The 576,716-nt window shown below is 45.2% G+C and overlaps 6 protein-coding genes across 16 annotated transcripts in view; 3 read left to right on the plus strand and 3 right to left on the minus strand.

Annotated features, from left to right (window-relative positions):
- Positions 1-18,551: 18,551 nt before the first annotated feature.
- Positions 18,552-50,635, plus strand: LOC140494791 (uncharacterized). 2 transcript variants are annotated; one of them, XM_072594389.1, is made up of 5 exons: positions 18,552-18,658; positions 25,424-25,603; positions 35,303-35,824; positions 38,781-38,920; positions 47,964-50,635. In XM_072594389.1, exons 2-5 carry the CDS (start codon positions 25,537-25,539, stop codon positions 48,009-48,011), a joined length of 777 nt encoding a protein of 258 aa, XP_072450490.1. In that variant the 5' UTR covers positions 18,552-18,658; positions 25,424-25,536; the 3' UTR covers positions 48,012-50,635. The 2 variants fall into 2 exon arrangements, with proteins under 2 accessions (XP_072450490.1, XP_072450491.1); XM_072594390.1 differs by lacking the exon at positions 18,552-18,658 and having other exon boundaries at positions 25,359-25,603.
- An 8,552-nt stretch (positions 50,636-59,187) lies between these two features.
- LOC140494793 (ras-related protein Rab-3A) lies at positions 59,188-84,177 on the minus strand. The gene is made up of 5 exons (XM_072594391.1): positions 84,070-84,177; positions 70,675-70,902; positions 69,833-69,951; positions 66,921-67,045; positions 59,188-65,767 (listed from the first exon to the last, which is right to left on the minus strand). Exons 2-5 carry the CDS (start codon positions 70,900-70,902, stop codon positions 65,577-65,579), a joined length of 663 nt encoding a protein of 220 aa, XP_072450492.1. The 5' UTR covers positions 84,070-84,177; the 3' UTR covers positions 59,188-65,576.
- An 8,814-nt stretch (positions 84,178-92,991) lies between these two features.
- On the minus strand, positions 92,992-425,310 carry LOC140494794 (3',5'-cyclic-AMP phosphodiesterase 4C-like). Of its 9 annotated transcripts, none has more exons than XM_072594393.1 (18): positions 425,147-425,310; positions 391,184-391,275; positions 347,782-348,002; positions 156,776-156,967; positions 156,204-156,284; positions 147,896-147,932; positions 136,853-136,926; positions 135,519-135,565; positions 124,347-124,453; positions 120,702-120,795; positions 117,239-117,393; positions 114,857-114,955; positions 109,485-109,649; positions 107,068-107,167; positions 106,204-106,358; positions 104,819-104,941; positions 104,036-104,218; positions 92,992-98,629 (listed from the first exon to the last, which is right to left on the minus strand). In XM_072594393.1, the coding sequence occupies exons 2-18, from the start codon at positions 391,247-391,249 to the stop codon at positions 97,973-97,975; spliced, it is 2,556 nt and encodes an 851-aa protein (XP_072450494.1). In that variant the 5' UTR covers positions 391,250-391,275; positions 425,147-425,310; the 3' UTR covers positions 92,992-97,972. The 9 variants fall into 9 exon arrangements, with proteins under 9 accessions (XP_072450494.1, XP_072450493.1, XP_072450495.1 ...); XM_072594392.1 differs by lacking the exon at positions 425,147-425,310 and adding an exon at positions 405,000-405,021; XM_072594394.1 differs by lacking the exons at positions 156,204-156,284; positions 425,147-425,310 and adding an exon at positions 405,000-405,021.
- Positions 425,311-433,631: 8,321 nt separating this feature from the next.
- LOC140494795 (mpv17-like protein 2) lies at positions 433,632-457,991 on the minus strand. The gene is made up of 5 exons (XM_072594402.1): positions 456,799-457,991; positions 454,644-454,805; positions 447,994-448,070; positions 446,566-446,694; positions 433,632-438,583 (listed from the first exon to the last, which is right to left on the minus strand). The coding sequence occupies exons 1-5, from the start codon at positions 456,986-456,988 to the stop codon at positions 438,500-438,502; spliced, it is 642 nt and encodes a 213-aa protein (XP_072450503.1). The 5' UTR covers positions 456,989-457,991; the 3' UTR covers positions 433,632-438,499.
- Positions 457,992-471,826: 13,835 nt separating this feature from the next.
- On the plus strand, positions 471,827-500,018 carry plvapb (plasmalemma vesicle associated protein b). The gene is made up of 6 exons (XM_072594403.1): positions 471,827-472,411; positions 476,157-476,196; positions 477,859-478,550; positions 486,147-486,201; positions 492,244-492,340; positions 497,270-500,018. The coding sequence occupies exons 1-6, from the start codon at positions 472,052-472,054 to the stop codon at positions 497,280-497,282; spliced, it is 1,257 nt and encodes a 418-aa protein (XP_072450504.1). The 5' UTR covers positions 471,827-472,051; the 3' UTR covers positions 497,283-500,018.
- Positions 500,019-519,152: 19,134 nt separating this feature from the next.
- Positions 519,153-576,716, plus strand: part of ano8b (anoctamin 8b) — a 123,317-nt gene continuing 65,753 nt past the window's right edge. Inside the window, exon 1 of one of the 2 annotated variants that reach the window (XM_072594405.1) lies at positions 519,153-519,632. In XM_072594405.1, coding sequence (XP_072450506.1) covers positions 519,521-519,632 — 112 coding nt within the window. In that variant the 5' untranslated portion in view covers positions 519,153-519,520. Of the gene's footprint in view, positions 519,633-551,904; positions 552,299-576,716 lie in introns of those variants that run through there. The other variant, XM_072594406.1, reaches the window with a different exon arrangement.

Genomic DNA, 576,716 nt, shown 5'->3' on the forward strand with positions numbered 1-576,716 from the left:
GTAATGAAAGGAAAAAGAAAGGGGGTAAACCGGGGGGAGGGTGGGGCGGGAAAAACAACATCACTTAACTCTTACAATTTATCTAAGAGAGTCCAAAAGTTCCTTGACCTTCTCTGGTGATCCGAAATTATACACGGACCCTTCATGGCTGAAGTGTAGCGTAGCTGGGTAGCACAAGGAGTACTGAATGTTTAAGTCCCTTAAGCGTTTCTTCGCTTTGTCAAACGCCTTCCTCTTTCAGACCAAAGCTGGGGAAAAGTCCTGAAATAACAAAATCTTGGATCCTTTATAAATCATGGCTTGGGGATCTTTCCCAAGATTTCTGGAAGTTTCCAAAAGCATCTGCCTCTCCTTGTAGCTCTGCAGCCGGAACAGGACCGGGTGGGGGCACTGGTTCGAGCCAGGCCAGTGCACTGCAACCTGGTAGGCCCATTCCACCCTCACCCGGCCTGATCCAGCCTCCAGATTTAACAGTTGTGGAAGCCACTGCTAGAGAAACGCTGTAAGCTGGCCTCCTTCTTCCCATTCGGGAAGGCCCAGCAAACATATATTTTTTCGATGACCTCGATTCTCGCCCCTTTAGCTCCGCCCCTCCGACTCGGCGCTCGATTTCCTTGATGTCTCGGCCGTGCTTTTGTAGCGCGGCTGTGAGTGAATCCCATCAGCTCTGGGACTCTTTGATGAAGGCGGCGAGTTTGGAGGTTATTTCCACAAGACTCGCCACTGTAGGTAAGTCCCCCGGGGCGGCTGTGGACGCCTCTGCTGCAGCTGGGGAGGGTGGGGGAGGGGCTCCTGCTTGCTGAGAACTGCGGGCTCCTTTCCCCCTAGTCATTTTTACAGGAGACTAGACTGTCTAAATTTAGAGTTGAAAAATGTGTTGCTGGAAAAACAGAGCTGGCCAGGCAGCATCCGAGGAGCAGGAGAATCGACGTTTCAGGCATAAGCCCTTCTTCAGGAATGAGGCTGGTGTGCCAAGCGGGCTGAGATAAAAGGTAGGGGGGAGGGAATTTGGGGGAGGGGCGCTGGGAATACGATAGGTGGAAGGAGGTGAGGGTGAGGGGGATAGGCCGGAGATGGGGTGGGGGCGGAGAGGTCAGGAAGAAGATTGCAGGTCAAGAAGGCGATGCTGAGTCTGAGGGTTGGGACTGAGATAAGGTGGGGGGCACGGAAATGAAGAAACTGGAGAAATCTACATTTATCCCATGTGGTTGGAGGGTTCCTAGGCGGAAGATGAGGCACTTTTCCTCCAGGCGTCGTGTGGTCAGAGTCTGGCGATGGAGGAGGCCAAGAACCTGCATGTCATTGGCGGAGTGGGAGGGGGAGTTAAAGTGTTCAGCCACGGGGCGGTTGGGTTGGTTGGTGCGGGTGTCCCAGAGGTGTTCCCTGAAACGTTCCACAAGTAGGTGGCCTGTCTCCCCAATGTAGAGGAGACCACATCGGGTGCAGTGGATACAGTAAATGATGTGTGTGGAGGTGCAGGTGAATTTGCGACGGATATGGAAGGATCCCTTGGGGCCTTGGAGGGAAGTGAGGGGGGAAGTGTGGGCGCAAGTTTTGCATTTCTTGCGGTTGCAGGAGAAGGTGCAGGGAGTGGAGGTTGGGTTGGTGGGGGGTGTGGACCTGACGAGGGAGTCGCGGAGGGAGTGGTCTTTCCGGAACGCTGATAGGGGTGGAAAGGGAAACAATATCCCTGGTGGTGGAGTCCGACTGGAGGTGGCGGAAATGACAAAGGATGATACAATATATCTGGAGGTTGGTGGGGTGGTAAGGTGAGGACCAGTGGGGTTCTGTCCTGGTGGCGGTTGGAGGGGCGGGGCTCAAGGGCAGAGGAGCGGGAAGTGGAGGAGATGCGGTGGAGAGCATTGTCAACCACGTCTGAGGGGAAATTGCGGTCTTTGAAGAAGGAGGCCATTTGAGTTGCTCAGTAGGGGAATTGGTCCTCCTGGGAGCAGATGCGGCGGAGGCGGAGGAATTGGGAATATGGGATGGTGTTTTTACAGGGGGCAGGATGGGAGGAGGTGTATCTAGGTAGCTGTGGGAGTCGGTCTGTTTGTAGTAAATGTCTGGTTTGAGTCGGTTGCCTGAGATGGAAATGGAGAGGTCTAGGAAGGAGAGGGAGGAGTCTGAGACGATCCAGGTAAATTTGAGGTCGGGGTGGAAGGTGTTAGTAAAGTGGATGAACTGTTCAACCTCCTCGTGGGAGCACGAGGTAGCGCCGATACAGTCATCGATGTAGCGGACGAAAAGGTAGGGGATGGTGCCAGTGTAGCTGCGGAAGATGGACTGTTCCACAAATCCGACGAAGAGACAGGCATAGTTAGGGCCCATGCGGGTGCCCATGGCTACTCCTTTGGTTTGGAGGAAGTGGGAGGATTGGAAAGAGAAGTTGTTCAGAGTGAGGACCAGTTCAGTCAGTCGAAGGAGGGTGTTAGTGGAAGGGTATTGGTTGGTACGGCAGGAAAGGAAGAAGCAGAGGGCCTGGAGGCCTTCGTGATGGGAGATGGAGGTGTAAATTTAGTACTGAGCCACTAATTACATTAAGTAAAAACTATTTTAAATGATTTGGTGATTGTGGTAGAGGCGGGTGGCCCACTTTGCCCAGGTCTTGGGAGGAGCACTATAGACTCAGACTTGCTGAGTCGCCACCATCTTGGATTCCCCCGGGATATCCTTTAAATACCTGAATTTCTGACACAATATCAATGAAGTCCTGATCCATGCTCACATGGGCTTCTTTCCATCTTGACTCTGTAACTTTAGGCTCATTGTAAGTGGCAGTATACACAAAGGGGCTGAACAGCAGGGTGTTTGAAATTATTTTGCTTCTGGCTTTTCTCTTTTTTTGTCTTTTGCTTATATTTTGATGCTTTAAAAGTTGCCACTTTAATGATTGGTGAGTCATGTGCTACTCATGCCAAAAGTGATATCAGGAACTTTCACGCTGTTACCAAAAGAAACAAAATAACAGAATTGACTGATGTCTGTACATGAGTAGGATTTTAATAAGATATAGAATTTTTTTTTCTTTTATTTGAAGTTGTATTTTGTCCAAGAATCATTTTGACTATTGGGTGCTATCCTGGGCCTCTTTTGCCCAATTTTTAATAAGTTCATAAGATATAGGAGCAGTATTAGGCCATTCGGCCCATCAAGTCTGCTCTGCCTTTCGATTGTGGCTGGTATGCTCCTCACTCCTATTTTCCTGCCTTCTCTCCATAGCCCTTCAACCCTTTACCAATTAAACATCTGTCTAAGTCCTCCTTAAATCCGTTCATTGTCCCAGCATCCAACCCTTTGGGAGAAATAGTTTCCCCTGAACTCTGTTTTAAATTTGCTCCGTCTTATCCTACGACTCTGACCTCTCATCCCAGAATGCCCCACAAGAGGAAGCACCTGCTCCATGTCTACTTTATCCAGACTTTTCACCATCCTGAACACCTCAGTTTGATTTCCACTCACTCTTCGAAATTCCAGAGAGTATTGGCCTAAGCCATTGGCTCCCATTAAACAAAGAGAGAATTTTACAAATATTATAAATGGGACATGGGTATTGCTGGCGAGGCCAACATCGATTGCCCATTCCTAATTGCCCAGGGAAAGTGGCCATGTGCTGTCTTCTTGAACTACTGCAGTCCGTGGGGTGTAGGTACACCCATAGCATTGTTAGGAAGGGAGTAAAGGGGCACCAATTTAAGACGGAGATGAGGAGTAATTTCCCTCAGAGGATTGTGAGTCATTGGAACCCCTTGCCTCAGAGAGCTGTGGGGCAGAGACCTTGTGTAGATTTAAGGCTGAAATGGATAGATTCTTGATCAGTCGGGGAATCAAGGGTTACAGGGAAAGGGCAGGAAAGTGGGACGTGAAGGCTATCAGATCAGCCATTATCCTGTTGAATCCTTGGGCGGGGGAGTGGGTGGCAAGGGCAGGGTGCTGCATGGCCCACTCCTATTTCTTATGGTCTTCTGATCTAATAGTTTCAGGAGGCTGAATGGCCTCCTCCTGTTCCTATGTAACTCCCTGTGTTACATTGCTGCCACCTGGTGGCTATTTCTATTAATGTTGATTAAATTCCGTAGTCACGTGAATATCTTATCCTTTCTTCGATTCATGAACCGTAAACACATTTCTGCATGAAAGCACTGCTAACAGAATTGTACATTGAAGGACTTGACACACCATCACATTGTGTGAGGACAACAAATTTCCATCTTTAAACCACATGAGTGAACCAGTTGGGTTTTTATGACAACTTCACCATGCTTTTAGCTGTTTTGCTTTTTTTTAAATGGATCTCAAACTCTGTAAAATTGCCTTTGTGGGATTGGGAACTCACATTCTATAGATTGCTCGCCCACTAACCCTGCCCTGTCTGTGTTCCAGTGGGAGCAGCTCACTGCTCTTTTGGGAAAGGTGTCCAAGGTGTTCTTCTCTGACCACTGCCTCCTGCTGGCCGACTGTCACCTACAGGACTAGCAGCAGGCTGGTAAGGGAACGTGGAAGCTGAACACAAAGCTGTTGACCCCGGGAAACATTGAGGAGCTCAAGAGGGACTACGCAGGTTGGAGCACCGTGAAGCCCCTGTTTGAGTCCCCAGCGGACTGGTGGGAAACAGTAAAAGGGAACATCAAGAGGTTCTTCATCCTCAAAGGTGTTCAGGAGGTGAGAGAGAGGCGGGGAAAACTGTCCCAGCTCCAGGAAAGTATGCAGAACCTGCTCCTGCTGCAGACGATGGGGGTCGATGTCACGGAGGATCTCAAGGAGGTGAAGGGCCAGCAAGCCTCGCTCTTTGCCTCAGAGGCCTCCAGGATAATCTTCCGGTCCAGGGTCCACTCGGTGGAGCAGGACGAGATGTGCTCACGTTTCTTCTTCCAGAAGGTGCACAAAGAGAGCTCCGTGCTCAGCAGCCTGAAGGAAGAAGATGGCTCGAGAACGTCATCTCAGGCTGACGTCATGAGGATCAGTAAATCCTTCTATGCCAGTCTGTATGACGCGAAGCCGACCGACAGCGCAGCCTCCTAGTCGTTCTTGTCCTCTATCACAGAGGTCTTAGACGACAGAACACGGGAGAGGCTGGACCAGCCGCTATCTCGGGACGAGCTGACCAAGGCCCTCGAGCCCTTCGAAAAGAATAAAACTCCCGGAAGCGACGGCTTACCGGTCGAGCTGTATTCCGCTCTGTGGGACTTGATTGGCCAGGACCTGCTGGAGGTGTATGTCAGTATGCTTCAGGTAGGTACCATGAGTGAATCCATGAGGAAAGGCATCATCACCCTCATCTACAAGCAGAAGGGGGAGAGGGAGGAACTCAAAAATTGGAGACCAATCTCACTGTTGAATGTGGATTACAAAATTCTGTCAAAGGTCATCGCCAACCAGGTCAGGTCTGCTCTGGGGTTGGTGATTCACCCTGACCAAACCTGTGCTGTACCGGGCAGGAAGATCGCTGAGAGTCTCGCACTCCTCAGGGATACGATCGCCTACATGCAGGACAGAGGGGTGGACACCTGCCTGATCAGCCTGGACCAGGAGAAAGCCTTTGACAGGATATCACACAGGTATATGAGAGATGTTCTCTCCAAAATGGGCTTTGGGGAGGGAATCTGCAATTGGATCAGACTGCTCTACACCAACATTGTCAGTGCAGTCTCAATCAATGGGTGGGAATCAGATAGTTTCCCAGTCAGATCTGGAGTCAGGCAGGGCTGCCCTCTCTCTCCTGCCTTGTTTGTGTGCTGCATAGAGCCATTTCCCGAGTCCATCAGGAAGGATGTGAGCCTGAGAGGGGTGACTATTCCTGGTAACGGGGGCCTACAGGTTAAGGCCTCCCTGTACATGGATGACATCGTCGTTTTCTGCTTGGATCTACTGTCCACGTGCAGACTCATGTGCATATGTGACCAGTTCAAATGGGCCTTGGGGGCCAAGGTAAACCGAGGCAAGAGCAAGGCCATGCTCTTTGGGAACTGGGCCGACCAATCCTCGATCCCCTTCACCGTCAGGACCGACCAACTGAAGGTGCTGGGTACTTGGTTCAGGGGGGGCTGGGGCGTGCGCCAAGTCTTGGGAGGAGTGTATCAGCAAAGTGAGGCAGAAACTGGGCAGATGGAAGCAACGGTCACACTCCATCGCAGGAAAAAACCTGGTCATCAGGTGTGAGGCACTGTCAGTGTTGTTATACGTGGCACTGGTCTGGCCTATTCCCAGAACCTGTGCCACTGCAGTCACCCGGGCCATCTTCCATTTTATATGGAGGTCAAAGATGGACCGGGTCCAAAGGGACTCGCTGTACAAGGATCTGGGCAATGGAGGTAAAAATACACACTCAATGCCACCCTCACCCTGATGGTCACCTTTGTGTGTGGCTGTATCAAGCTGTGCGTGGATCCCCGGTATGCAAACACCAAGTGTCACTACGTACTGAGGTTCTACCTGTCCCCGGTGTTGCGAAGGATGGGCCTGGCCTCGCTGCCGCGGAACTCTCCGAGTAGTTGGATCATTCCGAATCACCTGTCCTTCGTGGAGAAGTTTATGAAGAAAAACACCTTTGACCACAAGTCCATCAGGAAGTGGTCAGCACGTAGTGTCCTTGAGACCCTTTGGGAAAAGGAGAGGGCGGATCCTATCGAGCAGTTCCCTGAGCAGACTGTCAAAGCCATTTGGCAGAATGCCTCATCGCCAGAACTTTCCAACAAGCACCAAGACATGGCTTGGCTGGTGGTGAGAAGGGCTCTGCCTGTGAGATCCTTTATGCACGCCCGGACTCTCAGCCACACTGCACGCTGCCCTCGAAGCGGCTGCGGGGGGGACGAGACTGTCACACACCTCCTTCTGGAATGTGCCTATGCAGAGGAAGTCTGGAGAGGAATGCAGTGGTGTTTGTCGAGGTTCGTCCCGAGCAGCGCCGTGACGCGGGACTCCGTGCTCTACGGCCTGTTCCCCGGGACGCACACCGAGACGAACATCAACTGCGCCTGGAGGATCATCAACTTGGTGAAGGACGCTCTCTGGGCGGTCCAAAACCTGCTGATCTTCCAGCTGAAGGAGTTGACCCTGACTGAGTGTTGCAGACTGGCACATTCCAAGGTCCAAGACTACGTGTTGAGGGACGCGCTGAAGCTTGGGGCAGCTGCCGCCAAGGCGCGGTGGGGAAAGACCACCATGTAAGATCGGCCTGCCTAAAGAAGAACAGGGGGCCCATGCAGTCATTTGGGCTCCACTAATGCCTCAGCAAAATATCTGGATGGTCAGTGTACAGACTTGTATACACGAATGATTAATTCCGATCTCTGTACGTAAAGAAATGCAATGTGTGCACAAGAATGGCATGGATTAGTGGTGCTGGAAGAGCACAGCAGTTCAGGCAGCATCCAACGAGCAGCGAAATCAACGTTTCGGGCAAAAGCCCTTCATCAGGAATAAAGGCAGTGAGCCTGAAGCATGGAGAGATTATCTCTCCACGCTTCAGGCTCACTGCCTTTATTCCTGATGAAGGGCTTTTGCCCGAAACGTTGATTTCGCTGCTCGTTGGATGCTGCCTGAACTGCTGTGCTCTTCCAGCACCACTAATCCAGTATTTGATTTTCAGCATCTGCAGTCATTGTTTTTACCTACAAGAATGGCATGACCAATTGTACAGATATCAAAATAATTTTATGAATAAAGTATATTTTTGAAATAAAAAAAAATCAGGAGGAATTCCTCTTGGGATACAAATCATCAGAAAATTGGCTGCTCTATTGGTGCAGAGAACTCCCTAGTATGCCCTGGATTTTGGCAATGGTCGAATTTGTACTTGAGTAACCAGAGTAGACCACGAACTTAGAATATTCTGACATAGCAATAAGATGGCCATTGAGTAACACTTCTTTTTCACTCACTCACAGGATGAGGGTGTTGCTGGTTAGGCCAGCATTTATTGCTTCTCCCCGGAACATTCCCTGGATGTATCAATTAACAGTCCAGTGATAATACCACAAGGTCATCACCTCCCTGAATAAAACTGCAGTACAACTAACTGATAGCAAAGAAAATAAAGCTAATATTAATGGTAGTACAAACACAGTTAACCATATGTTCCTTTGATACTATGTGCTGGGTTTACCATCAGCTGAAGTGTCAACGAGTTGAGAACAGGAATTCCTGCACAAAAAAGGCTAGTCAGTCCGTTCTCCCTCCGCCTGTATTGGCACCTCAGGTACATTTGTCAAATTGGACCCTTTACTTTCCTCATATTATTTCAGCTTTCTCCTTCATCGCAGAATCAGGATTTGAGCTACAGGGAGAAGCTGAACAGGGACATTGGCATCAGTTTTGGAACCAGGGGAAATCTGTATGGATGGGGCAGTCTCCAACTGAACTGATCTGGAACCAGTGTTCTGGTGAAAAGAATAAACGGGGTGGTCACTAGGATTTTAAACTTGTGAGTCGGAAGCAAGGGAAATGGAAAGCGACAGGGAGGATGGAGTCACGTAGAAAGATAAGCAGGCAGGTTGGCATGTGCGCAGGGTTTAAGTTCAAGGGAGACAAGGAATGAAGCAAAAAGGAAGGATAACTTAGGATATATTACTAAAGGTGATGGAAATCATGAAGATAAGATAATTAGCAGTAAGGTGCTTTACCTGAATGCTAGTAGAATTCATAACAAAGTAGATGAATTAATGGCACAAATCATCATGAGTGATTATGATGTGGTGGACATCACAGAGATGTGGTTGTGGGGTTTCAGGACTGGCAGTTAAACATCAACCTATCAAAAAGACAGGGAGGTGGGCAGAGGGGGTGGGTTGCCTTATTAGTTAAGAATGAAATTAAATCTATTACACTGAATGACATAGGGTCAGATGATGTGGAGTCTGTGTGGGTGGAGTTGAGGAACCATAAAGGCAAAAAAAAACCATAATGGGCAGTTATGTACAGACCTCCCTGCAGTGGTCAGGACCAGGGACACAAGATGTACCAGGAATTAGGTAGGGTATGTCAGAAAGGCAAGGTCACAGTGATCAAGGGGGTCTTCAATATGCAGGTGGACTGGGTGAATAATGCTGCCGGTGGATCCAAAGGAAGGGAATTCATGGAATACTTACAGGATGGCTTTTTGGAACAGCTTGTGATGGAGCTCACAAGGGATCAGGCTATTCTGGACTTAGTGCTATGTAATGAACCAGATTTTACAAACAATCTTAAAGTAAGGGAACACTGAGATTAGATTAGATTACAGTGTGGAAACAAGCCCTTCAGCCCAACAAGTCCAAACCGACCTGCTGAAGCGCAACCCACCCAGACCCATTCTCCTACATTTACCCCTTCACCTAACACTAGGACAGGGCCAATTCACCCTGACCTGCACATTTTTGGACTGTGTGAGCAAAGTGGAGCACCCGGAGGAAACCCACGCAGACACAGGGAGAATGTGCAAACTCCACACAGAGAGTCATCTAAGGTGGGAAGGCAGTGATCATAATATGGTAGAGTTCAGTCTGCGGTTTGAAAGATAGAAGGCAAAATCAGATGTAATGTTGTTACAGTCAAATAAAAGTAATTACAGGGGCATGAAAGAGGAACTGACTAAAATCGACTGGAAGCAGAGTGGGGAAGACAGTAGAGCAACGATGACAGCAGTTTAGAAGGTTGAGGAGAGATCTAATAGAAACTTACAAGATAATGCATGACTTAAAAAGGGTGGACATTGGGAATTTGTTTCTGTTAGGCAGGGAGACAACCTGAAGTTAGGCTTGATCCAATGGGAATGAATGGGAAGAGCTTTACACCTTTGGGATACTGTTTGTTTGTATGTTATGAATGGGAGGAAATTTGTTAATCAAGGTTGTATGTTGTGGGAATAAGTGGAAAGTGGTTTAGTCTTTTGGGATTCATTGCAATAAAAAGGAATTTGTTTTGTTGGAATTTTTCACAGTTGGGAATGGTATATATTCTTAGATGAATCCATAGTGTGTAAATGTGAATTTTAATGCTTCTGAATGGCACTGAATTGATTTTGCAAAATGCAGCAAGCTCCTGAATGAATGATTGACTTTACTTCATTACAGAGCTTCAAACATGTGGTTGTGTTTCACTTACTGAAAGTAATATATCCAATGGGAACTTGGCTTTATGCTAAATTATATCCATTAATATTTCAAGGATCATTAGATCCTGCTCAATCTTACAGAAGAAAACTAAACAAACTGGCTAACCAACTGTTTAATTCCTGGTCTCAGAAATTGACTGAGTCCCTGGACAGACCAGTTTGTTTTTCTGTAAAATTTGTTAATGCTTTGGAATGTGAGGTGGTTTTGCACATCCTTGTTTGCAAATTCTTCCATGGCCTCACCCTCGCCTTGTCTGTGCAATTACCTTCTGCCCGACAACTCTCGGAGATTTCTGTGTTCTTCTGATTTTTATTGGTGGCACGGTGGCTCAGTGGTTAGCACTGCTGCCTCACGGCACCAGAGACCCAGATTCGATTCCCACCTTGGGGGGGCCTTTGTGTGGAGCCACAGAAAATGGGGGAGATATTAAATGAATATTTTGCATCAGTATTTACTGTGGAAAAGAATATGGAAGATGTAGACTGTAGGGAAATAGAGACTCTTCAAAAAGAGACTCTGTACAACACGGCACGGTGGCACAGTGGTTAGCACTGCTGCCTCACAGCACCAGAGACCTGGGTTCAATTCCCGCCTCAGGCGACTGACTGTGTGGAGTTTGCACATTCTCCCCAACTCCGGGTGCTCTGGTTTCCTCCCACAGTCCAAAGATGTGCACGCCAGGTGAATTGGCCATGCTGAATTGCCTGTAGTGTTAGGTAAAAGGGGTAATATATGGGAATGGGTCAGTGTGGACTTGTTGGGCTGAAGGGCCTGTTTCCACACTGTAAGTAATCTAACCTAAACAACATTTATTGGAAATGCAGGGTTACAGGGGTAGGGGGTTGGGTCTGGATGGGATGCTCTTCGGAAGGGCATGTGTGGACCTAATGGGCTGAATGGCCTCTCTCCACCCTGTAGGAATTCTGTGAAAGTACTGCAGCATGGCAGACAGGGTCTTGGTTTATGTCTTCAAGGCAGAGATTGATAAATTCTTGATGTCACAAGGAATTAAGGGCTACGGGGAGAATGTGGTTAAGTGGAGTTGAAATGCCCATCAGCGATGATTGAATGGCGGAGTGGACTCGATGGGCCGAATGGCCTTACTTCCACTCCTATGTCTTATGGTCTTATGGTCTTATGGAAATAGATGGTGACATCTTGCAAAATGTCCAGATTACAGAGGAGGAAGTGCTGGATGTCTTGAAACAGTTAAAGGTGGATAAATCCCCAGCACCTGATCAGGTGTACCCGAGAACTCTGTGGGAAGCTAGAGAAGTGATTGCTGGGGCTCTTGCTGAGATATTTGTATCATCGATCGTCTAGAAGACTGGAGGTTTGCAAACGTGGTGCCACTGTTTAAGAAGGGTAGTAAGGACAAGCCAGGGAACTATAGACCAGTGAGCCTGACCTCGGTGGTGGGCAAGTTGTTGGAGGGAATCCTGAGGGACAGGATGTACATGTATTTGGAAAGGCAAGGACTGATTAGGGATAGTCATCATGGCTTTGTGCATGGGAAATCATGTCTCACAAACTTGATTGAGGTTTTTGAAGAAGTAATAAAGAAGATTGATGAGGGCAGAGCAGTAGATGTGATCTATATGGACTTCAATAGGCATTCGATAAGGTTCCCCATGGGAGACTGATTAGCAAGGTTAGATCTCATGGAATACAGGGAGAACTAGCCATTTGGGTACAGAACTGGCTCAAAGGTAGAAGACAGAGGGTGGTGGTGGAGGGTTGTTTTTCAGACTGGAGGCCTGTGACCAGTGGAGTGCCACAAGGATCGGTGCTGGGCCCTCTACTTTTTGTCATTTACATAAATGATTTGGATGCGAGCATAAGAGGTACAGTTAGTAAGTTTGCAGATGACATCAAAATTGGAGGTGTAGTGGACAGCGAAGATTACAACAGAATCTGGACCAGATGGGCCAATGGGCTGAGAAGTGGCAGATGGAATTTAATTCAGATAAATGCGAGGTGCTGCATTTTGGGAAAGCAAATCGTAGCAGGACTTATACACTTAATGGTAAGGTCCGAGGGAGTGTTGCTGAACAAAGAGACCTTGGAGTGCAGGTTCATAGCTCCTTGAAAGTGGTGTCGCAGGTAGATAGGATAGTGAAGAAGGTGTTTGGTATGCTTTCCTTTATTGGTCAGAGTATTGAGTACAGGAGTTGGGAGGGTCATGTTGCGGCTGTACAGGACATTGGTTAGGCCACTGTTGGAATATTGCGTGCAATTCTGGTCTCCTTCCTATCGGAAAGATGTTGTGAAACTTGAAAGAGTTCAGAAAATATTTACAAGGATGTTGCCAGGTTTGGAGGATTTGAGCTATAGGGAGAGGCTGAACAGGCTGAGGCTGTTTTTCTTGGAGTGTCGGAGGCTGAGGGGTGACCTTATAGAGGTTTACAAAATTATGAGGGGCATGGATAGGATAAATAACAAAGTCTTTTCCCTGGGATCAGGAAGTCCAGAACTAGAGGGCATAGGTTTAGGGTGAGAGGGGAAAGATATAAAAGAGACCTAAGGGGCAACTGTTTCACACAGAGGGTAGTACGTGTATGGAATGAGCTGCCAGAGGAAGTGGTGGAGGCTGGTACCATTGCAACATTTAAGAGGCATTTGGATGGGTCTATGAATAGGAAGGGTTTGGAGGGATATGGGCCAGGTGGTGGCAGGTGGGACTAGATTGGGTTGGGATATCTGGTCGGCATGGACGGGTTTGACCAAAGGATCTGTTTCCATGCTGTACATTTCTATGACTCTATGACTGTCTGTGTGGAGTTTGCACATTGTCCCTGTGTCTGTGTGGATTTGCTCCAATTTCCTTCCACAATCCAAAGATGTGCAGGTTAGGGTGAATTGGCCATGTTAAATTGCCCGTAGTGTTAGGTGCATTGGTCAGAGGGAAAAATAGAGTAGGGGAATGGGTCTATTTGGGTTGCTCTTCGGAGGGTCGGTGTGGACTTGTTGGGCCAATTGGTCTGTTTCCATGCTGTAAGGAATCTAATCTTATCCATTCCAGTTTTTCGACACTGTGCTGGTTGTTGTGATTTCATTCGACTGGTCTTTAAATTCCAAAGTTCTCTCCAATAACTTCTCCTTCTCCAATCCACTCCTCACATCCTGCCTTTTCGACATCCACTGGATATAATTTTAAGAGTCAAGTTTTGCTTCATAACGCAATGTGGAGCATCTTTTATAACACTAAATGGGATAAATAAACCGAAGTCATTGTTTTAAGAAAGGTTTTCAATCTGAGTAAATAAATGAATTGTCCTCTATGGATGTGGACAGGATGATTCCTCTTGTGGGGAAGTAACAACACCAGGTTATAGTCCAACAGGTTTATTTGAAATCACAAGCTTTCAGAACGCTGCTCCGTCGTCAGGAGAAATGACGAATTTTAAAAATAAGAGGTCACTGATTTAAGACAGAGGTCAAGAGACTTTTTTCCTTTGAAGTTTGAGGGTTTTTGGACATTACTTCCTCAAGAGGTGACAGAAGCAGAGTGTTTGAATATTTTGAAAGCAGAGTCAGATTGATGTCTGATATGGGAGGGAGGAGTGTGAAAGGTTATTGGGGTTAGGTGGGAATGTGGAGGAACTATATCATCCAAGGTCTATATTGAGAGGACAAGCAAGCTCCAAGGCTAAATTCAAATAATTCTATGTCTGTACAAGGTGCTGCCAAGACCACATCTGGAGCATTGTGAGCAGTCTGGGAGCCATTATCAAAGAAAAGATATTATTTAATTGGATGTAGTACAGAAAAGATTCACTAGGATGACCCCTGTTGGAGTAATTGTCTTTTGAGCAGAGGTGAAACAGGCTGGGACTCAACTCCCTGCAGTTTAGAAGAATGAGTGGTGATCTCATGGAAACCTACAAGATTCATAAGGGGCTTGACAGGGTCAATGCGGAGAGGATGTTTCTCCCTCATGGAAGAGTCTAGGACCAGAGGGCAGAGTTTCAGAATAAAGTGATTCAATTTAAGTCTGAGATGAGTTGTGAATCTTTAGAATTCCTTGTCATAGAGAGCTTGGGGGCAGTGTCCTTATGTACAAGAGCTGAGCAAGATAGATTCCTGATCAGTTTGGGAATCAAGGATTATGGGGAAAGGGCAGGAAAGTAGATGGAGGAATGTCGGATCAGCCATGATCCTATTAAATAGTGGAAGAGGCTTGAGGGGCCGAATGCACTACTCCTGTTCCTATATCTTATGGTCTTACATCCACTCTGACCTAAGCTCAGGATATAGACCCTTATTTCCAAACTAGAAGGCAGCAGCCTATATTAGACAGGGGTGATACTGATGCAGTGAGGGAGAACCACATCCATGGAGAAAGACCTTCAAGTCCCTTCGAGTAAACATCACCAACAATCCAGGGTGATGGTACAATCAACATCTCCACTTTCTCAGGAGACAAAAGAAATTCAGCATGTCCATAAAAACTCTTACCAACTCCATAAGACCATCAGATATAGGAGCAGAAATCAGGCCATTCAGTCCATCAAGTCTACTCTGCCATTCAATCATGGCTGATCAGGTTCTTTACCGCATTCTCTCGCTTTCTCCCCATAACCCTTGATATCAATAATCTATCTATCTCAGTCTTAAATATACTCAATGACCTGGCCTCCACAGCCTTCTGTGGCAGTGAATTCCACAGACTCCCCACTCTCTGGCTGGAGAAGTTTCTCCTTATCTCCATTCTAAAAGGTCTTCCCTTTACTCGGAGGCTGTGCCCTCAGGTCCTGGTCTCTCCTACCAATAGAAACATCTTCCCAACATCTACTCTGTCCAGCCCATTCAGTATTCTGGATGTAGGTTTGCTCGTTGAGCTGAAAGGTTCATTTCCAAACGTTTCATTACCTTACTAGGTAACATTTTCAGTGGACTTTATGTAAAGCAATGCTGAAACTTCCTGCTTTCTATTTATTTGTTTGGGTTTCTTTGGGTTGATGATGTCATTTCCTTTGGTGATGTTATTTCCTGTGTTGAAGTGACTTCCTGTTCTTTTTCTCAGGGGGTGGTAGATGACATGACCCTCTCTCACTAGAACCCTCATATACGGATGAGGAAGGACACCACGTCGACTGGGACAATACATCCATCCTAGGACGAGCCAAACAAAGACATGCACGAGAATTCCTAGCAGCATGGCATTCCAACCGGAACTTTATCAACAAACACATCAACAAAAACCCCTACCACCTAGAAGGTAATGAGACATCTGGAAATGAGCCTTTCAGCTCAGCGAGCAAACCTACATTCAAAACCTCAACCTGAGCTACAAATCTTCTCAAAATTCACAATTCAGTATTCTGTATGTTTCAATTAGATCCTCCCTCATCCTTCTAACCTCCATCGAGTATAAACCCAAAGTCCTCAAATGTTCCTCATATGTTAAGCTTTTTATTCCTGGGACTATTCTCGTGAACCTCCTGTGAACAGAAAGCATCCTATCCAGCTGCATCATGGCTTGTTATGACAACTGTTCTGCCCAGGACCGTGAGAAACTACAGAGAGTTGTGAACCCAGCCCAGTCCATCACCAGCCATCCATCCACTGACTCCATCTACCCTTCCCGTTGCCTTGGGAAAGCAGCCAACATCATCAAAGACCCCTCCCACCCCAGTTATACCCTCTTACAGCCTCTCCCGTTGGGCAGAGCATACAAAAGTTTGAAAACACACACCAACAGATTCAAGAACAGCTTCTTCCCTGCTGTTATCAGACTTATGAATGGACCTCTCATATATTAGAGTTGACCTTTCTCAGCACCTCTTCTGTAGCTGGAACACTATATTCTGCATTCTGTTCCATCACCCTGATGGACGTATGGAAGGTACGATTGGTCTGGTTAGCACGCAAAACAATACTTTTAACTGTATTGTGGTACAATTCAAATCAAAGCAAACCAAGACCTGCAGCCATTCTGCCCCTCAGCTGTTGTGCCATGCAATGAAAATGTGGCTGATCTGTTTGTGGCCTCAGCTCCACATTCCTGTCCACCTTCAATAAGCTTTGGCTCCGTCGATCTCTCACTCAATTACAGCTTGAGGAGTGGTTGAATTTGGGGTCGGGGGTGGAGGGGAGTGTGACACAGAGAGGGTGGGGCAAGCTGGCGTTTCCAGTGGAGTAGGTTCTCAGGGTAGGGGTGGGGCAGGAAGAGGAGGGGGCGTTTGGAAAGTTATCGGGGGAAGGTGTGTGTTACAGTGGGTATGGAGGGTTACTCAAAGTGGAGGATTGGGATGTTGCTGGCGTTTGGGAGGGGAGGGGTTATCAGTGGAGGGGAGCGCTCAATGAGTGAGATGGTTACTCAAGACAGCAGGAAGCTGTCTGGTGGGAAGGTCAAGAGGATACATTAGGAGGGCAAGTTACTGGGTCCTGGGGGCAAGAGATGTTGGGAAAGGCATTGTCATTGGAGACTGGGAACAGTGAGATATGGGGATATCAGGCTGGGGCTTACCCATGGTTGGGAAGGAGCTTGCTAGGTTGAGGAAGGGGTTCTAGAGAAGGGACGTGACTGAGAGGGTGATAATTTTGTGGACAGGGTAAGGAGAAGACTGAAGAGCCAAATTTGCGACCCAATCTACTTTCAGTGTTGCAGCTGTAAGCCCACATATGATTTGATTGGAGGTTAAAGTCCTGAGTCAGGATATTCACTGAGTGTGCAAATGATTTGTTTAAAGCAGATATAGTTCAAAACATATCAGAGATTTTTGACAAAGGAAATGTCGCAAGACCGGATTCCTCAACACCGGGAACAGGAAATTTATCTTCATTTCAACATTTCATACTCAGCTCACTGCTAGACTCAAACTTCAACAAGAGAGAATGGAGGGCCTGGGACAGTGAGGGACTGGGACAGTGAGGGCCTGGGACAGTGAGGGCCTGGGACAGTGAGGGCCTGGGACAGTGAGTGACTGGGACAGTGAGGGCCTGGGACAGTGAGGGACTGGGACAGTGAGGGCCTGGGACAGTGAGGGACTGGGATAGTGAGTGACTGGGACAGTGAGTGACTGGGACAGTGAGTGACTGGGACAGTGAGGGCCTGTGACAGTGAGGGCCTGGGATAGTGAGGGCCTAGGACAGTGAGTGACTGGGACAGTGAGGGCCTGGGACAGTGAGTGACTGGGACAGTGAGGGCCTGGGACAGTGAGGGCCTGGGATAGTGAGGGCCTAGGACAGTGAGTGACTGGGACAGTGAGGGACTGGGACAGTGAGGGCCTGGGACAGTGAGTGACTGGGATAGTGAGGGCCTGGGACAGTGAGGGACTGGGACAGTGAGGGACTGGGACAGTGAGGGACTGGGACAGTGAGTGACTGGGATAGTGAGGGCCTGGGACAGTGAGTGACTGGGATAGTGAGGGCCTGGGACAGTGAGGGACTGGGACAGTGAGGGACTGAGGTAATGAAAGACTGAGAGTGAAGGTCTGGGGTAATGAGGAAGGTGGCATGAGGGATGAGGTAGTGAGGGACTGAGGGACTGGAATAGTGAGGACTGAGCGGCTGGAATAGTGAGGGACTGAGGGACTGGAATAGTGAGGACTGAGCGGCTGGAATAGTGAGGGACTGAGAAAGTGAGGGACTGGGATGGTGAGGGAGTGGATGGTGAGGGAGTGGATGGTGAGGGAGTGGGGCAGCGAAGGAGTGGGGCAGTGAGAGAGTGGGGCAGTGAGGGAATGGGGCAGAGGGGCAAGGGAATCGAGGTTGAGGGAGTGAGGAAGTAGGGAGTGTCAAGATAAATTTGTGGAGTAAGGATTGGGTGGTGGGGTGAAGGAGCTGTGAGAAAGATGGTGAAGGAACGGCTGTTGGAGTGGGATTGAAGCAGGATGTAAGGAAGGGGATGAGGGTGTGGCAGGATGGGAGGTGGGGAGAGGTGTAAGGGACAGGATGTGGGTGAATGGATGAGTGAGGGGGATGGTTTGATGGAGGAGTCGAGAGTGTAGTGCTAGAATGTGGCAGTGAGAGGGATGGGATAGTGAGGGATTGAGGGACTGGGATAGTGAGGGATTGAGGGACTGGGATAGTGAGGGATTGAGAGCTGGGATAGTGAGGGATTGAGGGACTGGGATAGTGAGGGATTGAGGGACTGGGATAGTGAGGGATTGAGAGCTGGGATAGTGAGGGATTGAGGGACTGGGATAGTGAGGGATTGAGGGCTGGGATAGTGAGGGATTGAGAGCTGGGATAGTGAGGGATTGAGGGACTGGGATAGTGAGGGATTGAGGGCTGGGATAGTGAGGGATTGAGGGACTGGGATTGTGAGAGACTGGGATAGTGAGGGACTGAGGGCTGGGATAGTGAGGGATTGAGGGCTGGGATTGTGAGAGACTGGGATAGTGAGGGACTGAGGGCTGGGATAGTGAGGGACTGAGAGACTGCAATAGTGAAGGACTGAGGGAGTGAAGGACTGGGTAGTGAGACACTGAGAGGCTGGGATACTGAGGGACTGAGATGGTGAGGGTCTGGGGTTCTGGGACAGTGAGGTTTTCCAGCACTACGCACTCGACTCTGATCTCCAGCATCTGCAGCCCTCACTTTCTCTCGGTTTGATAAAGGAGGTGAGTGAGGGGGTAGTTGGACAGAGAATAGAGGGTGTGTATTTTGGGGTGGGTGCGAGGGTGCATGTGAGGATGCCAGGGTGGCAGAAAAGATGTTTGAGGATTCGCCTCCTGAGGTAGTATGGGCTGAGGTTAGAAACAGGAAAGGAGGCCTATAGAAAACTCCTGTTGGGAGTTTTCTGTAGGCCTCCAAATACTTCTAGAGATGCAGAGGAAAGGATAGCAAAGATAATACTGACAACAGTGAGAGTAACGGGGTAGTTGTTATGAGGTCTTTAACTTTACAAATATTGATTGGAAATACTAGTTTAGATGGGTCAGTTTTTGTCCAATGGGTGCAGGAGGGTTTCCTGACACAATATGTAAACAGGCCAACAAGGGGCGAGGCCACATTAGATTTGGTACTGGGTAATGAACCTGGCCAGGTGTTAGATTTGGAGGTAGATGAGCATTTTGGTAATAGTGACCACAATCTGGTTATGTTTCCTTTAGTGATGGAAAGGGAAAGGTATATACCACAGGGCAAGAGTTATTGCTGGGGGAAAGGCAATCACGATGCGATTAGGCAAGATTTATGATGCATAGAATGGGGAAGGAAACTGCAGGGGATGGGCACAATTGAAATGTGGAGCTTATTCAAGGACCAGCTGCTGTGTGTCCTTGATAAGTATGTACCTGTATGGCGTGAAGGAAGTGGTCAAGCGAGGGAGCCGTGGTTTACTAAAGAAGTTGAATCTATTGCCAAGAGGAAGAAGGCGGCTTATGTTAGGATGAGACGTGAAGGTTCAGTTAGGGCGCATGAGAGTTACAAGTTAACCAGGAAAGACCTAAAGGGAGAGCTAAGAAGAGCCAGAAGGACACATGAAATGTCATTCACAGATGGGATCAAGGAAAACCCGAAGGCTTTCTAAAAGTATATCAGGAATAAAAGAATGACTAGAGAAAGGTGAGGTGAGGGTCAATCAAGGATAGTAGTGAGAAGTTGTACGTGGAGTCTAAGGAGATAGGGGAAGCGCTACATGAATACTTTTCATCAGTATTCACACCAGAAAAAGACAATGTTGTCGAGGAGAATAATGAGATACAGGGTACTAAACTGGATGGGATTCAGGTTCACAAGGAGGAGGTGTTAGCAATTCTGGAGAGTGTGAAAATAGTTAAGTCCCCTGAGCTAGATGGGATTTATCCTGGGATTCTCTGGGAAGCTTGGAAGGAGATTGCAGAGCCTTTGGCTTTGATGTTTATGTTGGCATTGTCTACAGGAATAGTGCCAGAAAGCTGAAGGATAGCAAATGTTGTTCCCTTGTTCAAGAAGGGGAGTAGATACAGTCCCGGTAATTATAGACCAGTGAGCCCTACTTCGGTTATGGGTCAAGTATTGGAAAAGGTTATAAGAGTTGGATTTATAATCATCTTGAAAGGAATAAGTTGGTTAGGGATAGTCAACACAGTTTTGTGAAGGGTAGGTCGTGCCTCACAAACCTTATTAAGTTCTTTGAAATGGTGACCAAACAGGTGGATGAGGGTAAAGTGATTCATGTGGTGTATATGGATTTCAGTAAAGCTTTTGATAAGGTTCCCCATGGTAGGCTATTGCATAAAATATGGAGGCATGAGATTGAAGATGAGTCAGTGGTTTGGATCAGAAATTAGCTAGCTGATAGAAGACAGAGGGTGGTCGTTGATGGGAAATATTCTTCCTGGAGTTCACCTACTAGTGGTGTACCACAAGGGTCTGTTTTGGGGCCATTGCTGTTTGTCATTTTCATAAATGACTGAGATGAGGGCGTAGAAGGGTGAGTTAGTAAATGTGCGGATGACACTAAGGTCGGTGGAGTTGTGGATAGTGATGAAGGATGTTGTAGGTTGCAGAGGGACATAGATAAGCTGCAGAGCTGGGCTGAGAGGTAGCAAATGGAGTGGAAAAGTGTGAGGTGATTCACTTTGGAAGGAGTAACAAGAATGCAGAGTACTGGGCTAATGGTAAGATTCTTGGTAGTGTTGATTAGCAGAGGGATCTCAGTCTCCATGTACATAGATCCCTGAAAGTTGCCACCCAGGTTGATAGGGCTGTTAACCTGGTGTGTTAGCTTTTATTGGTAGAGGGATTGAGTTTCAGAGCCCTGAGACCATGCTGCAGCTGTACAAAATGCTGGTGTAGCAGCACTTGAAATATTGCATACAGTTCTGGTCACCGCATTATAGGAAGGATGTGGAAGCATGGGAAAGGGTTCAGAGGAGATTTACTAGGATGTAGCCTGATTTGGAGGGAAGGTCTTATGAGGAAAAGCTGGGGAACTTGAGACTGTTTTCGTTAGAGAGCAGAAGGTTGAGAGGTGACTTAATTGAGACATATAAGATAATCAGAGGGTTAGATAGGGTGGACAGTGAGAGCCTTTATCCTCAGATGGTGATGGCTATCAATGGAGGACATAGCTTTAAATGGAGGGGTGATAGATATAGGATGGATGTCAGAGGTAGGTTCTTTACTCAGAGTAGTACGGGTGTGGAACACACTGTCTGCAACTGTATTAGACTCGCCAACTTTAAGGGCATTTAAATGATCATTGGATAGGCATATGGACAAGAATGGAATAGTGTAGGTTAGCCAATAGACAATAGGTAAAAACAATGACTACAGATGCTGGAAACCAGATTCTGGATTAGTGGTGCTGGAAGAGCACAGCAGTTCAGGCAGCATCCAAGTAGCTTCGATATCGACGTTTCGGGCAAAAGCTCTTGATGAAGGGCTTTTGCCCGAAACATCGATTTCAAAGCTACTTGGATGCTACCTGAACTGCTGTGCTCTTCCAGCACCACTAATCCAGAAATAGACAATAGGTACAGGAGTAGGCCATTCTGCCCTTCGAGCCAGCACCACCATTCATTATGATCATGGCTGATCATCCTCAATCAGTATCCTGTTCCTGCCTTATCCCCATAACCCTTGATTCCACTATCCTTAAGAGTTCTATCCAAGTCTATCTTGAAAGTATCCAGAGACTTGGCCTCCACAGCCTTCTGGGGCAGAGCATTCCACACACCCACCACTCTCTGGGTGAAGAAGTTTCTCCTCAACTCTGCTCTAAATGGCCCACCCCTTATTTTTAAACTGTGTCCTCTGGTTCGGGACTCACCCATCACCAGAAACATGTTTCCTGCCTCCAGAGTGTCCAATCCTTTAATAATCTTATATATCTCAATCAAATCCCCTCTCTGCCTTCTAAACTCAAGGGTATACAAGCCCAGTTGCTCCAATCTTTCAGCGTAAGATAGTCCTGCCATTCTGGGAATTGACCTCGTGAACCCACGCTGCACTCCCTCAATAGCCAGAATGTTATTCCTCAAATTTGGAGACCAGAACTGCACACAATATTCCAGGTGTGGTCTCACCAGGGACCTGTACAGCTGCAGATGGACCTCTTTGCTTCTATACTCAATTCCTCTTGTTATGAAGGCCAGCATGCTATTAGCTTTCTTCACTACCTGCTGTACCTGCATGCTTGCTTTCATTGACTGATGTACAAGAACACCCAGATCTCTTTGTACTGCCCCTTTACCTACTTGTCTCCATTTAGGTAGTAATCTGCCTTCCTGTTCTTGATACCAAAGTGGATAACGACTCATTTATCCACATTAAACTGCATCTGCCATGTATCTGTCCACTCACCTAACCAGTCCAGGTCACCCTGCAATCTCCTAACATCCTCCTCACATTTCACCCTGCCACCCAGCTTTGTGTCATCAGCAAGTTTGCTAATATTACTGTTAATACCATCATCTATATCATTAATGTATATTGTAAAATGCTGCGGTCCCAGCACTGATTCCTGCGGTACCCCACTGGTCACTGCCTGCCATTCCGAAAGGGAGCCGTTTATCACTACTCTTTGTTTCCTGTCAGCCAACCAATTTTCAATCCAGATCAGTACTTTGCCCCCAATTCCATGTGCCCTAATTTTACTCACTAACCTCCTATGTGGGACTTTATCAAAGGCTTTCTGAAAGTCCAGGTACACTACATCCACTGGATCTCCCTTGTTCATCTTCAGAGTTACATTCTCAAAAAATTCCAGAAGATTAGTCAAGCATGATTTCCCCTTCATAAATCCATGCTGACTCTGTCCTGTTACTACTATCCAGATGTGCCGTAATTTCATCCTTTATAATTGACTCCAGCATCTTTCCTACCACTGAGGTCAGACTAACTGGTCTATAATTCTCTGTTTTCTCTCTCCCTCCTTTCTTAAAAAGTGGGACAACATTAGCCACCGTCCAATCCGCAGGAACTGATCCTGAATCTATAGAACGTTGGAAAATGATCACCAACACATCCACGATTTCTCGAGCCACCTCCTTCAGTACCCTGGGATGTGGGCCATCAGGTCCCGGGGACTTATCAGCCTTCAGACCTGACACCAATTCCTGGCAAATATAAATTCCCTTCAGTTCAGGTCCTTCAGCCACTGTTACCTCAGGGAGATTGCTTTTGTCTTCCCCAGTGAACACAGATCTGAAGTACCAATTCAACTCTTCTGCCATTTCTTTGTTCCCCGTAATATATTCCTCTGTTTCTGTCTTCAAGGGCCCAATTTTAGTCTTAACCATTTTTTTTCCTTTCACATACCTAAAAAAGCTTTTAGTATCCTCCTTTATATTTTTGGTCAGTTTACCTTCATACCTCATTTTTTCTCTGCGTATTTCCTTCTTAGTAATCCTCTGTTGTACTTTAAAAGCTTCCCATTCCTCCGTTTTCCCACTCATCTTTGCTATGTTATACTTTTTCCCTTTTGACATTATATGTTTCTTAACTTCGCTGTCAGCCATGGCCACCCCTGCCTCCCCTTAGGATCTTTCTTCCTTACTGGAATGAACTGATCCTGCATCTTCTGCATTATACCCAGAAATACCTGTCATTGTTCCTCCACTGCCATCCTTGCTAAGGTATTGCACCATTGAACTTTGGCCAGCTCCTCCCTCATAACTCCATAGTTCCCTTTATTCAACTGAAATATTGTCACTTCTGATTGTACCCTCTCCCTCTCAAATTGCAGATTAAAGCTTATTGTATTATGATCACTACTTCCCAATGGCTCCTTCACTTCGAGGTCCCTGATCAAATCCGGTTCATTGCACAACACCAGATCCAGAATTGTCTTCTCCCTGGTAGGCTCCAGCACCAGCTGTGCTAAGAATCCATCTTGGAGGCACTCCACAAACTCCCTTTCTTGAGGTCCAATACCATCCTGATTCTCCCAGTCTACCTGCATGTTGAAATCCCCCATAACGACTGTAGTAAAATCTTTGTGACAGGCCAATTTCAGCTCCTGATTCAACTTACATCCGACATCCAGACTACTGTTCGGGGGCCTGTAGATAACTCTCAAGAGGGTCTTTTTACCCTTAGCATTTCTTAGCTCTATCCACACTGACTCTACATCCCCTGATTCTTGGTTCTCCCACACAAGGGGCTGAATGTCATTCCTTACCAACAGGGCCACCCCACCCCCTCTGCCCGTCAGTCTGTCCTTACGATAGCATGCATAGCCTTGAATATTCATTTCCCAGGCCCTGTCCACTTGAAGCCATGTCTCAGCTATCCCCACAATACCGTATCTGCCAATTTCCAAATGAGCCTCAAGCTCACCCACCTTATTTCTAATGCTTTGTGCATTCATATATAATATTTTTAATTTGTTACTGCGCTCACCCTTCCTATCAATCCCTATTTCACTCAACCTTACGGCATGATCCCTTTTTGAATTTTCTGCTCCATTGATACTGTTGTCTTTCTTGACTTCTCTTGTTCTAACTTTCCCTTCAATTTCCTTAAACTTCCAGTTTGTCCCCCCCCCCGCTATTTAGTTTAAACGCAACTGTGTTGCAGTGACAAACCTACCTGCTAGAATGCTGGTCCCCCACCTATTAAGGTGCAACCCGTCCCTCTTGTATAATTTATCCATACCGCTAAACATATCCCAGTGATCTAAGAACTTCCTGCACCAGTTGCCCGGCCACACGTTCAAGTCCATTATCTCCCTGTTCCTGGCCTCTCCAGCCTGAGGAACTGGAAGCAAACCGGAGATAACCACCCTGGATATCCTGCTTTTCAGCCTTCTTCTGAGTTCTCCGAAGTCCCGCTGTAGAATGTCCCTCCTCTTCTTCCCGACATCATTTATGCCGACATGTACCACCACCTCTGGATCTTCACCTTCGCCCTTGAGGATTTCCTGCACACTGTCTGCAATGTCCTTAATCCTGGCACCAGGAAGGCAACACACCATCCTCAAATCCCGCTTGTTGCCACAGAAACCCCGTTCAGTTCCTCTCACTATGGAGTCCCCTATTACCAAGCTGTGTGTGATGTCTGACTCCTCGGCTCTGCCTGCGCACCAACTTTTGATTGACAGACCTGACCGCCTCACGGACTGACAGTGTTGTCTGTCTCTACTGTTTCCAAAAGATTCAACCTGTTCCTGACAGGTACTTCCCCCGGGCTCTCTTGCACTTGTCTCCTCTCTGCCCTCCTCACCGTCTTCTCCCTTCTACTCTCTTCCGATATGGTCGGTGTAGGCTTCAGATTGGTTCCACAGGTCAGCAAAACATCGAGGGCTGAACGACCTGGACTGTGCTGGAATGTTTTATGTTCTATGAGATAGTGGCTCTCAGGTCCTGGGGGCAGGGAAGGTCAAGGGGTTTGTTTTAGGATCATGCGGGCTTTTGGTCATTTCCACCTGTTCGGCAATGGCGGTTTCTGGCCAGCAGGAGGAGCAGTGCCGCACTGCCGGGGAACACCTGGAACATTCTCGCTTTAAGAGTGAAAATATTGGTTGAACACCTTTTAATGTGAGCAGCGAGACGGAGAAGTTACCTGGAAGATGATGGCACCAAGATTAGAAGAAATCTTTTATATTTGTCTCTGTATTGGCCTTGCCTGTACACAGAGTGAGTGATGTTACGTATTTTTGGTTATGTTTGTGTGCTGAGATTAATTGGTATTCGTTCAAAACTTTTAACAAAACTTTTGAGGAAACTTTTAAGGAAGCATTTTGTTGACGTGTCAAACAGGTGACGGGCAGATTTCTTTTCAGTCAACATTTCTGCAGCTTGATAAAGAGTTTTAAAAGTTTTCAGAAGAACTAGAGTCAAAACTGCTCGCGACCTTTGCCTACTGTTGCACCTTGTAATAATTTACAAATATATTTCTTCACTTTCACACCACTCCCTGGAGCGTTTCCCGAGCAGGAACTTAGCGCTGAACTAATCCTGATTCCCTCCTGACTGCAGAATTCATTCCCGTTTCAATCGGGTCTTGTTAAATATCATCAAACTTCACTGAACCAGGTCTGAACTGTACAGCAACTTCCCTGGAGAGAGATTCCAGTCTGTAACTCACTCCTGGGTTACTCTGTATACAAACCACCCCAAACCCCTTGATTAGATTCCAGTCCTGGGTAACTTATTATCTACAATGGTGATCACTTCAGGCGATCCCAGAATTGCTTGAGGAGGTTTTCTGCTGTAACGCCTGTGGTTCAGTGGTTAGCACCCAGACCAAGAGGTTTTGCTTTGAGTGACTGGAGTCCCTGTTTTCTGAGGTTTTTGCAGGAGCTCTGGTCTGATTTCCTCAGAGGGATGGCTGCACCATGGGCAATGTCTTCTTGAAGCTGGCCATTGGAAAGGGGTTGTTATCGCGGTCTAACGTCAGGGTGTGTTTTTAAAAATGAGTGAAAAGGTGGTGTTAATGTTCTAGACCTGGGATTAGTAACTCACTTGGGTCTTCCTGGCAACTCCCAGAATTAAAGCTTAATGCTTTTATTGTGAAGCCTGGAATGAAGTCTCGGCAAAATATATAGGATTACACTCTATAGGGTTACATTCTATAAGTTTATATTTTCACTGATGTCCCCAGAACATTCACTGAGTTTTTGGATTAAACTTGTATAGCAATAACACCATTAGGCTTTCATCTCCCCAAAGTCCCTGGGGTGGGGGAGTCCAGAACTAGAGAGCATAGGTTTAAGTGGAGAGGGGAAAGATTTAAGAGGGAGCTAAGGGGCAACATTTTCACACAGAGGGTGGTACGTGTATGGAATTAGCTGCCAGAGGAAGTGGTGGAGGCTGGTACAATTGCAACATTTAAAAGGCATCTGGATGGGTATATGAATAGGAAGGGTTTGGAGGGATATGGGCCAAGTGCTGGCAAATGGGACTAGATTAATTTAGAATATCTGGTCGGTGTGGACAAGTTGGACCGAAGGGTCTGTTTCCGTGCTGTACTTCTCTATGACTCTATGACTTAGCATCACCAACTCTCTGGGGTTGAGAATTCCAACAGAACACAACCAACTCTGGGTTGTAATGGAAAGAACATGAAAAAAAACTGTTTCCTTATCTCAGTGCGGCCCAAGCCTTGCTCTGAGATTTGAAACCCCCAGCTAAGGGAGAACCTGCAGACACCTTGCCAAAGCCCTGAGCAGTTATAAGTTTTCTTTATTCTTTCATGGGGAACAGGTGTCACAGCCAAGGCCAGCTTTTGTTGCCCATCCCTAATTGTCCCTGAACAGAGTGGCTTGCTAGGTCATGTCTGAGGGCAGTTCAGAGTTATGGAGGTTATGGAGATAAGGCTGGAACAGGATACTGATTGGGAATGATCAGCCATGATCATATTGAATGGCGGTGCAGGCTCGAAGGGCTGAATGGCCTACTCCTGCATCTATTGTCTATTGTCTATTGTCTATTGTCAGCGACATTGCTGTGGGTCTGGAGTCACATCGAGGCCAGACCAGGTCAGGATGGCAGCTTCCTTCCCTCAAGGACTTTAGAAGAATCGATTATAGTTATTGAAGTCTCTATTGTTAATATTACATTTTAATTATAGATTTATTAGTTGAATTCCATCAAACGCCACAGTGGGATGTGAACTCAGGTCCGCAGAGTCTGGGACTCTGGATCGTTAGGCGAGTGATAATATTGCAGTTAGCGGAGTTGGCTGGACAGTTGGTATTTTTAAATTCAAAAATATACTTAATTCATAAAACAACCTCTTTGTATGTATACATTGACACAAAAACAGTTTGGTTCTGCACAGTTGAATATCAAGTAAACACACAAATTATTGGAGTTTGACCTTATACAAACCCAAAGCCCTCTCTTCCACATACAATATTAATATTTACATATACTTGAGGCACTAGGAGTGTCTGATAACTGAATGGACCCTCATTTAATTTCAGCAGGAAGACCTCAGACAATGGTCTTTCCCCACTGTGTGTTAGCAGCAGCTCCAAAGCAACATTTATTCCTCGACCTTGAAATGTGCCAGACTGTGACACTCAGTTGGGATTAGCTCCTTGCTCTAGGAGACCAACAAGGTTCAGGCAGACCAAAGAGCAACTTTCACTGAGTCCTCCAGATACAGTCGATGTTTGTCTTGGTGTGCACCTCAGGGAACAGACCGTGGAGCACAGAGTCCCATGGCACAGAGCTGCTCGGGATGAACCTCGACACAAACCACTGCATCTTCCTCCAGATTCCCTTCACAAAGGCACATTCCAGAAGGAGATGTCTGACAGTCTCTACCCCTCCCCAGCCGCTTCGAGTGCAATGTGCAGTGGCAGCATCTGACGGGTAGTGCCCTTCTCACCACCAGCCTTGGTGCTTGTTGAAAAGTTCTGGTGATGGGGCATTCTGCCAAATGACTTTGACACTCTGCTCAGGGAGCCACACAGCAGAATCCACCCTCTCTACCCTAAGGGACAGCTACTTAGTGAGGCTAACCTCATAGGTTCAGTTGCTGCACCAGCTGAAGTTACCCTGATAAAACTGTCCTTCTCAACCTCTCCCCAAACCTGAGGTGTGGTGACCTTCAGGTTGAACCACCAGCAGCCATCTCTCACTAATGAGAGAGCAGCCATATGGTCACCTGGTCGAATCATAATGACTTTCCCTTTGTTGTACCACTTTACCACCTTCTAAGGCTTGTGAGGGTACTGACCCTTATTTATCTCAATCTGTCTTCATTGGACCTTCTGAAGGAGAATCCAAAGGGTTTTTACAAATGCATTAAAGACAAAACAGTAACTCGGGAGAGAATAGGACCCCTCAAAGATCAACAAGGCAGCCTTTGTGTGGAACCACAGATGGGGCAGAAACTAATCGAGTATTTTGCATCAGTATTTACTGTGGAAAAGGACATGGAAGATATAGAATGTAGGGAAATAATGGTAACATCTTGAAAAATGTCCATATTACAGAGCAATATTGCTGGATGTTTGAAACGCATAAAAGTGGATAAACCCCAGAACTTAATCAGGTGTATCCTGGAACTCTGTGGGAAGCTAGAGAAGTGATTGCTGGGCCTCTTACTGAGCTACTTGGATCATCGATAGTCACAGGTGAGGTGCCTGAAGACTGGAGATTGGCTAATGTAGTGCCACTGTTTAAGAAGGGTAGTAAGGACAAGTCAGGGGATAGACCAGTGAGCCTGACCTCGGTGGTGGGCAAGTTGTTGGAGGGAATCCTGAGGGACAGGATGTGCATGTATTTGGAAAGGCAGGGACTGATTAGGGATAGTCAACATGGCTTTGTGTGTGGGAAATCATGTCTCACAAACTTGAGTTTATTGAAGTAACAAAGAGGATTGATGAGGGGGAGAGGAAAGTGTGATCTATATTGACTTCAGTAATGCATTTGACAAAGTTCCCCATGGGAGACTGTTTAGCAAGGTTAGATCTCATGGAATACAGGGAGAGCTCGCCATTTGGATACAGAACAGGCTCAAAGGTAGAAGACAGAGGGTTGTGGTGGAGGGCTGTTTTTCTAGACTGGAGGCCTGTGACCAGTGGAGTGCCACAAGGATCGGTGCTGGGTCCACTACTTTCCATCATTTATATAAATGATTTGGATGTGAGCATAAGAGGTACAATTAGTAAGTTTGCAGATGACACCAAATTTGGAGGTGTAGTGGACAGCGAAGAAGGTTACCTCAGATTACAACAGGATCTGGACCAGAAGGGCCAATGGGCTGAGAAGTGGCAGATGGAGTTTAATTCAGATAAATGTGAGGTGCTGCATTTTGGGAAACCAAATCTTAGCAGGACTTATACACTTAATGGTAAGGTCCGAGGGAGTGTTGCTGAACAAAGAGACCTTGGAGTGCAGGTTCATAGCTCCTTGAAAGTGGAGTCGCAGGTAGATAGGATAGTGAAGAAGGCGTTTGGTATGCTTTTCTTTATTGGTCAGAGTATTGAGTACAGGAGTTGGGAGGTCATGTTGCAGCTGTACAGGACATTGGTTAGGCCACTTTTGGAATATTGCCTGCAATTCTGGTCTCCTTCCTACTGGACAGATGTTGTGAAACTTGAAAGAGTTCAGAAAAGATTTACAAGGATGTTGCCAGGGTTGGAGGATTTGAGCCATTGGGGGAGGTTGAATGGTCTAGGGCTGTTTTCCCTGGATCGTCGGAGGCTGAGGGATGACCTTGTGGAGGTTTATAAAATCATGAGAGACATGGATAGGATAAATAGACAAAGTCTTTTCCCTGGGGGTCGGGGAGTCCAGAACTAGAGGGCATAGGTTTAGGGTGAGAGGGGAAAGATATAAAAGAGACCTAAGGGGCAACTGTTTCATGCAGCGGGTGGTACATTTACGGAATGAGCTGCCAGTGGAAACGGTGGAGGCTGGTACAATTGCAACATTTAAAAGGCATTTAGTTGGGTATATGAATAGGAAGCGTTTGGAGGGATATGGGCCGGGTGCTGGCAGGTGGGACTAGATTGGGTTGGGATATCTGGTTAGCATGGATGAATTGGACCGAAGGGTCTGTTTCCACGCTGTACATCTCTATGACTCTATGATCATCTCAGGAATCAATCGGTTTCATTGTTTCTTCTGAGACAATGCCTCAGGTAATGGACTGTTTGGCCCTGTGTGTAATAAAGTGAAAGGAAAGCATCCTGTGGAGGTCACAATCATGTTTTTCCAGTCTATCTGCTCTTGCTGTGATTTAACAGTCTGTTCAGGATGCACTACAAATAAGTAGAAAAACATTGACCCTTGATTACACCTTGATGACCTAAAGACTTTCCAAAATGTTTCACAGTTAATAACGTTTTTCCTCAAAGTGAGTTGCTGTTGGAACATGAAACCGGTCGTAGTGAATGGCACAATCTCACAAATAGCAGGGAAATTGTAATTATTTAAACAATTGGGTCTTATGTTTAATTAAAGATTTAAACTCAAAAGTCCCTTAACCAAATAAAAACAGGAAGTTCAGTTTTGTTCAGAGTATTGGTCACCTCCTTTCAGGCAGTATGTAATGATGTTGGAAATATTTCAGAGAAGGTTTCCCAGACTAATACCTGGAAGGGGTGGATTGTATAATGAGGAACGATTGGACAGGTCAGGGCTTGTATCTCCTGGTGTTTAGAAAAGTCAGAGGTGACTTGTTTGAAAAATATATGATCCAGAGGGACATTGACCGGGAAAGAATATTTCCTCTTGTGGAAGATTCTTGAATAAGGGTTAACTGATAAAAAATTGGGGTGGGGGGTGGTCACTGATTTAACAGACTTCTCTTGTCTCAGACTGTCATGAGTCTTTGAATATTTTTTAAGTTGGAGGTTTATGTGTCGTCGTCATAGATCATACAGCACGGAAACAGACCCTTCAGTACAATTCGTCCATGCCGACCATGTTTCCCAAATTAAACTCGAACCAGCTGCCTGCATATAGCCCAAATCCCTCTAAATCCTTCCCATTCTGTACCCATCCAAATGTCTTTTAAATGTTGTAACTGTACCTGCATTCACAACTTCTTCTGGCAGCTCATTCCACATACAAAGCAAATAAGGAGTGAAAGGTTATCGGAGGCAGGCGGGAACATGGATTTGAGGTTAAAATCAGACCAGTCATGATCAAATTGAATGGGCAAGCAGGTTTGAAGGGTCAAGTGGCCTACACCTTCTTGTTTGTATATTGTGATATGGAGGAGCCGGTGTTGGACTGGGGTGGACAAGATTAGAAACCACACAACAACGGGTCACAGTCCAACAGGTTTATTTGAAATCACAGGCTTTTGAAGCAGTGCTGCTTCATCAGGTGATGTCAGCACTCCGTAAGCTTGTGATTTCAAATAAACCTCTTGGACTGTAACGTGGTGTGTGATCTCTGACTTTGTACATATGTTAACATGGAATTTTCCAGCGCATCTGGTAACACCTGCAGAGAGAAAAACATAGAATATAGGAGTAGAAATAGGCCATTTGTCTCTTTGAACCTGCTCCACTGTTCATTATGATCACAGCTGACCATCAGCCTCAGTCCCTTGTTCTCACTGTCTACCCATACCCTTTGGTCCCTTTAATCCTAAGAACTATGTATAACTCCTTCCCAAAAACATTCAATGGTTTGGCATCAGCCACTTTCTGTGGTAGGGAATTCCCACGGCTCCCCAGTCTCTGAGTGAAGAAATTTCTCCTCAGCTCAGTCCAACATGGCTTAACCCATATAACTAGCCTGTGGCCCCTTATTAGGAATATCCTTCCAGCATTTAACATAGTGTAATCCTATCAGAATTTAATAGGTTTGCATGCAAACAGTTAAATTGCATGTTGGAGGCTTTACAGAACAGTAATAATGAAATGAAACCAGAAAGTGCTGGAGAAACTCAACAAGTCTGGCAGCATCTATGGAGAGAGAAAAACAGAGTTAATGTTTCAGGTTCAGAGACACATCTTCACAACTGTTAGCTCTATTTCGCTCCACATATATTGCCAAACCAGTTGAGTTTCTCCAGCAATTTCTGTTTTTGTTTTAGATCTCCAACATCTGTAATTCTTTGTTTTATTATAGTAATGATGACCTTTAACCTTCGAGTGAGAATCGAGCAATGGGGAGTTCTTCCAGGTCTCCAGGCCCAATGTCTATACTTTAACAGAATGTGAAAACACAGCATTGTCAGATTAGTGTCTGTCGAATCCCGCTGTTAAAGTTAGAAATATATGTCCCTTTAAGACTCCAACAAACATCAGTTCCAGAGTTAATTGGGAACAGATAGTGTTCAATGGACTTTGTATTTAAGAGTTGAGTTCTTGTGGGCGATTGCACAACCCTTTGACTTATTTGAAAAATCTTTTGCAATGCATTTGATTATACTTCAGCCACATGCTCCTGATCTTTGGGGATTTGATGTGGAATGGTATGAGCAAGTCAGAAGATCTTCTATGGGTCTGCCCCTGGAACTGGCCAGGTTGGCCATTAGCAGGTCCAGGCAGTGAGCTGTGGAGAGGATCATAGCTGCTGACTCTCTGCCCCTCTTTGTCCTTGAAGAGGGAGCACATGGTGTTCACCAATACCCCAGTCTCTAGTGAGAGAGATGGACACTGCAGGGGGAGAGTACTCTACCTCCCCTTCCAACTCCATTCTGATTTAATCCCACCCCCACCTCTCCCTCACCTGTGAGGTGTTGCAATCCCCCTTGATGGGCGTTGTGTGTAAATTAATCATTTGAAAAACACAAGTGATTTATTGATTGGGGTTAGATTAGATTAGATTCCCTACAGTGTGAAAGCAGGCCCTTTGGCCCAACCAGTTCACACCAACCCTCCGAAGAGTAACCCACCCAGACCCATTTCTCTCTGACTAATGCACCTAACACTATGGGCAATTTAGCATGGCCAATGGTTAATAGGTGTGAAAAAAATCCATGGGCAATTTGGTGATGGAGAGGAAAAACATTCAGTTATGTGTAGGAGCACTCTGGATATAAAAACAGAAAAAAGAAGCTGAACGCTGGGGGAAAGAGTGGTGTAATGATGATGTCACTCAAGTCATATCCTCGAGCCCCAGACTAATGTTTAGATGTTTGAGTTCAAATCCCACCATAACATCGGATGGAACTCAGTTACTGAACCTTGAACCAGAGTTTCAGTTGTGAACACGGTGGGGCGGGGTGGGGGGAGGGGGTGGATATTAGATGAAGAAGTAAAGAGCTGAATCAGGTTCAGTGAAGGGGGAGGGGTAGATTTGCTCAGCTAGCTAGTTTACTGCTAAGGACACCAACAGTGCAGGTTCAATTCTCACACCCGCTGAGAGGTCACCACAAAGGTCCCACCTTCTCTCCTGAGGCTTGGTAACCCTCAGGTTAAATGTCACCGCCCAGTTGACTCACACTGTGTTGTACAGCCTGTCTTATGATTGAGAAACACATACAAACCGCAATGAAATTTTCACACAGTGCTCTCAAAAGGGGACTTGTGTGTCCCTGCCTCTGGACCAGGAGGGCTAGGTTCGAGTCTCACCTGCACCGGAGGTGCATTACAATATCCCTGCGCATTGATGAAATGGAGGACTGCAGATGCTGGAGATTGGAGTCAAGATTTGATGCTGCAAAAGCCTTGATGAAACATTGACTCTCCTGCTCCTCGGATGCTACCTGGCCTGCTCTGCTTTTCCAGCACCACACTCTCGACTCCAATATCCCTGAGTATGTTCATTCGAAAGTATGAAACAGCTGAATTCTGACTTGTACATTGTTCTTTCAATGAGAAACATTGGTGATTTAGCTAGTAATAAAAATTATTTATAGGTGTGTAATGGCATCGCAGGACGGAATAGAAAGAAACCAAGCTGTCCAGAAGACACGCTTCCTCCATAACAAACCTGAGCAGTTGATAAAAATATCTAGAAGTTGATTGAACAAATCAAGACATTCAGGATTAAAGACCCTGAGGGAGACTGGAGGGCCACAACAGTTCCAATCTAATCCCATCCTTGCACTGATCTTCTCATAACAAACCCTGCTCCAGAATGTTACCTCAACAGCCACTTCCTCCACGGATCATGATAATTCTTCAGTTTAACCAGAGTGGTGATATGGCCAATTATACAGATTTCAGGCTGTCGAAACCAAAAGGAAAAACACTCCATCTTTTATGGTTAGGTTCATGTCAGGGTATCCTTGGAGAGAGAGCATGTGGTGCTCACTGGTAAACTTGAAGTATTTGAGTAGAGGCAGGGCACCAAGGAGGTTGGGTCCATTATATTTCCCATCAACACCATTTTGATTTAATCCGCTGCTTTACTGCCTCTGCTTGTTTGGTTTTTGTTCATGTTACACTGCCCCTGGTGTTTGTGATTCATTAATTGGATTTAAATCCAGTGATAAGTTTATTTAAAACAAACAATCTGACTTCTTCCCCAATCATCCCCTGTCATTTGGACAGAAAAAGATGGAAATTGATGTGTGCACTAAATTATAAATTTACAATAACATCCTTCAGTCTTTGAAAGTCTTTTGCTGCTTAATTCAATATAAAGATGACTGTGAGTGAAACAGTTGCTCAGTGAGAATTGGCTGCTGGATTTCTTAAATCTCACTGCCTCACTTTAAGAGACCTATCTATGACCAATCGTTTGGCCAATTCTACTAATATTTTCCACATTTGGTGTCAAATCTTGTTTGAGAACATACCAGTGATGCACCATGGGATGTTTTCCTGACTTTCTAAACGTGTGTGAATGCCAGGTTATCATCACTCCACATCTGCTGCTTCTGGTTAAGGGTATGCCTTGTTTTGGTGGCTAGCACCCCTTTGATGAATTGGGGACTTACTGAGACTTACTTTGGTTTTATTTCCTCAGGTTCTACTCCCCCTCCAGCTCAATCAACCACAATGGAGAGCAAGTCCTTGACCACTGTTGCAACAAGCAGCAGCATAACTCAAGCACCCAGTGTGGTATCAACCACCAACTCAACAGGACTACCTAATGCAACCACCACCAACCCAACGGGACTGCCTAATGCAACCACCACCAACTCAACAGGACTACCTAATGCAACCACCACCAACCCAACGGGACTGCCTAATGCAGCTACCACCAACTCAACAGGACTGCCTAATGCAACCACCACCAACTCAACGGGACTGCCTAATTCAACAACCGCTAACTCAACAAGAGTGCCCACTGTAACAACAGCTGCTCCACTCAATGGATCAGAAAGTATGACCACAGTTGTAGACAACACTGTGGTGACATTGAATGGAACTGGCACCCCAAAGACTGTCGACAGTCAGACCAGCATTGCCACCTCTACCTCTCTATTGACTCAAAGCCCCAGTGCAAGCACAGTGGAGACCTCCACTGCCATTGTGAATTCCACAGGTTAGTAATTGAACTCTCTCAACACCAACCAATGCAACATTGGCCCTGACTTTCTTTCCTCTATGGAGTGTGCAGAGGCCTTTTCTTGCTGCTAACTCCTATGTTTGAACGTAAACAGTGATGGAAGGATTTCCAAATGTGAAGAAATCGCTTAATATTAATTCATGTAGCAGACCCAGGCCAAGCAAGCCCAGCCAAGTCTTTTTCTCTCTTACATCATCTCAGCCAGTGGGCAAACCTTTCTCTCTTCTCTACTATCTCATGTGTGTATCACAACTTGAGCAGACCCTCTTTAACCTGTTTAAATAGAGCTATCAATTGAACATAAGCTGTTCCCTTCCTCAACACCAATTCAGACCTCTCCTTAGTCCACCCTGCTTTAAAGTGTATAGTTCTGATGATTTTTTCCGATCTCAATAATTAAGATGCTTCACACCAGAAGTTACTCACCTGTGCACCAGTCCAAGGCCTGGTCCTCACTGGGTACATGTGGGCACCAACATTGGATACAGGATTTAAACTTGATCACAAAGAAAGAGCAAAATCCTGCAGCAACTGGAAACCTGAATAAAAATACAGTGCTGAAGAAATTCAGTATCTGTGGAGAGAACAGAAACAAAAGTTGATGTTTTGAATCTAACATCAATTCTTCAGTTGAAGAAGGGCAGATTTTCAGCTGGTCAGATTTACTGTCCCAGGATGGATAGGTGTATGTAGGAACCCTGTCCCAGAATAGATAGATGTATGTGGGGACCTTCCAAATCTCCTATGTAACACACTCCAAAGGAACTTCCAGGGAAATTCAACTTCCCTCCTGACAATTTCTCTCCACATAAAACCCTCTAAAATAAAAACTCGATTTTAATCAGATAGTTCAGAAGGTCCCCATGAATTCAAGTATAATAGTTACTCAGGCAACATTAGACTATTAAGTATCCTGGCTAAATGTTGAGTAGCTATTAAACAGGCGCCAAGCTTACCTTACGCACGTCCACACTTCCCCATACCCCTTACAACTCCCAGGACCCAACCCCTCTACGAGACCCCTCTACCTTTATATCTTGTGTATTTACCTTTTGACAGAAGCTGACTATCAGCACGTTCAAATTGCAGAATATGACACTGCCTGTGTATAAAGGGGGCTGAGTTTGCGGGGGTCACATTGCGGAATACGACACTGCCTGTGTATAAAGGGGGCCGAGTTTGCCTTTGTCTGGAAGATGTACACCATGTGAAAACTGTCAGAATGGAAGTATGGCTGGCTCCACATTTCTCATGGAGCCCCGTGCAGGAGTCTCCTCTCAGAAACACAGAAGGGATCAGTTTGGCAATCTGAGAGATTGTTACTCCCCAGAATGTCTGGTCCCAGTGATTAATTGAAACAAACCCAGAGAGAACTCAGCAGGTCTGGCAGCACTTGTTGAGACAGAAGCAGAGTTAAGATTTTGAGTCCAATAAGACCTTTCTCCAGGAATAAATGATTAATAATGAATGTGACTGAACCGTCAACTCACTGTTATAAACCATAGAGTCATTGAGCTGTACAGCATGGGAGCAGTTCCTTTGCTCCATCTCTTCTATGCCGACCAGATATCTATTCATATATCCATCCAGATGAAATATTGCAACTGTACCAGCTTCCACCACCTCCTCAAGCAGCTCATTCCATACATGTACCACCCTCTATGTGAAAAAGTTGCCCCTTTGCTCCCTTTATATCTTTCCCCTCATCTTAAACCTATGCCCTCTAGTTTTGGATTCCCCCACTTTAGGAAAAAGACCTTGTCTATTTAACCTATCTATGACCTCATGGTTTTATACCCTCAGCCTCTGACACTCCAAGGAAAATAACAACAGTCTATTCAGCCTCTCCTTATAGCTCAAACACTCCAACCCTGGCAACATCTTTGTAAATCTTTTCTGAACCCTTTCAAGTTTCACAACATCAGTTACTATTGTTTTGTGAATTACTCATGACATTTAGATTAGATTAGATTCCCTACAGTGTGAAAACAGGCCCTTCGGCCCAACAAGTCCACACCGACCCTCTGAAGAGTAACCAACCCAGACCCATTTCCCTCTGACTAATGCACCTAATACTAGGTTATAACTAGTGTTATATTCATAGGAGTATAAATAAACAAAGCAATAGGAATATAGATGATGGAAACTGCAGGAACATGGATGAAGGAAGTGAGAGGTTAGTATGTTAACACTGTGGGCAATTTAACATGGTCAGTTCACCTATTAGATTAGATTAGATTAGATTACTTACAGTATGGAAACAGGCCCTTCGGCCCAATAAGTCCACACCGCCCCGCCGAAGCGCAACCCACCCATACCCCTACATCTATATTTACCCCTTACCTAACACTACGGGCAATTTAGCATGGCCAATTCACCTAACCTGCACATCTTTGGACTGTGGGAGGAAACCGGAGCACCCGGAGGAAACCCACGCAGACACGGGGAGAACGTGCAAACTCCACACAGTCAGTCGCCTGAGGTGGGAATTGAACCCGGGTCTCTGGCGCTGTGAGGCAGCAGTGCTAACCACTGTGCCACCGTGCCGCCCACCTGACCTGCATATCTTTGGACAGTGGGAGGAAACCGGAGCACCCGGAGGAAACCCACGCAGACACGGGGAGAACGTGCAAACTCCACACAGACAGTTGTCTGAGACTGGAATTGAACCTAGAACCCTGGTGCTGTGAGTCAGCATTGCTAACGACTGAGCCACCGTGCCATCCTAGTCACCAGATCATCATGATGTCTCTTTCTCCATTTTGTTCCTGAAAGGTCTTATATAACAATGTAGTTTTCATGAAACACTACTTGCCAGTCATGAGCCCATGACTGTGTGTGTGTGCATGTACTTGATCTGTCTGTGTGTCCCATCTGTTGCTTTGTTTTGCCTGTGTAATTTAGTTCCATCTTTATTCCATCTATTCCCCAGGACACCATACCCTAGACCCTGGCCTGATTGCTCTTATTGTAATTCTGGTGGCAATTTTACTCATTGGGTTACTCGTTACTGCAGTGAAATATTCACAGCAAGGGAAACCGGAGTTTAAACGACTTCAGGAATTGCCGATGGTATGTATGTCAAATTGATTTTGGTGTGCAGATACCTCGATGTATGTTCTTGTGTTTATATCTGTCTCTGGCATGTAGAGTTTATTGTTATTGAATGTCCCTATGCCTCAGACCCAGACTAGATGTGGGTATAATGTGTGTGTGTGTGTCGGCTGTATGAACCTCTGCATGTACACATAGTTTTGGTTTATGTATCTGTATGTACTGAGTGTGTGTGTATACATGCATGTGTCTATATCTGCATGTGTGTACGTGCATGTATCTGTATCTGCATGTGTGTTTGCATGTGTGTGTATGTACATCTATCAGTATCTACGTGTGCGTGTGTATGTGCATATGTCTGTATCTGTGTGTGCATGTACATGCATGTGTCTGTATCTGTGTGTATATATACATGCACGTGTCTATCTGTCTGTATCTGTGTGTATATACATGCATGTGTGTGTATACGTGCATGTGTCTGTATCTGTGTGTATATATACATGCACGTGTCTATCTGTCTGTATCTGTGTGTATATACATGCATGTGTGTGTATACGTGCATGTGTCTGTATCTGCATGTGCATACATGTGTGTATATTTTTGTGTGTGCACACTAAATGTCACAAAATACATCTGAGGCAGCGAATACATGGAAGTACCACCTCCTTCACCGTCACTGGGTCAAAATCCTGGAATTCCCTCCTTAAGGGCATTGTAGATCTACCTACAGCACATGGACTGCAGTGATTCAGAAAGGCAGCTCACCTCCCACCTTCTCAAGGGGCAACTAGGGACAGGCAATAAATGTTGTCCTAGCCAGTGTCACTGACATCTCATGAGAGAAATTTAAAAATAGATTATTTCACTAATCCCTCCCACTGTGGCAACATGAGTCAATCTCTGATCTTTGCAAAAAATAAAAATGGGTTAGATTTTGAGACAAAAACTGACTGATGTAATATTTGCAAGGAACCTGCCTCACCATTTAAACAGTGGAATCAGCCTATACCAATTTCACCTGGGCACACACACCCTTGTTGATGTTGGATTTGTGCCAGAAGCTGTTGGTTTCACTTCTGGCTCCCGCAATATGTTCATTTGACCTTATGTTCACTAATCTCCCTTTCCTGGTATGTTCCTATTGAATCATGTGACTCAGCAGTTCACTGCTTCATCTTATTTCTTTATATACAGAGAGATCATAGAGTCACAGAGATGTACAGCACAGAATCAGACCCTTCAGTCCAACTTGTCATGCTAACCAGATATCCTAAATTAATCTAGCCCTATTTAGAACCACACAATCCCTACAGTGTGAAAACAGTCCGGTTGGTCCAACAAGTCCACATCGACCCTCCAAAAACAAACCCACCCACACCTATCCCCATCTCTATTATTCAACATTTCCCCTGACTAATGCACCTAACTTGCATATCCCTGAACACTATGGGCAATTTAGCATGGCCAATTCACCCTAACCTGCAGATCTTTGGATTGTGGGAGGAAACCAGAGCACGCGGAGGAAACCCACACAGACACAGGGAGAACGTTGCAAACTCCACACAGACAGTCACCCGAGGGTGGAATCAACCTGGGTCCCAGGTGCTGTGAGACAGCAGTGCTAACCACTGAGCCACCGTGCCGCGCAGCACTTAGACCATATCCCTCTAAACCCTTCCTATTCATATTCCCATCCAGATGCCTTTTAAATGCTGCAATTGTACCAGCCTCCACCACTTCCTCTGGCAGCTCATTCCAAACACGTACCACCCTCTGCATGAAAAAGTTGCTCTTCGGTCCCTTTTAAATCTTTCGCCTCTCACCCTAAACCTATGTCCTCTAGTTCTGGACTCCCTAGAGAAAAGACTTTGTCTATTTATCCTATCCATGCCTCTCACGATTTTATAAACCTCGATAAGGTCAACCCTCAGCTTCCTATGCTCCAGAGAAAACAGCCCCAGCCTATTCAGCCTCTTCCTATAGCTCAAACCCTCCAACCCTGGCAATATCCTTGTAAACCTTTTCTGAACCCTTTCAAGTTTCACAGCATTTTTCCCATAGATCAACTTGGGATCCAGAACCGAAGGAATTAAATGAGTGCCTGAGGTGCATTGTGGGGCCAGCAATGGGTTAGAAGGGGCTCCTAGCCAAGGAAGATCCCAGATGAGATTTCCGGTTTGTGCTGTGGTCAATGTTCCCAGCTGGGGCTGCTGCAAGTTGCTGCCTGTAGTTGGACGTATTTCTAGAAAGGTTGTTTCGGACAGACCTCTCTCTCCAATGATTGCTCCCCTCCCTCACATGCACTCCCACCATAAGTCAACTGACATGCCCCATTTTACAGCACCTGCCATTCCCCACAAACAATTGGAAAGCAAACAAGGCTCTTTGCTATCTAATTAGATGACTATCAATTCACAGAATCATAGACTTTTCTGTGCAGAAGGAGGCCATTCGGCCCATTGTGACAGCAACATCCCTTCAGATGTGCAACTCGCCCAGTTGTCATCATCACCTGGTAACCTTACACTCTGTTCCTTGTCTGATAACTATGGGACTCCCTTTTGACAGCCTTGTTTGAATCTGCCTCCACCACAGTCTCAGGTGCTGCATTCCAAATCCCAGTGGTTCAGTGAGTCAAATCATTTTCCTTGAACCACTTTTGCTTCTCTTACATTAAGTTACATTTGCACATTTGTGTTTTCATGAGTCAAAATATTAGTGAGTTTTGAGAAGATTTGTAGCTCAAGTTGAGGTTCTGGATATAGGTTTGCTCGCTGAGCTAGAAGGTTCATTTTCAGACATTTCATCACCATACTAGGTAACATAAAGCCTGACTTCATCCGGAGGCTCACTGAAGATGTTCCCTAGTATGGTGACGAAACATCTGGAAATGAACCATCCAGTCAAAATATTTTATAATTTTTCAAAGGCTCTTCTCAGGATTTTCTTGAGGTTATGCTTTGATTTGTGGGGACTTTTATTTTTGTTTTCAGGGGTTCTTTTTCCATTCCTAACTACCCAACATCCTGACATTGAATACAATAGCCCTATATTCTCTGTAATTTCAAAACAATGTGCAGTGGATGCATAGAAAGGTGTAAAGCACTGAAAGGGCTTTCTAGGGTAAATGCTGAGGGGTTCTTTCTGTGAGGTGTAGAGTGTAGAACACTGGGTCATAGCTTCAGGATCAGAGGATTGAAGCTTGACGTGAGGGGGAAAGTCTTAACTAAGAGGATTGTGAATCTTCGGAACACCCCACTCCAATGGATCTGCAATTGTTGAACACAAGTCTTCAAGCGTTCAAGATAATAACAGCGCAGATGAAGGTAAACTATTTCTAATGGTTGAGAATCCTAGAACTACAGGGCAGAGTCTTTGAATTAGATTAGATTCCCTACAGTGTGGAAACAGGCCCTTCACCCCAACAAATCCACACCGACCCTCTGAACAGTTGCCCACCCAAACCCCTTTCTTCCCCTCTGACTAATTACCTAACACTATGGGCAATTTGGCATAGCCAATTCACCTAACCTGCACATTTTTGGACTGTAGGAGGAAACCCACACAGACACTGGGAGAATGTACAAACTCCACACAGACAGTTGCCCGAGGTTGGAATCGAACCTGGAACCTTGGTGCTGTGAGGCAGCAGTGCTAACCACTGAGCCATTGTGCTGCCAAACTAGTTAGGGCCAAACTAGTTCAGGAGCAATGTTAGGAAGCACTTCTACACACAAAGACTGGTAGAGAAATAGACGCAATCAATATGGGATCCTTTGTTAATTTTACACCTGAGATAGATTTTTTTTTCGTAAAGCAAAGGTTTGAAGGGATATGGACCAAGGGATATGGAGTTAGGCCACAGATCAGCCATGATCTCATTGAATGGCAGCTCAACATAGAATCCCTACAGTGTGGAAGCAGGCCATTCAGCCCATCAAGTTCACACTGACCCACCAAAGAGTTTCCCATCCACACCGACCCCTTACCCGATCCCTGCAACCCTACATTTCCCATGGCTAATCCACTTAGCATGCACACCCCTGGATGTTATAGGCAATTTAGCATGGCTAGTTCACCTAACCTGCACATCTTTGGACTGTGGGAGGAAACTGGAGCACCCAGAGGAAACCCACATAGACACGGGGAGAATGTGCAAACTCCACACAGAGTTTCCAGAGGCTGGAATGGAACCCAGGTCCCTGGCGCTGTGAGGCAGCAGTGCTAGCCACTGTGCCACCCCCACTGCTGAGAGGCTGCATGGCCTTCTCCTGTTCCTATGTCCCTTGGACTGAGGCTGATAGATTTTTGGGCAATGAGGGAATCAAAGTTTTTGGGAAATGGATTTGAGGAAGAAGAGATCCGTTGTAATCTAGAGAGTAGTGGTGAAGGCTCAAAAGGGCTGAATGGTCTGTTCCTGGTTTTATTTCTTCAATATTCTGTCATGACAATGTAGCATTGGGTTGAGCTGTGACGTGGCCCTCACATCCCCTTTAAGGGAACTCTTTAGCCAGAACATCACCTGACTGAAGGTAATTAGCATAATCAGCATTTCATCTCAGAATTGGCAAAGTGCTCCATTCCCACAAGGTGCTGTTTATAAAATTGGAAGTATGTGGTTGCTCAGTTACAAGTTGTTTAATTCAACAGACGATGGGTCGCTATTAGTCTTTTATAGCAGGAACAAATACTATCTACTGATTTTAACCAGACCAATAGGAGTGTCTTGTTTGGGGCAGGGGGCTGACGAAGGCTTTCGAATGTTTGTTTATGCACTTCTTAGATGGTTGTAAAGATGCTGTTTGACTCTATAATAAGCTCTGGACTGTCTTTATGAAGAGTGTCTATAATCTCCCATTGCGCACAAGACATTTTATGTTATTAATATCAAAGAACATTGAGCTTGGATATAGTTAGCTGGGCTGTCAAAAACCTATCAACCTGAGAGAAATGTTACTCGTGTCTTTTGATCAAGGGTTAACTCTAACTGGGATAACACCAGAACTATGAGGTTTTACCCATCAGATAACACTGAGAAGGCAGGAGCTCTTTCCTGCATTAAAGACAGAGTGCGCCGAGGGCAATTTGATAGAGACATTGAAAATTACAAAGGCTTTTGATTGGGTAGACATAGAGACGGTGTGGATGAGACTAAAACTAGGCTTCATAAATCCATGGTTGTCACAATCCAATCCAGTTGGGAGTTCGGGGCCAACATTTTTACCAAGAGAGAGGTGAGAAGGTGCAACTCATTTCTACAATACGCACTTAAGGGAAGCTAGACAATGGTGACTGAGAAAGAGATCAATGCTGAGAGGGTGAGAGTGTGAGAGAAAGAAAGGTAAGAGGAGAGAGGTGTTGGGTGTAAACACAAGCACAGACTAATTATGCTGTTTCCATGCAGTAAATCCTTTATAAACCGATGTTCCTTTATTCTGATTATGCTTCTGACCCTTTACTCCAGCTCTACTTTATCTCAAACGTTTAGTGCTTAATCACATCTTTCCCTTGTCTCTCCTCAGCTGTTTAATCCCTATAATTCTTTATAGTTTTCTACCCAATGACTCTTTCCTGGTATTAAGGTTCATTTATCTCTCACCCCCACTCCTCCACTCACCCAGTCACACTCACCCACACTCACTCACCCTTCCACCCAGTCACACACTCACTGTCAGTCACCTCATACCCACGAGGGTTGCTGATGCTGGGGAGCTGTGTTGTGAAGGTATAAGCAGTTGTTTCCTCCAGCCCAGTCTAACCCTCTGGCTGTCATCGATGCTGATGTAGTTGCTATCACTGCTCTTTGTGACCACCCAGTCTCCCTGCTCTCAGCCAATCATCTCCCACTCCTGCCGCCTCCAAACCAGGCCAGACTGCCTCACACCTCCTGCCCTCCCCCCCCCCCCCCCCCCCCCCACCCACCATATCACTCCCCCCCCCCTCCCCCCAACTCTCTGGCCCCTATTGGAGCAGCAGCTCCTTTCAAAAATATTCCGGTGACATTCACCTGTCATTTTGAGCAATGGCTTAGTGGATCACACAGGATCCCTCAATGGATTAGACAATACCACTCAGTGAATCACACAGGAAATCCCAGTGGGACACACGGGATCCTCCAGTGGATCACACAGGACCCCTCGATAGATCACACAGGATCACCCAGTGAAAGATTCAACCAGTCTGGGGCTGTTTCCTCCAGAAAAGAGGAGATGAACTTATGAGGGTCTTTAGAATTACGAAGAAAGTTTTTTTTAAAAATATCAAGGATGTGGGAGTCACTAGCTTGGTCAGTGAGGGGGAGGGTGGAGGTGAGAGAGAGGGAATCATAAATAAACAACAAACATCTCTATACCTATGTGACATAGGATCCCCCGATGGGTCACATGGTTGTCTATTGAACAAACCTGTTTTATCCTATTCACCTCAAACAATCCCAGTGCAACAATTTCCTCATTCGCAGTACTCTGCTGGTAAAGACATTTTTCTGACTGGATATAGAGATGTTTGTTGTTTATTTATGATTCCCTCTCTCTCACCTCCACCCTCCCCCTCACTGACCAAGCTAGTGACTCCCACATCCTTGATATTTTTTTAAAAAACTTTCTTCGTAATTCTAAAGACCCTCATAAGTTCATCTCCTCTTTTCTGGAGGAAACAGCCCCAGACTGGTTGAATCTTTTACCCTCCTCTGAGCTGGTTTCGTTCATTTATGAAGCATTTTTGAGATCAATTATTTCTCGGTACTGGTCTGAACTTTCTCTTTTTGAGCTTTCTCTGTTGTTCCCAGGAGATTTTATAGACGACAAGGAATAGGAGAAAGTGCCTCCTTGTGGTGCTCTTGGCATTCTGACCATGGGAGGAGTCATGCTCACTCCTGCCAGCCAATCCCCCACATGGTATACCGCTGTGTTTTGGCAGATGCTGTCGTTGCATTGGGATATCACCTCTTCTCCATTAGGACAATGCTGCACCCTATCAGAATAAATTAATACTGCACCCTTTGGAAAATAGATCAGCGATAAACATGGGATCAATTCAACCTGCTCAAACAGTAAACTTTCAAAGAAGTTATTTCCACATTCCTGTCTCAGTCCCGACAGATGCACAGCTGATATTTTCAATTCTTTCTCCATACGAGTCCCACATTTGAGGAGAAAACCTGATGTAAAATGTCATGTACAATAATGCAATTAATTCAGTCATGTTGGCTCCAAGATTTGAATTCTGCTGCTGTATCTGGGCAAGCTTTTCCTATTCCACACTTGTACTTGGCAAAGAATTTATAGTCAGAAACAGGGTATTCAGTCCATATGCTCTATGCTGGTCTTTCTGATCCTCCATCTCCATCTCCATACCTCCATCACCTCCTCAACACAAACATTTGTTCTTCACTCCCTTCTTTAGCCAGCTTCCAAATAAATGTATCAAAACAATTTGCCTTGATCAAAGCTTCCCATTCTTACTGGCTGGCTTTTCCTGAATTTCCGATTGGTTTATTATAAATTTTTATTTCTGGTTACTAAATTTAGATTCTTCCCACAAGTTTCCTGGTGACAAGAATAAAATCTTTGTCTGTCTCATTCTGAAACTCTATGATTATTGTCTGGTAGCAAATCCCCAATTTCTCATCCCTAAACTTGTTTCTGTGTGTGATGTTAGCCTTTCTGACAGTTGAGCTGCACTAAATAGCCCATCCTGTGCTTCCTCACTGATTGAGTCACAGACTTGCATCTTGCTCCAACTCATTCCTTCCCGAGACTGAAAGTCAAAGCACTCTTCACCTTCCACCACCTTCATGTCTTCAAGTGAGGAGACAATGTTCTAGTTGTATTGTTGCAGGAAATTCTGGAGATCTGTGTTTGAATCTATTCTTTGATAGAACATAGATTTTCTTTTCTTAAATATCTGGAATTAAGAGCTTAATGATATTGATCATCATAAAAACGAATGACCTTTAGGGAAGGAAATTGCCATCCTGACCTGGTTTGGTCACTATGTGACTCCAGACCCATAGCAATGCAGTTGACTCTTAACTACACTCTGGGAGAAAGTGAGGACTGCAGATGATGGCGATTAGAGTCCAAAAGTGTGGCGCTGGAAAGCACAACAAGTCAGGCAGCATCCGAGGAGCAGGAAAGTCGACATTTCGAGCATAAGCCCTGATGAAGGGCTTTTGCCCGAAACGTCGACTCTCCTGCTTCTTGGATGCTGCCTGACCTGCTGTACTTTTCAAATGCCTCACTTCTCGGCTCTTAACTGTCCTCTGGGCAATTAGGGATGTTGCAATCAGTGCTGACCTAGCTAGCAACACCCACATCCTGCGACTGAATAACAAAACCTCAAACTGGAGTTACCTAGTTAGTCCACATCTATTTATCTGCTTCTCGTTGACCATCATATTGTTGGAGCACCCACTTGAACTCTTTGGGGAAGATGGGTAGAGACTGCCCCTTGTCCACCAACTGCCTGTGGATGGAGGTGGGTATAGGGGGTACTTTGCCTGTGGATGGAGGTGGGTGTAGGGGCACTTTGCCTGTGGATGGAGGTGGGTGTGGGGGACACCTTACCTGTGGATGGAGGTGGGCGTGGGGGACACCTTACCTGTGGATGGAGGTGGGCGTGGGGGACACTTTGCCTGTGGATGGAGGTGGGTGTGGGGGACACTTTGCCTGTGGATGGAGGTGGGTGTGGGGGACACCTTACCTGTGGATGGAGGTGGGTGTGGGGGACACTTTGCCTGTGGATGGAGGTGGGTGTGGGGGACACTTTGCCTGTGGATGGAGGTGGGCGTGGGGGTACTTTGCCTGTAGATGGAGGTGGGCGTGGGGGTACTTTGCCTGTAGATGGAGGTGGGCGTGGGGGTACTTTGCCTGTGGATGGAGGTGGGCGTGGGGGGCACTTTGCATGTGGATGGAGGTGGGTATAGGGGGCACTTTGCCTGTGGATGGAGGTGGGCATGGGGGACTCCTTGCCTGTAGATGGAGGTGGGCGTGGGGGGTACTTTGCATGTCTGACTGTCAAATGAAATACTTAACACCCATTTCCATTTTGGTTCTTTCAGAACAGCTTAAGTGAAGACGCTCCATTTGCTCAGTATCCACCCAAGTAACACAGAAATGCACGCTTGACTGCATGAGAATGTTCTGGAAAGTGTTACACCGTTTGTTTGGCTTTTGGCAAAGCTACTCACCCAGTCAGCTGTTTTCGCACTTACCTGCCTGCTCACTCATTTACTTACTGTTCTGCTGATAATTTCAGTTAACCCTTTAACCCCCGAGCCTGACCAACTCTAACCTAGCTGCTGTACAAACGCTTGCACGCTTGCCTTAGAATGTGGACTTTCTGTTGGAAATGATAATAAGCAGCTTCTAATTTAGCTCTCGAGGCCATTGTAATGCTATGAGCCTTGGTTGTCATTGTATCAATGTTTTCTACTTGGTGGTGTGGAAGATGTAATTCACTTCTTCAACCTTAACAGGTTTAAGTTTAAGGCAAAATGTTTGACCAAATGGTGCCTTTATTTTTTGTAAATGGGAATGCTATCTCTGGGCAGTGGATCTGTTTCGGCAACTGCCCCGAACCCAATCTCGATTCTGACTTAAAGCCCAGCCAAGAGACCCCCAACAGCGGTTTGTTGTGCAAAGCTGAATGCTGCTAGCACTGTGCCTGGGTTAGTTTAGTGCAATAGCCCAGAGGAGGCAACAGCATCATGGTATTATCGCTAGACAATTAATCTGGAGACCAAGATAATGGACCTGGGTTCAAATCCTGTCAATGGCAGATGGTGGCACTTGAATAATCAATTTGCAAGTAACTGTCTAGCAGTGGCCACAAAGCTGGTATTGACTGTCAGGGGAAAAACTCAACTGGTTCACTATGGAAAGGAAAGCCAATGCCCTGGCCTGGTCTGGCCTATATATGACTCTAGACCCACAGCAATGTGGTTGAATCTGGGCAATAAATGTTTGTCCAACTAGCAATACCCATACTCTGTGAATGAACGTTCAAAATAAAAGCTGTAACCACCCTTCTGTAAATAGAGGGAAGGGCAAAGAGACTGTGTTCCAGAAGAGTTTAATATCGCTGCTGACCTCAGATAGACAACTTTGATTTTCACTGCAGCCCGAGTTAATTCACAGGACTCAAATGGACAAAGGCAAAGAATCCACATTATCCCCATTAGGAGTCTTTCAGTTACATCATGATGAAGATCAGTATCTGAGCTCATCAGTTGTACAACATCAGCATCCTTATCTAACAAGAGTCTATCAACCTCAGTTCTGAACATCTCAATTACACTCCCATTTCCCAGCCTTCAATAGCTGTTTGGGGAGAAAGGAATTCTGGATTTCCACTGTGTGTGAAAACCCTTCTTCACAGGAAACAGTGTCTCATCAGCAACATTATTAACTCTTATTCACTGTAAACAACTTGTTAGATCACCCCATTATGGAAACACTAGTCTAGTGGATGCAACATCGTTTGAGGTAAAGAATTAAACTGAAACAATTGTTCTGCATCTTTCGTGAATATCTGTGTTAGTGTTTCCAGTCAAGTTTTGAAAAACAAACTTCAAACCAACTTGCTCACTCTGATACTTAGATCCAGCTCATGACTTTGGAAAGCAGCCCAAGGTTTGTATCAGTGAGGTAGGGAAAGCAGCTACTGCAATGTAAACTCTCACTGGGTCACATACCTGCACTCCCTTGATGGCGGTGATGATGATGATGATGATGATGGTGTTCCTTACTCCAGTCAAAAGCAAAAAGTCATTTTCCCGTTCATCCCTGTTCCTATTGTGTGTGCCATTGACCCCACAAGCCAGCTCCTGGGTTCAGTAAGAGCCTGATTATGGCCTCAACTCTGCTTTCTCACCTTCCCCCCCCACTTGTAAATCAAAATTCTGACTAATGCAGCCTTGAATATATTCAATGACCCAGTCTCTACTGCTTCTGGCGAACAGAATTCCAAAGATAAATGACCATCTAAGAAAAGAAATTCCTCCAAAATAAGAGAGACTCATTATTTGGAAACCCTTCCCCCACATTCTAGATTCCCCAACAAGGAAATTGGGGTAGGTAAGAGCTTAAATGGTTGTAAATCCTGCACCAATAGAGAAACCTCCAATAAACTTGTTATTAGCTGCTGTAAGAGGTTGTGTATTGCCCCATACCTATTTCTGTTTTCAGTCACTCCAATGAAATCCTCAAAATTGATTGTCTTCTCTGTAACCATCACCTCTCTCTGATTCTTTTGACTACCTGTTACACTAACTGCACTTAACAAGGTGTAGGTTTATGGGTCTGCTTAGGACACAATGGACCTTAAGGTGTTGTCAACTGGAGGGACATCATGCACTATCATTCTGAGGCATGATTACCGTCAGCTGAGGGGTTTGTGACTCATTGGCTGTGAGGCATTTTGGGAATATCCTGAGCTTGTGAAAAGCTCGATGGAAATGATAGGTCAAGTAACAGGACAGAGTGGACAGACCACAGCACAAACTGGTCTCTGAGCCAGTGATAAGCAACACATTGACTCCTGGTTTGGGAAAGAGCTTTTGTTTTCAGGAAGTCACCAGTAATACTGAAAGCAGCAATTACCTGAAGATTCTGAGATTGTAATATGTAATTCTTTTAAAGAGGGAAGTTTTATTTTTCTTTGCTGTGGGAGAATGTACTTGATTCCATTTGTAAATCTGATAATTCATCAATAAACACTATCTCCTTTTCATTGAGAGCTGATTATTTAGGAACAAGAAGTTCCATTTTCTGTCTTCCATTTGATTCCGATTTTATATTGACTTGGTGTTGTCAACTTGCTTGAGGTTTGCATGGAAAACATAGCACTGAAATTCTGATAGGGTAAAAACAATGACTGCAAGATGCTGAAAACCAAATACTGGATTAGTGGTGCTGGAAGAGCACAGCAGTTCAGGCAGCATCCAACGAGCAGCGAAATCGACGTTTCGGGCAAAAGCCCTTCATCAGGAATAAAGGCAGTGAGCCTGAAGCGTGGAGAGATAAGCTAGAGGAGGGTGGGGGTGGGGAGAAAGTGGCATAGAGTACAATGGGTGAGTGGGGAGGAGATGAAGGTGATAGGTCAGGGAGGAGAGGGTGGAGTGGATAGGTGGAAAAGGAGATAGGCAGGTCGGACAAGTCCGGACAAGTCAAGGGGACAGTTACTGAGCTGGAAGTTTGAAACTAGGATGAGGTGGTGGAAGGGGAAATGAGGAAGCTGTTGAAGTCCACATTGATGCCCTGAGGTTGAAGTGTTCCGAGGCGGAAGATGAGGCGTTCTTCCTCTAGGCGTCTGGTGGTGAGGGAGCGGCGGTGAAGGAGGCCCAGGACCTCCATGTCCTCGGCAGAGTGGGAGGGGGAGTTGAAATGTTGGGCCACGGGGCGGTGTGGTTGATTGGTGCGGGTGTCTCAGAGATGTTCCCTAAAGCGCTCTGCTAGGAGGCGCCCAGTCTCCCCAATGTAGAGGAGACCACATCAGGGGCAACGGATACAATAAATGATATTGGTGGATGTGCAGGTGAAACTTTTATGGATGTGGAAGGCTCCTTTAGGGCCTTGGATAGAGGTGAGGGAGGAGGTGTGGGCACAGGTTTTACAGTTCCTGCGGTGGCAGGGGAAAGTGCCAGAATGGGAGGGTGGGTCGTAGGGGGGTGTGGACCTGACCAGGTAGTCACGGAGGGAACGGTCTTTGCAGAAGGCGGAAAGGGGTGGGGAGGGAAATATATCCCTGGTGGTGGGGTCTTTTTGGAGGTGGTGGAAATGTCGGTGGATGATTTGGTTGATGCGAAGGTTTGTAGGGTGGAAGGTGAGCACCAGGGGCGTTCTGTCCTTGTTACGGTTAGAGGGGTGGGGTCTGAGGGCGGAGGTGCGGGATGTGGACGAGATGCATTGGAGGGCATCTTTAACCACGTGGGAAGGGAAATTGCGGTCTCTAAAGAACAAGGCCATCTGGTGTGTCCTATGGTGGAACTGGTCCTCCTGGGAGCAGATACGGCGGAGGCGGAGAAATTGGGAATACGGGATGGCATTTTTGCAAGAGATAGTGTGGGAAGAGGTGTAATCCAGGTAGCTATGGGAGTCGGTGGGTTTGTAAAAAATGTCAGTGTCAAGTCAGTCATCACTAATGGAGATGGAGAGGTCCAGGAAGGGGAGCGAGGTGTCAGAGATAGTCTAGGTAAATTTAAGGTCAGGGTGGAATGTGTTGGTGAAGTTGATGAATTGCTCAACCTCCTTGCGGGAGCACGAGGTGGCGCCAATGCAGTCATCAATGTAGCGGAGGAAGAGGTGGGGAGTGGTGCTGGTGTAATTTCGGAAGATCAACTGCTCTACGTAGCCAACAAAGAGACAGGCATAGCTGGGGCCCATACGTATGCCCATGGCTACGCCTTTGGTCTGGAGGAAGTGGGAGGATTCAAAGGAGAAATTGTTAAGGGTGAGGACCAGTTCGGCCAAACAAATGAGAGTGTCAGTGGAAGGGTACTGTTGGGGACGTCTGGAGAGGAAAAAACTGAGGGCTTGGAGGCCCTGGTCATGGCGGATGGAGTGTAGAGGGATTGGATATCCATGGTGAAGATAAGGCATTGGGGGCCGGGGAAACAGAAGTCTTGGAGAAGGTGGAGGGCGTGGGTGGTGTCTCGAATGTATGTGGGGAGTTCCTGGACTAGGGGGGATAGGACAGTGTCAAGGTAGGTAGAGATGAGTTCAGTGGGGCAGGAGCATGCTGAGACAATGGGTCGGCCAGGGTGGTCAGGCTTGTGGATCTTGGGAAGGAGGTAGAACCGGGCAGTGCGGGGTTCCCGGACTATGAGGTCGGAAGCTGTGGGTGGGAGATCTCCTGAGGTGATGAGGTTCTGTATGGTCTGGGAGATGATGGTTTGGTGATGGGGGGTGGGGTCATGGTCGAGGGAGCAGTAGGAAGAGGTGTCCTCGAGTTGGCGTTTGGCTTCAGCGGTGTAGAGGTCAGTGCGCCAGACTACCACTGTGCCACCTTTATCCGCTGGTTTAATGGCGAGGTTGGGATTGGAGCAGAGGGATTGGAGGGCTGCGCGTTGTGAGGGTGAGAGGTTGGAGTGGGGGAGGGGGGACGACAGGTTGAGGTGGTTAATGTCCCGGCGGCAGTTGGAAATGAAGAGGTCGAGGGCAGGTAATAACTGAAATTCTTTGAAGAGTCACTGGACCTGAAATGTTAATTCTGTTTCTCTCTCTCTGTATAAGTTGCCAGACCATCTAGTTTCTCTAGCATTCTGTTTTAGTTTCATTTCCAGCATCCGTCGTTCTTTGTGTTTATTTTAGTCCAAACATCCAACCACATTCCATCCCTCACCGTTTCAACACCAACCTCACACCTCCCAATCCCACTCTCAGCCCAACTGAATTCCAAGACTATCCTATTGTCGATATCCAACCCAACCCTCCATCATCTCATTCATCTCCACCAGAGACACCCACCCCAGTTTTCAAACCCACTTCCCAAACCAAACACCAATCCCAGTTCCCACGTTCCTGACCCCATCACTCCACAATCACATGCTCATCCCACCTCAGGCTGGACATCACCTTGAATCCCATTCTAATCTCACCTCTTGTCCTGACTTTGCTCCCCATACCAAACACCCATCTCTTAGAGCAAGTGCCTCCCCTATTTAAGAGTGAAAGAATGGATTAAAGCTGCAAGTTGTGTTTTAGTGAGTGTTACTTCTGAGTAAAGTGTGTGGAAACATTACACTCCTGCCAATAGAAAAGAGGGTCAACAATGTGCTGGACGAATTAAGGGTTTTTTTTAGATTAGATTAGATTAGATTAGATTAGATTACTTACAGTGTGGAAACAGGCCCTTCGGCCCAACAAGTCCACACCGCCCCGCCAAAGCGTAACACACCCATACATCGACATCTACATCTACCCCTTACCTAACACTACGGGCAATTTAGCATGGTCAATTCACCTGACCTGCACATCTTTGGACTGTGGGAGGAAACCCGAGCACCCGGAGGAAACCCACGCAGACACGGGGAGAACGTGCAAACTCCACACAGTCAGTCGCCTGAGGCGGGAATTGAACCCGGGTCTCTGGCGCTGTGAGGCAGCAGTATTGCATATTGTACAGCAGCATGTTCCTGTGGAGATGGTCGGAGGTGAAATGCAGGGTGACACCATCTTCACCTCTCACCCCCCCCACCAACACACACCCTTGGGGAAATGAAGGACAGTGATTCCGCTAGCAGATGTTTATCGCGCTGACAAAAAATAAAATTACTGGAGACTCACCAGGTCTGGCAGTAGCTATGGAGAGAAACAAAGTTAACATTTGAGGTCCCTATTCCAGTTCTGAAGAAGGGGCACTGGACCAAAAAAAAACATTAACAGTACTTTCTCTCCACAAATGCTGCCATACCTGCTGAGTTTATCCAGTAATTTGTGTTTCTGTTTCTGATTTCCAGCATCTTTAGTTATAAAGTCATAGAGATGTACAGCATGGAAACAGACCCTTCGGTCCAACCTGTCCATGCTGACCAGATATCCCAACCCAATCTAGTCCCACCTGCCAATACCCGGCCCATATCCCTCCAAACCCTTCCTATTCATATACCCATCCAAATGTCTCTTAAATGTTGCAATTGTACCAGCCTCCACCACTTCCTCTGGCAGCTCATTCCATACACGTACCACCCTCTGTGTGAAAAAGTTGCTCCTTAGGTCTCTTTTATATCTTTCCCCTCTCACCCTAAACCTATGCCCTCTAGTTCTGGACTCCCTGACCCCAGGGAAAAAAAATTGTCTATTTATCCTATCCATGCCCCTCATAATTTTGTAAATATCTATAAGGTCACCCCTCAGCCTCCAGCGCTCCAGGGAAAACAGCCCCAGCCTGTTCAGCCTCTCCTGTAGCTCAGATCCTCCAACCCTGGCAACATCCTTGTAAATTTTTTCTGAACCCTTTCAAGTTTCACAACATCTTTCCGATAGGAAGGAGAGCAGAATTGCATGCAATATTCCAAAAGTGGCCTAACCAATGTCCTGTACAGCTGCAACATGACCTCCCAATTCCTGTACTCAATACTCTGACCAATAAAGGAAAGCATACCAAACACCTTCTTCACTATCCTATCTACCTGTGACTCCACTTTCAAGGAGCTATGAACCTGCACTCCAAGGTCTCTTTGTTCAGAAACACTCCCTAGAACCTTACCATTAAGTGTATAAGTCCTGCTAAGATTTGCTTTCCCAAAATGCAGCACCTCACATTTAAACTCCATCTGTCACTTCTCAGCCCATTGGCCCATCTGGTCCAGATCCTGTTGTAATCTGAGGTAACCCTCTTCACTGTCCACTACACCTCCAATTTTGGTGTCATCTGCAAACTTACTAACTGTACCTCTTATGCTCACATCCAAATCATTTATGTAAATGACAAAACGTAGAGGGCCCAGCACTGATCCTTGTGGCACTCCACTGGTCACAGGCCTCCAGTCTGAAAAACAACCCTCCACCACCACCCTCTGTCTTCTACCTTTGAGCCAGTTCTGTACCCAAATGGCTAGTTTTCCCTCTATTCCACGAGATCTAACCTTGCTAATCAGTCTCCCATGGGGAACCTTGTCAAACACCTGACTGAAGTCCATATAGATCACATCTACTGCTCTGCCCTCATCAATCTTCTTTGTTATTTCTTCAAAAAACTCAATCAAGTTTGTGTGACATGATTTCCCATGCACAAAGCCATGTTGACTATCCCAAATCAGTCCTTGCCTTTCCAAATACATGTACATCCTGTCCCTCAGGATTCCCTCCAACAACTTGCCCACCACCGAGGTCAGGCTCACCGGTCTGTAGTTCCCTGGCTTGTCCTTACCACCCTTCTTAAACAGTGGCATCACGTTTGCCAACCTCCAGTCTTCCAGCACCTCACCTGTGACAATCGATGATACAAATATCTCAGCAAGAGGCCCAGCAATCACTTCTCTTGCTTCCCTCAGAGTTCTCGGGTACACCTGATCAGGTCCTGGGGATTTATCCATTTATATTTGGAATATAAAAGCACCATTGTGCTACTGAGACTTTATAAAGCTCTGGTTAGGCCCCATTTGGAGTACTGTGTCCAGTTTTGGTCCCCACACCTCAGGAAGGACATACTGGCACTGGAGCGTGTCCAGCGGACATTCACACGGATGATCCCTGGAATGGTAGGTCTAACATATGAGGAACAGCTGAGGATCCTGGGATTGTATTCATTGGAGTTTAGAAGATTAAGGGGAGATCTAATAGAAAATTACAAGATAATACATGGCTTGGAGAGGGTGGACGCTAGGAAATTGTTTCCGTTAAGCGAGGAGACTAGGACCCGTGGACACAGCCTTAGAATTAGAGGGGGTAAATTCAGAACAGAAATGTGGAGATATTTCTTCAGCCAGAGAGTGGTGGGCCTGTGGAATTCATTGCCGCAAAGTGCAGTGGAGGCCGGGACGCTAAATGTCTTCAAGGCAGAGATTGATAAATTCTTGATGTCACAAGGAATTAAGGGCTACGGGGGGAATGCGGGTAAGTGGAGTTGAAATGCCCATCAGCCATGATTGAATAGCGGAGTTGACTCGATGGGCCGAATGGCCTTACTTCCACTCCTATGTCTTATGGTCTTTAACCCTTTCAAGACATCCAGCACTTCCTCCTCTGTAATCTGGACATTTTTGCAAGATGTTACCATCTATTTCCCTACAGTCTATATCTTCTATATCCTTTTCCACAGTAAATACTGATGCAAAATATTCATTTAGTATCTCCCCCATTTTCTGTGGCTCCACACAAAGGCCGCCTTGCTGATCTTTGAGGGGCCCTATTCTCTCCCTAGTTACCCTTTTGTCCTTAATATATTTGTAAAAACCTTTTGGATTCTCCTTAATTGTATTTGCCAAAGCTATCTCATGTCCCCTTTTTGCCCTCCTGGTTTCCCTCTTAAGTATACTCCTACTTCCTTTATACTCTTCTAAGGATTCACTTGATCTATCCTGTCTATATTTTACATATGCTTCCTTCTTTTTCTTAACCAAACCCTCAATTTCTTTAGTCATCCAGCATTCCCTATGCCTACCAGCCTTTCCCTTCACCCTGACAGGAATATACTTTCTCTGGATTCTTGTTATCTCATTTCTGAAGGCTTCCTATTTCCCAGTCATCCCTTTACCTGCGAACATCTGCCTCCAATCAGCTTTCAAAAGTTCTTGCCTAATACCGTCAAAATTGGCCTTTCTCCAATTTAGAACTTCAACTTTTAGATCTGGTCTATCCTTTTCCATCACTATTTTAAAACAAATAGAATTATGGTCGCTGGTCCCAAAGTGCTCCCCCACTGACACCTCAGTCACCTGCCCTGCCTTATTTCCCAAGAGTAGGTCAAGTTGTGTACCTTCTCTAGTAGGTACATCCACATACTGAATCAGAAAATTGTCTTGTACACACTTAAGAAATTCCTCCTCATCTAAACCTTTAACACTATGGCAGTCCCAATCGATGTTTGGAAAGTTAAAATCCCTAACCATAACTACCCTATTATTCTTACAGATAGCTGAAATCTCCGAACAAGTTTGTTTCTCAATTTCCCTCTGACTACTGGAGGGTCTATAATACAATCCCAATAAGATGATCATCCCTTTCTTATTTCTCAGTTCCACCCAAATAACTTCCCTGGATGTATTTCCAGGAATATCCTCCCTCAGCACAGCTGTAATGCTATCCCTTTTCAAAAATGCCACTCCCCCTCCACTCTTGCCTCCCTTTCTATCATTCCTGTAGCATTTGTATCCTGGGACACTAAACTGCCAGTCCTGCCCATCCCTGAGCCATGTTTCTGTAATTGCTATGATATCCCAGTCCCATGTTCCTAACCATGCCCTGAGTTCATCTGCCTTCCCTGTTAGGCCCCTTGCATTGAAATAAATGCAGTTTAATTTATTAGTGCTACCTTGTGCCTGCCTGCTACCTGGTTGACTCACTTCTGTTCTCAGCTGTACCCATCTCAGATCAATCTCTTTCCTCACTATCTCCCTGGGTCCCACTCTCCCACCTTACTAGTTTAAATCCTCCCAAGCAGTTCTCGCAAATCTCCCTGCCAGTATATTAGTCCCCTTCCAATTTAGGTGCAATCCGTCCTTCTTGTACAGGTCACTTCTACCCCAAAAGAGATTCCAATGATCCAAAAATGTGAAATCCTTCTCCCATACACCAGCTCTCCTACTGCACCTGGTATTCCCAGGCGGTCTCCCATTCAAGTACTAACCAGGCCAGAGTCTGCTTAGCCTTTGAGATCAGACATTTTCAGACTAGTATAGCCATATTCTTTGGGTTACTTTGTGCTTAATATGTTATAATGGCCATAAGATCCAAATATTTAGCAGATTCATGTCTGGACACTGTGCTGCCCATTTTAATTGTTAGTGATTGGGTGAAATCAGATGAGCTTATGGGGGAAGGAGGTGATAGGGGAGACCAAATGAAAGCAGCAAGTATTTCCAGAACTTGTGACATTAAACAAACCGATGTGTATCAAGGTGTGAGCAGGAATATCCTCTCTGTCAGGATGGGCTTGAAATGGAGGCATCAGGAGAGGTCCAAACAAATCCACTGTTTCAATTCCCTGTTGATTTGGAATTTCCTTAAGGATCAAGTGGAGGGGAAGGGTTGTTCCTCCAGAGCACATGTGGAAGGACTAGGAATTTCTTACCCTGTCTTAACTCTGCTCCAGCACTGACTGACTCTTACTCCTTCAATGGGAACTACTGTGCAGCCTCATGCAGCTGAATTGCCGTTCCTGCCTAAGATAATCTCCGATGATTTGATCAAATCTGTAACTTTGAGCAGATTTCCTCATTTTAAACCGGATTTCAGCCCTCCCCCATCTTGACAGGGGGTCCTGTTCCTACAAAATGCTCAGAAGCATTCTGACCAATGGTAACAGCCCTCTATAAACTCTGTTCTTGCTGAAAATTGCTGCCATGGGCCAGAATAACAGAACCTGGAATCTTTCATGAAAACAACAAATGTTGGAGATCTCAGTGAGTCTAGATGAGTCTGATGAAGAGTTATCTAGACATTAAATCTTAGCCTGCTCTCCCTCCGTGGATGTTGGCTGACCCACTGTGATCTCCAGCATTTGTTGTTTTCATGAAAGATTCCAGGTTCTGCTCCTACGACCTGGAATCTTGCTGTTCCACGCACAGTCTGCTATCAAGAGCACCATTATATTCTTAGCAAGAATAAAGAAACAAAACATGGTAATTTTAATAGATTTTAATATTTTACACAACAGAATTTCTTAATACATAAACTGAGCATCATTCACAGCCTAGTTTTTGACACTTTTCTTTTTAAATATAACTTTTTCTTTAAGTGTTTTGTTCTGGTGAAAGAAACCTTTGCTATCAACCAACACCACAGAAATTCCATATTGTGAGAAATAGCACATTCCACAAAACAAGAACAAACAAAGAGATTATCTACAGACTTCAACAGCTTTGTGCTCGGCCGGGCAGAGAGAGAAATTAACTCAAGTAACTGCTTGATCACGGAGTGGGGTGGGGGGAAAGACAGGAATAGAGATAACCACGATATCCAGCCTGAGAATTCTCCTGTATGTTTTCCCGATCAGGATCATTCTCACAGAGTGTCTTGGGCCCTGACTGAGGACATCAAATGTCTAACTCTGCCCAATTAATCTGGATGCATGAGGAATACTGAATGAGGAAGAGACAAGCCATTCCCATTAGAGGACCAAATGGTGAGCACCCAAAGTCCAAAAATTCCAAAAAGGTTGTGTGGTCCTGAACATTATAAACCCTCATCGATACATTCATCAGTCTCTCTCTCTCTCGACCTTTTATTCTAGCTCAGTTTCAAAGGTATCATCAAGAGAGATATCTGCACAATAACTGCTCTCATGTATGAAATTACTGGGGCTAATTCCCTGACATTAATGCTGGGGAAATCCACACACATTGTCTTCATCCTCGAGCAAGAACATAAAGCACAGAATGACACAGAGGACTAAATGCCTCCACAACATACTCCTCTATTGTGGACCATTAAATGCCAAGTGAAGATTCAGTACAAACACTGCCAGCACTCAAAAGGAACCCAAGAAACCCTCACAACATTCATCCATTCTCACAACCCTACACAGGGCCCAAGAGCAAGAAGGCACTAGGCATTGAATAATACAGTGGATACTTGCAATATTGTACAATACCACCATCTCCAAGTGACTCCTTTTACTATATCCTGGGGGAGAGGGGGGGGGCACATTATCTCTGACCTGGGGTGGCACTGGGCGACAGTGAACTGACTAATTCTCTGAATGATATTCACAGAAGCTCAGACTAAACCTGTTGACCTTCAACAACCAAGTTCCCCCAGAGACTGAGAGAATGTTTATTGCAAATCCAGGGAATTTTAGAAGCGGATTCTTGGAGATGAAAGCACAAGAGAGTGAAGGTTAGAATTCCTCTGACATCATCATCCAACTCAGTGCAGTCTCCATCCAGGCAACAGCAACAGACAAGGAGTGCTGAACACACAACTGGTCAGCTCAGGGACAGCATGGAGTTAGACTCCTCGACACTGTCCCCATTAAACACTCCCAGGACCAGGACAGCCCAGGGGTTATATACACAGTAAAGCTCCCTCTACTCTTTTAAACTGGAAGTGAAGCATCCATTTTGTCTTCATCAATACTCCCTGGATAGGTACAACATTGGGCAAGATACTGTATAAACCTCCCTCTAGTGTTTTAAGCTAAAACAAAAGCTGCCTCTACTCTTTTGAACTAAAAGCAAACTCAAAATAAAGTTCTCTCGACACTGTCCCCATTAAACACTCCCGGGATAGGGACAGCGTGGGGTTAGAGACAGAGTACAGCTTCCTCTACGCTGACCCATCTAACACTCCCAGGACAGTTACTGATGAGATACAGAATAAAGCTTTTTCTAAACTGCCCATTCAAACCCAGCCTGGCTAATCAACAACACTTGTATGGTGATGAAACCTGTATTGCAACTCCTTGCACTGAACACCCAAATTTAAAGGCAATTGGATATATTGAATTGCAGAAATCTGTCGAGCTTCACATTTTGTGGCCCAGTGCATAGCTAGTAGTTCACATGCCATAGCAAAGCAAGCTCCCACTGTCCCCCTGATCTTGGGGTCAAGCCTGGATATCCTGGTCCAACCTAACCAGGCTTTTTATCTCCTCATAACCCAGCAATTAGCTCCCCACCTCATGAGCCTCAGAGACCTGCCTTAGAAGATCATACTCCCTCTCTAGGCACATTCAACAATTTAAAAACTTTAAAAACTTCAAACAAAATAAAAAGTTTTCAATGAAGACAAAACTGTGGAAGTCTCCTAAAAGTGGGGAACTGCTAGATGCCAAAAGCAACAACACAAATCTTATCCATAGGAAACAAAAATTTAACATTTGGATTTATTGGGATTAATTTTCTTCTTTTACACACACACACACACACACACACAAACACACACACACTTTACATAAAGCCCATTTCAAAACTTCTATATTGCTTTTCAATAGTTTTCTTTAAGAAAAAGAATTGTACAGTGGTTAACTCAGTGCTTTAAAGGAAAAAGCAGTCACAAGCTAATAAAATGGTGCAATGTTGTGCTGAGGATATTTAGACACCTACTAGACAATACAAGCTCACACTGACTAATAATCTGGCTATTTACACTTATATACAATAAGGAAGACCTTATATATAGAGCTGTTTTCTCCCCCGATTTTTCCGCACTTCTTGTTCATAAGGTGTGACATGCTATGTGACAACTTCCCTCCTCCAGTGCAACTCAGAAAAACTGGGGCCACGATCAACCAGTGAGAATATTAAATCAAACACAGACCACCGCCTCAGACTCCAATTCCTGGAGTTTCCACTTCTCGGGTGAGGCTTGATTTAATTTACCAGGAGAGAGGGTTAAGAAATGCTTCACTCCAATTATTAAAAGTTCATTCTCAGGCTTGGCAGGCAAGGCCGGCATTTATTATCTGTGTCTCGGAAAGCTGGGGCAGGTGGTGGCCGTACATTTTGTATCAGTTTACAACTTGAGTGCGCTTAAGTGTCAACAATTTACAAGGATGTTGCCAGGGTTGGAGGGTTTCAGCTATAAGGAAGAGGCTGAATGGGCTGGGGCTGTTGTCCCTGGAGCATCAGAGGCTGAGAGGTGACCTGACAAGAGGTTTATAAAATCATGAGGGACATAGATAGGGTGAATAGCCAAGGTCTTTTCACCAGAGTAGGGGAATCCAGAACTAAGGGCACAGATTTAAGGTGAGAGGGGAAAGATTTAAAAGGGACCCAAAGGGCAAATGTTTCACACAAAGGGTGATGCATGTATGGAATGAGCTGCCAGAGGAGGTGATGCAGGCTGGTACTATTACAACATTTAAAAGGCATCTGGGCATCTGAAGAGGTAGGGTTTAGAGGGAAACAGACCAAATGCTGGCAATGGGACTAGATTAATTTCAGATATCTGGTTGGCATGAATGGGTTGGACTGAAGGGTCTCTCTCCATTTTGCACATCTCTATGACTCTATGATTCTTTAAACTGGGTTGGCTTTGGACTGGACCTGAAGGCACAGACCAGACAAGGACAGCAGGTTTTATCTGAAAGAATGCATGCAAATCTATTGAGTTTTTCTGATAATTGGAGTGTGGCTCAGAGGGACAAACTGGATTATGAATGGAGGGTAAAGTTGACTTGAGGCTGACCTGTGGCAAATGTCCCAGCACTGGGCGATGTGACCATGGGAAATAGCTCCTGGAGTCACATCCCTCACTGTTTCCACCACACTCTCTGGAGCAAAGAGAGCGAGGGTATGGCATGGTGTTGGCAGGGGCCGGGAACGGCAGAGGGGTGAGCTAACGATTTAGATATCAAAGATGGCTACCGACAGAAGTGAATGTTGACTGCTCGGCAACATAAACTTCACCCACAGCCTGTAACATCAGGGCAAGCATTTTGCAGACATAGCACCAACATCTTTACCTTTACCAGAAAGGTCAGTTGACCTCAAGGCTCTAAACCCTTGCAGTACAGCACGAGGATCCCACAGCAGTGGCTAGCATCAGAGCTGAACAAATGGAGACATTGGATTGACAGGCCAATGACTGAACACAATTGTGATAGGATTGTGGTGCTTTTGTTTAAACACGCGACTTAGGACTAGAACCTGAGGGCACAGCCTTAGAGTGAAGGGAAATCCTGTTCGAACTGACATAAGAGGGAATTTCTTCAGCCAGGTGGTGGTGAATCTGTGGAACTCATTGCCACAGAGGGCTATGGAGGCCAAGTCATTGAGTGTATTCAAGACAGAGATAGGTTCTTGGTTAGTAACGGTTATGAAGATAAGTCAGAATAATGGGGTTTAGAAACATATCAGCCTGACTCAATGGGCTGAGAGGCCTAATTCTGTTCCTACATCTTATGATCTTATTAATAATTAACATTGAATGCCATTTTATCAGCCAATCTGACCCCTTGTTTTATCAGTGAGGTGGTACTATGGTGAGGTATGGTTTATAAGTTAATGGTGAGGTACTAGAGTACAGTTTACTATGTGATACAGGTTAATCTCTCTGACAGTACATGGAGCTGCACTAACACCGTTTTTTGCTCAGTCTCATCATAGGGCAGTTCAGTGCCAACCAGACTGACTGTGGAATTGGAGTCCCGTGTAGGCCCAGTGTGGGGAAGAATGGCAGCTGTTTGCCCTTAATGGGACACTGGAAATCAGTTAGGTTCTTGCTGCTTGTGCTAACCCTAGCCTTTATGTTCAGGTTCTTACATGACTATAGCGAGGGGTTGACGTGGCCCAGGAAGCCATATTGTTGACATGGTGACAGCCAGTTGCATGGGCAGTGAACCCTGGGCTTGCCTACAAAGGTCATCGCCTGAGAATGAAGTTTCAAATGTCACCAAGGGAACAGGGTGACCCACTGCCTTCAGGTGAATTAGCACAAAGGAGGAGGATCACTCCAGAAAGTGACCTGTACCTTGGAGGGCCGAACTGCCTACATGGAATGTGTGGCCCAAAAATAGGCCTTTCAGCCCAACTGATCCATGCTGGTGCCTATGTTCCATGAGCTCTTGCACCTGAGTCCATCGTTCTATGCCACACACTCTCATGCATTTATCTACTTTTCCTTGAACACTATTTGCATCAACTGCACTCACGGAAGTGGTTTCTCCACTCAATCACCCTCTGGAGAAGGAAGATTCTCCAGAATTCCTGATTCGATTCTGACAATCTTCTATCAAGACCACTTGTATCTGGCGCCCCCTATAAGTAGGAACGTTCTCTCAGAAATCACAGGCCTTTCTGCTGTTCCTGGCCACGCGTGTGCACTTACACACACACACACACACCACCTTCCTGCCCCACAACCTGATCCTAATCCATTCAGAAATTTAAAGACCCCGTTGTTACCCCTTTATCCAAAACCTTCATTTTTCTAGAGATGAAAAGCTGTGACCAATCAGTTCAGCCTTTCCAGGCAGTGTATCCTCTCAGTACAGGTTCCATTTTCTAAACCTTGTTGTACCCTTTCCTGTGCCTCTATATCCTTCTTGTTGTATAGTGCCTGGTGCTGTGGGTGCAATTTAACTAAGGTTCTATCTGGGTTAACGTAACAACTCTGCTTTTCGGTTCTATTTTTCTAGAAACAAAGCCAATTTGTGTTTGTTGTTACAGTCTTACCAGGATGTGCAGGAAAGCCTAGGCTGATTGGAAAGGGTGGCATTGTGGTGTTGGTTGGTAAGGATGTAGTGCTGTGTGCTTTAAGGCTGGCTCATGTACTGTAATAAGTAAGTCACCTCTATCCAAATATCTGTGGCAACTGGTCAAAGGCAGAATCTTGTTGTGGTTTTGTGTGTGTGCACGTACTTACAGTTCAGTGACAGTGATACATTTGTGAAAAATGAAGAGCTACAGTAAAGGAGAAACAGCAGGAGAATGTGAGAGAGACACAAACACTGAGATACACAGAGACACGTGTGGGCATCACATGGATTCACAGACTCAAGGTGTATCAGAGATGGCACAAGGTTAGTTTTCACACATGAGAATAAATATGCATTGCAAAAATACTTTACCTTCCTCCTCAAATAGAACAGTGTCAGGGAGCTAAGGTGCAGGGAAGGGTAGAGAAGCAGACAGCTTTCTAACCAACCCTTTGTAAACCAAATAATGATTGTCACAGATGCTCTAGTTCACCATTGTTATAACCAGGGTCTGTCTGGGTGTGGGCAGGAAGGAGCGGGCAAGTGTGAGAAACAGAACAATACTGGATGAGTTTTAAATGTTTCACATACCTGTGCGATCCAATCACACCTCAGGCTGTTCTATTTGTTGTTTCTGTTTTAGGATTAAATCATAAGGATATCACATATCATCCTCTGGCCCTTAACATTTCTGTCCATTTGGTTGTGTGCACACACCTTCTTGTTTTTTTCTCAAAGGGAGAGGGAGGAGGGTAGGGCTGGAAGGTGATGGGGAAGGGGTTGGGGGGGGGTGTATAGACAGAGACACAGAGATAAAGAGGAAAACGTGAAATAAAGGGAGGTGTTGGGGCTTGTTTCCTGGGGTGTGTGTCTAACAGCCACAGTCCTGGTGAGGGGGTGCTGGCTGCTCATTCAGCTGTGTCCCCTGCTTGGTCCCAGTCACAGCAGGGTCTGCTGTGTCTAAGCTCTCCGACATCTTTTCACAAATGATGTCCACCAGCCGCTCAAACGTTTGCTTGACATTGATGTTGTCCTTGGCGCTGGCTTCAAAGAACTCAAACCCTGTAATCCAAAGGGAAAAGTAAAGCTACAGCAGGCAGTAAGTCCCCATCAGAACTCAGTGAGTGACAACAGGGGAGTGAGAGGAAACAGGTAAAGAGCAGCACACTCAGGAAGTCTCAAAGCACGTTACGGTCAATTAACTACTCTTAAAAAGGTAGGTGAAGTGACCTGATGTTGTGATTTCAAGTAAACCTGTTGGACTATAACCTGGAATCGTGTGACTTCTGACTTTATCTTATTCACAGCTGGCCTTGTAGCTTCCTGAAATCTGGAATGATTTTCATACGTTCAGCTCTCTCTCCAAAAGGTGTTAACATTCCCCCGTTATCAAGGTACCCTGAACTGTACACAAACTCAAATTTGTGCAAAATCACAGTTCCTGCACCATCTAGATCCTCACCTTCACCAAGTCCAACTCACCCACCAGAAAGCCCCACCCCTTCAACCTACACTGGCTCCTCGCCCAGTAATACCTCAAACTGTAATCGATTCTAACATTCTCATGTTCACTTTCAAACTCTTCCGCAGTCTTACCTCTCCCTGACCCTGCAATCGCCTCTAGCTCGGCAAACCTCTGGGATTTCTGCACTCCTCCGATTCTGATCCGGTTTCCGTGTTCCTGGAGGCTATGACCACTGCCTCAGAGCCAAGAGTCTGGCAGACCCTCCTTACAACTTCCCCCACGTCGCACCCCCCCCCCCGCCAACAACCTCACTTCTGGAGTGTAATGTTTAACTTCTAAGTTTATTTTAGTTTTTCTACTTTATACTAAAAAGAACTGTAGTGATGGACTTTTTAAAACTTATTTCTTTAATTTTCTATTTTTTGGACCTCGGTACCTATGTACCAACAAGGACACTGGGAATGGTGACATTGTACATTTTTCACTGTACTCTTGTACTGAAGTGCACGTGGCAATAAAACCTAAATCTAAATCTACTCTGACACTCCTTAAAAACCTACCTCCTTCATCAATCAATCAGCCTTATATTTGTCAGCCCTAACAGCGTGCATGGTAGGTTTTGTGGGAGATTTTTCATGCGAAGCATCTTGGGACTCTTTGACACAGGTTCTATAGAAATAGAAGTTGTTGTTGTTGGTAGGATCTGACCAGAACCTTGTATAGTAACAGCATTTCTATTGGTTGTCTTACCTAGGTGATCAGCCAACTGCTTCCCTCCCTCCGCTAAAACTACCCGCTCATCCTCCATGTCACACTTATTTCCAACCAGTAAGACCTGAGCATTGTCCCAGGAGTAGGTCTTAATTTGGGTTGACCTGTGAGAGACAGAGATCAAAGCAATTAACATCCTGGAGGAGCAAAAACAGTCAACAGGTTACAGCCGTAGACATGTACAGTACGGAAACAGACCCTTCGGTCCAACTCGACCATGCCAACCAGATATCCTAAATTAATTCAGTCCCATTTTCCAGCACTTGGCCCTTGTCCGTCCAAAACCTTCCTATTCATATACCCATTCAGATGTTTTTTAAATGTTGTAATTGTTCTTGAGGAAGGTCTCTTCACAGGGTTAACCAGTTTACCATTAATAGCAAAGAGTCATGGGGTGGATATTAGAATCATACAGGACACAAGAGACCCTCTGACCCATCAAATCTACACTGACTAAAACTTCTCAAAATCCTCATTAGCTTCATAGCCTTCAGTGTTATGGCATTTCAAGTGCTCATCCAAGTACATTTTAAAAAAAGTGATTGAGAGTTTCCCCACCTCAGCTTGAGGTTGTACAGGACGTTGGTGAGGCCACTTTTAGAGTATGGTGTCCAGTTCTGGTTGCCCTGCTATAGGTCCAACCCGTCCATGCCAGCCAAGTTTCCCAAACTAAACTAGTTCCCCTTTCCTGTCACTGGTCCATATCCCTCTAAACCTTTCTTATTCATGTACCTGTCCAAACTTCTTAAGTTGGAGAGGGTTCAGAAACGATATACAGAGGAACCTCGATTATCCGGCATTCGATCATCCAAACTACATCACAAGGTCCTGATGCTTGGCTAAACTGTGTTATCTGCCATTCGATTATCTGAACATTCGATTATCCGAACAAAATACTCCCCACCTGAGGTGTTTGGATAATCGAGGTTTTGCGGCAGCAGGAGGGTTCAGTTATAAGGATAGGCTGGGACTTTTTTCACTGGAGCATGGGAGGTTGAGGGGTGACCTTACAGAGGTTTATAAAGTCATGTGGGGCATGGATAAGGTGAATAGCAAAAGGTCTTTTCCCCATGGTAGGGGAATTCAAAACTAGAGGGTCCTTAAGGGTGAGAGGAGAAAGATTCAAAAGGGACCTGAGCGGCAAAACTTTCACACAGAGGGTGGTTTGTATGTGGAATGAACTTCCAGAGGAAGTGGTAGATGCTGATACAACATTTAAAAGAAGTTTGGACAGGTACATGAATAAGAAAGGTTTAGAGGGATATGGACCAGTGACAGGAAAGGGGAACTAGTTTAGTTTGGGAAACTTGGCTGGCATGGACGGGTTGGACCAAAAGGTCTGTTTCTGTGCTTTATAACGCTGACTCTAATGACTATTCTCGCAGGCAGTGCATTCCAGACCCCCACCACTTTCCTCAAATCCCCTCTAAACCTCCTACCCTTCACCTTAAAATTATGCATCCTTGGTATTAATTGTTCAATTAAGGGGACCAGCTAATGGGATACCAGAGATTTGTTTATAAATATCTTTAATCATTTAGAAAGGAATCTTCTACTGTCATTTTCCACAACCTCGGCATATCCTAAAGTGCTTACAGCCAATGCCGTGCTGTCACTGTTGTAATGTAGGCAATGGTGCAGTCAACTTATGCACAGCAGGATCTCACTCAGAGAGACTTCTCTGGTGTCATATATTTATTTCTCAACCCATATGACTAATTCAGACTGTCCTGTCATTTCACAGATGGCTGTTTGTTGGAGTGCTACGTGTAAACTGGTCACCACATTTCTCGTTATAACACTGACTACATTTTTAAATGTACCTCATTGGTGGTAAAGTTCTTTGGGATATCCTGACATTGTGGAAGAGCCTTTGAGTCATACAGCATGGTAAAAGACCCTTCGGCCCAACTCGTCCATGTCGACCAGGTTTCCTAAACTGAACTGGTCCCATTTACCTGTGTTTGGCTCATATCCCTCTAAACCTTTGGGTGTTACAGAAGTGCAAGTTCTTTCTTTTACTATTGCTACTCATTTATGCGTTGTTACCATGGAAACAGCCTCTTTTAGGAGCAGACACCTTGTGGACAGAAATCCTTGGTAAAGGGGATTAAACATGGCCCAGTGGCACAGTTAGCTGGATGGCTGGCTTCAATACAGAGTGATGCCAACATGTATGGCTTCAATTCCTGTAGCTGCTGAGGTTACCATGACGGACTCTCATTCTCAACCTCTCCCCTCCTCTGACACACAATGACCCTCAGGTTAAACCAGTTGTGTCTCCCTAATGTGGGCGGCACGGTGGCACAGTGGTTAGCACTGCTGCCTCACAGTGCCAGAGACCCAGGTTCAATTCCTGCCTCAGGCGACTCTCTGTGTGGAGTTTGCACATTCTCCCCGTGTCTGCGTGGGTTTCCTCTCGGTGCTCCGGTTTCCTCCCACAATCCAAAGAAGGTGTAGGTTAGGTGAATTGGCCATGCTAAAATTGCCCGTAGTGTTAGATGAAAGGGTAAATGTAGGAGAATGGGTCTGGGTGGGTTACGCTTCCGCAGGTCGATGTGGACTTGTTGGGCCGAAGGGCCTGTTTCCACACTGTAAGTAATCTAATGAGAGAATGGGTCAATGGCAGCTTTACCTTTCACCCACTGTGAGTGGAATTCACTGCCTGAAAGTGCAGTGGAAGCAGATTCAATCTTAACTTTCCAAAGGAAAAGGGCATAAATGTTCAAAGGAAAGAAAATTACATGGCTACAGGAAGGAAAAGGAGAGCAAGATTAATTGGAGATAGCTTTTTCAAACAGTTGGCAGACTCAGGATAGGCTGAATGGTCTCTTCCTGCACTGGAAGATACTAGGACTTACATAATTCAACTTGAACCACAAATTACATACCAGTCCTGGACAGCATTGAAGGATTCTTCGTTAGTAATATCATACATCAAGATAAAGCCCATTGCACCACGATAATAAGCTGTGGTGATGGTTCTGTATCGCTCCTGACCAGCTGTGTCCTGAAGGAGGAAAAGCAGAAGAACATTCATTATTCCCTTCGAGCAAAAGGAAGGGACTAAGCTGAGCTAAAAACAAAAAAAGCTGGAAATCAGAGCAGGTCAGGCAGCATCCTTGGAGACAGTCCAGTTTTGAGTCTAGATGACTCTCCATCAGAGCTCTGACACAGGAATTCAACCCAGCTCTGAAGAAGAGTCATCTAGGCTCAAAATGTTACCTTGCTCTCTCTCCACGGATGCTGCTTGACCCACTGGGATCCCCAGCATTTTTTGTTTTCAGTCCAGATTCCAGCATCTGCAATGACCTGCTCCTACTTCGGTTCAGCCCCCTCTTTTGCTCAGTTACTGGTTTATTAACAACAGCGACTTGTATTCCACTTACATTTTCAAAGTAGTTAAACATCTGGCTAAGTACTTTGGGACGTTTATCAAGCAAACACAACACACATTGGAGACAAAGATGGAGATATTAGAATAAGTGTCGGAAAGCTTGATCAAAGAGGCAAGTTTTAAGGAATTTGTTAAAAGGAAGAAAGAAATGGAAATGTTTTAGGAGGGAATTGCAGAGTCATTGGTGAAGTGAAGGAATTAGAGGATACGTTGTCACATGATTGATGGAGTCTAGAGTTTTCAGTAGTTTCAAGGGTTGGAGGATGTTATGGTGATGGTGGTAGTTGGAGGGTGAGCTGTGATAATAAAGGCAGAAAGGTAAATGTAACCACTCACCCAGATCTGCAGCTTAATCCTCTTTTCATTCCTGTAAATAGTCTTCACTTTGAAGTCAATTCCAACTGTACTGACAAATGCTGGAGTGAAGGAATCATCAGCATATCGAAACAGGAATGACGTTTTACCAACACTGCTGTTCCCAATGATCAGGATCTTGAACATGTAATCAAAGTTCTGATCTGCAGATTCTTTCTGTCCAAAGCGTGGATCTGTAGCCGAAGCCATCTACATAAAGCAGAATTATTCACCTTAGCTACATCTGTGCAGCTAAATCATTTGGACTTCTCACTTCTCATTGCTCCCAGAATCAACCTGAAACATCTCTTGCACGGTGAATTACACACACAGGTTCTACGGAGCCAAGGGCAGGAGGCAGTGCTGCAATGCTGGATCCTACTGGCAGTATTCCCAGCATACACACCACACCAACAGGCCATTTGGCCCAACTAGCCTAGGCTAGTACACACAAATACAAGAACACCCATTTAACCCCCCAAGTCTGTTCCTCTATTCAATGAGATTCTGTGACCTAGTATCATATACTCACTAATGTCACAAATTCCTTAGGGTTTTTGAATATTTAAAATCCATCGGTCACAGATTGAAAACTAAGAATTGATCCAGCATCCATTGTTGTTTGTGGAAGAGACTTTCAAATTCTTACCACCCTTTGTATGGAGACATGTAGTTACATCTCACTACAAATTTTGAGACTTTGTCTTCCATCCTCCCAACTCACCCCATCCCTAGTCTTAGATGCCCAAACCAGCCGGAGTAGCCTTTCTCCATCTAGCTCCTGGGAAAAGATTGGTTTAGTAGTTTTATCATTGGACTGCTAATCCAGCGACCCAGATAATGTTCTGGGAACCTGAGTTTCAATCCCACCCATGGCAGGTGGTGGAATTTGAATTCAATTGAGTGTCTAATGATGACAATGAAATTATTGTTGATGTTGGGAAAAACCTACCTAGTTCACTACTATCCTTTCAGGAAGGAAATCACCATCGGTGTCTGGCCTACATGTGACTCCAGACTCACAACCATGTGATTGACTCTTAACTGCCCTCTGGGCAATTAGGGATGGGCAATAAATGCTGGCCTAGCCAGTGATGCCCTCATCCTGTGAATGAATAAGGAAAAATCCATCCTAGCCTGTTTCCCTTACTGACTTGAAATCTTCAACTGAACCATTGCTTGACCTTTACAGTTCCAGGCCTAAGTCTAGTTTCTACGTGCAGTCCCCAAGAGAAAGAGGTATTGTCCTGGAAAATTTATGCTTCACTCCAAGTGACATTTTACTGAGATGTGTTGAAGTCCAGATGTGATCCACCCAGGGCTTTGCAGCATGATTTCAAACCCCTTGTATTCCAATTCGCTGGACAGAAAGGCAAGCATTCAACTGGGTTTTTGTTAATTTGCTGTACCTCTGCACGATCTGTTAATGATCTCTGGACCGGACTAAACACAAACACAGACACGCACACGCACGCACACACACTCACACACACATGCACAGTAAATTTGAGCCTCCAATGCTTCTATTTTTACACTACTTAGAAAGTCTTTTTCATAAGGTCTAAAATGGTCCATCTCTCACTTCTCGACACTGAAATTGCTGTGGTTTTGCCAGTGCATTAACACAATCGATATCTCTGATCTTATGCTGCCTTCGACAAAGTCAGTCTACAATGCCGTTAACCTTTATGCCATTGTTCAATTTGAGCATGTGCTTTTTTGTCTCTAAGTCATTCAAAAAATGTCAATAGTTGAGGCACTAACACAGATCTTTGTGGAACATCAAACACTTCCTGTCAATTCAATACCTGCCCATTAACCCTGCCCTCTGTCTCCTGTTATTCAGCAACTTCCTAACTTGGTCAATAATTTGTCTTCAATTCCATGGGAGTCAACTTTTGTTCCCAGTCTCATTTCAGACATGGAATCAAAGACTTTCCAGAAGTTTGTATGAATAATACCAACAGATGTTTGCTTGTCCCTTGCACTCTTTATGCCGTGCATGATCACGTAGGTTGTGCTGTCCATGTAGCACCCTCGGTCCTGGAGGAACACTCTCTCATTTCACTGTATCTGTTGGATTCGGGAGAACTGACAAATAGAAAGCTACTCTGCTCTCTACCATGTTAACTCATTGGTGGCATGGTGACTCAGTGGTTAGCACTGCTGCCTCACAGCACCAGGGTACCTGGTTTGGGTGACAGTCTATGTGGAATTTGCATATTCTCCCAGTGTCTGGGTTTCCTCTGGGTGCCCCGGTTTCTTCCCACAGTCCAAAGATGTGCTGGTCAGGTGAATTGGCCATGCTAAATTGCCCATAGTGCTAGGTACATTAGTCAGAGGGTAAATGGGTCTGGGTGGGTTACTCTTTGGAGGGTTGGTGTGGACTGGTTGTGCCAAAGGTTAATACAATGACTGCAGATGCTGGAAACCAGATTCTGGATTAGTGGTGCTGGAAGAGCACAGCAGTTCAGGCAGCATCCAAGGAGCTTCGAAATGATGAAGGGCTTTTGCCCGAAACGTCGATTTCCAAGCTCCCTGGTTGTGCCAAAGGGCCTGCTTCCACACTGTAGGGAATCTAATCTCATTGCGTCAACATCATCACTGCCACTCAAAAATCTTTCTGTAACTATTTCTCAGTTATGTGTAACTGGTTTACATTCTAAAGTATTGAGGTATTTATCACGCGAAGGATTATTCTTTTAGTGATGGTACTGGTTTGGCAAAGAATATTTACCAGGAAATTGAGACAACACCCTTTTTAATTTACTACATGGCACTCCATTGGCACAGGACTGGAAAGCTCGCCTAAGTAATGGAAACCACATGAGACACAATTCTGACTTGCTCAGCTGGTTCACAGGGTGTGGGCAGTACCATTGAGGTCAGCATTTATTGCCCAGCCCTGTACAACTGAGGGACTTCCTGGTTCATGTGGTGAGGTCAGCTCAGACTCAAATGGCCTCTTCTGAGCAGTACCATTGAGGTCAGCATTTATTGCCCAGCCCTGTACAACTGAGGGACTTCCTGGTTCATGTGGTGAGGTCAGCTCGACTCAAATGGCCTCTTCTATGCTACAAGACCATAACAGATAGGAAGAGTAGGCCATTCAGCCCCTTAATCCTACTTTGCCATTCATGGCTGATCTGACATTCCTCATATCTACTTTCCTACCCTTTCCCTGTAACTCTTGACTGATCAAAAATCTACCTTAAAAGTACACAAGGACTCTGCTCCACAGCTCTCAGCGGCAAAGAATTCCAAAGACTTACACCCCTCAGAGAAGAGGTTCCTCCTCATCTCAGTCTTAAATTGCTACCCTTTATTCTGAGACTATGCCCTCTGGTCCTAGACTCTCCCCACGAGGGGAAACATCCTCTCAGCATTTACTCTGTCAAGCCCCTTAAGAATTCGGTATATCTCAATGAGATAATCTGATTCTTCTAAATCCCAGTGAGTAAGGTCCAAACCCGTTTAACCTTTTCAAGTATGGCTAGACACTATGGCAACTCGGAGTCAATCATATTGCATTTTTTACAATATTTACAAGTTGCACTGTCCCATGCCTTTACCTAGGTATTAAGGATATCAGTAATATCGCAATATTAACAATATAGTGTGGGGAAATGGTGTTAAAGTTTAGGATTATCCATTATCTTGTTGAGGGGTGAGACAGGCTTGATGGGCTGAATGGCCTACTCTTGCACCTATTTGCCATGTTCTCTTATGTTCATTGCAGCCTTTGTTAACAGGCTAGGCAGGCCACAAGATACCGGAGCACAAGTAGGCCATAAGGTCATAGTCATAGAGTCAGACAGCATGGAAACAGACCCTTTGGTCCAACCAATCCATGCCGAACATAATCCCAAACTAAACCAGTCCTACCTGCTTACTCCTGGCTCATATCCCTCCAAATCTTTCCTATTCGTGTATCTATCCAAATGTGTTTTAAATGTTATAATTGTATCGCATCCACCACTTTCTCAGGAAGTTCATTCCACATGCGAACCATCCTGTGTGTAAAAAAATTGCCTCATGTCTTTTAAATCTCTCTCCTCTCAACTCAAAAACGTATCCCCTATTCTTGAAGTTCCCCATCCCAAGGAAAAGACAACAACCATTCTCTATCTATATCTCTCATTATTTTACAAGTGTCTATCAGATTGCCTCTTAACCTCCTATGCTCCAGTAAAAAAACAGTCCCAGCCTTTCTTTATAACAAACCTTCTATATCCTGTGCCACTATACACTGCGATTATGGTTGATCTGATAATCCTCAATTCCACTTTCTTGTCTTTTCCCCACAATCCTTGATTCCCTTACTGATTAAAAAAAAACTCTCTATCTCAGCCTTGAATATACTGAATGACCCAGCCTCAGCAGCCCTCTATGGTAAAGAATTCCACAGACTCAATATACTCCAAGAGAACAAATTCCTTCTCATCTCTGTCCAAAAACGGATGAGTCCTTGTTATGAGATGGTGCCCTCTGGCCCTAGACTTTCCTACAAAAGGAAACAACCTTTCCACATCTACCCTGGTGATGCTCCCAAAGAATTTTGTCTATTTCAATAAGGTTGCCTCTCATGCTTCTAAATTCTAATAAGTAGTCTAGTCAAGTTCTACTTATAAGACCGTTCCTCCATACCAGAGGTCAGCCTAGCGAACATTCTCTGGACTGCCTGCAATGCCAGTATATTTTTCTTTCAATAAGGGGACCAAAACTGCTCACAATATTCGAGATGTGGTCTTGTATCTTTGTTTTTTTTAAAAATCCCATTCCCTTTGAAACAAAGGCCAACAGTACATTTGCCTTTACTGTGACCCACTGAACTTGGATGCTAACTTTTTGAGTGTCACGGGCAAGGATTTATTTATTCACTTAAGGTGCATCTGGACAGATGCATGAGTAGGTGGGGAGCAGAGGGATACAGATGCTAGGATTTAGGCAATAGGTTTAGACAGTGAATTTGGATCGGCTCACGCTTGGAGGGCCGAAGGGCTTGTTCCTGGGCTGTAAATTTTCTTTGTTCTTTCTTTGTTCTATGGACTCCCAAATCCACCAATTCTATGTCCTATGAACTCCAAAAGCAGATGTCGCTGGAGAAACTCGCAGGTTTGTGTGAAGAAAATAGAGATAACGTGTTGAGTGTAGTGACTCTTCATCAGAAATCAGTCACCGGACTCAAACCACTAACTCTGGTTTCTTCTCAGAGGCTGCCAGACCTGCTGAGTTTATCTAACACTTTCTATTCTTGTTTCAGATTTCCAACATCCATTGTGCTTTGTTTTATCCCTCTGTCCTGTAGCTTTTTGGAAATAATGATAAATATTATTAATGTAAATAATGTTCAGCTCCTTGCGTTCTTCTGACCAAAACGCAGAACCTCACATTTCACCATTTTATATTCTATCTGCCAAATGTTTGTCCATTTGTCTATCCTATCATTACTTCTCTCTGCAAATACTTCACGTCTTCTTCATCACTTGCCTTAGCAGCTATTTTTGTGTAATCTGCAAATTTGGCAACAGTACATTCACGTCCCTGATCCAAGTCATTCATACATACATGAACAGATTAGAGTTTTCCAATTCTGGCTGGAAATATTTCAGAAGAAGGTCAGAATTAGAAGAGCAGAAAGTTCTTAGAGGGTTGTTGGCCAGAGTGGGTTCAACTGATAAGGAGGGGTGGGGCCACAGATGTCGGAGTTCAAGTTTGAGAATTTTAAAACAGATATTGCCGGACTGTTACTCAAAGTTATTCCTGATGAAGGGCTTTTGCCCGAAACGTTGATTTCGCTGCTCGTTGGATGCTGCCTGAACTGCTGTGCTCTTCCAGCACCACTAATCCTGTTACTCAAAGTTGCCTACTGTGGTTTCACAGAGCTTTGCTCTTTCCTCTCTCACAGCCTTGGCTCTATGAAGGGAGGAAATAGCCTAATGGTATCGCTGGACAGTTAACCCAGACCCTTCCTGAAGAAGGGCTTATGCCCAAAACGTCGATTCTCCTGCTCCTTGGATGCTGCCTGACCTGCTGCGCTTTTCCAGCAACACATTTTTCAGCTCTGATCTCCAGCATCTGCAGTCCTCACTTTCTCCTAGTTAACCCAGAGACCCACATCACGTTCTAGGGATCTGGGCTCAAATTCTACCACAGCAGATTGTGGAATCTGAATTCAATACAACAACTGGAATCAAGAAACCATTGTTGAGTGTCGAGGAAAAACCCATCTGGTTCACTAATGCCTGCAGGGGAAGAAATCTGCCAGCCTCAGCTGGTTTAGTCTACATGTGACTCCAGACTCCTTAAGTGGACTCTTAACAATTAGGGATGGGCAATAAATGCTGCCTAGCTTTCATCCTGTTAATGTATACAAAAATGCCTTATGGTGGAGAACTTGGAATTTTCTGGAACTCCTCACTTACCTTAGATTTGTCTTTCTTTCTTTTAAATTGATGCTAGGTACATACAAAGGGGAGAGTATGCTGGAAACATTGTTAAACACCAGGTTATTAGACAGAGACTAAGTATATACCTTTCCAGTCAGAGTTTTATTGCAACTTATACAAAGAAGTCCAGCATACCATCCCACTTGGTCTCTGGTGTCCCTGCCAGACCCTACTAGATGTTAACAAGGATGAGATGAAATAAAATGGAAAGAGACTCATGTAGACTAGACTCACACTGGGTTGAGTGGCTTGTTACTGTATTATAATCTCTATTATACCATGTGCAATTTATGTTTCAAAAGTACATCAGTGGCTGTAAAGGCCTCATCTGAAATCATAGAGTTATTGAGATGTTCAGCACAGACCTTGTGTCCAACTTGTTCATGTTGACCAGATCTCCGAAATAAATCTAGTCTCATTTGCCAGCACTTGGCTCATATCCCTCTAAACCCCTCCTATTCATATTCCCATCCAGATGCCTTTTAAATGTGATGAAAGGTGCTGATTAAATGCAATTTATTTCTTTCCAACAAATCATAGGAAGCACAGACTTTCTCATCCACCCCCAGGAAGCTCTCTGTCTCTTCCCACTCCTCCTCCAGGCTTCAGTGTTAAGCTGTGATCCAGTGCTGTTACAAGATGGGGAACAAGCCATGAGTCAACTCAACACAGATGAAACATCAACAGCAAGTCAGCTGTGACAAAGGCTCCTGACAGCTCAGACCTTTGCAGGCTTGCTGTGAGAATTTCACTTTGCCATGGATACTGCAGGTCACCAGGGCAACAGGCACTGTCACCATGGAAACCAACGATTACCAAAGTGGTACACTCATCCACTGTGGCTGCCCAACATTAGACACCAGCAAGAGAATCATCATATGGGGCTACCATGGATACAGGCAGCTGAGGTACATCATGGATACTGGTGGTTGGGGAGGAGTTGCAAAGTTACCATGGAAACCAGTGATTGTGGATGGGGTCACATAAAGTTACTCCAGATATCTGTAGTGGTGGTGACGGCGGTAGTGTGGGGGCAGGGTCACACAAGGTTACCATGGATACTGTTGGTTGGATGGCCACACAGTGAGGATAACTCTGTCACGACTGTTCAAACAGATTACAGACCTCCCCATTTTAAATGTCACAAGAATTTCATCAAGATTAGATGAATTAAATTTGGGCTGAGGAGTTGGCAAAGCTCACCATTCTTGCAAGTAGGCCTGAAACATCACAGTGAGTGCTGCTCACAACCCGTCCAGGTGTAAACACGGCTGAGGGAAACAGGCAGGCCATCTGACTGGCGAAATTCAATTGGTATCTCGATGGTAGGACGTGTGGGTGGTCTCCATGGTCAGGGCCAGGAGCAGTCCCAGGAGCAGGTCTCTCACTTGCTCATTTCCCTTCTCCGCAGGTAACCAATGATAGGAACAATAAGATGTTGGAACAAAACAGGCAGAAGCAGGTACTGCAGACGCTGGACATTAGAATCAAGACTGAAATGGTGCTGTAAAAGTACAGCGGATCAGGCAGCATATGAGGAGCAAGAAAATCGGCATTCCTGGCAAAATCCCTTCATCAGGAATGGAACAAAACAGCTCATTCAGCCCATCAAATCTGCTCTGCCGTTCAATGAGATCATAGCTGATTTGATGATTCTCAACTCACTTTCCTGCCCTTCCCCATAACCTTGATTCCCCTTATTGATAAAGTCTGTCCATCGCAGTCTTGAATATACTTAATGACCCAGCCTCAACAAACTTCTGCGGTGAAGAATTTCACACATTCACTCCCTTCAGAGAATAAATTTCTCTTCATCTCTGTCTCAAATGGGTGACCCCTTATTCTGAGATGATGCCCTAGAGACTTTCCTACAAGGGGAAACAACCTCTCCAAATCTCCCCTGTCTAACTCGCGAAGAATCTCATATGTTTCAATAAGATCTCCTCTCATTCTTCCAAACCCCAGCTAGTACAGACTAAATCTACTCAAGCTCTCCTCAGAAGGCAGTCCCTCCATACCCAGGATCAATCGAGTAAACCTTTTGCACTGACTCTCCCCCCAAAGGGGATCTCAGCCACTGGGATTTGCTGCTCACAGCAGTCAAGCTTATGCCAGCAGATAGAATTTTTTAACAAGGGGCAAGAAGACAACAATTCTCAAGGAATGCCTCCTGAAAGTGAAACAGAATGGGATTGCGGGGGAACAACTCAGTCAGAATCCCTGTCCTCAATCTCTGCCCAGTAGTTGAGGCTGGAAAACTGGCAGATTCCTGTCAGAAGTCACACGATACCAGGTTATAGTCCAACAGGTTTATTTGAAATCTCAGGCATTCGGAGTGCTGCTCCTTTGTCAGGTGAAGTGACTTGACAAAGTAGCAGCACACCGAAAGCTTGAGATTGCAAATAAACTGGTTGCACTCTAACCTGGCGCTGTGTGACTTTTGACCTTGTCCAACACCAGCACCTCCACATCAACAAGCCCTACAATGAGTGAGGACAGGGTCTAAGCTTTGGTGCAATTCCCCATTGGGATGCGATCTGCCAATGCTCACTTGCTACTTTCACACGAGTCGGGGGAAACTGGGCGCCAGATTGCTGGGTAATACTTTTTTTGGGGCGGGGGGAGAAGGGTTAGTGATGCACTTTTCAAACAAGGACTCTGGAACAATACCAATTTGTGCATAGCCATATCTCATAATCCAGCAAGATGCAATATGGATGAGATCCAGTTTAATGATGAAGTGGAGGTGCTGGTGTTAGATTGGTGTGTACAAAGTTAAAAATCACACAACACCAGGTTATAGTCCAACAGGTTTATGTGAATGCACTAGCTTTTGAAGCACTGCTCCTGCATCCAGTGGTTGAGCGCTTTGAAAGCTAGTGCTTCCAAATAAACCTGTTGGAGTATAACCTGGTGTTGTGCAGGTTAACAATGGCAGACAAGGGATAAACAATGATCAGGCATGACTCACCATTTCTTTTTCACAAAGAATCTCCTCCTTCCACCCAGGGTGAGTGGGGGGGGGGGGGGGGGGGGAGAAGCAGCTGTGGCCTCAGCTTGACATTACATCCACAAAACAGCACTCCCTCAGTAGTTTCTGGAGTGGGATTTAATCTAACAATGTTCTGACTAAGGAAGAACTGACAGGGATATAAGTGCAGGAAGGCGGCATTTGCAAGCTTCAGCCTGTTCTGACATTGAATGAGATCATGGGAGACACATTGCCAAACTTTATCCAACCCCCCACTACCCCACTTTCTCTAATTACCTTTAGTCAACAAAAAATGATCAACATTAGCTTCAAAATTAACAACCAATCGAACATCAACTGCCAATAATATCTTTTCAAACTCCATGTGAAATGTCTGACTTTGATTTTGTAGATGCTGTCCCTAGTCCGAGACTATCCTGATACCTGACAGCTCCCAATCTAACCTCACTGTTCACCTTTATCTTGAAAGCTTAGATCAAATTACCAAAATTCTTAGACACTTCCCGAGCCATGTGACCTTCCCTTGAAGTTTAATTCTCAGATTCTTACATTGCACCTCCCTTCAAAGTCAATAAATCCTTCTCCTTTGATTTAAGAAGGTGGTTCCTCACCATCTTGTTTCTCAGTGGTATCTTGGGACGGGCTGACAGCTCCCAATCTAACCTCACTGTTCACCTTTATCTTGAAAGCTTAGATCAAATTACCGAAATTCTTAGACACTTCCCTAGCCATGTGACCTTACACCCGCACCAACCAACCCAACCGCCCTGTGGCTGAACACTTTAACTCCCTCTCCCACTCCGCCAAGGACATGCAGGTCCTTGGCCTCCTCCATCGCCAGACCATGGCAACTCGACGCCTGGAGGAAGAGCACCTCATCTTCCACCTCGGAACCCTCCAACCACAAGGGATGAATGCAGATTTCTCCAGCTTCCTCATTTCCCCTCCCCCCCACCTTTTCTCAGTCCCAACCCTCAGACTCAGCACCGCCTTCTTGACCTGCAATCTTCTTCCTGACCTCTCCGCCCCCACCCCCTCTGCGGCCTATCACCATCACCTTAACTTCCTTCCACCTATCGCATTCCCAACGCCCCTCCCACAAGTCCCTCCACCCTACCTTTTATCTCAGCCTGCTTGGCACACCCTCCTCATTCCTGAAGAAGGGCTTATGCCCGAAACGTCAATTCTCCTGTTCCTTTGATGCTGCCTGATCTGCTGCGCTTTTCCAGCAACACATTTTTAAGACCTTTGCTTGAAGTTTATTTCTCAAATTCTTACATTGCACCTCCCTTCAAAGTCAATAAATCCTTCTCCTTTGATTTAAGAAGGTGGTTCCTCACCACATTGTTTCTCAGTGGTAACTTGGGACGGGCAACAAATACTGGGCCCAGCCAGTGATGTCCATATCCCATGTCTGAAATTTTAAATAATATACTGTGCTCAAACCCAACATCACTCCACATTTTGTCATTACTCAGTTGACTGAATCAGGTCAATCTGAAGACCCAGGTGTTTGGGCAGAGAGGGTAAGAGCTCACCCAGCAAGGCTGTTTCTTCTCTCTTTAAAGAGTGAGCAACTGCCTGAACGCAGATTCATGCAGAACATCATCAGTTACAACCTGCCCTGTCATTTATCCTTACTCTCCATCTCCTGCTATTCAACCAATTTCCCAAAAGGCTCAACAATTTGTCTTCAATTCAATGAGCTTCAATCTTAATTAACAGTCTCTTTCAAGGGACTTTGTCAAATGCCTTTGTAAATGAATATAACACCCATAGACAACCCACTTTGCACTACATTAGTTATTTCCAAAAAAAATTCATTGGATTTACCAGGTACAAACTGCCCTTTGCAAATCCATGCTAGCTCTATCTGATCAGCTGAGCATTCTCAAGATGTTCAGTCACTCTGTCCTTAATTACAGACTCTAACAATATCTCAACAACAGATGTTACATGAATTGGTCCATATCTCCCTGGCTTCTACACTCAGCTACTTAAATAGCAGAACAACAATTTTTCAATGAAAGGGAACATTTCCCAAATTAAGGGGAGATTATATTTAGGACATTTAAATGAAAAATATAGCAAAACCAAGAACGCCCCCTGCTGAAGTATATTAAAGCAAATTGAAAATCTCAAAATTGTTACTAATAGTTTTTATTACACAAAGGGCAGATGCATTCTGAAACAAAAGGTAAATGCAGTTAAGCTACAGACCAGTAAAGATCTTAGCGAATGGAGGAACATTCTTAAGAGGCTGAATGGCCTCATTACATTGCCAAGTATCAAAGGTTGAAAAATGTGGTGCTGCAAAAACACACAGCAGGTCAGGCAGCATCTGAGGAGCAGGAGAATCGACGTTTCGGGCATAAGCCCTTCTTCAGGAAGAAGGACCTATTTATAAAGCAGTTCATTTAACAATGCTACACTCCAGATCAATAGCTTACTGAATGCAGAACCATTATAATGTACACAATATGGCAGTGGTTTGTGCACAGCAAGCTCCCACAAACAGCAGAAAAGAGAAAAAACAGCAATTTAAAAAACAGCTGAAGGGTACAGTTACAGGTTGAGTCAGGTCTCTCTTTCTCTGTATAACACTGGGGTACAGTACTGGTGGGGACAGGTCTGTCACTGTATAACACTGGGGTACAGTACTTGTGGGGACAGGTCTGTCACTGTACAACTCTGGGGTACAGTACTGGTGGGGATGGATCTGTCACTGTATAACACTGGGGTATACCACTGGTGGGGACAGGTCTGTCACTGTATAACACTGGGGTATAGTACTGGTGGTGACAGGTCTGTCACTGAATAACACTGGGGTATAGGACTGGTGGGGACAGGTCTGTCACTGTATAACACTGGGGTACTAATAGTTACAAAGGACACATTAAGAACAGCTGGCACAATTAATATACATCACTTGAGTGTTTAGAATGAGATTGATTTTTGTCTAGTTTAGTCGTAACTTAAATCAAGCGACAACATTGACTGCTAACCAGAAGCCCTCTGACAGGCAGAGACTAATGCATCTCAAAGCAAAATGCTGTTTATAAACCCTTTCTTTCCCTCATCTAAACGCCATGTGCCCTCTATTGGGCAGATTATAAATAAAATGGGGGACAAATTCCTCCAGCACAAATCCACTGCAATCCAGCTGGGGCTCGCTTGTCCTCTTTCGGACGAGAAACGTAGCTCAGTAACCATTTTCTTACTACACTCGAGGTGTTAATTCACATAAGGATACGTTGTATTTACTGCCCATTGCATGTAGCAATGAATACATAATACATGCATCTCACGGTTCATACTGTAAATTATTAATTTCTGCCACAATTTATCCAGCGCGACCAATGTGTCAATGGGAAATATATCAATCTCTTCCCCCTTCCCCCCCTCCGCCATCTCCTCCCCCTTCAGTCTGTCTGCAGTGGGGAGGCACAAGGCGATGGTACTGGTGTCAGTGTCTCTGCTTCGAGAGTAAAAAGCAGCGAGAGTGGTCCAGCACAACCCTCAGGAAGGTCGCTGCCTTCTGTTACTGGAGCTGAGAGCAGATGCAATGACAGGTATAGACGCTGCAGCAACCCAGAATGAATGAACCAGAGAGAGAACCATCATCACTTCCAGCATCCCTCAACAACCACCAATAACATAAATAACATGGACGGAGACATTTTAAAATATTCAGAGAAACCATGAGGTACCTTATTTCAATTTGCCCAATGCCTGACCCCCCTCCAGCCTGCTAGCATTTACGCCATCTCCACGTCCCCCCTCAAAAAAACTCTCCTATGTCAAATGAAGGTTATGGTTAATATGGACCAAGCGAACTGAAGCTCTTGCAATTATTAAAAATATTAAGGCATCAGATAGAACACAGAGGTTGCATCCTGATGCCCAGCACTGCCCGTTCGACCTCAGCGCCCTCACCTTCCAAGCGTTTGCCTCAGGACCGGTCTCTCTAGACACTGCAGCAGCAGCAGCTCATCGGCTGATTGACAGCTCCGCTTTGACGTCATTCCCAGGCCCTAAAAGGGCGGGACCATACTGAGGCAGTGATTGACATGACGAGGAACCAATAGCAATCCAGAACATCTTCCATCCTTCACCCCAGGAGCATCTCGTATCTACCGTTGTTCTCCCCCAATCCCGTTAAAAAAAGCCTCTCCTTATTTTCATTTTTATATTTGCAACCTGAACCCACTTGCGTTGCATTTACGTGTTTCCCCTCCTGAGGAAAAAAAACTAGGACAAAACCTTCATTTATTTAAAAGCTTATGAATTATTCACAGTCGTCAGCGAGGGACTTGCTGAACAATATTTGGGTTTATGTTTTTATTTTTGCATTCTGTTTGCATTTTTAAAATGTCAAATCGAACGGATCTGCAATACAAAAAGCCAGAAGATCAAACCAATGGATGGAAGATGGACTTGGAAAAAAGCAGCTCTTATGAATAATTAATTATTTATCATTTAATTATTCAAGAGATTGCCTCTCTTTAACAGGATCAGACGCAGATTTATCCCGTTTTCAGCGCAATTTGGTCTCCAAATTGGATTAAAGTTGGGAACAAGTCGCCTGCAAAATGCAATAGGAAATTGTAACCACTTTCTGCACTATTCTGCATAATAAATATCGAATGGGTGCCCGAGTCTTCCTGCTGCAGCACCCCCTGCGGCTGGAGGACTGGCAGACACTGCATTTGCACCATCTCCCCCTTTACTCAGAAAGCATCCTGGTCCCCTGGTCCACTGCTCCTATGCTAACCCTTCCTCAACTCCTCCACCCATGGTGTAGTGGTACTGTCACTGGACTAATAATCTGATCGTGTTCTGGGGTTGATGGTTTGAATCCTGCCACAGCTGATGGTTCTATGTGATTGTTTTCGTAGAGGCAGAGATTATGCTTCCCTCATGTGGGACAATCTGGAAGGAGAGGTCATAGTTTTAGGCTAAGGGGTGGCAGATTCAAAACTGAGTTGAGGCAGAATTACTTCTCCCTTTGAAGAATGGCGAATCTGTGGAATTCACTCCCCCAGAGTGCGGTGGATGCAGAGACACTGAATAAACTTAAGGATTTGGATGTTTAATTAGTAATGGGTTGAAAGGTTGCAAAGGTTCCTCCATTGGGCAGGAAAGTGGCGACAAATCCAAGATGAGATCAGCCATGATTGTATTAAATGGCAGAACAGGCTCAAGTTGCTGAATCGCCTACTCGTGATCCTAGTTCTAATGTTCTTATGGTACCTACTCCTGCAATCACTGGAGGAAAAAGCCTCTGGTGGAGTTTATCACAAATGTACAGAGAAAACTCTTTGAGTTATTCTGGGGCAAAAATGCAACCTTAGTTTGCCATTGAGGTTCTGAGTTTCCCACTTGGTTGCTTCCACACAGAGATAGCAGTCTTCTCCCTTAGACTCTGTGGAGGTACCTTTATGCTGAGCCTCCTCCAAGTTGGTGCACCCTAATGATGCATTTCTTGTGTCAGGGGTGCAGCCTCAGTTAAGACATGCAGCTCCTGTTTACAGAGTGAGCTCCTGCCCTTAGATCTTCTTGCGGGAATTGTCCGTCTTCTACTTGGACCGGATCAATGTTTGGTAAAGGTCAGGTCATGCTGAGTGTTAGAATTAGAATCCCAACAACATGGAAACAAGCCCTTCAGCCCAAATCGACCCTCCAAAGAATATCATCCCAAACCCATTCCTCTACATTTACCCCTGAATAATGCACCTAACCTATACATCCCTGAACACGATGGGCAATTTAGCATGGCCAATTTGTGGGAGGAAATCGAAGCACCCAGAGGAAACCCACACAGACAATCACCCGAGGCTGGAATTGAACCCAGGCCCTGGCACTATGAGGCAGCAGTGCTAACCACTGTGCCACCCTTAAAGTGTTCTTGCTGCAGGAGTCGTGGCTGTTGCAAGGGAGCATGGTTTCTGTTGGCAGATGGAGCAGAGAGTTGAGCAGATTTGGAGTGCCTTGATTAGCAGAAGAGGGTGGTTCTGAACATAACCCGACCCATTCCGAACCTTGTGACTAAGATACTCCACCCTGAGACTTCTCAAAAAAAAAATCAGTGGAGGCTCAGCCATGTGGTGGGCTTCCAGATAAACTGACCACTGTCTGTCCAGAACTCGACACTAGTCCTGTGCACAGGATCCACCCCCAGCTCGATAGACACCTTTAGAGATTGGTGGGCACTGTGTGGGCTAGATTCTATTATCAGGCTGGCCAATATCACCTTGATTTTGTAAGTTTCTGTTCACCATTTATGAGTTTCATTAACCATTAGTTTGTTTCTTGTTACAGTGCCTACGTAGGGCCTCTTTAAGGCGAAAGTGAGGACTGCAGATGCTGGAGATCAGAGTCAAGATTAGAGTGGTGCTGGAAAAGCACAGGAGGTCAGGCAGCATCCGATGAGCAGGAAAATTGACATTTCGGGCAAAAGCCCTTCATCAGGAATGAGGCCCGAAAGGTCAATTCTCCTGCTCCTCAGATGCTGCCTGACCTGCTGTGTTTTTCCAGCACCGTTCTAATCTAGACTAGGGCCTTTTTAACCTGATCATAGCTTTGATTTTAAAAGGAAGTGTAACGCTTGCCCATTCATCTCCTCCCTCACTGTTCAAACACAGTGCAGGTGAAGCAGTGTTTCATTTGGACTTCCTTCAATCTATGCTGCTGTACTCACTACTCACAATGTGGCCTCCTCCATGCTGATGAGCCCAATCTCAGGCTGGGTTACTGCTTTGTAGAACATCTTCACTGTGTCTGTAAGAATGACCGTGACCTCCCAGTTGCTTAATATTTCAATAAACCTCTCGTGCTATCATTCCTGTGCTGGGCTTGCTGCAATATTCCAACGAAGCACAACACAAGTTTGAGGAATAAGACCTCATCTTACAGCCTCAAGGTCTCAACATTGAATTCCATGACTTCAAAAACAGACTCCATTATGTCTATTCTCCATTGTCCTTAAGTTCTCTACGCCCCCACAATCCACCTCCCCCACAAACCTGTCTCTTTTGTGTTGTTTACTTAAAAAACCTCAGAACCACAGATACTGGAGATTTCTAAAAATTTCTTGTTCATGAGATGTGAGCATCACTGGCTAGGCCAGCATTTATTGCCCATCCCTAAGTAAGAGTCAAGCACATTGCTGTCGGTCTGGAGTCACATGTAGGCCTCACTAGGTGAGGATGGCAGATTTATTCCCTAAAGGACATAGAGTCATACAGCATGGAAACAGACCCTTCGGTCCAATCAGTCAATTCCAAACATAATCCCAAACTAACCTAATCCCACCTGCCAGCTACTGGCCCATAACCCTCCAAACCTTTCCTATTCATGTACTTATCCAAATGTCTTTTAAACATTGTAACTGTACCCACATCCACCACTTCCTCAGGAAGTTCATTCTACACGTGAACCACCCTCTGTGTAAAAAGAAATTGCCACGTCTTTTTTAAATCTCTCTCCTCTCACCTTAAAATTGTGCCCCCTATTCTTGAAATCCCCCATCCTAGGGAAAAGACAACGACCATTAACTCTATCTATACTCCTCAATATTTGTAAACTTCTATAAGGTCAAGCTTCTACATTCTAGTGAAAAAAGTCCCAGCCCTCCCACCCCTTCTTTATAACTCAAACCTCCCATACCCGGCAACATTCTGGGAAATCACTTCGGAACCCTCTCCAGTTTAATAAAATCCTTCCTATAACTGGGAGACCAGCGCTGGACACAGTATTCCAGCAGAGGCCTCACCAATGTCCTGTGCAACGTCAACAATGACGACCCAAACTTCTACACTCAAAGGACTGAGCAATGAAGGCAAGTGTGCTAAATGCCTTTTACATTTGTGAATCGAATGGATTTTTTCTGACAATCAACAATGGTTCTGTAATTATCATTATTGAATGGGCATTCTTGACTCAGAGAGACTGCAACCCAGAATCAGGGAAGTGTTATGTTGTAGAAAGAGATTATTCAGCCCATCGTGCCTGCACTATCTTGTTAACTGAGCATCATCACCGAGAACCATGACACGGCCTGATGGTTCCCGCCTCAGACAACTGTCTGTGTGGAGTTTGCACATTCTCCCTGTGTCTGCGTGGGTTTCCTCCGGGTGATCCAGTTTCCTCCCACAGTCCAAAAAGTGCAGATCAGGTGACTTGGCCATGCTGCATTGCCCATAATGTTAGGTGCACTCATCAGGGGTAAATACAGGCGAGGGGAATGGGTTTGGGTGGGATACTCTTCAAAGGGTCGGTGTGGACTTGTTGAGCCGAAGGGCCTGTTTCCATACTGTAGGTAATCTAATCTAATCTAAATAGTCTCCTGTTTGTTCCCTAGCCATTCCACACTATTTTATTCCAAATAAATATTAGATTAGATTACATTACAGTGTGAAAACAGGCCCTTCGGCCCAACAAGTCCACAACGACCCGCCAAAGCACAACCCACCCATACCCCTACATTTACCCCTTACCTAACACTAGGGGCAATTTAGCATGGCCAAATCACCTTACCTGCACATCTTTGGACTGTGGGAGGAAACTGGAGCACCCGGAGGAAACCCACGCTGACACGGGGAGAATGTGCAAACTCCACACAGTCAGTCGCCTGAGGCGGGAATTGAACCCGGGTCTCTGGCGCTGTGAGGCAGCAGTGCTAACCACTGTGCCATTGTGCTGCCCCAATTGTTTTAAAAACATCACTTGAACCTGACTCCAGGTAGCTGAGAATGTAATAGGTGGATAAAGGTGGGGGTAAAGGTCGGAGAGGAAGGTGGAGTGGATTGGTGCCACCCTCCAAGCCGCACCCCCTCCCATTCATCTCTCCACTCCCAAGACACCCAGTATCATTCCTGATGAAGGGCTTTTGCCAGAAAAGTTGATTCTCCTGCTCTTGGGATACTGCCTGACCTTGTGCTTTTTCCAGCACCACACTCTCGGCTCTAATCTCAGCATCTGCACTCCTCACTTTCGTCTAATGGGAGCTCAGAAGCAGATCAGTCTATCCTGGATTGACCAACAGGAAAAGACACAGTAGATAAACTATTTCCACTGGTTGGAGATTCTAGAACTAGGAGGCACAGTCTGAGAATTAGGCCGGAGCGTTCAGGAGAGATGTCAGGAAGCACATACAAAGGGTGGTAGATATTTGGAACGTTCATTCACCAATGGCAGTGGATGCTGGATCAGCTATTAATTTTAAATGTGAGATAGTACTTTGTTTAACAAAAATGTATCTAAGATATATGGGTCAAAGGCAGGTTTATGGAGTTAGGCCACATATCAGTCATGATCACATTGAATGGTGGGACAGGCCCAAGGGGCTGAATGGCCTACTCTTGTTCCTATGTTCTGACTTAAGGCTCAATCACTGCAAGTAGGAGATCTTTAGTAGCTCTGGGTTTGGTTGGTGGCTGCCTTTAAAGCTGTAAGTCAAGTTTTGTCATGGGATGCACTCCCTGGAGATGTGGGGGAGGCAGGTTCAAATGAGGCTTTCAAGACAATCACTGGATATTTATTTGGATAGAAATAGTGTGGAAGGGTTAGGGAACAAATGGTTCTCGGTGATGATGCTCAGTTAACAAGATGGTGCAGGCACGATGGGCTGAATGATCTCCTTCTACACCATAACACTTCCCTGATTCTGGGTTGCAGTCTCTTTGAGTCAAAAATGTCCAGAACCCACTCCATAAATTTGAGCACAGAAGCCTAGGCCATTGTGATGCTGTTGGAGTGCCATATTGTTGTAGCTGCCCCCTTTTCGATGGCACATGAAACCATATCTTCTATCTCAAGTGATATTGCACTATTTTGAAGATGAGTGGGATTGTAGGGCAAGGAAACCAGTGTAGGGTCATGGAGAGATTTCAGAACTGAGATGAGAATTTTAACATTAGCTCCTGTTTCAGAAATGCCTCAAAGTAGGTCAGTGAACACATGGGAAAAAAACTGCAGAGAAATTTACAGCACAGTGCAAAGATTCAGAACACGAGCCAAGGACAATCAAAATATTATTGAAAACTTTATATGAAGCTGTTTGTGCATATGTTACATCGACAACAACATACAGGTATAGATACGAGTCGTACTCTAAATCAGAGCTTAACAGGGACCCTGCACCTCTTCCCTTGAAAAGATGCCACTGTACAGATCGGAATAAATAGTCAACTTACTTACAACAATCATACACTTTGAAAACAGCTGAGGAGAAAGAAATGGTCAAAATTGAGTGATGAAAACAATTCTGTTTCGCAGTCATTAATGTTTTCACACAACAGAGTGTCTGAGACCATTAACCGCAGTCACATGGCCATAATTCCTTTCGTTTGTTGAAGAACTTTATGTGAAAAGCCATTGTCTTCTGTTAGTAATAACTGTTCTTTAATGAATGGGAACAGAAGTTTCCTTTTGTATGTACATGTATATCTGGTTCACTCGGGTTGAAAGGTCAGTCAATGACAAAATGGCACATGGTTAGAGAACAAGGACAGGAAGGAGACACTGGCAATTTATGGGGCAGTTGTGTCTCACTGTTGTCCAGTGGCCCACTTTGCCCCATCCTGATTGGCACAGCATTGAGGTTTGGTGCTTTATTTCAGATAACGATGAGGTCTTGGGTTGGCACACTACAGCACCTACTTCATTTAGGTATCAGGTACAATCTTCACCCCAATGGCACAGAAACAAAATTCAAACTTGTGAAGTGAGGGTGGGAAAAGTGTGTGGAATTAATGTAAGATCATATAACTTAAAGCTATTGTATGCGACTCTCACAACTGGAATATGCCACAAGTTCCTCATGACAAGACAGATGATCCATGTGTCTTAAAAATGTTATAACAGGGAACGTCTATTGAATTTCCTCCAGGGTCACTGATTTTCTGGATAAACCAAATTCTCTCCTGTTCACTCAGGCTGACTCAGAAAGTGCGATAGCACATTACATGTGACAGTGGCAGGAACTACAAGCCAAGTGTAAAATATACCAGAGATAAGCAGGCAAATTGTCACTCTGAATATGATGTAACACAGAGTTAACATATGGTGCTAACCAATGGTGACTACTGAACCACAGAGTCTTCCAAAGGTACGTGGTCCCATCAAGAGCCGGATTATTTTCGATGTGAACTTCAAGGTGAATAGTCCAGTGAGTATTAAGCCTCATCTTATTCCCTGAGCAGAAAGGGTTAATTTCAGAAACAAATACAGAAATTGCTGGAAAGGCTCAGCAGATCTGGCAGCATCCCTGCAGAGAAATCAGAGTTAACGTTTTGTGTTGAATGACCCTTCCAACTGATTTCTCTCCACAGATGCTGCTAGACCTGCTGAGCCTTTCCAGCAATTTCTGCTTTTGTTTCTGATTTACAGCATCCGCAGTTCTTACGGTTTTTAAGGGTTAATTTCACTCTGGTGCTGATGAGGACGAAGGAACTTTCTTGGAACCTCTACAGGGTTTACAGTCAAATGCGTTCACATAGAAACAAAGCCAGGGTGGCTGGATTCTGGAGCTGCCCAACGTGGGGGCACCACTGTGTACAGAAGGGGAGATCAGCCCAGGGTACCCCGGAAAGCAGGTATTGCTTCTCACAGTAGTTTCGCCTAAGAGTCAGCCCAACTGAGCCATCCATGTGAGGGTTCAGACTGCCCACTGCTCATATACATTAAAACACTGGGTCTCTTGATCCAAACGCAAGACAATTGAACTCAAGAGGAATATCCTAATCATTCAGCTACTCTTTTACTTAAGGAGAAAGTGAGGACTGCGGTTGTTGGAGATCACAACAGTGGTCTAGATTAGGTTACTTACAGTGTGGAAACAGGCCCTTCGGCCCAACAAGTCCACACCGCCCCGCCGAAACGTAACCCACCCATACCCCTACATCTACATCTAGATCTACCCCTTACCTAACACTATGGGCAATTTAGCATGGCCAATTCACCTGACCTGCACATCTTTGGACTGTGGGAGGAAACCGGAGCACCCGGAGGAAACCCACGCAGACACGGGGAGAATGTGCAAACTCCACACAGTCAGTCGCCTGAGGCGGGAAGAGTGTGGTGCTGGAAAAGCACAGTCGGTCAGGCAGCGTCCGAGGAGCAGGAGAATCAATGTTTCGGGCATAAGCCTTTTGTCAGGAAAAAGCCCTTCCTGATGAAGGCCTTATGCCCGAAATGTCGATTCTCCTGCTTTTTTACTTACTTATGACTTGACACAGGTCCAAGTTATTTTCTTTTCCCAAGCTGACGTTAAAGGCAGGGAATTTTTCCAATTTCCACCACAACATCTGCTACCCAAAGGGATAATTAGAAGGTTGCAATGACAGACAGATGTCACGTTTATGAAAATGCCAAAATGGGGTAGATGTTTAATTATCTTCTCAGATGGTCCAATTAAGCTCCAAAAATGATCAGTGACACAGGGTCAGAGCACCCGCCCACTGTGAGCTCGGGATTAAATCAGTTCTCCTTGCTGAACAACCTTCAAAAATCCTTGACCGTTGCTGGATCAGAATGGTAGGTTCCTTTGCTGCTGGTAATTGCGGCAACTCAGGAACAGGGTCTGGCATCGTGAGGCGTTAAGCGATAGGCATTCAATGCCAGCTGTGCCATTGATGCTCTAACAATGAACCATTTTTGTAAAACAATCTTCACACTTTTGCTGATATTATTGACCTCTGACCTTCCTGTATGTTTTAAACCCTGATACCAACATCTCCGTCTGTTAGAAACTGAAGTCAAAACGTGTGGTGCTGGTAAAGCACAGCTGGTCAGGCAGCATCTGAGGAGCAGGAGAGTCGACATTTTGGACATAAGGACATTCCTAATGAAGGGCTTATGCTTAAAATGTCGACTCTTCTGCTCCTCGGATGCCGCCTGACCTGCTGTGCTTTTCCAGCACCACACTTTGACTGATCTCTAAAATCTGCAGCCACTCACTTCCTCCCCCCACCCCCCCAATAGAGACTGAAGCCACAGTGGGGAGTCTAGTTGTTCTGACATAGTCTGCTCGAGTCGACTGCATTCTGAAAACAACAACTCCTCAATACCATCTCACCTGCCCAACCCAAAGGAGTCTTTTGATTCTGTTGGATGTTACAATCAAGCCCAATTCTCCCTCCCTTACGATCAGCATTAAATAGATTGTGGAGCAGACTTCCAGTTTGTGGGCCAGCCCCCCCAAACAGTACATTGCAATGCCCCTTTAAAACTAGGGATAGGTTAGTGCTTTAAAGCCCACACTTGTAATTTCAATGCTGCCCCTCCAACATCAGGACCCCTCACTGTGACTCCCTCCAGAATGCTGGCCAATTCTAGCCCTGCTCTCATCCATATCAGGTGCAATCAGTGTGTTAAAGCTTGGGCTTGTCCAGGGCAGGCCTTCTTAAAGAACTGGAGACACACAAACCAAGATGGGAGGGGGAATAACACAACAATTCCCCTTTCCTGAACAGGATTTTCCAATCAGGAAGATGGTTTGGAACATGCTGAAGACACGTCACAGGTTGAAAGTTAAGAAGAGGATAACGACAGCATGTAATTAGCCAATTGGAGTATGTGGGAACTGTGTGTATTCTGCAGAACGGAAGAACTCCCACCAATCACTGACCTTCCTCACAGTCTCACATCTCCAGATCCTATCCCTGACCTAAACCCTGCTTCGACCTTTCCTTCCTGCCCACCAAATCTCTCTCCCAAAGTTGGTGAAAATTCTGCAGATTGACAGAATATCACAGAATGCAGATTCTCGGTGTTACACCCAGGGGTGCAGACTGGTTGAGGGCATAGTGTCATGGAACATGGGGGAAATGTTCACAACCAGATTCATGGACAAGAGTGGAATGGCTGCATAAAACTGAACCATGCGTAGATGAAATGGGAATGCCAGATGAAGATTGAAGTGTAGTAGGGCTTTATGGGGGAAAGCACTCACATTGCTCACAGTTCAGAAACTGACCTTTGGTTTCAAGAAAATGGAAGCATCTTAAAAAGCAGCTGCATTAGGCATCAAAGGTTGAATTTGGGACTGAGGGATTGGGGAACTGGATCATTCATTTATCTATATACAGTACATGGTGTAGAATTCCTTTGGTTGAAGATAAATGTTTCCAAGACCCTGCCATTCTTAGTGCTAACCTTTGTTTCCATCTGCAATGTACCTTGAGTCTGAGTCAACATTCGATCATTACAATTAGCCCTGGATTCACTCTTTGGTCAACTTAAAACATTGTTTTCTTAAGGATAGAAGTAAATTTAAGGCAGAAATTAAATTTCTTTCAATCTTCAATGTGCACAGTTCTGGCCTTTCTACAGTTATTTGAATCAACCTCTTCAGACATATTTTGGCAGACTTTCAGTGATGCAGGATTTGAAAAAGGACCTTCTGACCCAGAGGTAGGGATAGTACCACTGCACCACAAGATCCTATCTTTCTGCAGACTTTGATTAGACCATGCTTCAAGCTTTGGTCTCCCCATTACAAAAATGACACAGACCCAGTGACAAAGATGGAAAAGCTACTGGACTAATTTGAAAAAGAGACTGAAGTGAAGGTTTGAACAGACTCTTTTCCCTAAAAAGATGGCTAGGAAGTGTCTTGATAAGAGGTTATTAAAATTATTCAAGGGTTTGATAGTGCAATTATTTGGATGTTCTCACTTAGAGGATTAAGGGCCATAAATAAAACATGACCAGAAAGTGGAGAGACTCAGTAGGTCTGACAGCATCTGTGGAGAGAGGAACAGAGTTAAATGTCTCAAATCTGATAGGAATTTTCTTCAGAACTGCTTTGAAGAAGAGTCAATGGACTCTTCATTCTGTTTCTCTCTTCACAGATTTTCTCCAACACTATTCTTTTTTTCAGGCCTCCAGCATATACAGCATTTTGCTTTGATTTGAGGGCATACCTTAATGATAGTCACTAAAGAACTAGGGGTTGGGGAGAACGTGGAACAAAGCTCCGACAGGGAATTGTTGAGGAAAATTGTATGAATAGATTTCTAGATAAACACATGAAGGAGAGTTAGGAGGTGCTGATGTTGGGAGGTGGATATTAATTATATTTTAATTAAATTATTTGTATTTGGGTAAGGGATTTACCTTGAGATTCACTTCTGCTTTTATGTGTGGGCAGACAGAAGATGAGTTAAGAACGTGCACGTGAGCCTTTGTAACTAATGTACTGATGAGATTCCAGTTCCGTACTTCCCCGGAATACAACAATAAAGTACGGCAAGAGGTAGTTGTGGATTACCAACACAACTCTAGAGTGGTGAGGCTGAGTGACTGGTTTCTGTGCTGTGGGTGCTGTGTAAGGCTGAACATCCAAAACAAGGGGCTGGCACAATTGCAGATAAATTCATTCTCACCTCAGTTTATCCAATGAGTGTGCCTGTCCTTTCATTTGTAATCTGCTGTCGCAATATCTTCACTTTTGAATATTTAAGCATCACCCTTTGAACATCCCTCACCCTCATTCAAACACTGGACTCTGAGGGAGTATGACATTCTTAAAGTACAAGGAGGAAAATACCAGCCTTTCTCTGTAGCCCGGTGAGGAAACACGCTCTGAATTTAGCTCAAGGTTGAGCTACAGTTGGGGATTCTGTCCTCAGCCCAGATCACCTTCATAAGTGGTGCAATGGGCTGTCACGCAGTACTGTAATGGCATCCCCATCATCCTCCCCAACCCCTCCCCTTCTCAATAGAGGGGGGATTTCTCTCTAAAAAACTTTCACATTGAGGTGGGGGGGTTGGGGTGGGGGGGGAGAAGGGGTCTTTCAATAACAGGTCTCTCCCACTTCCTGGAGAGGTCAGGGTTCAAGGTGGTTGGGGACTGGAATCCTGGGGCAGGATGCTGGGTGGGAGAGGCATGGAGTAGGGGTTGGGGTCTGGGTTTGGGAGTCATGGGGCTGAGAGATGCATGGGGGGGGGTAATGGGGTGGGGAATTTGGGGGGTTTAGGGGAAGGATTGGGGTGTCATGAGGCTCAGGGATGGTATGGGGGGAGTCGTGGGTTGGGGTGTGAGGGTGTGGAATGGAGATGGAGGTCATGGAGAAGACGAGAGTGGGTGTCAGAAGGCCCTCTTACCCAAGGCCAGGCCTTCAATCCAGCAGCAAGTGCTTTGGGACAGGCTTGTCACAGTCCGTCAGGTTCTACTCTCCGTTGTGCACATTGTAACCCCCTCCTGATAATGCTTGCTCAGGATTTAAGTTGAATGCAGTGGGATGTGGCAGTAAGTGAGCACTGGGTGCTCCCAGTCATTTCCACTGTCCACAACATGTCACTGGGAAGGGCATGAAACTGCCCCTTGGGTCTATAACAATGAGGATTTGTTTGTTGTTTGGTAAATATTCACCCCTTCAGTTGAGCAATCAAAACTCAGCATTACTTTTTAACTCAGAAACTAGGGGAATCCATGTTTGGTGGCACAGAGAATTAATGCAAAGTTTCCAATGATTTCACGGGGCCGAAGGAGTCAGGCTGAAGAGAAAACTGTAACTGCACAATAACCAGTGTGTAATGTTTCCATCACAGCCCTACTCACACCCTCCCACTACCAACATCCTCAGTCACTCTCACACAGCCTCACGCACAGACTCCATTATTCACATCACACACACAGACACAGACACTTGGATAGGTAAACACAGTAGGCATAGGGAAATCAATACAGATACCAACAGTATGAAACACAGCAAATCAGTCTACTTGGCTGTATTTCACATTGTTGGTATCTTTATATAGGAACACAGAAACACACAAAATGATACTGGGACGTGTGTAAACACACACAGATAGAGACACAGAAACAGAAATGGGGGGTGAGGAAACAGGACAAAAACACACACACACACATACATACAGAGATAGCGACACACATACAGACATACACAGATAGTTACACACATGAACAGAGATAGATACGCACACACACAGCTAGATAGGTACACACACACACATTTACAGACTGATAGAGACACACACTCACCCACGCACACATATTAAGGGCAGTGGTCAACATGATCCAATCCAAGACTCACATAATCACAAGTCAAATTGTGTAAAAAAATTGCTAAAAATATTCATTTAAGAAAAATACAGATCACTTTTTAAATAAAAAAGGATCAACGAACCCTCCTTTTAAATGTTTTGTTTGTTCAAATAAAAGTCCTGTCATGCTGCTGACAGTTTCCAATTCAATTAAAAAGGCATCGATTTCTTGTGTCCTCCAGTCTATTCCAGTGCAGTGCTGGACTCTGCCACGATCCAACTGATTCAATCTTCCCAGTTCGAGGGACAGTTCTCAGCACGGCCAGTGACCATTGTCCTCTACCTTTGCCACATGCACCCTCTTCCCCGGCTACATTTGAAACCTTTTCTCCTTCACAGTTTTTTTTTAATTTTTGCTGAAGGTATTTTGTTTTTAAAAAAAGAAAAAAGGAAAAATAAAATCTTGCTCTTTAAGATGGTTTTTTCCTTCCTGACTCCATCTGATTTCTTTACTCCTCCCTCAGATTTCGTTTGGATACACTTCTTGCCAGCGACCTCCTATTTTCAAAAACATATTCCCCCTGCCCCCCAGAGAAGGTGGGGGGAGAATCACGGCACTGTTCGTTTTGGATTTTTTTTTTGTTTCCTTTTGGTTGGTCATTGTTGTGGCTGGCACTGGCCAAAATGTCTCTCTCCTGTTGCCTTCCTCACCAGCTCACAGCGAAGATCTCAGCTGCTTGACTCGTAAAGCAACAGCTGGTTTGTGTGTGCTTTGATACCAGAAAAAGAATGAATTTACTAAATAATGTACAACGTCTCTGTCTTGTTAGGTGCCCAGTGGAAGATCTGAAATGCTTCCTTCTACTTCCACCAGGCTCTGTTTACTGCTGTCTGCTGACCCTTCCACCAGATTCTGTTTGCTGCTTTGTGCTGACCCTTCCGCTGTGTTGTCTGGCATTTGGCTAGCTCCTCCCTTTGGAGGCTGGACCTTGAACAGGAAGGGGCGATAGTTAGGGGGAGGCTGATACCTGCCCTCCGGAGTACTGCTCCCCGAATCCCTGGAACTGCCCTCTTCAGCAGACGAGTTGCCCACCTCGCTGTCGTAGAGGGGGGCTCGGGTCATGTAGCTGCCCACGCCTGGTTGTCTGGAGTAAGGGGCTCGGCCAACTTCGATGGTCTCTGAGGATTCCGAGAAGTCGGTGTCCGGAGTCTCCGGGCTGCTGCAGCTGTGCATTTCCTCAAAGGAGCTGGCGTTAGTGCTCACTGCCTCCTTGTGCCTTGTGATGTCCAGCAGGAGACTATCCGCCACTTTGCGGCTGTCTCCCAGCTCCATGGAGCTGGATGAAGGTGGGCTGTGAGGGATCATGCTGTCAAACCAATCACGGTTGTCTTCCAGGTTGTCCAGTATCTCTTTGGCATCTGGATAAACCAGGTCGGCCCACGTCTCCCACAGAGGGTGCACAATGAAATCGATAAATCCAACCTAAGCGGAGAAAACAAAAGCCAAAAGCCAATCAGGGAACTGTCGTGATTGGGAGGAGGGAGATCTTAAAGAGCATGAGATCTTTGGTTGGGGCTGTTAAACTGGGCCAATCAGGGACCCCTAGCTGATAGAGATAAACTGGGAACTAACTGAATAAAGATTCGTGCACCTTGTGTCTTTCACTGTGTCTCACACCTGCACACACACACACAACATGGGTGCTGGGGAAAAAGAATAAGCACTACCGCAGTTAAACTGTCGTGTGGGGGTAATAAAAATAATCTTAAAAAAATAAACAGGAATGTATCCTGTTCACCCTGAGAGCTGGCTCTGAGTGAGCTGGACCAGTGTCAAGGACTCTCCCTCGTTTGTGTCAGAGGAGGGGACTGATTCTGAGCTAGCTGGCCCACAGCCAACAACAAAAACTGGGGCTTGCATTGCCCTTTGATGTGAAGGGCACTGCTTGTCACTGGCCACTTGGGTGTTTCCTGTCTTCATGGTGTTGGAATATAAATAAAGATTTATACACTAGTTTTTCACTATGTCCGGCACCTACACACACACAACATGGGTGCTGGGGGGGGAAAGAAAAATAAACAGGGGGCTTCAGTATCTCCTCAGTTCAGGGGCTGACTCGGAGCTAGCTGGCCCCACAGCCAGTGTACTGTGTAAATAAAAGGTGACCTGCTGATGGGATACCAGCCCCGTGCAGTTATTTCAGGAACCTTGTTACATTTTACACCATTTCTCATCCGGCTCAGTGGAACACGATATCAAACTTATCTATCCATCAGACGGTAACATAGGAATATCAAAATTAGGAGCAGGAATCAGCCATTCGGCCCTTCGAGCCTGCTCCACCATTAAATCTGACCATGATTGATCATCTAACTCAGTCCCGTTTCTGCTTTCTGCCCATATCTTTTGATTCCTTTAGAATAGGTAGGCGGGTATTGACTGGATGTGATGGCCCAAGGTCTATACTGTAGACCTCTATGACGCTGTAACTATATCTAACTACTTCGCGAAAATGTTCGACAGTTTGGCCTCAATCACCTTCTAAGGCAGAGGATTCCACAGACTTCTCCTGACCTAACCTCTCCTCAAACTCTTCACTCATCACAATACCTTTGCACTGCGTGAATATCAGCAGTAAGGTCAACTCTCATTCCCATCTCTAGTTGCCTTCGAGAAGCTGATCCTGAGTCACCTGCTTGAAAACAGCTGAATGGTTCCCTTGGCCATTTCAGAGGAAAGTTAAGAGCTAACTATCATAGCATGGTTCTGGAGTCACATGTAGGCCAGACCAGGTAAGGACAGCAGATTCCCTTCCCTAAATGACATAGGTGATCAGTTTGTATGGCAATCTGGTCACTGTCACTGATGGAAGCTATTTATTCCAAATTAACTTAAGTTATCAAGTTTTGAGAAGATTTGTAGCTCAGGTTGATGATAAGTATGTAAGTTAGCTCACTGAACTGGAAGGTTTGTTTTCAGAAGTTTTGTCACCATGACTAGGTGACATCATCAGTGAGAGTCTCCGGTGAAGTGCTGGTGGTATGTCCACCTCTCTATTTAGGTTTTGGTTTCTTATAGTGGGTGAAGTTATTTTTCCCAGATGTCATGGTGGAATTTGAACTTGTGTTGCTATTAACTGGGATCTCCAAGTTGTGAGTGCAGCAAGATAACCACGATACTGCTGTACCTGTCTATCTTCCCATCATTGTTTCCTACCTTGACCCTTTAACGATCTCAGCCTTCAAGCTCCAATTGACCTCCAGCCTCAACAGCCTTTATGAGGGGGGGGGTGAGGGAGCAGAGTTCCAGATTTCTACTTCCCTTTAAGTGACATCACTCCTGAATGGCCTGACTTGAATATTAAGTCAGAAGTTGCAGGACACTAGGCTATAGTCCAACAGCACTGCTCCGAAAGCTCGTATTTCAAATAAAGCTATTGGTCTATAACCTGGTGTCATGTGACTTCTGGCTTTGTCCACCTCAGTCCAACACTGGCACCTCCACATCTCCAATTTTAAGGCAGTAAAAACAAAAAGCCTGGGAGAAACTCAGCAGGTCAGGAAGAATCTGTGAATAGAGACAGATTGTGTTCCAAAGTGTCATACTGGACTGGAAACATTCACTCTATTTCTCTCTTCTCCATTTTCTGCTTTACTTGCAGGATCTTGCTTTTCGCTCAGTGTAGAATTTTGAGGTTTTGCTCTCTTGTTCTTGAATTTGAGCACTTTTCCCCAAACAGAAGATGTTCCAAAATAATTAACTACTAATTAAACACTTTTGAAGTGACAGTGATCACTAAGGGGCCAGCCAATTTGTGCATGGTAGAGGGGTAATGGTAATCCACTAGTAATCCAGAACATCAGGCTAATGTTCTGGGGTTGTGAGTTCGACTCCAATCATGCCAGCTGGTGAAATACTATATCACTAAATCTACAAATAAAAGCTAGCTGAATGCTGACTATTGTCAATTTAAAAAAAAATCTGGCTCACCAATGTCCTTCAGGGAAGGAAATCTGCTGTCCTTACTCTGGTCTAGCCTATGTGTGACTCTAGGCCCATAGCAACATGGCTGACTCTTAACTGCCCTCTGGAATGGCCAAGCAAGCCACTTAGATCCAATGAGGGATGGATGTCAGATACTGGCCTAGCCAGGGGTGTGCACATCCCAGGAACTGATCCTATTTTAAAATCAAATCCTACAAACAGCAACTTGATAACCACCAGACCAGATCATTGAACAGTACAGCACAGCAACAGATTCTCAGGCCAGGGTTGTGCCGAACATGATGCCAAATTAAACTAATCCCTTTGCACTGCCCATGGTCCATATACCTCTATTTATTGCTTGTTCACGTGGTTACCTAAAAGCCCCTTAAACACCCCAATTGTTTCTGCCTCCATCACCACCATTGGCTGTGTGTCCCAGACTCTTATCACTCGCCGTGTAAAAATCGTGCTTCTTATATTTCCATTGAAATTTTCCCCCACTCACCTTAAATATATGCCCCCTAATTTTAAATATTTCAATTCTGGGAAAAAGATTCTGATTGACTGTCAACCCACCTCTGCCGCTCCAGAGAAAACAACTCTAGTTTGCTCAACCTCTTTTTACAGCTCATAGTGGCATGCTGGCTCAGTGGTTAGCTCTACTGCCTCACAGCACCAAAGCCCTGGGTCCATTCCACCCTCGGGCGACTCTCTATGTGGAGTTTGCACATTCGCCCTGTCTCTGCGTGGGTTTCCTCTGGGTGCTCTGGTATTCCCCCACGGTCCAAAGGTATGCAAGTTAGGTGGATCGACCGCGCTAAATTATCCCACAGTGTTCAGGGATGACTAGGTTAGATGTATTAGCCATGGAAATATGGGGTTATAGAATAGTGGGGTGTGTCTGGGTGGGGTGCTCTTCAGAGGGTTGGTGTGAATTTGTTCAGCCGAATGCCCTGTTTCTACACTGTAGGGATTCTATTCTCAAACTCCCTATTCCTGGTAAACCTCTTCTGCACCCGCTCCAAAGTCTCCACATCCTGCCTGTAATTGAATGCAGTATCCTCAATGTGGCCTTAACAAGCTTTTATAAAGCTGCAACATCACTCCCATGCTGGTGACTGAGGAGTAAATACTGGACAGATCTTCCTGTCCTCCCAGTGACCGTGAGAATTTTCATATTCAGCTGAGAGGGCACAGGGGAGTCTAGGTTTAAGGATTCATCCGCAGGAGCACCACCACACCACACACCATCTCCTCCCCCCCCGCAACTCGCAAGGCCACCTCCCCCCCACCCCCCCAACCTCCAAATGCCTCACTCAATTCCTTGTCACAGTGCCCAGGACATTCACATTTAACTCTGAAAGCCTCCCGGCAAATCCTGGAAGGATTCCAACCCAAAACATGCAACGACTGAACGGCTGAAGCAGCAGCCAGCAGAGGGCATCAGAGCTGCAGCACACTCACCATCTGCAATCAGTTTGTTTCTAAATTACTGTTGGAAAATATTTTAAATCACAGCCTCCCCCCAAAAATATCAAAATTAAACTATCAATACCTTTATTTTAACTTGTGACAGACAGCTGATGTTCTACAATGGGATGGAACTGAATTTTTAAAGTTCACTCATGGGACATAGGCACCTCTGGCTGGGCCCAGCATTTATTGCCCGTCCCTAGTTGCCCCTTGAGAAGATGGGGGTGAGCTGCCTTCTTGACCCGCTGCAGTCCATGTGCTGTAGGTAGACCTACAATGCCCTTAGGGAGGGAATTCCAGGATTCTGACCCAGCGACAGTGATGGAGCAGCGATATATTTCAAGGTTGGGATGGTGAGTGGCTTGGAGGGGAACTTGCAAGGCCAAGTTCTGGATGGAAGTGGCAATTGTTTTGGTCGGTGCTTTGATGAATTTCTTCAGTGCGTTTTGTAGATAGTACACACTGCTGCTACTGAGTGTTGGTGGTGGAGGGAGTGGATATTTGTGGATGCAGTGCTAATCAAATGGGTTGCTTTGTCCTGGATGGTGTCAAGCTTTTTGAGTGTTGTTGGGGTTGCACTCATCCAGGGCAAGTGGGGAGTATTCCATCACACTCCTGACTTGTGCTGTGTAGATGGTGGACTGGCTTTGGGAAATCTGGAAGGAGCGAGATGCAATAAAAATGGAAAACATTTAACATGTAAGACCAGCTGTCCTGAGAAAGTGATGGAGCGCTTCCATCTCGGCAGGTTGCACATTCATGTACTGAAGATGCTTCTGCAATGAGGACCTCAAAATTTACCAATGTCTGCCTCACAGGTGAGAGATTCAGACCGATCAGAACAGGCGCCCATGTCAGGAAAGCTGGATGTGACCTCCGCTTCTCCACATATTCCTGGAGCTTCCACGAAATGATCTCTAGTCCCAAATCCACCGCAAGTGGCGCTTGATACGTCTGGCCCCCCCACTGGGCTCTCCCTCTGTTACAGCCAGTCAGAAACCCAACGCACTCGAGAGAACCTGGCTGGATGGTTCTCCCCTCACTCAACTCATATTTTCTTTAAAGGTAGTCATGATTTGGAGATGCCGGTGTTGGACTGGGGTGTACAAAGTTAAAAATCACGTAACATCAGGTTTAGTCCAACAGGTTTAATTGGAAGCACTAGCTTTCGGAGCGCTGCTCCTTCGTCAGATGATTGCGGAGAATGCTAGTGTTTCCAAATAAACCTGTTGGACTATAACCTGGTGTTGGGTGATTTTTCATTTTTAAAAGTAGGAAGTGTAAAGAAGGAGACAAGGCAAAATAAAATTAGTTTTCACACTGAATGAGTTTTGTCTCTCCAGCCCAACAATGGGAACCCCGGATGGAGTTGTTGTGGTAGTGGTTTTAGGCCCCAGTGCCCTACCCCAGGGGTTTCTGTCCACTGACCTGGGACTTCTCGATGGAAGCAGTGTGTTTGTCACACATGGGGCTAATTTCCATTCCCCGCGCACGCTCCTGATCTCCCTGCTGGAAGAACTCCAGCATTATTTTATCCACCCAGATGCGGTACAGGTGCAGCGGCTTGGTGGGATTGCTCAGGTCAGCACAGTGCACCATGTTCTGCAGAACCTGTGGAAAAAAATCAACAGCACAAAGTTCATCAGCAGCGATAAAACCCAGAGGCCAGCACTGCAAAGATGACACGCTCCACAAAGCTAGGTAAGAGTCTTGGGGTCGGATGCAATATTCACACTGTCTAACACTGGGGTACAGTACTGGTGGGGACAGTTCTGTCACTGTATAACACTGGGGTACAGTACTGGTGGGGGACAGGTCTGTCACTGTATAACACTGGGGTACCGTACTGGTGGGGATAGGTCTGTCACTGTATAACACTGGGGTACTGTACTGGTGGGGGACAGGTCTGTCACTGTATAACACTGGGGTACAGTGCTGGTGGGGACAGGTTTGTTCCTGTATAACACCGGGGGACAGTACTGGTGGGGACAGGTCAGTCTCTGTATAACACTAGGGGACAGTACAATATGATGATATAGCAGTCTGTGTTTGCTACTATTCTATACGAGCAGTCAATATTTAAATATATGCAAACGGAATGTAACCAAAAATGATAAAATAGCCAACATTTGTCATCAAATAATATTCCCACTTGGGGTGATCTTGGAATTTTATTGGTGGATTATGTGGATTGCTGCATTCGGAATATACCTGGATCCGGTCGGAGTAATTATCCAGCAGCAACACCCCTAAACTTGTAACTTTCTTTGTTTCCACCATTGTCTTCAAGTCTGCCAACAAGTTCATGTGTTTGGTCATGTCTGTTGCCAGGACCTAGATCAGGAGAGAGCGCTGTTAGAGAACGAGGTGAATAACAACTGCTAAAACAAGACAGGGTCTCCCATCAGTGAGGGACTCTCACCATCAGGGAGGAAACCTCCTTCAGACAGAGCTGACTCACCAGCAGGAACCCCTTTGAATGGAGTTTGGGAGCTGTATGTGGCCACAGATTAATCATTTTCAATATCTGGAGAAGCCACAAGGATGAAACTGCTGAGGCCTACATGGACTGCAGTAAAAGGCAAAGTCACTGTCATCACAGCATCATCAGAGAGAGATGGCTGGTGGAGGTTTACCCTGAAGGTAACCATGCCTCAGGTGAGGAGAGAGATTGAGGGTGCAGGAACTGAACCCATGCTGTTGGCATCACTCCGCATCACAAACCAGCTGCACAGCCAACTGAGCTATACCTCCTAACTCAAGAGAACTCAAAGCTCACAAGATATTGCTCATGCTTGGAGTACCATCCAAAGATCTTGCCAGGGTTGGAGGGTTTGAGCTATATGGAGAACCTGAATTGGCTGGGGACTTTTCCCCCTGGAGCACTGGAGAACATGGGGTGATGTTATAGAGGTTTAAAAAAATCATGGGGGGCATGGAGAGGGTAAATAGACATGGTCTTTGAACCAGGTTTGGGGAGACCAAAACTAGAGGGTATAGGTTTAAGGTGAGACGGTAAAAATGTGAAAGGGACATCAGGAGCAACTTCTTCACACAGAGGGTGGTGCGTGTATGAAATGAGCTGCCAGAGGAAGTGGTGGAGGCTGGTACAATTACAACATTTAAAAGGCATCTGAAAGAGTATATGAATAGGAAGGGTTTGGAGGGATATGGGTCAAATATTGGTAAATGGGACTAGATTAATTTAGGATATCTGGCCGGCATAGATGAGATGGACCGAAGGGTTTGTTTCTGTGCTGTACATCTCTATGGCTCTGCTCCAAGTACTCAAGAGAGGAAAGATTTCTGCACAAATTAGAGAAAAGCAGTTGATTACCTAGACAGAGGGTGAAACAGGAACTTATCAAACGTCAGAGATAAAGTGAACAGAACATTATTTCAATGTGATCGAGAAGAACTTGAATTTAATTTGAGGAAAATGAAGTTTCATTCAGATATGAGGAAATTATGATTTTTAATTCAAAGAGGCACACTATTTAGATTCATCTTTTAAAATGTTCCATAAGTTGCTGGACTGAATCAAGGGTGTATTTGGACTTTGCCAGATCTTCACGGGAAGTGGTTATTCTACTCACCATGTCGATGGTCATTTTGCGAAGGTTCTGAAGCTGCTTCTTGCTCAGGTTCTTAAAGATGTTGCAGTTTTCCTTCTGTAGCAGTTTAAAACCCACAGCCAAATGGTGGTTCTCCAACACGGAGGTGTCATTATACATCAGGGCTAATTCAGAGTCTGCACAACACAAAGGAGAAATGAGCGATTGGGGGACACAGTGCGATAGAGGGAGACAGCAAGAGGAGGCAGAAAGATAAAGGGGTTTGGGGGAATTGAACCAGTGAGAGAAGGGGCAAGACGAGATTGGGAGAAGGATAGGTAGAAGCCGGGTTGAGCAGGACAAGGAATTCAGGGCAAGACAGTGGAAAGGGAGGCAACAAAATGGAATGTTGAAGAGATCAGGAGAGGCAAAAACGTGAAATAAGGAAAGAGAAAAGGTGGGACAGGGTAATGGGGTTAAAAGTGGGAGAACAGGGATGAAGGGAGATAGAGAAAGGACAACAGAGAAAGAGAGAAGGAAATAAACAAATGAACAGTCAGTGTAGACAGAGGCGGAGAGAGAAAAAAACAAATTTGGAAAGCAATTATCACAAAATAAATTACATAAAGAAACAAAGTGCCATATATAGAAGATTGCTCATTCCTGCAATATATTACAAATAAATCTTTCCAGAGAAAATAAATTAAAATCAGGATTTTACAAATTCGTGATGGAGAAAGAGTTAGAGTGAGTTACAACGCGCAATCCAACACAGGGGTTCAGGGCCTCCTATAGAATATCAGATATCCCTAAGTGAGTTACAGACTGGAATCTCATTGAGGGGCTCTGATGGTTTATACTGAGGAGTGAACCCCTGTGTCTTCAGCCACAGGGAACAGTACTCACTGGTATTAATGAGGAACTGATTCGAGACTCCTGGATGGTCAACATCATGGATTGCTGAGGCAAAAATTGCAGCAAGTATCTCAAGATCTGTGAAGACTGCCTGAAAGACAGAGTCAAGGAGAAATCACTGACTTCATTTCTGCTCAGTTTCAGTTAAGACCAGCACATTACACCCAAGAGTCCTGGGATGCATCCAAATATTCCCTTCTATTCCTTGATTCTATCTGGCATCAACTTGTTGCTAAGACTCCTGGACATCCCACATAAAGGGGGTCATTATAATATTTTAGATTGTCTTTATCAAACATCCTCATTCCCAGCATCCCCTATGGGACAATCGCACTGCAAGAGATCCCATGCTCTTGAGAAATCAATACGTTTGGTAAGTTCCTGAAGGAGAGATCACATCCAGAGTGAGTCACAGCCCGAGTGAATTTGGTACCAACATGGAATTTGGTAGAGAGAGAGGAGGTACATGTTGCATTTTTGGCTCAAAGTTTGTCTTCTGTTTTACAGGATTGGGAGCTGAGCACAAAAGGAAGAGTAACATCACAGATAAACTGTTAGTTCATTGATTGGTGATAACTACTCATTTGGCTATCAATTATAGGTTAGTTTCAGATTGAAGGTAAATAGGGGAAATATTTCCAGGTTACAAACTAAAAGACAGGAGGAAATTCTTAAAAATCAAATTAAGAACTAGGTAATTAAATTAGAGATGCAGGGCCAGGCGATGTGTTGCACCTGCATGGTGTGGGAGCTACTGGAGCCCATTGTGGTTCATAGTGACCACATCTATAACAAGCGTTTGGCTCAGAGTTGATGAACTGGAGTCTGAGTGGATAAAGAGTGAAGCTGGAAAAAGCAGCGCAGGTCAAGCAGCGTCAGAGGAGAAGGGGAGCTGGCATTTCGGGTCAAAGCTTTCCTTCAGCTGGTGTTTGAGCTTTGAACACTGTGACACATCAGGGAAGGGGAGAGTTAACTAGATGCTGTGTTTCAGGAGGCAGTTCCACCCCTCTGATTAACTGCTAGCTTAGCCAGTGATGCTCTCATCCCATGAAGGAATAGAAAAAAAACTACCTTGAACTCAGGCAGTGGTCAGGGACAGGGGGTGTGACTACCAGCGAGGCAGGTGGAGGCATCCAGCAAGTAGTGCTGAAGGAGCCTCATGCCGTGAGCCCTGTTTTTCAGGTTGGAGATTCTTATTCCCTATGTAGATGAGAATGGGGGCTGTAGGGAGGATGAACAAACTGACCATAACTCCGTGTTACAGGGAGCCATTCGAGAGGGGGAGAACAGAGAAATCTAGTTGTAACCGCAGATAGGAGTGTCAGGGGAATAGACACTGTTCTGTGGGCAGGATCAGGAGTCCCAAAGGCTGTGCTGCCTGCCTGGTGCCTGGGGTCAGAACATCGTATCCGTAGAGGAATTGGGAGTGGGAGGGGAACAATCCAGCTGTTGTGGTCCATGTAGGTACCAACAATATGGGTAGGAAGAGGAAGGAGGATCACATTTTCCAGAATAAGTTACAGGACAGAAAGTATGGAGAGGGTCAGGAATCTAACTTCAGGGCCAGCAGATAAGGGGACAATTATGAGAAGGGGAACAGTCAATGCAGGACTGAGGGTGCTGTACTCAAATGGACACAGTAAACAAAACAAGGGAAATGAGCTTGTAGGGCAGATTGGAATTGGCAGGTACAAGGGTTAGGGTTAGGGATTAGGGTTAAGGGGTTGGGGGTTAAGAGTGAGGGATTAGAGGTTTGTGATGTGGCTGAAAGGGGATCAGGGCTGGGAACTAAATATCCAATGATACGCGTCCTATTGAAAGGATGGGCAGAGAGGGTGGGGTAGCATTGTTCATAAGAAATGAAATTAAATCAATAGCAAGAAGGTGTAGAATCTGTGTGGGTAGAGCTGAGGAGCCACAAAGGAAAAATACCTTGATGGGAGTTATGTACAGGCCTTCTAGTAGTAGTCAGGATATGTGGAAGAAAATAAATCAGAAAATCAGAGTAGAATCCCTACTCTGTGGAAACAGACCATTCAGTTCATTGAGTTCACACCTCCCCTCCAACAGCATCCCATCCACACCCACCTCATAGCCCTGCATCTACCATGGTGAAACCATCTAACTTACATATCCCTAGATACTATGACCAACTTACCATGGCCAATCCACCCTAATCTGCACATCTTTGGACTGTGGAAGGAAACCCATGCAGACATGAGGAGAATGTGAAAACTCCGCTCAGTTCCCCAAGGCTGAAATCGAACCCAGGTCCCTGGTGCTGTGAACCAATGAGCCACCATGCTGCACTTAGTAGCCACACCCACAATTTCAGGAATGTTAAAAATGGAGCAAATCCATCCCTCTGAGGTTACAAAAAACACAATTCCAAATCAGTTGATACTCACCTCTAATGCTGGTGACCGGAGCAGGACGTGGGTGGACTGAGTCACATCAGCAGCATGGTAATTGTTGTGGTAACTCACATCAGTATGGTAGTGATCTTCTAGTGTCATCATGTAAGTGATGAAAGTTGAGGGTGGAATCCGAAATATCTTTAGGAGATTTCTCTCCTACAAGGAGAGAGGAAAGAATAGGCGTTCAGTGAGCAACTGGGTTCCTTTGGTAACTGGACAGGATTTGCTTCATAAATTTTCCCAGATAATTTACAATGTCTGAAATTAAATCCAAGAATTCCAGAAAAAAAAAATCAGGACAATTGTATGGCCTATTCCAGCTCAAAAACAGTTAAAAACAATTCAACATGATTTATTGGACGTTCAACCATGGCACAGATCAGTTGCATTAAGAGTGTTAAAGTGAGGTTGGGAACAGCCTTTTCACCAACAAACTTGTCACTTTGTGTGACCACTTGCTGAATTAGTGCACTATAGCAGACATTATTAATCAGGTCTGAAAATAACTAATGTCTTTCTCTGGAGGTTTGTTTTATTTATTGATGACTTCAACAACAGAACAGGAGAGAGCAGCAAAACCAAATCTGTCAATGACACAAAGATTGGTCAAGGTTTGAAGTCAATTGACACAAGATTATAGTCTCACAGGTTTATGTGAAATCCCAAACTTTTGGACCGTAGCCTAAAGGATCAACGCTCCAAGACCTTGTGATTTCAAATAAAACTGTTGGATTATAACCTGGTGTCATGTGACTTCTGACTTTGTCCACCCCAGTCCAACACCAACTCCTCCACAACAAAGATTGGTGACATTTGGAACAGTGTAGACAATGAAAGATGAAGTAACCAGGAAAAATTGTGGCAAATTGATTTCAACAGTGTACAATTTTCCATCTTGTATTGAAACTGAAAATAAATACTTTTTTTAAAAAAAAAATTGCTTTAAAACAACGAATAGTAGGAATCCAGAAGATTTGGAGATCCACTTTCACGGATCATTAAAACATTGCGGTCAGGTACAATAACCGGAAATAAATAGGTTCATGGTGTGTTGGCCTAACAAAGGGCTGGAGCAAGGTTTATTAAGTCTATAACTAACAGTTGGCAGAGCACAGAAGGAGCACTGCTATAGTTCTGGGTAGCACACCTTAAAGGATATACTGGCTTCATAAAGAATACAGTTCAGAATCATTGAAGGTTACATTCTATGAAGAGTTTAGATTTACAAACCCTAGAATACAGAAGCTTTAAGGGTGATTTTATTGAACTAATTTAAGTGGAAGTAATATATGTCAGTTCTGGATGGAGGTTTGCTCGCTGAGCTGGAAGGTTCATTTCCAGACGTTTTGTCACCCTCCTAGGTAACATCTTCAGTGGGCCTCCGGGCAAAGCACTGTTGATAATTCCTGCTTTCTATTTATATGTTTGGGTTTCATTGGGTTGGTGATGCCATTTCCTGTGGTGATGCCATTTCCTGTTCTTTTTCTCAGGGGGTGGTAGATGGAGGTCTAACTCTATGCAGTTGTTGATAGAGTTCCAGTTGGAATGCCATGCTTCTAGGAATTCTTGTGCGTGTCTCTATTTGGCTTGTCCTAGGATGTCCGTATAGAAAAAACTTCTACCACGGCTGGAGGGAGATTGGGTCAAGGGAACATTAGCTTGAAGTGTGAGCCAGGCTATTCATGACAGAAGTTAAACAATTCTTCACCCAACTGGTGATTGAAATATGTAATTCCTTACCACCAAAAGCTAGCTATATTAATTATGTTGAATGTGGAATCATTTGAATTTTGCTGCAACAAAAACAGACATTGCTGGAGAAAGTCAGCAGATTTGGCAGCAACTGAGATGAGAGAAACAGACTTAATGATTCAAGTCCAGTGTGACTCCCTTACTATTTTTCTCTTACCACAGATGCTGCCAGACCTACTGAGCTTCTCCAGCGCTTTCTGGTTTTAGTTCAGATTTCCAGCATCCACAGTATTTTGGTTTTATTTGAATTTTGCTGGAAATGGGTGTCAAAGGAATTGCAGTCTGGGTAGGTGGATGAAGTTAAAATACAGATCAGCCATTGTCTCAGTGAATGGGGGATTATTCAAGGGGCTGAATGGTCTTTTCCTGTTTACTTGAGGATTGAGAAGGTCAAGCGAGACTAGTCAGAAAAAGGGGACAGGGCTGGTGGGGCCTAAAAGACCTTTTATTCTGTTCTGCAAATGTTTCTTGTTCCTAGATTGATGCATATAGTGTAGAGTCTGAGATTATAAGTGATGTTATCTTTACTCTTCACCTGTACAATGGTAATCACCATTCACTCCATAATCTAAGAAATGGCCCATGACATATAACTGCTTCTGCAACTACACACAAGGCCTGGTGAGGCTGAGTTTAAGCAGGACACTCTCCAAATTAAATATTAAATTCTATGGTGCTCATACTACAGGGACTTTAAAACAAAATGAGGCAGGTTTTCACACCCAGAGCTGAAGTGATCATGGAGGAAGAGGAAGTGAAGGGAAAGGCGGTGAAACCTCCCCTTGGATAACACAAGGGGTCGGGTTGGTAATCACACAGCGTAGATGGCAGATGATCAATGCCAGGAATGAAGGGGTTAGAATCAAATAAAACTACAGAAATATCGATTTTCCTTCTCCTCAGATGCTGCCTGAACTGCTGTGCTCTTCCAGCACCACTAATTCAGTATTTGGTTTTCAGCATCTGTAGTAATTGTTTTTACCCTGTTGTGAGTTTTCTCTAGGCCTCTGAATAGTTCCAGAGATGTAGAGGAAAGGATAGCCAAGATGATCCTCGATAGGAGGGAGAGTGACAGGGTAGTTGTTATGGGGGATTTTAACTTTCCAAATATTGACTGGAAATACTATAGTTCAAGTACTTTAGATGGGTCAGTTTTTGTCCAATGTGTGCAGGATGGTTTCCTGACACAGTATGTAGACAGGTCAACAAGGGGTGAGGCCACATTGGATTTGGTACTGGGTAATGAACCTGACCCAGGTGTTAGATTTGGAGGTAGGTGAGCACAACGACTGGTGATAGTGACCACAGTTTGGTTATGTTTACTTTCGCGATGGAAAGGGATAGGTATATACCACAGGGCAAGAGTTATTGCTGGGGGAAAGGCAATCACGATGCGATTAGGCAAGAGTTAGGATGCATAGGATGGGGAAGGAAACTGCAGGAGATGGGCACAGTTGAAATGTGGAACTTATTCAAAGACCAGCTACTGTGTGTCCTTGATAAGTATGTACCTGCCAGGCAGGGAGGAAGTGGTCGAGTGCAGGAGCCATGGTTTACTAAAGAAGTTGAATCTCTTGTCATGAGGAAGAAGGCGGCTTATGTTAGGATGAGACGTGAAGGTTCAGTTTGGGCACATGAGAGTTACAAGTTAGACAGGAAAGACCTAAAGGGAGAGCTAAGAAGAGCCAGGAGGGGTCATGAAAAGTCATTGGCAGATAGGATCAAGGAAAACACTAAGCTTTCTACAAGTATATCAGGAATAAAAGAATGATTAGAGAAAGATTAGGGCCAATCAAGGATAATAGTGGGAAGTTGTGCATGGAGTCAGAGGAGATAGGGGAAGTGCTAAATGAATACTTTTTATCAGTATTCACACTAGAGAAAGATAATATTGTCAAGGAGAATATTGAGATACAGGCTACTAGACTAGACAGGATTGAGGTATTAGCAATTCTGGAAAGTGTGAAAATCGACAAGTTCCCTGGGCCGGATGGAATTTATCCTAGGATTCTCTAGGAAGCCAGGGAGGAAATCGGTGAGACTGTGGTTTGGACCTTTATGTCGTAATTATCTACAGGAATAGTGCCAGTAGACTGGAGGATAGCAAATGTTATCCCCTTGTTCAAGAAGGGGAGTAGAGACAACCCTGGCAGTTATAGACCAATGAGTGTTACTTCGATTGTGGGTAAAGTGTTGGAAAGGATTATAATAGATAGGATTTATAATCATCTAGAAAGGAATGAGTTGATTAGGGATAGTCAACATGGCTTTTTGAAGGGTAGGTCATGCCTTACAATCTTATTGAGTTCTTTGAGAAGCAGGTGGATGAGGGTAAAGCGGTTGATGCGGTATATATGGATTTCAGTAAGGTGTTTGAGAAGGTTCCCCATGGTAGGCTACTGCAGAAAATATGGGGGAATGAGATTGAGGGTGGTTTAGCAGTTTCGATCAGAAATTGGCTAACCAAAAGAAGAGAGAGGGTGGTGGTTGACAGGAATTATTCATGCTGGAGTTTAGTTACTAGTGGGGTTCCACAAGGATCTGTTTTGGGAGCCACTGTTGTTTGTCATTTTTTAAGATGACCTGGATGAGGGCAGAGAAGGATGGGTTAGTAAATTTGCGAATGACAGTAAGGTCAGTGGAGTTGTGGACAGTGTGAAAGGATGTTGAGGTTACAAAGGATCATTGATAAGCTGCAGAGCGGGCTGAGAAATGGCAAATGGAGTTTAATGCTAAAAACTGTGACATGATTCACTTTGGAAAGAGTAACGGGAATGCAGAGTACTGGGCTAATGGTAAGATTCTTGGTATTGTAGATGAGCAGAGAGCTCGGTGTCCATGTACGTAGATCCCTGAAAATTGCCACCCGGATTGATAAGGTTGTTAAGAAGGCATACGGTATGTTAGCTTTTATTGGTAGAGGGATTGAGTTTCGAAGCCATGAGGTCGTGCTGCAGCTGTAGAAGACTCTGGCGTGGCCGCAATTGGAGTATTGTGTATAGTTCTGGTCACTGCATTATAGGAAGGATGTGGAAGTTTTGGAAAGAGTTCAGAGGAGATTTACTAGGATGTTGCCTGGTATGGAGGGAAGGTCTTACAAGAAAAGGCTAGGGGACTTGAGGCTATTTTCATTAGAGAGAAGAAGGTTGAGAAGTGACGTAATTGAGACATACAAGATAATCAGAGGGTTAGATAGGGTGGACAGTGAGAGCCCTTCTTCTTGGATGGTGATGACTAACATGAGGGGACATACCTTTAAATTGAGGGGTGATAGATATCGGACAGATGTCGGAGGTAGTTTCTTTACTCAGAGTAATAGGGGCATGGAATGTACTGCCTGCAACAGTAGTAGATTCATCAACTTTAAGGACATTTAAATGGTCATTGGATAAACATATGGACGAGAATAGAATAGTGTAGGATAGATTGGCTTCAAATTGTTGCGCTGCCCTGTGGAACCATCGAGGGCTGAAGGGCCTGTACTGCACTGTCATATTCTATGTTCTACTCTCACCTCCTGATTTAAATTAACTATTATCCATGGGACTTTACAACCAAGTGGGCTCCAAAATACTTAATCAAAAAACATTTTCAAGGAGATTTCCTTTTACCTTAAAGATGGCGTACATAGCAACAGTTAATGGTCGGTGGTTGGAATATTCTCCCACCTTGAAGATGTCCAAACCCCAGCTGTTAATACTTGACAATTCCTAGAAGTGGATAAGTCAGAGTTGGTTAGTAATCACTGTGAGGACACGGACTCACAACTCTCTGATTATACATATTATATACACATCTGAATATATACATTATATAATTTGTCACAGTTTCTTTGATCGGTCTTGCCTTGCTGTCACACTTCAAATGTCAAGTGCACCCCCTCTGTGATTTTCAGAAAGAGTTATGGACAAAGCAGGGAAGATGCTGTAATCATGAGTGACCACAGCCACAATATCTAATGTGTGGACTCACACCATGTCAGAGTTTACTCAACAGCTGCTTGACTTGCAGCTCTTAAAGGATTCCAGACAGACAGTGAACACACCAAAATGCTTCTGAATCTAAGAGAACTGCACATGCAGAGATTTAGCATGAAGGAGTCCCATTTTTAAGGAGAGAGGAGAGAGATTTTAGAAAGACATTGGGGGGTAAATATTTTACACAGAGGGTTCGCGTGTGGAATGAACTTCCTGAGGAAGTGGTGGTTGTGGGCACAATTACAATGTTTAAAAAACACTTAGGTAAGTACGTGAATAAGGAATGTTTGGAGGGATATGGGCCAGGAGCAGGCAGGTGGGACTAGTTTAGTTTGGGATTAGGTTTGACATGGATTGGTTAGACCAAAGGCTCTGTTTCCATGCTGTATGATTTCATGACTCCATAACACATTGAAGAGGCACATTAGGACATGCAGGTGCCTGCATTTTATTACAGAAGCAAGAATGTTTGTGACAAAACAAGCCCAGTTGATGTTGGGTGGTTCTGTTTTACAGAGTGAAAGTGACTTTTGTTTCTCAATCCACCAAGCCCACTGACTAATTAAACTTTAGTAGCAATTTCAACAAATTGTATTCCCACTTTAACAGCTGGGTTCGCAGGAACATTATCCACAAGCTGGAGAAAGGAATAGAAGGGCAGGTGACTAAAACCTTAGTCAAAGACAGTTAAAGTGGGAGACAGAGAGAGAGAGAGAGAGAGAGAGAGAGAGAGAGAGAGAGAGACAGACAGACAGACAGACATAGTGTGAGAGAGAGAGAGAGACACACACACACCGAGAGAGAGAGAGAGAGAGAGAGAGAGAGAGAGACCGACAGACAGACAGAGAGAGAGAGAGAGACACACACACACACCGAGAGAGAGAGAGAGAGAGAGAGAGAGACACAGACAGACAGACATAGTGAGTGAGAGAGAGAGAGAGAGAGAGAGACACACCGAGAGAGAGAGAGAGAGAGAGACACACCGAGAGAGAGAGAGAGAGAGAGAGAGAGACAGACAGACAGACAGACATAGTGAGTGAGAGAGAGAGAGAGAGAGAGAGAGAGACACACACACCGAGAGAGAGACAGATAGAGTGAGAGAGAGACAGAGAGAGAGAGAGACAGAGACAGACAGACAGACAGACAGAGAGAGAGAGACAGAGAGAGACACACACACACACACAGAGATGTGGAGAAGATCAACAAGGTGAGTTCCAGTTTTAGAGTTGAGCAAATAGCCATCAATGGTGGAGTGACAGACATTGGAGATGTTCAATAGACCTGAAATAAAGCAGCATGGAAATCTCAGAAGGTTGTGTGCCCAGAGGAGATTACAGCTAGACAGGTCTGAGAGCATGGAGGAGTTTGAAAGCAATGGTGAACATTTTTTAAATTGCAGTGATGTTTCACTAGGAGCCAGCGAGGATCGGTCAGCTGAAGGCAGAGGGTGGATGGGACTTGGTGTGAGTAAACACCAGCAAGAGAATTCTGGATAGCCTCAGTTTGAGAGAGAACGTGGAAAGTTAGCCAGATGTGAAATGGAACAACGGAGTTTAGAGAGAAGACAGACATCATAGAGAATATGGCAGTGTATGAGCTGAGGCAGAGATGTAGTCGGGGATAATCTGGAGGTAGAAGGGGGCAGTCTTAGTGATGGCTCAATATCTCACCTCAGATCAAATATGGCACAAAGTTGTGAGCCACCTGGTTCAAATCTCATATAATTGTAACGAGAAGGATACATTAGTGTCAGGCATTGAGTTTGGAGTAAAGACTGAGATAGACATTTGTGCAAGAAGCAAATATTCTACAAAGACTATGATGTTGACAAGATGGTATAGTTAGTGCTTTACTCTGTAGCTAACCCCGTGCTGCCTTTGTCCTGTGAGTGTTTGATGGGGGACAGTGTGAGGGAGCTTTATTCTAAGCTGAAATATCACTGACCCCGACATATCCCATTTATAATTCTCTATTTGAGATGAACTATTAAAATAAAACTTTTGTTTGCTTTGTTACCTGCTCTAGCTCAGATTCCTGGTTCGAACTGACCCCAAAGCGAGGAACATCCACGGAGACGACACTTGTACTGTACTTCAGAGCACTGATCTGTTTCATGGGCTCCAGCTTCTCTCTCGTACTTGACTGTGATATATCCAAATCATGCTGTTTGTCTAGAGACAGCAGGAAAGAGAGATTCAACAATTAAATACAAAATGACCAGAGACAAATCATTGTGGATCATGCTGCCTGCCGTTCAGGTCAGACTCAATTACAATCACACAAGCCTATGGAACTGGGAGGGGGGGTGGAATTTCCCAATGGAATATTGACCAGGAACTTTGGGATTCCAAGTTCAAAGCCAGGGTTGAGCCATTCCTGGGATTCGGAGCTCTGAGGGTGGAAATCCAATGCGATGAGAACTCCTGGCCATTCCAAGTAGTGGGTACTGGCAGGATAGCACACAGACTAATGTCTAGCATTGCTGAGGAGCTTGGGTCAAAGGTAAGGAGAGTTGGATAAGTGTTGGAGGTGGGGTTTGTGGTGGGGATTAGGGGCTTCAACAGGGGCCCATTTCCCAGGTTCAGGTCCCTCAGACTCCCAGAAGGCCCTAGGCAAATCTTTGAAGGCTCACTCATCATTCACTGCTCTTGGTAAGACCTGACCTCATTGCTGACTCAATCTGCAGGGACAGGAAAAGGCATTAATGATCCACTTAAGGGCCTCACCTCGCACCAGGCAGGCTGTTGACAAACTCTTGCGCCCCAAACTTAATTGGGTGGAGACAGTGAGATAGTGCGTACCCGTCCCACACCCTCCCACCTGATCAAACATCCCCACCTGCAACTAACCCATCTCAGGGGGACAGTACATCCCATCTGCCAAATCCCTTCGTCACTTTAAAGATCTTTGTTTGATTACTCCTTCGTGATTCTCAAGAAATGAATCCAATCCTGATCAATCTTTCATGATAGCTATAATCTTTCAGTTCCTTTTGCAGTTTTTTTGCATCTTCCTTTTCAAAATACATGGATCAGAACTGTTCACAATGACTCCACAAGACTCCATTGATTAAACCATTCTGGTTTTCAATACTATCCCTGCAGAAATGAACCCATTGCCAGCTCTGCAATGACCTGATTAAATTGCATCACTAGTTTTATGTTCCTGTATTCCACCACTATCCTCTTTTTATAAACCTGTTGATTGTAGAGAGGAAGGAAAAGGAGTTTTACTATTACAGTCATGACACAGACTGAACAGAAGAGGGGGGCAAAGAGTTTTAACAGGGTGTGAACACAGGTGAGAGTAGCAAAATTGTGTGGCACAAAATAATTGAAGCTGAGTAGAATTGAAAGTTGAGTTGAGGAATAACTACTGTGGTACTGATAAAACAGAGTGTCAGAAAAGACTGATTGAAATGTAAGCTTTATGTATGTGTGCTACGCTTTCTCAGAGGTTGGAACTAGCCAATTGGATACAAAATTGGCTTGAAGGGAGGAGACTGAGGGTGGTGGTAGAGGGCTGCTTTTCAGACTGGAGGCCTGTGACCAGCGGGCATGCTGTAAGGATTGGTGCTGGCTCCACTGCTTTTCTTCATTTATACAAATGATTTAGGATGTGAATTTAGGAGGTACAGTTAGTAAGTTTGCAGATGACACCAGAATAGGTGGCGTAGTGGACAGTGAAGATTATCTCAGAATACAGCAAGACCTTGGTCAGATCGGGTGTGGGCCAAGGAGTGGCAGATGAAGTTTAATTTAGATAAATGTGAAGTATTGCATTATGGTAAGGCAAACCAGGACAGAATTTATACACTTAAGGCCCTGGGGAGAGTGGCGGAACACAGAGGCCCATGGGTGAAGGTGTATAGTTCCTTGGAAATGGAGTCGCAGTTAGACAGGGTGACGAAGGAGGAGTTTGGCATGCTTGCCTTCATTGGTCAGTGCGTTGAGTATAGGAGTTGGGAGGACATTTTGTGGCTGTACAGGACGCTGGTTAGGCTCCTTTTAGAATACTTGGGAAGGACATTGTTAAACTTGAAAGGGTTCAGAAAAGATTTACAAGGATGTTGCCGGGGTTGGAGGGAGAGGCTAAATAGGCTGGAGCTTTTTTCCCTGGAGCACCGAAGGCTGAGGGGTGACCTTATAGAGGTTTATATAATCATGAGGGGCGTGGATAGGGTAAATAGACAAGGTCTTTTTCTCAGGGTAGGGGAGTCCTAAACTAGAGGGTATAGGTTTACGATGAGAGGGAAAAGGTTTAAAAGGGACCCAAGGGGCAACCTTTTCAGGCAGAGGGTGGTGCGTGTGTGGAATGAGCTGTCAGAGGAAATGGAGGAGGCTGCTATAATTACAGCATTTAAAAGGCATCTGGATGGGTATATGAGTAGGAAGGGTTTAGAGGGATAAGGGCTAAATGTTGGCAAATGGAATAAGGTCAGATTGGGATGTCTGGTAGGCATGGACGAGTTGGACCCAAGGGTCTATTTCCGTATGACTCGGTTAAACATGGAAGAGTTCCCTTTCTTAGTTTATGATGCAGAAATTCACAAAGGCTCCTTAGACATCATCTTCCAAACCCATGGACTCTATCATCTAGAAGGACATAGGTGACATGGGAACACCACCACCTGCAAGCTCCCCTCCAAGTCACTCCCCATCCTGACTTGGAAATATATCGCTATCACAGGGTCAAAATCCTGGAATTCCCTCCCCAAGGACATTGTGGGTTTTCCTGCAGCAGCTCATTCCACTTTCTCAAAAGGCAACGAGAGACAGGTAATAGAATGTTGGTTCAGCCAGCAATGCCTATGTCCCGTGAGTGAATAAAGGAGGAAGAGACGGTCGCTTGCAGGGGAGTTTTAGGGCCTAGGCACCCAAAGGCCCAGCAGGTGATATAGAGATTGTGGAGACACGTGATGCTGGAGGATATTAGAGAGACAGGAAAGTGATAGAAAGCAGAGATGAAAATTTTAAAATGGAGGTGCTGCTTGAGCAGCAGCCAATGTAGGAGCTCGGTGAATGGGACTTGATGTGAGTTAGGACACAGGTCACAAAGCTTTGAGATGACCTTATGTTTGAGGAGGGTGGATGGGGAGATGTCAGCCAGGAGTGCTTTGAAATGGTTGAGTCCAGAGGTAAGAATGGCGTGGATGATAGTTTCAGCAGTAGATGAGCTGAGGTAGTCTGTTCGTTCACAAACAACGTGGTCAGGGCACCATGGAGAACTTCTTGGATTTATTAAGATAGTGACCATCGGATACTTTACATCCACTTAAGGAGCAGATGAGGCCTCCGTTTGTCATTTAGAAACTGGATCCTTAAACAGAGCAGCACTCCCTTGGTACTGCACTCCGTGTGTCCACCTGGAGTACAGGGGGTTAGTGTGGGGGACTTGAACTCACGAGCTGAGAGGTGAGGAAACGTTAAACAGTGAGCCACTCATGTGCAAGCAGATTCCGAGCATTGTACATACTCACCTAAAAACATTGTGGATATGAACTCCGAGACCTGGTTTCCTGAACGGCTCATTTCGGATAACTGGGTTAACTCTCGGTTCAGCATCCTCTTAAACTGTTGAGAGAAGTGGAGTTGCTTGTTAAAGACATTTTCTGACAGCTCCCACATTGGGACACTGTTACTGACAAAGCAGATGCAGTTCAGTCAATTTATTCAAGCAAATTTCTGTATCTCCTCAACAAACATATTAGCCACACACATATATCTTAATCCTAATAGATTAAACTACTTCACAGTTGCCCCAATCAAATCCAATATCAGTGAATCAAATATCTTCTCATTCCACTGAAACACGATGGATCCACTCCTATTCACTTCCATTCTATAGAAGCCCCCAGTCATTCCCACTGTATACAGCATCCACTACATTCTATTAATGCTGTTATGTAAATGAGCTTTGAGAAACTTTGTAGCTCAGGTTGAGGTTTTGGATGTAAGCTTGCTCGCTGAGCTGGAAGGTTCATTTTCAGACGTTTCATCACCGTACTGGGTAGCATCATCAGTGAGCCTCTGTTGGAGCACTGGTGGTATGAACCACTTTCTATTTATGTGTTTAGGTTTCCTCAGGTTGCTCAGTGAATTCCTAGAAGCATGGCATTCCATCTGGTACTCTATCAACAAACACATCAAGTTGGACCCCATTTACCACCCTCTGAGAAGAAGAATAGGAAATGGCATCACCACAGGGAATGATATCAACCTGAGGAAACCTAAACACATAAATAGAAAGCTGTTCATAATACCAGTGCTTCACCAGAGGCTCGTTGATGATTTTACCCAGTATGGTGACAAAACATCTGAAAATGAACCTTACAGCTCAGTCAGCAAACTTACATCCAGAACTGTTGTATGAAGTCACAATGGATCAAACCTCTTCTTGCTCATTGCCATTGCAAAGAAACCCAACAAATAAAAAGACCCAGAACAGCTAAGATGTCTTTGAAATATAGTCATAGTTGTGGTGCATAAACTGGACAAAAACATGTACTTTAATACCTCATCAATAATCCGAACCCTTTCCCCTTCACTGCACCCCACAGAATCAATATGAATACAAATCCCATCAAATTCAGACCCATTTATACAAATCCATATGAACATAGCACCACAGAAATCCCATGATCCAATCTTCATTCCATTCATTCCCATTGTATGGAACCCACAAAATGAAATATATTTTTCATACTTAGACAACCATTAAGCCAACTCTTTCGCTTATTTTAGTGGATAGTAATCAGCCTCACAGTTTCTGATCAAATTCCTCGAATTGAACATATCCTGATGTGAACTGTCTAATACAAATGAGTCATTCCTGAGATAGGCAAATTACACAGTACAATGATTTTAGAATTTGAACACTCTCCTCTATGTCCTTTACCCACCCCCACACCTCAAGGCTGTGTCATGATATTGGCAAAGCCAATCCATTCTCACCCACTCATGGCCTCCATTATCCTCCATCCTTTTGTCTCTTTATCTGGGCTCCATCTCCACAGAGGTACAGTGCTCATTCTTTAACCTCAAACCTGCTACACATAGACCACATTTCCCACACCTTCTACATTTGGATCACCTTTTCCCACCTGCTATCAGTTCTGAAGAAGGGTCACTGGCTAGAAATGTTGAGTCTGTTTCTCTCTCTATAGATGCTTATTTTTTTCCTACATTCACTCACAGAATAAGGGTGTCTCTGGTTAGGCCCTGCATTTATTGTCCATCCCTAATTGCCCAGAGAGCAGTTAAGAGTCCACCACATTGCTGTGTACCTGGAGTCACATATAGGTCAGACCAGGTGAGGATGGCTGCTTCTTTTCCTAATGGCTAGTGACGTCCTCATCCCATGAATGAGCTTTAAACAAAGCCTGTGCAGAGATGATGAGCCAAATGGCTTCCCTCTGCTCTGCAATAACCCTGAAATCCAACGACATTTCCACTGGGAACTCCTAACTGCATCTTGTCTTCAGAGATTGGTCCTTGCCTTAGTTCAGGGGACAGGGAAACATGGGCAGTGCTGGGGGAGGGGAGGGGAAGGATGGATGTGGGGGATTTCAATCCCAGTCCGGGGCTCTCACCCACATGGATGTTGAGGGTCAATAGGCTGACTGCTGGGGTTTAAGCTTCCCAGTGCTTCCGAGCACATGGGCTGAACAGGGAAACAACGGAGGCAGGGGGTGTTTGGTCTTGCTGCCCTGATTTGGGGGAGGCTTGGGAGTGTGTGACACTGTACCTCCCCTGGACTGGTTCAGGATACGAAGCTTTCACAGCAACCTTCAGGATAACTGGGGACCAACTTGTTCCACCATTATGTCTCCAACAGGCCATTAGAAATAGCAACAGGAGTAGGCCATTCAGCCCCTCGAGCCTGCTACAACATTCAATATGGTTGTGGCTGATCCAACATTCCTCATGTCCACTTTCCTGCCTTTTCCCTGCATTCCCTTGATTCCCCAAATGATCAAGAATCAATCTATTTCAGCCTTCAATATCCACAAGGACTCTGCCCCCACAGCTCTCTAAAGCAAGGAGTTCCACAGACTCTCAATCCTCTGGAGAGAAGAGATTCCTCATCATCTCAGTCTGAAATTGGTGCCCCTTTATTCTGAGACTATACCTTCTGGTCCTAGACTCTCCCATCAGGAGAAACATCCTCTCAGCATTGACCCTGTAAAGTCCCTTAAGAATCCGACATGTTGCCATGGGATCACCTCTCATTCTTTGAAACACCAGTGAGTGGAGTTCCAGCCTGTCTGACCTTTGCTCATCAATTGACAGAAAGTTTCGAATGAATATTAACCCAATTGCATCTTGGTGACAAACCGCGAAGCATTTTATAGACCAGGAAAAGGAGAAAAGCAACCAGAGATTTGATACACAGAGGCACTAGGGAAACTGATCAGTCCTTTTCATTGTTAGGATGTGGCTGTGGTTTGAAGGACAAATACTGGATTTGAGGAAATGCCTCTCTGCTCTTCTCAGCTTTCAGGGCCAGGGGATGTTTTAAATTCATTACAAAGGGTGGAGAGATCCTCTGTTCAAGGTCTCATCCCAAAAAATACAGTGCTCCCTCAGCACTGACCCTCCGATAGTGCGGCGCTCCCTCAGCACTGACCCTCCGACAGTGTGGTGCTCCCTCAGCACTGACTCTCCGACAGTGCGGCACTCCCTCAGTACCAGCACACCGACAGTGCAGAGCTCTCTCAGTACTGACCCTCCGATAGTGTGGTGCTCCCTCAGCACTGACCCTCCAACAGTGCAGCGCTTCCTCAGTACATGGTGCGGGAGGCTGAAGCAGCGACTCGTCTTTGTCAGAAAAAGAGATAGTCGTACACCAGCAGAATTTATTCTCTCTGTGTCTGGGCCCGAGTCTGCTCTGACCCAGGAGAGTCTGACTCTCTGTGACAGGAGCTCCCTCCGTCGCCCGGTCCCTGGCTATGGGTGCTCCACTATTGGGTGGCTTGGTCTGGTTACTGGGTGATTTGCTGATAGCCCACAGAGGGACGATGCTGATTACTGACCTCGATTGCACAGATCGCCCAGGCATGTGCCTCCCACTGCCCCCCCTCCCCTCACACCCCAAACCCCCTCACCCAGCTCGGTCAGCTCACCTTGTTGGATGCCATCTCACTGACAGAATGCCTGGTGTGCAGGGTCTCCAGTTGGTCCAAACACCAGTCCAGTTCCTCTAGGGTCTCGGCGGCCAGTTTGCTCTCCTCTGAGGACAGACAGACACACACACAGAGGTTCAGGTAGCCCACAGATCCCCTCTCCAGACGAACCAGCGCCCGTGGTGCAAGCCAGGGACAGCTCCCTGCCCGACCATGCCCCCTCATCTCTCAGCTGCAGGGCACAGGCTGGGCACCTCTCCACATCTCCTCAGTGCCAAGGGGGTCAGAGTGAAAGCCCCTTCCTGACCTTTTCACCTGCAATTTCTGAAATCCAAGGCTCCAAGGTGTTACTCAATGTCTAAAACTCCCAGAGCGCACACTGCAGTTCCTGCCTGCGCATCGATCTTGAATTCATTGAAAACTCGGAAAATGCTTGTTGTTAAAAAAACAACTGCTGCTTAGAAACACTTCACCACCTGTGCCCCTTGTCCCTCATTCTCCTTTCTGTTTTTTGATTCATTCAGTCGCTTATCAGGTCTGTTGCTCTCCTTTCCGTTTGGCTTTGAGATGAGTCAAAAGTTAGAGCTGTCCGTCAGGTCAATTAGAGAACAGTCACTCCAGAGTGGTTCAGTGACTGAATTTCAAACCCATGATCGGGAGGGGAGATCCCCAAATCCGACTGCCCCCTTCTCAAAGCCTGGCAGCTGGGGACTGGCTCCTTGTGAATGAGCAGTTTGTTGGAAAATCTGACATGGAGTTCTGCAGATTGGTGGATTCAGAATTGCCTTTGGGAAATACTGAACCGCTGAGGCTTTCCAACACCTTGGCCAAGGTGGGTGGGTCAGTGATAGTCATGATTGAGGAGTCATGTAGGCCAGGAAAGCCCGGAGTTTGATTCACTTCACTGTCCATTTAAGGTCAGCACGTCCTCAGCCAATGTAGTGTGGAAGGCTGGGGGGGGGGGGGGGGGGGGGGGGGGGGGGGCGGGAGGGTGGTGCGGAAAGGTTTACTGTTGGATTCAGAAGCTTCAAGATCTGGAATGTTAAGCAAGGACATGAACATAAGAACGAGAAACAGAAGATGACCATTCAGCCCTGCTCCTTCCTTCAATAAGGTCATGGTTGTTTGTCTAGGAGGTAGTGAGGACTGTAGATGCTGGAGATCAGAGTCGATAAAGTGTGGTGCTGGAAAAGCACAGCAGGTCAGGCAGCATCTGAGGAGGAGAGACGGGCATACCCCTGAAGAAGGGTCCTGCCCTAAATGCCAACCTGCTGTGCCTTTTCCAGCACCACACTTTATCGACTCAAGGCTGTCTGTCTTTCGAATTTCACATTCAAACCACGCCCCCCCCCCCACCCCACCCCACCCTGACAATCAGCTATCATATTCTCTGACCTTCTCCACTGCACTCTGAGGCAGAGAGTTTCAAAGCCTCACAACCCTCAGAGAAAATAATTCGCCCCATCTCTGTCCTTAAAGGGTGACCCCTGGTTCTGGATTGTCCCACAACAGGAAACATCCTTCCCATGTCCACCTTGTCAAGACCATTCAGGAACTTGTATACTTCGATTAATCATCCCTCACTCTTCTAAACCGGCTGGAACTAAGCCCAGTTTGTCCAACCTCCCCTCATAAGTCAACCAACTTATTCTAGGTATCAACATTGTAGCTGTTCTCCTATTGGGGTGGGTGAGGGATAAGAACATAAGACACAAGAGCAGGACGAACTTCACAACATGTCGAATCTTCTCGGTCATTCAATATGATTATAGCTGGTCCAGGGCTTCAACTGCTCTTTTCCACCCATTCCCAAAATCCCTAGATTCCTTCAGTCACGTACAGTGGTCTCTCAAATCTTCTCATAGACTCAGAGATGTATAGCATGGAAACAGACACTTTAGTTCCTGCCAACCAAGATATCCTAAATTAATTCAGTCCCATTGGCCAGCATTTGGCCCATATTCCTCCAAACCCTTCCTATTCATATAGCCATCCAGATGCCTTTTAAATGTTGTCATTGTACCAGCCTCCATCACTTCCTCTGGCAGCTCATTCCATACACACACCACCCTCCACCTGAAAAAGTTGTCCCTTGGGTCCCTTTTAAACTTTTCCCCTCTCACCCTCTAGTTTGGGACTGCCCCATCCCAGGGAAAAGACCTTACTCTATTCACTCTATCCATGCTCCTCATGATTTTACAAGTCTCCATATTCCGATGCTCCAGGGAAAAATAGTCCCAGCCTATTCAGCCTCTCATGATAGCTCAACCCTCCAAACCTGTCAATATTCCTATAAATCTTTTCTCAACCCTTTCGAATTTCACAATATCTTTCCTGTAGCACGGAGACCAGGATTGAACACAGTATGCCAAAAGTAGCCGAGCCAATGTCCTGTACAGCCTCAACAGAACCTCCCAACTCCTTACTTTGATACAGAAACTGAAACTGTGCACAGTATTCCAGGTAGAGACTCCAGTGAACGAAGCAAAACATGTTGAATGGCTGTACTCCAATCCCCTTGTAAATACGCCAAGACATCATTTGTCTTGCTTGTAGCTTCTTCGGTCCATGTGCTAACTCTCACTGTGTGAGGTGCATTAAGACCTGGGTGCCATGGTGGAACAGTCGCTGAAGGTTGGCATGCAGATGCAGCGGGCAGTGAGGAAAGCTAATGGCATGCTGGCCCTTATTGGAGTAAGGATGTATTGCTGCTATTATACAGAGCCTTGGTGATACCACACCTTGAGTATTGTGCAGTTTTGAACTCCTAGTCTGAGGTAGGACATTCTTGTTATTGAGGGAGTCCGACGAAGGTTCACCAGACTGATTACCAGGATGACAGGACTGACAAAAGAGGAAAGTCTGGATCAATTGGACTTGTACTCACTGGAATTTAGAAGAATGAGGGCGATCTCATAGAGACATATAAAATCCTGATGGGACTGGACAGGCTGGATGCTGGAAGGATGTTTCCAATGTTGGGGAAATCCAGAACTTGGGGTCACAGACTAAGAATAAGCGGGAAGCCACTCAGGACTGAGATGAGGAAGAATTTCTTCACTTAGAGAGTTGTGAACTTGTGGAATTCTCTCCCAAAAGCAGCTGTTAGGGCCAGCTCATTAAATATATTCAAGAGGGACCAGGACATGGCCTTTGCGGCTGAAGGAACCAAGGGAGATGGGGAGAGAGCAGGAGTGGGATACTGCAATTGCCTGATCAGCCATGATCACATTGAATGGTGGTGCAGACTTGAAGGGCCGAATGGCCTACTCCTGCACCTATTTTCTACGTTTCTAAATCCCTTATACACCCAAGTCCCTCCACACATCAATATTTACAAACTTCTCATCTTTATTAGGACCTAAGTCAACAAATTTGTATTTCTTCACATTATATCGCACAGAAGGACAGAGGGAGATGTCTGAAGATTGAATGAGCAGTGATGGTCCCTCAGCACTGCACAGTTACCCGAGCAGTGTAGGGCTGCCGCTACTGATGGCCTCACTGTGAAGTTGAGGGTCATTAACAGGACAGGATGGGAGAAAAGAAACAAAATAATTTCACCCAAAAACTACAAAATGCTGAGATGAAGAACACGCAGCCAGGATAAAACAAGAAATTTTTAAAAATCAAACCTATTATATGGGGGACAGTCAATGTTTCAGCAAATATCTGTTTTGTATGCGTAATTAAATAAAGAAAGAACAATTATTTGATAAAATTCCCTCGGACACTGTATAATAGCTATTAGGGCAAGTAAATAAAAATATTATTGGACAGATATTATAAATGGGAGAAGTTAAGGGAAAAGTAAATGAGAGCTCTTGTGACAATGTTACCCACAGGAGGTTGGGATGAAATCTGTTGAAATTTACATTGTTTGCTCCGTTCAAAATATATGAGGAATGTCCCTTAAGTTTAAGAAATTCCCACATTACCAGATCAAAACCCAAGAAAACACCCCTGAACCAGCCTCGTGCAAAATGAGAGCAAATTATTTTACCACTGATGGAATGCTTCATTCTGAGTTCGTGGTGGTCCATCATTCTTTGTAAAGGTACCTACATCTCTACACTATCCCCAAAAACACTCCAGAACAGGGACAACATGGGGTTAGATACAGAGTAAGACTCACTTTACAACTGTCCTCTATCAGATGCTCCCAAGACAGGGACAGCATGGGCTTGAATACAGAGTAAAACTCCCTCTAACTGTCCCCTGTCAAGCTCCAGCATTTCCTACCAAAGCTACCCCCTCTTCCTTTAAGATTACCCCCACCCGAAAATTAACACCCACCCCAGCAGCAGGTTACACATTTCTCCTTCTCTGGTTTGCTATCTATTTCCCTGACCATGTTTCTGTGCATTATCATGTTGCTGCTGATTCAGTAAAGGTTTGTAATAATGTCTTGCTTTCCTGGGCGGCACGGTGGCACAGTGGTTAGCACTGCTGCCTCACAGCGCCAGAGATTTGGGTTCAATTCCCGCCTCAGGCGACTCTCTGTGTGGAGTTTGCACGTTCTCCCCGTGTCTGCGTGGGTTTCCTCCGGGTGCTCCGGTTTCCTCCCACACTCCAAAGATGTGCAGGTCAGGTGAATTGGCCATGCTAAATTGCCCGTAGTGTTAGGTAAGGTGTATATGTAGGGGTATGGGTGGGTTGTGCTTGGGCGGGTGCGGTGTGGACTTGTTGGGCCGAAGGGCCTGTTTCCACACTGTAAGTAATCTAATCTAATCTAATCAAAAAAAAATTCCTGAACATTTCAAACATGAGGAATGCCATAGGACAAAAAGGAAGGTGACAAAGGGAAAAAGACATGGGACAAAGGGGCAGGATAACTGTGTGCTGTCTCAACTGGACAATGCTTGGAAATGGCTTACTCCAGGAGACAGTAATCTTGTCGTCTTCCTGTCCTCCTTTCTCTGATCCCTCCATCTCTCCCATCCTTCTTCTAGTTCCCCCAATACACTCTCTCTCTCTCTCTGAATCAGGTTTAACAAACAACATTGCAAAGATTTTGCCACAGTGAGTGGCAGGCTTGGCAAACAGCAAGGACAGCTAGCGGGATCTCCTCTCAGAATCCTTAACCTCATTGGCAGGGAACAGGAGAAGGAAAGACCCTGAGGATCTGGGAGATCTCCAACAAAATCAGCACAGGAAGTGGCCATTCAACTCTAGGAGGCTTCCAAATACTGCGGGGGTTCCCACTGAGTGAGATCCTACAAAGCAACTTTAACTCCCTGGGCCAGAGTTTGCTCCACAACGTTCTGACTCTGGGGAGATAATTCCTCCCATGAAGCCACCAGCTGACACCAGAGGGAGAGAGTTACTGATGCGGAGATTTGCTTTAAGCTCCGTGGGTTTATTTCAAACACCAGAGCGGATCATTGCTCAATTAAGGTTGTGTGTCTTGATTGATTGGGCACAGTGCAGGCCATTATTATATTTAGTAGGCAGCATGACCCTCTAACATCTCCCATGGGAACCATTAGTTGCATTATCATAGATGGGTAACTGTCGAGTGAGAAACAGAGAGGTAGCTCTTCGTTCTAATTGTTTACTTTGTCAAAAATGAAAGCCAAGGTCTTGTTAATTTTTTTGAGGGGACTAGTCCAGGGAGAAGTTTTCAGAGAACTGGGGAGACTTTAGGGGCTTATCTTGGAACCAAACCTCAGGAACAGTTAGCTTCACGTGGACTGTACAGGGCCAGGGTGATTTGCGTCTTCTGACAGGGGTCCAGTTGTAATCAGTGGGGAAAGGGAAGCTCCAGCTTTCAGCTTCATGCTGAAGGGTTGGTAGTGCAGAGGGTCAGTGATTTTTGGAGGGTTAGGGAAAGGGAGCCAGATTCTGGCTGTGGGTGCGGATCCCATTAGTGGAGGTGGGGTCAGGATCGAGCTTGGCTGTCAGACTGGAATAAGTAGCTATTTGACCTTGGGAGGCATTACAGTGGATTGTACTCCTTTCTTCACTTGATACATACCCCCGCACACTCACCGGTAAAGGTTCGCTGGATAAAGATCATCCTGGAATTCTGCATTCATTTCCCAGATCCTAAACCAGAATGTTGAGATAAACTACAACTCCTCTGTCCCAAAAGCTGAGGCTTATTAATTGGAACTAGTCCAATTCCTGAACCATTTATCTGGGTCCCACATTCCAGGCAGTGCTTTCACCCACTCAGCCACACAAGAGTGTACAGGGGTGTTCAGTACCACTCTTGTGATGCATTGACTCATGGGAAGGGGGCATCACTGGCTGGGCCAGCATTTACCACCCATCCCTAGTTGCCCTCGAGAAGGTGGGGGTGACCTGCTTTCTTGAACAGCTGCGGTCCACCTGCTGTGGATATACCCACAATGCCCTTTGGGAGGAAGTGCCACAAGTTTGAGCCAGTGACAGAGAATGAGCAGTGATATATTTCCAGGTCAGGATGATACGTGGCTTGGTGGGGAACTTGTGGTAGGGCATGTACCTTTCGCTCTTGTCCTTCTTGTGATAGAGATCGTGGTTTGGTGAAGTTGTGGAAGGTGGCTTGGTCTGTTGCCATGATGTGGAGGTGATGAAGGAGTAGCGGTCTGAACCAAACAAACCTGTTCGACTATAAACTGGTATTGTGTGATTTTTAACTTGGTCTGTTGCTGCAGAGCATCTTTTAGATGGTACACATTGCAGCCACAGAGCATCAGTGGTGACAGAGTGAATGTTGAAGGTGGTGGAATGTGGGACCAAACAAGATTGGCGCTTTGTCCTGGATGGTGCTGAGCTTCCCAAGTGTTGTTGGAGCTGCCCACATCCAGGCAACTGGGGAATATTCCCTCACTCTCCTGACTCGTGCCTATAGACGATGGACAGCCTCTGAAGAGACAGGAAGTGAGTTACTCACTGCAGGGTGATTGAGGGTTTACAAAGACCCAGCAATGACTACACACGGCCTGTAAACAATGCCATATAAAACATTGTAAAGGATTGTGGGGAGGCAGAACATTGTAATTATCACCAACAGTGGTCTCGTGGGGGAGGGGAAGTTATTCCTGAGTATAAACTATAGAACTGCGAATGCTGGAGAAAGTCAGCAGGTCTGGCAACATCCGTGGAGAGAGAAACAGGTTAAAGTTCTGAGTCCAGTGAGCTGCCTTCATGTTCTGGACTGGTAGCGTGAACTCAGCTTACTCTCCACAAACCCTCTGAGTCAATCCCTGACCGCACTGTGTTTCTGCACTGTCCCTTTAAACAAGGGGGAGGATAATTCCAATTGAATTCTTTGGTGGGCAAGGAGCCTAGAGGATAACATGTGGAACTCACTCACAGCAATCGCAGTGATGACTCAACACAGCAAACAGCCTGGATTTAGCTGGGCCACTGCACGTGGTGGAACCCAGTATCACTTTAAATAATCAAACCAAGTCCATGAGCTTTCAGCCTGGGAGCTCTCCTGAAGGATCCCTTTTCACATGATGTTAGACACATCGATTAAAACCTGAGCTGTGTTCTGCAGGTGCAGGAAAGGGTTAAACTGGCACTGAAGGTCAGTGTAAGATGATGGAGTGACTGCCTTGGGGGTGGGAACTGGCATCACGAGCAAACAGCTGGGGAACAGGGAGCCAGCGGCTGCTGCTCTTATTAATGGTCCTCTGCTGACGTCAATGGGATGGTTTACATACTCACTGCGGCATGAGAGACAGCCCTGAGTGGGCTCCCCAGGTACATTACCAGATGGTGCAAGGAAAAACTCGACATGGAATCCATTGCTCAGGACCTGGAGGTTGTGGAGCGTCACCAGCCTCCTCACAGACCTTTCTGAGTGTGTGGGGCAGCTGACTCGATTTTGGGGAGAGGGAATCTCACATCTGAGCACATGGCTGTGGCTCAGATAGTAACACTCCCACTTTTGAGTCCCAGCTATGGGTCCCACCCCTGAAGTTCTGGCTGACAATCTGAGCGCAGTACCAAGGGGGTGCCGCACTGCCGGAGGAGCTGTTAAATTAGGACCATGTCTGCATTCTGAGGGGAGGATGTAAAATATATCACTATTTAGAGGAGATTTACCAGGATGTGGCTGGATACGGAAGGTTTGAGTTATAAGGAGAGGCAGCGTAGGCCAGGACTTTTTATACACTGCAGCATGGGAAGTTGAAAGGTGACCTTAAAATCATAAGGGGTATTAGTAGAGTTTATGGTAGGTGTTTTTTTCCCCTTAGAGTAGAGGATTTCAAGATTAAGGGGTACATTTTTAAGGTGAAAGGAGAGACATTGAAAAAAGACATGAGGTGCAAATATTTTGCACAGAGGGTGGTTTGCATGTGGAATGAACTTCCTGAGGAAGTGGTGGATGTGGGCACAATTGCAACGTTTAAAAGACATTTAGTTCAGTCCATAAATAGGAAAGGTTTGGAGGGATATGGGTCAGGAGCAGGCAGGCAGGACTAGTTTAGTTTGGGATTATATTTGGACTGATTGCACCGAGCGGTCTGTTTCTGTGCTGTATGACTATTACTCTAATAACTATCCCATGGAAGGGTAGAGGTAGTATTTCAAGTGCGTTTGAGTCAGACCAACACTGGAACACTGAAACAGATTGTCTTGTTAATAGCACACTGCTATAGCAGGAGCTAGCAATGTGTAAACTGGTTACTGCAGTTCTGCATTGCTATAGTGCCTAAACCTTGAAATAAAGTGGTTGTAAAGTGAAAAGTGATATATGAAAGCAGATCCTTCTTTCAGCTGAAGTTATGTAGAAGTTTCCTTTCAACCTGCTGTCTTGTTTCTTTATCATAGCAACAAAGCAGCCAGATTGAATGTTAAATGCTTGGATTTTGAGAATCAGTTGCTTTACAAATGCAGAGGGTGGTGGGAGTGCCTGCTCAGTGATGGAGTGTAATTTTACTACCCCTGGGCACCAGTACAATGCCAGGGCAACTTCCCCACTTTGATTGTCGTGATACTTGCTCTGCGCGGTTGACAGAATCATAGAGAGACCATTCAGCCCATCGAATCTGCAACACCCTCTGAACTACACAGAATCATAGAACTCCTTTACAGTGTGGAAACAGGCCCTTTGGGGCCAACAAGTCCACACTGACCCTCTGAAGAATATCCCACCCAAACCAGTTTCCCTCCCCTATTACACTACATTTGCCCCTGAGTAACGTATCTAACCTACATATCCCTGAACACTGAGTAACTTAGCATGGCCAATTCACCTAATGTGCACATCTTCGGACTGTGGGAGGAAACCGGAGCACCCAGAGGAAACCCACGCAGACACGGGGAGAATGTGCAAACTCCACACAGAGAGTCAGACAAGACGCTCAAAGCTGGATTCGAACCTGGGTCCCTGGTGCTGTGAGGCAGCAGTGTTAACCACTGAGCCACCGTAGCATTGTGACTTAGTGCCATTCTCCTTCCTTTCCCCATAAACCTGCACGTTTTGTATTGAAGCAATTACCTAATGCCCTCATGAGTGCCTTTGTGGGCTTTCCTTCTCACATGATGTTACCCAGAAACAATGAATCTCTGTCGTGTGTTAAATAGGGGGAAGTCACTGCTTAGGCTCCAGCGAGAATACTGTGGCCAGGTTCTGGGCTCTATGCTTTCAGAAGGATGTCCAGGCTTTGCAGATGGTGTGGAGGAGATTCACCAGAATACTGCATCGAACGAGGGATTTCTGTTGCTGTGAGACTGGAGAAGCAGGAATGATTGAATCACAGAATTTTACATTACGGAAGGAGGCCATTTGACCCATCGTGTCTGAATCGGCTCCTGAAAAGAGCAACCAGCTAGTCCCACCCTCTAACCCTATCTCCATAGTCCTTTAAATTAAATCATTTTCAAACATATATCCAGCTCTCTTCTGAATCCGCTTCCACCACTCTTCCAGGCAGTACATTCCAAATCCTAACAACTCTCTGAGTAAAGAGTTTCTCCTCATCTCACTCTGAGCTCTCTTGCTGACAATCCTGAAATTGTGAGCCTTAGTTATTGACATATCCACTTTACCCTGTCAAAATTATAAGTTTGAACTTCTCAATATGGTAATCTTCTCTGCTCCAAAGAGGACAAGCCCAATTTCACTAAGCTTTTCTTGTATCTAAAATTCCTCATTCTTGTCTAATTAGTATCAATCGAGCAAATTTGCTTTGAACCCTCTCCAGGACTTCAAACTCCTTCCTCAATTAAGGTGTGCAGAACTGAATACAATGCTCCAAATGTGGTCTGACTAATGCTTTGTAGCAGTGTAGCGTCACTTCCTTGCTTTTATACTCTGTGCCTCTATTTATAACCCCAAGGATCCAATAACAACTGTTTCTCCTTGCCTGACCACCTTCAGAGAATTATGCATAGGAACACCCACCCACCTTCCTGCCCCAGGTCCCTTTGCTCCTGTACTTGCTGCAAAGTTGTTCCCTTTTGTGCAGAGAAGGTTGAATGGAGGTGTTCCAAACAACAAACTTGGTAGGGTGAATAATGAGAACACCTCTGCTCTGGCAGGAGGGTCACTAACTAGATTAAGATCAGAAGCAAAAATACCAGAGGGGAAGTTGTTGAGAACGCTTTTCTATTGTAACACAAAGAGTTGTTGTGAACTGAAATATGCAGCCTGACAGAGCAAGGAAATTAGATTCAACAGCAACTTTCAAAAGAGGATTGGATTAAAAGCTCAAAAATTTGATGAGTTTGCAGTGCTGCGGGGAAGTGGAGAGCTTTCTCAAAGGTCCAGCACCAACTCATGGGCAGAAGGGTTGAAGTAGAATCCATGCAATGTCATCTCTTACTGACAAGACTCACTGCCGTGCTGAAGTTGAAAGAACTCAATTTACAGAACAGATCCTCAAACTGATCAATTTCACCAACCCCTGCCACAGTTTGCAGTCTCCTACCTTCAGAGGATAACAACACTTCCTGGAGTTTGGGGATGCTGGAAAATGGAGCTTTCTCCAAGGACAACCCAAGGGAAGAGAGTGTTGCAGATAATGACAGGGTGGGGATGTCACCACTGTATCCAAACCAACCCCCCCCCCCCCCCCCTCCCCACCAACCCTGTGCCCATACACATCTACCTTCCCAGGAGACTGGGAGGGTCAGGTCTAGGAGAATCCAAATTGACACATGCGCGTGCACACACACACACACACACACACAGACACACACACAGAGACACACAAACCGTTCACTCACCCGATATGAGGGACCTGCAGATTCCGGAGGTGCATCCTGTTTTCCGTCTGTGAACAGAGAAAGTACAAAGACAGGATCAGGGGCCAGCTCATCATCGTCGTCTCAGATCAATGTCAAAGAAAGTACTCATTTAACAACTGGACAGAGGAAAGAATTAATTCAGCATCTGAGCCCAGCAGGCTCCTCCCAACTGTCAGACACAGGTAACATCACAGGAATAGTTTCAGAATAAAGCTCTCTCTACACTGTCCCAATCAAACACAGGCAACAGCCTGGGGATAGTTTCAGGGTAAAGCTCCCTCTACACTGTCCCCATCAAACACAGGTAACAGCACAGTTTTGAGGTATTTCTACTCACTCATGTTGGACACCCAGGATGGCATTCCAGATACAAACCAATTCACTCTGACAGAAGTTGTCAATGTATACAAATTTCCTGAAATAATTAACTTCTAAGAAGAAAGTCCTTTCAAAATTCCAAAAGAAGGAAAAATTAATGCACAGACATGTTCATCAAACCTATCATTAATCCTACCATTTGGAGTCTGGGACCACGTGTAGTGTGTCAAAATTTGCCGATGACAATAAGATGAGTGGCAGAACAAAGTGTGCAGAGGACAGTGGAACTTTGCAGAGGAACATGTATAATTCAAGTGACTGGGCAAAGGTCTAGCAGATGGAATACAATGTTAATAAATGTGAAGTCATCCATTCTGGTATGAACAACAATAAAAAGGATTATTACTTGAATGGTAAAAAGTTGCAGAGGGACCGGAGTGTCCTTGTGCATAAATCGCAGAGGGTTGGTCTGCAGGTACAACAGGTAGTTAGGAAGGCAAATGGAATTTTGTCCTTCATTGCCAAAGAAATGCTCCTATTTCTTATGTTCTTATCATTATGTTCTCCTCTCATTCAGTGCTCATGCTTCATATTAATCAACAGAGAGTGACCAGTAGCTTATTGACTGTGCAAAGCATCACAGCTCAGCTTGATCCTGCCCTTATACAACGTTCATGTTCATACCCTGTGTGCGCACATGGTAGCAACTACAGTGATTTAGGACCATGAACCTCGGCTATTATTCTACTCCCTAATCCAAGGTTAGGGATGCAGTATTCCAATAGTGAAGCAAGGCAAGTGCAGTCACTGATTAAGGTGCGCGTCTTTCTGTATGTGCTGCCACCTCTTACTAAGGTGGTTATCACAGGGCGCTTGTTGGTGAATGGCTATGCCTTACAGAAACTGGAGCTCATGGGGAATTGGTCTACGTATATCATTAAGGAGATAACCAAGACCTTTCATTCTCTCCAACCACACCAAACTGAACCTCTTACTTGTTATTCGGTGGGTCCTGCAGATTCGTCAACGTCGCAAAGTTATTCCTCACGGTCCGTAAACTAGCCAATACCTGAGGAAAGATAGCAAAGGTTAGAAAAAAGCTTGCATCAAGAACTTGGAGTAAATGAAACGATATTTCTCATGACATCTCTGGTTTGAAGGTAAGAGAAAAGAACCCCACACTCTCCAAGGATGTTGTGAAACTTGCAAGGATTCAAAAAAGATTTACAAGGATGTTGCCAGGTTTGGAGGGCTTGAGCTACAGGGAGAGGCTGAGTAGGCTGGGGCTGTTATCCCTGGAGTATTGGAGGCTGAGGGATCACCTTACAGAGGTTTATAAAATCATGAAGGGCATGAATAGGATAAATAGACAAAGTATCTTCCCTGGGGTGGGGGAGTCCAGAACTAGAGGACATAGGTTTAGGGTGAGAGGGGAAAGATTTAAGAGAGACCTAAGGGGCAACTTTTTCATGCAGAGGGTGGTGCATGTTTGGAATCAGCTGCCAGAGGAAGTGGTGGAGGCTGGTACAATTACAACGTTTAAAAACCATGTGGATGGGTATATGAATAGGAAAGGTTTAGAGGGATATGGGCCAAATTCTGACAAATGGGACTAGATTAATTTAGGGTATCTGGTCAGCATGGTGGAATTGAACCGATGGGTCTGTTTCTGTGATGTACGGCTCTACGACTCTGTGGCTTTGGTTTTAAATTCTACCAAATGCCTAATCTGTTCAACATTTCCAATTTTGAAGGGGGGTTACTGGACCCGAAACATTAATTCTGTTTTCCATTCCAAAGAAGTTGCCAGACGTCTGAGTTTATCTAGCAATTACTGTTTTTATTCCAACACTTTGAGTGGTTTCTGGGTTCAGAGCAATATAGGGCTTAGGAACAGGAGGAGGCCATTCGGTCCTTTAAACCTGGCCCAGGATTCAACACAATCATGGCCGATTTGTTTGTGAGCTCAGTTCCACTCTCCAGTCTGAACCTCTCAACCTTGATCCTCTTGTCTATTAAAAATCTACTGATCTCAGTCTACAGTACTTTTAAAGTCTCAGCCTCCACTACCTCATGGGAAAGAGAATTCCAACCTTGATCCAACTCTTAGTGGAAAAATAAATCTCATTTCTGTCTTTAAAGGGAGACCTTTTATTTCTTGAACTATGTCCCTTTGTTGTAGTCTCTCCCACGAGAGGAAACATCTTCCTAATATACATTCTGTCCACTCCCCTCAGTATCATATATCTTTCAATGACATCACCTCTCATGGTGTTACACTCCTTTGAATATAGGCCTAACCTGGTCAACATTTCTTCATTAGATAAGTCCTTCATGTTAGGACTGAGTTGGGTGAACTTTCTCTGAACTATTTCGAACAAAATTGTGTGCTTTTTAAAAAAAAAGGAAACTAAAACTGTCCAGGAATTTCTAGATGTGGTTTCACCAACTCTTTTACAACTACAGTAAAACTTTCCTCCATTTATACATCATTCTCCTTGCAATAAATATCAATATTCTATTTGCCTTTCTAATCATTTGCTGTATCTGCATTTCAACTTTTGCGATCATGTACCAAGTCTCTCAGATCCCTCTGTATCACTGGGTTCTACAGTGTCTCTCCATTTAAGTTGTATCCTGCCTTTCTGTTTTTCCTCTAAAATGAACAAGTACAAATGTAATCATGTTATACTCCATCTGCCAAATCCTTCCCATTAATTAACCTATGCAGATAACTGACTTTTCTATCTGTCTTAGTCTTATTGGCCAATTTACCTACTATACAATCATCTCCCCATCCAAATCATCGATAAAGATTGTAAAATATAAATGTCCCATCAGTCTTCTCCGTGGAATGGGAAGGTTGGCAAATTGTAATAAGCTCTTCCAGCACCACTAATTCAGAAATTGTAATAAGACCCACTTATCCTTACAGTCTGCTTCCTATTAGCTAACCAGTCTCTTATCTATGCTAATACATTACCCACTAAACAGTGTGCTCTGACCTTGGTCAACAATCTTTGATGTGGGAACTTATTAAATCCCTTTTGGATATCCAAGTACACTACTTCTACGAAGTATAGATGTTACGTTGTCAAAAAACGTGAATAGATTAATTAAATGTTACTTTCACTAAATCATTGTGAAGGTCAGTGTGGTTACATTGTGGTTTTTGACGTATTCTGTGACACCAGCATCATCCCATTCCCATGCAAGTTAATTAGTCAATAAACAGGAGCAGTGGAAGTTCAAAGAGACCGAACAGTTCAGGACCACAGATCATTCATAGGTAGCATTAAGATACTTAATTAAAAAGAGAAATAGAGAAATTATGTGAATGTGTACTATAAACAAGGTTTGCATTCCTGGAATACTATGGGATTATTTGAGGATGTTTGGAATTTGAAAAGTAATCACAATCACAAGTTCTTTCCGCTGGTGGATGGTAACCTTCAAGAAATTACATCCCGATCACGGATTCAAAAAGTGAAGTGTGAAATGGTCACAGACTGAAAGCAATAGAGACCAGTTGGTTTAATAATTGTTAACTCAGATGGACAGAATGTTGCTGGACAAACTTATAAATGGACATGGAGCCAAGGAAATGGAGTTAAACAAATGCTGACAAGGAATAGCAATGAATGGCTGCCTCCAGTTATAATATGCTTACATTCTCACATACCTATGAAACAACCCAGTGCCAGAACCACCCTCCATTCCCACGCTGTGTCAACAAGCAGAACTCTGAGTAATGAGTGGGGAACAGTGAGGGTGTAGGGTGGGGGTCGAATGGGATCCAAAGGATATCCAGCACAGGCACAAAGGGTCAAATAGCCTTCTGTGCTATATCAATCTATCACTCTGACAACGGGCCTGAGCAATTCACTTGGGACAGCATTGAAAATGTTCAGGAAACATTCTTCCTATTAAAACTGGAGGACAATTGATTTTTGTTCTATTTGAGCTGATGCAGATTGAAGCATATGCTGAGGTATGGGCAATTAGGACAGGGATACCAAGGAGTTAGATAGAGTAAAGCTCCCTCTACACCGTCCCCCCATCAAACACTCCCAGGGACAGGGATACCAAGGAGTTAGATAGAGTAAAGCTCCCTCTACACCGTCCCCCCATCAAACACTCCCAGGGACAGGGATACCAAGGAGTTAGATAGAGTAAAGCTCCCTCTACACCGTCCCCCCATCAAACACTCCCAGGGACAGGGATACCAAGGAGTTAGATAGAGTAAAGCTCCCTCTACACCGTCCCCCCATCAAACACTCCCAGGGACAGGGATACCAAGGAGTTAGATAGAGTAAAGCTCCCTCTACACCGTCCCCCCATCAAACACTCCCAGGGACAGGGATACCAAGGAGTTAGATAGAGTAAAGCTCCCTCTACACCGTCCCCCCATCAAACACTCCCAGGGACAGGGATACCAAGGAGTTAGATAGAGTAAAGCTCCCTCTACACCGTCCCCCCATCAAACACTCCCAGGGACAGGGATACCAAGGAGTTAGATAGAGTAAAGCTCCCTCTACACCGTCCCCCCATCAAACACTCCCAGGGACAGGGATACCAAGGAGTTAGATAGAGTAAAGCTCCCTCTACACCGTCCCCCCATCAAACACTCCCAGGGACAGGGATACCAAGGAGTTAGATAGAGTAAAGCTCCCTCTACACCGTCCCCCCATCAAACACTCCCAGGGACAGGGATACCAAGGAGTTAGATAGAGTAAAGCTCCCTCTACACCGTCCCCCCATCAAACACTCCCAGGGACAGGGATACCAAGGAGTTAGATAGAGTAAAGCTCCCTCTACACCGTCCCCCCATCAAACACTCCCAGGGACAGGGATACCAAGGAGTTAGATAGAGTAAAGCTCCCTCTACACCGTCCCCCCATCAAACACTCCCAGGGACAGGGATACCAAGGAGTTAGATAGAGTAAAGCTCCCTCTACACCGTCCCCCCATCAAACACTCCCAGGGACAGGGATACCAAGGAGTTAGATAGAGTAAAGCTCCCTCTACACCGTCCCCCCATCAAACACTCCCAGGGACAGGGATACCAAGGAGTTAGATAGAGTAAAGCTCCCTCTACACCGTCCCCCCATCAAACACTCCCAGGGACAGGGATACCAAGGAGTTAGATAGAGTAAAGCTCCCTCTACACCGTCCCCCCATCAAACACTCCCAGGGACAGGGATACCAAGGAGTTAGATAGAGTAAAGCTCCCTCTACACCGTCCCCCCATCAAACACTCCCAGGGACAGGGATACCAAGGAGTTAGATAGAGTAAAGCTCCCTCTACACCGTCCCCCCATCAAACACTCCCAGGGACAGGGATACCAAGGAGTTAGATAGAGTAAAGCTCCCTCTACACCGTCCCCCCATCAAACACTCCCAGGGACAGGGATACCAAGGAGTTAGATAGAGTAAAGCTCCCTCTACACCGTCCCCCCATCAAACACTCCCAGGGACAGGGATACCAAGGAGTTAGATAGAGTAAAGCTCCCTCTACACCGTCCCCCCATCAAACACTCCCAGGGACAGGGATACCAAGGAGTTAGATAGAGTAAAGCTCCCTCTACACCGTCCCCCCATCAAACACTCCCAGGGACAGGGATACCAAGGAGTTAGATAGAGTAAAGCTCCCTCTACACCGTCCCCCCATCAAACACTCCCAGGGACAGGGATACCAAGGAGTTAGATAGAGTAAAGCTCCCTCTACACCGTCCCCCCATCAAACACTCCCAGGGACAGGGATACCAAGGAGTTAGATAGAGTAAAGCTCCCTCTACACCGTCCCCCCATCAAACACTCCCAGGGACAGGGATACCAAGGAGTTAGATAGAGTAAAGCTCCCTCTACACCGTCCCCCCATCAAACACTCCCAGGGACAGGGATACCAAGGAGTTAGATAGAGTAAAGCTCCCTCTACACCGTCCCCCCATCAAACACTCCCAGGGACAGGGATACCAAGGAGTTAGATAGAGTAAAGCTCCCTCTACACCGTCCCCCCATCAAACACTCCCAGGGACAGGGATACCAAGGAGTTAGATAGAGTAAAGCTCCCTCTACACCGTCCCCCCATCAAACACTCCCAGGGACAGGGATACCAAGGAGTTAGATAGAGTAAAGCTCCCTCTACACCGTCCCCCCATCAAACACTCCCAGGGACAGGGATACCAAGGAGTTAGATAGAGTAAAGCTTCCTCTACACCGTCCCCCCATCAAACACTCCCAGGGACAGGGATACCAAGGAGTTAGATAGAGTAAAGCTCCCTCTACACCGTCCCCCCATCAAACACTCCCAGGACAGGGATACCAAGGAGTTAGATAGAGTAAAGCTCCCTCTACACCGTCCCCCCATCAAACACTCCCAGGGACAGGGATACCAAGGAGTTAGATAGAGTAAAGCTCCCTCTACACCGTCCCCCCATCAAACACTCCCAGGGACAGGGATACCAAGGAGTTAGATAGAGTAAAGCTCCCTCTACACCGTCCCCCCATCAAACACTCCCAGGGACAGGGATAGCACAAGGTTAGATACAGAGCAAAGCCCCCTCTACACTGTCCCCCCCATCAAACACTCCCTGGACAGGAATAGCACGGGGTTAGAAAAAGAGTAAAGCTCTCTCTACACTGTTCCCCCATCAAACACTCCCAGGACAGGGACAGCACGGGGTTAGATACAGAGTAAAGCTCCCTCTACACCGTCCCCCCATCAAACACTCCCAGGACAGGGATAGCACGGGGTTAGTTACAGAGTAAAGCTCTCTCTACACTGTTCCCCCATCAAACGCTCCCAGGGATAGGGATAGCACAGGGTTAGATACAGAATAAAGACCCCTCTACACTGTTCCCCCATCAAACACTCCCAGGACAGGGACAGCACGGGGTTAGATACAGAGTAAAGCTTTCTCTACACTGTCCTCCCATCAAACACTCCCAGGACAGGGATAGCACGGGGTTAGATACAGAGTAAAGCTCCCTCTACACTGTCCCCCCATCAAACACTCCCAGGACAGGGACAGCATGGGGTTAGATACAGAGTAAAGCTCTCTCTACACTGTTCCCCCATCAAACACTCCCAGGGATAGGGATAGCACAGGGTTAGATACAGAATAAAGACCCCTCTACATTGTCCCCCCATCAAACACTCCCAGGGACAGGGATAGCACAGGGTTAGATACAGAGTAAAGTTTTCTCTACACTGTCCTCCCATCAAACACTCCCAGGACAGGGATAGCACAGGGTTAGTTACAGAGTAAAGCCCCCTCTACACTGTCCCCCCATCAAATACTCCCAGGACAGAGACAGCATGGGGTTAGATACAGAGTAAAGCTCTCTCTACACTGTTCCCCCATCAAACACTCCCAGGACAGGGACAGCACGGGGTTAGATACAGAGTAATGTTAATAACATGCCACCTAAGTAAACAGCTCTTCCACATGCTTCATTTCTGAGGGAACTTGGCCCATACCCATCTGAAGTAGCAGAGCCAATCAAACAGGACCTGCAGCCCATCCACCTGCTATTGATACATACTTCCAGAGATACTCCTGGCTTCCTGCATGGACCCGAGGTCCAGAATTCGTACATTCACTGGGTTACCTGTGGATAGTGAATGCCTGGAGGAGAATCAGGAAGACGTAGACGCGCACGCTCAGCCCAAGACCTTGGCCGAGCTGGTGCATCAGCTTGCTGTCCTGTTTGAGATTCAGTATGATGTTCAGTTTGATGCTCACTATTAGGCTCAGCTCCTTGAACGGATTTTTGTGTTAAACTTCGGCAGCAACTTCTAAACATGTTCAACTGTGCTAAAAAGGGCTTGTGTTACCTAGCAACCTACAAAATGAAGTAGTGTGCCAATTTCGGAGCCTATGATTGGCTTTTGGACCTTGCGGACGGATTGTTGATTGTTTTGTGGTGGGTACTAATTGTCAATTAGAAGAATCTCAGCCAATCACGAGGTCAATTCTATCATTCTCATGGTGACACAAGTGCATTCTAATTGGTGTGTCACAAACTCATTCTTGAGCTGGTTGAGGAATAGGCTGAAGACTGGGATCCAAAGGGCATCCAGCATGGGCTGTATCAATCTATTACTCGCAATCATTCTAATGCTCGGAAAGGTTTTCCAATGGATTCTCCCTGAATCAATCACGGGCTGCAATTTTTCCCAACCCAGGGGGCAGATTTTTCAGGTTGGTGCCGGAACCTGAGGGAATGAAAGCCTCAAATCGATGCCCCACTTGGCCCCCACTTCTTGCTGCTTTATCTAAATGCAAGGGCACTGCGGAAACAGTGGGCCATATGGTTAAGCCAATTACCAAAGGCAGTTCATGACCAGACTATAATCTTGGTGGCACTGTGTGGGTCTCCCATCCCAGCTAGAAGGAGACTGTAGCTGTTCATTTCACAAAAGGACAATCTATCTCCCTCTCTGTGTCTTATGGCTGAGAGTGGAACTCCACAAGAAAACCTCTGCCCTAGCTTTGATGTTGATGGTGGACCAGTGCTTTCTACACAACAGCTCCTGCTTGGGCCTTAGCTGTTTTCTGACAAGTCAGAGAAACACAAAAGCTATCCTGTCTGTGATGAAAGGTGTATAATCATTATATACTAATACTACCCTTGTTTGGAATTTGGATTTCAAACTAGAGACAGATGGGTAACAGTTACTACTGTGAAGTGATTTCTTTAAAAAAAAATCAAGGTCAGAGAGTCCCTCTGGAACAGTGACCCAAATCCAACATTTGTCAGAAAGCAGGTGTCTCCCTTAGCACCATAGGGTGTCTGCAAAGGTGTTTATACTTCACAACAGGTAAGGGAAATATTTAAGTTCTGTAGCTTTGTTTTCAATTCAGAAGAAACTAGAATTGATTTTTCAATTCAGTTCAGGAAAAAAAACAGGATCGAATTCAGAAGCAAGTTCAGTTTCTCTTTGAAAAGGAGTGTTCAGGGAACCAGTGATTTGAGCTGAAGGAATTATTTTGTGTAAGCTGCAAAACCAGGAGTGTTTAGTTAGAAATTGGGAGGTTTAACAGAATAGAGAAAGCTTAGACTCTCTAGATTTATGAAAAGCTTATGTCAGCAGATTTGGAAAACAGTCTTCAAATTGCCTTCAGCATCCAAATAAATTATTCGGAGTCATTTAGGTTGCAGAATAAAGAATTGAAAACTTCATTTTGTTGTGAGCTTTTTAAGGTCATTCTAACTGCCTTCTACATTTAAATAATTTGTTTGTTTTTTTTCTTCTTTTGTGTAATAAATTGCTGTTCTGCTGTTAAAGAAAATCTGCAGCCTCATGTGGATGTTTCTATTCATTCATGGGATTAGGGCATCACTGGCTGGTGCAGCACTTAACACCCAAACCTTTATGTCCAGAGAGTCATTCACATTGCTGTGGGTCAAGAGTCAGATGTAGGCTAGACTGGGTAAGGATGTCAGATTTTCCTCCCTCAAGTACATTCATCTTTAGGCTGATGAGTTGGGCCAATGGGCTGTTTCCTCTATGATTCTTTGACTATCCTGCCTCTGAGCCAATTTTGGATCTTTCCCTTTGAATCTAAAGTTTGTTTTAATGACCATGTGGGACATGATCCAAAACTTTGTTAACATCCATACAGACTGTATGCTCACAGCCTTAGATTAATTAATCTAAGCATAGATTTATCCTGTACCTCCAGAATTTTCCATGTAATCTTTCCATTACTGAAGTTAGACCTGTTCACAGTGATAGCAATGTGTAGAATCACTGAAATAGAGTGAGAAGACTCCATTGAAAGCACCTTCCAAACCCACAACCACTTCCATCTAGAAGGACAAGCACAGCAGATACATGGGAACACCACCCCCTGTAAGTTCCCCACCAAGCCACTCACCATCCCGACTTGGAAATATATCGCTGTGCTTTCATCAGTGATGATCCCAGATCATGGAACACCCTTCCCCTATCTAACAGCACTGTGAGGAAAGTGGAGGATGGGGCTGGGGCAGCTGGTTCTTGGCAAATGCCATCAGCAAATCAGGGTACTGTGAAATAACTTTACAACAACTAGTGGGAAATCCTTGGGTGCGATATGAAATCTGAAACAAAGATGGGATGCTAAAGTAATTCTCAAAAAGCTGAATCAGTTGAGATACACAGTTTCGATCAGCAAAGTTATTAAGGAACATGGGCCAAAGTCAGGTTTAAGGAATTAGGCCAAAGATCAACCATGATTTCATTAAATATGAAACAGGCTTGAGGAGCTGAATGGCCTATTCCTGTTCCTATGAAATTGAGGTTAACTCTAGACCTTTTGTTACCATGACGAGTGCCTGTTTCAAGGAATTAAATTTGTCTCAGTTACTGGCTGGCTTGATAAACATTTGATAAAACCATAATTCTCAACGTGGGTTGAGAATCAATAAATCACCATGAATCACAATAATCACATTCACCACATAATATGATGGCTGGTTTGAGAATTGGAAAATATATCTTGTTGGAGTAGCACCAGGGGCTTCCCCAAGACTGGGCTGAGGTGCATTATTGGAACAACTTTTTATTCATACGTGAGATGTGGGCACCAATGGCTTGATCAACATTTGTTGCCCATCCTATTTGTATTTCAGGTGGTGGTGAGTTGACACCTTGATCCACTGCCGTCTGTGTGCTGTAGGTAGACTTATAATGGGAGTTCAGGATTCTGACCCAGCTACAGTAAAGGAATGGTGATATATTTCCATGTGAAGATCGTGAGTGGTGTGGAGGGAAACTACCTGGGGTGGTGTTCCCATGTATCTGCTGCTCTTGTACTTCTAGGCAGTAGAGGGCATTGATTTGAAAGGTTCTGTGTAAGGAATCTTAAAATATTGATGGTCGTGGATTCCTGATATTGGAGATTTCATGGGTGTTCTGTTGGTTTGTGTATAGGTTTTGTTGTTGAAGGTGAAGTAGGTGGTAAGGCGTAGGTCCACTAGCTTGATAATACTGTCCCTGCTGATGAATTTGGTGGTGTTTGGTGTATGTGTCTTTGATTCTTCTAATAGTGTAGTCAGTGTTTCCTTGGCCAGGCTGACGCTGATGGATGTGAACAGGGCTGTTACGTCAAAGGAGACCATTATTTCACACTCCGTGTGGAGGGAGCTTTACTCTGTATCTAACCCCGTGTTGTCCCTGTCCTGGGAGTGTTTGATGGGACTGTGTAGAGGAAGCTTTACTCTGTATCTAACCCCATGTTGTCCCATTCCTGGGAGCATTTGATGGGACTGTGTAGAGGAAGCTTTACTCTGTATCTAACCCCATGTTGTCCCATTCCTGGGAGCGTTTGATGGGACTGTGTACAGGAAGCTTTACTCTGTATCTAATCCAGTGTTGTCCCAGTCCTGGGAGCATTTGATGGTGGAGGGAGTTTTACACTGTATCCAACTCCACCCTATCCCTGCTGGACAATGTCATGGACAGTGTTCACATACTCTTCAAGGTGAGTTCTCCTCGACCAATAGTTATCCTTCATCCAATGACGTCAGTGAAACAGATATTTTAGTGAGTATTACATTGCTGGGAGCTTGTTGTGTTCAAACTGTCTGTTGTGTTTCTTATGCGATAGCTGTGACCCTGTTTAATCATCTGATGCTGTCTCCAAACACTTTATAACAATGAGGTGCTTTTCCAAGGCGCTATGGAAATGCAACTTCATTCTTTTCCACGGGCTTAATTAACGGTGAATCCCATGACACATGGAATCACCAAAGGGAAAGGTATCAGCACCAGAAAATCCAAGGGTCAGAGTGTGGGGGGGAGTGACTGCTCTGAACTGCCTCCTCACTAACAAGAGGGAAAAGAAATATCACTGAGGGACAAACCCTACCCCATCACCCACTGGTCCCCCACCACCTTCCCATTACCCCGCATTGCAGCAACCCACCAAAAAACTGGGAGAACAACTCAGGTGTGCCTTCCTCTGGACTGTTCCACACTGCTAAGGAAAATGTCAGAATGGTTACCTTTTAGCCCTTCATGTAGTGTTACAGATTGTATGACTTACCTGAGCAAATGGGGTCACAATCATGTCTTCCGTGTGGCTGAGTACAAAAACAGATGAACAGAATTAGAACACAATCTCTATCTCTAACGCACAATGTACGCTCACAATGAACAAAGACTCTCCGCTTGAGGAATACACTGAACATGGATTCGATAAATATTCAACAGCAGTTACAAATGTTTAACCTGCACCATGCTGGACTACAAGCTGCTGAAATCCTTGGTTGGCATCACCCAATTTCAATCTCTCTCTCAAAATCTCCAGCTTTGCTACACTGCAGCTCCACGAGCTTCCCTGGGGCTTTTCAACAAATATTCCTGAGGAAGGAATACCCTTCAGGTCATGGAGAGACAACAAACACTCGCTCGACTGCCAACATACTGAGGATCCATTCCTGGACGGTGTTACATGCCTACAGCTTGTAGCGTGGACCAGTCAAAGAGTTACTTAGGCTCTTTAAGTAATAAGGAGCAAAGTAAGATTAAGGAATTTAAAGTTCCACCTGCTCCAGGTGGGAGATGGCAACATGGCAAATCGAAACAACAGAGTGGGGATTCTCTATAACGGAGCTGGGGAAGACCACTTTCTCAACAATGACCGTCAAGTGAAATACTCTTTCTGTGGTACAGACTACCTTTCACAAGGCTTAAATGAACTGGAGATGCAACATAACAAAGTAATTGTTTTCAGAAAGTTAGTGGATCTCCAGTTTACACCATCTAGACACTATTTATATCCCTTTAACAAGACCCAATGTCTCTCTAATCAATATATTAAGGAAGTGTTATTGGCATCAGGAGATAGAAGCTTAAAGGAGAAAGTGAGGACTGCAGATGCTGGAGATCAGAGCTGAAAATGTGTTGCTGGAAAAGCGCAGCAGGTCAGGCAGCATACAAGGAGCAGGAGAATCGACGTTTCGGGCATGAGCCCTTCTTCAGGAAATGCCTGAAGAAGGGCTCATGCCCGAAACGTCAATTCTCCTGCTCCTTGGATGCTGCCTGACCTGCTGCACTTTTCCAGCAACACATTTTCAGCAGCGATAGAAGCTTAAAGGAAAGCACCAGTTAATTATTCTGAAACTACATTGGCAGTTTTCCTATTCACCTACTCACAGTTTGAAAATCCTACCGAAGGCTGCAGCAGTGGGGGACAGTGAATAACAGAAGCAGGCTAGTAGGTTCAGGTTCCAGAGAGAAACAAGGTGATTGAGATATTACAGTGGATCCTACTGCAAAGAAAGTGATCTTGAAGACCATAACACTGTCGCAACTTACTCAGCAAATGAATGTCAATCGATACAAAAGCTATGTTTCGCTGGTGAGAAGTCTCAAACTATTTTTGAACCCACCTAAAAATCTGGATCATCCAGAAGGGAAGCAGTGGAAATTAAACACATATGTTAATGGCTGAATGATACAGGGAGGTTTTGCTATTTCTCAGTAGGTCTGTCCGACTGAAAGTAGTTTGCATCCAACTTAAAGCAGACCCAGGTATCCAGAGGTCAGATTAGACCCAAAACATTAACTTCGCTTCTCTCTCCTCAGAAGTTGCCAGGCCTGCTGAGCTTCCCCAGCACTTTCTGTTTCCATTTCAATCCAGCAATGTCCTACTGGCATGAGAGAGAGAGAGCGAGCGCGAGAGAGAGAGAGCGAGAGTGCAGCAGGTAATCTTCTGAGGATGATTTTATTTGGGGAGTCGATATAGAATTTAAACAATGTCTGATAGGTAAAACAGAAAGAATGTTTAAGAATGGAAGTTAGGGTTGAGGGTTCTTTAAATATATACGGTTAGAATTAAGCAGAATAGATCAGGAGTGACTTCAGATCAACAGTCTGATGTTAAAAATGTTAATCTTATCCTGATAAATTGAGCTGGATCCTCTCGAAAAGGTGACAGTGCGTTCAGGGAAGAAACCGACCAGATAAAAAGCTGGACAGATAGCTGGGCTGTTCATTCAGACTTGTCTTGATGTCAGTTTTAACATAACTGAGTATCAGAATGAAAAGAGTTACTTTTGAGGAAGTCTCAAATGCAGGTAAAATATTAAAGAAATTAACAAAACAGTGTGCTGGAGAAACTCAGCAGGTCTGGTAGCATCTGAAGAGAGGAAATGGAGTTCATGTTTAAGAGTCCAGTGACCTTGTTCTGTCCTGAAGACAGATTGCCCCTTGTTTAAGATCTCATTTCGAACATTGGATAAATATGCGCCTGTATCTATCCGTTTTACTGGCACCAATGTTTCAGCAGCTAAGATACTTTTAATTACTTTTTTTATTTTCTTGGCTTCCCAAGCCAACAGTCATTTATTATTCTTTCCCATTTATTTAATTCTAGTCAATTGTTTAATTTGTTACAAACTCTGCTTTTAGATTATAAACCCTACTCCATTCAAACAGGCATCTGGAACACTGGCGTGGGAAACACCGGTAACAAGGTTTTGCTTCTGGGTCACCCAGGGCTGGGAACTCAAGTGCACATTTTTCTGAATTTAGGTTCTGTTAGAAAAAAGAACCATGGATGCTGGTGATCAGAAACAAACACAGAGAATGTTGGAGAAACTCAGCAGGCCTGGCAGCATCTTCAGGATCACTGGACTCGAAACACAAACGCTGCTTCTCTCTGCACAGATGCTGCCAGACCTGCCGAGTTTCTCCAGCACTCTTTGCTTTTGTTTCAAGTCTCCAACATCGGTGGTTCGTGATCCTGTATTTGTCACCAATCGTTAAATTGTTTCACAAGAAAAGGCGCTTAGAATAATAGAGATGCACAGCATGGAAACAGACCCTTCGGTCCAATCCGTCCATGCCGACCAGATATCCCAACCCAATTTAGTCCCACCTGCCAGCACCCGGCCCATATCCCTCCAAACCCTTCCTATTCATACAATCCATCCAAATGCCTCTTAAATGTTGTAATTGTACCAGCCTCCACCACTTCCTCTGGCAGCTCATTCCATACACATACCACTCTGTGTGAAAAAGTTGCCCCTTAGGTCTCTTTTTATCTTTCCCCTCTCACCTTAAACCTATGCCCTCTAGTTCTGAACTCCCCCATCCCAAGGGAAAGACTTTGTCTATTTACCCTATCCATGCCCCTCATAATTTTGTAAACCTCTAAAAGGTCACACCTCAGCCTCCAACGCTCCAGGGAAAAAAGCCCCAGCCTGTTCAGCCTCTCCCTATAGATCAAATCCTCCAACCCTGGCAACATCCTTGTAAATCTTTTCTGAAATCATTGGAAATCTGTAAAGGAGGACATCTGGTTGTCCATGGTATGCAGGGATATGGTGAGAAGGAAGGAAATTAGCACTAGGCAATAGAACCGGTGCAAACTCAATGGGCTAAATGGTCTCCATCTGTACCACAATATTTTGCAAATCCATGATAAAGAGACATAAACACATGGAATGAAATAAATTTTTATTTGGGCTGCTTTGAGATGAAATATGTTTTGTTTAAAGAGATAAGGGGGTATATGGAAGGGATGTGCGATTTGAAAAAAAAAGTCTAATTTTAATTAGTTTTGTTCAAGGATTGTTTATATGTCTTTGAAAGTTTTATTCAGACAGAGGAGAGAAATTCTTTATCACAATGAAGAGCTAAATACGGGATTGGGGTTCATTAATTAATGAACTGGCTGGGTAGATATAAAAAGGGAACAATGGGGGTGACACAGTGCAGTGCTAGTGTCCTTACCTCTGACCAGAAGGTCTAGGTTCAAGTCCCCTTCTGATATAATGGCTATGGAGGTATGTCAAAATATGACCAAATAGATTCATTTAGAAAAATGGGAACAAGGGCTGGATTGGTATGTGGAAGGAGCTGTGAGACTGACTAGTTAATGAACTCGATCCACAAAGAGAAGTCTTAGTTTCTGTCTCACTGACTCGTTTAGATTGCTTTAACTCTAACCTATATTTTCTCTCAGCCTGGCAAAATCTAGGGGTTTTTTTGTTTCAAAATCCTCCTTGGCTTGTGCACATCTGTGTAACCTTCTCGAATCCTACAGCCTTCTGAGATCTCTGCTCCTCCAACGCGAACTTCCTGTGGATCCTTGTTTTACATTGTTCCACCACTGGTGGTTCATACCTTTGGTCATCCGGACTTTAATCTCTGGAGTTCCTTCTCACAACCTCTCCTCCTCTCAAACACTCTCTCCTCCTTTAAGGTGTTCCTTAAAACCTACCAGAATGACCAAGCACTTTGTCTTTGGCTCTACTATCCCTCTGTGTGTCTCAATGTTAAAGTTTGCCAGATAGCGCTCCTAAGATGTTAATATCATGTCAAAAGGTACAATGTACGGGCAACATGTTGAGGGTTGAAGCCATAGTGTCTAACTTTGGGGGAAAAGATGTTGGTTAAATATACTGAGCATGCCAGTCACTGTAACAAGAACTAGCAGGGAAAGACTTTGAATAAAAATTCCTATGTTCCTAAAATCCTTGCAGAAAGGCAAGAGGTAAAGAGACATCATTTGTCCCTTTGAACCTGATCCTTGAGAGTTAGCTCTTACTCTCTGTCACATCCCAGTTGCACTTTAAATGATCCCTGATTTTAGTCGCAGAGTCATACAACATGGAAACAGACCCTTCAATCCAACCACACCTTACTGACCATAATCCCAAACTAAACTAATCCCACCTGCTCTTGGCCCATATCCCTCAAAATCGTTCCTATTCATGTACATATCCAAATGTCTTTTAAATGTTATAATTATACCCACATCCACCACTTCTTTGGAGATTTATTCCACACTCAAACCACTCTCTGTGTAAAAACATTGCCCCTCATGGTTTTTTAAAAATCCTTCGCCTCTCAGCCTAAAAATATGCCACGTAGTTTTGAAATTCCTGGGGAAAGGACACCTGTCATTCATCTACACCCCTCATTATTTTATAAATCTCGATAAGATCACATCTCAACCTCCTACGTTCCAATGAAAAAAGTCCCAGCCTATCCAGCCTCTCCTTTTAACTCAATTTCACCCCCATCCTTCCTATTTGTGCCAAAGCAATTTCACTAACAGGCTTGTGTGTAATAGTTATTACAAATCTGCTCATTGCTATTTTAAACTAATTATCTCTGGTCCTAATTTCCTGACTGATTAAAACTCTGGATTTTTCCTGCTTGCTCCATGTAAGGTTTCTTAACCTTCAGGAATGTTCTTCTCTTTAGTCATATCCTTTCCTCACTGCGAAGCCTCTCTCTCAGTTTCCAGCACTTTCAACATTTGGACAGAATTAGAGCTGAAATTACTGTGCAATCACAAGATCAAAAGGCTACTGTTTCTTTAAAATTACAATCTGAAGCAGAAACGACAAAGAAGGATTTGATTTCAAAGAAATTCTGTCGTAAATGCTCCAATATTACCAGCATTAACGAAGTTAGAGAGGATTCAGAGGGGCCAATTCAGATTCTGAAATTTGGTTTGACAGAAGGAATCAGAGATACAGTGCAGAGCTGTGTTCTCAATTAATTTTACCACATTTTCTCATGCATGTATTCTACATGTTCCCATATAGTTCTCAAATTGTATATATCTTAGTTTTTAAAGGCACAATTCAATTTTCCAAATCATAGAACCCCATGCGGCCCATCGAGTCCACACGAATCCTCTAAAAAGCATCCCACCCAGACCCAACTCCTACCCTAATCGCTGAAACCCTGCGTTTCCCATGGCTAATCCATTTAACCTGCACATCCCTGGACACTGGGCAATTTCCCACGGCCAATTCAAATAACCTGCACATCTTTGGACCGTAGGACCATGCTATAACAGCTCCATCAATACCCACAGGGCTCACAACAATTGTCAAGCCTCAAAACTAGGGTCACAAAGCATGGACAGAGCTCAGTGGCCACCATTGCTGCCGTGGATTGAACAACTCCTAAGGTTCAACTCATTAGCCCATTTGGGGATCCCCACCCCACCCCACCGCACTTTTACTTTGGGGACCCCTGGTCTAATCTCAAATTCTAAGAGATACTGGCAAAAACAACATAAAGGGGATTCTTAGATTAGATTACTTACAGTGTGGAAACAGGCCCTTCGGCCCAACAAGTCCACACCGCCCTGCCGAAGCGTAACCCACCCATACCCCTACCCCTACATCTACACCTACCCCTTACCTAAAACTATGGGCAATTTAGCATTGGCCAATTCACCTGACCTGCACATCTTTGGGACTGTGGGAGGAAACCGGAGCACCCGGAGGAAACCCACGCAGACACAGGGAGAATGTGCAAACTCCACACAGTCAGTTGCCTGAGGCGGGAATTGAACCCGGGTCTCTGGCTCTGTGAGGCAGCAGTGCTAACCACTGTGCCACCATGCCGCCCACAAAGAAGGGGTAAGATTAAGGAACCTCTGTAAACTTGAAATAAAAACGGGAAATGCTGGGAATACTCAGCAAGTCAGGCAGCTTCCAGGGGGAGATACAGAGTTTATGTGACAGGTCTGTGATCCTTAATCAGATAAACTGATGAGAAATTATCACCCTGAGGTGTTAATTCTATTTTTTCTCTCCCCAGATCTCCGAGCTGCCAAGCACTTCCAGCATTTTATGTTTTTTTCAGGCTCTGATTGTTGTTCAGTTTACAATCCTAACAGAAACACATCACCCTGAGGTGAGGGGGAACATGGTGCCAAATTGGTCCCTGGTTATTCTATTGCCTTGTCCATTCTCACTGAGGCTAATTACAATGCCTTTACAGTGATTGGTTAAGAGAACAGCCTGGTCCCTACCGCTGAGTATGACACTGCAGTGCAGTCAGCCAATAAGATAGTCCCATTCTCTCACACACTGAGAGACAGTTCAGTCATCTCAACAAATCCAGGCCAGGAGCAAATGTGACACAAGACGCAGTTCCTTCTAATCCTCAGCAAGACTGACAACTGAATAACAAACACCCAGAAACATCTCTGCACCATTAGGTTAATAAAACATCAGAGAGCTCAAGCTTGTTCCATTTTCCAACAGGACAGAAACATTTCAACTATCCTTCTTGTCTTATTCTGTAAATAAAGATAATTCACGATGCTGGGTAATGGTGGAATGGATGTGGAGCTGGGGGAAGAGAATTTGAGGGAGGGTGAAGGGTGTGTGACAGTGAAGGGTTGTGAGGGTAGGGCGTGTGAAAGGGTAGGACATGTGAGGGTGGGGTCTCCGCTGTGTTAAAGTGAGCAGACAGAAGCAGTTTGGTGATAAGAGTGATATCAAACCAGCCCGAATGAGTACCTTCTCTCACCTTGGTGTGTGGAGCTGAGGGGAGTGTGAAATGTCAGCCACCTCATTGGAATGAGGGACCTGAACGTTTCCCATTTTAAATCTGTGTGTATTTGAGGCCCAAGTCAATTAGCAGGAAAATTGGGCAGGCTATAAAGAAGGCCATTGACTCATCAGTCCAAGGCCAATTTCACACCCAAGTGTCCTATCGGTTTTGTCAAGGACTTTATACCAGGATTCCTGGGGTAGTCTGTGGGAACAGGCCATAATGATGTGGTGAGTATCTAACACTGGGAGACAGCTGGTCTCATTCCGAGACAGTCCATGTGACTACTGAGCGTACAGCATGAGACAGGATACATAGAGGTACACCCAGACTGCTGGCTGAATGTTTCCTAATTAACCTTTCACTGCTGAATGAATCATTGGTTTAACATAGAATGTGTTGGGTGTCTTGGGAGTGTGGTGCTGGAAAAGCACAGCAGGTCATTCAGCATCCGAGGAGCAGTAGAATCGACGTTTCGGGCAAAAGCCCTTCATCAGCCATGTGCTGAGTGTCTGTCAGGTGCAAAGTATCTTGTGCCTATGTGTTTAATATGGATTATTGTGTGTCTGAAAAATGTGTTGCTGGAAAAGTGCAGCAGGTCAGGCAGCATCCAAGGAGCAGGAGAATTGACGTTTCGGGCATGAGCCCTTCTTCAGGCATTTCCTGAAGAAGGGCTGATGCCCGAAACGTTGATTCTCCTGCTCCTTTGATGCTGCCTGACCTGCTGTGCTTTTCCAGCAACACATTTTCAGCTCTGATCTCCAGCATCTGCAGTCCTCACTTTCCCCTAATGTGTGTCTAACATGAATGGTGTGTCCACCATGGATTACCATGTAGTGTGGTGTGTCCAGTGTTACTTTAACCTCAGGGCACATTACCCGCACAGTGGGTCCCCACAGTAAAAGCCCTGCTCTGTTTTGCTCTTCCCACTCTTACCCCTGGTCTCACACACCAATACTCTGGGCAGTTTTGCCTTGTGGTTAGTAGATTGTGATAAAGGTGAATAGACTGGCGTCCAAGTAACCGATCTCACTTACTTTCCCATCGTCGGGGCGAGGACTGGCTCGGAGAACCGTGAAGCTAGGGCAGGTCTTGGGTGAGCCTTCAGATAGCTACTCCTGGTAACCAGCCAAAGGAGAGGACAAAAACCATTTCAAGACAGTCAGTTTATTCCTCTCTCTCCCCATCAATCCTTCCAATCAACTGAGGCTTCCACAAAATGCCTGGGGGTGGGTGTACCATGACGATGGAACAAAGGTGTGAGTTGGAGTGTGGGGACAACTGGAGACAGGAATTATAGAATCCCTACAGTGTGAAAACAGGCCCTTCGGCCCAACAAGTCCACACCAACCCTCCAAAGGGTATCCCCAGAGGGAAGTGAGGAAGTAGTGACAAAACCACCAGGAAGGCGTTCACCTAGAACTGGTGACCCGATCAGGGTCCCTGACTTTGACAGTCAGAGTCCAGTTTCTGCACCTTGTCTCCACCCATTGGGAACAGGCCTCACTGACTCCATCACCATTCAAACAGTGTAGTGTACTCCTCCTTGCTTGGGAAATGGACTTGAGCATTAACCAGAGAGAGAGGAATAAGAGTACATGTCACTCACATGTCGCTGGCGATGGAGGAGTTCCGGGACACGTTCTTTGGGGAGAGGTCGTAGTCGCTGTCGGAACGGTACAGGAAGGATTCCCGGCGCTGGCTGTGGCTGAAGTTTGCTTGGAGCACCAGCCCCGAGCTGGGGCTGGTCTGAGGATCGAGTGGGCTGCGTCCAGGAGACAGGCCATTCTCAACATCGAAACTGCACAGGAAAGAATGAGAGGGGAGTGAATGTGGAGCAGCTACCTCAGCTGATTCCTATTCTCAACGAGGTGGGCGGTGTCAGTGCCTGAAGGATCAATGGGAAGTTCAGTACACCATTTACACTGACTGCCTTTCACTCCCAAAGTCTGTAACCAATACTAGCCCACAGACATGCAATATTTTATAGTTCTCAGCCTTTCTTGTCCCTCCATGACCTACCCTTCCTTATAACCTGCTCCAGTCCCACAATTCCTCACGCATTCCTCCAATTTTGGTCTCCCATGATAGAATCATACAGCATGGAAACAGACCCCTCAGTCTGACCAGTGCATGGAGACCATACTTCCAAACTAAATTAGTCCCACCCGCCTGGTTTTCCATTTTTGGTGGCAGTGCTAAGGCCCACAGCTCTGGAATTTCCTTCATAAATTTCACAACCTTTCTTCCCTCTTTTCAGATACTTTTTAAAACCTTGCTTTAGCCAAGCGTTTGGTAACCTGGCCCACACACCCTTAATTGTGGCTCAGTATTCACTTTGAACAGCAACAATCCTACAACGCACCTCAGGATGTTTGATGACCTTAGGAGCACCATATCAATATGTATCATATTATAAATCTAAAGATTTTCCAAAAGTATTTGGCATAATACCCATTCTGAGTAATCCCCTCTGTACCCTCTCCAACTCTTTACCCTCTCCAACTCTTTACCATTGTTCTTAAAATGAAGTTCCCACAAATTCCCATGGTATCCCGACTGGTGAAGGGTTATTTCTGCGTTTATTAAGTGTCATTGACAGAACCAACATTTTGTTGCACATCCCGAATTGCCCCTTGATCTAAGTGGCTCGTTGGGCTATTTCAGAGTCAACCACATTGCTATGGATCTGGAGTTACATGTAGACGAGACCAGGTAAGGATGACAGATTTCCCTTCCTAAAGAGACATTAGTGAGCCAGTTGAGTTTTTACAAGAATCGATGCTCGTTTTATAGTCACTGTCACTGAAATTCACTTTGAATTCCAGATTTATTTTAATTGAATTTAAAATCCACCAAATGTCATGGTGGGATTTGAACCCACACTCCCAAAGTGTTAACCTAGTGCCTCTGGATTACTAATCCTGTGACATCACCACAATACAAGTACCTTCCCTTAAAGGTGTTGAAAATGAGGCAATTCAGACTGTTCTGGGATGACATAGGAGAGACATTTTCAAACAAATTTAAATGAAATTCTCAAGAACCCTCTCCCCTCACAAAAAGCCACAGCTGTTGGGTGTCACTGAAGTTTTTAAGACTGCGATCAAAGACTCTTGTTGGGCAGGGGAACAAGGAATATTGAAAAATGCACTTGATGTGTAGAAGATCCAGTATCTATACTCAAGGGGCTGGCTGGCAATGTCTTGTTCTCGGAACAGGAGGTTGGCTCAATGTGAATGTTGCGGAATGAACAGTTATGTGTTCATAATATTCATCGATCAGACTATCCTCATTAACACCCTTCATTATTTCAAGTTAATTTTAAAACCTCCACATGATCTTCAATTTATTGGCAAATACTTTGCAACTGTTAATTAATTCGTTCCCAGCCATTGGAGTGTCTGGGCTTGTATACCCTAGAGTTTAGAAGGCTGAGAGGGGATCTGATTGAGACGTATAAGATTATTAAAGGATTGGACACTCTGGAGGCAGGAAACATGTTTCCGCTGATGGGTGAGTCCTGAACCAGAGGACACAGCTTAAAAATACGGGGTAGACCATTTAGGACAGAGATGAGGAGAAATTTCTTCTCCCAGAGAATGGTGGCTGTGTGGAATGCTCTGCCCCAGAGGGCAGTGGAGGCCCAGTCTCTGGATTCATTTAAGAAAGTGTTGGATAGAGCTCTCAAGGATTGTGGAATCAAGGGTTATGGAGAGAAGGCAGGAACAGGATACTGATTAAGGATGATCAGCCATGATCATATTGAATGGTGGTGCAGGCTCCAAGGGCAGAATGGCCTACTCCTGCACCTATTGTCTATTGTCTCCATAAGTTGCCCCAATGTTAAATGGAATGCTCTGTCCTTTAAGATTTATTCCTCCTTTCCATACTTGCTCAGCAATATAACGTTCAGGATATTCCATACCACTGGCTTGGCCTCAGATCCAGGGAGCACTGCAAGTTCATGACCAGAATCTCTGCAATTCCCATCCTTAGCTCCTCTGTAAACTGTCTTAAAACACAAAGATGGATAAATCCCCAGAATCTGATCAAACGTATCTGAGAACTCTGTGGGAAGCTATGGAAGTGATGGCTGGGCCTCTTGCTGAGATATTTATATCAGCGATATTTGCAGGTGGGGTACCGGAAGACTGGAAGTTGGCAAATTTGGTGCCATTATTTAAGAAAGGTGGTAAGAACAAGCCAGGGAACTATTGACTAGTGAGCCTGATGTTGGTGGTAGGAAAGTTGTTGGAGGGAATCCTGAGGGACAGGATTTACACATATTTGCGCAGGTTAGACGAATTGACCATGCTAAATTGCCTATAGTGTTCAGGGATGTGTAGGTTGGGGTAAAATATGGGGAATAGGTTTGGGTCTGATATTGTTCGGAGGGTTGGTGTGAACTTGTGGGGCCAAAGGGCCTGTTTCTATGCTGTAGGGATTCTATGGAAAGTTACCTTTGGATCTTGATCAGATCGGCCAATGGACTGGGGAGTGGCAGATGGGGTTTAATTTAGATAAATATGAGGTGCTGCACTTTGGAAAGGCAAATCAGGGCAGGACTTATACACCTAGTGGTAAGTTTCTGGGTAGTGTTGCTAAACAAAGAAACCTTGGAGTGAACTATGGTTCCTTGAAAGTGGAGTCGCATGTAGATAGGATAGTGAAGGTGGCGTTTGGTATGCTTGCTTTAATTGGTCAGTGCAATGAGTACAGGGGTTAGGAGGTCATGTTGGGGCTGTACAGAACATTAGTGAGGCCAATTTTGGAATAGTAGTCTCCGCTATAGGAAGGATGTTGTGAAACTTGAAAGGGTTCAGAAAAGATTACAAGGACATAGCCAGGGTTGAAGGGTTTGAGCTACATGGAGAGGCTCAACAGGCTGGGGTTGTTTTCCCTGGAACATTGCAGGCTGAGGGATGACCTTATAGAAGTTTATAAAATCATGAGGGGCATGGATAGGAATAAACAGACAAGGTCTTTTCCCCCGTGATGGTTGAGTCCAAAATTACAGCACGTTGGTTTATGGTGAGAGGGAAAAGATTTAAAAGGGGCAACTTTTTCATGCAGTGGGTGGTGCGTGAATGGAATGAGCTGCCAGAGGAAGTGGTGGAGGCTGGTACAATTACAACATTTAAAAGGCATCTGGATGGGTATATGAATAGGAAGGGTTTGGAGGGATAGCGGACAAGTGCCAGCAAATGAGACTAGATTTATTTAGGATATCTAGTTTGCATGGATGAGTTTGACTAAAGGGTCTGTCTCAGTGCTGTACATCTCTATGATTCTGTGACTCAAGAACTCATGATGCAAACCACCTGGACCAGACTATCTTTCTATTTTAAACACTGCCAACCTTTTAAGTACATGTTGTTTATCTATTTTTATCTGATCCAATATTTCCACTACCATCTTCTATCCTGCTGTATTGGCAACACCCTGCTCTCTAGTGCAGGCAGATGGACATATTCATCAAGTGGACTCGCCAGGCACCCTGTCTCAACACAACTTGATCCTACGCTTCCTCTGTTTATGCTTTTGCACTTTATACATTCACATGTTTCCTTTTACATTCACCACTGTTCTATTCTCATGATCTCTCTTTGCCCTTCTCCCCTCCCTTTTTTTCAGGATGTCCATGATACTTTCTGTCTCCAGCTTGGATCTTTAACGGATTATAAATCCTTATACGGATTATAAGTCCTCCTCCCCGTGTCACATTTTAACTCCAGCATCTTTTGTGGTTGCAGTAGCTTGATTATGGGAAGGTGTTCATTCTGTATCTCTGCCACCTCCTCTGACTGTTTCACCCATACTCTAAACCCCTGCCTGTTAGAACATAGAACATTACAGTGCAGTACAGGCCCTTCGGCCCTCGATGTTCCAGTTCGCCTGCCATCACCATCTCAAACATTGTTATTTGTTCATGGGATATGGGTGTAACTGACCAGACCAGCATTTACTGTCTATCCCTAATTGCCCAGAGGACAGTTAAGAGTGGGTCTGAAGTCACATGTAGACCAGACCAGATGAGAACAGCAGATTTCCTTTCCTCCAGGGACATGATTGAACCAGATGGGTTTCTATGTCAATCGACAGCTTTTCAATTTTAGAATTTTGTTTTCAATTGATTTCAAATGCCACCACCTTCCACGACGGATTCAAACCCTTATTCCCCATTACACATTAGCCTCAGCTTTTAAGATTACTCATACAGCAACACTCTTATTTATGTAACTATCTCACCGCAAATGTTTGAATCTACAGTTAACGATATCTTAACAATGCAATTCTAACACCATGTATGATCCAACAAAGTCAACATGGTGTTACAATGAGGGAAATTGTATTTGATAAATTTATGAATGTTTATTTGAGGGTAGATCTGGAGAAACCAGTTGATGGAATATACATTGATTTTAAAAGGGCATTCGATAAAGTCACTCTGTGGAGTGAGGAAGAGTGGGAGGCAATCCTATTCCAACACCCAACATTCTGAAGGGGCCTGACAGGGTGTTCCCCCTACCCCTGGGTGGGGAATCTCCAACATCAGGACACCTACACAGAACAGAGAGCCAATTATTTGAGGCTGAGATGAGGAGAAACTTTTTTCCCCCTCTGAATTGTAAATGTTTGGAATTCTTAACTCCTGAGAGTCGTGGATGTTCTTGTTGTTGAACATGTGGGTGGCACGGTGGCTCAGTGGTTAGCACTGCTGCCTCACAGCGCCAGAGACCCGGGTTCAATTCCCGACTCAGGCGACTGTGTGGAGTTTGCACATTCTCCCCGTGTCTGCGTGGGTTTCCTCCGGGTGCTCCGGTTTCCTCTCAGTCCAAAGATGTACAGGTCAGGTGAGTTGGCCATGCTAAATTGCCCGTAGTGTTAGGTAAAGGGGTAAATGTAGGGGAATAGGTGGGTTGCGCTTCGGCGGGTCGGTGTGGACTTGTTGGGCCGAAGGGCCTGTTTCCACACTGTAAGTAATCTAATCTAATGTCAAAGACGGAGGTGGATTTCAGACTCCTGAAGCAATCAAGTGGTTTGGACAGCCAGCTGGAATTGACACGGAAGTCAGCCATAATCAATAAAGAGGGTGGAGCAAGCTCAGAGAACCACACAGTACAGATGAGGCCTTTGGCCAATCCGGTCCATACTACCAAAAATGCACTACCATCTATACTAGTTTCACTTACTTGCACTAGACCTTGAACGTTATGACATTTTAAGTGCTCAGAGTACCTTTTAAGGGTTCAGATTTCCCACCTCAACTACCCTCCCAGGTAATTCCCAACCCTAACCACCCTCTGAGTGAAAAGATTTTTCCACAAATTCCCTTTAAACCTCTTGTCTTTCACTTTTAAAGTGTCCCCCCTTGTTCTTGACCCTCCTCCTAAAGGGAGCAGCTTCTTTCTATCCATCCTGTCCATTCCCCTCAATGTCAGACACCTCATCCTTCTCTATTCCGAAGGAAACAACCCGAGCTTATCCAGCCTCTCGTCATCGCTGAAATACTCCATCCCAGACAACATTCTGGTGAATTGTTTGGGAAATTGAAATGTTGGGAACAGGTTATCACACGATGTCATAACAGGTAAACATTTATATAGACAGTAGGTAAAGCCTTTGGGATTTCAGATGATCACATAGTACATGGAGTTGAACAGGGTATGTTACCTCAGGAGAAGGACGTACACACATGAGACAGTCATTAAGGAATGAGTCAGGTTCATGAGGCAGTAACGTCTATTCCTGTTCCTGTTTCTCAGGTTCCACCTGCATGAAGCAATCTGACAGTGAGCTGTAACTCAGTTCACCACATTGCCCTGAGGTTAGTGAAGGAGGAGGGCAGCAGCCAGAATTCAGAGGGTGAAGAAGCAGATGCAATCCCCTCCCTCAGTCAAAACACACACCAACTATTGACAAGGGACAAACAGCAGTTTACAAAGAAGAGGAACTCATGTCACATCAGAAATCCATCAAACCCCCAGCAACAGCACCCTACAACTTCCGGAGATAGAATAAGAAAGAAATGTTAAGTTACTGTTGGGCAGATTGTAACAGTAGATGTGTTTAAAACGTCACAGTTCCACTGATGGGTGGTACAGACTCTCACCCTCCCTCAGCGCATTGGCTGTTCATATTCAAACATTGGTGATTGACATCACTAACAACATCTGTCTATGAGCACACTGTCTCCAAGGAGAGACTGACACAGCGTTCACCAATTACAGATCACTGACAGCACTGGCTTCCTCCTTAACCCTTCAGACAGGTTGCTCACAGTTACCAGTTGATGCCAATCGCTTGGGTTAGGGCGGGGCAAAATTAAACTGTTCAAACACAAACTCTTTCCAAACTACTGAGTCATTCCTGCTAAATCAGACAGAACACCTCCCTTCTGACAGCCTCCATTCCCTCTTTTTATATGTTAACGTTTGATCACTTTCTGTTCCCAGTTCTCTCTCAAACTGAAAATAAAGCTCCCTCTACATTGTCCTCAGGACAGGGACAGCATAGGGTTAGATACAGAGTGAAGCTTCCTCTACACTGTCACCATCAAATACTCCCAGGATAGGATCAGCATGAGGTTAGATACAGAATAAAGCTTCCTCTACACTGTCGCCATCAAATACTCCCAGGACAGGGACAGCATGGGGTTAGTTACAGAGTAAAGCTCCTCCTAAATTGTCCCCATTAAACACTCCCAGAACAGAGACAGCGCAGGGTTAGATATTGAATAAAATTCTTTTAACACAAATTGGTATGTGGCGCCCTGGAACTAGACTGGCAATCAGTTACAAATTAGAGGACAGTTTTCTCCCATTTCAGTGAAGGTATTTGTTAGGAATGCCACAATCCCTTTGATAAAGATGGTTCAAATTAACTCTGGGTGGAACAGAGGCGATGGAAACAGGCTGGTGGAAGGCTCTAGAACAAGGGAACATTGATATTGTATAGAATTACATCGGATCCACCGCACATCCTGCCAAATTGTTCTGTACAAGATGTTAAGCTCCACATGAGCCACTTCCCTTCTTTCACCATCTCGGCCAAGTATATCATCCTTTTCTATTCTCCCTTTGGTTTGTTCAAGTTCCATATTCTAAGAACTTTCTGGGTGAGGAATTTTCTCCTGTATTTCTAATCTATTTATTATCTTTCCTATAGTTACTATCTTAAATGAAGGCTCCCGGTTTCAAAATGTCCCCAAAAGTGGTACCATCATCCTTATCTATCCTATTCAAATGCTTAATCTTATCTTTTTGTATTCTTTAAAACCGTCATCAGGTGACCCTTCAGCTTTTGCTACAGCAAAGTGCCTGTTTGTGACCAAAACATATAACCTCTCAGTCTGGAACCACTTTTGTAAGTTTGTTTTTGTATATTCTCCAGCACCTTACTGTCCTTTTTTATTAATGTGGAGACCAGAACTGATCACATGGCTCCATTAATGGTTTAACTAAGTACGCATACATGTTTAACTTATCTTCTCTATTGATTCTGTCGCTCTCTGGGAATTAATGCCATTAACATGTTGTTGTTTTCTTTTAAACAGAATCCCTACAGTGCGGAAACAGGCCATTCAGTCCAACAAGTCCATGCTGACTCCCCGAAACGTATCCCATCCAGACCCAGTCCCCTACCCTATTCTTGCAACCCTGCTTTTCCCATGGTCAATCCACCTAATCAGCATATCTTTGGACTGTAGGAAACGAGATTATCCAGAGGAAACCTACATAGACACGGGGAGAACATGCAAACTCCACACAGGCAGTCACCCAAGGGTGGAATTGAACCTGGGTCCCTGGCGCTGTGAGGCAGCAGTGCTAACCACTGAGCCACTGTGCTGCGTTTTAGTCTCATTGATTTGTGTAGGTCCTTATAGTGATCTGTTCTCCTGACCTTGAGGCCTCCCCACTCCTTGATAATGTTTCAATTCTTAGTTTCCAAGGAGATTGTGGCCCCTTTATTCTGCCTAACATAATGAACCCCCTCATACTCACCTGCGCTGCAGGTCTGAAGAAGTGTCACTGGACCTGAAATGTTAATTCTGCTTTCTCTCCCCACAGATGCTGCCACACCTGCTGAGTTTCTCCAGCAGTCCCTGTTTTTGTTTCTGTACCATTGGTTTTGTATTCCACTTGCTGGTCATTTTGTTAAGTGTCTCCTGATTCAATTTGCACTGATATTTGGCATGGCTCTAATAGATGGCGTCTTATCAGAGACCTTTTGAAAATTCAAATATCTTAGATTGACCATGTTGTTACAATTAGAGAGGGGGCTGGTATGGTGACAATGTCACTGACCCTGGGCTAAGGTCTTGCAGATATAGGTTTAAATTCCAATCATGGCAAATAGTAAAATTTGAATTCAATAATAATCTGGAATTAAAAGCCATGTAAACATTCTTGATTGTTGTCAAATCCCATCCAGTTTACTAATGTCCTTCAGAGAAGGAAATCTGCCATCCTTACCCAGTTTGGCCTACACATGATGGTAGACAACATACGGTTGACTGTTAGTTGCCATCAAAAATATTAGGGATGGTACACCCATGTCCCACAAAAACGTTATCCTTCTCTACCCTCTCTGTTCTCAGAGAGGTTACTGAAACATGACCTACTGATTTCAAATCCACTTCATAACATTTTTGGTTTCTAGATGTTGCACCTTTGGGCAAACATTGCTGGAAAGAGATATAAAGTCTAAGGTTTTTTTAAATCTCATACTCATCAGAATTGAAATGCTAGAAAACCAACTCTAGATGGAATAATTTATCCAGCATGAGACCTGAGTGCTGATTGGATGGTTGGCATAGAGATGCATCAGGCATTTCAATATGCCATTATATTGAAAAGCCTGATGGAGACAGCCAATCCCTGCTGAATCCTCACTGCAATATCTTAACCATTCAGAGTTGACCTGTCTACTTTGAACTGATCCAACACCAAGATCATGGTCTACAGAGCTATGGTGGTTCTCACCCTCCTAAAAGGGTCTGAGACATGGACTGTCTACAGCAGATACCTCAAGGCACTGCACCAGTCCCACTAACACTGCCTGCAGAAGATCCTGCCACTTTGTTGGGAAAACAGACGCACCAACACCAGCGTCCCTGACCAGGCCAACATCCCCAACATTGAGGCACTCCCCACCACACCCCCTCCCCCTACCCCTGGCTGGGCACATCGTCCCCATGACTGACACGAGATTCCCCAAGCAGGTGCTGTACTCCCATCTCTGAAATGGCAGGTGAGCTGTGGACAGAGGACAGAGGAAGCGCTTCAAGGATACCCTCAAGACCTCACTGGAGAAGTGCGGCATTTACACCAAAACCTGGGAATGACCAACCCAAGACTGTTCAAAATGGAGGAGGAGCATATGGAAAGGTATCGAGCACCTCAAGACTCACCCTCAGGGAAAAGTGGAAGCCAGGGGAAAAGGAGTGTGTTGTCACAACAATGGCCCACCCACTTCTTCCCTTGACCACTACCTGCCCCAGTGTGAGAGCCTGCAGTAGCTCCATTGGTCTGTCCAGCCACCTGCAGACTCACCCTGAGTGTGGAAGCGAGTCATCCTCATTTGTGTGGGACTGGCGCTGAGGATAATAACTTTGAATTTAATCAGGTCACCAAGACAGTCAGCAGTTCCTGGTGCCTCTCTATCACAACCACTGTCCAACCAATCAACATCATTGTCTCACATTGTATAAATTGTTCTTTCCTTCCCAAGTAGTTTCCTTGCATGATGAGTGCAAGATGAAAATCGCTGAGTTCAATGTTTAGGTTCTGTGTCGCCAAGCAATGTTTTGAGTAAAACTTCTGTAATCTTTCCTACCACTGACATTAAGTTAATTGGTCTAAAGTTCCCTGGAATTTTCCTTCTCTTTTTTAATTATAGGAATGACATTAGCTGTCTGCCAGTGCTCTGGTACAATTCCCTTCCCTATTCATGTTTTTTTTTGTATCTATGTAATGATGCCGTTGCCGTTTTTTTCCCTAACTTCTGACAATATAAATGCAGGCAGTCCTCAGGCTGTGAATGAGATTGTTCTGGAGTCTGTCCACAACGCCATTTGTACACAAGCTGAAACACAATGAGGGACAATGTAAAGTAGCTATTTGTAAATAAAGGGAATTTTTATGTGTTTGACCCCTGTACAGGATCACATTCACAAGTTGCTGTGGAATAGCTGCCAACATCAAAGACCTGTCCCAACATGGTCATACTTGCTTCCAACCTCTTCCATCAGGCAGAAGATACAGAAGCTCGTACACACACACACACACACACACACACTAACAAGTTCAAAAACAGCTTCCTCGTTGCTGTTATTAGACTACTGAATGGATCTCCCTAACCTCTATTCTGGATGAGTGGTGCTGGAAGAGCATAGCAATTCAGGCAGCATCCAAGGAGCAGCGAAATCAACGTTTCGGGCAAAAGCCCTTCATCAGGATTCCTGATGAAGGGCTTTTGCCCGAAATGTTGATTTCGCTGCTCCTTGGATGCTGCCTGAACTGCTGTGCTCTTCCAGCACCACTCATCCAAAATCTGGTTTCCAGCATCTGCAGTCAATGTTTTTACCTCCCTAACCTCAAACCTAATGTTGATCTGGCATTTGTGCACCTCCTGTGTAACCATAACCCTGTAAGCCTCGCTCTGTCTAAACACCCTGTGATCTGTAAGTCCTTGTTTGTTGTGATCTGACTGTACTGCTCACAAAACTTTTCACTGTACTTTAACACTCATACAATACGTTGTTCACTTGCAGCTCAAAAAATAATCTTCAACATGATTGTCTTGTAATTCTCAACACACTTGCACAGATACATTCCATTCAAAGGTTTCATTGCGGCTACCTTTGATTACAGATTTTTTTTCTAATTAACACGTTCAGTGATGTTATGACACATCTCTGGATCAGATGGGACTTCGACCATAAGACTATAAGACATAGGCATAGAAATTAGGTCATTTGGTCCATCAAGTCTGCTCCGCCATTCAATCATGGCTGAGAAGTTTCTCAACCACACTCTCCCACTTGCTCCCTGTAACCTTGGCTCCCCTCGACAATCAAGGATCTATCTATCTCTGTTTTAAATATTCTCAATGACCTGGCCTCCACAGCCTTCTGTGGCAATGAATTCAATAGATTCAATAAAGTCGCTGGCTGAAGAGTTTCGTCTTATCCCTGTTCGAAAAGGTCTTTTTACCCTTGGATCCTAGTCTCTCCTGCTAGCAATGGAAATGTCTTCCAATGTCCACCCAATCCAGGCGTTGAACCCATGCCTCCTGACTCGGAGGCGGGGCATTTACCACCACATCACAAGAACCCCTTAAGTTTGACTACAAAACTTGTAAGTTAGTTAATTTATAAAATGGAAGATAGCCATTTGAGGCTAAATGCAATGCCTTTCAGACATAAACCAGGAAATTTGGTTTTACATAGAGGGATCTTGGAAGTCATGAATGGAGCTGGTAACTGACAGAAAGGGGACAGAAGATGAGAGGAGAGACGATGGAAGAGGAAAGAAGAGGAGGACAGAGGAGAAGAAGAAACATAAGGAGGGGCAGGGAAAAAGTGGCTGAGGGGAGAGGAAGGGCAGAAGAGGGAAAAATGGGAAGGGAAGGCCAGACCAGTTGGAAAGTTACAACGGCAGTTATACATACAGTGGACTTCACAAAGCTATAACCAATCAACAACCGATGCAAAAGGGAATAGTACAATAATAGAAACTAGAACTCATCTCTGAATGAGGGAAAGAATCAGGACTCCAGTCACGTAACACCAACTCACCACAGCATCATGTACATCACTCCCCCTCTGTTCAAGCACCCTCCTTTCATCACCCCTGACCCCAATGCCTTTTTCACCACTTCCACTCCAAACCTGAATCTCTGTGAGACATTAGACCAACATCCCACATTGGGTGGGTCAGAAAGATCCCAACTGGCGAATATTACGAGGTGAGTTGGGAGATCTGCTACTGTCCTGGGATCAATATTTACCCTGCAACATCACAGAAAAATTGTCATCTCATCATCACATGGCTGCCTGTGGAACAAGACTATAAAGATGTAGGAGCAGAGGCAGGCCATTCGGCCCATCCAGTCAGCTTCAACATTCAATGAGATCATGGCTAATCTGATAATCCTCTATTTCACGTTCCTGTCTTTTCTCTGTAACCATTGATTCCCTTTATTGATTAAAAGAAAACTCTCAGCTCTGAATGTACTTAACGACCAAGCGGTGACAGCCCTCTGTGGTAAAGAATTCTATAGATTCACTCCCCTCAAGAGAGAGAAGAAATTCCTCCTCATCTCTGTCCTAAATGGGTAACCCCTTATTCTGAGATTATACCCTCTGGTCATCTTCCATAACCTTTCTGCATCTCCCCTGTCAAGTCCCCTAAGAATTTTCCAGTAAAGTCACTTCTCATTCTCCTAAACTCCAAGGAGTACAGGCCCAACCTACTCAACCTCTCCTCATAAGATAACCCCTCCAAACCCAGGATTGACGGAGTCAACCTTCTCTGGATTGCCTCCAATGTGAGTAAACCCTTCCTGAAGTAGGAGGACCAAATCTGTTCAGAGCCTTCCAGCAATTGTCTAACTCAGGTCCAGTTTAGTTTTAGCAAAATTCCCTTTTTTATATTCCATCCCCATTGTGATAAAGGCTAACATTCCATTTGTATTCCCTATTGCCCACTGAACTTGGACACTAGGCCTGTGTGACTTATTCATAAGGATTCCCCTAACTCTCTGTGTTGCAGTTTTCTGCTATTCATTTCCATTTAAATCAGATTCAGCTCCTCAACCCTTCCTGCCAAGGTGCATGACATCACATTCTTCCACATTATATTCTATCTGCCAACTTTTTGCCCACTCACCTAACCTGCGTATATCCCTCTGTAGACCTTTTGTGTCATCCTCGCCAATTGACTTCCCATCTACTTTTGTCAGAAGTCATAAGAAACCAGGTTATAGTCCAATAGGTTTATTTAAAATCACAAGCTTTCAGAGCAGCACTAGCTACAGGCTGCCACCCTGAAATGCCCCCCTTATCACGTCTCTCTGGCTCTGTTAACTGTGATGTGGAGGAGCCGGTGTTGGACTGGGGTGGACAAAGTTTAAATATTGCACAACACCAGGGCGTAGTCCAACAGGTTTATTTGGAAGCACTAGCTTTTGGAGCGCTGGTGTTGTGAGATTTTTAATTCTGTTAACTAGCCAATCCTCTATCTGTGCAAACATACACCTTCCAACACAATGGGCTTTTATCATATTAAGTCGACTGATGTGTGATACCTTATCAAGTGCCTTTTGAAAATCCAAAAACAGTGCATCTAATACTTCCCCTTGTTTGTTATCCCCAAAAGAATTCCAGGAAATCTGTCAGGTATGATTTCCCCTTCATGAAGCCACACTTACCCTGCTTGACCATATCATCTACTTTAAAATATTCTGCTATTACATCTTTTATAATAGATTCTGATAGAAAATCATAAGAGTCTTAGAGATGTACAGCATGGAAACAGACCCTTCGGTCCAACTTGTCCATGACAACCAGATATCCTAAATGAATCGAGACCCATTTGCCAGCACTTGGCCCATTTCCCTCCAAACCCTTCCTATTCATATACCCATCCAGGTGCCTTTTAAATGCTGTGATTGTACCAGCCTCCACCACTTCCTCTGGCAGCTCATTCCACACACACACCACCCTCTACGTGAAAAAGTTGCCCCTTTTATATCTTTCCCATCTCACCTTTAACCTATGCCCTCTAGTTTTGGACTCCCCCTACCCTGAGGAAAAGACTTCGGCGATTAACCCTATCCATGCCCCTCAAGATATTATGAACCTCTATAAGGTCACCCCTCAGTCCCCTCGCCAGTCTCCAACGCTCCAGGGAAAACAGCCCCAGCCTCCACAGCCTTTACACCCAATGACAGACACTAAGGTAACTGACCTACAGTAACCCGGGTATTTTTCGTGTGTGGGCAGTTTGGCTGTTGCATTTCGAACAGGGACCACACTTTTACAAAACTTTCACCGACTGGGAAGCCACATGAATCCAAAATAAATAAGCAAGGGTGACTGGACCTGAAACCTCAGGATGCTGCCAGAACTGCTGAGCTTTTCCAGCAACTTCTGTCCTTGTCTGTACAAAAATCCACGCTCCACTCCGCTGGCCACTCACAATAACCTCAAAACAAAACCCCCTTCTGCCCCCCCCCAACCCCGACCCGCTCAGTAAGGGACAGAAAGATAAAGGAGACAGCCCGGGAACACCTTACCGTCTTCTCTTGTGGACGATGTCAATGGGCCGGTTGACAGAACGGGGCGATCCGTAGCTGCTGCCCAGTTTGGGAGCTCGGTCTCCCGCAGGAAGGAGCCCGCAGCTCCCGGGAAGGCTCATCGCTCCCTCTCTAGCCCAGCTGGGACCTTTTCCTGTGTTGTTTTTTTCCTCCCTCAAAACTCAACGTGGGCCACGACCTGATCTGAAGAAGCTACAGCACTTCCTGCAAATCAGCTCCATCGCTTCAAGGGAGGCTCAGGGCTTGGAGGTTTCTTTTTTAAATGAAGAGTTCTCTCAACCCGGGAGACCACCAGCTGCCAGAGTCGATTCTCCCTCTCTCCAACATACACGTCCCGTTGTCTGCTTCCTGCTGACCGCCTCCCGGAGCCCGAGCGAGGAGATGGAGAGAGTGAGTGAGCCCCAGTCTCTGTCAGTCTGAGAACTCGGTGCGTCATTGACAGTGGGTGGACTCTCTCTCTGGTTCCCCGTCCATCCTGCCAATATGCCTCCCCCTCGCTCTCCCGCTCAGAGCTGCGGCATTGGGACCCCTCCCCAGCTAGGTCAGTGACTTTGACCCCCCCCCACTCCCAGCTGTGTATTCGGTCTCACTCCACATGGGACCCTGACATCAGCGCCTTGTGCTTCCTCCTCTGGGTTCTCCACTTCTCAGCTGCCTTGGGTTTCCCTCTCCCTCTGCTGGTTAAACAACTTTCTGTCCGTGGGATTACATTCATTCGTGCTTTTCAACATACACAGACACACACACACAAACACAGATACATACACACAGATACATACACAGACACACACACACACACACATACACAGACACACACACACACACACACACACATACACAGACACACACACATACATACACAGACACACACACACATACATACATACACAGACACACACACAGATACATACACAGACACACACACACACATACACACACAGAGATACATACACAGACACACACACACACATACACACAGAGATACGTACACACACAGATACACACAAACGTACAGACATACATACGCACACACACACAGTCAGCTATACATACAGACACAAAGAAACAGAGTCATGGAACACAAACACATACAAACACATACATGCTTCACACACATGCAGAGATTTGATTACTTACAGTGTGGAAACAGGCCCTTCGGCCCAACAAGTCCACACCGACCCGCCGAAGCGCACCCACCCAGACCCATTCCCATACATTTACCCCTGCATCTAACACTACGGGCAATTTAGCATGGCCAATTCGCCTGACCTGCACATTTTTGGACTGTGGGAGGAAACCGGAGCACCCGGAGGAAACCCACGCAGACACAGGGAGAAAATGCAAACTCCACACAGTCAGTCACCTGAGGCGGGAATTGAACCCGGGTCTCTGGCGCTGTGAGGCAGCAACTGTGCCACCGTGTCGCCCACAAAGAGACAGCCATGGAGCACAGATACAAACAGACACAGATGGAACACACAAAGAGTCATGGAACACAGACATGCAAACATAACTGGCAATACACACAGACACATATACAGTCATGAAACACATATACAAACAGACACATGAACACACACACAGGTATACAGAGACACGCATGGACACATGGAATACACAGTCACACACAGGGAGAGGTGGAGAAGTCATGGCCAAGTCGTATTATCCCTGGACTATTAATTCAGAGACGCAAGCAATGTTCTGGGGGAGCTAGGTTCAAATCCTGCCACAGGATAAATGTAATTTTTTTAAAAAACTGCATCATTATATCTGCAACAAAACAAGAATCAACTGAAGACCATGAAACCATTGTCAATTGTCAGAAAAAAAAACCCCAACTAGTTCACTAATGTCCTTCAGGGCAGGAAATCTGCCATAGTCACCTGGTCTGGCCTACACATGACTCCAGGCGCACAGGCTAACTTTCAACTGCCCTCTGAATCACTACAAAGGCCACTTAATCACTACAAAGTCTCAAAGCAGAAATGAAAGCACACAGATGTGTTAGCAGAAAGGACAATGGCAGAAACAGCCCTGTCAACCCTTCAAGCTCCTCCTCGCTAACATTTGGGGGTTAGTGCCAAAATTGGGAGAGTTGTGTCACAGACTAGTCAATCAACAGCCTGTTATAGTCATGTTCATGGAATCATACCTCACAGACAACTGTCACCATCCCTGGATATGTCCTGTCCCACCGGCAGGACAGACCCAGCAGAGGGGGTGGCACAGTGGGATACAGTCAGGAGGGAGTTGCTCTGGGTGTCATCAATAAAGACTCCAGACCTCACGAGGTCTCATGGCTTCAGGTTAAGCATGGGCAAGGAAACCTCCTGCTGACTACCATGTACCATCCTCCCTCAGTTGATAAATTGGGTCCTCCTCCATGTTGAACACCACTTACAGGAAGCACAGAATGTACTCTGAGTGAGGGATTCCAATGCCCACTACCAAGAGTGGCTCACCTGCAATACTACAGGTCGAGCTGGTCAGGTCTGAAGGAGAAAACTGCTAGACTGGGTCTGCAGCAGGTGATGAGGGAACCAACAAGAGGGAAAAGCAGTCTCAACCTCATCCTTACCAATCTGTGCCACTCAACACAATAGAGGGTATGCTCAGTGTGAAGGTGGGACTTTGTCTCATCAAGGACTGTGCAGTAGTCACTTTTACCAATACTGTCATGGAGAGATGTATCTGCAGCCGGCAGATTGATGAGGATGAGATTGAGACTTCTTTTCCCTCTTGTTGGTTCCCTTACCTCCTGCTGTAGACCCAGTCTAGCAGCTGTGTCCTTTAGGACCCGACCAGCTCGATCAGTAGTACTGCTGCTGAGCCACTCTTGGTAGTGGGCATTGGAATACCTCACTCAAAGTACATCCTATGCTAAATAGGACAGACTTCAAACAGATCCAACACTCAAAACTGGGTATCCATGAGGCACTGTGGGCCATCAACAGCAGCAGAATTGTACTCCACCTCATGTAACCTCATGGCTTGGCATTTTCCCAACTCAACCATTACCATCAATCCAGGGGATCAATCCTGGTTCAATGGACAGCACAGGAGAGCATGCCAGCAGCAGCACCAGCAATACCAGAAAATGAGATGTCAACCTGGTGAAGCTACCAAACATGACTAATTGTTTGCCTTAAAGCATAAGGAGCAAGTGACAGACAGGGCTAAGTGATCTTACAACCAAGTGTTCAAATCTAAGCTCTGCAGTCCTGCGATACCCACTCCATTGAGACCCCTCATCATTTTATCACCTGAATTAAATTTCTCCTTGGCCTCCAAGATTAAAAGGAACCAGCCCAGACCAACCAATGTTCCTTTAGAACAAACTCTCCAGTCCAGCACACATCTGCAACATCAGGTATCCTCCCTGGTGTGAGCACAGACGATGTGCATCTCTATGTGTGTAGCAAACACAGAGAGATACTCAGCAGGTCAGACATCTGTGGAAAGTGAAACAGAGTTAAGTCCAGTGATCTTTCTTCAGAATTGAAAGATGTTGGAATGTGGGAGGATTTCATAAAAACTGATAAAATTCCAACAGGACAATACAGGTAGTTCTTCTATAAAGTGATGGTTGCATTCTTGTGCAAGCCTGCATTATGGAAAATACTGGATTAGTGGTGCTGGAAGAGCACAGCAGTTCAGGCAGCATCCAACGAGCAGCGAAATCGACGTTTCGGGCAAAAGCCCTGATGAAGGGCTTTTGCCCGAAACATCGATTTCCCTGCTCATTGGATGCTGTCTGAACTGCTGTGCTCTTCCAGCACCACTAATCCAGTATTTGCTTTCCAGCATCTGCCGTCATTGTTTTTACCTGCATTATGGAAAAGTCGTGCTTTAGAAACAGAACTTAAAGTGTTGGCGATGTAATCACATCACATCCAATAAATGTTTTAAAAGTTCGCGCTTTAGAAATAGTGTCCACAGTTGGCAAATTTCCATTAAAACACGTGTCACAGCAAAATGACTCTTACAGGGTAAATGCAGGAAGGATGTTCCCAATGACCAAGGAGTCCAGAACCAGGGAATTTGAAATTAATAATCCCATGTAGGCCATTTCAGACTGAGATGAGGAGAAATTTCTTCATCCAGAGAGTGGTGAGATTGTAGAATTCCTCCAGAAAGTGGATGAATGAATGAGTGAATGATTTTATTATCATGAGTGAGAAGAACAGTAAAATATAGTGTCATCATGATCTGGCACCATTTTAAATAATTTTAAGATTGAGAACAAAAAAAAATGTACAACCTAAAAAGAGAGTCCAAAACCTTGAACATTTTCAAGAAGGAATGGGGTTTAGTTCTTTGAGCTAAAAGGATCAAAGGGTATGTGGGAGAACGTGGGAATAGGGGACTGAAGTGGATGATCAGCCATGATCATGGTGAGTGGTGGAGCAGGCTCGAAGGGCCGAATGGGCTACCCTGCCCCTATTTTCTATGTTTCTCTCGTTATCAGCCTCCCCTCTATTCTCTCCATCCCCCTACACTGTAAATGCTTCTCCATATTAAATCTGTCAGAGGTCTTCACAATGTTGAGTTTCTCGAGGTAACCTGCTCCGAGGAGCTTATGGTCAGCTTCTCCCAATGCTTCATCAAGAGTCATGTCCATTCCAGACCTCTCTTTCACACAGGTCCTGGCAGATGAGCAGAAACCATGGGAATGGGTGGTGATCCAGAATCCTGGCTGCAGATTCAAACCACAGGCCTGAGGAAATTAACTTCATAAATCCAGGCAAGGGTGAAAATGAAAATATATACATCCAGGTCTGTCAAATCACACCAGAATTTCAGGCCATTCAGGGATGAGGCCCAAATATACTTCTTTATGGAGTGGAAATCTGAAACTCTCTTCCCCCAAAGAGGTATGGCTGGGAAGGGGGTAAGTGAGAGGATGTAAACACCTTAAAAGGAGGTATATGTTTGTTGTGTGAGGGTCTTAATGATGAGTAAGTTAATGAGTTCAAGCACTCATTAACCACAATCCAATAGAATTATAAATTAGGGTCAGGGGCTTTCATGCAGAGGGTGGTGCGCATATGGAATGACTTGCCAGAGGAAGTGGTGAAGGCTGGTACCATTACAACATCTTATAGACTTGTGGATACATAGATGAATAGAAATGGTTTAGAGGGATATGGGCCACATGCTGGCTAATTTATTTAGGATATCTGGTTGGCATGGATGCGTTGGACCGAAGGGTCTGTTTCTGTGCTGTTCATCTCTATGACTCGGTGACTGATTAGCCTTTTCATGTTCCTGTATTCAAACACTACCTTGTTCACCCTTTATCATCTCTGTAACCTCCTCCAGTCCTATGTAGGTCATTTACAATAACAGTGACAATCACCTGATAAACGCGAGGTGCTGCATTTTGGGAAAGCAAATCTTAGCAGGACTTACACACTTAATGGTAAGGTCCTGGGAGTGTTGCTGAACAAAGAGACCTTGGAGTGCAGGTTCATAGCTCCTTGAAAGTAGAGTCGCAGGTAGATAGGACAGTGAAGGTAGTGTTTGGTATGCTTTCCTTTATTGGTCAGTGTGTTGAGTACAGGAGTTGGGAGGTCATGTTGCGGCTGTACAGGATACTGGTTAGGCCACTTTTGGAATATTGTGTGCAATTCTGGTCTCCTTCCTATCAGAAAGATGCTGTCAAACTTGAAAGAGTTCAGAAACGATTTACAAGGATGTTGCCAGGGTTGGAAGATTTGAGCTACAGGGAGAGGCTGAACAGGCTGGGGCTGTTTTCCCTGGAGCGTCAGAGGCTGAGGGGTGACTATATAGAGGTTTACAAAATTAGGAGGGGCATGAATAGGATAAGTAGGCAAAGTCTTTTCCTGGGGTCCGGGAGTTCAGAACTAGAGGGCATAGGTTAAGGGTGAGAGGGGGGAAGATATAAAAGAGACCTAAGGGGCAACTTTTTCACTGTGGTACGTGTATGGAATGAGCTGCTAGAGGAAGTAGTGGAGGCTGGTACAATTGCAACATTTAAGAGGCATTTGGATGGGTATATGAATAGGAAGGGTTTGGAGGGATATGGGCCAGGTGCTGGCAGGTGGGACTAGATTGGGTTGGGATATTTGGGTCGGCGTGGACAGGTTGGACCGAAGGGTCTGTTTCCGCGCTAAACATCTCTATGACTCTATCTAAGTCCCGTAATACACGTTTCTGAGGGTACATAATCAGCCAGTGCCAGCCCATTCCCCACGTTCACGGCTCTATTGCTGACGGCATTGCATAAACCAGTATTCCTGACGAAGGGATTATGCACGAAACGTCGATTCTCCTGCTCCTCGGATGCTGCCTGACCTGCTGTGTTTTTCCCAACGCCATACTCTCGACTCTGATTTCCAAGAACTGCAGTCCTCGCTTTCTCCTTCCACATCTCTATGACCCGAAGCTCCCCAACTATGACATTCCTTCTCTGTCTACAGTGTTTCACTTGAAGTAAACTGTTTATCAGAGCAGCTGTGACCTGGTGAACTTCAGCTGTTTCTGACTGCACTCCCTTCCTTCAGAGACCACCCCAATCTCTCTGTAACCAACCCCCTCTGACAGGACAGAAGACCCTCCCCCACTCTTCTTCACCCTCAATGTCCACTCAGCATCTATTTTTCACCCGCAGCACAAGAATTGAGATTTGCATTGCTCTAGCGTCACTGCGTATCTTAGAAAATCTCAGACTATGTTTGAGCCAGTGAGGTTACACTGAAAGATCAGTCTCAGTTGTGTTGTAGGAAACAAAGTCAACCTTTGCACAGCGAGCTCCCACAGCGCCGTGGGAGCGGGGAGCAGGGAGAAGGGGGCTAACGGTGACAGTAATGAGATAAATATTGACTCCACTACACTGCAGGGAACGTGCCACCACCCCCACCCTCGATCTTCTTCCAAACACACACATATAGACACACAGACACAGATACACATGGATACACACGGACACACGCAGCAGAGAGAGAGAGCCAGTGTCCGAGTCACAGGATCAAGGGATTAGTTTCTCAATCCAGACTCTCTGAGAAACTGCAGCACTGTTTACAGGTGAAGGGTTAAACTGAGATCCCATCCACACTCCCAGGATGATGTAAAAACTACCACAGCCCAATACTTGACAAAGTTCAGAGGAGTTATAGAGTGGCTTGCAAATGAAGCAAGGCAGATATGGGTATTAACGTTTCTCCCTCAGTGAGTGGTGAGGGTGTCGAATGCACTGCCTGGAAATGTGAGGGAGGCAGGTGCATTGGGAGATTCAAGAGGCACATTGTGTGCAAGGGTCTGGGGGAGAATTGGCACTGGGTAACGACACAATGAGACAAGTCAATTCAGGCTCAATGGACTGTAACATGTCTGTGGTTCTGAGAGCTCTCTCTGCTCAGGTTTACTGCATGTGGGGTTTTTGATGAGTGGAAATTAACACGCAATTCATTAAAAAAAAACACTCAGGCTGACGGGTTGCGAGATGTCCCGGGGTGGTAGTGTGCTCTGCGAATGCAGTGTTGTTGTTGTATGGACCAGGAAGCCACATTCTGTTTCCGTGATGATTCTGTAGACATTGTGGTTTGGGCCAGATTGGTGGGATGGAAAGGACTGGGTTTGGGGGAAGAGGTGTTACAGTCTGAGGAAGGACAGAGAGGCTGGACAGACACCACACAGGTAAAGCAATTCGCTTCTGCTTCCCCCCCCCCCCTCCCCCACCATTTCCCACATCCAGGTCGGTTGCTGAGTCCATACAGATTCTCCGACCTGTGATTAGACACTTTCCCGACCTGGCCACTCTGGGACTTGAACTCTTCCCATTCCTGTCTTTTGACCCTGACCCCGTGACGTCATTGCCCAAGGCATGTGCTGGTTGTTCCCAGTCTCCTCTGTCAAAAAAAATCATCAAACTCTGGCACATGCTCAAACCTTCCACTACATCTCAACATCTCTACAGAACCGTCCAATCATTAGCCTGGATGGTGAAGACAGGGCGTCTCCCAGGTAACTGCTACAGGTTGCCATCCTTAGTTGGTTACCTTGGAAACAAAGGTGGTTTTGCAGAATTTTCCTTCTAAATGTCTTCCCTTGTTCTTCCCGGGAATAGAATTCCTAATTTACTCTTACGCCCTCTCGTTTCCACCCAGATCCCTCCAATTATCTGACTGAGTGAGGGGTGGGGGGAGGGGGTGTCTGTGACCAATTTAACTTAAGCTCCATCTCCCCCCAAACCATTCGCCGTTTCAGAATTGCCCATAGCACCCTCACACCTCACTGGAGCCCACTTTGGCAGGCAGTCACTGTTGGGGTTCAGCGATGTGCAATTTCCAAACAGCAACATCCCAAAATCAGCAAGATGATAATCAGAAGATGATCAGGTTTGCTTCTTTAACTGGTGCTGGCAGGAGGATGAAGATCAGACCCAGGACACCCACTCTCTGACAATAATCTGACAGTGCGGCGCTCCCTCAGCACTGACCCTCCGACAGTGCGGCGCTCCCTCAGCACTGACCCTCCGACAGTGCGGCGCTCCCTCAGCACTGACCCTCCGACAGTGCGGCGCTCCCTCAGCACTGACCCTCCGACAGTGCGGCGCTCCCTCAGCACTGACCCTCCGACAGTGCGGCGCTCCCTCAGCACTGACCCTCCGACAGTGCGGCGCTCCCTCAGCACTGACCCTCCGACAGTGCGGCGCTCCCTCAGCACTGACCCTCCGACAGTGCGGCGCTCCCTCAGCACTGACCCTCCGACAGTGCGGCGCTCCCTCAGCACTGACCCTCCTTTGTACTGGACTGGATGTTCAGTCCCAATCATGGTCTAAAGGATGAGGTGGGATTGAAATCCACATCAGTCTCTGACCCTGGTTAATATTAGTGTCTCCTTTTGCCTTTGTCAGGATTTTTTTTACTTTTTCCAGTCAGTCAATTTAAGTCTCCATACAACTCAGTCATTTCATTTTCAGGTGGATTTTAGAGGTCAGACTCTCTGATATTGAGATACACCCTCTTTTCTGGATTCTAAGCTAAATTGTACGTTGATGGAATGTGAAATCATCAGATGGTTTTCTCTGTCGGCAGTGAGTGACAAGGTTAGTATCCCTTCAGTATGTGTACCTGGGCACAGTGCATTGTAGAAGGTCATAGTTCTGAAAGGGTTAATGTCAGTGACTCTATTGAGCTCCACCCAATGCAGTTTAATGTGGAAAAGTGTGAGGTGATTCACTTTGGAAGGAGCAACAGGAATAAAGAGTACAGGGCTAATGGTAAGATTCTTGGTAGTGTAGATGAGCACAGAGATATCGGTGTCCATGTACATAGATCCTTCAAAAGTTGCCACCCGGGTTAGTAGGGATGTTAAGAAGGTGTATGGTGTGTTAGCTTTTATTGGTAGAGGGATTGAGTTTCAGAGCCATGAGGTCATGCTGCAGCTGTACAAAACTCTAGTGCGGCCACACTCAGAGTATTGTGTACAGTTCTGATCACCGCATTACAGGAAGGATGTGCAAGCTTTGGAAAGGGTTCAAAGCAGATTTACTAGGATGTTGCCTGATATGGAGGGAAAGTCTCATGAGGAAAGGCTGAGGGACCTTGAGGCTGTTTTCATGAGGAAGAAGGTGGTTGAGAGGTGACTAATAGAGACATATAAGACAATCAGAGGGTTAGATAGGGTGGAGAGTGAGCCTTTTCCCTTGGATGGCGATGGCTAGCACAAGGGGACATAGCTTTAAATTCAGGGGTGATAGATATAGGACAGATGTCAGGGGTAATTTCTTTACTCAGTAGTAGGGGCATGGAATGCACTGCCTGCAACAGTAGTAGACCCAACAACTTTAAGGGCATTTAAATGGTCATTGGATGAATATATGCATGAAATAGTGTAGGTTAGATAGGCTTCAGATTGGTTTCACGGGTCGGTGCAACATCGAGGGTTGAAGGGCCTGTATTGTGCTGTAATGTTCTATGTTTAAATCTGATGATGTCATACAGTCTTGGGTGAACAATGAAGAGCCCAGCTGGAAATCTGATTGGGTGAGATGTTCCTGTTTCTGACAGCCCTAGTCATTATGTGCAACTAGCGAATGTTACCACTTACCATCATGCAGTGAACTAGACCTCCTTGTTCAGATTCTCTAGTGGCTTGACTGCTTTTAACCAAAGAGGTCAATGGTCCCACAGTATGGTGGCTACACTCTAACCTGATGACTAACTAGTGATGGTTACTTCTGTGAGACGCAACCCACAGAGTCAGGGGATGGATTCTCACCCATCACAGAATCTGCAGCGTGGGGGATTGGGCAATGTTTGTTTTTATTCATTTGTAGGACATGGGCAACGCTGGCCAGCCATTTATTGTTCTTCCCTTGAAATAAGTGAATTGCTGGGCCAATTCAGAGGCAACCACGTTGCTGTGGGCCTGGAGTCACATGTAGGCCAGGCCAGGCCGGGTAAGGAGGGTAGATTTCCTTCCCTGATGGACATCAGTGATCCAGATGGGTTTTCTTTCTGACAATTGGCAAATGGTCTCATGGTCACCATTTACATCTTGAATTCAGATTTTTATCAAATTCAAATTCCATCACCTGCCATGGCAGGATTCAGAACTGGGTCCCCAGAACATTAATCTAACGATAATACCAGTAGGCCATTATGTCCCTTGTTACCGTCCTCTTCATGTGAATATTAAGGATTCCTCATCATGACTCTGAAAAGTAAGGGTCTGTCCCAGACTGCCGTTCCCCTTGGAGAACTTCATTGATAGGGAAAGGGTCTTGCTGGCTCCCAGTCCTAATTGCCCAGAGTCAGCCACATTGCTGAGAGTCTGGAGTCACATGTAAGCCAGACCAGGTGAATACAGCAGATTTCCTTCCCTGAAGGACATCAGTGAACCAGATGGGGTTCCCCCCATTGATCAATTCATGGTCATTATTTAGATGCTTGATTTCAAATTTTTAATCAAATTCAAATTCCACTCTCTGCCATGGTAGGATTCAAACCAAGTCCCAGGAGCATTCTCTGAGTCTCTGAATTAACAGCCAAGTGAGGGTACCACTAGGTAAAAACAAGGACTGCAGATGCTGGAAACCAGAGTCTAGATTAGAGTGGTGTTGGAAAAGCACAGCAGGTCAGGCAGCATCCAAGGAGCAGGAAAATCGACGTTTCGGGCAAAAGCCCTTCATCAGGAATAGAGGCAGTGAGCCTGAAGCGTGGAGAGATAAATGAGAGGGAGGTGGGGAGAAAGTAGCATAGAGTACAGTAGGTGAATGGAGGTGGGGGTGGGGGTGGAGGTGATAGGTCAGAGAGGAGGGTGGAGTGGATAGGTGGAAAGGAAGATAGGCAGGTAGGACAGGTCACGGGTATGGTGCTGAGCTGGATGGTTGGAGCTGGGGTGAGCTGGGGGAAGGGGAAGTGAGGAAACTGGTGAAATCCACATTGATGCCCTGGGGTTGAAGTGTTCCGAGGTGGAAGATGAGGCGCTCTTCCTCCAGGCGTCGGGTGGTGAGGGAGCGGCAGTGGAGGAGGCCCAGGACCTGCATGTCCTCGGCAGAGTGGGAGGGGGAGTTGAAATGTTGGGCCACAGGGCGGTGGGGTTGATTGGTGCGGGTGTCCCAGAGATGTTCCCTAAAGCGCTCTGCTAGGAGGCGCCCAGTCTCCCCAGTGTAGAGGAGACTGTAGAGGAGCAACGGATACAATATTGGTGGATGTGCAGGTAAAACTTTGATGGATATGGAAGGCTCCTTTGGGGTCTTGGATGGAGGTAAGGGAGGGGGTGTGGGAGCAGGTTTTGCAACTCCTATAGTGGCAGGGGAAAGTGCCAGGATGGGAGGGTGGGTTGTTGGGGGGCGTGGACCTGACCAGGTAGACACAGAGGGAACGGTCTTTGCGGAAGGTGAAAAGGGGTGGGGAGGGAAATATATCCCTGGTTGTGGGGTCAATTTGGAGGTGACAGAAATGTCTTCGGATGATGTGGTTTATGCGAAGGTTGGTAGGGTGAAAGGTGAGCAACGGGGGGGGGGGGGGGGGGGTTCTGTCCTCGTTACGGTTCAAGGGATGGGGTTTGACAGCGGAAGGGCGGGATGTGGACGACAATAGACAATAGGTGCAGGAGTTGGCCATTCTGCCCTTTGAGCCTGCACCACCATTCAATATGATCATGGCTGATCATCCTTAATCAGTATCCTGTTCCTGCCTTATCTCCATAACCCTTGATTCCACAATCCTTGAGAGCTCTATCCAATTCTTTCTTAAATGAATCCAGAGACTGGGCCTCCACTGCCCTCTGGGGCAGAGCATTCCACACAGCCACCACTCTCTGAGTGAAGAAGTTTCTCTCCATCTCTGTCCTAAATGGTCTACCCCGTATTTTTAAACTGTGTCCTCTGGTTCAGGACTCACCCATCAGCAGAAACATGCTTCCTGCCTCCAGAGTGTCCAATCCTTTAATAATCTTATACGTCTCAATCAGATCCCCTCTCAGCCTTCTAAACTCAAGGGTATACAAGCCCAGTCGCTCCAGTCTTTCAGTGTAAGGTAGTCCTGCCATTCCAGGAATTGACCTCATGAATCTACGCTGCACTCCCTCAATAGCCAGAATGTCTTTCCTCAAATTTGGAGACCAGAATTGCACACAATATTCCAGGTGTGGTCTCACCAGGGCCCTGTACAGCTGCAGAAGAACCTCTTTGCTTCTATACTCAATCCCTCTTGTTATGAATGCCAGCATGCTATGAGCCTTCTTCACTACCTGCTGTACCTGCATGCTTACCTTCATTGACTGGTGTACAAGAACACCCAGATCTCTTTGTACTGCCCCTTTACCTAAATTGATTCCATTTAGGTAGTAATCTGCCTTCCTGTTCTTGCCACCAAAGTGGATAACCATACATTTATCCACATTAAACTACATCTGCCATGCATCTGTCCACTCACCTAACTTGTCCAGGTCACCCTGTAATCTCCTAACATCCTTATCACATTTCACCCTGCCACCCAGCTTAGTATCATCAGCAAATTTGCTAATGTTATTACTAATACCATCTTCTATATCATTAATAGATATTGTAAAAAGCTGCGGTCCCAGCACTGATCCCTGCGGTACCCCACTGGTCACTGCTTGCCATTCCGAAATGGAGCTGTTTATCACTTTGTTTCCTGTCAGCTAACCAACTTTCAATCCAAGTTAGTACTTTGCCCCCAATACCATGCACCCTAATCTTGCTCACTAACCTCCTATGTGGGACTTTATCAAAGGCTTTCTGATAGTCCAGGTACACTACATCTACTGGATCTCCCTTGTCCATCTTCCGAGTTACATCCTCAAAAAATTCCAGAAGATTAGTCAAGCATGATTTCCCCTTCATAAATCCATGCTGACTCTGTCCTATCCTGTTACTGCTATCCAGATGTGTTGTAATTTCATCCTTTATAATAGACTCCAGCATCTTTCCCACCACTGAGGTCAGACTAACTGGTCTATAATTTCCTGCTTTCTCTCTCCCACCTTTCTTAAAAAGGGGAAGACACAAGTAATCTCCCTGAGGTAACAGTGGCTGAAGGACCTGAACTTAAGGGAATTTATATTTGCCAGGATTTGGTGTTGGAGAGACTGTTAGGTCTGAAGGTTTATAGGTTCCCGGGGCCTGATGGTCTACATCCCAGGGTACTGAAGGAGGTGGTACAACATTAGCCACCTTCCAATCCACAGGAACTGATCCCAAATCTATCGAACTCTGGAAAATAATCACCAATGCATCCACGATTTCTAGCCACCTCCTTCAGTACTCTGGGATGTAGACCATCAGGTCCCGGGGACTTATCATCCTTCAGACCTAACAGTCTCTCCAACACCAATTCCTGGCAAATATAAATTCCCTTCAGTTCAGGTCCTTCAGCCACTGTTACCTCAGGGAGATTGCTTGTGTCTTCCCCAGTGAACACAGATCTGATATACCAATTCAATTCTTCTGCCATTTTGTTCCCAGGAATATATTCCCCTGTTTGTCTTCAAGGGCCCAATTTTAGTCTTAACCATTTTTTTGCCTTTCACATACCTAAAAAAGCTTTTACTATCCTCCTTTATATTTTTGGCCAGTTTACCTTCATACCTCTTTTTTTTCCTGTGTATTTCCTTCTTAGTTATCCTCTGTTGTTCTTTAAAAGCTTCCCAGTTCTCCGTTTTCCCACTCATCTTAGCTATGTTATACTTTTTCCCTTTTGACATTATATGTTTCTTAACTTCGCTGTCAGCCATGGCCACCCCTGCCTCCTCTTAGGATCTATCTTCCTTACTGGAAGGAACTGATCCTGCATCTTCTGCATTATACCCAGAAATACCTGTCATTGTTCCTCCACTGTCATCTTTGCTAGGGTATTGCACCATTGAACTTTGGCCAGCTCCTCCCTCATAACTCCATAGCTCCCTTTATTCAACTGAAATATTGTCACTTCTAATTGTACCCTCTCCCTCTCAAATTGCAGATTGAAGCTTATTGTATTATGGTCACTACTTCCTAATGGCTCCTTCACTTCGAGGTCCCTGATCAAATCCGGTTCGTTGCACAACACCAGATCCAGAATTACCTTCTCCCTGGTAGGCTCCAGCACCAGCTGATCTAAGAATCCATCTCTGAGGCACTCCACAAAGTCTCTTTCTTGAGGTCCAATACCATCCTGATTCTCCCAGTCTACCTGCATGTTGAAATCCCCCATAACAACTGTAGTAACATCTTTACAACAGATCAATTTCAGCTCCTGATTCAACTTACATCCGACATCCAGCCTACTATTTGGGGGCCTGTAGATAACTCCCAAGAGGGTCTTTTTACCCTTAGTATTTCTCAGCTCTATCCACACTGACTCTACATCCCCTGATTCTAGTTCCCCCCACGCAAGGGACTGAATATCCTCCCTTACTAACATGGCCACCCCACCCCCTCTGCCCGTCAGTCTGTCCTTACGATAGCATGTGTAGCCTTGAATATTCATTTCCCAGGCCCTGTCCACTTGAAGCCACGTCTCAGTTATCCCCACAATATCGTATCTGCCAATTTCCAAAAGAGCCTCAAGCTCATCCATCTTATTTCTAATGCTTCGTGCATTCATGTATAGTATTTTAAATTTATTACTGCCCTCACCCTTCCCATCAACTCCTATTTCACTCAACCTTACAGCATGATCCCTTTTTGAGTTTTCTGCCTCATTGATACAGTTGTCTTTCTTGACTTCCCTTGTTCTAACTTTCCCTTCAATTTCCTTCTTAAACATCCAGTTTGTCCCCCCCCAGCTACTTAGTTTAAACGTAGCTGTGTTGCAGTAGCAAACCTGCCTGCCAGAATGCTGGTCCCTAACCTATTAAGGTGCAAATAGTCTCTCTTGTATAATTTATGCTTACCACAAAATATACCCCAGTGATCCAAGAATTTAAATCCTTGCTTCCTGCACCAGTTCCCCAACCACACATTCAAGTCCATTATCTCCCAGTTTCTGGCCTCACCAGCCCGAGGAACTGGAAGTAAACCGGAGATAACCACCCTGGACGTCCTGCTTTTCAGCTTTCTTCCTACTTCTCCGAAGTCCCGCTGCAGTATGTTCCTCCTCTTCTTCCCAACATCATTTGTGCTGACATGTACCAACGTTGGAGGGCATCTTTAACCACGTGGGAAGGGAAATTGCAGTCTCTAAAGAAGGAGGCCACCTGGTGTGTTCTGTGGTGGAACTGGTCCTCCTGGGAGGAATTGGGAATACGGAATGGCATTTTTGCAGAAGGTAGGGTGGGAAGAGGTGTAATCCAGGTAGCTGTGGGAGTCGGTGGGTTTGTAAAACATGTCAGTGTCAAGTCAGTCGTCATTAATGGAGATGGAGAGGTCCAGGAAGGGGAGGGAGGTGTCAGAGATGGTCCAGGTAAATTTAAGGTCAGGGTGGAATGTGTTGGTGAAGTTGATGAATTGCTCAACCTCCTCACGGGAGCACGAGTTGGCGCCAATGCAGTCATCAATGTAGCGGAGGAAGAGGTGGGGAGTGGTGCCGGTGTAATTATGGAAGATCAACAGCTCTACATAGCCAACAAAAAGACAGGCATAGCTGGGGCCCATACGTGTGCCCATGGCTACCCCTTTGGTCTGGAGGAAGTGGGAGGATTCAAAGGAGAAATTGTTAAGGGTAAGGACCAGTTCAGCCAAATGAATGAGTGTGTCGGTGGAAGGGTACTGTTGGGGACGTCTGGAGAGGAAAAAACAGAGGGGTTGGAGACCCTGGTCATGGCGGTGTAGAGGGATTGGATATCCATGGTGAAGATGAGGCGTTGGGGGCCAGGGAAACGGAAGTCTTGGAGGAGGTGGAGGCCAAGGGTGGTGTCTCGAATGTATGTGGGGAGTTCCTGGACTAGGGGGGGGATAGGACAGTGTCGAGGTAGGTAGAGATGAGTTCAGTGGGGCAGGAGCATGCTGAGACAATAGGTCGGCCAGGATGGTCAGGCTTGTGGATCTTGGGAAGGAGGTAGAACCGGGCAGTGCGGGGTTCCTGGACTATGAGGTTGGAAGCTGTGGGTGGGAGATCTCCTGAGGGGATGAGGTTCTGTATGGTCTGGGAGATGATGGTTTGGTGATGGGGGGTGGGGTCATGGTCGAGGGAGCAGTAGGAGGAGGTGTCTTTTTCAAGTTGCCGTCTGCCTTCAGCGGTGTAGAGGTCAGTGCCAAACTACCAGTGCACCCCCTTTATCCAATGAAGGGCTTTTGCCCGAAACATCGATTTTCCCTGATGATACCACTAGGGCTAATGCCTCCACTTAGAGGATGGCCACACAGGAATGGGCCTGGGGTTTAGCTGGAGTTGGGGGAGTGCTGAGGGTTCGGGTGAGGCATTTAAACTGTTTAAAGGAGTTAACAGGGAAACCATTTTCTTCAGCAGGGCTGGTGGAGGGTAAAGGGCCCAGAAAGAGGAGGCAATACCCTAAACATTGAGCCATGTCATTCAGGGTGATGTCAGGAAATATTTTCTCACACAGGGTCTTGTGGAAATCTGGAACCTTCTCCCCCACAAATAGCCCTTGAGGTGAAAGGTCAATTGGTGATTTCAAAATTGAGTTTGATAGATACTTGTGTGATTAAACCAAGGTGGATAGATCGAGTTAAGAGTCAAATAAACTGCAAGTCTGGCGGAATGTTAGGGGCTGAATGGCCTCCTCCTGTTCGCTCAAAGCCACGTTATTTGCTGTTTGAGAATATTGCTGCACAAAGCCTGCACCAAACTATCAGTCACTGAGCCTCAGTAGTTCATTGTACTTTGAAGTATTTCAGAATGAATGCAGGTACGTTTCTGACTCAGGATCTGCAGATGGAGTGGGGCAATTCATGCAGTCAACACAAGGTGGCAGCAGAGGGTTAGGTGGCTCACCATCTTGCTGGAGCACTGCTCAGTAACTTGCGTTTGCCAGGAATGGTGCTGACTTGCATCTACATAGCGCCTTTCACATTCACTTTGATCCCAAAGTGCTTTATAAAATATTTACAGTCCACAAAAGTCCTTTCAAACTGCAGTGGTCCCCTGTCAAACTTAAAGGAGCCAATTTTAATCTCAGTAATTTTACAAAGAATTTTCAGAAAAGAACAAGCTTATTTGGAGTAGAGGGGGTCTAAGTTAGCATGAACGCCACACACTGACCTCCTTCTGGATCTTCACCTCAGAAAGCTCTTCCAACATCCTCTTTCTACCTTTAAGATGAACTTGCTCTGATTTTCTATAAACCTGAATACAATAACAATAACTTCCATTTCTATAGTGTCCTTAACAGAGTAAAACATCTCAAGGACTCATTACGAAACAAACGTGAGCATCAAGCCAAGGAGCACCAAGGAAGTATATCTATACATTGAGGTTTGCTGAAAAAAAGATACATTTTGTCAAAGTTTTTCATCTTGCACTCACCAGGGCCTTTTGCAAGAATGCCACTGTAAATGGGAAACTTTCATCCTGTACAAAAGGAGAGCACTGATTGTTTGGCAGGTCAACTCAGTCACAGTAGTTGATACCATGGAGGATGAACCAATAAATGTAGACTTACAGAACACAGAACAGTGCAGCACTGGAACAGGCCCTTTGGCATCCCACGTCAGTGCTGACCAAGATATTATATTTTAAACTAAACCCAAAGTGTTTGTCTAAGTGTCTCTTAAACATTGCTATCAGATCTGCTTCTACAACCTCCCCTGGCAGCATGATCCAGGCATCTACCACCCACGATGTAAAAAAATGTTCCTTGCACATCTCCTTTAAACTTTCCCCCTCTCACCTTAAACTCATGCCTCCTTGTATTTGACATTTCCACCCTGGGAAGGTTCTGGCTATTGACCTCACTTCTATAAAGTTGTCCCACAGCCTCTGACGCTCTAGTGAAAACAATCCAAGTTTGTCCAATCTCTCCTTAAAGCTAATACACCACAAGCCAGACAGTATATTGGTACACGGTGGCACAGTGGTTAGCACTGCTGCCTCACAGCACCAGAGACTCGGGTTCAATTCCTGCCTCAGGCAACTCTCTGTGTGGAGTAATCTAACCTACACTTCTTTTGCCACCTCTCCAAAACTTCCACATCCTTCCTGTGGTGTGGTGACCAAAAATTACACACAATATTCAAATGTGGCCTAACTAAAGTTTTATACAGCTGCAACATGACTTGCCAATTTTTAAACACAATGCCCTGACCGATGAAGACAAGCTGTGTGCCTTCGTTACCACCTTATCCATTTGTGTTGCCACTTTCAGGGAGCTATGGACTTTCACCCCAAGATCCTTCTCTATATCAATGCCCCTAAAGATTCTACCATTTACTGTGTACTTTCCTTTTGCATTTGACCTCCAAAAGTGCACCAACTCACATTTATCTGATTAAACTCTATTGTCATCTCTCTGTACAAATTTCCAGCTGACCTATATCCTCCTCGCTACCCACAACTTTTGTGATGTCGGCAAACGTACTAATTTTATTTATGTGGCTAAAGAGGATACAAAGATCTCTGTCATGGCCCCAGCAACCTCCTCCCTTATCTCCCTCAGTACCCTGGGATAGATCCTATCAGGCACTGGGGACTTCACTGCAGTCATGCTTTTCAAGACACCCCACCCTGCTTCTTAATATTGACATATCCCAGAATATCAACAAACCCCTCCCCTAATCTTACCATCATCCATGTGCTTCTTGTAGTGAATACCGATGTGATATACTCATTAAGGGCCTTACCCACTTCCTCTGCGTCTAGGCATAAATTCCCTCCTTTGTTGTTGAGTGGATCCACCCTTTCTCCAACTATACTCTTGCTCCTAATATAAAATACCTTGGGATTCTCCTTAATCTGACTTTCCAAGAACAGTTCATGGCCCCTTCTGGCTCGCCTAGTTTCTTCTTTAAGTTCTTTCTTGTTTCCTTTATTTTTTTCAAGGACCGAACCTGATTTCAGTTTCCTAAACCTTACATATGCTTCCTTTTCTTTTTAACTAATCTGTCAATATCCCTCATCATCCAAGGTTCCCGAGTTTTGCCATCCTTATCTTTCATCCTCACAGGAACACACCAGTCGTGAATTCTGAACAACTGGCCTTTATAAGACTCTCCATGTGTCAGATGTGGATTTGTCCCCAAACAGCTTCAGTTTCTGCCTAATACTGCTGCATTTAACCTTCCCCAATTGAGCACTTTCACCTGAGGACTGGTCTTATCCTTAACCATAACTATCTTAAGACCATAGGACATAAGAGCAGAAGTTAGGTCATTCGGCCTATTGAGTTTGCTCTGCCATTCAATCATGGATGATCAGTTTCTCAACCCCATTCACCCACTTTCTCCCTGTAACCCTTGATCCCCTTGATACTCAAGAACCTATCTACCTATCTCTATCTTAAATATACTCAATGACCTGGCCTGCACAGCCTTCTGTGGCAATGAATTCCACAGATTCACCACTCTCTCTGGCTGAATAAGTTTCTCCTTATTTCCTTTTACTCTAAGGCTGTGCCCTCGGGTCCTAGTCTCTCCTACCAATGGAAACATCTTTCCAACATCCACTCTGTCCAGGTCATTCAGTATTCTGGATGTTTCAATTAGATCCCTCCTCATCCTTCTAAACTCCATCGAGTATAAACCCAGAATCCTCAAATGTTCTTCATATGTTAAGCTTTTCATTCCTGGGACCATTCTAGTGAACTTCCTCTGGACAGTCTCCAGGGCGCGTACATCCTTCCTGAGATACGGGGCTCAAAACTACACACAATACTCCGTCCTAAAATCACAGAATTGTGATCACTATTCTCTAAATTCTCCCTCACTGAAACCATATCACCTGGCCAGGCTCATTCCCCAAAACAAGGTCCATTATAGCCTTTTCCCATGGTTAGATAATTTATATATTATTTCAGTTAACTGCCAAGTTTTGTTTAAATTTTCAACCAGGCTCACAGATTCTGATTGGTCATGGCTTTTTCCTGAAAATGAGCCAGCACATGGTGATCACCTGCTTTGTTGAATTGAAACAGGCGCAGGGTTTACATGATCTTTGTGTTTCCAAGGGGCAGGGCCCCTGTGTACTAACCAGGGGCGGGCCCCCCGTGTCCTAACCAGGGGCGGGGTCCCCGTGTATTAATAATCGCAGTTTTCAGTTCTTGCAAGTGAACGACCCACTGACCTGACGGACAATTCAAAATTAGCCTTTTGTGTAATTTTGAGCACACTCAGGAAAACCCAGCAAATGCTGTCCGGCGTGATTCCAGGTATGTACACCATATGCACTAACGACTGCCAGATCGTGATGGTGGCACAGTGGCTCAGTGGTTAGCATTGCTGCCTCACAGCACCAGGGACCCAGGTTCAATTCCAGCCTCGGGTGACTGTCTGTGTGGAGTTTGCACATTCTCCGCGTGTCTGTGTGGGTTTCCTCCGAGTGCTCCACTTTCCTCTCCATAATCCAACTATATGAAGGTTCATCAACACATTTTCAGCTCTGATCTCCAGCATCTGCAGTCCTCACTTTCTCCTCGATATGCAGGTCAGGGTGAATTGACTGTGCTAAATTACTCATAGTGTCCAGGAATGTGTAGGTTAAGTCAGGGATAATTGTAGAGTAATAGGGTAGGGAATGGGTCTGAGTGGGTTACTCTTCGGAGGGTCAGTGTGGACTTGTTGGGCCGAAGAGCTTGTTTCCACGCTGTAGTGAATCTATGATCTCAAGAAAGAGGAATGGGAGCAGGTCATTCAGCCCATTGTGTTTGTCCCTCTACATAATATTGTCATGACTGACCAAACACATCAATGCCATGTAGCCACACTGTCCCCACAACCTTTAACACCTTTGACAATCAAAACTTCAATCATCAGTGTAGCAACACCTCCCCTTGGCTTTCCACAAAAAAACTGACCGTACCAAATTAGGTGGCACTTGCAAAACGCTCAATGCAGTGTTCCACATTCAATGTCAAACTGGCAGTTAGACAGTGTTAAAAAAGCTGTTTCCATTGGCAGGTGGTTTGGTAAACAGGGAATTACAGCCTAGGATAATGAGCAAAAGGAGCCAGACATCACATGAACACAAGGAGTTACAATGTGGAATACACCACTCAAAGGGACAATGACATTGAATGAACAATTGGGTAGTTCCTCTGAAAGGGGAAACCTTCCAGAGCAGTGGGGCAAGTGCTAGGGAAGGGAGACTAATTGGACACCAAGTAGTCATGATGGGCTGAATGACATCACACTGTGAGGGAACTGCACACAGCTGCCTGAAAAATGGCCACAGATCCTCATCCCCCCCCCTCCAAACTGCCCCCCAACGTCCAGTGAAGTCAGAAAATGTGACAGCAAGATCCCACAAAGAGCTAAAATAGAACAAAGAACTGTAGATGCTGGAATGGTTCTCAATAAGGGTCAGCATACTCTGCGTTCTCTCAACAAAGGAGCTGCACTGTAGCTCAGTGGTTAGCACTGCTGCCTCACAGTGCCTGAGACCTGGCTTCGATTCCACCCTCAGACAACTGTCTGTTCACACATTCGCCCCGGGGTAGCCATGGGCACACGTATGGGCCCCAGCTATGCCTGTCTCTTTGTTGGCTATGTAGAGCAGTTGATCTTCTGTAATTACACCGGCACCACTCCCCACCTCTTCCTCACTACATTGATGACTGCATTGGCGCCACCTCGTGCTCCCGCGAGGAGGTTGAGCAATTCATCAACTTCACCAACACATTTCACCATGACCTTAAATTTACCTGGACCATCTCTGACACCTCCCTCCCCTTCCTGGACCTCTCCATCTCCATTAATGATGACCGACTTGACACTGACATATTTTACAAACCCACCGACTCCCACAGCTACCTGGATTACACCTCTTCCCACCCTACCTCTTGCAAAAATGCCATCCTGTATTCCCAATTCCTCCGCCTCCGCCATATCTGCTCCCAGGAGGACCAGTTCCACCACAGAACACACCAGATGGTCTCCTTCTTTAGAGACCGCAATTTCCCTTCCCACGTGGTTAAAGATGCCCTCCAACGCATTTTGTCTACATCCCGCACCTCCGCCCTCAGACCCCACCCCTCCAACTGTAACAAGGACAGAACGCCCCTTCCACCCTACTAACCTTCGCATAAACCAAATCATCCACCGACATTTCCACCACCTCCAAAAAGACCCCACCACCAGGGATATATTTCCCTCCCCACCCCTTTCCGCCTTCTGCAAAGACCGTTCCCTCCGTGACTACCTGGTCAGGTCCACGCCCCCCTACAACCCACCCTCCCATCCTGGCACTTTCCCCTGCCACTGCTGGAACTGTAAAACCTGCGCCCACACCTCCTCCCTCACCTCTATCCAAGGCCCCAAAGGAGCCTTCCACATCCATCAAAGTTTTACCTGCACATCCACTAATATCATTTATTGTATCCGTTGCTCCCGATGTGGTCTCCTCTACATTGGGGAGACTGGGCGTCTCCTAGCAGAGCGCTTTAGGGAACATCTCCAGGACACCCACACCAATCAACCACACCGGCCTGTGGCCCAACATTTCAACTCCCCCTCCCACTCTGCCGAGGACATGGAGGTCCTGGGCCTCCTTCACCGCCGCTCCCTCACCACCAGACGCCTGGAGGAAGAACGCCTCATCTTCCGCCTCGGAACACTTCAACCCCAGGGCATCAATGTGGACTTCAACAGCTTCCTCATTTCCCCTTCCCCCACCTCACCCTAGTTCCAAACTTCCAGCTCAGCACTGTCTCCTTGACTTGTCAGACTTGTCCTACCTGCCTATCTCCTTTTCCACCTATCCACTCCACCCTCTCCTCCTTGACCTATCACCTTCATCCCCTCCCCCACTCACCCATTGTACTCTATGCTACTTTCTCCCCACCCCCACCCTCCTCTAGCTTATCTCTCCACGCTTCAGGCTCACTGCCTTTATTCCTGATGAAGGGCTTTTGCCCGAAACGTCGATTTCGAAGCTCCTTGGATGCTGCCTGAACTGCTGTGCTCTTCCAGCACCACTAATCCAGCTTGTGACAGTGCAGGCCTGTGGACACTGCACTGTGAAAGAGCAGCTGATACAGGGGCCTGTGTCAGCAGTGGCTCAGTGAGGAACACTCTCAATGTCTGACCCAGGGGTTTGTGAGTTCCTGCCCTGAGATTGAAGTACATCTTGCAGTTTGACCCACTGGAGGGCTGCCTTCTTGATGAGATGTTACACTGGAGACCTTATCTCTCCTCTTAGCCCGAGTGGAACAAGAACAGAGGAGCTCTCCCCAGTGTCCTTGGGGGATATTCAACCCCCAACCAACAATGGAAATAAAAATGATCAAGGGTGCTGGTGGCACAGTGGTAGTGTCCTTACTTCTGAACCGGGAGGTCCAGATTCAAGTCCCACCTGCTCGGAGGGGTAGATGAGGAGAAGTCTTGTAATATCTCTGAGAAAGTTGATGAAAAATCAACCAAAAAGAGGATTGTAGTTATTGTTAGTTACTCTGCTGTTCACGGGAGCTTGCTGTGTAAACAATTGCTGCTGGGTTACCCTACATGACAGTGACAAGGCTGCAGAACTGTTTGATTGGCTGGAAAGCACTTGGGACATGGTGAGGTTGTGAAAGGTGCTAAAGAAACGGAAATCATTCTCCTTTCAAACATTGTGAGGAATGAGCGGACAGTGGACACTGTAAGACTGAGAGATCTGATCTCCCAAAAAACCCGGACCTAACTTTCAGTCAGTAAGTCCCTGACTGCTTTTTTTTGTTGAAATGGGATGACTTTATCCTTTCAAATGCTGCGTCTTGTGAGACCGTGCTCAGGACTCTGAGAAAGGTTTTAACTTATTTACTCAGAAAACAACACAAACCGTGTCACTGTGGATGGAAATAAGCCTTCTATTTATGTTCTGACAGCCAAACTGGTCCCTTCCCGTTTTATTTAAAGACTGAAGATCCACAGGCCTGTGTGACTGCTCCTGGGGCGAGTCTGCAGGGAGCAGGGATCAGCCACCGTACGCAATCCAGTTCAAGCCCAGGCCACAAGTTTCCATCAGCCTGTTTGGACAGGCCCCCTTGCAGAGAGCTTTACAATCGCTGATGTTCAACGACGTCAATCTGAGGGGGAGCCTCGGATCTGGGCTTCCTGAGTCTCTATTCTAACTGTTCGATGACCCGAGTCAGGTCAGTGTTGGACAAACTTGGTGGTATTATCATAAGACTATAAATCTGGAGTCTCAAGTAAGACCATAAGATATAAGAGCAGAATTAAGCCATTCGGCCCATCGAGCCTGCTCCACCATTCGATCATTGCTGATATGTTTCTCAACCCCACTCTCTTGTCTTCTCCCTCAACCCTTGCTCCCCTTACTAATCGAGAACCTATCTATCTCTGTCTTAATACATTCAGTGCTACATGGTCTCCACAGATTCTGCAGCAATGAATCCCACAGATTCATCACCATGCGACTGAAGAAACTCTCCCTCATCTCAAATCTCGGTTCTCAAGCATCTTCCCATCACTCGGAGACTGTGCCCTCAGGTCCTAGTCTCTCCCACTGATGGAAACATCTTCTCCATATCCACACTATCCAGGCCCCTCAGTATTCTGTAAGTTTCAATGAGCTCCCCCTCATCCTTCTAAACTCCAGCGAGTATAGACCCAGAGTCCTCAACCACTTCTATATGACAAGCCTTTCATCCCCAGGATCATTCTTATAAACCTCCTCTGGACCCCCCTCCAGCACCACCACATCATTCCATAGCAAAGCTGCTTATGATATTGCAAATGTGGTCTGACTAGAGCCTTATAGAGCCTCAGCAGTACATCTCTACTCTTGTATTCTAGCCCTCTCCAAATGAATACTAATTTTCTGGGACCCGGGTTCAAGTTCCATGGTCACAGATAAAAATCTGGAATAAAGAGTCTAATGATGACCATGAATCTGTTATGACACCTCGAATTGCCGGCTAAAAGTGGAGAGGATCTCCAAGAAGGTCACTCTAGGTCTTTTTCAATATATCATTTCAGTTCCATCACACTGTAAACTTCTGCTATAAATTCTGTGTCTTTTTTTATAAGATTAGATTCCCTACAGTGTGGAAACAGGCCCTTCGGCCCAACCAGTCCACACCGACCCTCCAAAGAGTAACGCAACCAGACCCACTTTCTTCTGACTAATGCACCTAACACTACGGGCAATTTAGCATGGCCAATTCACCTGGCCTGCACATCTTTGGACTGTGGGAGGAAACCAGAGCACCCAGAGGAAACCCACGCAGACACAGGGAGAATGTGCAAACTCCACACAGACAGTTACCCAAGGCTAGAATTGAACCTGGGACCCTGGTGCTGTGAGGCAGCAGTACTAACCACTGAGCCACCGTGCTGCCCTAAATATTCTCCACAATCACCTCATGAAGGAGCAGTGCTCTGAAAGCTAGTTCTTCCAAATAAATTTGTTGGACTATAACCTAGTGTTGTGAGATTTTTAACTATTGTTGCCAATTGTTGGAAAAACCCATTTGGTTCCCTAATGTCCTTTAGGGAAGGAAACTGCCATCCTTACCTGGTCCGGCCTACATGTGACTCCAGACCCACAGCAGTGTGGGTGACTCTTAACTGCCCTCTGGGCAATTAGGAATGAGGAATAAATGCTGGTCCAGCCAGCGACACTGATATCCTGTAAATGGTGTTTTTACAAACCCTATTGGGGTGCCCACTAGTCAGGTTGCAGGAGCCCAGAGAAAGTTAGATTAGATTAGATTAGATTACTTACAGTGTGGAAACAGGCCCTTCGGCCCAACAAGTCCACACCACCCCGCCGAAGCGCAACCCACCCATACCCCTACATCTACCCCTAACCTAACACTACGGGCAATTTATTATGGCCAATTCACCTGACCTGCACATCTTTGGAGTGTGGGAGGAAACCAGAGCACCCGGAGGAAACCCACGCAGACACGGGGAGAATGTGCAAACTCCACACAGAGAGTCGCCTGAGGCGGGAATTGAACCCGGATCTCTGGCGCTGTGAGGCAGCAGTGCTAACCACTGTGCCACCGTGCCGCCCACTACAGGCATCAACATAGAGACACTCCACAGTGAAGGGATTACAGGGTAAAAGTGAGGACTGCAGATGCTGGAGATCAGAGTCAAACAGTGTGGTGCTGGAAAAGCACAGCCGGTCAGGCAGCATCCGAGGAGCAGGAGAGTCGACGTTTCGAGCATAAACCCATCATCAGGAATGCTCCTCGGATGCTGCCTGACTGGCTGTGCTTTTCCAGCACCACACTCTTCAGCGATGAAGGAATTATACCTGAGTGTGTCTTAAGAAAGTGTAATTATCCACCAGAGCAATAGGAGTTAAATTATGAGCATAATTCACCTGGATTAGATTTGTATTCTCTAGAATTTGAAAGACTAAGGTACAATCTGATTGAGTTGAGAGAGTGGTGCTGGAAAAGCACAGCAGGTCAGGCAGCATCCGAGGAGCAGGAGAGTCAACGTTTCAAGCATAAGCTCTTCATGAGGATTCTCCTGCTCCTTGGATGCTACCTGACCTGCTGTGCTTTTCCAGCACCACACTCGACTCTGATCTCCAGCATCTGCAGTCCTTAGCTTCTCCAACGATCTCATTGAGGTTACTTTTAGAAGGAATTAAGAAATTGATAGTTTCTCTCTAGCTATTCAGTTTCTTTGGATGTGGACAGTCCAGAACAAAGGGCAGGGGAGAATCTCAAAATCAGAGCCTGACCCTTCCGTTATCTGGTGCCAGTCTCTTTTCTCCCCCCATACCTTTCCACACTATTTATATCCAAATAATCAGCCCATGCCTGTCTTGAATGCCTATGGCTCCACCATGTTTCCAGGCAGTTTACTCCAGACCCTAATCACTCCTGGGTAAGAAAGCTTTTCCTCATATCACCCTTCCTTTGTTTGCACATCACTTCACACCTATGCCCCTCCCGCTGTTGTTCCTTTTACCAAGTGGAATCAGCTTCACCCCCCACCTCCTCTCTCCAGCCCGCTCATGGTTTTGAAAAGCTCTAGCAGATTTGCTGTCAGGCTTCTCTCTCCCAGGAGAACGGTCCCAATCTCTTCAATCTCTCCTCATCACTGAAGGTTCAGGTGACTTCACACAAAGGGGAGTGGGAATCTGAACCGCTCCCACCTCTGCTCCCCACTCCCTGAAAAAGGATGCTGGATGCTGGGGTGTCAATTGAAAACTTTAAAACTGAAATAGATTTTTGTTAAATTAGGGAATAATGGGTTACAGAACTGAAGTGGACTGATGGAATTAACACACAGATTGCAACAAACTCAAAGGGGTGAAATGGCTGTCCCTTTTCTGTATGCCAAGGTTGGGATTGCCATTGTCCAGACACACATGCACTGAGGTCTCCTTTATTTTCTCAGGTGGATCTCATAGATCCTCAAGCCATTTTTGGGATAAGAACACAGGAGACCCCAGTGGCATGGTGAATATTTAACCCTCAGTCAACATCATCATTTAGCTGCTCATTTGTGGGATCCTGCTGTGCACAAAATTTGCTGCTTCCTTTTTCCTACATTTCAAAGAGATACTCATTTAGCTGCAAAATCTTGAGATATTAAAAGGTGTCATGTGTGCCATTTCCCCAGCTATCCATTGCTGGTACCTTGTGGTTATCTGCCATGTGTACCAGTGTGTGGTACTGGGTAAGGATTGTTTGAGGTGTCACCAATCCTCCTTTGACATTGCTTTGCCTTGGGGCCTTACCCTGGGTGATTGGTGGTAGAGGGTACACCACCCTACAGAGTATCTACAGAGGATCTGAAAATGTGTTGCTGGAAAAGCGCAGCAGGTCAGGCAGCATCCAAGGAGCAGGAGAATCAACGTTTCGGGAAGGGCTGATGCCCGAAACGTCGATTCTCCTGCTCCTTGGATGCTGCCTGACCTGCTGCGCTTTTCCAGCAACACATTTTCAGCTCTGATCTCCAGCATCTGCAGTCCTCACTTTCTCTATCTGCAGAGGATGTTCTGCTTGTAGATTACAAGGAGGTTTATTACATGGTAGTGATAATTACAATTACATTGGGCCAGGTATAATCGCTGGGATCTTAAAGAGCTGGGACAGACCCATCTGTTCCCCCCAAAATCCGGAACAAAACCTCATCTCCAACCACAGACAGTGTGGGATTTCAGCAGAATGGGCAGAGCCAATGTAACACCAAAATTAAACTCTTCAAGACCATTACCTTACGCATTGTGTAAATGAAAGTCATTATTTGTTAAGATACAAATTAGCAACAATCTCATTGAGTGGTGAGCTGCCTGTGAGAGGCTGAATGGCCTCCTGTTGGTATTACTAAAGACATATTTTATTGAAGTGGAGGAGAGGGTGGGCTCATGTGGAACATAAACGTGCAGGCAGAGACCTCTCAGCAGGTTTGGTGGCTCACAGCTTTGTAATTGCAGTGGCAAAAAGAATCTTTTTACTAAAGATTAGGAAACGTCAATGCTCCCTTACAGCTACGTGACAGCTTATAGCTATTTCTTAGTCTGGTCATTCAGTGAGCTTTTAAAAGAGGATTGTCAATTTGGTGTTAATTTGTACCAATCCCCTCACCACCCAGTACCCTCCCCTACTCTCAAACATTCTCTTCCTCCGACTCCAGCTATGGTCATTTAGACTTCCCCAATCCAGTCATCAGTGACGGAATCCTGTGTCACTAAAGTCCTGCTCAATGCTAACAGTCTCCTAAAGTTTAATAACTGTTCCATTCCAGCTTGCACAGCCCTACTAGGATGAGCAGAACCGTCCCATTCTCTGCAGTAAGAATGTTTCCGAAAGATTTTCAATGCTGTCACAAAGAGTTAGTCGCTAAGGCGCGGTGTCAGAGCTGAGGTCACTGGCTGCTAAACTGTTAGGATGCTTTATACACAATGGTCATTTCAAAAAGATATCGACAATCTATCAGTGATTGATCAAGAGGATTTGCTTCAGTACGGACAGCAGCCCCTCCTCACTCACTGTCTCCCAGTCATTATTCAGAGCTCTGTTTGTTGATACACAGTGGGACTGGAAGGTGGTTCTGGTGCTGGGTTATTTCACGGGTGGTTTGGACTCCAAAACAGAAGTCAGGACCTTCTTCGCTCATGGGATGTGAACACCGCTGACTGGCCCAAGATTTATTCCCTGTCCCCCGTTCCCTCAATACAGTGGGGGTGAGCTGCCTTCTTGTACCTGTTGCACTTCCTGTGCTGGAGGTAGACCCCCAATGTCCTTAGGGAGGGAATTCCAGGATTCTGATTCAGTGACAGCGAAGGAACGGCAGTATATTTCCAAGGCGAAAGTGAGGACTGCAGATACTAGAGATTAGAGTCAAGGTTAGAGCGGTGCTGGAAAAGCACAGCATCCAAGGAGCAGGAAAATCGACGTTTCGGGCACAAGCCCTTCATCAGGAATGATATATTTCCAAGTCAGGATGGTGAGTGGCTTGGAGGGGTACTTGCAGGGGGTGGTGTTCCCATGTATCTGCTGCCCTTGTCCTTCTAGATGGAAGTGGTGGTGGGTTTTGACAGTGCTGTCTGAGGGATTGCTGGTGAATTTCTGCAGTGCATCCTGTTGATGGTACACACTGCTGCTACAGCCTCCGTGATTGAGGGAGTGGATGTTTGTGGATGTGGTGCCAATCAAGCAGGCTGCTTTGTCAAGGATGGTGTCAAGCTTCTTGAGTGTTGTTGGAGCTGCCCCCATTCAGGCAATTGTGGAGTATTCCATCACACTCCTAAGTTGTGCCCCGTAGATAGTGGACAGGCTTTGGGGAGTCAGGAGGTGAGTTACTCACCTTAAATTAAACACATTGCAACAGCAGGGAGCCATTCAACCCCATCAGCTGCATCGACTCTTTTGGGGACCAACACATACTTCCCTTCCTTTCTCCCTCGCTATCCCCATAACTGAATGTATCAATCTGCCAGAACACACAGTGGGTTCACCACTCTCTGTAAATTCAGCTCGAGTCTGGACGAACGCTCGATCTTATACCAGAGTGAACGGGAATGAGATTCCAGAAATCACCAGAAGGAACCACCAGATGGACCAGGCCTCAACATCTCAGCGGTGGCTTCCACCTTTCCATTATTCGGGGCTCTCAGTTCCCCCAGCATCATCCATCCTGGCCCCACCTCGGTCTACTTGCTGCTAAGGATGTCTCATTGACCTCCACACCTGGTTACTCCTCCTGGTCAACCTCTCATCTTCCATAAAACATGAATTAATCCAAAACTCTGTGGCCACATCCGAGCTCAAACCAATCCCATTCACCCAATCCTGCCCGCAGACACCAATCTCGCAGCAAAGGGGGGTCACTGGACTCAAGATGTTAACTGCTTCTCTCTCTGCAGATGCTGGTAGACCTGCTGAGTTTCTCCAGCAATTTCTGTTCTTATTTGTTTCAGGTCTCCAGCCTCTGTGCTTGAGCTTTCCGCCTAATTTTCTCCACCTTTCTCTTTCAAAAAGCACTTTTAAAAAGTGATTGCTTGTCACCAAGCATTTGCTCATCTGTCTATCATTGGGTTAGTGCCTGTCCATCTCTGTGCCTGCCTTGGGAATTTATTGGTGCTTTATAAATGAGAATGGGGTGCAGGAGGAGGAAAAACAGGCAGAATGTATCATAAAATCACAGGACATATCAGAAAATAATGACAAAAGTGCTCCTGATGATCATTGCTGAGGGTTAATATTTCCAATGGGGATTGGGGAATGTGCTCACAGACTGAACATTGCAGCGAGAGACAGAAAGTTGGAAATCTGCTGCAGTGCACTTGTTACAAATGCTGTACCTAAACGGAGTGATCAATTATGTGAGTGGATTTGACCTCGGAGGCAGTGAGAGGAAATATGCCGATAATTTTCAGCTCAAATCAGTGACAGCCATTTCTGGAGCCTGGGGCGCTGACCAAGTTTGGGAAAGACTCTCTCTTTTAAAATGGCTTTGCCTGATTACCCCAGCCCTGCAGTAGAAAGCTGCAATACAGACTCCAAACATTAACCCCATGACCTCATAAGTGGCTATTTGACTGCTGAAGGCATCACTTCAACTCCCCCTCCCACTTCGCCAAGGACATGCAAGTCCTGGGTCTCCTCCACTGCCGAACTCTAGCCACCTGACGCCGGAAGGAAGAATGCCTCATTTTCCTCATTGATCCCATGTGTTTGGAGAGTCCCAGTGTCGATTTCATCAGTTTCCTCATCTCTCCTCACCCCACCTTATCCCAGATCCAACCCTCCAACTTGGCACCACCTCATGACCTGTCCTACTTGTCCATCTGAGAGTCATAGAGATGTACAGCATGGAAACAGACCTTTTAGTCCAACTCGTCCACACCGACCAGATATCCCAAATCTTCTTTCCCATCTATTCGCTCCACCCTTCTCTTCGACCTATCACCTTCACCCCCACCTTCTACCTATTGCATTCCCAGCTACCTTCTGCCCAGCCCCACTCCTTCCCATTTATCTCTCAGCCCCCTTGGGTGCCCTCCATATTCCTGCTCGAAGCATGGGCTGTCCTGCCCCTCGATGCTGTCTGACTGGCTGTGCTTTTCCAGTGCCACACTTTTTGACTGCTGAAGGTATCACAGCTAAGTGGCTCAGTGGATAGCACTTTTGCCTCGCAGTGTCAGGGAACTGGGTTCAATGCCACCCTCAGACGATTATGTGTGAGGTTTGCACATTCTCCCCCGTGACTGTGTAGGTTTCTTCCCACAGTTCAAAGATGTGCAGGTTAGGTGGATTGGCCATGCTAAATGGGGGGATCATGGGGATAGGGTAGGGGTCTGAGTGGGTCACTCTTGGGAGGGTCAGTGCAGACACGATGGGCCGAATGGCCTGTTACCACTTTGCTGAGATTCTATGATCCTGTCCTGGCTACACACTTGTCGGGGACAGTGATCAGGCTATATAACTAATAAGGTGGAATCTTTCTGACTTTTCACACAGGGGACACTGGAGACTGTAATCCTCAGATGACAAGGTCTTCAAATGTGAACAGTCTCCCTTATTCTCCACCCTTTTTTAAACCAGGAGAAAGTTTTCCTGATGAAAGGCTTATGTCTGAAATGTTGATCCTCCTGCTTTTGGATGCTGCCTGACCTGCTGCGCTTTTCCAGCACCACACACCCAACCCTTTGTTAAACACCAACACTGCTCACTTTTACTGTGCAAAGTAAACTACCTGAATTTATATTGAGCCTGTCACATTTTCAAGACATCCTAACGTGTTTCACAGCTAACGTAGTATTCACTGAAGGGGGGTCAGTTAGGTCAGTTGGTTGGATGACTGTCTTGTAACAGAGTGATGCCAACAGCATGAGGTCAAACGTTACACTGGCTGAGGTGACCATGAAGGTTTTTTTCTCAACCTCTCCCCTCACCTGAGACATGGTTACCCTCAGGTTAAACCATGAACACTCGTCATAGGAAAGAGCAGCCCTACAGTAGATTAGATTACTTACAGTGTGGAAACAGGCCCAACAAGTCCACACCAACCCGCCGAAGCACAACCCACCCAGACCCATTCCCCGACATTTACCCCTTCATCTAAACTACAGGTAATTTAGCATGGCCAATTCACCTAACCTGCACATCTTTGGACTGTGGGAGGAAACCCATGCAGACACGGGGAGAATGTGCAAACTCCACACAGACAGTCACCCGAGACGGGAATTGAACCCGGGTCTCTGGCGCTGTGAGGCAGCAGTGCTAACCACTGTGCCAGTAGGACTATGGTGATTTTACCTGAAGAGTAGTCACTGTTATAATGGAGGATGTTAGGCGGCCAATTGTTCACACAGCACGATCCTATAAGCAGCAACATGACAACGGCCAGGTAATTTGTTTCAATGATGAAGACGATGATGGAGGGATAAATATTGGATTTTAAACTAGGTCCTTTGCTCTTTCAACAGGAGTTCTGAGAGAGAAGGCAGCTGATTGTTTTAATGTCTCACCCCCAAAATCAGCATCACGAACAGGTGTGGCTTTCCCACAGCGCTGAGCTGGGAGTGTCAGCTTGGAATCTGGGATTGTGAATGTGGAATGGGGCTTGAATCCCCCACAACATACTGACTCAGAACTGAGAACGTTACTGACGGAGTTAACTCATGAGTGCAAGAGGCATCTGGATGCCCCCTGCCATCATCGTGGGGGTTCTGCAATGAGCTGCTCCAAATTCTTCCCATCCCAGTGTTACACCCTAACCACTGGTGTGGCTTATGGTTATGCAAGCTCATACCCCACATCCGCAATCCAGATCTTGCACAAGCTAGTCCTGGAATAAGTGCTTACATCAGGCCAAGACAGCACTTAGTCATTCATCATTTGGTATCCAGACAATAACAACAAAAACTTGCATTTACGTAACACCTTCAAGGTGGGGAAACATCTCAAGTCACTTCACAGGACCATTATTGAACAACCTTGACAACAGGCTGTAGAAGGTAAAATTAGGACGGGGAAGAGGTCAGTTTTAGGAAGTATCTTAATGGAGGATGGATTGAGGTGGAGAGATAATTCCAGAGGTTATGGCCAAGGCAGCCGAGGATATAGTCACCAACAATACATCCACGAAAATCAGGGATTGACGCAAGTCCAAAACAGGAAAAATAAAGAGATGGAGCTGGAGAAGGCAGTAGAGATAGGGGAGGACAAGGATGTGGAGTGAGTTGGGAAACAAGGATAAAGATTTTAAATTGAAGGTGTTACCAGGTTGAGAGTGCTGTGTAGGTCAATCAGTAAAGAGGGCGATGGGTGAAGGGTGAAGGGGATGTGGCACAAACCATGAAACGAGTAGCAGAGGTTTATGGAGCGTCTCGAGGAAAGAACTGGAATATTCAGTCAGAGCAACACACAGCCTCAGACAGCTCTGACACCCAGAGCAAATTAAGTTGTCAGCCAGCCATAGGGTTTCCTGATTTGAAATGGAGGGGGGCGGCACGGAGGTGTCCAAGATCACAAACTAAATGATGCAACAGCTGGAGAAAGCTGTGATTGTTCTCCACACAGCAAAGAAGGTTCAAATGGAGATTTAACAGAGGATCTCAAAATTGCAAAATGTTATAGTCATAGCATCATACAGCCGACCTTTCGATCCAACTAGTCCATGCCAACCATATTCCCAAACTAAACTAGTCCCATTTGCTTGCACTTGGCTCATATCCCTCCAAACCTTTCCTTTTCACGTACATATCCAAATGTCATTTAAATATTGTAACTGTGCCCACATCCACCACTTCCTCTGGAAGTTCATTCCACATACAAACCACTCTGTGTAAAAACGTTCTCCTCTCACCTTAAAAGTATCCCCGCTAGTTTTGAACTCTCCTACCTAGGAAAATTACCCTTGCCATTCACCTTATCTATGCCCCTCCTGATTTTATAAACCTCAATAAAGTCACCTCCCAACCTTCTACACTCCAGTGATAAAGGTCCCAGCCTCCTGGTAAATCTCTTCTGAACCCTCTCCTGTTTAATAATATCCTTCCTATTATGAGGTGACCAGAACTGTACACAGTATTCCAGAAAAGGGTCTCACCAATGTCCTGTACACCTCAACATGACATCCCAACTCCTATAAAGGGCTGAGCAACGTAACACCTTTAACCACTTTGTCTACCTGTGATGCAAATTTTAAAGATGTACCTGAATCCCTAGGTCTCTCTGTTGTACAATATTAACCAGGGCCCTACCATTAATTGTACAAGTCTTGTATAAATCTTGTGATACTCAAATGCAATACCTCACATTTATCCAAATTAGTCTTTTCATATTAAGTTTTTGTAATGGGGTGGGGAAGACAGTGACCAGAGGACACAAGTTGGATATAATTGGCAAAGAAACCCCAAGGAGGTTGGAAATAAGGACATTTTTGCTTTCAAAACCCCAGTAAATCCCGACAATATGCTGCCCAAAAGGATATGGAAAGCAAGTTCAATAATCATTTTCAAAAGAGAGTTGGATAAATACCTGAAGGGAAATAGTTTAAAGGATTTTGGAGATAGAGTGGGACGGGTATGCAGCTGCATTGATCATTCTAGAGAGCCAGCATAGACACAATGGAATGAATGGCCTCCTCTGGACTGCAAGGTTCTATGATACATGGAGGGAGGGGAGAAGAGGCTGGTGTTGTTTGAACCATTTAGATATTATTGTGGGGCAAGGCACTGGGGCAATTTTCCACTTGAGGACCCTGCAACCTGCTGGACTCAATATCGAATTCAACAACTTTACAGTTTGAGCTGTCCCATATCCTTACCCCAACACCCCCCTCCTCCCTCCCACCTCCACACACTCCAGACCTTGTTATCACAGGCCTTTTCTGATGAAGGGCTCCAGCCCAAAACATCGATTCTCCCACTCCTCGGATGCTGCCTGACCTGCTGTGCTTTTCCAGCAGCACACTCTGAACTCTGATCTCCAGCACCTGCGGTCCTCACTGTCCCCTTGTTATCACAGAGTCTGCTATTATACACAACACATTGTTAGGCACTAACAGTCCCCATTTACAGCTATTCATCCTCCCAGCCAGATCATAATTCACTCCTTTGTCTGTCCAACTGTTCTTCTCTCTCTTTGTGCTCTATCCCCACCTATTGATTACACCTTAACCTCTCCTCCCACCCTATCTCCTGCAAAAAAAACATTTTCCTAGCTATCATTGGTCCTGAGGAAGGGTCACTCGACCTGAAACTTTACGTCTGATTTCTCTCCACAGATGCTGCCCGAAAGAGAGAGAGAGAGAGAAAGAGAGAGAGAGAAAAACCAGCACTCAGGACCAATCTCAGAAAGTGGGTTCAATTCAGAGAATCCTAAATGGAACTGGGCAGATGGGTTACACTGAGTCATTAATAAGTCGTCCCAATACCCCAGTGGATTCAATGTAGCTCAATATCTTTGACATGAGAAAGTAGTCTGAGCTAATTTCAAACAAAGGTTTATAAAATCCCTTGAGGCATGAATAGGATGAACAGCCAAGGTCTTTTTCCCAGGATAGGGGAGTCCAAAACTAGAGGCCAGAGGTTTAAGGTGAGGGGAGAAAAGATTTTAAAAGGGTCTGAAGGGGTAACTTTTTCACATAAAGAGTGAAGCATGTTTGGAATGAGCTGCCAGTGGAACTGGTGGAGGCTAGTATAAGTATGACTGTTAAAAGGCATCTGGATGGGTACATGAATAGAGTTGAAAAGTGTGGTGCTTGAAAAGCGCAGCAGGCCAGGGAGCATCTGAGGATCTGAGGAGCAGGATGCTGCCTGGCCTGCTGCGCTTTTCCAGCACCACACTTTTCAACTCTGGTCTCCAGCATCTGCAGTCCTCACTTTCTCCTGGGTACATGAATAGGAAGGACTGAGGGAAATATGGGCCAAATGTTAGCAAATGAGACTAGATTAATTCTGGATATCTGGTCGGCAAGGACGAGTTGGACCAAAGGATCTGTTTCCATCTTTTCACAGATGTACACAGTACAAACACCCTCCACCTCTCAGAGACATCCTGAAGCACTCTATGCAAAATCAATTACTGACCAGACTTAACGACTGAGAGGAGGTAAGAAACACCTCAACAAGGGGCCCTTCTTGTGGCACAATGGTAGTGTCCCTACCCCAGAGTGGGAGGCCCTGGTACAAGGCCCACCTGCTCCAGAGGTGTATAATAACATTTCTGGTCAGGTTGATTAGGGAAAAAAAAACAGGTTACCAAAACAAAAACATCTAAACACAGCCAAGTCCCACAACCAGCAACTGGTCTTAGATATGGGAGAAATCTTAAGCGAGGACATTTTAAAAACTCACTCCCTTTTCTCAGGATGTGGGGTGAGATGTTTCAACATCCACTTTCGCAGTATTATCTCAGGCCAGAGACAACATGACAAAGAGTGCAGCTCCCGTTCAGTACCTGCACAACTCATTTAAACCAGGGTTAGAAAGGCAGCGCCTGAAATAAAGCATGAACCATCACCTTGATCTGTTCAGTTCTGTCTGACACCAGGTAGTCCTTTTATTCAAACAGCAATGGCCAAGTGATAAGACAATGTCAGTGCTCAGGAAGTTAAGGGTAAAATCATGGCGGACATGGATAGGATAAATAGATATGGCTTTTTCCCTGGAGTGGGGGAGTCCAGAACTAGAAGGCATAGGGTTATGGTGAGAGGGGAAAGATTTAAAAGGGACCTAAGGGTGCGTGTATGGAATGAGCTTCCAAAGGAAGTGGTGGAGGCTGGTACAATGACAACATTTAAAAGGCATTTGGATGGGGATATGAAAAGGGTTTTGAGAGATATGGTCTAAATGCTGGCAAATGGGACCAGATTAATTTAGGATATCTGGTCGGCATGGACGAGTTGGACTGAAGGGTCTGTTTCTGTGCTGTACATCTCTATGACTCTGCTATAGCACTTATTGCTGCCTCAGGAGTCCCAAAGTACTTTATAGTAATGTAAAACGGTTATGGTAAAGTTACCAATGTCTTCCTAGACCATACAACTGCTCCCTCATTAGAGACATACAACTGGTAATGGTTTAATCCGAGGGTCACCACGTTTCAGGCAAAGGGAGAGGTTGAGGAGGAGAGTCCTTCGTGATAACATCAGCTGCTGCGGGAACTGAACCCACACTAACCAGCCATCCAACCAACTGAGCTAATCCAAGAAGTACGTATGAATTGTATTCACTGTTGTGATGTTGGGAAACACTTGATTTGCTATTTACTACCTTCAATGTCCCATAACTAATAAATTTACAAAGACCCAATCACCTGCTTTGGTGGAATGGACTGTAGGATCTGGTCTTCTTTCAAAGAGTGCCCCAGGATCTTTTATACCACCTGACCGATCAATTAGGAACTTGTGTTAAGCATGGGACCTCAAGGAAGCCACCTCTGACATTAAAAGGAAAGCTCTGGGTGGATAAACGATTTCCACTTGTCAGGGATTCTAGAACTAGGGTGCATATCTGGAAACGAGGGCCAAACCATTCAGGAGAGATGTTAGGAGGCACCACCGGGAGGTGGTGAAAGCAGGCACATTAGCATTGTTTGAGGCACATCGTGACAGATAGATTAGATTATCTACAGTGGGGAAACATACCCTTCAGCCCAACAAGTCCACACCGCCCCTCCAAAGAGAAACCCACTCCTCTACCCTATGTTTACACCTAACACTGTGGGCAATTTAGCATGGCCAATTCACCTGACCTGCACATGTTTGGATTGTGGGAGGAAACTGGGGAACCTGGAGGAAACCCACACAGACACAGGAAGAACATGCAAACTCCACACAGACAGGCAGGAATTGAACCTAGGACCCTGGTGCTGTGAGGCAGCAGTGCTAACCACTGAGCCACCGTGCTGCCCTTATGAACAGAAGGCGAATGGAGGGACAGAAACCATATGTAGACAGTAAATAGTGAATCTAAATAAGGGACAGGGTCATAGAGATGTACAGCATGGAAACAGATCCTTCAGTCCAATTTGTCTACACCGACCAGATATCCTAAATTAATCTAGTCCCATTTGCCAGCACTTGATCCATATTCCTCCAAACCCTTCCTATTCATATACTCATCCAGATGCCTTTTAAATGTTATAACTGGAGCAGCCTCCAGCACTTCCCCTGGCAGCTCATTCCATACACATACCACCCTCTGCGTGAAAAAGTTGCTCCTTAGCTCAAATCTTCCAATCCTGGCAACATCCTCGTAAATTTTTTCTACCACTCAATGAGAACATGCTGATCTGTGGCCTACCTCTGTATAGCTGCCTTTGGCCATATCCCTTAATACCTTTGATTAACCAAAGAAAATTATCTATATCACAATTAAAATGAAGAACTGATCCCAGCATCCACTGCTGTTTGTGGAAGACAGTTCCAAATCTCTCTCACCCTTTTTGTGCATCAGTACAATATGCAATTGAATCAACACAGGAACAAGTCTTTATATCTACCCTTACTTAGACTCCTTACTTACTACCCACATAGGATTTCTGTCCCTCTTTTCGCCTTCTGTTCATCTATCTGTCACGATGTGCCTGAAACGTTGCTAATGTATCTGCTTTCACCACCTCCCTGAAGTGCCTCCTAACATCTCCCCTGAATGGTCTGGCACTAGTTTCCACCCAGCCTGATCCAATTCTATTGAATACAGGAGTTGGGAGGTCATGTTGCAGCTGTACAGGACATTGGTTAGGCCACTTGTTAGAATACTGCATGCAGTTCTGGTCTCCCTCCTATCGGAAAGATGTGGTGGAACTTGAAAGGGTTGAGAAAAGATTTACAAGGATGTTGCCTGGATTGGAGGGTTTGAGCTATAGGGAGAGGCTGAACAGGCTGGGGCTGTTTTCCCTGGAGTGTCAAAGGCTGAGGGGTGACCTTATCGAGGTTTATAAAATCATGAGGGGCATGGATAGGGTAAATAGACAAGGTATTTTCCTTGGCATAGGTGAGTCCAACACTCAAGGGCATAGGTTTAGGGTGAGAGGGGAAAGATATAAAAGAGACCAAGGGGGCAACTTTTTCAGTATGAGGGTGGTACGTGTATGGAAGGCTGGTACAACTGCAACATTTAAGAGGCATTTGGATGGGTATATGAATAAGAAGGGATTGGAGGGATCTGGGCCGGGTGCTGTCAGATGGAACTAGATTGGGTTAGGATATCCGGTCAGCATGGACGGATTGGACCGAAGGGTCTGTTTCCATGCTGTACATCTCTATGACTCTATAACAGGCTCGAGGGGCTGAATGGCCTCCTCTTCCTGTATTGCTCAGACTGTGGGAATGCCAACCAGGATTTTACACCCACACTTCCAGGCCGGGAATCGAAAACACAAGTCATCTGTTGGAACTGATCGCCGGTCTATCCCGAGCCAGGAGCGGGGGAGTTCAAATGCCACCCCAGAGCTGGAGCACAGGAGGATCCCAGGCTGGCTCTCCCGGGTGGGTAGGGTCATTACTGGGCGCAGTGCTGCCCAACCCCTTCAGGGTGGAAAGTTAGAATCAGCCGGATTGCTATTAGTGGGATCTTGCCGTGCACAAATGGGCAGCCGGTTTTCCTACATTAAGAACGTGACCACACTTGAAAAGCAGAATTTCAAAACGGTCCGGAAAAGGCAAGTATTTTGCCTTTAATTCAACTTTCTGACTCAGCTCAGTGTCACTTCAAGCAAGGGCTGATCCTGTCAGAAATCCCCCTCGTTTTGAATTTTAAAAAACCTCCCGGTCTCCCCAGACAGACTCACCAAATCCACGTGTGCCTGCGCCTGGGGTGCGGGTTAAACTGGAGACGCTTCAGTTTCTCTCTCTGCTCCGAACTCAGCGGCTCCATCTCCCCGCTGTCCACAACTCAGGGGCGGCGCTAGACAAATTCCGACATCCCCCGTGCCCCGTGCCCCGCGCTGGGCATGAAACGCCGCTCCTGAAACAATACTCTGCAGCTGAGACCACTTTCAACTTCAGCCGCAACAGCGAGACTGAACACAAGGGGCCGAGTGTCCGGGAGATGGTTCCTCGTGTTGTTGTTGTTGTTGTTGCTGCTGCTGCCTAATTATCCCCCAGCTCATAGCTGCCCGTGAACCACCCACACGGAAATCACCGCACAACCAGCCAGACCTGCAGGAACTGGGAGAGACGGAACACACCTGGGGTACCCACTCCTGTTCCTGCACTCTCTCATTCAGCAACACCAGGTTACAGAACTCCGGGAGAACGCTTCTCTGTCAGAGACTGCCTTCCCGCCCACCCTGAGTAACTCCTCTCCACATTTCCGGGTAAAAGCCTGCAGTTTGAAGGGCGAGGGAAATTGCCTCTCTCTTCCCCTCACAGCCAGCTCCCTCTTGTGTAATCGGTGAATGCGTCTGTGACTCCTTCCCTCTCAGGTTCCCGCCGAGAAAGCAGCTTCACAATGACAATACCGACTGTAGCGGGTTTGCTCAGCTCCCTCTGCAGAACGTGTCTTTACTGTTCCGAAAATCTCGACCGACTGGCTGTGGGCTGCACAATACTGTACACATTCACTGTCTGTACAATACTATACACACGCACTGGCTATGGGCTGTACACTGTATACAGTCACTGGCTCAGGGCTGTACAACACTATACACTCACTGGCTGTGGGTTGTACAATACTGTAAGAGTAGCCATGGGCACCCACATGGGCCCCAGCTATGCCTGCCTCTTCGTAGGATATGTGGAACAGTCCATCTTCCGCAGCTACACTGGCACCACCCCCCACCTTTTCCTCCGCTACATCGACGACTGTATCGGCGCTGCCTCGTGCTCCCACAAGGAGGTTGAACAGTTCATCCACTTTACTAACACCTTCCACCCCGACCTCAAATTCACCTGGACCGTCTCAGACTCCTCCCTCCCCTTCCTCGACCTTTCCATTTCTATCTCGGGCGACCGAATCAACACGGACATTTACTATAAACCGACCGACTCCCACAGCTACCAAGACTACACCTCCTCCCACCCTGCCCCTTGTAAAAATGCCATCCCATATTCCCAATTCCTTCGTCTCCGCCGCATCTGCTCCCAGGAGGACCAGTTCCAATACCAAACAACCCAGATGGCCTCCTTCTTCAAAGACCGCAATTTCCCCCCAGACGTGATTGACGATGCCCTCCACCGCATCTCCTCCACTTCCCGCTCCTCCGCCCTTAAGCCCCGCCCCTCCAATCACCACCAGGACAGAACCCCACTGGTCCTCACCTACCACCCCACCAACCTCCATATACAGCGTATCATCCACCGTCATTTCCGCCACCTCCAAACGGACCCCACCACCAGGGATATATTTCCCTCCCCTCCCCTATCAGCATTCCAAAAAGACCACTCCCTCCGTGACTCCCTCATCAGGTCCATACCCCCCACCAACCCAACTCCACTCCCGGCACCTTCGCCTGCAACCGCAAGAAATGCAAAACTCGCACCCACACCTACCCCCTTACTTCCTTCCAAAGCCCCAAGGGATACTTCCATATCCGCCACAAATTCATCTGCACCTCCACACACATCATTTACTGCATCTGCTGCACCCGATGTGGCCTCCTCTATATTGGGGAGACAGGCCGCCTACTTGCGGAACGTTTCAGAGAACACCTCTGGGACACCCGGACCAACCAACCCAACCGCCCTGTGGCTCAACACTTCAACTCCCCATCCCACTCCACCAAGGACATGCAGGTTCTTGGACTCCTCCCTCTCCAGACCATGGCAACACAATGGTTGGAGGAAGAGCGCCTCATCTTCCGCCTAGGAACCCTCCAACCACAAGGGATGAACTCAGATTTCTCCAGTTTCCTCATTTCCCCTCCCCCCACCTTGTCTCAGTCAAATCCCTCGAACTCAGCACCGCCTTCCTAACCTGCAATCTTCTTCCTGACCTCTCCGCCCCCACCCTTCTCTGGCCCATCACCCTCACCTTGACCTCCTTCCACCTATCACATTCCCAACATCCCTCCCCCAAGTCCCTCCTCCCTACCTTTTATCTTAGCCTGCTGGACACACTTTCCTCATTCCTGAAGAAGGGCTTATGCCCGAAACGTCAATTCTCCTGTTCCTTGGATGCTGACTGACCTGCTGCGCTTTTCCAGCAACACATTTTCAACTCTGTACACACTCACTGGCTGTGAGCTGTACAACACTACACACTCACTGGTTGTGGGCTGTACACTCTGTACACACTCACTGGCTCTAGGCTGTACAACACTGTGCACACTCACTGGCTGTGGACTGTACAACACTGTGCACACTCACTGGCTGTGGGCTGTATAGCACTGTACGTACTCACTGGCTGTGGGCTGAACAACACTACACACTCACTGGCTGTGGGCTGTACACTCTGTACACACTCACTGGCTGTGGGCTGTACAACACTGTGCACACTCACTGGCTGTGGGCTGTACATTGTATACATTCACTGGCTCTGGGCTGTACAATACTGTACACATTCACTGTGGGCTGTACACACTCACTGGCTGTTGGCTGTTCAATACTATACACACTGGCTGTGGGCTGTGCACTCTGTACACACTCACTGGCTGTGGGCTGTACAACACTACATACTCACTGGCTGTGGGCTGTACAACACTGTACACACTCACTGGCTGTGGGCTGTACAACACTGTACACACTCACTGGCTGTGGGCTGTATACTGTACACTCTCACTGGCTGTGGGCTGTACAGCACTGTACACACACTGGCTCTGGGCTGTACAACACTGTACACACACTGGCTCTGGGCTGTACAACACTGTACACACTCACTGGCTGTGGGCTATATATCACTGAACCACAGTTTTACTGTTTTGTCTGACAGGGACAGGAAGCAGAAAGCTGAAACTAGTTTAATGTGGCAGTGGTTACAATACTGCGGATGTTGGAAATTGGACCCAAGAACAGAAATCCCAGGTCAAACCCACATGGCCTGAGAGCACCCACAGAGAGTAAGCTGAGTTATCATTTTGAGTCCAGTGACTTCCTCAGAATTGAGTTCCAAAGAAGGGTTAGTGGGCCCTAAACATTGATTCTGCTTTCTCTCCACAAATGCTTTAGTGTGGTCTGAGGTCATGAAAGATGCGATAAAAATGCAAGTTGTTTTTGTACTGGACTGTGGAAAGGGTCCCAGCTGGAAAGTGCGTTGTTATCAGGGTATTGGATGGCATTGCCATGGTCGAATCTCCTGTCTCAACATCCTGGGAGTTACCAAAAGAGGATGGTTTGTGTCTGGGATATCTGAATATCCAGAAGTGTGGTAAAAGCAAGTTCAATTGAAGCATTCAAGAAGGAATTTGACAATTGATGATTTGAATAGGAACAATGATCAGGGGGTCAGGAAAAGGAAAGAAAATGGCAAGAAATCATAAAGGTAAAAAGGTAAAAGTAAATCAATAAAGCACATTTGCAGAGTAGATGCAGACAGGGTGGACTGAATGTTTAGATCAGAGTGGTGCTGGAAAAGCACAGCAGGTCAGGCAGCATTCGAGGAGCAGGAAAATCGACATTTCTCAGGCAAAAGCCCTTCATTCCTGATGAAGGGTTTTTGCCCGAAGTGTCGATTTCCCCGTTCCTCGGATGCTGCCTGACCTGCTGCGCTTTTCCAGCACCACTCTAATCTAAACTCTGGTTTCCAGCATCTGCAGTCCTCGCCTTTGCCTAGGGTGGACTGAATGGTCTCCTTGTCCATCATAAGAATTCAGTGATCTCTATTTTAAATCGACAACTTGTCATTTTTAACCAATGACCTCAAGATTTATATTCTCCCACACCAGGAAACATCCTCTCCACATCCACCCTGTCAATATCCCTCAGGATCTTCACTAAACAAAAAACCAAAAGAACTGTGGATGCTGGAAATCAGAAACTAAAACAAAAATCAACACTGCTTTCTCTCCACAGATTCTGCCAGACCTGCTGAGTTTTTTGCAGTGATTTCTGCTTTTGTAACCTCAGGATCTTGTCTGTTTCAAACAAGTCAGCTCTTCCTCTTCCAGACTGCTGTGGATACAAGCCCAGCCTTATTACATACCTGGCAAATATTCCAGATATTCATCTGCTAAACCTTCCCTGAATCACTTCCATTGGATTTAAATCTTCCTTAAATAAGGAGATCAATATTGTGAATAATACTCCAGATGTGGTCTCACCAATACCCTATATAGCCAAGAATAGCCACCCTTTTTTTTAATTCAATTTCCTTTTTGATAAATAATAATTCTATTAGCTTCACTAATTACTTGCTGAAACATCAAAAATGGACACTTGGTTGAGATTCTAAGCAACAAAGAACAATGCAGCACAGGAATAAACCTTCAGCCCTCCAAGCCTGCATGGACACATTTTGCCCTTCCATATTAAATCTGTCTTCACTCACAGGATCGGTATCCTTCTATTCCCTTCCTATTTGTGTATTCATCCAAGTGTTTCTTGAATGCTGTTATTGTGCCTGCTTCCACCACCACCTCCCCTGGCAACGTGTTCCAGGCACTCATCACCTTTTGGGTGAAATATTTGCCTCGCACATATCCTTGAAACATCCGCCACACCCCCCCCCCCCGCACCTTGAACCTGTGTCCCCTAGTAATTGACCTCTCTATCCTTGGAAAAAGCCTCATACTTTCCACTCCGAAGAGTAACCCACTTAGACCCATTTTCCCTCTGACTAATGCACCTAACACTACGGGCGATTTAGCGTGGCCAATTCACCTGACGGGCACATCTTTGGACTGTGGGAGGAAACCGGAGCACCTGGAGGAAACCCACGCAGACATGGGAAGAACGTGCAAACTCCATACAGACAGTCACCTGAGGGTGAAATTGAACCCAGGTCCCTGGCGCTGTGAGGCAATGGTGCTAACCACTGAGCCACCGTGCTGCTCTTATGAACTTTTATCAGGTTACCCCTCAACCTCCTGCATTCCAGTGAAAACAAACCCAATCTATCCATCCTTTCTTCATAATTAAAATCCCCATACTAGGCAACATCCTGGTAAATCTTTTCAGTATTTTCTCTAAAACATCCACATCCTTCTGCTAGTGTGGCAAGAGAACTGTATGCAATATTCAAGCCATCTGTACCTGGAATATCAACAGAATCTGACCATGATTCTAACATTGAGCATTTTAGGATTTTAAAATAAATTGATAGGGTAGATGGAGAGGGATATTTACAGAAAGTGCTAGAGAAACTCAGCAGATCTGGCAGCATCTGTGGGGAGAAAGCAGAGTTGATGCTTCAAGCCCAGTGCTGTGTACTGAAGAAGAGTCACTGGACTCAAAACATTAATTCTGTTTTCTCTCCACTGATGCTGCCAGATCTGCTGACTCTCTCCAGCAGTTTATATTTTCATTTCCGATCTTCAGGATCTGCAGTCCTTTCTATGACATTAGACAGGAACATTTTTTGTTGGTGTAAGAATCCAAAGCCAAGGGATATTTCATTAAGATCCAAGCCAATCCATTTCAGGAGAGAACAAACACAGAGAATGTTGGAGGAACTCAGCAGATCTTACAGCATCCATGGAGGGAGGAACACAGTTAACATTTCGATGTTACAATGACCCTTCTTCTTACCAGATTCGAAACATTAACTCTGTTCCTCTCTCTGCACAGATGCTGCCAGACCTGCTGAGTTCCTCCAACATTCTCTGTGTTTATTTCAGATTTTCAGCATTCGCAGTATTTTATGTGGATTCAGGAGAGAGGTTCAGAGATATTTATTCAGACAAAGGGTGATTGATGGAAGCGTGGAATATTTTCCCGCAAAAAAGCAGCATATGTTAGTTTAATTAATCAATTTATATCTGAGATTGTGAGACATTTTGCTGGACAAGGTGGGTGGGTGGAATTAGGTTCAGGGACGAGATAACCACTTTCCTCATCCCTTTTTTGAATCTCACTGTACAGAGAGAGATGTGTTGCTGAAGCTTTCTGTCTCTCTGTACTCCTCAGGACACATGCAAGAATGCCAAATTTGATTACAACAATATATATCATAGGGGAAAAGAATGTCAATTGGTTGGAAAGTTGTGTTTGGTTGGCCAAGGCATTTCCATAGAGAACTATAGGAACAAGATTTCAAAACTCAAGAGAATTCAAGAAAGACGCAAAGCTCTTTACAGCAACTGGAACCTGTTCTCTGTAAATAAAAGGAATATCGAGTCATAGAAATGTACAGCATGGAAACAGATACCTCCTTTCAACTTGTCCATGCAGACCAAATATCCTAAACTGATCACGTCCCATTTGCCAACACTTGGCCCATTTCCCTCTAAACCCTTCCTATTCATGTACCCATCCAGATGTCTTTTAAACGTTATAATTGTACCAGCCCCCACCACTTCCTCTGGTAGCTCATTCCATACACGCAACACACTCTGCGGGAAAAAGTTGCCCTCAGGTCCCTTTTAAATGTTTCCTTTCTCACCTTAAACATATGCCCTCTAATTTTGGATTCCCCATCCCTGTGGAAAAGACCTTCGCTACTCATCCTATCCATGACCCTCATGATTTTACAAACCTCTATAAGGTCACCCCTCAACCTCCGACACTCCAGGGAAAACAGTCCCAACCTCTCCAGTCTCTCCCTGGAGCCCACGGCCTTAAACCCTGACAACATACTTGTATATCTTTGCTGAATCTTTTCAAGTTTCACAACATCTTTCCTTTAGCAGGGAGACCAGAATTGAATGCAGTATTCTAAAAGTGGCCTAACCAATGTCCTGTACAGCTGCAACATGACCTCCCAACTCCTGTACTTAATGCACTGACCAATAAAGGCAAGCCTTCTTCACCTGTCTAACTGCAACTCCACATTGAATAAACTATGCATCTGCACCCATAGGTCTCTTTAGTCCCTAGGTCTGTTTGTTTGGCAACACTTCTCAGGGCCCTACCATTAACAGTACAGTGGATCAATGGTTAGCACTCCTGCCTCACAGCGCCAGAGACCTGGGTTCAGTTCCACACTCAGGCAAATGTATGTGTGGAGTTAGCACATTCTCCCTGTGTCTGTGTGGGTTTCCCCTGGCTGCTCTGGTTTCATCCCACAGTCAAAGATGTGCAGGCTAGGGTGGATTGGCCATGCTAAATCACCTATAGTGTCCAGGGATGTGTAGGCTAGATGGAGTATCTATGGTAACTGTGGGGTTACAGGGACAGGGTATAAAGATGAGTCTGGGTGGGATGCTCTTCAGAGGGTCAGAGTGGGCTCGATGGGCCGAATGGCCTGCTTCTACACTGTAGGGATTCTAAGTCCTGCCCTGATTTACCAAAATACGACACATTCATTAAAATTAAACTCCATCTGCCACTCCCCAGCCCATTGGCTCATCCGATGTCCCGTTTGATCCTTATGAGTCATAATCACTGACATTTCAGCCTTTGCTGTTCTGCGAGTCTGTAGATTTCCACAGAGGTCACTGAAGACACTCAGACTCTCGTGCTGCCAATGTACAGTATGTTGTATCCACCAGGTTTATAATGAGTGATAAACCTGGCTTATGGTTGAATGGAAAATTTCTGAAAGAGGATAAACCAGAAGTTAGGCCCTTTTTTTCACATAGATAAAGAGGGACTTAATTATTTTTCCAGCCAACTGCTGGGCCACATGTTACACGAATGAGAGAGAGTTAAAGAAGTGTTTTTTTCATTCATTCATGGGATGAAGGTATCGCTGGCTCGGTCAGCATTTATTGCCCATCCCTAATTGCCCAGAGGGCATTTATGAGTCAATCACATTGTTGTGGGCCTGGAGTCACAATTTCCTCCATCTGCCATGATGGGGTTTAAACCCAGGTCCTCAGACCATTACCTGGATTTCTGGATTAACAATCCAGTGATAATACCACCAGGCCTTTGCCTCCTCCCTGTTTGGGGAGGGATTTCCAGATTAGGGCGCAGAAATCTGAAAACAGGACCAATAATGATTGAGCGATGAAAATTGGGACCAGAGTGAAGGGGCCAGGATTGGAGAACAACAGAGTTATGAGGCCAGCAGAGATTGTAAAAACCAGGGAGATCAAAAACATTCCTTCTTACGGTCAGAACCAGAAAACAAAGACAAGAGGGAGCAATCAGGAGAGAAAGTGTATTAGTGTCAAATGGTGTTAGTGTCAGAGTCACAGTGACGTTACAGAACCTGCAATTGCATACCTTTAGGCCTCAGTAACTGGGGAATGAACACGCAGGAGACTGTGTGAAATGACATCACTTTCACAGGGGAGGGAGTGCCCTAAACCAAACAAGGCATTCAAGATGTGTGAGTAACCGAAGAATTGAAAAAACGCAATTCATCTCTGAGATAATCAGCAATGTTTCATTTCTGTAAATAAGGGGCGTGTGTTTTATCTGTTTTCTTGTTGATCTTTCACCATTGTCACATTGAAATAAACTAAAACTGTTTAGATAAACTAAACCAGCAAAGCAAACTCTGATTACAAAACATTGGATAAAAGAGTCAGATTAACCAGAATACTACACATGAAACAATTGTTCCATGGACTGTGTAACTGAAACAACGTTTTTACCCAACATTTCACCTCCACAATTCCTCAAGTTCCAATAGCTAATGTTGACTTTCCCTCCAGAGTCTCTCAGGCAATCCTCTTCAAGTATTTAACCAATTCTCTTCTGAGAGTTCCTAATGAATTTCTCAAAACCACGAAGAGAACATGGGGCTGAGGAGAAAGAGTACACAGCTACAACCCTTCGAGCCTTCTCTGCCTGACACTCTGTAAGTTCAGAGCTTCACTCCTCCTATCTTCATCCCCTTTATTCAAGACTCCCTTGTCTATCAAAAATCCATTAAGCACAGTCTTGGATAAACCTAAACAGACATACTGTCCTTGGAGTGTTTTATTGAGAACAATGAAAAGGGAACTTTACTCTGTATCTAACCCGGTGCTGTAGCTGTCCTGGGAGTGTTGTTGGGGGGGGTGATGTAGAGTAAGCTTTACTGTCTCACACTGTGATGTCCCTGTTCTAATAGATGATGTTTCCTAGTTCTCAATTTTATGGGCTAAATTTCCCATAGTGTTAGGTCCATTAGTGAGGGGTAAATAGGGTAGGGGAATGGTCTGGGCGACTTACAGTTTGGAGGGTCGGTGTGGACTTGTTGGGCCGAAGGGCCTGTTTCTTTATTCCTTGAAATAAAACTGGAAGCAAGAGGCAATGAAGAATGAAAGGACAGACAGTACAGAATACAACGTGTGTGTGGTCTTGTGTTATAAGCTGCAGCTGTTAATGGTAATTAGTGCAAAATGACGTGAAGTGGAAAGTTGACACCAATACGTCAGTTCCTCAGCCTTCTCTTAGTTATCGATTAATCCCCTATATTCATGGGTTGCTGAGCAGGAATGATCAACAAGGTAAGGGACATGTCAACAACTTATACCAGCAGCTTTAGTCAAACCAGCTCCTGGAGAACAGTACGTACTCAAGTTTCACGAGCAGCCACGTTCAAGCTTTTACAGGGTCAGTTACAGTGAGCCGTGTTTCTGCAGCACATTCACTCAGGTTTGGCAGAGCTTTCTGTTTGATGGTCCTCAGACCTATGCAAAGCACTTCAAAGCAGAGCTGGGCTGAGGAGTGGCAGATGGAGTTCAACCCTGTCAAGTGTGAGGTTGTCCATTTTGGAAGGACAAATAAGAATGCGGAATACAGGGTTAACGGTAGGGTTCTTAGTAAGGTGGAGGAGCAGAGGGATCTTGGGGTCTATGTTCATAGCTCTTTGAAAGTTGCCACTCAGGTGGATAGAGCTTGTAAGAAGGCCTATGGTATATTAGCGTTCATTAGCAGAGGGATTGAATTCAAGACTCGTGAAGTGATGTTGCAGCTGTACAGGACCTTGGTTAGGCCACATTTGGAGTACTGTGTGCAGTTCTGGTCGCCTCACTTTAGGAAAGATGTGGAAGCTTTGGAGAGGGTGCAGAGGAGATTTACCAGATGTTGCCTGGAATGGAGAATAGGTCGTACGAGGATAGGTTGAGAGTGCTAGGCCTTTTCTCATTGGAACGGCGAAGGATGAGGGGTGACTTGATTGAGGTTTATAAGATGATCAGGGGAATAGATAGAGTAGACAGTCAGAGACTTTTTCCCGGGTACAACAGAGTGTTACAAGGGGACATAAATTTAAGGTGAACGGTGGAAGGTATATGGGGGATGTCAGGGGTAGGTTCTTTACCCAGAGAGTGGTGGGGGCATGGAATGCACTGCCTGTGGGAGTGGCAGAGTCAGAATCATTGGTGACCTTTAAGCGGCAATTGGATAGGTACATGGATAGGACAAGCTAGGACAAATGTTTGGCACAACATCGTGGGCCGAAGGGCCTGTTCTGTGCTGTATTGTTCTATGTTCTATGTTCTACACCACAACCACGTTCTTCTGAGATGCAGTTCCTGGTGACATAGGAAACATGGTAGGCGATTGACACACCTGTGTGCAGACAAGCGATCTCTTTGTGTGATGATGTGGAGATGCCGGTGTTGGACTGGGGTGGACAAAGTTAAAAATCACAAAACACCAGGTTATAATCCATCAGGTTTATTTGGAAATACTAGCTTTTGGAGCACTGCTCCTTCATCAGGTGGTTGTGGAGTAGAACCATAAGACATAGAATTTATAGCACAAATTCACAGCTACCTGATGAAGGAGCAGCACTCCGAAAGCTAGTTCTTTGTGTGATGGTGTTGGTAGATGAATGAATATTGCCTCTTTCATTATTCTGTCTGAGGTAGTCAAAGTCAGAAGTCACACAACACCAGGTTATAGTCCATCAGGTTTATTTGAAATCACAAACTGAGTTCCAGGTTTCTACTCCCATTTGCGTGAAAAAAGTGCTTCTTGACATCACTCCTGAATGGCCTGTCTTGAACTTTAAGTCAGAAGTCACATGACACCAGATTATAGTCCAACAGCACTGCTCCCATAGCTTGGGCTTTCAAAACAAACCATGTGGACTATAACCTGGTTTGGTGTGATTGTGACTTTGTCCACCCCAGTCCAACACCAGCACCTCCACCTTATGGCTATCAGAGGTAGTTAGCTCTGTTGGGTCGATGGGTAGATCGTGATGCAACGTGTTCCACTCGTACCATTTCAATCCCAGTACTAGCTGCAATAGATCATGAAGGTTCTGCCTCCTCACCTTACTGTATAAAGTGGTTACACCTAAGGTGTAAATAGCCAGTTAGTTGTCTTGAATGCAGGAGGAACTGGATACCCTTGTACGTGATTCACAAAAGGTTGGTATGCAACTACAAGTAACCAGGAAAACTAAGAGAACATTGTTTATTGTAAGGGGAAGTGAATATAAAAGCAGAGAGGTTTGCCTCAATTACACAGGGTTATATATACAGTGAGACCATATCTGGAGAACTGTGGACAGTATTGGGGCACCATATTTAAGAAGGTTGTATATGCATTGGAAGTAAGTAGGTGAAGGTTAAGCAGGCAAATACCTGGAATGAGCAGGGCTGTCTCTTTGGGAAACTTTGATGTGGATGTGCCGGTGTTGGACTGGGGTGGACAAAGTAAAAAAATCAGAGTCTAGATTAGAGTGGTGCTAGAAAAGCACAGCAGGTCAGGCAGCATCTGAGAAGCAGGAAAATCGACGTTTCAGGCAGGAGCCCTTCATCAGGAATGGAGGCAGAGAGTCTCCGGGGTAGAGAGATAAATAGGAGGGGGGATGGAGCTGGGGAAAAGATAGCAAAGCTTACAATAGGTGGATGGGGGTGGGGATGAAGGTGATAGGCCAGAGAGGAGGGTGGAACGGCTACCTTCCCTCCTGCTCCACCCCCCTCCCATTTATCTCTTCACTCCCTGCATTCATTCCTGATGAAGGGCTTTTGCCCGAAACGTTGATTTTCCTGCTCCTCGGATGCTGCCTGACCTGCTGTGCTTTTCCAGCACCACTCTAATCTAGACTCTAATTTCCAGCATCTGCAGTCCTCACTTTTGCCTAGTTGATTTTAACCTTATTGTGAATTCTCTTGCAAGGATGCCTACCTTGAAGAAGTTATCCCCCTCCCTCTACAAGAATATCAGTGAGTCTCTCTCTCTCTCTCACTGCAACCCCCAGGTCATCCCCTCTGCCCTGAAGCTCTTCAATTGTGTACTGAAACAGACCCACTACCACAGCCACACCTGCTCCCTCCATCCTTCCAGCTCAGCACCATTCTTATGACCTGTCCTACCTGCCAATCTTCCTTCCCACATATCCACTCCATCCTCCTCTCTGATCTATCACCTTCATCCCCACCCCAATCCACCCATTGTACTCTTTGCTACCTTCTCCCCAGCTGCCCCACCCCCTCCCATTTATCTCTCCACTCCGGAGGCTCCCTGCCTTCATTCCTGATGAAGGGCTTTTCCCCAAAACGTTGATTTTCCTGCTCCTCGGATTCTGCTTGACCTGCTGTGCTTTTCCAGCACCACTCTAATCTCCAACATCTGCAGTACCCACCTCCACCATGTTCATAGATGCCAAAGGGTCTTTGTGGAATGAGAGTAGGTATGGTGATGTAACAGTGACATGTGCAAGTTTGAATAGGCTGTTTGAATGAGAGATGTATTGACAGAGAACTGTAGAACAGTGCTAAAAAGAAAGTTAGCAAAGACCTAACTACAGAATCCAACAGCAATCACTCATAGGAAAGCTCATAAAGTACAGCAGAGGTGGTTAAAACCACCTTACCAATGCGCAGAAAAGAAGCCAATACAAAATACTGTGGATGCTGGAGATCCGAAATAAAAACAGAAAGTGCGAGAGAAACTCAGCAGGTCTGGCAGCATCTGTGGGAACAGAAACTGAGCTAATGCTTTCATTTCCAAAGTTCATGGGACTTGAAACTTTCACTGCGCTTCTCTCTCTACAGATGCTGAGTTTTTCCAGCACTCTGTGGTTTAGTGCAGAATAGAGACCTTAGGAGCACCACAAACTTTGTACACAGTTAATTATCTAACTACTATATTGCTGGGCAGCACATTTTAGCAAGATATTCAAATGTGTAATTGTCCAAGAGCAAAGCTATAATTGTCCTGGTTTTGATGGGTATCCCTCCCATCTCTGAGACATAGGTCATGGGCTCAATCGCATCCAATGGTCTCATTAAATGGCAGAACAGACTGGATGGGCTGAGTAGCCCACTTTGAATATAGGAGTTGGGGCGTCATGTTGAGGTTGTACAAGACATTGGTGAGGACGCTTCTGGAGTACTGTGTCCAGTTCTGGTCACCCAGCTATAGGAAGGGTAATATTAAATTGGAAAGGGTTCAGAAAAGATTTAACAGGTTGTAGCTGGGAATGGAGGGGTTGAGTTATAAGGAGAGACTGGATAGATTGGGAGATTTTTCTCTGGAGCAAAGGAGGTTGAGGAGTGAATTTACAGAGGTTTATAAAATCATAAGGTGAATAGCAAGGGTCTTTTTCATAGGGTGGAGAGTCTCAAAACTGAGGGGCATATTTTTAAGGTGAGAGGAGAAAGTTTTAAAAATTATAAGAGGGGCCACATTTTACACAGAGAGTGTTTCATGTGTATAATGAACTGCCAGACATTTAACAGACATTTAGAGACGTTCATGAATAGGAAATGTTTGGAAGGATATGGGCCAAATGCAGGCAAGTGGGACTAGTTTAGTTTGGAACCATAGTCGGCATGGACTGGTTGGACTGAAGGGTCTGTTTCTGTGCTGTATGACTCCATAACTTTATGACTAAAACAGATTATTTGCTGGTTAGAATATTATTGTCTGTAGGATCCTTCTGTGCATACATTGGCTGCTGTGTTCTGTACATTAGAACAGTGACTACATTTCAGAAATATATTCCTGATTGTGCAGTGCTTTAGGATGTGGCGTAGTTTCAAAAGGCTATGTATAAACACGTTTTTCTTCCCATTCTCTCTGACTCTTTGCTCAAGGACAGACTGGAAAACTTTTACTTTATCTTTTTGTTTCCTGATTGTGTTTCTATGTCATTTGCACTTTTAGGTTGGTCAGTGAAGCCACTTAGCCATCAACTCTGTACAGACATCGCCAGCATTCACTTCTCCCCCTTTTAACTTTCACGTCAGCTCTTACCCGGAACAGCTGTGAAAATACTTTTTCTGTATATTTCTATCTCTGCACCCTTGGTGGCTTTGTTTTAGTTGCTCGGAACTCTCAGCTCTGGAATTCCCTCCTGAAACCTCCACAACTATCTCCTTCTTTAAGATTCTTCTCAAAACCTCCATCTATGAACAAATCCTGTTCTAATATCATTTCTATTACTCATTCACAGGATGAGGGTGTCGCAGGCTAAGTCACCATTTATTGCCCATCCCTAATTGCCCAGAGGCCAGTTAAGAATCAACTACATTGCTTTGGGTCTGGAGTCACATATAGGTAAAGATGGCAGTTTCTTTCCCTCAAGGACATTAGTGAGCCAGATGGGATTTTCCCCAACAATCAAGATTCTTCATTACACCCTTAATTCCAGATTTTTATTTAATCCAAATTCTACTATCTGTATCCCCAGGACATTACCTGGATTAATAGTCCAGTGACAATACCACCAGGCCATTGCCTCCCCCCCATTGTTTGAGACATTGGTCTTGTGAATGCCCTTGGGATGTTTTAAAGTGCTTGGGGAGATTGGGTATCTTTGTACTGCCTGTAGACAAGTAACCTGGGCACACTGGGTCATTCTCTATGGATGAGGTTCAAATCCCACCATGACAGACGGTGGAATTTAAACTCATTTATCATTCAGAAATTAAAAGCTAGCCTTGTAGTGATCATGAAACCAAAGTTATAAAGTCATAGAATCATACAGCACAGAAACAGACCCTTCAGTCCAACCAGTCCATGCCAAACATAATCCCAAACTAAACTAGTTGCACCTGCCTTCTCCTGGCCCATATTGCTCCAAACCTTTCCTGTTCATGCATCTATCCGAATGCCTTTTACACGATGAAATTGTACCCTCATCCACCACTTACTCAGGAAGTTCATTCCACATATGAACCACCCTCTGTGTAAAAAAAATTGCCCCCATGTCTTTTTTAAATCTCTCTCACTCACTTGAAAAATGTATCCCCGAGACTTGAAATCCCCCATCCTATGGAACAGACAACTATCATTAACTCTATCTACATTCCTCATTATTTTATAAACTTCTATAAGATTACCTCTCAACCTCCTATGTTCCAGTAATAGAAGTCCCAGGCTATCCAGTCTTTCTTTATAATTCAAACCTTCCATACCCGACAACATCCTGGTATATCTCTTCTGAACCCTCTCCAGTTTAATAATATCCTTTCTATAATTGAGTGACCAGAACTGGACACAATATTCCAGAAGAGGCCTCACCAATGTCCTGTACAACCTCAACATGACTTCCCAGCTCCTCTACTCAAAGGACTGACCAATGAAGGCAAGTTTTTATAAAAACCCATGTGGTTCACTAATGTCCTTTAGAGCCATTCTTAACTGGTCTGGCCTATATATGACTCCAGATCATTGGCAATGTGGTTGAAGCTTATAAAAGCAATATACTGTGTATGCTGGAAATCTGAAACAATCACAGAAATTGCTAGAGAAACTCAGCGAGTCTGGCAGCATCCATGGAGAGAGAAACAGTTAACATTTCGAGTCCAGTATGACTGTTCTTCAGACCTGAAGAAGTGATTGACTCTTTACTGCCCTCTGAAATGGTCAAGCAAAACATGCAGCTGTGACAAAAAGCTATGGAGCTTTTTAAAAATGACTGAAACAGGATGGACCACTGGGCACTGAGTCAGGCACCGGAAATGACCATCAATAAGCCAACCCTGTTGGCCCAAAATATTTCTCCTCACCCATGTCTGTGGTCTTGCACCATAGTTGCAGAAGCTGTCTCACAGATTCCTCAACTTACACCTCATAAGTTGTCTGTAAGGGATGATTCTGTAAGTAGGACTATAACCTAGCCAACACCATCACTGTGCCTAGGTATGCCCTGTCCCACTGGCAGGACAGACCCATTAGAGGTGACAGCACAGTACTATACCATCAGGAGAGAGTTACCCTGGGAGTACAAACCATTGACCCCAGACAACATGAAGTTTCAGGTCAAATGAGAGCAAGGGAACATCCTGCTGATCACCACATACTCTCCCAACCAACTGTCCCACTAGGAGTAAGCACTGAGGGCACAGGATGTACTCTGGATGGGGATCTTCAAAGACCATCATCGATTGGCTCAGCAGCAGCACTGCTGAAATAAGCAGGAGTGGGTCCTAAAGGACGTAACTACTAGGCTGGGTCTGCAGCAGGTGGTGAGGGAACCAACAAGAGGGAAAAGCAGACTCAACCTCATCCTCACTAATCTACTGTTGTAGATGCATGACAGCAGCACTAAGATACCTTCTGTGTAACGAGAGGGGAGTTATCCCTATGCCAAAACAGATAGATTTCTAGCAATTCATTATTGGCTATTCATGGATTGCAGTGAGCAGCAACAGCAGAACTGTATTCATCCAAATCTGTAAGCTGCTGGCACTGCATATCCTCCCACACTACCGTTACCATCAAGCCAGGGCCTCAAATATGGTTCAGTGGAGAGTGCAAGAGGGTATGCCAGGAGTAACAGCAGGAATATCTAAAAATGAGGTGTCAACCTGGTGTGCTACAAAAAGGACTACATGCACATTAACCAATAAACACAATATGCAATAGACAGAGATTCCACAACTAATGGATCAGATCTAACCTCCTGTCACATCCAGCGGTGAATGGTGGTGGACAATTAAATAAGTAATCAGAGAAGGAGGAGGCTCCACAAATACCAACAAGGAAGGGAACTAGCAGCACATCAGTGCAAAAGACAAGGCTGAAACATTTGCATCCATCTTCAGCCACAAGTGCCGAGTAGATGATCTATCTGGGCCGTGGTCCTCAACATCAAAGATGGCCAGGATTCAGCGAATTTAATTCACTTCACATGATATCGAGAAATGGACTAAGACAGTGGATACTGCAAAGGCTATGGGCCCTGACAACATTCCAGCAACAGTACTGAAGATTTGTGCTCCAGTACTCGCTGCTCCCCTAGCCAAGCTGTTCCAGTACAATTACAAGACTAACATCTACCTGATAATATGGAAAATTGCCCAGCTATGTCCTGACCACAAGAAAGCAGGACAAATCCAAATCGGCCAATTACTCCTAGGTGTGTTTGGTGTGAATTATGTGGAGGGAGCTTTAGTCTGTATCTAACTCTGTGCTGTCCCTTCCCTGGGAGTGTTTGATGGGGACAGTGTAGAGGGAGCCTTGCTCTGCCTCTAACCCCATGCAGTACCTGTCCGTGAGTATCTTGCAGAGAAAATGTAAAGGGAGCTTTATTCTGTATCTAACCCTGTATGTCCCTGTCCTGGGAATGTTTGATGAGGACAGTGTTGTGGAAGCTTTACTTTCAGTTTAAGAGAGTAGAAGGAACTTTATTCTTCATCTATCGAGAACTGTACTTATAGAGTCATAGACATGTACAGCATGGAAACAGGCCCTTCGGTCCAACTCATCCATGCTGACCAGATATCCCAACCCAATCTAGTCCCACTTGCCAGCACCCGGCCCATATCCCTCCAAACCCTTCCCATTCACATACCTATCCTGATGCCTTTTAAATGTTGCAATTGTACCAGTCTCAACCACTTCCTCTGGCAGCTCATTCCATACACGTACCACCCGCTGCATGAAAAAGTTGCCCCTTAGGTCTCTTTTATACCTTGCCCCTCTCACCCTAAAGCAATGTCCTCTAGTTCTGGACTCCCCACCCCAGGAAAAGGTCTTTGTCTATCTATCCTATCCATGCCCCTCATGATTTTATAAACCTAGGTCACCCCTCAGCCTCCAACGCTCCAGGGAAAACAGCCCCAGCCTATTCAACCTCTCCTTATAGCTCAAATTCTCCAACCCTGGCAACATCCTTGTACATCTTTTCTGAACCCTTTTAAGTTTCACAACATCTTTCAGATAGGCAGGAGACCAGAATCGCATGCAGTATTTCAACAGTGGCCTAACCAATGTCCTGTACAGCTGCAACATGACCTCCCAACTCCTGTACTCAATACTCTGACCAATAACGGAAAGCGTACCAAACACCTTCTTCACTATGCTGTCTACCTGCAGCTCCACTTTCAAGGAATTATGAACCTGCACTCCAAGGTCTCTTTGTTCAGCAACACTCCCCAGGACCTTACCATTAAGTGTGTAGTTGTCCTGGTTGTGGTCAATACTCAATTACCTCACCTTTTCAAACTCACCATGGACTCCCCAATAGGAAATGCAGCCAATTCTGAAAATTAAACTGAAATTACGTGGTTCCATCAGACAGGGCAGCAACCAATTCCTAATATCGTATTGAGAGTGTGTCATGGGCTCTGCAATAAGCAGGTTACATAGAACATAGAACATAGAACATTACAGTGCAGTTACAGGCCCTTCGGCCCTCGATGTTGCGCCGACCAGTCATACCAATTTGAAGCCCATCTAACCTACACTATTCCATGTACGTCCATATGTTTGTCCCATGACGACGTAAATGCACTTAAAGTCGGTTACAGTAGTCAGTAATTAATTGTACGGATAAATCATTGCAGCACATTATCCCCTCACTCCAGCATCATTGCTCATGAAGCCTTTATCACACAGGCAGATAATGCTGACCACTACATACTTCGCTCACATTAATTTTTCCACATATCGATCATATTCTGATGTGCAGTTAATGTGCTAGCCTGATGTTAATTTGATATAAAATTCCGGATTTTCCGGGGGCCTTTGAAGCCAATGCCAGCTCCACGATTTCAGCTGGAATGCTTGGCTTTACTCCATCCTTCAGGAGATGCCGATCCAAATAAGGAATTGAGCTCGCTGTCTCAGCCAACTCCTGTTATTTTTAACATGTGTTTCCAATTAACTCCTGCCGGTGCATTCCAGCTCCTCTCAAAATGTGCGTTAAATGATTTTTCTGATGAAAACCTCTTTGGTGAGTTGAGGCTGACCCAGCACCTACCTTGCATTGGGACCCTAGGGTTATTATGGGAGATTGTCAATGTTAGGTTCTGTTGGTATCTGTTTCTGGACAATTCTGAAAGGGTTTTTCCACTGAGAAAACCAAGTTTGCCCATGACCATTCAGCATGTCTCACGATCCAGGTACATGAAGTATACTACAGCCTCTCCGAGGCAATTGGGCCAGTTTTGTTAAACTGTTGATCAAATGGTTGGTAGTTTAAGACCATCCAGGGATGAATCCAAGCAGGACTCTGCGGCACAGTGGTAGTGTTTCTACACCTCAACCACACGTTCAGGTAATGGAGCTGTTTCGATACCTCCTGGTTTTACCTTGTGGTTTCTTGGAAAATGAGGTCCCCAATTTACCGTATGCTGTGATCCACCCACCAAAAGTCAAATGACTTTGGAGAAAAAGACAAGGAAAACTTTGGGGAGATAAGAGATGGATTGATGGCATGTAATTGCTGCAAGGCCTATGTTTGGAAAAAACACTATTGGGGTCTCTGTGCCAATGGTTACCAAACAACGTGGACTTGTGTTGTGGTTTGCAAGACTCTGGGGGAGTTGCAAATCTGTCTCCTTACTCAGGAGAAGTTCTTGAGAACCTGATAAAATTTCCAAATATCGGTTTTTCTGAGTGTGTTACAAACCCTGAGAAGTTGTACTGTGGTCCCTTTTTGAAAGCCATCAGTCAACATTGAGAAGTCTCTGTGAAAGGATGTGCAGACTCTGTGAGCGTGGCTAAACCTGTGGGAAAGTTAAAAGCACCATCGATTGGAGATATGGTAAAGCGACTCTGGAGGCAGCTGAGCTCCCAGGTTATTGAGGCCATGGATAAGAAGCAGGAGTACAAGTCAACTGTCCTAGATATCACGTTCATAAGGAGGAAGACATGGAGGATGGCGACAGAAGCCTCAGTCACGAAATGTTTCCACTGCACTTGGGGCAATGACTGCATAAGACGGTGAGAATGAGGAGGAGTGGGTGAGACTAACCCGAAGTAAAGGCTCTTTCTGCAGCCCCTCTGCAGAAATCATTCTTCAAGCAAGGAGCCCATTGACCCTGCAGAACTTGAGGAATGCCTACTCGCTGACCTCTGTAGGTGATGCTCTGGGATTTCACACCACAGCATGGAAACACCAGTAACAGCGCTGAGCACATGGCTGGTTGCGTCACATGTTATCTAGAGACAGGATGCTCAGGGAGGAATGAGTGTTGAGGTTTTTCAGACCCTACTCCTTTCAGTGTCTTTCAATGGCTACTACTGCGTGAGGTCAGACCAATGTAAGCTGTTAACAGTCTGAACAATAAAGATATCTTCCACATATTAATGCATCAAGGCAGTTTCGCTTCTTTTCTGTCACAGAATGAGTTTATAGAATCCAGTGACTTAGGGGTTTCATCAGCTCCCCCGAAACGCTGCTTAGAATGAATTTGAGGGCAGGCTCATCGCAGTTCAACTTATCACAACTTTATCATATCTCCTGTGGTTTGGTGTGAGATTCTGTTTGATTACCAGGTCAGAGAAACAGCTTGGGATGTTCCAATAGGATAAAGGTGATACATAAACATGTTTATTTGTTTCTCTTTCTGGTAACAGGATTCTCCTTTAATGTATGACCTTTTGTGCGAGCCCACTCCATTCACCATCCACTGGAGAAGGAGTTCGTTTAGACTTTCTTGGGATGTGAGTGTTGCTACTCCCACTGGATGTTTGGACCAGGTTTGGTGACAGCCGATGTGTTCAAGCCACAAAGGTGGGATAGAATGGGCGGAAGGTGCATCTATTGAGATTGTTACTAACTGAGTCAAGGTTGGCCCATGTACAAGAAATTTCACAAATGATAATTTGGCCAGAATTGCTCAGTACATTCCAGATAAATAACTATTTACAACAAGCAAAACTATATCTATTTGGCAATACACCTCTTGCAACTAACACCTACCTCCACACATTCATCATCTTGATCCTGCATAATGGACAAAATATCACATTGAGTTAGGACATTGGTTGTGCACCTCCAACAATGCACAAGACATTTGACACCATCCAGGACGTGGGAGCTTGCTGGAACAATTCCCCCATCACTCCCGTCGGTCACCCCCCCACAACCTTTCACTATTGAAAATTCACTCCCTCTGCTACTGATGCACAGGTGGCAACAGGACATACCAGGTATAAGGTGGAATATAGCAATTCTCACAGCCTCCCTGGCCAACAACATCTTTGCAAGCTGCTACCTAACAGCACAAGGGAAGGGACACCACCCCCCCCCCCCCCGCCCCCCCGCCTCATATAGTGTCACTGGGTCAGAATCCTGGAATTTTCCCTCACCCGATCAGAAATGTCAATAAACACAGACAAAACAGGCAGCAGTAGTTGAAGGCTTAGAACTGCCATCTTGTGGACAGATCAGGATTGGTAACAAATTCTGCTTTACACAGCAATGCTCATAGAGTCATAGAGATGTACAGCATGGAAGCAGACCCTTCAGTCCAACCCGTCCATGCCGACCAGATAGCCCAACCCAATCTAGTCCCACCTGCCAGCACCCGGCCAGTATCCATCTAAACTCTTCCTATTTATCTACCCATCCAGATGTCTTTTAAATGTTGCAATTGTACCAGCCTCCACCAGTTCCTCTGGCAGCTCATTCCACACATTTTCCACCCTCTGCCTGAAAAAGTTTCCTTTAGTTCGCTTTTATATCTTTCCTCATATGAAATGGATTTTTAAAAACATTCACTCGTCTGAGGGGTGGCTTCTGTTTACATTGAACTTGGAGCCAAATATTCAGGTTTCAATAGCCCTGCACACAAGGATCACAACTGCAGTGACATGTCATTCAAATCAATTATAATCTCTAGGTTTACGATGGTTGTGTGATGAAGCAACCAAAGCAACACTCCGAAACAAGGTGCTCATTTCCCACTGGGACGGTGAGAGGGGAGAGCTGCTTAATGGGCTGTCACGAAAACAGATGATCTGGTCATTATGGTGTTTGCTGTGCACAGGTTTCAATGTTATTTGGAAAGTAACTAAACAGTTTTGAATGCAATGAAAACATTTCTTCAGTATTGCACATCTTCCTTACTTTGTATTTTTATAGAATCTGGTGATACAGGGGCCAGGGAGGTAGTCAGGCTGTTCAGCAGAGTTTAAGGTAATTAATGCAAAAGCAGCTGAGTCCAAGACAACTCAAAGTTTGATCTTAGAGTAGGATATTTGATCTTCACGTGGGATAAAAGGACGACACAACTTCAAGGGCTGACGGGCCTGGACTGTGTTTGTACTGTTCTGAGTTCCATATTCAGAGTTGCTGTTTGGAACAGGTCCCAGTCATTCAAACCTCTGGTGTCTGTATCTTCGATCCCCACAAGCCCCACTGTTCACGGACCCAAGTTGACTCCTGATCAGGCAAATTTTGTAATTTAAAATTCACATTTATTTGTTCAAATCCATCCACATCTCCCATGCCCAACAACCTTCTAAAACTGCTGGATTCCACCAATTTTGGCTTTTGATCAAATTGGGTTTTTCTTTGCCTCATTAGTGACTGTTCTTTATATTTTCTCAAGTTGTCTACGTCACAGGAACTGAAGGCATGCATGTTGTTATATGACTGCCACGGTTAGCTCAGGGAGACTGACATAGCTCAGATATAAACACAAGCTGCTCCAAGTCCACGCTCACACATCTTCAGCCTGCAGCTTGACCAACAGCACAGAGAACAGCTCACCCACAGGGTGTCACAGACCTGCGACTGGCACTGGGTGAGGTCTCCACAATACTCAGAACTTTCAGAATCAAAGACAGGGTGAGATGGATTGGTGTCTCACATTGGAATCACAAAATCATAGAATTATTACTGAGTAGAAGGAGGCCATTCAGCCCAGTATGTGTATTCTGCCTCTTCAAATGAGCATCATGCCCCATTGCCAGTCTCCTGCCTTTACCCCATCTCTCAGCTCAGCATTCCTAACCGAATAACCATCCAATACCATTCTTGAACACCTCAGTTGAACATGCCTCTACCCCGTTTCCAGACAGTGCATTCCAGACCCTAACCATTTGTTGGGTGAGAAACATGTTTCTCTCACATCATCTTTGTTCCTTTTGCACATCATTTTAAATCCGGGAACAGTTTCCCCCCACCTACCGCTCATGGTTTTGAAAAGCTCTATCAGATTTGCTATCAGGCTTCTCTCTCCCAGGAGAACGGTCCCAATCTCTTCAATCTCTCTTCATCACTGAAGGTTCAGGTGACTTCACACAAAGGGGAGTGGGAATCTGAACCGCTCCCACCTCCGCTCCCCACTCCCCGAAAAAGGATGCTGGTCGTCAGGGGGTGTCAATTGAAAACTTTAAAACTGAGATGGATAGATTTTTGTTAAATTAGGGAATAATGGGTTACAAAACTGAAGTGGACTGATGGAATTAACACACAGATTGTTGCAACAAACTCAAAGGAGTGAAATGGCTGTCCTCTTTCGATATGTCGGGGTGTGGGAGGGGGTGCTCTCTTCCATATGTACCTGAAACCGAGGTCTGTTTAACCCAAATAATCATCCAATGCCCCTCTTGAAGACTTCAGTTGAATCAGCCTCCAACCCATTTCCAAGCAGACCATTCCAGACTCTAACGTGTTTTCCTCACATCTTTCTTACTTTGTTTACCCATCACTTTAATTCTGGAACTGGGTAAGGAGTCTGTTTGATTGGAATTCCACACTGGGTGTATGTAGGAAGGGGACTGTGTCCATTGGGATCATGTCACATGGGAATGAACAAAGGAAGGCTTCTACTGAGATTATTTTTACAAATCCACCGACTCCCATAGCTACCTGGATTACACCTCATCCCACCCTATCTCTTGCAAAAATGCCATCCCGTATTCCCAATTTCTCCGCCTCCGCCGTATCTGCTCCCAGGAGGACCAGTTCCACCATAGGACACACCAGATGGCCTCCTTCTTTAGAGACCGCAATTTTCCTTCCCACGTGGTTAAAGATGCCCTCCAACGCATCTCGTCCACATCCTGCACCTCCGCCCTCAGACCCCACCCCTCCAACCGTAACAAGGACAGAACGCCCCTAGTGCTCACCTTCCACCCTACCAACCTTTACATACACCAAATCATCCGCCGACATTTCCGCCACATCCAAAAAGACCCCACCACCAGGGATATATTTCCCTCCCCACCCCTTTCCGCCTTCCGCAAAGACCGTTCCCTCCGTGACTACCTGGTCAGGTCCACACCCCCTTACGACCCACCCTCCCATTCTGGCACTTTCCCCTGCCACCGCAGGAACTGTAAAACCTGTGCCCACACCTCCTCCCTCACCTCTATCCAAGGCCCTAAAGGAGCCTTCCACATCCATCAAAGTTTCACCTGCACATCCACTAATATCATTTATTGTATCCGTTGCTCCCGATGTGGTCTCCTCTACACTGGGGAGACTGGGCGCCTCCTAGCAGAGCGCTTTAGGGAACATCTCCGAGACACCCGCACCAATCAACCAAACCGCCCCGTGGCCCAACATTTCAACTCCCCCTCCCACTCTGCCGAGGACATGGAGGTCCTGGGCCTCCTTCACCGCCGCTCCCTCAACACCAGACGCCTGGAGGAAGAACGCCTCATCTTCCGCCTCGGAACACTTCAACCCCAGGGCATCAATGTGGACTTCAACAGCTTCCTCATTTCCCCTTCCCCCACCTCATCCTAGTTTCAAACTTCCAGCTCAGTAACTGTCCCCATGACTTGTCTGGACTTGTCCTACCTGCCTATCTTCTTTTCCACCTATCCACTCCACCCTCTCCTCCTTGACCTATCACCTTCATCCCCTCCCTCACTCACCCATTGTACTCTATGCTACTCTCTCCCCACCCCCACCCTCCTCTAGCTTATCTCTCCACGCTTCAGGCTCACTGCCTTTATTCCTGATGAAGGGCTTTTGCCCGAAACGTCGATGTCGCTGCTCGTTGGATGCTGCCTGAACTGCTGTGCTCTTCCAGCACCACTAATCCAGTATTCTACTGAGATTATGCCAAACAATGGAGTCAAGCTGGGCACACGTCAAGAGATTGTGTAACTGATCATTTGGTAAGAATTACTGACGAATTCCAGATAAATAATTATTTGTGACCAGCAAAACCACAGTAGTGTAATATTTATCCTTTCACAATGAAGAAGCAGAGCAGCAAATCACGAATACAACAATATCAAACACGATAGAACATGGTCAGTCACTAAGCAGGGGGGTGGATTCAGTCTTCTGCTGATCAAAGAGTCAGGCACTGAGAGGGAGTCAGGCTGCACACACAGGGATATCAGAAGCTGTGACCCATCCTCAATTCCCATCTCTCGGTTTACAATAGTTGTGTTGATGAAACAAACAGACCAACATTCCAAAGCAAGGTGTTCATTCCTTTGAAGGAAGGGAGGTGACAGGGTAGAGCTGTTCATCAGAGATCATATGGAAGGGGTGGGGGGGGTTCAGTCTGGGCTCAGTCATGGGGCGGGGGCATCAGTGTTTGCCCGGACATGGGGCGGGGGCATCAGTGTTTGCCCGGACATGGGGCAGGGGCATCAGTGTTTGCCCAGTCATGGGGCGGGTGGGTCAGTGTTTGCCCAGTCATGGGTCAGGTGGGTCAGCATTTGCCCAGTCATGGGGCAGGGGTCAGTGTTTGCCCAGTCATGGGGTGGGTGGGTCAGCGTTTGCCCAGTCATGGGGCGGGTGGGTCAGTGTTTGCCCAGTCATGGGGTGGGTGGGTCAGTGTTTGTTCGGTCATGGGCGGGTGGGTCAGTGTTTGCCCAGTCATGGGGTGGGTGGGTCAGTGTTTGTTCGGTCATGGGACGGGTGGGTCAGTGTTTGCCCAGTCATGGGGCGGGGTGTCAGTGTTTGTTCGGTCATGGGGTGGGCATAAAAACAATGACTGCAGATGTTGGAAACCAGATTTTGGATTAGTGGTGCTGGAAGAGCACAGCAGTTCAGGCAGCATCCGAGGAGCAGCAAAATCAACGTTTTGGGCAAAGGCCCTTCATCAGGAATAAAGGCAGAGAGCTGAAGCGTGGAGAGATAAGCTAGAGGAGGGTGGGGGTGGGGAGAAAACAGCATAGAGTACAATGAGTGAGTGGGGGAGGGGATGAAGGTGATAGGTCAGGGAGGAGAAGGTGGAGTGGATAGGTGGAAAAGAAGATAGGCAGGTCGGACAAGTACAGACAAGTCATGGGGACAGTTACTGAGCTGGAAGTTTGGAACTAGGGTGAGGTGGGGGAAGGGGAAATGAGGAAACTGTTGAAGTCCACAGTAATGCCCTGGGGTTGATGTGTTCTGAAGCGGAAGATGAGGCGTTCTTCCTCCAGGCGTCTGGTGGTGAGGGAGCGGCGGTTAGTGTTTGCCCAGTCATGGGGCGGGAGGGGTCAGTGTTTGTTCGGTCATGGGGCGGGAGGGGTCAGTGTTTGTTCGGTCATGGGGCGGGAGGTGTCAGTGTTTGTTCGGTCATGGGGCGGGTGGGTCAGTGTTTGTTCAGTCATGGAGCGGGAGGGGTCAGTGTTTGTTCGGTAATGGGGTGGGGGTGTCAGTGTTTGTTCGGTCATGGGGCGGGTGGGTCAGTGTTTGTTCAGTCATGGAGCGGGAGGAGTCAGTGTTTGTTCGGTCATGGGGTGGGGGTGTCAGTGTTTGTTCAGTCATGGGGCAGGAGGAGTCAGTGTTTGTTCGGTCATGGGGTGGGGGTGTCAGTGTTTGCCCAGTCATGGGGCAGGAGGAGTCAGTGTTTGTTCGGTCATGGGGTGGGAGTGTCAGTGTTTGTTCGGTGGGAGGGGTCAGTGTTTGTTCGGTCATGGGGTGGGGGTGTCAGTGTTTGCCCAGTCATGGGGCGGGAGGGGTCAGTGTTTGCCCAGTAATGGGGCGGGAGGGGTCAGTGTTTGTTTGGTCATGGGACGGGAGGGGTCAGTGTTTGCCCAGTAATGGGGCGGGAGGGGTCAGTGTTTGCTTGGTCAGTCACACACCCCTGGGGCCTTCTGAGGCAGAGAGGCAGGTTCCAACCTCAAGCCGCAATGGAATCATTTCTCTGAGATGTCAGGGAGACCTGTGTTCCCAGAGTGGCTGCCTTTCACATCAGGTTTTAACAAAAGGCCTATCTGCCCCTAACATGGACAATGGATAATATTTTGGGATTTTGGCAGTGGCTTCGCCACCTGAAGGAATATTTAGTAAAACTAGTGATGACTCATACTGGTCTAACTCGGTGTGTCCATCTCAGAGCAGTGCTCTGGTCAGTACGCTTCTTTCCAATTTTTATTGCTTCGTTTCCTCTAGCCCTGAACATGAGATGATACTTATCTTGTCCAATATCACTAAACCAATGGTCCTGGTCATCACCACGTGGCTGTTTGTGGGAGCTTGCTGTGCACAATGAGGATTTGTCACCTCCTCCGGGCCAATGAGGCTAAGGGATTTCTGGGATCCTCCAATTCTGCTGTCTGTCCAAATTGGTTTTCCTTTACTCAATCTTGGAGGCCACATCTTCAGTCATCTTGGTTTTACAAGATTAAAGATGCTACATACATTTGGTATGTTGCAATATTGATGTTGGTCTCATTTTGCATCAATCGGGACCGAACAGACAGAAGCAGGTGAATAGAAATACAATCACTTCCAGCACTCAGTAGTCATCAGCAACAGCTTCTGGTCACCCTGCTATCGGAAGGGTATTATTGATTTAGAAAGGGTTCGAGAACGATTTAGCATGATGTTGCCAGAGTCTGAGTTATAGGGAAAGGCTATATAGGCTGTTTGTTTTCACTGGAGTGGAGGAGGTTGAGGAGTGACCTTATAGAGGGACATAGATAAGGTGAATAGCAAAGGTTTTTTCCCGACTGTGGGTGAGTTCCAAACTATGGGGCATATTTTTAAGTTGTGAAAAGAATGATTTAAAAGGGACCTGTAGTGAATGTAACAACATCAGCCAGGTGGACTTCATAGAATATGAGTTCCCTGATTGGGGCTGTTAATCTGGTCCAAACAGAGAGCCCTGGTTGACAGATATAAATGGAAGTGTCAGGGGTTCTGTTCATTCAGAGAGCTGGCTCTGAGGAAGCTGGATCAGTGTCAAGAACTCTCCATAGAACTGGCTCAAAGGTAGACGATGGTGGGTGGTGGTGGAGGGTTGTTTTTCAGACTGGAGGCCTGTGACCAGTGGAGTGCCACAATGATTGATGCTGGGTCCGCTCCTTTTCATCATTTATATAAATGATTTGGATGCGAGCATAAGAGGGATAGTTAGTAAGTTTGCAGATGTCACCAAAATTGGAGGTGTAGTGGACAGCGAAGAAGGTTACCTCAGATTACAATGGGATCTTGATCAGATGGGCCAATGGGCTGAGAAGTGGCAGATGGAGTTTAATTCAGATAAATGTGAGGTGCCACACTTTGGGAAGCAAGTCTTAGCAGGACTTATACACTTCATGGTAGGGTCCTCGGGAATGTTGCTGAACAAAGAGACCTTGGAGTGCAGGTTCATAGCTCCTTGAAAGTGGATAGGATAGTGAAGAAGGCGTTTGGTATGCTTTCCTTTATTGGTCAGAGTACAGAGTACAGGAGTTGGGAGATCATGTTGCGGCTGTATGGGACATTGGTAAGGCCACTGTTGGAATATTGCCTGCAATTCTGGTCTCCTTCCTATTGGAAAGATGTTGTGAAACTTGAAAGGGTTCAGAAAAGGATGTTGCCAGGGTTGGAGGATTTGAGCTACAGGGAGAGGCTGAACAGGCTGGGGCTGTTTTCCCTGGACTATTAGAGGCTGAGGGGTGACCTTATAGAGGTTTACAAAATTGAGGGGCATGGATAGGGTAAATAGGCAAAGTCTTTTCCCTGGGGTCGGGGAGTCCAGAACTAGAGGGCATAGGTTTAGAGTGAGAGGGGAAAGATATAAAAGGAACCTAAGGGGCAACTTTTTCTTGCAGAGGGTGGTACATGTATGGAATGAGCTGCCAGAGGAAGTGGTGGAAGCTGGTACAATTGCAACATTTAAAAGGCATTTAGATGGGTATATGAATAGGAAGGGTTTGGAGGGATATGGGCCAAGTGCTGGCAGGTGGGACTAGATTGGGTTAGGATATCTGGTTGGCATGGATGAGTTGGACCGAAGGGTCTGTTTCCGTGCTGTACATCTCTGTGACTCTATGTGTAAGTAAAGGGTGACTTGATGCCTCAAGACGTGAGGGGCAAACCTTTCACACAGACGGTGGTTCGTACGTGGAATAAACTGCCAGAGGAAGTCACAGATGCAGGTACAGTTAAAACATTTACAAGTCATTTGGACAGGTACATGAATAGGAAAGGGATATGTGCCAAATGCAGGCGAGTGGGGCTAGTTTAGTTTGGGAAAATTGGTTGGCATGGATGAGTTAAACAGAAAGGTCTGTTTCTGTGTTGCAAGACTCTAAGCAGCAGAAAACCACACCCAAAGCAATACCTTGTCCACAGGATGTTACAAAGCTGCACTTGTCTCTGTCCAGAATGTCAACAATGCTTATTGTTTATGATTGGATGGATAGGTATTTCCAAACAATTATCCCCCCACAGGTATGATGGGGTAAGGACTCTTGTGGTGCAATGGTGGCCATCACTACCTCTGGGCTAGGAAGGCTGGGATTTTTACAGAAATTGTTTCATAACACCCTCTGAACAGGCTGATTGAAAATTCCCATAGCGTGGGAGTGAACTGGAATGAGGTTTAGTCCAGTGGGATTATTTTGAATTAGAATGAATGGTGGGGCAATTGGTTGTATTGAGATTGCACCTAACAGCTGAACCAAGATGGATACATTGCAAGAAATTGTGCAACCGATAATTCAGCCAGAGACGCTTGTGAATTCCAAGTAAATAGTTCATTTCAATCAGAGGGACCACAATTATTTATCAATGCACTTCATGCAATTGCCTCATCATGTCACTCTAGAGCTTATGAATGTCACTGGTTTGGTATTGAAATACTAAATCCAGATTGAACACAGTCAGTTACTATCAGTGGAGTGGGTTATATTAAACACACAGAGTCAGCTAATCAGGAAAGCATCCTCTGTGCACACAGGGATCTCAATAGCAGTGAATCAATTATAATCTCTATGTTCATGCTGTTTGTGTTGATGGAGTAACCAGTCTAACATTCCAAAATAAGGGAGGCGTGGTGGCTCAGTGGTTAGCACTGCTGCCTCACAGCACCAGGAACCTGGGTTCAATTCCAGCCTTGCGTGACTATCTGTGTGGAGTTTGCACAATCTCCCCGTGTCTATGTGGGTTTCCTCTGGGTGTCTGGTTTCCTCCTACAGTCCAAAGACGTGCAGGATAGATGTGCCATACTAAATTGCCCAGTAGCGTCCAGGGATGTGCAAGACAGTGGGTTAGCCATGGGAAAAGTAGAATTACAGGTGTAGGATGTGGGGATGGGTCTGGGTGAGATGCTGTCCAAAGGGTTCATGTGGATTTGATGGGCCAAATGGCCTGCTCTCACACAGTAGAGATTTGGTTAGTCTCAGGTGCTACCCCAGGGGGAGAATAAGAGAGGAGAGCTGCTCTTGGAGATCTGGTTATGGGCAGGATGATGGGGAGAGGGAGGTCAGTCACCAGCTCGCTGTGGGCTGTTCTGCGGCAGACGTCTTCAGGATCCAGTCCAAAACCCTAGACCTGGAGACATTTTTTGGACACTTCAGAGAGAGAGATGCCCCACCCGGGATTCTGTCATTAGGATAAGACGTAAAACCTAACACCAATCTGCCCTCTCAATAAGTGCATTTGAAGACCGTGGGAATTCTCTCCAGTGGGCTACTCAATCGTTATCTTCAACCAACACCTTCCTGATGAAAGGCTTTTGCCTGAAACGTTGATTCTCCTGCTCCTTTGATGCTGTCTGACTGGCTGTGCTTTTCCAGTGCCACACTTTTTGATTCTTCAGCATTAACAGAGTATCTGGGTCATCCCACATGCTATTTGTGGGAGGATTTTAAAAAGTTTGTTCACAGGAATAGGGCATTGCTGGCTGTTTCTCCTCTGTCACATTGTATGGCAGTTGTGCCTGGACCTGATTCATGGTGTCATATAAATCTGAGTTAATATTTCATTCGTATTTTCCTTGGCATGGAAAAAAAACAGAATGGAACAATTTTCAAAGGCCACCAGACCTTTCAACCTGCCTTGCAGAGGAGAAAGGGGATGAGAAAGTTCTCTCTCAGAGGGTTGGGAATCTTTGGAACTCCTTCCCACAGAGAGCTGTGGGGCCAAGCCCTTGTGTATATGTAAGGCTGAGATTGGTAGATTCTTGATCAATTGGGGAATCAAGGGTTATGGGGAAAGGACATGGAAGGAGAGATGAGGAGTGTCTAATCAGCCATGACACCACTACTGAATAGCGGAGCAGGCTCAAGGGACTGAATGGCCTCCTCCTGTTTCTGTAACTATGATCTTTCATCCATCTACATCCCTTTGCAGACTTCCTTTGTCCTCGTGACAACTTACTTTCCTATTTATTTTTGTAAGTTTACCATCCAGGCCTGTGACAATTTATGTGCCACAAGGATCGGTGCTCGGTCCACTGATTTTTGTCATTTATATAAATGATTTGGATGTGAATATAGGAGACATGGTTAGTAAGTTTGTAGATGGCACCAAAATTGGCGGTATAGTGGACAGAGAAGAAGGTTACCTCAGAGTACAACGGGACCTCGATTAGATGGGCCAATTGACTGAGAAGTGGCAAATGGAGTTTAATTTAGGTAAATGTAAGGTGTTGCATTTTGGTCAGACAAATCAGAGCAGGACTTATACATTTAATGGTAAGGTCCTGGGGAGTGTTGCTGAACAAAGAGACCTTGGAGTGCAGGTTCATAGTTTCTTGAAAATAGCATCGTTGGTAGATAGGATAGTTAAGAAGTTTGGTATGCTTTCCTTTATTGGTCAGAGTATTGAGTATAGGAGTTGAGAGGTCATGTTATGGCTGTACAGGACATTGGTTAGGCCACTTTTGGAATACTGCATTCAATTTGGGTTCCCTGCTGTAGGAAGGATATTGTGAAAGTTGTAAGGGTTCAGAAAAGATTTACAAGGATTTGGTTAAGGGTTTGAGCTGCAGGGAGAGGCTGAATAGGCTGGGCAGTTTTCCCTGGATAGTGAAGGCTAAGAGGGTAACTTTATAGAAATGTATAAAATCATGAGAGGCGAGTCGTGGATAGGGTAAATAGCCAAGATCTATTCCCCATGTTAAAGGGAGTTCAAAGTTAGAGGGCATAGGTTTAGGGTGAGAGGGGAAAGATTTAAAAGGACTTAAGAGGCACCTTTTTCACGCAGAGGGTGGTGCGTGTGTGGAATGAGCTGCAAGAGGAAGTGGTGGAGGCTGGTACAATTCCAACATTTAAAAGGCATCTGAATGGGTACACAAATAGGAAGGGTTTAGAGGGATATGGGCCAAATGCTGGCAAATGGGACTAGATTAATTTAGGATATCTGGTCAGCATGGACAAGTTGGACTGGAGTGTCTGTTTCCGTGCAGGACAGCTCTATAATTCTAAAAGTTCTCATCCATGTCATTGATGCAATTTGTAGATCATTGAGGTGCCAGCACTGAGCCCTGTGGTACACCAGGAGTTACAGGCTACCATCCTGAATATGCCCCCTTTATCCCTACTCCACTTCATGTTAAAAAGAAACAATCCTCTATCCATGTTACCATGTCACTCTTAGACCATGAACTCTTATTTGGTGTCGTAACTTTGATGTGGCACCCTACTGAATACCTTTTGAAGATCCAAGTACACTACCTCTAAATGTTGCCCTTTATGCAATTTTCTTGTTATTTCCTCAAAAGAACTTTGATAAATTAATTGAACAGGACTCTCCCATAAGGGGGAAACATCCTCTGAGCACTTACCCAGTTATGTTCTTTGAAACTAAAGTGAGTGAAGTGCAGGTAAAACAATCGAGTCTCCTCCATTTGCTGCTCACAACAGGGTCTCCTCTACATTGGGGACACAAAGCATAGACTGGGTGACTGCTTCAAACAACACCTATGTTCTGCCTGAAAAGAAGATCGAGTTCCCAGTTGCCTGCCACTTTATCACATCACCCTGTTTCCTGGCCAACATCTCTGCCTCAGGCTTGCTGCTGTGCTCTAGGGAAGAACAGCTCCTCATTTTCCAATTGGGAACTCTACAGCCTTCTGGACTCAATATTGAGCTCCACAACCTTAGGGCTTGAGGTACGTTCTCCCATATCCTGACCCCAATCCCCACACACCAGGCCTTGTTACCACATGCTCTGCTTTTACACACAACCCAGCGTTAGCCACCAATAGTCTCCATTCACATCCATTCATTCTCCCAGCCTGATTGTTATCCACTCCTTCATCTGTCCTACTATCCTTCCCCCTCTTTGCGCTCTATCCCCACCTATTGATTAAACCTTAACCCCTCCCCCCACCCTTACTCCTGCATCTATATAAAATACATTTACCTCACTGCCATCAGTTCTGAGGAAGGGTCACTGGACCTGAAACATTAACTCTGATTTCTCTCCCCAGATGCTGCCAGCTTTTCCAGCAATTTCTGTTTTTGTTTCTAATTTACAGCATTTGCAATTCTTTTAGAACATTGACCAGTACAACATAGTACAGGCTCTTTGGCCCTCAGTGTTGCGCCAACCTTTTATCCTACTCTAAGATCAAACTAACTTACATACATTACATTTTACTATCACCCATGTGCCTATCCAAGAGTCACTTAAGTGTCCCTAATGTATCTGACTCTACTACAAATGCTGGCAGTACATTCCATGCACCCACCACTCTCTGTGTAAAGAACCTACCTCTGACATCTCCCCTAAAACCACTCTCCAATCAATTTAAAATTATGCTCCCTCATGGTTGCCATTTCTGCCCTGGGAAAAAGTCTCTGGCTATCCACTCTAATGATGCCTCATCATCTTGTACACCTCTATGAAGTCACCTCTCATCTTTCTTTGCTCCAGTTAGAAAAGCCTCAGCTCCTTCAACCTCTCTTCATAAGACATGCCCTCCAGTCCAGGCAGCATCCTGGTAAATCTCCTCTGCACCCTCTCTAAAGCTTCCACATCCTTCCTATAATGAGGCGACCAGAACTGAACACAGTGTTCCAAGTGTGGTCTAACCAGGGCTCAATAGAGCTGCAGCATAACCTCATGGCCCTTAAACTCAATCCCCCCGCTAATGAAAGCCAACACACCATACACCTTCTTAACAACCCAACTTGGGTGGCAACTCGTAGGGAACTTTGAACATGGACCCCAAGTTCCCGCTGTTCCTCCACACTGCCAAGAATCTGCCTTTAACCCTGTATTCTGCATTCAGATTTGACCTTCCAAAGTGAATCACTTCATACTTTTCCAGGTTGAACTCCATCTGCCACTTCTTAGCCCAACTCTGCATCCTCTCTCCTGCCCTACCCCCAGCTCTCTGACTTCATCCCTTTCCAAACCTCCAATGGCCTCCACCACTCCAGGCAGTACATTCCAAATCCTAGCAACTCTCTGAGTAAAGAGGTTTCTCCTCATCTCACACCTCGTCTCTTGCTGACAATCTTGAACCTGTGATCTCAAGTTACTGACAAACTAATTAATGGAAACAGAATATCCTTCTTTATCCAGTCAAAATTGTTCATCATTTTGAACATCTCAATAGGGCCACCTCTTAATCTTCTCTGCTCCAAGAAGAATAAGCCCAATCTCTCTAATCTTTCCTTGTATCTAAAATCCCTCATTCCTGTCTCTCTAGTATCATTCTAGTAAATCTGCTTTGAACTCTCTCCAGGGCTTTAACATCCTTCCTTAAACAAGGTGCCCTGAACCTCCAAATGTAGTCTGAGCAATGATTTGTAGAGGTGTAGCATCACTTCCTTTTATGCTCTATGCCTCTATTTATAAACCCAAAGATCCTGTAGATCTTCTTAACAACTATTTCAATTTACTCAGCCACATTCAGAGAATCATTCACATTAACCCTAAAGTCCCTCTGCTCCCCTCAGAGTTATCCCATTGAGCCTGTATTGTCCATCTGTGTTTCTTGCACCAAAATGCATTCCCTCACATTTCCCTGCATTGAAATCTATCTGCCAGGTGTCTATCCATTTGGCCAACCTATCAATGTCCCTTGAAGTTTCTTGGCATCGTCCTTAAAATTCACTAATGTCACTAGCTTAGTATCATCTGTAAATTTAAGCAACACTCACCTCCAAATTATTTATATAAATCAGAAACAGCAAGGATCCCAACGCTGATCCCAACGCTGATCCCTTGGGAACACCACTTATAACCCATCTTCAATCTGACAAATACCCATTCATGCCTCCTATCTTTTAGCCAACTTCTAATCCATGTTGTCAAGTACCCACCAATCCCAAATATTTCTAATTTGCTAACCAACCTGCCTTGTGGCATCCTATCAATGTTTGTTCTTGCAGCTTGTACTGAGCTTTGCTGGAGCACTGTCACAAGCCTGAGACAGAGATACTGGTCACGGAACACGATGGCGTGTCAAAGTGGCAGGCAACTGGAAGCTCTGGGTCATTTTGTTGGATAGAACATAGATGTTCTTCAAGGTGGTCACCCAGCCTGTGAATTGTCTCCCTTGTGTACAGAAGACCACATTGTGAGCAGCAAATGCGACAGACTAGATTGAGTGAAGTGCAGGTAACTTGCTGCTTCATCTGGAAGGTGAATTTAGAGTTCCTTCATACCGAGAGAAGTTAAAAATCACACCATCCCGGGTTATAGTCCAACAGGTTTATTTGGAAGCACTAGCTTTCGGAGTGCTGCTCCTTCATCAAGTGGCACAGGTGACTCCATTAGGTCCATAACCTGGTGTTATGTGATTTTTAACTTTGTCCAACAGTGGTACCTACAAGTATTGGGAGAAGTTCAGGTGAACTGGGGGTAAAGAGATAAAGGAGAAGGGGTGAAAGAATGTGTTGATAGAATGAGATAATCAGTGGTGGGAGCGAGCTCACAAGGAGCATGAACGCCATCACAGAACAGTTGGGCCGAATGGCCTGTTTCCGTGTTGTGAGTTCAACAGAATGTGACCAAACCCGATGACAAGGAATCGGGAGATATGTCGCCACCTGGTGGTACAATTACTGCAGTGTTCACACTCAAACCAGGAAACATGTAGATGCTAGGACTAAAGCTTTCACACCATTTCAAACATTAAACACTCAATAATAAAAAAAAGGACCACAGGTGCTGAAACAAAAACAGAGAATGCTGCAGAAACTCAGCAGATCTGGCACCATCTGTGGAAAGAGCAACAGAGTTAATATTTCAGGTTCAGTTGGGATTATAGCTGGGAAAAGGTGCTGAAAACAGTCAATATGTCTCAAACATGTTGCACACTTAGTACAGTCAGACTGTGACTGTGTCAAGAAAGTTTTTAATTGATTTTAAAGTGCTCTGAGATGTCTGGATGTTGCAAAAAAATTGATAACTGTAGTTTTTCTCGTCTATTAGCACTCCTTTGGAGTTGCTCTGAAGAAACATGTTTTGACATTCAATGACCATCACTGTACAAATAGCAATTACGAAGGCAAATATAATCGTTATTTTTCTCCAGTACATTCCGTGGTAGGTGCAGTTTAACACTTGCAGCCTCAGAGAGTTGTTGGAATCTGTTGAGATCACAATGGCTGAACATACACTTCAGTTTGTCCCAAGCCAGAAGTACAGGAGGATCTCGGGTGATGTCGGCTTTGGGAGATTCTGACAAATTCTGTTGTCCTGCTCCTAAACCCACGCCCATAATTGGTGTCAGTTGCCAGATAGACCCGCCCATGTTGACAGAATCCTCCAATCAGAATTTTGACTGCTCTACTGTTCTTTCAACATGATCAACTTTAATGAATAGCATATCCCTGGGGGGTGTGCGTAACAAGATGAATTCTCCGTGCGACGAATTAACATTAAAAACATGTAAAACAAGAGAGGGCAAGAGCAGACATCTCCTGGTCCCTACATAGTCAGACTCCAGTTCACTTGATCTGATCTCATCTTGACATTGCACTTTCGCTCAGTAACTACTTATATTTAGAGGTATAATAAACTCTTTATTTCATCATTTTGAACACCTCAATAGGGTCACCTCTAATCTTCTCTGCTCCAAAATGAATAAGCCCAATCTCTCTAATCTTTCCTTGTATCTAAAATTTATTTGCAGTGCCCCTTTGAACCATTTCCAAGGTTTGCTTCAGCTAAGAGTTTACAGTGATCTTCGGTCAGAGTATTTCAGCATGACAGACTTTACCAAAAGTCTCTCTTCCTTCTGTCTGTTGTTTAGGAATACTAGCAGTCTCTACACAAATTGTTGTAAATCTAACCTAACCTTTACCTTCTCAGTCTCTAAGGCTTGAGAATATTGTGTGACTGCCCGTAGCTGATATTTTCAGTCAGCAGTCTCCCACTTAATTATACTGCTCAAATTCATGTTTAACTTTGACCTGTTTGAGCTCCTTTTGATGCTTAACTTTTAACCTTCTCCAAGATACACTTCAGTTCCAAAAACTAGTGAGTTTGAGGAGGGTGGTGTTAGGTTAAAGGAGGAGTGGAGGGGAACTTGTAGGGGGTGGTGTTCTCATGTATCTGCTGATCTCGTCCTTCTAGATGGAGATTATCATGGATTTGGAATGTGCAGTTTGAGAATCGTTGGTGAACTTCTGCAATGCCCCTTGTAGGTAGTACACACTGCTGTTGCTGAGTGTTGGTGGTGAAGGGAGTGGATGTTTGTGGATGTAGTGCCAATCAAGTGGGTTGCTTTGTTATAGAATCATAGAATACAGAAGAGGCCCTTTGGCCCATCAAGCCTGTACTGTCAAAAATACATCATTACCCAAACTATTCCCACTTCCCTACACTAGACCACAGCCTTGAACGTTACGATATTTCCGGTTCTCATCCAAGTAGTTTCAAGGTTGTGAGACTCTCGCTCAACTGCTCTTCCAGGCATTGCATTCCCGACCCTCGCTGCCCTATGGACTAAAAGGGTTTCCCTCAAATCCTCCTGCCTTTCACTTTAAAATTTTGCCCCTTGGTATTGACCCTTTGAGTAACGAGAACAGCTGCTTTCTATTCACCCTGTCCATGTCTCTCATCGTCTTATAGGCCTCAATAAGGTCCCCTCTCAGTACTCTCTGCTCTAAAGAAAACAAACCTGAGCCTATCCAGCCTCTCTTCATCGCTGAAGTGTTCCATTCCAGACAACATCCTGGTGAATCTCCTCTGCACCTTCTCCAGTGCAACCACATCCTTCCTATAGTGTGGTGACCAGAACTGCTCACAGTACTTCAGCTGTGGTCTCAATGAAGTTCTCTACAACCCCAACAGAACCTCTCTGCTCTTATAATTTATGCCACTACTGACAAAAACAAGTGTCCTGTATACCTTTATAACAAGCCTGTTAACCTGGCCTGTGGATGAAGCATACTAAGATCTCTCTGTTCCTTTGAGCTTCCTCGTGTCCTGCTATTCATTGAATGCTCCCTTGTCTAGTTCCTTCTTCCAAACAGCAACCTGAGAAGGCATCAGGATAGGCAAGCAAAACCTGGTCAAAGAGGTAGATTTTAAGGAGTATCTTAAAGAGGTTTTAGTGAGTGAGTTACAGAGAGTGGGACCCCAGCAAGCAAAACCCCCAAAGGTGGAGCAGTTAATGTCAGGGATACTCAACAGGACGGTATCAGACAACAGAGATTCAGGAGATGGAGGGACTGAGGATATTGTAGAGATTGAGAGAGCAGGGTACGGAGGGATTTGTAGCATTTAGTGGATGTGTCAAATACCCCACTGACATGTTACCTGGGCTAAGCACTGTAGATGAAGCATCAGAGAGGTTGGGTCTGCGAAGGAACTTTTGAGGCAACTTTTCATCTCAGCTGGGCTCATTTTTAAACAGGAGGAAGTGAGGACTGCAGATGTTGGAGATCAGAGTCAGAGAGTGTGGGGCTAGAAAAACAACAGGTCAGGCAGCATCCGAGGAGCAGGAGCATCGATGTTTCTTCATAAGCTCTTCATCAGAAATGATGAAAGGTTTATGCCTGAAACATTGATTCTCCTGCTCCTCAGATGCTGCCTGACCTGCTGTGCTTTTCCAGCACCACTCTCATTTCCAGACAGGGTTAGGATTTACTCTCAAACTAGTTGATACAATATTTATTTCATAGCAAAACATATTTTATCCTGGCTCTGCTTTCACCCAGAAGATTCCACTTGATATTGTGCTCGCTGCCAAGTTTCCACATGTGACGTAAGCCAACTCCGGTCTGAAAATTATTTTACTTTATGTTCTATTCAATCTGCACTGCCCTTCACCCAGCCACTGGTTCATACATCAGGCAGCTAATCCCTCGCTGCTTTACGAATAATATCAGAACTAGAGAGCTTTGAGGTTCTCAACTTATCAAGATTTAGATACAGGGTAATGCTCTCTCTACGCTTTTAAACTGAGTGAAAAGCTACCTCTACTCTTTTAAACAATGAGTAAATCTTGCTCCCCACTGTCCCCATCAAACACTCCCAGGTCAGGGGGAGCACTGGATTAAATACAGAATAAAGCTCTCTCTACACTGTATAAAAATCAAAAGAATAGCTGATGCTGTAAATCAGAAGCAAAGACAAAAGTTGCTGGAAAAGCTCAGCAGGTCTGGCAGCATCTGTGGAGAGAAAGCAAAGTTAACTTTTCGGGATCCAGTGACCCTTCCCCAGAACGCTCCTTGTAAAAGTGAGTTCAAAATTTGCACCACTTTCTGGGAAAAAAGAAATAAAATCTTACTGAGACCTTTCACAACCAATGATCTCTCAAAGTGCTTAGTCACTGAGTTTCACATCAGCTATACCCAGCTCTTTTCTCCTGGTCCAGGACTCTGGTCACCATTTGCCAGATTGAGGTAAAAACAATGACTGCAGATGCTGGAAACCAAATTCTGGATTAGTGTTGCTGGAAGCGCACAGCAGTTCAGGCAGCATCCAACGAGCAGCGAAATCGACATTTCGGGCAAAAGCCCTTCATCATTCCTGAAATGTCGATTTCGCTGCTCGTTGGATGCTGCCTGAACTGCTGTGCTCTTCCAGCACCACTAATCCAGAATTTGCCAGATTGATTCAAACCTTGCTTGGTAATTTTATTGTGCTAAAAGTTCCCATCAAAATACCTTGTCACTTCAAGTTATCCCCAGGTGCTTCAGCTTTGCTATCCTGCTGAATATAGTTTTCAGGCCCCTTGCCTCTCTTCCCACACACTGGGGTCATTACTCTGTAACCAAATGTTAAAGCCAATTCATTCCTTCCTCAAATGAAGACCTGAATTTTCCATCATGATACTGCACTTCTCCCCCAGTAAAATTATTTGTAGATAGAGGGATAATAAACCTTTTACATCACATCTCACCCCAATTTCATTTACAGTGCCCCCTTTAACCACTTCCATGGTTTTCCTCAACTAAGAGTTTACAAAGGTTAGATTAGATTAGATTAGATTATTTACAGTGTGGAAACAGGCCCTTCGGCCCAACAAGTCCACACCGCCCCGCCGAAGCGCAACCCACCCATACCCCTACATCTACCCCTTACCTAACACTACGGGCAATTTAGCATGGCCAATTCACCTGACCTGCACATCTTTGGACTGTGGGAGGAAACCGGAGCACCCGGAGGAAACCCACGCAGACACGGGGAGAACGTGCAAACTCCACACAGTCAGTCGCCTGAGGCGGGAATTGAACCCAGGTCTCTGGCGCTGTGAGGCAGCAGTGCTAACCACTGTGCCACCGTGCCACCCACAGAGTATCTCAGCGTGAGAGATTTTATCAAAATCCTCTCTTCCTTCTGTTTGTTGTTTCGGAGAAGCAGCCGTCTCTGCACAAATTGTTGTAAATCTTCCCTAACCTTTTCTTTCTCACTCTCTGAGGTTTGAGAGTGTTGTGTAGCTGACATTTTAGGTCAGCAGGAAGGTAAAAATTTTGATGAGACTTCATCCAGAACACCCATTACAGTGTGGTTCTGTATCAACTCCTTTCTCAATTGGAATTCTCTCTCAGATAACCGCAAGACAGTTTATATTATTTATAAAATAATCAATAGCTTGTCCAGCTCCTGCCTGCAATGATTAACCTCTGATCTGTGATAGGGCATTTATCATCAACTGTGTAAGGAGTTGAATCAATTACTGTATGTTGTATTTATTTCTGCTGCAGTCTTGCTTGGACAGAACACTGATGGTTCCGCAACGGAGCATGTAGACTGACCTGGATTTGGTTCGACTCTAATCTGAAGCAGCACAGTCAGTGCCATACCATACACACCAGGCCTTCCAATACACAGTCAGTGCCATACCATACACACCAGGCTTTCCAATACACGGTCAGTGTCATACTGTACACACCAGGCTTTCCAATACAGTCAGTGTCATACTGTACACACCAGGCTTTCCAATACACAGTCAGTGCCATACTTTCCATATCAGGTTTTCCAATACACAGTCAGTGTCATACTGTACACACCAGGCTCTCCAATACAGTCAGTGCCATACCATACACACCAGGCTTTCCGATATACAGACAGGATAGGAGCTTTTGTGTGATCTGAAGGATCTGGTAACTGCCAGGTTTTTCCCTATCATTGATGTATTTTCTTAGATTGTAGCTTTTATGAGTTTTGTTGCCTTTTCTGCTGTCTTTTTTGATTAGAGCGGTTTCCTTTTCCAATATACTCTGGTTTCAGATTCAGTTTCATCTGAACCAAAGTCACCTTTTTTAAAGGATTGTGGCTGGCACAGTGGCAAGCACTGCTGCCTCACAGTGGCAGGGACCCTGGTTCGATTCCAGCCTCAAACTGTGTGGAGTTTGCACAACCTCCATGTGTCTGTGTGGGTTTCATCCAGGTGCTCTGGTTCCCTCCCAGAATCCAAAGACGTACAGGTTAGGGTCAATTCGCCATGCTAAATTCCTATAGTGTTCAGTGATGTGTAGGTGAAGTTGCTTTAGTCAGGGATAAACATAGGGTATTAGGATAGGGGAATAGGTCTGGGTGGGTTAGTAGGCGAAAGTGAGTACTGGAGATTAGAGTCAAGAGTGTGGTGCTGGAAAAGTACAGCAGGTCAGGCAGCATCCAAGGGGCAGGAAAATAGACATTTTGGGCAAAAGCCCTTCATCAGGAATGGGTTACTCTTTTCAGGGTCAGTGTGAACATGTTGGGTCAAATGGCCTGTTTCCACACTGTAGGGATTTTATTCCTGATCTACAATAATAGCTCGGTCATCGTGGCTGTTTACTTTTTCAGTTTTTCTCAGCCTTTTGTTTGACCTCTCACCCTCTGTAGCCATGAAGTAAGTCACTAGATATTCCTGTTGCTGCTGGCCTTCTCTTCAGGATTTTCCCCACTTTAGTTTCGATAACCAGCCAGCCTCACTGCACGGTCATTGAGTTTCACATCAACTACACCCACCTCTTTCTTCCCAGTCTAGGGCTCTGGTCACTGTTTGCCAGATTGTATGAAGGTGGGGTCCACACTCGCGTGTGTGGGCACTAACAGACTGTACAAGGATAGTCAGAGATGTCAGCTCTGGGACTCAATATACTCTGGTTACAGTTTCATCTGATCTAACGTCACTGACTGGGAGACAGTGGTGCAGTGGGACTGGCCCTGGATTAGTCATCCCAGGCTAATCCTATAGGGAAATGTGTACAAATTTCACCAGTTCCTCCTCTGGTAGAATTTAATTATAATTAAAATATCTGAAATTTAAAGCTAGTGATGGTGACTATGAAACTATCATTGATTGATGCAAAAACCCATCTGATTCACTAATGCCCTTTAGGGATGGCTCAGTGGTTAGCACTACTGGCTCACGGTACCAAGGACCTGGGTTTGATTCCAGCCTTGGGTAACTGTCTGTGTGGAATTTGCATGTTCTCCCTGTGCCTGTGTGGGTTTCCTCTGGGTGATCAGGTTTCCTCCCATGGTCCAACTGTAGATTGGCCATGCAAGACTACCCTGTAGAGCCCAGGTTTGTGCAGGCTAGATGGATTAGGCATGAGAAATGCAGGGCTACAGGGATAATGTAAGAAGGTGGGTCTGGATGGGATGGTCCTTGGAGGATCAGGGTGGACCTAGAACATAGAACAGTACAGTACAGAACAGGCCCTTCGGCCCACGATGTTGTGCCAAACATTTGTCCTAGCTTAAGCATCTATCCATGTACCTATCTAATTGCCGCTTAAAGGTCACCAATGATTCTGACTCTGCCACTCCCACAGGCAGTCCATGCCCCCACCACTGGGTAAAGAACCCACCCCTGACATCCCCCCATACCTTCCACCCTTCACCTTAAATTTATGCCCCCTTGTAACACTCTGTTGTACCCGGGGAAAAAAAAAGTCTCTGACTGTCTACTCTATCTATTCCCCTGATCATCTTATAAACCTCTATCAAGTCACCCCTCATCCTTCGCCGTTCCAATGAGAAAAGGCCTAGCACTCTCAACCTATCCTCGTATGACCTATTCTCCATTCCAGGCAACATCCTGGTAAATCTCCTCTGCACCCTCTCCAAAGCTTCCACATCTTTCCTAAAGTGAGGCGACCAGAACTGCACACAGTACTCCAAATGTGGCCTTACCAAGGTCCTATACAGCTGTAACATCACCTCACGAGTCTTGAATTCAATCCCTCTGCTAATGAACGCTAATACACCATCGGCCTTTTTACAAGCTCTATCCACCTGAGTGGCAACTTTCAAAGAGCTATGAACAGAGACCCTAAGATCCCTCTGCTCCTCCACCTTACTAAGAACCCTACCGTTAACCCTGTATTCCGCATTCTTATTTGTTCTTCCAAAATGGACAACCTCACACTTGGCAGGGTTGAACTCCATCTGCCACTCCTCAGCCCAGCTCTGCATCATATCTAAGTCCCTTTGCAGCCAACAACAGCCCTCCTCACTATCCACAACTCCACCAATCTTTGAATCGTCTGCAAATTTACTGACCCAACCTTCGAATCCCTCTTCCAAGTCATTAATAAAAATTACGATAAAAATAAAATTTACATTGACCTGATGGGCTCAATGGCCTTTTGAGATTCTATGATCTCAGGACGAAAAACTGCAATGTTTACCTGGTCTGGTCTACATGACTGACTCTTAACTGCCCTTTGGGCAATTGCAGATGGACAATAAACACTGACCTTGCCAGCAAAGCCTACATCCCAAGTAGGAATTAACTACGATGTAACTCGTTTTGCACAGACACTCAGCCGCTGTTCTTAGAGTAAAGGTACATTAATCCTTTACTCCACACTGGTCATGTGCTATCCAGTGAAGACGTCTTTGTTTGATATTTGGGAGAATGTTTGGCAGGTTTGTTCTTGAAAGGGTTGTTTCATAAGTAACCCTGCCTTTCCATTCGATGCCAAGGAAACATCATCCCCCTTTTCCTCTTTTAACTCCTTTTCCAAAGCTGCCCATTGCCTACAGCTGAGGTTGAGATTGGGTTTATTCACTATTTCATTCCAAAGTGACGTGTACCACACCCTAGCACTTTCTGTACGGAAGAAATTATCTCGCTGAGCCTGAAATTCAGCCACACAGCACTTCCCTTGCAATCTCACTAGCATATTATCAAATGAGAATTTTATAATTGGTCTGAGATTTTTAAACACAACTGGACCAGAAGAGCTATGAGGTTTTGCTGCAGCTCTATAAAGCCCTGGTTAGACCACACTTGGAATATTGTGTTCAGTTCTGGTCGCCTTATTACAGGAAGGGTGTGGAAGCTTTAGAGAGGGTGCAGAGGAGATTTACCAGGATGCTCCCTGGACTGGAGGGCATGTCTTATGAAGAAAGGTTGAGGGAGCTAGGGCTTTTCTCATTGGAGTGAAGAAGGATGAGAGGTGACTTGATAGAGGTGTACAAGATGATGAGAGGCATAAATAGATAGCCAGAGATTTATTTCATAAGGTGAATAGGACTATCACAATGGGGCAGAATTTTAAGGTGATTGGAGGAAGGTTTAAGGGAGATTTCAGAGGTCGGTTCTTTACACAGAGAGTGATGGGTGCATGGAATGCACTGCAGCAGTGATAATATAGTCAGATACATTAGGGACATTTAAGTGACTCAGATAGGTACATGGATGATAGTAAAATGTTGGGTATTGATCTTAGAGTAGGATAAAAGTTTGGCAAAACATCGAGGGCCAAAGAGGCTGTACTGTACAATACTATATTCTATGTTACAGAAGCAAAATCTGTCAGTGTTCGATTGGAAAGAGTATAAAAGGAGGAGAGAAGGAAGACTTTCTCCAGAGTCAGTGTGAGAAGTGAAAGGTCACTAGCACTCAGTCCTAAAAGATTCTGATTTAATTTGTCTCTGTTGCTGCACACAGCATCCCTGTTCCTTCCAATCTCTTGCTTTCCTCAGATGTCCCACTTTAAAGGGAATGCTGAGACGAAGCAGGATGGTAAGAGGAGTCCCTACCTCACAAAGAAAATAAATTCTGGATTGAGTTAACTAACAGATGGAGCTGGCTCTATAACCCTGATAGAGCTGAGCCAATTTCAGAACAACAGGAGAAACTGCCAAAGGCATTGAATGACAAGATCAAGAAAGAATACATGACAGAATGGTACCTCAAAAAATCTAAACCAAATTCAGCAGCAAGTTACTCATTGCATGTTGTTGCTCTCCATCTTTCAGATGAATTAATAAAGTGCTCTTCAGTGGATGTACAATATTCCATGGTTCTACTTTGAAGACAAGCAAGGTAACTCTCCTCAGTGTCCTGTCAATATTTATCCCTCAATCAACACTCAAAAATTTCACATAATAGCCATAAGACCAGGTATTAATCCCTCTTTTTGTTTTTGCTGAGGGATTAGCCTAAAACAAGTGCAGTTATTACAAAGGAGCAGGGAAATCCCGAACTCCACAGGATGTGATTCAAGAGACGATTGAAACAGCGATGGATGACATTTTGTAGCCAGTGAAATGCTATCTCCTCTGTTAATTTCTAAGGATGAAGATGAAGATAAAGACAAGAAATAATGATCAGATCTTCATGTGTACCTTTACCTTCTCTGCAGGGGGGAAAAAGGAAAGGCATTCTTAGTTTTAATCTCAGTCTCCAATCCCTTCTCCCTATTTTAGGAAAGGTTGCATCCGTCACTGTTACATATCATTTGTTTGCCACTTGTCTGGGGTTTCTGAAATCCTGCAATTGCTAAATCAACATATTTTAATTGAAAAGTCTTTTTAAGAGTTTCTATCAAACTAACTTGGGTGTTCCATTGTTAATTCATAATTATTAAAAGTCTATTTGACGAAAGTTTGACTTTTTTCACACAGAGAGTGGTATGTGTATGGAATGAGCTGCCAGAGGAAGTGGTGGATGCTGGTACAATTACAACATTTAAGAGGCACTTGGATGGGTATATGAATAGGAAGGGTTTGGAGGGATATGGGCTGGGTGCTGGCAGGTGGGATGAGATTGGGTTGGGACATCTGTTTGGCATGGACGGGTTGGACCGAAAGGTCTGTTTCCATGCTATACATCTCTATGATTCTATTGCTTGTAATTAAAATATCTTTCTATTTGGAAATTCAAATCGTCTATAATTTTCTGGAAATAATTAATTATTGCTTTACCTTTAATCTAAACTTTAAAATTTGTAATGATTGCATTTGGGGTTATATATCTGAAATGTTAACTTATTAAAAGTCAATAAAACAATTTAAAGTTAAAGGTGTTGTGTCAGACTCTTATTGGTTACACAACATGCAGTCATATAATAAACCTAGCATTGTCAAAAGGACAAAGGTGTTTCATACAAGTGATTATCAAGCAAAGTTTAACAAAAAGCTAAAAGAAGGTGTAATAAGACAGGTGACTAAAATCTTGGGCAAAGACTCAGAACTTTAAGGAGCACCTTAATAGGATGAGAGGGGGCAAGGAATTTTAAGGGACTGCACAGTTCAAGACAACCCACCCCCCTAAAGTAACAAGCTGCCTGTCCCCTCTCAGTGAGCAGTTCTTGTGCCTGAGAAAGAGGGTTATGGGTTCAGGTCCCATCCAGAGATTTCAAATTCCTGGGTTGATACTCCCACTGTAGTACAGAGGTACTGCTGCACTGTCAGATATGTTGTTTGATTTTGGCTGAATCTTAACCCAATAGGACTGTTCAGGTGCCGAAAAGATGATGCCGAGACACTGTTTCTAGCAGGAGTAGGGAATTCTCCCCAGTATCCTGGGTCAAATAAACCCTTCTACCTTCACCTTGTGACCATGCTGCTCCTCCAACAAGGTTATGTTGTCCTTAGCTTCTTTCAAGAGGGATTGTAAAAGGCAGAGGTTCTGATTTGTCTGGTTCTCTCTCTCTCTAACATCTCTCCAATAAGAGCCTTTATTTGAATTGACTATTTTTGTCAAGGGGTATGTGGCAGGAAATTGGAACACTCAATTTGCTAAGATGTGGTGGTATCATGTCGGTTGGGTTTTCATTTGTTGTTCTTCTAAACTCTGTTTTCTTCTGCTTGTGTTTCATTCAGTGGTGTGAAAATAAATTCTGTTTTACTTGAAGCCAAGTCATCTGACCAGCTGCATTGTTCCTGGAAAATCTATTTTACATCTGCCTAAAACAACTAACAAAGTTAGGGTCTGGGCTAACCTCTTAAAACGTTTTGAGGAAGTCTGGCCTGATCCATAATAACCTAATGGGAACAAACAAGATAATTGAGCAGGGTAGTAGTTTGGGTAGTGATGGTCAGGATATGGCAGGAAGAGACAGAGAACACTAAACACGGAGTACTTCAACAGAAAGGTCATAAGTTGCAAATATGGGACAATCACGGAATGAAAGGCTCTGCATCTGACTACATGCAGCATTCATTACAAAATGAATGAATTGTTAACAGCGATAGAAATAAATATGTCAGGGCTTATAGCCATTGTAGAGGAATGGTTGCAAGGTGGCTAAAGCTAGAACATGAATATTAAAGGGTATTTGACATTTAAAAAGATGGGAAGCTAGGAAAAGGTGGTAACTTATTTCTGTTCAATAAGGATGACATTAGTATGGGAGTGAAAGATTACCTTAGCTTGAAATAGCAAGATGTAGAATCAGTTTGGGTAGAGATAAAAAATGGGAACAATAAGGCATCATTGATGGGAGCAGTTTATAAGCTCCTAACAGTAGTTACAGTAAAGTAACTATAGTCCCAGAGGACCATAGAGCTGCTCTCTCATGTGTGTGTGAGAGAGAGAGAGAGAGAGAGAGATGACTGATGGTGTTTAACCTGAGGGTCACCACATTTCAAGTGAGGGGTGTGTTTGAGAAAGTGGAACCTTTGTGGGAAACTCAGCCAGTGTGGGAATTGCCTCTGTGCTGTTGGCATTAACCAGCTGTGCACCTAACTGAGCTAACTGCCCAAGCTACGCCTGTTCCTTCCAGCTCCACACTTCAATCACTGACAATGTTTAAAAAGGAGGGAGATAGAGGAGTTGAAGGCTGAGGAAGATCAGCCATAATCTTGTAGAATAGATGAGCAAGTTTGAGAGTCCGAATGGCTTACTCTTATTTCTTATGTATTTACATGATTTAGTCTTTGTATCATGCTGCTTGTGGGATCTTCACGTCCTTCCAGAATTGCAGCAGTGACTGCACTTTAAAAGAAACAGCTTTGGCTGTAAGGTGCTTTGGATATCCTGTTGTCATGGAAGGTACTATATAAATGCAGGTCCCTTAACAAAGAATGTGCAATATCAGCTTCACCCACTTCCCAGGATTGAATTAACAATGATCTCTGACATATTTGCTTTATTTTCATTTAATCCAGATTAAATCACTGAACCATGGCTATAAAATCAATCTTGAGTCAATGACCACGTGAAACCCAGCAACCAGATTTGGTTTATACCCCCTGCACCCACCGACACCCTCAACAAGCACCCTCCCTCACCTTTGCCACCAAACCCCTTCGCCACAAACCCCCCCCATTGCACCAACCCACCAATTGCGCCCACCATCCCCTTTCACACCCACTGCCCCTCCCCATTTCATCCACCATACTCCTTCACACCCACACACCCCTTCACACCCACCATACCCCTTCACACCCACCATACCCCTTCACACCCACACATCCCTTCACACCCACCATACCCCTTCACACCCACACACCCCTTCACACCCACCATACCCCTTCACACCCACACACCCCTTCACACCCACCATACCCCTTCACACCCACCATACCCCTTCACACCCACACACCCCTTCACACCCACCATACCCCTTCACACCCACACACCCCTTCACACCCACCACCCCCTCCATTGCAAAAACCATCCCCCTTCACACCTACTGCCCCTTCCCATTTCATCCACCGTACCCCTTCACACCCACGCCCCCCCATTGCAACCACCACACCCCTTCACACCCACCATACCCCTTCACACCCATGCCCCCCATTGCAACCACCATACCCCTTCACATCCACCATACCCCTTCACAACCATCATACCCCTTCACATCCACCATACCCCTTCACAACCATCATACCCCTTCACAACCACCATACCCCTTCACAACCATCATACCCCTTCACAACCACCATCCCCTTCACATCCACCATACCCCTTCACACCCATGCCCCCTATTGCAACCACCATACCCCCTCACACCCACACACACCTTCACACACACCTTCACACCCACACACCCCTTCACACCCACCGCCCCCCAATTGCAACCATCATACCCCTTCACACCTACATACCCCTTCACAACCACACACCCTTCACACCCACATACCCCTTCCCACCAACCGTACCCCTTCACACACACACACACACACACACACACACACACCACTTCACACCCATCATCCCCCCCACTGCAACCACGATATCCCTTCACACCCACCACATCCCTTCCCACCCACTGACCCCCCATTGCAACCACTGCCCCCTCGTACCCACTGCCCCATCATTGCATCGACCACTCCCCTTCTGCACCACCACCCCCCTTCACACCCGAAAAACACTGTCTCAGACCAGGGAACAGTTGACTGCTCCATTTGACTTCACCCGCACAGAGAATGGAGTAATACAGTATTCATGGCCTGGCACAGATTCCACCAGACATTTCTCCTTGAAGCATCACCTGACAGAGGTCTTTATAATTACAAGGAGTTTGTTAGACAGAGAGAAAATGTTTGTGTTTGCGGGGCAGGCTAGGACTTGGTGCTGTAAGGCAGTCACTCAGAAACCCAACAGGGATTTCAGGAGAAACATCTCCCCCCAGAGATTGCGGAGAATGTGGAACTCCCACTGGGAGACACTGATGGGAATAGCATCAGTGAAGACGAAGCTGGATGGACACATGAGACAGAAAGAAATGGCAGGATATATTAATGGGATGAAGAGGGGAAACTTTGTATGGAGAAAAAAGGGTTAGCATGATCATTTGGGCCAAATGGCCTATTTCTGTGCTATAAGTTTTGTAGAACACTAGTCAACTTTAGCAGACAGACTCCTGGGGATGTTCGGGACAGTGGGTTGGGCAGTGGGCGGGGGTGGGGGGACAGTGGGTTGGGCAGTGGGCGGGGGTGGGGGGGCAGTGGGTTGGGCAGTGGGCGGGGGTGGGGGGGCAGTGGGTTGGGCAGTGGGCGGGGGTGGGGGGGCAGTGGGTTGGGCAGTGGGCGGGGGTGGGGGGGCAGTGGGTTGGGCAGTGGGCGGGGGTGGGGGGGCAGTGGGTTGGGCAGTGGGCGGGGGTGGGGGGGCAGTGGGTTGGGCAGTGGGCGGGGGTGGGGGGGCAGTGGGTTGGGCAGTGGGCGGGGGTGGGGGGGCAGTGGGTTGGGCAGTGGGCGGGGGTGGGGGGGCAGTGGGTTGGGCAGTGGGCGGGGGTGGGGGGGCAGTGGGTTGGGCAGTGGGCGGGGGTGGGGGGCAGATTCTGTTACCAGCTGTTGGCACAATTAGAAATGGCCTTACCTGTTTCCATAGTGAATATAGGAGCTCCCCCCAATGCCTGGATTGGTGATGGCAGACCTTATACACACATACACACACACACACACACACACACACACACACACAGACACACACCCACACACAGGCACATACACAGACCCACACAGACACATACCCACACACAGGCACATACACACAGACACACGCGCACACACACAGACACACAGGCACACACAGACACACATACACACACAGACATGCACACACACAGACACACGCGCACACACACACACACACACACACACACACACACACAATACTTGGGGAGGCTGTGGGCTGTGAGGCCAGCACGGACTATCCAGCAGCTACCCAAACCACATTCACACCCCCATCCCTCCCACTGTTCATCAAATCTAATCAGGAGTACTGACACTTTCCAATGCTGGCAATAAATGCTGTTGGACCTTGAGGTCCTGCCCCAGACACAGCGATTGCACAGATTTCTGAGAGAGAGCTTTGAGCTTTCTGGGACAATGACATAACTGTTGAAGGCACTGAGCTCAGCATCAGAGACTGGGGCCTGACGCTGGATACTTGCCGTAGCATTGTTCTGTTATTTACTTTCTGGTCAGTGATTAGCAGCATGACATAACTCACTGCACCAGGTGAGATCCTATCACCACCAATCACAGCCCCCGCCCCAATGACCTATATCACCCACCACAGCCTGCTCCACCCCACCCCACCCCATCCTTCCTATCTGATCCAGCTCTCCCCACCCCACCCCCTCACCCCCTACCTCAGAAGCTATTGGGGTCTCAACAGAGTTGGAGGTTTCAGCAAAGGTCTCCTGGCTGCTACTCTCTCTGAATTTTCTCTTGATGGTTTTTCCTCCTGGATTGGAGAACTGCATGTGAGAATCTGTGTCCGGATTTTTCTTTTTTTATTGCCAAGGGGTGTGTTTATGGGATGTTATTATATTGGACAGTTAATTAGTAAGAGTTACCTTACCTATTATTCTGTTAAGTTTCCAATAGGGTTAAGTTATTCAAAATTCCTCTCTCTTTGGTTGTATTTTAACTACAGTGTTTAACTAAATTGTGTTTTGCTTAACATTAAATAGTTTGACCAGTTGCCTTGCATCTGGAACATACACTTTATATTCACCTTTTTAAAAAAAAGAGAAAATTAGGGTCTATCTACCTTAGAACGTAGAACATAGAACATTACAGCGCAGTTCAGGCCCTTTGGCCCTCGATGTTGCGCCACCCTGTCATACTAACCTGAAGCCCATCCCACCTACACTATTCCATGTACGTCTATTTGCCTGTCCAATGACGACTTAAATGCACTTAAACTTGGTGAATCTACTACCGATGTAGGCAAAGCATTCCATACACTTACTCCTCTCTTAGTAAAAACCTCTGACATCTGTCTTATAGCTATCTCCCCTCACTTTAAAGTACCTTCTTAAAATATTCTGAGGGAGTCTAGACTGGCCCAAAACAGGCAGTTGAGTGAAGCCTGGTCAAAGAGGTAGATTTTAAGGAGTATCTCAAAGAGGTTTTAGTGAGTGAGTTACAGAGAGTGGGACCCCAGCAAGCAAAACCCCCAAAGGTGGAGCAGTTAATGTCAGGGATACTCAACAGGAGAGATACTCAATATCAGAGAACAGAGATCCAGGAGATGGAGGGACTGAGGATATTGTAGAGATTGAGAGAGCAGGGTACGGAGGGAGTTGTAATATTTTGGCTGTGATCCCTCCGCAATCAAATATCCTGTTGCCATGCTACCTCGGCTAATTAGATGAAGCAGCAGAGAGATTGGTCTGGGAAGGAACTTTTGAGGCAACCTTTCATCTCAGCTGGGCTCATTTCCAGACAGGGTTAGGATTTACTCTCAAACTAGTTGATACAATATTTATTTCATAGCAAAACATATTTTATCCTGGCTCTGCTTTCACCCAGAAGATTCCACTTGATATTGTGCTCGTGCCAAGTTTCCAACATGTGACGTAAGCCAACTCCGGTCTGAAAATTATTTTACTTTATGTTCTATTCAATCTGCACTGCCCTTCACCCAGCCACTGGTTCATACATCAGGCAGCTAATCCCTCGCTGCTTTATGAATGATATCAGAACTAGAGAGCTTGCATTTTCCCAGCTCATCAACATTTAGACACAGAGTAATGCTCGCTGTACACATTTTTTGAACTGAGTGAAAAGTTTTCTCTACACTTTTAAACAGAAAGCAGGACAGGTGTTGGGCAAAATGATGGCTCAGTGGTTAGCACTGCTGCCTCACAGCGCCAGGGACCCGGGTTCGATACCACTCTCAGGCGACTGTCTGTGTGGAATTTGCGCATTCACCCTGTGTCTGTGTGGGTTTCCCCTGAGTGCTCTGGTTTCCTCTCATAGTCCAAAGATGTGCAGGTTAGATGGATTGGCCAATAGGAAATGCAGGGTTACAGGGATAAGTTGGGATGTGGGTCTAGGTGAGATGTCTCTTCAGAGGTTTGGTGTGGACTTGATGGGCCAAATGACCTGCTTCCACACTGTAGGGATTCTGGGTAGAGCATGGGAGTAGATACAGAGTAAAGTTCCCTTTATACACGCTCCATCAAACACTCCCAGGACAGGGACTGCATGGGGTTAGATCCAGAGTAAAGCTTCCCTCTCCAGCGTCCCCCATCAAACACTCCCAGGGGCAGGGATAGTATGGGGTTAGATACAGCTCCCTCTACTCATTTAGACTGAAACTAATGCTCTTTCTCTACTGTCCCCATCAAACACTCCCAAGACAGGTACAGCACACGTTTAAAAACAGAACAAAGCTCCCTCTGCCCTGTCCTCATCAAACACTTTTAGGACAGGAACAGAATGGCATTAGCTACAATGTAAAGCTCCTTCTACACTGTCCCCATCAAACACTCCCAAGACAGGGACAGCATGGGGTTAGCCTGTACACTCCCTATGCAGCACTGAGGGAGTGCTGCACTGTCAGAAATGTGCTCGTTTCACAATGAGGAGTTAAGTTAAGCCTGCATCAGTCCCTCTCATGTAGATACAAAAGATCCCATTACTGTGTTTCAGACAAGTCCAGCGAAATTCTCCTTGGTATCCTGGCTAATATTTACTCCTCACACAACATCTTTGAACAGGTAACCTGATGAGTCATTGTGGGATCTTGCTGACTGAAAGTTGCTGTGATGTAGAAAACATGGTGGACAGCGATTTGACTCCAAGTATTTTTGTCACCTGAGTTTGTGAAAGATACTATTTAAATAAAAATCTTTCTTTCAGTTTGGTCTTAAAATGTAAATAATTCTTTCGTGGGGAAACCAAAGAACCACAGAAAGACAAATAACTTCACTTGGACGAAGCTCTGTGATCACAGTCTAAACTGTCTAAAAAGAAGATAATTCTCAGACTTTTGCAGCTGTGTTTCAGCTCAACATAAACACGAGGCCCAATTGTGACAGTCAGAATTAAACAGAGACATTGATCTAGGTGGTGGGGCTGCACTGAGCTGATAGAAGAAAAGGTTCCAAAACTATGTTCTTTACTTTCTTCATAATTCTGTTGTCAATGAGACTCAAAATATAGCCACGTTCTCCCTCTGATTGTTTTGTGTCCTATCCTGGATGGCCTCCTGGGGCAATGACTTTCCCAGATCCTGGGTTTCTCTTGCCCTGAGTGGAGTTTTAACTCAGGAATTCACACCAGCCCTGAGGCCATCTTGGATCAAACACCATCACACACAAAGAAGCATACACACTCTCTCATAGGGTCAAAACAATGACTGCAGATGCTGGAAACCAGATTCTGGATTAGAGGTGCTGGGACACCCACACCAATCAACCCCACCGCCCCGTGTCCCAACATTCCAACTCCCCCTCCCACTCTGCCGAGAACATGGAGGTCCTGTGCCTCCTTCACCGCCGCTCCCTCACCACCAGACGCCTGGAGGAAGAACGCCTCATCTTCCGCCTCGGAACACTTCAACCCCCAGGGCATCAATGTGGACTTCAACAGTTTCCTCATTTCCCCTTCCTCCACCTCACCCCAGTTCTAAACTTCCAGCTCAGCACTGTCCCCATGATTTGTCCGACCTGCCTATCTTCTTTTCCACCCATCCACTCCACCGTCCTCCCCCTGACCTATCACCTTCATCCCCACCCCCACTCACCTATTGTACTCTATGCTACTTTCTCCCCACCCCCACCCTCCTCTTATTTATCTCTTCACCCTTCAGACACTCTGCCTGTATTCCTGATGAAGGGCTTTTGCCCGAAACGTCGATTTTACTGCTCCTCAGATGCTGCCTGAACTGCTGTGCTTTTCCAGCACCTCTAATCCACACTCTCTCACATGCAGACACACACACAGTTAGTTTCTCACACACATACACTGACTCACACACATACACGCATACACACAGTCACTCTCTCATACAAACACTCACACTAACTCACACACACAAATACACACATAGTCTCTCTCACACAGTCTCTCTTATACACACACAGTCTCTCTCACACACACACAGTCTCTCTCTCTCTCTCTCTCTCACACACACACACAAACACACATACACAATCTCTCATACAAAGTCTCTATCACACACACGCACACATACACACAGTCTCTTTCTCTCTCACACACAGAGTCTTTCTCTCACACACAGTCTCTCAAATACAGAGTCTCTCTCTCTCACACAGTCTTTCAAACACACAGAGTCATGCTCATTCTCTCACACACTCACACTCTATCTCTCTTTCTTTCACACAGTCTCTCACACATGCACACAGTCTCTCTCATTCTCACACACACACACAATCTCTCATACATACAGTCTCTCTCTCACACACACAGTTTCTCTCCCACAAACACATACAGTCTCTCTCTCTCTCTCTATATATATATATATCTGTCTCACACACACACAAAGTCTCTCTCTTTCTCTCACATACACACAATCACACATGATCTCTTTCTCTCAAACACACAGTCTCTCTCTCTCTCTCTTTCTCTCACTCCCGCACAGACAGACAGATTGGAGTTATGCTGGAAAAGCACAGCAGGTCAGGCAGCATCCGAGGAGCAGGAAAATCGATGTTTCGGGCAAGAGCCTTTCATCTATTCCTGATGAAGGGCTTTTGCCCTCTCTCAGACATACATGCACACATACACACACACACACACACACACATACACAGTCTCTCTCTCACACACACATACACACAGTCGCTCTCTCGCTCTCTCTTTCTCTCTCACACACACACACACATAGAGTCTCTCTCACATACACATACACTCTAATCTAGACTCTGGTTTCCAGCATCTGCAGTCCTTGTTTTTACCACACACACACACACACACACACACAGTCTCTCTCTCTCTCACACACACACACACACAAACACACAGTGTCTCTCTCACACACACGGACATGCTCAATGTCTCTATCTCACACAAACACAGTGTCTCTATCTCTCTCACATGCACACAAACGTACACACACATACACAGTCTCTCTCTCACACATACACACACAGTCTCTCTCTCTCTCGCTCTCTCTTACACACACGCAATCTCTCTCTCTCTCTCTCTCTCTCACACACACACATACACACAAAACACACACAGTCTCTCTCACATACACATACTCACAGACACACAGAGTCTTTCTCACATACGCATACACACAGACAATTTCTCTCTCTCACACAAATGCACAGGAGGCAGGAAACATGTTTCCGTTGATGGGTGAGTGCTGAACCAGAGGACACAGCTTAAAAATATGGGGTAGACCATTTAGGACAGAGATGAGGAGAAACTACTTCACCCAAGAGTGGTGGCTGTGTGGAATGTTCTGCCCCAGAGGGCAGTGGAGGCCCAGTCTCTGGATTCATTTAAGAAAGAATTGGATAGAGCTCTTAAAGATAGTGGAGTCAAGGGTTATGGACTTAAGACAGGAACAGGATACTGATTAAGGATGATCAGCCATGATCATATTGAATGGCGGTACAGGCTCGCAGGGCAGAATGGCCTACTCCTGCACCTATTGTCTATTGTCACACACACACGCACACAGTCTCTCTCACATATACGTACACACACAGTCTCTCTATCTCTCTCACACAAACAGTCTCTCTCTCTCTCTCTCTCTCTCACACACACACATGCAGCCTCTTTCTCTCTCTCTCTCTCTCTCTCACACACACACACACACAGATACACACATGCACAGTGTCTCTCTCTCTCATACACAAACACATGGATACGGACACACACACACAAACACACCTCAGCTTCCTGTGAGAGGACAGCTTACTCTGATGGACGAAAAGAAACCACTTTCGTTTCTGCAGTCATTTGAGGAATGCGGATGTCACTGGCTAATCAGTATTCGTTGGCCATCCTTAACTGATCTGAATTTGGTGCAATCTGATGAAGGAGCAGTGCTCTGAAAGCTAGTGTTTCCGAGGGGTGTAGGTTTGCTGGCGAGAGTTTGATATCCAGACATTTCATTACCTGGTTAGGTAACATCATCAGTGGCGACCTCCAAGTGAAGCGAGGCTGTTGTCTCCTGCTTTCTATTTATATGTTTGTCCTGGATGGGGTTCCTGTGATGTCATTTCCTGTTCGTTTTCTGAGGGATTGACAGATGGCATCTAGATCGATGCGTTTGTTTATGGCGTTGTGGTTGGAGTGCCAGGCCTCTAGGAATTCTCTGGCATGTCTTTGCTTAGCCTGTCCCAGGATAGATGTGTTGTCCCAGTCGAATTGGTGTTTTTTTTCATCCGTGTGTAGGGCTACGAGGGAGAGAGGGTCGTGTCTTTTTGTGGCTAGCTGGTGTTCGTGTATCCTGGTGGCTAACTTTCTTCCTGTTTGTCCTACATAGTGTTTGTGGCAGTCCTTGCATGGAATTTTGTAGATGACGTTGGTTTTGTCCATGGGTTGTACTGGGTCTTTTAAGTTTGTTAGTTTTTGTTTGAGAGTGTTGGTGGGTTTGTGTGCTACTAGGATTCAGAGGGGTCTTAGTAGTCTGGCTGTCATTTCTGAAACTTCTTTGATGTATGGTAAGGGTTTCTGGCTGTGTTTGGTCTGCTTGTCGTGGTTTGTTCTTGAGGAATCTGCGGACTGTATTTTTTGAGTATCCGTTCTTCTTGAATACATTGTATAGGTGGTTCTCCTCTGTTTTCTGAAGTTCATCTGTGCTGCAGTGTGTGGTGGCTCGTTGGAATAGTGTTCTGATGCAGCTTCGTTTGTGTGTGTTGGGATGGTTGCTGGTGTAGTTAAGTATTTGGTCAGTGGTTGTCGGTTTTCTGTATACACAGGTTTGTAGTTCTCCGTTGTCCTTTCTTTCGACTGTGACGTCCAGGAATGCGAGTTTGTTGTCGGTTTCTTCCTCCTTGGTGAACTTTATGCTTGTGAGGGTGTTGTTGATAATGTCAGAAATGACAGCCAGACTACTAAGACCCCTCGGATTCTTGTAGCACACAAACCCACCAACACTCTCAAACAAAAACTAACAAACTTAAAAGACCCAGTACAACCCATGGACAAAACCAACGTCAACTACAAAATTCCATGCAAGGACTGCCACAAACACTACGTAGGACAAACAGGAAGAAAGTTAGCCACCAGGATTCACAAACACCAGCTAGCCACAAAAAGACACGACCCTCTCTCCCTTGTAGCCCTACACACGGATGAAAAAAAACACCATTTCGACAGGGACAACACATCTATCCTGGGACAGGCTAAGCAAAGACATACCAGAGGATTCCTAGAGGCCTGGCACTCCAACCACAATGCCATAAACAAACACATAGATCTAGATGCCATCTATCAACCCCTCAGAAAATGAACAGGAAATGACATCACCACAAACCCCAGGAACCCCATCCAGGACAAACATATAAATAGAAAGCAGGAGACAACCGCTTCGCTTCAGTTGGAGGTCACCACTGATGATGTTACCTAGCCAGGTAATGAAATGTCTGGATATCAAACCTACAGCTCAGTGAGCAAATCTACACCCTAAACCTCAACCTGAGCTACAAACCTTCACGAACCTTGCTAGTGCTTCCAATTAAACCTGTTGGACTATAACCTGGTGATGTGTGATTTTTAATCTTAACTGACCTTGGCAGGGTGGTGTTGAGTTGCTTTCTTGCACCCAGTGTGGCATGCTGGCATTGATCTCTCTAACTTCACATAATGTTGTTCTTGCTTTTGTGCACCTCCTGTGTAGCCATGACCCTGTATACCTCACTCAGTCTAAGTACCCTGTGGTCTTTATGTCCTTTTATGTTATGATCTGCCTGTACTGTTTACAAAACACAGCTTTTCACTGTACTTAGGTACATGTGACAACAATAAATCAAATCAAATCAAATCATTGGATGTGAGCATCATCGGCAAAGCCAGCATTTATTGCCTCTTCCCACTGCCCTTGGCATCAATCACATTGCTGTGGATCTGAAGTCATATGTAGCCCAGACTGGTTAAAGATGGCAGATTTCCCTTTCTAAAAGATATTAGTGAACCAGGTGGGTTTTTGCAACAATTCACAGTAAAGCCTTGATCTTAGTGACTGGCAGAACAGGCTCAAGGATCAATAATTGATTTGTGATTCTACTTTCCACTGTTCCTTTGTCCAAATGTGGGATCTTACTATGCATAATTTGGCTGCTGCTTTTCAAACTCTGCAACAGTGACTCATCATCAGTACTTCATTGACTTTGATTTACTTCCTCTGGACATTTGTAACAGACCCTACACAACAAGCCCACACTGGCAAATGCCCAAACACAAGGTCTACATTTCGAGAGGATTCCACTATTGGACCACACTTGGTGAACAATCCTGACATTAAAAACCAGTTTCAGATAATCATAAAACCGACCACTTACACTTGCTACCTTTGTCCTTCTGGGTGGTAGATTCTGAGTAGATTTCAAAGAAATTGGTTCCATATGCTTGTTATGGTCAAACTGCATGTTCATAACAAACAAGCCATGGGCCTGGGGAAGTTTGAGTTTAAACAGAAAGGGATTTGAAATCCCAGGGGTCAAACTCAGGAAAGAAATAATTCTCTACAGCAGCAGGGAGACTGACTGTTCAAAGTATTTACTGACAACAAAATAATTCTCTTAGTCATATTCTTTGTGAACAATGTTCTTGGAAAAGGTGATGGATACCAGAATTGGGGTAATACATACAGGAATGCAGAAGCAACACAGATGTAACACCAATATCACCAAGCCATACATCATCTTGATTTAAAACCAATAAAACCAAAATATTGTGGATGCTGGAAATCAGAAATAAACACAAAGTGCTGTAGATACCCAGCAGGTCAGGCAGTATTTATAGCAAGAGAAACAATTCACATTTTAAGTCCAGTATGATGTTTTTACAGCATTCTGTAGAAGAGTCATACCAGACTCAAAATGTTGACTCGAAACATTAACTCTATTTTTCTTTCTGCTGCCAGACCCATTGAGTTTCAGCAGCATTTTCTGTAGAACCGAATCACCATTCTTTCAGTGTCATTCAGAATGTGGGAACCCCTTCCCTAACAGCACTGTGACTGTACAGTATACACGGCACAATGTAGTGATTCAATCAGAAGACAGCTCATCATTGGGTAGGGCAGAAACAATTTCAGTCAGGCTTCCTGTTTCTGTTCCATCTTGTTTAACCAATCTAAGCATGTCGGGTGTGATACATCACATTACATTGTATATTATTCAGAGCTAGGAACACACAAAGGTTAGTCTCAAACATAGTGTTTATACCCAGTTACACAATTTGATGGTCTATAAGATATAGAATGTTTGTATCAATACAATTAATTTAATGATTATATAGTGTTTTACCCAGAAACACAATAAGATGCTATCATTTACGCATTTATGCCACCAGCACTAAGTTAAACAATACATTGCATGATACAAAGTAACAGCGTGAAACTTTATAACATAACAATGTACCCTATACGATATATAGTGTTATGACAGGTAACAGTTTGAAACTTTACAATGTTGCAGCCAGTAACAGTGGGATACAATATAGTGTGGAAGCCAGCAACAATGTATTTAAAACTCAGTAATACAGTTGTGTTCTGAATTTAAGGAGCATTTTGCTCTGGCAGTGAATCCACCCTCAGTCCTCTATCTTGGTTTGGTGTGATCCTACAGGAAAATAACACTCTCTCCCCTCCCTTCCACCTGCACCTCACCCTGACCGAATCTACCCTCTCACCAAAGCCAGCTCCTTCCCAAACCTGCCCCTCACCATTCAGCCCCCTCACCACTCAGCCCCCTCACCCTCACCATACTGCTCTTACCAGGTCTGTGCCACAGTGAAACGGCGCTGCAGCCGGATGCTCCTGTTCATCATGAGTTTGCGGAAGAGCAGCGGGGAATTTCGCGGCGAATTCCGAGGAGATGCTTTAGGGGAGACAGCAGGGGATTTGCCAGAGGCTCTGGGTGCCGGGAGCAAGCTGTTCCCAGTCTGGGATTGCCCCTCAGCTGTGCCATCTTCACACACAGGGCAAGATTCCTGCTTCAGTGAAGCCATGTGGTATCCAGGTGGAAAACAGTCCTTTGGGTGAGAATGAGAGGGTGTGAGAGTGAGAGTGTATGTGTGCGTCTGAGTGAGCCAGCAAGTGAGTGAGTGAGGAGTGAGTGATAGTCTGTGTGTGAGTGAGTGAGAGGCTGCAGGGGGAGAGTCAATGTGAAATCTCTACCCCCTGCCCATTGCTCAGACCCAGGTCTCGCTGACTTTTATAAAACAGGCTCTTCACACAATCAGGAGTCAGCACATTCAGTCGTTCCAGAGAAACACTTCGAGCATCTGCAAAGAATGTCTCAGAAAAGGAAACAAATCCAAATTCGTCCTCACAACAAATCCCTTTCTTTCAAACAATTAATAAAAGAAGAGTTGTACTTGGCACACAGAGTCGGCCCTGCTGACTCCTGTTCACTTTGAACTGCAGTGGGATTATATATAGAACAAGGAAGATAAAACCATAAAGATATCTGAAAGCAAAAATAAAACCTGGAGCCAGAGATATCAGAGAAAGACCGAAAAAGTAACTTCCTGTCTGAGAGAGGGGAGAGGGGCACGTTGCACCCTCGGCTCTCCAGTTCACCTTCTTCAAAATCAGGAGAGAAAGTCAGTGCCCAGGACAAAAGCAAGATCTTTGGAAGCCAGCCAAACTCTCCAAACTCTTTCTAAACCCCATTCCCCTGGATCTGAGGAAGTTCCAAAGTGCAAAGCACTTACTTATGATGACACATCGCCCCTCCAAATAAAACTATAATTACCGACAGAACACAGCCTTTCCCTTCTGACAACAAACAGCCAGACAAAAATAAAAGCCACTGAGTTTTTCGAGCCCTTGAAGTTGAAAAGTTCAATGAAATGTAGAATATTTTCAGTTCCTGTTCTCTCTGTTGTTGACCACCGTCAGGGGGAAATCACACATTTCATTTCGCAGGTTGACCATTCCCAAATCCTCACGTTTTGTCTGTTCCAGCCTCTGAGAGATGGAACACACTCACCAACTCTGAGCTTCTTCAGATGACTAGTTATTCCCACTCAGCCTGAATCCCCTCCTTCAAACAGCCACCCAGTACTCACGGAAGGCTCATTTACAGTCATATTCATTCTCATGACAGAATTGTTTTTGTACAGTGAGCCCATAAATACTTCTGATTTTTTTTTTGCAGAAATTCATCAACCAAAGTTTCTTATGACTTAAACCACAATTTACTGGGAAGGGTTATGAGAGGCCGTGGGGGAATTGGATACAAGGAAGAGAATTTTCAAGTTGAAGTGTTGCCAGAGAAGGATTACTGTAGGTCAACGGTCACAGGGAGGTATTGAGGGACTACAAGCTTCTGCACTAAGCAACCTGCCTGGTTAGCAGGAACTTCCCCTTGACATGAGAAAAGAAAGGTGCTCAGGTTTGAAAACCAGAAAAGGAGTGCCCGAGCAACTTGCTCAACAAGCTGAAAGCTTCAGGGCTGAGGACCCTCTGTGTAAATGAATTGTGACAAACCATTGCCTATCACTGGAAGCATCTCCAGTCTTACAACCTCCCACTAATTCCCTAATTCTGGCTTTTCAATACATTCCCAATTTTGACCTCACTCCACCAATGACGGTCACCTCCTCAGCACCTGACTTTAAGTTTTAGAATTCTCTCTCTATACATTACCACTCCTCTTTTTTTTTGGTAATTCATGCATAGGATGTGGTTTGGCCAGAGGTTATTGCCCAGAGGACAGTTAAAGAGTCAACCACAGCCTTGACCGCCTCTTCCTTCTAGACCAGTTTTTCCTGAACCTTTCCCACTGAGACTAACTTCGAAGTTAAAAAATGGTCTCGACCTCCCAAGTGAGAGTAAGAGTGAGAGTGAATGTGTGAGAGTGAGTGTGAGTGTGAGTGTGAGTGTGAGTGTGAGAGTGAGTGTGAGTGTGAGTGTGAGTGTGAGAGTGGGAATGAGAGTGTGAGTGAATGTGTGAGAGTGAGTGTGAATGTGAGTGTGAGAGTGAGTGTGTGAGAGTGAGTGTGAGTGTGAGAGTGACTGTGAGAGTGGGAATGAGAGTGTGAGTGAGTGTGTGAGAGTGAGTGTGAGTGTGAGTGTGAGAATGAGAGTGTGTGTGAGAGAGAGAGTGAGAGTAAAAGAGAGAGTGAGAGTGAGAGGCAGAGTGAGAGGCAGAGTGAGTATGAGAGTGAGAGTGCGTGAGTGAGGGTGAGGGTGAGAGTGAGAGTGAGAGTGAGAGTGTGAGTGAGTGTGAGAGTGAGAATGTGAGTGAGGGTGAGTGTGAGACTGAGTGTGAGGGAGAGAGTGAGTGTGAGAGTGAGAGTGATTGTGAGAGTGAGAGAGTGAGAGTGAGAGAGTAAGAGTGAGAGTGAGGGTGAGGGTGAGATTGAGAGTGAGAGTGAGAGTGTGGGAGTGAGAGAGAGAGTGAGAGTGAGATTGAAAGTAAGAGTGTGAGGGTGAGACTGAGCATGAGAGTGTGAGTGAGGGTGAGGGTGAGAGTGAGGGTGAGAGTGAGGGTGAGGGTGAAGGTGAGGGTGAGAGTGAGTGTGAGGGTGAGGGTGAGAGTGAGTGTGAGAGTGAGTGTGAGTGTGAGTGTGAGAGTGAGTGTGAGAGTGAGAGTGTGAGAGAGGGTGAGGGTGAGTGTGAGAGAGGGTGAGAGTGAGTGTGAGTAAGGGTGAGAGTGAGTGTGAGAGTGAGAGTGAGGGTGAGAGTGAGGGTGTGTGAGGTCAGGCAGCATCCGAGGAGCAGGAGAATCGACAATTCAGGCATGAGCCCTGCTCCTTGGATGCTGCCTGACCTGCTGCGCTTTTCCAGCAACACATTTTCAGCTTTGAAATGCCCATCAGCCATGATTGAATGGCGGAGTGGACTCAATGGGCCGAATAGCCTTACTTCCACTCTTATTTCTCATAGTGCTATATTATTGAATGGCAGAGTTAATTAAAGGGGTCAAATGGACTGCTCCTGCTTTTAATTTCCCACCATACTGTGCAAAATATGATCCATTTCCTTCAGTTGTTTTCCTGGATAGCAAGCAGATGGAAACAGATTGGATTGACTTTGAAGGGAAGGTGGTGGTGGACTGATAATGTCACTGCGCTAGTTTTCCAGAAAGTGTGGAGCTGGAAAAAGGACAGCAAGTCCGGCAGCATCAGAGGAGCAGGAGAGTCAACGTTTCAGGTCGGAATCTTTCATCAGGACTCCTGATGAAGGGTCCTTCCCAAACTGTGGACCCTCCTGCTCCTCTGATGCTGCCGGACTTGCTGTGCTTTTTCCAGCCCCACGCTTTATCAACTCTGACTTTCCAGCATCTGCAGTCCTCTCTATCTCCTGGCTTTCCAGAAAACCAGTCTAATGTTCTGAGGACTTAGATTCGAATCTCACCATGGTGGAATTTGAATTCAAAGAATCCCTGGAATTTTAAAACTCTGGTGACTGTGTAAACATTGTCAATGGTCCTAAAATCCCATCTGGTTCACGTTTGGGAAGGAAGTCTGTTAACTTTACATGGGCTCGCCTATACATGACGTCAGAGCCACAGCAACAGGATTGGACAATTAGGAATGTACAGTAAATACTGGCCTCACCACCATCCCATGTCCTGAGGATGTAAAAGTCCAATCGGAGAAGGCGGAGTAAAAGATTTGCCATCATGTTACCAGCTGCGACTGTTCAGAACAGACAGAGCTATTTTATTCCCCTGGTAAGCCAATGGTGAAGAGGAAGTGGACAGATGCCGTGCAAAGTATCTTGGGGTTTACAGTGAGGGGATGGGGGTGATGGGGGTGATGGGGGTGATGGGGGTGATGGGGGTGATGGGGGTGATGGGGGTGATGGAGGGGATGGGGGTTATGGGGGTGATGGGGGTGATGGGGGTGATGGGGGTGATGGGGGTGATGGAGGTGATGGGGGTGATGGGGGTGATGGGGGTGATGGAGGTGATGGGGGTGATGGGGGTGATGGAGGTGATGGGGGTGATGGGGGTGATGGGGGTGATGGGGGTGATGGAGGTGATGGGGGTGATGGAGGTGATGGAGGTGATGGAGGAGATGGGGGAGATGGGGGTGATGGGGGTGATGGAGGTGATGGGGGTGATGGGGGCGATGGGGGAGATGGGGGTGATGGGGGTGATGGGGGTGATGGGGGTGATGGAGGTGATGGGGGTGATGTAGGTGATGGGGGTGATGGGGGTGATGGGGGAGATGGAGGTGATGGGGGTGATGGGGGTGATGGGGGTGATGGGGGTGATGGGGGTGATGGAGGTGATGGAGGTGATGGGGGTGAGGGGGTGATGGGGGTGATGGGGGTGATGGAGGTGATGGAGGAGATGGGGGTGATGGGGGCGATGGGGGCGATGGGGGCGATGGAGGCGATGGGGGTGATGGGGGTGATGGAGGTGATGGAGGTGATGGGGGTGATAGAGGTGATGGGGGTGATGGAGGTGATGGAGGTGATGGGGGTGATGGGGGTGATGGGGGTGATGGGGGTGATGGAGGTGATGGGGGTGATGGGGGTGATGGAGGTGATGGGGGTGATGGGGGTGATGGAGGTGATGGGGGTGATGGAGGTGATGGGGGTGATGGAGGTGATGGGGGTGATGGGGGTGATGGAGGTGATGGAGGTGATGGGGGTGATGGAGGTGATGGGGGTGATGGAGGTGATGGGGGTGATGGAGGTGATGGAGGAGATGGGGGTGATGGAGGTGATGGGGGTGATGGAGGAGATGGGGGTGATGGGGGTGATGGAGGTGATGGAGGTGATGGGGGTGATGGAGGTGATGGGGGTGATGGAGGTGATGGGGGTGATGGGGGTGATGGGGTCATGGAGGTGAGGGGATGATGGAGGTGATGGGGGTGATGGGGGTGATGGGGGTGATGGAGGTGATGGGGGTGATGGAGGTGATGGAGGAGATGGGGGTGATGGGGGTGATGGAGGTGATGGGGGTGATGGAGGTGATGGGGGTGATGGGGGTGATGGGGGTGATGGGGGTGATGGAGGTGATGGGGGTGATGGGGGTGATGGGGGTGATGGGGGTGATGGGGGTGATGGAGGAGATGGAGGAGATGGAGGTGATGGAGGTGATGGGGTGATGGAGGTGATGGGGGTGATGGGATGATGGAGGTGATGGGGGTGATGGGGGTGATGGGGGTGATGGAGGTGATGGGGGTGATGGAGGTGATGGAGGTGATGGAGGTGATGGGGGTGATGGGGGTGATGGAGGTGATGGGGGTGATGGAGGTGATGGAGGTGATGGGGTGATGGAGGTGATGGGGGTGATGGGATGATGGAGGTGATGGGGGTGATGGGGGTGATGGGGGTGATGGAGGTGATGGGGGTGATGGAGGTGATGGAGGTGATGGAGGTGATGGGGGTGATGGGGGTGATGGAGGTGATGGGGGTGATGGAGGTGATGGAGGTGATGGGGTGATGGAGGTGATGGGGGTGATGGGATGATGGAGGTGATGGGGGTGATGGGGGTGATGGAGGTGATGGAGGTGATGGGGGTGATGGAGGTGATGGAGGAGATGGGGGTGATGGAGGTGATGGGGGTGATGGAGGAGATGGGGGTGATGGGGGTGATGGAGGTGATGGAGGTGATGGGGGTGATGGAGGTGATGGGGGTGATGGAGGTGATGGGGGTGATGGGGGTGATGGGGTCATGGAGGTGAGGGGATGATGGAGGTGATGGGGGTGATGGGGGTGATGGGGGTGATGGAGGTGATGGGGGTGATGGAGGTGATGGAGGAGATGGGGGTGATGGGGGTGATGGGGTGATGGAGGTGATGGGGGTGATGGGGGTGATGGGGGTGATGGGGGTGATGGAGGTGATGGGGGTGATGGGGGTGATGGGGGTGATGGGGGTGATGGAGGAGATGGAGGAGATGGAGGTGATGGAGGTGATGGGGGTGATGGAGGTGATGGGGGTGATGGGGGTGATGGAGGTGATGGAGGTGATGGGGTGATGGGGGTGATGGAGGTGATGGGGGTGATGGAGGTGATGGAGGTGATGGGGGTGATGGGGGTGATGGAGGTGATGGAGGTGATGGGGGTGATGGGTGTGATGGGGGTGATGGAGGTGATGGGGGTGATGGGGGTGATGGGGGTGATGGAGGTGATGGGGGTGATGGAGGTGATGGGGGTGATGGGGGTGATGGAGGTGATGGAGGTGATGGGGGTGATGGGGGTGATGGAGGTGATGGGGGTGATGGAGGTGATGGGGGTGATGGAGGTGATGGAGGTGATGGGGGTGATGGAGGTGATGGAGGTGATGGAGGTGATGGGGGTGATGGGGGTGATGGGGGTGATGGGGGTGATGGAGGTGATGGAGATGATGGGGGTGATGGGGGTGATGAGGGTGATGGAGGTGATGGAGATGATGGGGGTGATGGGGGTGATGGAGGTGATGGAGATGATGGGGGTGATGGGGGTGATGAGGGTGATGGAGGTGATGGAGGTGATGGGGGTGATGAGGGTGATGGGGGTGATGGAGATGATGGGGATGATGGGGGTGATGGGGGTGATGGGGGTGATGGAGGAGCTGGTCCCATTTGCGTGGAAGACCCAAATGACCAGAGCGAGGGCTATGGGAATAAAAAATACTCACTAAAACAGGAATAGGTAAGGTTTGTTTTATACAGTAGGCAAGAATGTGAAGCTCAGTGTCATGTATGGTGATTGATGCAGAGAACATTGGTGGGAGTCCAGAACTAGAGGGCATAGGTTTAGGGTGAGAGGGGAAAGAATTAAAAGGAACTAAGGGGCAACATTTTTACGCAGAGGGTGGTACGTGTATGGAATGAGCTGCCAGAGGAAGTGGTGGAGACTGGTACAATTGCAACATTTAAAAGGCATCTGGATGGGTATATGAATAGGAAGGGTTTGGAGGGATATGGGCCAGGTGCTGGCAAATGGGACTAGATTAGGTTAGGATATCTGGTCAGCTTGGACAAGTTGGACCAAAGGGTCTGTTTCTATGACTCTATACACAGAGTGGGAGAGGGAGAGAGAGAGACAGAAAGAATGAGGTAGAGGATAGGAAAGGCAATAGGAGTGGGGGTAGATTCATTTGAAATCTGGACAGCAGCAAACACCAGTCAGGCTGAATGGCCTGTCATGGATGCCTGTAATTAGCTTCTTATTCTCAATGTTATCTCTCCATCTAACCCTGCTCCTGTCCCAATAGATTCAATTCAAAGACTTCCAACTTTTCTGGTCAAATTTTCTGACCTCCAGTTGTGTTGGGACTCCCTGTGTGTTCGGCTGCAGCTGCTGATTTGTCAAGAAATCAACTGGTATTGAGTTTCATTGGAAATCACATCGAGTTTTTTAACCCATCATCCTCACACACTGAATATTAACTCCATCCTTCCACACGGAATATTAACTTGTCAAGACTGTCTGTTGGTTCAGTGTGTGAATGCCTATAGTATTCAAAGCTGAGGAGGAACCAACTTTGAAACTTTACGAGACACTGTTGATGTCAACTGGCCAAGACTGTCCCCTTGTCCTTCTGTTCCCTCAGCCTGCTGTCCCTCAATGAAGACAGTGTGTGAACACAGCAGGTGAGGAGTAAGGACTGCAGCAGATCAAGGTGACAACTCACCGCTGCCTCCTCATGGACATTTAACAAATGCAAAGCAACCCTCACATCCTGTGAAACAAGAAAACCCATTGTCCCATTCTCCCTGCTCTTTGCCTACAATCCAGTGAATTGTTCCTTTTAAAATCTGTCTTCATTTCCATTTGAAAATGGCTGTTGAATCTACCTTCCACTGCCCTCTCAGAAAGTGCATTGGTCACAACAGGTCACTGTCTGGAGAAAATTCTCATCTCCACTTTTGGTTCTTTTGTCAACTATTTTAAAGCTAATTTTTTGCGTTTCCTGGATCTCTTAATTTAGCTTGCTCACTCCCAGGAAAGGAATGTTCGAACTTCCTAGAGCTGCTGATAGAGACAGCTATGATAACAAAACACAGAGAAATTACTCTTTTTGTGTAACACTCAAGCTTTTTTAATATATTTCTAGAAATTTCCTAATCTACAGTTCTCTTCCCACACGTCCTTAAAGACTGTATCATGTCCTTGTCAGAATGAGAGGTGATATCATCACAAAGACAAACCTTTTGACTCTGAATTGTCACCACAGTATCTAACATTCTCACAGATAGATTTTTCTGTTGGATAGAATTACCCCACGTTACTGCAACAACACAATTTGAAAATTCCACGTGAAATTTCTCTCTCTCCCAATCTCTACCGCGTGTCTCAGATTGTGATTGGTGTTTGTATAGTACTTCAATAAGGCTTTTTTTGTTACTCTGACCCTGTGTCAGCTGGCAAATGCATTAAGACAAAGACAGAACAGAGACAATCCCAGAGGCAAAGAGATATACAGAATGAAACAGACAGTGAGAGAGAGAGAGAGAGAGAGAGAGAGAGAGAGAGCGAGCGAGAGAGACACACACACAAAGAGGAGACAGTGCGAGAGTCAGAGAGAGAGAGAGAGAGAGAGAGAGAGAAAGACAGAGACAAAGATAGAGGGAGAGAACAGAAAGGGAGAGAACAGAGAGAGAGAGAGAGGGGCAGAGAGAGACGGAGAGAGACAGAAGCAGGGAGACAGCCAGTCAGAAATAGAGAGAAATACAAAGAGAGAGAAAAAACAGAGGGAGTCGGAGAATGAGACCGGAGGGGGAGGGGCATTGGTGGGGGGGGGGGATGTGGAGAGAGAGAGAGAGAGAGGCAGAAACAGAGATAGAGACTGATGGACATACAGAGAGAAAGAGAGTCAGAGAGATACAGAGAGAAAGAAATTCAGAGACAATCAGATAAAAGTTGAGACAAATATGCCATTAGTTGAGGAGAATTAAGAAAAAAAAATGGGGAGAGACAAGAAGAGTGAAGAGAGAATGAGGAGGGAAAGGAAACAGATTAAGAAAAGGACAAAACAAAATAAGGAAAGGGAAATAGAGAACAAGCTAAATGAGAAGAGTTGAATAGAGACAAAAAAAGTGATTAGCAACATAACAAGGACACAGTAATATAATAGGGACAGAGAGATAAGTGGAGCTAAAGGTGAACAAATACAAAGAGCACTGGTTTAAATTACTATCTTGAGTCACATTGAAACTCAACAGCTGGTGCTGGGCCTGACCCTGCAGGTGAAAGGGGGCAGTGGATGTGTGTGAGCAAACACTTCCAGGTCAAGGTGCTGTGCTTTCCGGCAGAAGCAGAAACTATGGTCAATTTCACCCAACCCTCAACCAGTGGTACTGAGATTATAATCCAACTCTCCGAACACCACAGGGAGGGGACATCTTCTCATCACTGAAGGCACCACCATCACAGTAACTGATATGACACCCGCTCCATAAACACACTCAGAAATTGAATGTTCCCTTGGGGTTTTCAACAATCATGTTGAGTCACTCTCTCTCCTCCACCAATATCATTATTTACCATCAGAGAGGCCTTTATGTAGAACCCAGAATATAGAACGGTACAGAACAGAACAGGCCCGTTGACCCACCATGTTTGTACCAACTGTGATGAGATTCTCAACTAATACCATCTATCTGCAGATGCTCCATATCCCTCTATTTCCTGCCTGTTCATGTGTCTGTCTACATGTTACTTAAACTTTGCTATCTGCTTCCACCACCTTCCCTGGCAGAGCATTCCAGCAACCTACCACCCTCTGTGCAAAAAAAAACTTGCCTCGCACATCTCCTTTAAACTTTCCACCTCTCACCTTAGTATTTGAAATTTCAACCCTGGGGAAAGAAAGACTCCGACAATCCACCCTATCTATGCCTGTCATTATTTTATAAACTCCTATTACGTCACTCCTCAGCCTCTGAAGCTCCAGCAAAAACAATTCAAGTTTGCCCAACCTCTCCTTCCAGTTAATACACTCCATTCCAGCCAACATCCTGGCAACACTCTCCACAGCCTCCCCATCCTTTCTTTAATGTCGTAACCAGAACTGCACAAAATACTCCAAATTTGGCCTAACTAAAATCTTATGCAGTTGCAACGTGACTTGCCAACTTTTATACTCAATGCCAAAGAGTTTAGTGATTGTGGTGGATGCTGAACTGTCAATTGTGTGCAGTTGTAGGGTCTCCTTATCTGAGGAAGGAAGTTCTGGCTCTGGGTGGGGTGGCGGGGCAGTGTAAGGAAGGTTTAACAGACTGATTCTTCGAATAGCAGGCCTGATGTATGAGGAAAGATTGGAATAGTTAGGACTGGAGTTCATTGGAACTTATAAGAATGACAGGAGATCTCATAGAAACCTATAAAATTCCAACAGGACTCAAAATGGTCAATGCAGGAAGGATGTTCCTAATGACTGGGGAGTCCAGAACCAGGGGTCAGGGTCTTCAGGATATGGGGTAGACCATTTAGGACTGAGATGAGGAGAAATTTCTTCACACAGAGAGTGGTGAGCCTGTGGAATTCTCTGACTTTGGTTGAAGCCAAAACATTAAATGTTTTGAGGAAGGGGTTACATATAGTTCTTGGGCTAAAGGGATCAAAGGGTATTGGGTGAAAATTGGAACAAGATACTGGGTTGGATGATCAGCCATGATCATATTGAATGGTGGGGCAGGTTCAAAGGGCCGAATAGCCTACTGCTGCTTCTGTTTTCTATGTCTCTCTAAATTAGAGACTGTCTAGTGAATAGGGCAAGTGGGGAGGGAATGGGAAGAGCTTCCAAATGGGATCAAGATTATTTGGGAAGAAAGAGATGGGGATTCAAAATGGGGTCTCAGAATGGAGAAGCCTAAAGAACACCCTCCCCAAAGGCAGTGAGGTACTTGATATTCTATCTGCAGAGTATAGTGGGGGGAGTGGGTATTAGGGTGGGGCGAAAGGGGTAGTGGGGGATGTGTGGGGTTGTGTGGGTGGGAGAGTGTGGGGTGGGGATTGGGGGTGAGTGGGTGATGGAGTTGCGGGTGGTACAGGGGAGTGGGCTGGTGTGAATGGTGGAGGAGTAGGGACATGTGTGGGGTTGTGGGTGGTGGAGTGGAGGGGTGGGAGAGAGGTGTGATGAGGCAGAGTAGGGTTGGGGGAATGGGTGGTGGAATGGAGGAGTGGAGAGGTACAGGAATGGGGTGTGTTTGTGGGGGAGTGGAGGGGTTGGGGGAGTGGGCATAGGGGAATGTGGGTGGTAGGGTGAGTGAGGGGTGTGGTGCAGTTCAGGTGTGGATAGGATTTGGGGGGAGTGGGGTATGGGAACAAATGCGAGGTGTGGGTGATGCAGTGGGGATTGTGAGAAAAGTGCAGGGGCAGAGTGGGGTTGGTGTGGAGGGGAGTGGGTGGGACGGTGGAGTGGGGGTTGTGGGAGGGGTGTGGGGGCAGAGTGGGGTTGGTGTGGAGGGGAGTGGGTGGGATGGTGGAGTGGGGGTTGTGAGAGGGGAGTGGGGGCGGAGTGGGGTTATTGTGGAGGGGAGTGAGTGGGACGGTGGGAGTGGGGTTTGTGGGAGGGGTGTGGGGGCGGAGTGGGGTTGGTGTGGAGGGGAGTGGGTGGGATGGTGGAGTGGGGGTTGTGGGAGGGGAGTGGGGGCAGAGTGGGGTTGATGTGGAGGGGAGTGGGTGGGATGGTGGAGTGGGGGTTGTGGGAAGGGTGTGGGGGCGGAGTGGGGTTGGTGTGGAGGGGAGTGGGTGGGATGGTAGGAGTGGGAGCTGTGGGAGGGCAGTGGGGGTGGAGTGGGGTTGGAGTGGGGGCGGAGTGGGGTTGGTGTGGAGGGGAGTGGGTGGGACAGTGGGAGTGGGCTTGTGGGAAGGGAGTGGGGGCAGAGTGGGGTTGGTGTGGAGGGGAGTGGGTGGGGCAGTGGTGGGCACCAAAAGGGTCCGCTGCCTGTATGGAATTTCAATTTTCCCACAAATTCTGGCCTGCAATCAGTGTTGGGAATGGTCACAGAATTAACACTGACACAACAACTTTCACATTCAAACATTCAACAATGCAGAAGTTGGGAGTCAGCGATGAAATGTTCCTCAGAGTTTAAATCTCTGTCACTCTACAATACTCCGTGTCCTCCTCTAATCCAGTGAATGCAGTAACAAACCCCATTCAACGCCAGGAAACAACTGGGCACAGGGCATCTGAGCAACTGGAAGGACAGGCCAAGTTTGTACAAATCGGTCAGAACTCTCTAAGCAGTCAGCAATCCCTGCAGGAGAGTTATCAGCATATTCCATCAGGGAGTATGGTGAACGTGTCACTCAGACCTTTATCATTTCATATAGTCACTCCAAACTCTAGGAAATGCAGACAATTAATGGCCCATCAATAGCAGCACAGGCTGAAGGGGATGTCTGACCTATTTTTGTTTCTATGCTTAGACAACTCCAGCGGGAGTTGATGAGAACTGGATATTTATACAAGGGGAAAGGAAAAGACAGGAAGAGATGATTAGATTGGTAACGTGGGATGAAGACGCCTTCGAGTATTCTCAAGTGGAATATAGATACCAACAACAACAGTTGGTGCAAATGGCCTGTATCTGTGCTAGAAATTCTATGTCATAGAGTCATAGAGATGTACAGTATGGAGACAGACTCTTTGGTCCAACTCATCCTTGCCGACCAGATATCCTAAATTAATCTAGTCCCATTTGCCAGCACTTGGTCCATATCCCTCAAAACTCTTCCTATTCATATACCCATCCAAATGGCTTTTAAATGTTGCAATTGTACCAGCCTCCACCACTTCTTCTGGCAGCTCATTACATACACGTACCACCCTCTGTGTGAAAAAGTTACCCCTTAGGTCCCTTTTAAATCTTTTTGCCCTCTCACCTTAAAACTATGCCCTCTAGTTCTGGACTCCCCCACCCCAGGGAAAAGACTTTATCTATTTACCCTATCCATGCCCCTCATAAGCCTCTGTAAGGTCACCCCTCAGCCAGCATAAACAGCTCTCCCTGTAGTTCAAATGCTCCAACCCTGGCATCATCCTTGTAAACCTTTTCTGTACCCTTTCAAGTTCCACAACATCCTTCCAGTAGGGGGCGGTGACCAGAATTGTACACAATATTTCAAAAGAGGCCTAACCAATTGACGTAAAAATCCTTCCAAAAAAGGCTATTTTCACCATCAGGTAACTGTTTGACGGGGACAACACAGAAAACCTTTCGGCGTTTTTGCATCAACCTGTTCGGACGGTGATTACTCACCTTTGGAAATGCTGGGATTGGAACCTGGGCCACCTAGCTCAGAGATGGTGACACAACCATTGCCATATATCTAAGCTTGTGATGACTCTGTTCTGGGAGTGTTTAAGTGGGACATGTAGAGGGAGCTTTACTTTGTAACTGACCCTGTGCGGCACCTATCCTGGGTGTGGTATGGACTGTGTTGTAGTGTTTGTAATTAGATCAGCCAGGTGGGCGTCATAGAATCTGAGTTCCCTGATTCAGGCTGTTAATCTGGTCCAATCAGAGAGTCCTGGCTGATAGATATAAACAAAAGTGTCAGAGGTTCTGTTCACTCTGAGAGCTGGCTCTGAGGGAGCTGGATCGGTTCAAGGACTCTTCCCATGTGTAAATAAAGGGGGACTTGGTCATGGGATACTAGCCTCCACAGAGCTATTTCAAATGTAGAGAGAGCTTTACTTTATATCTAACCCCATGTTGTCCCTGTTCTCAAGTATTTGATAAGGACAGTATAGAGAGAGCTTTACTCTGTTTCTAATTCCGTGCTATTCTTGTCCGGGGAGTGATTGATGGGGATAGTGTATAGGGGAGCTCTGCGCTGTACCTAATCCCATTTTGTATATGTCCTGGGAGTGTTTGATAGGGATAGTGTAGAGGGTGCTTTACTCTGTATCTAACTCCATGCTGTCCCTAAGTTGGAATATTTGATGGGGGACAGTGTAGGATAACTATTCAAAGACAGCATTTAGAAGTAAAAAGGTGAGTAAGTTTATTGTTGTACAAGAGACACTTTGATGGTGATTGATAAAGATCAATATAATAAACTTGATCAAAGCAACATCCAAAACTGATTAAATCTATATTGCTGTATTGTTTACGACCTTGTCTGTTGTTTAATCATCTCTAGAATGTTTTGATAGTTTCCAAATCTGATAATAATCGATGGACTGTCCTTTATCAAGTTCTCTAACATTTATGTTGCAAGAACCAACTAGTGTCATTTCTGAAAGTAGGTTCCTACAACACTGACTGAGGCTATTTGGCCCATTGTGTCTGTGACAGCTCTATCGACAATTATGACATTCTTGCTTTAACCCTATCGCCTGGCACATTTTCCTTTTCATGTATTTATCCAACTCCCTTCAGAAGTGGCCACTACTCTGAAGGCAGTTGATTCATAGCTCATCATCTTAACTATCTCTCCCTCTGCCTTTTGGAAAACTTGAATTCAATCTTGAAAAATTTGGAAGATAATAGTCTGGCGTCAAATAACAAATGGTCATGCTGTTGTGTAAACCCCAATGGCTCACTAATGGCCATTTTGGGAAGGATGTATTCCAGCTTTGTGTCAGTAGTTAACTTTAGTCACACACTAACATAGTTTTCCTGTTAATGCTGTCTGAAGTGTCTCTTAAATCATGTCAAAAACAAAGGAACATATTGCAAGACAAAATAAGGTTGGCCAACAAATATCAGCTTTTCTGGCGAACTCCTTACCCTGGCAATGAAGTTTATAAATATCATTATGACGTGAAGACCAATCAACACTGTTACTGGCACAAAACTGAGTTAGGTGCAGAGTAAAGCTCTTTCCATACTCTCCCCACCAAACAGTCTCAGGCCAGAGACTGCAAGGGATTGGATACAGAGTAAAGTTCCTTCTCCAGTGTCCCCATCAAGCACTCCCAGGACAGGTGACTGCACGAGGTTAGATACAAAGTAAAGCTCTGTCTACACTGTCCCCATCAAATACTCCCAGGACAGGGACAGTGCAGGGTTACTTACAAAGTAAATCCCTGGAAGAGTAACGTGTTAAATGTTTTATTATTTTTACCAGAAATTTGTGATAGTTAGATTGAGCAGTGAGTTATGCACGTTTTTGTGGTTTTCTTCATTAAATTTACGCTTCAGAAATTCTGTGGTGAAAAAAATCACATTTTAAAAATGTAACTGTCTAATCAATGACACTAAAAACAAAAGGATCGCATGGGAGCTGGAGAATGTTAGATCACTGAGAGGCTAAGTTGTTACTCATGAATACGCCACAAGGGGACATCCACACAACAGTCATTAACCTACCACCGAAAATCTGAAGAACTGTTTGATAAGTGTCAATTAACCGGGTCCTCCCAAACTTCCAGGTATAAAGTTCTAGCCATGATTCAGTTAGGTCAGAAATGGGTATTAGGTTTTTTCTGGTTTATCATTCAGGCCAAACATCCCCAAGTGCAGCCCTGAGAGAGTCCTATCATATCCTGGGGTGCCATTGTTTGGAATAAGATGTTAAACCAAAGCGTTGTTCATCATCTTTGGATGATGTTGAAGATACTGCTACTGGAGAACAGGTGGGCACTTCAGCCTAGGATCAGTGTGTTTTATTAAATCATCAATTCAAAACAAACTGATCACCTGATCTTCCACAGACTGCCCTTTGGGATCTTGCTGGGACCAAGGGGCTGCCACACAACCCTTCAACTTTCCAAAGCAAAGGTCAGAACCCCAAGTCGGGTCACAAACTGAAGCATTTATGTTGAAATTCCACAAAAGTAATGGCTTGCACTGAGCACTTCGCCCTTCCTCCCTTTTTCTCGCCCACTCCCTATTTCTCTCCCACTCCCCATTTCTCTCCCACTCCTCAGTCACCCACCTCTCAAGGATCCTGACGCTTTTCAAGCCTCAAACTTGGCAAACTGTTTGGAAGTACTGCAGGTAGTATAACACTGCAACTATCGACAGGATAGCTGATGATATCATAGCAGCGACAGTGTGACATGTTGTTTGGTGTGTTTTCTTAATTTGTTCACAAGATTTGAGAGGCACTTGTTAGATTAGTCGTTATTTCCCGTCCCTAGTTACCCCTTGAGAAGGTGGGGGTGAGCTGCCTTCTTGACCCGCTGCAGTCCATGTGCTGTAGGTAAACCCACAATGCCCTTAAGAAGGGAATTCCAGGATTTTGACCCAGTGACAGTGAAGGAACAGTGACATATTTCCATGTCAGGATGGGGAGTGACTTGAAGTGGAACCCGCAGGGGGTGGTGTTTCTATGTACCTGCCACCCATGTCTTTTGAGATAGAAGTGGTTGTCTGTTTGGAAGGTGCTGTCTAAAGATGTTTGGTGAATTTCTGCAGTACATCTTGTAGATAGTACACACTGCAGCTGCTGGGTGTTAGTGAAAGTGAGAATGAATGTTGAGGAGAGTAGATGAGGTACCAAAGTGAATTGCTTTGTCCTGGATGGTCTCAAACTTCTTGTATGTTGCTGGAGCTGCACCTATCCAGGCAAGTGGGGAATATTCCATCACACTCCTGACTTGTGTCTTGGAGGTGATGGACAGACTTCAGGGAGTCAGAAAATGAGTCACTTGCAATGGAATTTCCAGCCTCTGACCTGCTTTTGTAGCCACTATATTTATATGTAGAGATCAATTGAGCTTCTGGTCAAAGGTAATCTCCAGGTCTTTGTTAGAGGGGGATTTGGTGATTGCAATATCATTGAACATTCAAAAGTGGTAGTTAGATTGTCTCTTATTGGAGACAGTTCATAATCTGGCATGTGTGTGGTGTGAATATCACTTGCCACTTGTCATTCCAAGCCTGGATATTGTGTAGGTCTTGTTGCAGGAGAAAGTGAGGACAGCAGATGCTGGAGATCAGAGCTGAAAATGTGTTGCTGGAAAAGTGCAGCAGGTCAGGCAGCATCCAAGGAACAGGAGAATCAACGTTTCGGGCATCAGCCCTTCTTCAGGAATGAGGAAAGTGTGTCCAGCAGGCTAAGATAAAAGGTAGGGAGGAGGGACTTGGGGGAGGGGCGTTGGGAATGCCGAAACGTCGATTCTCCTGTTCCTTGGATGCTGCCTGACCTGCTGCACTTTTCCAGCAACACATTTTCAGGTCTTGTTGCATTTGAGCATAGACTGCTTCAATACCTGAGGAGTCACGAATGGTGCTGAACACAGTGCAATCATCGATGAACATCCCCACTTCTGACCTTATGACGGAGGGAAAGTCATTGATGTAGAAGATGAAGATGATTGGGCCTAGGACACTACCCTGAGGAACTCCTGCAGAGATGTCCTGGAGCTGAGATGACTGATCTCCAACAATAACAATAACCATCTTCCTACGTGCCAGGTATGACTCCAACCAGAGGAGTGTTCCCCAATTCCAATTGTCTCCAGGTTAGCTAAGGCTCTTTTATACCACAATTAGTCAAATATTGTCTTGATTACAAGGACAGTCATTCTCACCCCTCCGATTCTGTAATGGGCTATTTCGTCCATGTTTGAGTCAACCATGTGATGAGGTTAGGCCTTGACAGAATCTAAATCAAGTGTCACTGAGCAGGTTATTGCTGAGCAGGTGCTGCTTGACAGCACTGTTGATGACACCTTCCATCACTTTACTGATGATTAAGAGTAGGCTGATGGGGTAATGATTGGCCCAGTTGGAATTGTCCTGCTTTTTATGTACAGGACATTTGTGGCAATTTTCCACATTGTCGGGCAGGGGCCAGTGTTGTAACTGTACTGGCACAGCTTGGCTAGGGAAGCAGCAAGTTCTGGAGGAACTATTGTCTTCAGGACTATTGCCAGAATGTTGTCAGGGCCCCTAGCCTTTGCAGTACCCATGTCTTAATATCACATGGAGTGAATCAAATTGGCTGAAATCTGGTCTGTCGAGTCAGTACTGGTTTTTCATACAGAAATCCAATTGGTCTTCACCCCTTGTTCTATCCCCATGTGCCTACAAATTCATTTCCTGAATACCCATCCAATTTCCTTTTGAAATAATTGATGATCTCTTCCACTCTCCTTGTGGGCAGAGAGTTCCAGATCATTACCACTCTGTTTGAAAAGCACCAATTGCACAATGCATTAAGATTAGATTAGATTACGTACAGTATGGAAACAGGCCCTACGGCCCAACAAGTCCACACGGACCCTCCGAAGAGTAACCCACCCAGACCCATTCCCCTACATTTACCCCTTACCTAACACTACGGGCAATTTAGCATGGCCAATTCACCTGACCTGCACATTTTTGGACTTGTACCCTTACTGTCCTTGACCCACCAACTTATGGAAACAGATTTTCCTTGTTTGTTTTATCAAAATCTCTCTTAATATTACGCTGCTGCATCAAATCTCCTTTTGTCTAAGATTCCACAACCTAACCTTGTAGTTAAAATTCCATATCTGCAAACCAATCTGGGAAATCTCCTGTCCATCCTTTTGAGCACCCTCATCTCCTTCTAAAACTGCGGTGACCAGAACTGAATGCAATTTTCTAGTTGAGTCCTAACCCTAATTTCATAAAGATTCTGCATCAGTTCCCTTCTCTCTGTATCTAAAAATAAATCTACATTAAACAAAAGTTACTTCTTGTGTGTTTGGGGTGGGCGGGAGGAATGTCTTTTATTTAAATGTAATTTAAAAATCAGTAGGAAAGGACCCAGGGGACAACTTTTTCACACAGAGGGTGGTGCGTGTATAGATTAAGCTGCCAGAGGAAGTAGTGGAGGCTGATACAATTACCACATTTAAAAGGCATCTGAATGGGTATATGAACAGGAAGGGTTTGGAGGGATATGGATCAAATGCTGGCAAATGGGACTAGATTAGTATAGGATATCAGGTTGGCATGAATGAGTTTGACCAAAGGGACTGGTGCATGCTGTACATCTCTATGACTCTACAAAATAAACTGGAATTATGAATAGAGTGTTTGGCCGTTTATGTCTGCCCTGCTGTTCAATAAGATCATGGCTGATCTGTTTGTGTTTCAAATTAAACATTCCCATTGACAGCCAATTGACCCCGATTGTCCCCGTCTAACAAGAATTATCTACTTCGACCTTGAACATATTCAATGGCCTACCTCCACTACTTAAATAAAAACCAAAAGAACTGTGGATGTTGTAAATCAGACACAAAAACAGATATGGAGAAAGTGAGGACTGCAGATGCTGGAGATCAGAGCTGAAAAATGTGTTGCTGGAAAAGCGCAGCAGATCAGGCAGCATCCAAGGAGCAGGAGAATTCCTGAAGAAGGGCTTGTGCCCGAAACGTCGATTGTCCTGCTCTGCTTTTCCAGCAACACATTTTTCAGCACAAAAACAGCTATGGCTGGAAAAGCTCAGCAGGTCTGGCAGCCTCTGTGGAGAGAAATCAGAGAAACCAAGTTCTGAGAAAGGGTCACGTGACCCGAAATGCTAACTCTGACTTCTTTCTACAGAGGTTGCCAGACCTGCTGAGCTTATTCAGCAACTTGTGTTTGTCACGTCCACCACTTTCTGTGGCAGAGAAACTTACTCAGGGAACTGTGGTGAAGCCTCATCGGTAATTACCAACCCCCAGGAGTGGCCCAGCGTTTCTGGGAATTGAAGATGTGACAGTCCTGAGAACAAGACCCAGTGGAGAAGGTTCACAGGGACATGAAAAAGACAGTATCACTTTTGCCAGATTTTTAAAAAGATTGTTTATTACTTACTAGAAATGTATTTAAAGGGTTATTTTTAATGGGCAGGGTGAGTAAAGACAGGCTGAAAAATGTTTTAGATATAGTCCAAGCAGGAATGTTTAGCCCCACTCATCAACCGAAGTTTCGGTGGCTGGTGGTTCAATTACTGACTGGAAGTGAAAGAGTGACAATGAGGAAGGAATCCTGCAGAGATCATGAGAAGAACACTTCCTGAGTTTTTAAATGATTTGATTAACAAGTAAGCAGGCCCCCCCCCCCTCCCCCCAGATTACATTGCTGCTTTTTTATGGTAAAATCTGTTATTGTGAAGGTTAAGGCAGTTCGCGAATAATGCAATGCAGGGCATTGCCCTTTGATGTGAAGGGCACTTGCTTGTCACTGGCCACTCGGGTGGTTCCTTTCTTCCTGGTGGTGGAATATAAATAAGGATTTACCCACTTGTTGTTCTTCACTGTGTCCAATACCTGCGCACACATGACACGGGTGCTGGGGAAAAATAAACACTATCGCTGTTAGGCGGTAGTACAGGAAGAAAAAAGGAAAGAAAGAGAGAGAAAAAAACCCAGGAGACTTAGAATCTACTCAGTTTTGGGGACTGTCTCTGTGCTGGGAAAAAACTAATGCAATGTAGGCTGTGTCAGTCATAATACTGGATTAGTGGTGCTGGAAGAGCACAGCAGTTCAGGCAGCATCCAACTGAGATGAAGGTGATAGGTCAAGGAGGAGATCACCTTCATCTCCTCCCCCACTCACCCATTGTACTCTGTGCTACTCTCTCCCCACCCCCACCCTCCTTTAGCTTATCTCTCCACGCTTCAGGCTCACTGCCTTTATTCCTGATGAAGGGCTTTTGCCCGAAACGTCAATTTCACTGCTCGTTGGATGCTGCCTGAACTGCTGTGCTCTTCCAGCACCACTAATCCAGTATTTGCTTTCCAGCATCTGCAGTCATTGTTTTTACCTCTGTGTCAGTCATAAGTTAACGTGATGCTGTTAAACACTGGCTCAGAAAGTCAACTTTCCTATGTGTCTGTTCCTCTCTATTAATTGTTTCATATTTGTCTTTGAGATTCTCACGTTGTCTTTCATATCACTTCATACTCTTTATCTCTATCTTTCCTCATGCCATCTTTTCTGTGGCGCTCTGTCACACACACATTTTCAATTCAACCTATTCAATGATGTTATTACATACCTCTGGAGTAGTGTCTACACATCTATCACTGCACCATCAGAGACAGAGACAGAGAGACAGAGACAGAGACAGAGACAGAGAGAGCGTGCTTGCATACATACACACACACACACACAGTTAACAAGGCCGTTAATGACACATTTATAGGAGACATTCTACCCTCTCGGGTTGATGTATGGAAATTGTGCAGCTGGTATTTTGTAGACGGTGGGGGGTCGGGGTGGGGGTGGGGGGTGGGGTGTGGGGGGGTGGGGGTGGTGAAGAGTTCTCCAATGGTGACAAACATTTCTGTCTTAGTGAACAATGCCAAGCTATCTGACCATTATCATAAAGTTATTTGCGTGAGCTCTCTGTGGGTAAATTGGCTGCAGTATTACATCACAACAAAGTCTATGGAATCACATCTCTGCCCATAAAACACTTTGGAATTATTCTGACAATGTGGCAGTGCTTTAGAATTGCCAGTTTCTATTCCCAAAAGTAGCAGCAATTTCAAAGCAAAGACTTTGAGTGGAACTGAGCTTCTGTGCATGAGTGAATGAGTTCAATTCTGTGGACCCGAGAGGAATGAACGAGGTAGTGGGATAAATTGGATAAATAGCAAAATGTTCATTGGTCTCAAAGGTTCATTCGGTACTCAATGATTCTGCAATTGTTTTTTATCTGACAGTTGTTAAATAGGTCACCTGGTGTTCTTGCAATGGGCGATTACTTATTGATCACTGGTGTTATACTGTCAGTAAATGCACTGAAACAAACTCATTGATTGATTGGTTTCACCATCCCTTTGAAAAGGTTCCAGAACCAACAGCAATCATACAATCAACATCTTTCTAATCTGATCAGAACATTTGACCCAATCCTACTTAGCCCTGAGAATATAGGTACAGGAGTAGACCATTCAGCCCATCGATCCAGCCCTGCTATTCTATACTAAAGTGGATCATTTCCTCAAGACCACATTCCTGTACTATCTCTTAATATCATTAGTCTCCAAAAACCTAATGATTTCTATATAGAACCTACTCAGTGACTGAGCTTCCACAATCCTCTGGGATAGAAGATTCCAAAGGTTCACCTCTGACCGATTGAAGACGTTCTCCCCCATCTCAGTATTAAATAGCTGACCTCTTCTCCTGAGAAAGTCCTCTAGTTCTACATCCACTAGCCAGACGGGAACATTCTATCAACATCCATCCTGTCATGCCCTGTAAGAATTCAGTATGTTTCAATGAGACCACCTTGCATCATTCCAAATTCTAGGTAATACAGGCCCCTTAATATCCCCTCAGATGGTAATACCAGCATCCCCAGAATTAAGCTGGTGAACTTGTGTTGCATTCCCTGTGTGGCAATTACTTCCTTCTTCAGATAAGAAAACCCAGATTGTACACAATAAGTCAGGTGCAGTCTTACAAAGATGCTATACAATTGCAGCACATTTACCTTCAGTCAGAAGATGTTGGGATTGAAGCATCTTCTGGAGCCCTGGCAGACCAGTTGGGTATAAGTAGACCACAATGCTGTTAAAGAGGGAGTTCCAGGATACTGACATGGGTGTGTGGAATGCACTGCCAGCGATGGTAGTAGAGTCAAATACATTAGGGACATTTAAGCAAAGCTTGGATAGGCACATGAATGATAGTTGAAGAGTTTGTTGGTTAGTTTGATCTGAGAATAGGATAAAAGGTCGGCACAACATCAAGGGCTGAAGGGCCTGCACTGTGCTGTACTGTTCTATGTTCTATGACCCAGCAACACTGAAGGAACAGGGATGTATTTCTGAGTCAGGATGGTGAGTGGCCTGAAGGGAAACCTGTTAGTGATAGTGACCCCATGTGCCTGCTGCCCCTGTCCTTCTGGGTGATAAAGATTTGGAAGGCTTGGAAAGTGCTGTCATTGGAGCTTTGCTGAGTTAAAACAAAGAACAAAGAACAAAGCACATTACAGCACAGGAACAGGCCCTTCGGCCGTCCAAGCCTGCACCAGTCCAGATGCTCTATCTAAACCTGCCACCTATTTTCTAAGGATCTGTATCCCTCTGTTCCATGCACATTTATGTATCTGTCTAGATACATCTTAAATGACTCTATCGTGCCCACCTCTACCACCTCCGCTGGCACCTACCACCCTCTGCGTAAAGAACTTTCCCACACATATCTCCCTTAAACGTTTCCCCTCTCACCTTGAATTTGTGACCTAGTAATTGAGTCCCCCACTCTGGGAAAAAGCTTCTTGCTATCCACCCTGTCTATACCTCTCATGAGTTTGTAGACCTCAACCAGGTCCCCCATCAACCTCGGTCTTTCTAATCAAAATAATCCTAATCTACTCAACCTCTCTTCATAGCCAGTGCCCTCCATACCAGGCAACATCCTGGTGAACCTCCTCTGCACCCTCTCCAAAACATCCACATCCTTTTGGTAATGTGGTGACCAGAACATAAAACATAGAACACTCCAGCGCAGTACAGGCCCTTTAGCCCTTGATGTTGTGCCTCCCTGAGGAACCAATCTGAAACCCATCTTATCTGCACTATTCCATTCTCATCCATCTGCTTATTGAATGGCCATTTAAATGCCCTTAAAGTTTGCGAGTCTACTACTATTGCAGGCGGTGCGTTCCACACCCCTACTACTCTCTGAGTAAAGAAACTAGCTCTGACAGCTGTCTTATATTTATTACCCCTCAATTTAAAATTATGCCCTCTTGTGCTAGCCATCACCATCTAAGGAAAAAGGCTCTCACTGTCCAACCTATCTAACCCTCTGATGTCTCTATTAAGTCACCTCTCAACCTTCTCTCTAATGAAAATGGTCTCAAGTCCCTCATCCTTTCCTCATAAGACCTTGCCTCCATATCAGGCAACATCCTAGTAAATCTCCTCTGAACCCTTTCCAAAACTTCCACATCCTTCCTATAATGCAGTGATCAGAAACTGTACACAATACTCCAAATGTTGCCTCACCAGAGTTTTGTACAGCTGCAGCAGGATTTCATGGTTCTGAAATTCAATCCCTCTACCAATAAAAGCTAACACACCATATGCCTTCTTAACAACCCTATCAACCTGGTTGGCAACTTTTAAGGATCTATGTATCTGGACACCGAGATCTCTCTGCTCATCTACCACTACGAAGAGTCTTATCATTAGCCCAGTACCTTGCATTCCTGTTACTCCTTCCAAAGTGAATCATCTCACACTTTTCCATATTAAACTCCATTTGCCACCTCTCAGACCAGCTCTGCAGCTTATCTATGTCTCTCTGTAACCTGCAACATCCTTTGACATTATCCACAACTCTACAACCTTAGTGTCATCTGCAAATTTGCTAACCCATCCTTCTCTGCCCTCATCAGATCATTTATAAAAAATGACAAACAACAGTGGACCCAAAACAGATCCTTGTGGTACACCACTAGTAACTGAACTCCAGGATAAATATTTCCCATCACCCACCACCCTCTATCTTCTTTCAGCTAGCCAATTTCTGATCCAAACAGCTAAATCACCCTCAATCCCATGCCTCCCTATTTTATGCAATAGTCTATTGCGGGGAACCATATCAAACACTTTACTGAAATCCATATGCACCACATCAACCACTTTACCCTCATCTACCTGTTTGGTCACCATCTCAAAGAACTTAATAAGGTTTGTGAGGCATGACCTACCCTTCACAAAACCATGTTGACTATCCCTAATCAACTTATTCCTTTCAAGATTTTTAGAAATCCTATCTCTTATAACCCTTTCAGACACTTCACCCACAACCGAAGTAAGGCTCACTACTGGTCTATAATTTCCAGGGTCGTCTCTACTCCCCTTCTTGAACAAGGGAACAACATTTGCTATCCTCCAGCCTTCTGGCACTATTCCTGTAGACAATGATGACATAAAGATCAAAACCAAAGGCTCAACAATCTCCTCCCTGGCTTCCCAGAGAATCCTAGGATAAATCCCATCGGCCCAGGGGACTTATCTAATTTCACACTTTCCAGAATTGCTAACATCACCTCCTTATGCACCTCAATCCCACCTAGTCTTGTAGCCTGTATCTCAATATTCTCCACAACCACATTGACTTTTTCTAGTGTGAATACTAATAAAAAGTATTAATTTAGCACTTCCCCTATCTCCTCTGACTCCACGCACAACTTCCCACTGCTATGCTTGATTGGCCCTAATCTTACTCTAGTCATTCTTTTATTCCTGATATACTTATGGAAAGCCTTAGGGTTGTTTTTTTTATCCTATCCACCAACTTCTCATGTCCCTCCTGGCTCTTCTTTGCTCTCTCTTTAGGTATTTCCTGTCTAACTTGTAAGTCTCAAGTGCCCTAACTGAGACAGGACATCTCATCCTAACATAAGCCACTTATTCCTCATGACAAGAGAATCCAACGTCCTTAGTAAACCATGGTTCCCGTGCTTGACAACTTCCTCCCTGCCTGGCAGGTACATACCTATCAAGGACACACAGTCGCTGGTCCTTGAATAAGCTCCACATTTCAACTGTGCCCATCCCCTGTAGTTTCCTTCCCCATCCTATGCATCCTAAATCTTGCCTAATCGCATCATAATTGCCTATCCCCAGCTATAACTCTTGCCCTGCAGTATATACTTATCCTTTTCCATCATTAAAGGAAACATAACCAAATTGTGGTCACTATCACCAAGGTGCTCACCTACCTCCAAATCTAACACCTGCCGGGTTCATTAGCCAGTACCAAATCTAATGTGGCCACCCCTCTCGTTGGCCTGTTGACATATTGTGTCAGGATACCCTCCTGCACATATTGGACAAAAAAATTGACCCATCTAAAGTACTTGAACTATAGTGTTCCCAGTCAATATTTGGAAAGTTAAAGATCCCCCAGAAGAACTACTCTCTCACTCTCCCTCCTATCAAGGATCATCTTTGCTATTCTATCCTCTACATCTCTATTCGGAGGCCTATAGAAAACTCCCAACAGGGTAACCTCTCCTTTCCTGTTTCTAATCTCAGCCCATACTACTTCAGTAGACAAACCCTCAAATGTCCTTTTTGCAACCGTAAAACTATCCTTAACTCACAGTGCCACACCACGCCCTCTTTTACAATTTTCTCTGTTCTTACTGAATGCAGTATTCCAAATGTGGCTGAACCAAAGTCTTATACAATTGTATAACATGACCTGCCAACTCTGGTACTCAATACCCCATCCGATAAAGGAAAGCATGCCGTATGCCTTCTTGACCACTCTATCTACCTGCGTTGCCACCTTCAGGGGACAATGAACCTGAACACCCAGATCTCTCTATACATCAAATTTCCCCAGGACTTTACCATCTCCTGTATAGTTCGCTCTTGAATTGGATCTCCAAAAATGCAGCACCTCGCACTTGTCCGGATTGAACGCCATCTGCCATTTCTCTGCCCAACTCTCCAATCAATCTATTTTCTGCTGTATTCTCTGACAGTACCCTTCACTATCTGCTACTCTACCAATTTTAGTATCATCTGCAAACTTGCAAATGAGGCAACTGATACCTTCGTCCAAACCATTTACAACAGCACAGCTTATAAATGGTGCACACTGTTCCCACTGTCAGGGGTAGAGGGAGTGAATGTTTGTGGATGTGGTCCCAATCAAGCGGGCTGCTTTGTCCTGATGTTGAGCTTCTTGGAGCTGCATTCATCCAGTCAAGATAGGAGTATTCCATCGTATTCCTAACTTGTACCTTGTAGATGCTGGACAGGCTCTGGAGAGGTAAATAAGTTCCTCACTGCAGGATTCCTAGCCACTGACCTGCTCTTGTAACTACAGTATTAACATGGTGAGTCCAGTTCAGTTTGTGGTCAATGGTAACCTACAGGATGGTGATAGTAGAAGATGCAGCGACGATATCACCATTGACTGTTAAGGGGAAATGGTTGGTTTCTTTCTTTTTTGAGATAGTGATTGCCTGACATTTGCATGGTGCCAGTTTTCCACTTAAGTCTGGATATTATCCATTCTTGCAGCATTTGGAGATGGTCTGTTTCAGTATCTGAGGATTGTGAATGGTGTTGAACATTATGCAAACATCCCCACTTCTAACCTCATGATGGAATCATAAAATCGCTGCAGTGTGAAAACAGGCCATTCAGCCCATCAAGTCTATCACCCCTCAGAAGAGCATCCCATCCAGATCCACACCCCCATCATAGCCCTGTAACCTTACATTTGCATGGCTAATTCAACTATCCTGCACATTCCTAGACACTATGGGCAATGTAGAATGGCCAATCCTCCCTAACCTGCACACCTTTGGACAATGGAAGGAAACCGGAGCACCAGGAGGAAACCCACACAGACACAGGGAGAATGTGCAAACTCCACCCAGTCATTCACCCAAGGGTGGAATCAAACCCTGGTCCCTGAAGCTGTGAGGCAGTAGTACTAACCACTGAGTCACTGTGTTTCTGGAAGGATAGTCAGTTTAAAGTCCTGAATTCCTGTGTCATATTCCTTTCAGGGCTTGTACCTGTAAATGCGGGTGTCTACTTGTGTGCCTGTTCTTGCTCTTATGTCAATTTTCTAATCACATCTCACATTCCATAACGTTCACCTCCGTGTTGATTAATGTTGCCTGGGAGGCTGGTTTGGTAAGCATGAGAATTGAGATGGGCTCTCTTGCTGCTCATCAAGCCCCTCACACACCTCTATCCAAAGAGTGGATCATAACCCTGATTGCTTTTGGATGTACTGAACTTTTAAGTACACTTTTTTTTAAAAGAAGGACATATAAGCCTGAAAATATAAATTTGTAGCTACCTGGAAAACCCTTTTATGAATTGCACAAAGCCCAGAGAGGGGACGTGCAACATTGCACCCGAAGAGTGCCTGTGGGAGTGGCAGAGTCAGAATCATTGGTGACCTCTAAGCGGCAATTGGATAGGTACATGGATGGGTGCTTAAGCTAGGATAAATGTTCGGCACAACATCGTGGGCCGAAGGGCCTGTTCTGTGCTGTATTGTTCTATGTTCTATGTTCTAGTGTCAAGGGAACTGTATAGAGTAACACTTTAGGATGGGAAAAACTTCTGGCTGTAACAGGTTGTCCTTTTTCGAAGTATTTTAGGTGTTGGAGGTGATTGCCTCAAGTTCCAAGAGCAGCAATCATTGTTTTATATGCTGTTGCATTCATTTGAAACTTTGGAGAAAAGTCAAAACAACAACTTTTAATAAGGAGAGGAACAGACAAAGGCAGCACATGGTCAGGTCAGTGCAGGAGAGAAAGAGAGAGAAAAAGAAACCCACACTGCTAACTGACACAGTAGTGAACCTGCACAGTTACTGCCTTTGCTGTTTGAATTCATGTATCGCTAGATGTCAAGTGCGTCTGGGAAAATTAACAAACAGTGAAATTCACAACTAATCTTGGAGGAACCTGTTTGGGAGAGGTCACAGCACAGAACCAGATAAGTGAATAATTTTAAATGTGGCCTTGGGGAGTTTGCAGAAGTGAGGATTATATGCTTTATTGAGATATGTCTCTTGATTAAACTTAAAAATATAAGCCATAAGTATTAAGTTAGCATGGAACAATTTTTTTCGAGGAATAAGTGTTATTTTCTGGCTCTGCAGATTGGAAGAAACAAAAGTGGCCCTTAGTATAGTGATAAGCTATTCTTGTCAGATGTGGGAATTTAGGGAGAGTTTATGAGTTACTGAGGATTATATCTGCAATAAATGCCATTGGTTGTGAATCCTATCAGATCAAATAGAATGGTTGGAGAGACAGTTAGAGGCAATGAGGAATTGACAAGAGCAAGGGGGTGTGATGGATGGCAGTTATAGGAAGGGAGAAAAGTCACAGATACAGTCACATAGATGGGTTGACTCCAGGAAAGGTAAAAGAGGTAGGCAGGTAGTGCAGGAGTCTTCCATGGCAATCCCCCTTTCAAACAAGTGTGCTGTTTTGGAAAATGTAGGGAGGTGATGGATTCTCAGGGGAATGTAGCATGAACAGCCAAGTTTCTGGTATTGACACTGGCTCTAATGCAATGAGGGGTACGTTGGGTTCCAAGAGGTCGATTGTGTTCGGGCACACTCTAGCCTGAGGCACAGACAGATGTTTCTGTGGCCAGCAGTGAAAAATCAGAATGGTGTGTTGGCTCCCTGGTGCCAAAATTAAGGATGTCTCAGGGAGAGAGCAGAATGTTCTCAAGGGAGAGAGGGGCCAGCAGGAAGTCTGTGTACACATTGGAACCAACAACATAGGAAGGGAAAAGGTTGAGATTCTGAAGGGAGAATACAGAGAGTTAAGCAGGAATTTAAAAAGGAGATCCTCGAGAGTAGTAATATCTGGATTACTCCCGGTGCTACGAGCTAGTGAGGGTAAGAATAGGAGGATAGAGCAGATGAATGCATGACTGAGGAGCTGGTGTATGGGAGAAGGGTTCAAATTTTTGGATCATTGGAATCTCTTCTGGGGTAGAAGTGACCTGTACAAGAAGGACAGATTGTACCTGAATTGGAAGGGGACTAATATACTGGCAGGGAAATTTGCTAGAGCTGCTCAGGAGGATTTAAACTAGTAAGGTGGGGGGGAGGGGGGAGACGGTTGGGGTGGGAAGTGGTGTGGGACCCAGAGAGATAGTGAGGAAAGAAATCAATCTGAGACAAGTACAGTTGAGAAAAGAAGTGAGTCAAACAGTCAGGACAGGCAGGGACAAAGCAGAGAACAAGGTAGGACTGATAAATTAAACTGCATTTATTTCAATGCAAGAGGCCTAACAGGGAAGGCAGATGAACTCAGGGCATGGTTAGGAACATGGGACTGGGATATCATAGCAATTACAGAGACATGGCTCAGGGATGGGCAGGACTGGCAGCTAATAGAGGGAAATTGAGAAACAAATTTGTAAGGAGAGCTCAGTTATCTGTAAGAATAATAGGGTGTTATGGTAGGGGATTTTAACTTTCCAAACATAGTCTGGGACTACCATTGTGTTAAAGGTTTAGATGGAGAGGAATTTGTTAAGCTTGTACAAGGAAATTTTCTGATTCAGTATGTGGATGTACCTACAAGAGACATGCAAAACTTGACCTACTCTTGGGAAATAAGACAGGGCAGGTGACTGGGGGAGCACTTTGGGGCCAGCAACCATAATTCTATTCGTTTTAAAATTGTGATGGAAAAAGATAGACCAGATCTAAAAGTTGAAGCTCTAACTTGGAGAAAGGCAAGAACTTTCAAAAGCTGACTGGGGGCAAATGTTCACAGGTAAAGGGACGGCTGGAAAATGGGAAGCCTTCAGAAATGAGATAACGAGAATCCAGAGAAAGTAAATTCCTGTTAGGGTGAAAAGAAAGGCTGGTAGGTACAGGGAATACTGGATGACTAAAGAAATTGAGGGTTTGGTGAAGGAAAAGGAGGAAGCATATGTCAAGTATACACAGGATAGATCGAATGAAGCCTTTGAAGAGAATAAAGACAGTAGGATTATACTTAATAGGGAAATCAGGAGTGAATATGAGATAGATTTGGAAAATAGAGTTAAGGAGAATCCAAAGTGTTCTTACAAATACATTAAGGACAAAAGGGTAACTAGGGAGAGAGGTCAGGCAGCATCCAAGGAGCAGGAGAATCGACGTTTCGTGCATAAGCCCTTCTTCAGGAATGAGGAAGATGTGCCAAGCAGGCGAAGATAAAAGGTAGGGAGGAGGGACTTGGGGAGGGGCAATGGGAATGCGATAGGTGGAAGGAGGCTAAGGTGAGGGTGATAGGCCGGAGAGAGGGTGGGGGCGGAGAGGTCGGGAAGAAGATTGCAGGTCAAGGAGGTGGTGCTGAGTCTGAGGGTTGGGACTGAGATAAGGTGGGGGAGGTGAAATGAGGAAGCTGGAGAAATCTGCATTCATCCCTTGTGGTTGGAGGGTTGGTCCAGGTAAATTTGAGGTCAGGGTGGAAGGTGTTGGTAAAGTGGATGAACTGTTCAACCTCCTCGTGGGAGCACGAGATTGAACAGTTCATCCACTTTACTAACACCTTCCACCCTGACCTCAAATTTACCTGGACCAACCCTCCAACCACAAGGGATGAATGCAGATTTCTCCAGCCTCCTCATTTCACCTCCCCCCACCTTATCTCAGTCCCAACCCTCGGACTCAGCACCACCTTCTTGACCTCCTTCCACCCCGACCTCAAATTTACCTGGACCGTCTCAGACTCCTCCCTCCCCCTCCTAGACCTCTCCATTTCTATCTCGGGTGACTGACTCAACACGGACATTTACTATAAATCGACCGACTCCCACAGCTACCTAGATTACACCTCCTCCCACTCTGCCCCCTGTAAAAATGCCATCCCATATTCCCAATTCCTTCACCTCCGCCGCATCTGCTCCCAGGAGGACCAATTCCAATACTGAACAACCCAGACGGCCTCCTTCTTCAAAGGCCGCAATTTCCCCTCAGATGTAGTTGACGATACTCTCCACCGCATCTCTTCCACTTCCTGCTCCTCCACCCTTGAACCCCGCCCCACCAATCGCCACCAGGACAGAACCCCACTGGTCCTCACCTACCACCCCACCAACCTCCAGATACATCGTATCATCCTTCGTCATTTCCGCCACCTCCAGACAGACCCCACCATTAAGGATATCTTTCCCTCCCCTCCCCTATCAGCATTCTGGAAAGACCACTCCCTCCGCGACTCCCTCGTCAGATCCACACCCCCCACCAACCCAACCTCCATTCCCGGCACCTTCCCCTGCAACCATAAGAAATGCAAAACTTGCACCCACACCTCCCCCCTCACTTCCCTCCAAGGCCCCAAGGGATCCTTCCATATCCGTCACAAATTCACCTGCACCTCCACACACATCATTTACTGCATCCGCTGCACCCGATATGGCCTCCTATACATTGGGGAGACAGGCCGCCTACTTGTGGAACGTTTCAGAGAACACCTCTGGGACACCCGGACCAACCAACCCAATCCCTTCCTCATTTCCCCTCCCCCCACCTTTCCTCAGTCCCAACCCTCAGACTCAGCACCGCCTTCTTGACCTGCAATCTTCTTCCCGACCTCTCCGCCCCCACCCCCTCTCCGGCCTATCACCCTCACCTTAACCTCCTTCCATCTATCACATTCCCAACGCCCCTCCCCCAAGTCCCTCCTCCCTACCTTTTATCTTAGCCTGCTTGGCACACCCTCCTCATTCCTGAAGTAGGGCTTATGCCCGAAATGTTGATTCTCCTGCTCCTTGGACGCTGCCTGACCTGCTGCGCTTTTCCAGCAACACATTTTTCAGCTCTGATCTCCAGCATCTGCAGTCCTCACTTTCTCCGAACTAGGAAGAGAAAAATCAGCAAGGCAGCCCTTGTGTGGAGCTGCAGGAGATGGGGGAGATAACTACGGAAAAGGACATGGAAGATATAGAATGTAGGGGAATAGATAGTGACATCTTGAAAAATGTCCATATTACAGAGGAGGAAGTGCTGGATGTCTTGAAACACATAAAAGTGGATGAATCCCCAGAACCTGATCAGGTGTACCCTAGAACTTTGTGGGAAGCTAGAGAAGTGATTGCTGGGTCTCTTACTGAGATACTTATATAATTGATAGTCACAGGTGAGGTGCCAGAAGACTGGAGGTTGGCTAACATGGTGCCACTATTTAAGAAAGGTGATAAGAACAAGCCAGGGAACTATAGACCAATGAGCCTGACGTCGGTGGTAGCCAAGTTGTGGGAGTGAATCCTGAGGGATAGGATGCAGGAGTATTTGAAAAGGCAAGGACTGATTAGGGATAGTCAACATGACCATGTCCATGGGAAATCATGTCTCACAAACTTGATTGAGCTTTCTGAAGAAGTAACAAAGAGGCTTGATGAGGGCAGAGTGGTAGACGTGATCTATATGGACTTCAGTAAGGCATTTGACAAGGTTCCCCCTTGGAGACTGGTTAGCAACGTAAGCTCTCACGGAATACATGGAGAACTAGCCATTTGGAAACACAACTGGCTCAAAGGTCAAAGAAGAGGATGGTGATGGAGGGATGTTTTTCAGTTTGGAGGCCTGTGACCAGTGGAGTGCCACAAGGATCGGTGCTGGGTCCACTACTTTTTGTCATTTATATAAATGATTTGGTTGTGAGGATAAAAGGTATAGTTAGTAAGTTTGCAGATGACATCATAATTGGAGGTGTAGTGGACAACGAAGAAGGTTACCTCAGATTCACAAACAGGATCTTGATCAGGTCAGCCAAGGGGCTGAGGAGTGGCAGATGGAGTTTAACTCAGATAAATGCGAGGTGCTGTACTTTGGGAAAACAATCTTAGCAGGACTTAAAAACTTAACGGTAAGGTCCTAGGGAGTGTTGCTGAACAAACAGACCTTGGAGTGCAGGTTTATAGCTCCTTAAAAGTGGAGTCACAGGTAGATAGGATAGTAATGAAGGTGTTTGGTATGTTTTCCTTTATTGGTCAGAGCACTGAGTACAGGAGTTGGGAGGTCATGCTGCAGCTGTACAGAACATTGGTTAGGCCACTGTTGGAATGTTGCATGCAATTCTGGTCTCCTTCCTATCAGAAGGATGTTGTGAAACTTGAAAAGGGTCAGAAAAGATTTATAAGGATGAAGCCAGAGTTGGAGGATTTGTGCTACCAGGAGAGATTGAGTAGGCTTGGGCTGTTTGCCCTGGAGCATCGGAGCTGAGGGGTAACCTGATAGAGGTTTATAAAATTATGAGGGGCATGGATAGGGTAAATAGACAAGGTCTTTTCCCTGAGGTGGGGGAGTCCAGAACTAGTGGGCATTGGTTTAGGGTAAGAGGGGAAAGATATAAAAGAGACCGAAGGGGAACTTTTTCACAAAGAGGGTGGTGCGTGTATGGAATGAGCTGCCAGAGGAAGTGGTGGAGGCTGCAACATTTAAAAGGTATCTGAATGGTTATATGAAACAGGAAGGGTTTGGAGGGATCTGGGCCGGGTGCTGGCAAGTGGGACTAGATTGGGTTGGGATATCTGGCCAGCATGGACGAGTTGGACTGAAGGGTCTGTTTCCGTGCTGTACATCTCTCTGACTTTGTGATTTCAAAGCGAAGGAAACAATTCAAAATACTGTGATTTCCCATGGCTAGAGATAATGAGTGGCTAATGTCCCCCATCAGCAGGAAATAATGTCTTGTGATTTTGTGGCCCCAACTGTGACAATGAGTTAAAAGAAGGACAGTTCTGGGTAGGAAACTTGCTTAAACTTTACCCACTAGACACCCTCCGTCTGCAGGAAGAAAGAAATCAAGTTTCTCTCTCTCTCTGATTGCTGAGATGAGGTCTAGCCAGCAAACCTACTTTTGAAGGAAACTGGACAAAATTCTTTCAGCTAACTGCATAATCAAGAATCTCCAAACAACTGCTCATAGAGTCCTACAGCACAGAGATGCTAACCCCATTTCCCTGCACTTGACCCATGTCCTTCTAAACCTTTGCTATCCATGTCTTTGTCCAAAGGCCTTTTAAATGTTGCTAGTGTACCCACTTCAACCACTTCTGCTGACAGCTCAATCACCAAAGACTGCATTCCCAGAATCTCCCCCTCAATGGTCATGATGTTTCATTATCTATTCATTATGGAAAGTCCAAACACTGAATCGTATTTTGTTTCACTTTAACTTTATGGTCTCACTTTATATTACTAATCTGCATGAATATGTGACATGTTTTTAATGTTTCTTCTTTCATGTTTAAGTAGCTCATAAACTCACTCCTTCTTAAAGCTCAAGAAATGCTGGTTTAATTGGCTCCTTTTGTAGTGCTTATCCATAGATCCCTGAAGATGCAGAACAGATAAAGAGGATAGTTAATAATGCATATTGGACAACTGTTTTTATCAGTTGTGGCATAGATTATAAGAGCAGGGAGATTATGCTGGAGCTCTACGGAAGTTGGGCTAGACCACAGCTGGAGTACTGTATGCAGATCTGGTCACCACACTGTGGGAAGGGCAGTGATTACACTGGAGGGGGTGCAGAGGAGATCCATCAGGATATTACCTGGGATGGAGCATTTCTGCGATAAAGAGAGGCTCCTTCAGCCAGAGGGTGGTGAATCAATGGAACTCACTGCCACAGAAGGCAGTGTGTATTTAAGACTGAGATAGATGCGTTCTTGATTGTCAAAGGGTTCAAGGGTAATGGGAGAAAGCAGGAGAATGGGATTGAGAAACTGATCAGCCATGATTGAATGGTGGAGCAGACTCAATGGGCTGATTGGCCTAATGTCTGCTTCTATGTCTTATGGTCTTATAGTTGAGCTTGGGTTGCTTTCTCTAGAGCAGAGAAGATTGAAGAGGGACCTGATGGAGGTGTATAAGATTATGAAGGGCATGGACAGGGTGACCAGAAAGCAGCTGCCTCCCTTAGTTGAAGGGTCAAGAACAATGGGACATCATTTTAAAGTGAACAGTTTAGAAGGGATGGCGTGGCTGGGTCTGGAATGCACTGCCTGGGAGGACTAGTGAGGCTAGAAACTTCACAACCTTTAAAAAGGAACTAGATGAAGAATTGAAGTGTCATAACATTTAAGTCTATGGGCCTAATGTGGGGAAGTGGGACCAGTGTAAGTTGCAGTACATCTTTGATGATACAGGCTAGATGGGCCAAGCACCTCTTCTGTACTATATGGTTCTCTGATTCTTTTAAAATATAAGTTTGGCTCATCCAGGAGCATTACCATTTGGGCGTATCCCATCCAGAATTAGAATGGATTGGGATATCCTGACCCAGGGATTGGATGTAAAACCATAGACATAAATTATTGTCTCTCAGGAGCAACCTCCAGCTGTCTGCCCAGAGCAAGGGAAAAAACAAACACATTGCTGGCCTAGAATTTCTAGAGTGGAGATTTGAACCAACAATCGCTCACACCAAGACAAGAATGTTACTCATTGAGTCACAGCGGACAGTCTCAGGCATCAATGGGCATTATCCAGGGACATGTTGGAATGAACTAGGACCCAGCCATAGTGTGAAATTCTTTTTGGAGATGAGATAGTGAATACCCCTCTGAGACACAGCTTAAAGACTCTTCCACACAAAGCCACTCTCCCATTCTAAAACTTAATTCCTTTCCTTCTGATCATTATATCACTGGAATTACTGCACTAATTAGCTTCCCGGTAATATCTTATTTTATTTTGACTCCAGTCATTGCTACTGGGAATTAGTCCAAAAATACAGTCTGGGACATTGGATTCACAAAATAAGATGGGGTGGAGGATTCTCTGAACCCAACACACTGTGTATTCAGCAATTAATATTTGTACAGCAGGTAAAGCATCACCAGGAAACAGGCGGATATTGAGTAGAGCAAAGTCCAAGGTCTATATTCTTAATGGCTTGAAGTGATTCAGAGCTTAAAGGTTGTCATGGTGACAATGACACTTGAGTATGAGATAGCAAGCTAACAAACTACACCTAACTGAAGTACACTATTCTGTCAAGTAGCTTGTGGTGGGGGCAGAATGGAGATGGTACCCTACATCAAGGACACTGACTGTAGTACATGATGTAGCTAATCTGTCTATCCAGAACGTTTTATTGAATATACACACATGATATGGAGATCAGGGAGAGGTTCCCACCTGACCATCTTTGAGAAAGATCTACTGGTTGTGGTTGTTGGAGGTCAACTCCAGGACATCTCTGCGGGAGTCCCTCAGGGTAGTGTCCTAGGCCCAACCATCTTCAGCTGCTTCATCAATGACCTTCCCTCCATCATAAGGTCAGAAGGGGGATGTTCACTGATGATTGCACAATGTTCAGCACCATGTTCAGGTACTGAAGCAGTCTGTGTTCAAATGCAATAAGGTCTGGACAATACTCAGGGCTTGGCTGAAAAGTGGTAAGTAACATTGATGCCACCCAAATGCAGATAATGACCATCTCAAACAAGGGAGAAGCAGTTTCACTGTGAGTGGGAAAGAATCTGATTATCACCCCTTAATGTCCAATAAAATGACCATATTTGAATGATACACCATCACCAGAATCTAAATGGGACTAACGCTATAAATACTGCAGCTGCAAAAGCAGGTCTTTATTGAGAATCCTGCAGTGAATAATACATTTCCTGCCTCCCCATTGATCTACAGGGCTCAAGTCAGCAGTGTGATGGTTACTTGCCTGGATGGGTGCAGCTCCAGCAACACTTCAGAAAATTGACACCGTCCATAACAAAACAGCCTGCTTGACTGGCACCAGCTCCAGCAAGTTCATCATTTACTCCCTGACTGACTCTCAGCATACATTGTTTCTCCTTTCCATTTGGTAGTTCTTGTGAATTGTCCCAATGAATACAAGACAAACAGCTACGACAATCTGTCCTTTTTCAGCAATACTCATTGATATAGATGATAAATGGCTGTCTCGAGCACTGATCCTTGTGGCACTCTACTAGTCACAGTGCGCCAACCTGAAAAAGTCCCATTTATTCCTATCTCTATTCATTATCCAATGCTCAATCAATGCCAATATATTATTCCTAGTCCCATGAGTCCTAATTTTGTGTAACAACCTCTTGTGCGACACCTTATCAAGGTTCCTATGTGTACATATACATTATGCTCACATACACACTTCTGTATAAAGCCTTGTACACCCACGCACGGCAGGGAAGCACTTAGAGTCTGCACTGTGATAACGTCAATACTGCAGCCCACACACAGTTGAAACTTTGTCTGTTCCTGCATTGACATCCAAGGCCTTCACTCCCACACACATCAGCAGGGAACACGTGATACATTCCTCCTTTGCTCCTCCCCCACCCCTTTTAATATTGGCTTCTGCTTCCTCCTGAACCACTGGGTTTGATCGGAGCCAGTCCGGGGTGAATTCTCATTTTCTCCCTTTCTATCCTGAAGGCGATCCTTACATTTCGGAAATCCTCAGAACTCACCGCAAAGGAGCCGCTATTTACTGCGTGAGCTGATAAGAATAGCAACTGAGCAGCCCCCCACTCTCCATTAGATCGGGGGGAGGGGGTCCATTATTGCTTTTCAGCCCCTTTAATCCTACTACGCCATTCTATTAAGTTATGGCTGACTCAACTCCACTCCCCCTTGTTTCCATTTGCCTTGATACCTTCCCCAACACTAACATACTGGATAAACCACTCGGCTCAGATAACTCTCTCTGAGGCACCATTAGAGTACAGAGGCTTTTCCTCTTCCTCCCACCCCATTGCTTCGCTCTGAGACACCCCTTTCCCAGGCTCGGGCTTCATGAACCGCGCTATTGGTTGTGAGTTATGGACAAGGGGCTATAGTTGGACAGTCAGGGAGGGGCAATGAAAACTGCCCTGAATGAAAAGTCAACCCGTCTCCCGAGGTGATGTGGATGAGGAAGGAGTGCCCTAGGCGCTGTCAGGGTGAATCTGGTGGTAAATCCTCTCCTCCCAGGAGAGGTCATCCACTTTTCAAAGGCCCTCATGATTCACTGGAGGGAGGGGAGTTCTATATGTCCTCTGAACACTTTCGAACGAGACTTTAAGCCAAGGCCTGGTTTTCCCTCTTGCGAGATATCCCAGGACCATTAGTCCAGGAAGAACATAGCAGTGTCCTTGTCAATATTTATCCTGCAACCAACATTCCCCAAACCCACTACCCTCAAATCCCACACTGTCATTGATGTGCTGCATTTTCCACATTACAGCAGGGACTATGCTGCAGAAGGATTTCATTGGCGATAATGTGCTTTGACACATCTAGAGTTTGCGAAAGGCGCCATCGAAATGCAACCTCCTCCCGAGAAAGGGTTAACTACCTCGACGGGTGCGAGCACGGTACGATCGAGGAGGCTGTTTTACCGCTCGGTCACCTTCCCAACCTATTGCTCACAGATAAACAAAGAGGTCTTGGCGTCTTTATTTTCTGACGCAGGACAATAAAACGTCAGCAAGAGACGAAAGTACTAATCAGGAGAGAACAAGAGCAGTAATGGGTTATACAGCCTGCAGAGAGTTCAGCTCCCAACCCCCCCCAGAAACACCAACAATGACAGACTAAATTCCTGGACACCAAGAAAGAAAAGAAATCATAAGGGGAGTTTTGGATTCTCAATGAACACTCCTTTACTAATTACTAAAACATTACAACTGGGGGCAGATAGACTGGATCAAGATTTATCCAACCCGGAAATCTATGGATTTTCTCTTGCTGTTTCGAATCCCATACTTTGCAGCAGGTCACACACGCTGGGACTCGGGACAATTTGTAACCTCCTGGTCGATGAAGTGCCTACGCCCAGGATCCCTGACCCACGGTGGGGGGGGGGGTCAAGATGGGACGGCTTAGGGAAAGTCTTTAGGTATGGGGAGGCCGGCAGTACCTCTATCTGATGTGGGAGTTACTAACGGAGGAAGGAGAAGCTGCCTCAAGGTGACGGCAATTACCCCCTAAACAGCTTGGAGAGGGTTCGACTCTGAAAGAAGCCTCAGCCACATGGTAATCTGGGTTCCAATGGACAGGCAGGAGACATAGTTGTGGTCTTATGGATAAGGAGGGAGTTAGGGGAGGCTAGGTGGATAAAACACAGTCTGCTCTGCTCTGCCTCCATTTCCTTGATTTGGCGTCGAGATTTTCCGTTAATGTGTGCGGCCATGTAATTGGTCAGTCAGTCTACATTGCCGCTGTGGGCAGCTCGGTCCACATCAAAGCGGGAAACTGGATTCAGGGGGGTTGCAGACTGGTCTGCCTGTGGCCCATCCTTCACAAGCAATATCTCTAACCCTGTGCTGTCCCCGTCCTGGGAGTGTTTGATGGGGGACAGTGCAGAGGGAGCTTTACATCTAACTCCATGCTGTCCCTGTCCTGGGACTGTATGATGGGGGCAATGTAGAGGGAGCTTTATTCTGTATCTAACCCTGTGCTGTCCCTGTCCTGGGAGTGTTTGATGGTGGGACAGTGTAGAGTGAGCTTTACTTTGTATCGAATCTCGTGCTTTCCCTGCCCTAGGAATAGAGGATTTTGGAAATCAAGCAGGAATGTTTAATTGTGGCAAAATGTCAGCCATGATGCTAACAAATGGTATAGGACAGTGTTGAGGGGCCAAATTGCCAACTCTTCCTAATTCCTATGTAGAAAATGTCATGGGTTTCTAACTGACTTAAGGAACGCAATGTAAAGCAAGGAGACTTCCTGCTGAGTATAGCTTTGCTTAGTTCAATCGAGCAGAACTGTCATTCACTTACCCACCCCAGCCAATAGGTTAATCAGGAACACCAATTTATATAAAGCCTAATACTTAAGGCTATTTTTGTGGTTGCTGAGCAACAGTGGTTACATCTGCATGAAGTGAGAGGTGTGTGTCTAACCACTGGACACTGCTGTCCTGTGTCTGGGAGGCAGAAGCTTTTAGTTTCCCATGACATCGGGAATGCTTCGAGACTGTTTCTGTTCAGATCTGGGACAGGTCAGTCTCAGTTCAAGCAGAGGATGAGACCCTCGCCTATAACAAGGACTGAGAAAAGGAGAATGAACGGCATTTGCGCAGCATTTTAATAACCTCAGGACTTTCCAAAGCACTTTACAGCCAATTAAGCACCTTTTTTTTGGAAATGTAAATATTGATAGAATTTAAGGAATGCAAATTGCAAGAAAAAAACAGCACGTGATTAGATGCAGTGTAAAGCCCTCCCTCTAATCTGTCTCTCTCCCCACTCCCCGCCTATCAAACTCTCCCAGGACAGGGACAGCACGGGGTTAGATACATAGCAAAGTTCCCTATGCACTGTTCCCATGAAACAATCTAATCCCCATCAAATGAATAACAAGACTATTGATAGGAGAAATTTACACATCCTCATAACAATAGAGCGTTTGAAACCGAACAAAATTGGAGACTAGAATGGGGGAGGGATGGCTATGTACTCTCAAACCCCTTGTGCTTTTGCCAGGTTGGGGCATGAAGCACAAAAGTAGATAAGTGACATTAAACATGTTCAAATCTCCAATTCAACGTCAACTGGAATGTTGTAGCTAAGCTGGGTTCTACACTTGGAGGATATGAAGGCATTAAAGAGGGTACAGTAAAGATTCAGGAGAATGGTTCTAGGGATGTGAAATTTCAATGTTGCAGACTGACAGACGTTAGGACAGAGAAGGTTGGCAGGAGATTTGATCAAAGTGTTTATAACCATGACGGATGTGGATAGGCAGGGGAGATTGTTCCCATTGGTGGAAGGATCAAAAAGCAAAGGGCACTGAATGAATTTACAAGGCGGATAGTTCTTGCTGAGAGACTGTACTGACATGTTGGGCTGAATTACCTTCTGTACAGTGACTATTCAAAACACCTTCACTGGAAGGACACTTCCGCAGTCTGCAATGAGGGGGACCAGAGAAGCAAAGGGAACACTGCCTCTCCAGCAGCACAGGAAGGCACCTTCAACACGCAGCCGTCCAAGAAGATAGCTCACCACCTTCTCAAGGAGCAACTTGGGATTTCCAATATATGCCAAGCTTGTCAGTGATACCCAGAAACTGGGAATGAGGACAGAGAAAGAAATAGGACAGGGCTAATACAGCAAGGGGAGAGAGGGAGGCTGCAATTAAAAAAAGGACCGATGGAGAGAAAGGAGGGATATGACGAGACAAAGAATAAATCGGAAACAAGTCATCTCTATGACTCTAAGTCAGACAATCGGTCATGGTTCAACTTATAAGTTATCCTTTAATTCATGCATTTACGAGTAAATGATCTTCATCTGTGTCATTTTATCATATATTGTGTACTGGGATCTATATTGTGTATGTAAGTGTTCAATTGTCCACACGGCTGATTTACCTTACTAGTGGGGGTGGTTGGTTGTTAAAAACAAAACAAGAGACGTCACGGTGATTTGGTGGTGGAGAAACAGTTTAGTTGTTTGCGATGTTAAAAAGAAAGGAAAATGGAAACATATTTACTTTGCCCTTAAAGGGCTTTATGTTAATCGATTGGAAACAGTGAGATTTCCTGATGGTGATTAATCGATAAAAACGGCCACATTGACGCGAAAAGCTATTCGGTTGGATGAGATAACACTTCCAAATGAAAGAAAAAATGTATTTTGTTTGCCTTCAGTAATACTGACAAACTGAACCAATACTGCAGTGGACCACAGGACATGATCAATATCACATTATCAACTAGCACTTGCTCACGGGTCCTGTGGTGCCGCCATAGTCTTACCATATCATAACAGAGGGCCTGCTCTCTTATTGGAGAGAAGCGACTGGTGGTGATTTAACGTGAGGGCCACCAGACCTCAGGCAAGGGAAGAAGTTGGGGATGAGTCTTTCATGGTAACCGCCAAACCGGTGATGGGAATTGAACGCACACAGTTGGCATCCCACTGCTCTGCAAACCAACAACCCAGACAAATGAGCTGAACAGGTCATATTATTCCTTTATATTCATTCATGGGATGTGAGTGTCATTGGCTGGACCAACATTTATTGCCCACTCCAATTGCTCCAGAGGGCAGTTAACAGTCAACCACATTGCTGTGGCTCTGGAGTCACATGAGACCATAAGACATAGGAGTGGAAGTAAGGCCATTCAGCCCATCGAGTCCACTCTGCCATTCAATCATGGCTGATGGGCAATTCAACTCCACTTACCCGCATTCTCCCCGTAGCCCTTAATTCCTTGTGACATCAAGAATTTATCAATCTCTGCCTTGAAGACGTTTAGCGTCCTGGCCTCCACTGCAATCTGCGGCAATGAATTCCACAGGCCCACCACTCTCTGGCTGAAGAAATGTCTCCGCATTTCTGTTCTGAATTGACCCCCTCTAATTCTAAGGCTGTGTCCACAGGTCCTAGTCTCCTTGCCTAACGGAAACAATTTCCTAGCGTCCACCCTCTCCAAGCCATGTATTATCTTATAAGTTTCTATTAGATCACCCCTTAATCTTATAAACTCCAATGAATACAATCCCAGAATCCTCAGCCATTCCTCATAAGTTAATGTAGGCCAGACCAGGTAAGGGTGGCAGTTTCTTTCCCTTAAAGGGCAATAGTGGATCAGGTGGGTTTTTCTGACAATGGGTTCATGGTCATCCTTAGATTTTTAATTGGATTCAAATTCCACCATCTACCATGGTGGGATTTGAACCCAAGTTCCCAGTATAGTGATAATCCCATAAGGCCATCATCTCCCCAATATCAAAATGATCAATGTCACAGGACCATGCATCACAAGATCAACCACTTGCTAATGGACAAGAAGAACATAAGAATTCGTGAAAAGATTAGGCCATTCAGCCCCTCAAATGTTCAATACGATCATGATTGAGCTTCAGCCTCAACTCCATGTTCACATGTTTCAGGCGGCACAGTGGTTGGCACTGCTGCCTCCCTGCGCCAGGGACTCAGGTTCATTTCTGGCCTCGGGCGGCTGTCTGTGTGGAGTTTGCACATTCTCCCCGGGTCTATGTGGGTTTCCTCTCACAATCCAAAGATTTGCAGGTTAGGTGAATTGGCCATGTTATGGCCATGCCCATAATATCCAGGGATGTGTAGGTTAGGTGCATTAGTCAGGGGTAAATATAGGATAATAGGGTATGGGGAATGAGTCTGGGTGGGTTATACTTCGGAGGGTTGGTGTGGATTTATTGGGCTGAAGGGCCTGTTTCCACACTGTAGGGATTATACAATTCTTAACATCCACTCCCTTGATGTCCACAGAGGTGAAAAATGGGTCTACCCCAGCCTCAACTGGAGAATGGAAGCTCCACAATCTTTGATGGTAGAGAATTCTAAACTCTCTCCGCCCTTTAAGTGAAAGGGTTTCTCCTCATTTCAGCCCTTATTGATCAACCTCTTGGCCTGAGAATGTGTTTGAATCATCTAGATTCCCCAGCCCTAGTGTCCGGGCTGTTAGCCTCTGTCAGAATCTTGTATGTTTCAAATGATATTAGCCCCTCATTCTTCTAAATTCCAGAAACTACAAACCCAATTTACTCAGCCTCCAGCCATAGCACAACTCTCTCTCCCCCTTCAGAGACCAATCTTCACCATGCTGCCCCCACTGTGACTGTTTCTCCTGTAACATGCAGATCAGAATGGGGCATGATGTGGGCTCAAATATACAATTGTAGTAAGACTTTCTTGTTATTGTGCTGCCAGTACACTTGTAACAAGGTCCAAGATGTCCTTCACTTTTCCAGTGATTACACACACACACTCACTCACATCTCCCGTAGGAAGCATCGTGTGAAAGGTATCTGGATGGGTATATGAATAGGAAGGGTTTAGAGGGAGAAAGTGAGGTCTGCAGATGCTGGAGATCAGAGGTGAGTGTGTGGTGCTGGAAAAGCACAGCTGATCAGGCAGCATCTGAGGAGCAGGAGAATCGAAGTGTCGGGCTGAAGTCCTTCATCAGGAGTGAGGACCTCATTTCTGATGAAGGGCTCTGGCCAGAAACATCAATTCTCCCGCTCCAAGGGTTTAGAGGGATATGGGCCAAGTGCTGGCAAATGGGACTAGATTAATTTAGGATACCTGGTTGACATGGATGAGTTTCAGCAAAGGGTCTGTTTCCATGCAGTACATCTCTCGGACTCTATGACTAACTGTGGTTCCCAGAGGACTGGTGGAGCCAGAATCAAACCTAATATTGACCAGTCTAGGTGCAGGGAATGAGACAGATTTAGCTGAGCTGCTTCTCCTCTACCTGCCCAATTTTATGTTCCATTGGAGTGAACAGCATGAAACCAAATGGGATATAAACCTAAACCTATCACAGCAACCTCCTCCGCCAACCCCCCCAATGTGGACAAATTTAGACACTCATCTCACTCCCACATTCTCCCCATGGAGCGCTCTGTACCTCCTTCAACAACAACATCCTCCCTTCCACTTAGAAGCCCATTAAATTTTAAACTTGTCTTCATTTAATTCAGGGGTAGGTGATGCCAAGGGTGGTATTATCACTAGACTATTGAAAAGAGATCCAGGTAACGTGCCGAGGACCCGGATTCAAATCCTGCCACAGGAAATGGTGGAATTTGAATTCAATACTAATCTGGAATTAAGAGTCTAATAATAACGATGAAAGCATTGTTGATTGTCAGAAAAACCCATCTGGTTCACTAATGTTCTTTGGGAAGGAAACTGCCATCCTTAACTGATCTGGCCTACATTTAACCACAGCAATGTGGTTGATTCTTAGCTCCCCTCTGGGGCAATTAGGGATGGGCAATAAATGTTGGTCCAACCAGTAATGCTCACATTCCATGAATGAATAAAAAATAAAATTGTTGCTGCTCATTAATCTCATTTCCTCTGTTGCTTGTTTCATCTCAAGGAACACGGAGGGTAGGAAGGGCTGTTGAGGCACATTGATTGTGGGTCTGGAGGGCTGGGGTTCAAATCCCACCTGCTCCAGAGGTGTGTCATCACTGAACAGGTTAATTAGAAAAATATCTAAGGAAGAGCAATGGGCAAAGGAGGGTCAGCAACAGATTAGCTTGAGTTAGAATGCAAAGCAGAACAGGTTAGAGAGGCTGAATGGCCTCCTTTTGTTCCGAGATCATCTTGCCTTGCCACAATGTTAGCCAGTGTATTTCCACTTGGCTCAGTTCACCTGAAGGAAGAAACCTAGCCGTTCAAAAGCTCGTGGAGGTCAAAACATTGATACTTACCTTCAGCCACTTACACACACACACACACACACGTACACACACACACACACACATACACACACACACACAGCTATACCCTAATCACCAACTCTGCCAATATCCTGGGAACAAATCCCAAAGTTGGGCTTGAATGCCAGCTGTAATGCAGCAGTTGCCATGGCAACTCAATTCATGCTGAATTAAGTTTCCAAAATTGCTCTCCGCAAGAATAAATAAAAGTCTGGGAGCCTGTTACTGAAGGAGCACTCCATTAACACTTAAACTGTAATCTGCAGCTTTTTGCATATGTAACCAACATAATCCAGATGCTCTGTTATGGAAACATAAAAAAATGCTTGGTAGAGAGAAATTTATGCTGCCTCCAACGCCGCACTGTTCCTGTCCTGAGAGAGTTTGATGGGGACTGTGCCAAGGGAGCTTTATATATCTAACCCCATGCTGTCCTGTCCTGGGAGTGTTTGATGAGGACAATGCAGAGAGAGCTTTACTCTATATCTAACCCCGTGTTGTCCCTGTCCTGGGAGTGGGCGCATGGAATGGAAAATGTTCTAATCTGTACTTTTTCTTGTCAAGGGGGGGGGGGGGTGTACAGAAGATTCACTCCAGAATACTGCTGTTCAGAGTGTGTTTCTCTCCGCTGCTCAGGTTTGCAGGTACTTTTCATGGAAGATTGCCTGAGAAAATTCTCCCTGCGCCTTGTACTCAGGACCATCCATCCTCTTATAGCTCTCTGCAGCGTGTGTGAGTCAGCAGGGAACTGAAAGAAGGCTTGGTGAAAGCCTCAGATAATAACCAGTGACTCAGAAGCCAATTACTAAAATATAAAGAAAATACTGAAAAAGAGTGGCTGCAGTATAAAAGCTCTGAGATCTGTGCTCCTTCCCCTCTGGTGCAGTGTCTGATGAAGATTACTGTGGCAGTTAGATGCAGAGGTCCATAGGTAAAGACCACAGCATTATGGAAATCCTTTCCCAACAATGATACAGGTGCCACAATATCTGCAGGCTCTTGTTGGGTTTGTGTGTGAACCCATCCCAGCGTTTATCAGTGAGCCCTGACTTTAGCCATTATAGAAACCAGTGCGCGCAGAGAAGCAGAGCTCAAGCCACCTACCAAGTATCCTCTGCCAAAGGTGCAGCTATCCAATTTAAATGCTTTATTGCAATTTCTGCACTTTTCCCTGTTTCATCATAGAATCATAGAATCCCTACATAGAGTCATAGAGTCGTAGAGATGTACAGCATGGAAACAGACCCTTCAGTCCATGTCGACCAGATATCCCAACCTAATCTAGTCCCATTTGCCAGCATTTGGCCCATCTCCCTCTCAACCCTTCCTATTCGAATACCCACCCAGATGCCTTTTAAATGTTGTAATTTTACCAGCTTTCACCACTTCCTTTGGCAGCTCATTCCATACAGGTACCACCCTCTGCGTGAAAACGTTGCCCCTTAGCTCCCTTTTATATCTTTCCCCTCTCACCTAAACCTATTCCCTCTAGTTCTGGACTCCCCCATCCCAGGAAAAAGACCTTGTCTATTTACCCTATCCATGCCCCTCATGATTTTATAAACCTCTCTAAGGTCACCCCTGAGCCTCCAACGCTCCAGGGAAAACAACCCCAGCCTAATCAACCTCTCCCGAAGCTAAAATTCTCCAACCCTCACAACATCCTTGTCAATCTTTTCTGAACCCTTTCAAGTTTCACAACATCCTTCCGATAGGAAGGAGACCAGAAGTACACTCAATATTCCAACAGTGCCCTTACCAATGTCCTGTACAGCCACAACATGACCTCCCAACATCTGTACTCAATACTCTGACCAATAAACGCCTTCTTCACTATCCTATCTACCTGTGACTCTACTGAAGCAGGCCATTTGGCCTGTCGAGTCCACACTGACCCTCTGAAGAGCAGCCCACCCAGACTCACCCCTTTATCCTATTCCTGTAACCCTGCATTAGAAGTTCTTCTTTTGAAAGTGTGCTAATACTTTGACACAAAATAGCTGCACTTTCCTGCTTTCCATTATCAATTCCCCAGACTCAACCTCTAGAGTGTAAAGTAGAATCTTAGCCTGCTGATGGATCAGAACTCAAGATTTAGTTCCCTTCTGATAGAGTACAGCCACACATCTGATATTTTTACTGACTCTCACTTAAAAAGTTAACCCCAGTCAACAGCTATGTTTCCCACTAATTTATTTTCTGCTACTCAGATCTCCGAGGTCTGTGCATTGCAGAGTCAATACACCATCAAGCCATCGATGTATATGGGACCTCGGCAGCTACACAGCTTAAAGGGAATGGTAGTGAGCAGCTTAACCATTGATACTCCGGCATAGAGGAACAGAAGAAACAAAAGCAGGAGCAAGGCTTTGAGTCCATTGAGCTTCCTTTGGTGCTGAACGAGATCAAAGCTGATCCTATGGCTCAAAATCAGGTTACCTTACTACCCCCATATCTCTTGGTATCTTTGATACAGAGGAAGGGTGGCTCAGTGGTTAGCACTGCTGCTGCACAGCTCCAGGGACCCAGGTTCGATTCCAGCCTTGGATGACTTTGTGGAGTTTGCACATTCTCCCTGCGTTGCGTGGGTTTCCTCTGGGCGCCCTGGCTTCGTCCCACAATCCAAAGCTGTGCAGGTTAGGGTGAATTGGCTGTGCTAAATTGCTCATAATGTTCAGGGATATGTAGGTTAAGTGCATTAGTTGGGGTAAATGTAGAGTAATTGTGGATGGGTTACTCTTCAGAGGCTCAGTGTGGACTTGTTGGGCCGAATGACCTGTTTCCACACTGTAGGGATTCTATGGCCAACATTAACTTTTCTTACTCTTTTGCTATTTAAATACTTGTAGAAGCTCATACTGTCTGTCTTTATATTATGACCAAGCTTTCCCTCATACTTTAGATTATTACCTTAGAGATTTTGTTTATTAACTAAGCCTTGGGTCCTAATGCTCTCTATGAGAACGTCTTTCCTAGCCCGACCTCTATCATTGGTCTACACATTGACCATGACATCTGGATCCTCCACATCCCACTGCAAGTTCTTCTCCAGCCCTGAGCATATGTCTCGAACCCTGGCATGGGGTAACACGGCTGCCTGAGTCCAGCTCTCAGCCTTCAAGAACCGTGTCTATCCTCTGATTAAATTCCGTTCCACTACAATGGTCTCATTGTGCATACAACACCCCCACCTGAATGGCTTCCTGTATCACAGCACCATGATCAGTTCACTCATCCACCCTGCAGCTCTGACTCTTATCCATACAGGTGCAAAAGCCTTTGAGAGGAGAGGAACTGTTCCACTTCTACCTTCTCAATTCTCATAGCCACACCCTTTTGTCCATAATCATGGAACAAATCAGATGAGGGTATCCTGAGGGCTGGAACAAGGATTGCAGATAACGTTCCCCCCATTTCAGCCTGCAGTATCTGCATCTTGTCCTCCCTCCTCATTGATTCCGAATTAAAGTTCCTTGAGTACCAGACATTTACTGTAGATAGTGGAGCCTTGGATTACACTGGCCTCCATTTTCCTCATCTACTACAGATGCATCACATCACCTAGCCATATTTATTCTTTGTTAATTAATTATTTCTCAATTCATAATAAATAAACACTACTTAAATGACAAGCTTTACTATTATTAATAACAATAACTAGTCAAAACTTCAGGGTTTTAAAAGTTAAATGAGAAAACATGCTTACCAATCGATCACCTGAATAATTACCCAGGAAATGTTAAACAAATTAAGACCTCATCTGGGTAAGCCTATAACTGAATCCCCAACAGCTCAAATCCTAACTCCCACCCACGGTGGCACAGTGATGGGCGGCACGGTGGCACAGTGGTGAGCACTGCTGCCTCACAGCACCAGAGACCCGGGTTCAATTCCTGTCTCAGGCAACTGACTGTGTGGAGTTTGCACGTTCTCCCCGTGTCTGCGTGGGTTTCCTCCGGGTGCTCCGGTTTCCTCCCACAGTCAAAAGATGTGCAGGTCAGGTGAATTGGTCATGCTAAATTGCCCATAGTGTTAGGTAAGGGGTAAATGTAGGGGTAGGGGTATGGGTGGGTTGCGCTTCAGCGGGTCGGTGTGGACTTGTTGGGCCGAAGGGCCTGTTTCCACACTGTAAGTAATCTAATCTAATCTAATCTAAAAACTCCGACCCAACCCAACTGTCACTGCTCCAACCTTACAACCCTTCCGAATCTGATTAATCCCTAACTATCTCCCACAAACAACCCCACTACCTCATTGACCCACCCTTACCAGACCTGACAAGCCCTCTAACTAGACTAGCCATGTCCAATCTCCTCAACCACTCCCATACCTCTCTCAACCATTCACTAACTTTCAAACTGGAGCTCCAAATATTCTCTACAGCAACTTGTGCCTCACAATCGGACAAAATAGCAACACTGGGTATTTCCTGGACTCCGCTTTGACAGAGATCCCCAATGAACACTACACTGTGCATTCCTGGCAAAACCAGGCATGAAAGATCCCAGAAGGAATACACATCAGGCAAGCATTGGGGTGAAATTGTTGAGTACATCAGCAATCCAATTATTGTTGTCATTACTTGGAAGGTCTGGACCAACATTAAGATTCTATAAGAATGCAGGTTGTTGTTGATGTTGGCAGAAATACCTTGATCAGAAGCTCAGTGAAAGCATTCCTTTTCTCCCTTTACTTCTATCAAGTGTAAAAATCAAATTTAAAATGATTTAAAGTTAACTTCAGTGTTTTCCATTGGGTAAACACACCATCTGGGACTCAGCCCAGGAGATCTGAGGCTAGTCAAGCGCTGATGATTGACTTTTTGGAATGAGGTTAATCATGGTGAATTTGCAAATAAAACAAAAAAAAAGTTTACTAAATGATGTTTCGCTAATTTGCTTCACCTTCCCTAGTGCACACATCTATGTCTCTTGCATAGAGCCAACAGTGTGCTGGAAATACCTCGAATCCTGCCTTCACCACTTTGTATGCTAACACAGTTACACATACTTACTGCCTCCTTGTTTGCATTTAGCTTCAGAATCCCAGATACTACCTTCTGCCCACAGACGGTCAAGTGCAAGGGAAAGCTCAGTCAGTTTCATACTTCAGAAATCATGGGGCCAGCCGCAACAGGAGTACTGGACCCAATTCTCGGCACGGTGATTGGAGTCAATTTGTCAAGGTCTTGGAAAGGGTGCAGAGGAGGTTTATGAGAATAGTACAAGATCAGGGACGACAAGTGTGCAAAGGGACAGGAGAAGCAGGGATTGTTCCCCTTACAGAAGACAAAATAAGGACAGAGTTAACAGAAATGTTCAAAATTGTGCAGGATTTAGAGTGTTCCAGTTTTGGAGTTATGTTATGTTTTGAGATTTATATTTGTATTTATGACAGAATAAAATGGGCCTTGGGACCTGTTCTGAAATCTGCCTGACAACAAGCCTGGGTAATTTAATTGTTAAAGATCAAAGGAAGACTTAGATTATTTTGCTGGGAGGAAAGTGCAAAGTATTTACTCTGAGACAATGGCAGTATCACTTGAACCACTAGTCAAGACCGTGAGTCTCACAAACTAATGAGAATGTTGAGTTGTAACATGTGGTGCCTTAAATTGTGCATTAAACTCCAAGATTAAAGACATAGAAAATGCTGGAGCAACTCAGCTGGCCTGGCAGCAAATGTGGAGAGAGAAACAGAGAGAAGGATTCAAGTTGATTTGATGCTTCCTCAGAACTGAAAAAGCCATAATGTGAGCAGAATAATAGATTTGTGATGTAAAACTGACACTCAGATGACAGACCAGTAGGCTACACTGCAAGGATTAGCACTTGGATAAGTGGAAGATACTGCAAATTTACTAATCAGACCACCAACATTTTCATCCAGATCATTTCTATATATTACAAACAACAGTGGTCCCAGCACTGATCCTCATGGAACACCACTGGTCACAGGCCTCCAGTCAGAAAAACATCACTCCACACCCACCCTCTATCTTCTATTGCCAAGCCAATTTTATATCCAACTTACTAACTCACCACGGATTCTATGTGGTTTAAATTCTGGACCAGCCTACCATGAGGGACCTTGACAAATGCTTTAGTAGGAAGTTAAAGAATTGTTTTTCTAGAACAGGGAAGGCTCAGACTGGAGATTATAAAGGTCTTTAAGATTATGAAGTGGTTTAAGAGAATAGACAGAGATGTAGGGCCAATGTTAATGGTTTGGTTGCAATCTTGATATGGAATTCATCTCAGAATCAGGATTCTGCAAGTGATTGTGGATGGAGCATTGTTCACTTTTGACCAATTTGGAAAGAAAACCCAAAAACCCAAGCCAATTTGGAATGGTGGCAGGACCAGGAAAGCAGAAGGTTCAAACAGAGAGCTCACGGTGATGTCCCACTTAAGAGATGGGCAATGCTGAAGTGAGCAAGTATTCCTGAGGGGCATTTCAAACATGGGGAGACATCTGTGCCTCAGTTCTGAAGAAGAAACATTTCAAATCTGAAAAGTTAATTCTGCTTCTCTCTTCACAGATGCTGCCGGACTTGCTGAGTTTCCCCAGCACTTGCTGTTTTTATTTCAGATTTCCAGCATTCACAGTCCTGGAATCCACATTATAGGAGGGATGTGATAGCACAAGAGAGGATGCAGAGGAGATTTACTAGAATATTGCCTGAGCTGGAGAGTTTCAGCTATGAAGAGAGATTGGACAGGCAGAGGTTGGTGTCCTGAGAGCAGAGGAGATTGAGGGGGGGTGGGGGACATGATTGAGAAGTATAAAGTTATGAGGGTCATAGACAGGGTAGACAGGAAGAAACATTTTCCCTTAATGGAGAGATCAATGAGTGGAAACAATAGATGTAAGGTAAGGAGCAGGAGATTTGAAGAGGATGTGAGGAACTCATTGCCTGTGAGGGTGGTAGAGGCAGAAATCTTCAGTACATTAAGAAGTATTTAGATGTGAATTTGAAAAGCCCAGACATTCAAGACTCTGGGCCAAGTGCTGGAAAATGTGATTAGAATAGTTAGTTATTTTTGACTGCCATGGACGTAATGGGCTGAACAGCCTTTCTCTGTGATATAGATCTCTATCTATGACTCTGTGACACAGTATTTTGCTTTTGTGTGACATTTCAACTTTGATTCCTGTAACAATTCCTAAACTGTGTCCAAGGAACTGGGAAAACTGATCCTGATGTTTTCCCAAATGAGGATGAGTAAAACTATGGGGCTGTATGTATAAGGCAGGAGTAATGAATCCACTGAATCAGTTCTCTGCCTAAGGACAGAGGAATGAAAATAGGGAATTCACTCCAATAAGGAGTTGAGGTGAATATCAGAGATACTAGATAAGCATATAATGGAGAAGGGAAACAGAAACATATCTGGGGATGAAGAGGGGTATGGAGTGGTTCATGTGGAGCAGAAACTCTGGCATGAATGAGCTGGGCTGACTGACTAGCCTGTTTCTGTGGTGAACATTCATTGTAATTCTTATCATGCTACTTCAATGACCCCAGCTTGTCTTGTAAACAAGATTCTCTCACAATCTGTATTCCACACACTGGAATAATACTCATCGCATTTTATCTCTTTGATTCTCCCCAGCTCTTACCTTGGATGTCAGTTTAATTTATTTCTGGTCATCCTACCTGAATCTTATTTGCATAACTGTAATTACAGTAATTGCGTTGAGTGGGCTGAGGTGGGTTATTACACTAGAGAGGACACTGTTTGCTAATTTAAATACACAAGAGTGAGGTCACCGCACTGAACCTTCTATTCAATTGCTCTGATTCACAAAACAGAGAAATCCTCTTAACTTTCCTCTCTTGTTCCTCCAAGGTTGCAAATAAAGCACTGTACACAATCCTCCCCCCTCCCCCCTCCAAATCCTCGTAAGTCTAAAACAAAGACTCGTCACATCACTTCCTACCCAAACTTGTGTTTTTTGTTCTGAGGCAAGGAAGATGAGAAAGTTAAAGTTCAGAGTCACTTCAGCTTTAGCCCTTGTTTCTTTGGCCTCACAGCTGGAAGGGTATGAGTTTCAAAGTTCACTCCAGAGCTTTGAACACAGGATTTGGCCTGCTGCTCCTGGTACTAGTGCTCTCTCTGATATGACATTTAACCAAGTCGCCATTGGCCCTCCCAGGAGATTATAAATTATTCAATGGCATTAATTGGCATATTTTATCTTGCACAGGTCAGGACAATTCACAAGGATTCCAACATAAGAGAAAACAGCATTTTATACTATAGAAAACAGGATGTTTATTGGGTTGACAAGTGAACTTTGATTGGGACAGATGCTGGCATGGAGATTCCAGATAAATGATGGCTTACAGTTAATTACCAAGTTTTGTTTAAATTTAAACAGTGAAGATTGACTCTGATTACTCAGACTTAAAAATCACTCAACACTCAGTTATAGTCCAACAGGTCTATTTAGAAGTATAAACTTTCAGAGTGCTGCTCCTTCATCAGCTAGCTACCTGATGAAGGAGCAGTGCTCCGAAAGCTTGTAGTTCCAAAAAGACCTGTTGGACTATAACCTGATGTTGTCCAATTTTTTACTTTATCCACCCCAATCCAACACCAGCACCTCCAAACTCTGATTAGTCAAAACATTGCCTTGAGGAATAATTCAGAATGGCTGGCATCTATTAAAATGAATTTGAACCAGGTGCAGTGAGCATACATATTCTTTCCATCTGCGAATAATAGGGCTTTATGTATGAATCTATGTTGCTTCCAGTGCTACACTCTCTTTTCATATAGTTGAGCATGGTTTTCCCCTTTTCAGTGGGACTCTTGTGAATGTCCTGGTGGAAGAAAGATGAAAGGCTTCAACAGAACACATACTTCGATTTTTCCATAACGCACAAGTTCTATTTGATCAAAAGGCAAAGAAACACTGCTCTCCCTAGGGTCCTGTATAATGTTTGTCCCTTGACCAATATCGAAAAGATACTCTGGTCATGTGTCTCACTGGTGTTCAAGGGATCTTGCCATCTTCAAGATGGTTGCATTTCCTCCATTTGCAGCAGCAACAATGCTCAAAAATGTTTCATTCAGTATAAAATGCCTGGGGTTGTTCTAAGATAGTGAAATGTAGCTAATCATAACCTTTTATCGTATAACAATTCTTGAAGTCCAATTGTTCTTACTCTACAGTTCTGACTATCATATTGTACAATCATAATGGAATTACTGTATTTGCTAATCACAGTGTTAAATCTCTAATAATTAGTCAACAGCAGACCCAGACATGAGACAAGGAAGAGTTCTGCGTGGAGTGCCTTGGGAATATTTGGCCTAAAGCTGCACCTTTCTTCCAAAGATTTTACACTTACTGCATGTCATCCTCAAACTACTCATATATTTAATTGAAGACTGATGCTTTCAGAAAGAAAGCAAAACATTTTGCGCTTTAATGAATCAATACTAACATCACCAATCATCTCTGAGGGAGTTAATTTCATTGATTGACTATTCACTGACTGAATGAAGCAGATGTGAAGCTGAATGGTTTTTAAATATAACAACTTTTTTTTACATCTTGTAATTTTGCAATAATAGGCTCTCTGGCCTTATTTCATTTAGTGCTGCTGGAATCCTGCCCTAATGAGTCTCAGCACCTGAACAAAATGATAAATAAAAGTGTTGGTATAGCATATATCATCGCTACTGATCCTCTTCATTTAGAGAGAGTTGACAATTATACATTGTTCCAGTGGTACTTTGCACAGTTTTGACTCTCTATCACACAAAAATAGGGGCACTGGAAAAGATGCATTGAAAAATTCACAAGATATTACCAAAACTAAGAGGCTACAATTTTATGAGAATGAGCTGAACAGATGGAGGCTGCACCCTGACATATACACACCCTTTGGAAAAGGGAAGATTAGTGGATGGCCAGAAAGAGGTATATAAAATTATAAAGGGGATTTATAAATGTAGATGAAGAGAAGATTTGTGGGGGTGAGAGGACAATTTGAAAACACAACATTTATATAACAGAGGTTTCACAATCAGACACTGCTTAAGAAATGGTTAACTATAAACAAACTGTAGAAGGTAAGAGCTGATTTAATGAGATTTTCTGAGCACTAAGTAACCAGAAGTGGGAGGTTCGGGTTTGTCCTTTTGACCAGTGCTCCATGCACACATTTTATAGCTGCATCTTTCAACAACAAAATCAACTCGAATCAAGCACAACAGCAGCAGCTTAGCAGGGAGTTAATCTCTCTACTCTTATCTTCCAAATGTGGCAATGTGCAATGGAACCAGCACCTTAATCTGCCATCAATGTCAATTAAGTAATCAGATCAAAATGACTCCAAACCACCCATATCACTGAAATTACATCACTTTCAATAGCACTGATTTAAAATTCTACCCCCACCCCACCACGCTCACCTTCCTGATTTGAACTACAAAGATAATGTAACTTGACAGGAATCTTTGATTTTCAAAAGAGTAAATGCAAGAAAATATTCAAGAAAGACCTTTCATAGGATCAAACCTACTCCACCCACCCAAGTTAATCTCTTTCTGAAGCATATCTTGGACTCTATCTATCCATTTCTTTTCTTCCAAAGCCATGTACACTGTGTCCCATCATATACTCTATCCATTTATTTCATCACTCAATGCTTCTAATCCCCAATGCTAACCAACCAGAACAATATTTTCACATCTCCATTATTCAATTTTTTACAGGTGCCTTCAGCCATGTGTGTGCTCCCCTTCACAAAGTACCACAGGATCTTTGAGGTCAAGTGTGCATTCGTGCACCACTCCATCAATTACTGAAAGACGTTTAAGTGGGTGCCAAAACAAGCAGTATCCATAAAGTCTGAGAGGATTCAAAATCTCTTCCACAGTGATGTGTGTCACTCTAGTTCCCAATGAGGATTGTTGAAGAGGTCAGTGACAGTAATGAAAGATATCAGATTGTTTGGACTGCCAGAGGAATAATCAGAAGCTGTCAGTTTTATCAAAGGTAAATAGGACTATAGGAAGACGTTGAGGATTGGAACCCTCAGTTAGATTGTGCAAAAACATAAACAGGTCCAATCCTCCCCAACTTGGTTTCTCATCTCAGAGTTAATACCATTTAGAGTTTCAATTTTATGTAATGAAGTGTGTTTCACACACACACATCCACGACCCAACTATACATACATCCTGCTCCATACAAACACATACACACATCCCAAATAGATATGCAACCATTCATACACTCTGACATATAAAAACATACACATATCCCAAAGATAGATACATTACAGTTCACACAGTCTGGCATATACAAACATATAGAGTACAACATATCTCAAAGACAGAGACACAACCATACATACACTCTGATGTATACAAACACATACACAGACCCTAAATAAGGATACACAACCATACAAACATCCTGACATATACAAACGTACATACACCCCAAATACAGATACACAACCGAACGTATACCCTAACATTTGCCCATACCCAAATACACCCCTATACATACAACCTCACACATATACACATGCTCACACACGCCACACTCTGATGGAGATTTAATTTTAAAGGAACGAAACTTTTGTTTCTCATTAGGACCGATTTTCAGCTCCGGCCAGCTCCCCGTTTCTCGCTTACCGTCTGAGGCCGTGGAAAGACGTTGGCCAAGACATCCGCGGTTTCTTCAGGCCGGGTCTGTCGCCGTTCTCCAAGGTTTGAAAGTTCTCCACGGCTCGGTGGTACATGTACCTCTCGGTATCCGAGTAAAACCTCTGCTTGATCTTGATGTGAGTCCGGGGCTGCCTCCAGAGGTGTTTGGGGGGTTTAGCCGTGCCGACCCCATCCCTGACCAGGGTTGAACATTTCACGGTCTCCATTTGGGGGTGAAGAGAGTTGGATTGGATTTAAGCAGCTTCACCAAAACAAAAAAATAACAGGGCAAGAGCTGGAGAAGGGGGTCCAGTCACGGCAAGGAACTAATATTTAAAATCGACCCACCGAATCTCTTTTAAAAATCTTCAAAAAATATTGGAAGAGTTAAATGAGAAACTAGGGTCAGCACCGGGTCGCTGTCCACGGTCCTGGTGCTGAAAGTTCAGCGGGGAACCCACTCTCTCAGACCGTTTTCACCCAGAAACTGTCCAGATTTACCCCAGCCGAGCCAGCACACAGACACTGTGCTCACTCTCAGTTTAAAAAAATACTGATGGAGATACAGAAGCCGGTTAGTGCAATCTAACATTTAGGTGAATTGTGAGAAGGAAATTGATTGGTTCCAAAAACGATTCCTAAACTACAATCAACATAAATCCAACTGGTCCGTTTTCAAAAAAAAATACACCTTTAAACATTTCAATCAAATCCTACTCATGGTTTAAAAAAACTTTTTAAAATATAAAAATACTTACAGCCTGAACAAAGATTAATTGATAAAAAATAATTTCAGTTACTATTTGCTAAAACTTACATCTATTTTATACCCAAATTACTTTTTTTTATTTAGGGACCGGGGATTTAAATTGGCGATCTTTCTTCCCTGGTCACTGGGAGCCGGGTGAAGCTGAAATCTCAGCTTCTTGCTGGAGCCCTTTATAATGGGATAAGGTTCTAACAAGCTGACTGGCTCGATCGATTTCAAATAATTAATAAATAACTCGAACGCAGCTCATTAATCAGTAGAACGAACATGGGCGCCCTGGGGAGGAGAGAAATCTCATGTTTTTTTTCTGACTAACTCCCATTTCATATCCAGCAGCCCCACAGTCCCCCCAGAAACTGCAACCACGGCCAGCTTTAACTCAATCCCTGCTGCTCCACTCTCCAGAATCCGCCCTGCATTCTCTGCACAGACGGCAGCTCCCGGAGCTCAAGTGACTGACACCGTCTTCGAGGCGGTTCGTCCCCTTTCGGTTCTCACTTTCTTTCAGAAATATCACACCCCCAAGCCCCCGCCCCGCCACCACTTGGACTGGCTGCCCTCTGGATTTTTTCAGAGTTTCCGTGGATCGGAATCAGACGGCTCCGCCTTTGGAATGGATTTGAAAGTGGAAGACAAAAAAGGAACAGGAGGAGGACTCCCACCTTCACCAGGCCGACAAAGACCACCTCACTGAACGCGAATTCACTTACAATCTCAAACTAACCAAATACTAACCAAAACACACACACACACACGTTGCTTCCTCACACTGACAACTACATCTGAAATAGGTTCCATATCATTTTATCTCTCTTCATTTTGAACAATAACTTATTGGCTTTGAATAGGGAAACCAGTGACCTTTGTGAGAATTTGGTGAATCATTATGAAATCTATTTTGGGAATGTAGATTTGTCAAATGTACATAGATTAAGAACATTCATTCTCAGTATCTGATAGCGAATGGCACTGGTCATCACTCATTGCCCCTCACCATCCTGACTTGGAAATATGTTGCTGTTCCTCCAGAGTCCCTGGGTCAAAATGCTGGTATTCTCCCCCTAACGACACTGTCCTTACACAAAATGGAATGCAAAGGTTCAAGAACTCAGCTCAACACCTGCTCAAGGGGCAACTAAGGAAGGACCAAAAATGCTGGGCCCAGTCAATCTTCCCCTCATTACATGGTGGTGACGGGTGGGTGCTTTGTGAACCCTCTGTGGTCAGGGAGCTGATTATATGGCCATGAGTCATGACTGAAATCACAGCTCCATATTCATGCAAGTGAAATGGTACATGAAGGTTATCATGTTTCCCTGTCCTTTTCAGAGGGGGAGGCTGCAGGTTGGAGAGGCAGTCCTGGATTCTGCTGACCATCAACAAATATCTCATCACTGCTAACCCTTTGGCCTGCTTTTCTCAGTGGTGGCTGTGAAAGGAGCAGGCAGGGTGATTTAGCAAATACAAACTCTCACTTGCACAACAGCATCCTAGTTGGGTAGAGTTGAAGAGGTAGTTTTTGCTGCCTGCTGCATGAGGTGCTACTGGTGGCTGAGTTCAAGGTGGTGCCAAGTTGACAGCAATAAGACCAAGCTGGGAACTAGGGAGCTGGAACCAGTTCTGACATTCATTAAGTGAAAACAAATTAGAAACCACACCAGCAATCTACATGTCAACTTTACCATTGGCAGGATGCCCTGCAGAAATTCACCAAAGCTCCTTAGACAACACCTTCCAAACTCATGACCACTTACACGATCTGAATGCTAAGCTTTGGAATTTTATCTTCAAACGCCACTCTGCTCCCTCTAGATATTCCTTAATTGTTATCTCTTTGATTGAGCTTTTGGTCCTCAGTCCTAATGTCTTCTGATATGGTTTGGTGTTAAATTTAGTCTGATAACCTTTGAAACCCTTTTGGACTTTTTATTTTATTATAGATATGCATAAATGAAAGTAACTGTTGGAGGTGGGGATAATGCTTGGAAGTCAAGAAGGGCAGAAAATCAATTTGTAATCACAATCTTTGTCAAATCCCTCTGACCCAACACAGTGTGTGTGTGTGTGTGTGTGTGTGTGTGTGTGTGTGTGTGTGTGTGTTTGTTTGTAGAGGGGGGGGTTGTGTGTATGGGGGTGGGGGAATGTAATTTCCATTGTGGTTCACCCATAGCCACACAGTACACCCACAGTTACTGTCTAGTATCAGGGATGGTTTTCAATCACTTTACTGACTCCCCGTAGGCTCCCTGCCCAAAATGCATTCATAAAGGGGAATTGGGGAACAAAGTTAAGGTCAATGTCAAAATTACAGAAAGTCTCTTTTAAGAAGAAAACATTTGGCACTATATCAGCAAAGCGCAATATCTGTAAAGGAACAATAGAATTTTAGTTCTATAAATGCAAACTAATTGGCAGTGTTTGATATTGAATGGATTGTCACTAGATTGAACAGATTGTTATAGCAAGAAATTTTTGAGGCATTATATATTGCTTAAGAATTAAAAGAATGCAAATGAGAGTTGATCATGCAGCTTTTGACTCAAGTAGGATCACTATCACAGATGTCAAAGCTGTATCAGTTTGGGATTATGATCAGCATGGACTGGCTGGACTGAAGGCAATGTTTCTGTGTTGTATGATTCTATTAGAGGGAATTGGAGAAATGATAGGTTGCAGAGATAGGGAAGAGTAAGGCCAAGGAGGATTTCAAAAACAGGGAAATAAATGTTAAAATTGAAACATTAGTGGTTTGGGAAAAATGTTAGTGTTCACAGAGGATAATGGCTGAATAGACTTGGAGAGAATTAATAAACCAAGCAGTAGTGTTTTGGAGGAACTCAGTACGGTGGATAGTTCAACAGAAGAGTTTGGAACAGTCGAGTCCAGAATTAGTGAAGACAGGGATAAGGATCAAGCTGTCTCAGCCAGGTATAGCACAGCTACGTGCAGAGACAGGGTGTTTTAGCAATGATTCTTCCCACTGTCAGGCGCCATTTCAGTTCAGTCATGAAGAATACCTTCTTGGATGAGGTACAACATGGCCATCTGTACTCCAACAATTACTAGTACCTCTGATATTGCAGGAGCTGGTATCAGAAAATAGGAAAAAACAAAGAAGATACACTAAAAAGGAAATTAGGGAAACAATACACTTTGAGCAATTTTAAAATGGAAAATTCTCTTCTAAAATGAACAGACTCCCCCACAATACTGATTCATCCAGCTCCCATAGCACCAGCTCTGTAATTGTTACTGGAGTACACAAGAAAACAGTGCAATTATTACAGAAGGCCAGGTTTCAGTCATGCTGATGGCACCCAACTTTCCCTCACTGCCATCTCACTCAATTGCAACAACCCCCTTCCCCAAAATGCTGTCCGTCTCCCAACATTTACTATCTCTGCCTTGTCATGGTGCCTGTCCAACATATAACACTGAATGAACTGAAAATCCCTCTATCTAAATCATTAACTTTGGGTTTCACCACAGTAACCAACACCATTGTTGTCCAAGGTCTGTATTTAAGGCTGACCTAGACTGTTTACAGCTTTGGTATCATGTTTCACCCTGAAACAAACTTCTAATCAGATATTGGTTCCATAAATAAGACCACTTATTTCCACTTTGTCATTACACTTATTGATACCAAGATACCAAGCTCATCTGTTGCTGAAAATCTTTATCCAAGCCTTTCTTATCTCCCGTCTTGACTATTCCAATGCTCTCCCTGTCTATCTGTCATTGTAAGATCACAGACCATAAGGCATAGAAGCAGAAATAGGCCATTCAGCCCATTAATTCCACTCAGCCATTCAATGGGATCATGACCGATCTGTTAATCCTCAACTCCAATTTCTCCACAATCCTTGATTCCTTTACTAATTAAAAATCTTTCTCAGCCTTGAATATTCTTAATGATGCCATCTCTACAGCCCTCTCTAGTAAAATATTCCACTGATTTATTACCCTCGGAGAGAAAAACACTTTCCTTATCTCTTAGTCCATTTGGCCCTAGACTCTTCTCTGCATCAATCCTACAAGTCCCTAAGAATCATATATATTTTTAAAAAGACCATCTTAGAATACTTCTAAACTCCAACGCGTACAGGCCCAACTTACTCAATCTGTCTTTATAAGGCAGTCACTCCATACCAAGAACCAAACCCCTGAGCCTTCTCTCAACTGCCTTCAACTTCATATAATCATTTCTTAAATAAGGGGACCAAAACTGTTCACAGCATTCCAGCTAATGCCTTGGATAGTTTTGGCAAATTAAAAACACTGCTTGTATTTAACTCACACAGAGTCTCAACTATAACTACGATTCTTACATTATCTCCCAGATGGCCATCAGTCTTACCCTTCTGTTCAAATTCTCCCATGGCTTGGTCTGTCTCAATCTCCTCAACCTCTAACCCTATGACATTTCCATGTCTCTCCATTCTTTGATTTTGGGTGCATTCTTGGTTTCCATTTCTCAACCACTGTTCTGGAATTTCCTTCAGCTCTCCATCTCTTTTGCTTCCTTGAAGGAATCTCCTAGAAAACCTCTGCCTTTTGACCACTGATCCTGATAATACTAAGTATCTCAGTGTTACATTTTGTTAAGACGTGCTTTACTGAAGTGCAGTCAAAGGAGCCTTGGTGAGTTGTTGCATTACATCTTGGGCGGCACGGTGGCACAGTGGTTAGCACTGCTGCCTCATAGCACCAGAGACCTCGGTTCAATTCCTGCCTCAGGCGACTGACTGTGTGGAGTTTGCACATTCTCCCCATGTCTGCGTGGGTTTCCTCCGGGTGCTCCGGTTTCCTCCCACAGTCCAAAGATGGGCAGGTCAGGTGAATTGGCCATGCTAAATTGCCCGTAGTGTGAGGTAAGGGGTAGATGTAGGGGTATGGGTGGGTTGCGCTTCGGCGGGGCGGTGTGGACTTGTTGGGCCGAAGGGCCTGTTTCCACACTGTAAGTAATCTAATCTAATCTAATCTAATCTTACAGATGGTACACACTGCTGTTACTGAGCATCAGTGGTGAAGGGAGCGAATGTTGAAGGTGGTGGGGGGAGTGGATGTCTGTGGATGTGGTGCCAATCAAGTGGACTGATTTGGTCTGGATGGTCTCAAGCATCTTGAGTGTTGTTGGAGCTCCACCCATCCAGACAAGTGTGAAATGTTCCACCACTCTCCTGACTTGCAGCTTGTTGGTGATGGACAGGTTTTGGGGAGACCCAAAGTGAGTTACTCACAATAGGATTCCAGCCTCTGACTTACCCTAGTAGCCACTGTACTTATATGGCTAGTACAGATCGGTTTCTAGTCAATGGTAACCATAGGATATTAATTATGCTGATATGTTGAAAGTGCTATACAACTGCAATTTGATGTTGTTGTGCCTGTGGGGCTATTACCAAAGTGTGAGTCAGCCCCTGAAGTGAAAGTTGATGGAGAGGTGTTGGATAGAGCAAAGAAATCAGGAAACAGAGAATTGCAGGACAGCTGGTTATTAAAGTCACAGAAAAGAGACAGCAGGTGTTTCAACTTTAACAAATATTGAAATTTTGCCCTAATCATTTCCAAACATAAAGGAAACTCAAACTTATCAGATTTATTTAATTAGTTTTTTGTGCTTAGGAAAAGGTCACAGACTCATTGAATGATGAGGTTTCTGTTCCTACAGTTATTTTCATGCCTGTGACTTTATCTCTCTGTGATGGCTGCCATCTATATGTCAGGTTAATGTTAATGGTGTGTAAATAGAGTACAGCAATAAAGGCAGTCAGAGGTACCTGCACTAATGAATGTTTAACACTGTAACTGCAATCCAGCCTGAGGGATTAGGTAGGGAGTCAGAGATATAGGAAGGGAAATGGGGGAGCTCAGGGATGGAGGGGAGGAGGGTAATGGAAAAAGGATAGGGATAGAGAGAGGAATGGGGGAATAACAGGGTTAGGGAAAAAAGAAATGGGGTTGGGATGGTGTTAAAGGAGGTACTGAGGGATGAACAGGGATGTGGGTGGGGGAATGAGGAACAGATTGATGTAGAAAGGGGAACTGAGGGAGGGACAGGGATGGGGGTGTGGGGGGAATGGTGGAGACACATGAGCAGCAGGGGGGACTGAAGGAGGGACAGGTATGGGGGGGTGGGGGGAATGGAGGAGAGACAGGGATAGAGAAAGGGGAAATGGAGAGGGACGGGATTAGAGGAAGGGGAAATAGGTTAGTGGCAAGCACTGATATACCATCCCTCCATCCTTGATGAACCTGGTGACATGGGGGAAAATAGGGCAGCAATTGGAGAGAGGAGAAGGTAATAGTGAGTTAAGGGATAGAGAGGTCTGATATGGGGGAGGGACTAGGATAGAGGAGGGAGAAATCAGAATGCAAGCCAAGACAGAGGGTGTAGTTGATATACATTTCCTGGTTCAATTACACTATTTTTGAAGCTGAAATGAGCTTAAAAATGCCAGTTAGAAATTAGACCAAAAGTTAGAGAAAAGATGGGGAAACAATGGAGAATCTATCCTTCAAAGCATGGTAAAAGGAAATAGGATCAGAACAAGGATTAGAAATCATTTAAATATAGAGAATTAAATTATATTAACTTAACAGATTACTTTCATTAAATACAGAATTATGCTTAAGGAGGGCTATTGATTTGAAATCATAGCACACAAAGACACAGTGCCAACATTAATTACTTTTATTAGAACTCATTGAACAGAATGACATAATGTTTATAAAGCTTCATCTGACTCATAATGGCGATGAGTTGCTGTAATGAGAAGCTCTACCTTAAATTATGGGAAAATGCTCAAACCTTTTCATACACAATGAAGAACAGTCAAATGAGGGAGAGACAGGCTGAAGATGGTTGGCTGCAGTTGGTCGTTTACAAAGAGTTTGAACCTGGGCAAGAGGGTACCTGAAACGTATGAGTGCAGGGGAGAGAGTGGCTGTGGATTGGAGCTGCCTGATGAAGATAAAGTTAGGTTTCGCAGGAGGGTGTGGCTGGAGTGGTCAGTGAGATTGAAAACTGGAAGCTGCTGAAGGGTGAGGTTGTCGAGATCAGCTGGGGCTAGTCCGTGATCAGATTTATAATGAAGGACACAGTTCAAGATTCATTGGTATGTTAATAAAGTGGAAGTCAGTCTTAGTTCAGACACTGATGAAAGAGTTGGTTGTGACGGCCGCAACTCAAGGATATCACTGTTGCAATTCCTAAAGTGTGATAAGCCCAACCATCTTCAGCTGCTTCATAGAAACATAGAAGCAGGTCAAGGCCATTCAGCCCACAGCATCTGTTCCTCCGTTCAATATGATCATGGATGATCATCTAATTCAATACCCTGTTCCTGCATTCCTCTACCCCCCCATAATCTTTGATCATAGAATCCCTACAGTGCAGAAAGAAGCCATTCAGCCCATTGGACCTGCAACAACCCTCCAAAAAGCATCCCATCCAAATCAAGCCCCCACCTATCCCCATGTCCCCACAGTTACCGTGGCCAATCCACCTAATCTGCACATCTTTGGACAGTGAGAGGAAACCAGAGCACCCAGAGGTAACCCACACAAACACAGGGAGAATGTGCAAATTCCACAGATAATTACCCAAGGCTGGATTCAAACTAAGGTCCCTCATCATGCTCTGAGGCAGCTGTGCTAACCACTGAGCTATCATGCCACCCTTTTGCCCAGAGAACCAGCTCTAACTCCTTCGTGAAAGCATTTAATGTCTTCACCTCAACTGTTTTCTGTGGCAGTGAATTCCACAGGCTCATTGCTGACTGGGTGAAAACATTTCTCCTCATCTCAATCCTAAATGCTTAGCCAATATCCTTCGATTATGACCCCTGGTTCTGGGATCCCTGGTCTTCAGGAACACCTTTATGTGTTTATCAATGCCCTTCCCTACATCATAAAGTTAGGAGTGATTGCACAATGTTCAGCACCATTTTCGACTCCTTAGATACCAAAGCAGTTATGTCCAAATACAGAAAGGTCTGGAAAATATCCAGGCTTGGGCTGATAGGCGGCAAGGACCATTTTTGATGTTTTCAATGGGCTTCCAGCTTCAACAACCTTTTGAGGGAGAAAATTCCAGTTTTTGCTCATGCTTGGGATGAGGACTGGGCCAATATTTATTGCTAGTCCCCAGTTGGCCTTAGGGAGGGAGTTCCAGGATTTTGACACAGTAACACTGAAAGAATAGTGATACATTTCCACTCCCCTTTGTGTGAAGAATGCTTTCCTGATATCAGTTTTGTATGCTGTTCCCAACCTCTGCACACTTGAATTGATCTCAACTTCTCTCAATGGAAAAAATATTTTCTCTCCAATAAATCTGCCAATTGATTTACTCATCATAAACTCTTCAATTAATGCATCTTCTACGTGGTGGGAAGAGTTATATGATTATCCTTTGCTTTATCCACCAATCCCCACTCCCAGCAGAGAAGTCAACTTTTTTCCTTGTCCCCTTGTCAACACAGCAAATAAAATGTCCCATATGATTGAGGGAATCCAATAAGTGTTTCCACTACGGGCATATCTAACTGCCCACTTTATTGTCCTTAAATAATGATTGAAGGTCAGAGAATTTAGCAAATGCAAAATTAATTTAATAATTGTGATAACAGAGAATCAGTGACCTGTCTGTCTTGACACAAATGTGCATAATGCAAAATCATTGCCTTTAATCAAATGTTGCAGTGTTGTCAGTCTTTATGTCATAGCACACCAATAGCCCCTAATTACTTAGCACAGCAGCAATATTTATGATTCAGAAAAAAATTACTTACTTATAAAAGAACAGATCCTGGCACTGATACACTGATCAAGTGCTCCAGCAACAAATACTACACCGTTGTTTTCCCCAACAAGGACTTGCATTTATATAGCACCTTTAACATAGTAAAACACACTGAGGTTTTTTTCAGCTGTGATTATCAGACAAAACTTGCCACCAAGCTACATAATGTCAAAGTGTCAGGTTTCCACACTCAGCCTGAGTTTCAAAGAACAAAGAACAGTATAGCACAGAAACAGATCCTTCAGCTCACCAAGACTGTATTGACACATGACACTTTTCTAAACTAAAATCCTTTTGCACTGCACAGTCCCCATCCCTCTATTCCTTGTCTATTCATGTCTCTGTCAAGGTGCCTCTTAAACATTGCTATTGTATCTGCCTTCACCATCTCCTCTGGCAGCACATTCCTGGCACTTAACATGCTCCATAAAAAACTCGCCTCTCAAATCTCCTTTAAATCTTTCCCTTTTTTAACCTTAAAACTATGTCCCCCAGTAATTTACATTTCTCTTGTGGGAAAAAGTTTGACTATCCAATCTATCCATGCCTCTCATTATTTTGTAAACTTCTATCAGATTGTCCTTCATCCTCTGATGTTCAAGTGAAAACAAACCAAGTTTTACCAATCTCTCCTCGTAGCTTACCCTCTAAACCAAGCAACATCCTGGTGAACTGTTTCTATATTCACTCCAAAGCCTCCACATCCTTCTACTAGTGTGGCAATCAGAACTGTAGACAATATTCCAAACGTGGCCTCACTAAAGTTCTATACCACTGCAACATGCCTTGCCAATTCTTCTTCTCTGCGTCCTGACCAATGAAGGCATATGACTTCTTGACCAACTTATCCACTCATGTTTCCACTTTCAGGGGACTGTTGACCTGTACATCTAGTTTCCTCTGTATGTTGATGCTTTTAAGACTTCTGCCATCTATTGGATACTTCCTTCCTGCATTGGATCTCCCAAAATGCATCACCTCACATTCGTCCAAATTAAACTCCATTTGCCATTTCTCTGCCTAAGTCTCCAGCCTACCTATATCCTGCTGCATCCTCTGGCAATCCTCCTCACTATCTGCAGCTCCCCCCCCCCCCCGCCCCGGTCTTTGTGTCGTCCGCAAAGTTACTAATCAGGCCACCTCCATTCTCCTCCAAATCATTTATATACATTACAAACAACAGGGGTCCCAGCACTGATACCGATGCTGGGTATCGGGTCCTTCGTTCTGGTGAGTTGCTGTCATGGAGAGCATGAGCAAAACCAATGTAGTGTACAAAATCCCATGCAAGGACTGCACAAAACACTACATAGGACAAACAGGAAGACAGCTAACGATCCGCATCCATGAACACCAACTAGCCACGAAATGACACGACCAGCTATCCTTAGTAGCCACACACGCAGATGACAAGCAACATGAATTCGACTGGGACAACATTACTATTATAGGACAAGCCAAACAGAGAACAGCCAGGGAATTCCAAGAGGCATGGCACTCATCCACAGATTCAATCAATAAGCACATTGACCTGGACCCAATATACCGACCACTGCAGCGGACAGCTGGAACTGACAACCGGAAGTGACAGATTCAAATCACTATAAATGCCGGAGGAAACATCACAGAAGCGCTTCACAGGAGGCTCCCAAGCACTGAGGATGTCACCTAGACAGGGGACGAAACATCTGCAACACAAATTCCCAGCTCGGCGAACAGAACCACAACAATGAGCACTCGAGCTACAAATCTTCTCACAAACTTTGACCACATCTCTCTTCCTGTCCATGTCGTTGGTGCCAATATGGACCACCATCTCTGCTGCCGCTCCCCTTCAGAATATCCTGTGTTCTGTCAGAGACATCCTTGACCCGAGCACTAGGGAGGCAACACACCATCCTGGAGTCTTGCTCACGGCCACAGAAATACCTATGTGCACCCCTGATCATAGAGTCCCCTAACACTACTGCTTGTCTACACATTGACCCTCCCTGCTGTACAACACAGCCAGTCTTGCTGCCACTGATCTGGCTGCTGCTCCTTTTCCCTGAAAGGCCATTCCCCCAACAGTATCCAACATGGAATTCCTGTTTGTGAAGGGAATGCCTGCCTGCCTAGACTTACTCATCTTCCTGATGGTCACCAATTTTTCTCTGTCTGTGTAGCCCTTGCTGGTGGTGTGACCAGCTCACTAAATGTGCTATCTCTGACATCCTCAGCCTCCTGGATGCTCCAAAGGGAGTCCATCCACAGCTCCAGGCGCTCCACGAGGTAAATCAGGAGCTGCAGCTTAACACTCTTCCTGTAGATGTAGTCACCATGGAGACTGGAAGTCTCTCTGATTTCCCACATCTCGCAGGAAGAGTATTCCATGGGCTGGGTTCCCTGCCATTTAAAAACTTGTCGATTAAACCAATCTTATCAACTACAGAGAATGATCCAGGAACTGATTATACAACCTTATTCAGTAGTCAGCAAACTCCTGTTTCTCACTCCCACTCTCTATCCCTAGCAGACTACAATGACAAAAAGTAAGCACTTTGTCTCTCTCCACACATTACCTTCATAAGGTTTCTGTTTCTAGAATCTGAGGAAATCCACTTTACATTCAGGAGGACCCTTAATTAACTATCCTTGAGAAATGTCTCTTTTTCCTGATTTAAATATCCTTGTTTATATTCAGAGATGAATCATTCTGATTCATGAATATATTAAAATTAGATTTCTTTAACTGCAATTTTAGAATGAGACTTACTCACTAACTGAGCTAGCCTTGTTAAAATAGAAAGCTGAGGCATTTGCACTGTATTAGTCAGCTTCTTATTTTTACACCAATTCTCATTTCCCACTTGACAATAATGTTTTCGATTCCTCTGTTACTGAAACAGTGCATGCAAAATGCAGCATGACCTCAGGTTGGGCGCGATGGCAGATAGTATTCAGAGCAACCCAGCTGCCAGACATTGACCATCTCTAACAAGCAAGTTAGGATTCAACCCCAAAAAATGTGAAGTAATGCACTTGGGAGGGTTAATAAGGCAAGGGGCTACAGTCTAAATGGTCTGACTCTGGAAAGTACTGCCGATTTCAGGGATCTCTGTGTGCATATGCACAGATGCCTGAAGAAAGCAGGTTAAGAAGTCATGTGGGATATTTCCCTTTATCAGCTAAAGTTAAAAATCACACAACACCACATTATGGTCCAACAGGTTTATTTGGAAGTACTAGCTTTCGGAGCGCTGTTCCTTCATCAGGTAGCTAAAGCATAGAATACATGAGCAGGGAGATTATCCTGGAACTACTTGGGCCACTACTAGAGTACTGTATGCAGGTCTGGTCACTAAATAATAGGAAGGATGTGATTACACTAGAGGAAAGTGCAGACTAGATTAACCAGGATGTTGCCTGGGCTGCAGGGTCTGAGCTATGAGGAAAGATACGACAGGTTGGGGGTCATTTTCATTGGAATACAGAATATTGAGTGGATCTTGATAGAGGTGGATGAGAATATGAGAGGCATAGATAGGGTAGATAGGAAGACATTTTGCCATTCATAGAGTAGTCAATAACTAGACAACACAGATTTAAGGTAAAGAAGCTAATGGTTCAGTTGATGAGAAAGTTTTTCAGCAAGACAACATTGGGAGTCTGGAACTCACTGTCTGGAAAGGATTGTTGAGTCAGAAACTCTAGATTCATTCAAGCAGTATTTAGATATTCATTTGCATTGCCATATCTGCCAGGGCTATGAGCCTAGAGCTGGAAAATATGATTAATGTAGTCAGATCTTTGTGAAACATCATGGACACAATGGGCCAAATAGCCTTTTTCTGTGCTTGACAGTCTATGAGTGAGAAAAGATCTAGCACACTTATGTCCAGTAATACAACCATCACTGAATACTTCACCATCAGAGTATCACCAGAATCTGGACTGGACCAGCCTTATAGCATAGAATAGAATCATGGAGTCCATACGGTGTTGAAGCAGACCATTCAGCCTATCAAGTTCACACTGACCCTCCAGATAGCCTCCCACCCAGATCCACTACCCTATTCCTGTAACCCTGAGTTTCCTGTGGCTAGTCCACCTAGCCTGCACATCCCTGGACATGATGGGCAATTTAGCACAACCAAACTTAAACACTGCAGTTCTGAAGAAGGGTTCCTGGATCCAAAACATTAACTCTGCCTTATCTTTACAGATGCTGCCAGATCTGCTGAGCTTTTCCAACAGTTTTTGTTTCTGATTTCCAGCATCTGCAATCTGTGTGGCTTTTCAAAATAAATACTGTAATTGCTAAAGCAGGTCTTCAGTTAGGAATTCTGAAGTGAGTGACTCACCTCCTGATCCCCCCCAAAGGTTATCTACAAACTACAACAAATAATCAAGAGTATGATGAACTATTTGCTTGGATGGGTGCAGCTCTAAGAACACTCAAAAGGCTCGACAACATCCAGGACAAAACAACATTTGATCAGTACTCCATTCCTTGCCTTTCAAATTCACTCTGTCCAGTACTGAAGCTCAGTTGCTGCAGTGTGTACTATCCACAAACTGCACTGCAGTAAGTTACCAAGAGTCTTCAGACAGTGCCTTCCAAACCCACAACCATTTCCATTGCAAAGGACAAAGGCAGCAGATATATGGGAATACCTTCCCCTGCAAGCTCCCCTCCAAGCCACTCACCATCCTGACTTGTCGCTGGGTCAAAATCCTGGGTTGGGCAATAAATTTTGGCCTAGCCAGCGATGGCCACGACTCATAAACAAGTAAGGAATATGATGACATCTGTTGATTGGTTGTAAAATCAGCAGTCCGACTGAACCATGAGGCTACTCTCCTTTTACAGAGAGAGAGAGAGAGAGAAAGAGAGAGAGAGAGAGAGAGCTGGTGGTGGTTTAACCTGAGGGTAGAGATTGAGGAGAGCCCTTCAGGGAAACTTTAAATGATATGGGATTCAAGCGCAAACTATTAGCATTATGCTCTATTACAAACCAGCTATCCAACTAACTGAGCTAATTGACCCCTATTATAGAATACACTGAAGGAATGAAAGGAATTATACACACACTCATATATACACACATGCATTTATACACATACAGACACAGATAGACATATAAACTCACACGCACACAGGCACAGACAAACACACAATGAACACACACACATGCATACACAGACACACAAATATTTACAGACACAAACATAAACACATGTATGCGCACGCACACTCATATACAGAGAGAGACACACACAGACACTCAAACACACCTTTGTTCAAGTAATGTGCCCAGTGGCTGTCACACACTGCACACAAAGACGGCATAATCTCAGAATAAGAGGACACATTTTAAAATAAAGATGAGAAGGAATTTATTTTCTCAGAGGGAGTGAATCTGTGGAATTCTTTGCTGCTGAGGGCTGTCGAGGCTGTTCAAGTGTATTCAAGGCTGAGATACAGATTTTTAAGGAGTCAGGGAATCGAGGGTTATGTGAAAAGGTTGGAGAGTGGAGTTGAAGATTATCAGATCAGCCATGATCACAGAGCAGACTCGATGGGCCAAATGGCCTGATTTTGCTTCAGTGTCTTATAGTTTTATAGTTTTGTGGATTCAATTGAACACATCAGTGCTGTTACATACTGATTAATAGACTGCCTCTCCCACTGAGTTCTGATTTTTAAATAAATACTGCTCGTAAGGAAGATTAATGTGGAGTTCTCATTATGTAATCAAAACCTGCAACACCACTTTTGCCTTGCTGCTAATTCTTCAGTCAAATCGATACTGAAAGACAGCTTATGGCACATGTCCCCCAGCACTGATAGCAGGACTACAACTCTTATAAGCTCAAGTCTTTTAAATAAATCAATTGTTTTTTTCAAAATTTTTAGACTAAGAGTGGAAAAAAAAACAATCCTTTGTTATATCTCCTCTCATTTCCACAGCGGCAGGAAATGGAATATGCAAATCAATTTTGACTCAACCAACTCCCACACCCCCTTCCCCAAAGAGAAAACAGCAGACTGGAGAATGCACACATCGAAAACAAAAATGCTAGAAATCCCAGTGGGTCAGGTTGCATCCGTGAAGTTTACATTTCTGATGAAGAGTCATCTGACTTAAAACTTTAGCTTGCTCTCTCACCACAGATGCTGATGACCTGCCGTGATTCCCAGCATTTTTTGTTTTCGGTACAGATTTCAACACCTACAGTAATTTGCTCCTACAGAATGCACAGATTTATAAGCTTTGAACTGGATGACCAGTAAGACCACTATGGTCCTCTCCAAGTATTATTGATTAATGGTTTCACTCTCTGCCAGAGAGTCAGAGTTCCAACTGTTTTTTTGTCGTTGTTCTCTTCTTTTATGCTGTTTCTTTCTCTGCCAGTTTTCTTACATCAATGAAAATCCATGTACTTCTAGTTGTTCCATTCCTGAGGTACAGTGATTCCATTGATGGTGTTAATGTCTGTCCCACAGATTGGACACAGAGCTATTTACAGCAGGGTCAGAGTCACACAACCCCAGATCATAGTCCACCAGGTTTATTCAAAATCACAAGCTTTCGGAGCTTAGCTTCTTTGTCAGGTGTTGGATTATATCCTGGTGTCATGTGACTTCTGACTTTGTCCACCACAGTCCAACACCAGTTCCTCCGCTCCTCATCGTGAGTTACAGCAGAGATTGGGTTCATAACACCACAGCAGGACAGCTGGCACATTAAGGTTGATTTAAGATATCTACAACTGCACATTTCCAAACACATATTATCTACACACGTTACAGGCAGATACACTGTAAGTGTGTGCACATCAAAGCTCCCACTGTCAAAGAACAGGCATCTCTGAGATATTTCACACAGTGAGGAACAGAGAGCCACTCCTCCCTTACCTTGGGCTGTTGTTCTGTGCTGCAGCAGATAAAGCCTCATCTTGTGCAGGGACGATGAGCCTCAGGCCCTGGTCCTCTTTCAGTTGTTTATAGCCCTCATAGAGTGTAGACTGTCGCCAGGACAACGGAGGCAGCTGCAGAGTTCCCGATGAGTGTCTCTTCACCAAGCCAAACATGGACGGCTGACCTGGTGACAGCAGATCGAGCGAGTCTTTCATTCTCTGGCAACAAATGGGAAAGTAAAAGGGGTTAGGAGAGGAGGAAAATGGTGAAAGAAATGGTGCATTTGTCCTGGTGTGAGGGTGGGGGATCTGAGAGAATGGTGATTAGAAACAAAATAATTCACAAATGTTTTCATTAGTCACAACCATGCAGCATGATAACAATCTGATCAAGCAGATATGATATACTTTCATTTTCATAAGTGAATGCTTGAATGAGAATGCAAATGTGGAAAGGGTTGGTTAGCTCAGTTGGCTGGATGGCTGGTTTGTGATGCCAACAGCATGGGTTCAATTCCTGCCGGGGGTTTCCACAAAGGTCTCTTCTCCTCAACTTCTCCCCTTGCCTGAGATGAGGTGACCCTCAGGTTAAAGCACCACCATAGATTCCCTACAGTATGGAAGCAGGCCATTCAGCCCATCAGGTCCATAGCAACGCTCCAAAGACCATTCCATCCAGACCCACTAATATCCCTGTAATCCTGCATTTCTCATGGCCAATCCACCTAGCACATCCCTGGTAACTATGGGGCAATTTAGCATGGCCAACTCATCCAACTGCACATCTCTGGACTGTCAAAGGAAACCAGAGCACCTGGAGGAATGAAAACTCCACACAGACAGTCGCCTAAGGCTGGAAGAGAACTCAGGACCCTGGTGCTGTGAGGCAGCAGTGCTAACCACTGAGCCACTGTGCTGCTGCTCTCTTGACCAGTCATCTCTCTCTCTAATGACTGAACAGCCCTATGATCTGGTAAGATTATAGTAATTTTCTAAATGTGCATCTGTCCAAGATAACAGATTGCCACCAACTTCCTAAGGGTAACTATAGACAGGTAATAAATGCTGTTCCAGTCAGCAATGCCCATGTCAAATGAATATTTTAAAAAATCATATGAACATGTGACCACACAAATATTTGAATGCATGACAATACAGAATAACATTTTTATGTGTAATTGCTTAAGGGATAACTATTGAGCAAGAGACAAAGGCAAATTTCCTTCTTCATGTGAGTATCATACAATCTTTCAAAGCTATCTAGGAGGGAAAATGGTTTGATCTTGCTTACTTTGCACTTAATAGCAAAGACTCATTTTCTCCCTTTCATACCATTAATTTACCATAAATCCACCCATTAACAAGACTATTATTCTCTCTCCACTTCTTACAACCTCTTTTCCTTTTGCACTGGGCCTCTGTACCATCTGCCCTCTTGCTGCTCCTCTGCCTTGATCAAACTATAAAAAAGAGCCTGTTTTCCAACACCTTTCAGTTCTGTAGAAGAGTCATAGTCATCTCAAAACTTTAACTCTGTTTTTCTCTCTCTAAAGCTGCTGTCAGACATGCCGAGCTTCTCCTGCATTCTTTGTGTTTGTTTCAGATTTCCAGCATGCACAGGATTTTACCTTTAAACAGATTTGTGCTGCATCCAAGAGGTGACACCTGCAATAGTGCAGCACTGCTTCAGGACTGCACTGCAAGTATTCCTCTGGGATATGGACCAAAGCTTCTGGAGAGGAGCTCAAACATGCAGCCTTCTGACTCACAGGTGAAAGGGAGAGAGTGACCAATGAGCTGAGAAGCCAAGGCCAGATTGTAGAATAGTGGAAAGGTCTTGGGATTGAAAGGGCAATGGTGGGAAGAGGAGAGTAGATCCAAGGAGCTCCAAGAATAAGCCACCCAGACAATGTTCCGCGTGTTGCTGGTCCATTATTTGGTCTTCCTAATTTAACTAAGACTGAGTCAATATCTCACGACTAACTGTAATACATCAAAAACTCAGTTCTGAAGAATGAGATTCACATGTTGATGAAACCACCCACACATTCTAAGTCAATGCATAATTGATTGGCCTGTGGACATGGCAATAATTCTTGTACAGCGAGTGGATTAGAGGCTTTAGATAATCAATAAAAGTGTGTTGAAGCATTAAAACAATTTAAAATGAAAAGCTGGGGAGGATGAGATCAATGGGCAACTTCTGTATTTAACATTGTCATGGCCTTTTATAGTGGCAGTGGGAGGTGAACTCATTTGGAAAGAAGTTGAGCGGGTAATTGGAAAGGCAAATGGAATGTTGGCCTTTATTTCCAAGGAAATGAAGTATAAAAATAAGGAAGTTTTGCTAAGACTATACAAGACACTTGTCATACCACAGCTGTAACACTGAACAGTTTTGGGTCCTTTATCTAAGGAAAGACATACTGACATTGGAGGCAGTCCTGAGAATGTTCACTAGGCTGATACCAGATATGACTAGATTAGAGTGGTGCTGGAAAAGCACAGCTGGTTGGGCAGCATGTGAGGAGCAGGAAAATCAACATTTCAGGCAAAAGCCCTTCATCAGAATATCAGATATGGAAGGACTGTCTCATAAGGAGAGTTTGTGTGGATTAGGTTTGCGTTCATGGGACTTTGGCAGAATGAGACACGACCTTATTGAAACATGTAAGATTCTTAGATGACTTGATGCTGAGACGTTGTTTCTCCTTGTGTGAAAATCTACAACCAGAGGGTATCATCACAGAGTCATGGTTTGCCCAGTTAGAATTTCGCCCCTCAGAGAAATCTGTGACTCTGTGGAATGCTTTACCACAGCGGGCTGTTGAGTCTAGGTCATTAAGTATATTCAAGGCTGAGACAGACAGATTTTTAATCAGTAAGGACCATCGAGGGTAATGGGGAAAAAGTAGGAAAGTGATGTTGAGAATTATCAGATCAGGCATGATCTCATTGAATGACCATGATGTGGAGGTGCTGGTGTTGGACTGTGGTGGACAAGTCAGAAGTTACATGACACCAGGGTACAGTCCAACAGGTGTATTTGAAATTACAAGCTTTCAGAATACTGTGCCTTCGTCTGGTGAAGTCACTTTGGCAATGCTTCAAACGTTTGTGATTTTAAAAAAAACCTATTGGACTATAACCTGATGTCATGTAACTTCTGACTTTAATGGCAGTGGAGGACACAATTATGTGTGTGTATATGTGTGTGTGTGTCTGTGTATGTGTGTCTGTGTGGATGTTTGTGTCTGTGTGTATGTATGTGTGTGTGTGTATGTGTGTATACGTGTGTGTGAATGTGTACGTGTGTGTCTGTGTGTGTGTATGTGTGTCAGTGTGTCTGTGTGTGTGTGAGCATGTATGTGTGTGTGTATGTGTGTGTCTGTTTTGTGTGTCTGTGTGTGTCAGTGTGTCTGTGTGTGTGTATATGTGTGCGTGTGTTTACACAAATGCCAGTTGTGATAAGGACACAAAGAGTCTGCAAAGAGATATTGATACGTTCACTGATTGGGTAAACATTTGGCAGATGGAGTATAATGTGGGAAAAGGTGACCTTATCAACTTTGGTTTTAAGAACTGAAAAGCAGAACATTATTTAAATTGACTGCAGAATGCTGCAGTACAGAGGAATCTCAGTATGTCAATCTCAAGCACAATGTTGATCTTTATTGCAAAGGGGCCTGAGTATAAAAGTAGGAAAGACTCCTTACAAACGTACAGAACATTAATGAGATCACACCAAATGCACGGCATGCATTTTTGGACAGCTTACTTCAGGATATACATGAATTGGAATGAGTCAGAGGTGATCCACTGGGCTGATTCCTGGGACGTAAGGGATCTTTTATGAGGAAAGGTTAAGCAGTTTGCACCTTCCTCTGAGAGACCTGGACAGAGAGCACATAGAGTCATCGAGATATACAGCATGGAAATAAAGCCTTTGATCCAACTCATCCTTGCCGACCAGGTATCCTAAACTGATATAGTCCCATTTGCCAGCATTTGGCCCATATCCCTCTAAATCCTTCCTATTCATGTGCTCATCCAGATGCCTTTTAAATGTTGCAATTGTACCATGGAGAAGATGTTTCCATTAGTGGGAAGAGACAAGGACCCGATGGCACAGCCTCAGAGTGAAGGGATGATCCTTTGTAACTGAGATAAGGAGGAGTTTCTTCAGCCAGAAGGTGGTGAATCTGTGGAACTCATTGTTATAAAAGGCTGTGGAGGCCAAATTATTTACTTATTTAAGACCGAGATAGATGGTTCTTGATCAGTCGGTGGATCGAGGGTTCCGGAGCGAAGACGGGAGATTGGGGTTGGGAAACATTTCGGCCATGATCGAATGGTGGAGCAGACTTGATGGGCCAAATGGCCTCATTCTGCTTCAAGATGCTATGGACTCATGGCCCTCATTAGAAGTAAGAAAAATGGGGTGATCTTGTTGAAACAAAGAAGATTTTGCAGAGGCTTGACAGAGTGGATGCTGAGTTAACACAACAAGCAGTTAAACAGATGATTGGGTTAATTAATGAATTAATTGACTGAGAGAATATAAAGGTCGGGGGCGGGGGGGGCAGCTGCAACCAATGTATGGAAGGAGCTTTAAGATTGAATCGTTAATAAACTTGCTCCATAAAGAAAGGTGTCTTGAACGTTTATCTCACCAAATGGCTTGGGTCCAGATTGAAAGTATTTTCATTCAACTGTTCCACCTTGGTGGAAACAACAACTTTATTTCAGAGTCTGTTTCTAGGCAACCTTCAATACAGGCCACATCACTCTCAAACCAGCTTTGTCAAGTGATTAAAGTCATAAAAGCCATTGCTTATCTCCCTTTTCTTATCTACTTTCCAAAATTACATGGCATCCAACAAAAAGCAGATCCCTTACACTAAATACTAAACACTTGGCTTCAGTAATTGCTGCTGAACATAACTCCCAGTGCCCTTTCAAAAGCTTTTTAATCCAGAATGTTCAAACAGTTCCATATTCCAGTTCCTCATAATTCTTAAATGCATTTACAACAGAAGTTGAAACTTAAGGTCAATGGAAAAATGGAGTGAGTATGTGGCCACAGCAAGATAACGCTTTGGTACTGTCAGTTTCTAAGAGAAACAAGATCAGGTGTAACGTATTCTCGGAGTTATGGCTCAGCAATCGGACATTTAGAAATGCAGAAAGGTGAGCTTTCAAATACATATGAGGCACTGTCAGATATTGATAAATTAGAAAGCAGGATGGATATTTTGTAGAAGAATGTACAGTATAATGCAATTTAACAGAATATATGCAAGATTGCAAACATGCTAGTTGAAAATTCTTAATTAAATGCTTGTCTTTAAATTGTGGTGTCAGACATAGATAAACTCTATGTTCATTCCAGTATTAACTGGAGTTGGGTTTTCAGAAAGATACCCACGTTTGGAACATAATCTCAGAAGCTCTCACCTGAGAAAGGATGTACTGGCACTGGAGGGGGTGCAGAGGAGGTTCACTAGGTTGGTCCCAGAGTTGAGAGGGTTGGCCTATGTGGGGAGATTGAGTAGACTTGCCTATACTCATTGAAATTTAGAAGAATGAGGGGGAATTTACAGAAACATATAAAATTATGAAGGGAGTAGATAAGATAGAAGCAGGGAGATTAGTTTCACTGGTGGGTGAAACGAGAACTAGGGGGCAATGCCTCAAAATAAGGGGGGAGCAGATTTAGGGCTGAATTGAGGAGTAACCTCTTCACCCAGAGGGTTGTGAATCTGTGGAATTCCCTGCCCAGGGAAGAAGTTGAGGCAACCTTGTTGAATGTTTTTAAGGCTAAGGTGGATAGCTTTTTGAACAATGAAGGAAGTAATCGTTCTGGTGAGAGGGCGGGGAAGTGCAGCTGAGTCCATGAAAAGATCAGCCATGATCTTATAGAATAGTGGAGCAGGATTGAGAGGCCAGATGGCCCACTACTGCTCCTGGTTCTGATGTTCTTAAGCCTTAAAAAAAAATCCTGGGAAAATATTGCTTCCCAATTCAAATGGGGAATCAGCAGTAATGCTAAGAATGAAGCACTGAATAGTAGCAGCAATGTGAGACTGTCCAGACTCAGGCTAGAACTGTCAAGATAAAAGGAGGATCGTAATCAGAGGGAATGGGTACAGAGGTGTCTCTGGCAATTAGGACATCAACATGAATTGGGGAACTATAACAGAACAATGAATGCTGGAAGTGCCCAGAATATGGTCAACATGTATTTTAGATGTGACTCAAATTATTATTATGGAATGATCTGTCCTCAATGGATTAACAAGGTTTTTTGAAATTACATATGACACAGCATGATGGCTCAGTGGTTATCACTGCTGACTCACAGCGCCAGGGACCAGGGTTCAATTCCAGTCTCAGGCAACTGTCTGTGTAGAGCTTGTACATTCTCCCCGTGTCTGCGTGTGTTTCCTCCGGGTGCTCGGGTTTCCTCCCACAATCTAAAGATATGCAGCTCAGGTGAATTGGCGATGCTAAATTGCCCATGGTGTTCAGGGATGTGTCGGTTAGGTGCATTAGCCATGGGTAATAGGGAATGGGTCTGGGTGGGTTACTCTTCAGAGGGACGCTGTGGATGTGTTGGGTCAAATTGCTTGTTTCCACACTGTAGGGATTCTATGATCCAAGGTTTGGAAAGGGAAGTTGGTGATAATGATCAGGGAGAGGAAATTATACTAATTACAAAAACCTGCAGACCAGTCATGGATATTTTTGCTGGAGACTTGTTCAATTGCATGTGTTAGACAGTGGATGCACATTCAGAGTGTGTGGCATGGATTACTTAAAATGTTACATAGAATCTTTTACATAGAATATAGAAAAATACAGCACAGAACAGGCCCTTCAGCCCACGATGTTCTGCTGAGGATTAATCTTAATCTAAATTAAAATAACTTAACCTACGCACCCCCTCAATTCACTCCTCTCCATGTGCATGTCCTTCAGTCGCTTGAATGTCCCTAATGACTCTGCTTCCACCACCACTGCTGGCAATGCATTCCATACAATCACAACTCTCTGCATAAAGAACCTACCTCTGATGTCTCCTCTATACCTTCCTCCTAACACCTTAAAACTATGACACCTCGTGCCAGTCAATCTTGCCCTGGGGAAAATTCTCTGCCTTTTGACTTAATCCATGCCTCTCATTACCTTGTACCCCTCGATCAGGTCTCCTCTCTTCCTCCTTCTCACCAGAAAGAAAAGTCCGAGCTCAGTCAACCTCTCTTTGTAAGACAAGCCCTCCAGTCCAGGCAGCATCCTGGTAAACCTTCTTTGCACTCTCTCCACAGCCTCCACATCCTTCTTATAATAGGGCAACCAGAACTGGACACAATATTCCAAGTGTGGTCTCACCAGGGACTTGCAGAGCTGTAGCAAAACCTTGTGGCTCTTAAACTCAATCCCCCTGTTAATGAAAGCCAAAACACCAAATGCTTTCTTAACAACCCTATCCATTTGGGTGGCAACTTTGAGGGATCAATGCACTTGAACACCAAGATCCCGCTATTCCTCCACACTGCCGAGAATCCTGTCTCTAATCCTATATTCAGCATTCAAAAATGCATCACTTCACATTTATCCAGGTTGAACTCCATCTGCCATTTCTCAGCCCAGCTCTGCATCCTGTTTATGTCATGCTGCAGCCTGTTAACAGCCTTTGATACTATCAATGGCACCTCCAACCTTTGTATCATCGGCAAATTTACTAACCCATCCTTTAATCTCCTCATCCAAGTCATTTATAAAAACTACAAAGAGCAGAGACCCAAAAACAGAGCCCTGCAGGACACCACTCAACACTGACCTCCAGGCAAAATACTTTCCATCTACAACCACTCTCTGCCTTTTGTCGGCCAACTAATTCTGAATCCAGACAGCCAAATCTTTCTGCCCATACTTCCTGACTTTGTGAATGAGCCTTCCATGGGGAATCTTATCAGATGCCTTGCTGAAGTCCAGATACACCACATCCATTGCCTGACCTTCATCAACCTGTCTCATCACCTCCTCAAAGAACTCAATAAGATTTGTGAGGCATGACCTGCCCTGCACAAAGCCATGCTGACTGCTTTTAATCAAACTGATGCTTTTCCAAATAGTCATAAATCCTATCCCTCAGAATTCTTTCTAAAACCTTGCTGAACACAGACGTTAGACTGACAGGTCTGTAATTGCCAGGGATTTCCCTATTACCTTACTTGAAAAGAGGAACAACATTCGCCTCCCTCCAATCCTCCAGTATGAATCCTGTGGAGAGTGAGGAAGCAAAGATCTTCGCCAGTGGGTGAGCAACCTCCTTTCTCACTTCCCTGAACAACCTAGGATAAATCTGGTCTGGCCCTGGGGAATTATCAATCTTAATGCTTGCCAAAATTTCCAGCACACCAACTTCCTAAATCTTGATCTGTTCATGCCTGTTTTCCAGCTCCTCAAAGTTCTCATTCACAACAAGGTCCCTTTCCTTCGTGAAAACCAAAGTAAAAAACTCATTTTGGGCTTCCCCTATCTGTTCAGACTTCACACACAAGTTCCCTATGCTATCCCTGATCAGCCCTACCTTATCCTGATCATTCTCTTATTCATCACGTAAGAGTAAAATGCCTTTGGGTTCTCCCTAATCCTTCCTGCCAAGCCTGTTTTTCCTCAGTCCATTTCTGAGCTCCTTTCAAGTAAGCTGTAATCCTCTAAAGCTGTGCTAGTTCCTTGCTTCCTTCACCTTACGTACGCTGCCTTCTTCCTTTTGACGAGAAGCTCCTCTGTTCTCACCATCCAAGGGTCCTTAATCTTACCCCTTCTTACCTGTCTCAGAGGAACAAATTCGTGCATCACTCACATCAACTGCTCCTTAAATAGTGTCCACATGCCTGCTGTCCATTTTCTGTGGAACAATTGCTCCCAATCTGTACTTCCCAACTCTTGTCTGACAGCATAATAATTTCCTTCTCCCCAATTTAATATCTTCCCTTTGTAACAGCTCCTTTCCCTCTCCAAGGCTATGGTAAATGTGAAGCAGTTGTGGTCACTGTCATCAAAGTGTTCTCCCACCGTGAGATCTGACACCTGTCCTGGCTCATAGACGAGCACCAAATCCAAACTGGCCTCTCCCCTCATTGGCCTGTCTACATACTGAGTAAGGAAACCCTCCTGAACACACCTGACAAAAACAGCTCCATCCAAATCATCTGCACTTAGGAGGTTCCAGTCAATATTGGGAGTGTTGAAGTCACCATAACAATAACCCTGCTACATCTGCATTTTTCCTAAATCTACCAGCCTATGAGCTCTTCACTGCTGTTAGCGGTTCTGTAGAAAACCCCCAATGCGGTGGCTGCTCCCATGCTGTTCCTAACTCCCACCCATACTGACTCAGTAAACAAACCTTCCTCAACAACCTCCGTTTCTGTAGCTGTGACGCACTCTCTAATTAGCAATGCTTTATTTTAATAATAAAGATCAAAGTAAGATTGAGGAATTTGAGGGGTCACCTGGGGCACTTCAAATTTCAGGATGACAAAGTGCTGAAACTCTCCCCACCACACTCTCCCTCCCCCCACCCCCTACACCCTCACCCCACACCCCCAAAATCACTGAAAAGTAGCTGAAGCAAACCAGTTAACCAGTCAATCAGTTAGCCAGTTAGTCAGCATAGACATAGTATTAACTGAAATAGCTTTATCAATGTGCAGAACATCTACTAACAAGGTAGAACTGCCCATTGAATGTAGCAAAGTAATTGTTTTTGGGAAGTCAGTGGATCTACAGTTCACACAATCTAGACATTATTATATCCCTTTAACAAGACCTAACTTCCCTAATCAATATATTAAAGAGATGCAATTGGAAATTTAAATAGGAAAAAAGTCTAGTTATTTTAAAACTTATCAGTAGTTTTCTCCATTCAATCTATGACTCATTTACATAAACCTAGAGGTGGAGTGGACAATGAAGAAGGTTACCTCGGATTACAATGGGATCTTGATCAGATGGGCCAATGGGCTGAGAAATGGCAGATGGAGTTTAATTTAGATAAATGCTAGGTGCTGCATTTTGGGAAAGCAAATCTTAGCAGGACTTATACACTTAATGGTAAGGTCCTCGGGAGTGTTGCTGAACAAAGAGACCTTGGAGTGCAGTTCATAGCTTTTTGAAAGTGGAGTTGCAGGTAGATAGCATAGTGAAGAAGGCATTTAATATGCTTTCCTTTAATGGTCAGACGATTGAGTACAGGGAGTTGGGAGGTCATGTTGCGGCTGTACAGGACATTGGTTCGGCCACGTTTGGAATATTGCGTGCAATCCTAGTCTCCTTCCTATGGGAAAGATGTTGTGAAACTTGAAAGGGTGCAGAAAAGATTTACAAGGATGTTGCCAGGGATGGAGGATTTGAGCTATACGGAGAGGTTGAATAGGCTAAGGCTGTTTTCCCTGGAGCTTCGGAGATTGAGGGTTGACCATATAGATATTTATAAAATCATGAGGGGCATGAATAGGATGAATAGACACAGTCTTTTCCCTGGGGTAGGGGAATCCAGAACTCGAGAGCATAGGGTTAGAGTGAGAGGGGAAAGATATAAAACAGACCTAAGGGGCAACCTTTTCACACAGAGGGTGGTATGTGTATGGAATGAGTTGCCAGAGGAAGTGGCGGAGTCTGGTACAGTTGCAACATTTAAAAGGCATCTGGATGGGTATATGAATAGGAAAGGTTTGGAGGGATATGGGCTGGGTGCCAGCAGGTGGGACTAGATTGGGTTGGGATATCTGGTTGGCATAGATGAGTTGGACCGAAGGGTCTCTTTCTGTGCTGTACATCTCTATGACTCTCGAAGTGGAGGTCTCAGCACTGACTCCTGTGGGATACCACTCATTACATTCTGACAAATAGAAAATGACCAATTCTTGTCCATTTTCTGTTTGCTGCCGGTCAGCCAATCATCTATCTGTATCAATATGTTATCCCCTACACCATCAGCTTTTATTTTCTACAATAGCCTTTGATTATCAAGTGCCTTCTAGAAATCTAAGTAGGATCCATCCACTGGTTCCTTTTCATCCACAGCTCATTTTACTTTCTCAAAGAACTTCATAACTTGGTTAATCATGGTTTCTCTTTCACAAAACCATTGATTTTCTTAATTATCCTGAAATTTTCAAAGTATTTTGCTATACTGTCTTAGTTATAGCTTCCAACATTTTCCCTGAGACAGATGTTAAATTAATTGGCCTGCAGTTTCCTCCTTTCTGCTATTTTCCCTTTTTGAACAAAGCAGTCATTCTCATTATATTTCAATCTAATAGAAACTTCCCCAAATTTTGGGAATGTTGGAAAATTAAAACTGCACATTAACTATTTCATTGGAAGCGCCTCTTTGAGGACCCTAACATTGCAATGGAACAATGGAGTATGAGATGCCATTTAAAATCTTAGTAAATCAACCAACACAGAAATGAACATCTTCCTAAGAGTCTCACAGCAGATAGTTGGGGTTTACCCTTCATTTCAATTATGTTTTGGATGAAATTCAACCATTCCCTTGGACAATTAGTCCCCAGCTTTTTTTAAATTATTCAGTCACAGGATGAGGGCTTTTCTGGCTGGACTTGCATTTGTTGTCCATTTATTGGGTGGCATGGTGGCTCAGTGGTTAGCACTGCTGCCTTATAGCAGTAGGGTCCCAGGTTTGATCCCAGCCTCGGGTGACTGTCTGTGTGGAGTTTGCACGTTCTCTAAGGGTTTCCTCCCACAGTCAAAAATGTGCAGGTCAGGTGAATTGGTCATGCTAAATTTCCCATAGTGTTACGTGCGTTAGTCAGAGGAAAGTGGGCCTGGGTGGGTTACTCTTCGGAGGGTCGATGTGGACTTGTTGGGCCAAAAGGCCTGTTTCCAGACTGTAGAGAATCTAATTCCCTACTTATGCGTAGGCCAGACTAGGTAAGGATGGCAGTTTCTTTTCCTAAAGAACGTTGGTGAACCAGATGGATTTTTCTGACAATAGATTCATGATCATTATCGACTTTTAATTCCAGATTTTTTATTAAATTCAAAACCACCAGCTGCTGTAGCAGGATTTGAACCCAAGGTGCCCAGAGCATTACCTGGGTTTCTGTATGGAATGAGCTGCCAGAGGAAGCGATGACATCGGGTACAATTACAACATTTAAAAGGTGTCAGGATGAATGTGTGAATAGGAAGAGTTTAGAGGGATATGGGCCAAATGCTGGCAAGTGGGACTAGATCAGATTGGGATGTCTGGTCAGTGCAGACGAGTTGATTGAAGGACCTGTTTTTGTGCTGAGGGAGTCTATAACAGCCCAATGATAATACTCTGGGAGCTTGAGGGCAGACTGTACTTAGTTGCACATTTTCTGAGTATGTGGACAGAAGGACATTCCTTAAGGCTGGAATTTTGAAGAAATGTTGGCAAATTTAATAGCATCATATAAGGCTGTCAGAAGAAAAGTTTAATCCAGGGGACATGTTATATTCCAAAGGTGATGGGCAGAAGGAGCTGAACACAACATGCAGGATTCTAGGTAGCAATGAAAACAGTACCTTTTCATGCATGGTTAGGTTGCATTCCTCAAGGTTAATTGATGAGGCTCCAGGCATTTCACATACAGCCATATGTTGCAATATTATGAGGACCAGATTATCACAGATGCAGGATTGACTCCATGTGAGTAAAGTGATATTGAGGCCTGGGACAACACTTTGTCCCCCCAGGACAATGACCAAAGGTTGGTACCAAAGGTTTGGAAATTTACACAAATGTACCAGTGGACGTTTCCAGGGGTAGACGTGTTGTGTGTTGTACAGAGCTCAGAAAAACAGTAACCCTTTAAGACAGCTAGATGACATTGAGACACTGTAGAGTAAGAGATTTCTACTTACTCTGTATTCAGCTCTCAGCCATTCAGTCAGCAATTGGCCTGTCTATCAGTATTCCAGTGAGTCAGTTGTCAACTATGTATTGACTACAATAGTGATCTAAGTAAGCACGTAACCCAGACTGTATATATAAGTCTAACATGTCATAATAGTATACATAGTTGTTAATAAATTTCCACAACCCTGACTCAATATTAACACAACTCACATAGTCGCAAATGTTTACAGAACGGAAGGAGACTCATTGTGTCCTTACCAGTCAACACAGATCTGACCACACTTCTCCCATTTTCCAGCTCTTGGCCTGAAGCCCTGGAGTCTATGGCAACACAAGTATTATCAAAATACTGCTTAAATATTATGGGATTTTCTGATTCATCCACCCTTTCAGACAATGAGTTCCAGATTCCCAGCTCCCTCAGGAAACGCAGAAATCAGAAAAAACATTCACCTCACCTCTTCTCATCGCCTTCCACTTCTTATCTTAAAGCTATGACTACTAGCTTTCACTCCTCCAGTATTGGAAAAAGCATTTTCCTATCCACTTTATCTATGCCATTCAAAATATTGACTGTGAATACTATAGTTCAAGTATTTAGATGGGTTAGTTTTTGTCTCGTGTGTGCAGGAGGGTATCCTGACACAGTATGTAGACAGGCCAACAAGGGGTGAGGCTACACTAGATTTGGTACTGGGTAATGAACCCAGCCAGGCAATATATTTGGAGGTAGGTAAGCACTTTGGTGATAGTGACCACAATTCAGTCACATTTACTTTAGTGATGGAAAGGGATAGGTATATACCACAGGGCAAGAGTTATAGCTGGGGGAAAGGCAATTATGATGTGATTAGGCAGGATTTAGGATGCATAGGATGGGGAAGGAAACTACAGGGAATGGGCACAGTTGAAATGTGGAGTTTATTCAAGGACCAGCGACTGTGTGTCCTTGATAGGTATGTACCTGCCAGGCTGGGAGGAAGTGGTCAAGCATGGGAGCTGTGATTTACTAAGGAAGTTGAATCTCTTTTCAAGAGGAAGAAGGCGGCTTATGTTAGGATGAGATGTGAAGGCTCAGTTAGGGCACAAGTTAACCAGGAAAGACCTAAAGAGAGAGCTAAGAAGAGCCAAGAGGAGATATGAAAATTAATTGGCGGATAGGGTCAAGAAAAACCCTAAAGCTTTCTAGAGATATATCAGGAATAAAAGAATAACTAGAATAACATTAGGGCCAATCAAGCATAGTTGTGGGAAGCTGTGCATGGAATCAGAGAAAATAGGGAAAGTGCTAAATGAATACTTTTCATCAGTATCCACACTAGAAAAAGACAATGTGGTCGAGGAGAATACTGAGATACAAGCTACTAGACTAGATGGGATTGAGGTTCACAAGGAGGAGGTGTTAGCGATCTTAGAAAGTGCAAAAACAGATAAGTCCCCTGGGCCAGATGGGATTTATCTGAGGATTCTCTGGGAAGCCAGGGAAGAGATTGCAGAGCCTTTGGCTTTGATCTTTATGTCATTATTGTCTCCAGAAATAGTGCTAGAAGACTGGAGGACAGCAAATGTTGCCCCCTTGTTCAAGAAGGGGAGTAGAGACAACCCTGGAAATGATAGACCTGTGAGCCTTACTTTGGCTGTGGGTAAAGTGTTGGAAAGGGTTATAGGAGATAGGATTTATGATGGTGGGCGGCACGGTGGCACAGTGGTTAGCACTGCTGCCTCACAGCGCCAGAGACCCGGGTTCAATTCCCGCCTCAGGCGACTGACTGTGTGGAGTTTGCACGTTCTCCCCGTGTCTGCGTGGGTTTCCTCCGGGTGCTCCGGTTTCATCCCACAGTCCAAAGATGTGCAGGTCAGGTGAATTGGCCATGCTAAAAATTGCCTGTAGTGTTAGGTAAGGGGTAGATGTAGATGTAGGGGTATGGGTGGTAGGGGTATGGGTGGGTTACGCTTCGGCGGGGCGGTGTGGACTTATTGGGCCGAAGGGCCTGTTTCCACACTGTAAGTAATCTAATCTAATCTATCTATCATCTAGAGAGAAATAAGTTGATTAGGGAATAGTCAACACGGTTTTGTGAAGGGTAGGATGTGCCTCACAAATCTTACTGAATTCTTTGAGAAGGTGTCCAACAGGTAGATAAGAGTAAATCAGTTGATGTGGTGTATATGAATTTCAGTAAGGCATTTGATAAGGTTCCCCATGGTAGGCTATTGCACCAAATACGGAGGCCTGGGGTTGAGGGTGATTCAATGGTTTGGATCAGAAATTGGCTAGCTCAAAGAAGACAGAGGGTGATGGTTGATGGAAAATATTCATCCTGGATTTCAGTTACTATTGTGTACCACAAGGATCTGTTTTGGGTCCACTGCTGTTTGTCATTTTTATAAGTGACCTGGATGAGGGCATAGAAGGATGGGTTAGTAAATTCGCAGATGATACTAAGGGCGGTGGCATTATGGATAGTGACAAAGGATGTCGTGGGTTACGAGGGACATAGATAAGCTGCAGAGCTGAGGGGAGACGTGGCAAATGGAGTTTAATGTGGATAAGTGTGAGGTAATTCACTTGGAAGGGGTAACAGAAATGCAGAGTTCTGGGCTAATGGTAAGATTCTTGGTAGTGTAGATAAGCAGAGAGATCTCAGTGTCCAGGTATCTAGATCCTTGAAAGTTGCCAACCAGGTTGATAAGGTTGGATAGCAGCTGAACAAAACTCTGTTGCGGCCAGATTTTGAGTATTGCGTACAGTTCTGGTCACCACATTATAGGAAGGATGTGGAAGCTTGGAAAGGTTTCAAAGGAGATTTACCAGGATGTTCCCTGCATGGAGGGAAGGTCTTAAGAGGAAAGACTGAGGGATTTGAGGTTGTCATCATTAGAAGGAAGACTGAGAGGTGACGTAATTGGGATAGGGTGGACAGTGAGAGCCTTTTTCCTCGGATGGTGATGGCTAGCACAAGGGGACATAGCTTTATATTGAGGGGTGATAGATATAGGACAGATGTCAGAGGGAGTTTCTTTACACAGAGGGTAGTGGAATGCCATGGGTGCAATAGTAGTAGACTCACCAACTTTAAGAATGTTTAAATAGTCATTGGATAGGCATATGGACGAGAATCGAATAGTGTATGTTTGATGGGCTTCAGATTGTTTCACAGGTCAGCGCAACATCGAGGGCTGAAGGACCTGTACTGTGCTGAAATGTTCTATGTTTTGATGTTCTATCTTAACCAACTCTATCATATGCCCTCTCAATCTTCACTGCTGCACAGGAAACATTCCCAACATATCCAATCTTTCCTCATAGCTCTGGCCCTCCATCCCAGGCAATGTCCTGGTGAATTTCCTCTGTACCTTCTCCAGTGCAATCACTTCCTTCCCACAGTGTGGTGACCAGAACTGCACACAATATTCTAGCTGAGGCCTAAACAGCATTTTATTGAGATGTGGTTTGTGTTACGTGAGCTAACATATTGAAAACCACAAAAGGTACATCAGATTGAACTTTATCAGGATGTCTTTTGATTGACAAAAGAATCATAAGTAACATGAGGAAACTTTCTTTATGCGGGGAGCTGTTACAATGTGGTGAGCACTGTCTGAACGCCATGATGTGGAGGTGCCAGGGTTGGATTGAGGTGGACAAAGTCAGAAGTCACATGACACCAGGTTATAGCCCGACAGATTGATTTAGAATAACAAGCTTTTGGAGCACTGCCCCTGTGTCAGGTGATGTTGGAGCATCACACAGAGACCTTGTGATTTCAAATAAACCTGTTGGACTATAACCTAGTGTCATGTAACTTCTGACATTGGAAGGGCATTAGAAGCAGATTCTGTTCAAAACGGTGAAAAGAGAATTAAATAAATGCTTGATGAGAAGAGTACTGTGGGACTAATTGAATAGCCCTGCAAAAGACCAACATCAACATGATGGTCAGAGTGGCCTCCTTCTGAGTTGCACCATTCTGTGATAGTTTTCAATCAATGAAAAGCCACCCCCACCTTCTCAAGGGGCAATTAGGAACTGGCAATAACTGCTGGCTCAACCAGCGACACCCACATCCTGTGAATGAGTAATGAAGAAAATGATGCCGGGATCTGAAAATTATCCCTGTTTTCTTTAAATTTCTACCTTTCCCTCTGCAAGCAATGCTACACTCAGGGGCAGCACTGGACCTGGAAGATGATGATTGGAAATTGCTGTGACTATTTATCGGCCTGCATCAGCACATTAACATCGTAGATGAAAACTAATAATGGAAACTGGCAGCATTGAGAGTGATAGCTGACCTACACTGATCCCAGCATCTCTCCAAATCCTTCCATCCTCCCACTCGCTCTGTCAAAATTAGAGGAATAACGTAGATTTAGGGGAAGCTGGATAAGTCAATGGGGGAGAAAGGAATAGAAAGGTCTGGTGATGGGGTGAGATGACAGGAATGGGAGGAGGCTCATGTGGAACATAAACACTGGTATTAGAGAGCCAATGTCCTGTTTATGTGCTGTGCATCCCCTGTCAGGTTAACTTAAGAGATTTGGACGAGCCAGAAGAAACAGCTGCATAGAGGCTCGAGGTTTTCAAATTCAGTTTCTGTGTTTCTGTTGACAGTCAAGATTAAACAGGACAGAGAGAGAAACAGGTGAAGGAAAAAGGGATTGGAGGGCCATGGTGACCCAAGTCAATTAAATATGATTGGAACACAGCTCATTTGCAGGAGGAAGGAAGAGCAGGATTGGTTGTTTAAAAAAAATCATGGGAATGTGCTTCCAAGAGCAAGAATGCCAGTAAAACAGAGAATACTGATTGAAGAAAATTGGCAAGCAATTCGGGGAGAGATGAAGAGAGGATTTTGATGCAGTGAGTTGTGGTGATCTGGAGCATGTTGTCTGAAGGGGAGGTGGAGGCAGATTCAATTGCAACTTTCAAAAAAAGGAATTGAAAGGGAAGAAGAAAGTGCAGCACTTTGAAAATAGAGCAGGGAAGTGAAACCAATTTGACAGCTCTTTGAATCAATCAGCACAGCCCCAATGCTGGTTTGCTGTGCGTAAGATTCGCAGATAATAGTAGATTTGCTTCAGCTGTCACGAGCTCAATGGATACATACGGGGGGGGGGGGGGGTCAGTGCTGGGGATATGGTTCAGATCCACGCAGGGAAAGGAAGTTAGACGTAGCCTTTGGATTCCTCTCAGGAGAACGTTCACTGCAGCACTGTAGCTCAGAAGCACTTTAGACCCAGACTGACTTCAGAGGCAGAGGCAGTCTCCAATTAGCTGATTCTATTCTGAGTGAGAATGTAATTACTCGCCTCCATGTCACTTGATCAGAGAAGTGGGAAAGGGCAAATAGAAAGGGAGTTACATTTACATAGCACCTTTCACAACCTCAGGAGATTTCAACATGCTTTCCAGCCAATTAAATACGTTTTCAAAATAAAGTCACTGTTGCAATGTAGGAAAAGCAGTAGCCAAGTTGTGCACAGCAAGATCTAATATGTACGTTAGAGGATCTTCAAACCTGTTTGTAAATGAATACACCAAGTCTAGCTTACCACAGAGCTAACACAAGCAGAAATTGTTGGCAAAGCTCAGCAGGTCTGGCAACATCTGTGAGGAGAAATCAATTAACATTTTGGATCTGGTGACCCTTCCTCAGCACTGATGATAGCTAGGAAAATGTTTATATGCAGAAGAGAGGGTGGGGGGAGGGGGTAAGGAGTAAATGACAGGTGGGGATAGAGCCCAAAGAGAGAGAAGGACAATTGAACAGACAAAGGAGTGGACAACGATCAGTCTGGGAGGGTTCATAGCTGTTAATGGAGACTGTGAGTGACTAACAGTAGGGGTGTGCTCTAAGGAAGAGTCGCTCAACCTGAAACGTTAACTCTGATTTCTCCTCACAGATGCTGCCAGACCTGCTGTGCTTTTCCAGCAACTTCTGTTTTTGTTTCTGATTTACAGCATCTACAGTTCTTTCTGTTTACACAGAGCTAACATGTCCACTCTGAACAATCCCGCCCAGTGCTAGCTGGCTGATCTTCAATAAACACTGTTTATCATGACAGACCAATGGGGAGGATGGGACTCGAACCCAGGTCTTTGGGTCCGAACGTATAGTCACAATCACTATGTCTGTTCACTTTTGCAAAAGCCAATGACCAAATTTAACCTGGAATAATACACATTACTGTAATTCTCTCATCAATACTCAATGCCTGTTTATCCAGACTAAAATTAGAATTCCTGCTAAAATTATGCAATGCACTAATCAGATTTCAGCTGGAATACTGTGACCAAAGAAAGATATACTGGCATTGGAGACAGTCCAGAGAAGGCTCACTAGCTGATTCTGTGAATAGAGGGATTTCCTTCTGAGAAGACGTTGAGTAGGTTAGGCTTATGGAGTGATTGAGTCAGCAATACAGCACAGAAACAGACCCTCGGCCCAACTCGTCCATACCAACCAAGCTTCCAAATTGAAAGTGAGAGGAAATTTTACTGAAACATTAAGACTCTTCGGAGGTTTGACAAGGTAGAAGTGGAAAGGCTGCTTCCACTTCTGGGAGAGTCTAGAACCAGAAAGTATTGTCTCAAAGAAAGATGTTGTCCATTTAAGGCAGAGATGAGGAGGGAGAGTTTTCTCTCAGAGGGGAGTGAATCTGTGGAACTCTTTACTGCAGAGAGCTGGGTTATTGAGTATATTCAAGCCTGAGATATACAGAATTTTCATCAGTAAGGGGGGATTGAGGGTTATGGGAGGCAGGAAATTGGAGTAGAGGATTATCAGATCGATCATGATTTCAATGAATGACTGAGTGGACTAGATGTGCGGAATGGTCTATTTCTGTTCCTACGTTTTAAGTTCTTGTTCCCTTCAAATACTAGATATTTAATAGTCATTAACGAAGTCTGTTAGATAGTAACAAACAAAGTGATAAATGATAGACAATTTCTTTTTCTGAAGCAATGTTGGGTGAGGTAGATGAATTCAGCCAGGCTTCCATCAGGATACCTGCTGTATGTCAGGTCCTTTGGATTTGAGTCGGTGTGACGGTGGATATCCTGGAAGATCAGCAGAGAGGATCATCCAACAACAGGAAAAAACAGCAGCTCAGATATGGAACTCAAATGTGAATTGCAATTTTATTGACTCTGATGAAACTTCAGTCTTCCCTTCTCGATCACTTCCATTTCAGACAAGTGAAACATCAATTGACACCCCAGGAGACTCACCGATTGGGAAAGTAGATGAAAAACTCCTCCAGCAGCATTAAAAATGAGTCAGATCTCTCAACAACTTGTTATCAGGAGAAAGTCATCCATTTCAATGCTCTAAGTCCCTAATCTAATCTATTTCAATTCGAATTAATAAGTGTGATACATGACTTAATCACAGAGCAATAAATCTGTATCAGTCACTTTGTTTTACAATTAAAAGACTAGGGAGTCCTGGCAATCTGTCAAGGACACAGCTCAGATTTGGTGTAAGTTCCTCAGTTTATCTACTGCTGCAATCCTCATTGTGCTTTTGTTTCACCCTAAGTATTGTCTTGACAAGTCTAAAACTTTGCTGGTCAGCTTTCCATCCTCTGAACTGTTTAAATCTAAGTTCTGTACTGTATAAGTGAGATGTAAATTTGCACAAAGGTCCAGCCTCCAATCACCCCTTGTCATTGCTGATCTGTCTCAGTTCTGTTGATATTCTGTTGATCTCCTTCAGCCCCACTACCCTCCAATTTCACAGTTCCTCCAATTCTAGATTCTCAGGCCTCTCAGATTTTAATAGCTCCATCACGAGAAACCATGCATTAGCTGCTGAGTGTCCTTTCTTAGCCTCTCTGCCTCTTATTCTTGCTCTATCCTGTAAAACATTCTTTTAATCTGCCATCTTACCATGCTCTTGGTCATGTAATCAAATTGGAGGAAGCACTCAGTAAATTGGCTGACCAACCTAAGGTTCACTCAGATGATCCCTGGTATGGAAGCATTGTCTAATGAACAAAGGTTAGACAGGTTGAGACTCTACCCATTGGAGTTTAGAAGAATGAGAGCTGATCTCATTGAAACATATTGGACCCGAAGTGACTTGACAGGTGTTTCCCCTCATAGGAAAATCTCAGATCAGAGGGCACAGTCTCAGAATAAAGGGGTACCAATTTCAGACTGAGATGGTCCAGTGTCTTTGGAACTCCTTGCCACAGAGAGCTGTGGGGACAAGGTCCTTGTGTATATTTAAAGCTGACTGGGTTCTTGATCAGTCAGGGAATCAACAGCAGTGGGGAAAGGGAAAGAAAGTGGATGTGAAGAATGTCAGATCAGCCATGATACTATTGAATGGCAGAGCACCATTGAGGGGCCGAATGGCCCCCTCCTGATCCTATTTCTTACGGTTGTGTGGTGTAACTCCAGTAAAAAGCTTTCAGTTTTAACACTCGACAGAACCCTGCCACTTGGTCTACTCTTATGATCCTCATTAAAATCCTCTCTTTGACCACAGTATTGGTCACCTGACAAAATGGAAGACAGACTTGTCAATGGGAGGAATTCGGGAAGGTTCCTAAAAGAAAGTAACAAAATATGCAGATCCAAAAAGATTACATAGAACATAGAACATAGAACATAGAACAATACAGCACAGAACAGGCCCTTTGGCCCACGATGTTGTGCCGAACTTCTAACCTAGATTAAGCACCCATCCATGTACCTATCCAAATGCCGCTTAAAGGTCGCCAATGATTCTGACTCTACCACTCCCACAGGCAGCGCATTCCATGCCCCCACCACTCTCTGGGTAAAGAACCCACCCCTGACATCTCCCCTATACCTTCCACCCTTCACCTTAAATTTATGTCCCCTTGTAACACTCTGTTGTACCCGGGAAAAAAGTTTCTGACTGTCTACTCTATCTATTCCTCTGATCATCTTATAAAGCTCTATCAAGTCACCCCTCATCCTTCCCCGTTCCAATGAGAAAAGGCCTAGCACTCTCAACCTATCCTCATATGACCTACTCTCCATTCCAGGCAACATCCTGGTAAATCTTCTCTGCACTCTCTCCAAAGCTTCCACATCTTTCCTAAAGTGAGGCGACCAGAACTGCACACAGTACTCCAACTGTGGCCTAACCAAAGTCCTGTACAGCTGCAACATCACTTCACGACTCTTGAATTCAATCCCTCTGCTAATGAACGATAATACTCCATAGGCCTTCTAACAAACTCTATCCACCTGAGTGACAACTTTCAAAGATCTATGTACATAGACCCCAAGATCCCTCTGTTCCTCCACCTGACTAAGAACCCTACCATTAACCCTGTATTCCGCATTCTTATTTGTTCTTCCAAAATGGACAACCTCACACTTGGCAGGGTTGAACTCCATCTGCCACTCCTCAGACCAGCTCTGCATCATATCTAAGTCCCTCTGCAGCCGACAACAGCCCTCCTCACTGTCCACAACTCCACCTATCTTCATATCATCTGCAAATTTACTGACCCACCCTTCGACTCCCTCATCTAAGTCATTAATAAAAATTACAAACAGCAGAGGACCCAGAACTGATCCCTGCGGAACTCCACTTGTAACTGGGCTCCAGGCTGAATATTTACCATCTACACCACTCTCTGCCTTCGACCGGTTAGCCAGTTTTCTATCCAATTGGCCAAATTTCCCTCTATCCCATGCCTCCTGACTTTCCGCATAAGCCTACCATGGGGAACCTTATCAAATGCCTTACTAAAATCCATGTACACTACATCCACTGCTCTACCCTCATCCACATGCTTGGTCACCTTGTCAAAGAATTCAATAAGACTTGTAAGGCAAGACCTACCCTTCACAAATCCGTGCTGGCTGTCCCTAATCAAGCAGTGTCTTTCCAGATACTCGTAAATCCTATCCCTCAGTACCCTTTCCATTACTTTGCCTACCACAGAAGTAAGACTAACTGGCCTGTAATTCCCGGGGTTATCCCTATTCCCTTTTTTGAACAGGGGCACAACATTCGCTACTCTCCAGTCCCCTGGTACCACCCCCGTTGCCAGTGAAGACGAGAAGATCATTGCCAACGGTACTGCAATTTCCTCTCTTGCTTCCCACATAATCCTAGGATATATCCCGTCAGGCCCGGGGGACTTGTCTATCCTCAAGTTGTTCAAAATGTCCAACACATCTTCCTTCCTAACAGGTATCTCTTCTAGCTTAACAGCCCGTTTCACACTCTCCTCTTCAACAATACGGTCCCTCTCGTTCATAAATACTGAAGAGAAGTACTTGTTCAAGAATTCTGTGTAACGATTGGAAAGTATTTTATCTGGTTCCAAAGTGTATGGTGAAAATGAAATTAGTGGCAAAACATGACACATCACAGCCAAATATAAGACTCTCCATGATAATATTCTGTCTGTGTCACACTGACCCCAGTGTGAGACTCTCCATTATAACAGTCTCTCTGTGTGTGTCACACTAACATCAGTGTGAGACTCTCCATTATTACACTCACTCTCTATTTTCACACTGACCCCCAATGTGAGACTCTCCATTTATAACACTCTCTCTCTGTCACACTGACCCCAGTGTGAGACTCTCCATTTTCACACTCTCTCTCTGTGTCACACTGACCCCCAATGTGAGACTCTCCATTATAACACTCTCTCTCTCTGCCACACTGACCCCCAGTGTGAGACTCTCCATTATAACACTCTCTCTGTCTGTGTCTCAGTGACCCCATTGTGAGACTCTCCATTATAACACACTCTCTCTGTGTCACACTGACCCCAGTGTGAGACTCTCCATTATAACACTCTCTCTCTCTCTCTTTCTCTGTCACACTGGCCCCAGTGTGAGACTCTCCATTATAACACTCTCTGTGTTTGTGTCACACTGACATCAGTGTTAGACTCTCCATTACAGCACTCTCTCTCTCTGTTTTCACACTAACCCCCAATGTGAGACTCTCCGTTATAACACTCTCTCTCTGTGTCACACTGGCCCCAGTGTGAGACTCTACATTAAAAACCTCTCTCTGTGTGTGTCACACTGACCCCCAGCGTGAGACTCTCCATTATACCACACACTCTCTCAGTGTCACACTGGCCCCAGTGTGAGACTCTCCATTATAACACTCTCTGTGTTTGTGTCACACTAACATCAGTGTTAGACTCTCCATTACAGCACTCTCTCTCTCTGTTTTCACACTGGCCCCAATGTGAGACTCTCCATTATAACACTCTCTGTGTTTGTGTCACACTGACATCAGTGTTAGACTCTCCATTACAGCACTCTCTCTCTCTGTTTTCACAGTGACCCCCAATTTGAGACTCTCCGTTATAACACTCTCTCTCTGTCACACTGGTCCCCAGTGTGAGACCCTCCATTATAACACTCTCCCTCTAAATGTCACACTGACCCCAGTGTGAGACTCACCATTATAACATTCTGTGTGTGTGTCAAACTGACATCAGTGTGAGATTCTCCATTATACCACTCTCTGTCACACTGACCCCATTGTGAGACTCTCCATTATAACACTCTCTCTCTCTCTCTCTCTCTCTGTTTTCACACTGACCCCATTGTGAGACTCTCCATTTTAACACACTCTCTCTCTGTCACACTGATCCCCAGTGTGAGACTCTCCATTATAACACTCTCTCTGTTTTCACACTGACCCCAGTGTAAGACTTTCCATTTTAACACACTCTCTCGGTGTGTCACACCGGCCCCAGTGTGAGATTCTCCATTATAGCACTCTGTCTCTCTGTCACACTGATCTACATTGTGAGACTCTCCATTATAACACTCTGAGTGTGTGTGTCACACTGATACCCAGTGTGAGACTCACCATTTTAACACACTCTCTCTCTGTCACACTGATCCCCAGTGTGAGACTCTCCATTATAACACTCTGTGTGTGTGTGTGTGTGTGTCACACTGATATCAGTGTGAGACTCTCCATTATAACACTCTCTCTTTGTCTGTCACACTGGCCCCAGTGTGAGACCCTCCAATATAACACTCCCTCTCTGTCACACTGACCACTCTCCAGTGTGTGAGACTCTCCATTATAACATTCTCTCTCTGTCACACTGATCCCCAGTGTGAGACTCTCCATTATAACACTCTCTCTCTATGTCACACTGACCCCAGTGTGAGACTCACCAATATAACACTCTCTGTTTTCACACTGACCCCCCCAGTGTGTGAGACTCACCATTATAACACACTCTTGATTTTACAGTGATCCCCAGTGTGAGACTCTCCATTATAACACTCTCTCTCTGTGTCACACTGACCCCAATGTGAGACTCTCTATTATAACACTTTCTCTGTCACACTGACCCCAATGTGAGACTCTCCATTATAACACTCTCTCTCTGTGTCAGAATGCATATAACAATGTCTAACAGAGTAGCGTATAAAAGAGTATGTAACAGAGAGTGTGTAACAGAGTGTGTGTCACAGAGAGTGTGTAACAGAGAGTGTGTAACACAGCAATGTGTCACAGAGAGTGTCTAACAGAGTGTGTAACAGAGTGAGTAACACAGCAGTGTGTCGCACAGTGTGTGTAACAGAGTGTGTAATAGAGAGTGTATAACAGAGTGTGTGTCACAGAATGTGTATCACAGAGAGTGTGTCACAGAGTGTGTCACAGAGCAGTGTGTAAGTGAGTGTTTGTAACAGAGATTGTGTAACAGAGAGTGTGTAACAGAGCAGTGTGTCACAGAGTGTGTATCACAGAGAGTGTGTCACAGAGCAGTATGTAAGCGAGTGTGTATAACAGAGAGTGTGTAACAGAGAGTGTAAACAGAACTGTAACAGAATGTACATACCAGAGCATTCTGTCAAAAAGTGTGTGTAACAGAGAGTGTTTAACAGAGCAATGTGTAAGATGGCATGTAACAGAGATTGTGTAACAGAGAGTATGTAACAGAGTGTCTGTAACAGAGCATTGTATAATAGAGAGTGTGTAACCGAGCAGTGTGTCACAGAGAGTGTGTAACAGTGTGGGTAACAGAGTGTGTGTAACGGACAGTGTTTAACAGAGGAGTGTGTAAGAGACTATGTATCAGAGAGTGTGTAACAGAGCAGAGTGTAACAGAGAGTGTGTAAGAGAGAGTGTGTAAGAGAGAGTGTGTAATCCAGCAGTGTGTAATAGAGTGTGTGTTATAGAGTGTGTGTTAGAGAGAGTATGTAACAGAGAATGTGTGTAACAGTGTGTGTAACAGAGCAGTGTGTAAGTGAATGTGTAACAGAGTGTGTGTAACAGAGCAGTGTGTAACAAAGAATGTGTGTAACAGAGCAGTGTGTAATAGAGTGTGTGTAACAGAGTGCCTAACAGTGTGCGTCACAGAGCAGTGTGCATCAGAATAGTGTGTAACAAAGCAGTGTGTAACAGAGTAGTGTGTAACACAGCAGTGTGGCAGAACACTGGACAGCCTGAAAAAGGCCTTTCTCAGCCTGCTGTTTCTACTTTGCTTTCCTCTCTCACTCTCTTTTCCTCCTGTCTACTCCATCATACTCTGTCTCTCTTTCCATGACTCAAACCCTCCATCCAACCCGAGCCAAATCTGTCAGAGTCCTTTAAAACAGTCTGGATAGAGTGAAAGAGAAAGGGACAGAGACAGAGAGAGGGAGAAAAATAAAGAAATGGAAAAGAAAATCAGTCAGAGAGAGAGGGAGAGACAGACAGACAGAGACAGTCATGCACAGACAGAGGCAGCCACGCACAGAGACAGTCATGCACAGACAGAGAGAGGGACAAGGAGGCAATGAGAAAGAGAGAGGGAGGGAATGTGGGATAGACAGAGAATGGTGGTGCAGATGGAGAAATGAAGGAATTGACAGAATCAGTGAACTGTGTCAGGGAAAGTTCCACTATGACGTAAACAAGACAGACTGAAAACATTAAAACATCTGGGCAGGACATTTATCAATATAAAGCACATTCTATCCTGACTCACTGACATAATGAACCTGGGAATATCAGAAATCTGACTGTGGAGGGTTCAGGCAAGTAGGATGGAGGGACAGAGAAATGCAGAAAGATAGATGGAGAAGGAGAAGTCTAAGAGGAGAAAGTGAAAGGGACAGATTACACAAAGTAAAAAAAACTGGAAGAGAGAGACAAGGAGAGGGAGGGAGGAAAACAGAATCTTATTCAATTCTTTCATGAGATGTGAAGGTCTTTAACAGGTCTGCATTTATCGTCCATCCTTTTTGCCCTTAATAAGGGGTTTAATGACAAGAAGAGAGGCCAACTGAAAAGGAGAGAAAGGGAAAGTGAGAATAAGAAAGAAAGAGAATGTTGGAGAACGGGGGAGGAACTAATTAAGAAAAAGAGAGAAAGAGAGAGAAGGAGATTCCAACCATTGTTTCTAATTTCTCTATTGTTGTGTTGACATTTAGGTCTCCTGTAAATCAATCATTTGCTTTTAGACATCCTATTCACATCTCCAGTTTGTCTTTCACTATCATTCCTTTTCTGATCGAATCTTTCCACTTCTGTACCCTATCACATACTTTTCCATTTACTTCACTCTAAAACTCAATCTTCTATTCTCATTAGTGAAAAGCCATCAACCTGGAACATTGACTTAGTTCATCTCTCCACAAAAGCTGAGATTTTTCATCACTTTCTCATGTTAATTAAGTGCAGTCGAAGAATCGAACGGCAGCAATCTACTGGGTGATGGAACAGGCTTAAGAGGCCGAATGGCCACGGCATCTCTTTTTTTTAGATTCCCTACAGTGTGGAAACAGGCCCTTTGGCCCAACAGGCCCACACCGACCCGCCGAAGAATAACACACCCAGATTCACTTCCCCACATTTACACCTAACACTATGGGTAATTTAGCATGGCCAATCGACCCTAACCTGCACGTCTTTTGGATTGTGGGAGGAAACCAGAGCACCTGGAGGAAACCCACACAGACATGGGGAGACTGCACACAGATAGTCGACTGAGGCGGGAAGTGAGCCAGGGTCCCCAGCACTGTGAGGCAGCAGTGCTAACCACTGGGCCACTATGCTGCCCCTGATCTGCTTGATTTCTGTGATCTTTTTGATGTGATGTGACATATTGATTGCAAGGGTCAGCATTTATTGTCCATTTGATAGCTGTTAGTCCCTCACTCTAATTGGTCATCTGCACCCCCTCCCCAATCTTACTTTTCCATCTCCCTTTTTCATATAAGATTTATTGCATTCTCTGTGTGAACTGGAATCAAATGAACTCATTCACTCTGACAACAAATCCCTGGGAAACAGACCTCGTACAGAACTGACCAATTTGCAGCACTGCATTTTTGAACCTGTGTACCTTTCAAAATATCCCAAGCTATCTCAAATTTTTTTGGCTCCAGTACAAACTTCAAACTATTTGGCTAGCCAGTTTGGATCAAAGTCTTTTCCCTGCCCGAAATAATGACTGTGTTTATTGTTTAAAGAGTTCATTGACTGGACATCATTGCTCAGACTCACTTACCAAAGGGAGGGAAAGGACGTTTGTTAGCTCAGTTGGCTGGATGGCTGGTTAGTGATGCAGAGTGACACAATAGCTTGTGGTCAGTTCCTTCACTGGCTGAGGTTATTGTGAAGGTCTCTCAGATTAAATTCCCACCAGTTCTCTCTCTTGAATGAGAGAGCAGTCCTTTGCCTTTTAAGACAATGGTGATTTCACCTTTCCTCCTCAAAGGAAAAGAACTTTGTTCTATTTTTAGTCTCCGTATGTACACCCAGGATTCCATCAAGCCATCAAGGGAATGAGTCAGGAGTCATTAATATTTTACCACTCGCTAACAGTTGCCACCTCAGCTTAACTTTAATTGTTACTTACACGTTAGGTCACCATCACCGCACATTCTATTTGCGATTTAAAATATTGGCTAGGAGTCAGTGGGAAGCACTTACTCCTGACTGTGAATCAATATGTCATGGACTTAAGACCACAACCCCCTGAAACTTGCAAACAAAACTAGGCAAATTCTTCCAGTCCCAGTAAAGAGGGAGCACTGCATTGTCAGAAGGTCAGTACTGGGGGAGTGCTACACTAACAGAGGGTCAGTGCTGGGGGAGTGCTACACTGTCGGAGGGTCAGTACTGGGGGAGTGCCACACTATCAGAGGGTCAGTGCTGGGGGAGTGCCACACTATCAGAAGGTCAGAGCTGGGGGAGTACTACACTGTCGGAGGGTTGGTGCTGGGGGAGTGCCACATTATCAGAGTGTCAGTGCTGGGAGAGTGCCACACTATCAGAGGGTCAGTGCTGGGGGAGATATACACTGCTGAGGGAGTACTGCACTGTCGGAGGGTCAGTGCTGAGGGAGCACCACAATGTCAGAACGGTTAGTGCTGAGGGACGCTGCACTGAGGGAATGTGACACTGTTGGAAGGTCAGTACTGAGGGAGTGCTGGATTGTCAGATGGTGAGTGCTGGGGGAGTGCCGCACTATTGGAGGGTCAGTGCTGAGGGAGTGCTACACTATCGGAGGGTCAGTGCTGAGGGAGTGCCGCACTGTCAGAGGGTCAGTGCTGAGGGGCCACCGCACTGTCAGAGGTTTCAGTGCTGAGGGAGTGCTGCACTGTCGGAGGGTCAGTACTGAGGGAGTGCTACACTATTGGAGGGTCAGTGCTGAGGGTGTGTGACACTGTTGGAGGTCAGTACTGAGGGAGTGTGACATTGTTGGAGATCAGTACTGAGGGAGTGCAGAACCGTCAAAGGGTCAGTACTGAGGGAGTGCTGCACTGTCTGAGGGTCAGTGCTGAGGGAGCACTGCACTATCGGAGGGCCAGTGCTGAGAGAGTGCTACACTATTGGAAGGTCAGTGCTGAGGGTGTGCCGCACTGTCGGAGGGTCAGTGGTGAGGGTGTGCTTCACTATCGGAGGCTCAGTGCTGAGGGAGCACCGCACTGTCGGAGGGTCAGTGGTGAGGGTGTGCTTCACTATCGGAGGCTCAGTGCTGAGGGAGCACCGCACTGTCGGAGGGTCAGTGCTGAGGGAGTACTGCACTGTCGGAGGGTCAGTGCTGAGGGAGTACTGCACTGTCGGAGGGTCAGCGCTGAGGGAGCACCGCAATGTCAGAACTGACACCTTTAAATGGGTTTTAAGTGAAGCTTCATCTGATGGGCAAGTAGTTGGAGGGAATCCTGAGGGACAGGGTGTTCATGTATTTGGAAAGGCAAGGGCTGATTAGGGATAGTCAACGTGGCTTTGTGCATGGGAAATCATGACTCACAAACTTGATTGAGTTTTTTGAAGAAGTAACAAAGAGGATTGATAAGGACGTGATTTATATAGACTTCAGTAAGGCATTCGACAAGGTTCCCCATGGGAGACTAATTAGCAAGGTTAGATCTCATGGAATACAGGGAGAACTAGCCATTTGGATACAGAATTGGCTCAAAGGTAGAAAACAGAGGGTGGCGGAGGAGGGTTCTTTTTCAGACTGGAGGCCTGTGACCAGTGGAGTGCCACAAGGATCAGGGCTGGGTCCACTACCTTTCATCATTTATATAAATAATTTGGAGGTATAGTTAGTAAGTTTGCAGATGACACCAAAATTGAAGGCATAGTGGACAACGAAGAAGGTTACCTCAGATTACAATGAATCTTGATCAGGTGGGCCAGTGGGCTGAGGAATGATAGATGGAGTTTAATTTAGATAAATGTGAGGTACTGCATTTTGGAAATGCAAATCAGAGCAGGACTCTTGAAAGTAAAGTCACAAGTTGATAGGATAGTGAAGAAGGTCTTTGGTATGCTTTCCTTTATTGGTCAGAGTATTGAGTATAGGTGTTGAGAGGTCATGTTGCGGCTGTACAGGATATTGGTCAGACCACTTTTGGAATATTGTGTGCAATTCTCGTCTCCTTCTTATCAGAAGGGTGTTGTGAAACTTGAAAGGGTTCAGAAAAGATTTACAAGGATGTTGCCAGGGTTGGAGGATTTGAAACTCCCTGCTCTTCTCATCCTCTGCTTTTATAGAGAGAGGTTGAATAGGCTAGGGCTGTTTTCCCTGGAGCATTGGAGGCTGAGGGGTGAACTTATAGAGGTTTATCAAAACATGAGGGGCATGGATAGGATAAATAGACAAAGTCTTTTCCCTGGGGTGGGGGAGTCCAGAATTAGACGGCATAGGTTTAGGGTGAGAGGGGAAAGATATAAAAGGGACCTTAGGGGCAACTTCTTCACACAGAGGGTAGTACGTGTATGGAATGAGCTGCCAGAGGAAGTGGTGGAGGCTGGTACAATTACAACATTTAAAAGGCATCTGGATGGGTATATGAATAGGAAGGATTTCCTGGGATATGGGCCAAGTGCTGGCAGGTGGGATTAGATTATTTTGTGATACCTGTTCAGCATGGACAAGTTGGACTGAAGGGCCCGTTTCCGTGCCGTACATCTCTCTGAATCACGGGAGTTTAGAACAATGAGAGGTAATCTCATTGAAATATATCGATTGTTAAGGAGCTTGACAGGGTCAATGCTGAGAGCATGTTCCCCCCATGGGACAGTCTAGCACCAGAGGCCACAGTCTCAGAACAAAAGGGACCCAATTTCACACTGAGATGAGGAATTCCTTCTCTCAGAGGGTTCAGAAACTTTGGGACTCCTTGCTACAGAGAGATGGGAGAAACGTTGGAGAAGAGGACTGTTGGGTAGAGTCTTTGTGAAGATTTAAGGCTGAGATCGAGAGATTCTTGATCTGTTGGGGAATCAGGGGTTTAGGGGAAAGGGCACGGATGTGGGCATTAGGAGTGTTGGATCAGGCATGATCCGATTGAATGGCAGAGTGGGCTGAATGGCCTCTTCCTGTTCCTATTTCTCACGTGTGATTCCCACAGCGATGTGATGGATGGTTTACTGCCTTGTGAGATGGCCCTAGCAAACCATTCAGTTCCAGGGCAATTAGGGCTGGGCAACTAACGCTAGCCTTATCAGTGATGCTCACATCCCATAAAATGGTGAAGAAATCCCAGAGGGCTGGAAGAGATTCCAGACATAGGGATGTGTGATCCGAACATGAGGAGGAGAATATTAAAATTGAGATATTGCTAGGTCAAGGTGTAGTGCAAGTTAGCAAACAGACTGGGTGATTGCTGGGTGAGACCAGGTGTGGACTAGAATACAGGCAGGCTTTGAATCAAAATGGCTTGTGGAAGCAAGGAGGCTGGCCAGGAGCACATTAGAATAGTCTCATCTCTGAGTCTCAGAGATATAGTTGATGTTTGCACTGTAGTCTGAGCAGATGGACCTTAACTCAGAAACCATCAGTGTAAACACTAGCAGACTCAGCATAGCAAGGCAGAACAAACTGGGATTTAAAACTCCCTGCTCTTCTAATCCAGTCTCCATCAAACTGGTAGAGGCAGAGAGACCTACAACCTGCATCTGAAAGACAGGTAACTGGGCAAATCCCCCCCAATGCTGAAGGTCGGCTGGACATTGCACTATGGTCTACAGATGCAGCAACATCCTGTAACCCACAGATTCAGCGACAAATCTGACCCACAGCAGGTACTTACAGCAACTGCTGGTATGGGCAGTGAGTGAGGTAAGATTTAGGAGCAGAAGTAGGCCATTCTGTCCATCAAGTTGGGTGGCACGGTGGCTCAGTGGTTAGCACTGCTGCCTCACAGCTCCAGGTTTGATTCCAGCCTCAGCTCCGGTTTCCTCCCACAGTCCAAAGATATGCAGGTTAGGTGGATTAGCCATGGGAAATGTGAAGTTATGAGGATTGGGTGGGGATCCTGTGATTCTAACTCTGCCCTACCATTCAATGAGATCATGGCTGATCATCCTCCTCCACTCCCAAGGTTATAAGCTACCCAGAGGACGATGGTGCAGCGATAATGCCGCTGGAGTTGTAATCCAGATTCCCACACAAATTCTCTGCTACTTTCTGTGGTATTCCATGTCTGCTCACTGCCTACTCAGCTTTCTGTCAGACTCACATGACAATGCTACCAGCTCTCCCTTTACAGATATTTTTAAATTAGCCTCTGCAGCGACGTTATGACACACACCTGGAGCATTGTGGGATTTGAACCCAAGCCTCCTTACTCAGAGGCAGGGACAGCACCACTGTGCCACAGGAACCCTCCAAGAGGCAAATAAACTGAGGAGAAGGATTCAAATCAAGGCACCCTGTGTGGTTCAAAGTCAAATAACAATCTGCGCTCAGGAATTGGTGAGCATGGAACTCTCATTGATTATCATAAAAACCCTTCTGGTTCATTGGAGAAGGAACTCTGTTGTTCCAATTTTACATCTGACTCCAGACACACAGCAATGTAGTTGACTCTTAATTACCCTCCAAGGATAGCAAGCAGCCTGTTTGGGGCAATTAGGGATGACAAACAACAAATGCCCACATCCCATGAAAGGGTAAATTAACTGCCTCCCCTCACCATCCAGCACATAAGGGAAGGTGGGACTGAAGCTGCAACTCATGCAAACCTGTACAGCAGACTCAAATTGCAATTGTGATAACTTCGATGTGAGATGTAGTTAGAACAGATTTTCAAGCAGAATTAGCACAGTCAGGGTTGAGAGATTAAATGCCTTTTAATTAAAGTATGAAGGAGAGAGGAGACCAGAATAAATCAAGTCGAAAACCAAATAGTCAGGAAGCTCTGGGAGGAATTGATCCTCTGAAAGCTGGCTTCACAGCAGATTAACTCCCTGGTGCTTGGTAACCAGATGATGTTTAATATAGTGATTGCTGTCAGGCAAAAATGGCAAGATGCTGGGAGCAACGCAGTGCAATTAGCCTGGTAAAACACAGCTGTGATCTCCCTGCAGATGTCAGGAGCGTGACTGTCTCGCTGCAGTTTTCATCAGCACTCTGGACTAAGAGCAGAGCTCACACTTTCATACAGTTGCTTTCCAATGGTCTTCAGTCCCAGGGGCAGTGGGTTCTTTACAGGTTTCTTGTTCAAGACAATAGTGCCCGTGTATCACTGAGAATCTCCAAAGTTTCACATCAGTCTGTGTGCTGCCCCTCAGAGGACAGGAACACAGCAAGGCCTTGACCAGGGCTGCAGCCAGCAGTGGGAGAGAGAAACCAGTCAGTCAGAGACCGTGGGTAAAGGAGAGGTCGGCAGCACAGGCAGGACCTTCATTTAGAAGATAGAGTTGGCTAGGGATTGCATCAGTATTTACTGTGGAAAAGGACATGGAAGATATAGAATGTAGGGAAATAAATGGTGACATCTTGAAAAATGTCCATATTACAGAGGAGGTGGTGCTGGATGTCTTGAAACGCATAAAAGTGGATAAATCCCCAGGACCTGATCAGGTGTACCCTAGAACTCTGTGGGAAGCTAGGGAAGTGATTGCTGGGCCTCTTACTGAGATATTTGTATCATCGATAGTCACAGGTGAGGTGCCGGAAGACTGGAGGTTGGCTAACGTGGTGCCACTGTTAGGAAGGGTGGTAAGGACAAGCCAGGGAACTATAGACCGGTGAGCCTGACATCAGTGGTGGGCAAGTTGTTGGAGGGAATCCTGAGGGACAGGATGCACATGTATTTGGAAAGGCAAGGACTGATTAGGGATAGTCAACATGGCTTTATGCGTGGGAAATCATGTCTCTCAAACTTGATTGAGCTTTTTGAAGAAGTAACAAAGAGGATTGATGAGGACAGAGCGGTAGATGTGACCTATATGGACTTCAGTAAGGCGTTCGACAAGGTTCCTCATGGGAGACTGGTTAGCAAGGTTAGATCACATGGAATACAGGGAAAGCTCACCATTTGGATACAGATCTAGCTCAAAGGTAGAAGACAGAGGGTGGTGGTGGAGGGTTGTTTTACAGGCTGGAGGCCTGTGCCCAGTGGAATGCCACAAGGATCAGTGCTACTTTTCATCATTTACATAAATGATTAGGGTGTGAGCGTAATAGGTATACAGTAGTTAGTAAGTTTGCTGATGACACCAAAATTGGAGGTGTAGTGGACAGCGAAGAGGGTTACCTCAGGTTACAATGAGATATTGATCAGATGGGCCAATGGGCTGAGAATTGGCAGATGGAGTTTAATTTAAATAAATGCGAGGTGCTGCATTTTGGGAAAGCAAACCTTAGCAGGACTTATACACTTAATGGTAAGGTCCGAGAGAGTGTTGCTGAATAAAGAGATCTTGGAGTTCATAGCTCCTTGAAAGTGGAGTCGCAGCTAGATAGGATAGTGAAGAAGGTGTTTGGTATGCTTTCCTTTATTGGTCAGAGTATTGAGTACAGGAGTTAGGAGGTCATGTTGCGGCTGTACAGGACATTGGTTAGGCCAATGTTGGAATATGCGTGCAATTCTGGTCCCCTTCCTATCGGAAAGATGTTGTGAAACTTGAAAGGATTCAGAAAAGATTTACAAGGAGGTTGCCAGAGTTGGAGTATTTGAGCTATAGAGAGAGGTTGAATAGGCTGGGGCTGTTTTCCCTGGAGTGTCGGAGGCTGAGGGATGACCTTATAGAGGTTTATAAAATCATAGGGGCATTGATAGGATAAATAGACAAAGTCTTTTCCCTGGGATGAGAATGTGTTTAGGGTGAGAGGGGAAAGGTATATGAGAGACCTAAGGGGCAATTTTTTCACTCAGAGGGTTATTTGAATGAGCTGCCAGAGGAAGTGGTAGAGGCTGGTACAATTGCAACATTTGCATTTACAAAAGGCATTTGGATGGGTATATGAACAGGAAGGGTTTGGAGGGATATGGGCTGGGTGCTGGCAGGTGGGACTAGATTGGGTTGGGATATCTGGTTGGCATGGACGAGTTGGACTGAAGGGTCTGTTTCTGTGCTGTACATCTCTATGACTATGACTCTATGACTGTGACTATGAAACTCAACCAATGATTCAAGAAATGAAATACAGAGAAATGTTTACATTTCTGTAGTGCCTTGTGTGAGCTCAGCATAACTCAATGCTTTGCAGTCAATGAGGTGCTTTTTAAAGTGGAGCCATTTTGGATGAAGGAAAAGTGACAGCCGATAAATGCACAGCAAGATGCCATCAGCACCAATGAAATAAATGGCCTGATTGTTTGAGGGAACAATGCTGGTTGGGGGTTGATGTTGAATGAGGATTCTGGTGAAGATCTCCCCTGCTCTTCATTGCATTAGCAAATGGGATGGTATTCGATGAGATGTTAAACCAAGGCCCTCTCTGGTCCTTCAGATGGATGTAAAAGATCCCGTGGCTAGGAATGGAACAAGGAACATGGCAAATGGAATTGAATTGATGAAGGAGAACGGAGGGACTATAATGTTTAACTTTTAACTTGATTTTTCTACTTTATATTGAGAAGAACTATAGTTTTGAACTTTTTAACTTATTTCTTTATTTTACTATTTTTGTGCAGAAGGTTTTGTACTTAGGCACATTTACACCAAAGATTGTGCTGGGAATGATGACATTGTACAGTTGCCCTATGCTCCCGTACCCTTGTACTTGAGTACATGTGACAATAAAACCAAAAATTTAAAAGATAATCTAAATCTAAAACAAGGTTATTTTCTAAAATCTAAAATGAAATTCTCAATGTTTTCTCAATAGAATGAACTCATGTCGGTGGGAGAAACAGGGGAGAAACTTTCTTTAAATGAAATAAAATATACAGGAAACAGAAGAAAATGTGACATACAGTGTCTATTATGGAATGGTTCTAATACGGAAGACAATTCATTCCATCAAGTGGACCACTGCAACGACAGTCCATCTGAGGCCAACGCTCTCACCCTTTCCTCATAACCCTGCAAATCTCTGAAAAGTGTGATTGTATCTTCCTTCCCCAACACTCCCAGGCAGCACGTTCCAGATCCCAACCACACCCTGCACTTCTCCTCACATCAGCATTCATTCTTTTGCCAATCACCTGAAATTTGATTGTTCTGGTTCCTGACCCTATCTCTGGTGGGACCTTTCTCTCCCTCCACTCTGTCCAGGTGCTACATGATTTTGAACATCCCTATCAAATCTCCTGTCAATCCCATTTTCCCAAAGGAAAACAACCCCAGCTTCTTCAAACAATCCAGTGACCGGAATCATTTGTGTAAACCTTTCCTGCACCGTCTTTAAGGTCTTCACATCCTTCCTAAAGTGCAGAGCCCAGGACTGGTTACAATACTTCAGTTAGGATTGAACCAGTATTTTACAATGATTCATCATAATTCCCTTATTAACCTCTATTTATAAATCCCAGAATCCCACATGTGGGATTGACAATTTTCTCAAAGTGCCCTGCCACTTTCAATGATTTATGTACAATCCTCCAAGTCCCTCTGCTCCTGCACCTCCATTTAGAATCAGACCTTGTATTTTATATTGCGTCTCCCGATCTAGTGAGTGAAAAATATCACTTTACAATTGTCTTCATTACTTTCCATCTGTACATGCCCTTTCTCAACCTGTCTATATTCTCTTGAAGTTTATTAATCCCTCCCCATAGTGTCACCTTCAAACTGTTCCTTGATTCAAGTCCAGATTGTGATACAATATCAAGTAAAGCGGTGATCCTCATGTCAACCACTGTGAACCCAACTATAAACTTCCCTTCAATCCGAAACCCAGCCATTCACCACTGCTTCCTGTTCCTTGTCCCTCAGTCAACATTGCATCCAAACTGCCACTCTCCCATGTGATTCACTTTTACTGACTCATGTTTGGAAGACCACGTACACCACATCAACTGCATTACCCTCATCAACCCTCGCTGCTGCCTCAAAAATTCCATCAAGTTAGTTAAACTGAATTTGTCTTTAAAAAGTCCCACTCCCCAGCTTTCTTTATTGTCCAAATAATAAACACTTCCAAAAACTGCCTCAGCACCAAGACTAATTGGCCTGTAATTGCTAGATTTATTCTTGAACCCTTTTTTCTCGAACATACTGGAACATTTGCAATTCTCTGATCCTTTTGTCCCAATAAACACTGGAGGATTTTGGTCAGTATCACTGCAACTTACGACCTTACCTTCCCTCAGCATTCTTGGAATAAACCTTTCAGATCTCAGTGACTCATCAACTTTAAGGCAGGCAAGCTTTCTAATTCCTCATCATTATTAATGTGTAGTTCATCCAGTTTCCCAAATGTCTTCTCTATTTTTATTCCTATTTCTATTTTTGTCTTGGGAAAAACAAATGGAAAGGGTGCATTTAGTTCCCCAGACATGCCTTCTGTTTACTTTCATAGGTCCCAATCTCCAACGTATTGAGACCAACTCCTCCTCGAACCATTCATCCACTATGTATAGGCCAAAAGAAAACATTTGCATTCCCTTCTACATTAGTTGCCTGTCTTTTCTCATATTCTCTCTTTGCCTCTGTTGCTTTCTCACTTTCCCTCTGGCCTATGATGCAAGATAGACAATTGTAAAAGTACAAAACAGAGTAGATTTGATGCTACTCAGCTCATAATCCAAAAGGTTATAACATGGCGTTTCAACTTGAGTCTTTTTCTTCCTTTTGGCACAAAAAGATACAGAATGTTGGGCACAAATATCATTCAATGCTTATAATCCTTTCCACAAACAAAGTAAGGCTCACTGGTCTATAATTACCAGGGTTGCCTCTACTTCCCTTTTTGAACAAAACTCTGGTGTGGCTGCACTTGGAGCATTGCGTGCAGTCCTGGTCACTGCATTATAGGAAGGATGTGGGAGCTTTGGAAAGAGGAGATTTACTAGGATGTTGCCTGGTATGGAGGGAAGGTCTCATAAGGAAAGGCTGAGGGACTTGAGGCTGTTTTTGTTAGAGAGAAGAAGGTTGAGAGGTGACTTAATAGATGATTAGAAGATTAGATAGGATGAACAATGAGAGCCTTTTTTCCTGAGATGATGATGGCTAGCATGAGTGGACATAGCTTTGAGTTGAGGGATGATAGATATAGGACAGATGTCAGAGGTAGTTTCTTTACTCAGAGAGTAGTAGGGGCATGGAACGCCCTGCCTGCAACAGTAGTAGACTCGCCAACTTTAAGGTCATTTAAATGGTCATTGGATAAACATATGGATGAAAATGGAATAGTGTAGGATAGATGGGCTTCAGATTGGTTTCACAGATTGGTGCAACATTGAGGGTCGAAGGGCCTATACTGTGCTGTAATGTTCTATGTTCAATGAAATCAGAGTTTCAGTGACCTTTCACATTAGAAGATGGGCACAGGAACCGAGTCACCACTGGGGCTTTCTGTTCATTACCCTGCTTTGGGAGTCTTCAAGGCAACTCCAAAAATTAAGCTGCATCTTCAAGTTCAAATCTCACCATCAACTGAATTCAGACAATTTGGTAGTTGGTGGGGAAGGTTTGAAAATGATGTGCTTGAGGGTGGGAACCATCGTGAAACCAAACCTTTACATTAATGTCCTTCATAGACAGGAATCTGCCACTTTTACCCAAACCATATTTAATACAACAATCCCTGGGAGTGTTTGATGGGGACAGTGTAGACAGAACTTTAATCACATGAGAATTCCTCGTAGACATGCATGAGAATTCCTAGAAGCATGGCATTCCAACTGGAACTCTATCAACAAACAGATCGAGTTACCACCCCCTGAGAAAAGGAGCAGGAAGTGACTTCACCACAGGAAATAATATCACCACTGGAAATGACATCACCAACCCAAAGAAACCCAAACATATAAATAGAAAGCAGGAATTTTCAGCATTGCTTTGCATGAGGTCCACTGAAGATGTTACCTTGTAAGGTAACGAAACATCTGGAAATGAGCCTTTCAGCTCAGCGAGCAAATCTACATCCAGAACTTTAATTTGTATCTAGCCCCATGTTGTCCCTGTCCTGGGAGTGTTTGATAGGGAAAGTGTAGAGAGAGCTTTACACTGTATCTAACACCACACTATTTCTGTCATGGGAGCGTTTGATGAGGACAGTGTAGATGGAGCTTTAATCTGTATCTAACCCATGTGCTGCCCCTGTCCTGGGAATGTTTGATGCTGAGATTCTGCCTTAAATTAAACTAACAATTATGAATAATGAAACTGAATATCGTGCACAGGAAGGGTTTTGAAAGAGACAATTAATCTCCAGTTCGGAAACTGAATCAAACCCTAGTTTGTTAATTTCTTAGCAGATATTGTTTGGTTTTTAACAAATTCTAATTAATATTTACTGGTTTACTGATCACTGTAGCTAAACCTGCTTCATCCTTCAATCAAACTCAAAGCACTTGAATGATACACAGACAGAAGGAAAACATATCTTAGATTAAAGTGATTTAATTTCTGAGCTCAGCCGCCAGGGAGTCAGGTGCAGAGATTTGGAGGCAGCTAATCAGATGGATTGGGAGGAAGGAAGTGATACTGGAGTTGTTTGCTTTATAATTGTTCAGTTCTGGGCACTGCACTTTAGGAAGGATGTACTAAGCTTGCTGGCCCACACTCAGCCTGAACTGGAAATGTACCACTTGTATAATTCTCATCCTTATGATCAAATCCTTGCATGGCCTCATCGGTTTCTGACACTGTAACCTCATCACGCTCCACAAATCTCAAACATTGCATCTGGCCTCTTGTCCTGTCTAACTTTCATCACCTTCATCTCCCTGAGCCTCATGGTATAGAATTCTCAGCCACAATCTCTCTGACCCTATCGCTATCCCTCTATCTCTCTTTGTCTGCTCTCTGCTTGTCTATGTTTGTCTGCGTCCTTTCTGTCTCAGTATCTCTTTCTTTCTCTCACTGTCTCCTTCTCATCTCTGTTTCAGTTTGTCTGTCACTATTTCCCTCTTTACCTCTCATTGTCTCCCTCTCTCTCTGCCTCTCTATTTGTATCTCACTCTGTCAGTTTCTGTCTCTATCTGTCTGTGTGTGTCTCTCTGTCTCTGAGAGAGAGTATGTGTGTCTATGTGTGTGTGTCTCTCTCTCTCTGAGAGAGAATGTGTGTCTGTGTGTGTCTCTCTCTCTCTCTTTCCGAGAGAGAGTGTGTGTCTGTGTGTGTGTGTCTCTCTCTCTTTCTGAGAGAGAGTATGTGTGTCTGTGTGTGTGTCTCTCTCTCTCTTCCTGAGAGAGAGTATGTGTGTCTGTCTGTGTGTGTCTCTCTCTCTCTGAGAGAGTGTGTGTGTGTGTCTCTCTCTCTCTTTCCGAGAGAGAGTATGTGTGTCTGTGTGTGTGTCTCTCTCTCTCTTCCTGAGAGAGAGTATGTGTGTCTGTCTGTGTGTGTCTCTCTCTCTTTCTGAGAGAGAGTATGTGTGTCTGTCTGTGTGTCTCTCTCTCTCTTTCCGAGAGAGAGTATGTGTGTCTGTGTGTGTGTCTCTCTCTCTCTCTTTCTGAGAGAGAGTATGTGTGTCTGTCTGTGTGTCTCTCTCTCTCTGAGAGAGTGTGTGTGTGTTTGTGTGTGTGTCTCTCTCTCTCTCTCAGAGAGAGTATGTGTATCTGTGTGAGTGTGTCGCTCTCTCTCTCTCTCTTCCTGAGAGAGAGTGTGTGTCTGTGTGTGTCTCTATCTCTCTCTCTCTGCCCTCCTAATTTACTCCTACAGCTTTGTTGACCAAGCTTTTGGTTACCTGTCTTAGCCCTTATACTCCTTGATGTCAAACGTAGTTTAAAGTACACTGGAGCATTTTACTATGCAAAGGCTCTATATAAATACAAGTATTGTTGTTAGTCTTGGATTAGGTCTTTGCAAATTCACCAGACTGATGCTGGGTCTGAGAGATTTATATTATGAGGCCAGACAAGTCTTGAATTTGCAAATGATTCAAACATTTCCTAAACTATCAAAGGGTGATCATTGTTGTAAAGTCAGAAGAGCAGCAGCCAATCTGTGCACAGCAAGCTCCCATAAACAGCAGGCCAACAGTGACTACATTGTCTGTTTAAGGCATACTAATTAAAGGATGGATATTAGTCATGGAGTCCTTGTTTCTTTTAGAATTTATGCCCTGGACTCCTTCTAGCCACTAGGGTGGGGGGCAGGGGGTAAATCACATTTCATACAGGAGTGGAGATGAATGGGTTGACAGAGGAAGTGAGATGAACACATGACTCTGTAATCCCTTGGGCCTGTGATACACAAACACCACTATTCATTCAAACAGATTTGTGACTGATGATACAATTCCAACAAGGAAACTTCTGCGTGTCCAGACACATGACAAACAGAGGTAACGCTGCCATCTGCTGTCAGTAAGAAACCTTCAGGCTGCCTCTCCTTCCCCACAGTTAGATATGTCAGGAGCAATTGTTTAATGCTAGTTACAGGGGAGCTGATTGGAGTCGGTGTCAGGGAGTTGGGGTTGGCACAGAGAGGGTTTGGGGGTTAGGACTGGGCACAATGCACTATTCTTTCCAAGGATGTGCCTCCAAACAGTAATCTGGAAGCTTCCGCAATAGTCCACACAGAGGCTGTGCAGCATGGACATTCCCTTTAAGAAAGAGTGATAAGCTGCCTGACTGGACATAGGCTCAACCAGGCTCCCCCTCACGTACAGAATTATCTGCCTATTTTGTCTGATCAATGCAGAATTGGCGGAGCTCCTTCACAACCAAAACCTGACATTAAATAAGCTGTTCGATCCCACAAGGTGTAGTCAAGGTAATTTAGCAAACAGGACTCCATAGAACAAAGAGAGAGAAATAGTTTATCTGGCAGTAGGAATACCACAACAAGAGTCAGAACCTTATTCAAGCCAGGACGTTGCAAGCATATCAATTATTATGATAACACGGTGGCTCAGTGGTTAGCACTGCTGCCCCACAGCACCAGGGACCTGGGTTTGATTCCAGCCCCAGACGACTGTCTCTGTGGAGTTTGCACGTTCTCCCCTTGTCTGCGTGAGTTTCCTCCACATGCTATGGTTTCCTCCCACAGTCCAAAAAATGTGCAAGTTAGGTGGATTGGTCATGCTAAATTGCTTATAGTGTCCCGGGTGGGTTAGCCATAGGAAATGCAGGGTTATATGCTCTGGGTAGGAAGCTTTTTGGAGGGCCAGTGCAGACTCAATGGGCTGAATGACCTCAATGTGTACAGTACAGTTTCTATGGAAATGTACATTCAGGGGCGTTGTCAGGAAGCAATTTCTCACACTAGGGGGTTGGAAGCCTCTCTCCTACAAGCTGCTGTTGAGACTGCAGTGGGATGCAATTGGAAATTTCAAACTGGAGATTCATTTTTGTCGGATAAGGGGGCAAAATGGACTGGGGGAATGTTTTGACTGGCCGTGGTGTGTAACTGGACATTTCTGAGAAACAGATAAATGACCAGGGACTTTACATTGTGAGGGTTGCTGCCCGTAGAGCTGTTATTTCTCTCCAGTGAGCTGCAGAGAGCAAAGATCAAGCAGCTCGGAGGCTTCCAGCTGCACTGGTCAAACAACGTGAGGACGTCAGCATGGGTCAGAGAGTCAGGACAGTGACCTGTGGGTCAGGGACCCCCTTGTGAGAGGTCACTTTGCTCCTCCAACTGCAGACATCCTGGAGAAACATGCAACGGTGGGACGTCCAGGATTTAAGCTCCACCTTACCTCCTGCCCACCCACAGAGTGCGAGCTCAAACTTTTCTTCATGGGATAAACTTCTGGCTCGGCCATCCTCCTCCAACTGCACTGCAGACTTCCTGAGAATAAGAGGAAATTGCATTTACTGAAAACTGTTTGGAAAATTGTGCCTGTTTGACAGTTTATCTCTGTAACCAAGATGTGTTTGACTATTTCCTGTCAGTGACATTTCCAGTCAATTTATCAACTTTCCTTGGGGAGAATTTGGTGACTTGTTTACAGGATGTAGACATTGCTGGCAAGGCTGGCATTTGAGGACCACTCCCTTCTTTACCCTGACTGTGATAGTGATGGTGAACTACTGGTGGAACCACAGTCAGGGGATAGATACAAGTCAAACCACTTCATAGGTTACCAGTCACTTGTCCAGTCCCTTTCAGTCTCAGTCATATTGGACTGGGAACGTTAACTCTGTTTCTCTCTCCACAGACTCCACCAGATCTGCTGAGCTTCTCCAGCAATTTTATGACTTTATTTTAGGAGCTAATCATGTGGTTGCAAGATTGGAGTCATATATGGACGTCGAATGGGCTTGGGGCAGCAACATTCATTCCCTAAAGAACATTAATGAAGCCATTGGGTTTTATTGAACAGTGGAGAGATCTCTTCCATACAAATGTACAAATGTATAGAGAGGACTAGGCTACTCCACCACCATTCAATATGATCATGTCTGGTTCAGTGGTGACTTCTAATTCCCTGCCTACCCTCAGTACTCTTTGACTCTCTTGTTAATCAAGAATCTACAAAATTTCACATTGCTGGTGCACAGCGCCAGGATCCGGGTTCAATTCCAGCTTTGGGTGACTGTCTGTGTGGAGTTTGTACATTCTCCCCGTGTCTGCGTGGGTTTCCTCTGGGTGGTCTGGTTTCCTCCCACAGCCCAAAAGATGTGCAGGCCAGGTGAATTGGCCATGCTAAATTGCCCATTGGGTTAGGTGCATTAGTCGGAGGGAAGTGGGTCTGGGTGGGTTACTCTTTGGAGGGTTGTTGTGGACTTGTTGGGCTGAAGGGCCTGTTTCCACACTGTAGGGAATCTACTCATCATACACGCACCACCCTCTGTGTGAAAAGGTTGTCCCTCAAATCCTTTCTAAATCCTGTTGGAATTTGATAAATTTCTCCTCATCTTTCTAAACTCTCGTGAATACAATCCTAACCAACCCAGCATCTCTTCATGCATCAGAACTGGCATCCCAGGAATCAGTCTTCGGTTAAAGAATCAGGTTGAAGACCCTCAGTTAATCTCCCCATGGAGCAGGGGCCAGGAATCGAGATCTCTCCTGCAATGTCCAGTTGACTCTTAGCTGGTCAGAGCCCCCTCTGTGACCAACAGGATCCAGTTCTTCATCAGAAAGGGCAGGTGACATTTAGACAGAGGCCTGTGGGAAATTAACGAAAACAACATGGAGTCATGCCTCTGGTCTGTCCATGACCTTGACTTGTACACAGAGGGCCAGCTGCTTGTCACACCGTGAATATGGTTACCACTTACAGCATGTCAGGGCTCTCCACTGTGCTCTGAGTCTGGGAGCACTGCATTTGACACAAAAGGGGATTCAAAGAGAAATGGCAAACTACTGTTGGATTGAAGTGAACAAAATTAAAAATAAATTAAAGCCTAGACTCGATCATAAAGTTAGGATTAGAGTGGTGCTGGAAAGGCACAGCAGGCCAGGCAGTATCCGAGGAGCAGGAAAATCGATGTTTCAGGCAAAAGACCTTCTGGAGGGAAGCCATTCAGTCCACAGTGTCTCTGCTGGCTCTCCAAAACAGTGAGCTCCTCCCATTCACCTCCTCTGGAACATGCCTATTTATATGAGTAGACAAACATGTGAAATTGGAGTAGGAATAGACCATTCAGCCTCTCATGTGTGCTGTGCATTCTAAAGGATCATGGCTGATGGTTTGTCGTTTAAATTCCACATTCCTGTGTCCTGCGATAACGCCCGGTTCCTCAGCCTTACAACAATTTATTCACCTTCTCCTTAAAAGTATTCAATAAGCCATCTCCACTGCCCTCCGGGGCAGGATGTTCCAAATTTGTACAACTCTCAGAGAGAGAAGCAATTTTTCTTATCTCTGTCCTAAAAGGGTGATCTCTAATTATAAACCAGTCTTTATCACTTAGCCTTCAGTACATGGTGCTATTGAAACTACTTCCACTTTCCTCTCAAATAGCAGGTTCCAAAATTGCACCCCACTGCATTATAAAGCATTCTGCTTGGTTTATGTCTCTGAGAGTATGCCCTTGATTACTGACCCTTTGTCAAATGGAGCAGGTGCTGAATGTCAGGAACCCGCCCAGACTCTTTGTGCTCTGTTATGGACTGTAAGGACAGAAACCATAAAATCCTGACATGAATAAGAAATATTTGGAGGGATATGGGCCAAGCTCAGGCAGGTAGTTTGGGATTATGATCGGTACAAACTGGTTGGACCAAAGGGTCTATTTCTGTGCTGTATGACTCTATGACTTTACGTGGAAGCAGGCCATTCAGCCCATCGAGACCACACTCACCCTCCAAAGAGCATCCCGCCCACACCTATCCCCCTATGATTTCCCTGTAACCTCACATTTCCCATGGCCAATCCACCCTAATCTGCACACCTTTAGACTGGGGGATGAAACCGGAGCATCCAAGGAAAGCCACGCAGACACAGGGAGAATGTGCAAACTCCATGCAGATAGTCGCTCGAGGCTGGACTCGAACCCGGCTCCCTGGCACTGTGAGGCAGCGGCAAGTGTTTGAGGTGAAAGTGTTTGGCATAGCCATTAGTGTTGGTGCAGGTGATGAGGTATTCTGAGGGGATGAGGAGGCAGTGCAGAGGAACTGGAAGGTTGATGGTGTGGGAGGTTGTGAGTGGAGAGAGAGGGGACGGTGCAATCACTGTGAGTGGTGGAAGATGTAGCAGGCAACCATGGGAGCAAGTGTGTGAGCCGTGATGGGAGGTGGACGCAGGAAAATAGACAGGCAGAGGGAGAATGTGGGACTGCAGACAGAAGAGTGTAGCACAGCTGAGAAGGTCATTATCCTTCTAATAGTACCCATTGGCCATTCCTCCGCACCTTGGGGATAGCACTGACCCAGCTGGTGATCTCAGACCATGGTCTCTCAGGAGCTGACTCCTCTCCCTTGCTCCACCCTCTTGCCCGGGACATCCTGGGGAATAGCAGGGCCATCCTCCCTTCCTTAGAACCACAGCAATGACACAGCACAGAAGGAGGCCATTCAGCTCATCTTGTCCATGCCTATCCAAAGACATCCAGATGCCCTTTCTAACCCCATCTTCCTGCACACGGCCCATAGTCCTGCAGCTTATAGCACTGAATGCATGTTTTTCCTCACTTCTTCTCTAATCCTTCCACGAGGTCTTAGAGATTGTCAAAAAATGTCCTTGACAGAATTTCAGTTTCAGAATCCCAGATCTGTCTGGATGCATATGGTTTTTGACAGATAGTGCGGACACAAGAGATGATAGTCTTTCAGCGGATATCCACTGGTGGCGGGTTGTTTTGGGAATGGTGTTTGGTAATCTGGGATAGAATGGGACATGACGTGTAGCATGGGGTGAGGTCATTGCTAATCAGGTCCAAATCAGACAGAAATTTCAGGAAGCCCCATGGTGAGAACCCTCCAAAAAAAATCACTTAACCAAAGAAACCAGATTCAGCCCTGTGTATTTCCACTGAATATACAGGGTGTACCAACCCATTCAACCCACTAATCCATACCAGTGTTTATCCATTTCACCCTTCCACCTAATCCAATATAGTCATTCCCTGTAAAGTTCCACTCCTCGTCTCTTTCGTCTTTATATAAACTCCCTTTGAAAGCATCTGAACAATTTGTCTCAACCACTTCCTGTTGTAGTGAGTTCCACATTTGAACCACTTCCTGAGTAAAGAAATTAGAGTACATTTTCTGCTTTGTTGTAACTATATTGTGTTTGTAGACCCTGGTGAAGGAAATGTCCCACTAACAGGAGGGATTGTACATTTTTAACCAGAGAATCATAGAATCCCCACAGTGCAGATAAAAGCCATTCAGCCCATCAAGTCGCACTAGCCCTCTGAAGAGCATCCCCACCCTATCCCCATAACCCTTCGCTTACCACAGTTAACCAACCTAGCTTGCACATCTCTGGACACTATGGGGCAATTTAGCATGGCCAATCCCCCTAATCCACATTGTTGGACTGTGGGAGGAAGCCATCGAATCCAGTTCCCTGGCGCTGTGAGGCAGCAGTGCTAACCACTGAGCCACTGTGCTGCCCATTGGAATGGCCTGCCAGGGGAAGTGGTAGAGGCTGGTACAATTACAGCATTCAGGATGGCTACATGAATAGGAAGAATTTAGAGGGATATGGGCCAAGTGCTGGCAAATGGGACAAGATTAATATAGGATATCTGGTTGGCATGGACAAGTTGGACAAAAGGGTCTGTTTCCCTGCTGTACATCTCCATGACTCTATGACTAGACAGGGTAGATGCAGGAAGGATGTTCCTGATGACTTAAGACTTCAGAACCAGGGGTCTCACTGTCTAATTATTTCAGACAGAGATGAGGAGAAATGTCTTCATCCAGAGAGCAGGGAGCCTGTGGAATTCTCTGCTGCAGAAAGCGATTGAGGCCAAAACATTGAATATTTTCAAGAAGGAGCTAGATATAGTTAAAAATCACACAACATCCGGTTATAGTCCAAAAGGTTTATTTGGAAATACTAGCTTTGGGAGCGCTGCTCCTTCATCAGCTATCTGGTGTTGTGTGATTTTCAACTTTGTCCACCCCAATCCAACACCGGCTCCTCCAAATCAGAGTTCAATAGGACTAAAGAGGCCAAAGTGTGTGGGGTGAAAATTGCATCATGGTACTGAGTCAGTTGATTAGCTATGGTCGTGTTGAATGGTGGTGCTGACCCAAAGGGCCGAATGGCCCTATCTTGTTCTTATTTTCTATGTTCAACACGCAACCTTCAGACACAAAGGTTAGCAAATGGGATTGATTGAGCAACAGCAGATGAGCATAAATCATTCCGCTTTGGGGCAGTATTCCTTTTCACTGAGCTGGGGCTGACCAGCACAGGAGTAGTGCAACAACAACTTACGTGGCACCTTTAACACAATGAAATAACACATGAGAATTTGAGAGCAAAGGTGTGCCACTGATTCACATGAGAAGATGTTACAAAATGCAAGCTGGGAATCTAAAATAAAAAGGAACTGCCGGAGAAACTCTGTTGCTGAGACCACTTCAGTGGACAGGAACAGGGTTAACATATCTGGGTGAGATGATAATTTGCTAGAACGATCTCAGTTTTATTACTGATTTAAATAAATCATCATCTCACTACTGTGCCTGCCCATCGTCCCAAAGCGTGTCATTGTTCATAGAGCTCTGACCCTCTCACTACTGCAGGCTTCTAGCTGAGTGATGCTCAGGTAGTGCTGTCTGAAAGACAATCCAGGGACCAGCAGCAGCAGCCGGGAGGGAAGGTTTTGTGTGTCCCTGATTCAGCCGCAGGATTGAGGCACAACACCTTCCTGCACAGAGGTGATCAAACCCAGAGGAATGCTGTCTGTGAGCAGAGATGAGGGAGGTACTGACTTTACACGGGGATTTTGGACACTGCAGCAAGGATTCCCAAAGCGAGGTTGTGAGCTAAAATCTTAGGGTTGCAAGTTCCAGGGCAACAAAGGTCAACTCCTCCATCCCACAGCCCAACCCCCAAAAACACTGACTGAGGGGTTGCAGTAATTTTCAAATCTTGAAATGGGAAAAAGTTTGCAAAGTGCAAACTTATAGAGGTTTACAAAATTATGAGGGGTATGGATAGCATAAATAGTCAAAGTCTTTTCCCTGGGGTTGGGGAGTCCAGAACTAGAGGGCATAGGTTTAGGGTGAGAGGGGAAAGATATAAAAGAGACCTAAGGGGTAACTTTTTCACACAGAGGGTGGTACGTGTATGGAATGAGCTGCCAGAGGAAATGGTGGAGGCTGGTACAGTTGCAACATTTAAGAGGCATTTGGATGGGTATATGAATAGGAATGGTTTGGATGCTGGCAGGTGGGACAAGATTGGATTGGGACATCTGTTTGGCATGGACGGGTTGGACTGAAGGGTCTGTTTCCATGCAGTACATCTCTATGACTGTATGCTGTCTCAGAGAATTCATGGACTTGAGGATGGCGAGGAACCATGGTCTTGAGGTCAAAGATCAAATATAAGGTTTTATTGAATGTCAGAACTGGCTGGACTAACTGAGGGCCTCCTCCTGCTCTTACTGCTTACATTCTTAGCTATAGCAAGCATTCAAGGTCATTAATCAGTCCTGGATACATATACAAGGAATAGGATAAGCACACAGACAGTGACTGTTTATTCTTCTGTTGATTATTACTTTCCAGTGCATGTTTCTTTGGGTTTTAATATTTGTTATGAGCATACCCAGTTCAGTTATTGCCTTTCGCTATGTGTCCTGAGGGCACCCACAATCAAAAGAGTTAGTGTGGGACTGGAGTCACACAGAGGTCAGATTCAGTCATACTCTGAAGTGCGTTACTGAACCAGTTAGGGTGGATACAGCAATTCAAAAGCTTCTTAGTAATCTCTCTTTGTTTTTTTAGCCAATCTTTGTCCTGCAGCCATTATGATGAAAGAAGCAGATTTTCTAACCATGACTCCATTGCTCCCATCCTGTGAATCACTCTGTACAGAAAAGAGAGACTTGGTGAAAAGTTGGAATAGGGGACGATTCAAAGAGACTTGTGGCAGCCCAGGGTCAGAAGTCATTAAAATATCATGGACGTGTGCAGAAAATTATCAAAAAAGCTAAAGGAATATTGGTCTTTCTAATGGAAAGGGAGGTAAAAGTCAAAATGGCAATAACTGTGGATGCTGTAAATCAGAATCAAAATTGCTGGAAAAGCTCAGCAAGTCTGGCAGCAGTTGTGAAGAGAAATCGGAGTTAATGTTTTGGGTCGAGTGACCCTTCTACAGAATATCTGAGGACTGGTCACTCAACCTCAAGCGTTAACTCTGATTTCTCTCCACAAGTGCTGCCAGATAAAAGTCATACTTTAGTTGTACTGTACAGTCTGTGAACAGTTCCAGACATTTCCCCTGAGGAGGGAAATGCTGTCCCTTAACAGAGTACTGCTTAGATTCACCTGAATGATACCAGCACACCAAGTGTAAATTACAGGGAGAGATTGAATGAGCTAGTGAGTTATCCTGTAGAACTTAGAAGGTGAAGGATTGCTTTGACCAATGTTTAAGATATCAATAGGAATAGAAAGAAGCTTTTTTTTTGCCAGTTGAGGAACCTAGGATGAGGGTGCGCAGTTTAAACATTCAGGTAGACCTTTCAGGAGTGAAATTACAAAACATTTCTTAAAGCAAAGAGAGCTAGAATTTTAGAACTCTCCTCCACAACGCAGCATAGTTGCTCAGTGGTTAGCACTGCTGCCTTGCAGCATCAGGGACCTGGGTTCAATTCCACCCTCAGATAATTGTCTGTGTGTAATCCTGTGTCTGTGAGGGTGTCCTGTGGGTGCTCTGATTTCCTCCTCACAGTTCAAAGATATGCAGGTCAGGGTGGATTAGCCACAGACTTGCCTGCTCCTCAGATGCTGCCTGACAGGCTGTGCTTTTCCAACACCATACATTTTGACCCTGGTCTAGCCATGGGCCAGGCAGTGTTTAAGAGGTAGGTCAGAGTGGGATGCTCTTCAGACAATTAGTGTGGACTCCATGGGCCAAATGGTTTCTTCCACACCTATGGATTGGATTCTATGAAACTGAGAAAGGATGGAAGATCAATTGCTTATTCTGTGTCTGAGATTGATTTTCCTTCATCAAAGGTTTTAGGGAATACAGAGTGAGGAAGAGTACGTGGAGTTAGATTGGTCATGATCGAACTGAATGGTGGAAAGGGGCTGAATAGTCTCCCCTGTAGCTCCAGCTAATCGGATCTGTGCCAGCTTTCCAACTGGTTCCATTGTTCTGAAAATCTTGCTGTGCGGCTGCTGATTTTCCTTATGGTTGTTTCATTGTACGGAACTTGAGAATTGCTGAAGAAAAGACACATTTGGCAAAAGTTTTCGTCTTTTATGCATTAGGACAATTTCCCAATTCAAGAGGAAACCCAACATTTATACTGCAAGAGGTGAGAGTGCTGATTGGTTGGCAAGTGGACGCTGATCGGCCTAAGCATTGGCCTGAAAATTTGTCCAGCAAATGGAATTTACTTTGTTGCATAACAAGACATGAAGCTTCAACACAGTGACCAGGGGAGGTGACTATTTACCTGGAGAGCTAGTTTCAAATTATGCCATGGCTTAATGGTGGAATTTGTAGCTGAATTCAGTGAAAACCTGAAATTATGAGTCTAATGATGACTGTGAAATCATTATTGACTGTCTGGAAAAGCCCATCTGTTTTACTAATGCCCTTGAGAGAAGGAAATTGCTGCTCTGGCCTATCTGTGAGTCCAGACCCACAGTAATGTGGTTGCCTCTCAACTGCTTGCCTCCTGACCCTGATCGGACCCTAAATTTAACCCTAACTCTGACCCTGACCCTAATCCATTGCATTGGTAAATTGGAGGCCAATTTCTTCCCTAGTTTAAAAGGCTCTTTAACTCAAATAACTGTGTGTCCTCAGGTGGGATGATCTTGTGAGACCTCTGAAGGTTAAAATGTCAGTCAAGATCCAGAGAGATGATATCTACTATCTGTGGGATTATTAACCTTCATCCTTGATCTTGACAGAACTCAAAAACTCAACTCAGGAGATTAAACCACTATTGAGGTAAATTAAAATCTATTTCTAATAAAGTCAATGCTCTGGATGCTGGAAATCTGAAATTTAAACAGACACTGCTGGAGAAATTCAGGTCTGGCAGCATCCATGAGAGAGAAACAGAGACAATACTTCGAGTCCAACATAACTCTTCCTCAGAACTGAGAGTTTAATCTTGAAACCGGCCCCCTCACAGATCTAAGTCTTTCCAGCATTTTCTCTTTTAATCTCTTTACAATGTTAACAAGATATGTAAAATCTGTTTTCTTTTTAAGAAATTATCTTTTGAATTGTCAGAGGTGACTAAAGTGGCTCTGTATCGGAGATGGGGGCAAATGAGAGAGGTATTCTAGAGCTGGCCAAGTTAAACCAATCCCCCCCCATTCCATCTTTTGTGAAAATACAATCTTGAAAAACTCTGAACGTTCCAATGTAATCTCCCGTTAAAAGCTTATCAAAATCGACAAACATAACTTGCGTAAGAGAACTGATTTTGTCCTGAAGTGAGATTTGGTTTGACAATCTGATAAATGTAAAGATACAAGAAAACAATAAAAGCTTTGTTGAAACAAAATGTCATTGTGCCATTGCTGTTTGAGTTACGAGCAGATGTTGTTTCATGTTAGAGTGTGCTTGTCTTGTGACACCTTTATTCACACACAGCAAACACTAAAACTCAGTCCATTTGCACAGTTCCTAGTCTCTCTGTTGGTCACGGGATCACAATTTGCATGTTCAGTGACCATGATAGAATGAGCCAGCATAACAGGAGGACATTTGGCCCACTATGCTTTGAGTTATCCAACTGGTCTCACTCCCCTACCCTTCCCCTATGAACTTTTACTTTCATCTGTTCAGCTGTTTACCAAGATGCATTTTGAGAGTTATATTTTAACCTTGCTGCATATAATCACTCCCCACATCTCTGTTGAGGGAGTGGGTTATTGCCTTGAGTGATCAACCATGATCATGTTAAGTGGTGGAGAAGGCCTTCTTTATTTCTATGTGTCGCTCTGCTTATTGACTGTCCCATCACTTCAAACAATTCCTTCACATTTACTCTGTCAAAGTCCTTCATGATTTTGAATTCTCCTCTTAACTATCTCTGCTCCAAGGAGCGCAGGCCTACGGTTTTTCCAATCTTTACACACAAGCAATGTCCCTTCATCAGGTCCTAACTGCGGCATGTCTACGTCATCTCCCAAGGCCTTGCTATCTATTCTTCCTAAAGATGCAAACTGCCTCAGATTACAGAAATGAGGAAATACATTACATCCAGGGAGGGACAGAGTATATTGACCATGTTGCTGGCATTGACACCAGAGATCAATAGCTTAAATCCCATTGAGTCAGTTTGACAGTTTTTGCTCAGCTAAAGGTAAGCAAAGAAATATAAATAGTATTAGTAAAAGGGGCATGCAGTTGTCAGATTATCATTTAAAAATCCAACTAGTTCACTGAGAAAATCTCCATATCCAGATCATAAGAAACAAGGCACAAGTGTCAGGTGTATGATGGAATACTCTCCACTTATCTGGATGGGTGCAGCTCTGACAATGCTCAAGGAGCTTGACTCCATCCAGAATAAAGCAGCTCACTTCATTGGCACAACATCCACAAACATCTACTCCCTCTACCACCGACGGTCAGTAGCAGTAGTGTGTACCAACTACAAGATGTACTACAGAAATTCACTAAAGATCCTCAGATAGCACCTTCCAAATCCAAGACCACTTCCATCTGGAAGAACAAAATCAGCAGATACATAGGAACACCATCCCTTGCAAGTCTTCCTCCAAGCCCCTCATTATCCTGACATGGAAACATATTGCTGTTCCTTCACTGTCGCTGGATCAAAATCCTGGAATTCCCTCCTTAAGGACATTGTGGGTCAATCCAGAGGACATGGGCTGTAGGGTTCAAGAAGGCAGCTCAACCCCACCTTTTCAAGAACAGTTAGGGACAGGCAATAAATGCTGGCCCAGCCGGTGATGCCTACATCCCATGAATGAATAAAAAATAGGAATAGGCCACTCGGTCCCTCAAGCCTGTTGCAAAATTCACTAAAACCATGGATGACCTGATTGTGGCCTCAAATCTAGTTTCATGCCTGACCCTCAAACTCCCTTGTTGACTAAAGGTCTGTCTAACTCGACCTTCAATACATTGTCAGACCCTTGTGGGAACGAAACAGAAAATGGAGCAGGAGGAGGCCATTCGGCCCTTTGAGCCTGTTGCACCATTCAATATGATCACAGCTGATCATCCAACCCAGTCCGCTGTTCCCATGTTCTCCCCATACCCTTTTGATCCCTTTGACCCTGACAACTATATCTAACTCCTTCTGGAAAACATTGCAATGTTACAAACTGTGAACAGTGGAATTAACTGTAATCAAGGATGTAAAAAACTCAAAGGTTTTTTTTAAAAACTTGTGGAAAAACAAGTGCGATCCAGAGTTTTCTGCAGAGGGAGTTTGGGAAGTTAGGGAAATTCCCCAAGGAGTGGTCTGAATTCAATGATGCTAGATATACATTTCCTCTGCAGGAAGTGTATAAAATTTGTTTACAAGCACATGTTATACAACCACCATCGGAGCCAGGTCTGAACCTTTCACATTCAGTTTAATTTAAAATGAAGCTGGGTAAATACATGAGGCTCAGTGGAGCAGCAAGAGGCCATTCAGCCCCTCATGCCTGGGAGCAGGATTGATCTGTAAATTATTTCCATTAACCTGTCTTGCCTCCATCTGCTTTTATACCCATCCCCAGCAAAAATCTATCGATTGCATCAAATCATAGAAGAGGTCATTCAGCCCATCGACCTCGCCAAAGATACACTAATACCTACACCAGTCCCACTTCCTTGCTCTCAGCCCACAGCCTTGAATGTTAAGACAGCTTCAAGTGCGCATCCAAGAATGTTTTAAAAATTGTGAGGTCCCTGCCTCAACTATGCTCCAGGCAATGCATTCCAGACCCTCACCACCCTGTAGATGAGAAAGGGTTTTCTTCAAATCCCCTCGAACAGTCTGTCTGTCTTTCTCTTTTAAAGTGTGCCCCTTGTTTTAGATGCTTTGACTAAAGGGATTAGCTGCTTTCTATCCATCTTGTCCTTTCCCTTCATTATCTTATCCACCTCTATCAGATCCCCCCTCAGCCTTCTCTACTCCAAATAAAACACCTTGAGCTTATCCAGCCTCTTCATCACTGAAATGCTCCAACCCAGATCACATCCTGGTGAATCTTCTCTGCATCCCCTCCAGTGCAATCACATCCTTCCTATAGTACTGTAATGAAAACTGCACACACTACTGTGACCAAACCAAAGTTCTGTACTGCTCCAACATGATGTCCTTGCTCTTACACTCTATGCCTTGATTAATAAAGGCAAGTGTCCCATGCACTTTCTTAACTCCCTTTTAACCTGTCCTACTGCCTTCAGAGATTTATGGATAAGCACTCCAAGATCTCTCAGCTCCTCTGCATTTCCTTGCCTTCTGCATTTCATTGAGTACTTCATTTAGTATTTAAAATGATTAATTGAGCTAGCAGCTATTGCTTTTAGTGGAAAGGATTCCACCACCATTCATACAGTCATATAACCGGAAACAGACCATTTGGTCAAACCAATCCAAGCCGAACGTAATCCCAAACGAAACTAATCCCACCTGCCTACTGCTGGCCCATATCTCTCCAAACCTTTCCTATTCATGTACTTATCCAAATGTCTTTTAAACATTGTAACTGTACTCACATCTATCACTTCCTCAGGAAGTTCATTCCACACACGAACCACCCTCTGAATGAAAAAACTGCCCCCCATATCTATTTTAAATCTCTCTCATATTGAAGAGATATTTCCGAAACTGTCTCCCACATGGGCCTGGCTCAGACTTCAAGATTATGTCCCATTGTTTTGGAGATGTCCATTAATGTGAAATGCCCCAATATATCTCTCCTAATGAGTGAGCACTGGAGCAGGGGTAGGCCATTCAGCCCCTTGAGCCTGTTTTGTCATTCTAGACAACAATTGATCATCTACCTCAGAGCCATTCTGCTGTGCTATCCCTTGAAGTAATTCAAAAGTAGAAATCTATCAATCACAGTCTTGAACATACTCAATGATTAACATTCCACAGCCCTCAGGGATACAGAATTCCAAAGATCCACCAGCTTCCAAGTGAAGAAATTTCTCCTTATCTCAACCTAAGATGGCCTGATTCTACCCTGAGTCTGTCCCTGAGTCACCAGCTGGGGAAAACATTTTGTCCTGCATTAGAAACATTTACTCAGGTACATGTATGGGATAGGTATGGAGGGATATGGAGGGATATGGACCAAATGCAGGCAAATGGAACTGGTTTAAATTGTAAAACTGGGCAGCATGAGCAAGTTAGGCTGAAGGGCCTGTTTCCATGCTGCAGACCTTTATGGCTCTGTGACTCTATCTGCCTTGTGCAGCACTATTAGAATTCAAAGAGAAACCTCTTTCAAATTCCTGCCAACGATGAACAAGTAACCCCTTTATTTTCTTTATTGCAGCAAAGGAAACCCTTAAACCCGTAGGCTTTTGAATGGACCTCTCAAATTTTAAATCTAATGTTGATCTCACTTCTTGTACACCTTCCTTGAAGCTGTAACTTTTTATTCTTTGCTCTGTTCAATAACCCTATGCTTTTTGTACGGTATGATCTCTCTGTACTGCATGGAAAACAAACCTTTTCACTCTTTGTGACAATAATAAATCAAATCAAATCAAGTTATTCTGTGCTTTGCATCATTTAAATCATGATCTGTTCTGTTCTTTTGATCTAAAATGGTTGGTGTTATGCTCATGTACATTGGAATCTATTCACCACAGTAAATCACATTGAGTTAATCAAACAAACTGTATTTTTCAGTTTGCACAACTTTCTCTACAACCAACTCTGTGGGCACATGTTAAGAAAGAAGTAAGTTTTGAATTTATAGAGCACCTGACATGACTTCTGAACATCACAATGTATTTTACAGTCACGGAGGCACTTTTGAAGAGTGTTCTCTGTTGTCGTGCAGGAAACGTGGCAGCCAGTTTGCACAGCAAGATCCCACAAACCGCAATAACATAATGACCGAGTGATCTTCTTCCTCAACAAAGGTTAGGGAAGGAATAAATACTGGTTCCCGGAAACTGGAGAGGACTGTCATCTGTACACACGGCCTCCCTTCACAAACAGCATCTGTTGTACCTTCTGCATTTTCAGCTGAATAGGTCTCAATTTATCTCCTCAATCTGAGATCTGGCAATTTTGGGGAAGGATCTGCACTTGGAATGTTTACATGGCAATTCCACTTACGGACATGAGATTGCTATGTGTTTCCAGTAGGTTTTCACAAAATTGCTTCAGGCAAAGAACCGTGTTTGAACATGTTAAAGAATTCTCTGCACAATCCTCCTCTTCTTTCCTTCCAAATTCCCTGTCTTCAGTCAAGCACTGAAAATTCTCTCTCATTTCATCACGAGTTCCAAACTCTAACACCATAAATTAACAAAGAACTCAGGCAGAAAGGTAAAACACAAGGAAGAGCAGAAAGAAAATTCCTTTTCTCAGCGTCCAATACTTGCAAAATGTCAATAATTGGTTGCTGAACACATATATTGTCAAAAAAACACAAAAAATTCAGGAATAGGCAAAACATAACCATTTCATCAAAATCACTTCTGACAGTGCGGCATTCCCTCAGCACTGACTCTCCGACATTCCCCGCTCCCTCAGCACGGATCCTACGACAGTGCAGCACTCCCTCAGAACAGACACTCCAACAGTGCAGCACTCTCTCAGCACTGACCCTCCGACAGTGCGGCACTCCCTCAGCACCGACTCTCTGACAGTGCGGCACTCCCTTAGCACTAACCCTCCAACAGCATGGCGCTCCCTCAGCACGGACCCTCCGACAGTACAGCACTGACTCTCCAACATTCCCAGTTCCCTCAGCACAGACCCTCTGACAGTGCAGCACTCCCCGGCATGGACCCTCCAACAGTGCGGCACCCTCTTAGCACGGACCCTCCAACAGTGCAGCACCCTCTCAGCACTGTCCCTCTGACAGTGCGGCACCCTCTCAGCACTGACCATCTGACAGTGCGGCACCCTCTCAGCACTGACCCTCCGACAGCGCAGCATTCCCTCGGCACGGACTCTCCAACAGTGCAGCAGTCCCTCAGCTCTGACCTTCTGACAGTGCGCCGCTCTCTCAGTACATGTGGTTCTGTTATAACATGCGTTTTGTAAATGCGAATTCCCTCTAACGCAATTGACGAATTGCAGATGCTTTTTCTAAAGTGTGAACTTTTAAAACATGTGTTGGCTGTAACACGGTTACATCGCCAACACTTTAAGCGCTGTTTCTAACATGTGATTTTTCTATAATGCGTGGTTGCACAACAACGCAACCATCCCATTGTAGATGAACTGACTGTATAGTCCTGTGACACTTCAGTGCCCCTTCCATTCTGCAATAGGAGTGTCAGCCTATAACATGGACCCAGGTCCAGAGATGAAACTCAAAATGTATAGCCTTCGGAATTCTTAGTCCTGTTCAAAGTGCAGGGTTTAATGGACATAATGCAACTAAAACATGATTCTTTGACCGCAACCAAATCTTATTGCCTTAAAGATATAAGAACATATCACGTGAACATTAAAGTGGAGCTTTTAAATGCTTTGTTATCTTCTAAATTGCACATTTACACAAATCCTGGTTGGTTTGTCCTGAAAGCATGTGGAATTTGTGAGGGAATTTGCCCTGAATCAGAGACTGAAACATATGACTACAGTTCAAGGATAAAGGACTGAACATCAGGGTTTACTGTGGATGAAAGACATGGAAGATTATTGAATGTGGGGAAATAGATGGTGACATCTTGAAAAATGCCCATATTACAGAGGAGGAAGTGCTGGATGTCTTGAAATGCATAAAAGTAAATAAGTCCACAGGACCTGATTAGCTGTACTCTAGAACTCTGTGGGAAGCTAGGAAAGTGATTGCTGGACCTCTTACTGAGATATTTGTATCATTGATATTCACAGGTGAGGTGCCAGAAGAGTGGAGGTTGGCTAATGTGGTGCCACTATTTAAGAAAGGTTGTAAGGAAAAGCCAGCGAACTATAGACCAGTGAGCCTGGCATCGGTGGTGGGTAAGTTGTTAAAGGGAATCCTGAGGGACAGGATGTACATGTATTTGGAAAGGCAAGGACTGATTAGGGATAGTCAACATGGCTTTGTGCGTGGGAAATCATGTCTCACAAACTTGATTGAGTTTTTTGAAGAAGTAACAAAGAGGATTGATGAGGGCAGAGTGATGGACGTGATCTATGTGGACTTCAGTAAGGCGTTCAACAAGGTTCCCTATGACAGTTTGGTTCACAATATTAGATCTCACGGAATACAGGGAGAACTAGCCATTAGGATACAAAACTGGCTCAAATGTAGAAGACAGAGGGTGGTGGTGGAGGGTTGTTTTTCAGACTGGAGGCCTGTGACTAGTGGAGTGCCACAATGATCGGAGCTGGGTGCACTACTTTTCATCATTTATATAAATGATTTAGGTGTGAACATAGGGGGTATAGTTAGTAAGTTTGCAGATGGCACCAAAATTGGAGGTGGACAGCAAAGAGGGTTACCTCAGATTACAACAGTATCTGGAGCAGATGGGCCAATGGGCTGAGAAGTTCCAGATGGGGTGTGACTTAGATAAATGTGAGATGCTGCATTTTGGAAAAGTAAATCAGAGCAGGAACTATACACTTAATGGTAAGGTCATGGGGAGTGTTGCTGAACAAAGAGACCTTGGAGTGCAGGTTCATAGCTCCTTGAAAGTGGAGTCGCAGGTAGATAGGATAGTGAAAAAGACGTTTAGTATACTTTCCCTTATTGGACAGAGCATTGAGTATAAGAATTGGGAGGTCGTGTTGTGGTTGTACAGGACATTGGTTAGGCCACTGTTGGAATATTGTGTGCAATTCTGGTCTCCTTCCTATCGGAAGAATGTTGTGAAACTTGAAAGGGTTCAGAAAAGATTTACAAGGATATTGCCAGGGTTGGAGGATCTGAGCTACATGAGAGGTTGAATAGGCTGGGGCTGTTTTCCCTGGAGCGTCGGAGGCTAAGAGGTGACCTTATGGAGATGTATAAAATCATGAGGGGCACAGATAAGACAAATAGACACCTTCCTAGGGTGGGGAGTCTAAAACTAGAGGGCATAGGCTTAGGGTGAGATGGGAAAGATATAAAAGAGACCTAAGGGGCAACTTTTTCAGGCAGAGGGTGGTGCATGTATGGAATGAGCTGCCAGAGGAAGTGGTGGAGGCTGGTACAATTACAACATTTAAAAGGAATCTGGATGGGTATATGAATAGGAAGGGTTTGGAGGGATATCAGCCAAGTGCAGGGACATGGGATTAGATTAGTTTAGGATATCTGGTCAGCATGGACAAGTTGGACCGAAGGGTCTGTTTCCATGCTGTACATCTCTATGACTCTATTTAGGACTGAAATGGAGAGGAATGCTTTCACTTGAGAGTTGTCAGAATTCTTCATCCCAGAAGATTGTCAATGTTCATTCGTTGAATATACACAAAGCCACTTTGTGAAGGATGGTATTCGAGCTAATTTTTGCGCTTATACATGGAATGATAAAAGAAACTTCAAATTCAACCAAACTGCAATTTCAGCTAGTGTCTCTTGTTATTGGTTCAATTGAAACCCTAGTTGATGCCAAATATCTACATGTAGTTAAACACAATAAATCTACAATTAATAAATAACATTGGGACATCTTTCAATGATTGAAATAGAAATATGGCATTTAATATTTTAACAAAAGCATCAGTGTCAAACATAGGGTTAGATACAGAGTGAAACTCACTCTACACTGTCCCCATCATAGACTCCCAGGATAAGGACAGCACAGGGTTACATACAGAGTAAAGGTCCATCCACACTGTCCCTATCAAACTCCCACGAAAGCAATAGCACAGGATTAGTTGCAGAGTAAAGCTTCCCCTACACTGTCTCCACTGCAGCTACACCAATGTTTTTCAGCAGACATACCAATAGCTCTTTTTTGGCCTTTTAGCACCAGTTGTGTTCCTGCAGAGTGCTCCGTAATATTTTATTGAGTTGCAGAAATTCAAAATCTCAGGAACAGATTAAAGTCTTTGGGAAATGGGCTCAAAAAGCATGACTTTAACATTTCAGGTAATGTTGCTGGTCTCAATAAGTTAATTATCAGAACCAGCCTGGATTCCAATCTGTTCTGAAAGGAATAATGAACTCAGTCACTGTCAGGGTATAGTTGATAGCCTCTATTCTAGATGGTGGAAACTGTGGGAGAGAAATATCGATACAGTAATCACATTGTCATGGGCAAGGCTGAGATGATCAGGACATTGCTGAAATGTGACTTATTTATTGGAATAGTAAGAGCTGATATTAAGGTAACTGGAAGAGAAGTTTTACCAGCTCCATCCCCACCGACACCCTCTGACCTCTTCCCCTTTCCAGTGTTCATGATGGGGGTTCCAATAACTGTGTAAAAATCACTTCTCGGTCTAATCAAAACTGGACTGGAACTGTTACAATCTGTCCTTACCTGACCAGGACTGTAATGAGATTGTTGTAATGAGACTGTTTGATTGAGGATGTAATCAGTGGGTTACAGCTTCACTGAAGTCACCAGGATTACTCACTCATCTACGTCCCACAAGCCAACTTGCTAAGGTATCCATAGCCAGCTAATCACATCCCATTCATTCTTTTCCCAATTTGTTTCATTCATTCACGGATGAGGGTGTCACTGGCTAGTGCACCATTTATTGTCCATCCCTAATTGCCCAGAAGGCAGTTAAGAGTCAAACACATTGCTGTGGGTCTGGAGTCACCAGGTAAGGATGGCAGTTTCCCTGACGGATATTAGTGAACCAGATGGACTTTTCCGACAATTGACAATGGATTTATGGTAATCATTAGATTCTCAATTCCAAATGTTTATTGAATTCAAATTCCACAATCTGCCATGGCAGGATTTGAACCTGGGTCCCCAGAATATTATCTGGGTCTCTGGATTAACAATCCAGCAAACATAGCACCAGGCCATTGCCTCCCCCAAAATAAAATTATATTTGTCACCTTTCCCTACGTCCAGCATGTCTTCCAAAATAGCCATTGTTTTGAGAGAACTCTGCAGTAATGTTGCTTTAGGCTGCTGCTGCTGTGTCCATGGATTATGGTTCTCCCATTAATTCCAGTCTGAATGGTTGTCCTTTCCTGGATTCAGTAACGTCTGTGTTCTCTTTGCCATTGGGGGTCTGCAGTGCAAGGTTGAATGCAATGCACTGCTACCACTCTGACTCCCTTGCATCGCTGCCTTGCTCTTAACTTACAGAAAGTCTCTCTTCCCCTCAGTAAATCATTTAAATCCTATGTCTAGACAATAATATACATTACATAGCCAACAGGTCTCCAGGACAATGTCCTCCTGCTCCTCTTCGAGCCTTGCCTATATGTTTCACTTCTTCTGCTCTGTTGATATCAGTGCCATTGTGAACATGATCATAACTAATATATTCACATCCCATTATGCTACAGCCATGCTCCCTTTAGATGGCTTTTAATGTGTTTACTTTTCACAATTTTCCAAAGATTTCTGGATTTCTTGGTAATTGATGCTGTATTTAAGGTTTGAGATGGAACATTGTGTTGTTCTACAAATTGCAGCTTCATTTATAAGCTGTCAGTTATGAAATAGGTTTTATCAAGAAGGTAGTGTTGATTCTGGACAGAAAACCCATTCTTGCAATGAGTCTGTGTAACGACTGACAGCCCCAGTAACCTCTGTCTAAAATCCATCATTTCTGCAAGTCTCACAGTATCTTCGGTTCATTAATTCAGCCATCTTGTACAAGTTGGACTGAGGATCTGTTTCTGTGTTGTATGACTCCATCTTTGAGAGACCCTACAATCCATTCTAATGTTTCATTCAAATGTTTCTTCAATGGTTGAAGTTTAGTTTGTCTTCATTATTCTATCTGGAGTTTATTCCAAACATTTGTTGTTATATATGTAGCAGAGGAACCACAACTTGAAGTGCAAGAATAATGAGTGATGTAGATCCCCTCAAACCAACAATAAAGGATCTATAATCTCCTGATCGCATGTCCAATATCATTTTCCCAATTATTAATGTCACATTTGCCCAGGTTCTCTTGACCATGTGGGTGGTAACTCTGAAATTCCCTTTGACTCAATTATTTCCTATCTCTTTGTGCAGTTCCCACATTTTAATGTAACTAGATTTGATTCCCTACAGTATGGAAATAGGCCCTTCGGCCCAACAAGTCCACACCAACCCTCCAAACAGCAACCCACCCAGACCCATCTCCCCACATTTACCCCTGACTAACACACCTAACACTATGGGCAATTTAGCCTGCCCAGTTCACCTAACCTGCAAATCTTTGGATTGTGGGAGGAAACCAGAGCACCCAGAGAGAATGTGTAAACTCCACACAGATGGTCACCCAAGCCAGGAATCAAACCCAGGTCCCTGCCGCTGTGAGGCAGCAGTGCTCATCACTGAGCCACCGTGCTGCCCTATGTATGTGTACATATCTGTAGATATTTTTAACTCATTTGTGGGATACGGGCCTCGCTGGCTGGGAGAGCATTTATTGCTCATTCTTAGTTGCCCCTTGAGAAGGTGGGGCTGAGCTGCTTTCTTGAATTGTTGCAGTCTATTTGCTGTAGGTAGACCCACAATGCCCTTAGGCAGGGAATTCCATTATTGTGACCCATTGACTGTGAAGGAACAGTAATGTATTTCCAAGTCGAGTGGCATGTGGCTCGGAGGGGAACTAGAGTGTGGTGGCATTCCTATATATCTACTGCCTTCTAGATGAAAGTTAAAAATCACACAACACTTCTGCCAGAAGGCAGAGAGAGTGGAAGCATGGGGTCTTTTTCAGGATATCAGCTGGTGGCTTGTGAGTGCTGCAGTGGTCAGTGCTAGCACCACAACTATTCACATTAATGTGTAATGTTCTAGATGAAGGAACCAAGGGCACTGTCGCTAAGTTTGATCCAAAAGCTCGTACTCCCAAATAAACCTGTTGGACTATAACCTGGTGTTGTGTGATTTGTAACTTTGTCCACCCCAGACTAACACCAGCACCTCCACATCACTTAGAGATGTAAGTGGCTGTGGGTTTGGAAGGTGCTGTATGAGAATCTTTGGTGAATTTCTCCAGTACCTCTTTTGATAGTCCACACTGTTGCTAATGTGCGTCGGTGGTGAAGAGAACTGATGTTTGTGAACATAATGCCAGTCAAGCAGGCTATATTGTACAAAATGTACATATTTCATTGGAAAAGGCGTGTTACATGTTTGGAACGAGCTGGTATGAGAATCAGTGGATTAATGAATAACTAAATGATGGATGTAATGAGAGACCAAACTTGCTGAGTGATTAGCTCCAGATAAGCACCATATTCCTGATGAAGGAAATGTCCATATGCCCGAAATGTTGATTCTCCTGCTTCTCGGATGCTGCCTGACCAGCTGCGCTTTTCCAGCACCACACTCTCAACTCTGATCTCCAGCATCTGCAGTCCTCACTTTCTCCTTTGAGATATGAAGAGAGATGGTAGATTTAAGGTAAGGGGCAGGAGGTTTAGACAGGATGTGAGGAAAAGCATTTTCAGTTAGAGGGTGGGAATCGGGAACTCACTCCCTCATCACATTGAAGAAATATTTTGATGTTCTTATGGACTAGGCCAGACCACTCAAAAGATTCTTAAGCAGGCTTCCCTAGACCTAACTCTGCAATTTGTTTCGGTAAGTGTACAGTGAAAATTACCCAGAGTAAGATAGCTAGGTTGACTACTAGATTTTAAATCAGACAAAAATTTATTCACAAAGTCGCACAATGAAACACAAAGGACAAAGAACCCCTATAGAACTCAACCTATCCAGCTAGACGTAATTATGTTGTTCTGAATACACACAACAGACCTAATAAGCAAACTCCTTTTAAAATCCACTATAAATGGAGCACATGCTTACAGGTTGAAATTGAAAGGCAGAAAAGAGAGAGACAGTTTCCATAAAGCTCCCTGTTGAACTTCCCAGTTCAAGACTCAACTAAAAACAACTCAGCTTTTTAGCTCAGCTAGACAGCTGACCACTCCCCCCTCTTTATACAGATCACTTCTAAAGCATGACTACTTTGGCCTGAAGTCTCATGTGTTTACATATAAAGAAAAGGCCTCTCAAAATCCTTTTTCATCTCTGTACCAAACCAGACTGATCGGAGCCCGGCCCAGTTTATTGCTCCTCTGAAAAAAAAATCAAGGACAGAATCCCCTTGAGCCAAGGAACAGCTTTTAGGAAAGAAGGGACTAGCTTTGTGACAATGTACACTTGTGATACCAAGGCTACAGACTAGGTGCAGGAAAATAGAACCAGTGACCAGTGTGGACCTGATGGGCTTAAATGGATTTTTTTTTGTGCTTTAAATCTCTATGACTCTATGAGTCTATGACTTGCATTTATATAGCACAACATTGTAACATCCCAAAGCATTTTCACTGAATGAAGCATTTGTCACGTGTAGCTGCTCTTGTAATATGGGAAATGCAGCTGCCAGGAGCAATGCAGCAAGATTCCACAAACAGCAATATGATAATAACCAAACAAACTGTGTTAGTGATGCTGGTTGAGGGCTCAATGTTGCCCTGAAACACCAATAAACAAAACAAGTTAAATGAGCGTGTGGCGCAGATTGAAATTGGTGGGTACGATGTTATGGGTATCTCAGAAACTGCAAGGGGATCAGGACTGGGAGCTAAATATCTAAGGATATACATCCTATTGAAAGCTCAGGCAGATGGACAAAGGGGACAAGGTTACTTAGTTTGTAAGATACCCGGGTTCAATTCCCGCCTCAGGCGACTCTCTGTGTGGAGTTTGCACATTCTCCCCGTGTCTGCGTGAGTTTCCTCCGGGTGCTCCGGTTTCCTCCCACAGTCCAAAAAATGTGCAGGTTAGGTGAGTTGGCCATGCTAAATTGCCCGTAGTGTTAGGTGAAGGGATAAATGTAGGGGAATGGGTCTGGGTAGGTTGCGCTTCGGTGGGTCAGTGTGGACTTGTTGGGCTGAAGGGCCTGTTTCCAAACTGTAAGTAATCTAATCTAATCTAATCTAAAGTGATATACAGCCCTTCTTCAGAAGAAGGGCTTATGCCGGAAACGTCGATTCTCCTGCCCCTCGGATGCTGCCTGGCCTGCTGTATTTTTCCAGCACCACATTTTTCAACTTTGGTACTCCAGCATCTGCAGTCCTCACTTTCTCCTAAAGTGATATATAGTCGGGCGGCAAAGACCCTGATGAGATTTCTGTACTGGCCTCCTAGCAGTCATCAGGATGTTGGAAAGAAAATAAATCAGGAAATAGAAAAGGCGTGTAAGAAATGTGCTCTTACAATAATCATGGGGCTCGTCAATATGCAGGTGGGCTGGGAAAATAGACTTGCCAGGGATCCCAAGAAAAGGAATTTGTGGAATGTCTACATGATTTTTTTGGGAGCAGCTTGTGGTAGAGCCCACTGAGGAACAGCCGCTCTTGATTTGGTGATGTTTAATGAGGCAGACTTGATTAGGGAGCTAATGGTCTGTAAGAGTCTATAATATGACAGAACTCACCCCGCAGTTTGAGAGGGGAAAGCTGAAACAGATGTCACAGTATCACAACTGAGTAACAGTAACTAGAAAGACATGAGGGAGGAGCTGGCCAGAGTTGATTGGAAGGGAAGCCTAGCAGGAAAACAGTGGACCAATAATAACAGGAGGCTGCAAAATAAGGTAAGAGCCCATGGTGTTAGGGGCAAGGTACTGACGTAGATAGAGGATCGGCTGACTGGTAAAAGGATGACAGTAAGGAAAAAAGGGGCCTTTTTCAGGATTGCAGCCGGTGACTCGGGGAGTTCTGGAGTGGTCAGTGTTGGAACCACAACTATTCACATTACATATTAATTTTCTCCATGAAGGAGCTGAGCACACTGCTGCTAAGTTTGCAGATGACACAAAGATAGGTGGAGGGACAGGTCGTGTTGAGGAAGCGGGGAGGCTGCAAAATGACTTGGCAGAAGTGGGTACTGCAGATGCTGGAGATTAGAGTCAAGATTAGAGTGGTGCTGGAAAAGCACAACAGGTCAGGCAGCATCCAAAGAGCAGGAAAATCGATGTTTCGGGCAAAGGCCCTTCATCTGGAATGAGGCCTGATGAACAGCTTTTGCCCGAAACATCGATTTTCCTGCTCTTTGGATGCTGCCTGCCCTGTTGTGCTTTTCTAGCACCACTCTAATCTGGACTGCAAAAGGACTTGGATAGGTTAGGAGAGTCAGCAAAGAAATGGCAGATAGAAAGTGGGAAAGTGTGAGGGTATGCACTTTGGTCAGAGGAATAGGTGCACAGATTATTTTCTAAATGGTGAAAGGCTTTGGAAATCTGAAGCACAAAGGGACTTAGGAAACCTGATAGAGGATTCTCTTAAGGTTAACATGCCCTTCAGTTGGCAGTTAGGAAAGCAAATGCAATATTTCAAGAGGGTTAGAAAACCAGAGCAGGGATATACTGCTGGGGCTGTATAAAGGCTCTGGTCAGACCACATTAAGAATATTGTGAACAGTTTTGAACCTCATATCTAAAGAAAGATGCTCTGACCTTGGAGAGGGTCCAGAGGAGGTTTACAGGAATGATCCTGGGGATGGAAGTCTGGTCATATGAGGAGTGGTTGAAGATTCTTGGTCTGAATTTGATGGAACTTAGAAGGATGAGGGGGTATCTGTTTGAAACTTACAGAATACTGAGAGGCCTGGGTTCAGCAGATGTACAGATCTTTCCACCGATAGGAGAGATGGGGACCTGAGGGGACAGCCTCATAGTGAAGGGATGACCCTTTAGAACTGAGATGAGGAGGAATTTCTTCAGCCAGAGGGTGGGGAATCTGTGGAACTGATTACCCAGAGAGCTGTGGACGCCAAGTCATTAGGTGTTTTTATGACAGAAATAGATAGATACTTGAATAGCAGGAAGATCAAGGGTTATGGGGGAGGGGGGAATGCTAGAAAATGGGGTTGAGAAACCTATCAGCCATAATCGAATGGCAGAGCAAACTCAATGGGCTGAATGGCCTGATTCTACCCAATATCTTATGAGAACACCTCCCCTCTTCTTTGAAAAGATCTTTTGGGATCTTATAACACCTTCCCTACAGGGTCAACAAATTGAGGGGGGTGGGGAGGTTAGGGATTAAAGACATTGGCTCAATGTATCATCTGAGGAATGGTCTGCCCTCCCCCACCTCAGTAAAGGCACCATGGGCTGTCAGCCTGAGTTATGTGACCAAGTATCTGAAGTGGTTACTCAGAGACGTTTATTGACATTTTTAGGAGTGTTTTAGAATACTTGTTGCATATTCCTTCAGTTGGATTGAACAATGGATTACATTTTAAAACCAGAATGTGCTAAGCAGCTTCAAGTCATCCACAGTCAGATTCTCACTGCTGGCTGCAACAAAATAACATCAACAGAGAAAATATCACAAAGCAAGATACATTTCTAATCTCGGCTGATGTTCATGTTCTAAATTGGGGTCTCTATCTCACTTTCCCTCCTTCACATTCCTCTCCTCCGTCAGGCACTAGCTGCCACTTGGTTTCTACAAATCAAGATAAACACAGACCAGGCTTCATGTTACAATGTCGTTAATCAACTTAACACCTTAACACCCCCAATGACGCAAAACTGCTGCTGTGCTGGTCACTGTCAGCAGAGCTGTCCAGTGTATTAACCACTTGAAAGGCTGATAAGCCAGTCCTGTTACCTTCCCAACCTTTCAAACTCCCATCTGAGAGGAGATGTCCTTCAGAACTCAAGTTCCAAAGTGCTTTCTGTGAAATAAAAAGAGTTGCAACATTGTTGAGAGTGTGGTGCTAGAAAAGCACAGTAGGTCAGGCAGCATCCAAGGAACAGGAGAATTGATGTTTCAGGCATAAACCCGCCATCAGGATTTCAGCAACTCAGGATCCAGAGTTGCAACGTTGGTCAACATTTCAACATAGCAAGATCCCAAGAGCTGTGGCCATGTGAATATCTGGCCAGTCCATTGTCTGGTGCTGAATTGGGGATAACTATTGGCTGGGGCATTAGGGAGAACCCCTCTGCTTCTAGTTGTAGCCATCGGCATTGTACTTTTATCTGACCCTGCAGCATTCCCACAGCACTGCGTTGGGAACGTCAATCTGGATCTGTGCTCAGTTTAAGGGAAGTAGGGAATCGAACTCACAGTGCTCTGACACAGGGGCAGCTGTGTGCTATCCACTAGGATGGATTGATATCAAGCACAGTCTTTCACAAGGTATACGGAAACCTCAAGTGTTACAGACAAATACTACAACCACTCCAACTGCCCATCTCACTCACTCATCCCGTTCAAGGAGGTCACCATGAGTGTATGAACATTGCAGAAAGTCCTCAGGAGTGAATCAATACTTACTGTGAAAAAGGAGCTTAATTCCATACCCAACCTCATGCCACACTTGCTCTGGGAGTGTTTGATGGGGACAGCATGGAGGTAAAAGGGCAGAGAGAGCATTCCTTTTGTTTAAGATAGTGAGAGACTTTCTCTTTATCTAACCATGTACAGTCCCTATCTTGGGAGGGTTTGATGGGGACAGTGTAGAGAGAGCTTAACTTTCAGGTTAAATGAGTGCAGGGAACTTTACTCTGTATCTAACTTTGTGTTGTATCTGTCCTGGAACTGTTTCATAGAGACAGTGTCGATGAATTTTTACCTTCAGTTTATTATTAATTTAAAAGAATACAGGGAGTTTTACTCTGTATCTAACCCTATGCTGTCCCTGTCATGGGAGTGTTTGGCAGGGACAGTGCAGAGGGAGCCTTACTTCCTGACTCAGTTTGATACTTGTCTGTTTGCCCCATCTCAGAAATGTCATACTGTCTGCATTTCAAGTGTACTTGCTGGATGAAGAAGATATTGTAACTAGCCTCAGAGTAACATAACTGTACACCATGCCCAGCAATTAAATCCTCAGTCAAAATGGACACCCAGGTTTTAGTTCTGCTTGCCAATATCCATATTAAGGGGGAGAAAGTGAGGACTGGAGGTACTGGAGATCAGAGTTGAGAGTGTGGTGCAAGAAAAGCACAGCATCCAAGGAGCAGGAGAGTTGACATTTCAAGCATAAGTTCGTCATTAGAAATGTTCCTCAGATGCTGTGCTTTACCAGCACCACACCTTTTTACTATGATCCATATTAACTTGACTATTGCTGGAAAAAGATGCATTTTGTCAAAGTTTTTCATCCTATTTACATCAGATCAGTTCACAAAAGGTAACCAATGTAAAGGGCAAACTTCATTTATATCAGAAAAGAAATTGGCAGTTGACTATCTGTCATTATTAACTGGTGTAATCTCTATGGCAACCCCTCTATCAGAGTCTCCTTGCCAAGCAATTAGCACTCTCCTATCATTTAGTATAAATGTTATTTTCCCTTTATTTGGTATTCTTGTGAATTGTCCTGGTGAGAGAGAGATAAAAAGATTTGACAACATATTTTTTATCAGCAATATTCTGTATTGTTCTGTGCCATCAAATAACCATATTAAGGTATTGATCATACCCATGAAAAACAACAAGTTGAAATTCTTCCAAGTTAATCATTCCTAGTCCAAACAGCCTGCTTGTATTTACCACACAGTAATCACTCAGTACTAGCAGGGAAAGAGAGTTGACCTTTCAAAACCTCCCCTCCCTTCCTTGTTGGCTTTTTACTAATAACAGTTTGTGTGACATGCGTTGGAAGTAAATTGTGGAAAACTGTTCCTCTCTCGTTCGGATTTGGAGGAGGCCAGGCCACTGCCATTTGATTAAGATCATGTCTGATTTGTGTCTTAACTTTCTCTACTTTAGATCCCAAACCTTTAACAGCCTTTCCTAACAGATTCTTTTGATCAGCCATCACTGACAAAGCCAACATTTATTGGCCAGCCCTAACTGAGAATGTGGGAGAGAACTGCTTCTTGGACCATGACATTTGAGGGGTGTAGGGACACACACAATGGTGTTAAAGGAGGGAATTCCAGGATTTTGATCCAGCGATACCGAAGGAACAATGATATATTTCCAAGTCAGATCGGTGAGTGAGTCAGAGGAAAATATTCAGGGTGTTTCCTGAATTTGCTGCCCTCATCCTTCTAGATGGTAGCAGTTTCAGGTTTTGAAGGTGTTGCCTTTGGTGAGTTGCTGTAGTGCATCTTGTAGTCAGTATACACTGCAGTAACTGTGTGTCGGTGGTGGAGAGACTGAATGTTGAATGCATTAAATGCGATGTCAATAATCAGGCTGCTTTGTCTTGGATGATGTCAAGCTTCTCAAGTGTTGTTGGACCTGCACCCATCCAGGCAAGTGGAGAGTATTCCACCACACTCCTGACTTGAGTCTAGTAGATAGTGGACAGGCTTTGGGGAGTCAGGAGGGGAGTTGCTCACTGCAGGATTCTCAGCCTCTGACCTGCTCTTGTAGCCAGAAGATTGACATTGGTGATGTCCAGGAAGATGATGAGCTCACCTCTATGGGGAGGTATAGATGTAGTGATAATACCACCAAGCTTGTAATTCTAATGATACCAAAACAGAAATTGCTGGAAAATCTCAGCAGCTCTGGCAGCATCCATAGAGAGAAATCAGAGTGAATGTTTCAGGTCCAGTGACCCTTCCTCAGAGAATTTACCTTGATTTCTCTCCACAGATGCTGTCAGACCTGCTGAATTTCTCCAACAATTTATGTTTTTGTTTCTGATTTACAGCAGCTGCAGTTCTTTTGGAATACTAGTGTCCTGCAATAATATAGGTTTAAATCTCAATTTAGCAGCTGGTGGAATTGAAATTTAGTTAATCAATCTGGAATAATGACCACAAAACTATCATCGATTGTTGCAAAATCTCATGTGGCTCCCCAATAATCTTTAGGGAAGGAAATCTGCCTTCCTTACCTGGTCTGGCTGACACATAACTCCAGACACACAGCAACGTGGCTGACTCTTAACCACCCTCAGAAATAGCTGAGCAAGTGCTGCCCTCAAGAGCAACACCCACACCACATGAAAGGTTAAAGGCAAGAGTGCATGGTGCCAGGAACTATGCATGATCCTTGAAAGAGGACTGTGTCCCTGAAGGCAGATACCAGCCAGCTGTGAGAGCTCTCCAGAGGGGTCCTCCTGATGAAATGGAGCTGTGGACAGTCACCTCAGGGGAGATTGAGACCTTACCTAGTACCAGCCCACAGTTAGTGAAAGAGATACACTGACAGAAATGGTATTGCTCGGACTGGTATAACCCAAAACCTGGTAATAACAATGACTGCAGATGCTGAAAACCAAATACTGGATTAGTGGTAAATTCCAAAACCTAACCACCACTACCTCCCCCTGAACAAACCTCTAAACACAAGGGAATGCAAAACTAAAACAACAAACAGTTTGTCGCAAGGGAATGCAAGCCCAGTTTAAGTAAACTGTCCTCATTATCTAATGCTTTCAGTCCATATCACAAACTTGATTGAGTTCTTTGAGGAAGTAACAAAGAGGATTGATGAGGGCAGAGCAGTAGATGTGATCGATATGGACTTCAGTTCGACAAGGTTCCCCATGGGAGACTGATTAGCAAGGTCAGATTTCATGGAATACAGGGAGAACTAGCCATTTGGATACAGAACTGGCTCAAAGGTAGAAGACAGAGGGTGGTAGTGGAGGGTTGTTTTACAGACTGGAGGCCTGTGACCAGTGGAGTGCCACAAGGATCGGTGCTGGGTCCTTTACTTTTTGTCATCTACATAAATGATTAGGGTGTGAGCGTAAGAGGTATACAGTAGTTAGTAAGTTTGCTGATGACACCAAAATTGGAGGTGTAGTGGACAGCGAAGATGGTTACCTCAGGTTACAATGAGATCTTGATCAGATGGGTCAATGGGCTGAGAAGTGGAGATGGAGTTTAATTTAGATAAATGCGAGGTGCTGCATTTTGGGAAAGCAAATCTTAGCAGGACTTATATACTTAATGGTAAGGTCCGAGAGAGTGTTGCTGAACAAAGAGATCTTGGAGTGTAGGTTCATAGCTTCTTGAAAGTGGAGTCGCAGGTAGATAGGATAGTGAAGAAGGCGTTTGGTATGCTTTTTTTATTGGTCAGAGTATTGAGTACAGGAGTTGGGAGGTCATGTTGTGGCTGTACAGGACATTGGTTGGGCCACTGTTGGAATATTGTGTGCAATTCTGGTCTCCTTCCTATCAGAAAGATGTTGCAAAACTTGAAAGGGTTCAGAAAAGATTTTCAAGGATGTTGCCAGAGTTGGAGGATTTGAGCTACAGGGAGAGGCTGAACAGGCTGGGACTGTTTTCCCTGGAGTGTCGGAGGCTGAGGGGTGACCTTATAGAGGTTTACAAAATTATGAGGGGCATAGATAGGGTAAATAGGCAAAGTCTTTACCCTGGGGTCAGGGAGTCCAGAACTAGAGGGCATAGGTTTAGGGTGAGAGGGGAAAGATATAACAGAAACCTAAGGGGCAATTTTTTCACGCAGAGGGTGGTACGTGTATGGATTGAGCTGCCAGAAGATGTGGTGGAGGCTGGTACAATTGCAACATTTAAGAGGCATTTGGATGGGTATATGAATAGGAAGGGTTTGGAGGGATATGGGCCGGGTGCTGGCAGGTGGGACTAGATTGGGTTGGGATATCTGGTCGGCATGGACGGGTTGGACCGAAGGGTCTGTTTCCATGCTGTACACCTCTATGACTCTATATCTCTCTTTTTTTTGTCCTTATAAAGTCAGAGTCATAGAGCACAGAAATAGACCCTTTGGTCTAATCAGACCATGCTGAACCTAATCCCAAACTGAATTAGTCCCACCTGCCGGTACTTAGTCCATATCCCTCCAAACATTTCTTATTTGTGAACTTATTCAAATGTCTTTTAAACATTGTAACTGTACCCACATCTCTCACTTCCACAGGAAGTTCACTCCATACACAAACTACACTCCATGTAGCATGTCCTTTTTAAATCTCTTTCCTCTCACCTTAGAAATGGACCCCCTAGCCTTGAAATCCCCCATCCTCGGGAAAAGACAATATCATCACTCCTATCCACACTCCTCAGTATTTTAGAAACTTCTATAATGTCACCTGGGGACCTATCTGATTGTCCCACTCTATCATCCAGGAGCATCAAATCCAATGACAGCAGCTGCTCTAAATAGGGTCTGTAGGACATTGGTATGTCTGTACCTCTGGGTCAGGAGAGCTAGGTCCTAGTCCCACCTGGACCAAGCAGGGTCCAAGCAGGTTGAGTAAACTAACTGCAATTGTTCTGACTGACTCTAATAATTCACATAATAAAAACAATACTTTGAATTTATGAATCACCTAACTTGAAGTGAGCACCAAGCAAAAGTTAGAAAGAGTCATGTCAGGAGACATCCAGGCTCGATCAAGGAAGAAGGCTTTAATGAGAGTCGCAAAGAGGAGAGGGAGAGATAGAGAGAGGATGGAGATTAGGGAGGGAATCTCAAAGTTTAGGAAAAAGGCAACAGAAGCCAATGGTGAGAGTGATGGAAATCAGGAATCTGTATGAGGTAGGACCTGGAAGAATCTCATTGGATCATGGGGATAGAGGAGGTGGCAGATGAGAGAGACCATGAAGAGATTTGATCTGTTCACCAACACTATGAGAGACCGGCATTTCTGGGCTGATTATTGATTTTGCAGATGTGACCTGATTTCCTTGTTGATGATGTGAGGGTGAGCTAGCACAGTGGGTCTTTCCTCTCTCTCCAGCTCCACCCAATTCACATCAGGAAACTGCAACGTGGATATGCCAAAGAAACACATCTCACTAGACCATTAGGCAGCCATATTCTGCTGTTAGCTCTCAATATGAATGAGTATCTCTTCAACGTGCTACTGAGCTGCACAGACTGGGACCCTACTCCTCACCATGTTTCACACTACCTAACATTACAATCAGCAAAGTCTGGGAAAAGCATTAGTGGGAAACCCTTTACAGTCTTACTCGCTCTCTCTCAATCCCTTCAGGCAAAACCCTCACCAGCATTCGGATTCCACATGCAACTGCCCTGACTTCCTCCAAGTGCCCATCCAGATAATGAATCTTGGCAAGCTGCTTAATTGTGGCTGGTCCTCACTGTCAAGCCCAGTCCTGCCTTCCTATGGCACATGCAATTTCCAGCTAATGATCAGGGGGTGGTGAATAAGAAACAAACTAATCACAGCTCCTACAAAATGTCAACATCCCCAGAGCATTGATAGCGTGGGAGGCATTTCTAGTATATTTACTGGATGGTGCATCTATCCCGTCGGAATCATGGAGGACACTAATATTCTGAAGGGGAACATGATTGATTGACTAAGCAAAACAAAGAAAACTGTTTTTAAAAATAAGTGCAAACGTCGGTCATTTAATGCTTAAAGTTCTGGCAGTTAAACAGTTCCATTCCTGCCCCAGTCTGCCTGCTATTGAAAACCTCAACCATGTCTTTGTTCCATCAAGATCCAACTATTCCAATGTCAACTTGTGGTCATCCATTACTAAGCTGCCCATTTCCTTCACTGTACCTAGTTCATTCACCTAGCACCCCCTGCATGTGCTGCCCAACATTGGCTCCTCCTTAAGCAATATCCAGGCCTTAGAATTCTCATCCACATTATCAAATCTCTCCGTGAACTCACCCCTCCGATCTTCTGCCACCTTCTCCAACACTATGACCCTCAGAATAATTGTACCCCTCTGATTCCAGCCTCTTCAACTTTTCAGATTTCCATCTCTACACTCCTTCAGCTGCTTAGACCTGAAGCTCTGGAATTCCTTCCTCTAACCTCTCTCTCTCGTGCTTTCTCTCTCTCTCTCTCTCTCTCTCTCCACCCCTCCCCCCAATCCTTAAAGAAAATCTCTTTCAGACCATCTCTTTGAGTAAGCTTTTGGTTACTGTCCTAATATCTCATCACTTGATCCAATATAATATGTCCCTTTACCACACTCCTGTGAAGTACTATTAGGTAATTTTTGGATTAAAAACACTACGTACTTTTTAAAATTGTTATTAACTGGAGTTCCAAGTAGCAGGAAATTCCACATGACTGCAGAAAATTTACAGCAGAGTGAAGGCCATTCAGTCCATCTGGGACAGACCAGTGTTTCTGCACCTCTTAAATTATCTTCCAATCTCACCTCATCCTTCTATTCTTCTCTCCTTCTTGTGTCTATCCAGCTTCCCCTTCAAGGTATTGGTATTAATGACCTTGACCAGTCCATTTTGGAGTGAGTTCCACATTCTCACTGCTCTCTTACAATTCAGGTGAAATCTCTCTACCCTATTGGTTATTTTAGTGACAGTCTCATGGTGTTGGCCCCTAAATCTGATCAGCCCACACAGAGGTGGAAACACTTTCCCTATATCAGCCTGAAAAAACTTCCATTAAAGACCTCTGACAAGCCACTGCTCGGGCTTCCTGTATCTGGAAGAGTTCAGATCTCTTTTGATGGTTACAAACCTGCAGTTTACTCATGTCAGCTGAAATGAGGAAAAATCAAAGAGAACTGCAGATGCTGAAAATCAGAAACCAAAACAGAAATTGCTGGAAAAGCTCAGCAGGTCTGGCAGCATCAGTGGTGAGAAATCAGAGTTAATGTTTCAGGTCCAGTAACCCTTCCTCAGAACAGGGCTGCCAGATCTGCTGAGTTTTTCCAGCAATTTCTGCTTTTACATCGGCTGAAATGAATCTTCTTTGTTCTGCATTTTCTCCAATTAGGTTTTATCCCTCATGTACTATGAACATCACTCTTTAAACTCCTAAGTATTACCTCACAAAGAAATGAACTGCAGTAAATTACCATGCCAGTCAAAGAGAACACAGCGTTACACACTTCAACCGACACTGAGGGAGCTCATGAGTTTAAAAAGTTTTTACAAGTTAATGATATTTTCCTACCGTCTGGACTCCAATTGTTTGAAGAGTTTACTGATAACACACCGTTTTCTCTTGAGAATGAGAATTATTAAATGTTCTCTCTTTCCCAGCTTCTACCTTCTCTGTGACTCATGCTGAAACTTCAGCAAGCAAGTCAGTGCTTGGTCTGAGTTTGTGGCTCACTAGCTTTCTAAGTGAGAACAACCCGCCCCCAGAGCCTCACAAATCTGAATGTGTGCACCGATGTAATCCCATTCCATGGAAAGTGCTTGATAATTACACAGTATCAGCAACATCAGGTTAACTCTTTCTGAGTCACACTCTGAAAAATGTCATTAACCAGAAGGGCAGGGGAAAATATTCTAGACTGGTTTATCAGCTGGAATTTACTTTTGCTTTTTGCTGATCAAGACTAACCGCAGCAGACCCTAGCTCCTCAGTGTGCACCCCCTCGCAGCAAAGAAGGGTAAACTAATTCTTCACTAAATGGATGTATGTGTTGGGTCAAGGAACAACGATAAATTTCCAAGTCAGGATGGTGAGTGACTTGGAGGGGAGTGGTATTCCCATACATCTGCTCCCCTTGTCCTTTTACATGGAAGAGGTCATAAACAAAATCAGAAATAGCTGGAAAAGCTCAGCAGGTCAGGCAGCATCTGTGGAGAGAAAGCAGAGTTAACATTTCAGGTCCAGTGACCCTTCCTCAGTACAGTCACAGGTTTGGAGAGTGATAACTTCCTGAGAGGGTAAATGTTGGAGGCTGTTTCCCCTTGTGGGAGAGTCTGCGTCCAGATGGCATCACCTCAACAAGGAGTCACCTGGTCAGACATAGAGGAGGAGAAATCTCCCTTTCAAAGGGAAGTGAATCTGTTTAATTCTTTACCACAGAGGGTTTGAGGCTGGGTCATTGACTATATTGAAGGCTGAGATGGACAAATTTTTAAGCAGTAAGGGGGGAATCAAGGATTATGAGGAAAAGGCAGGAAAGTGGATTTGAGGATGATCAGATCAGCCATGATCTCATTGAATGATGGAGCTGACTTGATGGGCTGAATGGCCTATTTCTGCCCTAAATTTAATTGAGTATCTTTAAAGATATCACGCTGAACAGATAAGAATGTCTTACCAGAATTGCTTGTGTCCCATGAGCAAATAAAGAAAAGAGTTTAGTCGAGTATGGTGTTGCTGCACCTTTGGAAATTCATGTTCCTAAAATGGAAGTAAGAAAGGAAAGGAAAACTTGAATTTATATGGTACCTATTACTGCGTCAGAATGTCCAGTGCCTGGCAGCCAATCAAGACCTCTCCGAAGTGTATTCCTTGTTGTCATCCAGAAAAATGCATCAACTAGTTGGTGCACAGCAAGATCCCACAAATATCATTGTGTGTAAATGGCCTGATGGTCTGTTTTCATTGGTGAGGGTTGGGGAGATATTCCTTTGCCTCCCAACTCCCTGTACATCAGGAAGAACTCACTGCTCCTCTTCAAAATGAGTGGCATGATGGCTCAGTGGTTAACACTGCTACCTCACAGCTTCAGGGGTTGGGTTCAGTTCCACCCTTCAATAACTATCTGAGTGGAGTTTGCACATTCTCCTCTGTCTGCACAGGTTGCCTTTGGGTTTCGGTTTCCTCCACAGTCCAAAACTGTGCAGGTTAGGTGGATTAGCCATTGGGAAATGCAGAATGAGATTTTGTCAGGAGTTCACGGTTCTGAAATTGTACCTCTCTTTTTTTCTCTCTGCAGAACTTGCCTGACCTACTGGGTATTTTCAACTGGGTGTTTTTATTACAGGAGACCACAGAAACCGAGTTAAACAGATTGATTTCTATCAGAATGTTTATATATCAAGAGTCTTGGTACAAAATGCGTCTCAGGCTGTTATATATTTCAGCTGTTTAAAGACAGTTTAATCCACCCTCTGACAACTCCATCGGCTCTCTTAGATTCCTTAAGTGCTGTTATGGACCTGCTCCAGACTGTCTGCTTGTCCCTGAATCAGCTCCGTCCGCTAGTTACGATGCAGAAAGAATAACAAGACTCCCTTGTGGATTAAAGCTTTCACAACTTAAAGAGAGGAAATGGAAAACTGGCAGAGGATCACACATCAACCAGCTGTACTCCCTGAAACCCTCACTCTTTGTACATACTCCATCAAGTCCAAAACTTACTTTGTCGCTTACTTTGCAGTGTGTTGTCCCAATGCATCAGCAAGGTGTGGTGGACCAACTGGGTCATAGGGAAGGATGAGAGGGAGGGATCGCAGGATACAGGGAGATTGTAGGCAATTGAATGGGGCTGAGGGAGATGAGGAGAGTGTGGGTTGGATTCAGAGATACAAAGAGATGTGTGTGAGGGTGGGATTGAGAGATACAAAGAGATGTGTGTGAGGGTGGGATTGAGAGATACAAAGAGATGTGTGTGAGAGTGGGATTGAGTGATGTGGGGAGTTTGAGGGTGAATGGGTGAGTGATATTGAGTGATGTGGTGTGGGGTGGAATGCGGGTGAGATTGGAGGATTTGAGTGAGTGGGGAGTGTGCTTCATTTTGAGAGTGAATGATGGTCACAGTACTACACAATATCGTCAGGTTGTGAATAGCACTCAATAACTGCAAGTTTTCTTTCGGTTTTTTGAGTCATTTGGTATTTTACATTAAAGTGTGGAAATGAAGTCAATGGCTGAGTGCAAGTATCTTACCACAGCTTCACCACTTCCTCTCCAATTAGAATTTCAAAGTCAACAACTGATTAAATCTTATGTTTTTAAAAAAAATATTTTGTCATAATGTGGGTGTTGCTGGCTGCCAGCCACAAGATTTATTGCCCATTCCCAATAACCATTGAGGTGGTGATAGTGAGCTGCCTTCTTGAACCACTGCAGTCCATGTGTTACAGACAGATCCTCAATGCCGGTACAGAGGGAAATCCAGATTTTGACCCAGTGATACTGAAGAAACAGCAATATATTTCTAGGTCAAGATGGTGAGTTTCCTGGAGGGGAACTTGCAGGGAGTGGTGTACCTATACAGCTGCTGTCCTTGTCCTTCTAGATGGAAGTGATCCAGGGTTTGGAAGGTGCTGTCTAACGAGCATTGGTGAACTTATGCAGTGCATCATGTAGGTAGTACACACTGCTGCTACTGAGTGTCAGTGGTTGAGGGAGTGGATGCTGTGGGTTATGGTGCCAATCAAGCTGCTGCTCTCTTAGGTGATGTTGAGCTTCTTGGGTTGGAGCTGCACCCATTCGGGGAGGGTTCTATCACACTCCTGACTTGTTCTGTGTAGATGAGTCACTTGCTGCAGGATCCCTGTCTCTGACCTGCTTTTGGAGTCTCAATATTCATATGTCTGGTCCAACTCAGATTCTGACAATGGTAACCCTTGGTTCCTTGATGCTACACTCAGTCAAACGCAGCCTTGATGCCAAGGGCTGTCACTCTCCCTTCCCCTCTGGAATTCAGCTCATTTGTCCATGTTTGAACCAAGGCTGTCATGAGGTCAAGAGCTGAGTGGCCCTGGTGGAACCCAAACTGGACGTCACTGAGCAGGTTATTGCTGAGCAAGTGCTGCTTGATAGCACAGTTGATGACACCTTCCATCATGCTACTGATGATCAAGAGTAGACTGATGGGGTAGTAACTGGCCAGATTGGAATTGTTCTGCTTTTTGCGTGCAGGACATATCTGGGCAATTTTACCGCCATTGTCAGGTGGATGGCAGTGTTACAACTATATTGGAACAGCTTGGCGGTAGCTGGGATAATTCTGGAGCATGCCTTCATGTTGTCAGGACACATAGCCTTTGCAGTATCTAATGTTTTCTGCCATTTGTTGTAACCACATGGAGTGGATCAAATTAGCTGAAGACTGGTACCTGTGATGCTGGGGGCCACGGGAGAAGGCTGAGATAGAGTGTCGACTCAGCATTTCTTGCGGAAGATTGTTGCGAATACTTTGCTCTTGTCTTTTACACTGATATGATGGGCACTTCCATCATTGAGGATGAGAATATGTATGAAGGCCGTTCTTTCAGGCAGATGTGTGAATGTCCACCACTAGTCATGATAGGAGATGGTAGGGCTGCAGAGCTCAGAGCATATCTGTTGACCATGGGATTGCTAATCCCCATCTATTTCAAGCTACTTATGCTGATTGACACACAGTATTCCTGTGTTGTTACTTTACCAGCTGTCCCTTCATTTTTAGGAATGCCTGGTGCTGCTCCTCACCTTCCCTCTCCTTTGAGCCATGGCTAATCCTTAGCTTGATAGAAGGTAGAATGGGGGATATGCCAGGCATGAGGTTGCATTTTATGGTTGAATTCGATCATACAGACTGAGGTTGATGGTCCACAGTCTTGTATCACGTTGTAAGAGCATGAAAGGGTTAAATCAGAGGACTGTGCTATAATTGGGTGTCACATAATAGTATGAGATCTGGAATGTTGGTCTTCCTCTCTCAAATGATGTCTTTCATATTAACGAAGCTTATACCTCGCTGCCCTCATGTTATAAACTACATTGTGTTTAATATAGCTTATATTTCCTCTGCCACACTAGACCAAATGGGCCTTGTAGATGGGCCTTGAGTGGCTCAGTGGTTAGCACTGCTGCCTCACAGCGCCAGGGACCTGGGTTCAATTCCCGCCTCAGGCAACTGTCTGTGTGGAGTTTATACATTCTCCCCGTGTCTGCGTGGGTTTCCTCCGGTTTCCTCCCACAGTCCAAAGATGTGCAGGTTAGGTGAATTGGCCATGCTAAATTGCCCGTAGTGTTAGGTGAAGAGGGGAATGGGTGTGGGTGGGTTGCTCTTCAGAGGGTCAGTGTGGAATTGTTGGGCTGAAGGGCCTGTTTCCACATTGTAGGGAATCTAAACTGGATCCAGACTACGAAACAGCATGGTAGCAGCAAATTCCACCAGATGGATCTTACATCAAGGTGATGAGGACATCTCTCACAGCGCACAGTGCCTCCTGGATGCCCAGTCTTCAGTTATTACATCTATTAGCACAGCAATAGTGTCACACAACACAATGAGGAGTATTCTCAATGTGAAGATGGGACTTGCCTTTACAAGGACTTTACGGTGGTCACTCTTACTAACAATGTCAGGGTGAGGTACATGCATCACTGGCAGATTGGTGAGGATGAGGTCAAGTATATTTTTCCCTCTTATTGGTTCCCACACCACCTGCTGCAAACCCAGTCCAGTTGTGATGTCCTTTCAGATCTGACCCTGCTTATTCAACAGTGCTGCTGCTGCTGAACTGTTCTTGGTGGATATTGAAATTCCCCACCCAATGTTTGTCGTGCAGCCTCGTCGTCCTCAGTGCTTCCTTCCGGTGATGTTCAACATGGAGAAGTACTGATTTATCAGCTTTTTTTTGGTTGGGAGGGGGCAGAGAACGTGACAGTGTCATGAGATTTCCTGGGACATGGAGTCCTTTTGGATGAGTCCCTTTGTGCAGCTACTTCTGTTGGGTCTGTCCTCATTGTGGGACAGGAACTGAAAGGAAAGCTCACTTTACAGTGTCTCCATCAAACACTCCCAGGATAGGGGCACCACGGGGTGAGGTAGAGAATACAGTTGCCATTCTCCGTTTGAACTGTCAGTAAAGCTCCCTTTACTCTTTTTAATTAACCAACTCTTTACATTGCCCCTATCAAATACTCCCAATAAAGGGACAACACAGGGTTAGATACAAAGTGAAGCTTCCTCTTCATTATCACCATTAAACACTCCCAGGACAGGGACATGATGGGGTCAGACACAGAGTAAAACTCCCTCTACACTGTTGCCATCAATTGCTCCCTGGATAGGGACAGCATGGGGTTAGCTCCCCCAACAAAGACCCCACCACATTTTCCCAGATCGTTGCTCGCCAGCGGATTTCTGTTGGGACATTATTAAGATTAATTCTGGAATGTAGATTTCACTCTTTGGAAAAGCAACAAGTGCCTTAAGCTCATTGATTAAACTTGCTGCGATCTGCCTGATGCTGTCTGTGCCTTGGAGAGAATGTGCAAACTCCACACAGACAGTCATCTGAGACTGGAATCGAACCTGGGTACCTGGCACAGTGAGGCAGCAGTGCTAATCACTGAGCCACCATGCCTCCCAGTTGCCATTTACTCTACTAAACACCAGTGGATTGGAAATATAATTGGTCAAGAGCCTGGAATTCCTTCCCTAAAGGCATTGTCTGCGTGTGTTTCCTCCGGGTGCTCCGGTTTCCTCCCACAGTCCAAAGATGTGCAGGTCAGGTGAATTGACCATGCTCAATTGCCCGTAGTGTTAGGTAAGGGGTAGATGCAGATGTAGGGGTATGGGTGGGTTACGCTTCGGCGGGGCGGTGTGGACTTGTTGGGCCGAAGGGCCTGTTTCCACACTGTAAGTAATCTAATCTAATCTAATCTAATCTAAATCAATCTATAGCACATGGACTGTAGCGGTTCAAGAAGGCAGCTCACTTGTACCTTCTCAAGGGGCAACTAGAGATGGGCACTCAATACTGACTCAGCCAGTGGAGCCCACATCCTGGGAACGAGTAAAAGGAAATGAGACAAGCTGAGTTTGTCCAGCCTTTCCTCATTCGACGGCACCCCCATTCCAGGTATCAGTCTCTAAACTGCGTCCAACACATTTACATCCATTCTAAAATAAACAGACCAATACTGTGCACAATTCATGCACCACATGATCGCCAGCCCAACTACTGTTTCCTCAAAGATGTACAATATATCATTCGGTTCACCAGGCTTCGGGAGAGAAGCTTTTATATTTCTGAAATTCTCATTATTAATCTCCCCCTGTACCTATACTTCATCAACACCATAAAAACATCTGACTGAAATTCTTCATGTTAATCATTCATAGATCAGAACTGCCTGCTTACATTTACCTTGTGGTAATCACTCATCCCCATCTCCTGCACTGACAGGGAGAGAGATTTGACCTTTCAAAGCCTCCCCACCCTTTTTAGTAATTTTTCACAATATCTTTGTTTGACATACGTCAGAAAAACACCCTGGGAAATGGTGTGACTCTTTCTTTTCGATCTGCTGTGCTGTTTCCCTTAAATAGCCAATCAAAATTGAACAAGAACCAAACACTGTAAACTTGCTCACAGTACTACAACCCACACAAACTGCATCATAGACTGCAGCGGTCCAAGAAGGCAACTCCTCCCCCCACGTTCTCAAGGGGCAACTAGGGACGGGCAATAAATGCTGTGCCCAGTCATTGACATCCAAATCCTGTCAATGAATGTGAAAAGGAGATCAGAGTTACCATTCAGCCCACTTCACCAATCAACTGGGTCATGATTAAGCAGCTGCCATAAATCCATTCTCCCATTTGTCTTGGTAATGTAAATTTGTTTCATTTATTCACAGAGAGAGGAGTGTATTGACACAGAGAGGGAGAGAGAGGAAGGAGAGTACTCAGAGATAGGAGGCTATAGAGGGAGAAAGGAGGGTATTTTGAGAAAGTGAGGACGGTATTGAGAGAGGAGGGTACAACATGTCCAGAAACCCTAGCTCGGCAACGTGGTAGCCCACAAACCCACCAACACACTAAAACAGCAGCTAATGAACTTGAAAGACCCTATACAGACAATGAGCAACACTAATGTCATTTAGAAAATTCCGTGCCAGAACTGTAACAAACACTACATTGGACAAACAGGCAGAAAACTAGCCATTGGGACACATGAACATCAACTAGCCACAAAATGGCATGACCTCTCTCACTAGTATCCTTACATATGGATGAGGAAGGACATCACTTTGACTGGGACAACACATCCATCCTAGGACAAGCCAAACAGAGACATGCACAAGAATTCCTAGAAGCATAACATTCCAACCAGAACTCAATCAACAAACACATAGAGTTAGACCCCATCTATCACCCCCTGAGAAAAACAGGATATGACATCGCCTCAGGAAATGACAACACCAACCCAAAGAAACCCAAACATATAAATAAAAAACTGGAATCATGTGCAGTGCTTCGCCCAGAGGCCCACTGAAGATGTTACCTAGTAGGGTGATGAAACGGCTGGAAATGAACCTTCCAGCTCAGCGAGCAAACCTACATCCAGAACCTCAACCTGAGCTACAAATCTTCTCAAAACTCGCTAAGACAGGAGGGTATTGAGAGAGAGAGAAAGAGAGGGGGGAGGGTATTGAGAGAGAGAGAGAGAGTGCTTAGAAAGAGGAGGGTATGGGGTGGGGGGGGGGGTGGTATTGAGAGCGCGAGGAGGAGAGGAGGGTGCTCCGGGAGAGGACAGTATTGAGAGAGAGGCGGAGGGCATTCAAGTGGGCCAGGCCTGACTATCGGCTGGGGAACAGAGCATACACCAGCTTATTTTGATCTAGTTAACTGTATTTCCTGCTCAAAACAGTCACAGCATAAAACCCACCATATTCCACCTCCTTTCAGTTCCCAAGATCATTTCAGACTCAAAACATTAATCCTATTTCTTTCTCCACACCTGCTGAGTTTCTCTAGCAGTCTGTTTTTATTTCAGATTTCCAGCATCTGCAGTCTTTTATTTCTATAAGGATTCACAGGAGAAATTTCAGTAAAGGAGAAGCAAACAGGTCAGCTGGGACCCCAGGGTACAACATGGCAGATAATCTGCAAGTAGCATATCTGGTTAGGCCACAGCTAGGGTACTGTGTGGTTCTGGAAACCCATTATGGAGCAATGTGATTCTGTCAGAGAGGAATTTACCAGGATGTTCCCTGGTCTGGAGAGTTTCAGAGATGAAGGGAGATTGGACACCCTGGGGATATTTTCCTTGGAGCAGAGGAGGTTGAGAAGAGACATGACTGAGATGGATAAAACGGTGGAAGAGATAGGGTAGATAGGAGCAATGATCAGGGGGCATGGATTTAAGATAAGGGGCAGGAGAGTTAGAGGAAAGCTGTTTCCACCAAGAGGCTGGTGGGGATGTGGAACTCACTGCCTGTAACATTGAAGAAATATTTCGTTGTGCACTTGTGATGCAAAAATAATTTCTTGAAAATCAGTATTAATGTTGCATCATTTTTCAGACGGTATGTATTTAACTATTTATTTCGATGAATGTAGAAAGTGAGAGTGTATGGAATGTTTATTTATGATAAATTAACAAAAACATATTACCTACAGATTCATGATTAAACTGTTTCACTTTATATTGCGTATGTGATCTTCATTATTTGCTGTTTTGACTATCTGAAGAAAATAAACTCCTAAAAATAAACTCAGCAAATGCACACAAATTATTCCTGTGTGACTGCGTCACCTGACAAAGGAATTAGTGAGAATGAAAACATAGCCGCTTGAAAGCCAAAAAGTAAAAATACATAAATCAATTTGATCACCACCTCTTGGAGCAGAGAATTCCAAAGATTAAGCACCTTGTCAATTATTTTAAATCTATACCCTCTGGCTGGTGAGAAGAGTTTTCCAATTGCTCCCTCAAACACCTCAGTATTTTAGCTAATCTCTATGTTAGGGCATCCATGAACTTTTTCTGCTCTTAGTATAAAGAAATCTTGAGTCATAAACACAAGCAAAGAGCATCCTTAAATCTTCTAAATTGCACCAAATAACCTGCTTAACCTATGCAACTTTTTCCTCATAAATTCACTCTTCCTAGCCCACTATCTATCCATGCAGCAGTTTATATCCTGTGATGTATGCTGTCCAGAAATCATAGAATCCCTACAGGGTGGAACAGGTCATTTGGCCCAATAAGTCCACACTGACCTTTCAAAGAGTAGCCCACCCAGATCCATTTGCCTACCCTATTACTCTCCATTTCCCCTGACCAATACACCTAACCTACACACCCCTGAACACTACGGGCAATTTAGCATAGTCAATTCACCAAACCGGCATATCTTTGGACTATGGGAGCAAACCCACACAGACATTTACCAGAGCCTGGATTTGAACCGGGTCCCTGTTGATGTGAGACAGCGGTGCTAACCACTGAGCCACGTGCCATTTGGAGTGTTCCCAAGGAATCAAGCGTTCTCCCCCTCACCTCAGCTAACCCCAACAGCTTCACTTTGACAAAAAACTGACCTGATCTCAGTCAGGAGATGTCACACTACACTTCTGTTTGAGTGGCAGCACAGTGACTCAGTGGTTAATACTGCTGCCTCACAACACCAGGAACCCAGGTTTAAGACCATAAGACATAGGAGTGGAAGTAAGGCCATTCGGCCCATTGAGTCCACTCCGCCATTCAATCATGGCTGCTGGGCACTTCAACTCCACTTACTCGCATTCTCCCCGTAGCCCTTAATTCCCCGAGACAACAAGAATCTATCAATCTCTGCCTTGAAGACATTTAGCGTCCCGGCCTCCACTGCATTCTGCAGCAATGAATTCCACAGGCCCACCACTCTCTGGCTGAAGAAATGTCTCCGCATTTCTGTTCTGAATTTACCCCCTCTAATTCTAAGGCTGTGTCCACGGGTCCTAGTCTCCTCACCTAACGGAAACAATTTCCTAGCATCCACCCTTTCCAAGCCATGTATTATCTTGTATGTCTCTATTAAGTCTCCCCTTAATCTTCTAAACTCCAATGAATACAATCCCAGGATCCTCAGCTGTTCCTCATATGTTAGACCTCATATGTTTGGTTCCAGCCTCGGGCAACTGTCTGCGCAGAGTTTGCACATTCTCCCCGTGTCTGTGTAGGTGTGCTCTGGTTTCATCCCACAGTCCAAAGGTGTGCAGGTCAGGTGAATTGGCTATGCTAAACTGCCCATAGTGATGGGTGCATTAGTCAGTGGTAAATACAGGCTAGAGGAATGGGTCTAAGTGGGTTACTCGCCAGAGGGCTGGTGTGGACTGGTTGAGCCGAAGGGCCTGTTTCTGTCCTGTAAGGAATCTAATCTAGTGAAGGAGAGTGTGTGACAGCAAGGCCAATGGCACCACCTAGCTGCAGTTCAATGCCTAACACCCTCAGATCAATTGGCTGAAGGTTGTAGGTTCAAGTCCCCCCATCAGGTAAGGCTGGCAAGTTCCTCTCCCTAAAGGACAGCAGTGAATGAGATGGGACCACTTACAGCATTTGACAGCTGCTACACGATCATCGTTATGCTACATTTTTATTCTGAGGTTCTACAAAATTCAAATTTCACCAATAACTGCTGGCTGCCGACATCACGTGAACAAATTAAAAATCTTCAGGTCTGCTCCATTTGTCACATACATCATAACTGGTCATCACCCCGAAGACATTCTCCCACATACCCCTCGACCTTGTTCATTTATTGGATTCATTCTCAGGATGTTTCTGGCTGGGCCAGTATTTATTGACTATCTCTAATTATCCAGTCAAAAGCCAACCACATTGTTGAGTGTGGAGTTACATGTAGGTCAGACCAAGTAAGGATGTCAGATTTCCCTCCCTGAAAGACATTAATGAACGAGACAAGCTTTTATGACACTTAGTAATGTTTTCATGGTCACCATTAGATTATGTTGTTATACCAGATTTTGAATTCAGTTTAAATTTGACCAGTTGCTATGGTAGGATTCTAACCCATGTTCTCAGGCCTGGGGTTCTGGTTTACTAGGTCATTACCAAGTCACCACCTCAGGAAAGTTGGACAGGGTTTTGGTGACAGCACATCTGGAATAGCATGTGCAGTTTTGGTCTCCTTGGTTACGGTGGTGTACTTCCATTGGAGACAGTACAGTGAGGGCCATTGATCCCTGGGATAAATGTGGGGGTGGCTTTTGACTGGGAGACTGAATAACACAGGTCCATCATCTCTAGAGTTTAGAAGAATGAACATCGATCTCGTTGAAACATATGACACTCTGCAGGGGGCTTGACAGGTTCGATACAGATTAGATTAGATTAGATTACTTACAGTGTGGAAACAGGCCCTCCGGCCCAACAAGTCCACACCGACCCGCCGAAGCGCAACCCACCCATACCCCTACATCTACCCCTTACCTAACACTACAGGCAATTTAGCATGGCCAATTCACCTGACCTGCACATCTTTGGACTGTGGGAGGAAACCGGAGCACCCGGAGGAAACCCACGCAGACACGGGGAGAACGTGCAAACTCCACACAGTTAGTCGCCTGAGGCGGGAATTGAACCCGGATCTCTGGCGCTGTGAGGCAACAATGCTAACCACTGTGCCACCGTGCCGCCCACGGTTCCCTCTGCGCTGGGGAAGTCTAAAAGCCAAGGCAGAGTCTCAGGAGAAGGGGCTGATGATTTTGGAATGAGATGGGGAGAAATCCTTTCCCCAAAAGGAGTGAATGTCTTTGGAATTCTCTGGCCCAGAGGGTGGTGGATGCTGTATTACTGAATGTATTCACAGCTAGGATAGACAGGTTTTTGTTTTCATGGAGTGCGTTAGAAAGTGGTGAGCTACTATGATTATACGGAATGGTACAGCAGGGCTGATGGGCTGAATGTTCTACTTTTGCTGCTTGTGTGCATAGGATGATTCCACAGCCAGAAATGTGCTTCATAGAGCCATTAAGGGAAAATGTGGCACTCCAACAGTGCTGCACTTGTAGATCACACACACATCCTGTTTGGGTCCTTGCGGATACAAGCATAGAATCATTGAATTTTACAGTCCAGGAGGCCATTTGGCCCATCATGTCTGTACCAGATCCAGAAAGACTTTTCCAGCTAGTTCCACTCTCCAGTCCAATCTCCACAGCCCTCTAACTTCATCCCTTCCAAATATAAATCATTTTTGAGATCTCTTATGGAATCCTCCTCCACCCCTCTCCCAGGCAGTGCATTCCAAAACCTAACAACTCTGAGTAAAGAAGCTTCTCCTCATCGCACTCCTAAGCTCTCTTACTGACAACCCCGAAATTGTGACCCCTAGTTACTGACATACCAACTAGTGTAAACAGATTATCCTCCTTTACCCTGTGGAAGTTATTCATAATTTTGAACACCTCAATAAGGTCACCTCTTAATTATCTGACATGGGGCTAACCTGCTCCCTCTCTGAGCAATAGTGGAGACGTGAAGCTGATAACTATTAGTGGAATTGTCCTGTGTACCAATTACTGCTGCATTCCCTCCAGTAATGACTGCACTTGGCTCCTGCACTGGCAGGTCATTTGGGACAAGTTGATGTTGTGAAAGATGCTACAGAAATGCCAGACCATTTCCTTATCTCATTTAAAAAAGTTTAAATTTGTTAACAGTTTAGAATGATAATTTCAATGAGTAAAAAAAAAATCTGTTGAGAACATTGCAGCGGTGACCTTTCTCCAACTGCCAGATGCCTGCACATTGAAGGTCAGGGTTGCCTGGATCAGACGTCAGAGGTTGACTGCTCCTCAGCCTACGGGCCATCAGGGACTCTGAGCAGCTAGGGTTCATCTTCGAGCTGTTTCACCGAGCTCCCTGATCCTGTTTGCTGTTTGTCCAATGCGAGAGCTGCATCGTCCTGCTCCTGAAAGACAAAACAGGCAAGAAACAAAAAAAAAGCCACTTGCATTTATATAGCACCTACAGACTGAAACATACTTTGTGGACACCAACACTTTTTGCTCAGAGAGTGGTCACTGGCACAATGCAGCAATGTGCACAAAATATGTTCCCACAAACAACAATGAGATTATGGTCCTTTAGCATCATTGGTTGATGGAGATGTATTGATCAGTATTAATATTGATCAATGTTGATCAGGACAGAAAGAAGAGGTTCCTGCTCCGTTTTGATGGAGCGCAGTTGGACCAGTCACATCCAGCTGAGACAGCAGATGGATTTCAGTTTAACAACTCATCTAAAAGATGGTATCTTTGACAGGGCTGCACACCCTGGGTACTGTACTTGGCATCAGGCCTGGATTTGATGCTCAATGTCACGTGTTATTGCACAAGCTCTGGCTCCAGGGGAGATACAGACCTCAATGGCGAGACAAAGCTGCGATTATGTCAAACCTTTCACAGGGACTCCTAGAAGCCAGCATCTCTGGGAGGCACACGGTACACCATTACCAGCTGGGTTAGCCAGCGGCTGTGGTGCCACCTCTGCAGTCCCCACACCTTCGGAAGTAAACTTAAGGAAATGCACCTTTCCAGAGGCAGCTAATAAAAAGATCCCATTGGGAATAGTGTGGAAATTCAACAACTGGGCCTCAAACCACCATCCCCACCCTTGAACTAAACTGAACAAATTGCTCACCACCAGTAATGGGATCTTGCTGTGCATCATGACAATGGGTATCACATTTAATGGAATGTTCTCAACTGCACACAAAACATAAGTGGGCCGTTCAGCCCATCCATTGCATGCTGGTTCGACAAGAGCCACCTCCTAGACCCTCTCTCCATCATCTCCTTCTATTCCCCTCTCCCTCAGGCCGTTGGTCTTGTTTCCTCTTAAGATGCATCTATACTTAATCGCTCCCCCAGAAGCGAGTTCTACATGCTCCCCATTCCCCAATTAAAACAGTTTCTCCTGAGTGATTTCCAGTATGTGTGCGTGGCGGTCTTAATATCATGACCCCATCATTTGGAACTTTTGTGCAGGTGAGCCCAATACCAGTTAACAATTTGTGAAAACAATGTTATTACTAATTGTCTTCAAACACATGCAGGCATTCATATCCTGAAAGTTTGCAATACTCCTTCTCCTTCTCACTTCCTGTCTTTCCAATCAAATGGCTGGCATCTTTTCCCAAGGGGGGCGGACTTCAAGACTAGGGGGCATATGTTTAAGGTGAGAGGAGAGAGATTTAAAAAGGATATGAGAGGTAACGTTTTTTTCAAAACACAGAGTGATTCGTGTGTGGAATGAACTTCCAGAGGAAGTGGTGGATCCGGGTACAGTTACAACATTTAAAAAGTCTAAGAAAGGTTTGGAAGGATATGGGCCAAACGCAGGCTGGTGGGACTCGTTTAGTTTGGGATTATGGTCAGCACGGACTGGTAGGACCAAAGAATTTGAAAATAGAATGTTTAGAATATATCAACAGGATGACACAAAGTCAACATGGATTTCCGAAATTTTTTTGTTTTGAGGACATAGCTAGATGAGGGAAAACAGTGCACATGGTGTATTTAGATTTTCAGAAAGCTTTTGACAAAGTCCCATATGCAGGATTACTGAAAGAAATTAAAGCACACGGGACTGAGGGTAATATCATGGAATTGGTTAGCAGAGAGGAATTAATGGGTCATTTTGAGAATGGAAGACCATAAGGAGTGGGGCACGACAGGGATCAGTGCTTGGGACCCCAGCTGTTCATACTTAGAATCCCTATAATGTGGAAACAGGCCCTTTGGCCCAACAAGTTCATACTGACCCTCCAAAGAGTAGCCCAACCAAACCCATTCCTCATTACTCTACATTTGCCCCTGACCACTGCACCTAACCTGCACCATCTCGGAACACTATGGGCAATTTAGCATGGCCAATTCACCTAACCTGCACACCTTTGGACTGTGGGAGGAAACTGGAGCACCCAGAGGAAATGTATCTGAACAATTTGGGCAAGGGGATCAAATGTAATATTTCCAAGACTACACAAAATCAGGTGGGGCCGAGAGAGGTAAAGAAGCTTCAAAAAGTCTTCAGATCAATTTAGACAAGTAGAAAGAGTGAACAAATGTGTGGTAGATGCAGCATAATGTTGATAAATATGAAGTTGTCCACTTTGGTAGGAAAAGCAGAATGGGAGAAATATGCTTACATAGTCAAAGTCAGATGTCAGCCGACACCAGGTTATAGCCCAACAGGTTTATTGGAAATCACAAGCTTTCGGAGCACTGCTCCTTCGTCCAGTGGATTCTAACCTGGTGCTGTGAGACTCTTGACTTTGTCCACCCCAGTCCAACACTGGCATCTCCACAGCATGGCTAATACAGCACAGAAACAGACCCTTTGGTCTGACCAGTCCATGCCAAAGATAATCCCAAACTAAACTATTCCCACCTGCCTGCTCCTGGCCCATATCCCACCAAACCTTTCCAATTCAGGACAGATTAGGAAAGTGCTGATTTACAAATGGACCCGATTGCTTTCAGTGACTGGTGTACAAGGACAAAACTGTAGGTGTTGCACAATGTCAGTGGCCTTCACTGAAGGAGGATTGGGCACAGGAGCGAGGATGTCTAACTGGAGCTGTAAGGGGTCCTGGAGTATTGTGTGCAGTTTGTATCTCCTTAATCAAGGAAAGATATATTTTCCACAAAGGAAATGCAGTGAAGATTCACCAGACTATTCCTGGAATGGTAGCATTGTCATAGGAGGGTCCACTTGGCCTGTGGTCATTGGAGTTTAGAAAAATGAGAGGGATCTCATTGAAGCATGAAATTCTGACAGAGCTGGACAGACTGGATGCAGGGTGTATACTTCTCCTGGGACAAAGTGAGGACTGCAGATGCTGGAGATCAGAGTCGAAGAATGTCATGCTGGAAAAGCACAGCTGGTCAGGCAGCATCCGAGGAGCAGGAGAGGTTGACGTTCCAAACATAAGCTCTTTAATAGGAATGGGGAGGGGGGGTGGCCAAGGGGACAGAGAGATAAATGGGAGGAGGGTGGGGCTGGAAGAAAGGTAGCTGGGAATGCGATAGGCAGATGAAGATTGGGGGTAATCGTGATAGGTTGGACTGGAGGGTGGAGCGGATAGGTGGGAAGGTAGATGAACAGGTAGGATAATTCAACAGAGCGGTGTCGAGTTGGAGGTTTGGATCTGGGATGAGATGGGAGATGGGGGGAGGGGACATCAGGAGACTGGTGAAATTGACATTGATCCCGTGTAGTTGGAACGTCCCAAGATGGAAGATGAGGTGTTCTTCCTCCGGGTGTCGGGTGGTAGAGGAGGGGCCAGAGGGGAGGCCCAGGACCTTACCGGAGTGGGAGGGGGAGTTAGGTGTTCGGTCACAGGGCGGTGGGGTTGGTTAGTGTGTGTCCCCTAGGATGTTCCCTGAAACATTCCGCAAGTTGGTGTCCTGTCTTCCCAGTGTAGAACAGACCACATCGAGAGCAACGGACACAGTAGATGAGGTGTTTGGATATGCAGGAAAATCTCTGTCAGATGTGGAAGGATCCTTTGGGGCCTTGGATAGAGGTGGGTGCACCTTTTACACCTCTCTACACTTCTCAAGGGAAGGTGGTGGGAGGGGAGGGTGGGTTGGTGAGGGGCATGGACCTAATGAGGTAGTCATGGAAGGAATGGTCTCTGCGGAATGCTGATAGGTGGTGGGGTCTGACTGTAGGTGGCAGAATTGGCAGAGGATGATGTGTTGTATTTGGAGATTGGTGGGGTGGAAGGTGAGGACTGGAGGGGGGATTCTATCATTGTTACAATTGGAGGGGTGGGGTTCAAGGGCAGACGTGCAGGATGTGGAGGAGATATGCTGGAGGGCATTGTTGACACATGGGTGGGGAAATTGTATACATTGAAGTAGGAGGCCATCTGGGATGTTCTGGAGTGGAATTGCTCCTCCTGGTAGCAGATGTGGTGGAGGGGACTCCCAGAGCTACCTGGATTACACTTCCTCCCAAGTCCACCCCACGCCCCTCCACCCCAACCCCAACCCCCCTCCCCCACGCTCCCCCCAATCCCCTCCACCCCAACCCCAACCCCCCTCCCCCACGCCCCCCCCCAATCCCCTCCACCCCAACCCCAACCCCTCTCCCCCACACCCCCTAATCCCCTCCACCCCAACCCCTCTCCCCCACACCCCCTAATCCCCTCCACCCCAACCCTCCTCCCCCACGCTCGCCCGCCCCCCTCCCCCCTGCCCCCCCCCACCCCACCCCACCCCACCCCACCCCAACCTATAAGAATGCTATTCCTTACTCCCAATTCTTCCTCTTCTGCCACATCTGCTCCCAGGAAGACCGATTCCACTCCAAAACATCCCAGGTGGCCTCCTCCTTCAAGGACTGCAATTCCCCCTCCCACATGACTCACCGTCTCAGGGTATGGTGTGGTCTATTTCGGACTGAGATCAGGAGTCATTTCTTCACCCAGAGGGCAGTGAACTTGTGGAAGTGATGGAAGTGCCTGTAAAGTGCTATGGAAGCCTATGGAAATGATTTAAGACAGACATAGATTTCCAGACGCTTAAAGTACCGAAAGCAGGAATATAGTGTCAAGATAGAGGACCAGCGCCAATGGTGATTGGTGGAGAGGCTTCGATGGGCTGAATGGCCTACTCCTAGTCCACTTTTCTATGTTTTAACATGATAGCTGTAAACTAATTGAATCTAGATATACAAAAGGGTAACAAAGCTCTTGGTGGTTGTGGTAATGTCATTACTTCTGGGACTACAGTTCTGGATTCAAGTTCCACATGCCCGGGAGGTGTGTCATAACAAGTCCAGAGAGATTGATTAAAAAAATTATTTATAACAGGCCCTCAGCTGGAACTGGGGCAGAGATCTGTTGTGCTGTTATAGTCTATAAACTCTCCACTCAAAGGAAGTTCACATCTTTTCGGTTTCTTTTGATAGAATTTGTTAACATGGTGGAACCAAACTGAACAGTAACTTTGAATTAAGACCTGGATAGATACTTAAAAGAGGTGACACTAACGGCGCAGCAGTGGGGAACGAGCAACGGGGTGAGGGAGAGGACATAATTAATTGTATCTTTCTTTACAGGCACAATGCTGGGAGATTCTGTGAAAAGGAGACAACTAAAGTCAGTCTAACTTTCTCTCCCCAGACAGTAATTAAAATACAGAACAGGAAATCTCGCAGTCACCTTCCCCTGTCCCTGAAAAACAATGACCTGCCTCCACACTAACGCTTCCTGATTTTGTAGCACTTAAACTTCAGGGCGAGAATTGTAATTGCAGTGTCTCCTCAATTCTACCCTCCCATTCAGCTAATAGGCTCGGCACAAAACCAAAGTTCACAATACAAATCTGATTCAATACTAATTATAAATCATAATACCAATGGTGTTGTACAGTAAACATTACAATACTGTTGTAGCAGGCAATGCCCAGCTAGTAGGCCTGGAAAGCACAGAGGGAAGTCTTCCCCCATATCCAAGCCCATGTTTGATGGGGACATTCTAGAGGGAGCTTTACGCTGTATCTAACCCTGTGCTCTCCCTGTCCTGGGAGTGTTTGATGTGGAGAAGGGGGAAATGGTAGAGAGAGCTTTACTTTCAGTGCAAAATTGTGGACAAAACTTTGCTTTCAGTTTAAAAGAGTAGGTGGAGCTTCACTCTGTATATAACTGCATGCGACCCCTGTCCTGGGAATATTTGAATGGGACAGTGTAGAGGTAGCTTTACTCTGTGTCTAACTCTGCTGCCCCTGTCCTGGGAATGTTTGAAGAGGACTGTGTTTTAAATAAAAAGTGTTACTTCAGTTTAAAAGATTAGAGTCACAGAGGTGTTCAGCACAGAAACAGACCCTTCGGTCTAACTCGTCCATGCCAACCAGATATCCTAAACTAATTTAGTCCCATCTGCCAGCATCCAGCCCATATCCCTCCAAACCCTTCCAATTCATATACCCATCCAGATACCATTTGAATGTTGTAATTGTACCAGCCTCCACCACTTCCTCTGGCAGCTCATTCTATACACGTACCACCCTCTGCGTGAAAAAGTTGTCCCTTACGTCTCTTTTATATCTTTCCCCTCTCACCCTAAACCTATGCCCTCTAGTCTGGTCTCCTCTATCCCAGGGAAACGACTTTGTCTATTTATCCTATCCATTACCCTCATGATTTTATAAGCCTCTATAAAAGGTCACCCCTCAGCCTCCGACGCTCCAGGGAAAACAGCCCCAGCCTGTTCAGCCTCTCCCTGTAGCTCAAATCCTCTAACCCTGGCAGCATCCTTGGAAATCTTTTCTGAACCCTTTCAAGTTTCACAACATCTTTCCGATAGGAAGGAGACCAGAACTGCACTCAATACTCGAAAGGTGGCCTAACCAACATCATGTACAGTCACAACATGACCTCCCAACTCCTGTACTCAATATTCTGACCAATAAAGGAAAGTATACCCCACGCCTCCTTCACTATCCTATCTACCTGCGACTCTACTTTCAAGGAACTATGAATCTGCACTCCAAGGTCTTTGTTCAGCAACACTCCCCACAACCTTACCATTAAGTGTATAGTTCGTGCTCTGATTTACTTTTCCAAAATGCAGCATCTCACATTTATCTAAGTCACACCCCATCTGGAACTTCTCAGCCCATTGGCCCATCTGCTCCAGATACTGTTGTAATCTGAGGTAACCCTCTTTGCTGTCCACCTCCAATTTTGGTGCCATCTGCAAACTTACTAACTATACCCCCTATGTTCACACCCAAATCATTTATATAAATGATGAAAAGTAGTGCACCCAGCTCCGATCATTGTGGCACTCCACTAGTCACAGGCCTCCAGTCTGAAAAACAACCCTCCACCACCACCCTCTGTCTTCTACATTTGAGCCAATTCTGTATCCAAATGGCTAGTTCTCCCTGTATTCCGTGAGATCTAACCTTGCTAATGAGTCTCCCATGAGGAACCTTGTCGAACGCCTTACTGAAGTCTATATAGATCACGTCCACTGCTCTGTCCTCATCAATCCTCTTTGTTACTTCTTCAAAAAACTCAATCAAGTTTGTGAGACATGATTTCCCATGCACAAGGCCATGTTGACTATCCTTAATCAGTCCTTGCCTTTCCAAATACATGTACATCCTGTCCCTCAGGATTCCCTCCAACAACTTGCCCACCACCAACGTCAGGCTCACCGGTCTACAGTTCCCTGGCTTGTCCTTACTACCTTTCTTAAACAGTGTCACCATGTCAGTCAACCTCCAGTCTTCCAGCACCTCACCTGTGACTATCGACAATACAAATATCTCAGCAAGGGTCCAGCAATAACTTCCCTAGCTCCTCACAGAGTTCTCGGGTACACCCGATTAGGTCCTTAGAGAGAGCTTTTCTTCTAGTTCAAGCATGTAGAGGGAGCTTTAATCTCAGTTGAAAGGAGTTGAGAAAGGTTCACTTTCTGTTTAAGAGTAGAGCGAGTTTAATTTGGTATCTGACCTCACATGGGGTGTAATTGAAGGAGGACGAGGTGGATGAGTATTCAGGTCAAACAGTAGGCAGCACGGTGGCTCAGTGGTTAGCATGCTGCCTCCCAGCACCACAGTCCCAGGTTCAATTCCAGCCTCAGGCAACTGTCTATGTGAAGATTGCACATTGTCCCAGTGTCTGCGTGGGTTTCCTCTGGGTGCTCCGGTTTCCTCTCACAATCCAAAAATGTGCAGGTTAGGTGAATTGGCCACGCTAAATTGCCCATAGAGTTAGGTGAAGGGGTAAATGTAGGGGAATGGGTCTGGATGGGTTGCTCTTCGGAGGGTCGGTATGGACTTGTTGGGCTGAGCAGCCTGTTTCCACACTGTAAGTAATCTAATCAAATCCATCACCAGACTTTAGCTCCGCGCAGTATGTACCTACCTGATGTTTAAGGTAGGAGAGGAAAGTATCCCAGCCGACTGTCACTATATTCACGTAGAGGACGCGGTATTTTGGAGAAAGGAAGTAGAAGTTGATCATTTGGGCTCCAGGCCACAACATCAAATCCGCCTGGAAAGAAGTCGATGGATTAAAATATCAGAAGGTCCTTGACGATTCCAAAAACCTCAAACCCACTCCAGACAGACTGGTTAGTCTCAGCATTGCCATGAGACAGTTTGAAATTTACAAAGTGACTTTCATCCCCTTTGAACATCCAAGTTTGACCATAGTTCAAAAGCCCTTCACTGATTTTGGAAGATGTTGGGGTGATGAAAGGTGAATTCTGTTTCTGGAACATAGGTCCAAGAAAGAAATTAAACCTGCATTTGTATAGCAGCCTATGATCCCAGAACTGCCTCACAACCAAATAAGTATTTCACTGATTTACAGTCACTGTTGTAAAGTAGGGAGCCTTCCTCAAGTTGAGAGAACAGTCTAGTGGTAATCCAGGATACAGGTTAATATTCTGGGCACATGGGTTCAAATCCCACCACCCCAGCTAGTGAGGTTTACATTTAATTGATAAAATAAGTCTGGAACTGAAAGCTATTCTCAGCCATGGTCACTGATTGCTGTAAAAACCCATCGGGTTCACTAATCTGTTTTAGGGAAGGAAATCAGTCATCTTTACCTGGTCTGACCTACATCTGACACCAGACCCACTGTGATCCAGTCAACTCTTAACTACCCTCTGAAGAGACCACTCCATTCAAGGGCAAATAGGTTTGGGAAAACAAATGCTGGCCTTGCTGGTGATGTCAAAATTACATCAATAAAATAAAAAAAAAACAAAGTAACCAACTTGGACAAATTTTAGAATTAACTAATTAGTTACATGACCAGGTTATTCTTATATTGACTGACGGATAAACATTGGTCAGCACATCAAAGAGACACTCTGCTGCTCTTTACATGAAAAATAACACAATACATCTTTTACATCCAGCTGAAAGAGCAGACAGAGACTTGATTTAACGTCTCACCTGAAAGACAGCATCTACAACAGAGCAGCACTCCTTCAGCTCTGCACAAGACTGTCAGCCTCGAGTGAGAGAGTCAGACAGCACGGAAGGAAGACTCTTCAGCCCAACCAGTTAGGGATCTGGATTAGGACTTGAGCTCACAACTTCGAGACTCAAAACCAGTGTATGACCACCTGAGGTACTGCAGAAGTGGCATTAAGCAATGCAGATCAGGATTTGTCATTTTCCCAGTGTCATTTATAATATGAACATTTTAAACAAGGTTTGTGTTGCTTATTGGACTGATGTACAGTTCCTGCCAAAAAGGTCCACAGTTATAAAGGACAAAATCATGATAAATCATCCAAAATCAATTCATCAAAGAACCAGAATGTTAATATTTTACCATATAAAATTTCCAGAATTTCCTCTTGAATTCCATCAGGCATTCGATTGGATGATGGCCTTCTAACATCCCCATTCCTGTCAAAACATATCACCATGTCTTCAATTCAACATTCATCTCAAGAGATTTTAACATGCTATTGAAATCTGAATGTTCCTCTATCCTATCGGACCCAGGCTGTGGGATCCCTCCATTAATTACTCTCTAAAATAGGAGAACTCACCTCAAACCCAGTGGACACTCAGCTGCAAGTAAATATCAACTCTCTGTACAAATACAGACACTTGTTCAGCATGAGGGAATCAATATCATAACATGGGTCAATAGTGCAGGGAAACGCCTCAGCCCTAATGCAGTTCAGAGACTGATCAGTAAATACAATAGCATTGGAATCTGATCACTGGTGAAAAAAACTTCCCATTGAGGAGGGAAATGGCTAATTCAAACATCTGTCCATCGTTGTGGGATCGCTGTGTCATGCCCAAACAGCAGGAGATGTTTCAACCCAGAATTAATGAACTGTGTTTTCAGAACTGGTCTCTCTGTGGAAAAGAACTGCATTGTTTCAATCACCATACTCAGCTAGGTTCAGTGTGAAATACAGTCAGTTCTGCTATAGCATTTGTTTCTTCAGCGTGAATTGGTATAAAAGCAATTGAAGAATTTACACCGTTATTTGTAGAACATGAACGTTCCTTACCCGTACTGGCTATAACGTGATTCTGACCCCATCAGTTTAAATGGGGCAGCTATAGTGCAATTTCCTTAGAACGCGAGATGGCATGAGAATAGAACTATCATGTTATATCAGAACAGACTGTACATCAAGGACTATTAGCTCTCAGACATCCTGAGCAACAGACAAATGTTTGCTTGGCTCATTGGTTGGCACTGCTGCCTCACAGCAACAGGGACCCAGGTTCAATTCCAGCCTCGGACAATTGTCTGTGTGGAGTTTGCACATTGTCCCCGTGTCTGTGTGGGTTTCCTCCCACAGTCCAAAAATGTACAAATTAGGTGGATTAGCCGTGGAATGGGAAATGCAGGATTACAGGAATAGGGTGGGATGCTCTTTGGAGGGAGGATCAGTGCAGACTTTATGGGCCAAATGGCCTCTAACCGGACTTGCTGAAAATGTGTTGCTGGAAAAGCACAGCAGGTCAGGCAGCATCCAAGGAGCAGGAGAATCGACGTTTCAGGCATGAACCCTTCTTCAGGAATGAGGAAAGTGTGTCCAGCAGACTAAGATAAAAGGTAGGAAGGAGGGGCGTTGGAAATGTGATAGGTGGAAGGAGGTCAAGGTGAGGGTGATAGGCCGGATTGGGGGTGGGGCGGAGAGGTCAGGAAGAAGATTGCAGGTTAGGAAGGCGGTGCTGAGTTCGAGGGATTTGACTGAGACAAGGTGGGGGGGGGGGGGGGGGGGGGGGAGGGGAAATGAGGAAACTGGAGAAATCAGAGTTCATCCCTTGTGGTTGGAGGGTTCCCAAGCGGAAGATGAGGCGCTCTTCCTCCAACCGTCGTGTTGCTATGGTCTGGCGATGGAGGAGTCCAAGGTCCTGCATGTCCTTGGTGGAGTGGCAGGGGGAGTTGAAGTGTTGAGCCACGGGGTGGTTGGGTTGGTTGGTCCGGGTGTCCCAGAGGTGTTCTCTAGGACACCTCTGGGACACCCGGACCAACCAACCCAACCACCCCGTGGCTCAACACTTCAACTCCCCCTGCCACTCCACCAAGGACATGCAGGACCTTGGACTCCTCCATCGCCAGACCATAGCAACACGACGGTTGGAGGAAGAGCGCCTCATCTTCCGCCTGGGAACCCTCCAACCACAAGGGATGAACTCTGATTTCTCCAGTTTCCTCACTTCCCCTCCCCCCCCCACCTTGTCTCAGTCAAATCCCTCGAACTCAGCACTGCCTTCCTAACCTGCAATCTTCTTCCTGACCTCTCCGCCCCACCCCCACTCCGGCCTATCACCCTCACCTTGACCTCCTTCCACCTATCACATTTCCAACGCCCCTGCTCCCTACCTTTTATCTTAGCCTGCTGGACACACTTTCCTCATTCCTGAAGAAGGGCTCATGCCCGAAACGTCGATTCTCCTGATCCTTGGATGCTGCCTGACCTGCTGCGCTTTTCCAGCAACACATTTGCAGCTCTGATCTCCAGCATCTGCAGTCCTCACTTTCTCCTCTAACCACACTTATCAGGATTTTATGAAAACAAAGATACTGAAGATTTGAAACAAAAACAGGAATTTCTGGAGAAACTCAGCAGGTCTGGCAGTATCTGCGGAGAGAGAAACAGAGTTAACATTTCAAGTCCAGTCCCACTTCTTCACACGAGATTATAGTTGATGTGGTTATGCTATGTTCAACTTTAATCAAAAGCAGGTTGGAATTGAAGCAACTGACCTGTCTTCCAACTGTAGTAAAGAATTGGTCAGTCTGACTCGGGCCACAATCAATGCTGGACCGTGTAGGGAACTGTAAATCTCCAGCCAAATTATCTTGGTCAGGAGGTGTATGCAGGCACCAAGGAGGGTCAGGGACAGTCAAACTGCTCGTGTAGCTGCAGTTCTCATGGGAAAAGTCAACTACATGAAGGATTGTAAACTAATCAGTCAAATCCAAAAAGCATTGGAACTGAGAGGTTAAGATAACTCAAGGGTAACAACCAAACCCTGAACTAACTACGGCTCCAGTACGAGGCTTTTCCTACGCTTTCTCAATAAAGGTGTGCTTCTGATAAGTTGTGGGGCCTGCAGGTGTTCTGGGCGAGAGCCAAGGTTACACTAGAGTGTTTTAAATTGGAAGCGCCAATAAAGGTGTGTCATTGAGATTACTTTAGACACTTCACATCAAGGCATCAAGAAGTTTATTTTAATAAATAAGATGTTTGTGGTGGAGCGAAACCGATGTCTGAGACTTTTCTTCTCAATAAAATCCTCAAGTCCAAGCACTATCGTGAGGAGACTGAACAGTGGCTGTTTATGTTAATGGTTCATGTTAATGGTTTCAATGGAGTGGTGCACACAAGGTCCATGATGAATGGGTGCTGTAAGGGTTGGACTGGGTGTTGGCAGCCCTGGAATAACATTCTAATTTAGTTTGATAAGTTTCCTTTACAATTTTTTTTAAACTAGGGGAACGAGCAGTACATCAGGACAAGACTGAAATATTCACATCCATCTTCATTCATAAGCACTGAGTGGATGATCCATCTCAGCCTCCTCCAGTAGTCCACAGCATCACAGAGCCAGGACTTCAGCCAATTCGATTCACTCCACGCAATATCAAGAAATGGCCGGAAGCACTGGATACTTGCAAAGGCTGTGGGCCCTGACAACATTCCTAGAGAAAAGAAAAACTGCAGTCCCTGGAATCCAAAGTAGACAAGCAGGAGGCTGGGAGAACACAGCAGGCCAGGCAGCATCAGGACATATGGGCGGCACAGTGGTTAGCACTGCTGCCTCACAGTGCCAGGGACCCGGGTTCAATTCCTGCCTCAGGCAACTGTCTGTGTGGAGTTTGCACATTCTCCCCATGTCTGCGTGGGTCCCCTCCAGGTGCTCCGGTTTCCTCCCACACTCCAAAAATGTGCAGGTCAGGTGAATTGGCCATGCTAAATTGCCCATAGTGTTAGGTGAAGGGGTAAATGTAGGGGAATGGGTGTGGGTCTTTGGAGGGTCGGTATGGACTTGTTGGGCCGAAGGGCCTGTTTCCACACTGTAAGTAATTTAATCTAAAGCAGTACAGGCCCTTCGGCCCTCGAAGTCGCGTCGACCTATGGAACCAATCTGAAACACATCAAACCTACACTATTCCATTTTTATCCATATATTTATCCAATGATCATTTAAATGCCCTTAAAGTTGGTGAGTCGACTACTGTTGCATGCGTTCCATGCCCCTACTACTCTGAGTAGAGAAACTATCTTTGACATCTGTCCGATATCTATCACCCCCCAATTTAAAGCTTTGTCCCCTTGTGTGAGCCATCACCATCCAAGGAAAAAAGCTCTCACTGTCCACCTGATCTAACCCTCTGATTATCTTATATGACTCAATGAAGTCACCTCTCAACCTTCTCCCTAACGAAAACAGCCTCAGAAAGTGGAGAAGTCGATGTTTCGGGTGTACCACTTCCTGATGCTGACTGGCTTGCTGCGTTTTTCCAGCCTCCTGCTTGCTGACAACATTTCAGCTTCATTCCCTGTCATTTTTCTCACCTCTGTCAGCACCTGCATGCAACAGAGATAACTTGATTGAAATATAAAACCCTAAACGAATGCAATCGGGTGGATGTGGAAACGACTTCTGCTCGTGAGAGAATTTAGGACTACAGATCAGGGTTTAAAATGCAGGGCCACTGACTTAAAACACAGATGAGGAAACATTTTCCCCTCATAGGGTTGAGCATCTTTGGAATTCCCTTCCCAAAATGTTAGTAGGTGTACAAACTTTAAATATTTTAAGGCAGAGAAAGATAGATTCTTGTTGACCAAGGGCATGGAAGATTATTGGGGGACATGCAGGAATGCAGAGTTGGGGTGAAAATCGGATCAACTATGGGGGAACAGGCTGGAAGGGCTGAATGGCCACTCCTACTCCTCATTTGTGAAACCCACGAGGTCATGCGCAGCAACAACCCATAGATCCAGAGGTCAGTGTGTTGGCATGGCGATGGGCATGCATGGGACCTACCAGCTCCTGTGCAGCTAATCAGAGGCAGCACGCAGATTGCTGCTCCAGAAGTGGCCAAGCCTACCAGTGACCCTTTAAGAAGTAGTTTATGAACTGGTTTGTTTAATTAAACAGACTACACCGCTGCTTCATTGGTCCAGGGGGAGTCTCGCTTTTGGTTTTTCAATAAGAGAGGTCATAGGTTCAAATCAGAGATAAACCCTCTTGTGTGCTGTCCCTTCTAGTCCAAGGTCACAGACTGTGTTGTCCTAATAGTTGGTGGGAGTTGTGGGATCTGGACTGCAATGTCACCCCGGTCCTTAAACAGCACTCAAGAAGCTCGATATTATCCAGGACAAAGCAGCCACTTGACTGGCACTACATCCACCTCCTCCACTCCCTCCAACACCGGTGCTCAGTAGCAGCAGTGTGTACCATCTACAATCTGCACTGCAGAAATTCACCAAAGATCCTCACTCAGCACCTTCCAAACCCACAACCACTTCTATCGCAAAAGACAAAAGCAGCAGATACATAGGAACACCACCACCTGCAAGACCCCTTCCAAACCACCCACCATCCTGACTTGAAAACATATCGCTGCTCCTTCACTGTCGCTGGGACAAAATCCTGGAATTCCCTCCCTAAGGGTATTGGGAGTTTTCCTACAGCACACGGACAGCAGCGGTTCAAGAAGGCAGCTCACCCCCACCTTCTCAAGGGGCAATTAGGGACAGGCAATAAGTGTTGTCCTAGATAATGCTTCCACATACCTTGAACAAATATAAAACAATTTATTGCCCTTTACCCTTTAAACTTTACTAATCAGCATCAACTCTATGATTAGAACACGTTTTCAAACTTCTACAATCAACATGAGTCTACGCAATCTTTGCTTTCAAGTTAAACCTTTTCAATTTATCCCCACAATAGTGTCCCCACCAGTACAGTACCCCAGTGTTATACAGGGACAGACCTGTCCCCACCAGTACAGTACCCCAGTGGTTATACAGTGACAGACCTGTCCCCACTAATACTGTACCCCAGTGGTTATACAGTGACAGACCTGTCCCCACTAATACTGTACCCCAGTGTTATACAGTGACAGACCTGTCCCCACCAGTACTGTACCCCAGTGGTTATACAGTGACAGACCTGTCCCCACTAATACTGTACCCCAGTGTTATACAGTGACAGACCTGTCCCCACCAGTACTGTACCCCAGTGGTTATACAGTGACAGACCTGTCCCCACTAATACTGTACCCCAGTGTTATACAGTGACAGACCTGTCCCCACCAGTACTGTACCCCAGTGTTATACAGTGACAGACCTGTCCCCACCAGTACTGTACCCCAGTGTTACAGTGACAGACCTGTCCCCACCAGTACTGTACCCCAGTGTTATAGTGACTGACCTGTCCCCACCAGTACTGTACCCCAGTGGTTATACACTGACAAGCAGCGTCTGAGGAGCAGGAGAATCGACATTTCAGGCATATGCCCTTCTTCGAGCTTATGCCCTAAATGTCGATTCTCCTGCTCCTCGGATGCTGCCTGGCCTGCTGTGTTTTTCCAGCACCACACTTTTCAACTCTTGTCTCCAGCATCTGCAGTCCTCACTTTCTCCTAGTTATACACTGACAGACTTGTCCCCACCAGTACTGTACCCCAGTGTTATAGTGACAGACCTGTCCCCACCAGTACTGTACCCCAGTGTTATACAGTGACAGACCTGTCCCCACCAGTACTGTACCCCAGTGTTATACAGTGACAGACCTGTCCAACTGTTACTGTATCCCCTACAGCGCAGTGTCATGCTGCCTTGCAGGTTAATGTGTTGTCAGACACAGATTGAATGGGGACAGGAGAAAGGTTTCACACACCTATAACCCCGAGTATAGGAAGAGGGTAGAGAGAATTGGTTGGAGGTAGGTCGTTTTGGGCGCAGCGATGTTAGTTACACATACCGCCAAAATAGAGGAGGCCAAAGATGGGCGAGGCAATGGTTTGATCCAACAAAACCTTCTTCAGCACAATGCGTTTGGTCCTTCCTGGGAACCTTCGATCCAGGGCCCCATACCAGAAATGCCCAAAGGGGCCCATTAAACAGCCAGTTGCAAACATTCGTCCTGTGGATAAGTGAGAGAAACAGGGAGGAGAGACTGACATTGGGAAAAACAGAGCTCCTTTGTGAATATTGAGTCTGGAATCAAAATTAAGACAAAGGAATAATACTTCTATGTACAAATATCAAGAAGCACAGAAAATATCAATCCTCAGATGCTGCTCAAACTTACAACGCCATCACAAGCTGCACTTCCACCTTCAGGACTTGGCACGTTGTCTGCCTCCCAGTGCATGGAGGTGTTTGGCTGTTGGGAGGATTCACAACCAGACCTGTCCCCACCAGTACCGTACCCCAATGTTATACAGTGACAGACCTGTCCCCACCAGTACTGTACCCCAGTCTTATACAGGGACAGACCTGTCCCCACCAGTACCGTACCCCAGTGTTATACAGGGACAGACCTGTCCCCACCAGTACTGTACCCCAGTGTGATACAGTGAGGTGGAGGTACCAGTTTTGGACTGGGATGGTCAAAATTAACAATCACACAACACTGGGTTATAGTCCAATTGGTTTATTTGGAAGTACCAGCATTTCTGGGCACTGCTCCTTCATCAGGGAGCTAGTGAAATAGGATCACAAGACACAGAATTTATAGCAAAAGATCATAGTGTCATAAACTGATGCAATATATTGAACAAACCTAGATTGCTGTTAAGTGGCAGTCAATATTTTTTATAAGCCATATGACATTTTACAAACTCATACTTTGGAAAGAGAACCAGTCTGACTCAAGATTGGAACACATATGGACTCTAACTGCACACATTTAATGCATTGTTTGAGCTGAGATGTCACTTTTTTTAAACAAACCTTAAGTTATCTGGGGAATGTGACTTGAAAGTAGTTCTGGGATTTGCATATTAATGAACGGAAACCTAAAACCCATTCTTACGGATGAAAGATTGAACAGCAATCAAGATTTGCGTAATATATTGCATCAGTGTATGGCACAATGATCTTTTGCCATAAATTCTGTGTCCTACGATCCTGCTGTACGAGCGACCTGACAATGGAGCAGCAATCCAAAAGCTTGTACTTCTAAGTAGACCTGTTGGATAGTAACCTAGTGTTGTATGATTTTAAGTGATATAGTGACGTCTCCCCACCAGTACCATACCCCAGTGTTATACAGCAACAGACCTGTCCCCACCAGTACAGTATCCCAGTGTTATACAGTGACAGACCCATCCCCACCAGCACTGTGCCCCAGTGTTATACAGTGACAGACCTGTCCCCACCAGTACTGTGCCCCAGTGTTATACAGTGACAGACCTGTCCCCACCAGTACTGTACCCCAGTGTTATACAGCAACAGACCTGTCCCCACCAGTACAGTATCCCAGTGTTATACAGTGACAGACCCATCCCCACCAGCACTGTGCCCCAGTGTTATACAGTGACAGACCTGTCCCCACCAGTACTGTACCCCAGTGTTATACAGTGACAGACCTGTCCCCACCAGTACTGTACCCATGTTATACAGTGATGGACCTGTCCCCACCAGTACCATGACCCAGTGTTATACAGTGACAGACTGATCCCCAGCAGTACTGTACCCAGTGTTATACAGTGACAGACCTGTCCCCACCAGTACCGTACCCCAGTGATATACAGGGTCAGACCTGCCCCCATCAGTACTGTACCCCAGTGTTATACAGGGTCAGACCTGCCCCCATCAGTACTGTACCCCAGTGTTACATTGGAGAGAAATCAAGTTAACCTCTCGGCTTCAGTGACCCTTCATTAGAACAGAGAGTATCACTGGCTCCGGACTGTAACTCTGATTGCTCTCCACAGATGCTGCCAGACCTACTGAGATTTTCTGTTTTGGTTTCTGATTTCCAGCAGTTCTTTCATTTTCTATCTTGAAGAGGAGTGTCGGTCCCTGCGTGGATATTTCGCTCTCGTCAGTATCTTCAGTCGCGACCGCACTTCAGGGCAACACCACTGGGAGGCGCTGAACTGGTGGAAGGCGCTACCTAAATGCATTACCTGTTCGAGCCCATTCCCGCACACGGTCGGGCTCCCGCCAGATCTCTCGGGTTTGTTGTATCATGTCCCCAGTCGCCATCAGAGCACCGCAGCTAACAGTGTTAGTGATGAACAGATACCTGCCAGTGAAGAGAGATTTCCAAACAGCGAGGAGGCGGACAGAGAAAGCTGTGTTTGGAGGAGCAGGCATTCTGTACTGGGAGGGCAGGGCTAACCCACTGACTGAACTAACTCCAATATTTAAATGTTGCTTTGCAAAAGAGATCTACTCCGCTCTTACTTCTCAAAGTCAGCTTGAAATTTCCAGCCTGTAGGATGTTAAAAGTGAAAAACTCCTGAAAGAGCCTAATCTCCAGGTTACTATCTAACCTTGAAGCTTCTCACAACTCCAACGGGCCACTCTCACTCCCCCGATATAAAATAACTTATCTCCGTGCAGTATCAGCAAATTGTGCCAAAATGCTTCTTTTTTTCCTGCGTTTTTTTTCTTAATGGAGAGTTTGCACCTACACATTCAAGTTCTGCTTCTGTAAACCGTTTGCACTCAGCAAACTCAAAGACTGCGGAGTTCTCAGAGATTCCTCGGGCTCCCTGTCCAGTCTCCGGCCACTGACCAGCTCTGAAGGCCAAACTGAACTCTGCCTGAGCAGGAGATAAACTTCGAACTTTAAGCTGACACGATAATTCCAGTTTTCAGACTTCGCTGCCTCCTCCTTAATCCTTGGTCCCCTCAATTAACTGGCCTTTCTTCGCCCATTCCCTCTCCCCACACTGTCGATACCCAATGTTTCCACAGTTTTGAGGGGACCCCAGCTCAACGCCGCCCTCAACTCCTTTTCCTGGGGAATTTTATTCCTTTTTCTCCACCCTGCAGTCTGTATCCCTATTTCAATCCTGTCTCCCTATTACTCCAGCTCTTTTCCTCTTTTTCGCTCCCTGTCAGATATCTATACATCTCCAACTCTCCGTCTATCCCTCTCTGCTCACCATCCCTTCACGATTTGATCCCACTCTGTTTGTCTATGTGTAGCCTTATCTAAATCCACTCTCTCTGTCTCCTGGTTCTGGTCCTGTCTCTCTCCTCTTTGCCTCTTCTTCCCCCAGATTACATATATTTTTATTTTATTGTCTTTCACTCATTTTCTCTTTCTCTTTCTCTTTCCCTTCCTGTCACTGAATCTCAACCACGTTCCTCAGCATCCGGAAGGAAATTGTATCATTGTTTTCAACCAATCAGTTCCAGGCATGGGTTTGATTGATACAACAATTGACCAATGAAAGGCGAGTGATTCGGCAACATGCCGGCACTATTGACCAATCACATCGTTCTACCGTCAATATCCTGTTTTACATAGATTAATATTCAATTAGAATAGGAGGGGCTACCCTGTAATAATCTGTTTTAAAGTAACAGGCACCTCCTGGAATAAGTTATTGAAAAGTTATATTTTACTGATTGATTACTGACTGCTTTTTGTTCGAGAAGAATGTAATCAATCCCTAGGATCAGTCATGATCTGACTGATTGGCAGAACAGGCTCGAGGGGCCGAACAGGGCTTTTGCCCAAAATGTCGATTTTCCTGTTCCTCGGATGCTGCCTGACCGGCTGTGCTTTTCCAGCATCACTCTAATCTAGACTCTGATTTCCAGCATCTGCAGTCCTCACTTATGCCTCGAGGGGCCGAACAGCCTACTCCCACTCCTGTTTCTAATGGCTTTATGGGATATTGTAGCAGAGGGGATTTAGAGGAGATAGCTGGAGCATACAACCATGGAACTGTGTGGAAGGAAGCCATTCAGTCTATTGTGCCTACACTGGCTCATTAAAGAGCATCATTACCTCGTGCCAATCACCTGCCTTTCCCCCGGACCCTTGCATCTTACTTTTATCCAAATAACCATCCAATGTCTTCATGAATACCTCCATTGAACCTGCCTCTGCCACATTTCCAGGCAATGCCTTCCACATTTCATTCTGATGAAGAGTCACTGCACTGAAAAAGTTTAGCTCTGCTTTCTTCCTTTCTTCCTACAGAATCTAGCTTATCTCTCCACGCTTCAGGCTCACTGCCTTTATTCCTGATGAAGGGCTTTTGCCCGAAACGTCGATTTTGCTGCTCGTTGGATGCTGCCTGAACTGCTGTGCTCTTCCAGCACCACTAATCCAGTATTTGGTTTTCAGCATCTGCAGTCATTGTTTTTACCTTTCTTCCTACAGATGCTGCTGGAAGTGCAGAGTTTCCCCAGACATTCCTGTTTCATAGCTCAAATAGAACCATCAGCGTAACACTTGTAGGAAAGGAAAGATTAGCCTTCATTGTCCCAGGTACTTGAATGAATGCAGTGAAAAATTCGTAATATCGCCTCTCCGTGCCACCTCAGGTACAATGGTACCTAGGTAGAGATACTTTATGTCTTGTCACAGAGTTGAAATAGTAAAAAGAAAGGCTTGCATGGGAATACAGAGTATAAAAGTCCAGAATGTGATTAAAGACTGTCTGTAAAGTACTCAACTTATAATCCTTCAGAACATGAGGCTAAGCTGCCTCCATCCGGCCTCACTCTGGGCTCCAGCCCAAGGCTCGGCCCACTCTCATCCTGCTCCCCACTCCGGGACTCAGCTGGGGTGGGGTGAAAAACTGCTGCAAAGAGGGGAAACAAAAGCGAAAAGGAGTTGGCAAGCAGAGGAGCTCCGACTGGAGCATCTTAATGTGCCGCCATCTTGAACAGTTAGAATCTGCCTTGAATCTGCCATATCTACCTGGTCTGGCCTACATGGAAAACTACAGGTCACTGTTGAAAAATAAGGGACTGCCCATTTAAGGTGAGGAACTCTTATAAAGGATTGTGGCTAAAGAGAATTTAAAATCATTTACCTCCCTAACCAGGTGCTCCGACTTCTTTCCACAGTCCAAAAATGTTTAGGTTAGGTGGATTGGCCATGGGAAATACAGGGTTACAGGGATAGGCTGGGCGTATCTTTGGTGTGGACTCGATGGGCCGAATGGCCTTCTTCCACACTGTAAGGATTCTGTGATCCTGGGTTCAATGAACTGAGGAAACTGAAAAAGAGGGGAGCTGGCCGACATTTCCTCACCAGATTGTATCAAATGCCGCAGCCTGAAGGATTAATAGTTGCACTTTGTTTTCCTTCCATTTAACTCCAAGGGATTCTGCAAAGTAATTGCTGCCACCATGTGGCTGCTTATTGGTAGGGCAGCAGGATCCCATAAAAGACAATCAGGGAGAGGTCCGTTAATCAGTGATGGTAAGTGAGCAGGAAACGTTGGCCCTGCACAGGATGGACTTGACTCTATGACTCTAAGTAGGACCGTGGGATAGGTTACACCCACCTGAAAGAGCAGGAAGGAGCTGGTGTTTAGCACCCCACCACAGATGGGACAGTGTGGCACTGCCTCAGTGCTGCACTCAATGGGTCTGCCTACATTTTCTGCTTAAGTCTCTGGAGTGGCTCTTGAACCTGCCTTCCTCAAACTAAGAGTGAAATGCTCCCCACCGACCACAGCTGCCCGGTCAGACAAACAGACGTAGGACATTCGGCCTCTCGAAATTAATCTGCCACTCATTAAGGTCATGGCTGATCTTCCACATTCCCATCCACCGCCAATAACCTCGTTCCTTGCCTATCCAGAATCTATCTACCTCTGCTTCAGAAACACTGAATGGCCTGAGCTCCACTGTGTTCTAAGACAGAGAGTTCCAAAGTCATACAACCCATCTGAGAGAAAAAATATCTTCCTCATCTCTGTCCGAAAAGGGTGACCTGAATTTTTAAATAGATCTGGACAGACCCACATGAAGAAAAGTCATTTCCACGTCCACAATGCAAGGCCATTCAGGATCTTATGCACTCTAATCAAGTCTTAGTCTAACCCTAACTCTTATTCTCATAAACCTTAGTGGAAACAAGCCTGATCAGTCCAATCTTGCCTTGTAAGACAACAGATTCATTCCAGGTATTAATAAGTAAATCTCCTCTGAACCACCAACAATGCATTTACACATCGCCTTATTGCAGGAGGCCAGAACTGCACACAGTATTTGAGATGCGTGTCACCAATATTGTGTATAACTGAAGCCTAACCTCCTCTATTGTACGTTCAATTCCTTTCATAAGAAATTAGAGTATTCTTCTTGAGTACTTGCTGTGCCTACATTCTAAATCATTGTCACCCCTGCACTAGAACACCCAGAGCGCTCTGTCTCTTGAAATTCTCTGTTTAAGTAATACTCTTCCTGCCAAAGTAAACAACTTTGCATTTTCCCACTACCTGGCATTATTTTTACCCATTCCCACAACCTACCTATATTTGTCTGCAGCATTCTTATGCCTTCTTCCCCACATCTTGGTGTTGTCTATGCTTTTAGCCTCCATGCCTTCACTCCCCATATCTAAGTCATTGATATAAATCGTAAGAAGTTAGCTGTCCCAACACAGAAGCCTGTGCGATTTCTTTTGTCACATCCTGCCAATGAGAAACAGACCTCTGAATTCCGGCAGCTAGCCAACTTTCAATCCATGTTAATACGTTACCCTTTACACCATGAGCTTAAACTTTGCGCAATTAGATGATATGTGGAACCTTGTCAAATGCCTTCTGGTAATGCAAATCCAGTACATCGAAAGGTTACCCTTTATCCACAACGCATGTTACACCATCAAAGAATTCCAACAGACTCTAATAAATGCACTCATTTTATTCACACATCTCATTCCTGATGAAGGGCTTTTGCCCGAAACATCAATCTTCCTGCTCCTCGGATGCTGCCTGACCTGCTGTGCTTTTCCAGCACCACTCAAATCTTGACTCTAATATCCAGCATCTGCAGTACCCACTTTCGCCTCGTCTAATAAATGCACGTTGGCTCAGTGGTTAGTACTGCTATCTCAAAGCACCACGGATCCGTGTTCAATTCCAGCCTCCGGTGATTGTCTGTGTGGAGTTTGCACATTCTCCCTGTGTCTGTGTGGGTTGCTCTGGTTTCCTCCTACAGTTCCAAGATGTGTAGGTTAGATGAATTGGTCATGCTAAATCATAGTGAGTGAGTGTGTATGGGATGATACTTTTTGGAAGGTCAGTGCAGACCCAATGAGCCAAATGGTCTCTCCCTGTACTGTAGGGATTCTAAATTGGTGTAACATGATTTCCCTTCAACAAAACCATGCTTACTCTTCTCAAATACTGTGTGTTTATCCAAGTACTCAGCTATAACCTCTTTAATGATTAATTCTAACACCATCCCTATGACAGGTGTCAGGCTAATGAGCCTATTCTTTCTTTTCATCTGCCTGCCTCCCTTCTTGAATAGGATAGTTTATTTGTTTCTTCCAAGTCTGATGGAACATTGCCAAAACCTTGTGAATTTTGAAAAGATTAGCATCACCTGTACAATCTATTTAGTGACATATTTTAGGGAGGAGCCAATCAGGATGCAGGGGCCGAGCGTCAGTCCACAGCTTGATTAGTTAGGGCAGCATCTTTTCCTTGGTGATTGTAATGTCACAACATTCCTGTCTTCCTACCACCTCAAAGTTCACGGCTTTTATTGGAATATTACAGGCTCTGCATTTATTTTCCTCTTTCACTTTATTTTCCCTCTCATGGACATCTCTTCATCTGATCATTGTAACATCTCCATCCCAATCATATATGTGTGTATATTTGTCTGTGTGTGTGCGTGTGGTGTTTGTATTTGACTGTGTCTGTGTGTGTATTTGTCTGTGTGTGTGGTGTGTGTTTTTGTGTGTGTCTGTGTGTGTATTTGTCTGTGTGTGCGTGTGTGTGTGTATTTGTCTGTGTCTGTGTGGTGTTTGTATTTGTCTGTGTGTGTGGTGTGTGTATTTGTCTGTGTCTGTGTGTGTATTTGTCTGTGTCTGTGTGTGTGCGCGTGTGGTGCGTGTGGGTGTGGTATGTGTGTGCGTGTATGATGTGTGTGTGTGTGTGTATTTGTCTGTGTCTGTGTGTGTATTTGTCTGTGTGTGTGGTGTGTGTTTTTGTGTGTGTCTGTGTGTGTATTTGTCTGTGTGTGCATGTGTGTGTGTGTATTTGTCTGTGTCTGTGTGGTGTTTGTATTTGTCTGTGTGTGTGGTGTGTGTATTTGTGTCTGTGTGTGTATTTGTCTGTGTCTGTGTATTTGTCTCTGTCTGTGTTGTGTGTGTGTATTTGTCTGTGTGTGTGCGTGTGTGGTGCGTGTGGGTGTGGTATGTGTGTGCGTGTATGATGTGTGTGTGTGTGTGTGTGTATTTGTCTGTGTCTGTGTGTGTGCGCGTGTGGTGCGTGTGGGTGTGGTATGTGTGTGCGTGTATGGTGTGTGTGTGTGTGTGTATTTGTCTGTGTCTGTGTGTGTGTCCTGTCCCGTCAGGATCCTAGCCCTCACCTCCACTGCCTCAGTCTGTAGCCTAGATCTGCCCCGTATCTCCATTGTCCTGCCCAGACATTGCAATGCAGAAGGGTGACACACAAAACGATAACTTCTCCACCTCTCGATGCTGCCTGGCTTGCTGTGTTCCTCCAGTCTCCTGCCTGTCTCCCTTGGATTCCAGCATCTACAGTTTCCTTGTCTCGGACAATGCGATGGTCAGTTTTGATTCTCTTCTCTCTGGTCGACACAAACAACTTTTCACTAACGACCAAGCCTCCAGAGGGCAGAGTAACACAATAACATCAGAACATGCTTGACATATCGTCAGATACACAAAATTATCAAAATCAAACAATGTTATCTGTTCTCTAGCTGAAAACACCTCTTGATTGCGAGTTAGAATCACAAGCAAGTGAGAGAGAAGGGAAGAGAGAGAGCAAGAAGGACATGGGGAAAGAGAATCAGAATAACAGTGAGTCCGAAGGAAAGAAAGACAGAAAGAGAAGGTTAGAAGTAGAGGGAGAACAGGGCAAAAGGGAGAGAAACACAGGGACAGTGACAGAGACACAGAAGGTCAGAAGAAAGGAGACAGACAAGGTAAAAGAGTGGGCAGCCATTTGAGGGAAATAGAGAAAGACTAACACAGAAGCAGTCCTCATGTAACACCCTGAAATACCCTGCTCTCCTCACTGTAACTCCCTGATATACCCAGCACCCCTCACTGTAACTCCCTGATATACCCAGCACCCCTCACTGTAACTCCCTGAAATACCCAGCACCCCTCACTGTAACTCCCTGATATACCCAGCACCCCTCACTGTAACTCCCTGAAATACCCCGCTCCCCTCACTGTAACTCCCTGATATACCCAGCACCCCTCACTGTAACTCCCTGATATACCCAGCACCCCTCACTGTAACACCCTGAAATACCCTGCTCCCCTCACTGTAACTCCCTGATATACCCAGCACCCCTCACTGTAACTCCCTGATATACCCAGCACCCCTCACTGTAACTCCCTGATATACCCAGCACCCCTCACTGTAACTCTCTGATATACCCTGCTCCCCTCACTGTAACTCCCTGAAATACCCCGCTCCCCTCACTGTAACTCCCTGATATACCCAGCACCCCTCACTGTAACTCCCTGATATACCCAGCACCCCTCACTGTAACTCCCTGATATACCCAGCACCCCTCACTGTAACTCCCTGATATACCCAGCACCCCTCACTGTAACTCCCTGAAATACCCTGCTCCCCTCACTGTAACTCTCTGATATACCCAGCACCCCTCACTGTAACTCCCTGATATACCCTGCTCCCCTCACTGTAACTCCCTGATATACCCAGCACCTCTCACTGTAACTCCCTGATATACCCAGCACCTCTCTCTGTAACTCAGATATACCCAGCACCCCTCACTGTAACACACTGATATACACCACACCCCTCACCATTATTCCCTTATATACCCCCACACCCCTCACTGTATCACTCTGATATACCCACACCCCTCACTGTAACACTCTGATAGACCCCACAAACCTCACTGTAACACCCTGATATATCCCACACCCCTCACTGTAACACCCTGATATACACCGCACCCATTAATGTAACACGCTGATATACACTGCACCCAAGATTGTAACACCCTGATATAGCGTGCACCCCTAACTGTAACCTGCTGGTATACCCGACACCCCTCATTGTAACAGCTTGATACACTCCACACCCCTCACTGTAACACACTGATATACACCGTACCCCTCACTGCAACACTCTGATTTCCCCAGCACCCATCACTGTAACATTCTGATATACACTGCAGAAAATGTGTTGCTGGAAAAGCGCAGCAGGTCAGGCAGCATCCAAGGAAGAGGAGAATCGACGTTTCGGGCATCAGCCCTTCTTCAGGAATGAGGAAAGTGTGTCCAGCAGGCTAAGATAAAAGGTAGGGAAGAGGGACTTAGGGGAGGGGCATTGGGAATGCGATAGGTGGAAGGAGGTCAAGGTGAGGGTGATAGGCCAGAGAAGGGTGGGGGCGGAGAGGTCAGGAAGAAGATTGCAGGTTAGGAAGGCGGTGCTGAGTTCAAGGGATTTGACTGAGACAAGGTGGGGGGAGGGGAAATGAGGAAACTGGAGAAATCTGAGTTCATCCCTTGTGGTTGGAGGGTTCCTAGGCGGAAGATGAGGCGCTCTTCCTCCAACCGTCGTATTGCCATAGTCTGGCGATGGAGGAGTCCAAGGACCTGCATGTCCTTGGTGGAGTGGGAGGGGGAGTTGAAGTGTTGGGCTACGGGGTGGTTGATATACACTGCACCCAAGATTGTAACACCCCAATATACCCTGCACCCTTAACTCTAACATGCTGGTATACCAGGCACCCCTCACTGTAACAGCGTGATACACCCCACACCCCTCACTGTAACACTCTGATATGCCCCACACCCCTCACTGTAACACTGATATTACCTACACCCCTCACTATTACACTCTGAAATGCCACACACCCTTCACTGTTAACACTCTGATCTACCCCACATGCCTCACTGTAACCCTGATATATCCCATACCCTTCCAACACCCTGATATATCCAGCACCCCTCAATATAACACTGATATACCCCTCACCCCTCACTGTAACACCCTGATATACACCATACTCCTCACTGTAACACACTGATATACCCAACACCCCTCACTGTAACACTCTGAAATACCCCACACCTCTCACTGTAGCATTCTGATATACCCCACACGCCTCACTGTAACACACTGATATACCCCACACCCCTCACTGTAACAGTCTGGTATATCCCACACCCCTCACTGTAACACTCTGAAATACCCCACACCTCTCACTGTAACACTCTGAAAAACACCACACCCTTCACCATTATTCCCTGATATACGCCACATCCCTCACTGTATCACTCTGATATACCCCACACCCCTCACTGTAGCACTCTGAAATGCCACACACCCTTCACTGTTAACACTCTGATCTACCCCACATGCCTCACTGTAACCCTGATATATCCCATACCCTTCCAACACCCTGATATATCCAGCACCCCTCAATATAACACTGATATACCCCGCACCCATCACTGTAACACCTTGATATACCCCTCACCCCTCACTGTAACCCTCTGATATACCCCTCACCCCTCACTGTAACACACTGATATATCCCACATGCCTCACTGTAACACTCTGAAATACCCCACACCTCTCACTGTAACACACTGATATACCCCACATGCCTCACTGTAACACACTGATGTATCCCACACCCCTCACTGTAACACACTGATATATCCCACACCCCTCACTGTAACACTCTGAAATACCCCACACCTCTCACTGTAACACACTGATATACCCCACATGCCTCACTGTAACACACTGATGTATCCCACACCCCTCACTGTAACACACTGATATATCCCACACCCCTCACTGTAACACTCTGAAATACCCCACACCTCTCACTGTAACACACTGATATACCCCACATGCCTCACTGTAACACACTGATGTATCCCACACCCCTCACTGTAACACTCTGAAATATCCCACACCCCTCACTGTAACACTCTGATATACCCCACACCACTCACTGTAACACTGATATAACCCACACCCCTCACTATAACACCTTGAAATGCCACAAACCCTTCACTGTAACACTCTGATATACCCCACACCCCTCACTATAACCCTGATATATCCCACATCCCTCCAATACCCTGATAGATCCAGCACCCCTCAATATAACACTGATATACCCTTCACCCCTCACTGTAACACCCTGATATACCCCACACCCCTCACTGTAACACACTGATATACCCCACATCCCTCACTGTAACACACTGATATACCCCACATCCCTCACTGTAACACTCTGATATACCCCACACCCCTCACTATAACATGCCAATATACCTCACACCCCTCACTGTAACACCTTGATATACCCCTCACCCCTCACTATAACCCTCTGATATACCCCTCACCCCTCACTGTAACACCTTGATATACCCCAAACCCCTCACTATAACATGCCAATATACCTCACACCCCTCACTGTAACACCTTGGTATACCCCTCACTCCTCACTGTAACACTCTGATATACCCCTCACCCCTCAATGTAACACTGAAATAACCCACACCCCTCACTATAACACTCTAAAATGCCACACACCTTTCACTGTAATACTCTGATCTACCCCACATGCCTCACTGTAAACCTGATATATCCCACATCCCTCCAACACCCTGATATATCCAGCACCCCTCAAAATAACACTGGTATACCCTTCACCCCTCACTGTAAAACCCTGATATACACCGTACCCCTCACTGTAACACACTGATATACCCCACACCCCTCACTGTAACACTCTGAAATACCCCACACCTCTCACTGTAACACTCTGGTATACCCCGCACCCCTCACTGTAACACACTGATATACCCCACATGCCTCACTGTAACACCCTGGTATACCCCACACCCCTCACTGTAACATTCTGATATACCCCACATGCCTCACTGTAACACACTGATATACCCCACACCCCTCACCATTATTCCCTGATATACGCCACATCCGTCACTGTATCACTCTGATATACCCACACCCCTCACTGTAACACACTGATATAACCCACACCCCTCACTATAACACTCTAAAATGCCACATGCCCTTCACTGTAACACTGATATATCCCACACCCCTCACTGTAACACCCTGATATACACCATACCCCTCACTGCAACACACTGATATAGTCCGCACCCATTAATGTAACACTCTGATATATACTGCACCCAAGATTGTAACACCCCGATATACTCTGCACCCCTAACTGTAACATGCTGGTATACCCGGCACCCCTCTTTGTAACAGCTTGATACATCCCACACCCCTCACTGTAACACACTGATATAACCCACACCCCTCACTATAACACTCTAAAATGCCACATGCCCTTCACTGTAACACTGATATATCCCACACCCCTCACTGTAACACCCTGATATACACCATACCCCTCACTGCAACACACTGATATAGTCCGCACCCATTAATGTAACACTCTGATATATACTGCACCCAAGATTGTAACACCCCGATATACTCTGCACCCCTAACTGTAACATGCTGGTATACCCGGCACCCCTCTTTGTAACAGCTTGATACATCCCACACCCCTCACTGTAACACACTGATATACCCAGCACCCATCATTGTAACACTGATATAACCCACCCCCCTCACTATAACACTCTGAAATGCCACACACCCTTCACTGTAACACTCTGATATACCCCACACCCCTCACTGTTACCCTGATATAACCCACACCCCTCACTATAACACTCTGAAATGCCACACACTCTTCACTGTAACACTCTGATATACCCCACATCCCTCACTGTAACACTCTGATATACCCCACACCTCTCACTATAACCCTGAAATATCCCACATCCCTCCAACACCCTGATATACCCAGCACCCCTCACTATAACACTGATATACCCCACACCCCTCACTGTACCACCCTGATATTTACCGTACCCCTCACTGTAACACACTGATATATCCCGCACCCATCACTGTAGCACTCTGTTATACACTGCACCCAAGATTGTAACACCCCAATATACCTTGCACCCCTAACTGTAACATGCTGGTATACCCCGCACCCCTCACTGTAACAGCTTTGTACATCCCGCACCCATCACTGTAACACTCTGATATACCCCTTACCCCACACTGTAACACCCTGATATAGCCCACTCCTCACTGTAACACTATGATCTACCCCTCACCCCTCATTGTAACACCTTGATATACCCCTCACCCCTCACTGTAACACTCTGGTATACCCCGCACCCCTCACTGTAACACACTGATATACTTCACACCTTCCTAGTGATGCTCTGATATATTCCACACCCCTCATTGTAACACTCTAATATACCCCACACCCTTCACTGTAACACTCTGATATACAATGTTTGTGAGAAGATTTGTAGCTTGGGTGCTCGTTGTTGTGGTTCTGTTCGCCGAGCTGGGAATTTGTGTTGCAGACGTTTCGTCCCCTCTCTAGGTGACATCCTCAGTGCTTGGGAACCTCCTGTGAAGCGCTTCTGTGATGTTTCCTCCGGCATTTATAGTGGTTTGAATCTGCCGCTTCCGGTTGTCAGTTCCAGCTGTCCGTTGCAGTGGTCGGTATATAGGGTCCAGGTCGATGTGCTTGTTGATTGAATCTGTGGATGAGTGCCATGCCTCTAGGAATTCCCTGGCTGTTCTCTGTTTGGCTTGTCCTATAATAGTAGCGTTGTCCCAGTTGAACTCATGTTGCTTGTCACCTGCGTGTGTGGCTACTAAGGATAGCTGGTCGTGTGGTTTCGTGGCTAGTTGGTGTACATGGATACAGATCGTTAGCTGTCTTCCTGTTTGTCCTATGTAGTCTTTTGTGCAGTCCTTGCATGGGATTTTGTACACTACGTTGGTTTTGCTCATGCTGGGTATCGGGTCCTTCGTTCTGGTGAGTTGTTGTCTGAGAGTGGCTGTTGGTTTGTGTGCTGTTATGAGTCCTAGTGGTCGCAGTAGTCTGGCTGTCAGTTCAGAAATGCTCTTGATGTATGGTAGTGTGGCTAGTCCTTTGGGTTGTGGCATGTCCTCATTCCATTGTCTTTCCCTTAGGCATCTGTTGATGAAATTGCGCAGGTATCCGTTTTTGGCGAATACATTGTAGAGGTGTTCTTCTTCCTCTTTTTGCATTTCTGGCGTGCTGCAGTGTGTTGTGGCTCTTTTGAACAGTGTCTTGTTGCAACTTCGTTTGTGTGTGTTGGGGTGGTTGCTTTCGTAGTTTAAGACTTGGTCTGTGTGTGTGGTTTTCCTGTATACCTTTGTGTTGAATTCTCCGTTCGGTGTTCTCTGTACCATCACGTCTAGGAATGGGAGTTAGTTGTCCTTTTCTTCCTCTCTAGTGAATCGGATTCCTGTGAGTGTGGCGTTGATGATCCGGGGTGTGTTCTCTATTTCTGTGTTTTTAATGATTACAAAGGTGTCATCCACATATCTGACCCAGAGTTTGGGTTGAATTTGCGGTAAGACTGTTTGTTCTAATCTTTGCATTATCGCTTCTGCTATGGGTCCAGAGATGGGTGAACGCATGGACAAATCAATGGCACACCAAATTCCCAGCTTGGCGAACAGAACCACAACAACACTCTGATATACCCCACACCCCTCACTGTAACCCTCTGATATACTCCGCACCCCTCACTGTAACACCTTGATATACCCCTCACCCCTCACTGTAACACTCTGATATACCCCACACCCCTCACTGTAACTTCTGATATACCCCACACCCCTCACTGTAACACCTTGATATACCCCTCACCCCTCACTGTAACACTCTGAAATACCCCACACCCCTCACTGTAACACACTGATATACCCCTCACCCCTCAGTGTAACACTCTGATATATCCCACACCCATCCCTGTGATGCTTTGATATACCCCACACCCCTCACTGTAACACCCTGACATACCCCATACCCCTCATTGTAACACACTGAAATACCCCACACCTCTCACTGTAACACTCTGAAATACCCCACACCTCTCACTGTAACACTCTGAAATACCCCATACCCCTCATTGTAACACACTGATATACCCCTCACCCCTCAGTGTAACACTCTGATATAGCCCACACCCATCCCTGTGATGCTTTGATATACCCCACACCCCTCACTGTAACACCCTGACATACCCCATACCCCTCATTGTAACACTCTGATATACCCCACAAGCCTCACTGTAACACTCTGATATACCCCACACGCCTCACTGTAACACTCTGAAATACCCCACAAGCCTCACTGTAACACTCTGAAATACCCCACACCTCTCACTGTAACACTCTGAAATACCCCACAAGCCTCACTGTAACACTCTGAAATGCCACACACCCTTCACTGTAACACTCTGATATACCCCATAGCCCTCACTGTAACCCTGATATATCCCACATCCCTCCAACACCCTGATATACCCAGCACCCCTCACTATAACACTGATATACCCCACACCCCTCACTGTAACACTGTGATACACCCCACACCCTTCACTGTAACACCCTAATAAAATGTGCACCCCTCACTGTTACACCCTGATATACCCTATGCCCTCACTGTAACGCTGATATACTCCACACCCCTCTCTGTAATACCCTGATATAAGCCACACCTCACTGTAACACCCTGAGATACCCCATACCCCTCACTGTAACACCCTGATGTACCCCACACTGCTCACTGTAACCGCCTGATATACACCAAATCCCTCACTGTAACACCTTGACGTACTTTGTACCCTAACTGTAAACCCTACCCAATCCGTGACCTCCTCTCCTCATTTCTGATTATCTGCTATTCCCAGTCAGTCTTGTCAGATCCTTCACAATCTATCTCCATTTCCCCCAGTGTCAAGGGACAGGAGGCACACCCAAAGTTAATCTAAACAGTCGTCACAAATAGGAGATTTTTTTTTCCCTGCGCAGCGGTGAATTGGAGATTTGTTGAGAATCCTGCCTGAATGAACACAAGGAACACTGCAGGAAGGAGCTTGAGAAGCTGATAAGACAAAGTGTTTATGGATTATTCCAGATGATGCATTTGCATGCTCTCTTGGGATAGGGTCACATCTGACAAATTACGTCTGTGCAAAAGTGTGTTTCTCTTGATTAGTTTGTCCCACCCTTCCTGCACTCCGATGCTCTTGTGAGTTTCATCGAGAAACTGGGCAGTGCGAGGAGTCTAGACATGGACCACAACAGCTACCCAATGAAGAAACTGGGCTATGACAGCAAGGACTACCAGAGAGCGAAACCCAACAGCTGTGATTATTATGTTAAATACTTTCTCCTTTGCACCAGCATCATCCAGTTACTGATCATCCTGGGGCTTGTCCTCTTCATGGTCTATGGGAACAATCAAAGAAGCCAACAGAGTCGCCTGGAGACCAGTCGCAACCAGTCGGTCAAGTTCATTGGTGATATTAATGAACTGCACACCAACCTGAGCAGCCAGAGTAAAGAATTGAAGACGTGCCATTCCACTGTGTCCAATCTAACAATCCATCTGATAAGGCTCACCAATTCTCTGAGGGTCTGCATCAAAAAGGCAAGTCTTTCTCTTTCATAATTTTTAATGTGTAATGCTGCCCCTCCCTCCCCCGCTCTCCCCCAGCTTTCCATGCTTTGGGGTTTCAGCATTGGTCTGTGAGTTAGTCTGAGAGAAAGTGAGGACTGCAGATGCTGGAGATCAGAGCTGAAAAATGTGTTGCTGGAAAAGCGCAGCAGGTCAGGCAGCATCCAAGGATTCCTGAAGAAGGTCTCATGCTCGAAACGTCGATCCTCCTGCTCCTTGGATGCTGCCTGACCTGCTGCGCTTTTCCAGCAACACATTTTCAGCTGTGAGTAAGTCACAGTCTCAACCCTGGCCTCAGAAGGTTGTGGGATCTGAACTCATTTCAAAGACCCACTGACACTCCCCGTCCCCTACTGATGGAGTGCTGCACATTGTGGTGTTGTCTTACCAATGGAACCAACATGCTAGATCCCACCACCTATCAAAGGGAAACGGGAGGGATTTCTCCCCAGAGTCCTGACCCTTATCTCAAGCAGATTATCTATCTGTGTAACACATTGTAGTGCATGGGAGCTTGCTGTGCACAAATGAGCTGCCACATTTCCTTATTTGCAGCATTGGCCAATGTTGGACAGAAGTGGAACAGACTCTTTGTTCCAGTTGATGGGTTCTGGTCAATACACTCAGCATTGTCTTATCCTCCATCAACTACCAAGAGACTCTAGCAGTCAATAAATCAAACACAGGATCCAGGAGAAACTTCTTAACCTGGAGAGTAGTGGGAAAGTGCACTCACCATCCCAGGGAGGGGTTATGGTGAACAGCATCGATGTATTGAAGGGAAGATGAGAAATACAGGTGAGAGAAAGGAATAGAGGTGATGCTGATAGAGTGATATAAGGAAAGTTGCCAGCATTGATTAGTTAGGTAGAATAGTCTATTTCTAATATGTAAATTCCATTGATAAATTTATCAGAATACATTACTGTTATTTTATTCTCATGTGTTTATCCACTTTTCACTTAAATGTTTCAATAGCATTCATTCCAGCCACCTCCTGTGGGAGTACGTTTCACATTCTCAGTATGCTGTGAGTAAAATCACTTCCCATCTGTTCGTGAGCTTACCGATGACCATTTTATACTTCCACTTTTATCCTCTCAAAGGCTTTCATCAGGCTGCCTTTTGCTGGGGAAATGAGCCTGAAACTTTAGGTCTTTCCTAGAGCCTCAGTCCTGGTGTTATGCATCTTCACCATGTCCCACGCAATATGGGAATCAAAACTGTTCATAGTACTCAAATATTGTCTAACCAAGGGACTATAGAGGTTCAGCATATCCTCTTGACCTTGTGGTTTTCCATTCTCTCACTCCATAGGAATTAATGCTGTCACTGTGTTGTTTTACTGTCCCATTGACTTTTGTTGATCTTTTTATTGATCTGCGCTTCCTGACGTCAAGACCCTCTCTTTCCTTGACAATATTTAAATTTGTATTTTCAAAAGGAGAATGTGCGTCTTTATTCTGCTGACAAAAACAAACCCCTCATGCTCACCTATGCTGCAATTTGTTATTTACCTGCTGTTCAGAATGTTTATTCACATCTTCAGGTATCTCATTCCATTGCTCCTCATTAGTAATGATTTTATGACATCTTCAAATCTTGGAATTGTGCGTCCGAAATTGTTCGAGTGGTCAGTGAGGATAATTAAAATGAGTGTCTGAGCACCAATTTCTATGGGGCATTTCTCTTCCCATAATTTACGTATCCCATAATTAACTTTAGCATTAACTCTGAACTTTCTTCTCTTAGTTTTCCCTTAGCTCCACAGGGCTAACATTATAAGACCATAAAATGTAGGAGCAGAATTAGACCAATTATACCCTTGAGGTCAGCTCTGCCATTTGATCATGGCTGATGTATTTCTCAACCCCATTCTCCTGCCTTCTCCGTGTAACGTTTGTAACCTTACTAATCAAGAACCCATCTATCTCCATCTTAAATACAGCCCACCACAGCCCTCTGCGGTAATGAGTTCCACAGCTTCACTACTCTCTGGCTGAAGAAATTCCTCCTCATCTCAGTTCTAAAGTTCTCTACAGCCTTCACTCTGAGGCTGTGCCCATGGGTCCTCATCTTTCCTACTAGGGGAACCATCTTCTCCACCTCCACTCTGTCCAAGTCCCTCAGTATTCTATAAGTTTCAATACAATTCTCCCCCCCCCCACCCCGCCACGATCTCCTCAATCCCACCACCCACCCATCCTTCTAAACTCCACCAAATACAGACTCAGAGTCTTTAACCTCTCCTCAGATTATTCTGTAGACTCAATGCTTCCGAGAAAACATAGATTGTTTTTTGTAAAGTGTCTTGTTGCATTTGAGAACCATGAAAGTCACTAAGTAGATATTAAATCATTTAACACTTATAGTGTGAAATGCAACAGCAACATGAACAGCTTCTATTTATGCTGCACCTTTAGCAGAGCAAGACATCCCAAATTGTTTGATTATTCCATGAAACGATATTTGACACCAAACTGCATTAGAGTTAATAGGGCAGATGATCAAAAGATTTGCCAAAGCAGCACAGTGGCTCAGTGGTTTAGCACTGCTGCCTCACAGCATCAGGGTCCCAGGTTTGATTCCAGCCTCTGGCTTGCGTTTGCACATTCTCCCCGTGTCTGCGTGGGTTTCCTCCGGATGCATCAGTTTCCTCCCACAGTCCAAAGATGTGCAGGTCAGGTTAATTGGCTGTGCTAAATTGTCCCATAGCGTTAGGTATATTAGTCAGAGAGATATGGGTTACTCTTCGAAGGGTCAGTGTGGACTTGTGGGGCCGAAGGGCCTGTTTCCACACTGTAGGGAATATAATCTAATCAAGGAGTGTCCAAAGGATGAGAATGTGGATAGTTTGAGAAAAGGGATTTCGAGGCATGGGGCTCGAGCAGCTTCCTGGGGAAATCCGATAAACAATGCTGAGGTATGATGTTGTTCTGATTCGATTCTCCTTCTCATCCAAATTGTCTGATCCTGACGGAAGTATATGTGAGTCATTGGATTGAGTTCAGCGTCTTGTGAAATATGCATCTCCCCTTCCAGTAATGAGTTAAAAAGTCTCATTTTGTCCAGGTCTAACAACTATGATATTTACACCATTCTGAGATCTCTCATGCCTCTAATTCCATCCTTTCACATTTCCCCAATTTTAATTGATTCATTATCAGTGGATGTACTATCAGCTGCCTGAGCCCAGACTTCCCTAAACCTCTCTTTGTCTCTTTCACACACCTTCTCTGTCTCTGACTCGCCCCACTCTCCTGCCCTCAAGCTGCTCCTTAAAGTCTACTTTTTTTGACTAGGTTTTTGGTCACCTTTACATGGTGAGCTCTCACACTTTGTCTGATAACATACCTGTGGAGGCCCTTGGGATCTTTCGCCACGGCAAAGGCGCTAAGTGAATGCAAACTGTTGTTGTGCTCGGTGCTCCCAGTATCTCCCTCCCTCTCCTCCTCAGCCTGTCATTTCCCTCTGAATCCAAGGTCACACCAAGTCCAACTTTGGCATCTTCCAACCACAGCCTCCATTACTGAGCAAGGGTCACTCAGCCCGAAACATCAACTCGGATTTCTCTCCACAGATGCTGCCAGACCTGATGAGCTTTTCCAGCAATTTCTATTTTTGCTTCTGATTTACAGCATACACAGTTCTTTTGGTTTTATTTAGGAACAATGCACAGTGTTGAGCTACAATAACTCTGGTCTCTTTGCACCAACAGAACACCACCAAACCACAGCCGCGAGGACCACTCCCCTACGGTAAGTCTACACAAGAATGTCTGGCTCAGTCCATCCGTCTGGGAGCTAGGCTGCTCAGGGGGAATATCAGGAAGCATTAATTCATACAAAGATACATCTGGAACTATACCCGCTCCCCCCGCTACCCCAACCGAGAAGCTGCTGATCCCCTGGGTATGGAGGGACTGTCTCACAAAGAGAGTCGGGCCTGTACTCATTGAAGTTTAGAGAGAGAGTGGTGACCTTATTGAAGCCATATACAACATGAGAGGACTAGACAGGGGGCTTGTGGAGAGGTTGTTGCCTTTCTCATCGAGTCTAGAACAAGAGGGCATAATCTCAGAATAAGGGGTCACTCATTAAGACTGAGATGAGGAGGAATGTCTTCTTTGAGGGCAGTGAATTTGTGAAATTCTTTTCCACGGAGGGCTCTTGAGGCTGGGTCATTAAAAGTGTACTCAAGGCTGAGACAGATAGATTTATAATCAGTAAGGGAATCAAAGGACATAAAGAAAAGACAGGAAAGTGGAGGATAATCAGATCAGTCATGATCTCATTGAATGGTGGAATGGATGAAGTGGGCCAAATAGCCCCTATTTTCACTCTTGCCTCTTATGGGTTGAGGACATTTAGAATTTCAAAGCTGAAATTGATAGAAATTTAATTGGATTAGGGGTTTACAGGTTACAGACCAAGGCTGGTACAAAGGATCAAAGTCAACCAAGGTCTAACTGAGTGGTGGAAAAGTCTCAAGAGGCTAAATTGACACATTCTGATCCTTTGCTAGTTGAGGGCATAGTTCTGTTATACACTTCATGTAACAGCTTTAAATTGATGCACAAAAGACGAAAAGGCAATGTGGGGAAAACATTTTTCCTGCAGTAAGTGGTTAGGGTCTGGAAGGTTTCGCCTGACAGTCTGGTGGAGATAGGTTCAGTTGAAATGTTCAAAAGGGAATCAAAGGGCTGCCAAAGAGTCAAAGAGCTGTACAGCACGGAAACAGAACCTTCAGTCCAACTTATCCATGCTGACCAGATATCCTAAATTAATCTAGTCCCATTTGTCAGCATTTGTCCAATTTCCCTCCAAACTCTTCTTATTCATATACTCACCTAGGTCCCTTTTAAATCTTTCCTGTCTCACCTTAAACCTATGCCCTCTAGTTTTGGACTCCCCTACCTAAGGGGAAAGACTTTGTCTAGTCACCCTATCCATGCCCCTCATGATTTTATAAACAAATACAAGGTCGCCCCTCAGCCTCTGACAGTTCAGGGAAAACAGCCCCAGCCTCTTCAGCCCCTCCCTATAGCTCAAACCCTCTAAACAGGCAACATGAAAAGGGAATAATGTGCAGGCTTATGGGGAGAAGATAGGAGAATGTCGTTGAGCGAGATGTTGATCAGGAGACTAGGCACAGACATGATGGACCAAATGGCCTCCTTTTGCACTGTAACAATTTTGTGATTGTGTGATTTCTTTTGTCCTCCCCATCTACATGTGGCAAATTCAATCCCATTCTCACTATGCATTGCAATTAACAACACAGCCAACCCAACTGTACATAATGTGCATTGATGTAGGACATGGTATCACCCAGGCAATATGTATTGAAGCAGTTACACTTGAGATAGTTTTGAACCAAGTAGAAAATGTTAACTATCTTCATATCTTTTATAACCGCAGACAACAACCTGCAAACACCGTTTGAAAAGTTTAGGTTCTGCACGATGCTGCAACAAAACTATTCGACTGCCCAAATGCAGATTGTGACGTTGAAAGCTGACAATGAGCTCCATCAGGCGAAACACATCTTGGAAGTCACAAAACTGAACAGTCAGAAGGCAGAACTGCTCAGGCAGCTGGCAGATCAGAGAGGGAACTGCACATCCATGAACAAGGACTTTAAGAAGATGATGGATGAAACCAGTACAGTTTATGAAGCAGGATTCAGGGAGGTTGTGGCAAAGGTAGGAGGGCGCTATGACCCGAACCTGAGCAGACAACTGGAACAAATGAGAGCAAACTGCACAGCACTGACTTCCAACTTCCGGACACAGCTCCAGCAGAGGATCGATAGTTTTGTTGCAACCTTCAAACACATCTGGCAGAGTAACAATGAACAATCCTCAAGGATAAGCAACCTGGAAAAGATGAACGAAGAATGTCAGCGAGAAGCAGCAGTCCAGCTCCACCAGTTCAAGAGAAAAGAGTCTCAGTTGCAGACCGAGAAGGAGAGTTACCTTGAAGAGAAGGTGCAGCTCCTGCAGGAACGGAATCTGCTGAGATCTCAGCTGGCAGCCAAAAGCCACCAATCCAACTTCTTCCTCAACCCGGGATCCAGCAACACCAGATCCACTTCCTGCCAAAGTGAATATGTGAGTTTGCGAGGCCGTGGTGGGGGTGGGGGGGGGGGGGGGTGGAGATGGGAGACATTGATCAAACTGATGGCTTGGCTCATTCATTTCAGGGTGGGTGAGAAACCCAATCAAATTACAGGAGCCTCCAGGGTCATAAACCAGAACCAAGGGTTTCAACCAATTGGCAAAGAGACCCAGAGGAACATGAGAAGAGATTTGTTCAAGCAGCAGGTTGTTAAAGTCTGGAACGCTGTAAAGTTGTGAAATTAAGTTCCACGCGGACTTACTGATTTAATTGCATTCAGCTCCTTACATCCTGATTTATAGCCTGAAACAGACCATTCAGTCCAGCCAGTCCACACTGACCGTGTTCTCAAACTAAACTAGCTCCACCCGCCCGTACTTGGCCCATAACCCTCCAAACCTTTCTGAACCATGGATTTATCTGGGAATGGAGGGTTTGAGTTCTACAAATAGATTGGAAAGGCTGGGGCTTTTTTCACTGGAGTGTAAGAAGTTGAGGGGTGACCTTGTAGAGGTTTATAAATTCTTGAGGGGCATGGACAAGGTGAATGACAAGGGTCTTTTCACTAGAGTGGGGGAGTTCAAAACTAGGAGACATATTTTTTAAGGTGAGAGGAAAAAGATTTTGAAAGGGCATAAGGAGCAGCATTTTTTACACAGAGTAGTTCACAGAGAGTGGACTACCCGAGAAAGTGGTGGAAACATGTACAGTTATAACGTGGTTTAATTGTGATAAACTCCAGTTGAGCTTTTGATTTTGTTTAGTTACACTGTGCCACCAGGTGACTAAAGTATAGGGGAAAGGACTGCACAGCTCTTTCTACGAATTACCTCATGCTGTCACAGGGCCGGGGGAGGGGGGAGGGGTTTGGTGGTGGTGGTGGTGACGGGAACTGTAGCAAATCTTTTAAAATCTTGTCTTTCATGGATAGGATAAATAGACAAAGTCTTTTCCCTGGGATGGGGGAGTCCAGAACTAGAGGGCGTAGATTTAAGGTGAGAGAGGAAAGATATAAAAGAGACCTAAAGGGCAACTTTTTCACGAGGATTTCCTTGCTGTACATCTCTATGACTCTGTGTGTGTGGCTGGGTTGCTGGCAAAACTATTGCTTGTGGGCCATTCTTTACTAGATAAAAGGGCGACATTTTTCACACAGAGCCTGGAACACGCTGCCAGAGGAGTTGGTGGAAGCAGACACAATAGCAACATTCATGAAACACCTGGGCGAATACAGGAATAGGAAAGGAATAGAGGGATACGGATCCTGTAAGTGAAGGCAGTTTTAATATGGAAGGGCAAAATGCATCAGCACAGGCTTGGAGGGCAGAAGGGCCTGTTCCTGTGTTGTAAAGTCCTTTGTTCTTTGACACAGAGACTTTAGGCTTCACTGCTGATGGGTTAGGAATGGTCCAGCCTGGAACCTGACCCCTAACTATGCAATACCCCTCCAAGATAAAATGCTCTTCTGACCCATAGACACAGAGAATGATGGATTTAGCAGTGAAGTCCCAACTGTCAAATCGTCAATTGATGATCACTATCAAGATTCAGTTTCATAGAACAGACACTGGAGCAGAGTGAGAAGAATAGGAAACACTCTGATAAAGGCAAAAGAAAAGGACTTCCATTCACATAACAATTTTCCCAATTGCAGCATATCGCAAAGTGTTTTAGAGACAATAACACACTTTTGAACAAAATAACAATAGTGCCCACACAACCTGGAAATGTTAAATGAGGACAGTGTAGCGGGAGCTTTATTCTGTATCTAACCCCATTCTGTCCCTGTCCTGGGAAGGTTTGATGGGGACAGTGTAGAGAGAGATTTAGTAAAATTACAACACCATATACAGTAATGAGGAACCTGGGAACACTTCATTGTTGGTGTCCAAAATCTGTGTGACAGAGGCAAGATAAAGGGACCAGCTTTAAGGAGAGAGAGGTAGAGACAAAGGAGACATTTTGGGAATGAATTCCAGGCTTTGGGCTCAGACAGGGTTCAATAGGTATCACGGGATGCACAAGGGATCAGAAATGGAGGAGGGCAAAGATCTCACACACTGGATGAGTTTACAGAGATAGAGTGGGGTGTAGGGGCTGGAGGAGGTGACAGAGATAGAGAGGGGTGTAGGGGCTGGAGGAGGTGACAGAGATAGAGGGGGGTGTAGGGGCTGGAGGAGGTGACAGAGATAGAGGGGGGTGTAGGGGCTGGAGGAGGTGACAGAGATAGAGGGGGGTGTAGGGGCTGGAGGAGGTGACAGAGATAGGCAGGGGGTAGTGATTGTAACATGATCAGCCTGGTTGACCTCTATCAGCCCCTACAGCTCTCTGTATCTGCCTTGAAAATAATCAAAGACTATCGACCATCACATTTTAAGGAAGAGAGTTCTAAAGACTCTGACAAGTAAAAATAACCTGATCTCTGTTTGAAAAAGGCAAACCCCTCATTTTGAAACAGTGAGCCATCGTTCTGGATTCTCCCTGAAATGGAAACGTTCTCTTCACATCCTTCAGGATCTTACACATTTCAATCAAGTCACTTCTCCATCTTGTAACCTCCCAGGATACGTCCCAGCCTGCACAACCCCTCCCCAAAACACACCTTGCCCAGCCCCTCCCCAAAGCACAGCTTGCACAACCCTTCCCCAAAACACAGCCTGTCCAACCCCTCCCCAAAATACAGCCTGACCAACCCTTCCCCTAAACACAGCCTGCCCAACCGCTCCCCAAAACACAGCCTGCCCAACCCCTCCCCAAACCACAACCTGCCCAACCCCTCCCCAAACCACAACCTGCCCAACCCCTCCCCAAACCACAACCTGCCCAACCCTTCCCCAAAACACAGCCTGCCCAACTCCTCCCCAAAACACAGCCTACCCAACCGCTCCCCAAAACACAGCCTGCCCAACCCCTCCCCAAACCACAGCCTGTTCAACCCATTCCCAAAACACAGCCTGCCCAACCCCTCCACAAACCACAGCCTGCCCAACCCTTCCCCAAAACACAGCCTGTTCAACCCTTCCCCAAACCACAGCCTGTTCAACCCTTCCCTAAACCACAGCCTACACAACCCTTCCCCAAACCCATCCTGCCCAAAATCCCCCCAAAACACAACCTGCCCAACCTTTCCCCAAGAGACAGCTTGCCTATTCCAAACATTACTCTGGTAAACCAGGAAGTTTGGCAACAACACTCTCAATGAGACCATACCTGGAGTTTTGTGTCTACCTTTGGTCTCCTTATTTGAGGATAGATGTTCTGAGCGGGGAGAGAGTGCAACAAAGGACTCCTTTGGGGTGGCAGAACTGACACATAAAGAGAGGCTCTTCCGTTCCGAATATACTCCCCAGAGTTTAGAAAAATGGTGTGGGGGTGGACTTATACACTTAATGGTAAGGTCCTGGGGAGTGTTGCTGAACAAAGAGACCTTGGAGTGCGCATTCATGGTTCCTTGAAAGTGGAGTCACAGGTAGATAGGTCGTTGGACCGAAGGCTCTGTTTCCACGCTGTACATCTCTATGACTCTATGAAACCATATAGCATGGAGATGACGAGAAATGTCTTCACCCAGAGAGTGGGGAGTCTGTGGAATTCTCTGCCACAGAAAGCATTTGATGCAAAAACATTGGATGTTTACAAGAAGGAGACAAAGATAGTTCACTGATGCTCTGTTTCCTGTTGGCCAGCTAATTTGCTCCCTTCCCCCTCACCCACACCATCTGCTTCTATTTTCTGCAATAACTTTTGCAGTCAGCCAACCTTCTATTGATTTATCCAGAGATTAGCGAGTGTGCCCCTAGTTTTGGATTGTGTCGACACTGTCTAACACATCAAAGCAGGTTTAACAATGACAATTAAAGAGGATTCAGATGGAGTGTAATTGCTCAGGGTAAACCAGGATCCTGGAGCATGGCGTGTGGCAGCGCCTTTTGTAAAGAGAGGAAAAAGCTGCAGGAAGATGCAAATCCCAATCACTCTGTGAGACACAACTTCCTTTCCATAATGTCTTTTTGGCTCGCAGTTTGATTACCTTGACTCCAACCAGGAGCTCCTCAATTGTTTCCTTCATAACATTTCCTTACAAATATTTCTTAACATGGTTTACAGGAGAAAAATAATCCTTTCTTTCCAGACTCCTTTGCTGCCTTGGGACATCCAAAAGCATTTATAGACCTAATAACGTGGTTTTTTAAAATGTCATTCACTGTTGTAATCTGGAACATTCCATCCCATTCCATGGATGAATGCATGAGAAATATGCTAGCCGCACATCCCATGAAAGAACACAACTAGTTGTGCACAGCAAGATCCCACATATCAACCAGATAATCTGCTTTTCATGATATCGGTGAAGGATAGCTATTAGCCCATAAGACAGGGATAAATCCCTGCTGTTGTTTGAACAAGTGCCCACTGCCTCACACCAGCCTGACAGGGCAGGTGGGGTCTCAGATTAACGTTTTGTACAAAAGACTGTACCTGAGGGTGTGGCACTGCCTCAGTCCTGGGCACAGGGAATATCAGCCTACATTTTATGCTCGGGTCACAGGGATTTGAGTCTAGAAAAGCACAGCGCGTCAGGCAGCATCTGAGGAGCAGGAGATTCTATGTTTTGGGCATAAGCTCTTTGGCAGTGAAGGGCTTATGCCCAAAGAGTCGATTCTCCTGCCCCTTGGATGCTGCCTGACCTGCTGTGCTTTTCCAGCAACACACTCTGGACTCTGATCTCCAGCATCTGCAGTCCTCACTTTCTCCTCAGAGGGATTTAAACACAGCCAACTGAGTTGCAGCTAATGCTGTGCTTCAACTAGAAGAGTTTGCATTTATATAGTACCTATAAGATGAGGAATTATAAAATAAGACATAACTTTGAGCCACCTGAGGAAATATCAGGGCAGGCGATTAAAAAGCTGAGTTTTTAAAGAGTGTCTTAATGGTGGAGAAAGAGCTGGAAAGGGAGAGAATTCCTGTGTTTCATACTGAACCTATGACCCCTGAATTAACCCTGGGTGTCTGGTTAACAGCATCCAGTCATGTTATTATATATGCCACCATTTCCCCAGATAAGCTCTGTCTATATCTGGTGGCCATTCAGAAACTTGCATCCTTCCTCTTGGCCTCATGTCTGTCTAATTAACCTGAGACCTTCCCCCAGTTTTGAAGCTCAGTATTTCCAGTTCTGTTTGGAGCAGAGAGAAAGACTCTGGTCCATTTCAGCATTTGTGCTGTACGGAAGCCTTCCCCTACCCACCTTCAGCTCACTCTCTCAATACGAGCTTCTTATCCTCTTCCCTTAGGTTTTTAATCCAGCTGCCCCTTAAATGTATTAACACTATTTGTTCTATTATAAAATCCCCACCTGTCAGATAAAGGCCATTCAGTTAATTGCATCAGACTGACCCTCTGAAGAATATTCTACCCTAACCACACCCCCATTTCACCTTGGTTAAGCCACCCAACATTCCCACCCAATTATAATCTCTTCCAACCTCTTCTGTCAGGCAGAAAGTATATAAGCTTAAACACACGTACCAATAGATTCAGGAACAGCTTCTCCTCCTCTGTTGTTACATTTCCAAATGGACTTCTCAAATTTTAAATTGAATGTTGACCTCGCTTTCTGGGCACCTTCTCTGCAGCTGTAACATTGTATTCCTCAGTCTGTTCTATTATCCTAATGCACCTTATCTGGTATGATCTCCCTGTAGTGCACAGAAAACAAAACTGTTTAATGAAACAAGGTTCATGTGAAAATAATAAATTAAGCCTTTGGGATGAAACCAGGGCACCCCACACACAGAGAGATCATGCAAACTTGACACAGACAGTTTCCCATGTCAAGGGTTGAACCCAGGTTCCTGCAGCTGTGAGGCAGAAGTGCAAACCATTATATCACCCTGCATCCTACTACCACTTCCAGGAGTTTAACAACTTCCAAAGTTCCCTCTAAGCTGTGTAGTTTCACAACCAGTCTGACATTCCGATCATTGGTGTGTTGATGACATTGATTCCTAGTCTCAGAGATCACTGCTGGCTCAGGACATCAAAGGTCCGTACAGTGTGTGAAAACAAATTATCAGGAGCACAAACCACACCCTTTACAAGGTCAGGCAGCATCTGGAATGACGAAGGGCTTTTGCCAGAAACATTGATTCTCCTGCTCCTCGGGTGCTGCCTGACCTGCTGTGATTTTCCAGCACCACACTCTCGACTCTAATCTCCAGCATTCGCAGTCCTCACTTTTGACACACCCTTTAGGAGTCCATTCCACATTCTCACCACTCCCTGGCTGAAAAGGTTACCACTGAAATTTTATTTAGAAAATTTACTGGAGAAATTCAGCAGGCCTCGCAGCATTTGTGGAGAGAGGTCAGTGTTAACATTTCAAGTCAGTTCTGGAGAAGACCTGAAACGCTAGCTCTGCTTTCTCTCCCACAGGTGCTGCCAGACCTTCTGAGTTTCTCCTGCATTTTGTTTAAGATTTCCAGCATCTGCAGTTTTTTTTGTTTTCTGATTATGCCGATGACACATTGGGAAAAGGTTGTATTCTATGTTGTCAGAGCTCGTTTCAATTCCCAATTCCCAATTCCCAATTCCCAATTCCCAGAGTCAGAGTCGTAGAGCATGGAAATAGAATCTTCGGTCCAACTTGTCCATTTGCCAGTATTTGGCCCAGAAATTAAAGAGGATATTACAGAGTCAGAGAATCACTTATGGCACAGGAGGACATTCAGCCCGTCAGTTTTTTATTTTTCTCGCAGAGCAATCCAGCCAGCCCACCTCCTTGTTCAGTTCGGCAATCGTTTCCTTCCAATGTCAATCTCATTTTTCCTTTTTGATTATGTTATTGTGAGACTATAGGGGTATGAATGGAAAGGATGCTGGGAATTGGAAATGTACATTGCGAAGGGTGGGTGTTTGCTACAGTAATTGGGAAAGTGGGAGCTCAGAGACAATTTTCACATGATATAGGTTCATTTCCTTTTTCTGATATTTTCATATTCAATGAACAGGTCTCTGAGACTTTCCAGTAGCACCTCATTTGACAGCTGTCTCGTTTTTAATTCAAAAATATACTTTATTCATAAATAATTAAGAAGTAAGTACAAGTATAAAACAGCTCTGTACAGATTTTGCAGAATGTACAATGGACTTTTGACATTTCTCATTAGAGTTTCAATCCAGTTGAACAAAAAAGACATCTTCAAAATGTGGAAGGAAACTATTAACATTCCCATTCAGGCTGAGAGGGGATCTCAAAATATAACTCATTATAGCTTGGTGGAAGAGCATGCAGTCTTGTCCCTAACTCTGGATTAAAAATGTGGTGCTGGAAAAGCGCAGCAGGTCAGGCAGCATCCAAGGAGCAGGAGAATTGACATTTTGGGCATGAGCCCTTCTTCAGGAATCATGCCCGAAGCGTCGATTCTCCTGCTCCTTGGATGCTGCCTGACCTGCTGCGCTTTTCCAGCAACACATTTTCAGCTCTGATCTCCAGCATCTGCAGTCCTCACTTTCTCCCAACACTGGATTCCCAGGTTCAATCCTTGCAGTGTTTGTAAAAACCAACTTGCTTTCTGTCCCAACAGGAGAGCGCCATCAGTCAGTTCTGGCTGCTGCAGAAAGAAAAAATCGCTTTGGAAGGTAAGTGCGTGAACAATGAATATTCACTCATTCTTTAAATTTCCACATGTTTAAGTACATGTGGTTTGCAGCCTTATATTTACACATTTGCTCATGAACCCGCTGGTTCTTTCCCTGATGAATTAAACTTTTGGACTCTCCTAGCCTCTGGCATGTGTTCTCCTTACCTACTCTACCAAAAATATAAAAAAAGTTTGAATGTCAGGTTCCTCCTTCATCTTCCCTTCTCTAAAACAAAGGCAATGTCTCCAGTCTCTTGACACAGCTGACCTCACACATCCTGGTATAATGCTGGTAAACTGTGCACTCTCTCGTATGACCAGTTATCTTTGCTGAAATCCAGAGTTTGACACAGGGAGCCATACCCAGTTTAAAAGCTGGGGCTGAAATGTTGTAAATTCCACTCAGCCAACCCCCTAGAATTTACACAATCAGATAAAACTAGATTGGAAATTGAGAACACACCGGCCCCACAAAGTGTTACCAGGAACTGTCCTCTTGCGCAGGGTCAGCACACAGCACTCCCTCAGTACCGCACTGACATGTCAGCCTTGAGTTTTGTGCTCACCTATGGTCAAAGTTGAGGACTTTTTAAGTGAAAATAACATTCACCCTGGAGAACGGAAAACCAGGGAACTATAGACTGGTGAGCCTGACATTGTTGGAGAGAATCCTGAGGGACAGAATATACATGTATTTGGAAAGGCAAGGACTGATTAGATTAGATTCCCTACAGAGTGGAAACAGGCCCTTCGGCCCAACCAGTCCACACCGACCCTCCGAAGAGTAACCTAACCAGACCCGCTTAGAACATAGAACATAGAACAATACAGCACAGAACAGGCCCTTCGGCCCACAATGTTGTGCCGAATATTTATCCTAGCTTAAGCACCTATCCATGTACCTATACAATTGCCACTTAAAGGTCACCAATGATTCTGACTCTGCCACTCCCACAGGCAGCGCATTCCATGCCCCCACCACTCTCTGGGTAAAGAACCTACCCCTAACATCCCTCCATACCTTCCACCCTTCACCTTAAATTTATGTCCCCTTGTAACACTCTGTTGTACCCCAGGGAAAAAGTCTCTGACTGTCTACTCTATCTATTCCCCTGATCATCTTATAAACCTCTATCAAGTCATCGCCGTTCCAATGAAAAAAGGCCCAGCACTCTCAACCTATCCTCGTATGACCTATTCTCCATTCCAGGCAACATCCTGGTAAATCTCCTCTGCACCCTCTCCAAAGCTTCCACATCTTTCCTAAAGTGAGGCGACCAGAACTGCACACAGTACTCCAAATGTGGCCTTACCAAGGTCCTGTACAGCTGCAACATCACCTCACGACTTTTGAATTCAATCCCTCTGCTAATGAACGATAATACTCCATAGGCCTTCTTACAAACTCTATCCACCTGAGTGGCAACTTTCAAAGAGCTATGAACATAGACCCCAAGATCCCTCTGCTCCTCCACCTTACTAAGAACCCTACCGTTAACCCTGTATTCCGCATTCTTATTTGTCCTTCCAAAATGGACAACCTCACACTTGACAGGGTTGAACTCCATCTGCCACACCTCAGCCCAGCTCTGCATCATATCTAAGTCCCTTTGCAGCCGACAACAGCCCTCCTCACTATCCACAACTCCACCAATCTTCGTATCGTTTGCAAATTTACTGACCCACCCTTCGACTCCCTCCTCCAAGTCATTAATAAAAATTACAAACAGCAGAGGACCCAGAACTGATCCCTGCGGAACTCCACTTGTAACTGGGCTCCAGGCTGGATATTTACCATCTACCACCACTCTCTGACTTCGACCAGTTAGCCAGTTCTCTATCCAACTGGCCAAATTTCCCACTATCCCATGCCTCCTGACTTTCTGTATAAGCCTACCATGGGGAACCTTATCAAATGCCTTACTAAAATCCATGTACACTACATCCACTGCTCTACCCTCATCCACATGCCTGGTCACCTCCTCAAAGAATTCAATAAGACTTGTAAGGCAAGACCTACCCTTCACAAATCCGTGCTGGCTGTCCCTATTCAAGCAGTGTCTTTCCAGATACTCATAAATCCTATCCCTCAGTACCCTTTCCATTACTTTGCCTACCACCAAAGTAAGACTAACTGGCTTGTAATTCCCAGGGTTATCCCTATTCCCTTTTTTGAACAGGGGCACATCATTCGCCACTCTCCAGTCCCTTGGTACCACCCCCGTTGACAGTGAAGACAAAAAGATCATTGCCGACGGCTCTGCAATTTCCTCTCTTGCTTCCCACATAATCCTAGGATATATCCCGTCAGGCCCGGGGGACTTGTCTATCCTCAAGTTTTTCAAAATGCCCAACACATCTTCTCTCCTAACAAGTATCTCCTCTAGCTTACCAGTTCGGTTCATACTCTCCTTTTCAACAATATTGTCCCTCTCGTTTGTAAATACTGAAGAAAAGTACTCATTCAAGACCTCTCCTATCTCTTCCGACTCAATACCCAGTCTCCCACTACTGTCCTTGATCAGACCCACCCTCGTTCTCGTCATTCTCATGTTTCTCACATACGCATAAAAGGCCTTGGGGTTATCCTTGATCCTACCCGCCAAAGATTTTTCATGCCCTCTCTTAGCTCTTCTAATCCCTTTCTTCAGCTTCCCTCTGACGAATGCACCTAACACTATGGACAATTTAACATGGCCAATTCACCTAACCTGCACATCTTTGGACCGTGGGAGGAAACCAGAGCACCCGGAGGAAAGTCACACAGAGAGAATGTGCAAACTCCACACAGCCAGTAGTCCTAGGCTGGAATCGAACCTGGGACCCTGGTGCTGTGAGGCAGCAGTGCTAACTGCTGAGCCACTGTGAATGTAGGGATAGTCAACATGGCTTTGTGTGTGGGAAATCATGTCTCATTAATTTGATTGAGTTTTTTGAAGAAGTAACAAAGAGGATTGATGAGGGCAGAGTGGTGGACGTGATTTATATGGATTTCAGTAAGGCATTTGACAAAGTTCCTCATGGGAGACTGGTTAGCAAGGTTAGATCACATGGAAGACAGGGAGAACTAGCCATTTAGAAAAGAACTGGCTTAAAGGTAGAAGACAGACAGTGGAGGTGGAGGGTTGTTTTTCAGACTGGAGGCCTGTGACCAGTGGAGTGCCACAAGGATCAGTGCTGGGTCCACTACTTTTCTTCATTTGTATAAATGATTTGGATGTGAGCATAAGAGGCATTGTTAGTAAGTTTGCAGATGACACCAAAATTGGAGGTGTAGTGGACAGCGAAGAAAGTTACCTCAGAGAACCACAGGATCTTGATCAGATGGGCCAATGGGCTGAGAAATGGCAGATGAAGTTTAATTTAGATAAATTTGAGATGCTGCATTTTGGAAAAGCAAATCAGAGCAGGATCTATACACTGAATGGTGAGGTCCGAGGGAGTGATGCTGAACAAAGAGACCTTGGAGTGCAGGTTCATAGCTCCTTGAAAGTAGAGTCGCAGGTAGATAGGATAGTGAAGGTGTTTGGTATGCTTTCCTTTATTAGCCAGAGCATTGAAGACAGTTACCTCAGAGAACCACAGATCTTGATCAGATGGGCCAATGGGCTGAGAAGTGACAGATGGAGTTTACTTTAGATAAAGAGAGTTGGGAGGTCATGTTGTAGCTCTGTAGGACATTGACAGTCATCCATGCTGTGTATCTCTCTGACTCTATGACTCCAAATGTGAAATGATAAAATTGAGGACATCAAACAAGATAAAGGAACGTACAATTGGTGGGAAAATAGTGAAAGTAAAAAGTACTGGAGATCACAGTGGGGTGTGGCAGCATCAACGGAGAAAGAGCAATTTGACAGTCCAGATTCCAGCATCTGCAGCAACTTGCTCCTACACTGATAAGAGAGCACTTGGGAGGTGTCGAGATAGTAACGGACCTGGCAGTAAATGTGCACACATTCCTGAAGGGAGCAGGACAGACCATTAACGTGATTAGGGTGGATTTGAAATCCTTTCCTTTATTATCCAAGGAATTGAATATGTGAGCACAGGGAGCTAAAGATTCTGCAGGAACTGTATAAATCATCAGTTAGGTCATAACTTGAGTACTGTGTGCCGTTCTGGTCGCGTTATTACAAAAAGGATTAATTGCATTGAAAAACTACAGAGGAGATGTACAAGGATGTTGTCAGGGCTGAAATTATCCAGATATGAGAAAAGAGAGTGTGGTGCTGGAAAAGCATAGCAGGTCAGGCAGCACCGAGGACTAGGAGAGTCGATGTTTTAGGCATAAGCCCATTCCTGATGAAGGGCTCCTCGGATGCTGCCTGACCTGCTGTGCTTTTCCAGCACCACACTCTCAACCCTGAGCTCCAACATCTGCCATCCTCACTTTCTCCAAGCTTTAAGAAAAGGTTGGTTCGACTCAGAGTTGCTCTCCTTGGAAGAGAGGTTGCTGAGGAGACATCTGACTCAGGTGTACACAACTGTGAGGGGCATGGATAGAATGGACGGGAAGGACCTAGTTACCTTAGCAGGGGTGGTCAGTGGGGGGGGGGGGGGGGGGGGTACACACTGCTGCCACTGTAGTGGTGGGAGTGGAAGTTGAAGCTCCTAGTTCATACCAGTTAGCAGATTGCTTCATCCTGGATGGTGTCCACTTGACCACCATTTACAAGGCACAAGTCAGAAGTGGAATGGAATACTCCCCACTCGCCTGGATGGCTCCAACAACGTTCAAGAAGCTTGACACCATCCAGGCCAATAACAACAAAAAAGAACTGCAGATGCTGGAAATCTGAAACAAAAACAGAAATTGCCAGAGGACTCAGCAGGTCTGGCAGCATCTGTGAGGAGAAATCAGTGTTAACATTTTGAGTCCAGTTAGTCTTTGACAGAACTCTTTCTCTGGTATATTGATTACATTATCAGTGCTGCCTGCCTCTCTTGTCTGGAATTGGAAAATTTTATCAGTTGCATTTTTCATATTTCCCTGGATGTCTCAAAGTGCTGTGTGGCCAAAGAGATATAGGTCAGGTATCTATTATCTGTACATCCAAAAATGACAAATACCTAAAAACCAAATGTCTCTTAAGAAGCAGACAAGAACAGTTTGATAGCCACATTCAGTTTGGGTTCCTTTGGAATAAAACTTGCCTTTTGCCCAAACAGATTCAAATAGACCTAAAAATGAAGATTTTTCCAAAGGGCCACACTCTCAATGGCTACAGATCTAATCAGGCCTTTAGAGAAATAAATTGGAGCCAAATTAATTGCAGTGGACCCAAAAACTGAAAATATCCTTTGTCCGAAAACCCAACCCTGAGGTTTTTGGAGAAAGGATTCCTGAGCTGTCCTTGTGATATACCGTCACTGTTCTAATGTAAGAAATACAGCAGTCAATTTGCATACAGCATGCTCCCATAAACAGTAATCAGCATCAGATTAAATGAGGTTGATTGAAGATTAAATATTGGCCAGAACACCAGAGATAACATCCCTGCTCCTGCTCCTCTTCAAACCAGTGACTAAAGATCATTTACATTTGGCCAGTCACATTAGGCTTTGGTTTAACATTATATCTGTAAGACAGCACCAGCCAACAGTGCAGCACTCCCTCTGTACTGTATGGGAGCATAAGCCTTAACTGTTTTGTGCTATAAGTAAGGGTCAATCCACAGGAGCACCTGCTGCTCCCAGTCACCAGGGGTTAATGGATTTGGGGTGGGATTTCCAATTCCTGGTGCCAAGTGCATCAGCTTGGCTCAGCTGACAATTTTGTACTTTGTCACTTCAAGGACAGCAATTACACCAAATGTCCCAAGGTGCTTTATAGCAGGAGAGTCACAATCGATGCTGATCCACGTGTTAGGACATGAGGAGTGATGATCCACAGCTCAGTCTAAAGGGTGGGTGCTAAGCAACAAGTTGCGGCAAATGGGGAAAGTGTGAAAAATCAGGTTGCAGAGAGCTGACACAGATTCAGTGGGCTGAATGGCCTCCTTCTATGATGGTCTATTCTGTGCTTCCTTGCCACCAGATCATAAAATCAGACTAGAGCAACAACTGGCAACACTGAAACAACAACTGGGAGACTGCTACAATCTTGCAGAATTGCAGAAGCGTTTGGGCTGCAGGTAAGAACCCATCAATCAAGTGTTTCTCTTTACTCTTGGTGTTAGATTTACTTTTAAGTAATTGGAGAGACATTTTGCAAGTGTCTGTTCTGTTGTGTGAACTACTGCGTCCCAATTTTCCTCTTGTCTGGCCTTTCCTTTGCCACAGTTAATGTGATACCCCTTCTGTAGCCAATGAGTGGAGGGAGAAACAAGTGTCAGCCTTTACATGGAGTGAATGGCAGACTAAAGGAAGGTTCACTCAGCTGATCCTGGGTATGGAGGCACTGACTTAGGAAGAGAAGTTAACCAGGTTGGGCCTGTACTCATTGGAACTTAGAAGAATGAGAGAGAACCTTATTGAAACAAGTAAGATTCTTGGGGGATTTGAGGGTCAATGTGGAAAGGTTGTTATCCCTTGTAGGAGAGCCTAGGACCAGAGGGCATCGTCTCTGAACAAGGGGTCACACATTTCAGACAGAGATAAGGAGGAATTTCTACTCTGAGAGAGAAGTGATTCTGTAGAATTCTTACTGCAGAGGGCTGTTGAGGCTGAGTTAATTAATACACTCATTCTGAGCTGGATAGATTTTTCATCAGGGCAATTATCACGATTCAAGCTGTTCCAGTCAGTAACCTAGGAGAGGGCTGTAACATATTTCCCCCTCTCCCCCAACACTTCCTACCGAATAACTCGCCATAGCTCTGCTGGTATGATACACTGAGTTAGTAGCTGTTACCGTGGGCTGGAGTCCTCTCCCATCACTGAATCTGTATGTTTCCTTCTTTCTACCCCCTTGGCCTGACACTCTCTAGGAAATCATTCCTTTCATAGAGTCATAGAGGTATGCAGCATGGTCCAACTTGTCCATGCTAACTAGATATCCTAACCCAATCTAGTCCCACTTGCCAGCATGTGGCCCATATCCCTCTAAACCTTTCCTATTCAGATATCCAACCAGAAGCTTTTTAAATGTTGTAATTGTACCAGCCTCCACCACTTCCTCTGGCAGCTCATTCCATACACGTACCACCCTCTGCTTGAAAAAATTGCCCCTCAGGTCTCTTTTAAATTTTTCCACTCTTACCCTAAACCTATGCCCTCTAGTTCTGGACTCCCCCATCCCAAGGGAAATGACCTTGTCTACTTACCCTGTCCATGCCCCTCTAAGGTCACCCCACTTGCCCTCTCTCCTCAGCCCCTTAAAGACTCTCCTCCAAGTAGCCATTTCTTTTGTGTTTCATCCCTGAAAGTGAGCACATACCAGCTATTCCTCCACAGAGGCATCACAGTCCAGATTGATCTTCTTTACCTGGAACACATGTACACGTTACACACAGGAATAATGGGACATCAATTAGAAACAGGAGCCCTGAATATGAACCTTAGAACCAGGAGCAGGAGGAAGCCATTCAGCCCTTTGAGCCTGCTCTGTCACTCAGTAGAATCAGGACTGATCTGGAAAAGGATAGACTAGATCTAAAAGTTGAAGTTCTAAATTGGAGGAAGGCCAAATTTGACGGTATTAGGCAAGAACTTTCAAAAGCTGGTTGGGCGCAAGTGTTCGCAGGTAAAGGGATGGCTGGAAAATGGGAAGCCTTCAGAAATGAGATAACGAGAATCCAGAGACAGTATATTCCTGTTAGGGAGAAAGGAAAGGTTGGTAGGTGTAGGGACTGATGGATGACTAAAGATATTGAAGGTTTGGTTAAGAAAAAGAAGGAAGCATATGTCAGGTATAGACAGGATAGATCAAGTGAATCCTCAGAAGAGTATAAAGGCAGCATGGAGATTACTTAAGAGTGAAATCTGGAGGGAAAAAAGGGGACATGAAATAGCTTTGGCAAATAAAATTAAGAAGAATCCAAAGGGTGTTTACAAATAGATTAAGGTCAAAAGGGTAACTGGGGAGACAATAGGGCCCCTCAAAGATCAGCAAGGCGGCCTTTGTGTGGAGCCACAGAAAATGGGGCAGATACTAAACAAATGTTTTTCATCAGTATTTACTGTGGAAAAGGACATGGAAGATATAGACTGTAGGGAAATAGATGGTGACATCTTGAAAAATGTCCATATTACAGAGGAGGAAGTGCTGGATGTCTTGAAACGCATAAAGGTGGATTAAACCCCAGGACCTGATCAGGGGTACCCTAGAACTCTGTGGGAAGCTAGAGAAGTGATTGCTGGGCCTCTTGCTGAGATATTTGTGTCATCGATAGTCACAGGTGAGGAGCCAGAAGACTAGAGGTTGGCTAACGTGGTGTCACTGTTTAAGAAGGGTAGTAAGGACAAGCCAGGGAACTATAGACCAGTGAGCCTGACCTCGTTGGTGGGCAAGTTGTTGGAGGGAATCCTGAGGGACAAGATGTACATCTATTTGGAAAGGCAAGGACTGATTAGGGATAGTCAACATGGCTTTATGCGTGGGAAATCATGTCTTAGAAACTTGATTGAGTTTTTTGAAGGAGTAACAAAGAGAACTGAAGAGGGCAGAGTGGTAGATGTGATCTATATGGACTTCAGTAAGGTGTTCGACAAGATTCCCGATGGGAGACTGGTAAGCAAGGTTAGATCTCATGGAACACAGGGAGAATTAGCATTTGAGTACCGAACTGGTTCAAAGATAGAAGAGAGAGAGTGGTATTGGAGGGTTGTTTTTCAGACTGGAAGCTTGTGACCAGTGGAATGCCACAAGGATCGGTGCTGGATCCACTACTTTTCATCATTTACATAAATGATTTGGATGTGAGCATAAGAGGTACAGTTAGTAAGTTTGCAGATGACACCAAAATTGGAGGTGTAGTGGACAGGGAAGAAGGTTACCTCAGATTACAATGGAATCTTGATCAGATGGGCCAATGGGCTGAGAAGTGGCAGATGGAGTTTAATTCAGATAAATGTGAGGTGCTGCATTTTGGGAAAGCAAGTCTTAGCAGGACTTATATTCCTAATGGTAAGGTCCTCAGGAATGTTTCTGAATAAAGAGACCTTGGAGTGCAGATTCATAGCCCCTTGAAAGTGGAGTTGCAGGTAGATAGGATAGTGAAGAAGGCGTTTGGTATGCTTTGACAAAGGGTCAGTTACACTCGAAACATCAGCTCTTTGCTTACAGATGCTGCCAGACATGCTGAGATTTTCCAGTATTTTCTCTTTTCGCTTAGTATGCTTTTCTCTATTGGTCAGAGTATTGAGTACAGAAGTTGGGAGGTCATGTTGCGGCTGTACAGGACATTGGTTAGACCACTTTTCAAATATTGTGTGAAATTCTGGTCTCTTTCCTATCAGAAGGATGTTGTGAAACTTGAAAGGGTTCAGAAAAGATTTACAAGGAAGCTTCCAGGGTTGGAGGATTTGAGCTATAGGGAGAGGTTGAAAAAGCTGGGGCTGTTTTCCCTGGAGCATCAGAGGCTGAGGGGTGACCTTATAGAAGTTTATAAAATCATGAGGGGCATGGATAGGGTAAATAGACAAAATCTTTTTCCTCGGGTGGAGGAGTCCAGAACTAGAGGGTATAGATTTATGGTGAGAGGGGAAAGATATAAAAGAGACCTAAGAGGCAACCTTTTCAAACAGAGGGTGGTACGGGTATGGAATGAGCTGCCAGACAAGTGATGGAGGCTGGTACAATTGCAACATTTAAAAGGCATCTGGATGGGTATATGAATAGGAAGGGTTTGGAGGGATATGGGCCGGGTGCTGGCAGGTGGGACTAGATTGGGTTGGGATATCTGATCAGCATGGACAGGTTGGACCGAAGGGTCTGTTTCCATGCTGTACATCTCTATGACTCTATAACTCCAGTTTCCTGACCTCTCTCTAAAATCCTTCAACCTGTTAGTAATTAAACATCTATCTATCCCATCCTTAAATTTATCCAGTGTTCCATCATCTACTATACTCTGGGGGAGTGAATTCCACAGATTCACAACCCTTTGGCAGAAGTCATTTTTCCCTATCTCTGTTTTAAATCTGATATCCCTTATCTCAAAACTCTGGTCTCTTATTGTAAAAAAAGAAAGATGCTGGAAATCAGAAATTTCTGGCAAAGTTCTGGCAGCATCTGTGAAGATTAGATTCCCTAAAGTGTGGAAACAGTCCCTTCCGCCCAACAAGTCCACACCGACCCTCCAAAGAGTAACCCACCCAGACCCTTTCCCTCTGACTAATGCACCTATCGCGATGGGCAATTTGACATGGCAAATTCACCTGACCTGCACATCTTTGCACTGTGGGAGGAAACCAGAGCACCCAGAGGAAACCCACACAGACACAGGGAGAATGTGCAAACTCCACACAGTCAGTCACCCGAGGCTGGAATCGAACTTGGGTCCCTGGCGCTGTGAGGCAGCAGTGCTGCCCTCGAGAAAGCAGAGTCAATGTTTCAAGTCCAGAAATCCTTCTTCAATCATTAACTCTGTTTTCTCTGTTTTTGTCCCATCACCCAGTAATAGCCAAAGAAATATGGATGGATGTGGAGGTGGGGGTTTGAATGGAGGAACTCTGTTTAATTTCAGGTCCAGAGTTGGGAGAGAAATCGGAAACGCAATGGGATTGGATAATGAGGTGGAATGGGTGAATGGGATAAGTGAGTGATGTAGTGAGAAAAGAGCAGGATGGAATGTTGGGAATAGGTGTTATCATGAGAAAAGCAACCAGATTGGAAGTTGATTTAGGGCACTGGGTGCCATGGCACTATTCATTTCTTATCCCTAATTACCAACAGCCCAAAACCAGAGTCCTGCTCAGACCCAGACAAGTTCCCATTTCCCGAGAACTTGAATGAGCTGAGTGTAAATGGATAGGATTGAGTGGAAATTTCTGATGGAGCGTGTGAAACCACTTTGTAGCATAAGGATATAACCCAGGGTAAGCATCGGAATTGAGCAAACCTTCAAATGATCTGAAACAGGCAAAAATAAATGAAAGATAAAAATGTTTCTGTTTTACAGAATGACAGGGTAGATGGAATGAAGACAGATGGAGTGGATGGAGAACATTGGAACCTTGGACAATTAGGGAACACCATCCCATAACCCTACAGCTACATTCAGTGGAAACCTGACGTGCTCATCTACCTCATTGGTAGACAAAGTTAATTCAGACCCCTTGTGTAGACAACAGTCACAAACAATGTTACTTTTGAGTCAAGATTAGCGTGGTGCTGGAAAAGCACAGCAGGTCAGGCAGCATCTGAGGAGCAGGAAAATTTATGTTTTGGGCAAAAGCCCTTCAGCAGGAAGCTCTTCCTGCTCTTCGGATGCTGCCTGACCTGCTGTGCTTTTCCAGCACCACTCTAACCTTGATTCTGATCTCCAGCTTTTCAGTACCAACTTCTGCTGAAGTAACTATTGAGTGGAGTGAGAAGGAAAGTGTCCTGGAATGATTGCTTTGAGTAGACTGATTTTGAATCTTGAACATTTTACCCCAAAGAGGATTGAGACAGAAATCATTGCATCATTTGAGTGAAAATTATTTGATGTAAAAGCAATTACCGAACCATGAAGATTAGGGGATTAGTTAGGGATTAATAGATGGTTATGGAGAGAGACCGATGGGATTAGTTAGGGATTAATAGACGTTTATGGAGAGAGACCAGTGGGATTAATTAGGGATTAATAGATGGTTATGGAGAGAGACCCGTGGGATTAGTTAGGGATTAATAGACGTTTATGGAGAGAGACCCGTGGGATTAGTTAGGGATTAATAGAACATTTATGGAGAGAGACCAGTGGGATTAGTTAGGGATTAATAGATGGTTATGGAGAGAGACCCATGGGATTAGTTAGGGATTGATACAGGACAATGGGAACACCACTGGACAGGGGCATTACTTTAGGGAATATTATGGGATTATGGGGAGAGCCTGGGGAAATGGGATTAGTTATGAGATTGATACAGGACAATGGGGAGAGATCAGAGCTTTGGGGAAACAGAGCAGGGTATTGGGATTTATTTGTGATTGATACAGGGCTAAGGGTAGAACATAGGTCACCAGGATCAGTTTGGGATTGATAAAGGGCAATGGCGAGATAGAGCAGGGCAGTGTAATTTGTTGGAGTATTGACACAGGGCTATGGGCAGAGCATTGAGCAGTGGGATCAGTTTAGGGATTCATTCAGGGTAATCAGGAGAGAGCAGGACAGTGGAATTAGTTTAGGAATTGATCTAATATGCATCCAGCAAAACTACAATAAATTAAAATATTGTGCAGTGCTAGAAAAATGACTGGTTCCCAGGAACTCTCCTGTGTTAATGATTCCGCTTATTTCCTGTCCTCATTGCAGCTTTCCTGACTCACTGTCAGGTATTGGAAGTTTAATTTAGGATTTGCCGACCAGTGAGACCACACAGATATAACCTTCTCTTCCAAGCCTTGCAGTAATGAAATCCAATAGATAAGAAGTCTAAACAGAGTAGTTTTGTTTGGGTAATATTAGATTGGCAGAGTTTAATGCTACCTCAGACCCTGGGGTTATAGCTATGTGGGACATGCCTGGTATAAATGGATTGTTTCACATAAGGCTTCATTGCAGAAGCAGAATTTGGTAAAGGCTGGTCTGAGTAATGATCAGTATAACTGGATTCCACTCTGTGTGTCTGTGTGGCAGTGTAATTGTGTGTGTGTGTGTGTCTGTCTGTCTGTCTGTGTGTGTGTGTCAGTGTGAGTGTGTGTGTCAGTGTGACTCTGTGTGTCAGTGACTCTGTGTGTGGGGGGGACAGTGTGATTGTGTGTGTGTCAGTGTGACTGTGTGTTTCTGTGTGGGGCAGTGTGATTTGTGTGTGTGTGTGGCAGTGTGATTGTGTGTGTGTTGGTGTGACTGTAGGTGTAAGTGTGACTGTACATCAATATAATTGTTTTCATTATATTTTCCTCCATGTATTTGGCTAATTCCCTAATCACTTGTGGCTGAGTGTAAAGTGTGAATGTGTAAATTTAGGCTCACACCCACTTGTTGTTAAAATTTGTTCCCTAAAAGAAATAAATGAATGGAGTGCTGTGACTGGTGTTAATGAATGTTTATAAAGCAATGGATGTTAATTCATCATTTTTAACCAAACATTCAATGTTATCTCTGAGATAGTAACCAAAGGTTTTAACCAATAAACATGAACTAATGTTAGCAACCAACATATATAAACCAGTGAATGTTTAATCATTGTGTTATTTTCTGAACTAATAAGTGTTAACTAATGGATGTAACTCCATTTCCCTCTGCCTCTCCCCAAAATTACTGGTTGAATTTTGACCTTGTAACCCACAGGTTATGAATTCAATGACTGAAACACTGGTTATTAGAGTTATAGTTACTAGAGTTATATTCTGTACCTGTTCTTGATTTAATAGCAATTTACTAAGTACATTTATTTGTGGCTTTTTTTTTGAAGATTGTAATTATTAGATTTGCTTGGTATTATAGTGTCTGCAGCATGTACATCTCCATTGTATTTCTCAGCCCCTCTCCCCATATACCAGACTAACCACTATACATATGATCTCACTGTCATCCTCCTGCGTTCCGGCTCTGGATCAGTTTAACCTGTTCTCTGCCTGAGGGCTGCATTTGTAAGATCAAAATAGAGGCCAGGAAGACGGAGAAATTTTATGAAACTAACTTGGGGCTTTGAAAATTTTGGAATTTCATGTTATCAGCTTTTATGTTGTTCACTCAAAACAAATAAAAATATTAACTCAATAAATGAGTGTGTTAAATGCTGCACTGGCTGCTATGTACCACATCATTGCACTTGAACAGAGACTATGCATGTGCGTGTACATATACTAACATGTACAGAACACAGTTACACACATCAACATATTCACACCAGATTGAATCCAGAGCCTCCTTCACAATACAAGCCCACTGAGGATAAAACTCATGGTTCTATCTGAAGCTGCAAATGTTATGGAGAGATGAGGTACTCTAGAGATTGAGCAGTGATTAGGTGATGCCAAGGAAGATTGGGAGAGTGGGATGTCATTCACCCTGTCCAGTCTGTTCCACCATTCATTCAGATCATGGCTAGTCTGTATCTCCCCCTCATTCACCCAGCATTCCTACATAAACTTGAATTTGAAAGGTTTGAGTTATAAAGAAAGGCTGAATAGACTGGGACTTTTTTTACTGGAGCGTAGGAGGTTGACAGGCGATCTGATAGAATTTATAAAATAATGAGAGCTATAGATAGAGTTAGTGGTCGTTGTCTTTTCCCTGGGGTGGGGAATTTCAAGACTAGGGGGCACATTTTTAAGGTGAGAGGAGAGAGATTTTTAAAAATGAGGCAAATTGTTTACACAGATGGTGGTTTGAGTGTGGAATGAACTTCCTGAGGAAGTGGTGGATGCAGGTACAATTACAATGTTTAAAAGACTTTGGATGGATACATGAATAGGAAAGATTTGGAGGGATATGGGCCAGGAGCAGGCAGGTGGGACTGGTTTAGTGTGGGATTATGTTCGGCATGGACTGGTTGGACCAAAGGGTCTGTTTTTGTGCTATATGACTCTCTAATTCTGACCTTCCACCTTTTTACTGATGATCAAGAGTCGACTGATGGGTCAGTATTTGGATGGCTTGGACTGGTCCTGCATTTTGTGTACAGGACATACCTGGGCAATTTTTCATATTGTTGGGTAGATGCCAGTGTTGTAACTGTACTGGAAGAGTTTGACTGGGGAGCAGCAGGTTTTGGAGCGCAAGTCTTCAGTGCGACGACCAGAATGTTGTCAGGACCCACAACCTTTGCAGTATCCAGTGTCTCTAACCATTTCTTGATATCACATGGATTGCTGGTTTCTGTGATGCTGGGACCACTGGAACAGGCCAAGATGGATCATCCACTCAGCACCTCTGGTTGAAGATTGCTGGGAAAGCTTCAGCCTAATTTTTATATTGATGTGCTCGGCTCCTCCATCATTGAGGCTGGGGAGATTTGTGGAACCTCCAACTCCAGTGAGTTGTTTAATTGTCCACCACCATTCACACCAGGATGTGGCAGGAGTGCAGAGCTTAGGTCTGATCCTTTGGTTGTGGGATCACTTCGCTCTGTCTATCACTTGCTGCTTAAAATATCCAGATTACAGAGGAGGAAGTGCTGGATGTCTTGAAACGGTTAAAGGTGGATAAATCCCCAGGATCTGATCAGGTGTACCCGAGAACTCTGTGGGAAGCTAGAGAAGTGATTGCTGGGCCCCTGGCTGAGATATTTGTATCATCAACAGTCACAGGTAAGGTGCCGGAAGACTGGAGGTTGGCTGACATGGTGCCACTGTTTAAGAAGGGTGGTAAGGACAAGCCAGGGAACTACAGACCAGTGAGCCTGACCTCTGTGGTGGGCAAGTTGTTGGAGGGAATCCTGAGGGACAGGATGTACATGTATTTGGAAAGGCAAGGACTGATTAGGGATAGTCAACATGGCTTTGTGTATGGGAAATCATGTCTCACAAACTTGATTGAGTTTTTTGAAGAAGTAACAAAGAGGATTAATGAGGGCAGAGCAGTAGATGTGGTATATATGGATTTCAGTAAGGTGTTCGATAAGGTTCTCCATGGGAGACTGATTAGCAAGGTTAGATCTCATGGAATACAGGGAGAACTAGCCATTTGGATACAGAACTGGCTCAAAGGTAGAAGACGGAGGGTGGTGGTGGAGGGTTGTTTTACAGACTGGAGGCATGTGACCAGTGGAGTGCCACTAGGATTGGTGCTGGGTCCTCTACTTTTTGTCATTTACATAAATGATTTGGATGCGAGCATAAGAGGTACAGTTAGTAAGTTTGCAGATGACACCAAAATTGGAGGTGTACTGGACAGCGAAGAAGGTTACCTCAGATTACAACAGGATCTGGACTAGATGGGCCACTGGGCTGAGAAGTGGCAGATGGAGTTTAATTTAGATAAATGTGAGATGCTGCATTTTGGGAAAGCAAATCTTAGCAGGACTTATACACTTAATGGTAAGGTCCTCAGGAGTTTTGCTGAACAAAGAGACCTTGGAGTGCAGGTTCATAGTTCCTTGAAAGTGGAGTCACAGGTAGATAGGATAGTGAAGAAGGTGTTTGGTATGCTTTCTTTTATTTGTCAGAGTATTGAGTACAGGAGTTGGGAGGTAATGTTGTGGCTGTACAGGACATTGGTTAGGCCACTGTTGGAATATTGCGTGCAATTCTGGTCTCCTTCCTATCAGAAAGATGTTGTGAAACTTGAAAGGGTTGAGAAAAGATTTACAAGGACGTTGCCAGGGTTGAAAGATTCGAGCTATAGGGAGAGGCTGAACAGGCTGGGGCTGTTTTCCCTGCAGCGTTGGAGACTGAGGGGTGACCTTATAGAGGTTTACAAAATAATGAAGGGCATGGATAGGGTAAATAGATAAAGTCTTTTCCCTGGGGTTGGGGAGTCCAGAACTAGAGGGCATAGGTTTAGGGTGAAAGGGGAAAGATATAAATGCGACGTAAGGGGCAACTTTTTCACGCAAGGGGTGGTACGTGTATGGAATGAGCTGTCAGAGGAAGTGGTGGAGGCTGGTACAACTGCAACATTTAAAAGGCATCTGGATGGGTATATGAATAGGAAGGGTTTGGAGGGATATGGGCCGGGTGCTGGCAGGTGGGACTAGAATGGGTTGGGAAATCTGGCCGGCACAGACGGGTTGGACCGAAGGGTCTGTTTCCATGCTGTACATCTCTATGACTCTATGACTAGTCCTTTTTGGTGGCTTCACCAGGGTAACCCCTCATCTTCAGGTATGCCTGCTGCTGCTCCTGGCATTCCCTCCTGCACTCTCCATTGAACCAGGGTTGATCCTCTGGAATGACGGTAATGGTTGAGTGGGGGATATGCCGGTCGGTGAGGTTACATATTGTGCTGGACTACTGTGCTGCTGCTGTTGATGAACCTTAGCACCTCATGGATGATAAGTCTTGGGTTGTTAGATCTGTTTGAGGTCTGTCCCATTTAGCACAGTGGTAGTGCCAGGCAACACGATGAAGGGATGCTCAAAGTGAAGGCGGGTCTTTGTCTCCACAAGTTCAGTGCAGTGGTCACTCTTACTGATACTGTCATGGACACATGCATCTGCAGCCAGCAGATTGGTGAGGATGAGGTCAAGTATGTTTTTCCCTCTTGGTTAATTCCCTCACGACCTGTTGCAGATCCAATCTAGCAGCAAAGTCCTTTAGGACCTGACCAGCTCAATCAGTAATGCTGCTGCTGAGACACTCTTGGTGGCGGACATTGGAAAACCCCACCCAGATAACATTTTTTGCCCTTTCTACCCTCAGTGCCTCCTTCAACTGTTGTTCAACATGGAGGAGTACTGATTCATCAGCTGAGGGAGGATGGTATGTGTCAACCAGTAAGAGGTTTCCTTGCCCATGTTTAACCTGAAGCCATGAGGCTTCATGAGGTCTGGAGTCAATGTTGAGGACTCCCAGAGCAACTCCTTCCCGCCTGTATACCACTGTGCCACCCCCTCTGCTGGGACAGGACATATCCAGGGATGGTGACGGCTGTCTGTAAGGTATGATTCCATGAAATGGCAATGTCAGGTTTGTTACTTGGCTAGTCTGTGAGACAGCTCTCCCAATGTTGGCACTAGCCTTCCAGATGTTGCTGTGGAGGATTTTGCAGGGTCGACAGGGCTGTTTCTGTCATTGTCTTTTCCAGTGCCAGGATCAATGATGCCAGGTGATTCATCTAGTTTCATTTCTTTGAGATTTGTAGAGATTGGTATAACTGAAAGGCTCAGCCTTTTCAGAGACCTGTTGCTGTAGGTCTGCAGTCACATGGAGGCCAGACCAGGTGACGATGACAGATTTCAGTGACCTTCTGGGTTTTTCTGGATTAGTGATGCTGGAAGAGCACAGCAGTTCAGGCAGCATCTGAGGAGCAATAAAATCGACGTTTCGGGCAAAAGCCCTTCAAACGTCGATTTTGCTGCTCCTCCGATGCTGCCTGAACTGCTGTGCTCTTCCAGCACCACTAATCCAAAATCTGGTTTCCAGCATCTGCAGTCATTGTTTTTACCTTCTGGGTTTTTCTGACAATCAAGTAGATTCTTAATTCCAGATTTTTAAAATTGAATTTAAATTCCATCATCCAAAGTGGTGGGATTTGAACCCAGGATCCCAGAACATTCGCTGAGTTTCTGGACTATTAATCGAACAATAAGCCCTCACCTCCCATGTTAGTCATGAGGAGTAGTATAAATGTTGTTTTGATGTATTGTAATTGGATATTCCTGCATGATAAATGAGTTGCTCCATATCCTGTGGGTCCCATCTTTGTTTAACTTGGGACTCTGCTGTTGGTAAACATTGACCAACTGTTTCCTTTGTTTAGCTCCGTATGTTCCTGACCCTGGGAACACAGAGAATCAACAAACTATAAGGCTCAGCTTGTCTCTGCTTCCGACTTTTGTTGATCAGAAGGCTGACAGCAGAGGAAAGAAAATCAGGCTGCATCCCCTTTTCCGAAGGTATCGTGGTTCCTCCAGGATGTGGGAATTGGGTAGTAATCGCTGGGGGCTCGGTATTCTGTACTCCATCACTGAAGATCCGAGGCTTTGAGAAATTAATTATAAACATTTGCCCACCTTACCCAGCATAAATGGTGTGGGTGGGGTTAAAACCATATGTGGGTTTTGCTAGGTATGGGTATAAAAGGATATAGACATAGATAGGTAAGACTGTAACCTCATGAAATTGCATGGTTAAATGGGGCTGAATGGCCTCCTCCTGTCCCAATGGATCCAGTTACAAGCCCAAGCTGCACTCTTTCCTATTCCATGTCAGTGCTACAGCAGGTGCACAGAGAGGGGAGCCGGAAGGTAAGCGGAGACCAGTTTAACTTAACGTTTTTCTTTTCGCAATCTGTGTTTTTTTTCAACTAGGAGCGGGAACCCGGAAGTCGTCAACAGAGGCTTCTGGGAAGGTAAGAAGTTTGAGTGGAGAAGGAACCATCGGGTCTCCCACCCTCCCTCCTCCTCTAACCTAAAAAAATGGACTCAGTCGGCTGAACAGATAAGCTACTTAGTGTTCTTGTTTTGGAGACTAAGTGTAGAGTAATGGCAGCGCAGGCAGTGGAATGTTCCTCCTGCAGGATGTTTGAGGTAGGGGTGACCACCGATGCTCCTGCCGACTTCACCTGCAGGAAGTGCAGCCAGCTCCAGCTTCTCACAGACCGCGTTAGGGAACTGGAGCTGGAGTTGGATGAACTGAGGATCATTCGAGAGACTGAGAGGGTGATTGATAGAAGCTACAGGGACATAGTTACACCAGAGAACAGAGGGAGCTGGGTAACAGTTAGAGGTGGGAAGGGAGGGAAGCAGGCAGTGCAGGGATCCCCTGCGGTCGTTCCCCTCAACAATAAGTATATCACTTTGGATACTGTTGGGAGGGACGGCCTAGCAGGGGTAAGCTGCAGTGACCGGGTCTCTGGCACGAGGTCCGGCTCTGAGGCCCAGAAGGGAAAGGGGGAGAGGAGGAGAGCGCTAGTTATAGGAGACTCTATTGTTAGAGGAACAGACAGGCGGTTCTGTGGACATGGGTGAGACTCTCGGTTGGTTTGTTGCCTCCCGGGTGCCAGGGTCTGAGACGTCTCGGACCGTGTCTTCAGAATCCTTAAGGGGGAGGGTGTGCAGCCAGACATTGTAGTGCACATTGGCACCAACGACGTAGGTAGGAAGGGGTGGGGAGGTCATTCAGGAGCTCAGGGAATTAGGCTGGAAGCTAAAAGCTAGAACGGACAGAGTCGTCATCTCTGGGCTGTTGCTGGTGCCACGTGACAGTGAGGCAAGGAATAGGGAGAGAGTGCAGTTGAACACGTGGCTGCAAGGATGGTGTAGGAAGGAGGGCTTCAGGTATTTGGACAATTGGACTGCATTCTGGGGAAGGTGGGACCTGTACAAACAGGACGGGTTGCACCTGAGCCAGAAGGGCACCAATATCCTGGGAGATAAGTTTGCTAGCACTCTTCGGAGTGCTAATTTGGCAGGGGGAATGGGATCTGGACTTGTCATCCAGCAAGTACATTAGCTGTTTTTCAGGATGTCCAAGAATGTAGGGAGGCTGTGGAGAAGGGAGCACTGACATGGAATACTTGCGGACACAGATGGGTTCAAGTGTGTATACTTCAACGCAAGGAGTATCAGAAATAAGGTGGGTGAACTTAAGGCGTGGATCGGTACTTGGGACTACAATGTTGTGGCCATCATGGAAACGTGGATAGAAGAGGGACAGGAATGGTTGTTGGAGGTTCCTGGTTACAGATGTTTCAGTAAGATTAGGGGGGGTGGTAAAAAAGGAGGGGGGAGTGGCGTTGCTAATTAGAAATGGTATAACGGCTGCAGAAAGGTGTTCGAGGGGGATCTGCCTTTGAAGGTAGTATGGGCTGAAGTCAGAAATAGGAAAGGAGCAGTCACCTTGTTGGGTGATAACTATAGGCCCCCCAATAGCAGCAGAGATGTGGAGAAAGAGATTGGGAAACAGATTTTGGAAAGGTGCAGAAGCCACAGGGTCGTAGTCATGGGCGATTTCAACTTCCCAAATATTGATTGGAAGCTCTTTAGATCAAGTAGATTGGATGGGGCAGTGTTTGTGCAGTGTGTCCAGGAAGCTTTTCTAACTCTGTATGTAGATTGTCTGACCAGAGGGGAGGCCATATTGGATTTGGGACTTGGGAACAAACTGGGACAAGTGATGGGCTTGTTAGTGGGTGAGCATTTTGGTGATGGTGACCACAATTCTGTGACTTTCACCTTGGTTATGGAGAGAGATAGGTGCGTGCAACAGGGTAGGTTTTACAATTGGGGGAAGGGTAAATATGATGCTGCAAGACAGGATCTGAGGAGCATAAATTGGGAACATAGGCTGTCAGGGAAGGATGTCATTGAAATGTGGAACTTTTTCAAGGAACAGATACGACGTGTCCTTGATATGTATGTACCTGTCAGGCAGGAAAGAGATGGTCATGTGAGGGAACCTTGGTTGACGAGGGAGGTTGAATGTCTTGTAAGGAGGAAGGAGGAGGCTTACATAAGGTTGAGGAAACAAGGTTCAGGCAGAGCGTTGGAGGGATACAGGATAGCCAGAAGGGAGCTGAAGAAAGGGATTAGGAGAGCTAAGAGAGGGCATGAAAAATCTTTGGCGGGTAGGATCAAGGATAACCCCAAGGCCTTTTATGCATATGTGAGAAACATGAGAATGACGAGAACGAGGGTGGGTCTGATCAAGGACAGTAGTGGGAGACTGTGTATTGTGTCGGAAGAGATAGGAGAGGTCTTGAATGAATACTTTTATTCAGTATTTACAAATGAGAGGGACAATATTGTTGAAGAGGAGAGTATGAAATGGACTGGTAAGCTAGAGGAGATACTTGTTAGGAAGGAAGATGTGTTGGGCATTTTGAAAAACTTGAGGATAGACAAGTCCCCCGGGCCTGACGAGATATATCCTAGGATTATGTGGGAAGCAAGAGAGGAAATTGCAGAACCGTTGGCAATGATGTTTTCGTCTTCACTGTCAATGGGGGTGGTGCCAGGGGACTGGAGAGTGGCGAATGTTGTGCCCCTGTTCAAAAAAGGGAATAGGGATAACCCTAGGAAATACAGGTCAGTTAGTCTTACTTCGGTGGTAGGCAAAGTAATGGAAAGGGTACTGAGGGATAGGATTTATGAGTATCTGGAAAGACACTGATTGATTAGGGACAGCCAACATGGATTTGTGAGGGGTAGGTCTTGCCTTACAAGTCTTATTGAATTATTTGACGAGGTGACCAAGCATGTGGATGAGGGTAGAGCAGTGGATGTAGTGTACATGAATTTTAGTAAGGCATTTGATAAGGTTCCCCATGGTAGGCTTATACAGAAAGTCAGGAGGCATGGGATAGTGGGAAATTTGGCCAGTTGGATAGAGAACTGGCTAACCGGTTGAAGTCAGAGAGTGGTGGTAGATGGTAAATATTCAGCCTGGAGCCCAGTTACAAGTGGAGTTCCGCAGGGATCAGTTCTGGGTCCTCTGCTGTTTGTAATTTTTATTAATGACTTAGAAGAGGGAGTCGAAGGGTGGGTCAGTAAATTTGCAGACGATACGAAGATTGGTGGAGCTGTGGATAGTGAGGAGGGCTGTTGTCGGCTGCAAAGGGACTTAGATATGATGCAGAGCTGGGCTGAGGAGTGGCAGATGGAGTTCAACCCTGTCAAGTGTGAGGTTGTCCATATTGGAAGGACAAATAAGAATGTGGAATACAGGGTTAACGGTAGGGTTCTTAGTAAGGTGGAGGAGCAGAGGGATCTTGGGGTCTATGTTCATAGCTGTTTGAAAGTTGCCACTCAGGTGGATAGAGCTTGTAAGAAGGCCTATGGTGTATTAGCGTTCATTAGCAGAGGGATTGAATTCAAGAGTCGTGAGGTGATGTTGCAGCTGTACAGGACCTTGGTAAGGCCACATTTGGAGTACTGTGTGCAGTTCTGGTCGCCTCACTTTAGGAAAGATGTGGAAGCTTTGGAGAGGGTGCAGAGGAGATTTAGCAGGATGTTGCCTGGAATGGAGAATAGGTCGTACAAGGATAGGTTGAGAGTGCTGGGCCTTTTCTCGTTGGAACGGCGAAGGATGAGGGGTGATTTGATAGAGGTTTATAAGATGATCAGGGGAATAGATAGAGTAGACAGTCAGAGACTTTTTCCCTGGGGTACAACAGAGTGTTACAAGGGGACATAAATTTAAGGTGAAGGGTGGAAGGTATAGGGGGGATGTCAGGGGTAGGTTCTTTACCCAGAGAGTGGTGGGGGCATGGAATGCGCTGCCTGTGGGAGTGGCAGAGTCACCATCATTGGTGACCTTTAGGCGGCAATTGGATAGGTACATGAATAGGTGCTTAAGCTAGGACAAATGTTTGGCACAACATCGTGGGCCGAAGGGCCTGTTCTGTGCTGTATTGTTCTATGTTCTATGTTCTATGTTCTCTGTTCTATGTTCTATTTTCCCGCAAGGTATTGTCCAGGTCTCCAGCCCGTGGTCCATTTCAAATTGCAATCAGTGGCATCACAGTAGAGTTTGATCATCCTCATTAGAGAGAGCCACACAGGAACTCCCCAACATGGCAGAGGCAGAGAGATCAAACTGGTTGATTGGTGACCTTACAGAGGTTTATAAAATCACGAGGGGTATAGATTGAGTGAATGACAGGTGTCCTTTTCCTAGGGTGGTGGATTTCAAGAGTAGGGGGCATATCTTTAAGGTGGGAGGAGAGAGATTTTAAAAAGACATAAGAAGCAATTTTTTTTACACAAAGCGTAGTTAATGCATAGAATGAATTCCAGAGGAAGTGGCAGATGTGGCTCCAGTTACAACATTTAAAAGACATTTAACTAATACCTGAGTAGGAGAGGTTTGGAGGGATTGGGCCAGGCGTAGGCAGGTTGGGCTAGTTTAATTTGGGATTATGTTCAGCATGTACTGGTTGGACCGAAGGGTCTGTTTTTGTGCTGGATGACTCAATGACTGTGTGGTTCTGCAAAAATAAAAATTCTTTGACTTTTCCATGAAGGAGCAGCATTCTTCATTTCATATCCTCAAGCTTATACCCCTCACCCAGCCTGATCCTGACCCCTCCCACTCCCCGATGATGTCCCTCAGTCACCATACTGGCTAATGAGTCTTTGAAAATGCACCCAAACGTTTGCGAGTGGACACAGGGCGTTTCATATCAAGAGGCAGGTCCTTTCTCCACCAAACCGCACAAGGACAATAAGAAAGTCAAATCACAAACAAGGTCATGACACCAGGTTATAGTCCAACAGGTTTATTTCAAATCACAAGCTTTCAGAGCGCTGCCCCTTCAGCAGGGTAAGGACAATTCAAATAAACCTGTCAGACTATAACCTGGTGTCGTGTGACTTCTGACCCTGTCCACTCCAGTCTAGCACCGGCACCCCCACATCATATCACAAACAGAGCGTGACTGCGGCGAGAGGCAGAATTGATTCTTGAGTTGTACAGAGAGATTCTGACCTGAAACAATAAAACAGGGGTCTGGACAGGAGCCAAGGCCAATATTCCCAAGAAAAAAACAAGTTCCTCTGGCGTCAAAGTTTATAAAAAGCAAAACAGCACCTCCATCCCCATGAGAAACAAAATCAACAGAATCTGTCTCACTCGCAGTGTCTCTGCCTTTATTACAGAATGCTGGTGGTCATAAGGTCTATCATTCCCATTCACAAAACAGGAAGAGCTGGTCAGAATCAAAGAATCCTGCTTTAGAATTTTTATTATATATAGCCAGACTTTTTTTTACATTCAGTGAGGGCTGAATATCCAAATAATGAACAAACTGTCAAAGACAGAGACTTCAACCTGGAAATTAATTTAACTTCTTTTGGCACTTAAAATACCCCCATCAATCTCCTAAAAAAATTCTTGACTTGGTTTGGTAAATACTTTGCTATGATGATGAAGGAACTGGAGTGTTCACATGTTCACACACATATTACATAATAGAGAATAGCAGCCCCAGTGTATATTATAGAGAATAGCTCCTGTGTCTATTGTAGGGAATAACAGTCCATCTGTATATTATGCAGAATAGCAGCCTCAATAGTTCCTGCTATTCTCTAAATACACTCTGAGGGTTGTTATACTCCATAATTACATCTCTGAACAGGTTGATTAGAAAATACTGAGCCCACCTTTACTGTTCTGCAATAGTCAAAGAGGCAATGGCAATCACAACAGTGTTAATTTAGAAAGCAGGGTTTTAATAATTAGCTATTCTGCAGTATCAACAAGAGAAATGGTGGAGCAGTTGAAAACTGCAAAATTTCTGAAATGGCATCAGTAATGGCTGAAATTACTAACGCCGTAAGTTACTGGAAGCCTTCAACTGTCAATCAGGTTCTGTGAGATCAATGCATCCTTACAATGCTGCAGATGTTGAAACGACAATGCCTGAAGGCTGCGTTTCCACTTACAGTAAGGTCTGCTAAATGTGCCACTGTGACTCGGCACACACAAATGGATAACAGAGACCACTTTTAATGGCTACAGCCTATCTCCTGAGTTGGGACAACACACTCTGTTAAACGTAACAGGAATTAACACAATGTATCCTTAAGCTGATCAACAATGGGATCTCAACCCTTCACCTCATGCATTATTAATTCAGATGATGGCATAGAAAGCCAAGTACCCAAATTTACTGAGGATAAGCTACATTGTAGAGTGTGGCTAGAACTATAGGTTAACAAAGAGACACAGTGAGTTGACCTGCAGATGGATTTCGATGTTGGCAAATATGAGGTCATTTACTTTGAATATAAAACATTTAAAACCAGGAAGTTCCAAAATCGTGAAAATGTCAGAAACAGTGGACATGACGTGGAGGAGCCGGTGTTGGATTGGGGTGGACAAAGCTAAAAATCACACAACACCAGGTTATAGTCCAACAGGTTTATTTGGAAGCACTAGCTTTCAGAGCGCTGTTCCTTCATCAGATAATTGAGTGCTCCAAAAGCTCGTGCATCCAAATAAACCTGTTGGTCTGTAACCTGGTGTTGTGCGATTTTTAACTCGAAACAGTGGAGGTTGAGAAAGCTGGCAGGAAGGGGTGGTGTCAGATACACAAATTATTAAAATGTCATGGACATGTACAGAATATAATCAAACATGCTGGCCTTAATATCTAGAAAATTAGAACACAAGGAGATAAAAGAGAGAGAAAGTTAAATTGGAAACAATTTGTTAAAATTCATCTGACATTTTAGATAAACTGTGCTGCCCCCTGTAGCTCTTTGTGGAAATAACTCATTATTGGGAATTATAAGCAGCACAGAGACTCACCAAACACTGAACAATACAACATGTTTTGATGTGGTGCTTTTAACATTGAAAGCACCTCAACAATTTTCACTCGCATGAACACTTGCTGCCAAGTCCTTTATGGAAATAGTCAGACTTGCAACCAACAGCTTGATGGAAGATGGAGAAACACACGAACAGAAGGAGGCATTTCAGCCTGTTGAATCCTTTTTGAATATTCAATAAGTTGATCTGCCACTAAACTAAACACCCTCTTTCTGCCCTAATCACTTTCAGTGATGGGGTATCAAGGGGGCAGACAGGAAGGTAGAGATTCCTTTCAATTGCAAAAATATCCTTTATTCATGCAAAAATCTTTATGTACACACAGTTACAAAAGTAGTTCTGTTCTGTACAGTTTTTGCATATGGAGAACAATCAAACATTGAAATTTGACTTTCTCTACTGTTCCAATAAAACAAAGGCATTGCATACAGATTATGCAAGGTACTTTTTCCAGGTATCTGAGGCACAGCAGGATGAAGACCCTCATTGCCCTTTGCATAAAGACCTTAGACAGTAAATCTTTCCCCATTGCACCTTAATGACAGTCACCCCAAGCTTTTGTGTATTTTTAAAAATTTCACCAGTATACTTTATTCACAAAAACTATCTTATATATACATAGTCACAAATTCAGTTTGGTTCTGTACAATAGCATATAAAACAAACAAACAAACCTTGAGGCTTGACTCTATCCAAATAAACCAAATGTATTTCTTTCTTGAAACAGACAATATTTACATGCATTTAAGGCACCAGGAGGATCCAGAAATGGAATGGACCCACATTTAACTTCAGTAGGAAGACCTCAGACCAAGTTCTGAGGAAGGATCACTGTATCTGAAACATTTCACTCCACAGATGCTGCCAGATCTACTGACCATTTCCAGTAATTTCTGTTTTAGTAAACCTCAAACCAAGCTTTAGTGTGATTAAAACCTCAGCAGATTATATGATCATATGGAATGACTTGAGGAGCCTAATGTCCGAGTGCTGCTCCCATTTCTTATGATCCTCTGTTAAAATATATTAATCTCAGATTTACAACTCATCTGGCGTCAGATGTCCTTTGAGGGAAAGAATTCTAAACTCCTACCATTACTTTTTGTACAAGTATTTTCTAATTTCATTCCTGAATGTTCTGTTTCTAAGACTTACCCAGCGTCCCCCAATCTGTCTCTTATTGGTCTGAACCTTAATTTAACACTTGCTGTCCATCATTCTAGTAGACAGGAGCAAGTCACTGTAGATGCCGGAATCTGCACTGAAAGCGACAAATGCTGGAGATCACAGCAGGTCAGAAAGCATCCATGGAGAGAGAGCAAGCTAACATTTCGAGTCTAGCTGACTTAATCAGAGCTCTGATGTATAGTCATCCAGACTCAAAACGTTTGATAATGTTTCCCACAGTAAGCTATTGCACAAAGTACAGAGGCATGGGATTGAGAGTGATTTAGTGGTTTAGATCAGAAATTGGTGAGCTGAAAGAAGACAGAGGGTGGTGGTTGATGGGAAATATTCATCCTGGAGTTCAGTTACTATTGGTGTACCGTAAGGATCTGTTTTGGGGCCATTGCTGTTTGTAATTTTTATAAGTGACCTGGATGAGTTAGTAAATCTTTATAAGTGACCTGGATGGGTTAGCAAATTTGCGGATGACACTAAGGTCGGTGGAGTTGTGAATAGTGACGAAGGATGTTGTAGGTTACAGGGGGACATAGATAAGCTACAGAGCTGGGCTGTGAGGTGGCAAATGGAGTTTAATGTGGAAAAGTGTGAGGTAATTGATTTTGGAAGGAGTAACAAGAATAAAAAGTACTGGGTTAATTGTAAGATTTTTGGTAATGTAGATGAGAAGAGAGATATCGCTGTCCAGGTACATAGATCTTTGAAAGTTTCCACACAGGTTGATAGGATTGTTAAGAAGGCATATGGTGTGTTAGGTTTTATTGGTAGAGGGATTAAGTTTCAGAACTGTGAGATCTTGTGCAGCCACATTTGGAGTATTGTGTACAGTTCTGGTCACCACATTATAGGAGGGATGTGGAAGCTTTGGAAAGAGTTTAGGGGAGATTTATGAGAATGTTGCCTGGTATGGAGAGAAGGTCTTACGAGGAAAGGCTGAGGACTTGAGGCTGTTTTCATTAGAGAGAAGAAGGTTGAGAGGTGATTGAATAGAGACATATAAGACAATCAGAGGGTTAGATAGGGTGAACAGTGAGAGCCTTTTCCCTCAGATGGCAATGGCTAGCACGAGGGAACATAGCTTTAAATGGAGGGGTGTTAGATATAGGACAGATGTCAGAGATAGTTTCTTTACTCAGAGAGTAGTGGGGCATGGAATACAACAGTCTGCGACAGTTGTAGACTTGCCAACTTTAAGGGCATTTAAATGGTCATTGGATAGGCATATGGATGAGAATGGAATAGTGGGTTAGATGGGTTTCAGATTGGTTCCACAGGTCGGTGCAACATCGAGGGCCAAAGGACTTGTACTGTGCTGTAATGTTCTATGTTCTATGTTTGCATCCTTCTAGTAAAAATGGCCTTCAACTCCTCCAAGGTCAATATGTTGTCTCCACGGCAAGGTGACCAGAACTGTTCACTATCCTCCAAGTGTGATTTACTCACGGCAGTGTGCTGCCGCAGCATGTATTGTACAGAACATGAAACAGGTTTGAGGAGCTGAAAGGCCTGTGTTTCTATAGTTTCCATCAAGCTGTTGGTTACAAGTCTGACTATTTCGTTAAAGGGCTTGGCAGCAAGATATTAACACCAGTGAAAACTGTTGGGGTGTTTTCAATATTAAAGGTACTACATCAATACAGGCTGCAGCTGTTTGGTGTTTGGATAATCTCAGTGCTGCTTATAATTCCCAATAATGAGTCATCTTCACAAACAGCTACAGGGGGCAGTACAACTTATCTGAAAAATCAGTTGAATTTTAACAAACCATTTCCGGTTTAATTCTCTGTCTCTTTTAGCTTGAATGTATACAGTGAATGGCAAACCAGGCAGTAATTTCAGAGACTGGTTGATATTGTTAGCCTGACATTTAAAGCTATTCCCAAAGTACCTCCTAACCTTCCGAATGAGAATTCACTCACAGAGATTCTGTTACATTTTACGTTTTGACATCTTTATGTGAACACCATGAAATCAAAGGAATTCAAGATGGGGTTAGATATAAAATAAAGCTCTTTCTACACTATGCCCATCAAACATTCACCAGACAGGGACAGCACAAGGTTAGATGCAGAGTAAAGCTCTCTCAATATCCTCCTCATCACACACACGTTATAAGAATTGCTTTTATTCGCTCACAGCATGTGGGTGATGCTGTCTGGGTCCAGCATTTATTGCCTGTAACTAGTTGCCCCTTGAGAAGGTGGGGGTGAGCTGCCTACATGAACCGCTGCAGTCCACCTGCTGTGGGTTGTCCCACAATGCTCTTAGGGAGGGAATTCCAGGATTTTGACCCAGTAACAGTGAAGGGACAGCGATGTATTTCCAAGTCAGGATGGTGAGTGGCTTGGAGGGGAACTTCCAGGAGGTGTTGTTCCCATGTATCTGCTGCCTGTGTCCTTCTACATGGATGTGGTTGTGTCTTTGGAAGATGACTGAAGCAGAATAATGTCTCCTGACCGAAGTGGATTTTCTGCAATGGTGCCTGTATGGTGTGTACGGTACCCCACCCAGTTCAAAGTTGACACATCATTAACTAAAAGCTCAGGTGCTGCCTAGGGTGCTCTGCATTGGTCCAAAAATGTGGTGCTGGAAGAGCACAGCAGGTCAAGCAGCATCCGAGGAGCAGGAGAATCGACTTTTCGGGCATAAGCCCTTTATCAGGAATGTGGTGAGGGGGTGGGGGTGGGGGTGGGGGTGGGGGTGTGGGGTGTGGGGTGTGGGTGCAGGGTGGGGGTGCGGGTAGGGGTGCGGGGTGGGGGTGCGGGGTGGGGGGCGGCATGGGGCTGGGGGTGGAGGTGGGGGTGCGGGATTGGGATGGGGGTGGGGGCGCGGGGGGTTGCAGGAGTTGGGGCCTGCCCGAACCATCGATTGCCCTGCTCTTCAGATGCTGCCTGACCGACTGTGCTTTTCCAGCACCACACTTTTCAACTCTGATCTCCGACATCTGCACTGCTCACTTTCTCCGAGTCATTGATGTAAAAAGACTGTTCTTTAATGTACTTGCTTTGCTTTATCTCTCTCTTTCTCTCTCCCTGTTTCTCTTTTTCTCAACATTCTTTACCATTCCCTGTGTTTCTGTTCCACGCTTTCTCCGGATGATGTGATGATTGTCCAAGCACTCTGACTCCTGCATTAGGTAGATTGAAAATAACATAGAAAAGTGCCTTCCCCTACCTTAAGCCATCACCACGAGCTGCATAATCAATAAAATATTTTCTGAAGTGCTGTCATTAATGTATTGTAGGCAAATCTCACTGACTTAATTGAATTATTTGAAGAAGTGAGAAAGAAGATTGATGAAGATAGAACGATGGATGTTGTCTATTTGGACTTCAGCATAGCATTCGACAAAGTTCCACATATAGACTGATTAGCAAGGTTAGATCACACGGTATCCAGGGAGAGCTAACCATTTGGTTACAAAATTGGTTTGAAGGTGGAAGACAGAGGATAGTGGTGGAGGCTACTTTTCAGACTGGAGGCCTGTGACCAGTGGTGTGCTGCAAGGATTTCTGCTGGGTACACTGATTTTTGTCATTTATATATGTGATTTGGATGTAAATAAAGGAGGTATAGTTAGTAAGTTTGCAGATGACACCAAAATGGACGATGGTGCAATAGACGATGAAGAAAATTGGAGGTGTAGTGGATAGTAAAGAAAGTTACCTCAGAGAACAATGGGATCTTGATCAGATGGGCCAGTGGGCTGAGAAGTGGCAGATGGAGTTTAATTTAGCTAAATGTGAGGTGCTGCATTTTGGAAAGGCAAATCAGAGCAGGACTTATACTCTTAATGATAAGGTCCTAGGGAGTGCTGCTGAACAAAGAGACCCTGGGAGTGTAGGTTGATAGTTCCTTGAAAGCAGAGTTGCAGGTAAATAGGATAGTGAAGAAGACAGTTCTGAGGAAGGGTCACCAGACTTGAAATGTTAACTTTGATTTCTCTTCACAGATGCTGCCAGACGTGCTGAGCTTTTCTAGCAACGTCTGTCTTTGTTAGTGAAGAAGATGTTTGGTGTGCATGCCTTTCCTGGTCAGTGCATTGAGTATAGATCATGTTGCAGCTGTGCAGGACATTGGTAAGGCTGCTTTTGGAATACTGCATTCAATTCTGGTCTCCCTGCTAAATGAAAAATGTTGTGAAACTTGAAAGGGTTCAGAAAAGATTTACAAAGATGTTGCCAGGTTTGGAAGGTTTGAGCTTTAGGGAGAGGCTGAGTAGGCTGGGGTTGTTTTCCCTGCAACATCAGAGACTGAGGGGTGACCTTAATCATGTTTATAATATCATGAGGGGCAAGGATAGGGTAAATAAACAAGGTCTTTTCCTCAGGGTAGGGGGGTCCAGAACAAGATGGCATAAGTTTAGGATGAGAGAGGAAAGGTATAAATGAGAACTAAGGGGCAGAGGAAGTGGTGGACACAGGTATAGTTACAAAATTTATGGGTATATGAATAGAAAAGGTTTAGAGGGATATGGGCCAAATGCTGGCAAATGGGACTAGAATTAAAATATCTGGTTGCATGGAGGAGTTGGACTGAAAGGTCTGTTTTCATGCTGCTCTATGACTCAAAATAAATCAACAATGAACAGAGCAAGATCCCAGACACCACAATGTGTCATGACCAGATAATTGGGTTTCTTTTTTAAGTGATTTTGATTGAAGGATGTTGGTTGAGAGATCAATGTTGGCCCCAGAAAGGGGATACTCCTGCTTGTTTTAAATAATACAATGGGATCAGTAACATCATAATTGTAAATGAGGAGTAAAGGCACCTGGTTGTATATGTGTACAGAGCATTGAAGGTGGTAGGACAGGGGGAGAGAGTAGTTAATAAAGCGCATAATGTCCTTAGCTTTATTAGTGAGTACAAGAACAGGGAGGTGATATTGAACTTACACAAGGCATTTGTTCGACCTCAGCAGGAGAATTGTGCAGAGTTGTGTGTGGTACATTATAACAAAGACGTAAACACAGTGGAGAGAGTGCAGAAGCGAATTACAAGAGTGGTTCCAGGAATGAGAAACTTCAGTGATAAGGACAGCTTGAAGTAGTTGGTGCTGTTCTCCGTTGAGAGAGGAAGTCTGATCGAGGTTGGATCGAGGAGATAGGGAGAAGCTGGTCCTGCTCATAAAAGGAACAAAAATGAGGGCACGTGGTTTCAGAATGATGTGAGAAAGAACTTCTTCACTCAGGGTGTAGTTAGGGTCTGGAATGCACTACCTGGAAATGGGGAGGTGGTAGGTTCAATTGAGGCATTCATGATGATTATTTGGATCGAAATGGAGTGTAGAGAGATGGGGAAAAGGCAAGAAATTGGCACTGGGTAATATAATTGGTGTAGACACAATGGGCTGAATGGCCTCCTTCTGTACTGTAACAATTCTGTTATCCAGCTGAGGCAGCAGCGCAGACAGACCCTCAGTTTAATGTCTCATCCAACAAGGAACATGGCCAGGAGGTCAGCTATCCCTCAGGACTGCACTGGGTCAGCAGAGCCACACAGGCAGGTATCAGGAATGGCTCTTGTCCCCACAGCTGTCAGACTCAAGAAAGAACCAACAGGGAGAGAGCCCTTGGGGAAAGGTTCAGTAACTACAGGAAAAACCTGTGAAACTGGTGCATGGCACATACTATAATGTACCTCAAACAGAGCTCCTGAAAACACCAGTATGCTCAATTTAAATTTTCCTGTTTATTTACCCTCCTGCATGTGTGATGGGAGTTCAAAATTAGCCCAGACTCCCTCGTAATGTGTGTTCTCATGGACTCATCTTCCACTATTCTCTCTCACTCCGCCACTTCGTCCTCTCAAACCCCTTATTAACCATCTCTCTCTCTCTCTCATTGTTTCTGGTTCGGGCGGGGATACAAAGCGGATGATTAATCCGTCGGTGCGTTTTGCTTTCATCTGTTAACCTTGCTATTTCTCAGTGGTGTGTGTGTGTGTGTGTAAAGAGAGGGAGAGTGTGTGTGTGTGTGAGAGTCTTTCGGGTGTTTTGTTCATCAGGAGCAGACAATTGCACAAAGCGTTCAAAAAAGGGGAGGTGTGGAGCTAGGGCTGGGGAGGAGGAGGGCTGAGGGGGGAATGTCCATCCCCAGAGGAACCACAGCAGACAGAGCGGATCAAGAGCCCCTGGCCCCCATGTGAACAGCAGGAGATGCCGGTTCCCAGCAAAGGCAGAGAGGACACCGAGCCGGAGCGGAGCCCTCAGCCGGCCAAGGAGATGGGAGAGGCGGCTGATAACCGAACAAGCACCGCTGGGGTCCTGGGTAAGTGAGGCATTAAAACACCCCCTCCCCAGAGAGAGGGGAGGGGGTGGGGAAGGGAAGAGAATAAATTCACATTGAGAGGAGGGAGGTGTTGCTTAATGCTTCCTTTCTTTACAAAAAAGCATATAAATAATGCATAATAATGAATTAAATCCTCTCCTCCCTCCACCCAACGGAGAGACAAGACATTCTGGGTCGAGCTGGACCCAATATGCGATGCAGCAGCTGGTTAAAGGGGACACTGTATGCGCCCCCAATGCCCCATCTTCTATGGGATCTTTCTGTGCATGCTGGGAGGTTCTGCAGGAGAGACGAATGGTTGTAATTGTGTTTTATTTTGTGTGTGTGCCCAGCCTTTGGGAGCATGTTTGACATAATGTATCTGTAGCTGAAGCAGTGCACAGGTCGGTTCTGCTGGGATTTGGGGGCAGCTGATTCACAGGATGATCTAAAAAGCTGCAGGATGCATGGGGAAGTACAGGAGACTGCATTCCCTCTGTATTTGCTGGAGTGTTTAGCCTTGAGTTTGGCAGAGCTGCTGGATTGTGAAGGACACACGTTTGTTCAGCAGAGGCTGTCGCAGAATTTGTCAAGATGCAGATGAAACTCTTGTCGCTTGTGAGGCCTGGTCCACTCAAATGCAGCTTTCCCTCTCTATCTCCCTCTCCCTCTCCCTCTCTTCCTCTCCTGCTCTCTCTCTCTCTCTCTCTATCATAAATCTTGCTCCTCTGCAGACTGTAAACTTGCCTCCCACTCCTGTTTAAGTTCCTGCTCTCAATGTCAGCCCAAGTCCAGTGATTGTCTCTCCTTTCGTTCCCTTGCAGCCAGCAATTCCATCTTCACTCCAGAAATTATAAAACAATCCAGTCTGCCCCTGTCTGACAGACTGATTCTCAAATTTAGAATGATGAGAGGGGAATCTGAATGAAAGGTATAAAATTGAAACAGGGCTGACCAGACTAGATACAGGGAAGATATTTCCCCTGGTTTTAGAGAGTCTAGACATAGTTTCAGGATACACACTAGGCCAGTTACAAATGAGATGTGGAAAAATGTTTTCACTCAAGTGGTAATAAACTTGTAGAATTGTCTAGCATAGAATGTTGATGAAATCGCTTCACAGAGGCTGGTACCCCATCACCACGTCACCCTTTAGAGTGTCCTTGGCACCAATCCAGCTCCCTTAGAGCCAGCTCTCAGAGTGAACAGAACCTCTGACACTCCTGTTTATATTTGTCAGCCAGGGCTCCCTGATTGGACCAGATTAACAGCCCCAATCAGGGAACTCATATTCTATGAGGTCCACCTGGCTGACCTCATTACAATCACTACATCCCTGCCCCCTGAGTCTGAAGGCACAGGCCAGTTCCTTTTTTATCCCCTTGCTCCTCCTGGGGTGGTTGAGGTACCATCCGACTCTGCCTCGGATCTGGACGGTGTGTAACACACATTAGCTCACCTCTTGCGCCTGGAGTGTCTCATAGAGTCATAGAGTCATAGGGTTGTACAGCATGGAAACAGACCCTTTGGTCCAACCCGTCCATGCCGACCAGATATCCCAACCCAATCTAGTCCCACCTGCCAGCACCCGGCCCATATGCCTCCAAACCCTTCCTATTCATATCCCATCCAAATGCCTCTTAAATGTTGCAATTGTACCAGCCTCCACCACTTCCTCTGGCAGCTCATTCCATACACGTACCACCCTCTGCATGAAAACGTTGCCCCTTAGGTCTCTTTTAAATCTTTCCCCTCTCACCCTAAACCTCTGCCCTCTAATTCTGGAATCCCGACCCCAGGGAAAAGACTTTGCCTATTCATCCTATCCATGCCCCTCATAATTTTGTAAACCTCTATAAGGTCACCCCTCAACCTCCGACGCTCCAGGGAAAACAGCCCCAGTCTGTTCAGCCTCTCCCTGCAGCTCAAATCCTCCAACCCTGGCAACATCCTTGTAAATTTTTTCTGAACCCTTTCAAGTTTCACAGCATCTTTCCAACAGGAAGGAGACCAAAATTGCACGCAATATTCCAACAGTGGCCTAACCAATGTCCTGTATAGCTGCAACACAACCTCCCCGAAATTCATTCTCCTCTTCAGGCAACAAAGGCATCGAGGCAGCAATATCCCTATGTCCATCTCCAATTCCGAGGTACCTTCAGTGCTTGACGGAGAGGGAGAACTCTCGGGTTTGGGAACGGTCAGAAAGGCCTTCGAGGGGCCAGGGATGTTTTGCTCCTGCACCGTCTGTGAGTTTGCAGCTTTCAAATGGTCCAGGTGCTTGGTCAGGACCATCTCACCGACTCGAACTTTATACATCACTGGACCAGGCCTCACATCGACCATGCTCCATACCTATACAGGGCCATTCCTGTGGTTCCTACACCATGAAGTGAACTGTCTCTTGCTTACAGGAGTCTTGTGTCCAGTGTTGGCATTCCTGATGCTATTTCACCCTCCCTCCCGATCCAGGAAGATCAGATTCAACTTTCTCCCCGTCAGCAACTCTGCTAGAGCTATGCCTGTAGTTGTATGAGGGGTGGTTCTAACAGGAACCAGGACAGTTTGGTATCAAGTGATGCTGTAGCCTATTTCTTCAAGCCTGCCTTCAAAGTTTAGACTGGATGACGGATGGTATGGAGCTGTCCTTGTATGGCAAATACCATCCCACTTTAGGAAATACCCAAATTCCTGGCTGGTACATGATGGCCAATTATTAGTGACCACCACTTCCAAGAATCTGTGTGTTGCAAAAGATGCACAGAGTTTTTTGACGAATGGACTTTGTCCTGAAGAAGCATTACACCTGAAATGCTGACTTCTCCACCTCCTGTTGCTGTTTGGCTTGTTGTGTTCTTCCAGCCTCCTGTTTATCTACTGTGTATGTCCAACCATTTTGAGTGTGCACCCAAAATGACTAAGAATATTGAGCCCATGAAAGGAGCTGTACACCTGACATGGAACCAAGTCCAGGGTTTACCTGGCCATTCCTAAGAATGTGGGGGAGCTGCTGGCAGTGAGTTTTGTCCTTGTTGGCACTCTGGGCACTGCCCCACCTGCACCAATCCAGGCCACCAGACACAATATCTCACGAACATAGTCATAGAGATGTACAGCATGGAAACAAACCCTTCAGTCCATCCTGTCCATGCCGACCAGATATCCCAACGCAGTCTAGTCCCACCTGCCAGCACCCAGCCCATATCCCTCCAAACCCTTCCTATTCATATGCCCATCCAGGTGCCTTTTAAATGTTGCAATTGATCTAGCCTCTACCACTCCTCTGGCAGCTCATTCCATACATGTACCACCCTCTGCATGAAAAAGTTGCCCCTTAGGTCTCTTTTATATCTTCCCCCTCTCACCCTAAACCTATGCCTTCTATTTCTGGACTCTCCCATGCTAGGGAAAAGACTTGGTCTGTTTATCCTATCCATGGCCCTCATGATTTAAAAAACCTCTATAAGGTCACCCCTTAGCCTCTGACACTCCAGGGAAAGAAGTCCTAGCCTATTCAGCCTCTCCTTGTACCTCAAATCCTCCAACCCTGGCAACATCCTTATAAGTGTTTTCTGAACCCTTTCAAGTTTCACAACATCTTTCCGATAGAAAGGAGACCAGAATTGCACTCAATATTCCAACAGTGGCCTAACCAATGTCCTTTTCAGCTGCAACATGACCTCCCAACTCCTGTACTCAATACTCTGACCAATAAAGGAAAGCATACCAAATGCCTTTTTCACTATCCTATCTAACTGCGACTCCATTTTCAAGGAGCTATGAACCTGCACTCCCAGGTCTCTTTGTTCAGCAACACTCCCCAGGACCTTGCCATTAACTGTATAATTCCTGCTAAGGTTTGCTTTCCCAAAATGTAGCACCTCACATTTATCTGAATTAAACTCCATCTGCCACTTCTCAGCCCATTGGCCCATCTCATCAAGATTCCATTGTAATCTGAAGCTATCATTCTTTGTTACACCTCCAATTTTGGTGTCATATGCAAATTTACTAGCTAATTCTTATGCAAGATGGCACATGCTTTGGAAACAATTCAGTGAAGGTCCACTTGGCTGATTCCTGGAATCAAGAGGTTTGTGTTATGAGGAAAAGTGGAGAAGACAGGGGAATTCGAGGATTGAGAGGTGATCTTGTTGAAACACGTAAGATTGAGAAGGGGCTTGACAGGGTGGCTGTGAAGAGGTTAATTTAAAATAAGACATAGGAGCAGAATTATCAGGATTTCAAAATAATGGGGTTTCTGTTTTAAGATGGAAGTGAGGAGGAATTTCTTCTTTAGAATCGTTAATCTTTGAAATTCTCTTCCCCAAAGACCACTGGTGACTGGGAGTTGAATATATTCTAGGCTGAATTAGAGCGTTTCTCCAGTTGGGCAAAAGTGAGGAGCAGGTGCTGGAAACCAGAGTTTAGATCAGAGTGGTGCTGGAAAAGTACAGCAGGTCAGGCAGCATCGGAGGAGCAGGGAAATCGATGTTTCGGGCAAAGGCCCTTCATCAGGAGCTTCTTCAGTTGACAAGGGAGTAGACAAGAAAGTGGAGCGGAGACGATTTCTGGATCTATGAAGAACTTAGTGAATGAACGGTAAAATGACCATTGTCCCACTGGGCTGTACTGTAACTATCAAGAGAGAGGCATGACTGCTGGTGGTTTAACCTGAGGGTCACCATGCCTCAGCTGAGGGGAGAGGTTCAGAGGAGAGTCCTTCATAGTAACCTCAGCCAGTGCAGGAATTGAACCCACGCTGTGGGCGTCACTCTGTGCTGTAAACCAGCCATCCAGCTAACCAGCCAGCCATGGCAGGTTAGGATCAATGGGTTGAATGGGGTAAAAACAATGACTGCAGATGCTGAAAACCAAATACTGGATTAGTGGTGCTGGAAGAGCACAGCAGTTCAGGCAGCATCCAACGAGCAGCTGCTCGTTGGATGCTGCCTGAACTGCTGTGCTCTTCCAGCACCACTAATCCAGTCAATGGGTTGAATGGTCCAGTCCTGTTCCTCATTTATATGTTTTGTGTGTGAGGTCAACTGGAATGAGTGGTTCAGAGCAGGAAGAGAGGGATTGGAAAATTTCAGTGAACAATTTGTTTATTATTAGTGAGTAGGTTCATAATATAATCAAAGGAGCTGTTGAAATGTTAGATTTTTCCCTCAAGGGGTGGCAGTAATGATTTAGTTGTAAAGAGGTAGGAGCCCACTTGGAGTAAACGAGTTCTGTTCTGGGTACCACTCCTCAGGAGGGAAATGCTTGCATTGGCAAGGGACAGCAACTCTGCCAGTCCTGAAAGGGTTAATTTCTGGGGACAGGCTGTACAAACTGGATCCTCCAGCGGTAACACTCCCTACCACCCAATAATGTGGGATATTAGCCAAAGCAGAACAAACCCATCCTGACTTGGCAAATGAGGCCATTCCTTCAGTGTCACTGAGTCACAATCCTGGAATTCCTTCCCTAATTTAGTTATAAATCACACACCACCAGGTTATAGTCCAACAGGTTTATTTGGAAGCACTAGCTTTCGTAGCACCACTCCTTCATCAGATGGTTGTGGAGCAGGATAATAAGTCACATAATTTATAGCAAAAGATCACAGTGTCATGCGACTGAAATGATATATTGAACAAACCTGGATTGTTGTTAAGTCTTTCATCTTTTAGATTGAGTTGCAGGTTTCGGTTCATGAATATGTAAATCCCAGAACTTCTTTTAAGTCACATTCTTGAGATAACTTAAGATTTTTTTTTTAAAAATGGTGATAGTATGATGCCAGGGTTGGAGGGTTTAAGCAATAGGAAGAGGTTGAATAGGCTGGGGCTGTTTTCCCTGGAGTGTCAAAGGCTGAGGGGTGACCTTATAGAAGTTTATAAAAACTTGATGGGCATGGATAGTAAAATAGAATCTTTTCCCTTGCATGGGGGAGTCCAGAACTAGAGGTTTAGGGTGAGAGGGGAAAGATATAAAAGGGACCTAAGGGGTAACTTTTTCACACACAGAGGGTGGTACATGTATGGAATGAGCTGAGGAAGTGGTGGAGGCTGGTACAATTACAACATTTAAAAGGCATCTGGATGGATATATGAATAGGAAGGGTTTGAAGGGATATGGGCCAAGCACTGGCAAATGGGACTAGGATATCTGATCGGCATGGATGAGTTGGACCAAAGGGTCTGTTTCCATGCTGTACGTCTCTGTGACTCTCTGACTAGCTCAGCTCAGACAGTGTCTTAAAGGTATGAGGTTTGAGTCTGTCTGTATCATAATTTAAATCAGACAGGTTCTATTTCCAAAGCTGAATTTACAAAATATTACATGGATCGACTGTCTGCATTGACTGCCTGCAGATTGTGCATTTTTTGAGCAAAATAGAATGCATAATTTTTAACTTTGTCCACCACAGTCCAATACTGGCTCCTCCACATCATCCCTAACTTAGATATGGTTCTTAAGGCTGAAGAGATCAAAGAGTCTGGGATGGGGTTGGGGAAAGCAGAAACAGGGATTATCATAATAGATGGTGGAACAAGCTCAAAGGACTAAATGGCCTCCAGCTCTTATCTTCTAACAGCACTACGGTGGCACAGTGGTTAGCACTGCTGCCTCAGAGTGCCAGAGACCCGGGTTCAATTCCTGCCTCAGGCGACTGACTGTGTGGAGTTTGCACGTTCTCCCCGTGTCTGTGTGGGTTTCCTCCCACAGTCCAAAGATGTGCAGGTCAGGTGAATTGGCCATGCTAAATTGTCCGTAGTGTTAGGTAAGGGGCAGATGTAGGGGTATGGGTGGGTTACGCTTCGGTGGGGCGGTGTGGACTTGTTGGGCTGAAGGGCCTGTTTCCACACTGTAAGTAATCTAATCTAATCATCCCTTCAGGTTCACTCACAGCATGTGGACCACAGCAGTTCAAGGAAGCAGCTCACTCCACCTTCTCAAGGGCAACTAGGGACGGACCCAGGACAGTGACACCCACATCCCATGAATGAATCGAAATGCAGAGAGCAGGAGAAGTGTCTGGAACTCTCTCCCTGATGATGTTGGGGGCAATTTGAGTTTTGGGCCATTTGATTTCTGTCAGAGAGGAGTTTGGGGGAATATGGAAGAACAGAGAAAAGCTGTAGATCAGGAATGATCTGATTTAATGGTCAGGCTTTAGGCTGCAAGCCCATGAGTGAGGGTGAGAGCTGGGTCCAGTGATCACCATCCAGTGCCTGTGTTGGAAAGTACAAGTGTAGTCTGTGTCAGACAGCACAGCATGGGCCAGGGCTCAGGTCTGGGACAGGGAGGAGAGATCAGGTGCAGAGACAGGTGTGGCTGCACAGGGTTAGGGCAGAGGTGACTGGACTGATGATAAATCTGACAGCCCGAAGTCTCCAAACAAACAGACCAAAGCAGATCAAGACCAATGCACAAATTGATCAAAGAAATCCAACAATTGTCAACAAATATAAATGAATCAATTTGGAGCAGCAGAAGGCCACTCAGCCCCTCAAGCCTACTCTGCCCTTCAATATGATCAGGGCAGGTCTGAGTACATTGCCATTTATTTGTGATAATCATCATCCCAGAGCATTGAAGGTGTTGCCTACAGACATAGTTAATTCTTGACCACACAGGGCTCAGTCTTTGAGTATGTTTAAGGTTGAGATTGATGGATTTCTGACTCGCAGTGGGGTACGGGGTATTGGGGATGGGGTGGGTAATCGACATTGAAGTGGTCGGTCAGCCAATGATCATATTGAAAGGCAAGGAAGGCGCGATGGGCTGAATGGCCTGCTCCTGTTTGTATGTTCCTAACATTTTACTCCCAGGTTATCAAGAGTTACATACACACATTGACACAGATGTAGGCAGGCACATGCACACAGCTACACACACATGCACAGATACCCATAGACAGGTTCAGACACATTGACATTAATACAGACAGACAAAGAAACACATATACTGGCATACATAAAGGTCAAGTCAGCATAGTCCTGCTCTCTACTGAGAGAAAGAGAGAGATAACTGATGGTGGTTTAACCTGAGGGTCCCCAGGCCTCAGGAGAGGGGAGAGGATGAGAAAGGGAATCCATCAGTAACTGCAGCTAGTGTGGTAAGTTGAGCCTGCACTGTCCCCTCATTCTGCATCCGAAGCCAATTGGGGTAACCAGATACATGCACACCAATATAGGGACACAGATACACACAAGTGCTGAGATAGACACACAAGCTAAGACAAACAAATATGCAGATACATAGACACTTGAAGATATCACATGCATATATATATACACACTATGACAAATGAACGTGCACACAGATGGATATACACACAAGTGTACACTCACATGTGCATGCAGTTACACACACGCAAACATACATAAAGATGGGCTTAAGGATACACACACACACACACACCATATAGACAGCTCATACACAGACATGGTCTCACAGTCACCTACATGCTGATTCACATGTGCTTACACGTGTTGCATATACAGGCAAACAAACATGGGTGAGACTCACGCGCAAACAAATGCAAGACCCCGGGGTGCTATTCCCTTCCAGACCGGGGGTAGTGTCCTATTTGCCCCCCTTTACAGTTCCCCCTCTGGTGGTGGCTTTCATGGAGTGCCAGCTGTTCTGAGGGGATCCGGCCTGCTAAATGGTCCAAGGCATGTTGTGATTGGGAAATATTCCAGTTTATACTGGGATTGGGGAACAGGAAGTACCAGTAAGTTTGGAAAATGCAGTTGACTCGAGCAGTCGCTCAACTCTATTTAACTAAAATACTAATTAATTAAACAGCCACTTCCTTCTGAGTAAATAATATGCCTGCTCATTTGTTTTGACTTCACAGAATGATCAGTTAAAGGGGTATTATCAACAGCTCAGAATATCTTCTCAAGACAATTTTCTTCTATCTAAAACTCCACTGCTGTGTTGCCACAGAAACAGTATACCGTCACAAAAATACCATTTGCTTTAACAAATATTTATTGAATTTGGTACAATATTTGCAAAAGTCATGCATGTTAATGCTTTTCCACACAGTCCCGAGAACTCCCACTATTCTTTTCAATGGAATGTCAAACTCCCTCTCAATTGTCCCCTTCAAACACTCCAGGAAAGAGACAGCATGGGGTTAGCAAAAAGCTCCCTTTACTCTGTAAACAAAAAATAAAGCTTCTTCTACTGTCTTGAAATGAAAGTAAAACTTCCTCAACAAACACTCCAAGGTCAGAGGAAACAGTGTCTCTGCAGCCTTGACTGAATGCTAACTGTTGTCTTTCCTCGAAGCACCAGTGAAACGTTCGTCACATACCAACTGACCTGTCACCTCTCCCAGTGGAATTAACAACATTTTGATGAATCAGCAAGAAGTAATTGTGATGCTGCTGAATCCTCATTTTCTCCATATATTGTTTACGTCAGGAGTAACACCAACCAAACTCCTCCAGGCTGTTCCACTCCCTTCAGAATAGGATGTCGCCCCAATTCTACTGAGTACTAGAATTTGTCACATTGCCCTGGGTTTGAGAGGTCAGAAGATCAACTTGATTCTGGTGTGTGTGTGTGTGTGTGTGTAAGTAATGTGTTTGTGTGAGTGTATGTTGTGTCAGTGTGTGTGTGTGTATGTGTGTAATGTGTTTGTGTGAGTGTATGTTGTGTCAGTGTGTGTTTGTGAAGCGACCTCTGTTCAGTGTCTTTCTGACCCTCCCTCAGAATGAGCCAAGCTGAAGCTGTTGTGGGGAATCAGTCAGTCCAATAGGACAGTGCCCAGGTTTAAGGTGAGCAGAGAAAGATATAAAAGGGACCTAAGGGGCAGTTTTTCATGCAGAGGGTGGTGCGTGTATGGAATGAGCTGCCAAAGAAGTAGTGGAGGCTGGTACAATTACAACATTTAAAAGGCATCTGGATGGGTATATGAATAGGAAGGGTTTGGAGGGATATGGGCAAATTGGACTAGATTAGTTTAGGATATCTGGTTGCATGGATGAGTTGGAATAGAAGGGTCTGTTTCCAATCTATACATCTCTATGACTCCATAACTGAGAAGGACAAGACCATTGAACGGATTTGAAATTATGAAAATTTAAAATCTCCCGTCAATGTGAAGGTGCTTGAACATCTCAGATTTGAGCAAGTTTCTTTGCCTGAAAATTGAAGGGGTGATATTGATCTGTCGGATATTCAGATGAGCTGGTCCACACACAGGCACTACCTTCCATCTGGTCAGGATATGCTCTCTCTGCTCCTCTCTCCCCCATATGTTTACCTAACTCCCTCTTTCATGTATTAATACTATGACTGAGCAATACCACCTTGACAGTAAAGTCGAAGAGAGGATCAATGTGCTATCAAGCAGCACCTGCTCAGCAATAACCTGCTCAGTGACACCCAGTTTGGGTTCCATCAGGGCCACTCAACTCCTGACCTCATTACAGCCTTGGCTCAAAAACAGACAAAAAAGTGAGGTGAGATACAGGACTTTGATGTCAAGGCTACATGTGACTAAGTGTGGCATCAAGGAGCCCTCGCAAAATTGAAGTCAGTGGAAATCAGGTGGAAAACTCTCTGCTATTGGGAGTTATACCTGGCAAATTAGAAGATGGTTGTGGTTGTTGGAGGTCAATTATTTCATTTCCAGGACATCTCTGCGGGAGTTCCTCAGGGTAGTGTCCCAGGTCCAACCATCTTCAGCTGCTTCATCAATGACCCTCCCTCCATCATAACGTCAGAAGTGGGGATATTTGCCAATGATTGCACAGTGTTCAGTACCATTCATGAGTCCTCAGAGAAGTGAAGCAATCCATATTCAAATGTAGCAAGACTGTTACAACAAGCTGACAAGTAGCAAGAAACATTTGTGCCACATAAATGCCAGACAATGATCATTTGCAATCGAGAAAATTGCCCCTTGACATTTAATGGATGTACCACTACAGAATACCCCACTATCAACATCCTGGGGATTACCATTGACCAGAAACTAAACTGGACTCACCTATAAATGCAGTGACTGCAAAAGCAGATCTGAGGCTAGCAATACTGCAGAGATTAGCTCATCCCCTGACTCCTCTGTCCACCATCTACAAGATGCATTCAAGAATGTAAGAAAAATAAAATACTGTAGGTGCTTGGAAATATGAAATAAAAACAAAGTGCTGGAGAAGCTCAGCAGGTCTGGCAGCATCTGTGGAGAGAGAAACATTTTGAGGCCAGTGAACCAACAACATTCAAGAAGCTCAACAGTGAAAAGAGGGTTAACTACAGAATAAAGCAGCCTGCTTAACTGGTTCTTCATCCTCCACTCTCAACATTCACTCCCTTTGTCATCAACACACAGTAGCAGCTTTGTGAACGAGATATATAACAAGGTGTACTTCCAAAATTCAAATGCTTCAAGAACATTTTCCAAAGCCACAACCTGTATCAACTAGAAGGACAAGGGCAGAAGCTACACCATTTCTCACTAGTTCCCCTCCAGGCCCCTCACCAGCTTGATTTTGAAAGATATCACCACACCTTCAGTGTTGTTAGATGAAACTCCTGGAATTCCCTCCCTAAGGGCATTGCGGGTTTACCTCCAGCACATGGACTGCAGTGATTCAAGAAGGCAGCTCACCCCCACCTCAAAGCCTACTAGGGACAAGCAATAAATCTTGGTTCCAGGAACCTGATGGTCTACATCCCAGGGTACTGAAGGAGGTGGCTCTAGAAATCGTGGATGCATTGGTGATTATTTTCCAGAGTTCTATAGATTCATGATCAGTTCCTGCAGATTGGAGGGTGGCTAATGTTGTACCACTTTTTAAGAAAGGAGCGAGCGAGAAAGCAGGAAATTATAGACCAGTTAGTCTGACCTCAGTGGTGGGAAAGATGCTGGAGTCTATTATAAAGAATGAAATTACGACACATCTGGATAGCAGTAACAGGATAGGTCAGAGTCAGCATGGATTTATGAAGGGGAAATCATGCTTGACTAATCTTCTGGAATTTTTTGAGGATGTAAATCTGAAGACGAACAAGGGAGATCCAGTGGATGTAGTGTACCTGGACTTTCAGAAAGCCTTTGATAAAGTCCCACATAGGAGGTTAGTGAGCAAAATTAGGGTGCATGGTATTGGGGGCAAAGTATTAACTTGGATTGAAAGTTGGTTGGCTGACAGGAAACAAAGAGTAGTGATAAATGGCTCACTTTCAGAATGGTAGGCGGTGACCAGTGGGGTACCGCAGGGATCAGTGCTGGGTCCACAGCGTTTTACAATATATATTAATGATATAGAAGATGGTATTAATAGTAACATTAGCAAATTTGCTGATGATACAAAGCTGGGTGGCAGGGTGAAATGTGAGGAGGATGTTAGGAGATTACAGGGTGACCTGGACAGGTTAGGTGAGTGGTCAGATGCATGGCCATTGCAGTTTAATGTGGATAAATGTATGGTTATCCACTTTGGTGGCAAGAATAGGAAGACAGATTACTACCTAAATGGAGTCAAGTTAGACAAAGGGGCAGTACAAAGGGATCTTGGTGTTCTTGTACACCAGTCAATGAAGGTAAGCATGCAGGTACAGCAGGTAGTGAAGAAAGCTAATAGCATGCTGACCTTCATAACAAGAGGGATTGAGTATAGAAGCAAAGAGGTTCTTCTGCAGCTGTACAGGGTCCTGGTGAGACCGCACCTGGAATATTGTGTGCAGTTCTGGTCTCCAAATTTGAGGAAAGACATTCTGGCTGTTGAGGGAGTGCAGCGTAGGTTCACGAGGTCAATTCCTAGAATGGCGGGACTATCTTATGTTGAAAGATTGGAGCAACTGGGCTTGCGTTTAGAAGACTGAGAGGGGATCTGATTGAGACGTATAAGATTATTAAAGGATTGGACACTCTGGAGGCAGGAAACATGTTTCTGCTGATGGGTGAGTCCCGAACCAGAGGACACAGCTTAAAAATACGGGGTAGGCCATTTAGGACAGAGATGAGGAGAAACTTCTTCATCCAGAGAGTGGTGGCTGTGTGGAATGCTCTGCCCCAGAGGGCAGTGGAGGCCCAGTCTCTGGATACGTTTAAGAAAGAGTTGGATAGAGCTCTCAAGGATAGTGGAATCAAGGGTTATGGAGATAAGGTAGGAACAGGATACTGATTGAGGATGATCAGTCATGATCATATTGAATGGTGGTGCAGGCTCGAAGGGCAGAATGGCCTACTCCTGCACTTATTGTCTATTGTCAACCAATGACACCCAAACTGCCTGAAAAAGCAAGGAGAAGATTCCCCTTCACAACTCCTTCACAACTCTGCAAGGGAGTCTGTTCCATGTGCTATTTCCCTGAATTTGCGGTTGGAATTATTCATGATTGTATTATTAATGATTATCTTGTCCCTAATCTTGGTCACCCCACAGATGGAAACAACCTCTCTGTCTCAATGAACCCCATAGTCTTTGTAAAGTTCTCCCACAGGTGAGACATTAATCTGAGTTGTCTAACTAGCTGAGCATACAGTTCAGACACACCAAGAGCACAGGTTCATTCTCATTCCACTGTGGTAGACTCATTACCTGCCTCCTCACGCTGTCCCTGACAATGGAAGTCAATGACACAGTACCGCTGACAAAAACTGCTCAGGATAAAGCATCAGCAGTAATGAGCTAAGGTCCTGCCTTCAGGCTGAATCTATTCAAAGACTATTAAATTGAATTGCGCTCTCTCTTGTCTCTCTTTCAGAGATGTTTGTTGGCTAAGGAAGTTTGATTTGATTTGATTTATTATTGTCATACATACCTAGGGACAGTGAAAAGTTTTGTTTTGAGTGTAGTGCAGGCAGATTATAACATATAAAGCACAGAAGAGTTATAGACAAGGGCGAGGAATCTAATGTTATGTCGAGAAGGTGCACAAGGTGTGAGGTCAACATTAGATTTGAAGTCTGAAAGGTCCCTCTCCATGTTTACAGTTCTCCAGCTCCGTGGAGAAGATGGCTTGGTGATAATGTTGTTAAACTGGTCAACCAGAAGGCCAAGCTTTGGGCACATGTGTTCAAATCCCACAAGGATAGTTTACGGCATTTAAACCCAATCAACAAATCTGGAACATGAAGCTAGTGTCAGTAATAGAGAGCTTGAAATTATCGTAAAATCCAGGAAGGGGTAACTAGTCTTCACCATGGGTCTGGCCTACATGTGGTTCATGCTTAACTGTAAGAGGGCAATTAAGGATGGCCAAGAAGTGGTTATTACAGCAACACTCACCCCATAAAAGAATAAGGAGATCAGCTTGGTTCTTACGAAGCCTTGGGGAGCTGCTAGTCCCTGGGATTGTGTTTTAGCGAAGACTCCAGCAGCCAAGCCCACACAGATGCCAACAATTCATCACATCTGCCCTCTCATTTATATTGAAATGGAATTTGATCATTGTTTTGTCTCACATCATGTGATCCTGTGCTCGTAAACATTCTGGCCCAATGACTCTGGAATTGTGTCACTGTTTCAGGAGGAGCTCAGATTCAGGAGATATCACCGTAAAAGCGAGGCCATGGTTGATGTCAGAATGGTTGTTTTCACCCAATGGTGAGTGGGAATCTGGAACAAAAAGCTGCCAGGTCTGAGGGTCACTTGGCAATGCCAAGACCAAATTTCATGGTCACTCATGGGATGTGGGTGTTGCCGGCTTTTCATTTATTGCCCATCCCTAAAACTACCCTGTACTTCTTCAAATTAGTGCCACAGGATCATTTATATCCAGCATCAGAAAGTGGGCACCTCTGACAGTGCAGCACTCCCTGCCGACTGCACTGATTGTCTCAACGAGGATTCATGAATGGCTCAAATTTGTGGCGAACCCAGGATGATACACCCAGAACAGGAGAAAACTATTCAGCCCATCAGGGCAAGGTACACTTCACAGGCCCAGCCTCAAAGATGGTCTAATTTCCTGGAGAAACTCATAATAGAGGCCATGGGCTGGGCTGACTCACTTCATATAAAAGGCCTTCAGGAGAGGAGGTGATAAAGATACTGAGCAGGGAGTAACAGACTCCGACTAAAGTAATAGAGGAGCTGAATCTGACAGTTTTCTTTGACTTAGTGTCAGTTGTACTGAGTTTTATTTTTGCAGTGTTTTTTACTGTGAGGCCTGTTGAGTTTTCTTCATATCTCACCAAACTCACCTCATCAGATTCCTGATGACGGGCTTTTGCCCGAAACGTCGATTTTCCTTCTCCTCAGATGCTGCCTGACCTGCTGTTCTTTTCCAGCACCACTCTAATCTAGACTCTAATCTCCAGCATCTGCAATCCTCACTTTCACCTCATTAATGGCCTACTCCACCTCTGCAGCACCTCTCATCCAATTGTGGCTCCTTCTTGAATGCGCCATTCCCGGATCGACTCACTGCTGCCCAGATATCCTGGGACTGACCAACATTCCTGACACTAGCCCCATCTTTAAAAGGCTGTTTTGTGCACTGTCCATCTAGAGTTGTCTTATACAATCCCAAACACAGCAGCCAAAGGTGCTGCCAGCGGGAGGTTGTTCAGGTCAGGTTGGGACACACTCAGCCTTGATCAAGTTAAATAGCCCTCCCTCTGCTACAGACTGGCTGCAGAATTCTGAAGACTCCAACCCTCTGAAGGAAGAAGTTCCTCCTCACCTCCGTCTTAAATGGGAGGCATCCTCCCAGCACCCACCCTGTTAAGCCCCCACTGGGTATTAAATGTTTTAATAAGCTCATCTCTCATTCTTTTAAACTCCAATTAGTACAATTTCAAAGTTATAGCCAAGTTATATTGGAGGTGGGGGGGGGGCGCGGCATGGTGGCTCAGTGGTTAGCACTGCTGCTTCACAGCGGCAGGGACCCAGGTTCAATTCCAGCCTTGGGTGACTGTGTGGAGTTTGCACATTCTCCCCGTGTCTGCGTGGGTTTCCTCTGGGTGCACCAGTTTCCTCCTACAAACCAAAGATGTGCGGGTTAAGTGGATTGGCTACGTTAAATTGTCCACAATGATCAGGGATGCATAAGCTAGTTGCATTAATTAGGGGAAATGTACAGTAATGGGTCTGGGTGGGATAATCTTCAGGGGGACGGTGTGAACTTGTTGGGCTGAAGGGCCTGTTTCCACACTGTAGGGATTCTAATTCTAATTCATACAGAAGTGGCAGTCTGTGTAGAGATTATAAGTAGTTGCCAGATGTTGTTGGAACGCTGTTGGGAAGGAAGTTGCTGAGGAAGATGACGCACTTTGACAGGGGTCCATCATAACAATGTAAAGGATTAACCAGAGACCACAACAAGATAGAGTGTGATTAATTTCAAAGAATAAGCAATGTAACTGACGACACCTCTGTTAAATTTCCTCTCAGCCTTCTCTGCTGGAAGGGACACAGTCAGCATTTCCATGGTTACAAGAGATTGTGTCACTCTTGTTTTATAACAGAAATGTCTGACATGACATAACTCTCCTTGTGGGACTTTGCAGGAACAATCATGCAGCAAAATTTGACCCCCAGCCACACAGAGAGATACGAGGACATATGACCAAAAGCTGATGGAAAGGAGCTTCTGAAAGTGTGGGGTGAGAGCATGAGCGGGTTTCGGGAGATTTCAGAGCTCGGGAGTAGAACAGCTGTCGACATGGCCATCAGTGATGGAGCGATGGAAATCAAGCATGTGACACTGCCAACATTGCAATTTTGTGTAAAAGAGAAATGTTTGTAGCTGTTGCTCCGAAAGTAAAACTGTGAAAAAAATAAATGGCATGATGGCTCAGTGGTTAGCGCTGCTGCCTCACAGCGCCAGGGACCTAGGTTCGATTCTAGCCTTGGGTGACTGTTTGTATGGAGTTTGCACATTCTCCCTGTGTCTGCTTGGGTTTCCTCCAGGTGCTCCAGTTTTCTCTTACAGTCCAAAGGTGCGCAGGTTAGGTAGATCGGCCATGCTCAGTTGGCCCGTAATGTCTAGGGATGTGTAGGCTAGGTGCATTAGCCGTGGGAAATGCAGTGGTAGGGTAGGTGCTGGATCTGGGTGGGATGTTCTTTGGAGGGTCGGTGCAGACTCAATGGGCTGAATGGCCTCTTTCTGCACTATAGAGATTCTATGAACCTCAGCAGAGGAGAACTATGCCTTAGTACATGATTTTCAAGCTGGTCTAAATTATGAACAGATTGCTGTCAAGACAGATAGGTAGTTGAGGAAGAATATTCCGGATGACTGTGTTCTCAGTGACATGATTGAAAGTTCTAAGTATCTAACTCAGACGGCAAGAAGAACGAGGCCTGAAATATCTGATTTAAAGCTCCCTGTGAATCAGGGAGTATAAGAATGGGAAGAGACACAGCTGGCAGGTCACAAAAGCCTGAGAACACTGAGAAGAAGAGTTAGAAAAGAGTCTGCAGAAGCCTGCATGGAAGATCATCAGCTGGCAGTGTAACTGGGATAGGAAGCACCCTGTGGCCAGCGTGAGCTGAGGTATCCTCATGTGAAGTACAAATCACGGTTGCCTTGTTGCTTTTGAAAGCAGGAAAGCTCATATTTGATTTTAATACTGACTCCAATCTGTCAATTCAAGAGACGACACCCCAAATTATTTTTGGAGAAATGGTAACTGTCTGATTAGATTAACTGGAGCCCAATGCAGGGTGAAGGAACATTGCAGAATCAAATCAGCCTTTCTACCTCTGTATTCACAACACAGTAACATTAAAACCTTCAATGACCCTGACAGAGCCTCAGATTAATGTCTCACCTGAAAGCCTATCTGACAGTGCAGTGCTCCCTCAGTACTGACCCTTCAACAGTGTGGTGCTTCCTCAGTACTGACCTTCCGACAGTGCGGCGCTCCCTCAGTACTGACCCTTCAACAGTGCGGTGCTCCCTCAGTACTGACCCTCCGACAGTGTGGCACTCCCTCAGTACTGACCCTCCGACAGTGCGGCACTCCCTCAGCACTGACCCTCCGACAGTGTGGCAGTCCCTCAGTACTGACCCTCCGACAGTGCGGTGCTCCCTCAGCACTGACCCTCCGACAGTGTGGCACTCCCTCAGCACTGACCCTCCGACAGTGTGGCAGTCCCTCAGTACTGACCCTCCGACAGTGCGGCACTCCCTCAGCACTGACCCTCCGACAGTGTGGCAGTCCCTCAGTACTGACCCTCCGACAGTGCGGTGCTCCCTCAGCACTGACCCTCCGACAGTGTGGCACTCCCTCAGCACTGACCCTCCGACAGTGCAGTGCTCCCTCAGCACTGACCCTCCGACAGTGCGGCGCTCCCTCCGTACTGACCCTCCGACAGTGCGGTGCTCCCTCAGTACTGACCCTCCGACAGTGCGGTGCTCCCTCAGCACTGACCCTCCGACAGTGCGGCGCTCCCTCCGTACTGACCCTCCGACAGTGCGGCGCTCCCTCCGTACTGACCCTCCGACAGTGCGGTGCTCCCTCCGTACTGACCCTCCGACAATGCGGCACTCCCTCAGTACTGCACTGGTTTGCGATCTTTAACTGTTATGTTTAGGGCCTGGGATCCATAAGCTGCTTACTTTTTTTTATTGGGATGAGGGATTCAGACAAAATAGGAACAGAAGTTGACCATTCAGCCTCTTGAGCCAGCTCCATCATTCAGTAGATCTCTCCTGATGAAGGGTTTTTGCCCAAAATGTTGACTCTTCTGCTGCTCAGATGCTGCCTGACTTGCTGTGCTTTTCCAGCACCACTCTCTCGATTCAGTAGATCATGACTGATCTGTTTGTGATTTAAATTCCACATTCCTATCAATCCCCTATCATGCAAGGTAAGTAATTATATATTAGTACAATTTACTTTTGGGTTTGCAGTTTGAACTGGGAGTGAGTCGGCTTTGATGTATGTGTATGAGGGGTTTTAATGATGAACTTATCAGTATCTCGGGAACTGTGATTGTTTTTAAACTAGTAGAAGAGATGGAGTCCCTGGGTGCTAAAGGGATTTGTTTACACTGGGAGAATTTTATGGGCAGGAGGAGTAAACATTGAGGACCACTATTGTGTTTTCTGGAAGGATCAGGAATGTTTTATTATACCTTGGGAAAGCTTTTTTAAAGTCTGCAGAGATCCAGTTTGAAGTTAGAGGTATGAAACGATCAGTCCCAGAGAAAGGAGTTAGTTCAGAAAAGTTAGGAAATGGATTAGCTCAACGTAAATGCTTTCGATCAAAGTTCCAGACCGGGAGTGTTTAGGTGGAAACTTGAAGAGCTTATTTGAAGCTGAGAAACTCTAAGCACATTTGTGTGACTAATAAAGGCTTTCAAACTGTAAAGAATGGGAAGTGAAAGAAACAATTAAACTTATAGATGTGATAGAGAAGGCAATTCTTTATGGTGTTGGAGTACTGTGGCACGATGACGATGAGTTGGATGGGATTGTATTTTTACTGTTCTTGGATTGTGTTTGGAAATCTTTCCAATTATGCTACATATAAATTCTACTTTATCTTCTCTTTTGCATAGTAAACTTTGAGAATAATAGAGTGGGACAGATTAGATTCCCTACAGTGTGGAAACAGGCCCTTCGGCCCAACAAGCCCACACCAACCATCTGAAGAGTAACCCACCCAGACCCATTTCCCTCTGACTAATGCACCTAACACTATGGGAAATTTAGCATGGCCAATTCACCTGACCTGCACATCTTTGGACCGTGGGAGGAAACCGGAGCACCCGGAGGAAACCCACACAGACACGAGAATGTACAAACTCCACACAGCCGGTCACCCGAGGCAGGAATTGAACCTGGGACCCTGGTGCTGTGAGGCAACAGTGCTAACCACTGAGCTACCGTACCTCCCGTACTTTGGCTTTATTATTAAACCAAACCAAAAACATTATGTACTTGTGCTTCAGAGAAAGACCACCGCGTAAAATGAAAGCATAACAAAAATGAGCTATCAGGCCAGATTTCAGCCTGGGCTCTGAATTCTGCAGTGATGGTGTGGAGGAGCGGGTGTTGGACTGGGGTGGACAAGGTCAAAAATCCTCCAACACCAGGTTATAGTCCAACAGGTTTATTTGGAAGCACGAGCTTTCAGTGCGCTGCTCCTTCATCAGGTGGTTGTGGAGCAGGATCATAAAACAGAATTTATAGCAAAAGATCACAGTGCCATGCAACTGATACAATATATTGAGCAAACCGAGATTGCTGTTAAGTCTTTCACCTTTTAGAATGGATTGCAGGTTTTGGTTCATTAATATGTAAATCCCAGAACTACTTCTAAGTCACCTTCTTGAGATAACTTAAGGTTTTATAAAAAAAGGTATCATTTCAGCACAGACAATGTATTCAAGGTGTGAGGTTAGAGTCTGTCTGTATCTTAATCTTGAGTCAGACTGATTCTATTTCCAAAGTAGGAATTTATAAAATGTCGCATGAATTGACTGCCTGCAGATTGAACAAAATAGAATGTGTCTGCAATTACAATTGTGCAAATGCAAATTCACCCCATGGACTTATATTTGTGTGTGTGTGAGAGAGAGAGAGAGAGACTGTGTGTGTACGTGTGGGCATGAGTGTGACTGAGTATAAGCCTGTGAGGTTGTATACACACACACACACACAAACTCTCTCTCTCTCTCGCACACACACACACACACATGCGCACGCAGACACAATATAAGTTTATGGGGTGAATTTGCATTTGCACAATTGTAATTGCAGACACATTGTATTTTGTTCAATCTGCAGGCAGTCAATTCACGCAACATTTTATAAATTCCTACTTTGGAAATAGAACCAGTCTAACTCAAGATTAAGATACAGATAAACTCTAACCTCACACCTTTAATACATTGTCTGAGCTGAGATGTCACCTTTTTTTTATAAAACCTTAAGTTGTCTCGAGAATGTGACTGAAAAGAAGTTCTGGGTTTTACATATAGAGTCATAGGGATGTACAGCGCGGAAACAGAACCTTTGGTCCAACCCGTCCATGCCGACCAGATATCCCAACCCAATCTAGTCCCACCTGCCAGCACCCGGCCCATATCCCTCCAAACCCTTCCTATTCATATACCCATCCAAATGCCTCTTAAATGTTGCAATTGTACCAGCATCCACCACTTCCTCTGGCAGCTCATTCCATACACGTACCACTCTCTGCATGAAAAAGTTTCCCCTTGGGTCTTTTTTATATCTTTCCCCTCTCACCTTAAACTTAAACCCTCTAAGTTCTGGACTCCTCCAACCCAGGGAAAAGACTTTGCTTATTTACCCTATCCATGCCCCTCATAATTTTGTAAACTTCTACAAGGTCACCTCTCAGCTCTAGGGAAAACAGTCCCAGCCTGTTCAGCCTCTCCCTGTAGCTCAAATCCTCCAACCCTGGCAACATCATTGTAAATCTTTGCTGAACCCTTTCAAGTTTCACAACATCTTTCCGATAGGAAGGAGACCAGAATTGCACGCAATATTCCAACAGTGGCCTAACCAATGTCCTGTACAGCTGCAACATGACCTCCCAACTTCTGTACTCAATACTCTGACCAATAAAGGAAAGCATACCAAATGCCTTCTTCACTATCCTATCTACCTGCAACTCCACTTTCAAGGAGCTATGAATCTGCACTCCAAGGTCTGTTTGTTCAGCAACATTCCCTAGGACCATACCATTAAGTGTATAAGTCCTGCTAAGGTTATTAAACTCCATCTGCCACTGCTCAGCCCATTGGCCCATCTGATCAAGATCCAGTTGTAATCTGAAGTAACCTTCTTCGCTGTCCACTCTACCTCCAATTTTGGTGTCATCTGCAAACTTACTAACTGTACCTCTTACGCTCACATCCAAATCATTTATATAAATGATAAAAAGTAGAGGACTCAGCACCGATCCTTGTGGCACTCCACTGGTCACAGGCCTCCAGTCTGAAAAACAACCTCCACCACCACCCTCTATCTTCTACCTTTGAGCCAGTTCTGTATCCAAATGGCTAGTTCTCCCTGTATTCCATGAGATCTAACCTTGTTAACTAGTGTCCTGTGGGGAACCTTGTTGAACGCTTTACTGAAGTCCATATAGATCACATCTACCACTCTGCCCTCATCAATCCTCTTTGTTAATTCTTCAAAAAACTCAATCAAGTTTGTGAGACATGATTTCCCACGCACAAAGCCATGTTGACTATCCCTAATCAGTCCTTGCATTTCCAAATGTGTGTAAATCCTGTCCCTCAGGATTCCCTTCAACAACTTGCCCACCACCAACGTCAGGCTCACTGGTCTATAGCTCCCTGGCTTGTTCTTAACACCTTTCTTAAACAGCGACACCCCACATTAGCCAATCTCCAGCCTCCAGCACCTCACCTGTGACTATCGATGATACAAATATCTCAGCAAGAGGCACAGCAGTCACATCTCTAGCTTCCCACAGAGTTCTCGGGTACACCTGATCAGGTCCTGGGGATTTATCCACCTTTACCCATTTCAAGACATCCAGCACTTCCTCCTCTGTAATCTGGACATTTTGCAAGATGTCACCATCTATTTCCCTACAGTCTATATCTTCCATATCCTTTTCCACAGTAAATACTGATGTAAAATATTCATTTAGTATCTCCCCCATTTCCTGCAGCTCCACACAAAGGCCACCTTGCTGGTCTTTGAAGGGTCCTATTCTCCCCCAGTTACCCTTTTGTCCTTAATGTATTTGTAAAAGCCCTTGGGATTCTCCTTAATTCTATTTGCCAAAGTTATCTCATGTCCCCTTTTTGCCCTCCTGATTTCCCTCTTAATTTTCTCCTACTGCCTTTATACTCCTCTAAGGATTCACTCGATCTATCCTGTCTATACCTTACAAATGCTTCCTTCTTTTCCTTAACCAAACCCTCAATTTCTTTAGTCATCCAGCATTTATATTAATGAACCGAAACCTGCAACCCATTCTAAAAGATTAAAGACCTAACAGCAATCTCGGTTTGTTCAGTATACCGTAACAGTTGCATGACACTGTAATCTTTTGCTATCAATTCTGTGTCTCATGATTCTGCTCTACAGCTACCTGATGAAGGAGCAGCACAACGAAATCTAGTATTTCCAGATAAGCCTGTTGGACTATAATCTGGTGTTGTGTGATTTTTGATTTTGTCCAGTAATAGAGTGTAGTGCTGGAAAAGCACAGCAGGTTAGGCATCATCCGAGGAGCAAGAAAATCAACGATTCGATCATAGACCCTTCATTAGGCCTTGATTCCTGATGAAGGGCTTATGCTTGAAACATTGATTCTCCTGTTCCTCGGATGTTGACTGACCTACTGTGCTTTTCCAGCACTACACTGTCAACTCTGATCTCCAGCATCTGCAATCCTCACTTTCCCCTTTGTCTAATAATAGCCTCAGCTGGGATCAACACCCCATAACTTTTCATTCCTTTGCAAAACATGACTGAATATTTTCAAGTTAGATACAGTGACCTCCATTGAATATTCATTATCCATCCCTAATTGGCCTTGCTAAGTCAATTCTAATGGCAATTTTGAATCAACCATATTGCTGTGGGTCTGGAGTGACATGTAGGCCAGACCAGGTAAGGATGGCAGATTTCCTTCTGTAAAGAACAAGAGTGAACCAGGTGTTTTTTTTTCAAAACAGTGGATGATGTTTTCATAGCTTCCATTTTTGAGATTAACTTTATGATTCCGGATTTATTAATCAAATTCAAGTTTCCCCAGCCAACCAATGGACCTAAGTAGTGGCTTTGCTTTTTTCCCTAGCTCACTATTATCCATCCATTTGTCTGCCCTACTTGCTGCTGCTGTCTTTCTGACTGTGGGCTCCACTTCCACATATTGTTTACCTCTTCCCCCACCCTGCTCCAAACCTTCAGCATATATACCAACATTTTCCTAGCTACAATCAATTCCGAAGAAGGGTCACTGGACCCAACACATTAACTCCGTGTTTCTCTCTCCACAGATGCTGCCAGACCTGCTGAGTTTCTCCAGCAATTTCTTTTAGTAGTTCCAGCAGCTGTGTTAGTGGAATTTGAATCTGTGTCCCAGTGTGTTATCCTGGGCCTCTGCCAGGCCAGTGCCATTACCACGGCATCAAGAAGTCATACAGCATGGAACAGGCCCTAAAGTCCCTCAAATCACCTTCAAATTCAGAACTGAGTGTGTCCCCTACTGCATCTTGACTGAGAGCTTTGCAGACAAAGGGGCACAGCTGAAGTACACTCAGCCGGGTGACTAATGGGGGAATCTGAGAGAGTGTGGAATCATTCTGTGCCAGTGAAAGTATCCGCTGACAATATGGGGGACTCCATCGTGAAATGTAGCTGACAACTTTTGGGAGGTCAAATCTAAAACTGATGTGCGGTCTTGTTGGGGAATGTGATGTGAAGGGCAAGAGATGAAAACTAAGATTTGCAAACTCCTGTCTCTTCAGGGGCTTTGAGTGGCAGTTTTAGCTGGCTGGGGAAGTAAATCAGCTAAAAGGCAGCAAAACCAAGGAAGGGAGGAAAGAGAGAATTTATTTTCACAAACCAAAACAGAACTTTCTGGAAAAGCTCACTTGCTGCCAAACCTGCTAAGCTTGTCCAGCAATTTCTGGTTTTGTTGCTGATTTACAGCATCCGCAGTTCTTTTGGCTTTTATTTAGAGAACTTTTTTTTTGCATCTACCTCCACACATTCAATTTAAAAGCAGAAGAAGGCTACCTCAAGGCATACCCCAAGCACTGACTATGTTCAGGATTATTTGTCCGTAGTCTCTGTCTGAAATCTGAGAGGGCAGCAGAGCGAAAGAGAGCATCACCAACAGTTTGGCAGTCCCTCAGCACTGGTGCCCAGAGAGACTCAGTCTGGGGATTGTGTGTTTGACTCAATCCCACAACCTGCTGACCCACATGTAAGAGAGCGAGCCACTGAGTTACAGCACATGGTGGGGATGGAATGCAAACTATATTTCAGGTCTAGCAAAGTGTGGGTGAGAGGGAAAGAATCCGAGGACCCACAGCACTAATTAGCACAGGTAGCAAGAGTACACTCACTAACCAATCAACAACATGGCTCATGAACAAACATATCCCATAAATAAGTCGAGTAGCTTCCTGTAAACATTAATTCCCATTTCACAACAGCACAGAACCAGAGTGGACTAAACTTTCACTAGCGAGGAGACTCCAAATGTTCATTCATTCAGCCCAAACAACTCAAGCTCCATTGATTATGAAGCTTTGGGACATCCCAGATGGACCTTTACAAAAGCATGTGAAAGTTTAACTGTAGTGTTCTCGTGCTCACATTTTCTCTGCATGTGCATAATCATTCACATTATTTTTGAACATAATTTAGGTTTCTTGCACCAGTGAAAGAGTGGATTTGCTGAATGTGTAGTTGTTTTGTTATCCTCCACCCACTGACCTATGACCTTATTTGTCAAGCAGCAATCTCGACTGGTCTCATTGAGAACACAGCGAGTATTCACACAGAGCCGGACCACCTCCCACCTCCCCCCCCCTCCTCACTCTCCAAGGCCCAAGTGCCTAGCTCCAGTCCACGTGCAGAACAGTCAGTGCATTGTGTCTCAGGGTGTGCCCCAGCCTTGCACAGACTCTGGTCTGAAGCTCGTTCTCTCGACTCTTGGGGGAGGTGCTGACCGGAGTCTGAGATCATACTGTGTGGAAGCCAGAAACATACAGAAGGAAATATTTACATTTCTGTAGACACCTACCATGTCCTCAGCAAGTCTCAAAGTCTCCACAGCCCATGAAATGCATTCGCTGTTATGATGTAGGAAATGTTGCAGCCAATTTGTGCACAGCAAGATCCCATATAAAGCAGTGATCTGTTAATATTTTATTGATGGCATTTGAGGGATAGGTGTTTAGACGGACATAACTATTACTGAGAAAAGACTTACTTTGTTAAATTTTTCGTCATTGCACTCATTAGGACAACTCAGGAATTAGGAGAAAGTGAGGACTGCACATGCTGGAGATCAGAGTTGAGAGAGTGGTGCTGGAAAGGCACAGCAGGACAGGGAGCATCCAAGGAGCAGGGGAATCAACATTTTGGGCATAAACCGAACCCAGGTCCCTGGTGTTACGAGACAGCAGTGTGGGTCGGTCTGGGTGGGATGCTGTTCAGAGGCTTGTGGTAGGCTTGATGGGCTGAATGGCCTGCTTCTATGCTGTAGGGATTCTATGATTATAAAGGTTGTAATAGCAGAGCATTTAGAAAGACATGATCAAGCAGACTCAGCACGGAAATCATACCTGACAAATTCACTGGAGTAACAATCAGGGAAGCAGTGAATGAAACATATTTAGATTTTCAGAAGATATTCGATAAAGTACCACATTTTAGGTTGCCTCATAAGATAAGAGCCCATTAGTTGGGGGTGGTATGTTATTATGGATAGAGGATTGGGGATAGATTCGATAAAGTGTGTCACTGGGAAAGCACAGCAGGTCAGGCAGCATCCGAGGGGCAGGTGAGTCAACGGTTTAAGCAGCACCCTTCATCAAGACTCATCTCCTGATGAGGAGCTCATGCTCAAAACATCGACTCTCCTACTCCTCAGATGCTGCCTGACCGGCTGTGCTTATCCCGTGCCATGCTTTATTGACTCTGATTCTCCAGCATCTGCAGTCCCCACTAAGTCCCAGAGGACTGGCTAACTCATCAAAGATAGTTGGGATAAGGGGCTCACTTTCAGGATAGCAACCCTGTAATTGACAAAGTTTGTAAGTTTGCAGATGACACCAAAATTGGAGGTGTAATGGACAGCGAAGAGGGTTACCTCAAATTACAACAGGATCTGGACCAGATGGGCCAATGGGCTGAGAAGTGGCAGATGGAGTTTAATTCAGATAAATGTGAGGTGCTGCATTTTTTTGGAAAGCAAATCTTAGCAGGACTTATACACTTAATGGTAAGGTCCTAGGGAGTGTTGCTGAACAAACAGACCTTGGAGTGCAGGTTCATAGCTCCTTAAAAATGGAGTCACAGGTAGATAGGATAGTGAAGAAGGTGTTTGGTATGCTTTCCTTTATTGGTCAGAGTATTGAGTACAGGAGTTAGGAGGTCATGTTGCAGCTGTGCAGGACATTGGTTAGGCCACTGTTGGAATATTGCGTGCAATTTTGGTCTCCTTCCTATCGGGAAGATGTTGTAAAACTTGAAAGGGTTCAGAAAAGATTTACAATGATGTTACCAGGGTTGGGGGATCTGAACTAAAGGGAGAGGCTGAACAGGCTGGGGCTGTTTTCCCTGGAGCGTCGGAGGCTGAGGGGTGACCTTATAGAGGTTTATAAAATCATGAGGGGCATGGATAGGATGAATAGGCAAAGTCTTTTCCCTGGGGTCGGGGAGTCCAGAACTAGAGGGCATAGGTTTAGGGTGAGAGGAGAAAGATATAAAAGAGACCTAAGGGGCAACTCTTTCACGCAGAGGGTGGTACGTGTATGGAATGAGTTGCCAGAGGAAGTGGTGGAGGCTGGTACAATTGCAACATTTAAGAGGCATTTGGATGAGTATATGGATAGGAAGCGTTTGGAGGGATATGGGCCGGGTGCTGGCAGGTGGGACTAGATTGGGTTGGGATATCTGGTCGGCATGGACAGGTTGGACCGAAGGGTCTGTTTCCACGCTGTACATCTCTATGACTCTATGACTCTATAAGTGCTACAGAATCAGTGCTATGAACAACTTGGTTGAAGGAAGCGAATCTACTCAAAAATAGGTGGGAATGCAAGTGCTAAACTTGGCAGAGTCTGCAGAGGGATGTGTACAGTTGAAGTACATGGGCAAAGGCTTGGAAAATGGAATATAATGCAGGAAAATGTGAGCTGATGCACTTTGGCAGGAAGATAGGGAGCTGAATATTATTTAAATGGAGATAAACGGCAGAAAGCGATTGCACAGAGGGACTTGGCACTCCTTGTGCATAAATCCAAAAAATTTAGCATTCGATGTCTGCAGTAGTTCAGAGAAGGTAAATGGAATGTTAGCCTTTATTTCAAAGGAAGTGGATTATAATATAGGCAGGTCTTTCTAAAACTAGGCAAGGCATTAGTCAGGTAGGAGAAAGTGAGGACTGCAGATGCTGGAGAACAGAGCTGAAAAATGTGTTGCTGGAAAAGCGCAGCAGGTCAGGCAGCATCCGTGGAGCAGGAGAATCGATGTTTCGGGCATAAGCCCTTCTTCAGGAAGGCATTAGTCAAACCACAGTAAGAATACTGTGAACAGTTTTACTCCCCTGATCTAAGGAAAGATATACTGGTATTGGAGGTAGTCCATAAAGGTTCACTCGGCTGATCCTGGTCTTATGAGGAGAGATTGAGTGGGCTGGGGCCTGTTGAAGTTTAGAAGAGCAAGAGGTGACCTTATTGAAACATGCAGATTCTTAAAAAGGCTTACAGAGTAAATGTGGTGAGGCTGTACCCCTTGGTGGGACAGCCTACAACCAGTTGGATAATCTCCGAGTAAGGGATCACACAGTTCAGAAACAGATTTGATAGGCTTCCGCACCTGTGCAATCTTGTCTCACACTCTGTGACGAGACCTGGACCAGACCAGACTTAATTTTAAATACATCGAATTCCAGGAATTTTGAATAGTTTGGTAAGGATTTTAATTCGGTGTTTTCCTTCCATAAATAATCCATTTGCAGGAACATTGTTCCTCTGCCTGGTGGAGAATTGGAAGAAAGAAGCAAATTAAGCAATTTGGAATCTCCCGTGATCTGAATTTGAATCTTTACACTTTATATTTAATCTGCACCTTTAACACAGTAAAACATTCCAAAGTGATTCATAGAATGTAATCAAACAATTTCATCTTTAAAAAGGCACTTGCAAATAGATCCAACCAGAGAATTTGGGGGAGGCAAGGGGATTGGAGGGGGGAGTGGGATGGGGATGGTGAGTGGGTATTCACTGCTGTTGGTGGGTGATGAAGGTGAATCATGTCGCAGTATTGAAAGGAAACCCAAGGGGTAAAGAAATAGAAAGATAGGGTGATGGGGTCAGGGAGGAGGTTGGTGAGGAGGGAGTTGGGAGGAGGTTAGGGTGAGGAGGGAATTGGGAGGGGATTTGGGTGAGGAGGGAGCTGGAAGGAGGTTGTGAGGAGGGAATTGGGGTGAGGAGGGAGTTGGGAGGAGGTTGGGGCAGGAGGGAGCTGGGAGGAGATTGGGTGAGGAGGGAGCTGGGAGGAGGTTGGGGTGAGGAGGGAGTTGGGAGGAGGGAGTTAGGAGGGGATTTGGGTGAGGAGGGAGCTGGGAGGGGATTGGGGTGAGGAGGGAGCTGGGAGGAGGTTGGGGAGGAGGGAGTTGGGAGGGGATTGGGGTGAGGAGGGAGTTGGGAGGAGGTTGGGGTGAGGAGGGAGTTGGGAGGAGGTTGGGGTGAGGGGGGAGTTGGGAGAAGGTTGGGGGAGGAGGGAGCTGGGAGGGGATTGGGGTGAGGAGGGAGCTGAGAGGGGATTGGGATGAGGAGGGAGCTGAGAGGGGATTGGGGTGAGGAGGGAGCTGAGAGGGGATTGGGGTGAGGAGGAAGCTGGGAGGAGGTTGGGGGAGGAGGGAACTGGGAGGAGGTTGGGGGAGGAGGGAGTTGGGAGGGGATTGGGGTGAGGAGGGAGTTGGGAGGGGATTGGGGTGAGGAGGGAGCTGAGAGGGGATTGGGGTGAGGAGGGAGTTGGGAGGAGGTTGGGGGAGGAGGGAGTTGGGAGGGGATTGGGGTGAGGAGGGAGGTGGGGTGAGGAGGGAGTTGGGAGGAGGTGGTGAGATGTAGGCGGTGAGGTGACACAGTGGAATGTGTTGTAAAGTTTTTTATGCAGCATGTGGTAGGAGTGTGGGACACGCTGCCTGGGGGGATGTGGAGGCAGATACAATCAGGGCACTTAAGGGATTTTTACATAAACACATGAATATACAAGGAATGGAGGAATATGGGCCAAGGGTAGGCAGAAGGGATGAGTTTAATTTGGCCAATCAACCACACCGCCCCTTGGCCCAACATTTCACCCCCCCTCCCACTCTGCTAAGGACATGCAGGTCCTGGGCCTCCTCCACTGCCGCTCCCTCACCACCAGACGCCTGGAGGAAGAACGCCTCATCTTCTGCCTCAGAACACTTCAACCCCAGGGCATCAATGTGGACTTCACCAGTTTCCTCATTTCCCTTCCCCCCACCTTTCCCCAGTTCCATCCTTCCAGCTCAGCACCGTCCCCATGACCTGTCCTACCTGCCAATCTCCCTTCCCACCCATCCGCTCCACCTTCCTCTCTGACCTATCACCTCCATCCCCACCCCCATTCACCCATTGTACTCTTTGCTGCCTTCTCCCCAGCCCCCACCCCCCACCTCTTCCCCATTTATCTCGCCACCCCGGAGGCTCCCTGCCTGTATTCCTGATGAAGGGATTTTGCCCGAAATGTCGATTGTGCTGCTCCTCGGTGCTGCCTGACCTGCTGTGCTTTTCCAGCACCACTTTGATCTAAACTCTGGTTTCCAGTATCTGCAGTCCTCACTTTTGCCTGAGTTTAATTTAGTGTCGTGTTTGGCACAACATTGTGGGCCGAAAGGCCTGTTCCTCTGCTGTTCTGTTCTATGTTCTACCTAAGTCAGACTAAGCGCTTGACAACCACTAATTGTTACCACATTGTATGTTTTTTTTCTTTTGATTTGGTACTATCCTTAATTTGATTATTTAATCAATGAACTATTTTCTTAAACACGTCATTGTTCTTTAACTATCTTTTCTGTAAAATTCCTTTCCCAGTCAAATCCACCCAATGCATCTCTGTGTAATTATCCTTATTTAGGTTCAGCACCATTGTTTCTGATTCAAATTTCTCACTCTGAAACTGACTGCTAAATTCGACCATGTAATGGTTATTGTCCCAAAGGGGATCTTTTACTCTGAAGTCATTTATTAAAACTGCCTCGTTACACATAACCAGATCCAAAATAGCATGATCCCTAGAGCCACTATCTATTATCTATCTATAATTCATTAATTCTGAAAGGAAAAGATTGGGCAGCATGGTGGCTCAGTGGTTAGCACTGCTGCCTCACAGCACCACAGACCCGGGCTCAATTCCCCCTTTGGTGACTGTGTGGAGTTTGCACATTCTCCCCATCTCTTCATGGGTTTCAGGTTTTCTCCACAGTCCCAGTATTTGCAGGTTATGCTGGATTGGCCATGCTAAATTGCCCCTTGGTGACCAGGGATATGTGCAGGTGAAATGAATTAGCTATGGGAAATGCAGGGTTACAGGAGGAGGGTAGGGTAGGGTGGGGTGGGTCACTCTTCAGAGGTTGGTGTGGACTTGATGGATTGAATGGCCTGTTTCCACACTATTGGGATTCTATGATGTCTCAGAAACCAGTCTTAAATGCACTCTGTTACACTCTCTTAAATGCACTGTGACACTCTGATATACCCCACACCCCTCACTGTGATACTCTGATAAACCCCACACCCCTCACTGTGACACTCTGATATACTCCACACCCCTCACTGTGACACTCTGATATACCCCACACCCCTCATCCTCATTGCTACCTCTGCCAATTTGATTTTCCCAGTCTTCACGAACATTAGTCACAATGATCAATGTACTGCCTTTTCCTCATCATCTCCTGATCAATTTTCTGCTGGCAGGGGGGGGGGGGGCTATAATCCACTGTCTCCTTTTTTTTTGTTACGTCTTACCTCTGACCATGTGGTTTTGGGTTCAGTCTGGGCTGATTCCAGGCCTGCATTGAGTCTGCATTTAAGTTGAGTCCAGGTCTAGGTTGAATCTTGTCAGTCGAGATCAAGTTCAGGTCTGGGTCTTGATCCAGTGTACTGACAGGATTCCAAACAAATTTCCTTACGGTTGAGCTGAACTACCTTAAATCTCCACGCTGTGTCTAGCTAGCCAAGGCCCCTGCCCGACCCACACACAGATACATCCTCCTTGAAAACTGAGAGCTACCAGCCCTCCAGGATTGGACTGGAGTCTCTGGGAATTAGAAACATTAACTACAAGTCAATTTCAGTTTTCACTTTTTTTAATAAAAAGAATTCTTTCAACATGCCCACTGATTATTAATAAAAAATATTAAAGCATTGTGGGTAAGTGTCTCTTCTGCCAAGTCAACTCCAATGGATAAATTTTCCCATTCAGGAGGTTGCAAGTCATGTGATGAATCTGCAGGATTACATCCAGTTTGTTGGCAACTCTTCATAAAAGATTCAACACGGAGGAAATTTGAGCCCAGACTCCCCTCTGCCAGCCCCAGCCCAGCCCAGCCCAGCCCGTCTGGCCTGCTGTCTGTGCACAGTGAGGTTTCTCTAACCCTGCTGGCTTTCAGGGACTGGGAGCTGATCGATCGATCAATACCTGCACTAGGTCCGGGGAAATCGATGAGAAGCTGGTGATTGGATTACGAGCGGCAGTGAGCTTTAGTGTGACTCCCAAAACTGGACTGAGAGATTAATCTTGTGCCCTCCTGATTTAAAGGAGAGAGAGAGAGAGAGAGGTAGCTGACAGCTTTAAGATGTCCTGTCGTGAGGAGCACGGAATTTTCTGATCAGTGAAAAGTCTTTGCTCTGTTAACAGCTGACAATGTGCGGCCACCGCTTATTTCCTGAGCCTTTTGGCAATTTTCAAAGGGGATTAGATGGAGTCGGATCACCGGGTCTCGTTCCCATGGCCTTGTTCAGGTTTGTTTTACTAAGCGTTTCAGTTTTATTTTGCTGGAAACGATCCTGGATCCACAGCTAATGAAACCGTGCCATTTATCATTTATCAATGCATGAACCAAGCGGCTGGCTGTCTCTGAACTTCTCAACTCTAATGGCAATGTGGGTTGGTCACAGACCTGTCCCTGACTGACAGACACACACACACATATAGACAGACATATACATACACACAGACACATACAGAAAGATAGACACACATTCAGACAGATAGACACATACACACAGACAGCCCACAGACAGGCAGACATAGGCTCACAGACAGACACACTCACATAGATACAATCAGCCCACGCATACACAGACAGCTGCCCACCCATACACAGACAGACAACCCACACACACGTGGGCTGGCGCTTTCTGTGTTGAGGGGAGTGGGCGGATCATTCTTAACCAGAGCCCCTGCTGGTCTGACAGTGCTGTACTGCACTATACAAGGTAAAAACAATGACTGCAGATGCTGAAAACCAAATGCTAGATTAGTGGTGCTGGAAGAGCACAGCAGTTCAGGCAGCATCCAACGAGCAGCGAAATCAACGTTTCGGGCAAAAGCCCTTCATCAGGAATAAAGGCATTGAGCCTGAAGCGTGGAGAGATAAGCTAGATGAGGGTGGGGGTGGGGAGAGAGTAGCATAGAGTACAATGGGTGAGTGGGGGAGGAGATGAAGGTGATAGGTCAGGGAGGAGAGGGTGGAGTGGATAGGTGGAAAAGGAGATAGGCAGGTAGGACAAATCCAGACAAGTCAAGGAGACAGTTACTGAGCTGGAAGTTTGAAACTAGGATGAGGTGGGGGAAGGGGAAATGAGGACCAGTTCCACCATAGAACACACCAGATGGCCTCCTTCTTTAGAGACCACAATTTCCCTTCCCACGTGGTTAAAGATGCCCTCCAACGCATCTCGTCCACATCCTGCACCTCTGCCCTCAGACCCCACCCCTCAAACCGTAACAAGGACAGAACGCCCCTGGTGCTCACCTTCCACCCTACCAACCTTCGCATCAACCAAATCATCCGCCGACATTTCCGCCACCTCCAAAAAGACCCCACCACCAGGGATATATTTCCCTCCCCACCCCTTTCCGCCTTCCGCAAAGACCGTTCCCTCCGTGACTACCTGGTCAGGTCCACACCCCCCTACGACCCACCCTCCCATTCTGGCACTTTCCCCTGCCACCGCAGGAACTGTAAAACCTGTGCCCACACCTCCTCCCTCACCTCTATCCAAGGCCCCAAAGGAGCCTTCCACATCCATCAAAGTTTCACCTGCACATCCACTAATATCATTTATTGTATCCATTGCTCCCGATGTGGTCTCCTCTACATTGGGGAGACTGGGCGCCTCCTAGCAGAGCGCTTTAGGGAACATCACTGAGACACCCGCACCAATCAACCAAACCGCCCCGTGGCCCAACATTTCAACTCCCCCTCTCACTCTGCCGAGGACATGGAGGTCCTGGGCCTCCTTCATCGCCGCTCCCTCACCACCAGACGCCTGGAGGAAGAACACCTCATCTTCCGCCTCGGAACACTTCAACAGTTTCCTCATTTCCCCTTCCCCCACCTCATCCTAGTTTCAAACTTCCAGCTCAGTTACTGTCTCCTTGACTTGTCCGACCTGCCTATCTTCTTTTCCGCCTATCCACTCCACCCTCTCCTCCTTGACCTATCACCTTCATCCCCTCCCCCACTCACCCATTGTACTCTATGCTACTTTCTCCCCACCCCCACCCTCCTCTAGCTTATCTCTCCATGCTTCAGGCTCACTGCACTATACAAGATCAGCCCATACTGCACTGTGCTACACTGTAGTGCACAATATCACAGCAGACATGCTGCAGTGTTATCACGCTATACTCACCCACTGTGCTGCACTCTAGCACATACACTGTATGGCATTGGAAAGTGCTGCTATAAGCAGAATATGATTTTATGTGCTGACTCTCGAAGAACAGGTAACTCATACAGATTTAAAAATACAAAATGCAGTGCAGGATGAAGCATTTCTTGTTTATTGAAAATTGTGACTCCTTTTTCTCATTTTAATTTGTTTTGGTTTCCTTTTAGCCTACACTACCGCCTAACTGCAGTCGTGCTTATTTTTCCCCAGCCCCTATGTCATGTGTGTGCAGGTATAGGACACAGTGAAGAACAACAAGTGTATAAATCTTTATTTATATGCCACCACCAGGAAGAAAGGAAACACCCGAGTGGCCAGTGACAAGCAAGTGCCCTTCACATCAAAGGGCAATGCTGTGTGATCAAACAGTGGAGGGGAGGGTAGGGATTAACTCAAATAGAGTTGGAGGGGGAAATAATACACTCCAGTCCCTGCTGTGCCCACCTTTCCCTGAAAATCTCGAGGGTGCTGGTGGGCATGCTCCTTTTCCAGGGATAACCGGGCTCTGACATAACCAGGTAGAAGTTGCAGTAGGGGATTTCTTTGGGAATAATGACCACAATTCTGTAAGTTTTAGAATATTCGTAGACAAAGGTGAGAGTGGTCCGAAGGGACAAGTACTAAACTGGGCCAAGCCCAATTATATCAAAATTAGGCAGGAGCTGGGAAACGTGGATTGGACACAGCTATTTGAAGGAAAGTCCACATTTGAGATGTGGGAGGCTTTCAAAGATAGGTTAAAGACAGTGCAGGATTGGCATGTCCTGTTGAAAACAAAGGACAGGAAAGGCAAGATTTGTGAACCGTGGATGACAGGAGATATCATGTGACTAGCCAAGAGGAAAAGTGAAGTGTCCAGACAGCTAAGAACAGAATGGGCCTTGGAGGAATATCAGGGGAGTGGGACCAATCAAGTGGGCTAAAAAGGGTCACGAAATAACTTTAATGAGCAGAATTAAGGAGAATCCCAAGGCCTTTTATCCTTATATAAACTAGTTTAAAGTAGTTTGGCAAGGGGGTGGGAATCGGAGCCACATGTCTGAGAGGGGGTCAGTTGCAGACTGGACAGTGACAAGATATATTGAATCTATCAGGAAGTTTTCTCACATGATGAAACAAAGGGTGTACGCTTCAATGCAAGGAGTGTCCGGAATAAGAGTGATGAACTTGGAGCATGGATCAGTACTTGGGGCTATGATGTGGCCATAACGGAGACATGTGTTTCACAGGGGCAGGAATGGTTGCTTGATGTTCCAGGGTATGGAATGTATAAAAAGAACAGGGGGGGTGGAAAAAGAGGAGGGGGTGTAGCATTGCTAAATCACAGAGTGCATCACAGCTACTGAAACGAAGGTTATTGAGGAAGGTTTGTCTACTGAGTCAGCATGGATGGAAGTTAGGAACAGCAAGGAAACAGCCAACGCATTGGGGGTTTTCTACAGACCCCCTAATAGCAGTAGAGAGATTGAAGATCTAATCAGCAGACAGATTCTGGAAAATGTAAAAATAGCAGGGTTGTTGTTATGGGTGATTTCAACTTTCCCAATATCGACTGGAACCTCCTCAGTGCAGGTGGTTTGAATGGAGCTGTTTTTGTCAGGTGTGTTCAGGAGGGTTTCCTTACTCAGTACATAGACAGACCGACGAGGGGAGAGGCTATTTTGGATTTGGTGCTCAGCAATGAGCCAGGACAGGTGTCAGATCTCACGGTAGGAGAACACTTTGACAGTGATCACAACTGCCTCACATTTAGCATTGCCTTGGAGAGTGAAAGGACCAGTTACTGAGGGAAGATATTTAATTGGGGAAAAGGAAATTATGATGCTATCAGACAGAAGTTGGGAAGTACAGACTGGGAGCAATTGTTCCACAGAAAGGGCACAGCAGACATGTGGAGACTGTTTAAGGAGCAGTTGTTGCGAGTGATGCACAAATTTGTTCCTCTGAGACGGGTAAGAAAGGGTAAGATTAAGGAACCTTGGATGACGAGAACAGAGGAGTTTCTCATCAAAAGGAAGAAGGCAGCTTATGTAAGGTGGAGGAAGCGAGGATCTAGTACAGCTTTAGAGGATTACAGGCTTACTAGAAAGGAGCTCAGAAATGGACTGAGGAGAGCCAGGAGGGGGCACGATAAAAGCTTGGCAAGAAGGTTTGGGGAGAACCCAAAGGTGTTTTACTCATACGTGAGGAATAAGAGAATGATCAGGGAGAAGGTTGGGCCAATCGGGGGTAGCGAGGGAACTTGTGCATGGAGTTTGAGCAGATCGGGGAAGCCCTAAATGAGTTTTTTGCTTCGGTTTTCACCAAGGAAAGGGAACTTGTTGTGAATGAAATCTTTGAGGAGCTGGGATACAGTCTTGACCAGATCGAGATTGATGAAGATGATGTGCTAGAAATTTTGGAAAACATGAAGATTGATAAGTCCCCAGGGCCAGACCAGATTTATCCTAGGCTGCTCTGGGAAGCGAGAAAGGAGGTTGCTAAGTCGCTGGCGAAGATCTTTGCCTCCTCACTCTCCATGGGAGTCGTACCAGAGGATTGGAAGGAGGTGAATGCTGGTCCTCTTTTCAAGAAGGGTAATAGGGAAATTCCTGGCAATTACAGACCAGTCAGTCTTACATCTGTGGTCAGCAAAGTTGTGGAAAGAATTCTGAGGGATAGGATTTATGACTATTTGGCAAAGCATACTGTGATTAAAGGCAGTCAGCATGGCTTTATGAGGGGCAGGTCATACCTCACAAATCTTGTTGAGTTCTTTAAGGAGGTGTCAAGACAGGTCGATGATGGTGGATGTGGTGTATATGGACTTCAGCAAGGCATTTGATAGGATTCCCCATGGTAGGCTCATTCATAAAGTCAGGAAGCATGGGATACAGGGAGATTTGGCTATCTGGATTCAGAAATGGCTGGGTGACAGAAGGCAGAGAGTGGTTGTAGATGGAAAGTATTCTGCCTGGAGGTCAGTGTTAAGTGGGGTCCCGCAGGGCTCTGTTCTTGGGCCTCTGCTCTTTGTAATTTTTATAAATGACTTGGATGAGGAGGTTGAGGGGTGGGTTAGTAAATTTGCAGATGACACAAAGGTTGGAGGTGTCATTGATAGTATAGAGGGCTACTGCAGGCTGCAGCGCGACATAGACAGGATGCAGAGCTGGGCTGAGAAATGGCAGATGGAGTTCAACCTGGATATATGCGAAGTGATGCATTTGGGAAGATCGAACTCGCATGCTGAATATAGGATTAAAGACAGGATTCTTGGCAGTGTGGAGGAACAGAGGGATCTGGGTGTTCAAGTACATAGATCCCTCAAAGTTGCCACCCAAATGGATAGGGTTGTTAAGAAAGCATATGGTGTTTTGGCTTTCATTAACAGGCATATCGAGTTTAAGAGCCGTGAGGTTTTGCTACAGCTCTACATGTCCCTGATGAGACCACACTTGGAATATTATGTCCAGTTCTGGTCGCCCTACTATAGGAAAGATACAGAGGCTTTGGAGAGGGTGCAAAGAAGGTTTACCAGGATGCTGCCTGGAGTGAAGGGCTTCCCTTATGAAGAGAGGTTGAATAAGCTCAGATATTTCTCTCTGGAGAGAAGGAGGAAGAGAAGAGACCTGATCGAGGTGTACAAAATAATGAGAGGAATAGATAGAGTCAATAGCCAGAGACTTTTCACCTGGGCAGAATTGACTGGTATGAGAAGTCATAGTTTGAAGATATTAGGAGGAAGGTATAAAGGAGATGTCAGAGGTAGGTTCTTTACGCAGAGAGTTGTGAATGCATGGAATGCGTTGCCAGCGGTGGTGGTGGAAGCAAAGTCATTGGGGACATTTAAGCGACTGCTGGACATGCACATGGATAGCAGTGAGTTGAGTGGTGCGTAGGTTAAGTTACTGTATTTTACATGAGGATTAAGTCTCAGCACAATATCATGGGCCTAAGTGCCTGTTCTGTGCTGTACTTTTCTATGTTCTATGTTCTATAAGAAACAAGAGGGTAAGCAGAGAAAGGGTTGGTTCCGTAAAGGATAAGGAAGGAAGGTTGTGTGTTGAACCTGAGAAAATGGGTGGGATTCTGAATGATTACTTTGCATTAGTGTTCACTGATGAACAGGAGGTGATGAATGCTGAGATTAGAGACTGAAGTTTGTTTACTCTGGACCACAGTGACATAAGGAGAGAAGATGTGTTGGGTATTAAGGTGGACAAATCCCCAGGACTGGATGGGATCTATCCGAGATTGCTGAGGGAGGCAAGAGAGGAAATAGCTGGGGCCCTCAGATATCTTTGTAGCATCCTTAAATACAGGTCAGGTGCCGGAGCACTGGAGGATTGCTCATGTTGTCCCCCTGTCCAGGAAGGGTAGTAGGGATATTCCAGGTAACTACAGACCAGTGAACCTGATGTCAGTGGTGGGAAAGTTGCTGGAGAAGATACTGAGAGACAAAATCTATTTATATTTGGAAAAGAATGGGCTTATCAGTGAGAGGCAACATGGTTTTGTGTGGGGGAGATCATGCCTTATCAACTTAATAGACTTCTTTGAGGAAATGACCAAGTTGATAGATGAAGGGAGGGCTGTTGATGTCATATACATGGACCTTAGTAAGGTTTTTGATAAGGTTCCCCATGATAGACCTAATGGAGAAAGTGAAGTTACATGGTGTGCAGGGTGTTCTAGCTTGGTGGATAAAGAACTGGTTGAGCAACAGGAGACAGAGAGTAGTAGTTGAAGGGAGTTTCTTGAAATAGAGAAAGGTGACCAGTGGTGTTCCACAGGGGTCACTGTTGTTTGTGATATACATAAATGATCTGGAAGAGGACATTTTTGGTCTGATTAGTAAGTTTGCAGATGACATGAAGATTGGTGGAGTAGCAGAAAACATAGGAGACTGTCAAAGAAAACAGGAGGATATTGATAGACTGGAGAGTTGGGCGGAGAAGTGGCAGATGGAGTTCAATCCAGACAAATGTGAGGTAATGCATTTAGGGAAGTCTAATTCTGGAGTGAACTATACTGTAAACGAAGAGCCTTGGGAAAAGTTGATGAGCAGAGAGATCTGGGAGTGCATGTCCATTGTACCCTGAAGGTGGCTGCACAGGTGGATAGAGTGGTCAAGAAGGCATATGGTATGGTTGCCTTCATCGGACGGGGTATTGAGTATAAGAGCTGGCAAGTCATGTTAACATTGTACAAGACTTTGGTTCAGCCACATTCAGAATACTGTGTACAGTTCTGGGCGCCACATTGCCAAAAGGATGTGGACGCTTTGGAGAGGGTGCAGAGAAGGTTTACGAGGATGTTGCCTGGTATGGAAGGTGCTAGCTATGAAGAGAGGTTGAGTAGGTTAGGATTGTTATCATTAGAAAAAAGGAGATTGTGGGGGGAGCCTGATTGAGATCTATAAAATCATGAAGGGTATTGACAGGATAGATAGAGATAAGCTTTTTCCCAGGGTAAGGGATTCAATAATGAGAGGTCACATGTTCAAGGTGAGAGGTGAAAAGTTTAAGAGAGACACATGCTGCAATTACTTTACACAGAGGGTGGTAGGTACCTGGAATGCGTTGCCAGCAGAGGTGGTAGAGGCAGGCACGGTAGATTCATTTAAGGTGCGTCTGGACAGATACATGAGTAGGTGGGGAGCAGAGGGATACAGATGCTTAGGAATTGGTTTAAACAGTGGATTTGAATCGGCTCATGCTTAGAGGGCTGAAGGGCCTGTTCCTGGGCTGTAAATTTTCTTTGTTCTTTGTTCTTTGTTCTTTATAACTGCAGAAGAGGGGCAGGTATTTGGCCTTAACGACCACCCCCATGGCCCACTGCCTGGACCTGTTTATGGCCAGGAGCAGACCTACGAGGAGATCCTCTGACCTACCCTCCCCCCTCTGCACTGGGTGCCCAAAGATCAGGAGCGTGGGACTGAAGTGCAACCAGAAACAGAGGAGAAGGTTCTCTAGAAAACTAAAAAGGGAGTGCAAACACCCACACCCATTATATACATGGTCCACAGACCCCACAGCACCACAGAACAAGCAATTGGGCTGGGAGTCTGTGAACCACCGCAATCTGCGGTTTCAGGGGACTGCTGTGTGCAGCACCCTCCACCCCAGATCCCCGAGATGTGACTCCTTTTTATTTGTTTTGGTAAATGGCTTATTTATTGCCCATCCCCATTTGCCCCAGAACAGATAAGTGATTCACTCAGCCATTTCAGAGTCAATCACATTGCTGTTGACCTGGAGTCCCATATAGATCAGACTAGGTTAGTACAGCCATTATCTTTATCTCTCTCTGAATGAAATGAATGAACCAGATTCATTTTTACAACAAAAATCCATTCACTTCATTGTTGCTATTAGTGAGACTCAGATTTTATCTCACATTCATTAACTGAATTAAGATTCTTATAGTGAACTTACAGATGTGTATAAAATCATGAGGGGTATGGATAGAATAAAAGCCAGGTCTTTTCCCCAGGCAGGGGATTCCAAAACTAGAGGGCACAGATTTAAGGTGAGAGGGGAAAGATTTAAAAGAGACCTAAGGGCCAATATTTTCACACAGAGGGTGGTGCGTGTATGGAATGAGCTGCCAGAGGAAGTGGTGGAGGCTGGTAGAATTCCAACATATAAAAGTCATTCGGATGAGTACATGAATAAGAAGGGTCTAGAGAGATATGGGCCAAATGTTGGCAAATGGGAACAGGTTAATTTAGGATATCTGTTTGGCAAGGACATGTTGGACTGTAGAGTCATGTTTCCACGCTGTACATCTCTATGATTATGACTATATGATGATATTTGAATTTGCATTTCGAGAGTTTGCAGTCTGTGCAGTTACTGGTTTAATAACATCACCAGAATACCAGTGTCCCCCACCTGATTAGACTGGTAGAATGTATTTTGAGAGATTGTAGAACTCACTGTCGCGAGTTGTATTTGAAACAAGAGAGAACGGGAAAATGAACAGTTAATGCGTAACACAGAGGTGGAGAGAGGGATCGATGAAGGTAAGTGGGAGCAGAGCAGAAGGAGGTTGGTGTGGAGAAGAGGTATAGTGCAGTACAGCACAGAAGGAGGCCATTTGGCCATTGACAAGTCCCACCATCCTACTCTGAGCCCTGCAACTTTGTCCTTTTTACAGTACTTGTCTAATTGCCTTTTACTATTGAACCTGCCAGGTTGTAAAGACAGGCAAACAGCAGCTGAGCTGAACTGGCAGATTCTGAGCTGTTGAATCTGTCTAAATCTGTAAAACCTTTCATCACAGCCAGAGTAGGCCAGGCACAAAACTGTCTGGTACTGCCACTTCTGAAGCAGCGTAGTTGAGAGTCTGTGCCCAATGGGTTAGTATCATGCTGGGAACATGAACATCTTTTTGTAAATTGACTCCAAGGGCAGTTGTTAAACTGAAGTCAGGGCTGAGTCTGCAGCAACTTTGTTGGCAGTATAAACTTGCTGGCAGCATCTCAAGGTGAATTTCATGCTACAGAATGCAGACCTCAGTAACAAGCAGAAATTACAGTTTGCTAAGGAGAGAAGATTTAAGGTCAAACTTTATGTTTGGCAGGTTATCGTTCAGACACTACTACAAATTACATTGGTATAGCGTCTTTAGCACAGTTTAAAAATCTCCCAAAGGGTTTCAGAATGACGTGAATCAGACAATAATCCAAACTGAGTCACACAAGGAGACAATCTGCCCAAATTGTCAAAAACATAGACGTGTTAAGGAGTGACTTAAACAAGAACAGGAAGATTCAGAAACAGCACTGAAGAGCTCAGGGCACAGACACCAATGGTGGAGCATTTGAAAATTGGGGATGTGAAGGAGAACAGCAGAATTAAAACCAGGAGCAAATTACTGCAGATGCTGGAATCTGAAGTGAAAACAAAAATTGCTGGAAATCACAATGGGTCAGAGAGCATTCATGGAGAGAAAGCAAGTTAATGTTTTGTGTTCTACTCTACAGTGGAGAAATCAAGAGCAGACTGGATGACTGCTTTGCGGAACACCTCTGGTCTGTGCGCAAGTAGGACCATAACCAGTCAATTTAACACAGCGTCCTGCTCCCATGTCCACATGTCTGTCCTCGGCCTGCTGCAGTGTTCCAGTGAATCACAGCACAAACTGGAGGAACAACATCTCGTCTTCAGACTAGGCACCTTACAGCCTTCTGGGCTCAATATTGAGTTCAACACCTTCAAACTGTGAACCCACTCCCATTCCTTTCCTTTCTTTTAGCTTTACCTGTTACATTCTCTGTCTCCCTCTCTCCTCCCCTCCCCCCACCTCAGTGAGACTGTCTGTCCTTTCCAGTCTGACTGTTAGACAACCCATTGTTCTGCCATTCTCACATTCCGAACACTTAATCTGAACTATCAACATACTTTCTCCCCCAGCATTCTACACCCACCCCCACTATTGCATAAATGCTGTCCCCTCCACACTTCACTTCAGTCCTGATGAAGAGTTATCTAGACTCGGAATGTTAGCTTGCTCTCTCTCCATGGATGCTGCCTGACCCACTGTGATCTCCAGCGTTTGCTGTTTTCAATGAAGAACAGGAGTAGGCCTTTTAGCCTGTCAGGCTGCTTTGGAATTTGATAAGATCATGGCTAATCTGATTGTGAATTCAACAAGGGTTGGTCCACTCTTGACTCCCTTGTCAATGAAATATCTCCCTTCACCTTGAATACAGTCACTGACCCAGACCCCACTGCTGTCTGTGGAAGAGAATTCCTGAACTTCTGAGAGAAAGATTTTCATCTTCTTGGGAGACCTCTCATCTCGATAAATCTAGAGGCCAGAGTTGGAGGAATGGGAAAGGTGCATTAGGAAGTTGGTTAGGAAGGGAGGTAGGTCGGGGGAGTGGGGGGGAGTGGGGGGAGATTAGGTGGGGGCTGGAGTGGCAGTGGAGGGATTTGAACATAATTGCTGGATGGGAAGCCACTGTTGGTTGGAGAGTGCAGGGAGATGGGTGGTGGGAGAGACCTGCCTTGGGGGGCGGTGTTAGAAAAGCTGAGAGCTTAGAGGAAAGAGTAGCATTGGTGAAGGGCTTCTATTGTGGGGGAGGTGGGGCAAGGTTCTGACAGCAGTAACTAGACCAGTCACAAAGCTTTCAGGTTCAGCTACACAGCCAAGGGTATAATAAAATGCTGTTGGCCTTATCTTGAATCTCCCAGGATTAAACTCACTGATGTTTCACTCCTCCAGAACATTGTTGTTCTTCATGTGAAAGCAATGGTCAGGATTTAAATATGGAGTTTGTATCATCAGATTAATTCAGTTCCATGCATTGATCTTCAGGAAGAAATGTTTTATCTTTAGTTAGAGGATTTGGTTATGGTTGTAAACCCCACAGGGATTAACTAAACAGCTAGAGTTTATGAAATTGAATTTGGAGGAGGCTTTGATAAGCTTCTATGTCAGAGATGGATGAGATGCCAGTTATGGGGACTACAGCTGTGTTGCCAAGTGACGAAGATTAATCAAGCGAGTGGTATTAGAACCTGAGGGTGAGCCTGAGGCAAGAAATTCAAAAGCAGACAATAAGAGCTTCTACAAGTGAGTAAAAAGTGAGTTGTTAAGTGTTGGTTCTTCATAGGATGAGACTGAGGAATTAATATCAAGAAACAAGGAAATGGCACAGTCTTTAAACAAAGTATTTTGTCTCGGGCTTTGCAGTTGAAACATAGCAAGCTCCCCAGGAATAGTAGAGAAAAAGTTAGGAAGATAGACTGAGCAGGTTGGATTATTTACTCATTGGAGTTCGGAAGAAAGAGGGGCAGTTTATTAACATGTGTAAAATTCTGAGGGGACTTGACAGGGCAAATACACAGAGGGTGCATCTGCTGGTTGGGGGAACATCGAACTAAGAAGTATAGTTTGAGTAAAGGGTCTCCCATTTAAGATAGAGATGGGAGGAATTTCTTCTTTTGGAGGAATGGTCATCTTTGGAATTCTCTTTGCCACAGAGCAGTGGAACCCAGGTCATTGATATACTCAATATTGAGATAGGCAGATTTGTGATCTATGAAGGAGCCAGAGGTTACAAGGAACAAGTATGACAGAAAATCTGAGGCTATCATCAGCCCAACCATGATCATGTTGAGTGGCAGAACAGACTCAACGGGCTGAATGGCCTCCTCCTGTTCCGCTTTCTTCTATTCTTAACACTTCTACAGTTTTGGAGTTATGCTGGACCCAGCCAGACCAGGATTAGGGTTCAGGCTTAAATTTAGGATGAGGATTCAGGGTAGAATCAAGTCAGGATTAGAATTCCAAAACACATCTGATAAAGTGCTGCATGAGACTCGTGAATAAAAGTTAGATCATATGGAATCAAACAGTTAGTAGTACCAAGGATCCAAAAATGGGTGAGTTACAGGTAACAGCATAATGGTTCATGGATGTTGTTCAGATGGGAAGGCAGTTTGTCGGAGAGTTTCCGAAGGGACAGTTTAGGACCCTTGCTCTTACTGATGAATTAATGACTGAGATCTTAATGTTCCGGGCACGTGGTCAAAATTTGCAGATGATACAAAACCTGGGAGCATTCTAAACTCTGAAGAGGGTGGTGTAAAATTTCAAAAGGACACAGACAGATTGGCGGACTGGGCAGACACATAACAGATGACGTTTAGTGTGAAGATATGTAAAGTGAATTCATTTTGGTAGGACTAGCATAGAGAGTATGAAATATTGTACAACTTTAAAGGGTTTGCAGATGCAGATGGACGTGGCAATTTATATATTTATGTCATTGAGGGTGGCAGGATAACTTGAGAAACCTGTTAATAAAGCCTGCAATATCCTGCACTCTTTCCCCGGAGCATTGGAGGCTGAGGGGTGACCTTTTAGAGCCTTATTGCGGTTTATAACATCATGAGGGATATGGATAGAGTAAATAGCCAATGACTTTTTCCCAGGGTGGGGGAGTCCAAAATGAAAGGGCATAGGTATAGGGTGAGAGGGGAAAGATTTAAAAAAGACCTGAGGGGGAACGTTTTCACGCAGAGGGTGGTGCGTGTATGGAATGAGCTGCCAGAAAAAGTGGTGGAGGCTGGTATAATTACAACATTTAAAAGGCATTGGATTGCTACATGAATAGGAAGGGTTTGGAGGGATATGGGGCAAATGCTGGCAATCAGGGCTAGGTCAGACTGGGATGTCTGGTTGGCATGGATGAGTTGGACTGAAGGGTCTGTTTCTGTGCCATGTGACTCTGAGTTTATAACTCTATAATAGCAGCTGCAAATACTAGAGCAAGGAGATGATATTAAACATGTGTAATAGACTGGTTCAGCATCAGCTGGAGTATTGTGTCCAGTTCAGTTCTGGAATGTACTGTCTTAGAGTGTGGGAGAGGCAGATTCATTTGAGGTTTCAAGACAGAATTGGATTATCTTCGGAAAAGGAAGAAAATGCAGAGTTTCAGGGGAATGGTATGATGTAAATTGCTCCTTCAGAGATCTAGTACAGACATGCTGGGCCAAATAGCCCTTTTCTGTACTGTAGCCATTCTGTGAATTTGGTTTGTAGTTATGTTTGTCCTAACTTTACTCCTTCCTGCGACTTGTTCTCAGCCAGAGGTGTGTAACAGCTAAAGCCTGCAATGGGACCGTAAGGCCTGATTCAAAGACAGCACTGAAGATATCAGATATCCCATGACCTTTGTAAAAATAATACACAGGCTAGGGTTCCTATAATTAGGGCCAAGAGCTTGTAAGAAGCTGTGAAACTGTGTCTAACAAATTTGATAAACAACTTGACAGCAACACTTTGTGACTGAATATCTACGACATTCTTCACTGGAATAAATCTGCCTCACGACCCACTGTTTCCAAACACTCACCTCTTCACCCTTTTCACAGCAAATAAATGTTTGATTCATGCTCTGTTCAAAGATTCATCACTGACATCAACTTAATAGGATCTGTAGACAGTGTTACAGTGCTATCACAGGCCAAAGGCCTTTGAATGTGTCTTCTATTGATATAGTGTACATCAATATACCTAAAGCCTGCTTCAGGTACACTTACTGGATTAGTGGTGCTGGAAGAGCACAGCAGTTCAGGCAGCATCCAAGTAGCTTCGAAATCGACGTTTCGGGCAAAAGCCCTTCATCAGGAATAAAAGGGGCTTTTGCCCGAAACGTCGATTTCGAAGCTACTTGGATGCTGCCTGAACTGCTGTGCTCTTCCAGCCCCACTAATCCAGAATCTGGTTTCCAGCATCTGCAGTCATTGTTTTTATCAGGTAGACTTACTGCTCAGCTCCAAAGGTAAAGTTACCACAATCTTACCAAACCTTAGGGCTGCACTCTTGTTAGGAAGAGAGAAAGAGAGAGGGAGAGAGAACTGGTGGTGGTTTAACCTGAGGGTCACCACACCCCAGGGGAGGGAGGAAATTAAGAAGGAGAGTAACTTCAGCCAGTGGAAAGATTGAACCCATTGTTGGCGCCTCTCTGTAATGAAAGCCAGCCATCCAGCTAACTGACCCCAAGGGCTGCAGAACCAACAACAAATAAATATAAGAAACATAGAAAAATCAGAGCAGGAGTCGGCCATTCGGCCCTTCAATATGATCATGACTGATCATCCGAGTCATTGGAGATTCTTAACATGGACTTCTGAAGTTTGAAAACACTGAAGTTGAAACTATTTTTGGCTTGTTGGATTACTTTATTTGAAATCTCAGGATTCAGCAGGATAAGGATTTTGAATGTAAGATGCTGATAAATACAAACTGTTTTGCACATTGGTATCAAACCTTCCCATGCACAACCTCTTCTTCCACAATAATTCTAACTCAAGCATACTAACTCTCCCACCAAAATAAAAGGGTTTTTCTAACCTTCTGAATTTCTGAAGAAGAGTAAAACCAAACTCAAAATGTTAACTACAAATGCTGGAGGTCACAGAGGGTCAGACAGCATCCAGAGAGAGAGAGAGAGAGAGAGAGAGAGCAAGTTAACATTTTCAGTCTAAAGGACTGGCTTTCGGAGCACTCCTGCTTCATCAGGTGGTTGCGGAGTATACGATCGTAAGACACAGAATTTATAGTAAAAGTTTACAGTGTGATGGAACTGAAATTATATATTGAAAAAGACCTGGATTGTTTGTTAAGTCTCTCATATTTTAGAATGAATATGTTAGTTTCGGTTCTTTCACATGCAAATCACAGAACATTTAAAAGTTACATTCTCAAGTGAACTTTAACAATTGCTCAAAAACCGCATGAATTCATGTAAGATTCTGTAAATCCATTTTTCAGATGAGAATCGGTCTGACCATTGTGGCACAGACAGTCACACGCAGGGCACCTCACACCTTAAATATATTATCTGGGCCAGCATTGCACCTATTGTTAAAGTTCACTTGAGAATGTAACTTTTAAATGTTCTGTGATTTGCATGTGAAAGAACCGAAACCAACATATTCATTCTAAAAGATGAGAGACTTAACAAACAATCCAGGTCTTTTTCAATATATAATTTCAGTTCCATCACACCGTAAACTTTTGCTATAAATTCTGTGTCCTATAATCTTATACTCCACAACCACCTGATGAAGGAGCAGCGCTCCAAAAGCTAGTGCTTCCAAATAAACCTGTTGGAATATAACCTGGTGTTGTGTGATTTTTAACTTTGTACACCCCAGTCCAACACTGGCATCTCCAAATCTGTCTAAAGGAGTCATCCAGACTCAAAATGTTAGCTTGCTCTCTCTCCATGAAAGCAGTCTGACTGCGCTGTGATCTCCAGTGTTTGTTCTTGGAGATTCCAGCATCTGCAGTAATTTGTTTCTCTTTCCACAGATGCTGCCAGACCTGCTGAGTTTCTCCAGTGTTGTCTGTTTCAGATTTGCAACATATGGGGTGTTTTGTTTTTCTCTTTCCAATATTTCACTTAATGTAATCCCAGCACTTGTATTTTTCTGGCTGAAGGTAAAGTAATATTCCAGTTTTAACCATAGCATTTCAGTATTTTGTACACTCCTGAGAGCTGGGAGTTGAGTGAGTCATAGAGTCATAGAGATGTACAGCATAAAACAGACCCTTTGGTCCACCTGTCCATGCCGACCAGATATTCCAACCCAATCAAATCCTACCTACCTGCACCCGGCCCATATCCCTCCAAACCCTTCCTATTCGTATACCCATCCAAATGCCTCTTAAATGTTGCAATTGTACCAGCCTCCACCATTTCCTCTGGCAGCTCATTCCATACACGTGCTACCCTCTGTGTGAAAAAGTTGCCCCTTAAGTCTCTTTTATATCTTTCCCCTCTCACCCTAAACCTATGCCCTCTAGTTCTGGACTCTCCAGTCCCAGGGAAAAGACTTTGCCTATTTACCCTATCCATGTCCCTCATAATTTAGTAAACCTCTATAAGGTCACCCCTCAGCCTCTGACACTCCAGAGAAAACAGCCCCAGCCTGTTCATCCTCTCCCTATAGCTCAAATCCTCCAACCCTGGCAACATCCTTGTACATCTTTTCTGAACCCTTTCAAGTTTCACAACATCTTTCCGGTAGGAAGGAGACCAGAATTGCACGCAATATTCCAACAGTGGCCGAACCATTGTCTTATACAGCTGCAACATGACCTCCCAACTCCTGTACTCAATACTCTGACCAATAAAGGAAAGCATACCAAATGCCTTCTTCACTATCCTATCTACCTGTGACTCCACTTTCAAGGAGCTATGAATGTGCACTCCAAGGTCTCTTTGTTCAGCAACACTCCCTAGGACGTCCAGCTAAGATTTGCAGCACTTTGCATTTATCTGAATTAAACTCCATCTGTCACTTCTCAGCCCATTGGCCCATCTGGTCAAGTTCCTGTTGTAATCTGAGGTAACCCTCTTCGCTGTCCACTACGCTCTCCAATTTTGGTGTCATCTGCAAACTTACTAACTGTACCTCTTATGCTCGCATCCAAATCATTTATATAAATGATGAAAAGTAGTGGACCCAGCACCGATCCTTGTGGCACTCCACTGGTCACAGACCTCCAGTCTGAAAAACAACCCTCCACCACCACCCACCGTCATCTACCTTTGAGCCAGTTCTGTATCCAAATGGCTAGTTCTCCCTGTATTCCATGAGATCTAACCTTGCTAATCAGTCTCCCATGGGGAACCTTTTCGAACACCTTCCTGAAGTCCATATAGATCACATCTACCACTCAGACCTCATCAATCTTCTTTGTTACTTCTTCAAAAAACTCAATCAAGTTTGTGAGACATGATTTCCCACGCTCAAAGCCATGTTGACTATCCCTAATCAGCCCTTGCCTTTCCAAATACATGTACATCCTGTCCCTCAGAATTCCCTCCAACAACTTGCCCACCACTGAGGTCAGGCTCACTGGTCTATAGTTCCCTGGCTTGTCCTTACCACCCTTCTTAAACAGTCTCACCACATTTGCCAACCTCCAGTCTTCCGGCACCTCACCTGTGACTATTGATGATACAAATATCTCAGCAAGAGGCCCAGCAATCACTTCTCTAGCTTCCCACAGAGTTCTCGGGTACACCTGATCAGGTCCTCGGGATTTATCCACCTTTACTCGTTTCAAGACATCCAGCACTTCCTCCTCTGTAATATGGACATTTTGCAAGATGTCACCATCTATTTCCCTATATTCTATATCTTCCATATCCTTTTCCACAATAAATACTGATGCAAAATACTTGTTTAGTATCTCCCCCATTTTTTGTGGCTCCACACAAAGGCCGACTTGTTGATCTTTGAGGGGTCCTATTCTCTCCCTAGTTACCCTTTTGTCCTTAATGTATTTGTAAAAACCCTTTGGATTCTCCTTAATTCTATTTGCCAAAGCTATCTCATGTCCCCCCTTTGCCCTCCTGATTTCCCTCTTAAGTATACTCCTACTTCCTTTATACTCTTCTAAGGATTCACTCGATCTATCCTGTCTATACCTTACATATGCTTCTTTCTTTTTCATAACCAAATCCTTAATTTCTTTAGTCATCCAGCATTCCCTATACCTACCAGCCTTTCCTTTCACCCTGACAGGAATATACTTTCTCTGGATTCTCGTTATCTCATTTTTGAAGCCTTCCCATTTTCCAGCCGTCCCTTTACCTGCGAACACCTGCCCCCAATCAGCCTTTGAACATTCTTGCCTAATACCATCAAAATTGGTCTTTCTCCAAGAGTCTTTGGTTCTTGTTTGTGAACTTTCAGTTGTGAGAAGACAAGCGAAGAATGGCCATTTTATCTCATTTCGGGTGATACCTTCCAGTGTTGGCTTTGAAACTGGAGTCACAGGTAGACAGGGCAGTGAAGAAGGCGTTTGACACACTCACCTTCATTGGTCAGAATATTGAGTACAGGAGTTGGGGCATCATGTTGTAGCTGTAAAGGACGTTGGTGAGGCCACTTTATGACTACTGCGTTCAATTCTGGTCTCCATTCTACATGAAAAATGTTGTTAAAATTGAGAGAATGCAGAAAAGATTTACAAGGATGTTGCCAGGGCTGGAGGGTTTGAGCTATAGGGAGAGGCTGAATAGGCAGGGGCTGTTTTTTCTGGATCTTCAGAGGCTGGGGGGTGATCTTATAGAGGTTTATAAAATCATGAGGGGCATGGATAGGGTGAATAGACAAAGTCTTTTCCCTGGGGTGGGGTAGTCCAAAACTGGAGGGCACAGGTTTAGGGTAAGAGGGGAAAGATTAAAAGGGACCTAAGGGGTAAACTTTTTTTACACAGAGGGTGGTGTGTGGAGGCTGGTACAATTACAACATTTAAAAGGCATCTGGGTGGGTATATGAATAGGAAGGGTTTAGAGGGGTATGGTGATATTCCTGATGAAGGGCTCCAGCCCAAAACGTCGATTTTCCTGCTCCTTGGATGCTGCCTGACCTGCTGTGTTTTTCCAGCACCACACTCTCAACTCTGATCTCCTGCATCTGCAGACCTCACTGTCTCCTTTAGAGGGATATGGACCAAGTTCTAGCAAATGGGAAGAGGTCAGATTGGGATGTCTGGCCAGTGTGGACAAGTTGGACCGTGCTGTATGATTCTATGACTATAACTCTGTTGCCAGGCAATACTAACAAAGAGTTGAAAGTGTTTTGCTGGAAAAGCACAGCAGGTCAGGCAGTATCTGAGGAGCAAGAAAATTCCTGATGAAGGGCTTCGACCAGAAACGTCCATTTTTCTGTTCCTCGGATGCTGCCTGATCTGTTGTGCTTTTCCAGCAAAACACTTTCAACTCTGATCTCCAGCATCTGCAGACCTCACTGTCCCCCAATACGAACAAAGATCCAACTCCTCTGTTCCCCAACCCCAGCCACCTCCTAAACCTTTCCTCCTGTTGCTGCTCATCAGCTGCTGAAATTTCCACCTTCTTACCTTCAGATTCAATAATTTCAGCACCAAACCACACCCCCAACCCACCTCCAGCCAAGCCTGACTCCTCAATATGTACCCTCACTCAGCTTCATGTATCCTGACTTGGATGAATCCAATCTTCCATTACAGTTCTGCCCTCAGATTGTACCTTTGCTTGCTGACAAATTCAATCAAACCCACATCCTTGCTTTCAAATTCAGCCATATTCAAGGGCAGCACAGTGACACAGTGGTGACTGTCTGTGTGGAGTTTGCACATTCTCCCCATGTCTATATGGATTTTCTCTAGGTGGTCTCTACAGTCCAAAGATGTGCAGGTTAAGGTGCACAGATTGCTGTAAATTGCTCATAGTGTCAGATATATGCAGGCTAGATGGATTAGCCATGGGAAATGTAGGGTTACAGGGCTAAGGAACGGGTGTGGGTCTGGGTGGGATGCCTTTCAGAGGGATGGTGTGGACCTGATGGGCTGAATGGGATTTTATGACGTCCTTGAAACCTCCACCTCACCGTATCCCTATAATATACTTCAGCCCAGAACACGGAATCCATCCGAGATCTCTGCACTCCCCTATAACCCTGCACCATCCGAGATGTCTGCACTCGGGCTCATGCCCGAAACGTTGATTCTCCTGCTCCTTGGATGCTGCCTGACCTGCTGCGCTTTTCCAGCAACACATTTTCAGCTCTGATTTCCAGCATCTGCAGTCCTCACTTACTTACCTATAACCCTGCACCCATCTGAGATCTCTGAACTCCCACTGGACCCTGCACCCATCCAAGATCTCTGCACTCCCCTATAACCCTGCACCCATCTGAGATCTCTGCACTCCCACTGGACCCTGCACCCATCCGAGATCTCTGCACTCCCCCTATAACCCTGCACCCATCCGAGATCTCTGCACTCCCACTGGACCCTGCACCCATCCGAGATCTCTGCACTCCCCTATAACCCTGCACCCATCCGAGATCTCTGAACTCCCCTTAACCCTGCACCCATCCGAGATCTCTGCACTCCCACTGGACCCTGCACCCATCCGAGATCTCTGCACTCCCCCAGAACCCTGCACCCATCCGAGATCTCTGCACTCCCACTGGACCCTGCACCCATCTGAGATCTCTGCACTCCCCCCAGAACCCTGCACCCATCCAAGATCTCTGCACTTCCCCCACACCCCTGCACCCATCCGAGATCTCTGAACTCCCCCCGAACCCTGCACCCATCCGAAATCTCTGCACTACCCTATAACCCTGCACCCATCTGAGATCTCTGAATTCCCCTATAACCCTGCACCCATCCAAGATCTCTGCACTTCCCCCACACCCCTGCACCCATCCGAGATCTCTGAACTCCCCCCGAACCCTGCACCCATCTGAGATCTCTGAATTCCCCCAGAACCCTGCACCCATCCGAGATCTCTGCACTCCCCTATAACCCTGCACCATCCGAGATCTCTGAATTCCCCCAGAACCCTGCACCCATCCGAGATCTCTGCACTCCCCCAATTCTGGTAGATTTTCTTCACTCCTTTGGTGGCTTTGCTTTCAGTTGTCAGGGCCCTGCGCTCTGTAATGTCTTCCCTGCACCTTTATGCCACTCTTCCTCAGTTTCTTCATGTAAGCAACTACTCCAAACCTATCCCTCTGACCAGGTGTTTGTGGCTGCCTCTCTTCAGTTCTCTTAATGTGACTCAAATTTCGACTGGGATTTGCTCAAACAAAGGGCCTTGGCATGCTTTATCAACCTTGAAGGCACAATGTAGCTGCAAGTTGTTGTTTTGGAGAGTCCTGATCATTGATGTCTGATATGTGAGGAGTTGTCCCTTAGATATGGAACCCCCTAACTGGTGCCATTTCCCCAGCTGCCCATTGCTGGTACCTTGTGGTTATCTGCCAGCTATACCAGTGTGTGGTACTGGGTGAGGATTGTTTGAGGTGTCACCAATCCTCCTTTGACTTTGCTTTGCCTTGGGGCCTTACCCTGGGTGATTGGTGGTAGAGGGTACACCACCCTACAGAGGATCTACAGAGGATGTTCTTCTTGTTGAGAACAAGGAGGTTTATTACATGGTAGTGATAATTACAATTACATTGGGCCAGGTATAGTTACTGGGACCTTGAGGAGCTGCTTCCTCTGAAAGTGAGAATAGAACCTCCTTGCCTCCACCCACAGACAGTGTTGGTAACCAGTGGAATGGGTGGAGCCAATGTAACACTGACATTATCCCACAGCAATTGATAGAATATAGAACAGTACAGCACAGTACAGACCTTCAGCTCTCGATGTTGTGCCAGCTTTCTATCCTACTTTAAGATCAGATAAGCCTACATACCCCTCATTGTACTATCTTCCATGTGTCTATCCAAGAGTCGCTTAAATGTCCCTAATGCATCTGACTCTACTATCACTGCTGGTAGTGCATTCACTCTCTGTGTAAAGAATTGACCGCTGAAAACTTCCTCGAAACACCTTAATGTTATGGCCCCTTGTGAAAGACATTTTCGTCCTGGGAAACAAAGTCTTTGACTATCCACTCTATTTATGCCTCTTATTATCTTGTTCACTTTGATCAAGACACCTCTCATCCTTCTTTGTTTCAATGAGAAAACCTCTAGCTCTCTCAACCTTTCTTCATAAAACATGCCCTCCAGTCCAGGCAATATCCTGGTAAATCTCCCCTGCACCCTCTCTAAAGCTTCCATGCCTTTCCGATAATGCGGCAACCAGAACTGAACACAATATTCCAAGTGTGGTTTAACCAGGCTCCATAGAGCTGCAGTATAACCTTGCGGCTCTTAAACTCAGTCACCTTGCTAATGAAAGCTAACACACAATAAGCCTTCTTAACAACCCTATCAACTTGGGTGGTAACTTTGAGGGATCTATGGACATGGATCCCAAGATCCCTCTGTTCCTCCATACTGCCATGAATCCTGCCTTTAACTCTGAAATCTGCATTCAAATTCAACCTTCCAAAGTGAATCACTTTGCACTTTTCCAGGTTGAACTCCATCTGCCATTTCTCAGACCAGTTCTGCATCCTGTCAATGTCCCGTTGCAATCTAGAACAGCCCTCGACACTATCCACAAATCCACCAACCTTTGTGTCATCGGCAATCTTACCATCTCACCCATCCATTTCTTCATCCAAGTCAGTTAAAAAAAATCACAAAAGACAGAGATCCCAGAACCAATCCCTGCGGATCACCAGGCTGAATACTTTCCATCTACCACCACCCTCTGTCTTCTCTGGGCCAGCCAATTCTGTATCCAGTCAGCCAGGTTTCCCTGTATCCCATGCCTCCTTACTTTCTGAATGAGCCTATCATGGAGAACCTTATCAAATGCCTCGCTAAAATCCATGTATACCACCTTCACTGCTCTACCTTCATCAATGTGTTTTGTCACATCTGCAAAGAATTCAGGAAGGTTTGTGAGGCATGACCTGCCCCTCACAAAGCCACGCTGACTATCTCTAATCAAACTATGGTTTTCCAAGTATTCATAAATCCTCTCTCTCAGAATCTTCAGCAATAATTTGCCCACCATATACGTAAGATTGACTGGTCTGTAATTCCCAGGATTATCCGTATTCCTTTTCTTGAACAAGGGAATAACATTTGCCACCCTCCAATCATTTTGCTCTACTCCAGTGGACAGTGAGGATGCAAAGATCATCGTCGAAGATGAAGCAATCTCTTCCTTCACTTCCTGCAGTAACCTTGAGTATATTACCAACTGGCCCAGGGCACTTATTAATCCTTATGTTTTTCAAAATTTTCAGCAAATCCGTCTTCCTATCATCAACCTGTTCTAGTATATCAGTCTGTTTCATGCTGTCCTCAGAAATGTCAAGGTCCCTCTTAGTAGTGAACACTGAAGCTAAGTATTCATTAAGGACCTCCCCTACCCCCTCCGACTCCAAGCACCAGTTCCCTCCACTATCCCTAATCAGCCCTACCCTCACTCTGGCCATCCTCTTCTTCCTCACATAAGTGTAGAATGCCTTCAGGTTTTCCTTAATCCTACCTGCTAAAGCATCTTCATGCCCCCTTCCAGCTCACCTAAGTCCAGTTCCTTCCCGGCTACCATGTAACCCTCTAGAGCCCTGTCTGATCCTTGCTTCCGCAACCTTAAGTAAGCTTCCTTCTTCCTCTTGACTCTATGTTCCACATTCCTTGTCATCCAAGGTTCCTTCACCCTACCATCCCTTCCTTGCCTCAGTGGGACAAACCTATCCAGCACTATCACCAAGTGCTGCCTAAACAGCCTCCATATTTCTATTGTGCATTTTCCAGAGAACATCTGATCCCAATTTAGGTGCCCAAATTTCTGCCTAATAGCATTGTAATTCCCCCTCCCCCAATTAAATACTTTTCCATACCATCTGCTCCTATCCCTCTCCACAACTACAGTAAAGGTCAGGGAGTTGAGGGCGGAGCAGTGACTCAGTGGTTAACACTGCTGCTTCACAGCACCAGGGACCTGGGTTTGATTCCAGCCTTGGGTGACTGTGTGGAGTTTGCACATTCTTCCCGTGTCTGTGTGGGTTTCCTCCGGGTGATCCAGTTTCCTCCCACAGTCCAAAGATATGCAGGTTAGGTGAATTGACCATGCTAAATTGCCTGTAGTGTTCAGGGATGTGTAGGTTAGGTGCATTAGTCATGGGAAATGTAGAGTAATAGGGTAGGGAATGGATCTGGGTGAGTTACTCTTCGGAGGTTCGGTGTGGAGTTGTTGAGCCAAATGGCCTGTTTCCACATAGTAGGGCTTCTATGATTTCCATGCGTTGTGATCACTATCACTGAAATGCTGTCCTACTGAGAGATTTGTCACCTGGCATGATTTGTTGCCAATATCCAATATGGCCTCCCCTCTAGTCAGCCTTTCTACATATTGAGTCAGGAATTAACCAGGACACACCTGACAAAAACTGCTCCATCCAAACTATTTGAACTAAGGAGGTTCCAATCAATATTAGGGAAGTTGAAGTCACCCATGACAAAACCCTGTTATTTCTGCACATTTATCTAATCTAATCTAATTTCCAAAATCTGCTTCCCAATCTGCTCCTTGGTGTCTCTATTGCTATTGG

This window comes from Chiloscyllium punctatum, chromosome 24, assembly GCF_047496795.1.
Source record: "Chiloscyllium punctatum isolate Juve2018m chromosome 24, sChiPun1.3, whole genome shotgun sequence".
Taxonomy (NCBI): domain Eukaryota; kingdom Metazoa; phylum Chordata; class Chondrichthyes; order Orectolobiformes; family Hemiscylliidae; genus Chiloscyllium; species Chiloscyllium punctatum.

What these genes read in the sequence shown, in the direction of transcription:
- LOC140494791 (XM_072594389.1), top strand. Translation starts at nt 25,537, where the DNA reads ATGATGGCACCAAGATTAGAAGAAATCTTTTATATTTGTCTCTGTATT. An exon ending in TGGCCTTGCCTGTACACAGA is followed by an intron (nt 25,604 to 35,302) that starts GTGAGTGATGTT and finishes TTATTTCCTCAG; the next exon opens with GTTCTACTCCCCCTCCAGCT. An exon ending in GACTTCAGGAATTGCCGATG is followed by an intron (nt 38,921 to 47,963) that starts GTATGTATGTCA and finishes TGGTTCTTTCAG; the next exon opens with AACAGCTTAAGTGAAGACGC.
- LOC140494793 (XM_072594391.1), bottom strand. Translation starts at nt 70,902, where the DNA reads ATGGCTTCGGCTACAGATCCACGCTTTGGACAGAAAGAATCTGCAGAT. An exon ending in GGATTAAGCTGCAGATCTGG is followed by an intron (nt 69,952 to 70,674) that starts GTGAGTGGTTAC and finishes TTCCTCCTTCAG; the next exon opens with GACACAGCTGGTCAGGAGCG. An exon ending in TTCAATGCTGTCCAGGACTG is followed by an intron (nt 67,046 to 69,832) that starts GTATGTAATTTG and finishes TGTCTCTCACAG; the next exon opens with GTCAACCCAAATTAAGACCT.
- LOC140494794 (XM_072594392.1), bottom strand. An exon ending in CTGCAGGTCCCTCATATCGG is followed by an intron (nt 124,454 to 135,518) that starts GTGAGTGAACGG and finishes GTCTGTCCTCAG; the next exon opens with AGGAGAGCAAACTGGCCGCC. An exon ending in GCAAAATGACCATCGACATG is followed by an intron (nt 104,942 to 106,203) that starts GTGAGTAGAATA and finishes CTCCTGATCTAG; the next exon opens with GTCCTGGCAACAGACATGAC.
- LOC140494795 (XM_072594402.1), bottom strand. Translation starts at nt 456,988, where the DNA reads ATGCCTGCTCCTCCAAACACAGCTTTCTCTGTCCGCCTCCTCGCTGTT. An exon ending in TGGCCTCCTCTATTTTGGCG is followed by an intron (nt 448,071 to 454,643) that starts GTATGTGTAACT and finishes ATGTTTTGACAG; the next exon opens with GAATGGGGATGTTAGAAGGC. An exon ending in AATTCTGGAAATTTTATATG is followed by an intron (nt 446,695 to 447,993) that starts GTAAAATATTAA and finishes ACTTCTTTCCAG; the next exon opens with GCGGATTTGATGTTGTGGCC.
- plvapb (XM_072594403.1), top strand. Translation starts at nt 472,052, where the DNA reads ATGGACCACAACAGCTACCCAATGAAGAAACTGGGCTATGACAGCAAG. An exon ending in GCGAGGACCACTCCCCTACG is followed by an intron (nt 476,197 to 477,858) that starts GTAAGTCTACAC and finishes TTATAACCGCAG; the next exon opens with ACAACAACCTGCAAACACCG. An exon ending in CTTCCTGCCAAAGTGAATAT is followed by an intron (nt 478,551 to 486,146) that starts GTGAGTTTGCGA and finishes CTGTCCCAACAG; the next exon opens with GAGAGCGCCATCAGTCAGTT.